This window comes from Bufo gargarizans, chromosome 9 (genome assembly GCF_014858855.1).
Source record: "Bufo gargarizans isolate SCDJY-AF-19 chromosome 9, ASM1485885v1, whole genome shotgun sequence".
NCBI classification, from domain to species: domain Eukaryota; kingdom Metazoa; phylum Chordata; class Amphibia; order Anura; family Bufonidae; genus Bufo; species Bufo gargarizans.
Genome location: NC_058088.1, coordinates 163869187 through 164445902, shown reverse-complemented (window position 1 = coordinate 164445902; position 576716 = coordinate 163869187). Strand labels below are relative to the sequence as shown.

General features: G+C 44.8%; 1 protein-coding gene across 1 annotated transcript; it reads right to left on the bottom strand.

The window, feature by feature from the left end:
* Positions 1-151282: 151282 nt before the first annotated feature.
* ADGRD2 (adhesion G protein-coupled receptor D2) lies at positions 151283-532909 on the bottom strand. The gene is made up of 25 exons (XM_044268542.1): positions 532855-532909; positions 527238-527295; positions 509310-509507; positions 506908-507543; positions 474959-475054; positions 474513-474601; positions 458040-458312; positions 457823-457934; positions 446464-446580; positions 444452-444572; positions 419510-419618; positions 417362-417420; positions 374240-374366; positions 373851-373954; positions 367178-367280; positions 350483-350636; positions 334267-334400; positions 320657-320772; positions 309078-309198; positions 287431-287472; positions 275221-275274; positions 273104-273230; positions 259649-259707; positions 220000-220030; positions 151283-151346 (listed from the first exon to the last, which is right to left on the bottom strand). The coding sequence occupies exons 1-25, from the start codon at positions 532855-532857 to the stop codon at positions 151339-151341; spliced, it is 3051 nt and encodes a 1016-aa protein (XP_044124477.1). The 5' UTR covers positions 532858-532909; the 3' UTR covers positions 151283-151338.
* Between the last annotated feature and the right edge of the window lie 43807 nt (positions 532910-576716).

Sequence of the window (576716 nt, the reverse complement as noted above, 5' to 3'; positions counted from 1 at the left end):
CACGCGACTTTCTGGAACATCGTGGGATGCAATGAGGATGGAGGCTAGATTTATATCTTTCCCTGCCACAATGTCCTTTTTTAGATTCTCTGGCAGAAAGTGGGACGGGGCAATTTGGGGGGTAGGTATGTGAATACCTGGGAGAGACGGTGGGATGGCCAGGGATGATGTGGTAGCCTGACTTTGACCGGATGTTGAGGGCTGGACTTCCAGAACGTCGACTCTGGACTGGATGTCCGAGACCGAACTGACCAAACCACTGATGGAGGATTGGAGCTGAGACAGTGAGAGCTGAATCGATGACAGGGAAGTTTGTTCCCCAGAGGGCCCAGCCTCAGACATCAAAATTCTGTAAAGTTCTGCTTTTCTGGCAGATGCAGGATACCGGATCCCTTTCCTATTCAGCTCAGCAATTAACTTTGGAATGGTCCAGCTCCTGAGGGATCTGTTGGTGACCCGACCTGAGGCTGCAGAGCCTAAGGAAGAGACGTTGTCTTCTATATCGGACACTTGTACATCTTGGACCCGCCTTAAGCTGAACCGACTTTTGACGAATGACTTGATCTGGATTGCCGCGGACAGAAAAACCAAAAATAAGAGCTAGACAAGGTATGCGGACTGAAATAAGCAAGAACAGAACCTACCAGTGATATAACTCTTGTATCGAATATCTTACCTTGCGGAACTTTAGCCTACTTTCTACTTGGAAATTATAGCAGCTGGAAACACTTCTAGGAATCTGAGGGAAAATTTAAGTAGACTGAATGACGTAGCCGTGAGAAAGGATGGGAACTGTGAGACCCTTGAACGTCCGTAAGGCACATGAAGCCGAGCCTATGCAGACTAGGACAGGGTATGGCGAACCCAGTGGCACACTATATTGAACAGCCCAGGTGATCCGGGTGACATACAACATCGACACTAGACCTGGATGATCCAGGAGGTACGCATGCGAGACATGTCCTGGACGATCCAGGTGACCCTGCATGAACGTGCCTGGAAGGTCCAGGAAACGCGCGACACTGGACCATGGCCTGGACGATCCAGGTGACCTATGACGTGAAGCGTGGCCTGGACGAACCAGGTGACAAAACATTGGACTAGGCCTGGACGATCCAGGTAACATACAACATTGGACTGGGCCTGGACGATCCAGGTAACATACAACATTGGACTGGGCCTGGACGATCCAGGTAACATACAACATTGGACTGGGCCTGGACGATCCAGGTAACATACAACATGAGACCAGGGCCTGGACGATCCAGGTAACATACAACATGAGACCAGGGCCTGGACGATCCAGGTAACATACAACATTGGACTGGGCCTGGACGATCCAGGTAACATACAACATGAGACCAGGGCCTGGACGATCCAGGTAACATACAACATTGGACTGGGCCTGGACGATCCAGGTAACATACAACATGAGACCAGGGCCTGGACGATCCAGGTAACATACAACATTAGACTAGGCCTGGACGATCCAGGTAACATACAACATGAGACCAGGGCCTGGACGATCCAGGTAACATACAACATTGGACTGGCCTGGACGATCCAGGTAACATACAACAGAGACCAGGGCCTGGACGATCCAGGTGACATACGACATGAAGATGGAACCAGAGTGACATGCGGGGTGTGCTGGGGAACTGCAGGGAGTGGGGGCACAGGGCTGGACTTGCTGGGACAAACTCTTCTCAGACCCCATTCATCTGAAAAGACTAACTGACATGCCTGAAATATCTGAGTGAGTGACCAGTTTGGAACGGCAACATGCCAGAACCTCGCCGCATGTGGATGTGACCCATCTTCTGAGTGCCTGGCAGTGTCACCATGCGGGCCACAGACCGACCCTGGTGGAAACGCCATGAGTCCAGTGCCACCCACTGCAGTCATACTGCGGTACCTCATGCTGGGGAAGGAGGACTCCGGTGCGGCTCCGGCGGGTGAGTGTGCGGGAACGGTCTGTGCTCCGCCTGGGGAGGCTGGATGGGACAGGCGGAAGTAAGTGCGTTCCACCTTGGACCGCAAGACGACCTGGGGAAGCGCTGCTGCCGGCTGTGCGCGTGCCGGAGGCAGGCGGAAGTAGATGCGTTCCACCCTGGACCGCAAGACGAGTTGGGGAAGCGCTGCTGCCGGCTGAGCGCGTACAGGAGGTGGGCGGAAGTACATGCTTTCCGCCTTGGACCGCAAGGTGATTTTAGGGAAGCACTGCTGGAGGACGTACGGGAGTATCACGCTCCATAAACTTACTTTGAGGAGAAAGACTTCTCACCGGAATGTAGCACCGTGCAGCAATTCACTCTGGACGAGAGAGAGAAACGAACAGCTTGCTAGATGGCTAGATGTGGCTCCTCCTACGAACGTAAGTGAGACACACCACCTGAGGGGAGACCTTGGCAGGCATATATAGGGAGCTACGCCCTGCCCACAAATACAGGCTGAAATCAGCCTTAATACTTGTGCTAATTACTGGGTGGCCACGCTGCTGGATCCCCGTTACAAAGACAACGTACCATCCTTAATTCCGTCACTGGAGCGTGATCTTAAGATACGCGAGTAAAAGCGCACGCTGGTAGACGCGCTGCTGGTAGCATTCCCACCTGACAGGGGGGGCACAGTGGAAGCACAAGGCGATGGCAAAGGACGAGGAAGAGGTTGTCAACGCAGCTGGGGCACCGCCATCACCTCAGAAGGCAGGGTTAGCATGGCCCAAAAGTGGAAAAGCTTTGTCAGCACGCCACAACAACCAGCAGCACCAGCTGACATGGAAAGTGTTAGCAGGAGGCAGCATTTCACCAACATGGAGCAGTATGTGTGCACACGCCTACACGTACTGAATGACAAGTCTGCCCCCTTCAACTTCTGGGTCTCCAAATTGGGCACATGGCCTGAACTTGCCCTTTATGCCTTGGAGGTGCTGGCCTGCCCTGCAGCCAGTGTATTATCTGAACGTGTGTTTAGCACGGCAGGGGGTGTCATCACAGACAAGCGCAGCCGGCTTGCCACAGCCAATGTGGACAAGCTCACGTTCAATAAAATGAACCAGGCATGGATCCCTCAGGACCTGTCCGTACCTTGTCCAGAATAGACATGTGCAATTTCTCATGTTTGTATTTTGAATATTTCACACTCTTTTGGAGTGTACCCTAATTTTAAAAAATTTAATTAAAACCAAAACCTGTGTTGGCTACCTCATCCTCCTCCACCACCGTTTCCACCTACACGGCTATATCCTCCTCAAACTCCTACTCCATATGGAACTCCATCTCATAAATCAATTTTTATTTTATTTTATTTGTACATGTTTTATTTTATATAATTTCACTACTTTGTCATTTACATTTTCGGGTGAAATTCACCAATTTTTGGGTGTATAGTACCACTGCTATACCTAGTAGTCTGGTTAAAAATACAAATTGTCATTAACATTTTAGGCATAAATTCACCAATTTTGGTGTGTATAGTACCACTGCTATACCTAGTAGACCGAAAAAAACAAATAAATTGTCAGTTACATTTTCTGGGAAAATTCACCAATGTTTGGGTGTATAGTACCACTGCTATATCTAGTAGACAGGTTAAAAAAAAAAAAAGTCAGTTATATATTCCGGTGAAATTCAACAATTTTTGGGTGTAATATACTCCTCCTCTACCTAGTTGAAAGCTTAATAAATTTCAATAATTTTTCTGTTACATTCTTGGATTGACATTATACAATTTTAGATGTGAATAAACACCCGCTATGCATAGGTGACAGGGAAAAATTTTTAATATATTATTCAGTAATTTATGTGCGCCACATCCTTTCATTCAATGCTTAAACTTTGAAAAGTTTTCACACTTTTATGCTTTAATAATTTCTCCCATATTTCAACTCTATAATTTTAAATTTGAAAAAATAAATCCTCCCTTGGACGTGGTCTCTCTTTCTCACGCTCCCTCTCTGGCCTGGAACCCTTATTCCCTGCCACCCATGATCACCATGGTAGGCGCATAAAAGAACATCAAAAGTTGATCGAACAGATATCAAATTGGATCATGAACATCACGGGGACGTGCGACATGGTGGGGCAGTAAGTGTGCACACACCTACACGAACTGACTGACAGGGGTCAGCCCCTGCAACTTCTGGGTCTCCAAATTGGGCACATGGCCTGAGCTTGACCTTTACCCCTTGGAGGTGCTGGCCTGCCCTGCAGCCAGTGTATTGTCTGAACGTGTGTTTAGCACGACTGGAGGGGGTTATCACAGGTTATATTTCCCAATGTGTACCCTAATAAAAAAAAATAATACAAATACATTTAAACCAAAAAGAAGTGTAGGCTACCTCCTCCTCCTCCACCGCCACTTTCACCCACACCGCCACATCCACCGACTCCTCAACCTCCTACTCCATATGGACCTGGTCCTCCTAGAGCAAGATTATTTATTTTTTATTTTTACATATTTTATGTTATTTTAAGTAATTTCCCTATCCACATTTGTTTGCAGGGCACTTACCATGCTCTTAACCACATTTTGACGACATTTGCAGCTCTCTAGCCCTTCCCATGACATTTTTACAGCCATTTTAGTGATCAAAAGTTCTGGTCCCTATTGACTTCAATGGGGTTCGGGGTCAAGTTCGGGTCCCGAACTCGAATTTTTTTTTCTGAAGTTCGGCCGAACCCTTTGAACCCGAACATCCAGGTGTCCGCTCAACTCTACTCAGGACCTTTTGGAAGGGATGAAGGAGAGTAACCCAGTCAGTACCCCAGTGAAATCCCTTCCAACTGGTGCAGGAGGTTTCAGCCACAGAATCCCCGCACCTAGTCAGACTTAGGCGTCAGCGAGGGGACAGTGGAGCCAGGTCAGGGGCTCCACGTCTGCTGTTCCCCTCAGTCAAACACTGGTCGACCTCGGGTCTGACATTACAGGGAATGAAGAGGAGGGTGACCACATCCACTCATGATTTGACCATAATGTTTTTAAACACCACAAAAAAAAATATAGAAAGAAAATAATGAGGGAGTTTGGGCAAACTTTATTGGGTTGAGGACAGTGGGGCAAAAAATTAATAAAATAGACACTAAACCCTAAGACAATGATACAAGAACAGACAGGAAAACCCTAAAACAGTAACACTAAAACACAGCAAAATACTTTTTTTTATTTTTTTCCACAGACAACAAAAGACGCCGATAATAATCCCTCCCTAGCACACAAAATCCTAAAACAGTAACACTAAAACATGGCAAAATACTTTTTTTTTCTTTTTTCACACACAAAAGTCGCTGACAATAATCCTAGCACATGAAACCCTAAAACACAGCAAAATACTGTATTTTTTTTTTTCACAGACAAAACAGACAACAAAAGGCTACATTATACTATATCTTTATCTAACCAACACCACACCCTGCACTGGAACTTATCAGCTACACTATTCACTAACTAACCTACACTATCTCCCACTAACTATCTGGATTAAATACCGTATTTTTTGCTTTATAAGACGCACTTTACCCCCCCAAAAGTGTGGGGGGGGAAATGGCAGTGTATCTTATAAAGCGAACGCTGCCATGTTTACTCTGGTTTTAGAGCAAAAATTGTTAGGAAACATTCTTTCCTGTATATTTACTTGTATATAAAGGGCAAATGCTGCCAAAAATTACAATGAAGAGGCACTCCGATACAACCTGTATATCGTATAAAGGAGGGCCTTATTCACATTGTGGTACAATTGTTCAGGTAGTAGGACTCCTATACTCATAAAGGCTATGCACTTAGTGAAAGGGCTGCCAAAAATTACAAGGAACGGGCACTACAATACACCCTTTATTACACATAAAGGAGGGCATCTTACACACCCTTGAAAAATTATTATTGATGGCCTGCTGGTGAGTAGTGATGGACGAACATCGGCCGGGACGGTTCGCGAACATGATCAAATGTTCGCGAACCACAAGTTCGCGGCAGGCCACATTCACTTTAATGGCAGGCTAACCTGGAAAACCTTTAGGTCATATTTGCAGCCACCAAATACTTACTAGAAGTGCACTAATAGTCCCACAACATGGACAGTGACATACTAGAGAGGGCTCAATGACAAAAATTCCCACAAAAAAATATGTATTTTAATCAGGGGACATTTTTATGTGTATTAAAGGGAAATTCTCAAAAATGTGCCCTGCTGGAGCCTAGAAAAATGTTATTTTAGGCTACGGGAATACGGGCCCTAAAAATTAGGCATTCATCTGACCATAAAAAAACAAGTGATTATGTGGCTCGAGGTACATTATGCGGTCAATGGATAAACATTTTACTGTAGCCCACACGAGTTCAGGCCCCAAACATTAGGCATTCATCAAGTGATTATGTGGCTGGAAGTATATTAGATGATCATTGGATAACAATTTTACTGTAGGCAAGTAAAAATACATGTCAAATACATATGTTTAAAAGAACTAAAAATATCAAATTGGATTAAAAACATGGCTAACGAAATCTCCCCTCTTGAATAAACCCCAAATGATAATAGGTGAAATACGATAACTCGTCACAGGTGTTGAATTCCTCCGAGGCCCCAACAATTAGGCATTCACCGTACAGAAAAGATCAAGTGATTATGTGGCTGGAGGTATATTAGACGGTCATTGGATAACAATTTTACTGCAGGCCAGTGGAGTACAGGCCCCAAACATTAGGCTTTCACCGGACAGAAAAGATCAAGTGATTATGTGGCTGGAGGTATATTAGATGGTCAGTGGATAACAATTTTAATGTAGGCCAGTACAAAAAAACAAAAAATATAAAATTGGATTAAAAACATGGCTAACAAAATCCCCCCTCTTGAATAAACCCCAAATGACAATAGCTGAAATTTGATAACACGTGGTCGTCACAGGTGTTGAATTCCTCCGAGGCCCCAACAATTAGGCATTCACCGTACAGAAAAGATCAAGTGATTATGTGGCTGGAGGTATATTAGATGGTCATTGGATAACAATTTTACCGCAGGCCAGTGGAGTACAGGCCCCAAACATTAGGCATTCACCGGACAGAAAAGGCCTTTTATGCTGCTGTATTTGCATAAGACAGGGACCATTCTTTGTTCTGGATTGTGGTGGATATGTGTGGGCTGGCATGAGGAATTTCAATTAAACATGGTCATCACAGGTGTTGAATTCCTCCGAGAACCATGCCTCATTCATTTTTTGAAATGTGGGGTAGTCCACACTGTCGTGAGCTAGGCGAGTGCGCTTATCGGCCACATTCCCCACTGCTGCGCTGAACGTCCTTTCAGACAGGACACTCGACGTGGGGCAAGCCAAGAGTTCCTTGGCAAATTGCGCCAGCTCTGGCAACAGGTCAAGCCTGCACACCCAGTAGTTCAGGGGTTCCTCGCTTCTCAGAGTGTCCACATCAGCCATTAACCCGATGTAGTCGGACACCTGTCTGTCTAGACGTTCAATGAGCCTGGATCCGGAGGAAAGCTATCCATGGGTTGGCTGCAAGAATGATCTCATATCCGAAGTGACCAACACATCTTCAAACCGCTCTCTTCTTGCATGCGCGGTAGGATTGGTACCCGCACCTGTTTCAATGTGGGTAAAAATTCCTCTGCCAGCGTTCGCAACAGCAGAATGCAGCATTTCTCGCAGGAAGGCCTGGAAATGCTGCATTCTGACAGCCCTCTGTGATGCTGGTAACATGTCCGCCATTTTGTGTTTGTATCGGGGGTCTAAGTATGTTGCCACCCAGTACTGGTCCTTGCCCTTCAGCATTGCGACTTCCTCATCTTCCAGCTCCTTCTCCTCGACGGCTTCATAAATGACATGAGGCAATGCAGGCTCCAGAAAGAAGGCATAAGGTACGATGTCACTGATGGTGCCCTGGCTGCAACTGACCAGTTTGGTGATCTCATCAAACGGCCGCAGAAGTCTGCATGCATAGCGGATGAGCAGCCACTGGCACAGTGAAAAGAAACCAAGGTCCCCAGAACCTGTCTTGCTGCAGAGTTTATACAGGTAGTCGTTAACGGCACGTTGCTGCTAGAGCAGCCTATCAAGCATATACAAGGTGGAATTCCAGCGCGTCTTGCTTTCACAAATCAGACATCTGATGGGCAGGTGGTGTCGCCGCTGAACGTTAGCAAGGCGAGCCGTGGCCGTGTAAGATCTTCTAAAATGGCTAGAGATTTTCCTGGCCTACTGCAAGATGTCCAGGACCCCGGGGTATTTGGCAAAAAATCGCTGCAGGACTAAGTTCAGGACGTGTGCCATGCATGGCACGTGTTTCATTTTGCCCTGTTTCAGTGCGCTCAGCAGATTGGCACAGTTGTCGCACACCACTTTACCAACTGTCAAATTGAGCGGGGTTAGCCACTGATTGGCCTGTGACCGTAGAGCTGAAAGCAGTGCAGGACCGGTGTGGCTCTTGACTTCCAGGCACAACAGTCGCAGCACAGCATGGCAACGTCTCACCTGGCATGTCGGATAGGTTCTGGGGAGCTTGGGGGGTGCAGTGGAAGAGGAGGTAGCAGTGGGAAAGGAGTAATCAGGGGATAGAGTAGGAGAAAGAAAAGAAGAGGCAGGCCTGCATGCAATCTGTGGCAGTAACACCAAGTCCACACGGATGCCACGGGTTGCATGCTTGACAGCTATCATAAGGTTCATCTAGTGGCCAGTTAAAGTTATTTACCTTCCCTACCCATGTTTGCTAGACCACGTGACTGTGGTCAGACGTATATTGGCACCGATACTGTGTGCCAGAGATACATTCACTTGCCGCTGAACATGTCCATATAGCTCTGGGATGCCCTTCTGGGAGAATTATTTCCTTCCGGGGACCTTCCATTTCGGTGTGCCAATGGCAACAAATCTAAAGGCCTCCAAGTCCACCAGTTTATATGGCAGTAGTTGGCGGGCTAGCTGTTCAAACAAGCCAGCGGACAGCCGTTGGGCAAGGGGGTTTTCCGGCAACATCAACTTTTTATGTTCGAACATTTGGGCCATGGAAGCCTGCCTTTTTCCAGATGAATGCAACGACGGCATGGTGGAAGGTGGAGTGGAGGACAAATGGGAGGAGAGAGAAGAAGGTGAAGAGGCAGGACGTGGAGCGCTGGGAATGTGGCTTTGTGGGTTTTGATGGTGTTGCTCCCACTGTGCTCAGTGATGGGAGGCCAGGTGCCTTCTTAAGGCGGTCGTCCCTATGTGAGTGTTGGGTTTACCGCGACTTATGCCTTGACAGCACAGGCTGCAGATTGCAACACTATTGTCAGCAGCTGACATGTTAAAAAAGCCCACACTGTGGATCCATGTGCCAGCATCCTGGGAGCGCCAGATGTGACTGTGCATGGTGGACGGCTCGCTCCAGATACATTTGCAGTCTGCTTTTTGCCTATCTGCTGCTCTGTCTCTCCCTCTGAACTCCCCTCCTCTCTTGTGGGCACCCACGTGACATCTATCGACACGTCATCATCGTCACCTTCACCACCACTAACATTAGAAATCTTGAAGTAGGCAGTAACAGCGGGGACTTTCGTCCTTGGGCTGATCTGGGTGGCAGCCGTTGCTATCTCCTTTTCCTGATCCGATGCCAAGAATGGCTGCGCATCGATAAGGTCTGGGAATGGATGGGAAAATAATTCCTCTGACTCAAGTGGAGGAGCTATGGTGGTGGTGGTGGTGTCTTTGGGGGTGCACACAGCAGAGAGTGAGGAGGGTGCAGACACAGAGGAAGAGAAGGGTGCCTAAGCGGAAGGCTGAGTGAGCCACTCAACCAACTCTGGTGCATCCTTTGACATAATCGCACGCACCTTTTTCAACTTCCCACTTAGGCCCCGGCCTAGTGCACCTTCCTGACCCCTACCACCCCTGTGGAATGTCCTGCCTCTTCCTCTGCCTGTCATTTTCAAAATTACCCTGTGACAAAGTCCCTATAGAAGAGCAGTATTTGTGGATGCAGGCCTCAATCAAGATTTGGTGGAAGCCGTTATATCAAACCCCTCAATCAATATTTGTTGGACACTGGTGCATCGCAGGCCTCAATCTATATTTGGTGGAAGCCGGTATATCAATCCCCTCTAGCAGTATTTTGTGGAGACATGTACAGTGGGATGCGAAAGTTTGGGCAACCTTGTTAATTGTCATGATTTTCCTGTATAAATCGTTGGTTGTTATGATAAAAAATGTCAGTTAAATATATCATATAGGAGACACACACAGTGATATGTGAGAAGTGAAATGAAGTTTATTGGATTTACAGAAAGTGTGCTATAATTGCTTAAACAAAATTAGGCAGGTGCATACATTTGGGCACTGTTGTCATTTTATTGATTCCAAAACCTTTAGAACTAATTATTGGAACTCAAATGTGTTTGGTAAGCTCAGTGACCCCTGACCTACATACACAGGTGAATCCAATTAGGAGAAAGAGTATTTAAGGGGGTCAATTGTAAGTTTCCCATTTCTTTTAATTTTCTCTGAAGAGTAGCAACATGGGGGTCTCAAAACAACTCTCAAATGATCTGAAGAAAAAGATTGTTCACCATCATGGTTCAGGGGAAGGATACAGAAAGCTGTCTCAGAGATATCAGTCGTCCGCTTCCACAGTTAGGAACATATTGAGGACATGGAAGACCACAGGCTCAGTTCAAGTTAAGGCTTGAAGTGGCAGACCAAGAAAAATCTTGGATAGACAGAAGCGACGAATGGTGAGAACAGTCAGAGTCAACCCATAGAGCAGCACCAAAGACCTACAACATCATCTTGCTGCAGATGGAGTCACTGTGCATCGTTAAACCATTCGGCGCTCTTTACACAAGGAGATGCTGTATGCGAGAGTGATGCAGAGGAAGCCTTTTCTCCGCCCACAGCACAAAAAGTGCCGCTTGAGGTGGGCTACAGCACATTTGGACAAGCCAGCTTGATTTTGGAATAAGGTGCTGTGGACTGGTGAAACTAAAATTGAGTTATTTGGCCATAACAAGGGGCGTTATGCATGGAGGAAAAAGAACACAGCATTCCAAGAAAAACACCTGCTTCCTACAGTAAAATATGGTGGTGGTTCCATCATGCTGTGGGGCTGTGTGGCCAGTGCAGGGACTGGGAATCTTGTCAAAGTTGAGGGACGCATGGATTCCACTCAGTATCAGCAGATTCTGGAGACCAATGTTCAGGAATCAGTGACAAAGCTGAATCTGCGCCAGGGCTGGATCTTTCAACAAGACAACAACCCTAAACACTGCTCAAAATCCACTAAGGCATTTATGCAGAGGAACAAGTACAACGTTCTGGAATGGTCATCTCAGTCCCCAGACCTGAATATAATTGAAAATCTGTGCTGTGACTTAAAGAGAGCTGTCCATGCTCGGAAGCCATCAAACCTGAATGAACTAAAGATGTTTTGTAAAGAGGAATGGTCCAAAATACCTTCAACCAGAATCCAGACTCTCATTGGAACCTACAGGAAGCGTTTAGAGGCTGTAATTTCTGCAAAAGGAGGATCTACTAAATATTGATTTCATTTATTTTTTGTGGTGCCCAAATTTATGGACCTGCCTAATTTTGTTTAAACAATTATAGCACACTTTCTGTAAATCCAATAAACTTCATTTCACTTCTCAAATATCACTGTGTGTGTCTCCTATATGATATATTTAACTGACATTTTTTATCGTAACAACCAACGATTTATACGGGAAAATCATGACGATTAACAAGGTTGCCCAAACTTTCGCATCCCACTGTATATAAAACCCCTAAATGAGTATTTGGTGGAAGCTGGTATATCAAACCCCTTAATCAATATTTGGTGGAAGCCGGTGTATCGCAGGCCTCAATCAATATTTGGTGGAAGCTGGTATATTAATCCCCTATATCAGTATTTTGTGGAAACAGGTATATCTAACCCCTTAATGTGTATTTGGTGGAAGCCGTTATATTAAATCCCTTAATCAATATTTGGTGGAAGCCATGTATCGCAGGCCTCAATCAATATTTGGTGGAAGCCGGTATATCAATCCCCTCTAGCAGTATTTTGTGGAGACAGGTATATAGAACCCCTTAATGAGTATTTGCAGGAAGCTGGTATATCAAACCCCTTAATCAATATTTGGTGGAAGCTGGTGCATCGCAGTCCTCAATTAATTTTGTGTCGAAGCCGGTATATTAATACCCTCTATCAGTATTTTGTGGAAACAGGTATATAGAACCCCTTAATGAGTATTTGGTGGAAGCTTTTATATCAAACCCCTTAATCAATATTTGGTGGAAGCCGGTGTATCGTCGGCCTCAATCTATATTTGGTGGAAGCCGGTATATCAATCCCCTCTAGCAGTATTTTGTGGAGAGCTGACCCTCTAAAACATTATGGGTGAGGGCTTGCTGCTGAGCTGACCCTCTAAAACATTAGGAGCGAGGGTAGCCTAATAAGCATGTTGATATGATGGAAGAGGAGGAGGATGAGAAAAGGGAGATTGAGCCATATACCTTTTTTAGTGGTGGAAGGGGTGCATGGGAATACTGTGTATGCAATACACCATAAAAGCCACATTTAGAGTGTCTTTATGTTCAGCTGCTTTCCTCTGGTGGAGTAGAGAAGTCAGGGGCAATCCAGGCCTTGTTTATTTTTATGTCAACCGGTCAGCATTTTCAGTTGACAGGCAGATGCGCTTATTAGTTATTATGCCCCCAGCAGCACTAAATACACACTCTGACAAAACGCTGGCGGCTGGGCAGGCCAGCACCTCCAAGGCGTAGAGTGCCAGTTCGTGCCATGTGTCCATCTTGGACACCCAATAGTTGTAAGGCACAGAGGGATCACTGAGGACGCTGACAGGTCTGCTACGTACTCCATCATCTTTCAAAACGTTTCCCTCCTTGTGACACTAGGCCACGCATCAAGGAGAGGGTGCTGGCGGGGTGTCATAAAATTGTCCCAGGCCTTGGAGAGTGTTTCCCTGCCTCTGTTGGAACTGCTGTGTGTTCCCCTCATATCCCCTCCTTGGTTGGCCAAGGAACTATGTGCTCTGCAGCTAGCGTTGTCAGCTGGAATCTTTTGGAGCAATTTTTCCACAAGGACCATCTGGTATTGCACCATTTTGCTCATCCTCTCCACCACAGGAATGAGAGATGAGAAGTTGTCTTTGTATCGGGGGTCGAGAATGGTGAACAACCAGTAATCAGTGTTGGCCAAAATGCGTACAACGTGAGGGTCACGGGAAAGGCAACCTAACATAAAGTCAGCCATGTGTGCCAGAGTCCCAACAGACAAGACTTCTCTGTCCTCATCAGTAGGATGACTCTTAATCTCCTCATCCTCTTCCACCTCTTCTACCCATCCACGCTGAACAGATAGAATAAAACTTTCATGGGTACTACCCTCTGTATTGGAGGGAACCGTCTCCTGCTCCTCCTCCTCCACATCATTATCCAATTCGCGCTGAGAAGACGAACTGAGGATGGTCTGTCTATCACCGTGTGTACTGTCTTACACCATTTCCACCTCTTCCACATGCAAAGCGTCTGCCTTCATTGTGAGCAGCGAGCGTTTGAGTAGACACAGAAGTGGGATGGTTACACTGATAATAGCGGCATCGCCACTCACCATCTGCGTTTATTCCTCAAAGTTGCCTAAAACCTCACAGAGGTCAGACATCCATGCCCACTCGTCGCTTGTGAAGAGTTGAAGCTAACTGGAAAGGCGACGACCATGTTTTAGCTGGTATTCCACTACTGCCCTCTGCTGCTTACAAAGCCTGGCCAACATGTGGAAAGTCTAGTTCCAGCACGTGCTCACATCGCACAACAGTTGTTGAGCTGGCAATTGCAAGCGCTGCTGCAGCATTGCTAGACCGGCAGAAGCTGTTGATGACTTGCGGGAATGGGCACACACGTGGCGCACCTTTACCAGTTGCTCAGGCAAATTCGGGTAGGTTTTGAGAAACCGCTCAACCACTAGGTTGAACAAGTAGGCTAGGCATGGTATGTGTGTGAGCTTGCTGAGCTCCAATGCCGCCACCAAGTTACGGCCATTATCAGACACAACCATGCCTGGTTCTAGGTTGAGCGGCGAGAGCCACAGCTCAGTCTGGTCCCTTGTTCCATGCCACAGCTCTGTGGCGGTGTGCTGTTTGTCACCTAAGCAGATCAGTTTAAGGACGGCCTGTTGCCGCTACCCCACTGCAGTGTTACACTGCTTCCAGCTACTGACTGATGTCTGATTGGTGCTGCAAGATGATAATTCAGAGGTAGAAATGGAGGAGGAGGCGGAGGAGGAGAAGGGGGGTTGCAGCCACTAACGTAGGTGGTGGTGGAAACCCTGATGGAAGTAGAGCCCGCAATCCTTGGTGTCGGTAGCACCTGTGCCATCCCAGGGTACGACTCGCTCCCGGCCTCCACAACGTTCACCTAGTGTGCCGCCAGGGAAATGTAGCATCCCTGGCCAAAAGTACTTGTCCATGTGTCAGCCGTTAAGTGGACCTTCCCAATACCTACGCTGGTCAGGGCACGGGTGATTTTGCGGGACACATGCTGGGATTACACACCATGAAAAAAATTGGTGGCTGGGGACAGAGTAATGTGGGACGGCCACCGCCATCGGGATGAGTAAAGCCTTATTGTCCACAAGCCTAAATGGCAACATTTCCAGGGCCAGCAATTTGGAAAGGTGTGCATTTAGTGCTATGGACTGTGGGTGGGTGGCTGGGTAGTTGCGCTTTCGTTCAAAGGCCTGGGGTATAGACATATGTACGCTGCGCTGGGACACAGAAGTGGATGTGCTAGCTGATGGTGCTTGCAAAAGTCCAGGTGCAGGGCGTGGGGCATTTGGGCCTGTGTCTTGGACAGGGGATTTAGCAGCACGTAACACAGGGGAAGAGGAGATCGTGGTGTGACCCGCAGACACCAATTAGGCACAGGTTTCAAATGACAATTCTTTTATCGTCCACACTTTCCTCACAAAAGCACCAGACTGCGGAACAGCTACCCCTTGGCAAGGGAGATTGCTGCAAAGGGGTGCTCTGGGGAACAGTTGCGGGCCTGTTTGGTGTGGCCCTGTTTGCCAACCCACTGCCTCTTCCAGCCTGTTTAGGATCCCTTCCCCTCTGTACTGCTGTCCTTGCTCGGGTTGCTACCTTCCCAGGTTGGATCAGTGATGTCATCGACCACCTCCTCCTCTTCCACTTCCTCACTCTGGTTATCCTCCTGACTTGACCTAACAACAACCTCAGTTATTGACAACTGTGTCTCATTATCATCATCTACCTCATGAAACACTAATTGCCATTTCCCACCGTCATCTTCTTGTGACTGTGGATTTTCAAGAGTTCGGGAATCAGGACACAATATCTCCTCATGTTCCTCTTCAAGCAGGCTTGTCGAGAGGCCCAAATCAAGGAAAAGCGATGAAAAGAGCTCCTCGGAATATCTGCTGCAATCCAACCGACCACCTGGTCGCACTGGTCTGACTTCGAGAGTGGTGTCCTGCGCTGCCCTACAAACTGGGACATGAAGCTAGGTATCGTGGATGAGTGTGATTCTTGTGCTCTGGCATCAGGCATAGTTTCACCGTGCCCAGGGCCATGGCCTCTGCGTGCACCATCAGCAGCACGGCCACTTCCCTGTCCTTTACTGCTTGCCTTGCGCATATTAAATGGTATTTATGCTTGCAAGTATGTCACACATACAGTAGCACAGGTTTTGTAAGTGTATGCGCAAATAAAGTACACAGAATGTCACAGATATTTTTAGGATGTGCACATGTTAAACAGGAGGTATAACGCAAATAATGATGCTGTCACCACCGCCTAATAAAAAAAATTACACTGAATGAATGTCACTGATATTTAGGATGCGTAAACGTTATACAGTAGGCATACTGTAATGTCGCTGTCACCAGTGGCTAATAAAAAATTGCACTGAATTAATGTCACTGATATTTAGGATGCGCAAATGTTATACAGGAGATGTCGCGCTGGTAATGTCGCTGTCACCAGCGGCCAAACCAATGCGCTGAATGTCACAGATATTTAGGCTGCGCAAATGTAAAATAAAAGATGTAGCAGAGGTTGTGTCACTACCAGAAGCGGCACTAACTATTGCACGCAATTTAGCATAGGTTGCGCTAATAATATATATTGCAGCCAGAACTATAGTCCTTAAAAGGACTTTTGGGTCTCTAACAAGTTTTTTCACTAAACTATTACTATTTTACTCCTTACACTATCTGTCCTTTCTTCAGCACAGCTTTCCCTGACTAAGACTGAGCCGAACACGTGTCATCAGGTTCTATATAGCACCCGATGATGCCTTCCGGCCAACACTACCTAACACCCTACACTGGAACACTATTCACTAACTAACCTACACTATCTACCACTAACTATCTGGATTAAATATATATGAGGTATCAAATGTAATATGACACAGCAATTCAGCAAATCACACTCCTCTCTCCCTCACAACTGCATGAAACAGCACAAAATAGCTGCTGGGGACGTTGCTAAGCTCAGACAAAGACATTGCAGCTTTCTCATTGGCCCACAAGCTAGAAGCAGGGAGGGATCATGTGTACTGTTTAAAAAAAAAAAAAAGAATATTAGAGATTACGAATATATAGCGCTATATTCCAAATCTTCGCAAATTCTCGAAGTACCGATATTCGTGATAAAAATTTGCAATACGAATGTAACGGATCTCCTAGCACCCCGACCGGGTACCTCCGTTGATGGATGCTCCCAGTGCTTCCCGAGGACTCCAAGCACTCCGCTCTACACAAAAACCACCACAGGAGCCAGGAACAGCTCTTAAAAGAGCTAGTAGTTATAGCCTGGGGAGTATAGCAAATCTTCAGCGTATAGCAATCCCCACACACATGAGACGAGTCTCTATGTTGAATGTAAAACAGGAACTCTTTAATGGGTTATTTTCCAGCCTTTTATGCAGGTCTCCTAGCATGGGACACTCCCCCTGGGGCCCTTGTAGAAGACTGTGACAGTTTAGATTTTAGCCAATCACATGCATTTACAGTATTGAAACCTTCCCAGCAATTGTACACAAAACCCCCTTCCCTCTGTCTGTAACACAATCAACAGAATACAATGAGCATTGTTTTTGACGCAATTAACTAACACACTGGCATTGTCTGAGACGCAATTAACAAAATACAATTACCAAGCATAATCGGCTAACTTAATCAATCACAGACAGAACACACACATTTTTCCCAACACACAAAAAACACCTCAAAACCCCACACCTCCCCATAATGTATACATCCATGGATAGCTCTGATCTGGGTGATCAACATATCCAAAAATCACCCAGATCCGAACAGGGGTTCCCGTGTTCCATGGAAGTCCCATTTGGCCGGCCGCAAGCATGGCTTTCCTGCCCAAAACAGTTCCACAGATTTAAGCTGTGCGGCCGGTCTGTCTTCTCCTTCAAAGTTAGTATGGGCCATAATCCTGGGGCAAGAGGCTGGCAACCAGGCCCCTCCAAAACCCAGTGGCAAGGTTGGTTTCACCACAACGAATAGTCACACTCAACACTAGTAGGGCCCGCAATCCTTGTCTTCAGTAGCACCTGTGCCCTCCCAGGGTACGACTCGCTCCCAGCCTCCACAACGTTCAACCAGTGTGCTTTCAGGAAAATGTAGCGTCCCTGGCCAAAAGCACTTGTCCATGTGTCAGTCTTTAAGTGGACCTTCTCAATAACTGCGTTGGTCAGGGCACAGGTGATGTTATGGGACATATGCTGGTGTAAGGCTGGGACAGCACACCAGGAAAAATAGTGGCGGCTGGGGACCGAGTAACGAGGGACAGCTGTCGCCATCAGGTTGCGGAAGGCCTCTGTGTCCACAAGTCTAAATGGCAACATTTCCAGGGCCAGCAATTTGGAAAGGTGCGGATTTAGTGCTATGGCCTGTGGATGGACGGACTGTGCGTGCTCAGCCGAACACCATTCAACACTAAACCCTGCCTAAAAAAAAAAAAAAAAAAAAAAAAAAGATTGGCTCTACACTTACTATCCCTTCTGCTGCAGCTCTCTCTCACTAAGACTGAGCCGAACCACATGTCATCAGGTGCACCCGATGGCGCGTTCCGGCCAGCCAATCACTGTAATGCCAGTAATCAACATGGCTACAGCATTATAGTGAGTGCCAGTACTTCCCCGCACGTTTAACAAATGAGCGGGGAGGAGACTCGAGCACCACGTGTGCTCGAGCGCGATACTCGAGTCTCCGCCCCGTTCATTTGTTGGCTGCTAAGCAGCCAATAAACGTGTGTGGAAGTGCTGGCACTCTCTGTAATGTGGTAGCCATGTTGTTTACTGGCATTACAGTGATTGGCTGGCCGGCACACGTCATCGGGTGCTATATAGCACCCGATGACAAGTGTTCGGCTCAGTCTTAGTCAGGGTGAGCTGCAGCAGAAGGGACAGAGTGTAGGGACAGAAATTGTTTTATTTTTTAGGCAGGGTTTAGTCATGAATGGTGTTTGGCTAAGCATGTTTGCCTAACACTAATGCTGGGGCCCACTATGACTGACATTATTAATTGTGGGGGCCACTATGGGGGACATTATTAATGCTGCGGGCCACAATGGGGACATTATTAATGCTTGGGGCCACTATGGGGGACATTATTAATGCTGGGGGCCACTATGAGGGACATTATTAATGCTGGGGGCCAATATTAGGAACATTATTAAAGAGGACCTTTCATGGGATTATGGGTTACAAACTGGTATGCTTACCAGATAGGGAGGCCCCTACAGATGCCAGCTCTTTTTTGTTTCTAAAATACCCCTCCATTCCGGTGCTGTGTTCCCCACTGTTTTTGGAACCTCCTATGCTAATTTAGAATATCGGTACAGGGAGGAGGAGACAGACGGGTTTCTCAATTGGCATCTCCTTCTCCCTGGCTGTAGCGCAGTCCAATTGCAGAGGAGCGCATTCACAGCCAGAGAGAAGCGCCTGAACAAACGGCAGGTGTTACACATGAGCTTCAACTGGCTAACGTAAAAGTTACACAGAGGAGTACCCCTTTCTGAAAGCATCATCAAGAAATCGTTCACAGAGGCCCTCTGCTCATATAATCGGTCCAACATGTGGAGGGTGAAGTTCCAACGTGTGGAAACATTGCATATGAGACGATGTTGGGGAACATCATTCTGCCTTTGCAGCTTAAGAAGGACCTGTTTTGCAGGGTAGGAATGGCTGAAGTGCATGCAAAGTTTTCTGGCTATTTTCAAGATGTCTTACAACCAGATTAAAGATGTGCACCATGCAGGGCGCATGGGTCGCCCTTACTTGTAGCAGTGCCAACACAATGTTCTTCCCGTTATCAGTGACCATGTTTACGATCTTCAGTTGGTGAGGAGACAGCCAGGATTCGATTTCTTGGTTGATGATGCTGAGCAGTTGCTCCCCGGTGTGACTCAGTTCACCCAGGCTGACCAGGTGCAGAACAGCTTGACACCAATGTGCCCTGGATATGTGGTATGCTGGAGGACCACTCTGAACTTTGCCAACAGTGGAGGTTAAGGACAAGGTGGAGGAAGACATTGATGCTACAATCACAGCATGATAACGGCGAAGCGGCTTTGCTATCACCTGGCTAAGTTGCTGGTGTGCCTGGGCTGGAACCACATTTACCCAGTAGGCCGTAAAAGACATATATTGTCCTTGACCATAGTTATAGCTCCACATGTCGACACTGAGGTGAACTGTACCAGACGCAGACAGGCTCAAGGACTGGGCCACCTGCTGCTGTACGTACGTATGCAGAGCTGGTACAGCTTTTTTAGAGAAGTAGTGATGGTTTGATACTCTCCACCCTGGCTCAGCACAAGCCATCAGTTCTTTGAAATGTGCAGAGTCAACCACATGGAAAGGGAGAGACTGTAGTACCAGCAACTTGGCCAGGAGCAGGTTCAGCCTCTGCACTGTTGGATGAGTGCATGCATACTGTTGTCTCTTTGCAATCACCTCGGTGATCGATTGCTGCTGAAAAGTCTGATGAGGAGTAGTAGGAAGAGTAACAGTGCCTGCCGCTGCTTCTATGAAGCCGTTCTCTGCTAGTTGTTTCTGTACAGGTAAGCTCCTGACTAGCAAATGGTCTACTCTGGGCATGTTTGGCTCCATATCTCACACTGATGCCACCCAGCTGGTTCACTGCTATGTTTTCAAGCATCTGGCTCAGCGGAACGCTGCCACCCTGCCGTTGTCTCATGCTGCCACCTTCGCCCTTGATGATGATAATGAAGCTCCCTCTTCACCCGGCTCCCACGTGTGACTGGCTACATCATCATCCACTACTGTCTGCTTGTCACTTATGTCATCCTCACAGTCTCATGGGAAAGTCCCTGACTGCTCGCAACATCTGCTCCCACACAACTCTCATTGCTACTTCCACACCTACAGGAGAAAGCAGCAGACCTCTACTCCAAATCTGGGCTGGGCAGTAGCTGCTAACTGTTCTCAATAAATAGTTAACAGTTCCACTATACAAAGATCAGTATAAAGATCAGTATATATTCAGTGTTGCCATCTGCAGGCCTAAATTGTAATATACAAGTAATAAGCCTAAAAGCCTAGTACAAACTCTAGCTTATTTCAGGAGGAAAGAGTGCGTTTCTGGGCTTTTTGCCTTTAAGATGTCATGGTCACATTTGACCACGGCATCTGAGGAGTTAAATATCCGCGTTCGGCATTACAATTGAAATTAGCCTCATGTGTCTGCTGTGTGAAACAACAGGCACCCGGCAGATTTGGCACTCACTCCGCTCCGGAGTAGGCACCATCTTTAAAGGCTCTACATGTATGGTGAATGTCGAGAAGGGGTTAAACTCGGTAGCCTTCATCCTAGGGCAGGGGTGTCAAACTCAAATGCATCGGGGGCCGCATCAGCAGTTTGGTCACCCTCAAAGGGCCGGTTGTATCTGTAGGACTATGCGTCCACTCACTGTATAATCGTATCTCTAATAGTTAATGGTTACCGTATGTATATAATCGCATAAGGAGCGCTGACAGTGGCGTTGCTAGGGCTGGTGTCACCCGGTGCAGTAGAAAATGGTGTCACCCCCCTAGTAGTTATTAACCCCTTTTAGCAGTCCCCTGCTGGGACTGCTGAAAGGGGTTAATTATAACTACTGTGGGAGCAAAAGAGGGAATAAATAACTACACTGAAGAGGGGACTGAAAGGGGTTAATAAATACTGTTAAGGAGGGACTGCTGAAAGAGGTTACCCTTCACAGTAGTTATTAACCCCTTTCAGCAGTCCCCCTTCACAGTAGTTATTAACCCCAGCAGTCCCCCCTTCACTGAAGGGGGACTGCTGAGTTTAATAAATACTGTGAAGACTGCTGAAAGGGGTTAATTATAACTACTGTGGGAGCAAAAGAGGGAATAAATAACTACACTGAAGAGGGGACTGAAAGGGGTTAATAAATACTGTTAAGGAGGGACTGCTGAAAGAGGTTACCCTTCACAGTAGTTATTAACCCCTTTCAGCAGTCCCCCTTCACAGTAGTTATTAACCCCAGCAGTCCCCCCTTCACTGAAGGGGGACTGCTGAGTTTAATAAATACTGTGAAGACTGCTGAAAGGGGTTAATTATAACTACTGTGGGAGCAAAAGAGGGAATAAATAACTACACTGAAGAGGGGACTGAAAGGGGTTAATAAACACTGTTAAGGAGGGACTGCTGAAAGAGATTAATAACTACTGTGAAGGGGCTTCACAGTAGTTATTAACCCCTTTCAGCAGTCCCCCTTCACAGTAGTTATTAACCCCTTTCAGCAGCCCCCTCTTCATAGTTATTTCCCCCTTTCAGCAGTCCCCCTTCACAGTAGTTATTAACCCCAGCAGTCCCCCCTTCACTGAAGGGGGACTGCTGAGTTTAATAAATACTGTGAAGACTGCTGAAAGGGGTTAACTACTGTGAAGGGGCTTCACAGTAGTTATTAACCCCTTTTTCAGCAGTCCCCCATTCACAGTATTTATTAACCCCTTTCAGTCCCCTCTTCAGTGTAGCTAATTATTCCCCCCTTTGCTCCCACAGTAGTTATAATTAACCCCTTTCAGCAGCGCCAGCCCAGTAGCCATTCACATACGGTCTTTCCCCCCTTTCAAGTTTGACAATCACCAGCCTTCACCTTTTTATTATCATTATCACTTACACCCGATACAGGAGCCGGGAGGATCAGCTGTGAGGGAGGCGGTACTTACATCTACAAGCGCTCGCCGAGAGGAGGCAGGAGGCCGGGAGGACAGGCGCTGGCAGCGTGAGTCATACAACATGCGCCCACGCCGCCTGCTTCATTCATAAAGTGGGCGGCGCAGGCGTGTGACGTATGACTCACGCTGCCAGCGCCCATCCTCCCAGCCTGCCTCCTCCCTCCTCTCGGCGAGCGCTTGTAGATGTAAGTACCGCCTCCCTCATAGCTGATCCTCCCGGCTCCTGTATCGGGTGTAAGTGATAATGATAATAAAAAGGTGAAGGCTGGTGATTGTCAAACTTGAAAGGGGGGAAAGACCGTATGTGAATGGCTACTGGGCTGGCGCTGCTGAAAGGGGTTAATTATAACTACTGTGGGAGCAAAGGGGGGAATAATTAGCTACACTGAAGAGGGGACTGAAAGGGGTTAATAAATACTGTGAATGGGGGACTGCTGAAAAAGGGGTTAATAACTACTGTGAAGCCCCTTCACAGTAGTTAACCCCTTTCAGCAGTCTTCACAGTATTTATTAAACTCAGCAGTCCCCCTTCAGTGAAGGGGGGACTGCTGGGGTTAATAACTACTGTGAAGGCTGGCGGCCGGCGGCGGCTACGCGGGCCACATGACAAGGTCTGGCGGGCCGGATTCGGCCCGCGGGCCTTGTGTTTGACACCCGTGTCCTAGGGATTCCCCTTTTCAATTGTTTGTTGAATACTTTGTTGTTTCTTTTAACCCGGGTGACAACTTTTACCATTAGTATATTATTATTATTTATTTATATTCTAGATCTCATGTATAAATATGGGTTATGTGTTATCACCATGGTATTTTATACTTTTTTTTCTCCAAATCTTTAACAACCAGTGTGACCAAGGCTGGATCATTTCCTATTAGATGCCCTCTATATGTGTTTGCTCTTTCAGTTTGGAACTGTACATGGTTAGATGACGATGCGACGTCCACATGGAAACATGTTGCCTTTATCTGATATTCTATTCATAATGAATAAATATATACTCCTACCATAGCAATGCTGGACACTATTTTTATTTTTTTCCATCCTTCGTCACATCTGGGAACTAGAGATGAGCGAAGTGCTCAAAAATTTGATTCGACTGCTTTGCCAAATGTTCAAGCAAGATGGCCATGGCATCCTCTTCGCGCTCAAATGGATGAGGTACAGATGTAATGGAGCTAAAATTGACTCTGGTAACTCATGTCACAGTGTTTTCTTGTGCCATCTTGTGACCATTAAAATACAAACCATTAAAATAAAACCATTAAAATATATTGAAAGAGTAATTAGTTAACCTTTTTGTGCCATTTTTTAGTTAATGCATTAACCATCAAGTTTAGCTTGGCGGCATCTGTAAGTATGATTTTTTATTTAATTTTTTTACTATTTCAGGGAAAATTGATTAGTTACCATGAAACATGAGGAAATTCGGCTTTGTGGTGAATTTAATTGTTACTGAAATTCGGATCAAAATCTACTTTATTAACTTCAATTCGCTCAACACTAGTGGGGACCATCTTTGCAGTATACTGCATTCTCCTGCCAATACTGTGCCTTTTTCAACTGTATTGAAATAGTAGTCGACCATGTGCTTTGTTCTTTTACAATAAGAGTCAATTTCTCTCTCATGTACCTGTATGCATTCAGTTGACACTGTTCAATTGAGTATCTGATGTGAACATGTCTTTATGAAACCTTTTGTATAATACATTATTTATAGACTAGATGTGATTATTCTTTAATGTTCAGATAATATCAAACTCTTTTGACTGGAAAACTAGCATACTATACATAATGTCTTCTGACTGCAAAGCCCTATTTTAGAATAATTTCTGTAGACCATATGGAATGGGGCAACTACAGTACCCTGAAAGATTATTAAAATTAGGGTTATTCACTTTAGAAAAAAGACGACTGAGGGGAGATGTAATTGCTATGTATAAATATATCAGGGGTCAGTACAGAGATCTATCCCATCATCTATTTATCCCCAGGACTGTGACTGACAAGGGGACATCCTCTGCGTCTGGAGGAAAGAAGGTTTGTACACAAACATAGAAGAGGATTCTTTACGGTAAGAGCAGTGAGACTATGGAAGTCTCTGCCTGAGGAGGTGGTGATGGTGAGTACAATAAAGGAGTTCAAGAGGGGCCTGGATGTATTTCTGGAGTGTAATAATATTACAGGCTATAGCTACTAGAGAGGGGTCGCTGATCCAGGGAGTTATTCTGATTGCCTGATTGGAGTCGGGAAGGAATTTATTCCCCTAAAGTGAGGAAAATTGGCTTCTACCTCACAGTTTTTTCCCCCTTCCTCTGGATCAACTTGCAGGATGACAGGCCGAACTGGATGGACAAATGTCTTTTTTCGGCCTTGTGTACTATGTTACTATGATCCCCCTCACCCCCCAACTATCTCTATATTTTCCCGTTTCCTTTAGCGAGGATTGAGGATTGTTATGTATACAGGCAAAAAAACACAGGGAGTCAAGCCATTGTTGATGGGATGTGGGTAGGAAGTCTGAAGTCAGCAATGTTCACTGAGTTCTGTGTTGGGATATATGAAAAAGGGTTTTCTACCCTAGAAAACCCAATTAATGGGAGCTATGAGACAAATCTAATTTATTAGAATGGGAAGAATCATTATGGAGGACCTATTCTGTACTATACAGACAAGCCAATCGCTTAGGTGGCCACTGTGTAATACTAAATTTCCCCTGTGGTGGCACTAAAGGGAAATGAAAATGTATAGTACCGTAGTTTTCACCCTTTAAGACCTGCCAAAAAGATGCCTAGGTTTTAGAGGAAAATAGGAAAAAATAGCTTTCATCAGACCTCAGATCAGACCCCTCAGTGTTAATCAGATCCCAGATCAGACTCCCAATCTTAATTAAAAAAAACAATCAGACCTCAGATCAGACCCCCAATGTCAATAAAACCCCCAATCAGACTTCATCTCGGACCCCCAATCTTAATAAGAACCATAATCAGACCTCAGAGCAGACCTCCAATGTTAAGACCACCATTCAGAACTCAGACCCCCAATGTTAAGAAGATTTTTTCTGTGATATAATCACATTTGCAAGCCTGTTTGTGTCAGGCCCCCACAGACTGTATTGTGGCCACTGGCTAGGCCTCCACTCATACCGTTACAGGGTGTCATTCACTCAAATATCTTGCAAATAAAAAAAATTCTATTAAATTTTTTCTGTGATATAAGCACTTTTGCAAATTGCAAGGCCGTGTGTGTCAGGCCCACACAGACTGTATTGTGGCCACTGGCTAGGCCTCCGCTCATGCCGTTACAGGGTGTCATTCACTCAAATACCTTGCAGATAAAAAAAATTATATTAAAATGTTTCTGTGATATAATCACATTTGCAAATTGCAAGCCCGTGTGTGTCAGGCCCACACAGACTGTATTGTGGCCACTGGCTAGTGGCTAGGCCTCCACTCATACCGTTACAGGGTGTCATTCACTCAAATACCTTGCAGATAAAAAAAATTCTATTAAAATGTTTCTGTGATATAATCACATTTGCAAATTGCAAGGCCGTGTGTGTCAGGCCCACACAGACTGTATTGTGGCCACTGGCTAGTGGCTAGGCTCCACTCATACCGTTACAGGGTGTCATTCACTCAAATACCTTGGAAATAAAAAAAATTATATTTAAAATTTTTCTGTGATATAATCACATTTGCAAGCCCGTGTGTCTCAGGCCCACACAGACTGTATACTGGCTAGTGGCTAGGCCTCCACTCATACCGTTACAGGGTTTCATTCACTCAAATACCTTGCAGATAAAAAAAATTCAATTTAAAATGTTTCTGTGATATAATCACATTTGCAAATTGCAAGGCCGTGTGTCTCAGGCCCACACAGACGGTACTGTGGCCACTGGCTAGGCCTCCACTCATACCATTACAGGGTGTCATTCACTCAAATATCTTGCAGATAAAAAATAATTATATAAAAAAAAATCGGTGATATTATCACATTTGCAAATTGCAAGCCCGTGTGTGTCAGGCCCACACAGACTGTACTGTGCCCACTGCCCACAACTTATATAGGGTGGCACAGTACCTTGCACGCATAGTACCACTTATCTAAAGAAAAATGTCAGGCAGAGGCAGGCCACCCCGCAGGGGCCGTCGTGGTCGTGGTGCTGTGATTTCTACTGGCCCTGGAATAATGCCCAGTGTTCAGAGGCCACATACCCTGAACACAAAAAATTCTGAGAAAATAGTTGACTGGCTTACACAGGACACCCAATCTTCAACAGCTTCTGCTAAGAACCTTGACGCACCATCCTCCTCCAGCTCAGCTTTGGTCACCTGCTCTCAAGTTACCACTCTCCCGCCCGCCGCCACCACCACCACTACCACCACAGCCACCACAGCCGCTTCACTTGATCCCTCAGAAGAGTTATTTACACATCAGTTGGATGAAATTAGTGATGCCCAACCATTATTGCCAGGGGATGTAGATAACAGGGATATGTCTCAGTCAGGCAGCATTACACACATGGACGTACAGTGTGATGATGATGATGATGTTGTACCCGCTGCTGCTTCCTTTGCTGAGGTGTCAGATACAAGTGAAGTGGTTGATGATGACGATGTGTCCGTGGATGCCTGCTCGAAGAGAAGAAGAAGAGGGGGAAAGTTCAGAAAGGGAGACAGCGAGAGGGAGGAGACGAGTTGGAAGCAGGGGGAGGTCGTCGCAAGGAGCTAGTGGCACAGTCAGACAGCATGTGGCACCCGGTGTCAGCCAGACAGCACGCCAATCAATGCATGCTGTTGCCACCACCAGAATGCCGTCATTGCAAAGCTCAGCAGTGTGGCATTTTTTTTGTGTGTCTGCCTCTGACAACAGCGATGCCATTTGCAACCTGTGCCAAAAGAAACTGAGTCGTGGGAAATCCAACACCCACCTAGGTACAACTGCTTTGCGAAGGCACATGATCGCACATCACAAACGCCTATGGGATCAACACATGATGACGAGTAGAAGCAGCACACAAGCTCAAAGCCACCGTCCTCCTCCTGGTCCAGCATCTTCAGCCACGTCAACCACTGCTGTCCTCCTTGCCCCCTCTCAACCACCCGCTACTCCGCCTCTCACCTTCAGCAGTTCCATCTCATCTGCCCACAGTCAGGTGTCTGTAAAGGAAATGTTTGAGCGTAAGAAGCCAATGTCACAGAGTCACCCCCTTACCCGGCGTCTGACAGCTGGCTTGACGGAACTCTTAGCCCGCCAACTTTTACCATACTAGCTGGTGGAGTCTGAGGCCTTCAAAAAAAATAATTTTTTTTAAAAAAAAGTCAATCCCAAACCTCTACTCAGTGATTGAAAAGGAAGTCATGGCATCTCTGGCATACAGTGTTGGGGCAAGGGTCCATCTGACCACTGATACCTGGTCTGCAAAGCACGGTCAGGGCAGTTATATTACCTGCACTGTGCATTGGGTCAACCTGCTGACGGCTGCCAAGCATGGAATGCGTGGCTCTGCCACCTCCTCTACTCCTCCTACTCCATCCTCTTCCATAACCTCCTCGGCTGAGTCCTCTTCTGCTGCGGCATCTGGCTGCACATCAACTGAATCCCCCCAGCTGCCCAGGGGCTATTCCAAATCCCGGATACGACAGTGTCACGCTGTCTTGGGGTTGACTTGCCTGAAAGCAGAGAGCCACATCGGACTAACACTCCGGACCCCTTGAAAAAGCTGACGGCGAAACGCGCGTCGGGGCACAGTCTGACGGGTTGTGGCAGATTTTGGGATCAGTATGCTAGTCTATCTGCTAGATATATGTTATCTTACTATGGCAGCATGTATGCTAATGTACGGTGGATCCAGGATCGGAAGTCTGATTCTGTGACCACACATTGTAGACAGGAGAACATTACTTGTATGCACTGATTGTATTTTCCCAAATATACTGTCGCACTTGCACTTTATATGAATGAATTATAAATTGCCATACACCCACAGTCTGATTAGGATTTTTAAATGTTCTTAATGTCTGTGAGGCCAGAAATGGTTATAACTCTGTGAGTACTAATAAAATTGATGAATATTTGAAATACAACTGTTGATGGAGTTATAATTTGTTATTTTGAATTTGATCTATGTATCTTAAGATTGGTTTAGCACTCCTGTCCGCCCTGAACGCACACGTGGATCAGTGGCTGACCCCGCACCAACTGGAGATCGGCAAAGTGGTGTGTGACAATGGAAGCAATTTGTTGGCGGCATTGAATTTGGGCAAGTTGTCACATGTGCCGTGCATGGCACATGTGTTGAATCTCATCGTACAACGCTTTGTGTCTAAGTACCCAGGCTTGCAGGATGTCCTCAAGCAGGCCAGGAAGGTGTGTGGCCATTTCAGGCATTCCTACATGGCCATGGCGCACTTTTTAGACATTCAGCGCCGAAACAACATGCCAGTGAGGCGCTTGATTTGCGACAGCCCGACACGTTGGAATTCAACACTCCTAATGTTCGGCCGCCTGCTCCAACAAGAAAAAGCCGTCAACGAGTATTTGTATGACCAGGGTACTAGGACAGCCTCTGCGGAGCTGGGAATTTTTTTGGCACGTTACTGGACGCTTATGCGCAATGCCTGTAGGCTCATGCGTCCTTTTGAGGAGGTGACAAACCTATTCAGTCGTATCAAAGGCACCATCAGCGACCTCATCCCATTTGCTTTCTTCCTGGAGCGTGCCCTGCGAAGAGTGCTGGATCAGGCCGTAGATGAGCGTGAAGAGGAAGAGTTGTGGTCACCATCACCACCAGAAACAACCTTATTAGCATCGCTTGCCGGACCTGCGGCAACGCTGGAAGAGGAGTCTGAGGAAGAGGAGTCAGAGCAGGAATGTGGCTTTGAGGAGGAGGAAGACCAACCACAGCAGGCATCCCAGGGTGCTCGTTGTCACCTATCTGGTAGCCGTGGTGTTGTACGTGGCTGGGGGGGAAGAACAGACCTTTAGTGAGATCAGTGAGGATGAGGAACGGGACATGAGTAGCTCGGCATCCATCCTTGTGCAAATGGGGTCTTTCATGCTGTCATGCCTGTTGAGGGACCCTCGTCTAAAAAGGCTGAAGGAGAACAACCTGTACTGGGTGGCCACGCTACTAGACCCCCGGTATAAGCAGAAACTGAAATGTTACCGAATTACCGGAAGTCGGAAAGGATGCAGCAGTTCCAAAACAAGTTAAAAAGTATGCTTTACACAGCGTATAAGGGTGATGTCACAGCACAACGGGAATCTAACAGTGGAAGAGGTGAAAGTAATCCTCCTCCTACCACGACGGCAAGGACAGGCCGCTTTACGGTGTTGTTGATGGAGGACATGCAGAGCTTTTTAAGTCCCACGCATCGCCACAGCCCTTCAGGGTCCATCCTCAGAGAACGACTCGACCGACAGGTAGCAGACTACCTCGCCTTAACTGCAGATATCGACACTCTGAGGAGCGATGAACCCCTTGACTACTGGGTGTGCAGGCTTGACCTGTGGCCTGATCCATCCCAATTTGCGATAGAACTTCTGGCCTGCCCCGCTTCAAGTGTCCTTCAGAAAGGACCTTCAGTGCAGCAGGAGGTATTGTCACTGAGAACAGAAGTCGCCTAGGTCAAAAAAGTCTAGATTACCTCACCTTTATTAAAATGAATGAGGCATGGCTCCCGAAGGGACTGACGGTGGGCGATACATTTGACTAAAAAAGGCCTGATGAGATGAGATGCCTTGGGCTAAAAATGGTCTACACGCTGCTGTATTTTATCTCTGCATGCCGGATGCCTTGCGTGACTTCTCTGCCACCAACTAGGGTTCAAGCCGCAATGTTTTAGTGCACTTTCTGCCTTGAAAACATAAATTTTTCCGGCCGCTGCTACAATACCTAATTTTTCAGGCATGTGTACATGCCTAATTTTTCTGGCCTCTGTTGCTGCACTGTGGCTGCAAAAACAAAACAAAAAAAAGGCACATACATGTGTTGATTCCCCTTCGTGATCGTTACCTTGTTGTAGTGAAGGGGCTTGCGTATCACAATGAAGCAATCACCTCTATGAGTGTGTTGGCAATGGCAATGTTGGCACACCCCAGATGATAAGGTCGTTGCTTCATTGTGAACAGACCAAAAGCGATCAGCTGGATAATTTTGCATAGAAAAAACATTAATTTTCTTTGTGATCATCTAAGGCACGGGTGTCAAACACAAGGCCCGCGGGCCGAATCCGGCCCGCCAGACCTCGTCATGTGGCCCGTGTAGCCGCCGCCGGCCGCCAGCCTTCACCTTTTATGCTCGCTTTTTTTTTTTTTTTTTTTTTTTTTTTTTGACACAAGAAAGCCGCCTCTTCAGCGCATGCGCGGCAGCCTACAAGCCAGAGAACGTCTGCCCTCTAGCGGCGCCGGCCGTTCTACACAGGAAACCTCCACTTTCAGGGGTGTGGAATTCCTATCTCCCGACGCCCGGGACATGCAGTTCCGGGCGCCAGGCAAGTAGTTTGAACAGTTGTTTAGCCCTGTGCGGGCAAGTAGCATGGACATGTCAGTTGGGCAGTAATAGGAGCGGTCATATGCTAGCAGCGAGCTGACCGCTCCTACATCTATGTCAGCCTGCCCCTGCATCGTGCATATGAGTACCGTACATATCACTTCCTGCAGGCGGCCCCCGCTCCTCCCGACTCCTGTATCGAAGTCTCCGCCCCCCTGCCAGCACAGGAGCGCACAGTAAGTCAGCACACCGTCTCCAGAGACTTAGTAATTGCAGGCCAAGATGGGAGAAGAGGAGTGAGAGACCCCACGGCCCCCTGTAGATGAGCGTTCCTCCTGGAGCCTGTCCACATCGCAGCTCCCGGCCTGACCTGCAAGCGCTGACTGGGGTCACATAGCATTATACTGATTTATGATGCTATGTAACCCTTACAGTTCTGGAATGTGTTGGATAACACTGACAGCATGTGTTATCCCAAGTCCTTAAGGACCTATGACGTACCAGTATGTCATGGGTTTAAAACGCGATTGTGGCGCGGCGGGGGTTAATCGGAACAGGATGCCCGCTGAAATCATTCAGTGGGCATCCTGTCACAACGCCGGGGGTGGGGGTCATGTGACCCCCCCGTATAGTTGATTGCAACAAACCTCAGGTCAATTCAGACCTGCGGTTTGCTGCGTTTCCGGTCCATTCGGGTCTCCGGTGACCCGATGAACCGGAAAAGGACTGTGATCGGTGGTGTGATTACACACCACCCAATCACAGTCCGAGCATTTGGGAGAGGCGGTGCTGGCCGTGTTGCTGATGGCTGCTGTCCAGGGTGCTGATTGGTGCTGGAGAGAGGCGGGAGATTCAAACTCCCGGCACTCCTCTCTCCCCTCCTCTTCCTGTTTCAGCTCCTGCACCGTCCAGCATCGTCCTCACTAGGCTCCTGCGATCCCCCACGTCGGCACCCATCACCCTCCAGCACCCATCACCCTCCAAAAACACTTTATCTAAATTTATTATTTTCTAGCTTTGAGACCCTAGACCCCCCCGCCACTTGCCTCCCCCCAGCTCCCCCACCACATGCTAGGGACCCTGTGGCCCACCCTAGTATGAGCCGCCCCGGGGCTCGTACTGGTTTCCCGGCCCACCAAATAAGCCCACCGGAGCCCCCTGTCGGTGAACTTAACTAGTGTCCCCCAGTGGATTTTGAGCAAGAGATTCCGGATTTTGTTGGCCAATTTTCCCCGCTTTCCTTCTTTCCTCCAGATGCAGAGGATGTCCCCTCATCACATTCACGGGGAAAAATAGATGATGGGAAAGATCTCTGTACTGACCCCTGATATATTTATACATAGCTATTAGATCTCCCCTGAGATTGTCTTTTTTCTAAAGTGAATAGCCTTAATTTTGATAATCTTTCAGGGTACTGTAGTCCACCCATTGCAGTTATCACTTTAGTTGCCCTCCTCTGAACCCTCTCCAGCTCTGCTATGTCTGCCTTGTTCACAGGAGCCCAGAACTGTACACAGTATTCCACGTGTGGTCTGACTAGTGATTTGTAAAGTGGTCGGACTATGTTCTCATCACGGGCATCTATGCCCCTTTTGATGCAACCCATTATCTTATTGGCCTTAGCAGCAGCTGCCTGACACTGGTTTTTACAGCTTTGTTTGCTGTTTGTTAAACTTCCTAGGTCCTTTTCCATGTCACTGTTACCCAGTGTTTAACCATTTAGTATGTAGTGGTGACTAGTGATGAGCGGCAGGTGCCATATTAGAATTCGAGATATTTCAGTAGATTGGCCATCTGCATAAGAATAAGCACATCCCACAGAGGACATTGTGGAAGTGTACAATGTGACTATGGCAACCTGTTCAAAAAAGGTTCAGAGCATGGTCTAATGTTAGGGTCCACCCTGAGGTTGCATTGCAAAAAGAGATACGTTACACCCCAGGTCACGATGCTTGTGCAAGATTCAGCTAGAGAAGTGCAATATAAGAAGAAGTACTTTGAGGAAACATCTTGTTTAGAGATAGGTGGACCTTTTGAGATTCGGTTCGGTTCCAGTTCGCTCACAATTTTTTAAATAGTTTGATTCAGACCTGAGTAGGACATGTTCTATTTTTTTCAGGAACAGAATTGCGGATCCCCAAAAAACGGATCCTGAAAAAACGGATGCGGATCCCGAAAATGCGGATGCGGATCCTGGAAATGCGGATGTGAATCCATTCCAGCCCCATTGAAAGTGAATGGGTCCGCAAAATTGCGGAACAAATGCGGACCCAAATTACGGACGTGTGAATGGACCCTTAACGGGAAGAGATGATGTTTAAACACAAAGGGTTATGGAATAGAAAAAAATAGAAAAACAGTCAACAAAGCAAACTAGGCAGACAAAGCAAAATAAAAGAACATCCGTATTTGCAGAACATTTATAACAACATCACATCTCTCCCCTTCTTACAAAAAGAAACAAAAGTCCACATTAATAGGAAAGTTTTACTGCAGAACATAACCATGAGGTGAGCCGGTGGCCTTTGACTTCCCCTTGTCGGGTAGCGTTGTGTGATGAAGGGAGGTTTTGCTTATCGGAAATTAGATAAAGTATGTCAATTATCTGAGGTATCCCGCTGTTGCTAAACCAGTTGTATCTGGCAGGATTTCATCATCATCTACCTCATCTGTACTGGTTGTACCTGGATCATAGCCAAAAAGTTTTTTTTAACGTGAGACACATTTCTTATGACCTGATGACTAGAGTTAAGCGGACACCGGGTTCGGCCGAACTTCGCCGAAAGTTCCAGTTTGGGACCCAAACTTGACCCCGAACCCGAACCCCATTGAAGTCAATGGGGACCCGAACTTTTGGGCACTAAAATGGCTCTAAAAAAGTCCTGGAAAGGGCTTAGAGGGCTGCAAAAGGAAGCAAAATGGGGGTAAGAGTAGGACAAGTGCCCTGCAAACAAATGTGGATAGGGAAATAACTTAAAATAACATAAAATACATGAAAATGAAAAATAAACGTTCTAAACCTGAGCACAAGTGAGTGACAGTGGCACCTGCCACCCCGCAGGGGTTAACTTAGTGGATGGTCAGTTTGTCCGTATGCATGGTTTGAAAATGAGCGCATTAGACAAACATATTTCTGTGTTTGCGATTGATTCTGCCCCACTCTCTCAAAAGTGTCTCAAATGGTACAGGATATTCGACTAAAGGTGGGAGATTCTCATATTGAATCCATTTCATGTTTTGTGCTGGAGGGATTCCCTGCTCCTCTGGTGTTAGGTTTACCATGTTAACCAAGCATAACCCTACTATCGGTTGGCAAGAGAGACAGATTCTCGATTGGAGTGATTTCTGCCTTGACAACTGTCTTAGCACGTTGCTTTCTGTTGTAACTACAAAAATGTTACCTCCTTTCCTTTTGGATTTTTTTTTATGTATTCTCTAAGGGTGGAGACCAGAAGTTGCCTCCTCATCGGGAGTATGATTGCCCCGTCAACCATATTCCCGGAGCTTGATTGCCAAAGTCTAGCTGGCATAATCTTTCAGAACCCAAAAGAGTAGCCATGCGAGAGTATATCACCAAGAGTTTGGCTAAAGGTCAAATTGGACCATCCAAATCACCAATGGCGGCGGGGTTCTTCTTTGTTAAAAAAAAGGAAGGAACTCTTAGGCCATGTTTAGACTTTCGTGAGCTTAATCACATCACTATCTGTGATCCCTATCCCCCTACTTTGATCCCAGATTTATTCAATCAGATTGTTGGCACCAAGGTGTTCTATAAGTTGAATTTGAGGGGGGCATATAATCTGATAAGAGTCAAGGAAGGGGACAAATGGAAAATGGCATTTAATACTCCTGAGGGTCATTTTGAGAATCAGGTCACGCCTTTTGGCTTGTCCAATGCTCCTGCGGTTTTTCAACACTTCATCAATTGCATCTTTCATCATCTCGTGGGCAGGTTTGTGGTGATTTATCTGGATGATATTTATTCCCCTGATATGGAGATGCATAAGGATCACGTGAGATAGGTCTTACAGATCCTAAGAGAGAATAAATTGTATGACAAAATGGAGACGTGTGTATTTGCGGTCCCTGAAGTAAGATTTGTGGGGTACCTACTCTCATCTTCGGGTTTTTGTATGGATCCGGATAAAGTCAGTGCTGTGTTGGACTGGGATCGACCCGAAGATCTGAAGGCACTCATGCAATCTTTGGGGTTCACCAACTACTACTATAAATTTATGTTGAATTACTCAACTGTTGTTAAACCATTAACTGATATGACTAAGAAAGGCACAGATTTCTCAGTCTGGTCTGAAGAAGCATTGGATGCTTTTTCAGCAATAAAGGAATGTTTTGCTTCTGCTCCTATTCTGGTGCAACCGGATGTGTCACAACCATTTATTGTGGAAGATGACGCATCAGAGGTAGGGGTTGGAGCAGTCTTGTTCTCCTAGCAAATGGCGCCCTTGTGTTTTTTTCTCTGCCAAAAGAAATTATTATGTAGGTAATAGAGATTTGTTGGCCATTAAAATGGCTTTTGAAGATTTGGGTCATTGGTTGGAAGGAGCGATTAACCCGTTACGGTAATTATTGATCACAAAATTATGGCCTATCTGCAGTCGTCTAAACGTCTGAACCCAAGGCAGGCCAGATTGTCGTTGTTTTTTACTAGATTTAATTTCATTGTCGCTTATCGTCCTGGTATTAAAAACGTCAAGGCGGATGCCTTGTTGCGTAGCCTTCCCGGGAAGGGGGTGGAGGAGTGATTCAGAGGATCTGCTCGGATATTGGCTGATGGGGTGGTTGTATCCGCCCTTTATCCTGAACTTGAGGCAGAGGTGTTGGAGGCCCAGGGAGAAACACCCGATTCCTGTCCTCCAGTGAAGTTGTTTGTCCCTTCGGAACTACAACATAAGGTGTTTAAAGAACATCACGATACTGTTCTTACTGGACACCCTGGGAGCAGATCCAGTGTGGATCTCATTTCTCGAAGATTCTGGTGGCCAGGGTTACGTAAATGTGTTGAGGGCTATATGGCAGCTTCGTGAGACTTGTGCGCAAGCTAAGGTGGCTCATACTCGCCCCTTGAGGATCTCTACTACCCTTGTCTATCCCATCCCGACCCTGGACTCATTTGTCCATGGACTTTATCACAGACTTGCCTAATTCTTCTGGGAAAACTGTGATTCTGGTGGTTGTTGATCGCTTCAGCAAGATGGCGTACTTTATACCATTATCAGGTTTACCTAATGCCAAAACTCTCGCTCAAGTGTTTGTCGATAACATTGTGAAACTACACAGCATTCCCTCTGATGTGATGTCTGATAGAGGGACTCAATTTGTTTCCAGATTCTGGAAGGCGTTCTGTACTCATCTGGGGGTCCAATTGTCCTTCTCTTCGGCCTTTCATCCTCTGTCGAACGGACAGACTGATCGCACTAACCAGAATCTGAAGACTTATTTGAGATTTTTTTCTCTCTGGGAATCAAGAGGAGTTTAGAATTTATTGTTCTACATGTCTTTGATAAAAAAAAAAATGCAATAAGTGTATATTTATTGGTTTGGGTAAAAGTTATAGAGTTTACAAACTATAGTGCAAAAATGTGAATTTACGCACTTTGACTTTCTGAGCACCTGTCATGTTTCCTGAGGTTCTACAATGCCCAGACAGTAGAAACACCCCACAAATGACCCCATTTCGGAAAGTAGACACCCTAAGGTATTCGCTGATGGGCATAGTGAGTTCATGGAAGTTTTTATTTTTGTCACAAGTTAGCGGAATATGATTTATTTTTATTATTTTTTTCTTACAAAGTCTCATATTCCACTAACTTGTGACAGAAAATAAAATTTTACATGAACTCACCATACCCCTCACGGAATACCTTGGGGTGTCTTCTTTCCAAAATGGGGTCACTTGTGGGGTATTTATACTGCCCTGGCATTTTAGGGGACCTAAAGAGTGAAAAGTAGTTTGGAATCCAAATGCGTAAAAAATGCCCTGTGAAATCGTAAAGATACTCATTGGAATTTGGGCCCCTTTGCGCACCTAGGCTGCAAATAAGTGTCACACATGTGGTATCGCCGTACTCGGTATATGTAAAAATGCACCCCAAAACACATTGCCCTACTTCTCCTGAGTACGGCGATACCACATGTGTGACACTTTTTTGCAGCCTAGGTGCGCAAAGGGGCCCAAATTTCAATGAGTACCTTTTAGGAGAGCATTTTTAGGCATTTGGATTCCAGACTTCTTCTCACGCTTTAGGGCCCCTAAAATGCCAGGGCAGTATAAATACCCCACATGTGACCCCATTTTGGAAAGAAGACACCCCAAGGTATTCTGTGAGGGGCATGGCGAGTTCATAGAAGTTATTTTTTTGGCACAAGTTAGTGGAAATTGATTTTTTTTGTTTTTTCTCACAAAGTTTCCCTTTCCGCTAACTTGTGACAAAAAGTTCAATCTTTCACGGACTCACTATGCCCCTCAGTGACTACCTTGGGGTGTCTACGTTCCGAAATGGGGTCATTTGTGGGGTGTGTTTACTGTTCTGGCATTTTGGGTGCGGCTAAATTGTGAGCAACCCTGTAAAGCCTAAAGGTACTCGTTGGACTTTCGGCCCCTTTACGCACCTAGGCTGCAAAAAAGTGTCACACATGTGGTATCGCCGTACTCAGGAGAAGTAGGGCAATATGTTTTGGGGTGTATTTTTACATATACCCATGCTGGGTGAGAGAAATTCTCTGTAAATTGACAACTTTGTATACATTTTTTTTTAAAGTTCTCATTTAGAGAGATATTTCTCACACACAGTATGGGTATATGTAAAAATACACCCCAAAACACATTGCCCTACTTCTCCTGAGTACGGCGATACCACATGTGTGACAATTTTTTGCAGCCTAGGTGCGCAAAGGGGCCCAAATTCCAATGAGTACTTTTAGAATTTCACAGGGCATTTTTTACGCATTTGGATTCCAAACTACTTCTCACGCTTTAGGGCCCCTAAAATACCAGGGTAGTATAAATACCCCACAAATGACCCAATTTTGGAAAGAAGACACCCCAAGGTTATCCGTGAGGGGCATGGCGAGTTCCTAGAAAAAAAAAAATTTGGGGCACAAGTTAGCGGAAAATGTTTTCTGTTTTTTTTTTCTTTTGCAAAGTCTCATATTCCACTAACGTGTGACAAAAAATTAAATTTTACATGAACTCGCCCCTCATGAAATACCTTGGGGTGTCTTCTTTCCAAAATGGGGTCACTCGTGGGGTATTTATACTGCCCTGGCATTTTAGGGGACCTAAAGCGTGAGAAGAAGTCTGGAATATAAATGTCAAAAAAATGTTACGCATTTGGATTCCGTGAGGGGTATGGTGAGTACATGTGAGATTTTATTTTTTGTCACAAGTTAGTGGAATATGAGACATTTCTGCTAACTTGTGCCAAAAAAAAATCTTCTATGAACTCGCCATGCCCCTCAAAAGTGATCTTTTTAGCGCCGCAGTGATTTTACGGTGTTTTTGCAGTGATCAGAAAAAAAATATTTCTGTCACTGCGGTGGTGCGGACTGAACGCAAGTGTACGCACAAGACCAGGCCTGATTTTTTTGTAGAGCCTATAGAACATGTCCTATTCTTGTCCGCAATGGCGGACAAGAAAAGGCATTTTTTATATAGTTCTGGCAATGTGCGGATCCGCAAAATGCGGAAAGCACATTGCCGGTGTCTGTGTTTTGCAGATCCGCGGTGTCCGTGTTTTGCGGATCAGATCCGCGGATCCGCAAAACACATACGGACGTCTGAATGGAGCCTTACAGGGGGTGATCAATGACAGGGGGTGATTAGGGAGTCTATATGGGGTGATCAGGGGTTAATAAGGGGTTAGTAAGTGACAGGGGGAGTGTAGTGTAGTGTGGTGCTTGGTGCTACTTAGAGAGCTGCCTGTGTCCTCTGGTGGTCGATCCAAGCAAAAGGGGCCACCAGAGGACCAGGTAGCAGGTATATCAAATGCTGTTAACAGAACAGCGTCTGATATACCTTTCAAGGGTTAAAAAAATCGCATCTACAGCCTACCAGCGAATGATCGCCGCTGGCAGGCTGTAGATCAACTTGTTTACCTTCCGATCCTGTGAACACGCGCTCCTGTGAGCGCGCATTCACAGGAAATCTCGCGTCTCACGAGATGACGCGCCGATGCGTCAATGAGGAATAACCCGGCCTCCCGCAGGACGCATCCCTGTGTTAGGAGGTCGGGAGCTGGTTAAGGGCTTGTTCACATCACTGTTATGGTTTCCGTTATTGTTTTCCGTTATAACATGGTTATATCGGAAAATAATGGAATCCACAAGACGGAAGTCAAAACGGAAGTGTCACGGATGAATTTGCAGATAGTTGGAACTTATAAATAACGACTGACTGGTTTGATCCCAAACTAAGAAGCATATAGATGAGCCCTATAAAACCCTAAGGGCTGTTTCACACGAGCGGATGCAGTGCGTGACATCCGCTCCGTGAATGACAGCCAAGACCCGATGCAGACAGCAGAGGCACGGAGCATTAACATGACTGATAATGCTCCGTGCCTCTCTGTGATCTCTTTACTACGAAATCACAGCGAGATAAAGTTGTCACTGTGATTTCGTAGTAAAGAGGTCACAGAGAGGCACGGAGCATTATCAATCATGTTAATGCTCCGTGCTTCTGCAGTCTGCATCAGGTTTTGGCTGTCATTCACGGAGCGGATGTCGCGCACGGCATCCGCTCGTGTGAAACAGCCCTAAGAGCTCTTCCTGACTGCTATGCACATGCAAGGGTATCAATGTTAGACGATTGCATGCCCACGTACCTAAGACTGTGTGACACCTGAAAACCCTATAATAGTGAGGGAACACGACCACCGGCTCCCTGCACTTAATACGGATGGAGCCAGGGTCACCTGGAATCAAGCCAGCAAGGAAACACAATAAAGTACGACTTATCTGAGCAAACAGCAGAAGCAGCCTCTAGCAGTGAACACTTCATCCAGGAAGTAGTATAAACCGCAAAGTGAGGCAGTATGGGAGGGAGTATAAAGGAAGACGATTGGAAAGGAGATGACAAAGTGAAACCAAAACAAAGAACATCATACAAGAGGTAGAGAAGAACGTCTGCCAGACCTTCTCACAGAACTGGCGGTAACAGGAAACCTATAAGAGGCATTCCGTTTTGATCCATCATAATAGAAGTCTATGAACAATCATAACGAAACCGTCTGGTTTCCGTTATCCAAGACGGAAAACAAAGTCCCGTCAACATGACTTTTTTTTTGTTCTGAATAACGGAAACCAGGCGGATCTGTTATGATTCCCATATACTTCTATTATGATGGAAAGCAAAACGGAATGCCTTTTAAAGGCTTCCATTTTGCATTCCGTCATAATACAAGTCTATGGGCAGCATAATAGATCCTTCCTGGTTTCCGTTATGCAGGACTGGACTCCTGCATAATGGTAACCAGGACGGATTCATTATGCTGCCCATAGACTTGTATTATGGAGGATCAAAACACAATGCCTCTTATAGGCTTCCGTTTTGACTTCCGTCTTATGGATTCCGTTATTTTCCATTATAACCATGTTATAACGGAAAACAATAACGGAAACCATAACGGTGATGTGAACAAGCCCTAATACATGCAGTGTCCAGGAACTTTGATAAAGTCATGGTGGGATCACTGAAATACATCCTTGCATAATTTGCATTTAAATTTCCTTGCCTACATCTGCAAATTTACAGCTCCAAGATGTCTATGCGGACATGATATTCATCAGTGCTTTCTATTGTTGACTGCTTTGACTGTCTAAACTTGAAAATGCAGAAAATGAAAGATGTCTTGTATGGAAATAATATTCATTAATTCTTTCTGTTGCTAACTGCTTTGACTGTCTAAATTTGAAAAATTCAAAGGCTGAATTTAAATTTGGGGAGAAGTGCTTACATAAAGGGATTGTCTCACTTTAGCAAATAGCATTTATTATGTAGAGGAAGTTAATAGAAGCCACTTACTAATATATTGTTATTACCCATGTTGCTTCCTTCGCTGGCTTGATTCAGTTTTCCATCACATTATACACTGCTTGTTTCCATGGTTATGACCACCCTGCAATCCATCAGTGGTTGTCGTGCTTGCACACTATAGGAAAAAGCACCGGGCTCTCTGGTGGCTGGGACTGCGGGAGCCCACATAAGCTAGTGCTTTTTCCTATAGTGTGCAAGCACGGCCACCAGTGATGGATTGCAGGGTGGTCATAACCATGGAAACGAGCAGTGTATAATGTAATAGAAAAATTAATCCAGTCAGCAAAGGAGGCAATATGAATAATAACAATACATTAGTAAGTGGCTTGTGTTAACTTCAACTACATAATAAATGCCATTTGCTGAACTGAGGCAACCCCTTTAAAGTTTATTTTTATTATTGCATTGTGCTTATTTTGAGCTAAAAATAATTTTTTCATTTGGTCTTTATTAAAAATATGGAATCCTTTTTTCTGTACAGAGCTGAGATGCTATAGTAGCAGCCTGTGGATTTTCTGTCTTTTGGGGAGCTGACGGGCTCCTTATCTCTGCTCTCTGACATTATAAACACTCATTATAGCTGAGTTCTTATCTTACTAATAAGAATGTGGCTTAAATAAGTGTTTATGACCTCTTAGTAGTTTAGAGATAAGGTTTATTAGATTTTCACAAAGTGAAAATAAAAGTACCAGTCACACAGCTAGAAAAAAACTGATAACCCTTTGTGACAGAATGCCTCAATATTTTTTAATAGAGGCCAATTGAAAATATCATTTTTAGCTGAAAATGAGTAAAATGCAATCATAAACAAAAACGAAGCTGTACATAGTAGTGTTGAGCGAGCATGCTTCATGTCCTAGCTTCATGTTGCAGGGCGTTGCAGGACAAAACTCTTGAAGTCAGACCAGTGTAACCAGGTGGTACAGTTGGATTGCAGCAGATAATGCTTCCAGTTGGTTAAGCACCACCCTGTCTTCCACCAAGTCCAGTCTCAGTAGCCAAGAGTCTGGTCAACAGAATCCTAATCCTGATCCTCCTTCCTCCCACCATGGAGAGTCTGGCCAATCAAGTGATCCCACACTCTGATATTCCGAGGAGCTCTTTTCATCGCCATTACTGGATTTGGCCCTCCCGCCAAGCCCGCTTGAAGAGGGACATGAGATCTTGTGCCCTGATTCCCAACCTTTTGAGCATCCACAGTCACAAGAACATGAAGGTGGGGAACGGCAATTAGTGTTTAATGAGGTGGATGATGATGAGACACAGTTGTCAATGAGTCAACCGCAATTACTGTCTCAAGAGTTTGATGAAGAGGATGAGACACAGTTGTCAATCACTGAGGTTGTGGTTAGGTCAACAAATCAAGAGGATGATCAGAGTGAGGAAGTGGAAGAGGAGGTGTAGACGATGAGGTCACTGACCCAACCTGGGAAGGTGGAAATCCGATCGAGGACAGCATTACAGAGGGGGAGGGATCTGCAGCACTGCAAAACGCTGGAAGAGGCAGTGGTGTGGCAAAAGGGAGAAGGTGGGTCAAACCACACAGGCCTGCAACTGTTCCACGGAGCACCCCCTTGCGGAAAACAGTTCCACGGAGCACCCCCTTGCGGAAATCTCCCTTGCCAAGGGGTAGGTGTTCCGCAGTATGGCGCTTTTTTTTAGGAAATTGCGGACGACAAAAGAATAGTAGTTTGCAACCTGTGCCACACCAAAATGAGCCGGGGCATGAACACTAGCAACCTCACCACCACCATGATCCGCCACATGGCATCCAAGCACCGTAATAAGTGGGACGAACTCCTGGGTCCAAAATCTGTGTCTGTGAGTCACACCACTGCCTCCTCTTCCCCTATGGTACATGCTGGCCAATCACCTGTCGAAGGCGCAGGTGAGGATGCCTCCCACCCTGCACCTGGACCTTTGCAAGCACCATCAGTGACCACATACACATCTCTGTCCCAGCGCAGTATCCAAATGTCCTTACCCCAGGCCTTTGAACGCAAGCGCAAATACCCAGCCACCCACCCACAGGCCATAGAACTAAATGCGCACCTTTCAAAATGACTGGACCTGGAAATGTTGCCATTTAGGCTTGTGGAGACTGAGGGCTTCCGAAGCATGATGTTGGCAGCTGTCCCGTGGTACTTTGTCCCCAGCTGCCACAATTTTTCAAGGTGTGCCGTGCCAGCCTTACACCAACCTGTGTCCCGAAACGTCACACGTGCCCTGACCAACGCAGTTACTGGGAAGGTCCACTTACCACGGACACATGGAAAAGTACATTTGGCCAGGGACGCTACATTTCCCTGACGGCACACTGGGTGAACGTTGTGAAGGCCGGGAGTGAGTCATACCCTGGGATGGCTGAGGTGCTATTGACGCCGAGGATTGCAGGCCCTACATTGATCAGGGTTTCTGCCAGAACCTACGTTAGTGGCTCCAACCCCCACTTATCCTCCCCTGCCTCCTCCTCCACTTCCACCTCCGAATTATCAGCGTGCAGCACCAGTCAGCCATCAGCTGGTAGATGGAAGCAGTGTAGCACTGCAGTGTGGAAGCGTCAACAGGCCGTGCTGAAGCTGATATGCTTAGGGGACAAGCAGCCCACCGCCGCAGAGCTGTTGCAGGGGATAAGAGGCCAGACTGAGCTGTGGCTCTCACCACTCAACCTTCAACCAGGCATGGTTGTGTGTGATAATGGCCGTAACTTGGTGGCTGCTTTGGAGCTCGGCAAGCTTACACACATCCCATGCCTAGTCCACGTCTTAAACTTAGTGGTTCAGCGGTTTCTCAAAACCTACCCCAATTTGCCTGAGCTACTGGTGAAGGTGCTCCGCGTGTGTGCACATTTCCGCAAGTCATGGACAGCTTCAGCCGGTCTGTCAACGTTGCAGCAGCACTTGAAATTGCCAGTTCACCGGCTGTTGTGCGATGTGAGCACGCGCTGGAACTCCACGTTCCACATGTTGGCCAGGCTTTGTGAGCAGTAGAGGGCAGTAGTGGAATACCAGCTGCTACATGGTCGTCGCATTTCCAGTCAGCTTCCGCTAATCATAAGCGAGGAGTGGGCATAGATGTCTGACCTCTGTGAGGTTTTAAGAAACTTTGAGAAATCAACACAGATGGTGAGCGGAGATAACGCTATTATCAGCATAACCCTCCCACTTCTGTGTCTACTAAAACGCTCGCTGCTCACAATTAAGGATGACGCTTTGCATGTGGAAGAGGTAGAAATGGGGGAAGAAGATATCACACAGGGTGATAGCCAGACAGACCACCCTCCGTCCGTCTTCTCAGTGCGAATTGGATGATGAAGAGGGGGAGGAAGAGGAGCAGGAGACGGTTGCCTCTGCTACAGAGGGTAGTACCCATGGAAGTTTAATTCCATCTGCTCAGCGTGGGTGGGCAGAAGAGGAGGATGAGGAGATTGAGAGTCATCCTACTGATGACGAACCCAAAGTCTTGCCTGTTGGTACTCTGGCACACATGGCTGACTTCATGTTAGGCTGCCTTTCTCGTAACCCGCCCGTTATACGCATTTTAGACAACACTGATTACTGGGTGTTCACCCGTCTCGATCCCCACTACAAAGAGAACTTCTCATCTCTCATTCCTCAGGTGGAGAGGACAAGCAAAACGGTGCAATACCAAAAGGTCCTTGTTGAAAAATTGCTCCAAAAATGTCTATCTGACAACGCTGGAGGCAGAATCAGTACTTCCTTGGGCAACCAAGGAAGGGCAACACTCTTCAAGGCCTGGGACAGTTTCATGACACCCCGCCAGCACCCTCACTCTGATGCGTGGCCTAGTGTCACAAGGAGGGAAAAGTTTTGGAAGATGTCGTGAAGGAGTACGTAGCAGACCGTGTCAGCATCCTTAGTGATCCCTCAGTGCCTTACAACTACTGGTTTTCCAAGCTGGACAAGTGGCAAGAACTGGCTCTCTACGCCTTGGAGGTGCTGGCCTGCCCTGTCGCCAGCGTTTTGTCTGAGCGGGTATTTAGTGCTGCTGGTTGCATTATAACAGATAAGCGTATATGCCTGTCAACAGAAAATGCTGACGGGTTGACTCTTATAAAAATGAACAAGGCCTGGATTGCCCCTGACTTCTCGACTCCACCAGAGGAAACAAATGAACAAAGGCACTTTAAATGTGTATTTAATGTACTCAATACACTGTATTCCCATCCACCACAAAAAAAGGGTATATGGTTAAATCCTTCTTTTCTCATCCTCCTCCTCCTCCTCTTCCATCATATCAACATGCTTATTCCTTGCATATAATGCCCTCGCATATAGTTTTTTAGAGGGCCAGCTCACCTGCAGGCCATTGCATATAATTTTTTAAAGGGTCAGCTCAGCTGCAGACCCTTTCATATAATTTTTTACAGGGTCAGCTCACCTGTAGGCCCTTGCATATAATTTTTTACAGGGTAAGCTCACTTGCAGGCCCTCGCATATAATGTTTTACAGGGTCAGCTCAACTGCAGGCCCTCGCATATAATGTTTTACAGGGTCAGCTCACCTGCAGGCCCTCACATATAATGTTTTACAGGGTCAGCTCACCTTCTGATGATGACAGCGAAGTCTTGCCTGTTGGTACTCTGGCACACATGGCTAACTTCTTGTTAGGCTGCCTTTCCCACAACCTGCTCATTATACACATTTTAGACAACACTGATTACTGGTTGTTCACTCTTCTTGACCCCCGCTACAAAGAGAACTTCTCATCTCTCATTCCTCTGGTGGAGAGGACAAGCAAAACAGTGCTATACCAGAAGGTCCTTGTTGAAAAATTGCTCCAAAGTTGATAGGGCAGACATCCAAATGGATTGTCGCTGTCACAGGGACGTGCGATCGTCTAGAAGTTATCTAGAGTCAACAAAGCGGCAGCAGGCCCTCACCTACAAGTCCAGTCTCAGTACCAAGAGTTTGGTCAACACAATCTTCACCATGACGGCACACTGGGTTAACGTTGTGGAGGCTGGGAGCAAGTTGGCTGCTGGCTGGCACCAGACTTGCCCTCCAATAGATCCTTGTACATAGCCTTTAATGCTGCTTTGCAGACCTCATAATCACTGTTCTCCCCTGTATCAGGCAGGGTTATGAAGATATCATACACTTGCTCCCCAGCATAGTGTAATAACATTGCTTTCTTTCTTGCATTGTCAGTAATGCTCATAGATTGCAGGAATATATCTAAGCGTTTCAGCCATTTATTTCAGCACGCTCCCAAGTTTGCTTGAAGCTGGTGCACATCAAATGCAGGAAAGAAGAAGGGTAAACAGGTCATGGGTGGTGCTAACATTACAGTCTCATACACAGTGCAGTTCTTTGAAAATGACGACCTATCCTATCCTCTGGATCGATCATCAGCATCTGATCGGCGAGGGTCTGAAACCCGGGACCCCTGCCTATCAGCTGTTTGAGAAGGCAGCTGTGTTGCAGGAGCTCCGCGGCCTTCTCTCGGTTTTCCTCAGGCCCAATGACATCAATACAAGTATCACTGGCCTGGGCGGGGCTAAGTTCTGTTCACTTGAATGGAGGAGCTTAGCCGCGCCCAGGTCAGTGATACTAGTCGTGACGTTAATGGGCCTGCAGTAAACAGCTAGAAGGCCACGGCTGTGTCTTCTCAAACAGCTGATCGTGGTGGTCCCAGGTGTCAGACCCCCGCCAATCAGATGCTGATGACCTATCCAGAGCATAGATCATCAGTTTAAAAGAACTGCAGAACCCCTTTAATCCTTGTCACAAGTTGTAGTTGGGATGCAGGTCACTCAGAAATAAGTCCATTCTGGGATCAGAACACTTTATTCCATGCTTTCTCCCTGGCTCTATGTCTCGTATCTGGCTCTAGCTAACCAGGCTCCTCCTCTCTAATACATCAGTGTTGCTAGGCAGACAAAGCAAAATCAGTTAACATCCATACTTGCAGAACAGTTATAACATCAGAGGTAGATGCTTTTTAGGTTCTGCAGCAGCTGCAGCTGTGTTATAAGGCAGTAATTGCAGCTAGAATGTACTGTCAGGCACACCCAGGCCCAGCTCCTCACTCTTAACTCTCTGGCTGAAAGCTTTCCTTGCCATTCCCTATTATACACAATTCTTCTTCATTATAAATCTAGCCTTTCCTTTCAATGTCCCTCACACTAGAACAGCAGCTTGATGGTGACTTTACACTGTTCCTAAGATTGTTTTCTGTCAGACATTGTAGGATACATCCACCCTCATTCACAGCTCTACACAAAATTATGTTCTGCTTGTTCTACAAGGGCACCTCCCCTCCTACTGCAGAACTGATTGGCTCATCCAGGCCGTCTGTCATCCTGTGAAACCAATCAGGGCAAGCCCTACCCTCCACTACCTATCAGGGTCATGTCAGCATCCTTCTTTCTCTTTCGTCCTTTTTTCCTGCCGCCATGTGCAGTAAAATGGCGATAAGAACCGTTTTATTAGATTGATCAGAAGGAAGCCTGAAAAGTTTCAGGCTCTTTTGCAGACAATTTTTTCTGAAATTTTGTGATGAACCTGGATTGCTCATACTTAATCTGGGCCTATGCAGCCGTGTCACCTGTAAAAACTGTGGAAATTGCATATGTATATTATCTGCCAGTCCATGCATGCCAAGAACTGTAACTGATGTGCCTGAACTTAATTCTTCAATAAAGAACCATTCTGCTGTGCCCTGGCCTCATTACTTTCAGAACCACTAGATTGCATCGCTGCACCACTAATGGACCCTGTCTTGCCCCTCAGAATCACCAACACCAAGGGCACCCCAACCTATCGTCGTTGACCATGCAGTGGTGAGCACTCTAATTACAAGTACCATCCAATTCACTTCAATGGGACAGCGGCATGGAGGCAAATGACACCACTCTTCCTTCACCATATTGTGGTTAAGATAAATAAAAACACTGACAACTTTTTTCTTAATGGAATAGAAATGGCCGAAGTGCTTTATTAAGGGTAGCCAAGATTAAAACCAATAAATAATTTAATTAATTAATTAATAATCAAAACCATAACCATAACAATAAATACCAATTTAAAACCATCCATATAGACCAAGATCCACTCAGCATCAGCTGAGCGATACAGCCCCTCTAATAAAGCACAGCGACAGATAGCACAAAACTAAAGGGAGGGAGGGCGGGCGCTGTCCAGATCCGCGGCGTCTGCCCTTAGGTAGCGGCGAACCTGGGAATATAAAGGGAACAAATTTCCCGCCTTGCGGGCAGGGACAAATCACAGAGCTGGAAATATCCCCCAGCAACAGGGCAGCAACCAATTAGAAGCTCCTCTTCAGTTGCCATACAGAATCTCCAACACAAACAAAACCAGCTCCAACCGGATTCTTCTTCTTTGAGGTAAATTTACCTGTAAAATAAGAGCGGAAAAAAGAAAGGGGGGGGGGGGGCAGAGAACACATACTGCCTAGTAACTGACATAAAATATGGGGGTCATTGCCCCCATGTGTCCCCCAAGCTAATCGCTCTGGTGGGCCCTCACATGGAGGCAAATGACACCACTCTTCCTTCACCATATTGTGGTTAAGATAAATAAAAACACTGACAACTTTTTTCTTAATGGAATAGAAATGGCCGAAGTGCTTTATTAAGGGTAACCAAGATTAAAACCAATAAATAATTTAATTAATTAATTAATAATCAAAACCATAACCATAACAATAAATACCAATTTAAAACCATCCATATAGACCAAGATCCACTCAGCATCAGCTGAGCGATACAGCCCCACAAGCCACGCCTAGCATAGACGAGGCCCCCCAAAGCACCGCAGCCATTTCTCTATTATATTCTGATAACCCAAATTAAAAACATCAATCCCTACATCAGAAAGATGGACATTGTCCGATCTGTAGAGCCCAGGCACAAAGCCCTCCTGATCTACATGTCTATAACTAAACCCACCCACCAACGGAAGAAATTTCTCTAATGCCCTATTCACCCGTCTGCGTATTTTCTCAAGAAAAATACCTTCCTTACCTGACCATATGAGACGAGGGACTATTTCAGAAAAAAACTGAGTAGTAAAAGGAAGCATACATTGCAACAAGGAAAAATCTCTCTTCATAACCCATAATAATTCACAAGTTTTCAATCTCCCTATGTCATTACCACCCAGGTGAAGCACAAGAAGATTGGGAACCGGCCATTTCAATAAAAGTTTACGAATTTCTGACAGTACACACTTCCAACCCAACCCTCTAACACCCCACCAAAAAACATGCAGGTCAGCCGAATAAAACGATAAGTTCTCAGAATATATTCTCTTCTCAGCTCGCTTCTGAGCCCAAAAAATAAAGGAGTGGCCCACAATCCAGACCACAATATGACTACCTGTAAAAACAGGAAAATATTCAGACTGGTAAAATTAAATCTGGCCTAACATATAACTTAACCTGATGAGAGTCCCAACGCCCAATTCTCCTGACAATTGACTCATCCAACCCTGCCCGCGCCACCTCAGTAGCGGCACCAATTCTGAAGGAGTGAGAAGATATCTTACAAGATCCAAGATCCAAAAACGACAAACATTTCTTCAAAACCGAACTAAATTGGAATTTAGTGAGCGGAGAACAATCTCTATGTACTAAAAATGGGCCGCTCAGAGCTGGGTGAACCTCCAGCCAAGACCTTACCACCCCAACTGGACATAATTCCGAACCTTCCCAAACATTTAATCTAATTAATCTACCTCTCCCATATTGATCAGTCTTTGACCTCCTAAGAAAAATTTCCACTACATCACCCTTTAAAGACACATCAGAGAAATCCAAACCAGAACACACTCTACAGCTGACCTCAACTAACTCGATAATTCTTAAAGCTGCAAAAAATGCTAACACAAAAGCAGTACGGAAAAGCAAAGACTCAAAACTATCAAAACAAACTTTAGGCAGTGTATTACATAGCGATCCCAATAAAGGAATAGAAATTGGCCTTCTACTATCTATGTTCGGCAGGCCTCTGCTATAACCCTTAAGCATCTGTTTAACCTGAAAATGAGATGACAATGGCTGGTTACCATATAATTTCTGAAAAAAGGAAACCCCCGACACTATCCTAGCGACCGACGAAGGGGCCAAGTTCCTCTTAAATAAACTAGCAACAAAATGCAACCCATAACTCAAATCATTTACATTAACACTACCTGCAACCGAATTAACAACATTCAACCAATTCCGCCATGCAGCAGCATACGCTGCCCATGTTCTTGGGGCCAGAGAATGCTTAATAGAATCACATATTAGTCCCATTTCAAATCCCATAGATGACGAGGGCACGGACTCCCTTCCATCTCCGCTTCTGGCGCTACTTCCCGAAACTTCAAAAACTGAAAACGAGATAATGCATCAGCTAAAACATTTGACGAACCTACTACATACTTAGCTTTAATCCATATATTATACTGCATACAAAAAAGAACCAAATGCCTCAATAGTTTAACTACTACATCACATTTTGAAGAAAGAGTATTGATAGCAAAACAAACCCCTTTATTATCTGAATGTAACAATATCCTTTTTTTTCTTATAATCACAACCCCATAACACAATTGCTACAATCACTGGAAAAAGTTCCAATAAAACAATATTTCTTGTGAGACCATTGCACACCCATGAAGACGGCCACTTCTCTGCTGACCATTTCCCATTCCAAAATGCCCCATAGCCACAGCTTCCAGCTGCGTCCGTAAACAGGCCCAAGGCATCCGATTCCATAAATTCTTCCTGCCCACAACTAGAACCATTGAAGTCCTGTAAAAATTCCAGCCAAATAGACATATCTTCCTTCAGACATTTCTCAATCTAATATGAGAACTTGGAGACACTAAACCCCTAGTGGAAAAATAAAGACGTCTACAAAAAACCCTTCCTATAGGAATAACTCTACTAGCAAAATTCTAATATCCTAACAAAGACTGCATTTCCTTCAAACTACATTTCCTCTTACTTAACAAAGAAACTAATAATGACCTGATTTTGACTATCTTCTCGGCTGGCAGCCTAAATACCATATTCTCAGCATCAATGACAATCCCTAAAAATTCTAAACATAAACAAGGAAGAACTGTTTTCTCTGCTGCTACAGGAATGCCAAAACAAGAACAAATGTCTAAAAATCTAACTAACAAATCCGAAAATAGATTAGAATCAGGAAATCCAATAAACAAGAAATCATCTAAATAGTGTAAAACACCCCCCCTTTTAATATCAAACTCAAAAACCCACTGAATGAACGACGAAAAGGCTTCAAAATAATAACAAGACAGAGAAAAACCCATTGGGAGACATTTATCAAAATAAAAATATCCATCAAAATGAAAACCTAACGAATTAAAACCTGAAGGCAAAACTGGCAATAAACGAAAAGCTGACTTAATGTCCGCCTTTGCTAATAATGCTCCCTTACCAAAAGACCGCAACAGCGCCAACGCATTATCAAAAGAGGCATAAACGACTGAGACTTTTGACTTATCCACCATGTCGTTCAAAGAGCTTTTTTCAGGATACGACAGGTGATGGATAATCCTAAAATCACCAGGCTCTTTCTTTGGCACAACGCCCAAAGGAGAAAGCCTAAAGTTCTCAAAAGGAGATTCTAAAAAAGGACCCGCAATTCTATCCAAATCAAGCTCTTTCTGCAACTTATTCCTAACTACCTCTTTATGTAAGGAAACCGATTTCAGATTTTCCACCCAGCAGCAACCAACACCCAAGAACTGTGGCACCTCAAAACCATACTGAAACCCTTTAAAAAGCATCTCAGCTTTCTGACGATCTGGATAATGGACGAGCCATGGTCGCATTTCTGCTAACCTCACAGGACTCGATGCTTTTAGAAACAAGCTCCCTGGTATTTGGATGCTGCTGGCCAGATAGGGAGTTCCTATTGAAACCAAGAGACATGGGGTGGGTACCTCCACAAAAGGAACACTCATGTTTAAACGACAGTTACTTGACCATTTACAAGTGGCCTTGTTAAAGGCAAAACACACCCCTTTTCTCATAGTGGTTTGAGAAGGATTAGATGACTTAACTGGAACTGATTTCTGGGGTAACATCAAATTCACCCATAGACCAATATCCTTCACCCCCCCATCTAAGAGATGGGTGCACCGCTAGCTTTTGACGGAATGTCTCGTCATACTGGAACCAAGCCATCCCGCCAAAATTCCTGTATGCCTCTATAATTATGTCCAGATGCTGAAACAGACCTGAACCCAGTACTGCAGAATAAATACAAAAGGCGTGCAGCAAGTTATTAAAATACCTGGGGAGAAAACGCTTTCTTTCTTCATCCACTCTATCTTCCTTCTTAACAACCTGATCTTTGGCAGACGGTAATAATGACATTAACTCCACATATTCCATTCTCCAAACACGTTCTTTGATAATACTACTTAAATGAAAACCAAGCGGTGAAACCTCACATTCTAAAGCTTCCTTAAAACAAATCTCCTTCACACCAGCACCTTTTTCAACATTAGGTAACACACTGCCACTCTCAACACTATAAGACAGAGATATAGGGAAAAAAGAAGAGGGGATTAGTCGCAGACTCCTTGGTGTCTAGAGAGTCTGGGATATCCAGGCAGGGCGCCAAAGGGAACGGACCGTTAGGTGGTAATATGATATATCTAGGGTCCAACAATATATATTTCGGGTGAATGCTTATTTATTTCTTTATATTATTTTTTGTATTTTTTATATAAATATTTATTTTTTATATAAACATTTATTAATATATATATATATTTTTTTTTAATATATTTTTTTGTTGGATTTGGTTGTTGGGGAAGTTGAAGGCTGCCACAGGTGCAATGTCCAGATAGAATTAATCTAAACTGAACATGGTACAAGAAGGACAACACAAAATGAAGGAAAAAAAGAACCTGTTTACGGCGCCAAATCCCTCAGAGGTAGTCAGTTGCTGATTTTAGAATGGTAAAACAGGGGGTAGTTGAGTGCTAAAAACAAGCGGTCGTCACACTCACTATTAGAAAATCCCAGATGCTTGTGTAACCCAGCAGGGTTATTATTAGGATTAATAGTGATGCTAGTATATTAAAATGGTATATTTAAGAAAGGTGTATTAAAAATGTCCCCGTGGGAACAAAAGACATTTTTCAATAAAGATATTCTCTTTGAAAAAGATCTTTTTCAAAATGCATTTTTCAAATGGAAATTTTCAAGTAAAAAAAACTCACTTCACCCAGGAGGGGCAGGGTGGGATAAAGCACATAACACCCACTCTGCTTCCTCCTGCGCCTGGGTCGCCTAAAAGATCGTCTGGAAATAAACGGCAGTCACAGCTGGAACGTCTGGTAAATTTCCTCTTTATTAGCACAGGGTAGGGTAAAGGTAAAGGTAGGCTCAACGCGTTTCGGGGTCACCAAGGATCCCCTTCATCAGGAGCATAAGTGAATCACAATAGTTCTCATGTATTTATATTTAAAAAGAGCGCCAAAAACCTGTTTGCAGGGCACTAGCAGCGGGGAGAGGAAGTGATGTCACTTCCGGTATGCGTTCCAGAGTGGAGCGCATATCGGCCGGCTGAGTTTGGAGTAGTTCTGGTTTGCGTTCCAGCATGGAACGCACCGGGACCAGGATGGTAAGAAGGCAGGCGCTTTAGGAGGAAGTGACGTGGTTTGAAGATGAGCTCCAGCTTAAAACGCTTGGAGAGGCGGAGAAGTGAGTTCCGGTTTGCGTTCCACAGTAGAACGCATTGTAACCAATATGAGACGAATGCAGAATGGTGCACTTTCAAGAAATGATGTGGGTGGCTAATCTGGAAAGGTGATAGGGGGCATATATGGTGGTGACAATAAACGGTGTTTAGTATTTATTTATTTTTTATTCTAATTCTGTCTGGAAGGGTGATAGGGGGCATATATGGTGGTAACAATAAACTGTGTTTAGTTGGTTTTTTATTCTAATTCTGTATGTATGGGCGAGGAGGGAGGAGAAGGGTTGGGAAAGGGGAGGGGGTGAATTTGCATCGATGAGTTGCTCCAGGGTAGAGAGCAAATTGAAAATTACAAATTATACAAACAGAAGTTATATACATAGAAATTGCATACAGATCTGTGTTCAACTCTGTCCTTAAACCAGGAGTGTTTCGCATGAGCTTATACAGAAATTGCGCAAGAATTGTGAACAGTAAAAAGTGAAAAGACTATTAAAACTATATAGTAGAGAAATGAGATGAAGGATAAAAAGGATAAAAAAATGAAAATAAAAATGAAGGATAAATACAAATGAAAATGAAAATGAATAAAAATGGTAATGCCGTACATAAGTAGAAAAATTAAAAAGCAGGTAAGAACGGAGTAAAAATGAATATTCGTCAGACTCTGCGTTGGCCTCTCTAAAAACGTAACCAAATTCTTCGATCTAAAGGAGACATATATAAATATATATATATACATAAAAATATATATAAAAGGAAAAAACATGGGCATTTGGTCATGTGTAGCTAGATAAAAAAATGTGTAAAGATGTTGTCGGATCCCCAATGTACGCTTAAATGTTTTCGTATGTAGGATGCTTAGAGACATACAAACGGAAATATGTATATATAAAAAAAAAAAACAGAGATATTTGAAGAATAAAGGAGGTCTTGTGGTGGAGGCTGTGTTTGTGCATGTGTGCACAGCCCGTGCTTATTGGCGATGCGGGGGAACATGTAGCTTTTTCTGTGTTCTGTTTTCAACTGTATATATATACATACGAACAAATGCACACATACATATATATACATATATATACACACACGTACACATAAATGTACTACATAAATGTACCTCGCACACACAGTCTCAGGTTATATTCTGTTCTTGACGTCATATGATTTAGAGGTTCTGGTTAGTAGTTTGAGTATTCGATTGATTCGTTTAGTCCAAAAGGTGTTAATGTATTGAGGCGATAGATCCAGTGCATTTCTTTCTGGCAGAGTTGTTGATAAGAAGTGGTTATGTGTTCTATGGGTGAAACTTTGAGTGTTGATGGGTCCGTGTTGTGTTTCTCTGAGTAGTGGAGGGATACGCTATGGGTTAGGAGGACGCCTCGTCTGATGTTTGAGCGATGCTCGTTCATTCTTTCCCTGACTGATTGTGTGGTTCTGCCGACATATTTTAACTTACAAGGGCAGGTTAGTAGGTATATCACATATTTTGTACCACAATGTAGGTCTTGTTTGATGTTCCATATTCCGTTATGGCCTTCTTTTGGTGTATTGAGAGGCAATTCTTTGGTCCCATGGGTGATCATAGAGCAACATAGGCACTTTTTAAGTTGGCATTTCCGTATCCCTATCCTACTTGTATTTTGGGTGGTCCCTAGTGGTAGGATCATTTTTTGCATCTCTAGTTTGGGACAGGACGGGGCAATTAGATTGTTTAGGGTTTTTGCTCTTCTGAATGTGAGGGAAGGTTGCCTGGGTAGGGAGTCTCTTAGGATTGGATCTTTAAGAAGGATACCCCAATGTTTATTTAGAATCTGTCTGATGTTTTTATGTTTGGCATTAAAACGGGTGATTAGGTTGTATTGATATTTCTCATTAGTTGTAGTTTTCGGTCGGGTGGGTTGGAGGGTGACTTTTTGGTTTAGGGTACATACCTTCTTTGCGGTAGCATTGATTAGTCCCTTCGGATAACCTTTTTCTTTGAATCTGTTTTTGATGATGTTTAATTGTTCCCTCATTACTTGGTCATTTGAGCAGTTTCTTCTGATCCTTTTCATTTGGCCAAATGGAATGTTGTTTTTCCATTTGGAGTAATGGCAGCTGGAATATTCAAGATAGCTGTTCGCATCGACTTTTTTGAAATGTGTTCTGGTTGTGATTTTGTTTGAGAGGGTTTTGATGTGTATGTCTAAAAATATAGCTTCCTGAGGGTCATGTTCGGAGCTGAATTGTAAGCCCCAACTGTTGGTGTTTAGCTCCTTGATGAAATTGACTATTTCATCTTTTCCTCCATCCCAGATTAGTATGATGTCATCAATGTATCTTTTATAAAAAATGATCTGGTCGTGGGAGAGGAGGCCTAACTTTTCCTCAAAAAGGCCTACAAAAAGATTGGCATAAGAGGGCGCAAATTTTGTCCCCATTGCTGTCCCCTTTATTTGTAGATAGAATTTTTCGTTGAAGGTAAAGAAATTATGGTGAAGGATGAAATGGATGGACCTGAGAATGAAATCCTTTTGAACTGAGGGCATTTCATGATCCTTGGATAAAAAATGTTCGATTGCTTGGAGGCCTAGATCGTGTTGTATATTGCTGTACAGAGAGCTCACATGTAATGTTACCCAATGGTAATTGGTTTTCCATTGGACCGTGTCTAAAATACTGATTAGGTGTGAGGAATCTCGGAGATACGAGGGGAGTTTGATGACAAATTTTTGCAGGAAAGTATCTACATAGGCCGATAGGTTGGATGTGAGGGAGTCGATACCGGATATTATTGGTCTCCCTGGGGGGTTTTCTAGGGATTTGTGTATATGGGGTAGAAAATAAAAACGGGCTGTTGTGGGGTGATTGTTATATAGGAACGCTTTTTCTTTTTTGTTTAGGATTCCGGAAGAGAAACCTGAGTCTATTAGTGACTGGAGATTCTTTTTAAAAATAGGTGTTGGGTCACTTGGAATTGTCCTGTAGTAGTGGTCGTCCGACAAGATTCTATTGGCTTCCGCTAAGTAATAACTGCGGTCCATGATAACGACTCCTCCCCCCTTATCAGCGTTTTTTATGATTATGTCGTTATTACTCTTTAGGGTTTTTAGGGCTCTGTTCTCATGAGTTTTGAGATTTGAAGGGTGTTTGATGGATTGAGATTTCGTTAGAGTTTTAAAATCTTCATGGACTAAATTGAAAAAAGTTTCTAAGTGGGGACCTCTGCTTCCTAGGGGGTAAAAAGAGGATTTGGCTTTGAGGTTAGAGGGTAAAGGGGGTGGTTCGTTGGATGTGACCATGTGAACCTCCTCGGAGTGGGTGGGACTAGTGGCCTCGGGGTTGTGGGTTGGAGGATCAGGGTCCCCATCTGTGAGGTTTTTGATGGAGAAGTATCTTTTCAAGGTAAGTTTTCTGATGAACTGATTAAGGTCGACAAATAACTCGAAGGGGTCTGGATAGTAGGTAGGACAAAAAGAAAGGCCTTTACTTAGGAGTGATAGTTCTTCTTGTTTCAAAGGATATTTGGAGAGATTGAAGATTCCATCGGTTTTTGGTGTGATGGTACTGTTGGTGATTGGTGGATTGGTTGAAGGGGGTGGGTTTAAGTGTTCTGGTTGGGTTTGTTGGGTGATGGCTGTAGGTTTTTTGTTCTTTTGTTTTTTGGTGTGTCTATGTCTGCCTCCTCTGCATCCCCTTGTTCTTTTATTGGTCTTTTTCGTGTCATTGGTAGTGGGCTGAAGAATTGAGTGATTCTCCGATTCTGTATGTGGGGGTTCGGGTTGGGGGTGTGGTTGGTGGGGGTGAAAAAAGGGCTCAACAATTGTATGCTTGAGATTACTTTTTGGGTTGGTGTGGAGGATGATGTTGCTGGTGGTCCCGGGGAAAGCGTTCCTAAAAAAGGACTTCCTGATAGATTGGAGGGTAAGGCTAAAAAAAGTATCTGATGGTGTGCTGGAAAGGGAATGGGTCGTTAGGTTCGATAGATTACATTCCACTTGTTGGTTCGGATTTAGGGATGGTGTGGCAGGAGTGTTGGATGCGGAATTGGTGGGTGTTAAAGAGGATCTATCTGTATCACGTGTCGCCGATGGGGGGTAGATGGGTGGGGAGGGAGGGACGTGGAGATTCTTCTTAGATCCTTCTTGGGTGGATGGAATGGTGGCCGACATGGACGGGGAAGGGGGGCGCAACAATGTGGGAGGGGTGTTATAGATGGACACGTTAGCTGAGTCTGGAGTGGTCCTGTTGGGAAGGGGACCTGTTAATGGGGGTGAAACCTCATGATTGACGTGGTTTTGAGAGGGTGGTTGTGGAGGGGGGGTTTGTTAGTGGAAATGATGTTTTCCTATGTTGCTGAAAAAAATTGGGATTTTTATAGTGATTTTTGTTGTAGAAGGTTCTACCTCCAATCCGAGGTTCTTCGGTGTGGGGGGTTCTGGATGGTTTCAAAGCCACAAGAGATGGAATGGGTCTGCTGGCGTGGTTGGTATTAGAGTAAAGTGGTGTGATGATAGGACGTGCTGACAAAGAATCTAATTGCCCCGTCCTGTCCCAAACTAGAGATGCAAAAAATGATCCTACCACTAGGGACCACCCAAAATACAAGTAGGATAGGGATACGGAAATGCCAACTCAAAAAGTGCCTATGTTGCTCTATGATCACCCATGGGACCAAAGAATTGCCTCTCAATACACCAAAAGAAGGCCATAACGGAATATGGAACATCAAACAAGACCTACATTGTGGTACAAAATATGTGATATACCTACTAACCTGCCCTTGTAAGTTAAAATATGTCGGCAGAACCACACAATCAGTCAGGGAAAGAATGAACGAGCATCGCTCAAACATCAGACGAGGCGTCCTAACCCATAGCGTATCCCACCACTACTCAGAGAAACACAACAAGGACCCATCAACACTCAAAGTTTCACCCATAGAACACATAACCACTTCTTATCAACAACTCTGCCAGAAAGAAATGCACTGGATCTATCGCCTCAATACATTAACACCTTTTGGACTAAACGAATCAATCGAATACTCAAACTACTAACCAGAACCTCTAAATCATATGACGTCAAGAACAGAATATAACCTGAGACTGTGTGTGCGAGGTACATTTATGTAGTACATTTATGTGTACGTGTGTGTATATATATGTATATATATGTATGTGTGCATTTGTTCGTATGTATATATATACAGTTGAAAACAGAACACAGAAAAAGCTACATGTTCCCCCGCATCGCCAATAAGCACGGGCTGTGCACACATGCACAAACACAGCCTCCACCACAAGACCTCCTTTATTCTTCAAATATCTCAGTTTTTTTATTTTTTATTTTTATATATACATATTTCCGTTTGTATGTCTCTAAGCATCCTACATACGAAAACATTTAACCGTACATTGGGGATCCGACAACATCTTTACACATTTTTTTATCTAGCTACACATGACCAAATGCCCATGTTTTTTCCTTTTATATATATTTTTATGTATATATATATATATATTTATATATGTCTCCTTTAGATCGAAGAATTTGGTTACGTTTTTAGAGAGGCCAACGCAGAGTCTAACGAATATTCATTTTTACTCCGTTCTTACCTGCTTTTTAATTTTTCTACTTATGTATGGCATTACCATTTTTATTCATTTTCATTTTCATTTGTATTTATCCTTCATTTTTATTTTCATTTTTTTTATCCTTTTTATCCTTCATCTCATTTCTCTACTATATTTTTTTAATAGTCTTTTCACTTTTTACTGTTCACAATTCTTGCGCAATTTCTGTATAACGCTCATGTGAAACACTCCTGGTTTAAGGACAGAGTTGAACACAGATCTGTATGCAATTTCTATGTATAGAACTTCTGTTTGTATAATTTGTAATTTTCAATTTGCTCTCTACCCTGGAGCAACTCATCGGTGCAAATTCACCCCCTCCCCTTTCCCAACCCTTCTCCTCCCTCCTCGCCCATACATACAGAATTAGAATAAAAAACCTACTAAACACCGTTTATTGTCACCACCATATATGCCCCCTATCACCTTTCCAGATTAGCCACCCACATAATTTCTTGAAAGTGCACCATTCTGCATTCGTCTCATATTGGTTACGATGCGTTCTATTGTGGAACGCAAACCGGAACTCACTTCTCCGCCTCTCCAAGCGCTCTAAGCTGGAGCTCATCTTTAAACCACGTCACTTCCTCCTAAAGCGCCTGCCTTCTTACCATCCAGGTCCCGGTGCGTTCCATGCTGGAACGCAAACCAGAACTACTCCAAACTCAGCCGGCCGATATGCGCTCCACTCTGGAACGCATACCGGAAGTGACATCACTTCCTCTCCCCGCTGCTGGTGCCCTGCAAACAGGTTTTTGGCGCTCTTTTTGAATATAAATACATGAGAACTATTGTGATTCACTTATGCTCCTGATGAAGGGGATCCTTGGTGACCCCGAAACGCGTTGAGCCTACCTTTACCCTACCCTGTGCTAATAAAGAGGAAATTTACCAGACGTTCCAGCTGTGACTGCCATTTATTTCCAGACGATCTTTTAGGCGACCCAGGCGCAGGAGGAAGCAGAGTGGGTGTTATGTGCTTTATCCCACCCTGCCCCTCCTGGGTGAAGTGAGTTTTTTTTACTTGAAAATTTCTATTTGAAAAATGCATTTTGAAAAAGATCTTTTTCAAAGAGAATATTTTTTTTGAAAAATGTCTTTTGTTCCCACGGGGACATTTTTAATACACCTTTCTTAAATATACCATTTTAATATACTAGCATCACTATTAATCCTAATAATAACCCTGCTGGGTTACACAAGCATCTGGGATTTTCTAATAGTGAGTGTGACGACCGCTTGTTTTTAGCACTCAACTACCCCCTGTTTTACCATTCTAAAATCAGCAACTGACTACCTCTGAGGGATTTGGCGCCGTAAACAGGTTCTTTTTTTCCTTCATTTTGTGTTGTCCTACTCTCAACACTAGGCAGACTGACCTGATCAGACTTAGAGCTCCAGACATCTGAAGCTGAATTAACCTTTCGCCTGCCAGTAGCTTCCACTAGCAGCTTAACCAGACCAGCTACCAACGCTGAGTCAGACACAGACAAAACATTGAGAATCTCACCAACAGGGTGTTCCTCCTGGACTGGACCAGAGGCTGCAGCTGACTGTAGTGAAGATCTACTTGAGGGGCCTGGAGCCAGCTCAACCACAGGAGGTGGGAGCCTCTCAACAGGTAGCCCTAAATCTTCTTGTTGAAAACCTTGTGAATCGCAAGCCTGCGCTGATAATCCTCCACTGGCAGCTTGCTGATGACGTATCTCTGGCACCGCCGCCTGCTGATGATGTGGCTCCGGAATCGTCGCTTGCTGATGACGCTGCCCCCTGTTGGTACTGGAACCTGCTGTACAGAGCGGAACGCCGCTCTGTCCTCTTGAATCGCCGCTCTTGGAGGACCTTCGGCTCCGGCCGGAGGCCACACTATCTTCCCTGCTGCTGCGCCGGCGTCCCGCCTCCGGAGGGGGTGGAGTATAAGCGCTCCTGGCTTTACGAGCTCTTTTGCGAGGCAGCGCAGACAACTCCTCCCCCCGACACTGGGTAACTGATGGCTCCTCTGCACGCAGCTCCGGGATGGCTCCTCCGTCCTCCGGCTCCTTCCTTTCTTCAGCCGACATCAGGAGCAGCGGCGACGACGTCCTCTGAGGCGATGGCGGCGGTAGAAGAGACGGCGGCATCAACAGGCAGGTCTTCAGCCATTCTTCTTCGCCGGCAGACTCCGCTCTCACGATCAGCTAGCGCAGTAAATCCTCCATCCTGTTCCGGCACTGTCCAGATCCGCGGCGACTGCCCTGAGGTAGCGGCAAACCTGGGAATATAAAGGGGACAAATTTCCCGCCTTGCGGGCAGGGACAAATCACAGAGCTGGAAGTCTCCCCCAGCAACAGGGCAGCGACTAATTAGAAGCTCCTCTTCAGATGCCATACAGAATCTCCAACATAAACAAAACCAGCTCCAACCGGATTCTTCTTCTTTGAGGTAAATTTACCTGTAAAATAAGAGTGGAAAAAAGAATGGGGGGCAGAGAACACATACTGCCTAGTAACTGACATAAAATATGGGGGTCATTGCCCCCATGTGTCCCCCAAGCTAATTGCTCTGGTGGGCCCTCACATTCTATTCAAGTGAATAAGATGGTGGAGTTGTGATAACACCTGCTCGTCATTGACATTGCAACGGCAGGCAGGTAAACAGAGAAGTGAACACAGCGTTTGTACAAGCACTACATTCATTCTTTTCAAACAGTTGCTCAGAGGGGGTGCCGACAGTCGCCCCCTCCCGACCCGCCGATCTGATATTTCTTACCTATCCTGAGGATAGGTCATCAATTTAAAAATGGAGACAGGGCATTCAAATGGCTGCCATGAGGAGATGGAGTGATGATAAGAAGGGTGTACCTTTTCTTCCCTTCGGGGCACATCCTGATCCTTGGGGTCTCCTGCTTGGTATAGGTTGGGGTGCCCTTGGGGTTGGTGGTTTTGAGGCACAAGGCAGGGTCCCTTAGTGTAGCAGTGGATGTCGGCAGTGCAGGATATAATGAATACTCTGTTCAAAGCGTAGTCCACTACACTTTCCTATATTGATGGATACAGTAAAAAAATATATCACACAATGTTTCTTTACTATTGGAATCAATGGGCGATATATGCCTATACAGTGATGTATGTTGCACCCTGCCATCAGTGTTATATGTTAGGGAGTAATCATTATTAATGTATACTTCAGACAGAAAAAAAATATATCAAACAAATATCCTCACCAAAAAACAAGGTATGAAAAAAGCCTAAGAATAGCTGAATAGCAGTATTAACAACTTGGTGATTCAGTCTTTACAGAGCTGCTTTTTGGTTGCTATAGTGACCAGCAGTAAATGTGGCCTGGTATTAACAGAGGCTCCCCAATTGTTTCTGTGATGGAGGGAGATTAGAAAATTACACTGATTTCCTTTAGAAACAGCACCACCTGTGGGCTAGGCCTCATATTGCAGCTCAGCCTAATTTAGAAGCGGAACTATAGTATCAGACACAGCCTCTGGACTAGGATGATGCTGCTTTTTGGGTTTATTCTGTGGCAATTGAGACTTGGGGTTTTCTAGTACTTAGATATTGAGGCAGGGAGCAGAGAGTATGTGTGTGGGGGGGGGGGGGGGGGGGGGGGAATTACTATATTGGGCAATGTGGAGGAAACGACTGTGTGGGGCAAATTACAGGGATCTCAACTCTCCCGGAGGTTCAGGGAGTCTCCCCCTATTAGATAGCGGCTCCCTGACACCCGCATGTGAAACAATATCTCCCGGAAAGGTTTATCTCAGTCAGATAGCAGAGCAGAGAGATAAGAGAAGTGACAGGACAGAGTTTAGATTACAGGTTGAATTAACCCTTTAGGGTCAAATTGGCTTCTCAAGGAGATATATATGTTAAAGGCATCCCTTCTGTCTCATTCAGTAGCTATATAACTATTGAGAGAGATGCATTTTTTTTTAAATACATTTTCACATTTAACCCTCCATTTTAATTATATTATTTACCCCAGTGTTAAATTCACACCCCCTGGATGCTTTAATCATATATATAAATATGATAATTTGGGGCAGGGTAATGAGCCCGGTCCTCCACACCATAGAGCAAAGTGTGCAGATACTTCATATGTTTGGAAAATGTAATAAAAAGTTCGTGAAAAAAAAACCAAAAAAACCTCCCTGAAATAAGAAGTGCACCTCCCTGAAATGAGTTTTTGCAGGTTGGGATGTCTGAAATTACTATATGGGGAAGTGTGGGGGAAATTACTATATGGTGGCAGTGTGGGGGAAATTGCTGTGTGGGGGCAGTGTGGGGGAAATTATTGTGTGGGGGCAGTGTGGGGGAAATTACTATATAGGGGCAGTGTGGGGGAAACTACTGTGTGGGGGCAGTGTGGGGGAAACTACTGTGTGGGGGCAGTGTGGGGGAAACTACTGTGTGGGGGCAGTGTGGGGGAAATTGCTGTATGGGTGCAGTGTGGGGGAACTACTGTGTAGGGGCAGTGTGGGGGAAATTACTGTGTGGGGGGCAGTGTGGGGGAAATTACTGTGTGGGGGCAGTGTGGGGGAAATTACTGTGTGGGGGCAGTGTGGGGGAAATTACTGTGTGGGGGCAGTGTGGGGGAAATTACTGTGTGGGGGCAGTGTGGGGGAAATTACTGTGTGGGGGCAGTGTGGGGGAAATTGCTGTGTGGGGGCAGTGTGGGGGAAATTACTGTGTGGGGGCAGTGTGGGGGAAATTGCTGTGTGGGGGCAGTGTGGGGGAAATTGCTGTGTGGGGGCAGTGTGGGGGAAATTATTGTGTGGGGGCAGTGTGGGGGAAATTACTATATAGGGGCAGTGTGGGGGAAACTACTGTGTGGGGGCAGTGTGGGGGAAACTACTGTGTGGGGGCAGTGTGGGGGAAACTACTGTGTGGGGGCAGTGTGGGGGAAATTGCTGTATGGGTGCAGTGTGGGGGAACTACTGTGTAGGGGCAGTGTGGGGGAAATTACTGTGTGGGGGGCAGTGTGGGGGAAATTACTGTGTGGGGGCAGTGTGGGGGAAATTACTGTGTGGGGGCAGTGTGGGGGAAATTACTGTGTGGGGGCAGTGTGGGGGAAATTACTGTGTGGGGGCAGTGTGGGGGAAATTACTGTGTGGGGGCAGTGTGGGGGAAATTACTGTGTGGGGGCAGTGTGGGGGAAATTACTGTGTGGGGGCAGTGTGGGGGAAATTACTGTGTGGGGGCAGTGTGGGGGAAATTACTGTGTGGGGGCAGTGTGGGGGAAATTACTGTGTGGGGGCAGTGTGGGGAACTACTGTGTGGTGGCAGTGTGGGGGAGCTACTGTGTAGGGGCAGTGTGGGGGAAATTACTGTGTGGGGGGCAGTGTGGGGGAAATTACTGTGTGGGGGCAGTGTGGGGGAAATTACTGTGTGGGGGGCAGTGTGGGGGGAATTACTGTGTGGGGGGCAGTGTGGGGGAAATTACTCTGTGGGGGCAGTGTGGGGGAAATTACTATATGGGGGAAGTGTGGGGCAAATTACTGTATGGGGGCACTGTGTGGCAAATTACTATATGTGGGGAGTGTGGGGGAAATTACTGTGGGGAAAATTACTATATGGGGGCAGCGTGTGGAGTGTTGCTATTGGGGAGGCACTGTAGAGTTAATTATATTATTTCTGGGGACACTATACAGTGATTATTACCTGGAGCACAATATAGGGTGTTATTATTACTGGGGGCATTCTAGGGGACATTATAGCTGCTGTGGACACTATAGGGATATTTGGGGTCATTTATCAAACTGGTGTAAAGTAGAACTGGCTTAGTTGCCCATAGCAACCAATCAGATTCCACCTTTCATATTTGACAGCTCTTTTGAAAATCCAGTTCTACTTTACACCAGTTTGATAAATGACTCCAATTATGTCTACTTGGGTCACAATTTTTTCAGCAGTATAGTACCTGGGGCATTGGGGGGCACAACACAGTATTGGGGGTGGCAGGAGGATGACACTGTGGGGACACCAGGATAAGGAGGTTGATGGAAAAAGAGAAATCTAACTTGTCTGTGTTACAAACTCTGTAGATATGAGATGCGGCTGAAAGAATTTGTCATGGCGGTCTAATGGAGGAGAAGGTCTACATGACAGGAGATGTCCCTGGATGTAAGAGGTATGTGGTCAGGTATTGAAGGAAGAGGTGCCATAGAAAGGACCCACCCTGGGTGCCAAACACCCTAGGCACGCCACTGCTACAGCATTAGAGTCAGTAAGGTAATCATCATAAAGCATGACAGATTTTTCTGCTGCATTAGAAAAACATGTTCAGACAAGGGCTACAACATTTTAGTCAGCAAGATGATCAGTGTACAACATTCTCAGGCCCTGCTGCAGTCGAGGAATAACACGTTCAGCCACTCTGCACACTTCAGGTAAGATTTGCACATATAGCTAGTTGGATTTACTACAACTCCTATTTTGTGCACAGTAAAAAGACTTTTCTGGTCACTAAGGCCCCTTTCACACGAGTGAGTATTCCGCGTGGGTGCAATGCATGATGCGAACGCATTGTGCCCGCACTGAATCTGGACCCATTCATTCCAATGGGTCTGTGTACATAAGCGTTGTTTTTCACGCATCACTTGTTCTATATTCAGCGTTTTTCACGGAACTGTGGCCCCATAGAAGTGAATGGGGCTGCGTGAAAATTGCATCGCATCCGCAAGCAAGTGGATGGTTGCTAAGAGAACTTTCAAGAGATCATCAATGCTCATTTCACCCGCGCGATAAAAACTGAATGCAATCGCAGGCAAAACTGAATGAACTTGCTTGCGAAATCGCACATTTTTAACTGAATGCATCCGGAACGCATCCAGACCTAATCCGTATCGCTTTTCTGCAAGGGGCCTAACTCTCGTAAGACCACAGTTCAAGCCCTACTTTGCACCAACATGTAGATTTAACATCAAGGGCATCCAGGGGCATACATAGAAATCACTGGGCCCCATAACATAAATCTAAATTGGACCCCCATGCCCCATTCATAGCCCCTCCAGCTATGTGTATGTAATATAGTAGGCCATCAGGGTGGGATTGGGATTACAAAAAAGCCCTGGCGTACAAACCCCACCAGGCACATATGATACTGCATAAAAATAATGGTCTGCAATGCACACTGAGGAGGTGGATTTTGCTTTACCTGGACATGTAAACCATCAATACAAGAAAGGAAATAAAAGTAGAACACAAAAATGCCTCATCGCATGGTTGTATGTTACCCTCCCCAACAGCAACACATACCATAATGAAGCTCAAAATACCTTCATAGCAGCGTTTGATACCAGAGGGCATTGCCAAATTACCTCCCCAACTTCCCCATATAAATACAATATTGCAGCACAAAACATCCCTCCAACAGCATCAAATAATTACCACCATGAAGTACAAAATACCCAACATTATTTGTCCCCTGACAACCTAACCCCCACTGGCAGCATTGTCCCAATTTAAATGTCTCATCTCTGTTTGGGACTTGCAGGACTGAGGCTGGTTTGGAGAGAGAAAGCCTTCTAGTAGAAGGTAGAATGGAGTGGGTAAAAGGAGTTGTGACATCATGGGTCACATGTTGCCGATGCAGTGTGTACAGATATATAGTATATACAGCAGTGTACTGATATGTAAGTTATGAGGTACAGGGGAGCACCCAGGAATTTTGTCTAGGGGGGGTCCGAAAGGCAAAAAAATGTGGCATGTGTAGTGCGCTGTGCTAATTCAATTTTTCAAAGCCCCCTTTATATTTAAAACTGCAGGGAGGGGGTGTAGTGTGTTGTGCTGATTCTTTTACTTGGCGATCCTAAAAGCTCAGCAGGAAATCAATAATTTTTTGGCCCCGCCCATTATTAAAAGCCCCTCCTACATATAATAGGCCAATCCCAACAAACACTGTACAGCTGACACAGTGGCGGCCTGTCTCTACACACCATATGGAGAGAGGGGGAGGGTCTGTCTTGGCTGAACTGCCTGCTTCACATTATACAATAAACAGCAGACTACAGCCAGAAAGCTCCTCCGCTCTCCTCCCTCCCCAGACCCTGCTCAAGGCCTGTGGCCCCCCCCACCATCTGCCACCCGCCCGTGGACTGCTGCCCCCTTTGGCCGTCCTCACCCAGCTCTGAATCCTCCTTCTGCAAATGGCAGGGGGAGGACCCGGAGCATCTTATCTCCTACATAGCGCCTCATACCTCTTACATCCAGTGATGTCACCTTTGTTGTAGACGTTCTCTTTCCTCATCTTCTCCATTCAGACCAGACCGCCATGATGATTTTTCAGCCATCTCCCGTCTCTGCAGAGATTAACAAACAGACATTAGTTTCCCACATTTCCATCATCTTCTGAACACCCTTTCCTGCCACCCCCAATACTGTGCCCGCTGTGCCCCCAATACTATACTGCAGAAACAGTCCCCCTGGAAATACTACTACCACACAGATAGTGCCCCCTTCAACAATTATTGGCACACAGTGCTCTAAAAAAATAACTGCGCCCAGACACTAATAGTATAAAGATAATGTCCCCCAAAAATTATTGTGCTAAGCTGAAACGTGGCAGGGTGCCCCCAAAGTAACAGGGCTCCCCAAAATAGAAATAATTCTCTGCCAGAGCACACTTAGTAGTAATAATGCCCCTATAGTGCCCATACTAGTAATCATGTTCCTCATAGCCCCCCAGTATTAGCAAAGCTCCGCATAATACCTCCTAGTACTAATAATTCTCCCTACAATATGACAGTACATGAAATACCCCCGCTTAGTGCCCGCTGTTGAGCTAATGTCCCCATAATGTATGCCAGTATAAAATACCCCTATATAGTGCCCCAGTAAATGCCCTCATAGTGCTCCTCTCCCCCTTGCCCATAGTGTCCCCCATAATATGCCAGTAAAAAATGCCCCTTCTAAGTGCCACCATATGCCCCAATAGTGCTCCTCTCCCCCATAGTGCCTACCATAATGTGCCAGTAAAAAATGCCCCCTTAGTGCCACCAGATGCCATAATGCCCCCATAATGTGCCAATAAGAATAAAGGCCCCTTTAGAGCCCCCACTTCCCCTTAGTGCCCCCAAATAATGCCCCTATAGTGCCACCAGATGCCCCATAGTGCTCCTCTCCCCCATAATGTGCCAGTAAGAAGTGCCACCCAAAAAAAAAGTACCACCAGATGCTCCATAGTGCCGTTCTCCCCTTTAGTGCCCCCATAGTGCCGTTCTCCCCTTTAGTGCCCCCATAGTGCCAGCTCCCCTTTAGTGCCCCCATAATGCCGTTCTCCCCTTTAGTGCCCCCATAGTGCCAGCTCCCCTTTAGTGCCCCCATAGTGCCGTTCTCCCCTTTAGTGCCCCCATAGTGCCAGCTCCCCTTTAGTGCCCCCATAGTGCCAGCTCCCCTTTAGTGCCCCTATAGTGCCGTTCTCCCCTTTAGTGCCCCCATAGTGCCAGCTCCCCTTTAGTGCCCCCATAGTGCCGTTCTCCCCTTTAGTGCCCCCATAGTGCCAGCTCCCCTTCAGTGCCCCCATAGTGCCGTTCTCCCCTTTTGTGCCCCCATAGTGCCGTTCTCCCCTTTAGTGCCCCCATAGTGCCAGCTCCCCTTTAGTGCCCCCATAGTGCCATTCTCCCCTTTAGTGCCCCCATAGTGCCAGCTCCCCTTTAGTGCCCCCATAGTGCCAGCTCCCCTTTAGTGCCCCTATAGTGCCGTTCTCCCCTTTAGTGCCCCCATTGTGCCAGCTCTCCTTTAGTGCCCCCATAGTGCCAGCTCCCCTTTGGTGCCCCCATAGTGCCAGCTCTCCTTTAGAGCCCCCATAGTGCCAGCTCCCCTTTGGTGCCCCCATAGTGCCAGCTCCCCTTTGGTGCCCCCATAGTGCCAGCTCCCCTTTGGTGCCCCCATAGTGCCAGCTCCCCCCCTCCAAAAAAACAACAAACAATACACTGATACTTACCTCCAGCAGCCTCTTCCGGTCTGTGTCCCTGCTGTGTGCTGCCCGGCTCAGGCAGCACGATGATGACGTCATCGCGCTGCTAGAGCCGGCCTCTGATAGGCATTAGTGCCTGCGGCCTATCAGAAGAACAGGGGAGGGACACGCCTCTCCCTCCCCTGCTCTGCCGCAGCACAGCCATCTATATCGCTGTCCTAAGGACAGCGATATAGATGCATTAGATATGGAGATGAGCGCTTCCACAATGGAAGCGCTCATCTCCTACGGCCCCCCACCACCGCCGCCGCAAATGCCCGCAATTTACATCCAGGGCCGCGCCGCCTGTGGTGCGGCCCTGGAGGATGAAAAAAAAAAATTTGGGCTAGTTGTTCTAGGGGGGGTCCAGACCCGCTGGACCCCCCCTGTAGGTGCGCCACTGATGAGGTATAATAGATGCAGTGTGTACAGGTATATAGTATACACAGCAGTGTACTTATATGTGAGATACGAGGTATAAATTACACCTTTTGTACCTCACACATCAGTACAAAGTGAAGCTGAGCCTACGGTATATAATACTTCTCTGGCTGAGCGAACAGAAAAGGACAGAGACAGGTTGAGGACAGGTGAGGATACAGGGCCTGCTCCCAGGCCATGCCAACTAAGGGTTGTGTCTGATAAACCCACCGACTCTTGGCTGGGGGTGTCTGATGCCAAGAACCGCTGGGTTGCTGGTCAAGACATGACCACTAGATGACACTAGATGAGCTCAGGCCTGTCGCTGAGACTACTGCTGCCACGCCCCCTTACTCTGCTGCGACCTGCGCCTGCGCCAGAAACATTTAGGCCTCTGCCACTACCCTGTGCAGGGCCTTGCACTTCTCTGTCTGACATACTGTTAGATCAAATAAATAATTAAAAGGTAAATTAAAACACCTCCAAAAAGTCTGTAATTTTCTCACTTCACCACACAATGACGAATAAGCTCTTTTTGTTCCACTAATACATGCCAAAGAAGGCTTTAGAACATATAACTGGACCGCTGAACGGCAAATAGGCACTTACTTTTTTCACTATACATGCCACAAAAGGCTTTAGAACATATAACTGCACCGCTGAACGACAAATAATATATATTTTTGTGCCACTAATACACGCCAAAAAGGGCTTTAGAACATATAACTGCACCGCTGAACGGCAAATATATATTTTTTGACACTAATCCATGCCAAAAAGAGCTGTAATTTTATCACTTCACCACACATCGGCAAATACTTTTTTTTGTACCACTAATACGCTCCACAAAAGGCTTTAGAACATATAACTGCACCACTAAACGGCAAATAATATATTTTTTTTTTTGCCACTAATACACTCCAAAAAGGGCTTTAGAACATATGACTGCACCGCTGAACGGCAAATGGACCCTTATTTTTTTCCACTTATGCACGCCACAAAAGGCTTTAGAACATATAACTGCACCGCAGATTAATATATATTTTTTGCTACTATTACACGCCAAAAAGGGTTGTCATTTTTTCACTTTACCGCACAACGGCAAATACTTTTTTTGTGCCACTGATACACGTCAAAAAGGGCTTTAGAACATATAACTGCACCACAGAAGAGCAAATAAGACGTAGAAAAATGTTACCACGAAGCGTGAGGAAATTCAAATTCGGTGCAAATCGAATTTTTCCTGAAATTCGGATAACATTCCACATTGTAAACTTCGATTCGCTCATTTCTAGTGTAAACCTTTTATACCCGTCCTTTCAGTGTGCAGCACGCATGTCTCTGAGATCGCTCAGGAATGTGGTGTTATCAGCACAATAGGGGATGGGTTCTACATTACAAGGCACATCATTATGCAGAATGGTAATAATAAATAGGAGCAGAATTAAAAGGACAGAATCAATCAGTACTTAAAAAATTGCCTTACAATAGAGATATATAGTATATACAACAGTGTACTGTAATGTGAGGTACAAGGTATAATAGACACAGTGTGTACAGATATATAGTATAAACAGCAGGGTATTGATATGTAAGGTATAAGGTATAATAGACACAGTGTGCATAGATATAGAGTATATACAGCAGTGTACTGATGTGTGAGGTACGAGGTATAATAGATACAGTGTGTATAGAAATATAGTTTATACAGCAGTGTACTGATGTGTGAGGTACAAAAGGTGTAATTTATACCTCGTATCTCACATATAAGTACACTGCTGTGTATACTATATACCTGTACACACTGCATCTATTATACCTCATCAGTGGCGCACCTACAGGGGGGGTCCAGCGGGTCTGGACCCCCCCTAGAACAACTAGCCCAAATTTTTTTTTTTCATCCTCCAGGGCCGCACCACAGGCGGCGCGGCCCTGGATGTAAATTGCGGGCATTTGCGGCGGCGGTGGTGGGGGGCCGTAGGAGATGAGCGCTTCCATTGTGGAAGCGCTCATCTCCATATCTAATGCATCTATATCGCTGTCCTTAGGACAGCGATATAGATGGCTGTGCTGCGGCAGAGCAGGGGAGGGAGAGGCGTGTCCCTCCCCTGTTCTTCTGATAGGCCGCAGGCACTAATGCCTATCAGAGGCCGGCTCTAGCAGCGCGATGACGTCATCATCGTGCTGCCTGAGCCGGGCAGCACACAGCAGGGACACAGACCGGAAGAGGCTGCTGGAGGTAAGTATCAGTGTATTGTTTGTTGTTTTTTTGGAGGGGGGGAGCTGGCACTATGGGGGCACCAAAGGGGAGCTGGCACTATGGGGGCACCAAAGGGGAGCTGGCACTATGGGGGCACCAAAGGGGAGCTGGCACTATGGGGGCTCTAAAGGAGAGCTGGCACTATGGGGGCACCAAAGGGGAGCTGGCACTATGGGGGCACTAAAGGAGAGCTGGCACTATGGGGGCACTAAAGGGGAGAACGGCACTATAGGGGCACTAAAGGGGAGCTGGCACTATGGGGGCACTAAAGGGGAGCTGGCACTATGGGGGCACTAAAGGGGAGAACGGCACTATGGGGGCACTAAAGGGGAGCTGGCACTATGGGGGCACTAAAGGGGAGAACGGCACTATGGGGGCACAAAAGGGGAGAACGGCACTATGGGGGCACTGAAGGGGAGCTGGCACTATGGGGGCACTAAAGGGGAGAACGGCACTATGGGGGCACTAAAGGGGAGCTGGCACTATGGGGGCACTAAAGGGGAGAACGGCACTATAGGGGCACTAAAGGGGAGCTGGCACTATGGGGGCACTAAAGGGGAGCTGGCACTATGGGGGCACTAAAGGGGAGCTGGCACTATGGGGGCACTAAAGGGGAGAACGGCACTATGGGGGCACTAAAGGGGAGCTGGCACTATGGGGGCACTAAAGGGGAGAACGGCACTATGGGGGCACTAAAGGGGAGAACGGCACTATGGAGCATCTGGTGGTACTTTTTTTTTGGGTGGCACTTCTTACTGGCACATTATGGGGGAGAGGAGCACTATGGGGCATCTGGTGGCACTATAGGGGCATTATTTGGGGGCACTAAGGGGAAGTGGGGGCTCTAAAGGGGCCTTTATTCTTATTGGCACATTATGGGGGCATTATGGCATCTGGTGGCACTAAGGGGGCATTTTTTACTGGCACATTATGGTAGGCACTATGGGGGAGAGGAGCACTATTGGGGCATATGGTGGCACTTAGAAGGGGCATTTTTTACTGGCATATTATGGGGGACACTATGGGGAAGGGGGAGAGGAGCACTATGAGGGCATTTACTGGGGCACTATATAGGGGTATTTTATACTGGCATACATTATGGGGACATTAGCTCAACAGCGGGCACTAAGCGGGGGTATTTCATGTACTGTCATATTGTAGGGAGAATTATTAGTACTAGGAGGTATTATGCGGAGCTTTGCTAATACTGGGGGGCTATGAGGAACATGATTACTAGTATGGGCACTATAGGGGCATTATTACTACTAAGTGTGCTCTGGCAGAGAATTATTTCTATTTTGGGGAGCCCTGTTACTTTGGGGGCACCCTGCCACGTTTCAGCTTAGCACAATAATTTTTGGGGGACATTATCTTTATACTATTAGTGTCTGGGCGCAGTTATTTTTTTAGAGCACTGTGTGCCAATAATTGTTGAAGGGGGCACTATCTGTGTGGTAGTAGTATTTCCAGGGGGACTGTTTCTGCAGTATAGTATTGGGGGCACAGCGGGCACAGTATTGGGGGTGGCAGGAAAGGGTGTTCAGAAGATGATGGAAATGTGGGAAACTAATGTCTGTTTGTTAATCTCTGCAGAGACGGGAGATGGCTGAAAAATCATCATGGCGGTCTGGTCTGAATGGAGAAGATGAGGAAAGAGAACGTCTACAACAAAGGTGACATCACTGGATGTAAGAGGTATGAGGCGCTATGTAGGAGATAAGATGCTCCGGGTCCTCCCCCTGCCATTTGCAGAAGGAGGATTCAGAGCTGGGTGAGGACGGCCAAAGGGGGCAGCAGTCCACGGGCGGGTGGCAGATGGTGGGGGGGGCCACAGGCCTTGAGCAGGGTCTGGGGAGGGAGGAGAGCGGAGGAGCTTTCTGGCTGTAGTCTGCTGTTTATTGTATAATGTGAAGCAGGCAGTTCAGCCAAGACAGACCCTCCCCCTCTCTCCATATGGTGTGTAGAGACAGGCCGCCACTGTGTCAGCTGTACAGTGTTTGTTGGGATTGGCCTATTATATGTAGGAGGGGCTTTTAATAATGGGCGGGGCCAAAAAATTATTGATTTCCTGCTGAGCTTTTAGGATCGCCAAGTAAAAGAATCAGCACAACACACTACACCCCCTCCCTGCAGTTTTAAATATATATTATTTGTCGTTCAGCGGTGCAGTTATATGTTCTAAAGCCTTTTGTGGCATGTATAGTGAAAAAAGTAAGTGCCTATTTGCCGTTCAGCGGTCCAGTTATATGTTCTAAAGCCTTCTTTGGCATGTATTAGTGGAACAAAAAGAGCTTATTCGTCATTGTGTGGTGAAGTGAGAAAATTACAGACTTTTTGGAGGTGTTTTAATTTACCTTTTAATTATTTATTTGATCTAACAGTATGTCAGACAGAGAAGTGCAAGGCCCTGCACAGGGTAGTGGCAGAGGCCTAAATGTTTCTGGCGCAGGCGCAGGTCGCAGCAGAGTAAGGGGGCGTGGCAGCAGTAGTCTCAGCGACAGGCCTGAGCTCATCTAGTGTCATCTAGTGGTCATGTCTTGACCAGCAACCCAGCGGTTCTTGGCATCAGACACCCCCAGCCAAGAGTCGGTGGGTTTATCAGACACAACCCTTAGTTGGCATGGCCTGGGAGCAGGCCCTGTATCCTCACCTGTCCTCAACCTGTCTCTGTCCTTTTCTGTTCGCTCAGCCAGAGAAGTATTATATACCGTAGGCTCAGCTTCACTTTTAATTGAGGACGAGCTACTCGATGACAGTCAGCAAGTACTGCCCAGCCAAGATCTGGAGCAGACATCTGCTGCTTCCTCTGGTAGGCAGGCAAGTAGTGATGAGGAGAGTGGCGTGGGAGCTGGTGTTGTGAGCTGTCAGGCTCCTGGCCCAGAAACCGTTGGGGAGGACATCAGTGGCGTGCAGACAGTACTTGATGACGATGTAGCTGATCACACTTGGAGCCGGGTGAATTAGGGGCTTCATCATCATCGGGACAAGACGGTGGCAGCTTTCCCATGAGGCAGCGGCAGAGCCAGCAAGTCGCTAGTGTGGCCGGGGTTAGCAGGGTGTCAGCAGTGGGAGGTCGGGAGCCAAACGTGCCCGGGGTAGACCACACGCTTTGCAGGAGCCTACCTACCAGGAAAGTAGTGGTGCAGGGGTTCACGGAAGCAGAGGCGGTAGCAGTCAGTCAGTGCGGAGTGTTGCGATGTGGCAGTTATTTGTTAGCCCGCCAGAGGAGGTGAACATGGCCATTTGTAGAATAGTGGGCAGAAAGTGAAGCGTGGCCAGGGTGCCAATGTTGGCACCACGGCCCTGCGTCAACATATGCAGTGTCACCATAAAGTGGACTGGGAGAACCATGGCTCAGATGTGGTGGTCCAGCCTGCCGGCACTCAGTGGTACACACCATATTTTAGGCAGTCAAGGTTCCACCACCTCAGCCGAAGGGAGCTATTTGTCCTTCCCATCATCTGCTGGTTCTGCTGCTCCTGCTCCTTCTTCTAGTCAGTCATTCTGTCAGCAATCGATCACCGAAGCGATTCCCAAGAGAGAACAGTATGCGTGCACTCATCCAACAGCGCAGAAGCTGAATGTGCTCCTGGCCAAGTTGCATTTTTTTGCAGTCCCTTCCTTTCCAAGTGGTGGACTGTGCACATTGCAGAGAACTGATGGCTTGTGCCGAGCCAAGGTGGAGAGTCCCAAGCCATCATTTCTTTGCCAAAAAGGCAGTACCAGCCCTGCACATGTATGTAGAACAAAGTTGGGCTAGTTCTTGAGCCTGTCAGTGTCTGCCAAAGTGCACAGCTCTATCACCGAAAGCACTCAGGCCGTGAACAAGGTCTTGGATAAGACCGAAACGTTGGCCAGTATACCACTATGAATTAATTAATTTATTTCCGGATGGATATATAAATAATATAAAAGAAAATATATGAAAATAAACAAGATATTTATGCAACATTCTTTTGTGAGTGCCGTGGTCTTCCTATCAACAAAGTGCACAGCAGACATGTGGAGCTGTAACTATGGTCAGGGACAATATATGTCCTTTACGGCCCACTGGGTGTATGTGGTTCCTGCACAGCCACACCAGCAACTTGGCCAGGTGGCGCCACTTCTGCCTCCATGTTCTCACGCCGTTGGTCCTGCGACAATGTCCTCCTCTGCCTCTTCATCCTTCACCGTGTCCTCATCCTCCACTGCAGGGACAATTCACAGTGCCTTTCTAGCATTCCACATGTACAGGGCACGATGGTGTCATAATGTTCTGCACCTCGTTTGCCTGGGCGAACTGAGCGACTCAGTGGAGGAACTGCTCCGTGTATTTAAAGAAATCAAATCCTGGCTTTCTCCGCGACAACTCAAAATCGGAACCATGGTGACCGACAATGGGAAGAACATGGTGTCGGCGCTGAGTCAAGGAGGGCTGAGCCATGCGCCCTGCATGGCACACGTGTTCAATCTGGTTGTCAAGTGGTTCCTGAAGTCTTCCACCCATCTGCAAGACATCCTAAAAATGGCCAGGAAACTTTGCATATGCACTTCAGCAACTCGTACACCACAAAGCACACCCTCCTTGAGCTGCAGCGGCACAACGGCATCCCCCAACATAGGCTATGTTCCACCCATTGGAATTCCACCCTCCATATGTTGGATGGACTATACGAACAGAGAAAGGCGATAAATGATTTCTTGATGATCCAAGCGGACAGGAGTCAGCCAGTGGCAGCTCATGCGTGACACCCGCCGTTTGCTCAGGCCTTTTGAGGAGGCCACATTATTTGTCAGTCATCAGGACTACGGGATGAACTACGTCATTCCCCTGCTTCATGTTCTGGAACAGATGCTGGTAAATCTGGCTGGTCAGGGGACTAGAGACGTGGTGCCTAGATCTCATGGCCACATGAGCCCTGTGGGGGCTGAACTTGAGGAGGAGGAGGAGGACATGGGAGCACAAGCAATGTGTAGCGAAATGGGTGGTTTTTCTACACACGTGACAGGAGAGGAGGAGCAGCCAGAGGAGCTACAGGGCGATGAGGAAGATGAGGCAGAGGACCCAGACACACCATGGCAGTATGCAGTGGAGATGGAGGCAGGGAGTCCCTCTGAGTCACTTGCACAAATGGCCTGATGCATGTTATGTTATGTTATGTTACTAAGTCCTTGTATAGCGCTCTAGAGGAACTCAATCCGATCAAAGCGCTTGTCGACGGCTATATTGGTGGGCCCCTACATCATCCTACACAAAAAGCCAGGTCTTAACCAACTTCCTAAATTCCAGGTAATTTGATGTTGTTCTAAATGCATGCTCACTTGCTTGTGTAGTGACAGCCGAATTGTCAGCATTCGGCAGAGGGATGACTTCTGGCTCTCCATCTTGTTGGACCCTCGCTACCAGTCCAAAATGGGGGCCTTTTTTACACCCGCTGAGAAGGAGGAAAAACTGAACTACTATAGAGACATCCTATGTAGTGAGTTGGCCGTTGCCTATCTGCGCCATCGTCCATCCTCTCGCAGGTCTGACCGGGGGGCCCTCTGTGCTCACGCTCTGTGCTCACGTTCCTCTACCATAGCTGCTGTGGCAGAGGGGGGGGGGGGGGGTAGAAGCAGTTCCAGCTCCAACAGCAGCAACTGGAGTTTAGAGTCTCTGATGAACAGCTTTCTTCACCCGTCTAGTGAAGAAACGTCTCACCAGCAGCAGCAGCTAGACATGGAGCAGATCCTGAACCAGCAGGTGGTGGCATACTTGGACAGCACCCTGCAACCCCACATTGAAGATCCGCTGGACTACTGGGCAGCCATACTTAATTTGTGGCCGCAACTGGCAGAGTTTGCCCTGGAAAAGATGTCCTGTCTGGCCAGTAGTGTGGCATCAGAGCGGGTGATTAGTGCGGCAGAGGCCATAGCTACCCCAAGAAGAACTCACCTGTTCACCCAAAATGGGGAGAGACTGACCTTTGTCAAGATGACTCAGGCGTGGATCAGCCAGGATTTCCACCCACCAATGCCTGATGCATCAGACTTGATAATCCATTATGCCACACCAACACTTTGGCAAAAAAGACCGGTTTCTTCTGGCTACCTGCCTCAGCTACTATTCTGATGCTGCCATCCACCTCCCCACTCTGTTACTGGGTCACTATGTGGTCTCCTGATGTTGCTGCCACCTCCACACTATGTCACCTTGCCACGCTGTAGTCTCCTGATGCTGCTGCCACCTTCACACTATGTCACCTTGCCACTCTGTGTCTCCTGATGCTGCTGCTACCTCCACACTATGTCACCTTGCCACTCTGTGGCCTCCTGATGCTGCTGCCACCTCCACACTGTCATGGTGCCACCCTGTGTCCTCCTCCTTATGCTGCCGCCACTTCCACACTCTGTCATTGTGCCACTCTGTGGCCCACTCCTGATGCTAATGTCACCTCCAGACTGTGTCACTGGGCTACTCTGTGGACTTCTCATGCTGTTCCCACCCTCCCCACTTCATGACTGGGAAACTATTTTGCCTTTCGGCCTGGCTGACATCATAATTTATTTAACCCTTCTTCTGATCTGTCAGAAGGAAGGAAAAATGAGACGCACAACGGATCCTGTCTATGTAACAGCTGTAAGGCCTGCATGACATGGTCCCTATTTTGCATCAGAATTGACTTATGATTTGGTAGCCAAAAACAGGAGTGGGTACAAAACACAGAAGACATGCAAATATTCCATTCACATGTCATCTCTCATTTGGATCCAATCCTTTTTTTGGGGCTTTAGCAATACTGATGGATTACTGACCAAATGCTGACTGAGTGAAGGTGGATGCTCCACAGACAGGATTCGTTTTTTTGGGGGTTATTATTCTGATGAATCAAAGGAAGGGCAAAATAATCAGTGAAGTCAACACAAACTTACTGCTAACACCCTCTCCAATATGTCTGGGGGGCTCTACTGGTATAAACGTTTAATAGAAAAGGTTCTGTAGAAATCTATGTGGAATCAGTAAATTGGTGTAAAAGGAGTGCGCTCTTTCACACTATAGTAGGTTCTTTATACCTGGCGCTAACATTGACCTTGAGTTATTTGGTCAGTTTTGGCCCAAAACTGGGTAACTGCCCTGGGTAACTGCCCAAATAAGTGAAGATTCTAAGAGCGACGCCTGTCATCTACATGTCATACTGACTCACAGTATTGTTTCACTACCACAGTAGATTCCCTATGCGTGTTACTGCAAGGCACAGTGTTCGTCACCACGATAAAGGCTCTCTGCAGCCAGGAAATAGCAGTTTTTAAACACGATTCGCCACAAATAAATTCAGAACGAACTAAATTTTTTCTGAAAATTCAGCAAATTGGCCAAATAGAATTTTTGAGAAATTCGCTCATCTCTAGTTTAAACTCTGTGGCACACATACATTTGGGGGACTCCAGCCAAAACTTCATCCTAGGTAGGATGTAAGTATTATCTTAAAACATCAAAATGATGTAAATGTATGTTATAAAGTCACTATTGCGGGAATTCAAATCTTCTTCGGCGTCGCAGACCAACCGTGTGATGTGGGTAATTTTCACAATAAGTCTCAGTAGATTTAGGCTCCTTTCACACTAGCGTTCGCTGGTCCGCTCGTGAGCTCCGTTTGAAGGAGCTCACGAGCGGACCCGAACGCAGCCGTCCAGCCCTGATGCAGTCTGAATGGAGCGGATCCGCTCAGACTGCATCAGTCTGGCGGCGTTCAGCCTCCGCTCCGCTCGCCTCCGCACGGACAGGCGGACAGCTGAACGCTGCTTGCAGCGTTCGGGTGTCCGCCTGGCCGTGCGGAGGCGTGCGGATCCGTGCGGATCCGTCCAGACTTACAATGTAAGTCAATGGGGACGGATCCGTTTGAAGATGTCACAATGTGGCTCAATCTTCAAGCGGATCCGTCCCCCATTGACTTTACATTGAAAGTCTGGACGGATCCGTACGAGGCTATTTTCACACTTAGCTGTTATATGCTAAAAATAATGCAGACGGATCCGTTCTGAACGGAGCCTCCGTCTGCATTATTATGAGCGGATCCGTTCAGAACGGATCCGCCCGAACGCTAGTGTGAAAGTAGCCTTAAAAGGTAGTCGCTCTGCCAGCGGCACACTTCAAAGCATCAGAGTGCAAAGTCAAGGAAAAGCAACAGCTCTTTTTGTGTAGCTATAACACAGGCTTCCACCAAAAGGCAATTTCTATCGTACGAGTTCCTCCTGTGGATTACAAATGTGGGCCGCACATAGTAAAGTTCAACCAATCTTTATCTCTCAAATACTTTTTAATATACTTACAAGAGTCGTTAACATTCAGGCATTTAAACAATAAAATCTGTAGCACCACCCGACCCGGGTTTCGCCAGGATAGCTTCATCAGGGGAGAATGTCCCACCCTTTCTTTATACCAAGGAGGGAGCCATATAACACACCTTCTTTCCTTTGTTAGTTCATCAAAACATAACTAGATATAAAAACATTCTACATAAAATTCTCCATACAATAATACACTTTTTTTTTTATTTATAAAATTATATACCAAGAATTCCTCCTTATTATTATCAACCAGGTGTTATAGTTTTTTAGATATTTTTTTATTTTTTTATTCCACACATCCCATAAACCACAAATGTATGTTCTGTGGAGAGAACCACTCCATGCACAAGTGCCAACAATTGAAGGAGATGTCCCTAGAAGAAAAGAAAAAATTTGTACTGGATAACCAACTGTGTTTTGGATATCTAAAAAAAGACCATGTTACTAAGGAGTGTAAGAAAAAGTCCACATGCAGCGTTTGCAAAGGACACTATCCTACACCACTACATGAAGAACGTCCAAAGAAAGATAAATCTTTCAGAGTGAGGGAAGGAGAAAGCAACGGCACATCAATGGTTGTACCAGTGTGCATTTCAATTCCTTAAAGGAGGAACAAGAAGGTATATGCCTGTGCGCTACTGGATGCCCAGAGTGACGTCACCTTCATTGATCAAGAAATCTACAAGAAATTACAAGTGGCTACAGAACCAGTTAAGCTCAAACTCACCACAATGACAGGGAGAGACACATAAGTGAACAGTCAAAGGGCCAGTGGCCACAATACAGTCTGTGTGGGCCTGACACACACGGGCTTGCAAATGTGATTATATCACAGAAAAATTTTAAATAGAATTTTTTTATCTGCAAGGTATTTGAGTGAATGACACCCTGTAACGGTATAAGTGGAGGCCTAGCCAGTGGCCACAATACAGTCTGTGGGGGCCTGACACACATGGGCTTGCAAATGTGATTATGTCACAGAAAAATATTAAATAGATTTTTTTTTATCTGCAAGGTATTTTCTGTCACACCCTGTATGAATGGTGTGCACATGCTGTCTATGACTGAGCCTGCAGCCTCTCACACACAGGCAGCCAGGCAACTGCAATATATATATACAAACCGGATTCCCAAAAAGTTGGGACACTATACAAACCGTGAATAAAAACTGAATGCAATGATGTGGAGGTGCCAACTTCTAATATTTTATTCAGAATAGAACATAAATCACGGAACAAAAGTTTAAACTAAGAAAATTTACCATTTTAAGGGAAAAATATGTTGAATCAGAATTTCATGGTGTCAACAAATCCCCAAAAAGTTGGGACAAGGCCATTTTCACCACTGTGTGGCATCTCCCCTTCTTCTTACAACACTCAACAGACGTCTGGGGACCGAGGAGACCAGTTTCTCAAGTTTAGAAATAGGAATGCTCTCCCATTCTTGTCTAATACAGGCCTCTAACTGTTCAATCGTCTTGTGCCTTCTTTGTTGCACCTTCCTCTTTATGATGCGCCAAATGTTCTCTATAGGTGAAAGATCTGGACTGCAGACTGGCCATTTCAGTACCTGGATCCTTCTCCTACGCAGCCATGATGTTGTGATTGATGCAGAATGTGGTCTGGCATTATCTTGTTGAAAAATGCAGGGTCTTCCCTGAAAGAGATGACGTCTGGATGGGAGCATATGTTGTTCTAGAACCTGAATATATTTTTCTGCATTGATGGTGCCTTTCCAGACATGCAAGCTGCCCATGCCACACGCACTCATGCAACCCCATACCATCAGAGATGCAGGCTTCTGAACTGAGCGTTGATAACAACTTGGGTTGTCCTTGTCCTCCTTGGTCCGGATGACATGGCGTCCCACATTTCCAAAAAGAACTTTGAATCGTGACTCGTCTGACCACAGAACAGTCTTCCATTTTGCCACACTCCATTTTAAATGATCCCTGGCCCAGTGAAAACGCCTGAGCTTGTGGATCTTGCTTAGAAATGGCTTCTTCTTTGCACTGTAGAGTTTCAGCTGGCAACGGCGGATGGCACGGTGGATTGTGTTCACTGACAATGGTTTCTGGAAGTATTCCTGAGCCCATTCTGTGATTTCCTTTACAGTAGCATTCCTGTTTGTGGTGCAGTGTCGTTTAAGGGCCCGGAGATCACGGGCATCCAGTATGGTTTTACGGCCTTGACCCTTACGCACAGAGATTGTTCCAGATTCTCTGAATCTTCGGATGATGTTATGCACAGTTGATGATGATAGATGCAAAGTCTTTGCAATTTTTCGCTGGGTAACACCTTTCTGATATTGCTCCACTATCTTTCTGCGCAACATTGTGGGAATTGGTGATCCTCTACCCATCTTGGCTTCTGAGAGACACTGCCACTCTGAGAAGCTCTTTTTATACCCAATCATGTTGCCAATTGACCTAATTAGTGTTAATTGGTCTTCCAGCTCTTCGTTATGCTCAAATTTACTTTTTCCAGCCTCTTATTGCTACTTGTCCCAACTTTTTGGGGATTTGTTGACACCGTGAAAATTTGAATCAACGTATTTTTCTTTTGAAATTATACATTTACTCGGATTAAACGTTTGATCTGTCATCTACGTTCTATTACAAATAAAATATTGACATTTGCCATCTCCACATCATTGCATTCAGTTTTTATTCACAATTTGTTTAGTGTCCCAACTTTTTGGGAATCCGGTTTGTATATATATATATATATAAAAAAAATGTGAATGCAGCTTCCGAATGAATCTAAAATGGATGCTGTCCAGGAGGTGGGAGGGTCTGCTGCTGATTGGCTGGAATGTGTCTGCTGACTGTGAGGTACAGGGTCAAAGTTTACTCAATGATGATGTATAGGGGGTGGACCGAACATCGCATATGTTCGCCCGCAGCAGTGAACGCGAACAAGCAATGTTCGCCGGGAACTATTCGCCGGCAAACTATTCGGGACATCACTACTTAACAGTTGTACTAGAAAATATAAAAGGGACGCCAGGAAAGCATCTTGCAGCATTCATGTCCCAAATGTCTGCAAATGAAAGCTATTACCGAGAGATTCAAACTAGCATTTGCTGTGGAATTCAAAAATGTTAAGGAAAAGTTTCTTTATAATTTATTACACAATTTGAGTGAGAGATTCAGTTTAACAGATTTATCAATTGTATCTGATCTAGATCAAGTTTTAAACCCAATGTCTACTCCCCATGAATTTCAAAAGATGACTCATTGAACAATATTGTTCAAAAGTTTTGTGTACCAGAAGCTGAAGCTTCCACCTATCAGTGCAAACTTCCAGATGAGGAAAGTTTAAGAAACTAATGGGTGGAAGTGTCAGACCTTTTTAAAAGGTACAAGGGCATGAAAATTGCAGATTTTTGTCAGCTTCTCTTACAAAGTAGATAATGTGCTGGTGTATTCAGAATTTTGCCCTCTGGCTTCAATAGCTCTTACTCTACTATTATCCACTGCAAGCTATGAACGTGGATTTTCCACACAAAACATGATAAAGTCAAGCAAACGAAGTAGATTAACAGATAAACATATTGAAACTCTCTCAAGATTCTCAGAAGAAGCACCTCCATTTGCCTTAACACAGGATACTTTTGAATGCAATTTGGACTTTCAGGCAGCAGTAGCACTCTGGAAGAAATTTTTGCTATGACTGAGACTTTAACAACCTGTCAAATTCAGCCTTGAGTTAAAGTTCCACAATTCAAGATGTTTACTTCAAGTTCATTTGTCGGTTGTGTTTTGCATGCTTTACTGCTCGGGTCTCTGAGTGACGAATTTGCATGGAATACAGTTCTAGAGTAGACTAGTAATGGTTCCCTGCATAAATAGCCACCTTATAACATTATATAAGACTATGTATAATGTATTTGAAGTACCGCAACTTTCGTACTCCTCCTCGGCTGAAAATACTCCTCAAAAATGTTAAAGAGGAGTATTTTTACTCTTCAAGAAAAAACATAACGCGACCTCTGATGGGGGGCTGGGTTAAGCCAATGAAATTCATCCATTTTTAACAGCTAGATGGGGAGAAAATTGATGCACAAAGGGTTAGAAATGGTCATAAAAAAACTGACAGTGTGTCTGCTTATAACAGCCTACTTTTTTTTTTTTACATGTGTGTGTACATGTAGCCTTACATGGGACTGTATGATGGAGGCGGTTTGGGAGGGAGTGATGTTTCTTACATGGGACTGTGTGTTGGATGAGGCTGAAGGGAGGGATTGATGTTATTTACATGGGACTGTATGTTGGAGGGGGCAGGGGAAATGGTGTAATTTTATTTACATGGGACTGTATGTGTCACAGTCTCTCCTGTGACAGGGGTCAGAAGATCTAGGAGACTGTCTGCATTGCATGTGATGTGGTCTGACAGCCTCTCTGGTTTCACTCTTCTGTGTTGTTGCTGGGTTTGATCAGACCTCTGGTCTCAGGTGTAGTGGTAATTCCTACTCCTCGATTCAGTCTGGCCTCACCTATTATGCTATGTGGTTGATAGCTCCTTTTTGGCTGTGAAGAGCTGGTGTCTGGTTCTCCTCTGAGTTCCTGCTCGTCTGCATATTTTGGAGTGTCTTTTCCTTATTTGTTGTTTGTGGTTTTCCCATACCTTTTGGTATTAAGCCTGAGGGAGTCTCCTGTTCCTTCAGCTGGGAGGGAACAGGTCATATCTTGTCCTGACACTATTTCCAAGGCCCTTTATGGTGAAATAGGGCCCAGGTTACAGTGTATGAACATTCCTACCATCAAGGTCTGTTCAAACTTATAGTAGTCAGGGCTCGGGTTAGGGAGGTGGTGACAAGGTGGTGACCTTTCCCTCTTTCACTAGTTTTCAGGCCTAGTACCTCTTCCCTTCCCTCTTATGGTCATGTGAAGTTATCCTCCCACACTGCGCCGTGACAGTATGGTGGAGGCAGGGAAATGATGTTATTTACAGGTGAAACTCGAAAAATTAGAATATCATGCAAAGTTCATTTATTTCAGTAATGCAACTTAAAAGGTGAAACTAATACAGTGGGATGCAAAAGTTTGGGCAACCTTGTTAATCGTCATGATTTTCTTGTATAAATCGTTGGTTGTTACGATAAAAAATGTCAGTTAAATATATAATATGGGAGACACACAGTGATATTTGAGAAGTGACATGAAGTTTATTGGATTTACAGAAAGTGTGCTATAATTGTTTAAACAAAATTAGGCAGGTGCATAAATTTGGGCACCACAAAAAAGAAATTAAATCAATATTTAGTAGATCCTCCTTTTGCAGAAATTACAGCCTCTAAACGCTTCCTGTAGGTTCCAATGAGAGTCTGGATTCTGGTTGAAGGTATTTTGGACCATTCCTCTTTACAAAACATCTTTAGTTCATTCAGGTTTGCTGGCTTCCAAGCATGGACAGCTCTCTTTAAGTCACACCACAGATTTTCAACTATATTCAGGTCTGGTGACTGAGATGACCATTCCAGAACGTTGTACTTGTTCCTCTGCATAAATGCCTTAGTGGATTTTGAGCAGTGTTTAGGGTCGTTGTCTTGTTGAAAGATCCAGATCCGGCGCAGCTTCAGCTTTGTCACTGATTCCTGGACATTGGTCTCCAGAATCTGCTGATACTGAGTGGACTCCATGCGTCCCTCAACTTTGACAAGATTCCCAGTCCCTGCACTGGCCACACAGCCCCACAGCATGATGGAACCACCACCATATTTTACTGTAGGTAGCAGGTGTTTTTCTTGGAATGCTGTGTTCTTTTTCCTCCATGCAGAACGCCCCTTGTTATGGCCAAATAACTCAATTTTAGTTTCATCAGTCCACAGCACCTTATTCCAAAATGAAGCTGGCTTGTCCAAATGTGCTTTAGCCCACCTCAAGCGGCACTTTTTGTGCTGTGGGCAGAGAAAAGGCTTCCTCTGCATCACTCTCGCATACAGCATCTCCTTGTGTAAAGTGTGCCGAATGGTTGAACGATGCACAGTGACTCCATCTGCAGCAGGATGATGTTGTAGGTCTTTGGTGCTGGTCTGTGGGTTGACTCTGACTGTTCTCACCATTCGTCGCTTCTGTCTATCCAAGATTTTTCTTGGTCTGCCACTTCGAGCCTTAACTTGAACTGAGCCTGTGGTCTTCCATTTCCTCAATATGTTCCTAACTGTGGAGACAGACAGCTGAAATCTCTGAGACAGCTTTCTGTATCCTTCCCCTAAACCATGATGGTGAACGATCTTTGTCTTCAGGTCATTTGAGAGTTGTTTTGAGACCCCCATGTTGCTACTCTTCAGAGAAAATTAAAAGAGGAGGGAAATTTACAATTGACCCCCTTAAATACTCTTTCTCATAATTGGATTCACCTGTGTATGTAGGTCAGGGGTCACTGACCTTACCAAGCCAATTTGAGTTCCAATAATTAGTTCTATAGGTTTTGGAATCAATAAAATGACAACAGTGCCCAAATTTATGCACCTGCCTAATTTTGTTTAAACAATTATAGCACATTTTCTGTAAATCCAATAAACTTCATTTCACTTCTCAAATATAACTGTGTGTGTCTCCTATATGATATATTTAACTGACATTTTTTATTGTAACTAGAGTTGAGGCCACTGTCAGATATTTAGGCCCCGGCACCCAGACAGAGGAGAGAGGTCCCATAACAGAGATTCAGGCTTCATGTCAGCAGAGAAACAGTCTTCATGTCATAGCAGAGAATCAGGCTTCACGTCAGCCAAAACTGGAACAGTACATTGTCATATATTAAGGCCCCGGCACCCAGAAAGAGGAGAGAGGTCCCATAACAGAGATTCAGGCTTCATGTCAGCAGAGAATCAGTCTTCATGTCATAGCAGAGAATCAGGCTTCATGTCAGCCAAAACTGGAACAGTCCATTGTCATATATTTAGGCTCCGGCACCCAGACAGAGGAGAGAGGTCCCATAACAGAGATCCAGGCTTCATGTCAGCAGAGAATCAGTCTTAATGTCATAGCAGAGAATCAGGCTTCATGTCGACAAACACTGGAACAGGCCACTGTCAGATATTTTTAGGCCCCGGCACCCAGACAGAGGAGAGAGGTCCCATAACTGAGATTCAGGCTTCATATCAGCAGAGAATCAGTCTTCATATCATAGCAGAGAATCAGGCTTCACGTCAGCCAAAACTGGAACAGTCCATTGTCATATATTTAGGCCCCAGCACCCAGACAGAGGAGAGAGGTCCCATAACAGAGATTCAGGCTTCATGTCAGCAGAGAATCAGTCTTCATGTCATAGCAGAGAATCAGGCTTCACATCAGCCAAAACTGGAACAGTCCATTGTCATATATTTAGGCCCCGGCACCCAGACAGAGGAGAGAGGTCCCATAGCAGAGATTCAGGCTTCATGTCATAGCAGAGAATCATGCTTCACGTCAACCAACACTGGAACAGGCCACTGTCAGATATTTTTAGGCCCCGGCAACCAGACAGAGGAGAGAGGTCCCATAACAGAGATTCAGGCTTCATGTCAGCAGAGTATCAGTCTTAATGTCATAGCAGAGAATCATGCTTCACGTCACCCAACACTGGAACAGGCCACTGTCAGATATTTTTAGGCCCCGGCACCCAGACAGAGGAGAGAGGTCCCATAACAGAGATTCAGGCTTCATGTCAGCAGAGAATCAGTCTTCATGTCATAGCAGAGAATTAGGCTTCACGTCAGCCAAAACTGGAACAGTCCATTGTCATATATTTAGGCCCCGGCAACCAGACAGAGGAGAGAGTTCCCATAACAGAGATTCAGGCTTCATGTCAGCAGAGAATCAGTCTTCATGTCATAGCAGAGAATCCGGCTTCACGTCAGCCAAAACTGGAACAATCCATTGTCATATATTTAGGCCCCGGCACCCAGACAGAGGAGAGAGGTCCCATAACAGAGATTCAGGCTTCATGTCAGCAGAGAATCAGTCTTCATGTCATAGCAGAGAATCAGGCTTCATGTCAGCCAAAACTGGAACAGTCCATTGTCATATATTTAGGCCCCGGCACCCAGACAGAGGAGAGAGGTCCCATAGCAGAGATTCAGGCTTCATGTCATAGCAGAGAATCATGCTTCACGTCACCCAACACTGGAACAGGCCACTGTCAGATATTTTTAGGCCCCGGCACACAGACAGAGGAGAGAGGTCCCATAACAGAGATTCAGGCTTCATGTCAGCAGAGAATCAGTCTTCATGTCATAGCAGAGAATCAGGCTTCATGTCAGCCAAAACTGGAACAGTCCATTGTCATATATTTAGGCCCCGGCACCCAGACAGAGGAGAGAGGTCCCATAGCAGAGATTCAGGCTTCATGTCATAGCAGAGAATCATGCTTCACGTCACCCAACACTGGAACAGGCCACTGTCAGATATTTTTAGGCCCCGGCACCCAGACAGAGGAGAGAGGTCCCATAACAGAGATTCAGGCTTCATGTCAGCAGAGAATCAGTCTTCATGTCATAGCAGAGAATCAGGCTTCACGTCAGCCAAAACTGTAACAGTCCATTGTCATATATTTAGGCCCCGGCACCCAGAGAGAGAAGAGAGGTCCCATAACAGAGATTCAGGCTTCATGTCAGCAGAGAATCCGTCTTCATGTCATAGCAGAGAATCAGGCTTCACGTTAGCCAAAACTGGAACAGTCCATTGTCATATATTTAGGCCCCGGCACCCAGACAGAGGAGAGAGGTCCCATAACAAAGATTCAGGCTTCATGTCAGCATAGAATCAGTCTTCATTAGAGTTGAGCGGACACCTGGATGTTCGGGTTCGAGAAGTTCGGCCGAATTTCCCGAAAATGTTCGGGTTCGGGATCCGAACCCGATCCGAACTTCGTCCCGAATCCGAACTCCATTGAAGTCAATGGGGACCCGAACTTTTCGGCACTAAAAAGGCTGTAAAACAGCCCATGAAAGGGCTGGAGGGCTGCAAAAGGCAGCAACATGTAGGTAAATCCCCTGCAAACAAATTTGGATAGGGAAATGAATTAAAATAAAAATTAACCAAAATCAATTGGAAAGAGGTCCCATAGCAGAGAATCTGGCTTCACGTCACCCACCACTGGAACAGTCCATTCTCAGATATTTAGGCCCCGTCACCCAGGCAGAGGAGAGAGGTCCCGTAACAGAGAATCTGTCTTCATGTCAGCAGAGAATCAGTCTGCATGTCATAGCAGAGAATCAGGCTTCACGTCAGCCACCACTGCAACAGTCCATTGTCATAAATTTAGGCCCAGCACCCAGGCAGAGGAGAGAGGTCCCGTAACAGACAATCTGGCTTCATGTCAGCAGAGAATTAGTCTGCATGTCATAGCAGAGAATCAGGCTTCACGTCAGACACCACTGCAACAGTCCATTGTCATAAATTTAGGCCCAGCACCCAGGCAGAGGAGAGAGGTCCCGTAACAGACAATCTGGCTTCATGTCAGCAGAGAATCAGTCTGCATGTCATAGCAGAAAATCAGGCTTCACGTCAGCCACCACTGCAACAGTCCATTGTCAGATATTTAGGCCCAGCACCCAGGCAGAGGAGAGAGGTCCCGTAACAGAGGATCTGGCTTCATGTCAGCAGAGAATTAGTCTGCATGTCATAGCAGAGAATCAGGCTTCACGTCAGCCACCAATGCAACTGTCCATTGTCAGATATTTAGGCCCAGCACCCAGGCAAAAGAGAGAGGTCCCGTAACAGAGAATCTGTCTTCATGTCAGCAGAGAATCAGTCTGCATGTCATAGCAGAGAATCAGGCTTCACGTCAGCCACCACTGCAACAGTCCATTGTCATAAATTTAGGCCCAGCACCCAGGCAGAGGAGAGAGGTCCCGTAACAGACAATCTGGCTTGATGTCAGCAGAGAATTAGTCTGCATGTCATAGCAGAGAATCAGGCTTCACGTCAGCCATCACTGCAACAGTCCATTGTCATAAATTTAGGCCCAGCACACAGGCAGAGGAGAGAGGTCCCGTAACAGACAATCTGGCTTCATGTCAGCAGAGAATCAGTCTGCATGTCATAGCAGAAAATCAGGCTTCATGTCAGCCACCACTGCAACAGTCCATTGTCAGATATTTAGGCCTAGCACCCAGGCAGAGGAGAGAGGTCCCGTAACAGAGAATCTGGCTTCATGTCAGCAGAGAATTAGTCTGCATGTCATAGCAGAGAATCAGGCTTCACGTTAGCCACCACTGCAGCAGTCCATTGTCAGATATTTAGGCCCAGCACCCAGGCAGAGGAGAGAGGTCCCGTAACAGAGGATCTGGCTTCATGTCAGCAGAGAATCAGTCTGCATGTCATAGCAGAAAATCAGGCTTCACGTCAGCCACCACTGCAACAGTCCATTGTCAGATATTTAGGCCCAGCACCCAGGCAGAGGAGAGAGGTCCCGTAACAGAGGATCTGGCTTCATGTCAGCAGAGAATCAGTCTGCATGTCATAGCAGAGAATCAGGCTTCACGTCAGCCACCACTGCAACAGTCCAGTGTCATAAATTTAGGCCCAGCACCCAGGCAGAGGAGAGAGGTCCCGTAACAGACAATCTGGCCTTATGTCAGCAGAGAATTAGTCTGCATGTCATAGCAGAGAATCAGGCTTCACGTCAGCCACCACTGCAACAGTCCATTGTCATAAATTTAGGCCCAGCACCCAGGCAGAGGAGAGAGGTCCCGTAACAGAGGATCTGGCTTCATGTCAGCAGAGAATCAGTCTGCATGTCATAGCAGAAAATCAGGCTTCACGTCAGTCACCACTACAACAGTCCATTGCCATAAATTTAGGCCCAGCACCCAGGCATTGGAGAGAGGTCCCGTAACAGACAATCTGGCTTCATGTCAGCAGAGAATCAGTCTTCATGTCATAGCAGAGAATCAGTCTTCATGTCATAGCAGAGAATCAGGCTTCACGTCACCCACCACTGTAAGAGTCCATTTTCATAAATTTAGGCCCAGCATCCAGGCAGAGGAGAGAGGTCCCGTAACAGACAATCTGGCTTCATGTCAGCAGAGAATCAGTCTTCATATCATAGCAGAGAATCAGGCTTCACGTCACCCACCACTGTAAGAGTCCATTGGCATATATTTAGGCCCAGCACACAGGAAGAGGAGAGAGGTCCCGTTACAGAGGATCTGGCTTCATGTCAGCAGAGAATCAGTCTGCATGTCATAGAAGAAAATCAGGCTTCACGTCAGCCACCACTGCAACAGTCCATTGTCAGATATTTAGGCCCAGCACCCAGGCAGAGGAGAGAAGTCCCGTAACAGAGGATCTGGCTTCATGTCAGCAGAGAATCAGTCTGCATGTCATAGCAGAAAATCAGGCTTCACGTCAGCCACCACTGCAACAGTCCATTGTCATAAATTTAGGCCCAGCACCCAGGCAGAGGAGAGAGGTCCCGTAACAGAGAATCTGGCTTCATGTCAGCAGAGAATTAGTCTGCATGTCATAGCAGAGAATCAGGCTTCACGTCAGCCACCAATGCAACAGTCCATTGTCAGATATTTAGGCCCAGCACCCAGGCAGAGGAGAGAGGTCCCGTAACAGAGGATCTGGCTTCATGTCAGCAGAGAATCAGTCTTCATGTCATAGCAGAGAATCAGTCTTCATATCATAGCAGAGAATCAGGCTTCACGTCACCCACCACTGTAAGAGTCCATTTTCATAAATTTAGGCCCAGCACCCAGGCAGAGGAGAGAGGTCCCGTAACAATCTGGCTTCATGTCAGCAGAGAATCAGTCTTCATATCATAGCAGAGAATCAGGCTTCATGTCACCCACCACTGTAAGAGTCCATTTTCATAAATTTAGGCCCAGCACCCAGGCAGAGGATAGAGGTGTCGTAACAGACAATCTGGCTTCATGTCAGCAGAGAATTAGTCTGCATGTCATAGCAGAGAATGAGGCTTCACGTCAGCCACCACTGCAACAGTCCATTGGCATATATTTAGGCCCAGCACACAGGCAGAGGAGAGAGGTCCCTTAACAGAGGATCTGGCTTCATGTCAGCAGAGAATCAGTCTGCATGTCATAGCAGAAAATCAGGCTTCACGTCAGCCACCACTGCAACAGTCCATTGTCATAAATTTAGGCCCAGCACCCAGGCAGAGGAGAGAGGTCCCGTAACAGAGAATCTGGCTTCATGTCAGCAGAGAATTAGTCTGCATGTCATAGCAGAGAATCAGGCTTCACGTCAGCCTCCAATGCAACAGTCCATTGTCAGATATTTAGGCCCAGCACCCAGGCAGAGGAGAGAGGTCCCGTAACAGAGGATCTGGCTTCATGTCAGCAGAGAATCAGTCTTCATGTCATAGCAGAGAATCAGTCTTCATATCATAGCAGAGAATCAGGCTTCACGTCACCCACAACTGTAAGAGTCCATTTTCATAAATTTAGGCCCAGCACCCAGGCAGAGGAGAGAGGTCCCGTAACAGACAATCTGGCTTCATGTCAGCAGAGAATCAGTCTTCATATCATAGCAGAGAATCAGGCTTCACGTCACCCACCACTGTAAGAGTCCATTTTCATAAATTTAGGCCCAGCACCCAGGCAGAGGAGAGAGGTCCCGTAACAGACAATCTGGCTTCATGTCAGCAGAGAATTAGTCTGCATGTCATAGCAGAGAATGAGGCTTCACGTCAGCCACCACTGCAACAGTCCATTGGCATATATTTAGGCCCAGCACACAGGCAGAGGAGAGAGGTCCCGTAACAGAGGATCTGGCTTCATGTCAGCAGAGAATCAGTCTGCATGTCATAGCAGAAAATCAGGCTTCACGTCAGCCACCACTGCAACAGTCCATTGTCAGATATTTAGGCCCAGCACCCAGGCAGAGGAGAGAGGTCCCGTAACAGAGGATCTGGCTTCATGTCAGCAGAGAATCAGTCTTCATGTCATAGCAGAGAATCAGTCTTCATGTCATAGCAGAGAATCAGGCTTCACGTCACCCACCACTGTAAGAGTCCATTTTCATAAATTTAGGCCCAGCACCCAGGCAGAGGAGAGAGGTCCCGTAACAGACAATCTGGCTTCATGTCAGCAGAGAATCAGTCTTCATGTCATAGCAGAGAATCAGTCTTCATGTCATAGCAGAGAATCAGTCTGCATGTCATAGAAGAAAATCAGGCTTCACGTCAGCCACCACTGCAACAGTCCATTGTCAGATATTTAGGCCCAGCACCCAGGCAGAGGAGAGAGGTCCCGTAACAGAGGATCTGGCTTCATGTCAGCAGAGAATCAGTCTGCATGTCATAGCAGAAAATCAGGCTTCACGTCAGCCACCACTGCAACAGTCCATTGTCAGATATTTAGGCCCAGCACCCAGGCAGAGGAGAGAGGTCCCGTAACAGAGGATCTGGCTTCATGTCAGCAGAGAATGAGTCTGCATGTCATAGCAGAAAATCAGGCTTCACGTCAGCCACCACTGCAACAGTCCATTGTCATAAATTTAGGCCCAGCACCCAGGCAGAGGAGAGAGGTCCCGTAACAGAGAATCTGGCTTCATGTCAGCAGAGAATTAGTCTGCATGTCATAGCAGAGAATCAGGCTTCACGTCAGCCACCAATGCAACAGTCCATTGTCAGATATTTAGGCCCAGCACCCAGGCAGAGGAGAGAGGTCCCGTAACAGAGGATCTGGCTTCATGTCAGCAGAGAATCAGTCTTCATGTCATAGCAGAGAATCAGTCTTCATATCATAGCAGAGAATCAGGCTTCACGTCACCCACCACTGTAAGAGTCCATTTTCATAAATTTAGGCCCAGCACCCAGGCAGAGGAGAGAGGTCCCGTAACAGACAATCTGGCTTCATGTCAGCAGAGAATTAGTCTGCATGTCATAGCAGAGAATGAGGCTTCACGTCAGCCACCACTGCAACAGTCCATTGGCATATATTTAGGCCCAGCACACAGGCAGAGGAGAGAGGTCCCGTAACAGAGGATCTGGCTTCATGTCAGCAGAGAATCAGTCTGCATGTCATAGCAGAAAATCAGGCTTCACGTCAGCCACCACTGCAACAGTCCATTGTCAGATATTTAGGCCCAGCACCCAGGCAGAGGAGAGAGGTCCCGTAACAGAGGATCTGGCTTCATGTCAGCAGAGAATCAGTCTTCATGTCATAGCAGAGAATCAGTCTTCATGTCATAGCAGAGAATCAGGCTTCACGTCACCCACCACTGTAAGAGTCCATTTTCATAAATTTAGGCCCAGCACCCAGGCAGAGGAGAGAGGTCCCGTAACAGACAATCTGGCTTCATGTCAGCAGAGAATCAGTCTTCATATCATAGCAGAGAATCAGGCTTCACGTCACCCACCACTGTAAGAGTCCATTTTCATAAATTTAGGCCCAGCACCCAGGCAGAGGAGAGAGGTCCCGTAACAGACAATCTGGCTTCATGTCAGCAGAGAATTAGTCTGCATGTCATAGCAGAGAATGAGGCTTCACGTCAGCCACCACTGCAACAGTCCATTGGCATATATTTAGGCCCAGCACACAGGCAGAGGAGAGAGGTCCCGTAACAGAGGATCTGGCTTCATGTCAGCAGAGAATCAGTCTGCATGTCATAGCAGAAAATCAGGCTTCACGTCAGCCACCACTGCAACAGTCCATTGTCAGATATTTAGGCCCAGCACCCAGGCAGAGGAGAGAGGTCCCGTAACAGAGGATCTGGCTTCATGTCAGCAGAGAATCAGGCTTCATGTCATAGCAGAGAATCAGTCTTCATGTCATAGCAGAGAATCAGGCTTCACGTCACCCACCACTGTAAGAGTCCATTTTCATAAATTTAGGCCCAGCACCCAGGCAGAGGAGAGAGGTCCCATAACAGACAATCTGGCTTCATGTCAGCAGAGAATCAGTCTTCATGTCATAGCAGAGAATCAGTCTTCATGTCATAGCAGAGAATCAGGCTTCATGTCATAGCAGAGAATCAGGCTTCACGTCACCCACCACTGTAAGAGTCCATTTTCATAAATTTAGGCCCAGCACCCAGGCAGAGGAGAGAGGTCCCGTAACAGACAATCTGGCTTCATGTCAGCAGAGAATCAGTCTTCATATCATAGCAGAGAATCAGGCTTCACGTCACCCACCACTGTAAGAGTCCATTTTCATAAATTTAGGCCCAGCACCCAGGCAGAGGAGAGAGGTCCCGTAACAGACAATCTGGCTTCATGTCAGCAGAGAATTAGTCTGCATGTCATAGCAGAGAATGAGGCTTCACGTCAGCCACCACTGCAACAGTCCATTGGCATATATTTAGGCCCAGCACACAGGCAGAGGAGAGAGGTCCCGTAACAGAGGATCTGGCTTCATGTCAGCAGAGAATTAGTCTGCATGTCATAGCAGAGAATCAGGCTTCACGTCACCCAACATTGGAACAGTCCATTGGCATATATGTAGGCCCCGGCACCCAGACAGAGGAGAGGTTCATTTAACTTTGGGTAGCCTCGCAATATAATGGTAAAATGAAAATAAAAATAGGATTGAATGAGGAAGTGCCCTGGAGTACAATAATATATGGTTAAGGGGAGGTAGTTAATGTCTAATCTGGACAAGGGACGGACAGGTCCTGTGGGATCCATGCCTGGTTCATTTTTATGAACGTCAGCTTGTCCACATTGGCTGTAGACAGGCGGCTGCGTTTGTCTGTAATGACGCCCCCTGCCGTGCTGAATACACGTTCAGACAAAACGCTGGCCGCCGGGCCGGCCAGCACCTCCAAGGCATAAAAGGCTAGCTCTGGCCACGTGGACAATTTAGAGACCCAGAAGTTGAATGGGGCCGAACCATCAGTCAGTACGTGGAGGGGTGTGCACACGTACTGTTCCACCATGTTAGTGAAATGTTGCCTCCTGCTAACACGTTGCGTATCAGGTGGTGGTGCAGTTAGCTGTGGCGTGTTGACAAAAGTTTTCCACATCTCTGCCATGCTAACCCTGCCCTCAGAGGAGCTGGCCGTGACACAGCTGCCTTGGCGACCTCTTGCTCCTCCTCTGCCTTGCCTTGGGCTTCCACTTGTTCCCCTGTGACATTTGGGAATGCTCTCAGTAGCGCGTCTACCAACGTGCGCTTGTACTCGCGCATCTTCCTATCACGCTCCAGTGCAGGAAGTAAGGTGGGCACATTGTCTTTGTAGCGTGGATCCAGCAGGGTGGCAACCCAGTAGTCCGCACAGGTTAAAATGTGGGCAACTCTGCTGTCATTGCGCAGGCACTGCAGCATGTAGTCGCTCATGTGTGCCAGGCTGCCCAGGGGTAAGGACAAGCTGTCCTCTGTGGGAGGCGTATCGTCGTCGTCCTGCCTTTCCCCCCAGCCACGCACCAGTGATGGACCCGAGCTGCGTTGGGTGCCACCCCGCTGTGACCATGCTTCATCCTCATCCTCCTCCACCTCCTCCTCATCCTCGTCCTCCTCGTCCTCCAGTAGTGGGCCCTGGCTGGCCACATTTGTACCTGGCCTCTGCTGTTGCCAAAAACCTCCCTCTGAGTCACTTCGAAGAGACTGGCCTGAAAGTGCTAAAAATGACCCCTCTTTCTCCTCCTCCTCCTCCTCCTCCTCCTGGGCCACCTCCTCTTCCATCATCGCCCTAAGTGTTTTCTCAAGGAGACATAGAAGTGGTATTGTAACGCTGATAATGGCGTCATCGCCACTGGCCATGTTGGTGGAGTACTCGAAACAGCGCAACAGGGCACACAGGTCTCGCATGGAGGCCCAGTCATTGGTGGTGAAGTGGTGCTGTTCTGTAGTGCGACTGACCCGTGCGTGCTGCAGCTGAAACTCCACTATGGCCTGCTGCTGCTCGCACAGTCTGTCCAGCATGTGCAAGGTGGAGTTCCACCTGGTGGGTACGTCGCATATGAGGCGGTGAGCGGGAAGGCCGAAGTTACGCTGTAGCGCAGACAGGCGAGCAGCAGCAGGATGTGAACGCCGGAAGCGCGAACAGACGGCCCGCACTTTATGCAGCAGCTCTGACATGTCGGGGTAGTTGTGAATGAACTTCTGCACCACCAAATTCAGCACATGCGCCAAGCAAGGGATGTGCGTCAAATTGGCTAGTCCCAGAGCTGCAACGAGATTTCTCCCATTATCACACACCACCAGGCCGGGCTTGAGGCTCACCGGCAGCAACCACTCGTCGGTCTGTTGTTCTATACCCCGCCACAACTCCTGTGCGGTGTGGGGCCTGTCCCCCAAACATATGAGTTTCAGAATGGCCTGCTGACGTTTACCCCGGGCTGTGCTGAAGTTGGTGGTGAAGGTGTGTGGCTGACTGGATGAGCAGGTGGAAGAAGAGGAGGAGGAAGCTGAGAAGGAGGAGGTGGCAACAGGAGGCAAAGAATGTTGCCCTGCGATCCTTGGCGGCGGAAGGACGTGCGCCAAACAGCTCTCCGCCTGGGGCCCAGCTGCCACTACATTTACCCAGTGTGCAGTTAGGGAGATATAGCGTCCCTGGCCGTGCTTACTGGTCCACGTATCTGTGGTTAGGTGGACCTTGCTACAGATGGCGTTGCGCAGTGCACATTTGATTTTATCGGATACTTGGTTGTGCAGGGAAGGCACGGCTCTCTTGGAGAAGTAGTGGCGGCTGGGAACAACATACTGTGGGACAGCAAGCGACATGAGCTGTTTGAAGCTGTCTGTGTCCACCAGCCTAAATGACAGCATTTCATAGGCCAGTAGTTTAGAAATGCTGGCATTCAGGGCCAGGGATCGAGGGTGGCTAGGTGGGAATTTACGCTTTCTCTCAAATGTTTGTGAGATGGAGAGCTGAACGCTGCCGTGTGACATGGTTGAGACGCTTGGTGACGGAGGTGGTGGTGGTATATCCCCTGTTTGCTTGGCGGCAGGTGCCAACGTTCCTCCAGAGGCGGAGGAAGAGGCCGAGGCAGCAGCAGAAGAGGCCGAGGCGGCAGCAGCAGAAGAGGTAGCAGGGGGAGCCTGAGTGACTTCCTTGGTTTTAAGGTGTTTACTCCACTGCAGTTCATGCTTTGCATGCAGGTGCCTGGTCATGCAGGTTGTGCTCAGGTTCAGAACGTTAATGCCTCGCTTCAGGCTCTGATGGCACAGCGTGCAAACCACTCGGGTCTTGTCGTCAGCACATTGTTTGAAGAAGTGCCATGCCAGGGAACTCCTTGAAACTGCCTTTGGGGTGCTCGGTCCCAGATGGCAGCGGTCAGTAGCAGGCGGAGTCTCTTGGCGGCGGGTGTTCTGCTTTTGCCCACTGCTCCCTCTTTTGCTACGCTGTTGGCTCGGTCTCACCACTGCCTCTTCCTCCGAACTGTGAAAGTCAGTGGCACGACCTTCATTCCATGTGGGGTCTAGGACCTCATCGTCCCCTGCATCGTCTTCCACCCAGTCTTGATCCCTGACCTCCTGTTCAGTCTGCACACTGCAGAAAGAAGCAGCAGTTGGCACCTGTGTTTCGTCATCATCAGAGACATGCTGAGGTGGTATTCCCATGTCCTCATCATCAGGAAACATAAGTGGTTGTGCGTCAGTGCAGTCTATGTCTTCCACCGCTGGGGAAGGGCTAGGTGGATGCCCTTGGGAAACCCTGCCAGCAGAGTCTTCAAACAGCATAAGAGACTGCTGCATAACTTGAGGCTCAGACAGTTTCCCTGATATGCATGGGGGTGATGTGACAGACTGATGGGGTTGGTTTTCAGGCGCCATCTGTGCGCTTTCTGCAGAAGACTGGGTGGGAGATAATGTGAACGGGCTGGATCCACTGTCGGCCACCCAATTGACTAATGCCTGTACCTGCTCAGGCCTTACCATCCTTAGAACGGCATTGGGCCCCATCATATATCGCTGTAAATTCTGGCGGCTACTGGGACCTGAGGTAGTTGGTACACTAGGACGTGTGGATGTGGCAGAACGGCCACGTCCTCTCCCAGCACCAGAGGGTCCACTAACACCACCACGACCATGTCCACGTCCGCGTCCCTTACTAGATGTTTTCCTCATTGTTATGGTTCACCACAACAACAAAAATATTATTTGGCCCAATGTATTGTATTCAAATTCAGCTGAATATAAATTTGAGGCCTAGTATTTATGCGCTGGGTGACCGGTATGGATTTACTAACAGAATTAGACTTGGAAATGCACAGTAGCGTGTGTGTGAAGTTATTCTGAATGACCCTATGTGCACCTTGAATATTATATACCCTTTTAGGGATAGATTTCAAATAGCTCTGATATAGCAGAAACCGCTAAATTAAGAAATTGCTAAATTGGGAATTGTATTTCAACCCTGAACAAAAAATGTGCTTTGACGGACACTAAATAACTTGCCCAGCCACAACAGTACAGCGGTAACGACAGATTTAGCGGGATATAAATTTGAGGCCTAGTATTTAGGCGCTGGGTGACCGGTATGGATTTACTGACAGAATTAGACTTGGAAATGCACAGTAGCTTTTGTGTGAAGTTATTCTGAATGACCCTATGTGCACCTTGAATATTATATACCCTTTTAGGGATAGATTTCAAATAGCTCTGATATAGCAGAAACCACTAAATTATGAAATTGCTAAATTTGGAATTGTATTTCAACCCAGAACAAAAAATTTGCTTTGACGGACACTAAATAACTTGCCCAGCCACAACAGTACAGCGGTAACGACAGATTTAGCGGGATATAAATTTGAGGCCTAGTATTTAGGCGCTGGGTGACCGGTATGGATTTACTAACAGAATTAGACTTGGAAATGCACAGTAGCGTGTGTGTGAAGTTATTCTGAATGACCCTATGTGCACCTTGAATATTATATACCCTTTTAGGGATAGATTTCAAATAGCTCTGATATAGCAGAAACCACTAAATTATGAAATTGCTAAATTGGGAATTGTATTTCAACCCAGAACAAAAAATGTGCTTTGACGGACACTAAATAACTTGCCCAGCCACAACAGTACAGCGGTAACGACAGATTTAGCGGGATATAAATTTGAGGCCTAGTATTTATGCGCTGGGTGACCGGTATGGATTTACTAACAGAATTAGACTTGGAAATGCACAGTAGCGTGTGTGTGAAGTTATTCTGAATGACCCTATGTGCACCTTGAATATTATATACCCTTTTAGGGATAGATTTCAAATAGCTCTGATATAGCAGAAACCACTAAATTATGAAATTGCTAAATTTGGAATTGTATTTCAACCCAGAACAAAAAATGTGCTTTGACGGACACTAAATAACTTGCCCAGCCACAACAGTACAGCGGTAACGACAGATTTAGCGGGATATAAATTTGAGGCCTAGAATTTAGGCGCTGGGTGACCGGTATGGATTTAGTGACAGAATTAGACTTGGAAATGCACAGTAGCGTGTGTGTGAAGTTATTCTGAATGACCCTATGTGCACCTTGATATTATATACCCTTTTAGGGATAGATTTCAAATAGCTCTGATATAGCAGAAACCACTAAATTATGAAATTGCTAAATTGGGAATTGTATTTCAACCCTGAACAAAAAATGTGCTTTGACGGACACTAAATAACTTGCCCAGCCACAACAGTACAGCGGTAACGACAGATTTAGCGGGATATAAATTTGAGGCCTAGTATTTAGGCGCTGGGTGACCGGTATGGATTTACTGACAGAATTAGACTGGGATATGGCCAAAAAATAACCACACTATTGCTGGTTAAATGCACTTGGTGCATTGGTGCAGCTTGACCAACCACACTACTGAGGGTTAAATGCACTTGGTGACGGGCGCAGCTTGCCCCTGATGTAGTATATGGCCAAAAAATGAACAGACTATTGCTGGTTAAATGCACTTGGTGTGACAGCTTGACCAACCACACTACTGAGGGTTAAATGCACTTGGTGACGGGCGCAGCTTGCCCCTGATGTACTATATGGCCAAAAAATGAACAGACTATTGCTGGTTAAATGCACTTGGTGTGACAGCTTGACCAACCACACTACTGAGGGTTAAATGCACTTGGTGACGGGCGCAGCTTGCCCCTGATGTAGTATATGGCCAAAAAATGAACAGACTATTGCTGGTTAAATGCACTTGGTGTGACAGCTTGACCAACCACACTACTGAGGGTTAAATGCACTTGGTGACGGGCGCAGCTTGCCCCTGATGTAGTATATGGCCAAAAAATGAACAGACTATTGCTGGTTAAATGCACTTGGTGTGACAGCTTGACCAACCACACTACTGAGGGTTAAATGCACTTGGTGACGGGCGCAGCTTGCCCCTGATGTAGTATATGGCCAAAAAATGAACAGACTATTGCTGGTTAAATGCACTTGGTGTGACAGCTTCACCCTGATGTAGGCTTTAGCCAAAAAACAACCACACCATTAAGGGTTAAATGCACTTGGTGACAGGCGCAGCTTGCCCCTGATGTAGTATATGGCTAAAAAATAAACAGACTATTGCTGGTTAAATGCACTTGGTGTGACAGCTTCACCCTGATGTAGGCTTTAGCCAAAAAACAACCACACCATTGAGGGTTAAATGCACTTGGTCGCAGCTTGTGCTGGCGCACCACAAGACACAAAATGGCCGCCGATCACCCCAGAAAAAAGTGACTGACAAACGGTCTGGGCAGCCTAAAAACAGTGAGCAATTGAATTTCAGCAGCTCAATGATGCACAGCTGCAGATCGATCGATTAATCAAGTCCTTTGGAGGAGTTAATCTGCCTAATCTCGCCCTACTGTCGCAGCCGCAACCTCTCCCTACGCTAATCAGAGCAGAGTGATGGGCGGCGCTATGTGACTCCAGCTTAAATAGAGGCTGGGTCACATGGTGCTCTGGCCAATCACAGCCATGCCAATAGTAGGCATGGCTGTGACGGCCTCTTGGGGCAAGTAGTATGACGCTTGTTGATTGGCTGCTTTGCAGCCTTTCAAAAAGCGCCAAGAAAGCGTCACAAAAGCGCCAAGAAAGCGACGAACACCGAACCCGAACCCGGACTTTTACGAAAATGTCCGGGTTCGGGTCCGTGTCACGGACACCCCAAAATTCGGTACGAACCCGAACTATACAGTTCGAGTTCGCTCATCCCTAGTCTTCATGTCATAGCAGAGAATCAGGCTTCATGTCAGCCAAAACTGGAACAGTCCATTGTCTTATATTTAGGCCCCGGCACCCAGACAGAGGAGAGAGGTCCCATAACTGAGATTCAGGCTTCATGTCAGCAGAGAATCAGTCTTCATGTCATAGCAGAGAATCATGCTTCACGTCACCCAACACTGGAACAGGCCACTGTCAGATATTTTTAGGCCCCGACACACAGACAGAGGAGAGAGGTCCCATAACAGAGATTCAGGCTTCATGTCAGCAGAGAATTAGTCTTCATGTCATAGCAGAGATTCAGGATTCATGTCAGCCAAAACTGGAACAGTCCATTGTCATATATTTAGGCCCCGGCACCCAGACAGAGGAGAGAGGTCCCATAGCAGAGATTCAGGCTTCATGTCATAGCAGAGAATGACCCCTCTTCCTCCTCCTCCTGGGCCACCTCCTCTTCCATCATCGCCCTAAGTGTTTTCTCAAGGAGACATAGAAGTGGTATTGTAACGCTGATAACGGTGTCATCGCCACTGGCCATGTTGGTGGAGTACTCGAAACAGCGCAACAGGGCACACAGGTCTCGCATGGAGGCCCAGTCATTGGTGGTGAAGTGGTGCTGTTCTGCAGTGCGACTGCATCTGAAACTCCACTATGGCCTGCTGCTGCTCACACAGTCTGTCCAGCATGTGCAAGGTGGAGTTCCACCTAGTGGGCACGTCGCATATGAGGCGGTGAGCGGGAAGGCCGAAGTTACGCTGTAGCGCAGACAGGCGAGCAGCGGCAGGATGTGAACGCCGGAAGTGCGAACAGACGGCCCGCACTTTATGCAGCAGCTCTGACATGTCGGGGTAGTTGTGAATGAACTTCTGCACCACCAAATTCAGCACATGCGCCAGGCAAGGGATGTGCGTCAAATTGGCTAGTCCCAGAGCTGCAACGAGATTTTGCCCATTATCGCACACCACCAGGCCGGGCTTGAGGCTCACCGGCAGCAACCACTCGTCGGTCTGTTGTTCTATACCCCGCCACACTCCTGTGCGGTGTGGGGCCTTATGAGTTTCATAATTGCCTGCTGACGTTTACCCCGGGCTGTGCTGAAGTTGGTGGTGAAGGTGTGTGGCTGACTGGATGAGCAGGTGGAAGAAGAGGAGGAGGAAGCCGAGTAGGAGGAGGAGGCAACAGGAGGCAAAGAATGTTGCCCTGCGATCCTTGGCGGCGGAAGGACATGCGCCAAACAGCTCTCCGCCTGGGGCCCAGCCGCCACTACATTTACCCAGTGTGCAGTTAGGGAGATATAGCGTCCCTGGCCGTGCTTACTGGTCCACGTATCTGTGGTTAGGTGGACCTTGCCACAGATGGCGTTGCGCAGTGCACACTTGACTTTATCGGATACTTGGTTGTGCAGGGAAGGCACGTCTCTCTTGGAGAAGTAGTGGCGGCTGGGAACAACATACTGTGGCACAGCAAGCGACATGAGCTGTTTGAAGCTGTCTGTGTCCACCAGCCTGAATGACAGCATTTCATAAGCCAGTAGTTTAGAAATGCTGGCATTCAGGGCCAGGGATCGAGGGTGGCTAGGTGGGAATTTACGCTTTCTCTCAAATGTTTGTGAGATGGAGAGCTGAACGCTGCCGTGTGACATGGTTGAGATGTTGGTGACGGAGGTGGTGGTGTTGGTGGTACATCCCCTGTTTGCTGGGCGGCAGGTGCCAACGTTCCTCCAGAGGCGGAGGAAGAGGCCGAGGCGGCAGCAGCAGAAGTGGCCGAGGCGGCAGCAGCAGAAGAGGCCGAGGCGGCAGCAGCAGAAGAGGTAGCAGGGGGAGCCTGAGTGAGTTCCTTGTTTTTAAGGTGTTTACTCCACTGCAGTTTATGCTTTGCATGCAGGTGCCTGGTCATGCAGGTTGTGCTAAGGTTCAGAACGTTAATGCCTCGCTTCAGGCTCTGATGGCACAGCGTGCAAACCACTCGGGTCTTGTCGTCAGCACATTGCTTGAAGAAGTGCCATGCCAGGGAACTCCTTGAAGCTGCCTTTGGGGTGCTCGGTCCCAGATGGCGGCGGTCAGTAGCAGGCTGAGTCTCTTGGCGGCGGGTGTTCTGCTTTTGCCCACTGCTCCCTCTTTTGCTACGCTGTTGGCTCGGTCTCACCACTGCCTCTTCCTCCGAACTGTGAAAGTCAGTGGCACGACCTTCATTCCATGTGGGGTCTAGGACCTCATCGTCCCCTGCATCGTCTTCCTCCCTGACCTCCTGTTCAGTCTGCACACTGCAGAAAGAAGCAGCAGTTGGCACCTGTGTTTAGTCATCATCAGAGACGTGCTGAGGTGGTATTCCCATGTCCTCATCATCAGGAAACATAAGTGGTTGTGCGTCAGTGCATTCTATGTCTTCCACTGCTGGGGAAGGGCTAGGTGGATGCCCTTGGGAAACCCTGCCAGCAGAGTCTTCAAACAGCATAAGAGACTGCTGCATAACTTGAGGCTCAGACAGTTTCCCTGATATGCATGGGGGTGATGTGACAGACTGATGGGCTTGGTTTTCAGGCGCCATCTGTGCGCTTTCTGCAGAAGACTGGGAGGGAGATAATGTGAACGTGCTGGATCCACTGTCGGCCACCCAATTGACTAATGCCTGTACCTGCTCAGGCCTTACCATCCTTAGAACGGCATTGGGCCCCACCAAATATCGCTGCAAATTCTGGCGGCTACTGGGACCTGAGGTAGTTGGTACACTAGGACGTGTGGCTGTGGCAGAACGGCCACGTCCTCTCCCAGCACCAGAGGCTCCACTAACACCTCCACGACCATGTCCGCGTCCCTTTCTAGATGTTTTCCTCATTGTTACCGTTCACCACAATAAGAAAAAAATTATTTGGCCCAATGTATTGAATTCAAATTCAGGCCTTTTTTTACAGACACCTAACACTATCTGGCTATCTATTTAGGTACCGTATTACACTAATACAGGCACAGCAGTAACGACAGATTTAGCTAAATATAAATTGTAGGCCTAGTATTTAGGCGCTGGATGACAGGTATACGTTTACGGACAGAATTAGACTTGGAAATGCACAGTAGCGTGTGAAGTTATTGTGGATGACCCTATCAGCACCTTCAATCTAATATACCCTTTTATGGATAGATTTAAAGTAGGCCTGATACAGCAGAAACCACTGATTTAGGGAATTGCTAAGTTGGGAATTGTATTTCAACCCAGAACAAAAACTGTGCTTTGACGGACACCAAATAACTTGACCAGCTACAGCAATAACCACAGATTTAGCTCAATATAAATTGTAGGCCTATTATTTAGGCGCTGGGTGACAGGTATACGTTTGCGGACAGAATTAAACTTGGAAATGCATGGTAGCGTGTGAAGTTATTGAGGATGACACTATCCCCACCTTCAATCTAATATACCCTTTTATGGATCGATTTAAACTTGGCCTGATACAGCAGAAACCACTAATTTAGGGAATTGCTAAGTTGGGAATTGTATTTCAACCCAGAACAAAAACTGTGCTTTGACGGACACCAAATAACTTGACCAGCACCAGCAATAACGACAGATTTAGCTGAATATAAATTGTAGGCCTAGTATTTAGGCGCTGGATGACAGGTATACGTTTACGGACAGAATTAGACTTGGAAATGCACGGTAGCGTGTGAAGTTATTGTGGATGACCCTATCAGCACCTTCAATATAATATACTCTTTTATGGATAGATTTAAAGTAGGCCTGATACAGCAGAAACCACTAATTTAGGGAATTGCTAAGTTGGGAATTGTATTTCAACCCAGAACAAAAACTGTGCTTTGACAGACACCAAATAACTTGACCAGCTACAGCAATAACCACAGATTTAGCTGAATATAAATTGTAGGCCTATTATTTGGGCGCTGGGTGACAGGTATACATTTGCAGACAGAATTAAACTTGGAAATGCACGGTAGCGTGTGAAGTTATTGAGGATGACACTATCCGCACCTTCAATCTAATATACCCTTTTATGGATCGATTTAAAGTTGGCCTGATACAGCAGAAACCACTGATTTAGGGAATTGCTAAGTTGGGAATTGTATTTCAACCCAGAACAAAAACTGTGCTTTGGCGGACACTAAATGAATTGACCAGCCTCAGCAATAAACACAGATTTAGATGAATATAAATTTTAGGCCTATTATTTAGGCGCTGGATGACAGGTATACGTTTACGGACAGAATTAGACTTGGAAATGCACGGTAGCGTGTGAAGTTATTGAGAATGACACTATCCGCACCTTCAATCTAATATACCCTTTTATGAATAGATTTAAAGTTGGCCTGATACAGCAGAAACCACTGATTTAGGGAATTGCTAAGTTGGGAATTGTATTTCAACCCAGAACAAAAACTGTGCTTTGGCGGACACTAAATGATTTGACCAGCCTCAGCAATAAACACAGATTTAGCTGAATATAAATTTTAGGCCTATCATTTAGGCGCTGGATGACAGGTATACGTTTACGGACAGAATTAGTCTTGGAAATGCACGGTAGCATGTGAAGTTATTGAGGATGACACTATCCGCACCTTCAATCTAATATACCCTTTTATGGATAGATTTAAAGTTGGCCTGATACAGCAAAAACCACTGATTTAGGGAATTGCTAAGTTGGGAATTGTATTTCAACCCAGAACAAAAATATATCCTTTGCCAGACTGCAGACAGTATTACAATTGGCTAGCCACAGCTGAAACACCAGATTTAGGGTACTGCTATTTTGGCAATTGTATTTCACCCCTCAATAAAATAGCAAGCACAGCCAAGCCCCTGATGTAGGATATAGCAAAAAAATAACCACACTGTTGATGGTTAAATGGACTTGGTGGCAGCTTGTGCTGGCGCACCACAAGACACAAAATGGCCGCCGATCACCCCAGAAAAAAGTGACTGAAAAATGCTCTGGGCAGCCTAAAAACAGTGAGCAATTAAATAGCAGCAGTTCTGAATTAAGTGTTTTTGATGAGTTAATCACTGCCTAATCTCGCCCTAACAGCAGCTGCAACCTCTCCCTACACTGATCAGAGCAGAGTGACGTGCGGCGCTACGTGACTCCAGCTTAAATAGAGGCTGGGTCACATGCTGCACTGGCCAATCACAGCCATGCCAATAGTAGGCATGGCTGTGATGGCCTCTTGGGGCAAGTAGTATGACGCTTGTTGATTGGCTGCTTTGCAGCCTTTCAAAAAGAGCCAAGAAAGCGCCGAACACCAAACCCGAACCCGGACTTTTACAAAAATGTTCGGGTTCTGGTCCGTGTCACGGACACCCCAAAATTTGGTACGAACCCGAACTATACAGTTCGGGTTCGCTCATCCCTAATCATAACAACCAACGATTTATACAGGAAAATCATGACGATTAACAAGGTTGCCCAAACTTTCGCATCCCACTGTATATGAGATAGACTCATTACATGCAAAGCTCGATATTTCAAGTCTTTATTTGTTATAATTTGGATGGTTATGGCTCACAGCTTATGAAAACCCCAAAGTCACAATCTCAAGTACCCTTTGCTCGGGGGTATGGATTAATTAGCTGACTGGAGTGTTACACTTTGAGCCCAGAATATTGAACCTTTTCACAATATTCTAATTTTAAGTTGCATTAATGCAATTCCTTTTAAGTTGCATTACTGAAATAAATGAACTTTTGCACGATATTCTAATTTTTTCGAGTTTCACCTGGTATGTTGGAATGGCAGGGGCATTATAATTTCTGAAGGCACTACATGGAGGATGATAACGATAGGGGGCACTTCGGGGGTGCATTATAAATACAGGGGACATTATAGAGGTCATGATTGGTACTTTAGCCTTATTACTACTGAGGGGTCTGTAGAGAGCTTTATTAGCACTGGGGGAACAATAAGGGGGGCTTTATTTCTTCTGGGGCCAGTGTGGGAGCAGTATTAATACTGTAGAGCTCGTCTAGTAATGAAGGCCCTCTTGGGGAGCATTATCACTGTTGGGGGCACTATAGGGGGCAGTATTACTAATGAGGGCATTCTAGAAGGGAATTACTATTTGTAGGACTTTGAGGAGCACTATTACTATGGGGGGCACTATTATTTCTTCAGGATAGTATCTGGGGGTATCAGGGGGCACAGTGAGCAGCAGGATAACACTGTGGGGACTCTGGGTTGGGGGTGATGATAGAAAAGTGAGGAAGCTAATATTGTATTGTCCCGGAGTGCCATTACCACTCCTTTTGGTGCCTTGCTACTTTCTCCTATATGCTAATTTATATCACCTAATGTGCTTCTTGTCATCTTCTCATAATGTGCATATTTATCTTTATGAAACTGGTTATGTTCATATAATTGCCTAGTCTACCAGCAGATGGCGGCAACATTGGCAATGTTAGTTGCCCTGAAGAGGAACCTCCTAATTCCATTCCAGCCCTCTCTAGAGAGGGAGAGGTTTAGTTAGTGAGTAAGTCAGTCTAGCCTACCCCCTCGTGGGGAGAGGTTGTGTGAGGAGTTTGTCTGACATAACCCCTGCTAGGGGAAGGCAGCATGCCTGGTCCTGTCTGGACAGATTCTGTTAGTCCTACGCCAGCTTTATCACTGGATGTTTTACGCACCCAAGCATAAGTGAGCTTGAGGTACTCCAAAGCCAGGACAAGAAGTTCCTAGGATCACAGTAAGAGACAGACTACAGACAGCTAAACTAAGTTCCAGCAGAAGAGGAAGAGTTCCTATTCACTCCAGCTAGCACAGTAGAGCTGAGATTGTTGCAGAGAAGCAATTTCCTGCCAAAGTTATGCCAATACCTGCTGATGACCAAGATACCGTTTGGAAACAGTTTGGATCACCATTTATGCCAAGTAAAAGCAGCTGTTCAATATTACTACAAGTCTGGACTCCATTTATTCTACTTATTCATCATCCATGTTCACCTACCCCTTTTTTTACTGCTTCGGACCACATCACATCTGGGATCCAAAGATATCCAGGTAGGAACACCGTGATATGTCTATATAACATCTACAGAGACCGTAGGCCATCCCTGCACCACTCTGGCAATCCTACCCTGGGTACCAACACTACCATCTACAAAGGGGACTTCAAGTCCTCGTTTCTTAACTGCAACTGGCGTCACGATTACTTGCTCTATAATAGGGACATATTTTGTAGAAACCTCCCAAGGGGCAAGGGATACCCCAGGCGTGGCCAGTGGGCCCGTTGCATCCAATTGGCATCACGAACAGGATTCTAACAAGCCCATACTGTGTGCCGCATACCATTATACTAAAGAACAGACGCCAATCAACAAAATTGTGTGCCTACCAACTTTATTTTTAATCACAGATGACAATCCTATAAAACCTAGCCTTTAATAGTATAAAAAAAAAAAAAAACACATAGAGTGCCCCTAGTAGACCAATACATTAAAAAAAGAAAACATAGAGATAAAACAAGAAACAAAAGATAAATACTCTTGTAGAAGAGACAATCCTCTCACTGGTGGGCAAAGAGAGGTCAGGGATTCGTGTGATCAACGATATTAGGTGGACTGTCCCTATAGATGACGCGATCTACGTTCAGCCCTGCCTAGAACGGAATGCCCGCCCCTATAGGGGCGATCCTGTATCAGGAACCTCCTGGACGCCCTCGGATGGCCCTGATCGGGGAATATAGAGCAAACTACAATTAGTTAGTCTTTACCAAATTAAAAATAAAAGTACCAAAAAAAATAAACAATGGCACTGATATGTGCATATCTAACTAACTAATTGTAGTTTGCTCTATATTCCCCGATCAGGGCCATCCGATTGCGTCAAGGAGGTTCCTGATACGGGATCGCCCCTATCAGGGCAGCCATTCCATTCTAGACAGGGCTGAACGTAGATAGGGTCATCTATGGGGACAGTCCCCCCAAAATCGTTCTTCACACGAATCCCCGCCCTCTCTTTGCCCACCAGTGTGAGGATTATCTCTTCCACAAGAGTATTTTTCTTTTGTTTCTTGTTTTGTCTCTATGTTTTCTTTTTTTTATGTATTGGTCTACTAGGGGCACTCTATGTGCTTTTTATTTTTTATACTAATAAAGGCAAAGTTTTATAGGATGGTCATCTGTGATTATACTTTACCTCAATAGACCATCACTAACTATATTGCCCTCTTTTTACCAACTTTATTTACCTATTGGATTTACACAAACTGCATTGAAAGTGACTTTAAAGGGGTATTCCCATCTCGGACAATGGGGGAATATAGCTAGGATATGCCCCCATTGTCTGATAGGTGTGGGTACCACCACTGGGACCTGCACCTACAACGAGAACGGAACGGGGTGAGCTGTGGCTGGAGGACCCGCATCTATCAGACAATGGGGGCATATCCTAGCGATATGCAGATGAGACAACCCCTTTAATGACTTTGTTGTGGAGAGACCAGCACAAAACGCTGTGCGCCGACACCCAAAGAGTTAACTCGCCATCTTTAATACCTGTGGCCAGGGGCGTCGCTAGGTTAAAACATTCGGGGCCTGGGCCCCGGATGTTTTGTCCCATGCCCCGAATGTCCTGCCTGCCTGCTAGATGCAACTGTATTGCCGTACACAGAACTGCAAATACAATTGAATCTTATACTGGGAACAGGCGAAGGACCTTTGGTGACATCACAGGCCATGTGATCAGCAAAACAGGCTGTGATAGGATGACCTGGATGATGTCACCATCCAGGTCATCCTATCACAGCCTGTTTTGCTGATCACATGGCCTGTGATGTCACCAAAGGTCTTTCGCCTCTTCCCAGTTCAGGATTGGACCGGAGTCAAGAGGAGAAGGAGCCTAATAGTGATGTCTGTACAGGCGAGGTAAGTGAAGGGAGAGGTAGAGAAATGCTGGGAGTTGTAGTTATTTAACTGGGATGTATTTTAGGGCTGAAGGGAGGGATGTTATTGACATGGAACTGTGTGCTTGAGGTGGCTGGGGGAGGGAGGGATGTTATTTACATGGGACTGTATGTTGAAAGTGGATGGTGGGGGGGAATGATGTTTATGTACATGGGACTTAATGTTTAGGGTCCGTTCACACTTGCGTTTGGTGATCCGCTTGTGAGATCCGTTTCAGGTCTCTCACAAGCAGCCCCAAATGCATCAGTTTAACCCCAATGCATTCTGAATGGATGCGGATCCATTCAGAATGCATTCGTTCGGCTCCGTGCGGTCCCCCGTTCCATTTTGGAGGCGGACCTCAAAATGCTGCAAGCAGCGGTTTTTGTGTCCGCATGGCCTTGCGGAGCCAAACGCATCCGTCCTGACAATGTAAGTCAATGGGGACGGATCCCTTTGCATTGACACAAAATGGTGCAATTGTAAACGGATCCGTCCCCCATTGACTTTCAATGTAAGTCAGGACGGATCCGTATTGGGACTTAGAAATTAAAATCTAATACAAACAAATTGGTCCTGAACGGATGCATTCGTTTGTATTATATCGGTGCGGATCCGTCCTGTACAAGTACATGAACGCAAGTGTGAAAGTAGCCTTAGGGGGTGATGTTTACATGGGATTGTGCGTTGGAGGCGGCTGGGGAAGAGGTGATGTTATTTACATGGGACTGTATGGTGGAGGGAGGATTATAACTGCAGGGGGCACTGCAGCTCCAGGGGACATTATAGGCGTTCTTATTACTACTGGGGGCTCTATAGGAGGGTCTTGTAGATCTGCCTTATTTCTACTAAGCGCACTATGGTGGCCTTATTACTACTGTGGGGTCTGTAGGGAGCTTTATTACCACTGGGGGAACAATAGGGGGCCTTATTTCTACTAGGGACTCTGTGAGGGTATTATTAATATGGGAGGGCATTGTTGAGGAGCATTATCACGGTTGGGGCATTCTAGAAGGGAATTACTATTGGTGGGACTATGAGGAGCACTATTACTATGGGGGGCAGTAATGTTTCTTTAGGATAGTATTTGGGGGTATGAGGGGGGGGGGGGTTGAGGTTTTGGCATAGAAAGCAGCAGGATAACACTGTGGGGACTCCAGTTGGGGGATAATGATAGAATGTGAGGAAGCTAAGATGTCTGTGTGTCACACTCTGCAGAGACGAGGCGGCTGAGAGAAGTTGTCCAGACCGAGAAGATGATGACAGAGAGGAGACGTCACCTGGAGGCCCTGGATGTGACAGGTAAGTGCCGCTGTATAGCAAGTACAGCATAGTGCGGGGGGGGGGCATATTTATTGGGGCTTGTGCCCCGGATCTTTTGAGACCCTAGCAACGCCCCTGCCTGTGGCGCAGCATCTTCTTCATGCCCAGAGGCGTGAAACTGAAGAAACGCCCCTTGCTGAAGCGCGAAAACTTAGCCCAGCCTACAGGGAGCAAGATTATTGTGTGATGAGGGAGAAGGGAAGCTCCTCCCTTGAAGCCCCTACTTCATTTCCTGTCTGCACCAGCGAAGGCAATATGGTGACACCTTACCCAAGCGGGGAGAATAAGCTCCCTGAAGCAAGAGTCCATCGTCTCCATTGCTGACTAGAGAGACAGAGAATGCTAAGCTGGCACCTAAGCTGCAGCACAAGCGATAACAGAGAAAGGAACCGCAGGCCAGAACTTCCACTCCGCCGCCCAGGAGGAGGAATGGGATCAATTTTCACCCTGTGGATCTTCGTCGACGATACACCCGTGTCTGGTGCGGGAGGTGCACCCAATCAGAGTCACCGACACTTTGACGCTCGTCCCGTGGGGCTCGACTACCCAATTGACCCAGCCGAGAGCTCTGGTACCTGAAGCCCTGGCTGAAGAGCCGACAGTGCACCATAAAGAGGAAGAGGGCCCAGTTTGCAGTGCCCAAGTGCGACCAGGAAGTCTGGCCCTGACCCCACGGATGTACGAGGAGGATGATAGACTCGTCTGGGAAGCCCACCAGGAGCACACGTCGCGCCATTATTCTTATTGGCCGCAGACTGCACCTCCAATACCCGAGGAGGTCCTTTTTGAGCTGAGTCGAAGCCCCAACCAGGTCATGCCAAGCCCAGCCGGATCATCTGGAGACTTTCCGATGGACCAGGACCCACCTCCGCAGGAACCCGGTGATGCTCCCAATGGAGCCCAGAACTGTCTGTAGGAGCTGGACCAATTTACCATAAAGAACATTGATCTTGGGAGCCAGGGTGTGGACTGACCCTGCCGGGTAAGGGCCTGTTGGCATGTTTTTATTGTTTTTTCAGGTTGCCTCTTTTTGCCCTTGCCCTTGCCTGCAGGTCATACTTAGTAAGGACTCCCCCCAACTACCAAAATCCCAGTTGCACTGGATAGTGCCATTTTTCCTTTTCTCCCCCCCCCCCCCCTTTTTAGGTTATTTGTGAGCCTGTAGCTCAGGGATGGCCAACCTCAGGCTCTCCAGCTGTTTCAAAACTACAACTCCCAGCATGCCCAGACTGCCTATAGCTATCAGCCTACAGCAGGGCATGGAGGGAGTTGTAGTTTTACAACAGCTAGAGAGCCACAGGTTGGCCATGCCTACGGTAGCTAATGGTTCTCATGACCTGTGCTGCTACACCATTGCCCATGTGGATTGCAAATTACTATATGCCTTGTGGATTACAACTAATGACATCGTTCCCATAGATTACAATTATTTCCCTTGGATTACAAAAAACTTTTATTGCACTTAAAGTGACAGTGTAATGCGCTTTGTCTTCAAGAACAGAAGAAAGAGATTATTTGCACTATTCATTTATTTCATTTATTTGCACTATTTGCATTATTGAAAATGTGATTCATATATTTGCACTAACGTTTTACCTTTTCAGCAAAGTAAAAAAAAAATGTGCCTATTGTATGCATTCTTTTACAGATACCACAATATGTTTATTATGCACTTATGGTACAACTTATGCATTTATATTATTAGCCATGTGGTCAGCACCTTACTTCATTGCTCGCAGTGGACTGCCTCTGTCTGTGTGTCACACTTCAGAGAAGAAATGTGGCTGAAAGAAGTGGTCCGGGCCGAATGGAGAAGATGATGACAGAGAAGATCTACATCAGAGCAGACATCACCTGGGAGGCTCTGGATGTGAGACGTATGAGCTCCTGTGTAGTTCTTTATGTTTGATAGTGTCTTTGCAGCAAGTAAATCAAGTAAAATGTCTTTATTGCTAGTGCAGACGGGTGGCTTCGACTAGGGCCATATGCATTGCTTGGGCCCTGCTGTCCACAAAAAAGGTAGAATGTTTTTGACTATATGTAAATCTGTTTAATTTTTCTTTACTTAGAATCAATGGAGAAATGATAAAATAATGCAAACACGTGCAGCCACTTTAACATATGAGACATCACGCAGCATATTGTGGTCTTTATATATGTTCGTGCAGATTTTATTTGGATTAAAGAATACCATTTTATCTATAGGAAAATGATTCCTATACAATTCCTTTACCTTCATTCATTCACATCTGTCGTGTGATTCGCTTTATATTCTATTATAAACTAAATGTTCAAGTGCTTGGAAAATGTATTTAATACCAGATGAACAAAGTTGATATTGTGATGAATGAAGATCTCCCAGGTATAATAGACAAATGGTATTGGGTATATAATTGCTGATTAGTGATATCACCTCTGAAGTATTTGGCCCATTGTTGCCACTAATGGATTTAAAGAATAACCTTTCCTACTGTACTACTTATTGTAACCACCACAACACAATTCTTGGTTAATGGATTTGTGCATTTCTGAGGTTTTAGAACTTCAAGGTAACTTAGAAAAAATTTGAACTTGGTGGAGAAATATTTTTATAATAGCAAGATGTTAAAGTTAAGTCAGAGGTACTTTTTATATATTGTCGGTCTAGTAAATAAAACATGATTCATGTAATATGTATTGGTGGATTTACACAAGATGTGCATTTTGTTTCTAGGGGACCATATTTTACCATAGCATGTTTAAAGAGGTTTTCCGGTATAATAAAAAGTGACGGCAGTGGTCTCAAAGGGACTTAAAACATAATAAAACAAATACTCACCCTCACTGATCCCTCGACACTGCTCCTACAATAGCCTCGGCCTAAGACTTATTGGGCCCACCAGAGAAAATGATTATGAGGGCCCACCCTCTGGGTATAACATAGACAACCACTTTTAAGAGGGTTAGTATTTCTCCTTATGGAGAGCACCTACTAGCCGTAAGGAGTCTTAAAGAGGAAGGGAGGAAGGAAACTGAGGCTTTGATGCTACCAAATTTAAGGTAGTTTTCTTATAAGTTAATGCTTGATATTTTTAACTGGCCTTGAGTCATAACTTGGATAATAGCTAAGCCAGTACCTCATTTGCATACAGCTGTTTTAGGATGACTGCCTTTCACCACTGCATTGCAGAAAGAACTGGATGTCGTATATCTGGACTTCTCCACAGCATTTGACACTGTACCTCATAAAAGGTTAGTATATAAAATAGGAATTCTTGGATTGGGAGAAAATGTCTGTATGTCAGTAAGTAACTGGCTTAGTAATAGAAAACAGAGGGTGGTTATTAACGGTACACACTCAGATTGGGTCACTGTCACTAGTGGGGTACCTCAGGGGTCAGTATTGGGCCCTATCCTCTTCAATATATTTATTAATGATCTTGTAGAAGGCTTGCATAGTAAAATATCAATTTTTGCAGATGACACTAAACTGTGTAAAGTAATTGACACGGAAGAGGACAGTATACTGCTACAGAGGGATCTGGATAGATTGGAGGCTTGGGCAGAGAAGTGGCAGATGAGGTTTAACACTGACAAATGTAAAGTTATGCACATGGGAAGGAATAATGCAAGTCACCCGTACTTATTAAATGGTAAAACACTGGGTAACACTGACATGGAAAAGGATCTAGGAATTTTTATAAACAGCAAACTAAGCTGCAAAAAACAGTGTCAGGCAGCTGCTGCCAAGGCCAATAAGATAATGGGTTGCATCAGAAGGGGCATAGATTCCCGTGATAAGAACATAGTCCTACCACTTTACAAATCGCTAGTCAGACCACACATGGAGTACTGTGTACAGTTCTGGGCTCCTGTGAACAAGGCAGACATAGCAGAGCTGGAGAGGGTCCAGAGGAGGGCAACTAAAGTAATAACTGGAATGGGGCAACTACAGTACCCTGAAAGATTATCAATATTAGGGTAATTCACTTTCGAAAAAAAAGACTGAGGGGAGATCTAATTACTATGTATAAATATATCAGGGGTCAGTACAGAGATCTCTCCCATCATCTATTTATCCCCAGGACTGTGACTGTGACGAGGGGACATCCTCTGCGTCTGGAGGAAAGAAGGTTTGTACACAAACATAGAAGAGGATTCTTTACGGTAAGAGCAGTGAGACTATGGAGCTCTCTGCCTGAGGAGGTGGTGATGGTGAGTACAATAAAGGAATTCAAGAGGGGACTGGATGTATTTCTGCAGTGTAATAATTTTACTGGATATAGCTACTAGAGAGGGGTCGGGGATCCAGGGAGTTATTCTGATTGGAGTCGGGAAGGAATTTTTTTCCCCCTTAAGTTGGGAATATTGGTTTCTACCTCACAGCTTTTTTGCCTTTCTCTGGATCAACTTGCAGGATAACAGGCCAAACTGGATGGACAAATGTCTTTTTTGGGCCTAATATACTATGTAACTTGGTTTGAGGCCTTGGTGTTGATTTGGGGGTACTATTTCTCCTTAAGGAGAGAGCGTAGTAGACATAAGGAATCTTATAGGCCAGGCAAAGCTCAATCCGGGGGGAAAAACATATGCAAAGTAACTCTCTTTCCAAAAAGAAAAGAAAGTTGAGCCTTTAATGCCACAATATGCACTATTAAGTAATTATCTTTGTACATGCAAGACTTTTAAGGAAGGTTTTACTAGGATATTTTATTATATATTATCTGGGTATTGGTTCCAAGGTCAGCTCCAAATTATCTTCTGCTACACCCTAGAGGACCCTGTTTTACTAGGGGGTCTATTCTTCTCAGAGCTTGGGCCCATGAGGATCCTTTGGTGCGCCAGTCCAACCCTGTTTACAACACTGCTCTGGTCCCAGCTGCTTACCATTTCATGCCCTGGCTTGACATGCTGGAAATGCCAGGAAAGCAGTCAACCCAGCCAATCACTGTCTGAGGCGGATCACCATTAAGGCAAATGATTAGCCGAAGTGGGGCTTTCCTGTACTTTATGACTTGTTGAGACAAGAGGTGGAGTGTAGCGAGGTCCAGAGCAGAATTGGAATGGAATTGGTGGGCGATCAATAGGTCTTCTGAGCCCACTGTCATCAATTTTTGTTGCTCCAGAAAACACCTTTAATTCTATGAGTAAACTCTCCTACTATGCCACATAACGTAATGCATAAGTACTCAGAGATGCTTTATGGCTCTGTTCACCCTCCTATCTGTATGGAGACTGTAACGGACCGTTTCAGCAGACAAGGGGTTAAAATCCGTTTAGGCGATATGCCCCTTTCTGAGAGACAGGCACAGCTACTGCAGAACACCAACCTTCCGAACTGGATACAAAATAGCACTCCAAACTGGAACCTCGCAAATAGCTGCCGGCAGACGAACAGGAAAAGCGTACAGTCAGCTTACACTCCTGGCAATCAGTCTCTAACAGCATACAGGGAATCCCCCCAATGACGAGACAAGGCTCCGTGTTGAGGGTCAGCAGTGGTCTGACTGTACTTCAGATGCAGCCTCTTTTATTCATAAAAAACAAACATAGTACTGCCCACAGGGTTTTGAAATCCAACCAATCAATACCTTACAACACACAGAATGCAAGTACAGCAACCAATCGTTCCCACCCCCTAGAGGACCAGAAGGGAGACTGCGACACAGAACAGATACAACACATCCCCACAATGCATCATGGTTTCCTCCTCTCTGTCCCAGAGACAACCGAGGGCAATCCAATTATCTCTCAGGACAAAGGGGAGATCACCAATACACATGTGGAGACAACAGGACAGACATCACCATTTAAACACACAATGGGACAATAGAACCACACCCAGCATATTCCTCCCAAGCTGACAAGTTACACTTATTATAAATTGTTACAACTTTGTGAGGTTACATTGTCCATACATATAACTTACATCAATTTAAACAGTATAACTTGGGGGACAAACCTATCCAAAATTCACTTGAATAGGTTCAGGGGTTCAAAAGTTAGCATGGGCCATCAAACAGCCCCCTCCAAAACACCGTGGCGAGGTTGGTTTCGCCACAGAGACATAATAAGGCACCCGTAGGAATCTACAGGACCCAAGTTCAGTATCCTTTACAGATTCATTGCTTCAAATTCCATTAGGACAACCTTGTCTCTGTAACCTATTAGGAGTCATAGACATCAAAGAAGGGATTGCATACTTGGGACAGTTAGCCCAAGGCTGCCTCCTGCTCGGCATGAATGATCATGTAGTATATAGTCATCCATTCATTTGAATGGCACCATACAATAACACAATTTTCCAGGTGCAATATTTCTAGTGGAGTGTATTTCTAAAATACAGTGTGCATGGGAGAAAGACAATTCTACATTACATGACCGTATGTGTTTTGTGGTTCCGCAAATTGCTGATCCACAAAACACGGATACCGGCCACAAGCCAGTCCTATGATAGAAATGGCCATTTTCGTCTGCAAAATAATAGGACATGCTCTATCTTTTTTTGCAGTGCCACGGAACTTTGCAACATCATTGAAATGAATGGGTCCGCATCCGTTCCGCAAAATTGTGATACGGATGCAGACTCATAAATACGGTCATGTGAATGTACCCTAAATGTAATCATCCCAAAGCTAGAATAAACATCAACGGAGTATGGTCTAAGCAAATAGAGTTGTATAGAGGCGCCCTGCGTGTACGTCCTTTATCTCCTTTCATAGGAGTACAAGATTAACCCTCTTCTCTTTTTTCCTTACCTCGATAGAGGAACAAGACAGGGATGCCCCCTGTCCCCTTTATTGTTTGGTATATTTATAGAACCTTTGGCAGCTAGAATTAGATCAGACAAATCGATCAAGGGCTTTGGTATGAAGGGGACTTTCTACAAGATAAGTATGTACGCAGATGATATATTGATCTTTCTGGAGAACCCAGCATCTCAGCTGTCTTATCTTATGGAATTAATACATTATTTTAGTGATATTTCGGGATATAAAATCAACTGGACCAAATCAGTATTGTTACTGCTTGATCAGGGAATCCTACCGAACTTAGTAGGAATTAGGGTATTAAAACCCACAGAATCTTTTGAATATCTGGGGATCAAGCTGAGTGCAAGTATCCTAGATTTTACTAAATTAAATATTTCTCCCTTGCTGACTAGATGCAAAAGTAAAAGAAGTGTATGGCAGAAGCTATCGTTAGGACAGGCGGATAGAATTGCATTAATAAAAATGGTGTTGCTTCCCCAGATTTTGTATATTTGGCAGCCTGTCCAGTTTGGATAGAGGATTGTTTCTTTACCCATCTGGAACGGCTGCTGAAAGATTTAATCTAGGGAAGAAAAAGGGTAAAATTAAAACAGAAATATCTTTGGTTAGCGGAAGAGGATGGAGGGTTATCGGTCCCCTTTTTTCAGGGATATTATTTAGCTTCTCAAGTCCAGTGGTTAAAATCTGGAGGAAATAATATAAAAGAACACCTAGAAAGGGGCTTTAACGGCCCAAAATATAATATATTTTGTATTCTGGAGACGGGATTTATCAAAAATAAAGGGAAAAAGTGCCCAATACGCCGAATGGTTGATTTGGCTTGGAGAAAATTTAAAAAAAATTAGGAATTTTGAACACTTCAAATTTTTCACCTTTGTGGTGTAATAACAATATAAGAGAATTCCAATTAATTGCAGAATATAATTATTGGGAAAATGATGGTATCATTTATGTATCACAGTTAAGAATGGGGAGATAAGAGCACTAAAATAATTATGTTCTGGAATAAATTTAGATGTAATGAATCGGTTTAGGTACCATCAATTAAAACACGTGTTTGAAGCTACAGAAAATAGGGAATATTTTATTATAATAAAACGTGAATTTATAGATTTTTGTCACCAACGCACGACAACTAGGGTCACTATTGCTCAAGTATATACTGTAGGTTAATAAGGAAGGGGTTGGACAAAATAATAAAGTTTAATAGTGAGGAAAAATGGGCATTGGATATAAGACTAAACACATTAGATTGGGGGAATATATATATAAAAATGTAAAAGGGCAACGATCTCTAGTAATTTCAGGATAATCTTTTTTAACATTATTCATAGAATATATATGACTCCAGTGCTACTAAGTAGGATTTATAAAGAACGAAAATCAAACTGCTGAAAATGTGACGAAGAGGCTGCTGATTATATGCATATAATATGGAGTTGTCTAAAGGTGCAATCCTATTGGAGAGAGGTCTTTGGCCTCCTAAGTGCAGAGTCTTTGATATCCCTTCCATTAAAACTGGAAGTGGCTGTCTTGGGTAGCATCCCAGTATTAATTAGGGAAAAAAAGAAAAAAAGGGTCTGGATAAGAGGTCTTATGGTGGCAAGAGTTATTATCTCAATAGATTGGGGGCTCTAAAACAGCACCCAATATTATTGAGTGGGAAAATCTACTTCTAAAGACTGAGAAGTTTGAGGACTACACAATGAGTAGCTCAATTGGTTGCTGACGGGTGGCGCCGCTGCCTGGGCGGGGCGGGTGGCCGGGGAGGAGAGAGGAGAGAAGAATATAATGTATACCCTTTGGGGGGACCGTGCAAGGTGCCCACTGAGATAACCATCATGGATGGGGGGGGGGGGCTGGTTGTTTCAAGATGAGGAATAAGATAATTTGAATTGATAATGGGAGGTCTGAGTAAAGGCAATGTGGAATCTGGTGGGGAACTTGGTATTCCCCGAACTAGAACAGATTATTTATAATTTTTTTGTATTGTTCTTGTTTATAGTGAGTTATGATATAACATTTGTGACTGCCTTGGCAGATTGTGTATTGATGAATTTGATTTTTGTATTGTCAAATTTCATTTTAATTTTGTATTATGAAAGGAATTAATAAAAATAAAACATTTATAATTAAAAAAAGTAAGAAAAAAGAGAGGCAGGAGCTCATTTGTAAATATTTTTTTTTTCAATGTAATCATCATGAAAGTTAAGGCAACTTACCCCCTTTCCTGGATAGTAATCAATACGATACGAAACCTCAGCCAATAGTAGGTCAAAATTAATTTTGCCTTCCATCAGACTAAGAATGAATCCACCATGAGAATAGGAGAAGGTTTGGGAATGGGGATGTCTCCCCTCCCCTATTTTGTGTGGGACTAAATGCGTCTAATGACAAGGAATGATTATTTTTATATAGGTGTGTCTGTATCATTATGTCTTTGCATCTACTTCTATATTGCCATGTATGTTCTAGATACAGTACACACATAACAAAGAGCATTACCATGTGCAACCAAAAAGTCTTTCTCAAGCCACTTAGACTCTTAGGAGTCGAAATATTGCACGGTTGGTGAATAAAACTCTGCATATATTGTGGAGACATTGAGTGCCGTGGTTTTCTCTTCATCTTCAGGCTAGAGTTCCACAGTGTATCGTGGGTGAGGGCTAGATTCGTTCAGGGTACATTGCAGGAAACCTGCGAGAGTAGGCACGCAATTTCAGTCAGTTTTGTCTGCAATTGCGTTCCGATGTTAATTTTTTTCCGCGCGAGTGTAATGCGTTTTGCATGCGCGTGAGAAAAAACTGAAGGTGGTACCCAGACAACATGGTTATAATGGAAAATAACAGCATTCTTATATACAGAATGCTAAATATAATGTCAATTGAGGGGTAAAACATAATAAAAATATAACTCACCTCATCCACTTGATCGCGCAGCCGGCATCATCTTCTTCCTTCTTCTTTCAGGATCTGCAAAAGGACCTTTGATGACGTAAACACGTGGTGACCGCGGTGACGTCCGCAAAGGTCCTGTTGAATGAAGATAGAAGGATCTTCTATCTTCATTCAGAAGGACCTGTGCTGACGTCACCGCGCTCACCAAAGGTCCTTTTGCAGGTTCTGAAAGAAGAAGAAAGAAGACAGTGTCCGCAGCGCGATCAAGTGGTTGAGGTGAGTTATATATATTTGTTTTAACCCCTCAAGGCACATTTTACTAAGCATTCTGTATTAAGAATGCTATTATTTTCTCTTATAACAATGTTATAAGGGAAAATAATACAGTGAATAGACTTTAAAGGGAACCTGTCATCAATTTTATGTTGCCCATACTATCAGCAGAATAAAGGAAAGACAAGTGAGTTGATTTCAGCGATCTATCATTTAAAAGTTAAAAGTAAGTGGTTGCCGAGAACCAACATCACAATCCTTGCAGACTGGGCCTGGAAAAGAGTCACGGCCACCTACCTGAGAAGAGTCCTGGTTATTCATAAATTCATTCTCTCCCGCCCACCTGCTGATGACTGACAGGCTTCTACCTAGTTTTCTCCCTTTCTCTCTAGGAGAGAACTGCAAATCATCAGCAGATGGGCGGGAGAGCAGGAGATTATGAATAACCAGGACTCTTCTCAGGTAGATTTGACTCTTTTCAAGACCTGGGCTGCAATGATTATGATGCTGGTTCTCAGCAACCACTTAACCTTTAGCTCATGAGTGACACACCGCTGAAATCAGCATTTCTGTCACAATTTTATGTGGCCCTCAGTGAGGTCAGCATAACGTTGATGACAGGTTCCCTTTAATGAGGTCCGAGGTTGCTCATCCCTATCATCTCACAGCAACCATGCATAAAAAACGCACCGGATGCTTGCGATTTTCACGCAGCTCCATTCATTTCTATGGGGCCAGCGTTGCGTGAAAAACACAGAATATAGAACATACTGTGATTTTCACGCGATGCACAAGAGATGCACAGCCCCATTGAAGTGAATGGGTCCGGATTCAGTGCGGGTGCAATGAGTTCACCTCAAGCATTGCACCCACCTGGAATTCTCGCCCGTCTGAAAGGGGCCTAAAAGTAAACCAGTAATTGGTGTTGTCTCTCCCTCGACCTACACTGAGGACATAGATATGAGTTATATACCCTTATATAGAGCACTATCTTTCATGTATTTGTAGTTATTCTGGATAAACAAAAACCTTGCCATCATAAAACCAATAGATTGATGGTAAAACAGCAAAAGGCACAGTTCTGAAACTCTTTTGATGGCTTGAATTGCTCATTGTTTCTTAATCATGAGTGTCATAAATCCAGCTGAATCGTTTACTCTACATAAAATGACTCTACAATGGTTCTTTATTGCAATGTGTTTTCTGTCAAGGTCTTAATCAGTCTTTTATTTTTATCTACCCGAATTTCCTCTCTTTTTCTACATTGATGGTAGCGAAAAAAACAGCGTTTACATACAGTACTTGAGTGTCCCTCGCTTCCACCGATACAAAAAGCATTATAAAGGATTATTCCACTTTTGAGTTCCATTCAAATACAGATGGATCTACGGTCACTTTTCATAGTGTTCTGAAAATCTCAATAGACATTGTAATCAATAACAAAAACAAGGTTGTGATGCAAAAGAATAAAAGTACAAGAAAGCTGGATTGTGTTCAAATTGGAGGTATGTAAGAAACATCAATGCAGTTTTTTACTACACCAACTGTGACAGGCACAGCACTAGGAAGTGTGTTTTGCGCTAAGGCATTAGAAGAATTTAATATCTCAAACTTTTTAGCCCAACCAGACTGTCTGTTATTCTGCGACAGTCTTATTTCCTCGGAGCTTATTCTTCTAGTGCTGTTCTATGGAAACAGTAGGCATAAAGAGCACACCAAATGCTTAAAATAACTTCTTTATTAACTTTAACTTTTCTTCCATATATAACACTGCCACCTCCGCAACAGATAGTCCATGTACAAACACGTGTTGCATAAAGTATCACAAAATGGCGGTTTAACTGTTCAATCTTGTCATTCAACATCAATGGTGGATATATTTCTCTCTTCAGTATCTGTACTTTCACTTTAAATTTTTAAGCACTTTATAATGAGCGCAGTTTGGTTTGGTTTGCAATATGATGTGTGCAGTTTGCGCGGTTTATGTGTAGTTTGGTCACAGTTTGGTGGAACTGTAAACAAACATATACAACTGGTCTTAATATATAGTTCTGATCACAGTATTAAAAATATGAACATTATATAACCGTTCTAAATACCTATTTGGCCTCTTGTTCCCATAAAACACAGCTCTGTCTGTCCAGCCTCTCTCTTTGGTCTATATTGACTCCAGAAGATTCTGCTAGGGGATTTCCCACACACGCTCAGTATGAGGTTGGCTGTGATTGGTTAAGATTCCTGGACAGTAACAACAGTTTAACTCTATGCTTTCAGTTGTTAATTCTGCTGTGTCATTGAGCTTACCTTACATTCATTTACTGAATCTTAAAGCATATTATCTTTTCTGCTTCTGTGAACACAATATGTAACTGTTATATGACATCAACAAACATGAAGTCACTGTAAATAACTGTCTTTCTGTATGTATATCTTGAGGATGCTTACTGTCTTATTGGAGCCTGGCCCACTGACCACCCCCAGTTCTCAAAAATTACCAAATGTCAACAAAATGGCTGGCTCGCGATATTCTGCAAGTATTTTTACTCATCTATATAATTAAAAACATTTAATCACACAGTATACCAATAATTTATAAATCCCCAATTAAAATATATTCGCAATAAATTAATAAAACTGGTCCCTTTATAGTGCGGAGCTCAAGCATAAAATTTAAAAATAAAAAATAAATCAAGATGTGCAGATGTGCGTGTGATTCAAGATTTGATGGTTTACTTTCAAATAGTTCAGTCAAGTAATGTAGACAGGCAACACGACATCCATATATTTTATTGCGGCCTATTCACATCAATACGATTTATCGCTGTTGGTGCACATTCATATGTTAAGATTGTGCTGTTGGTCACAATCTGCTTTTCAGATAATTGAAATAATCAAATTTTGCAGATACTATATATATAGTATATGGCCGTTGATATTCACATTCGTATTTAAAAATGTTGTGTGTTACTCATGACCTCCTGCAGCTTATCAGCCGACTTTCGCTCCGGTCTCTCAGCGCAGGTGTCCACTGTATCACTCACAGCCTCCTATGGATTACTCACTGCTTTGGTTCTTCTCTCAGCGGGAGTCTCCGCTGTATCTCTCTCGGCTGTGTCTTTCCCAGCGCATGCGCTCTGAGGTTCCCAGGACGCCGACTTCAATTTGGTAATGATGTTTGTGTTCTCCTTGTTTACAATATGTTCTCATACACACTGCCCCTTCACAGACGCTACCAGATGCGTTTCGGTACATGTGTGTACCTTCCTCTGTGGTATAAAATTCCAAATAAGAAAAAAATACAAAATGGGCACCATTTTAAACCAACTCATGTCTCTAATATATAAACATAGGAACTATATTAAATTTATTGACAAGTATAGCTATATAAACATGTAAGTCATATTAGCAACCTAGGACAGGTCTTAACTGGCCAGCTACACTCCCACCAAAATTACCTACAATTCTATGTTCTAAGTAGGACTTAAACATGAATTTGGGGAATTTTCCATCAGGTTCTCAACTTTCTAAGTGTCTTTTATCACTCTCAAGCAGATCAACTAACTTCTGTATAGGACGTTCCAACCTGAGTGGAGTAGTTAGACGTTTTCCTTTTTTGTCAAGCTTTGGGTCTCCTATTTGTAACAACTCTCTTCTTACTAGTCTGTCTTCATCCTTTTCAACTTCTAGAAATTTGGCCAATTTCCATTGCCTTCTAGGTAAATCTTCTTTTTTTTACTAACACTGTCACCAACTTGGACATTTCTTCTGTGTGTTTGCCATTTACTTCGTAGCATCAAATTGGCTATGTGCTCTTTCCTCCATCTATTCCAAAACTGTTCTGATAGATATTGAATTCTTCGCCATCTCCTTTTAGCATATAAATCCTCTTTGGTGAATTTGCCAGGTGGTGGCTGTACATGATCAGACTTAAGGTGAAGTAGATGGTTGGGAGTTAAAGGGTTCAAACTTGTTGGGTCATTGATGTTATCAACTGTAAGTGGAAGACTGTTAACAATAGACATTACTTCATAGAATAGGGTCCTAAGTGAAGCTTCATCCATTCCAGTGTTCTTTGTCAACACTGAACTTAACACATTTCTTACAGTTCTGATTTGTCTTTCCCAAACTCCTGTATGGCTTGTATTTGGAGTATTCATGTGAAAATCACACTGTTTCTCTAACAAATACTCAGTTACCTTTTCGTCATCAATCTCCTTTAGAGCTTTCTCCAATTAATTTTATGCTCCGACAAAATTAGATCCTTGGTCAGATCTAAGCTCTCTGACAGTACCTCTAATTGATATGAAACATCTGTCACGGCTGAGGATGGGGAAAACCCTCAGCCGTGCGATGCCAGAAGATGTTAATGGCTGCTCGGCCAGGACTACAGAATTAGGGAGCAGGTCACCTCCTAACGCATCCCTAATCCGACCCTAACTCCTAGCTGCATGAGCCGACCTTGAAGGTAGGAGGTCCCATGCTGAGGAACCTCGGATCCCTACTCACCCTCCGCCGATCCCTGAACTAGGAGCTGGGTAGACCACCTGTTCCTCCTGGATGCGGAGAAACAGGAGTCTAAAACTGGCCGAGCTGCAATGGGATGTAACCATAAACAGACTATGGATATGGCAGGAGAGTGAAAGACTTCCACCTCTACCTGCCACAGACACACTGACTAGATCCCTGGACACAAGTGCTGGCTGTCCACACACAAACATAAAAGGACACAGCACACATAAACACACGTTGCCAAACACAACCGCATGCATGGACAGCGAGCCGCCCAGCAACCAGCTCAGGCTGCTCCACTGCCCAACAACCACAAGTTGCCAGCGGCAACCACACGTGAGACAAGATACTAGCCCTCACCTGTGCTTGACAACAATACCAGACCGCGGGCAAATGCATGCGGCTCCCAAGGAGTCACGACCATGACCATGGTCGTGACAACATCTTAAGGAGTCAGTTGACATATCTTCTAACATTTCCAGGTGAATCGCTCTGAAATTTAGGCATGTAAATATTAGTCCATATCTCTTATACTCCTTGCGGTTCTGTTTGGTGATCAATAGGCCAAAACAATCTATTCTGCTATAAAGAAATGGTGGTGATGGGTAGAGTTGAGCAGACACCTGGATGTTCGGGTTCGACGGGTTCGGCCAAACTTCACAAAAAAGTTTGAGTTCGGGACCCAAACTTGACCCCGAACCCGAACCCCATTGAAGTCAATGGGGACCCGAACTTTTGAGCACTAAAATGGCTGTAAAAATGTCATGGAAAGGGCTAGAAAGCTGCAAATGCCAGCAAAATGTGGTTAAGGGCATGGCAAGTGCTCTGCAAACAAATGTGGATAGGGAAATGACTTTAAATAACGTAAAAATAAAAAATAATAATCGTGATCTAGGAGGACGAGGTCCATATGGAGTAGGAGGTTGAGGAGGTGGTGGATGTGGCAGTGTAGGTGGAAGCGGCGGTGGTAGCCTACACAGTTTTTAATTTTTTTTTTTTTTTTTATTAGGATACACCCCAAAACATTGGGAAATATAACATGTGATAACCCCCTCCAGTCGTGCTAAACATGCGTTCAGACAATACACTGGCTGCAGGCCAGCACCTCCAAGGCGTAAAGGGCAAGCTCAGGCCATGGGCCCAATTTGGAGACCCTGAAGTTGAAGGGGGCAGACCCATCATTCAGTACGTGTAGGTGTGTGCATACATACTGCTCCACCATGTCGCACGTCCCTGTGATGTCCACGATCCAATTGGATATCTTCTCTATCAACTTTCAGTGTTCTTTTATGCGCCTACAATGGTGATCACTGGTGGCAGGGAATCAGGGTTCCAGGCCGGTGAGGGAGCCTGAGAAAGGGATACCACATCCAAGGGAGGTCAATGGATGAAATTAAATGTAATTGAGCGGAAATGTGGGACAAAGTATTGAAGCATAAGCTTCCAAGTTAAGGAGGGGGCGCACGGCAATTACCCACTCCCGACTCGGGGAGGTAGTGACGATAAATAACAATAAAGGACTCTTAAGATGCCCTGTTATTGGAATGATTAATAAAAAATTATAGGGAATGTCACTGTAGTATTTTGGATTTGGAAACGTTAGCCAGGAGAGGCCCTGCTGCTGCTTTGTCGACTCTAGATAACTTCTGCCTGATCGTCCCTGTGACGTCCACCATCCATTTGGATATCTTCTCTATTAACTTTAGAGGTTCTTTTCTGAGCCTACCATGTTGATCACGGTTATCGGCGAATCAGGGTTCCACGCTGGAGAGGGAGTGTGAGAAACAGAGACCACATCCAAGGGAGTTTAATTGTTTCAAATTAAATATGATAGAGTGGAAATATGGGACAAAGTATTGAAGCGCAAATGTGGGACAACTTGTTAAAGTTTAAGCATTGAATGAAAGGAGGTGGCGCGCATCAATTAAAGAAGAATTTCTGAAATTTTATTCCCTGTCACCTATGCAGAGCAGGGGTTTCTATCCAGCAAAATTTGAAAAATGTCACCTGACAATGTAACAGACGATTTTTTATTTATTTATATTCCTGTCACCTATGCAGAGGTGCCCCCGTGACCTCCACCATCCGTTTGGATATCTTCTCTATCAACTTTCGATGTTCTTTTCTGAGCCTACCATGTTGATCACGGTTATCTGCGAATCAGGGTTCCACGCCAGAGAGGGAGCATGAGAAAGAGAGACCACATCCAAGGGAGATAAATGGATGAAATTTTTTTTTTTTATTGAGCGGAAATATGGGAAAAGTTATTGAAGCGCAAATGTGGATCAAATTATTGAAGCGCAAATGTGGGTCAAATTATTAAAGCGCAAATGTGGGACAAATTATTGAAGAGCAAATGTGGGACAAATTATTGAAGAGCAAATGTGGGACAACTTGTTAAATTTTAAGCATTGAATGAAAGAAGGTGGCGCACATCAATTAAAGAAGAATTTCTTAAATTTTAATCCCTGTCACTAAATAGTTTTAACCTGTCTACTAGGTATAGCAGTGGTACATCACACCCAAAAATTGGTGAATTTCACCCAAAAATGTAACAAAGTAGTGAAATGACATAAACTAAAATAAAATATGTGCAAATAAAAAAAAAATATTGATTTATGAGGTTGGTTAAGGCCGATATACATGTCTATTATGCACAAGGTACGGACAAGTCCTGTGGGATCCATGCCTGGTTCATTTTAATGAACGTGAGCTTGTCCACATTGGCTGTGGACAGGCGGCTGCGCTTGACTGTGATGACGCCCCCTGCCGTGCTAAACACACGTTCAGATAATACACTGGCTGCAGGGCAGGCGTAAAAGGAAAGCTCAGGCCATGTGCCTAATTTGGAGACCCAGAAGTTGAAGGGGGTAGACCCGTCATTCAGTATGTGTAGGTGTGTGCATACATACTGCTCCACCATGTTGGTGAAATGCTGCCTCCTGCTAAGATGTTCCATATCAGCTGGTGGTGCTGGTTGTTGTGGCGTGCTGGCAAAGCTTTTCCACATGTTGGCCATGCTAACCCTGCCTTCTGAGGTGCTGGCAGTGCCCCAGCTGCGTTGGTGACCTCTTCCTCGTCCTCTGCCTTTGCATTGTGCTTCCACTGTGCCCCTGCTGTCAGGTGGGAATGCCACCAGCAGCGCGTCTACCAGCGTGCGTTTGTACTCGCGCATCTTCCAATCACGCTCCAGTGAGGGAATTAAGGATGGTACGTTGTCTTTGTAATGGGGATCCAGCAGCGTGGCCACCCAGTAATGAGCACAAGTTAGAATGTGGGCAACTCGGCGGTCGTTGCAGAGACACTGCAGCATGTAATCGCTCATGTGTGCCAGGCTGCCCAGAGGCAACGAAAAGCTGTCCTCTATGGGAGGTGTATCGTCTGTGTCTTCTGTATCCCCCCAGCCACGCACTAGTGATGGCCATGAGCTGGTCTGGGTGCCACCCTGCTGTGAACATGGTTCCTCCTCCTCTATCTCCTCATCCTCTACCTCGTCATCCTCTAGAACTGTGCCCTGGCTGGACAATAGTGTACCTGGCGTTTGTGGGTGCAGGAACCCACCCTTGGAGTCACTTGTGAATGACTGGCCTGAAACCCTACAAAATTATCCCTCCTCCTGTGCCACAGCCTCTTCCATCATCGCCATCAGCATTTTTTCAAGGAAGCATAGAAGTGGGATAGTAACGCTGAGATTGGCGTTATCGGCACTGGTCATGTTGGTGGAGGACTCGAAACAGCGCAACAAGGAACACAGGTCTTACTCATCGGTCTGTTGTTCATGGCCCGCCCACAGCTCCTGCGCGGTGTGGGGTTTGTCCCCCAAACAGATACATTTTAAAACTACCTTCTGTCGTTTACCCGTGGCTGTGCTGAAGTTGGTGGTGAAGGTGTTACGCTGACCGGATGAGGAGCTGGTAAAGGATGAGGAAGCGGAGTAGGAGGAGGAAGCAACAGGAGGCAAACTGAAGCGCCCTGCAATCCTCGGTGGTGGAAGGACATGCGCCAAACTGCTATCTCCCTCAGGTCCAGCCGCCACTGCATTTACCCAGTGTGCTGTTATGGAGATATAACGTCCCTGACCGTGCTTACTGGTCCACGTATCCGTAGTGAGGTACACCTTGCCACAGATGGCATTGTGCAGTGCAAAACATGATTTTGTCCTCTACTTGGTTGTGCAGGGAAGGGATGACTCACCTGGAAAAGTAGTGGCGGCTGGGCACGATGTACTGTGGGACAGCCACTGCCATAGTGGGTGGGTAGGGGGGTAGTTCCTCTTCCTCTCCAGTGTTTGAGAGATGGAGAGCTGAACGCTTCCGTGGGACATTGTGAAGATGCTTGGTGACCCAGGTGGTGGTGTTGCTGGCAGACCCTCTGTTTGCGGGGTGGCAGGTGGCACTGTCACTGTAGAAGTGGATGAAGAGGCCGAGACTGCAGCAGAAGAGGAAGCAGGAGGAGCCAGAGACCTTTCTTGGTTTTTGAGGTGTCTACTGCACTGCAGCTCGTGCTTAGCACTTGAATGCCTGGTCATGCAGGTTGTGCTCAGGTTCAGAACGTTTATGCCTCGCTTCAGGCTCTGATTGCACAGCGTGCAAACCACTCGTGTCTTGTCGTCAACACATTGCCTAAAGAACTGCCATGCCAGGGAACTCCTTGGAGCTGGCTTTGGTGTGCTCGGTCCCTTGCTGTCGTGGGCAGTAGCAGGAGTACTGTCTAGAGGATGGCCGCTCCGCTTTTGCATCCTGCTCTCTCTTCTGCTGTGCTGGTGGCTCTGTGCGACCACCGCCTCTTCCTCCAAACTACATAGGTCAATCGCATGACTTTGATTCCATGTGGGGTGGAGGACCTCATCGTCCTCCACATCATATTCCACACAGTCTTCACCCCTGCCCTCCTTGTCAGTCTGCACACTTTCAAAAGCCCCAGTAGTTGGCACCTGTGTTTCGTCATCATCCGAGACGTGCTGCGATGGTCCTCCTATGTACTCATCTTGAAACATAAGTGGTTGGGCATCGGTGCACTCAATCTCTTCCACTTCTGGGGCAGGGATAGGTGGATGGCCCTGGGAAACCCTGCTAACAGAGTCATCAAAAAGCAGAAGAGACTGCTGCATGACTTGAGGCTCAGACTGCTTGGCTGATTTGCAAGGGGGTGAGGTGAAAGACTGATGGACATCGACTCTGATCTTTCAGCAGGAGACTGGGTGGGAGACAATGTGAAGGAACTGGAGGCACTGTCAGCAACCCAATCTACTATCGCCTGTACTTGTTCAGGCCTCACCATTCGTAGAGCCGCATTAGGCCCGACCAAATACCGCTGCAGGTTCTGTCATCTACTCAGACCTGAGGAAGGGGTTTCACTTGTGCGTGTAGGTGGCACAGATCAACTACGTCCTCTCCCTACAACAGGAGCTCCACCAGCAGCACCACGACCTGGGCCACGTCCCTTATTTGACACTCTCCTCATATTTCTCAAATTTAGGATCTTGCCCTAAATGGGTGTTTAATTAATAGCAGAAAAGAACCACAGTATGTAAAGGGTGTATCTCACACGCCTTTATCCAGACTAGGCAGCAATTAAAGATCTGTGCCCAAAATGGGTGTTTGTTTAATAACTGAATAGAACCACAGTATGTAAAGAGTGTATCTTACACACCATGATCAAGACTAGGTCGCAATTAAAGGGCTTCTGCCACCCCCCAAACACCAATTTTCAGTTTTTGACTTAATATATTTGCTAACGTAAGCAGATTCAATATATACCCCTCTTACCTCGGGCTGTGCAGTAATTTCAGTAAAAAACATTGTGATATGTGATACTTTTGTGATATGTAAATTTCTGGTACGACGCAGGCACGGGATTTAAGCTGCAGGCAGGGCCAGCTGGAGGATGAGAGCGCTCGCTGGCCCTGCCAATCAAGTGGTGGACGGGGCGTTTTTTCAGACAGAGGATGCGGCGGCTACCAGCAAGTCCGCCCAACTTGCTGGCAGTGAAGAAATTTACATATCACAAAAGTACGTTTTTTACTGATATTACTGCACAGCCCGAGGTAAGAGGGGTATATATGGAATCTGCTTACATTAGCAAATATATTAAGTCAAAAACTGAAAATTGGTATTTGGGGGGTGACAGAAGCCCTTTAAAGATTGGTACCGGTACGTCATGTGTTTTTCCGATCACTGCCGCCCGGTCGGCAGTGATCGGAACAAGGTGCCTGCTCAAATCATTGAGCAGGCACCTAGGCTAAATGCGCGGGGGGGGGGGGGGTCCCGTGACCCCCCCATGTCGGCGATCGCAACAAACCGCAGGTCAATTCAGACCTGCGGTTTGATGCGCTTTTTGCAGTTTCTGATCAGAAATTTTATAATGCCCAAAATATATGTTTTACCTCCCCCTGCACCCCTGAGTGATATTATGTTGGCGGGTGGTGCAGGGGGAGGGTTGCGGGCAGTGCGGGCGGTGCGGGAGGCGGGTGGTGCGGCAGGCGGACTCCCATTGAATAATCGTTGGCGCACAGTGGGCACATTGCTGGCACCCTGGTATAAACGTCTGACATCGGAGATGCAATGTCAGCCGTTTAACCCTTTCCATACTGCGGTCCGTACGGACCGCTGTATGGAAAAAGGTTAACAGAGCAGGGAGCTCCCTCCCTCTCCGATCAGGGGGCTGCTGTGTCTTTGCAGCCCCCTGATGGAGAGGGTGAGAGCCCCCAGACAGCCCCCCGCCAGCCCCGTCCTCACCCTTCCCCATCTGCGAATTTGTGGCAGACGGGGAAGGTTCCCATGGCAACAGGATGCCTTCTCAGGCATCCTGCTGTCCATGGTGCTGAACAGATCTGTTCTGAAGGCATAGATCTGTTCAGACAAAGTGTAAGTAAAATACAGTGCAGTACCCTATATAGTGTACTGTACTGTATTATACAGACATCAGACCCACTGGATCTTCAAGAACCAAGTGGGTCTGGGTCAAAAAAAAGGAAAAAAAAGTGGAAAAAAAGTAAAAATCAAAAAACACATTTATCACTGATTAAAAATGAAATTTTTTTTATTGCCTACACATGTTTGGTATCGCCGCGTCCGTAACGACCTGATCTATAAAACGGTCATGTTAATTTACCCGAACGGTGAACGCCATAAAAAAAAAAAAAAAAACTATGATGAAATTGAAATTTTGCCCACCTTTCTTCCCAAAAAAAGGTAATAAACGTGATCAAAAAAGTCGCATGTACGCCAAAATTGTAACAATCAAACCGTCATCTCATCCCGCAAAAATCATATCCTACCCAAGGTAATCGCCCAAAAACTGAAAAAACTATGGCTCTTAGACTATGGAAACACTAAAACATGATTTTTATTGGTTTCAAAAAGGAAATCATTGTGTAAAACTTACATAAATTAAAAAAAGTATACATATTAGGTATCGCCGCGTCCGTATCGACCGGCTCTATAAAAATATCACATGACCTAACCCCTCAGGTGACCACCGTAAAAAAATACAAATACAAACGGTGTAAAAAAAGCCATTTTTTGTCATCTTACGTCACAAAAAGTGTAATAGCAAGCAATCAAAAAGTCATATGCACCCCAAAATAGTGCCAATCAAACCATAATCTCATCCCGCAAAAATGAAGACCCTACTTAAGATAATCGCCCAAAAACTGAAAAAAACTATGGCTCTTAGACCATAGAGACACTAAAACTTTTTTTTGTTTTAAAAATGAAATCATTGTGTAAAACTTACATAAATAAAAAAAATTGTATACATATTAGCTATCGCCGCATCCGTAACAACTTGCTCTATAAAATTACCACATGATCTAACCTGTCAGATGAATGTTGTAAATAAAAAAAAAAAAACGGTGCCAAAAAAGCTATTTCTTATGTTACCTTGCCGAACAAAAAGTGTAATATAGAGCAACCAAAAATCATATGTGCCCTAAACTAGTAACAGCAAAACTGCCACCCTATCCCTTAGTTCCTAAAATGGGGTCACTTTTTTTGAGTTTCTACTCTAGGGGTGCATCAGGGGGGCTTCAAATGGGACATGGTGTCAAAAAAACCAGTCCAGCAAAATCTGCCTTCCAAAAACCGTATGGCATTCCTTTCCTTCTGTGCCCTGCCGTGTGCCCATACAGCAGTTTACGACCACATAGTTTCTGTAAACTACAGAATTAGGGCCATAAATAATGAGTTTTGTTTGGCTGTTAACCCTTGCTTTGTAACTGGAAAAAAAATGTTAAAATGGAAAATCTGCCAAAAAAGTGAAATTTGGAAATTGTATCTCTATTTTCCATTAAATCTTGTGCAACACCTAAAGGGTTAACAAAGTTTGTAAAATCAGTTTTGAATACCTTGAGGGGTGTAGTTTCTTAGATGGGGTGACTTTTATGGAGTTTCTACTCTAGGGGTGCATCAGGGGGCTTCAAATGGGACATGGTGTAAATCAAGCATGTCAAACTCAAAGGCTAACATGGGCCAAAAAAACAAAATTTAAGTTTATGTGGGCCGCATCAAAAAAAAAAACGGGAAGCCGCAGGTGTCGTTATGACGTAATGATGCTCGCAAAAATATTGTGGTTACTAGGAAACCAGCTAAACCGCAAGACCTAGCCGACGTGGCAACTAGGTAATAAATCAACAAATATCAAAAAGTGAAAATGTATTCACGATAAAACCACCAAGGAGGAATGATTATTATATATATATATATATATATATATATATATATATACAAATATTAAACTTCACTATAAGACGCGCCTAGGTTTTTGAGGAGGAAAATAAGAAAAAAATATTTTTAACCAAAAGTTGTGCTTTTGGTGGGCTTTGAATTAATGGTGGTCTGTGCGTGACACTATTATGGGGGATCTGTGGATGGCACTGTTATGGGGGACCTGTGGATGGCACTGTTATGGGGGATCTGTGGATGGCACTGTTATGGGGATCTGTGGATGGCACTGTTATGGGGGATCTGTGGATGGCACTGTTATGGGGGGATCTGTGGATGGCACTGTTATGGGGGATCTGTGGATGGCACTGTTATGGGGGATCTGTGGATGGCACTGTTATGGGGGATCTGTGGATGGCACTGTTATGGGGGATCTGTGGATGGCACTGTTATGGGGGATCTGTGGATGGCACTGTTATGGGGGATCTGTGGATGGCACTGTTATGGGGGATCTGTGGATGGCACTGTTATGGGGGATCTGTGGATGGCACTGTTATGGGGGATCTGTGGATGGCACTGTTATGGGGGATCTGTGGATGGCACTGTTATGGGGGACCTGTGGATGGCACTGTTATGGGGGATCTGTGGATGGCACTGTTATGGGGGATCTGTGGATGGCACTGTTATGGGGGACCTGTGGATGGCACTGTTATGGGGGACCTGTGGATGGCACTGTTATGGGGGACCTGTGGATGGCACTGTTATGGGGGATCTGTGGATGGCACTGTTATGGGGGATCTGTGGATGGCACTGTTATGGGGGACCTGTGGATGGCACTGTTATGGGGGATCTGTGGATGGCACTGTTATGGGGGATCTGTGGATGGCACTGTTATGGGGGATCTGTGGATGGCACTGTTATGGGGGATCTGTGGATGGCGCTGTTATGGGGGATCTGTGGATGGCGCTGTTATGGGGGATCTGTGGATGGCACTGTTATGGGGGATCTGTGGATGGCACTGTTATGGGGGATCTGTGGATCGCGCTGTTATGGGGGATCTGTGGATGGCGCTGTTATGGGGGATCTGTGGATGGCACTGTTATGGGGGATCTGTGGATGGCACTGTTATGGGGATCTGTGGATGGTACTGCTATGGGGTGGGATATCTGTGGATGGCATTGTTATGGGGTGGGGGGATCTGTGGATGGCATTGTTATGGGGTGGGGGATCTGTGGATGGAACTGTTATGGGGTGGGATATCTGTGGATGGTACTGCTATGGGGTGGGATATCTGTGGATGGCATTGTTATGAGGTGGGGGGATCTGTGGATGGAACTGTTATGGGGGGGATCTGTGGATGACACTGCTATATGTCATCCACAGATCCCCCTCATAACAGTGTCCCCCAATACACTGGCCCTCTGCTCACCGAAGTATTTATAAACGTGAATCCTTATCCTGTTATTAAGTTGAACTAACGCTGCCCTCTCCCATGTTCCCCTGTATCCCCACAGCACTTACGAACACGCTTCCATAGCAGGCAGAGCGGACGGCACCAGTAACGTCACTCACTGACGTCGCGCGTCTGCTCCGCCTGCTTCATTCATAAAGTGGGCGGAGCAGGCGCTCGACGTCAGTGAGTGACGTTACTGCTGCTGTCCTCTCTGCCTGCTATTGAAGCTTAAGTAAGGGGGACATGGGAACATGGGAGAGGGCAGCGTTAGTTCAACTTAACAGGATAAGGATTCACATTTATAAATACTTTGGTGAGCGGCGGGGCCCTGTGTAAGAGTACAGTGACTGCACCGGGCCCCGCCCCTAGTTACGGACTCCAGCCCCTCCTCTCTCCCGGCTCATACATAGCAGTCTGCGATGCTGCATCTTTGCCGGGCCGCAAAGATATTCATTGCGGGCCGCATGCGGCCCGCGGGCCGCATGTTTGACACCCATGGTGTAAATAAACCTGTCCAGCAAAATCTGCCTTCCAAAAACAAAACGGCGCACCTTTCACTCTACGCCCCGCTGTGTGGCCGTACAGAAGTTTACGGCCACATATGGGGTGTTTCTGTAAACGGCAGAGTCAGGGCAATAAAGATACAGCGTTTTAAAGTTATCAGCACTTAAAGTGACAGTGGTCAGATTTGCAAAAAATGGCCTGGTCCTTAAGGTGAAATAAGGCTGTGTCCCTAAGGGGTTAATAACTGAATAGAACCACACTATGTAAAGGCTGTATCTCACAATGACATATGCAGCAAAGGCTGCAAAATAAATTTTTATGCCCAAAACGGGTGTTTGTTTAATAACTGAATATGACAGCAGTACATAACCCTTGAATTTCACATGTGCTGATCAGAAAAATTGTGTATTTTGCCCAAAAAAGGGTGTTTTATTAATAGAAGAATATAACAACTGTATATAAAGGGTGTATATCCCACGCCCTGACCCACACTAGGCCGCAATTAAAGATTTGTGCCCAAAATGGCTATATTTCAAATAACTGAATAGAACCATAGTATGTAAAGGCTGTATCTCACATGCCCTTATCCATACTAGGCTGCAATTAAAGATTTGTTCCCAAAATGGGTGTTTGTTTAAGAACTGAATATAACAGCAGTATATAACCCTTGAATTTAACACGTGCTGATGGTGCACGGCCAGAAAAATTGTGTATTTTGCCCCAAAAAAGGGTGTTTTATTAATAGAAGAATATAACCCCAGTATATAAATGGTGTATCTTACACGCCCTGACCCACACTAAACCACAATTAAAGATTTGTGCCCAAAACGGCTGTATTTCAAATAACTGAATAGAACCACACTATGTAAAGGCTGTATCTCACAATGACATATGCAGCAAAGGCTGCAAAACAAACTTTTTTGCCCAAAACGGGTGTGATCCACACTAGGCCACAATTAACGATTTGTGCCCAAAATGGGTATTTGTTTAATAACTGAATAGAACCACAGTATATAAAGGCTGTATCTCACACATACTGATCCAGACTAGGCCGCAATTTAAGTTTTTGGCCCAAAATGGGTGTTTGTTTAATAACAGAATATGACAGCAGTATATAACCCTTGAATTTCACATTGACAGATGCAGCAAGAGCTGTAAAATTGAGTATTTTGGCAAAAAAGTGTGTTTTTAAAAACCTAGAAAATTATGGCTGTATTTCTAGCTTAAATTGCACACTGACTAATCCAGATGTTGGATATTGCCAAAAAAGTGTTTTTTTACTAACTCAATATGAAAGCTGTATATAACCCTTGAATTTCACACGTGCTGATGCTGCAAGGGCTGTAAAATAGTGGATTTTGCCAAAAAAGGGTGTTTTTAAAAACCCAGAAAATTATGGCTGTATTTTTAGCTTAAGTTGCACACTGACTAATCCAGATGTTGTATATTGACAAAAAATATTATTTTTTTGTAACAGAATATGAAAGCTGTATATAACCCTTGAATTTTACACGTGCTGATGCTGCAATTGTGTATTTTTGCCAAAAAGGGTGTTTTAAAAAAATGTATGGCTGTATTTCTAGCTTAAATTGCACACTGACTAATCCTGCAAATACCAGATGTATATTGCCAAAAAAGGGTGATTTTTTAAAACCAGAATATTAGTGCAGTTTTTCAAGCTTGGATTTCAATGTCACAAAAGCTCAGATGCAGTGCTGGTGCACTGAGCTTGCATAAAATGTCCGCCGCCGCCCACCTAACTAACAGACGGATAAAAGTTATTTTTTTCTGTCACTGGGCTCAGGGCAGGGTAAAAAAATTGTGCCCTGCAACCACACAACTAAATGTATGTAGATCGCTGAGTTAGATTCAAGTTCTGAACAAAGATTCTCTCCATGAAATCACCAGCAGCATCTTCTCCCTACACTAGTAACAGCAGAGTGACGTGCAGCGCTACATGACTCCAGCTTATATAGAGGCTGGGTCACATGCTGCACTAGACAATCACAGCCATGCCATTAGTAGGCATGGCTGTGATGGCTTCTAAGGTCAGACAGTTAACCGCTTGTTGACTGGCTGCTCTGCAGCCTTTCAAAAAGCACCAAGAAAGCGCCGAACCCGAACTTTTACTAAAATGTTCGGGTTCGGGGTACAAAAATCCTAAAGTTCGGGTTCGCTCAACCCTAGAGATAAGCCATCAATATCCAAATACTGGACAACCCCCTTCAAAGATCTCCTTTAGTATCTCAAAGCGTCTATATGATTTTTGATGGAATCAATGCTTATCTAGATCAGGGGTCAGCAATTACCGGCACTCCAGCTAGTGTGAAACTACAACTCCCAGCATGCTCCTTTCACTTCTAATGGAGTTCTGAGAACAGCCAAGCTAGTGAGTGTGCTTGCTTGGAGTTGTAGTTTCACCACACCTGGAGTGCCGAAGGAGCCTGATCTAGATATATGTGGAGATATAAAAATACTGAAAACATAAAATTAAAAACCAAAAAAACATGATCACTGACTGTATGTTACTAGTCAGCTTTATTAATATTACACTTCATTTTATTAGTAGAAATTAATGGAGGGTAAAAGCTAACAGTACACATTTCTGGAGCTGAACAGAACTTATATACTCTATACTCAAGAAAACTAATAGGACTAATTATAACACTGTAATTGTTAGCTAGCCCATTAAAGCATAAAAGACAAATCATCTAATACTGTACTGTTTAGGGTTAGTATATACCTGGTTCTGCAGCCTGTAAGAAGGAACAAGGAGCCGTCTTTGACGGAAGATACGTGTCACCGAGGTTCCTGGCCTCGGTGAGGTAAGAACCGGGTTTTTTCCTGAAGTGTCAGGTCTGTAGTGCAATCTGACACTTCAACTGTTAGAATGGCTGTAAAGCCAATCCGGGCCGGTTCTTATTGGGAGCAGCCAAAGAGCAGGGTGGGTGGCTGTTCCCCACGGTTCCAGGCCGGGTTTTGGCTGGAATATAAAAAACCCAGCCAGCATGTTCAGGTGGAAAATTATCCTCCATGACAGAGGAGCTGAGGAGTCTGTGGTTTGAGACACTGAGGGATCTGTTTGTGTGAGCCATAGGCTGGGGAAACAGGCCACTAAAGACTGCTGCGGACTCTGGGTGAAAATCATCTGCTGACCAGGTGACGTCTTTTTGCACTGTGAACTTTGTGTGGTGTGAACAGGCACCAAGACTGAACACTTTCTTTTGGCTTGTTTTCTGGCTATGTGTGAATAAACACTGAACTTTGATTTAAACCTTGTTTTTTGCCTCTGTACTGCGTCCGCTTACCCTGCCTACCAAAGCGAATCCCCACATTTGGTGTCGGATGCGGGCAAACGCAGTGAGGCAGGCCTGAAGGCCGAAAAGTTTTTGTTTATCCGGGCACAAGTCCATGTCCTACATTAAGCCGGCAAGGTTACGACCCGTATCCCCTGACAAAATGGAGGCGGTCGTGAAGGCCCTCGTGGAGGCTAACTTGCAGCAGCGGGAGGCTAACAAGCAGCAACAAGAAACGAACCAGCTGCAATTGCAACATGTGATGGCGTTGCAGGCGTCAGGAGCGTCCCAGAATGTACACGATGCCCGGAAAGCTGTCCGCGCGGCGATTCCGAAGATGACCCCCTCGGATGACGTTGAGACCTATCTGGCGGTCTTCGAAAAAGTGGCCGTGAGGGAAAAGTTACCCCGAGACCAGTGGGCTGAGGTCGTTGCTCCGTTCCTAGCGTCCGGTCCCCAGCAAGTATTGTTTGATCTCCCCGATGATCAGGCGGCCGACTACCCGACAGTAAAAGGTGAGATCCTGGCGAGACTCGGGGTGAATGTATTGGTCCGGGCCCAGAGGGTGCATCGGTGGGAATTTAACCCGGCTGAACCCGCTAGACCACAATATTATGATCTGCTGCACCGTTTGCAAAAATGGCTGCAGCCGGACATGTTGACTCCCACTGCTATGTTGGATCGGCTGTTGGCGGATGTGTTTTGGAGGGCTTTGCCGTACCCTCTCCAGCACTGGATCGGCCGGGTGTCTCCGAATAATGCCCTGGAGATGGTCGACCTGGTGGAGCGCTATGAGGCCACCAGAAATCTACAGGGGGGTTCTTTTGGGAGGGGGCCAGTCAAACCCCGGAAAACTCCGCCCCAGACCCGGCGGCCGGTGCCAGTTAGACCCGCCCGGGATGTACCCCCTGCCGACCTAAACCCGGTGGTCTGCTGGCGTTGTCAGGAGCCTGGACACATAAGGGCGGACTGTCCCCATCGGGGGGAACCCATGGACACCAACTATGGCTTCCGCCACTCATTATATGCCAGGATGTTGTGTGCCACAGGAACTTCAGAGACTATGGACAATAGCCACCTGTGCCAGGTGGAAGTGGGGGGCACTCTGGCGTTGGCTCTGCTGGATTCAGGGAGCCTGGTGTCCCTGGTAAGAGCTGCCCTGGTGCGGCCGGCTAAGTATACTGGCCGAAAAGTCGGTGTTGTTTGCATACATGGGGACTTAAAGGAGTATCCCACCGCCCGGGTCTCTCTGTCAATGGTGGCCGGCAGGTGGATGCATGAGGTGGCCGTCGCCACAAAGCTACCATATGAATTGATCATTGGGAGAGACTTCCCCGGGTTCCCGGCACTCTGGCCGGATACGAAAGTTACCCGGGAGACAGATGTACCCCTAGCAGAGTGGCCTGACTCAGGGGGGAGGCCAGAACCTTGGGAACCTGAGGCAGAAGGACCAGCAGTAGGGGTGACCACCACTTCGGTGGAAGAGGGGGAGACAACCCCGTTAAGTGTGATGGTGGGAGACGTAGAGGATTTGCCGCCGGGTCCTGAGCTGGCAGACCTCAATGTCTCTAGGGATAATTTCGGTACAGCACAACACCAGGATCCGACTCTATCTCGAGCCTGGGAAAATGTGGTAGTAGTTGAGGGTGAGCCGCAACAACCGGGGGCCGAATCTATGTTCCCCCGTTTTGTGGTTCAACAGGAGATGCTGTACCGGGTAAATAAACTACGGGGTGAACATATTGAACAGCTGGTGGTGCCCCAGGCATATCGCAAGCTCGTGTTGAAATTAGCCCACCAACATGTTCTTGGGGGACACCTGGGCCAGCAGAAAACGCAGGACCGGATTTTACAGCGGTTTTACTGGCCCAGTGTGTTCAGAGAGGTAGAAGAGTTTTGTAAGTCTTGCCCAACCTGCCAGATAACCAGCCCCCAGCCACATTTCCGTAGTCCTCTGGTCCCTCTCCCGATTATTGAGGTTCCCTTCGAGCGGATCGCTATGGATCTTGTAGGCCCAGTACCGAAGTCAGCTAGAGGGCACCAGCACATCCTGGTCATCCTCGACTACGCCACACGGTACCCGGAGGCGGTGCCACTGCGTCATACGTCAGCCAAACTCATAGCTAAGGAGTTAATGGAAATGTTTTCTAGAGTGGGTCTGCCTAAGGAGGTTCTAACTGACCAAGGGACCCCATTTATGTCCAAGGTCAGGAGGGAACTCTGTAAGTTGCTCCAAATAAAACAGTTACGGACATCCGTGTATCATCCGCAAACGGATGGCCTGGTAGAGAGGTTTAACCAGACGTTAAAAAATATGCTGAAAAGAGTGGTGTCTAAGGATGGGAGGGACTGGGACCTTCTTCTGCCCTATCTCATGTTCGCAGTGCGAGAAGTGCCCCAGGTCTCTACTGGGTTCTCGCCCTTCGAACTACTATACGGCAGACACCCTCGTGGTTTATTAGACGTCGCCAAAGAGGCGTGGGAACAACAAACCACACCGCACAAAAGTGTAGTTGAGTATGTCACCCAGATGCAGGGACGGATGGAAACAGTGTTACCTCTGGTTAGGGAGCATATGGAGGCAGCGCAGCGAGCCCAGAGTAGGGTCTATAATCGGCAGGCTCAGGTCCGAAACTTTAACCCGGGTGATCGGGTGTTGGTTCTGGTACCAACGGTAGATAGTAAGTTCCTAGCTAGGTGGCAGGGGCCCTACGAGGTACTAGAAAAAATTGGACCAGTAGATTACAAAGTACACCAGCCAGGGAGGCGAAAGCCGGAGCAGGTGTACCATGTGAATCTGCTCAAGCCGTGGAAGGAAAGGGAAACCTGTACGGAAGACAGCCCACGACCAGGGTTCCTAGGGGAAGCGATTTTGGCCCCTCAGTCTGAAGCAGGGGAAGCGGCTGTCACAGTGAAAATTGCTGACAGCCTCTCCTCTAAACAGGCTCAGGAAGCCAGGGAGTTCATTAGTCGGAATACGGATGTGTTCTCAGACCTCCCTGGACGCACGTCCGTAATCCGGCATGACATTGTCACTGAGCCTCAGGCGAAAGTCCGGTTAAAACCGTACCGGGTACCCGAGGCTAGGCGACAAGCCATCACGGAGGAAGTGCAGCTAATGCTCCAGCTGGGTGTCATCGAGGAGTCAAAAAGTGAGTGGGCCAGTCCGATAGTATTAATACCCAAGCCAGACGGGACATTACGGTTCTGTAACGACTTCCGCAAACTTAATGAGGTGTCCAAGTTTGACGCGTATCCCATGCCCCGAGTGGATGAGCTTATTGAAAAGTTGGGCCAAGCCCGGTATTTTTCTGTGTTGGACCTCACCAAAGGGTACTGGCAGGTACCCTTGACTGAGGCTGCCAAAGAAAAAATGGCTTTCGTCACGCCAGAGGGGCTGTATCAGTACAAGGTAGTACCCTTTGGTCTACATGGCGCTCCCGCCACGTTTCAAAGGTTAATGGATATTGTACTCCGTCCACATCGTCGATACGCTTCAGCGTACCTGGACGATATCGTTGTCCATAGCACCGACTGGGAAAGTCACTTGCCTAAAGTCCAGGCTGTAGTGGACTCCCTTAGGAAGGCTGGCTTAACTGCTAACCCAAAAAAGTGCTCGATAGGGTTAGAAGAGACCAAGTACCTGGGGTATGTCATTGGGCGCGGAGTGATCAAACCTCAGGTGAACAAAATTGAGGCAATTAGGAATTGGCCCCGACCTGTCTCTACTCGGCAAGTAAAGTCGTTCCTGGGTATGGTGGGGTACTATATGAGGTTTGTCCCCAATTTTGCTACAGTCGCCGCACCATTGACAGGCCTTTTGAAGGGACGCAAGTCAGTGACGGTCCACTGGAATGAGCAGGCGGAAAAGGCTTTCTCCGCTTTGAAGTCGGCTCTGTGTGGGTCCCCGGTTTTGGTGACGCCCGACTTCAAAAGGGAGTTTATAGTGCAGACCGATGCCTCAGAGGTAGGTCTCGGTGCTGTACTATCTCAAGATATTGACGGGGAGGAGCATCCCGTTGTTTTCCTCAGCCGGAAGCTCACCCCAGCCGAGACTAGGTACAGTATAGTGGAGAGAGAGTGCCTGGCCATCAAGTGGGCACTCGAGTCTCTCCGCTACTACCTTTTGGGGAGAAGGTTCCGTCTGGTGACCGACCACTCCCCTTTGAAATGGATGAGCCAGGCCAAAGAGAGGAATGCTTGGGTCACCAGGTGGTTCTTATCTTTGCAAAATTTTTAGTTTTCCGTGGAACACAGGGCAGGCAGGTTACAGGGAAACGCGGATGCCCTATCCCGTGTACACTGTCTGGCAAGTGTTCACCCCCTCAGGGTTGAACAAAGGGGGGAGGTATGTAAGAAGGAACAAGGAGCCGTCTTTGACGGAAGATACGTGTCACCGAGGTTCCTGGCCTCGGTGAGGTAAGAACCGGGTTTTTTCCTGAAGTGTCAGGTCTGTAGTGCAATCTGACACTTCAACTGTTAGAATGGCTGTAAAGCCAATCCGGGCCGGTTCTTATTGGGAGCAGCCAAAGAGCAGGGTGGGTGGCTGTTCCCCACGGTTCCAGGCCGGGTTTTGGCTGGAATATAAAAAACCCAGCCAGCATGTTCAGGTGGAAAATTATCCTCCATGACAGAGGAGCTGAGGAGTCTGTGGTTTGAGACACTGAGGGATCTGTTTGTGTGAGCCATAGGCTGGGGAAACAGGCCACTAAAGACTGCTGCGGACTCTGGGTGAAAATCATCTGCTGACCAGGTGACGTCTTTTTGCACTGTGAACTTTGTGTGGTGTGAACAGGCACCAAGACTGAACACTTTCTTTTGGCTTGTTTTCTGGCTATGTGTGAATAAACACTGAACTTTGATTTAAACCTTGTTTTTTGCCTCTGTACTGCGTCCGCTTACCCTGCCTACCAAAGCGAATCCCCACAAGCCATATTAAACATATAGGCAAGTGGAGCAGGTTCATTAAGGGTACGGAATAGGATAACAGAACAATAGAATGCCAGTCTTTTGGGGTGTCCGTACACTTATCTGTTTTGTGAGTGTATAACAAAAAAACACCACAATACAACCTGGTGTACAGATATCCTAGACCAGTGGTGGCGAACTTATGGCACGGGTGCCAGAGGTGGCACTCAAAGCCCTCTCAGTGGGCACCTACGCCCTAGAAAAAGTCTATGGTGTACCAATTTGCATTGGACTTTTCCTGCCTTCATCAGCACAGGGCGCACTATGAACGGCACAGGCAGGCTATTATAGCTTAATGATAAAGTACATGGAAGATATACTATATTAGTATTCAGGGTAAACCGCTGTGTTGACACTTTGCGATAAAAAAGTGGGTTTCGGATTGTAGTTTGGGTCTCTAAAAGGTTTGCCATCACTGTCCTAGACTGTCACTCATTTTCTGCAATATGCTTACCTGCATGCTTGTGTAATGGAGCAATGGTTGACTGCATAAAGTAACGCTATTGGTTAAAGGGGTTTTCCAATAATTGGATGAATTGGATGGCCTATCCTCAAGACAGATCGTCAGTACGAGATCTCTGGGGTCTGACACCCAGCACCCTCACCACTATTTTCCATTGCCAGCCACTGCCAAAAACAGCTTATTATTGAGGATGCCGGGTGTCAGACCCTCACGGATCTGATAACCTATCCTGAGCGTAAGAAATCAATAACTACAAAACCCCTTTAACACATTACTAATCCCCTACCAATATAAAAGGGCAGGTGTATATATTACGTTTAAGGAATCAATCTATCATTAGAAAACATTTTTCAATATAAAACTGGTGTTGGCGCTTTGTAATTTTACATATCTGAAACATTTTGGTGTCTGACAATGACCACTGACCACTAACAATAGTCAGACTGTTTATTATCTATACTTGAGGGCAAGGCCAGCAGTCATCTCATTGTCATCAGAAGACAGGATTACAATAAAAGGCAATGCTTTATTTATAGTACTAAAAACATAGCTTAGCACCATTGGCAAAAGGTGATGGAACAGACCCTCATCTCCCTCTCTGGACATTGATTACTGCATGCTCACCTCATTCTCCCCTAGAAGTAAAAGATTGTGTCACGTTGAAAATGGTATCTGATCTGCAAGGAGCATCTTATAGAGCAAGAGATGTGCAGATGATACACACAGTGTTGCAGGGAACAGATTCTCAAACTTGCAGTTTGCTCATTTAATTCCCTGCACTTTCTATGCTTAGGAGTCCAGTGGGCAGTCCAGTCCCACTGGACTCCTAAGCCCAGAAAGAGCAGGAGTTTAAATGAATCAAATATAAGTTACACTGAATTGTTGGCAGAGAGGAGGACTTGGGTGGCCCCCTGGGGCATCGGCCCACCGGGAAATTTCCCTGTAAGGTCTATGGCCCAGAGGAAGAAAACTGTCTTGTTAGTGCCACCTTTTGGAAGTGGATCCCTATGAGTCAAAGTCCAACTTTTTAACAAGCCTTGACAAGAGAAAATAGCCAAGGTAAATATCCATCTATTTCCAAAAAGGTGGTACTTGCAAGACAGTTCTCTTTATCATGGACCATTTCCACTAATATTCCATACACAGCTGGTCTCCTTAAAGTATAACTGTCGTATTTTATTTTTTGTAGTATTGGATTGTGCTGATTAATATCTCCTTGGTGGCCCTATTTCAACTTTTCACTGTGTATTCAATTACCCCTTAATGACACATTTTTGTTCCATGTACTGCCTACTTTTACCTGTGCTTAAAATAGTGTTGCTAGGCATGGTCTATGTGTTGAAGGACGGAGGCAGAAGCACGCAGCCTGCAAGGTCAGATTACTGACAGCCAGGGACTGTAAGTAAATGATTAAAGCCAGGTCCTCCCCAGCATCTGATAACAGTGCCTGGGCTGTGTGCACTTCTCCCTGTCCCTGCGCTTGGCAGACGCTCCCTCACTCAGCAGACTGGGACAATGCAGAGTTGAAGCAGCGCAGACCAGGGAAGGGAGATCTGCCATCTGCTCAGTGTATAAATGAAAGCAACATGTGGTAAGAGGACCCCTTTGTGCTGCAGGAGATTAACCCTTTAGGGGGGAGGGCTCTGGTTACTGACACTTTTGGGGGGCTATTGTTACTGGCTAGTGAGGGCAGGCGGGATTAGCCTCAGGGTGAGGGCAGTGGCGGCCATCTTAACTGAATAGTGAAATTGCAGTTTTATGCAGACTGGTTGCTAAGGGCTGAATCTTATTAAATATGGGGTAAGTCAGTCTAATAGTAACTGATTCTGGAATATCATGTAGTAACTACATATATGAAAATTGAAATCAGGGTCTAAGTGTGACAGTTATCCTTTAAGGATAACCAGAACCTCTCTTAAGTTGGGCTACAGAATGAAGACTTTTATTTCTTTTGCAAGAAGGTTTCTGAAAAACTGCTAACAAAAAGCCTTGGATTTTTGGAAAGAGAAAGGTATGCTCCTTACCAAAACATTATGTTATACAGATGGCAGTGGATAGTTCGATATTAGAAACAATATAGAATAATATAACATAACAACTAATGCACATCTTTAATCTTAATATTTACATCAAAGGTTAAATAAAAAAGCAAATCATATTTCTGCAGGCAGTTATTGTTCTTCAATTTGTATACTAATATATACTCCAAAGCTGTTCATCCAGTCCTTAACCAGTCTAAAAGAAAGAAATCAGTTACATATACTCCTGGTTCATCCGAAAGTCCAGTTTGTTTGGGTTTTTTTTGGTCCTCCAATACTCATTTATCCTTGCAGTATTGGATACTAGATATAGGATAGCCGCTGTAGACAAGTGGCTTTTTGAACCTTGCTAAGTCCGGTACATTTCACATGTTGTTAGAGTGAACATTTAATAACACCGTAATAAGTGCCCGATGAATAACAAGTTCAATATCAAGTGTTAAAAAGTCACGAAAATCCACTTTATAAGACAAGCCAAAGAGTAGCTAACAAAATCTATATGGCTGTCCATTCAAGTGAATGGATGCCATGTATTACTACAGGGAAAATATGGGAATTCTGAGCTATAGGTACAGCGTCACCTGCTGTTTCTACTAGTCCATATTTATCTGTCCACTTCTGTTACCACCAAAGTGGATGCACATGCTCAGTTCCATCCGTGAAATGGATTGTCTCATGAAAAATACTCTACAGTTTTTAAATCCGCACCTGGATCTGAATACTTTTGTAATTGCATGTAATTACAAATTTACTACAGCAACTGATTTATTCAATGAAATCTATCTGTATAGCGCCACCTGTTGTTTGATCTTTTTCTAATTTCTCTGTCCAACACACTGAGATGGACACACGTGCTTAGTTCCATCCTTTAGCTGCCACCAGCTGCAGCAAAAAGGACATGCCCCCTGAGCTGGCAGCTTAAAATAAGTCTAGCAGAGCAAATGGAGAAATGAATGGTGAGATCTCTAGATCCATGTTAGGTACAGGACTGTTCTAGCTTTGTTAGAAAAAAGATTTTCATGATATCTGATATCCAGAATCCCCTGAGTTTTTAGTTAGCCCCCTAGTTTGTTTGGTCTAATACAAGAATCATACTAGACTTGTCCCCTCTGCTTTGGTCCCGCATCCAGGCTACGTATGGTAATCTTCTGGTCCTGGGCTTGTTTTCTTCTGGCCAGGCTGTGGCCAGGGTCCAGTGGACCCCTGCAGCCAATCACTGGTTACAGTGATGATGTGTTCCCAAATCACTGCTGGATCACGTACCACTTGTGGACATGTCACCACCTAGGCCAATCATTGACTGAAACTGTGGCCGTGCCCAGCTGTAAGTAAAACAAGCCCAGATACAGAGAAAGTCAAAAGCAGCCAGTATGGTGGAGACCAGAGTATGATTCTTGTATTTAGTCAAACACAATTGGGGGACTGAGGGGGCAATGGACAAGCCTTTTAAACTGCCACCACTGTTCTACTATTAGAAGTTGTGACAGAGAGAGCTGAAGAAGAAAGGACACAATCCCTCATTTGCAGCAGAAAGATAAAAAAAATCCAGGCGAGCAATTGAAACAATGGACGTAGACGAGCTTTGGATTTATGTGAAGTACAGGGCTGGTATTAGCTTTGTTAGGGCTCATACAGATGACCGTATCCGTTTTTGCGGTCCACAAATGATGGATCTGCAAAACACGAATATCAGCCTTGTGCGTTCCGCATTTTGTGGAATGTAACGGCCAGCCCTATGATAGAAATACCTATTTTTGTCCGCAATTGTGGACAAGAATAGGACATGTTCTATCTTTTTTGCAAGGCCACTGTGTGCTGGAGCCATTGAAATGAATATATTGAAGAACGGATGCAGACACAAACATGCGGTCATCTGAATGAGCCCTTAGAAAGAGGTTGTTGTGTACTGTATGATGTCTGATTTTTATTTGTTACATTAATCATGGGATCACAATTTTAAAAGGAACCTCTCACCGGGATTTTGGGTAAAGAGCTGAGGACATGGGCTGCTAGATGGCCGCTAGCACATCCGCAATACCCAGTCCCCATAGCTCTGTGTGCTTTTATTGTGTAAAAAAAAACAATTTGATCCATATGCAAATTACCCTAAGATGTGTCCTGTATGTTAGATGAGTCCATCGTGAAGGAGCCCAGCACCTCCCGCATCCTCAGAATCTCCTCCTTGCTCCCTGACATCAGAAAGCCAGAGCGCCGTAATCTCGTGATGAGCGAGCTAGCGCATGCGCAGTTCCTTCCCTGAGGCTGATGCCAGCACAGGGAAGGAACACTATGACGACAGTGCACATTATCTAGCTCGTGCATCGCGAGGTTACGGCGCTCTGGCTTTGTGACGTCAGGGAGCAAGGAAGAGATTCTGAGGATGCGGGGAGGTGCTGGGCTCCTTCACGATGGACTCATCTAACGTACAGGACACATCTTAGGGTAATTTGCATATGGATCAAATCAGGGTTTTTTTACACAATAAAAGCACACAGAGCTATGGGGACTGGGTATTGCGGATGTGCTAGCGGCCATCTAGCAACCCATGTCCTCAGCTCTATACCCAAAATCCCGGTAACAGGTTCCCTTTAAGGACTTTTTTCTATCAGCCACAAAGACTAGCTCTGGAGGACCAGATGGACCATATATTACACAGACAAATCATTGATTTCAACAGAACTTGTGTAATTGCTTGTTTCCCTCTATGGTGGCACTGTAGGAGAATCGAACACTTGCAGTCAGGTTCTTCAACATATTTCAGCTGATTGCTCACTGAATCAGCAATGGGAAGCCTGTGATCATCTTACTATCCAGGGCCCGTTCTAATTATATAAGATTATCCAAAAGGACAAACCCCTTAAAAATTGTGCATTCAGTTCTGTAGTACATTCTCTAATTTGGATGAAGAATCGTTTATTCCAGCAAACGCGAGAATAGATAATATGTCCTTAGTTTCCTCATAAGGCCTTCAATCACAAAGATGAATATATTATAGAATACGGACATGGAGGTCATGGAGGTGAAGTCCTATGAGGCAGCATTGTGTAAACTTCTGGTTTCTGGTCTCCATACTTGACAGAAGATGTCATCACTTTCTCTTCTTGAATGAAGCAGTAATTATCAGGAGTTCATACATGCTCTGTTTTAACCTCCGTTGTACAATGGCTTTCCGTCATGTCCATGGTTTTTAATGGGCATTAATATTTGTTCTTATCATTCAGTCAGCAACCTGAAGAGATAAAATAAGCAAAGAGATAAACAGGTTAGATTTACAGTGGACCTCTTTTCGATTACACCACTTAGTAATCTGTACTTTATTCTTTCTCCGTTTCTAGAAAGTTTAAAGCTGACCACAGTCAGGTAACAGATGAGTACTATATTTAGGAGCCTCTCAGCTCAATCATCAATTTTTTATTCCCGTTTTTTTGGGGGGACACAGCAGCAAGTCCTTATTTTATTTTAAAATTTACTTGAAGGGGTTGCCTGAGGCTCAGTCCGCAACCGACAGTAATGCCAATCGCAGACATTTAACCCCTTGGCATCTGAGCGCGCTGCAAACCGAAAGCGCGCACTTCCGGTTATTCTCCGGCTCCCCCGTGTGGTGTTCGGAGGAGCCAGAGCATGTGTGCAGCAGCCCCTGTCTTTGTGAATGACAGGAGGATGCTGCATAGTATTTCCTATGGAGCCCTTGCCTGTAATAGGGCTCCAAAGGAGAGTAGTAAAATCATCATAGATTCCAATGCAATCTAATGATTGCATGTTATAGTTCCCTATGGGAAGTATAAAAAAGTTTTAAAAAAAAAAAATTCAACCCCCCCATTTTCCCAAAATTAAAAATAAAAGAACAAAAAAAAAAAAACATCGTGGGTGTCGCGATGTGCGCAAATGACCATAGTATAAAAATATATTCCCCATGCGGCAAACAGCAACACTGAAAAAAGCGTTCAAATGGCCGAATCAATGTTTTTGGTCCCATGACTTTCTACCAAAAAATTAAAAAGTGACCATACACACCCCAGAATGGTATCAATGAAAAGTTCAGATCGCCCTGCAAAAAATTAGCCCCCATACAGCTCCGTACACATAATTACAAAAAAGTTATAGAGGTCAAAATATGGTGACAAAAAAATCAAACAGATTTTTTTCCCCACTTTTTTTTTTTTTTTTATCACTATCAAAACGCAAGAAAAACTATACATATAAGGTTTTGCAAGATTCGTACTAACCTGTAGAATAAAAGTAACCGGTCAGTTTTATCATACATTGAACGTCGTAAATAAAAAAAACCTGTAAAACTGTGGTGGAATTGCTTTTTTTTTTGTTGCAATTTCACCCCATTTGGAATTTTTCCCCCGCTTCCCACTACATCATATGCAATATTAAATGGTGGCATTGGAAAGCACAACTTGTCCCGCAGAAATCAAGCCCTCATATGGCCTGCTCTGGAAAGGCAGGGAACGCAGAATGAAAACGCAAAAAAGATAAAAATAAACTCCGGGGCTGAAAGGGTTAAAAACTGTCTTCAGCATAAAAAAGAATAAAGGGTCCTTGAAGTGATGATATTGAGAGCCCTGATCAGTTTCATTTTATTCACTTTGCACACAGCATTAGTGTTTTATAGTTATGCACTGATTTGTACTAGCACGTATATATCACATAGATATACATTCACTATATGACTATCCCCTAAGTAAGAGAGACATAATTGGTTGACAATTTAATGCAATTTAGTCCCTTTCTTTGTCTTTTCTTTGTATTTTCCTTTCTTCTCCTTGTCTTCTTCCTACCCTCCTGTTCCCGTCCCTCTTTTTCCCTTATTAGGTGTTGCAGTTCTATCTTGAGTGTATTGGCACTCAAAATTTGGCCAGAACCTTGGTGCATTATATGTATTGGACATGTACCTATATTCCAATTGCATTGCGCTCTAGACTTGGCAAAACATCTCATTGCTTGCACTGAATAGATTCTGCCAGTCTAATCTGCCCTCACCTGACATGGCGATTGCGGTGCGTCCGACTGTCCGCGCATGCGCCGGGCTCGGGTCCCGCCCGCTGCTCCTGGATGATGATGATCGCGCAAGTCTCCAATGATTTTCCTCCTCCGGACTGGCTGGGCGGGGCCGCGGGCTCGGCGTTCATGACGGAGTGTCGGGCGCCATGTAATGAGCACTCACCACCTTAAATCAGCTCAGGTGTGTGAGGCGGACGGACGATAGGCCAGCCAATAACAACACCAAGGTAATGAGGGTTAACCTATCAGAAAATACGGTGTAGCCCCTTTATATATTTAAGAAGACCAGCCTCACCACACTAGCCAGTACCACCTTGAAAAAGCTAACGCGAAACTTGCGTTGGGGAGTGGACTGGTGGTGGTCGTGTGTGGTATACCAGTTCGGTTGGTCAGTATTTGTTAGGTGTCCATTATATTTTATTGTCTCTTTTTTGCTACAGTCACCCCGTGTGCTGTGTATTATCACCCACATGGTTAAGTGTGTGTTGTATATATGCGCATATGAATTTTTGCTATTATGTATTTTTGAGCCATAGTGGTTTTTAGTGACCAATCATGACTATTGCACTTGCACTTTTCGACAGCCCACCATCGGTCCTCTTGGTTTTTAATGTATTGTGGCCTGTGTTAATAGTTTTTTGTGGCTTGTGCTAATCATGTCTCTATCTGATTCTCAATAAAATGATGCTATTTTGTGATTATTTTAGTCTGATATGTGTTTTTGTACTTTATTGACCCATTATCTCTGGTTGGTTTTCATGATATAGTTAGGTGTGGGTCCTAAACTTAGAATTTTGGGCTATATATAGGTCTCTCAACATCATCCAACCAAGTTTATCTGGGGATTTGAACAAGCCTACATCTACAGAAGGTCTGTAGTTAGTTCTCCAAGATGTTTGAAACAACCTCTCTGCTGAGTAAAGATGGCCTTGCGGTTTGCCCGGCAGTCGTTTTGCGGCGAACTTTGCTCGTTCGCGATTCGCTGAACATGCTAACATATGGCGATGTTCGCATGCACCATATTCTTTTGCATCGCGCCAAACTTTGACCCATGACACTTCCATCAGGTGGGACAGGACAGTAAATTGAGACTTTTCAGCACATGGACACACCCAAAATCCTTTAACATAACCCAATCTGGCAGCCATTTTACATTCTGTGTTTTGCCAGTGTAGGGAGAGGTTGCTTTGTGGAGCAGGGACAGACTGTTAGGGACACCAAACGCTGGGCCACAAAAGTCCTTTTAAGGACTGGTATAGGTGTGCTATCGATAGGTGTGATATACTGAGGGGTGTGATATACATATAATTTACCTTCTAACATAGAAAGTATATTATAGTGCATTTGTATTGTGCTGCAGTTGTATGTGGTTCTGCTGCGATACCGCAGCTATTTAGAGGGACAAACACTATTGGAATAACTAATTGCAACTGGTGTGATATACCTGTTGCCCCCAAAAAAAACTGATTGAGGGGTGTGATATACATGTAATATACTTTCTAACATAGAAAGTATATTATAATGCATTTGTATTGTGCAGCAGTTGTGTGCGGTTCTGCTGCGATACCGCGGCTATATAGAGGGACAAGCGTTATTGGAACAACTATTTGCAACGGGTGTGATATACCTGTTGCCCCCCAAAAAACTGATTGAGGGGTGTGATATACCTGCATCCACCAAATATTGATTCAGGGGTTCTATATACCTGTTTCCACAAAATACTGATTGAGGAGTGCAATATACCTGCTTCTACAAAATACTGATTACGGGGTTTGATAAACCTGCTTCCACAAAATACTGATTGAGGGGTGTGATATACCTGCATCCACCAAATATTGATTCAAGGGTTCTATATGCCTGTTTCCACAAAATACTGATTGAGGGGTGCAATATACCTGCTTCCACCAAATATTGATACAGGTGTTCTATATACCTGCTTCCACAAAATCCTGATTGAGGGGTGCGATATACCTGCTTTCACAAAATACAAATTGAGGGGTGCAATATTCCGGCTTCCACCAAATACTGATTGAGGCCTGCAATATACCGGCTTTCACACATACTGCTCTTCTCTAGGGACTTTGGCACAGGGTCATTTTAAAAATCACAGGCAGAGGAAGAAGCAGGCCGTTCCGCAGGGGTGGTAGGTGTTGGGCAGGTGCACCAGGCCGGAGCCTAAGTGGGGAGTTGGAGAAGGTGCGTGCGATTACGTCAAAGGACACACCAGAGTTGGTTGAGTGGCTCATTCAGCCTTCCGCTTCTGTACCTTCCTCATCCTCTGTATCTGCACCCTCCTCACTCTCTGCTGTGTGTACCCCAAAAGACATCACCACCATCACTATAGCCCCTCCACTTGAGTCAGAGGAATTATTTTCCCATCCATTCCCAGACCTTACCGATGTGCAACCGTTCTTGGCATCGGATGAGGAAGAGGAGGTAGCAATGGCCGCCACCCAGCAGTCTGACGACAGTACCCAGAACAACGCAAGGAGGGTGGTCCCCGCTGTTGCTGCCTACTCCGAGATCTCTAATGTCAGTGGTGGTGAAGGTGACAATGATGACGTGTCGATGGATGTCACGTGGGTGCCCACAAAAGAGGAAGAGGAGGGGAGTTCAGAGGGAGAGACGGAGCAGCAGAATGGGAGGAGAAGCAGGCACAACTCACAGTGCACAGGAGGCAAAAAGCAGATTGCAAATGTATCTGGAGTAAGCCATCCACCATGCACGGTCACATCGTGCGCTCCCAGGACGCTGGCACATAGCTCCGCAGTGTGGGCTTTTTTTTAACATGCAAAAAAGTTAATTAAATGAAGTGGCTCACTGCTGGTAGTGGGTGGTACGGTGCTGCAAACTCAGTTTGGGGACGCCCCACCTCAATGGAATAAGTAAATGTAGAAATAAGGGAGCGAGCACTCACCTATGGCATACACTCAGATTTAATAATAAAAATTGCTATGACAAATTAATCAGACAATAATTCAATAACACAATTAAAATACTATAAAATATTACCAAGGTATAAAATAATGGTCGACCATATATGCGCCACTAATTGATGGGAGCAATACACTGATGCATATATGCGGTCCAATGGTGTCCACAATGAATGTTAAATAAAGTGACAGTGCAATAATAAAGAGTTGAAGTAAATAACTGTGCTGATAACTTGAGATAATAAATATCAATATCCTGGTGAAAGATAAAGTGATGAATGGGTGTGACAATTTTATGAAAAAATAGGGGACACCGTATAGGGCCTGGCAGTATAGACTTGTATTCCTTCCTGTAGAGATTGAAGTTCGATATAAAGTCCGCAATCAACCGCAGTTAACAGTCCAAAAGTTGCTTGTATTCAATTAATAATATATTCTGTAAACGCAGTCTATATTAGCTGTGTAATTCTCACCTCTGTCTGGAGGTTATTCCTTGCTAGGAGTAGAGAGTCTTACCTCCTATGTTGGCGTGTTGTACGGTCTGTTTCTTAATGCGCTGCAGGAGTTCAGCTGGAGACGCTGTTACGTCCTCACAGCTCCCAAACTCTAGTAACCTAGCCCAAATCTCGCGGTATTACGGGTGGGACAGCAGTCCGATCTCCGCACTCACTGTGTTCAGGGCGATTCGGTTGTTACAAAGTTGCAATGGTTACAAGGTTGCAGTCTTTAAATCTTTCTGTCTTTATAGCATGGCCATGCTAGGAGTTCTCTTTGTGGAGGTTCCAACAGAGTGTCTGAAAGCCCAGACGCGTTTCGAGATAGTTCCAATCTCTTCCTCAGTGAAAATGCACCGTTTGGCAACCGCATCCGTGAGCCGTGTTTCCTGGCCGTGAAAAAAATATGACCTGTCCTATTTTTTTCACGGCCAACGGTTCACGGGCCCATTCAAGTCAATGGGTCCGTGAAAGAACACGGATGCACACAAGATTGGCATCCGTGTCCGTGATCCGTGGCCGTAAGGTTTTAGTTTCATACAGACGGATCCGAAGATCCGTCTGCATAAAAGCTTTTTCAGAGCTGAGTTTTCACTTCGTGAAAACTCAGATCCGACAGTATATTCTAACACAGAGGCGTTCCCATGGTGATGGGACGCTTCTAGTTAGAATACACTACAAACTGTGTACAAGACTGCCCCCTGCTGGTGCGGCACCTGAAGGGGTTAATTGTACTATCATATCCCCCTGTAAGAGATCAGGGCTGCCAGGCAGCAGGGGGCAGACCCCCCCCCCCCCCCTCCCCAGTTTGAATATCATTGTGCGGCCCCCCCTCCCCTGTTGTTAACTCGTTGGTGGCCAGTGTGCGCACCCCCCTTCCCTCCCTCCCTCTATTGTTTTAATACATTGGGGCCAGTATGAGCAGCCCCCCCCCCCAACCCCCCCCTCCCTCCCTCTATTGTTTTAATACATTGGGGCCAGTGTGCGCACCCCCCCAACCCCCCCCTCCCTCCCTCTATTGTAATAATAGCATTGGGGCCAGTGTGCGCACCCCCCCCCCCCCCCCCGCGATCATCGGTGGCAGCGGAGTAGAAGATTTTCATACTTACCTGGCTGCTGGCTGCTGCGATGTCTGCGTCCGGCCGGGAGCTCCTCCTACTGGTAAGTGACAGCAATGCGCCGCACAGACCTGTCACTTACCAGTAGGAGGAGCTCCCGGCCGGACACAGAGATCGCAGCAGCCAGCAGCCAGGTAAGTATGAATCTTCTACTCCGCTGCCACCGATGATCGGGGGGGGGGGGGTTGGCGCACACTGGCCCCAATGCTATTATTACAATAGAGGGAGGGAGGGGGGGGGGTTGGGGGGGTTGGCGCACACTGGCCCCAATGCTATTATTACAATAGAGGGAGGGGGGGCGCGCACACTGGCCCCAATGCTATTATTACAATAGAGGGAGGGAGGGGGGGGGGTGGGGTTGGGGGGGCGCGCACACTGGCCCCAATGCTATTATTACAATAGAGGGAGGGAGGGAGGGGGGTGCGCACACTGGCCACCAACGAGTTAACAACAGGGGAGGGGGGGCCCACTGGCCACCAATGAGTTAAAAACAGGGGGGGGGTCTGCCCCCTGCTGCCTGGCAGCACCTGCCAGGCAGCAGGGGACAGTCATGTACACAGTTTTTTTGTATATTCTAACCTGAAGCGTCTCCATCACCATGGGAACGCCTCTGTGTTAGAATATACTGTCGGAAATGAGTTTCACGATGTAGCTCATATCCGACAGTATATTCTAACATAGAGGCGTTCCCATGGTGATGGGGACGCTACAAGTTAAAATATACCATCGGATTGGAGAAAACTCCAATCCGATGGTATAACAGAACTCCAGACTTTACATTGAAAGTCAATGGGGACGGATCCGTTTGAAATGGCACCATATTGTGTCAACGTCAAACGATCCGTCCCCATTGACTTGCATTGTAATTCAGGACGGATCCGTTTGGCTCCGCACGGCCAGGCGGACACCAAAACGACTTTTTTTTCATGTCCGTGGATCCTCCAAAAATCAAGGAAGACCCACGGACGGAAAAACGGTCACGGATCACGGACCAACGGAACCCCGTTTTGCGGACCGTGAAAAAAAACGTCCGTGTGCATGAGGCCTAAGAAGGCACCTGGCCTCCTATCACTGAGCCCAGTGGGAGCAACGCCGTCAGAACCCACAAAGCCACACTCCCGACTCCATGTCCTGACTCTTCTCCTTCTTCTCTCTCCTGCCATTTGTCCTCCACTCCACCTTCCACCATGCTGTCATCACATTCATCTGGCAGAAGGCAGGCTTCCGTGGCCCAAATGTTTGAGGGTAAAAAGTTGATGATGCCGGATAACCCTCTTGCCCAACGGCTGACTGCTGGCTTGTCGGAACTGCTAGCCCTCCAACTACTACCTTATAAACTGGTGGACTCGGAGGCCTTTTGAACATTTTTGTCCATTGGCACACCACAATGGAAGGTCCCCAGAAGGAAATATTTCTCCCAGAAGGGCATCCCAGAGCTATATGGCCAAGTTCAGCGGCAACTGAATATATCTCTGGAACACAGTGTCGGTGCCAAGATACATCTGACCAAAGACACGTGGTCTAGCAAACACGTGCAGGGAAGGTACATAACTTTTACTGCCTACTGGGTGAACCTTCTGATGGCTCTCAAGCATGTAACCCGTGGCACCCGTGTGAATTTGGTGTTACCGCAGCAGGATGCATGCAGACTGCTGCGACCATTTGATGAGATCACCAAACTGGTCAGTCGCAGTCAGGGCACCATCAGTGACATTGTACCTTACACCTTCCTTCTGGAGCGTGCATTGCATTGTGTCATTGAACAAGCCGTCGAGGAGCAGGAGCATGAAGAAGTCGCAATGCTGAATGAATTCCCAGGGGGGCTACTGCATCTGAGACAAGTCAGCAGGAGTCTGAAGAGGAGTCAGAGAAGGATAGTGGCTGGGGGTAGAAGGAGCAAGAAGAGCTGGCTTTGAGGGGGACTAAACTTTTCGGGGATCCCTGGGGTTGTCCGTGGCTGGGGGGAGGAGACCGAGGACAAAATTCTCTTGGGCAATGAACAGGAGCCAAGCCGCTCCACCGCTTCCAATTTAGTGCAAATGGGGGTGTTCATGCTACAGTGTTTGAAAAGGGACCCCCGTATAAAAAGCATAAAGGGAAAGTACCAGTCATGGGGCGTAGGGATCGCCATAGCAGCCATAGCAATGGCTATGGGGCCCTACGCCACTGGGGGCCCAGGCTGCCTGCTGAGGATTATTATTTTTTTTTAAATTCATGTGGTATAGCTACAGGGGTCGCAGGCCCCTCCAGGACAGACAAAGCGCTATCTGCAGGGCCTGTAGGCTGTGGGCAGTGCGATAGGGGGCTGTCGGAGGCAGAGAGGCGTACCTGCAGTGAGGAGAGGGAGTGGTCCCGCTCCCAGTCTGGGCGGCAGTCCTACTGGCCCGGAAGTGGAAGAGGCGGAGCGTACAGTGAAGCTGCGTGGTGCTAGGCCTGGCAGCGCTGCTGGAGTGTGGGCGCGCAGACCTTCAAGTGGCTGTGAGGTGAGGGCTGGCTGACTCTGGGACTGGTAAAATTTACTCTGGAGTCCTGGACCATTATATCTAGGGAGGAGGGGGGAGCAGGACCCTGGAGGTCTGGACCAGTCCATTTAAGGAGAAGGGGGGAGCAGGACCCTGGAGGTCTGGACCAGTACATTTAAGGAGAAGGGGGGAGCAGGACCTGGAGGTATGGTCTGGACCATTATATAGGGGGGGGGAACAGGACACTGGACCATTATATCTGGGGAGGAGGGGGAGCAGGACCCTGGAGGTCTGGACCATTATATTTAGGGGGGACCAGGACCCTGGAGGTCTGAACCAATTTATTGAGGGGGGAGCCGCAGGATCTCCAAGGTCTGGACCATTAAATTGAGGGGGGGAGCAGGACACTTGATGTCTGGACCATTATATCTGGGGACTGGCGGTGGGAGATTTAGGATGGGGGTGGGGGTGGGAGGTCTAGGAGGGGTGTGAGGATGTTGGGGTGGGAGGTACTGGAGGGGTGTTTGGGTGGGAGCTCTGGAAGGGGTGGGAGCTCTGAGAGGTATGTGGGGGTGGGAGGGGGGCCCATACATTTTTTTTGCTATGGGGCCCAGTCATTTCTAGCTACGCCCCTGGTACCAGTACAGGGTGGCAACGTATTTCGACCCCCGGTACAAACACAAAATGGCCGACATGTTACCAGCATCACAGAGGGCTGTCAGAATGCAGCATTTCCAGGCCTTGCTGCAAGAGATGCTGCATTCTGCTGTTGCGGTTTGAAGATGTGTTGGTCACTTGAGATATGAGATCATTTTTGAAGCCAAGAAATCGACAGCCGCCCTCGGGAACTGGCCTCAGTGAATGCCTGAATGTCCGACTACATTGGATTAACGGCCAATGTGGACGCTCTAAGAAGAGAGGAACCCCTGGACTACTGGGCGTGCAGGCTTGACCTGTGGCCAGAGCTGGCACAATTTGCCATGGAACTCTTGGCTTTCCCTCGTCCTTGTCCTGTCTGAAAAGACGTTCAGCGCAGCAGGGGGGTATCGTGACCTGTAAGCGCACTCGCCTAGCACACAACAGTGTGGACTATCTCACATTTCTAAAAATAAATGAGGCATGGATCTCAGAGGAATTCAACACCTTTGACGACCACGTGTAATTGAATTTCCTCATGCCCATCCACACATATCCGCCACAACCCAGAACAAAGAATGGTCCTTGTCTTTTGTATATACAGCGGCATAAAAGGCCTTTTCTGTCAAGTGAATGCCTAATTTTGGGGGCCTGTACTCCCATGGCCTACAGTAAAAATTGTATCCAGTGACTGCCTAATGTACCTCCAGACACATAATCACTAGTTCTTTTCTATCAGGTGAATGCATAATTTCTGAGGCCTGTACTGGCCTACAGTAAAAAAAAATTAGCCATTGACCGCCTAATGTACCTCCAGCCACATAATCACTTGTTATTTTCTGTCCAATGAATGCCTAATGTTTGGGGCCTGTACTCCACTGGCCTGCAGTAAAATTGATATCCAATGACTGTCTAATATACCTCCAGCCACATAATCACTTGATTTTTTATATTCCAGCAGGGCACATTTTTGAGAATTTCCCTTTAAGACCATCTAATATACCTCCAGCCAGATAATCACTTGATGTTTTCTGTCCGGTGAATGCCTAATGTTTGGGGCCTGTACTCCACTGACCTGCAATAAAATTGATATCCATTGACCGTCTAATATACTGTACCTCCGGCCACATAATCACTTGATCTTTACTGTACTGTGAATGCATAATTTTTGGGGCCTGTAATCTATCTGGCCAACAGTAAAATTGTTATACGGTGACTGCCTAATGTAACTCCAGCCACATAATCACTTGATGTTTTCTGTCCAGTGAATGCCTAATGTTTGGGGCCTGTACTCCACTGGCCTTCAGTAAAATTGTTATCCAATGACTGTCTAATATACCTCCAGCCACATAATCACTTGTTCTTTTCTGTCCGGTGAATGCCTAACTTTTGGGGCCTGTACTCCACTGACCTGAAGTAAATTTGTTATCCACTGACCGCCTAATATACTTCCAGCCACATAAGAAATTGTTTTTTTCTGTCCAATGAATGCCTAATGTTTGGGGCCTGTACTCCACTGGGCTGCAGTAAAATTGTTATCCACTGACTGTCTAATGTATCTCCAGCCACATAATCACTTGTTCTTTTCTGTCCAATTTATGCATAATTTTTAGGGCCTGTTGTCCGCTGGCCTACAGTAAAATTGTTATTCACTTACTGTCTAATATACCTCCAGCCACATAATCACTTGTTCTTTTCTGTCCTGTGAATGCCTAATTTTTGGGGCCTGTACTCCACTGGCCTGCAGTATAATTGTTATCCACTGACCGCCTAATATTCCTCCAGCCACATAATTAATAGTTTTTTTCTGACCTGTGAATGCCTAATGTTTAGGGCCTATACTCCACTGGCCTGCAGTAAAATTGTTATCCACTGACCGTCTAATATACCTTCAGCTACATAATCACATGTTCTTTTTTGTCAGGTGAATGCCTAATTTATTTATTTTTCAGCTTATCTAAGAATTCCATTGTGGATTCCGCTTCCATAGACCATAACTTATGGTCCGTGGTAGTGGAATCCATAATGGAATTCTTAGATAACCTGAACCCTGTACGCCAAACTTGAAACACAAAGTTCACTCAACCCTACCTGTGAAAGAAACATCACTGTTTTATAGAAGCCATCAAAAATTAAGATGGGGAGCCTGGTGAAGAATTTAGAAAAAAAATGCACTTTTCATTTGTATACAAAAATTTTGCAGGTTCATGGAGATTTTATAGTTCTGGTTTCTCCATTATGGAAATTCAAATCACCTGCTTCCTTTTGCATAGTCACAGAATTAAAGTCCACTCCTCAACAGACACTTGATCTATGATGTACACATGTTTCACATTTTTTTTATCAAGCAGAATGCAAGCTATCTGATATTCGCTCAACACTATTCACAGGATGTTATCTGATGTTGTATAGCTGCATTGTTCAATGGCAGAAATACAGTATGTATGTGGCCAATTAATGTAGATATGACCTCGCTGTGACCAGATTGTAGCTCCAAGGTGAGGTGCACTGGTGAGGACTTTAGAAAGTAAGTAGATTACAAAATCTTTTTCTGTATTTTTATCCTGGTCTAGGGAGTACTGAAAAACTGAGCTTGGAGAAAAAAGTAAAAATATAAGCTTTTTAATTAAAAGGGTTCTCCGTCCCACCTAAAAAAAAATTACACTGGCATCCAACCTGTGGAGAGAAGATTAGGACAGCCATACTTACCCCCAGCAGCTGCAATGTTCCCAGGATCCTCTTGACGGTTACATGACCACTCCATTGACGTTTTCTTGTCTTCAGAACCAGCACCTTGTATTCCTTCCTGTATTCTTTTTTGAAGCAGAAGACGGTGGGTCATCACTGATGTCACTGGCTCCTGCCTATCGTGGTCCTGACGCCTGCACACTACTGCTCATGCACCAGGGCCCGGCCGCCTTCTGTGTGAAGCCTGTACTCACTCATACTCAGCTCTTACATTGCACTGCGTATGAGTCACAGCATAGTGATCAGCCACAGAAGTTGTTCGCTATGCTGTGTATGTTACTGGGGGGCACTGCGGATGGCCATGCAGTCATTGTGGAGTCAATGGGGGTACTGTGGAAGGTTTATGGAATTATACACATTATATGCAAATACAACCTGGTTTACTGTATGAGTCTTTGTATGGAATGAGAACTTGTCTCTCCACAAAGGTTTGTTTGTTCTCGAATCTCAATTCTGTAGCATTCAAGGTTTCAATTTACCTCTATGAATTAGGCCAGATGCAACACTTTGTTACTGACTAGAGTTGAGCGAACACCTGGATGTTCGGGTTCGAGAAGTTCGGCCGAACATCCCGGAAATGTTCGGGTTCGGGATCCGAACCCGATCCGAACTTCGTCCCGAACCCGAACCCCATTGAAGTCAATGGGGACCCGAACTTTTCGGCACTAAAAAGGCTGTAAAACAGCCCAGGAAAGAGCTAGAGGGCTGCAAAAGGCAGCAACATGTAGGTAAATCCCCTGCAAACAAATGTGGATAGGGAAATGAATTAAATTAAAAATTAAATAAATAAAAATTAACCAAAATCAATTGGAGAGAGGTTCCATAGCAGAGAATCTGGCTTCCCGTCACCCACCACTGGAACAGTCCATTCTCAGATATTTAGGCCCCGGCACCCAGGCAGAGGAGAGAGGTCCCGTAACAGAGAATCTGTCTTCATGTCAGCAGAGAATTAGTCTGCATGTCATAGCAGAGAATGAGGCTTCACGTCAGCCACCACTGCAACAGTCCATTGGCATATATTTAGGCCCAGCACACACACAGGCAGAGGAGAGAGGTCCCGTAACAGAGGATCTGGCTTCATGTCAGCAGAGAATCAGTCTGCATGTCATAGCAGAGAATCAGGCTTCACGTCAGCCACCACTGCAACAGTCCATTGTCATAAATTTAGGCCCAGCACCCAGGCAGAGGAGAGAGGTCCCGTAACAGACAATCTGGCTTCATGTCAGCAGAGAATTAGTCTGCATGTCATAGCAGAGAATGAGGCTTCACGTCAGCCACCACTGCAACAGTCCATTGGCATATATTTAGGCCTAGCACACAGGCAGAGGAGAGAGGTCCCGTAACAGACAATCTGGCTTCATGTCAGCAGAGAATCAGTCTGCATGTCATAGCAGAGAATGAGGCTTCACGTCACCCACCACTGCAACAGTCCATTGGCATATATTTAGGCCTAGCACACAGGCAGAGCAGAGAGGTCCCGTAACAGACAATCTGGCTTCATGACAGCAGACAATCAGTCTGCATGTCATAGCAGAGAATGAGGCTTCACGTCACCCACCACTGCAACAGTCCATTGGCATATATTTAGGCCTAGCACACAGGCAGAGCAGAGAGGTCCCGTAACAGACAATCTGGCTTCATGACAGCAGAGAATCAGTCTGCATGTCATAGCAGAGAAGGAGGCTTCACGTCACCCACCACTGCAACAGTCCATTGGCATATATTTAGGCCTAGCACACAGGCAGAGCAGAGAGGTCCCGTAACAGACGATCTGGCTTCATGTCAGCAGAGAATCAGTCTGCATGTCATAGCAGAGAATGAGGCTTCACGTCAGCCACCACTGCAACAGTCCATTGGCATATATTTAGGCCCAGCACCCAGGCAGAGGAGGGAGGTCCCGTAACAGAGAATCTGTCTTCATGTCAGCAGAGAATTAGTCTGCATGTCATAGCAGAGAATGAGGCTTCACGTCAGCCACCACTGCAACAGTCCATTGGCATATATTTAGGCCCAGCACACACACAGGCAGAGGAGAGAGGTCCCGTAACAGACAATCTGGCTTCATGTCAGCAGAGAATTAGTCTGCATGTCATAGCAGAGAATGAGGCTTCACGTCACCCACCACTGCAACAGTCCATTGGCATATATTTAGGCCCAGCACCCAGGCAGAGGAGGGAGGTCCCGTAACAGAGAATCTGTCTTCATGTCAGCAGAGAATTAGTCTGCATGTCATAGCAGAGAATGAGGCTTCACGTCAGCCACCACTGCAACAGTCCATTGGCATATATTTAGGCCCAGCACACACACAGGCAGAGGAGAGAGGTCCCGTAACAGAGGATCTGGCTTCATGTCAGCAGAGAATCAGTCTGCATGTCATAGCAGAGAATCAGGCTTCACGTCAGCCACCACTGCAACAGTCCATTGGCATATATTTAGGCCTAGCACACAGGCAGAGGAGAGGTTCATTCAACTTTGGGTAGCATCGCAATATAATGGTAAAATGAAAATAAATATAGGATTGAATGAGGAAGTGCCCTGGAGTCCAATAATATATGGTTATGGGGAGGTAGTTAATGTCTAATCTGGACAAGGGACGGACAGGTCCTGTGGGATCCATGCCTGGTTCATTTTTATGAACGTCAGCTTGTCCACATTGGCTGTAGACAGGCGGCTGCGTTTGTCTGTAATGACGCCCCCTGCCGTGCTGAATACACGTTCAGACAAAACGCTGGCTGCCGGGCAGGCCAGCACCTCCAAGGCATAAAAGGCTAGCTCTGGCCACGTGGACAATTTAGAGACCCAGAAGTTGAATGGGGCCGAACCATCAGTCAGTACGTGGAGGGGTGTGCACACGTACTGTTCCACCATGTTAGTGAAATGTTGCCTCCTGCTAACACGTTGCGTATCAGGTGGTGGTGCAGTTAGCTGTGGCGTGTTGACAAAAGTTTTCCACATCTCTGCCATGCTAACCCTGCCCTCAGAGGAGCTGGCCGTGACACAGCTGCCTTGGCGACCTCTTGCTCCTCCTCTGCCTTGGCCTTGGGCTTCCACTTGTTCCCCTGTGACATTTGGGAATGCTCTCAGTAGCGCGTCTACCAACGTGCGCTTGTACTCGCGCATCTTCCTATCACGCTCCAGTGCAGGAAGTAAGGTGGGCACATTGTCTTTGTAGCGTGGATCCAGCAGGGTGGCAACCCAGTAGTCCGCACAGGTTAAAATGTGGGCAACTCTGCTGTCGTTGCGCAGGCACTGCAGCATGTAGTCGCTCATGTGTGCCAGGCTGCCCAGGGGTAAGGACAAGCTGTCCTCTGTGGGAGGCGTATCGTCATCGTCCTGCCTTTCCCCCCAGCCACGCACCAGTGATGGACCCGAGCTGCGTTGGGTGCCACCCCGCTGTGACCATGCTTCATCCTCATCCTCCTCCACCTCCTCCTCATCCTCGTCCTCCTCGTCCTCCAGTAGTGGGCCCTGGCTGGCCACATTTGTACCTGGCCTCTGCTGTTGCCAAAAACCTCCCTCTGAGTCACTTCGAAGAGACTGGCCTGAAAGTGCTAAAAATGACCCCTCTTCCTCCTCCTCCTCCTCCTCCTGGGCCACCTCCTCTTCCATCATCGCCCTAAGTGTTTTCTCAAGGAGACATAGAAGTGGTATTGTAACGCTGATAACGGTGTCATCGCCACTGGCCATGTTGGTGGAGTACTCGAAACAGCGCAACAGGGCACACAGGTCTCGCATGGAGGCCCAGTCATTGGTGGTGAAGTGGTGCTGTTCTGTAGTGCGACTGACCCGTGCGTGCTGCATCTGAAACTCCACTATGGCCTGCTGCTGCTCGCACAGTCTGTCCAGCATGTGCAAGGTGGAGTTCCACCTGGTGGGCACGTCGCATATGAGGCGGTGAGCGGGAAGGCCGAAGTTACGCTGTAGCGCAGACAGGCGAGCAGCGGCAGGATGTGAACGCCGGAAGCGCGAACAGACGGCCCGCACTTTATGCAGCAGCTCTGACATGTCGGGGTAGTTGTGAATGAACTTCTGCACCACCAAATTCAGCACATGCGCCAAGCAAGGGATGTGCGTCAAATTGGCTAGTCCCAGAGCTGCAACGAGATTTCGCCCATTATCACACACCACCAGGCCGGGCTTGAGGCTCACCGGCAGCAACCACTCGTCGGTCTGTTGTTCAATACCCCGCCACAACTCCTGTGCGGTGTGGGGCCTGTCCCCCAAACATATGAGTTTCAGAATGGCCTGCTGACGTTTACCCCGGGCTGTGCTGAAGTTGGTGGTGAAGGTGTGTGGCTGACTGGATGAGCAGGTGGAAGAAGAGGAGGAGGAAGCCGAGAAGGAGGAGGTGGCAACAGGAGGCAAAGAATGTTGCCCTGCGATCCTTGGCGGCGGAAGGACGTGCGCCAAACAGCTCTCCGCCTGGGGCCCAGCTGCCACTACATTTACCCAGTGTGCAGTTAGGGAGATATAGCGTCCCTGGCCGTGCTTACTGGTCCACGTATCTGTGGTTAGGTGGACCTTGCTACAGATGGCGTTGCGCAGTGCACACTTGATTTTATCGGATACTTGGTTGTGCAGGGAAGGCACGGCTCTCTTGGAGAAGTAGTGCCGGCTGGGAACAACATACTGTGGGACAGCAAGCGACATGAGCTGTTTGAAGCTGTCTGTGTCCACCAGCCTAAATGACAGCATTTCATAGGCCAGTAGTTTAGAAATGCTGGCATTCAGGGCCAGGGATCGAGGGTGGCTAGGTGGGAATTTACGCTTTCTATCAAATGTTTGTGAGATGGAGAGCTGAACGCTGGCGTGTGACATGGTTGAGACGCTTGGTGACGGAGGTGGTGGTGGTGGTGTTGGTGGTACATCCCCTGTTTGCTGGGCGGCAGGTGCCAACGTTCCTCCAGAGGCGGAGGAAGAGGCCGAGGCGGCAGCAGCAGAATAGGCCGAGGCGGCAGCAGCAGAAGAGGTAGCAGGGGGAGCCTGAGTGACTTCCTTGGTTTTAAGGTGTTTACTCCACTGCAGTTCATGCTTTGCATGCAGGTGCCTGGTCATGCAGGTTGTGCTCAGGTTCAGAACGTTAATGCCTCGCTTCAGGCTCTGATGGCACAGCGTGCAAACCACTCGGGTCTTGTCGTCAGCACATTGTTTGAAGAAGTGCCATGCCAGGGAACTCCTTGAAGCTGCCTTTGGGGTGCTCGGTCCCAGATGGCGGCGGTCAGTAGCAGGCGGAGTCTCTTGGCGGCGGGTGTTCTGCTTTTGCCCACTGCTCCCTCTTTTGCTACGCTGTTGGCTCGGTCTCACCACTGCCTCTTCCTCCGAACTGTGAAAGTCAGTGGCACGACCTTCATTCCATGTGGGGTCTAGGACCTCATCGTCCCCTGCATCGTCTTCCACCCAGTCTTGATCCCTGACCTCCTGTTCAGTCTGCACACTGCAGAAAGACGCAGCAGTTGGCACCTGTGTTTCGTCATCATCAGAGACATGCTGAGGTGGTATTCCCATGTCCTCATCATCAGGAAACATAAGTGGTTGTGCGTCAGTGCATTCTATGTCTTTCACCGCTGGGGAAGGGCTAGGTGGATGCCCTTGGGAAACCCTGCCAGCGGAGTCTTCAAACAGCATAAGAGACTGCTGCATAACTTGAGGCTGAGACAGTTTCCCTGGTATGCATGGGGGTGATGTGACAGACTGATGGGGTTGGTTTTCAGGCGCCATCTGTGCGCTTTCTGCAGAAGACTGGGTGGGAGATAATGTGAACGTGCTGGATCCACTGTCGGCCACCCAATTGACTAATGCCTGTACCTGCTCAGGCCTTACCATCCTTAGAACGGCATTGGGCCCCACCATATATCGCTGTAAATTCTGGCGGCTACTGGGACCTGAGGTAGTTGGTACACTAGGACGTGTGGATGTGGCAGAACGGCCACGTCCTCTCCCAGCACCAGAGGGTCCACTAACACCACCACGACCATGTCCACGTCCGCGTCCCTTACTAGATGTTTTTCTCATTGTTATGGTTCACCACAACAACAAATATATTATTTGGCCCAATGTATTGTATTCAAATTCAGCGGGATATAAATTTGAGGCCTAGTATTTAGGCGCTGGGTGACCGGTATGGATTTAGTGACAGAATTAGACTTGGAAATGCACAGAAGCGTGTGTGTGAAGTTATTCTGAATGACCCTATGTGCACCTTCAATATGATCTACCCTTTTAGGGATAGATTTCAAATAGCTCTGATATAGAAGAAACCACTAAATTATGAAATTGCTAAATTGGGAATTGTATTTCAACCCAGAACAAGAAATGTGCTTTGACGGACACTAAATATCTTGCCCAGCAACAACAGTACAGCGGTAACGAGAGATTTAGCAGGATATAAATTTGAGGCCTAGTATTTAGGCGCTGGGTGACAGGTATGGGTTTAGTGACAGAATTAGACTTGAAAATACACAGTAGCGGGTGTGTGTGAAGTTATTCTGAATGACCCAATGTGCACCTTGAATATTATATACCCTTTTAGGGATAGATTTCAAATAGCTCTGATATAGCAGAAACCACTAAATTATGAAATTGCTAAATTGGGAATTGTATTTCAACCCAGAACAAAAAATGTGCTTTGACGGACACTAAATATCTTGCCCAGCAACAACAGTACAGCGGTAACGAGAGATTTAGCAGGATATAAATTTGAGGCCTAGTATTTAGGCGCTGGGTGACAGGTATGGGTTTAGTGACAGAATTAGACTTGAAAATACACAGTAGCGGGTGTGTGTGAAGTTATTCTGAATGACCCAATGTGCACCTTGAATATTATATACCCTTTTAGGGATAGATTTCAAATAGCTCTGATATAGCAGAAACCACTAAATTATGAAATTGCTAAATTGGGAATTGTACTTCAACCCAGAACAAAAAATGTGCTTTGACGGACACTAAATATCTTTCCAAGCAACAACAGTACAGCGGTAACGAGAGATTTAGCAGGATATAAATTTGAGGCCTAGTATTTAGGCGCTGGGTGACAGGTATGGGTTTAGTGACAGAATTAGACTTGGAAATACACAGTAGCGGGTGTGTGTGAAGTTATTCTGAATGACCCAATGTGCACCTTGAATATTATATACCCTTTTAGGGATAGATTTCAAATAGCTCTGATATAGCAGAAACCACTAAATTATGAAATTGCTAAATTGGGAATTGTACTTCAACCCAGAACAAAAAATGTGCTTTGACGGACACTAAATAACTTTCCCAGCTACAACAGGACAGCGGTAACGAGAGATTTAGCGGGATATAAATTTGAGGCCTAGTATTTAGGCGCTGGGTGACAGGTATGGGTTTAGTGACAGAATTAGACTTGGAAATACACAGTAGCGGGTGTGTGTGAAGTTATTCTGAATGACCCTATGTGCACCTTCAATATGATCTACCCTTTTAGGGATAGATTTCAAATAGCTCTGATATAGCAGAAACCACTAAATTATGAAATTGCTAAATTGGGAATTGTATTTCAACCCAGAACAAAAAATGTGCTTTGACGGACACTAAATAACTTTCCCAGCTACAACAGGACAGCGGTAACGAGAGATTTAGCAGGATATAAATTTGAGGCCTAGTATTTAGGCGCTGGGTGACAGGTATGGGTTTAGTGACAGAATTAGACTTGAAAATACACAGTAGCGGGTGTGTGTGAAGTTATTCTGAATGACCCAATGTGCACCTTGAATATTATATACCCTTTTAGGGATAGATTTCAAATAGCTCTGATATAGCAGAAACCACTAAATTATGAAATTGCTAAATTGGGAATTGTACTTCAACCCAGAACAAAAAATGTGCTTTGACGGACACTAAATATCTTTCCAAGCAACAACAGTACAGCGGTAACGAGAGATTTAGCAGGATATAAATTTGAGGCCTAGTATTTAGGCGCTGGGTGACAGGTATGGGTTTAGTGACAGAATTAGACTTGGAAATACACAGTAGCGGGTGTGTGTGAAGTTATTCTGAATGACCCAATGTGCACCTTGAATATTATATACCCTTTTAGGGATAGATTTCAAATAGCTCTGATATAGCAGAAACCACTAAATTATGAAATTGCTAAATTGGGAATTGTATTTCAACCCAGAACAAAAAATGTGCTTTGACGGACACTAAATATCTTGCCCAGCAACAACAGTACAGCGGTAACGAGAGATTTAGCAGGATATAAATTTGAGGCCTAGTATTTAGGCGCTGGGTGACAGGTATGGGTTTAGTGACAGAATTAGACTTGGAAATACACAGTAGCGGGTGTGTGTGAAGTTATTCTGAATGACCCAATGTGCACCTTGAATATTATATACCCTTTTAGGGATAGATTTCAAATAGCTCTGATATAGCAGAAACCACTAAATTATGAAATTGCTAAATTGGGAATTGTATTTCAACCCAGAACAAAAAATGTGCTTTGACGGACACTAAATATCTTGCCCAGCAACAACAGTACAGCGGTAACGAGAGATTTAGCAGGATATAAATTTGAGGCCTAGTATTTAGGCGCTGGGTGACAGGTATGGGTTTAGTGACAGAATTAGACTTGGAAATACACAGTAGCGGGTGTGTGTGAAGTTATTCTGAATGACCCTATGTGCACCTTCAATATGATCTACCCTTTTAGGGATAGATTTCAAATAGCTCTGATATAGCAGAAACCACTAAATTATGAAATTGCTAAATTGGGAATTGTATTTCAACCCAGAACAAAAAATGTGCTTTGACGGACACTAAATAACTTTCCCAGCTACAACAGGACAGCGGTAACGAGAGATTTAGCAGGATATAAATTTGAGGCCTAGTATTTAGGCGCTGGGTGACAGGTATGGGTTTAGTGACAGAATTAGACTTGAAAATACACAGTAGCGGGTGTGTGTGAAGTTATTCTGAATGACCCAATGTGCACCTTGAATATTATATACCCTTTTAGGGATAGATTTCAAATAGCTCTGATATAGCAGAAACCACTAAATTATGAAATTGCTAAATTGGGAATTGTACTTCAACCCAGAACAAAAAATGTGCTTTGACGGACACTAAATAACTTTCCCAGCTACAACAGGACAGCGGTAACGAGAGATTTAGCGGGATATAAATTTGAGGCCTAGTATTTAGGCGCTGGGTGACAGGTATGGGTTTAGTGACAGAATTAGACTTGGAAATACACAGTAGCGGGTGTGTGTGAAGTTATTCTGAATGACCCTATGTGCACCTTCAATATGATCTACCCTTTTAGGGATAGATTTCAAATAGCTCTGATATAGCAGAAACCACTAAATTATGAAATTGCTAAATTGGGAATTGTATTTCAACCCAGAACAAAAAATGTGCTTTGACGGACACTAAATAACTTTCCCAGCTACAACAGGACAGCGGTAACGAGAGATTTAGCAGGATATAAATTTGAGGCCTAGTATTTAGGCGCTGGGTGACAGGTATGGGTTTAGTGACAGAATTAGACTTGAAAATACACAGTAGCGGGTGTGTGTGAAGTTATTCTGAATGACCCAATGTGCACCTTGAATATTATATACCCTTTTAGGGATAGATTTCAAATAGCTCTGATATAGCAGAAACCACTAAATTATGAAATTGCTAAATTGGGAATTGTACTTCAACCCAGAACAAAAAATGTGCTTTGACGGACACTAAATAACTTTCCCAGCTACAACAGGACAGCGGTAACGAGAGATTTAGCGGGATATAAATTTGAGGCCTAGTATTTAGGCGCTGGGTGACCGGTATGGATTTAGTGACAGAATTAGACTGGGATATGGCCAAAAAATAACCACACTATTGCTGGTTAAATGCACTTGGTGACGGGCGCAGCTTGCCCCTGATGTAGTATATGGCCAAAAAATGAACAGACTATTGCTGGTTAAATGCACTTGGTGTCACAGCTTGACCAACCACACTACTGAGGGTTAAATGCACTTGGTGACGGGCGCAGCTTGCCCCTGATGTAGTATATGGCCAAAAAATAAACAGACTATTGCTGGTTAAATGCACTTGGTGTGACAGCTTCACCCTGATGTAGGCTTTAGCCAGAAAACAACCACACCATTGAGGGTTAAATGCACTTGGTGACAGGCGCAGCTTGCCCCTGATTTTGTATATGGCCAAAAAATGAACAGACTATTGCTGGTTAAATGCACTTGGTGTGACAGCTTCACCCTGATGTAGGCTTTAGCCAAAAAACAACCACACCATTGAGGGTTAAATGCACTTGGTGACAGGCGCAGCTTGCCCCTGATTTTGTATATGGCCAAAAAATGAACAGACTATTGCTGGTTAAATGCACTTGGTGTGACAGCTTCACCCTGATGTAGGCTTTAGCCAAAAAACAACCACACCATTGAGGGTTAAATGCACTTGGTGACAGGCGCAGCTTGCCCCTGATTTTGTATATGGCCAAAAAATGAACAGACTATTGCTGGTTAAATGCACTTGGTGTGACAGCTTCACCCTGATGTAGGCTTTAGCCAAAAAACAACCACACCATTGAGGGTTAAATGCACTTGGTGACAGGCGCAGCTTGCCCCTGATTTTGTATATGGCCAAAAAATGAACAGACTATTGCTGGTTAAATGCACTTGGTGTAACAGCTTCACCCTGATGTAGGCTTTAGCCAAAAAACAACCACACCATTGAGGGTTAAATGCACTTGGTCGCAGCTTGTGCTGGCGCACCACAAGACACAAAATGGCCGCCGATCACCCCAGAAAAATGTGACTGACAAACGGTCTGGGCAGCCTAAAAACAGTGAGCAATTGAGGATCAGCAGCTCAATGATCCACAGCTGCAGATCGATCAGTTAATCAAGTCCTTTGGAGGAGTTAATCTGCCTAATCTCGCCCTACTGTCGCAGCCGCAACCTCTCCCTACGCTAATCAGAGCAGAGTGACGGGCGGCGCTATGTGACTCCAGCTTAAATAGAGGCTGGGTCACATGGTGCTCTGGCCAATCACAGCCATGCCAATAGTAGGCATGGCTGTGATGGCCTCTTGGGGCAAGTAGTATGACGCTTGTTGATTGGCTGCTTTGCAGCCTTTCAAAAAGCGCCAAGAAAGCGTCACAAAAGCGCCAAGAAAGCGACGAACACCGAACCCGAACCCGGACTTTTACGAAAATGTCCGGGTTCGGGTCCGTGTCACGGACACCCCAAAATTCGGTACGAACCCGAACTATACAGTTCGAGTTCGCTCATCCCTATTACTGACCATTTCCACCGAATCCAGAACTAGCATCCAAAGATTCATGCACGGCCTCCATTGACATTGCTAAAATCCATAAATATTTCCTGCTTTATTGAATGTATTGAACGTAATAATGAAATATTGCCAGGTGGACGCATACATGCTTCACATAGGTTCTCTTCATCTGCCATAGCAACCAACACAAAATGTATATTTACGCTGGTCAGAAACATTTCTCAAAATGTCACCAATCCACTTAAAGATTGTACAGTATATCTATTCATTTAACAAATCAAAGTGCCTGAGCTGCATTAACTGTAATCTCAAGTAAGAAGAATCATGTGATTCACACAGTATTGTTAACGCTAGAGACCATTAATACAAGGTCTTCAGATAACTTGACCTAACTTGAGTTATTCTCTTGATAAATATATACAGTTGGTCTGATGAAGTACATAATGGCAGGAATAATTCAATTTCTTTTTTTTTTTCTTTTTCTTTTAAGGGAGCATTAAGTTCATGCCCCTGTGTTTTATGATAGAAGGACACAGATAAAAAAGGAAGGTAAAGGCTATTGAGAAATGAAATTATATTCTTAGAAGAAATGACAGATGTGTCAGTAGGTCCTTAATCTTTATGAATAATAATAAAATATGTTTTTCTGGTATAATGTTGGCCTATAATGTAAACCTTGTAGGTTATTTAGAGGTACAATTCCTGAAAATAATTCAGCACAACGTATTCAGTATGTTTTTTTGTATTTGTGCTAAAAGAAAAATCTACCTTCATCTCTTCTATCCATAGACCGTTCTCTCAGAATCATTGTGAAACATCCAGGTGGCCTCGGGCAAACCTGAGATGGGTCTACACTTCATGCTTTTTCCCCCCGGATAATAGTAGTTTCATGGGGTACTTCCATGACTCTATGTTTAGATGGAACAGAACACTGAACACCAACACCAAAACCGCATCTATGTGGAGGGACCATCATGTTTTGGGTTGCTTTGCTACTTCAGGGCCTGGATACTATGCAATCATTAAGGGAACCATGAATTCTAAGATTTATAGTGGTGATAGAGGCCCCTATCATAAAACCTAAAGATAGCGTCAGGGTCATACACAAACCTTTCACAGACCAGAACCATTAGAGGGGTCAGGAAAAGGCTAGTGTCCTCTCCAGCCAATTTTTGGGCAACGTTCTTCATCCTGAGAACTCAGGCCATGTATATGCATCTACAGTATCAAAATCAAATTGATCCGAGCTCAGTAACAGAGCGCAATTAGATAACTCAAGCCATCCTGCCATTACCTCCGCCATGTTGGATACACATGTGTGCAGGACAGGGTGGATGGAGGTAATATGAAGTTGCTTGAATGCATGCCCTAAAACATATTTTAATACAGACATTTTGAGACAGATCTAGTTTACAGTAAGAGGTTGTCAACACTGGTCATAAAAGGTCATTACCATACTCACTGGCATCCTCTTACATAAAAGGCTGGGGGGGGGGGGGGAGTTTGTGGGGGAACAGATCCTTTTTATTACATGTATGGAGGATAGCACTGATCATTTATTTAGGAATACTAGTGATAATTTCTTTAGGGATCACTAGCAGGGATGAGCAAACTTCATATTTTGAAGTTTGTGTTCGGGTTGGGGTATATTCTGAATTGCACTATGGATTTATAGACTTCTATTATGACTGAATGAATAACGGAAAGGCTCTAAAGCCATTCCATTATGCATTTCTGTCATGGTGGGGAGTGGGGGAAACCCCCCACCGTACAATGTAAAAGGATAAGAGATAGCTGCTAGGCCAAGGAGCCAGGAAAAGGGAAGCAGGTCACCTCCTATAGCATCCCCAATCCTCTCCCTAACTCCTCACTGTATGAGCGGACCCCGATGGTAGGTCGGCTCATACCCTGGAAACCTGGGACCCTGAGTCGCCCTGAAAATCCTCAGATAGGAGCAGGGGGGAGACGTCCTGTTCATCCAAGACACGGAAGAACAAGAGTCTCAAAAGACCTAATAGCAGGGAAAAATAGAGACCATACACAGCAAGAGAATCAGCAGGTAAGAACACAAGACAACACAACTTCCTGCCGAAGTCTCCACGACTGGAACCCGTGCATACGTACATGAGCCCTAACACCAAACAGGACACCGTACCAGAAACTCACACAGGTATCCAGCATAGCAGACTCCGCCAGAACCCCCATGCCACAAGGTGCATGGCAGCCCCAAGATGTACAACACACCCTGAACATAAACCCACACCTAACAAACAACAAGTGAGGTAAGGTAAAAGGAGCATACAAAAGGAAGACAATTTATGTCCAACAAGGTGTCCCTCAATGACTAGGCAGAATCACCCAGGAAAGGAGCAGAGCTCCATCACCAAACAAGGCTTGAGTACAACTGCCCACAGCCAGGAAGCCACAGATAAAGTCAAGCTAGTGGCCACACCCAGGACACACCTAAATCCCCACTAGCTAGAGGATTAAACCACACCTTAAAGGGGAAATGCACGTGCAAATCGACAACAACACGTTGCCACCGGCAACCAGTCTGCATGGCAACCGCATCACGGTCAAACAACAATATGACCGTGAAAATTCCGTCATGGAATTGCGTTATGGTCCATGGTAATGGAATCCATAATGCAATTCAGCATATACCCCAACTCGAACTTCAAAATATGAAGTTCGCTCATCCCTAATCACTACCTTGATGGGCTGACCAATATTTCTGCTTCCCTGGGCAACCAGACTTTACTGTTGCATAACGTATTAAGTTCTGCTTTTAACCCTTTTTTTTCTAAGCTGTTATTTTGCATTACATGTATATGTCTGTATAATTTATGTTGTGTTTTGTATAATAACCCCATTGTTTGTACGCACTGTCCTTTTTTTATATTAAAACTTCAATTTAGAAAGAGCCTTCTTGTGTTCTAATGATTCTATGACCTTAGTAGAAGTGTTACCTACAGTATATTGATTTATTAACCTGTGAATGCTTTCTGTTGTAGAGTGTACTTGGGCGTTACTTAATGCTATGTGTCCCATCAGCTTGATATGATGAGTGGTTGCAGCTAAAATTGATTAGCTTCGGATGATGAAAAGCTGACAGAGGGAGGTCCAGCGTGATGCTGCAAGCTTCTATCCTGAATCTAAGTTCGTAATCCTGACATTTATCAAAACATCTTACGGGAGTATGTAAGGGCAGGTTCCAGGGACCTCAAGCTTGATTGACATTGGGTGATGTAGCAATCCAATAATTGAAAACACACAACTAAATCAACTAAAGAATGGTTGAAAAAAAGTTGTGCTTTGGATTAGTCAAGTCAGAGTCTGACTTTACTCTATGGAGATGTTGTGGCATGACCTGAAAAGGGCTGTGCACACGAGGCATTTTAGAAATTGTAATGAACAGAAAAAACATTTGCAGGGAAGAATGAGCTAACATTCCTACTCAACCTTGTGTAAATCTTATTTACAGCTACAGGAAACTGGAGGCGATTGTCAGGAAAGGGGGACATATAGGTTATTAAAATCAACCATTCACTTACAGATATAGCCGAGCTAAACTTGATGGTTAACGCGTTAAGAAAACAATGGCAAGAAAATGTTAATTGACTTTTTTAATGGATTTCAATGGCTTTTGTCACGAGATAACACTGTGACATTATCAGAGTCAATTGTATGCAGCAGCCCGCTCCATACAATTGCAGGCACATAATGCTGTACTATAGCATTATGGGTTAACGGGTTAAGGCACCATGGATGGAATGCTGCTGCCACATGGAATGCTGCTGGGTCCTCAAAAAAATGCTGACAGCAGATAGTTCATGAGGCCTAATATTAAATACAGAAAGAGAAGTCCGCACATTTTACAACAAAAGATGGCTGCTGTCAGGAATAAGGACCGCCTTATTCCTAGTTATTATGATTGCTGTGATATGTGTTTTATGGGTATATGTCATAGTATAACATAGTCCAGTGTGATTAACATTCATATACAGTATGTATTTATGTATTTCAACATTGAGATGCTAACCAGGATGGGCCCTTTTGCTGATCATACTCAGGACAGGGGACAGCAGACTCTCCGGCTCAGTGTGTCAGCATGGGAGCTTCATACCAGAGAATGAACAATAAGTTGTAATCCTTCATAACTTGTTCAGGATGGGGCTGACGTCTCCAAAACCCAGCTCAACATATCTGGTAGGTTGATGCATCAGAGGTGGGGGTTGGAGCGGTGCTGTCACAGGGTTCATCTCCTGGTAAGTGGGTCCCGTGTGCCTTTTTCTCCAAGAAGCTCTCGGTCGCCGAGAGGAATTATGATGTTGGAGATAGAGAGTTGTTGGCTATCAAGTTGGCCTTTGAGGAATGGCGTCACTGGTTAGAGGGGGCGTCTCACCCCGTTACGGTGTATACTGACCATAAGAATTTGGCTTACCTGCAATCTGCCAAGCGTCTGAACCCTAGGCAGGCCAGATGGTCACTGTTTTTTACCAGGTTCAATTTTGTGGTTACCTTTCGCCCAGGGGTCAAGAACGTCAAGGCAGATGCCTTGTCTCGCAGCTTTCCTGGGGGAGGTGATTTAGAGGATCCTGCGCAGATTTTGGTGGATGGGGAGGTGGTCTCCGCTCTGTACCCTGAATTGGAGATGGAGGTGTTGGGAGCCTAGGAGGGGGCTCCTCTGGTTCTTGTCCCCCAGGGAGGTTGTTTGTTCCTGAGGGCCTGCGATACAAGGTGTTCAAGGAACATCACAATACTGTTCTCGCTGGACATCCTGGTGGTAAGTCCACCTGTGATCTAGTATCCCGGGGGTTCTGGTGGCCAGGGTTACGTAAGAACATTGAGAATTACGACAGCTGACAGCTTGTGATACCCGTGCTCGGTCAAAGGTTGCTCATACTCGACCGCCTAGTTCACTTCTTCCATTGTCTATTCTGTCTCGTCCTTGGACGCATTTGTCTATGGACTTTATTACGGATCTGCCGAGTTCCTCCGGGAGAACAGTGATTTTGGTGGTAGTTGACCGTTTCAGTAAAATGGCTCACTTTATACCACTAACTAGTCTGCCTAACGCTAAGACTCTTGCGCAGATTTTTGTGGATAATATTGTGAAATTGCATGATATTCCTTTGGATGTGGTCTCTGATAGGGGCACACAGTTTGTCTCCAGGTTTTGGAGGGCGTTCTGCTCTCGGCTTGGCATTCAACTTTCATTCTCTTCGGCTTTTCATCCGCAGTTGAATGGTCAGACGGAGCGTACTAATCAAAACCTGGAGACCTACTTGTGGTGCCTTGTGGCTGAGAATCAGGAGGACTGGTCGTCATTCTTGTCCTTAGCAGAATTTGCGTTGAATAACCACAGGCAGGAGTCCATGGGTAAGTCGCCATTTTTTGGCGCATACGGTTTCCATCCTCAGTTTGGTACCTTTTCTGGGACTGGTTCCTCTGGGATGCCAGAGGAGGAGAGATTCTCTTCTGCCTTATCCTCCATCTGGCGGAGGATTCAAGGGAATTTGGAGAAGATGGGTGAGAGGTATAAACGAATGGCTGCAAGAGATGTGTGACTGGTCCGGACCTGTGTGTGGGTGATCTGGTGTGGTTGTCCACTAAGAATATCAAATTGAGAATGCCATCTTGGAAACTGGGTCCAAGATTTATTGGTCCGTATAAATCCTGTGGCGTTTCGGCTGGATCTTCCGCAGACTTGGCGGATCCATGATGTGTTCCACAGGTCTTTACTAATAAAATACGTGAGACCGGTGGAACCATCGCCATTGCCTCCCCCTCCTGTTCTAGTCGAGGGAAACTTGGAGTTTGAGATCTCCAGGATTCTCGACTCTAGAATTCTTCGGGGTTCCCTTCAGTACGTGGTGCACTGGAGGGGATACGGCCCTGAGGAGAGGATGTGGGTTCCAGCGTTGGATGTCAACGCCAGCCGACTGGTGAGGGCTTTTCATAGGTCCCATCCGGATAACGTTGGTCTGGGGTGTCCGGAGGTCACCTGTAGAAGGGGGGTACTGTCATGCCCCACTCTGATGATGTGCGGAGGTCGACTAGGATAGCAGCACGAGTTTAGTGTTTGTTTTGGAGCCGTGCTGGATCCGCCTCTCATCAGGTGCACTGGGTGGGGTCATTAGTTTAAATAGCACACCATCCCAGTGCTCTGAGCGGATTATAGGAATCATTGTGGTCTTGGAAGCTAGGAAGGAAGGTTGTCTGTTCCAGCTCAGAAAGATAAGTGTGATTTAAAGTTTGGTTGTTTTGTGTCATCTCTCCCATCCAGGTTCTGTGCGAGCAGGCTGCTCCTATTTCCCCTCTTCACCATCTCAGGGAATTTAGGGTTTTGTCAGCCCAGGCACGGGGACACATCATACCTACCTAGGTCTGCATGTGGGCTGAGCAGTGCAGGGAAAGAGGTCAGGGATTAGCTATGAGGTGACCCTTCCCCTGTCTCTCGCCCAGAGCCTGGTTGGTGGGTTATCTGTGAGTCTGAGTGCACGCCCGCCGTGACAACAACATACAAATGGGAACTTAAGTGACAACAGGGAGGGAAGCTGCTTCCCGAGGCCCTACTGTGCTCCACTACCTGTCTCCGGTTCTAAACTTGACAGGAAATGGTTGGGAACACAACTTAGCCATTCACTGGCATTCAATGGCATTCCTAGCCATTTCCTGCAGAGTTGAGAACAGAAGCAGAAAGTGGAATGCAAAGGGGACCACGGCACTATCAGAACAGCACTGGCGAAGGATCAGTGAGGTGAATATACGTTCATTTTTTTGCAAAGTAGACGCCAGGCACTAGTGTCTACAATTGGCGATAATGCCGATCATAGACATTTAATCCCACAGATGCCGTGGTATATTGCAATCAAGGCCTGAAGCGGCTTTCCCTGGGAGAGCTGCACACCCTTGATCTTGATCAGAATTCCTTCCTTACACTGAGATCAGGAAAACAATTCATTTGTTATGATAGGCTGGAGCTAGCTGGAGTCTACCAGGTCTATCACAGGTGTATTCTTATAGACGCCTTTAAGGAAGCAGTGTTGCATAATAATATATTGAATTTCCCAAACATTACTGTATTAAATCACAGTAGGATATTGGAGTAGCGATCTAAAGATCACATGTTTAAGTCACCTAAGTGAAAAGATATTTTTTTTTTAACTATTAAAAAATTTATTTACACTTTCACATCTCAAAATTCAAAACTATAAAAATATAAAAGTATGTATTCCATATGGTTAATGTGCTAACAAAAAAATACAAATGGCAGATGTGCACTTTTTTGTCACTTCACTTCCTCAAAAAAAAAGTTTTTTTGTTTTTTGTAAAGGAAATGTGTCATCAGGAAATGGTCTGCTGTTTATATCACTAATATTTAACATATTTTTAAAGATTTTTGCTTATGTTGTTTTTAATTTTCCATGTATTACATATATTTAAACAAAAAACATAAAATACTGCAATACTGGCCATATGTCTAATAATTGGAGCCACTTCTTGGTCTGTACAGATTACAAATGAAACTCGAAAAATTGGAATATCGTGCAAAGGACTTTATTTCAGTAATGCAAATTAAAATGAATTGCATTAATGCAGCTTAAAATTAGAATTTTGTGAAAAGGTTCAGTATTCTAGGCTCAAAGTGTCGCACTCTAGTCAGCTAATTAATCCATATCCCCTGAGCAAAGGGCACCTCAAAATTGTGACTTTGGTGTTTCATAAGCTATAAGCCATAATCATCCAAATTATAACCAATAAAGGCTTGAAATATCTCGCTTTGCATGTAATGAGTCTATCTCATATGTTAGTTTCACCTTTTAAGTTGCATTACTGAAATAAATGAACTTTGCACGATTTTTCGAGTTTCACCTGTACTTTACTGCAGTTAACTCATTCTAATCCTGCCTGTAATGATATCACCTCTGTGTATAGATAATACAGGATCTACCATTCACAACCAGAGTATGCCTAGAAAACTCTCCCATAGAAGTCAATAGGGTCCCCTCCTGACCATTGTGTCTATGGCCCATGGGGCTGCTGCAAAGCAACTTTTTTATGCTGTAAATGGTGTTAAGAACCGCTTAGGCAAGATGGCAGCCCCCATGATAATAATCAAATAGAGTAAATACATCTGCAATCAGAAAATAAAAACAGATTAGAAAAAAAGGGATATGCTTTGCTATCTGGTTTTAACTGGTAGATAAAAATTTTGGTGACACATTTTCCTTAAGTATTAAAACGAAATAAAACTATTAAAATATGGTGTCGCTGTAATTAAATGAAGGGCACAAATCAGTTTGACCTTATAGAGAAAGCCATTAAAACAAAACCAATAACTATGGCATAATTGCTTTTTTCCAATTCCACACCAGTTTTTTCTAGCTTCCCATTACATCATATGCAACATTAAATGGTGCCTTTAACTGTGACCTCCATAGAACACCGCCCCCTTAACAATGACCTCTACAGGACCCCATCCCCTAACAGTGACCTCTACAGCACTCCACCCCTTAACTGTGATCTCCACAGCATCCCTCCCCCTTAACAATGATCTCCCCCTTAACAGTTACCTCCACAACGCCTTGTCCCTTTAACTGTGACTTTCACAGCACCTAGCCCCTTAACAGTGACCTCCACAGCACCCAACCCTGTGAACTGTGACCTCCACGGAACACTGTCCCCCTTAACAATGACCTCCACAGCACGACACCCCCTTAATAGTGACCTCCACAGCATTCCACTCCCTTAACAGTAACCTCCACAGTGATCCACAGCAGCCAGCCCCCTTAACAGTGACCTCTCTCCCTTTACAGTGACCTCCTGTAACGGTCATATTGTTGTTTGACCGTGACGCGGTTGCCGTGCAGACTGGTTGCCGGTGGCAACGTGTTGTTGTTGGTTTGCACGTGCATTTCCCTTTTAAGGTGTGGTTTAATCCTCTAGGTAGTGGGGATTTAGGTGTGTCCTGGGTGTGGCCACTAGCTTGACTTTATCTGTGGCTTCCTGGCTGTGGGCAGTTGTACTCAAGCCTTGTTTGGTGATGGAGCTCTGCTCCTTTCCTGGGTGATTCTGCCTAGTACTTAAGGGGCCTCCTTGTTGGACATAAATTGTCTTCCTTTTGTATGCTCCTTTTACCCTACCTCACTTGTTGTATGTGGGTTCATGTTCAGGGTGTGTTGTACGTCTTGATTGTTGTTACATGTCTGGGCTGTTGTTGGTGTTTGTCCCTGCATGTATGTAAGACATTTTCCTTGTGTGTTGTGTCCTCCAGAAGGGGGTTGGTTTCCCAGAGGGGTGAACCACTAGCCTGTATGCAGCGCTGCCTGGGGCTGCCATGCATCTTGCGGCATGGGGGTCCTGGCAGAGTCTGGTGTGCTGGATACCTGTGTGAGTTGCTGGTATGGCATCCTGTTTGGTGTTAGGGCTCCTGTACGTATGCACGGATTCCAGTCGTAGAGACTTTGGCAGGTAAGTATGTTGTCTTGTGTTCTTACCTGCCGATCCTCTTGCTGTGTATGGTCTCTGCTTTTCCCTGCTGTTAGGTCTTTAGAGACTCTTGTTCTTCCGTGTCTTGGATGAACAGGATGTCTCCCCCTGTTCCTATCTGAGGGATTTTCAGGGCGACTCAGGGTCCCAGGTTTCCAGGGTATGAACCGTCCTACCATCGGGGTCTGCTCATACGGTGAGGTGTTAGGGAGAGGATTAGGTGACCTGCTTCCCTTTTCCTGGCTTCTTGGCCTAGCAGCTATCTCTTATCCTTTTACATTGTACGGTGGGAGGTTTCCCCCACTCACCACTGTAATAGTATGTCCAACAAGGTGGCCCTCAAGGACTGGGCAGAAACACCCAGGAAAGGAGCAGAGCTCCAACTCCAAACAAGGCTGGAGTACAACTGCCCCCAGCCAGAAAGTCACAGATAAAGTCAAGCTAGTGGCCACATCTAGGACACACCCAAATCTCCACTAGCTAGAGGATTAACCCCTCACTCACCAAACCACAGGGAGACACACTTTAAAGGGGAAATGTACGTGGAAACTGACAACACCACATTGCCACCGGCAACCAGTCTAAACGGCAACCCCGTCACAGTCAAACAACAATATGACCGTGACACCTCCACAGCATCACACCCCTTACACTGTGACCTCTACAGTACCTTGTCCCCATAACTGTGACCTCCACAAGGCCCCACCCTCTTAACAGTGACCTCCACAGCACTACACCCCGTTAACAATTACCTTCACAGCGCCCCATCCCCTTAACAGTGAGCTCCACAGTGCCCTTCCCCCTTAACAGTGGTCTCCACAGAGTCCCACCTGGAAACATCTCAGAAACAGTGTGTCCTAGAGAGCCGAGACCTACACGAAAACCTTTACAGGCACCCGATGTACCTATGTGCCAAATTTGATGTTCAGTGGTTCAGGTGTTTGGATGCTTATAGAGGACAGACAGAGAGACATAGATTTTTATCAACTCTCTCTCTCTCTCTCTCTCTCTCTCTCTATATATATATATATATATATATATATATATATATATATATACACACAGTATCTTACAAAAGTGAGTACATCCCTCACATTTTTGTAAATATATTATATATTTTCATGGGACAACACTGAAGATATGACACTTTGATACAATGTAAAGTAGTCAGTGTACAGCTTGTATAACAGTGTAAATTTGGTGTGACCGTAAAACAACTCAACACACAACCATTAATGTCTAAACCACTGGCAACAAAAGTGCGTACACCGCTAAGTGAAAACGGCCACATTGTGCCCAAAGTGTCAATATTTTGTGTGGCCACCATTATTTTCCAGCACTACCTTAACTCTCTTGGGCACGGAGTTCACTAGAGCTTCACAGGTTGCCACTGGAATTCTCTTCCACTCCTCCATGACGACGTCATGAAGCTGGGGGATGTTAGAGACCTTGCGCTCCTCCAACTTTGGTTTGAGGATGTCCCACAGATGCTCAATAGGGTTTAGGCCTGGAGATATGCTTGGCCATTCTAGTACATTTACCCTCAGTTTCTTTAGCAAGGCAGTGGTCGTCTTGGAGGTGTGTTTGGGGTTGTTATCATGTTGGAATACTGACCTGTGGCCTAGTTTCTGAAGGGAGGGGATCATGCTCTGCTTCAGTATATCACAGTACATGTTGGTATTCAGGGTTCCCTCAATGAACTGTAGCTCCCCATAGCCGGCAGTCCTCATGCAGCCCAAACCAGGACACTATGCTTGACTGTAGGCAAGGAACACTTGTCTTTGTATTCCTCATCTGGATGCTGCCACACATACTTGACATCATCTGAACCAAATAAGTTTATCTTGGTCTCATCAGACCACAGGACATGGTTCCAGTAATCCAAGTACTTAGTCCTTAGTTTGCTGGCTTTCTTGTGCATCATCTTTAGAAGAGACTTCCTTCTGGGATGACAGATCAATTTGCAGATCAATTTGCTGCAGTGTGTGGCGTATGGTCTGAGAACTGACAGGCTGACCCCCCACCCCTTTAACCTCTGCAGCAATGCTGGCAGCACTCATATATCTATTTTAAAAAGACAACCCCTGGATATGAAACTGAGCACATGCCCTTAAAGGGCTTCTGTCACCCCACACATTTTTTTTTTTTTTTTTTGTGTAGTTATAATCCCTATACTGCGATTTATCCATACATAATGTGATTCATCATTTTGGTTCAGTAGATTTTGCTAAAAACGTACTTTTATAATATGTAAATTACCTGTCTACCAGCAAGTAGGGCGGCTACTTGCTGGTAGCAGCCGCATCCTCCTATCATAATGACGCCCCCTCCGCATGTTGATTGACAGGGCCAGCGAATGGGATCGTTCTCTGCTGGCCCTGTTTGCATTCAAAATCTGGCGCCTGCGCCGTACCTGTCTTCAATCAGCGCAGGCGCACTGAGAGGCGGACGCTCGCTCGGCCGCTCCATCCTCAATGCGCCTGTGCCGATGACATCACATCTACACCCGGCGCAGGCGCATTGAGGATGGAGCGGCCGAGCGACCGTCCGCCTCTCAGTGCACCTGCGCCGATTGAAGACAGGTACGGCGCAGGCGCCAGATTTTGAATGCAAACAGGGCCAGCAGAGAACGAGGTGTACTCACTTTTGTGAGATACTGTGTGTGTGTATATATATATATACTAGGAAAAATGAGCGGCACTCCAAAAGTAAAAGTGGTGAACCCTTTATTCACACCAGTGGTGTGAATAAAGGGTTCACCACTTTTACTTTTGGAGTGCCGCTCATTTTTCCTAGAATATTCATCAGGGAAGTCAGTCCATTCCCTTTGGGACGTGCACCCGTCTTCTCATCTGGGAGCCAGTGCCGCCATTTTTCTTCGTGTTATATATATATATATATACAGTACAGACCAAACGTTTGGACACACCTTCTCATTCAAAGAGTTTTCTTTATTTTAATGACTATGAAAATTGTTGATTCACACTGAAGGCATCAAAACTATGAATTAACACATGTGGAATTATATACATAACAAAAAAGTGTGAAACAACTGAAAATATGTCATATTCTAGGTTCTTCAAAGTAGCCACCTTTTGCTTTGATTACTGCTTTGCACACTCTTGCCATTCTCTTGATGAGCTTCAAGAGGTAGTCACCTGAAATGGTCTTCCAACAGTCTTGAAGGAGTTCCCAGAGATGCTTAGCACTTGTTGGCCCTTTTGCCTTCACTCTGCGGTCCAGCTCACCCCAAACCATCTCGATTGGGTTCAGGTCCAGTGACTGTGGAGGCCAGGTCATCTGGCGCAGCACCCCATCACTCTCCTTCATGGTCAAATAGCCCTTACTTTCAAAGTTTTCCCAATTTTTCGGACTGACTGACCTTCATTTCTTAAAGTAATTATGGCCACTCGTTTTTCTTTACGTAGCTGCTTTTTTCTTGCCATAATACAAATTCTAACAGTCTATTCAGTAGGACTATCAGTTGTATATCCACCTGACTTCTCCTCAATGCAACTGATGGTCCCAACCCCATTTATAAGGCAAGAAATCCCACTTATTAAACCTGACAGGGCACACCTGTGAAGTGAAAACCATTTCAGATGACTACCTCTTGAAGCTCATCAAGAGAATGCCTAAGAGTGTGCAAAGCAGTAATCAAAGCAAAAAGTGGCTACTTTGAAGAACCTAGAATATGACATATTTTCAGTTGTTTCACACTTGTTTGTTATGTATATAATTCCACATGTGTTAATTCATGGTTTTGATGCCTTCAGTGTGAATCTACAATTTTCATAGTCATGAAAATAAAGAAAACTCTTTGAATGAGAAGGTGTGTCCAAACTTTTGGTCTGTACTGTGTGTGTGTATATATATATATATATATATATATATATTGTAATGTTCTGAAGCGGGGTAGGTGACACAGACGCAACAGTCCCAATGCAGTAATGTAGAGATTTATTTCAACTCCACAGGGTTCAGCAAGATAACAGATATAAACAAACCAAAAACACATTCGCCTGATTCGGCTAAATAAAAGTAACAGCAAAACGCATTCACTTGGCTCAGCTGGTATAATGACTGAGGCCCCTGCCTCACTCTCCCAGGGTATGGTAACACTCGGCTCTGTTACCAACCTGTAGACTGCTGGTGTCTCTCAGCTTCGTTGTTTGCAGATAGACACTGCTGGTTCCCTCAGACTTTTATGCACCTTTAATAAGGGACTCTTTCCTCAGCTGAACGGGCTGAGTCTTCCCCACTCTCTGTAATGGAGTGGGAGTGGTGAATCCCACCACAACCTATTCCCCACTCCAACCAAGCCGGCCCTGATTTTACCATTTACCAACAGTTCAGCAACTAGGCTGCTGAACAAAATTATCCGGCTTTTGATATCTCGCCCAGCTTAACTTTCTGGGCGAGATCTACACTCCGTCCAATACAATTCCTGCTGTCTGCCTACAATATATATATGTATACTGTATTTATACAGCTATATGTTATAATTGAAAACCCTCATTGCTTCCTTTCACAGTGCAGCTTCAACATTTTATAGTCTATGCTAATGTAAACCACCCATTCACTCTACCACATTATTCTTTTGTAACATTTCATAATGCCAACCAAGAATAAATAAAAAGGAACAGCCCATTGTGTAGCATGCATACAGATGTAAATATATATGCACATGGCTCATGTAAATGCACTTTGTACATTCTACAATTTCATGAACTCAAAGCAGACATCCATTTACCAGAATTTAAAAAGGACCCTATAGCTACAATTTAAAAGAATTAAAAGTACCGCACCCCCCACCCCTCATTCATACGATATTTTTTCTTGACATTTTTGTTTGTATCCGCTCTATCTAGCTGGCTATTCATTGCTTTGCTGTTTTGATACTTTAAAGGTATGCTTAAGCAAAGTATAGACAATGCACCAATGATACATCTAAAGAAATCATAAAAAAATGAATTAATGAAGGAGAAAATACAATGACAAAGCCAAGCATTTAGGTATCTTGACTCTGTCCTGTTATTTTGTAATAATATACTGGTTCACACTGGGACAAAATGGATTAGATCAATGCACAGTATATAAAAATACTGATTAAAAAGAAATAAAGTAACTCCACTGTATTGATATGTTAAAGAGGTTGACCAACTTACAATGGCATTTCTCAAAATGCCATCAAGCCATGTATCTTCCATACAAGCATATGTTGTACTGTCCCCCGGCTGTCATAGTGAAGGTCCCCTGCTGCATCGGTATCAACAGAGTACGCATACTTACCGAGCATATTTTCAAGTCCATGGACTGCAAGGTGGTGACAGTTATGTGACTTGTTCATGTGACCGATTCCCTGAGCTGTTCCTGGCTATAAGTACCCTTACACAGGCACCGAACAGCAAATAGATGCATATGTTGCCGTCACGGACGTTCCTGTGGCAGGTACCAGGAGATTGGAGAGACTGGCATCTCGTGGGTTAAATTGACAAGTTCATTGAGGATCTTATTGTGTCTATGTTTTGGTAAATTCCACATCCCTTGCTTCGGGTGTTGCTTGTTGGTAATTTACTTTTCCCATAAGTAGCCGCTTCTCACTCTTGGAGGCGCGGTTTATAGATTTTCTTCCTGCCTTCTAACTAGCTCGTTGGTTGTACTCTGTGGTGCCTTTGGAGTTGCCAGTTTTCTACTTTTTTTTATTGTTTTGTGTTTGTTATATTCCCTGTTGTTTGTATCTGGGCCTGAGACAGAGACTTCCATTCATACATCTGAGGAGGAATGGGTTGTCTCTGGTCCTAACCTCCTTCTAGGGCCTTATAGGGATATAAGGGCCTAGGTATACAGCATATGAACATTCCTACCTTCAAGGTCTATTCATATTGATAGGTAGTCAGGGCCCGGATTAGGGTTGTTTAGGAGGTGACCTGTTCCTTCCCTAGTTTCCAGGCCCAGTTACTGTTCCCCTTCCCTCCTGTGTTTAGTGTGGAGCTTTTCCCCCACACTGATCTTGACAGTTGCAAGCACAGCTACAGGGAATTATGTTGTCTAAATCTGTACATGTGCCTGATGAGTTCACTTGCCATTCAGCATCTGCTCTAAAGTATTGCTAGCCAGGAACAACCCAATAAAGCATTCATGTGCCTTAATCATCTTATAGCCCATGGACGTGAAGGATCCGGTGTGTATGTTTACTCCGCTAATACCGAGGCAGTCATGGGTTAGTACAAAGTCAACTATGCTTGTATGGAGCATACATCTGTGTTCATGGCATTTCGAGAAATGCTATTTAAAAAAGTCCAACCATTTTAAGAGCTGCACAAGGTTGTGTTAGGTGGGCTAAGATGCACATTAGTTCGCCAGCATTGGGATGCACGTGGAATTAGGCTATGTTACTGACCAAAGAAGGACTGGAAAGTTGATATAAGGGCCCTGTTCTTCCTGTTTGTGCTCGGTGCAAGCAAGACTTGCCAGGTACTGTATGTGCTGAGTTAGCCATTGACATGGGAGTGGTCAGAGCTAGAGGAGTGTCAATGCCCAAGATGTGAGAGACATTAAAGGGATTATCCCATCATAGACAATGGGGGCCTATCACTAGGATCTGCCCCCATTGTCTGATAGGTGCGGGTCCCACCGCTGAGACCCGCACCTACAAGCAGAACGGAGCGGAGAAACTTGAGGAGGGCGCACTTCATTCATTTCTATGGAGCCGCCGAAAATAGCCGAGCGCTGGCTCGGCTATTTCCGTCGCCCCCATAGAAAAATGGGAGCGGTGGCCGCGCATGCACGGTGAGCTCCCATTCACTTCAATGGGGCAGGCGGGGAGCTACGCCTGGTGGTGGACAGACCCCGGGAAACTTGATCTGTCTTGCTCCGACAGAAAAACGCTTCCACCTCCGGATCGGAATGGTGACTGAACGGAGGCAAACTGATGCATTCTGATCCTTTTCCATTCAGAATGCATTAGGGCAAAACTGATCGGTTTTGGACCGCTTGTGAGAGCTCTGATTGGATCAAACACTAGTGTGAAAGTAGCCTTACCAATGACAAATTAATAAAATATAAAAAAAAATGTGGCTTTCAGACAATGGAGATGCAAAAACATGATATTTTTTATTTTCAAGAATGCTTTTATTGTGCAAAGCTGGACAAAAAATAAAAAGTAAAGTAGACATATTTGGTATCACAGTGTCCATAACGACCTGCTGTATGATATTTTCACATGATCTACCCCAACAGGAGAAAGCCATAAAAAATATAACTGCTATTCCTGAACAGCCATTTATTGTCATGTAAAAACTAATTTGCATAAACATGGACTTATGGGAAAGATATGCAAATGAGCAGAATCTGCCTTGTTTTTCAACTGTCATAAGACTATGAAAACCAATAGATGACGCAATTGAGTTATGAACAGCGCCATCTATTGGTTTCACAGTCTTATGACAACAGACCAATAGTTTTGTCAGAAGACTATGAAACCAATAGATGGCGTTGTTCATAACTCAATAGCTGTCACGGCCTATGGTGTACGCTGTGACACTGTTGCCACACTTGCAGTAGCCCGCAGCAACATGTTGCTGTGAGAGCATGTGGTGGCACTGTCTCGGCCTTCTGGGTGATTGCCGTGACATGGTTGCCACACACGCTGTTGCCAGTGGTTACGTGTTTGGTATGTTTGTGGGTGCACTTCCCTTTTAGTTGTAGCCTCCCTCTGTCTGGTGTTGTAAGGGTTATCTCCATGACTGGGTGTGGTCACTTGACTTATATCTCCTGTGGTTTCCTGGCTGGAGTCAGTGATACTTCAGCTGTTGTTGGTGCTGGAGCTCTGCTCCAGTCCAGGGTGTTCCATCTGTCCAGTGAGGGCCACCCTTGTGGCCATCAATGTTATCCCAGTGTCTCCTTCCCTTCCTGTCCCTATTTGTATGGAGTGGGTTAAGTTCAGGGTTGTTTGTATGTCTGGTTTGGTGTTACATGTCTGGTGGTGTTTGGTGTCATGTTTGCTAGACATTCCCCTGTCTTATGTTAATTGCAGCTATGGGTGTCCTAGGTGTGATATTCCTGATGCGGATTATTTGCATATGTTTTGGTTCTGTGCAGAGCTGAAACAATATTGGGAGACTATTCATGACTACATAGAGGGAAAACTGAATGTGTGGATTCCTTTTACTGCTGAATGCTGGGTATTGGGTTATCTTGCCTTATTTTTTTCTGTCCATCTCACTCAGTTGATCGAGCGTGCTCAGTTTAAATTTTCAACTGCCACCAGCAATATGTTCTGTGGCAGTTACAGGGAGTGAGCTGCAGACTCAGCTCTCTCTGCATCTGCCGTCCCACTCGCCACTTTGCACTCCTGGCCCTTACTTCTCCTAAAGTCAATTAAGATGCAGAGGGCGCGGCCAGGGGTGGGATTCAAATTTTTAAGAACAGGCTCTCTACTCAACGGCAAATACGCGGCGTCACGACATATGTTTACATATACATACACCATATATATGCAACACACATACACATAAATGCACCATATACATGGTACACATACATAAATACACCGGTATATGAATATACCTCTTATATCAAGTTACTTCTCCTCTGATGCAGACCTTCTCTTTCTTCATCTTCTACTTTGAGAGCAGACCGCCATGATGATTTTTCACCCATCTCTTGTCTCTGCAGTTTGACAAAAGACATCTTAGGTTCCTACTTCCTCCTACCTTCTTAACAACTCACCTGCCACCTTCAATAATAATAATAATGATGTGCACTAGTTAAAAAATGCTCCCGTTCTGTGTGCCAGTACAAAAAAATCCCTTAGTGCCCCCAGTTGAGCTAATGTCCTCATAGTGCCCCCATAATGTGTGCAAGTATAAAACACCCCTATTAAATGCCCCTGGTAAATGCTCACATAGTGCTCCTCTCCTATTCCCCATAGTGCCCCCATAATGTGCCAGTATAAGATTCCCCCATAGTGTCCCCAGAATGTGCTAATATAAATGCCCCTTCTTAGTGCCTGCCCCCATAGTGTGCCTATATAATATGCCCCCATAGTGTTATTCCTCCCCTCCAACACCATAGTGTCCCCATAATGTGCCAGTATAAGATGTCCCCATAGTGTTCCCTATGTGCTAGCAATGCCCCCAGTAGATGCCCCCCATGTGCCAGCAATGTAACCAGTAGATGCCCCCATAGTGTCCACATGTGCCAGCAATGTCCCGAGTAGATGCCCCCATAGTGTCCACATGGGCCAGCAATGTCCCCAGTAGATGCCCCCCATAGTGTCCCCAATGATGTGCCAGTAGATGCTCCCATAGTGTCCCCATGTGCCAGCAATGTCCCCAGTAGATGCCCCCATAGTGTCCCCATGTGCCAGCAATGCCCCCAGTAGATGCCTCCATAGTGACCCCATGTGCCAGCAATGCCCCCAGTAGATGCCCCCATAGTGTCCTCTTTGTGCCAGCCATGGCCCCAGTAGATGCTCCCATAGTGTCCCCCATATGCCAGCAATGCCCCCAGTAGAGACCCCCATAGTGTCCCCCATGTGTTAGCCATGCAGCCAGTAGATACCCCCATAGTGTTGCATATGTGCAAACAATGTCCCCAGTTTCGCCACAGAGAAGCAAAAAAAAAAAAAAAAAACACTTACCGCCACACTGTCAGCGATGCGATGCAGGCCTCTTCCGGCCTGTGTCCCGCGCTGTACGGCTCAGGCGGTGCGATTACATCATCGCCGGCCTCTGATAGGCTGCTGGCCTTATGCCAACAAACCTATCAGAGGAACAGGGAAGGGAGACGCCTCTGCCTTGCCCTGCTGCAGTGTTCTGAGGATGGTGATACAGATGAATGTAGGGAGATGAGCGCTTCCACAATGCAAACGCTCATCTCCCGCCGCCCCGGATCGGGATTCAGCCAGTTCTCCGATCCGGCTGTAATATTAACAACCGGATCTGTAGAACCGGAGCGAACCGGCTGAATCCCATGCTTGAGCGCAGCAGCTGCAGAGAAATCGGAGCCTTTAGATTCATGGCAAAGTCCCTGTTGTTCCTAGAAGCTCATTTGCATATATTAAAATATAATTCTTCTCAGCAATGCGGTGTGGAAATGTGAACATTGAGGTGTTGTTTCCCCAGGTTCCAGTCCGGGACTTAGGGCATGCTCCTGTCCAGGGATCCTATTTAATCCTGCTACTGGATCCTGGGTGTGTCTCACTCTGGAGAGTGTGCAGACAGAGGCCTGGTGAGGCTCTGTCAGTGTGGTCTCAGATAGGCCAGGCTGAGGGGCCACGAGGCTATGCAATAGCCTGGACTTTGGGGGGGCTCAGCGACACCCGGGAACAAGCATTGAAAGTTCAGAGTCAGGAGGACTGCTAGACCACAACCCCCTCCAAAGGTACTGCATTTGTTACAGCCTGAGGGCTGGTGGACTGTATGTCTGGGGTAATCCGCACCTGGTTCCATGTGGGAACGCTATCGTATAGCCGAGTTAGGGATACGATGTTTATTATGTTTAGGTAGAGCCCAGATGGGCAGGCTTTTGTTTTATGCCATGTTGTGTATGAAGAGTGTAAAATAAATTGCATTGTTTGGACCTGAAACCCAGTGGTTATGAAGATCATTGTGAGAATGACCCCCGAATAAGAGGCGATCCCTTACAATGGGCACATATGAACATGGATCCAACACAGAAGCCTTCAGCTGCCAAACACACATACAACAGGTCAGACAGTTTCATAGGTACAAATCTGCTGACAGATGCCCTTTAAACCCTTCGGGTTAGGCAACTGGTGGTCAGAGGGAGCCCCCTCACTATGACTAACTTCTCAGATGCTGCAGTCACTATGGAACACAGCATCTGAGGGGGTTACATGATGCTGTGTTACAAATTATTTTGTCACAAAGGGCATTTCTTTGTAAGTAGTGGGTACAATGACAGTAATAATTACCGTAATAAAATTATATTTACCCTCATCTATTTGATAGTGAAGAGCCAGCCGCCACAATTTCGATGGAAGATCTAGCGCGAAATCTCGCACAGCCCATCATGTCGGGCGGCGTAGTGATGTCATATGTCACGTGCATGGGATTTCATGCAAGATATTCACTTAAAATGGTGGCCGGCTCTTCATACTCAAAACGGATGAGGTAGGCATGTTTTTTTAAAAACATTTTTTAACGCTATTCAGGGAAAATCAATTCGCTACCACGAAGCACGAGGACATTCGACTTTGCTGCGAATCAAATTTTTCCTGAAATTCGGATCAAATTGCACTTCGTCATGTTCGATTCGCTCAACCCTAATCAAAATAAAAGGTAAAACACCAGCAGCATAAAGCAAAATGACAAATAAAAACCATTTTCCCATTACCGAATTGCTTGAAGCAACTGCTGATCTTATACCCTCTTTGATGGACCATCAATGTCAAAAGGTTTGTTTGGGTCATCCCATTTATTTGATGAAACATACAAACTGTGACAGAAGGAAGAAAACAGAGCATATTGTGATGAGCATTTTGCCAGAATAAAGAAAAGACCAAACGTATAAGGCCTGTGATTTGCGGATACAATGGTCTCTTAGGCTGGCTTGCTTTTGTTTTTCACAGGCAATATGCTGTGGAAGCCAGGCTGTGAATGAGTGGTTGCTGGGAGCAGGTGGGGAAGTGGGCCCTTTGTGGGAGAAATACAATTACCTGTATGTTGATGGAACTCGGGGAAGTGTTTGTCGCCCCATGTGTGTTACAAGAGGGCAGTTATTTACAGTTTTCTTTTCAAAAAGAACTGTATTGTTGCAATTAAATAAGTTATGGCGGAGAAATATTTATCACTAATAGACAATGAGTGAGCTTTCTCGGTCATTATATTGAGTGCGTTAGTAAAAAAAAAAAAAAATGCATAAATGTAACTGGTTCATATAGAAGACACATTGAGGACATTTACTAAACATGTTGTGCCAGAATTATAGCTTAAAATTCACCAAAAAGAATTTGATATGTGCCAAATATATCAACTGTTTTCTCCAGAAGTTTCATCCTAAAGAATGCATCATGCAATAAATTAGTTTTAAATATCAAAGTGGGCAGGGCTATCAAATTGGTGCAAATTTCACCTTATTTATCATCCTCTAAATGGCACAAATGGCTCAAATTGTTCTGGGCAATTAAGCCAGCTTATGTGGTGGTATTTTGTGTAAAAAGTTGCATTTATGGTATAAAGATGTGACTTTTTGATAAAAAAAAGTTGCTTTTATAAAAAGAAAAACCAACTTGTCGTGGGAACAAGTGATATGTAAGTATTAAAACAGGATTTATTAATATAAATGAGCTGAACAACAGGGTTTTGTCAGTAAATTGACATTCAACAAAAACAAAACAATGATAAAAACATCTGAGGCAAAAGTCACAATTTACCAGTGGAAATGTTGCAAATAGGCTTCAAAAGTCACAAGTATGGCCTGACAGGGTTGGCTGAAATGGAGCATTTCAGTTTTAGAAAGTCATATTGTAGCGCTATTGGCGTTAAAATGTCACAAATCAAAAGAAATAGGAAGATAATCAAGTTTATATTTGAAAAAAGTCACATTTTAAAAGTGTCATGCACCTTTTGATATATGAGGCAGAAATTATGCTATTACTGATAAAAGTCCCTCATTGTCCTTTTTAAGTGTCATTCATGGTGAGTGAGTATACAAGCACTCGGTAAAAATAAAAGTATTAAAGCAAAATCTTAATGTCTATGACCCAAATATGAAAGGAGCCCCTGTTGGTGTCTGCGTTGGTCATTATGGTACTGTATTTATTATAGCAAAAGTCTGCAGACGCATTCTTGCTGTCAAGAATAAGTCACCCTAAAAGATACAATTGGCATGTTCTGCAGTTTTTCTGCAGCTTTTTAATTTTTTTTTTATGCAGCTAGATATTAAAAGGCCTCTTTCACAGGGGCGTCATGTTTTTTCCCCGGATAAGATACGGGTGCGTTGCAGGAAAATGCGCAATTGAACAACATTGTAATGCGTTTTGCAGGCGCGTGAGAAAAATCGGCATGTTTGGTACCAAACCCGAACTTCTTCACAGAAGTTCGGGCTTGGGATCGGTGTTCTGTAGATTGCAGTATTTTCCCTTATAACATGGTTATAAGGGAAAATAATAGCATTCTTAATACTGAATGCATAGTACAATAGGGCTGGAGGGGCTAATTTTTTTTTTTAACTCACCTTAATCCACTTGAACGCGCAGCCCAGCTTCTCTTCTGTCTTCTTCTTTGCTGTGCACAGGAATAGGACCTTTGATGAGGTCACTGTGCTCATCACATGGTTCATCACCATGGTGAGGGACCATGTGATTGGATCATGTGATGTGACGTCACCACAGGTCCTTAGCCGGCAGCTCAACATTACAGAAGAAGACAGAGATCCGCAACTACGCGATCAAGTGGACTCGGTAAGTTAATTATTATTATTTTTAAACCCCTCCATCACTGTTTTACTTTACATTCTGTATGCAGAATGGTATTATTTTCCCTTATAACCATGTTATAAGGGAAAATAATACAGATCGGGTCTCCATCCCAATTTTCACCTAGCAACCGTGCGTGAAAATCGCACCGCATCTGCACTTGCTTGGGGATGCTTGCGATTTTCACGCGGCCCCATTCACTTCTATGGGGCCTGCGTTGCGTGAAAAACGCAGAATATAGAGCTTGCTGTGATTTTCACACAACGCACAAGTGCACAGCCCCATAGAAATGAATGGGTCAGGATTTAGTGCGGGGCAATGCGTTCAACTCGCGCATTGCACCCGCACTGAATACTCGCCCGTGTGAAAGGGGCCAAAGGGTTTTTCTAGTTGTGAGAAGTTATCCCCTAACTATTAGATTGGCAAGGTTCCTACTGCTGGCACCTCCACTGATCACCACAATAGCGACCCCATAACCCCCTGGAGATCCCCCCCAAATGAATGGAGCAGAAGGTCAGACATGCGTATGTCCACTACATTCGTCTTTTTGGGAGTTCTGGAAATGGCCAAGATCTGTACTCATGTAGAGATGAATGAAGCGACAGGAGCAGCAGTGCACATGCTCGACCTGCCACTCTTCAGGAGGACCAAAGGGTACGGGGTCCTGTTCTCGGGATTGGTGGAGGTCCCAGCAGCAGGACCCCCACTGATCTAATAGTTATCCCCTATCCTGTGGATAATAGATAACTTTTCATAACCAAAATAACTCTAAAGTGCATTATAAAATGTACTACCCACAAAGTGTTTTGGGGTGTTTTTGCCTTGTAGTTGAGCATTTTTAGTGTTTTGAGCATATATATATACACTACATGCAGAATTATTAGGCAAATGAGTATTTTGACCACATCATCCTCTTTATGCATGTTGTCTTACTCCAAGCTGTATAGGCTTGAAAGCCTACTACCAATTAAGCATATTAGGTGATGTGCATCTCTGTAATGAGAAGGGGTGTGGTCTAATGACATCAACACCCTATATCAGGTGTGCATAATTATTAGGCAACTTCCTTTCCTTTGGCAAAATGGGTCAAAAGAAGGACTTGACAGGCTTAGAAAAGTCAAAAATAGTGAGATATCTTGCAGAGGGATGCAGCACTCTTAAAATTGCAAAGCTTCTGAAGCGTGATCATCGAACAATCAAGCGTTTCATTCAAAATAGTCAACAGGGTCGCAAGAAGCGTGTGGAAAAACCAAGGCGCAAAATAACTGCCCATGAACTGAGAAAAGTCAAGCGTGCAGCTGCCAAGATGCCACTTGCCACCAGTTTGGCCATATTTCAGAGCTGCAACATCACTGGAGTGCCCAAAAGCACAAGGTGTGCAATACTCAGAGACATGGCCAAGGTAAGAAAGGCTGAAAGACAACCACCACTGAACAAGACACACAAGCTGAAACGTCAAGACTGGGCCAAGAAATATCTCAAGACTGATTTTTCTAAGGTTTTATGGACTGATGAAATAAGAGTGAGTCTTGATGGGCCAGATGGCTGGATTGGTAAAGGGCAGAGAGCTCCAGTCCGACTCAGACGCCAGCAAGGTGGAGGTGGAGTACTGGTTTGGGCTGGTATCATCAAAGATGAGCTTGTGGGGCCTTTTTGGGTTGAGGATGGAGTCAAGCTCAACTCCCAGTCCTACTGCCAGTTTCTGGAAGACACCTTCTTCAAGCAGTGGTACAGGAAGAAGTCTGCAAGGTAAGAAAAACATGATTTTCATGCAGGACAATGCTCCATCACACGCGTCCAAGTACTCCACAACGTGGCTGGCAAGAAAGGGTATAAAAGAAGAAAAACTAATGACATGGCCTCCTTGTTCACCTGATCTGAACCCCATTGAGAACCTGTGGTCCATCATCAAATGTGAGATTTACAAGGAGGGAAAACAGTACACCTCTCTGAACAGTGTCTGGGAGGCTGTGGTTGCTGCTGCACGCAATGTTGATGGTGAACAGATCAAAACACTGACAGAATCCATGGATGGCAGGCTTTTGAGTGTCCTTGCAAAGAAAGGTGGCTATATTGGTCACTGATTTGTTTTTGTTTTGTTTTTGAATGTCAGAAATGTATATTTGTGAATGTTGAGATGTTATATTGGTTTCACTGGTAAAAATAAATAATTGAAATGGGTATATATTTGTTTTTTGTTAAGTTGCCTAATAATTATGTACAGTAATAGTCACCTGCACACACAGATATCCCCCTAAAATAGCTAAAACTAAAAACAAACTAAAAACTACTTCCAAAAATATTCAGCTTTGATATTAATGAGTTTTTTGGGTTCATTGAGAACATGGTGGTTGTTCAATAATAAAATTAATCCTCAAAAATACAACTTGCCTAATAATTCTGCACTCCCTGTGTGTGTGTATATATATATATATATATATATATATATATATAGCATGCTCTAGATATAGCATTTTTTTCCTGCAGTTTTTAAAATAAGCTTTGAAAATTGATGAAATGAAAATTGCCAGAAACCCATGTTCAAAGTGCTATAAGGAAAAAAAATCACTGAGTTCCCACAAACTCTCTTCAACGTACAGTCCCAAGTAAATAATATCACTCCCTACCCAGCCACCTCCAACATGCAATCCCATGTAAACATCACCCCCTCAACATTTATTCCCATGTAAATAACATCACTGCCTCCCCCAGCCCCCTCCGACAGCCGCCGGTGTCCCCTGTAATAGAGTGTGCCCCAGAGAATCCAGTGCTGTTCTCCCCTTCACTGCAGTGCTGGCCCAGGGAGGCATCTGCTAAACCGTGAGTAACCGATGAACTGTTTGTACACTTCGGCCCACCGTGAATCTCATGTGTTCTACCCCTGTGGACTGGCACGTTGCATATAAAATTGGTCTCTCGAACAGGATCAATATCTTCTGTGCCTTATGTGAATTGTTTGTTTTATTGGACTAAAGAACTGTATAAACTATTTAAAAGCTGCATGAATTTACTGTGCCAATTGACTACTTTAAAATCGCACTGTTAAAACTCTGAAAATCGCAGATTTTTGTGTCACTAAAACTGCTTGCTGTGACCGAATTGACTTTGATCTTGAACCTAAAATGGCCGCCGGACGCCTTCTTATCTAAATTACTATTGCGCCATCACTCTTCAAAATTCCCTGCTTTGAGGGAAAATTTAGTGCAAAATATATATGCAAAATAACTTGGACGGCCAATTATACCTTCATTGTAGTGATCCGGGAAGGCCGGCCTTGCATGCAAAACATCGCACCGCCTCTTCTGTCTGTCAGACACACTCGAGGGAGGAGCCGCATGCAAGAGGGGATCGCGATGTGCGTATGCACGCCTGAAAAAGACGCGAGACTTGGCGTGTAAGCAAACGGGAGGAAAAGGAAGGCGAATACCAGCCATCCTCCACAGAATTTGTATATAACTGTGTTAGAGAGACTCCTGCCGTGACTGTTCTTATACACAAGCTGCCCTACTAAGTACCTTATTTGGTGGCACCGCGATTCTTAAAGGGCCATTCACTCGCAAAAAAAAAGGTGACCCATTGCAACGCAAGCTAACAAGTGCGTAAATCTGTGTGTAATATGCGTTTTATAAAGCATCTGCCGTTACTATGTTGGTGCAGGAAGATAATGTGCAGCCTGACCTCAACAGGTCCCCTGTAGTAGCCACAGCCGGCCCTAACGCAGCACCAGCCGCTGCAGAACCAAGCATGATGCCTCTAATGATGCCTTACTACTTTGGGGCACCCTGGTTCCCACGATACTCTGGGGAAGCTCACACTTTAAGAGACTTTTTAAAGAGAAGATTCTTGCTATTCTCAGGTTGTACCCTGTGACAGTAGAGCAACAAATGGAAATTCTGCTTGCGCAATTGGAAGGAGCTGCCCTCAGGGAAGTTAAGTCTTGGCCAAGCTCAGAGAGGAAAACGCTGGAGCAGATATTTGAATGGCTCTACACCACCTTTGAACCCAAGATTGTGTTGGAGGTCAAGATGAGGTTCTTTAGCAAGAAACAGCAATCTGGTGAGTCACTCAGAGACTTTGCATTGTCATTACAGGAGGCCCTCAGAGCTGTGGTTCAGGTAGACCCCTATGAAGCGGAAAATGGAGATAAGACGCTTAAGGAGCAATTCATCAAAGGTGTTAGTACAGAAGCCTTAAAAAGTCAGTTAAGGGTGTTAGCGGCTCAGCATCCAAGTTACACTTTCCTAGACTTCGGAGTTAGACATCAGTATTATGGGGACAAATACACCATCAGAGCCTACTAGGCCTGCCGAAATGTCTATGGATAAGCCAGTTGCATCTCCAAAATGTTATTCTATGGTCAGTCAAGCAACTCCAGCCTTGGTTCCTGATGCAGTTGCCGCCTTGACAGAGCAAGTCAACTTTCTGACCAAAAGTCAGGAGAAAGTATGCAAAAAACTAGAACAATGGGGAAAACCCTTGGTGCTGGAGGATGAGACACTGTTACCAATGAAACTTTTCCCTCTGGATTATAAAGAGACATATCGCAGAAATTCTGGTGGACGGCTTGCATGTACTGTCACAAGCCAGGCCACACAGAAAAGATGTGCTGGCAGTTAAAAGCCCTCGAGGTCAAGGACCGCTCCTTGGGAGGTGAACCAGTAGGTCCAGAAGATCCCCGCTGGATGGCCAGATATGTAGGATCCCATCCAGAAGTGCTTCCCCAAATAAATGGGGTTCCCTTTGTTGCTTTTGGATACCGGGTCTCAAGTCACAACTATTCAAGAGTCAGCATTTGAAAAATACTGGGATAAGAACCAGTTAACACAACCACCAGAATCCTGGCTGAGTCTTATAGCCAGCAATGGCAAACCCATGCCAGTGCATGGTTACTGGGAGCCAATTCTCCTAGTTGGAGGAACTGCATAACCCCAGCAAGGTATCATTGTTGTGCAGTAGGGATGAGCGAACTCGAACTGTATAGTTCGGGTTCGTACCGAATTTTGGGGTGTCCGTGACACGGACCCGAACCCGGACATTTTCGTAAAAGTCCGGGTTCGGGTTCGGTGTTCGTCGCTTTCTTCGCGCTTTTGTGACGCTTTCTTGGCGCTTTTTGAAAGGCTGCAAAGCAGCCAATCAACAAGCGTCATACTACTTGCCCCAAGAGGCCATCACAGCCATGCCTACTATTGGCATGGCTGTGATTGGCCAGAGCACCATGTGACCCAGCCTCTATTTAAGCTGGAGTCACATAGCGCCGCCCGTCACTCTGCTCTGATTAGCGTAGGGAGAGGTTGCGGCTGCGACAGTAGGGCGAGATTAGGCAGATTAACTCCTCCAAAGGACTTGATTAACTGATCGATCTGCAGCTGTGGATCATTGAGCTGCTGATCCTCAATTGCTCACTGTTTTTAGGCTGCCCAGACCGTTTGTCAGTCACATTTTTCTGGGGTGATCGGCGGCCATTTTGTGTCTTGTGGTGCGCCAGCACAAGCTGCGACCAAGTGCATTTAACCCTCAATGGTGTGGTTGTTTTTTGGCTAAAGCCTACATCAGGGTGAAGCTGTCACACCAAGTGCATTTAACCAGCAATAGTCTGTTCATTTTTTGGCCATATACAAAATCAGGGGCAAGCTGCGCCTGTCACCAAGTGCATTTAACCCTCAATGGTGTGGTTGTTTTTTGGCTAAAGCCTACATCAGGGTGAAGCTGTCACACCAAGTGCATTTAACCAGCAATAGTCTGTTTATTTTTTGGCCATATCCCAGTCTAATTCTGTCACTAAATCCATACCGGTCACCCAGCGCCTAAATACTAGGCCTCAAATTTATATCCCGCTAAATCTGTCCTTAGTGCTGTAGCTGGGCGAGTTATTTAGTGTCCATTCAAGCACATTTCTTGTTCTGGGTTGAAATACAATTCCCAATTTAGCAATTTCATAATTTAGTGGTTTCTGCTATATCAGAGCTATTTGAAATCTATCCCTAAAAGGGTATATAATATTCAAGGTGCACATTGGGTCATTCAGAATAACTTCACACACACCCGCTACTGTGTATTTCCAAGTCTAATTCTGGCACTAAACCCATACCTGTCACCCAGCGCCTAAATACTAGGCCTCAAATTTATATCCAGCTAAATCTGTCCCTAGTGCTGTAGCTGGGCGAGTTATTTAGTGTCCGTTCAAGCACATTTCTTGTTCTGGGTTGAAATACAATTCCCAATTTAGCAATTTCATAATTTAGTGGTTTCTGCTATATCAGAGCTATTTGAAATCTATCCCTAAAAGGGTATATAATATTCAAGGTGCACATTGGGTCATTCAGAATAACTTCACACACACCCGCTACTGTGTATTTCCAAGTCTAATTCTGGCACTAAACCCATACCTGTCACCCAGCGCCTAAATACTAGGCCTCAAATTTATATCCAGCTAAATCTGTCCCTAGTGCTGTAGCTGGGCGAGTTATTTAGTGTCCGTTCAAGCACATTTCTTGTTCTGGGTTGAAATACAATTCCCAATTTAGCAATTTCATAATTTAGTGGTTTCTGCTATATCAGAGCTATTTGAAATCTATCCCTAAAAGGGTATATAATATTCAAGGTGCACATTGGGTCATTCAGAATAACTTCACACACACCCGCTACTGTGTATTTCCAAGTCTAATTCTGGCACTAAACCCATACCTGTCACCCAGCGCCTAAATACTAGGCCTCAAATTTATATCCCGCTAAATCTGTCCCTAGTGCTGTAGCTGGGCGAGTTATTTAGTGTCCGTTCAAGCACATTTCTTGTTCTGGGTTGAAATACAATTCCCAATTTAGCAATTTCATAATTTAGTGGTTTCTGCTATATCAGAGCTATTTGAAATCTATCCCTAAAAGGGTATATAATATTCAAGGTGCACATTGGGTCATTCAGAATAACTTCACACACACCCGCTACTGTGTATTTCCAAGTCTAATTCTGGCACTAAACCCATACCTGTCACCCAGCGCCTAAATACTAGGCCTCAAATTTATATCCAGCTAAATCTGTCCCTAGTGCTGTAGCTGGGCGAGTTATTTAGTGTCCGTTCAAGCACATTTCTTGTTCTGGGTTGAAATACAATTCCCAATTTAGCAATTTCATAATTTAGTGGTTTCTGCTATATCAGAGCTATTTGAAATCTATCCCTAAAAGGGTATATAATATTCAAGGTGCACATTGGGTCATTCAGAATAACTTCACACACACCCGCTACTGTGTATTTCCAAGTCTAATTCTGGCACTAAACCCATACCTGTCACCCAGCGCCTAAATACTAGGCCTCAAATTTATATCCCGCTAAATCTGTCCCTAGTGCTGTAGCTGGGCGAGTTATTTAGTGTCCGTTCAAGCACATTTCTTGTTCTGGGTTGAAATACAATTCCCAATTTAGCAATTTCATAATTTAGTGGTTTCTGCTATATCAGAGCTATTTGAAATCTATCCCTAAAAGGGTATATAATATTCAAGGTGCACATTGGGTCATTCAGAATAACTTCACACACACCCGCTACTGTGTATTTCCAAGTCTAATTCTGGCACTAAACCAATACCTGTCACCCAGCGCCTAAATACTAGGCCTCAAATTTATATCCCGCTAAATCTGTCCCTAGTGCTGTAGCTGGGCGAGTTATTTAGTGTCCGTTCAAGCACATTTCTTGTTCTGGGTTGAAATACAATTCCCAATTTAGCAATTTCATAATTTAGGGGTTTCTGCTATATCAGAGCTATTTGAAATCTATCCCTAAAAGGGTATATAATATTCAAGGTGCACATTGGGTCATTCAGAATAACTTCACACACACCCGCTACTGTGTATTTCCAAGTCTAATTCTGGCACTAAACCCATACCTGTCACCCAGCGCCTAAATACTAGGCCTCAAATTTATATCCCGCTAAATCTGTCCTTAGTGCTGTAGCTGGGCGAGTTATTTAGTGTCCGTTCAAGCACATTTCTTGTTCTGGGTTGAAATACAATTCCCAATTTAGCAATTTCATAATTTAGTGGTTTCTGCTATATCAGAGCTATTTGAAATCTATCCCTAAAAGGGTATATAATATTCAAGGTGCACATAGGGTCATTCAGAATAACTTCACACACCTGCTACTGTGCATTTCCAAATCTAATTCTGTCACTAAACCCATACCTGTCACCCAGCGCCTAAATACTAGGCCTCAAATTTATATCCCGCTAAATCTGTCCTTAGTGCTGTAGCTGGGCGAGTTATTTAGTGTCCGTTCAAGCACATTTCTTGTTCTGGGTTGAAATACAATTCCCAATTTAGCAATTTCATAATTTAGTGGTTTCTGCTATATCAGAGCTATTTGAAATCTATCCCTAAAAGGGTATATAATATTCAAGGTGCACATTGGGTCATTCAGAATAACTTCACACACACCCGCTACTGTGTATTTCTAAGTCTAATTCTGTCACTAAACCCATACCTGTCACCCAGCGCCTAAATACTAGGCCTCAAATTTATATCCTGCTAAATCTCTCGTTAACGCTGTCCTGTTGTGGCTGGGAAAGTTATTTAGTGTCCGTCAAAGCACATTTTTTGTTCTGGGTTTAAATACAATTCCCAATTTAACAATTTCATAATTTAGTGGTTTCTGCTATATCAGAGCTATTTGAAATCTATCCCTAAAAGGGTATATAATATTCAAGGTGCACATTGGGTCATTCAGAATAACTTCACACACACCCGCTACTGTGTATTTCCAAGTCTAATTCTGTCACTAAATCCATACCGGTCACCCAGCGCCTAAATACTAGGCCTCAAATTTATATCCCGCTGAATTTGAATACAATACATTGTGCCAAATAATATATTTGTTGTTGTGGTGAACCATAACAATGAGAAAAACATCTAGTAAGGGACGCGGACGTGGACATGGTCGTGGTGGTGTTAGTGGACCCTCTGGTGCTGGGAGAGGACGTGGCCGTTCTGCCACATCCACACGTCCTAGTGTACCAACTACCTCAGGTCCCAGTAGCCGCCAGAATTTACAGCGATATATGGTGGGGCCCAATGCCGTTCTAAGGATGGTAAGGCCTGAGCAGGTACAGGCATTAGTCAATTGGGTGGCCGACAGTGGATCCAGCACGTTCACATTATCTCCCACCCAGTCTTCTGCAGAAAGCGCACAGATGGCGCCTGAAAACCAACCCCATCAGTCTGTCACATCACCCCCATGCATACCAGGGAAACTGTCTCAGCCTCAAGTTATGCAGCAGTCTCTTATGCTGTTTGAAGACTCCGCTGGCAGGGTTTCCCAAGGGCATCCACCTAGCCCTTCCCCAGCGGTGAAAGACATAGAATGCACTGACGCACAACCACTTATGTTTCCTGATGATGAGGACATGGGAATACCACCTCAGCATGTCTCTGATGATGACGAAACACAGGTGCCAACTGCTGCGTCTTTCTGCAGTGTGCAGACTGAACAGGAGGTCAGGGATCAAGACTGGGTGGAAGACGATGCAGGGGACGATGAGGTCCTAGACCCCACATGGAATGAAGGTCGTGCCACTGACTTTCACAGTTCGGAGGAAGAGGCAGTGGTGAGACCGAGCCAACAGCGTAGCAAAAGAGGGAGCAGTGGGCAAAAGCAGAACACCCGCCGCCAAGAGACTCCGCCTGCTACTGACCGCCGCCATCTGGGACCGAGCACCCCAAAGGCAGCTTCAAGGAGTTCCCTGGCATGGCACTTCTTCAAACAATGTGCTGACGACAAGACCCGAGTGGTTTGCACGCTGTGCCATCAGAGCCTGAAGCGAGGCATTAACGTTCTGAACCTGAGCACAACCTGCATGACCAGGCACCTGCATGCAAAGCATGAACTGCAGTGGAGTAAACACCTTAAAACCAAGGAAGTCACTCAGGCTCCCCCTGCTACCTCTTCTGCTGCTGCCGCCTCGGCCTATTCTGCTGCTGCCGCCTCGGCCTCTTCCTCCGCCTCTGGAGGAACGTTGGCACCTGCCGCCCAGCAAACAGGGGATGTACCACCAACACCACCACCACCACCTCCGTCACCAAGCGTCTCAACCATGTCACACGCCAGCGTTCAGCTCTCCATCTCACAAACATTTGATAGAAAGCGTAAATTCCCACCTAGCCACCCTCGATCCCTGGCCCTGAATGCCAGCATTTCTAAACTACTGGCCTATGAAATGCTGTCATTTAGGCTGGTGGACACAGACAGCTTCAAACAGCTCATGTCGCTTGCTGTCCCACAGTATGTTGTTCCCAGCCGGCACTACTTCTCCAAGAGAGCCGTGCCTTCCCTGCACAACCAAGTATCCGATAAAATCAAGTGTGCACTGCGCAACGCCATCTGTAGCAAGGTCCACCTAACCACAGATACGTGGACCAGTAAGCACGGCCAGGGACGCTATATCTCCCTAACTGCACACTGGGTAAATGTAGTGGCAGCTGGGCCCCAGGCGGAGAGCTGTTTGGCGCACGTCCTTCCGCCGCCAAGGATCGCAGGGCAACATTCTTTGCCTCCTGTTGCCACCTCCTCCTTCTCGGCTTCCTCCTCCTCTTCTTCCACCTGCTCATCCAGTCAGCCACACACCTTCACCACCAACTTCAGCACAGCCCGGGGTAAACGTCAGCAGGCCATTCTGAAACTCATATGTTTGGGGGACAGGCCCCACACTGCACAGGAGTTGTGGCGGGGTATTGAACAACAGACCGACGAGTGGTTGCTGCCGGTGAGCCTCAAGCCCGGCCTGGTGGTGTGTGATAATGGGCGAAATCTCGTTGCAGCTCTGGGACTAGCCAATTTGACGCACATCCCTTGCTTGGCGCATGTGCTGAATTTGGTGGTGCAGAAGTTCATTCACAACTACCCCGACATGTCAGAGCTGCTGCATAAAGTGCGGGCCGTCTGTTCGCGCTTCCGGCGTTCACATCCTGCTGCTGCTCGCCTGTCTGCGCTACAGCGTAACTTCGGCCTTCCCGCTCACCGCCTCATATGCGACGTGCCCACCAGGTGGAACTCCACCTTGCACATGCTGGACAGACTGTGCGAGCAGCAGCAGGCCATAGTGGAGTTTCAGCTGCAGCACGCACGGGTCAGTCGCACTACAGAACAGCACCACTTCACCACCAATGACTGGGCCTCCATGCGAGACCTGTGTGCCCTGTTGCGCTGTTTTGAGTACTCCACCAACATGGCCAGTGGCGATGACACCGTTATCAGCGTTACAATACCACTTCTATGTCTCCTTGAGAAAACACTTAGGGCGATGATGGAAGAGGAGGTGGCCCAGGAGGAGGAGGAGGAGGAGGAAGAGGGGTCATTTTTAGCACTTTCAGGCCAGTCTCTTCGAAATGACTCAGAGGGAGGTTTTTTGCAACAGCAGAGGCCAGGTACAAATGTGGCCAGCCAGGGCCCACTACTGGAGGACGAGGAGGACGAGGATGAGGAGGAGGTGGAGGAGGATGAGGATGAAGCATGGTCACAGCGGGGTGGCACCCAACGCAGCTCGGGTCCATCACTGGTGCGTGGCTGGGGGGAAAGGCAGGACGATGACGATACGCCTCCCACAGAGGACAGCTTGTCCTTACCCCTGGGCAGCCTGGCACACATGAGCGACTACATGCTGCAGTGCCTGCGCAACGACAGCAGAGTTGCCCACATTTTAACCTGTGCGGACTACTGGGTTGCCACCCTGCTGGATCCACGCTACAAAGACAATGTGCCCACCTTACTTCCTGCACTGGAGCGTGATAGGAAGATGCGCGAGTACAAGCGCACGTTGGTAGACGCGCTACTGAGAGCATTCCCAAATGTCACAGGGGAACAAGTGGAAGCCCAAGGCCAAGGCAGAGGAGGAGCAAGAGGTCGCCAAGGCAGCTGTGTCACGGCCAGCTCCTCTGAGGGCAGGGTTAGCATGGCAGAGATGTGGAAAACTTTTGTCAACACGCCACAGCTAACTGGACCACCACCTGATACGCAACGTGTTAGCAGGAGGCAACATTTCACTAACATGGTGGAACAGTACGTGTGCACACCCCTCCACGTACTGACTGATGGTTCGGCCCCATTCAACTTCTGGGTCTCTAAATTGTCCACGTGGCCAGAGCTAGCCTTTTATGCCTTGGAGGTGCTGGCCTGCCCGGCAGCCAGCGTTTTGTCTGAACGTGTATTCAGCACGGCAGGGGGCGTCATTACAGACAAACGCAGCCGCCTGTCTACAGCCAATGTGGACAAGCTGACGTTCATAAAAATGAACCAGGCATGGATCCCACAGGACCTGTCCGTCCCTTGTCCAGATTAGACATTAACTACCTCCCCATAACCATATATTATTGGACTCCAGGGCACTTCCTCATTCAATCCTATTTTTATTTTCATTTTACCATTATATTGCAAGGCTACCCAAAGTTGAATGAACCTCTCCTCTGCCTGGGTGCTGGGCCTAAATTTATGAAAATGGACTGTTGCAGTGGTGGGTGATGTGAAGCCTCATTCTCTGCTATGACATGCAGACTGATTCTCTGCTGACATGAAGCCAGATCTGTCTGTTACGGGACCTCTCTCCTCTGCCTGTGTGCTAGGCCTAAATATATGCCAATGGATTGTTGCAGTGGTGGCTGACGTGAAGCCTGATTCTCTGCTATGACATGCAGACTGATTCTCTGGTGACATGAAGCCAGATCCTCTGTTACGGGACCTCTCTCCTCTGCCTGGGTGCTGGGCCTAAATTTATGAAAATGGACTGTTGCAGTGGTGGGTGACGTGAAGCCTCATTCTCTGCTATGACATGCAGACTGATTCTCTGCTGACATGAAGCCAGATTGTCTGTTACGGGACCTCTCTCCTCTGCCTGTGTGCTAGGCCTAAATATATGCCAATGGATTGTTGCAGTGGTGGCTGACGTGAAGCCTTATTCTCTGCTATGACATGCAGACTGATTCTCTGGTGACATGAAGCCAGATCCTCTGTTACGGGACCTCTCTCCTCTGCCTGGGTGCTGGGCCTAAATTTATGAAAATGGACTGTTGCAGTGGTGGGTGACGTGAAGCCTCATTCTCTGCTATGACATGCAGACTGATTCTCTGCTGACATGAAGCCAGATTGTCTGTTACGGGACCTCTCTCCTCTGCCTGTGTGCTAGGCCTAAATATATGCCAATGGATTGTTGCAGTGGTGGCTGACGTGAAGCCTGATTCTCTGCTATGACATGCAGACTGATTCTCTGGTGACATGAAGCCAGATCCTCTGTTACGGGACCTCTCTCCTCTGCCTGGGTGCTGGGCCTAAATTTATGAAAATGGACTGTTGCAGTGGTGGGTGACGTGAAGCCTCATTCTCTGCTATGACATGCAGACTGATTCTCTGGTGACATGAAGCCAGATCCTCTGTTACGGGACCTCTCTCCTCTGCCTGGGTGCTGGGCCTAAATTTATGAAAATGGACTGTTGCAGTGGTGGGTGACGTGAAGCCTCATTCTCTGCTATGACATGCAGACTGATTCTCTGCTGACATGAAGCCAGATCGTCTGTTACGGGACCTCTCTGCTCTGCCTGTGTGCTAGGCCTAAATATATGCCAATGGACTGTTGCAGTGGTGGGTGACGTGAAGCCTCATTCTCTGCTATGACATGCAGACTGATTCTCTGCTGTCATGAAGCCAGATTGTCTGTTACGGGACCTCTCTGCTCTGCCTGTGTGCTAGGCCTAAATATATGCCAATGGACTGTTGCAGTGGTGGCTGACGTGAAGCCTCATTCTCTGCTATGACATGCAGACTGATTCTCTGCTGTCATGAAGCCAGATTGTCTGTTACGGGACCTCTCTGCTCTGCCTGTGTGCTAGGCCTAAATATATGCCAATGGACTGTTGCAGTGGTGGGTGACGTGAAGCCTCATTCTCTGCTATGACATGCAGACTGATTCTCTGCTGTCATGAAGCCAGATTGTCTGTTACGGGACCTCTCTGCTCTGCCTGTGTGCTAGGCCTAAATATATGCCAATGGACTGTTGCAGTGGTGGCTGACGTGAAGCCTCATTCTCTGCTATGACATGCAGACTAATTCTCTGCTGTCATGAAGCCAGATTGTCTGTTACGGGACCTCTCTGCTCTGCCTGTGTGCTAGGCCTAAATATATGCCAATGGACTGTTGCAGTGGTGGGTGACGTGAAGCCTCATTCTCTGCTATGACATGCAGACTGATTCTCTGCTGACATGAAGCCAGATTGTCTGTTACGGGACCTCTCTGCTCTGCCTGTGTGCTAGGCCTAAATATATGCCAATGGACTGTTGCAGTGGTGGGTGACGTGAAGCCTCATTCTCTGCTATGACATGCAGACTGATTCTCTGCTGACATGAAGCCAGATTCTCTGTTACTGGACCTCTCTCCTCTGCCTGTGTGTGTGCTGGGCCTAAATATATGCCAATGGACTGTTGCAGTGGTGGCTGACGTGAAGCCTCATTCTCTGCTATGACATGCAGACTGATTCTCTGCTGACATGAAGCCAGATTCTCTGTTACGGGACCTCTCTCCTCTGCCTGTGTGTGTGCTGGGCCTAAATATATGCCAATGGATTGTTGCAGTGGTGGCTGACGTGAAGCCTCATTCTCTGCTATGACATGCAGACTAATTCTCTGCTGACATGAAGACAGATTCTCTGTTACGGGACCTCTCTCCTCTGCCTGGGTGCCGGGGCCTAAATATCTGAGAATGGACTGTTCCAGTGGTGGGTGACGGAAAGCCAGATTCTCTGCTATGGAACCTCTCTCCAATTGATTTTGGTTAATTTTTATTTATTTAATTTTTATTTTAATTCATTTCCCTATCCACATTTGTTTGCAGGGGATTTACCTACATGTTGCTGCCTTTTGCAGCCCTCTAGCTCTTTCCTGGGCTGTTTTACAGCCTTTTTAGTGCCGAAAAGTTCGGGTCCCCATTGACTTCAATGGGGTTCGGGTTCGGGACGAAGTTCGGATCGGGTTCGGATCCCGAACCCGAACATTTCCGGGATGTTCGGCCGAACTTCTCGAACCCGAACATCCAGGTGTTCGCTCAACTCTATTGTGCAGGTCAGGGAAGATAACAACCTTCTGGTAGTCCTAGGGATGAACGCCCTTAGGAACTGTTATGCTGAAATGCTTGAAGCTTTGCACAAATCTATGCCTACCGCCGCACCTGCGTCCAAAAAGGCGATACAACAGACTATCCGTGTGTTAAGTGCGCAACAGAAATTTGCCAATGAGAAAGGAAAGATTTGCTATGCCCACATCTGAGGTAACCAACAAGCAATCCTTAAACCAAATACCGAAAAAACCCTTTGGTGCCGAGCTGCTCTTGGGATACAAGGCCAAGACTACCAGGCCCTGGTAGAACCCATCACGCTAGAAGACCATCCTTTAGTCTGAGCTGCAAGAAGCCTAGTGACTGTATCTCAAGGTAAAGTGCCGATTCGTCTTCTGAATTTAAGTGATCATAGTATAACTTTGAACAAGCACTGCTCTGTGGCTTATCTGCTACAAGTCACTTTCCAAGATGTGATCAGCGTACCTGCAACTACCACTGAACAATCTGCTCAGAAGCTAAATCCACAAAAGCATCCTTCAGATACATAATGGTGGAAAGAACTCAACGTGGGGGATACCTCTACCCCTGAGGAACAAATTGAAGGAGTCTTAAAAGTTGTGCAAGACATACCAACGTCCATCTGTTTGATGAAGCAGAAAACATGACTCAACTGAGAAGGCAACCCTTTGCCAATCAATGGAGGTTCACTTCTGATACTGCTTGAATCCTTATCTGCCACTGCAACTTCATTATCAGAGGTGCAGTTCGCATCAATTTGCTTCAGAGCCCCATACTGTTGTTTTAGACACACTGCTGGTAGCCCCCTGACTCATTTTGATTGTCAGCTTCTCGACTGTAGTGTCAGTCTGCCCTCGTGGTCCTTTGTAGCCAATGTTCCCCTCTCTCATCAATAGCATGTTGTGCTCTGCAGTTTCCATGTCGATTATTCACAATGGTGCCATTAGTCTACTCATGATACACTTCACAAACTGTACAGTTTCATAAATACCACCACCCTTGGCCCAAAAGCCAATAATCATCCCTTTTTGCAACTCTGATAAATCAACCCTTTTACCGATGACAGCAATTTGCGGATATGTGTGCAGACAGCCTATCGCACGCCTTATATACTCACCAAGCCAGCTAAGCACATGTGGCTTGCTTAATAAGCTACGTGCTGCCGATGTGACGCCACTATATACTGTAGACGGTATATACAGTCCCCAATTTTCTCCTCCTAAGTAGTGAACTATCACAGTGTTTATGTATATTCCTTAAAAAAGTCTACAGTATTTTACTATTGATGGCCTGTCCTCAGGATAGGTCATGCAAATCTGATCAGCAGGGTCTTGATACTCCTCATCCCCCCAACAACCAGCTGTTCTGAAATAGCTCCAGTGCTGGTAGTCTGTGTTAGAAATACACAGTTCCATCTAATGGGCAGTGGACTGAGCAGTTTATTCACACTGTTTTCATGTATTCACATCTATCATCTTGTATACTTTGGGTCGTTATACAGTGCCGGCATACTGTAACATACAGAACTGTATCAGTTGCCACCACCAATGGATCTCATAATCTTACTGCTCTACTAGTATGTTTTTGCAAAATGGGAGGTGAACCCTTTGCAAAATGGGAGGTACAGTAATCAACCCAAACATGGGGAGAATATGCCAACAATTCCATATAGAAAAGGCCATTGGTTGGGTTTAATTAGTAGCAACAATGTGAGAATCAAGAATTAAAAATCATCAGGGAGGATCTAAGTATTTTTGACAATATTGAAATGGGAGAGGGATTCTCCATCAGCTACTGCAGGGGTCAGCAACTTTTGGCACCCCCTTTTTTTTTTTTTTTTTTTTTTTTTAGTGTATACTCAAAAATTTTCTGATACAATAATACAATTGACATTCATTTAGGCGTCATCTATTCAGATATCAGTTTGCACATAAAATAATTTCAGGAGTTGCAGAAAAATGCTGTTTGGTTTGTAAGATCTTGTGCTTCTTTTGTTGCAACCTCAGTACTTGAAAGGGAAAGTAATTTCAGCTTTTAAAAGGATTTATAAAAAAAAAAAGAAAAAAAAAGAGAAGCTTTAATTTTTCTGAATCAGCCTTTAAATTATCCTTTTACAGTGATATTTCTGGGATTTGCATGAAGTCATTATGCTTTTTGTACCATAATAGTATGAAACCAATTCAGTTTAACCAGAGTAATACAAAGAGATGTAGATGTATAATTAAAATGACATATAAATGTTAAAGTTGCAAATGCACACATCTATAAGGTTTACACATTACAATCATGTCATTTTATTTCTTCATTAAAAAAGGAACCACAGTGTAAAGTCTCATTCACATGAGTTTCACGTACGTGTGCTGTACGTATTCTCCACGGACAGCACAAGCACCCAATCACTTTAATTAGTGTTGAGCGAATCAAAGTTGACAAAGTGGAATCGACCTGAAGTTTTGGAAAAATTTGATTCGCAGCAAAGCTAAATTTCCTGCCACTTCGTGGTAACAAATCAATTAGCTACACGTGTTACAAAGTGAGAAGTCTGGGAACGCGAGATCACCCATAATGCCATGCAGACATCCAATCAGCAGCTTGGCTTGGATAGGAAGAGTTCAGGGACAGCGCAGGGAGACTTTTTACACAGTATAGGTGTCACGGAAGGTGTACAGAAAACTAGAAGACACAAAATGAAGATCCGACTGACTGGATCCAAAAACTAAGGAACAAAAGGGAGAGCCCTGCAACAGACCTGGCTCTCTCCCTAACTGCTCAGCCTATGCAAAAATCTCAATGGTAGATGATTGCATATCCTCGTACCTTGACTGTATAACACCTGAACACCCTATAATAGTGAGGGGACACGACCACCGGCTCCCTACACTTGATACGGAGGGAGTCAGGGTCACCTGGGATCCAGCAAACAGGAAAACACAAATGAATGAACAAAACTTATCTGTAGAAGACTCAGTAGTAGCATCAGCATGCACACACTCCAGGAAGTTGTATAAACCGCAAAGTGATGCAGTATGGGAAGGGATTTAAAGGGATGCAATCAGTGCACCTACATGACAGCTGAGAGAGGCTAACGAGATGAGAAAATGAAAGCAAAACAAAAGGAACCTCAAGGAGGAGGTTCTGAAGGACGTCTGTCAGAGCTTCTCAGATGTCTGGTGGTGACAATAGGGAGACCATAGTGAGAGTGCGAGGATTAAATGAACAGTGTCCCCCTTGATTAATAGATAAGCAATTCTATTAGGCCTCTTGCACACAACCGTATGGCTTTTTCAGTATTTTGCGGTCCGCAAAAAACGGATCCGCAAAAAATATGGATGACGTCCGTGTGCATTCCGTTTTGTACGGAACAGCTTGCCCCTAATAGAATAGTACTATCCATGTCCGTTATGTGGACAATAATAGGACATGTTCTATCTTTAAACGGAACGGAAAAACGGAAACGGAAGGCATAACCTTCTGTTTTTTTGCGGATCCATTGAAATGAGTGGTTCCGTATACGGAACGCAAAAAAAGGAACGTAAACAGGGGAAAAAACGTTTGTGTGCAAGAGGCCTTACACCTTGATTCTTTAATTGGGGTTAAAAAGCTGTCTAATACTACTGCTATTGGGGTGTCCACATTGTGTTATAGATAAATTCTATAACGCCTTGAATCTCTAATTGGGTGAAAAAGTGGTCTAATAATACTGCTTTTGGGGTGTCTACATTGTTTTATAGAAAAATCATACTATAACACCTTGATTCTGCAATTGGGGTGAAAAAGCAGTCTAAGGGTGCATTCATACGGAAAAAAAAAATTGCCAGCAGGTAAGCTTTATTTATTTGTTTCTCTGCAATATCATCTATGATCAGATGCAAACACGCAAATGAAGCCATGTTATGTTTTTAAATCACTGGCTGGAGTATAAGGGTATTTTTAGCTGGAATTTTGTTGCATGATTTATTTTGATTTGTGAAATTAGACACAATCACAACAAAGTCTTTGTGAGGAATGTGGAGTTATGATCTAATTCCAGCCATTTGCTGTCAGCTAGCAGAGGAAGCAGACTTCAAAACAAACCACATGTTTACAGTTCACACCCCACTCAGTCAGCAACTGTCCATCCCAGAAATAAATCGGTTACATATCTGCGATCCTGGGACCAAGGCTGAGGTGCCCCCGGTCATTGTTTTTCGGGTCGGGTGCCAGAAAGGGGAGATACAGAGATCTCCCAGTAGGAACCTAATGACAGTGCCCAGTGCCGTGTTTGGTCTCCACATTGCTATCAGAACCCTCCCCCTGTGATCTTCCGGTGAGGAGCTATGATCCATGATGGGTTTTTGGATTCTAAGCTGCCTCATTGAACAAAATAAAAATTAGATCTTCCCAGGGGGAGAGAGGGGAGTGGCCGACTATAGGTGGAAAGGCCCATGCAGGACAGAGGCCAGTGTCTTATCTTTGAAGGGGGCCACATCGAGCAATGTGTTTGGTGAAACCTGGATCTGCTGACATCACTGCCCCCATGTGACTACAGCTAAGGATTACAGCAACCAAGAACTCATCATAACACAAAGGACTACTCATCCACCTGGTAACTGACTTTTGCTCTGCTTAACCTAGTTTGTACCACGTCATCTGCATTTGCACATCCAACCATTGTATATCTTCTGTATGTACAGTACAGACCAAAAGTTTGGACACACCTTCTCATTCAAAGAGTTTTCTTTATTTCCATGTCTATGAAAATTGTAGATTCACACTGAAGGCATCAAAACTATGAATTAACACATGTGGAATTACATACATAACAAAAAAGTGTGAAACAACTGGAAATATGTCATATTCTAGGTTCTTCAATGTAGCCACCTTTTGCTTTGATTACTGCTTTGCACACTCTTGGCATTCTCTTGATGAGCTTCAAGAGGTAGTCACCTGAAATGGTTTTCACTTCACAGGTGTGCCCTGTCAGGTTTAATAAGTGGGATTTCTTGCCTTATAAATGGGGTTGGGACCATCAGTTGCCTTGTGGAGAAGTCAGGTGGATACACAGCTGATAGTCCTACTGAATAGACTGTTAGAATTTGTATTATTGCAAGAAAAAAGCAGCTAAGTAAAGAAAAATGAGTGGCCATCATTACTTTAAGAAATGAAGGTCAGTCAGTCCGAAAAATTGGGAAAACTTTGAAAGTGTCCCCAAGTGCAGTCACAAAAACCATCAAGCGCTACAAAGAAACTGGCTCACATGCGGACCGCCCCAGGAAAGGAAGACCAAGAGTCACCTCTGCTGCGGAGGATAAGTTCATCCGGGCCACCAGCCTCAGAAATCACAGGTTAACAACAGCTCAGATTAGAGACCAGGTCAATGCCACACAGAGTTCTAGCAGCTGACACATCTCTAGAACAACTGTTAAGAGGAGACTGTGTGAATCAGGCCTTCATGGTAGAATATCTGCTAGGAAACCACTGCTAAGGACAGGCAACAAGCAGAAGAGACTTGTTTGGGCTAAAGACCACAAGGAATGGACATTAGACCAGTGGAAATCTGTGCCTTGGTCTGATGAGTCCAAATTTGAGATCTTTGGTTCCAACCACCGTGTCTTTGTGCAACGCAGAAAAAGTGAACGGATGGACTCTACATGCCTGGTTCCCACCGTGAAGCATGGAGGAGGTGTGATGGTTTGGGGGTGCTTTGCTGGTGACACTGTTGGGGATTTATTCAAAATTGAAGGCATACTGAACCAGCATGGCTACCACAGCATCTTGCAGCGGCATGCTATTCCATCCGGTTTGCGTTTAGTTGGACCATCATTTATTTTTCAACAGGACAATGACCCCAAACACACCTCCAGGCTGTGTAAGGGCTATTTGACCATGAAGGAGAGTGATGGGGTGCTGCGCCAGATGACCTGGCCTCCACATTCACCGGACCTGAACCCAATCAAGATGGTTTGGAGTGAGCTGGACCGCAGAGTAAAGGCAAAAGGGCCAACAAGTGCTAAGCATCTCTGGGAACTCCTTCAAGACTGTTGGAAGACCATTTCAGGTGACTACCTCTTGAAGCTCATCAAGAGAATGCCAAGGGTGTGCAAAGCAGTAATTAAAGCAAAAGGTGGCTACTTTGAAGAACCTAGAATATGACATATTTTCAGTTGTTTCATACTTTTTTGATAAGTATATAATTCCACGTGTTAATTCATAGTTTTGATGCCTTCAGTGTGAATCTACAATTTTCATAGTTATGAAAATAAAGAAAACTCTTTGAATGAGAAGGTGTGTCCAAACTTTTGGTCTGTACTGTATATAGAGTTATGTCTAGCGCACCCTTAAGGCAATCAAAAAAATAATTTAATCTTGCGCTGTTCTTGATCATGAATCCCCACGTCCGTATTTCAGCATAGTCATAGCTACCTGGGGTGGTTCCTGCCCGATATAATCCCACTGGCGGACCGGGCTTATATCTAACGAGCAACTGGTGGCAGTCTACTGAGCTGACAGGGTGCTGTTTCACTGGGGCAGTGAAAAGGCTCTCTCAGCTTGTCAGGGTTGTGAGCGAGTGTGGAGTCTCGCCGCAGATAGTGTAGACCACCCTCTCTCCCTCCCTGTGTCTCCCTGTGCCTGCGTGGACAGGAGGTGTCTGTGTAAACGGTGCCAAGCTGACCTTTCGTACTTCCAGGGAGAGTGTATCATCATGTCTTGGTAACCAGTGATGAAACCAGAAATATCAGGCAGGGCTGCCAGGTGCGGTATTCATCACAGTCTTGCAGCGCTTACGAAAATCACAGTAAAAAAGTGGCCAAATAAAGAAAGGATCATTAAAATAAGCCTTAAAGGGCATCTGTCAGCAGATTTACTTCCATGCTTCTGGCAGCTATGTGATGCAGGCCTCTTCCGGCCTGTGTCCCACGCTGTATGCTGCCCGGCTCAGGCGGAATCGCGATGATGACATTATCGCGCCGTCTGCGCTGGCCTCAGCTAGGCTTCAGGCCTAGTGCCTGCAACATATCAGAGGAACGGAGAAGGGAGACGCCTCTCCCCTGCCACGTCACAGCATTATTCTGTATTGCTGTTCTGAGGACCAACACAGATGCCGTCAGCTGCCAAGTGCACATGTAACAGGTCAGCCAGTGTCATAGGTATAAAACTGCTGACATATGCCCTTTAATGGTTTACAATATTTCACCTATACTACTAACCTGATGCTTTGAAAGATGTCAGTTCTACAACCTGCAAAAGAAAGCAAGAAATCTTTTTTGTGTGCTGTAAGATATATATATATATTTATATACATACAGTACAGACCAAAAGTTTGGACACACCTTCTCATTCAAAGAGTTTTCTTTATTTTCATGTCTATGAAAATTGTAGATTCACACTGAAGGCATCAAAACTATGAATTAACACATGTGGAATTATATACATAACAAAAAACTGTGAAACAACTGAAAATATGTCATATTCTAGGTTCTTCAAAGTAGCCACCTTTTGCTTTGATTACTGCTTTGCACACTCTTGGCATTCTCTGGATGAGCTTCAAGAGGTAGTCACCTGAAATGGTCTTCCAACAGTCTTGAAGGAGTTCCCAGAGATGCTTAGCACTTGTTGGCCCTTTTGCCTTCACTCTGCGGTCCAGCTCACCCCAAACCATCTCGATTGGGTTCAGGTCCGGTGACTGTGGAGGCCAGGTCATCTGGCGCAGCACCCCATCACTCTCCTTCATGGTCAAATAGCCCTTACACAGCCTGGAGGTGTGTTTGGGGTCATTGTCCTGTTGAAAAACAAATGATGGTCCAACTAAACGCAAACCGGATGGAATAGCATGCCGCTGCAAGATGCTGTGGTAGCCATGCTGGTTCAGTATGCCTTCAATTTTGAATAATTCCCCAACAGTGTCACCAGCAAAGCACCCCCACACCATCACACCTCCTCCTCCATGCTTCACGGTGGGAACCAGGCATGTAGAGTCCATCCGTTCACCTTTTCTGCATCGCACAAAGACACGGTGGTTGGAACCAAAGATCTCAAATTTGGACTCATCAGACCAAAGCACAGATTTCCATTGGTCTAATGTCCATTCCTTGTGTTCTTTAGCCCAAACAAGTCTCTTCTGCTTGTTGTCTGTCCTTAGCAGTGGTTTCCTAGCAGATATTCTACCATGAAGGCCGGATTCACACAGTCTCCTGGTCTCTAATCTGAGCTGTTGTTAACCTGCGATTTCTGAGGCTGGTGACTCGGATGAACGTATCCTCCGCAGCAGAGGTGACTCTTGGTCTTCCTTTCCTGGGGCATGTGAGCCAGTTTCTTTGTAGCGCTTGATGGTTTTTGTGACTGCACTTGGGGACACTTTCAAAGTTTTCCCAATTTTTCAGACTGACTGACCTTAATTTCTTAAAGTAATGATGGCCACTCATTTTTCTTTACTTAGCTGTTTTTTTCTTGCCATAATACAAATTCTAACAGTCTATTCAGTAGGACTATCAGCTGTGTATCCACCTGACTTCTCCACAACGCAACTGATGGTCCCAACCCCATTTATAAGGCAAGAAATCCCACTTATTAAACCTGACAGGGCACACCTGTGAAGTGAAAACCATTTCAGGTGACTACCTCTTGAAGCTCATCAAGAGAATGCCAAGAGTGTGCAAAGCAGTAATCAAAGCAAAAGGTGGCTACTTTGAAGAACCTAGAATATGACATATTTTCAGTTGTTTCACACTTTTTTGTTATGTATATAATTCCACATGTGTTAATTCATAGTTTTGATGCCTTCAGTGTGAATCTACAATTTTCATAGACATGAAAATAAAGAAAACTCTTTGAATGAGAAGGTGTGTCCAAACTTTTGGTCTGTACTGTGTGTATATATATATATATATATATATATATAATCAACTTCAACGCTTACAAGTTAAAGGGGTTATCCCATGACTTATATAAAAAGAAATGAAAAGCAGTGATCATATAATACATGACAATCTTTTCCTGGCAAAGCTAGAACCAGCCCTGTACCTCACATGGATACAGAGATCTACCCATTTATTGCTCTGCGAGATTTATATCAAGCTGACAGCTCGAGGGGGGTGTCTTTTCTGCTGCATCTATGTGTGTCCATTCTGCTGGCGCTCTCTCTCACAACTCACGAGGCAGTTGAAGGATGAAACTGAGCATGTGTAGCGGCCATCTCAGTGAGCTGGACAAATAAGAAAGAAAACAGCAGGTAGCGCTATACAGATACATTTCATTGAATAACTCCGTGGCTATGCAAAATTTTTAATTACATGCAATTACAAAATTATTCAGATCCAAGTTCTGTAGAATATTTTTTGTGGGACAACCCCTTTTAAAGGGGTCTTTCAGGACTTAATTATTGATGACCAAGTGTCCCAGTTGTACCAGGTCATTCTTTCAAAATAAGCTGCAACGTGTGTCTACATGAGAGGAATACCACTATTTCTGGCCATTATATGACTTGTATCTGGCACTTGGCAGTGTTCCCCTTTGCAATTTCTAAATGTGATTCTCAGATACCCGAGTTTCTCCCTAACTCTCCGTAGCACACCCTCAGAAGCAGCAGCAGTAATGGAAGACATTAAACAGCAGTACTGATCATGGCACCTGAGGGGTCTTTTCCAAGGAGTGCTACACTCCTGGGGACTGAACGGCTCTCTCTTGTCAAGATCAAGGAAGCGTTCAGTTGCTATGACAGCCTCAGGCCTTCTGAAGGCTCCAAGGCTGGTCAAAGTGAAGATCCTATCAGTCCTTGGCAGGGCTTGATAGAAATGCATGGAATTTCCCATAGGCTGCAATGTTAAATAATTGCTGGCTATGTAAGGACTTCAAAATAACCACCTGTTAAAGGTAACCTGTCACCTCTACTATGCTACCCTCACTGAGCGTTTCTAAATGTTGATTGTGTTACCCTAAACATATAAATTGCACTTTTAATTTCATTTGCAGATGAATTCAATAAGTATTATGCATTTTTGCATTTTCCGCCTTTTATGCAAATTAACATGAGTCATATCTTACTTGTGCGACCAGAGAAGAGTCATATTTTCAAGCTCTGACTCATTTCTGGTTAATTTGCATATGTATCAAATCAGGTTTTTTTTTACACAATAACAGCACACAGAGCTATGGGGACTGGGTATTACGGATGTGCTAGCGGCCATCTAGCAACCCATGTCCTCAGCTCTATACACAAATTCCCGGTGACAGGTTCCCTTTAAAGTCCCCTAGGAGGACTATAAGTACAAAAAACTTTTTAAATTATAAAAAATATATAAAAAGTTAAACTACCCCCTTCCCCATATTAAAAGTAATAAGAAATGAAGATCATTAGCTTTGCCACATCCCAAAATGCCCAAGTTATTACAATTAAAACATATTTATTCCGTAGGGTGGACAGCGTAATGGGGGAAAAAAAATTCTAAATGGCGGTTTCACCATATATATTGGCTGCTTCAATAACGAGTGATCAAAAAGTCATACACTCCAAAATGGCATCAATAAAAACTTCAGATCACCCCACAAAAAATGAGAACTCTATAGATATAAATAATTTAAAATAAAGTTATGGGGGTCAGAATAAAGCAATGCAAATAAACCATGTGTTTATTATTTTTTTAAGTATTAAGGCCCAAGAAAACTATAAAAATTTAGTATAGTAATCATACTGAAGTCCGTTTGACTGCATAAGAAATGCTGTAAAAACAAAACCCATAAAAACTATGGCTGAATTTAATTTTTATTTTCCATATTCCACCAATTTGGAATTTCAAGCCTCCTACCACATTGTATGCAATATAAAGTAGTACCATAAATACATAAAAAAATACCAAATTTGAAAAAACCAAAATCGTAATTTTAAAAATTTCTATTTTTCTGCTTTTAAAACAGATAGTGATAGTGGATCATTTTGTAAATTCCATTTTCTTTTCTTGAGACGTTTCACATGGGTGTCGCGTGTGAGGGCCGGATAGGAAGCGGTTGGGTCACGGGAAAATGCGCGATACGGCATGTTTGGTACCCAGACCAGAACTCAGACTTCTTCACAGAAGTTCGGGTTTGGGTTAGGTGTTCTGTAGATTATTATTTTCCCTTATAACATGGTTATAAGGGAAAATAATAGCATTCTTAATACAGAATGCTTAGTAAAATTTCCATTGAGGGGTTAAAAATAATACATTTAACTCACCCCATCCACTTGGTCGCGTAGCGGATCTCCACTTCTTTCTTCTTTCTTCAGGATCTGGCAAAAGGACTTTTGATTACATCACTGTGCTCATCACATGATCTATCACATGGTCCATCACCATGGTGATGGATCATGTGATGAGCGCAGTGACATCACCAAAGGTCCTTTTCCTCCCAGGTCATCAAAGAAGAAGAAAGAAGAAAAGCTGCGCTCAAGTGGATGACTTAAGTTTAATAATTTTTAAAATAATAATGATCGGGTCTCCATCCCGATCATCTCCTAGCAATCATGCGTGAAAATCGCACCGCATCCACACTTGCTCACGGATGCTTGCGAGCTTCACACAGCCCCATTCACTTCTATGGGGCCTGCGTTGCGTGAAAAACACACAATATAGAGCATGCTGCGATTTTCAATGCACAAGTGAGGCGTGAAAATCACCGCTCATGTGCACAGCCCCATAGAATTAAATGGCTCCGGATTCAATGCGGGTGCAATGCGTTCAACTCGCGCATTGCACCAGCGTGGAAAACTCTCCCGTGTGAAAGAGGCCTTAGAAGTTTAGAAGCAAATCTGAAGTCACTTTGCGAGGCTTACACAATAGAAACCACCCATAAATGGCCCCATTTTAGAAACTACACCATTCAAGACATTCAAAACTGGTTTTACAAGAATTAAATGAAAATTTTGATGACATTTCAGAATTTTACTTTTTTGGCAGATTTTCCATTTTAATCCATTTTTTCCAGTAACAAAGCAAGGGTTAGCGGCCCAAAAATATTTATTGCCTTGATTCTGTAGTTTCCAGAAACACCCCATATATGGTCATAAACTACTGTATGGGCGATGAAGGAAAGGAACGCCATATGGTTTTTGGAAGGCAGATTTCACTGGGATAATTTTAAGTTGCAATTCACATTTGAAGACCCCCAGATGCACCCCTAGAGTAGAAACTCCCAAAAAGACCCCATTTTGGAAACTATGGGATAAGGTGGCAGTTTTGTTGGTACTATTTTAGGGTACATATGATTTTTGGTTGCTCTATATTACACTTTTGTGAGGCAAGGTAACAAAAAATAGCTGTTTTGGCACTGTTTTTAATATGGTATTTTTATAGAGCAGGTTGTTACGGATGCGACAATATCAAATATTTGTTGTTTGTTTCAGTTTTACATAATAAAGCATTTTTTTTAAAGTTGTTTTGTGTCTTCATATTCTGAAAGCCATAGATTTTTTTTGTTTTTCTTTGGGCGACTGTCCAATGTAGGGGCTCATTTTTTTTTCAGCATAAGATGACGGTTTGATTGGTACTATTTTAGGGTGCATATGACTTTTTGACCACTTGGTATTACACTTTTTGTGATTTTAAGGTGATAAAAAATGGCTTTTTTGACACACTTAAATTTTTTATTTCTTTACGGTGTTCATCTTAGGGGTTAGGTCATGTGATATTTTTATACAGCAGGTTCTTACGGATGTAGCGATACCTAATATGTATACTTTTTTTTATTTATTTAAGTTTTATACAACAATATCATTTTTGAAACCCCAAAATATCATGTTTTAGTGTCTCCATAGTCTGAGAGCCATATTTTTTTTATTTTATATTTTGGGCGATTGTCTTAGGGTATCATTTTTGCGGGATAAGATGACGGTTTGAATTCCAATAGTAGAAAAGGATAATGAGGCGGCACTTACCCAGCAGTAATTCATAAAATGATCCTTTATTGGTCCGGGATGCGAGTAACAATAACCAGCAGAATTAACAGGGACGGACAGCGAATTTTCCATGCATAGCGGCGTCTGCCGTTTCATTCAAAAATGCACTTCCTCGGGCCGCTGATGTAAGTGCGTATGAACGCGTTAGTCAATGCCTGTGAACAAGGCCTCACACAACTGCTATTGATATTTTCAAGGTTTTTTACTTCCTGACTTGTATACTTATTCAGCATTATTAGACAAAAAATAATAATCAGCCGTGGAATAATAACTATGAAGAGATCGAGTATATCAGGTGGAAAACAATAGGCCCTTCACCATATTGCTCTGACTGAATGGAAAGAAAGCATTGCAAGAGGTCATTAATTAATGGCTAATAGCTACGATGTGCTCATTCTCTCTGTCCGCATGTATGAGAAGTCCATTTGAGAGGAGAGAGCAGTTGACATTTTTACCAAAGAACATGAGATTGCATTATCTCACTTAGCACCCAAGCTATATTTCAGTTCATGTCAATTGTTTCCTGACTGGGACAACCTGAACAAGTGAATTGTGGAGTTGATGAAGAGCATATCAATATGCTTTTTGGTTAAAGTTCCACCATTTATTGTTTTGATGGGTCAGATCTTTACTTTTTTAATGCTAGTAGTAGTACTATCAATAAGGGGTCAACTGTTTCACAGGGATTGGAAAGCCGCAAAGCCTTGAGCTTTTAAAAGGATTAGAAACTGTGTAAAAATGTGTTTCACTGAGAAATAATTGTCTGCAAAATGATAACTCGGTTGAGCTCCACTTTCTAAATCTACTACAGGTCATTTAAAATACCCTTTGCGCTTTGGACACAGATTGGGTCCTTATTCAGGTTTAAAGGCTATGGACACTTTAGAAGGCATTTTTAAAGGATTGCATAGTACTTATTTTAGTCTCAAACATTTTTCCAATTAGTCTTTCGTAAAAATTGTTAAACTGCACCAAGAACCTTTTCACATATCGTGCAGACTTTTCTTACTTAATCACTGTAACGATCAAGATCTGCTAAGGCGTAATCTGTAAAGATCGATTTAAACAGGGAGATAAATCGGGCAGATTATCCGAAATGAACGCACTCTGCTGCCTAGAAACAATACAGCTGCAATAGCGATCCTTCTTCATACTGCGGAGGAGATCGCTGCATGTACTGTAAATGCAGCACTTCACCTCCACTTAATGAGTAGTCAACTATCGGGAAGGAACGCTTCATTCCACACAATAGGCTTTAACTCGGCCCGTCTAAATTCACCTTAAAAACAGTGCAGTTTTTAAACCAGCACCTGGATCTGAATACTTTTGTAATTGCATTTAATTAAAAATTCAGCCTAGCCACTGAGTTTTTCAATAAAATCTATCTGTATAGTGCTACCTGCTGTTTTTTTTTTTTACAAGATGGAATAAATATCCTATTGAAATTGATCAATCAGAGCAGTGTGAAATGGGTATGCAATACCAAATACAAGCGTGCCCCCTATAAATAATGGCAACACTACTAAGGCCCAGAACAATCAAGTCATACAACCCAGAGGTGCACTGAATAGAGAGGCAACATACCAGTATTAGAAGGGGCTGATGCCAGGGCGGAGGTGCTCCTCGACGCGCGTTTCGTGTGTTAGTTCGCTTCCTCAGGAGGAGTTCATATTTTAAAAAAACCTGATGCAAAAGTAGAGTACAAACTCTAAAAAATTGACCCCATTTTGGAAATGACAGGATAAGGTAAGAGTTTCGTTGGTACTATTTTGGGGTATATATGATTTTTGATGGCTCTATATTACACTTGTGAGGCAAGGTAACAAAAAATGACTTTCTGGCACAGTTTTCATTTTTAGGGCATTCACCTAACAGGTTAGATTATGTGCTATTTTTATAGAGCAGGTTGTTACAGACGCAACAATATCAAATATGTAAACCTTTTTTTTCAGTTTTACATAATAAAGCATTTTCGAAAAAAAAAAATCATGTTTTTGTATCTCCATTTTCTGAAAGCCATATAATCCTCCTGTGTAAACACTCTTTTTTTTGCAGAAAGAGTTGCCATTTTTATTGGTACTATTTTTGGGTAAATATGATTTTTGGATCAGTCAATATTATTAATTTTCGCGCAAGGTGACCAAAAGATCGTTGTTTTAGCACAGTTTTTTTATTATTCTTTTTATAGCATTCATCTTAGGGGGTAGATCATGAGATATTTTATAGAGCAGGTTGTTACGGATGTGGCAATACCTAATTTGCCTATTTATTTATATTTATTTTGGTTTTACACAAAAGCATTTTATAAAACAATCATGTTTTTGTGTCTCCACTTTCTGAAAGCCATTTATTTTTTTATTTTTGGGGTGATTATCTTATGTAGGGGGTCATTTTTTGTGGCATGAGGTGACTATCGATTAGTACTATTCTTGGATACATACAACTTTTTGACCGCTTGGTATTACACTTTTTTGTGATATAAGGTTAAAAAAAAGTCTTTTTTTGGCACAGTTTTTATTTTTATTTACGTTGTTCATCTGATGGGTTGAATCATGTGATATTTTTATAGAGCCAGTTGTTTTGGTTTTACACAATAAAAGCATTTTTAAAAATGCATTTCTCCATTTTCTGAAAGGCAAATTATTATATTTTTCAGGCGATTGTCTTATTTAAGGGCTCATTTTTGGTGGGATGAGGTGATGGATTGATACTATTTTTGGGTAAAACTTTTTGATCACTTGGTATTACACTTTTTGTGATGTAAGGTAACAAAAAATAGCTTTTTTGGCAGTTTTTAATTTTATTTTTTTATTTACGGTGCTTACCTGATGGGGTTGATTTTTTACAATTGTATATGTTTTTATGGGAAAGGGGCATTTTTAGTTTTTATTTTACTTGAAACTTTATTAGAAATAATAAATGAAGGACAGGAATTGTGTATGTATAAAAGACCTAAATGTATACACATATATCTCACAAGCAATAACAACATATAAAAAACCTATGTATTAGGTCTGTCTAGACGTGGGCAGAATAGAAGTATATAATTTAATATAATGATAATATGGAAAAATAGAAAAAAAAATATATTATTTTTTATATACTAAAAAAGAATGGTGGGTTATAAATATTGGGATAGACCAAAGTGGTATCAATCGGGTGGGTATCTATTAGTATAGTTATGTAGGGCAATGGTACATATAGTATGGGGGAAAAAAGTGATTTTATTGAGAAAAAATATATATTATAAAAAATACATACAATAAATATATAAAAATAAATATATAAACATATATATAATAAATAAATCTAAATGAAGCTGGATGGAGGAATCTGATTCTATGGATAGAGGAGGGAGTAAAAAAAAAAAATATATATATATATATATATATATATATACATCTATACACATAACACAATATGTAATATATATGTCTAGACAAGGGTTGGATAGGGGTAAGTAATTAAATAAAATATATTTTGATTATATTAAACTTTAAATGAAAATATATACCAAAAAAATAAAACATTTAAAGGAAATATTGGCTTTAATAGTATATTCTAAACATTCATTTAGCCCAAAAGGAGATAGGGTATTGAGACGGTAAATCCAAAACATCTCCTTTCTGCAAAGAGATCGATAGAAGTTTTGGACACATTCAAGGGGGGTCATCCTAAGTAAAGATGAGTCACCATTATAGTAGATGGAAAAATGTTTGGAAACGCTGTGGGTAAGGATCTTACGTTTAATATTTGATCGGTGTTCATTTAGATGTTCTCAGAGGGATTGGGTGGTTCTACCCACATATTGCAGGTCACATGAACAATGTAGTAGATATATGACATTGCAGGATTCACAATTCATTTTGTGTTTAAGAGTGGATGGCAACATGTTTATTTTGAAGATCATAGAAACTTTATTTTCGATATTATTGACCATAACCTCAACCTGTATTTAATGTAAATTGTTTATAATGATATCCCTCCATATTTTGATCATCCTTGGACATTTTTGGTGAGCACTCACAGGAAATGACATCACCATTCAGTTCCTCCCCACCATGTGCAAGACTCAAACCATGGACTACTATAAATACCTACATGTATGTATACCCTTTATGTTTGTCCTATGTTATTGCTCCTGAAGAAGGGGGTGCACTGTATAGCCCCCGAAACGCGTTGACCCTCGATTCTAATAAAAGGGAAGTTTCCTGATGTACCCACTTGGTGACTGCAACCTCTTCCTGTGATTCTACATGCGATTCTGGCGGGAGAGTTATGCCTATGGGTGTCTTGAGTTTATCCCATAGACTATCTCCATGTGAGAAACAGCTCTTTCTGTATAATGTTTGTGCCTAAATTGTATTGAAACTATCCTTTGGCATTCCGGGCACTAGAGGCCACTGGTTTGCAGCTACAACCAGCACATTCTGGGATTTGCATATGTAAAGCAGGTGATGACTCATGCAGGCTACTTCTGAGTAAACCAGGAAGTGTGAGCTGCTCTGACATGGTGAAAGCAATGTTCTGTGAGAGACTGAATCCGATTTCATCTTTGCTTCCGGGTGTCCAGGAGTGAATAGGCATGCAGAGGAAGGAGACTAGTTGTTGTCCCTTACTTGGATCCGGCACTTTGAAAGGGAGATTGTTCCAGGAAGACCATTTACAGCGTGTGGGCAGAAGTATGACTACCAAGCAAGGCCACACGGTTGCTGAGAGGTTGGTGGCCATCCCGAGTAAGTGGCATCCTTGAGCTCATAACGGACGCAGGTCAGTACACCTGGTTATTGATTGACTTATATTGAGTGGCACCTGAAGTAACAGAGACTAAGCCTAGGCCTAAAGTAGTTAGCTAGTTAGGGTTATATGTTTTGCTAGGCCTCACAGAACTGTTTTGCGGCGCAGTATTTGACTTGCAGGCTCTGCTGCGTCTGCCACCTGTTAGGTGTGTCTTCTTCAGCGGCACAGCATGACTTCCAGGCTCTGCTGTGTGCGCCACCGGGCTAGGCCTGTCCCGCTTACAGGGACAGTGACTGGGGGCCTGAGATATAACTTGGTCTGTGTATACTTATATTGTTGTGTTATTACTATTTTAAAGTAAAGTTTCTGTTCCTGCATATAAAGCTGGTGTCAGTGTCGCTTTCCTTGTCTGTGACTTTGCTGTATCCTGGGGAGCCCACCCCGTTACACGGCTTACATCCCCTTGTGAAGTGAGTCATAACACAGATTTTCTTGGTTTTACCTTGTTTTTATCTTTTGATATGTTTTAAGGTGTTATCTGATACCCACTATGCATTTGGATTCTAATTAGACATTACTATATTCTTCTATTTATTATTATTATTTTTATTCATACACTACATTACAGGGTTGGCGCCCTCGAGTCTGGCTGAGCCTACTTTTTTTTCTCTTTTTCCAAGTATATGCTATTTCTACTAGCGGTGGCCTTCCACTGCAGTTCCAGCCACTCTCAGGCAGCCTCTCACTACCCTAGTCCCCATTCTGTCCTAATACAACTCCCTTTGTTGTCGTCTGGTAGTTTTTTAAAGACTCTTCCTTTTGAAAGTCTGTGATTAACACTCATTTTTTTCCGGCAGGGGTCTCTTTTGCCCCCCCCCCCTTCTTTCTTCTCCTACATATCAGTGGATTACACAGTGTAATACACTGATAGTTTGCCTATGAGATCCAGCTGGGCCTTATAGGTCTCTGTAGCTGCCGGGTCCCAAGGCCTTTGAAAGGCTTGGGCTGTCATGGCAACCATTGAGTCATTGTCACTGCAGCTTGGGGACCCGATGGATCAGAAGAGGGAGAGCAAACCTCCAGTATGCTGTGGTCAGAGCTGCCTGCTTCATATGAGGGGTTAATCCATCGGCATCAGTGTTGTTACTGATGCTGGTGGATGCAGCAGGGGTCTGGCTTTCAGTAATAGCTGAGCCCTTGCCGATGATCAGGGCAACGTGTGTGGGGCAGGAGAAGGACTGCAAGACAAGAATGCTTGTCTTGGGGCACAAAGTAACGGCCTTTTAGCATGAACAATCTTGTCCTGGGTCCTAAGTGTGTTAAAGCCACTTTTCTGGTGCAAGGGAGATGATAAATCTCCTCCGCTGTATTTTGATAAAGTGTTGTGGTAGTGAAACAATACTGTGAGTCAGTATGACACGCACATGACAGGCGTCGCTTTTAGAATCACTGCACACTTCAATTATTTGGGCAGTTAAGGGGCCAAAACTGACCAAATAACTCAAGTGTGAACTCAGCCTTACAGGTTGATGTTAGCGCCAGGTATAAAGAACCGTGCAGAGGCCCAAGATCCTACTGTAGCTTAAAAGAGCGCACTGCTTTTACACCATTGTCAGCTAATTCCACATAAATGTCTACAGAACCTGTTCTATTAAACGCTTATACAAGTAAAGCCCCTCTGACAGAGTGGAGATGGTGTCAGCAGTAAGTTTGTGTTGACGTCACTGATTATTTTGCCCTTCCTCTGATCCATCAGAACAATAACCCCCCAAAAAACAGATCCTGCCTGTTGAGCATCCGCCTTCACTCGGTCAGCATTTGATCAGTAATCCATCAGTATTGCTAAAGCCCAAAAAAAAACAGGAGTGGATCCAAAACAGAGATGACACGTGAATGGAATATTTGCATGTCTTCTGTGTTTTGTACTCACTCCTGCTTTTGGCTACCAAATCATAAGTCAATTCTGATGGGACCATAAAGGCCTTAGAAGCTGCTACACAGACAGGATCCGTTGTGCGTCTCATTTTTCCTTCCTTCTGACAGATCAGAAGAAGGGTCAAATAAATTATGATGTCAACCAGTCCAAAAAGTAAAAATAGTGGCCCAGTCATGGAGTGTGGGAGAACAGCTTGAGAAGTCCACAGAGTGGCCCATTTTCATAGTGTTGAGGTGGCAGCAGCATGAGGAAGCCACAGAGTGGCCCAGTGACATAGTGTTGAGTTAGCAGCAGCATGAGGAGGCCACAGACTGGCAAGGTGACATAGTGTGGAGGTGGCGGCAGCAGCATGAGGAGGCCACAGAGTGGTCCCATGACAGTTTGTTGATTTAGCAGCAGCATGAGGAGGCCACAGACTGGCAAGGTGACAAAGTGTGGAGGTGGCAGCAGCAGCATGAGGATGCCACAGAGTGGCACAATGAGAGGGTGGAGGTGGCAGCAGCAGCATGAGGAGGCCACAGAGTGGCCCAGAGACAGAGTTGTGAGTTGGCAGCCGCATGAGGAGGCCACAGAGTGGCAAGGTGACACAGTGTGGAGGTGGCAGCAGTATGAGGAGACCATAGAGCGGCACAAGGACAGAATGTGGAGGTGGAAGCAGCAGCATGAGGAGGACACAGAGTGGCACAATGAGAGTGTGGAGGTGGCAGCAGCAGCATGAGGAGACCACAGAGTGGCCCAGAGACAGAGTTGTGAGTTGGCAGCCGGATGAGGAGACCACAGAGTGGCAAGGTGACATAGTGTAGCGGTGGAAGCAGCAGCATGAGGAGGCCACAGACTGGCAAGGTGACATAGTGTGGAGGTGGAAGCAGCAGCATGAGGAGGCCACAGACTGGCAAGGTGACATAGTGTGGAGGTGGCAGAAGCAGCATGAGGAGGCCCCAGAGTGGCAAGGCAACATAGTGTGGAGGTGGGAGCAGCAGCATGAAGAGACCTGAGTGGTGAGGTGGCAGCAGCATCAGGAGACCACAGAGTCCCCCGGTGACAGAGTGGGGAGGTGGGTGGCAATAACAGTATCCGCTGACTATGGTGGGTGTTAGAAGGAGCACTTAGCATCAGATGTGTGGCATCAGGCGGCTGGCAGCATCACAATAGTAGCTGCGTCAGGTAGCCAGAAGAAACCAATCTCTTTTGTCAAGGTTTGGATAAGGCAGCATGGATGATCTAATCTAATGCATCAGGCATTGGTGGGTGGAAATCCTTGCTGATCCACGTCTAATTCATATTGACAAAGATCAGTCTCTCCACATTTTGGGTGGACAGGCGAGTTCACCTTGGGGTAACTATGGCCCCCGCCGCACTAAACACCCTCTCTGATGCCACACTACTGGCCAGTTGCAGCCACAAATCCAATTTAGCTGCCCAGTAGTCCAGCGTAACTTAAATGTGGGGTGGCAGGGTGCTGTCCAAGTATTCCACCAACTGTTGGTTCAGTTTCTGCTCCAGGTCTAACTGCTGCTACTGGTGCGCAGTTTCTTCACTAGGCAGGTTAAGAAAGCTGCTCACCATCAACTCTAGACTCAAGCTGCTGCTGATGGAGCTGGTACTGCTCTTACCCCCCCCCCCCCCCACCCCACCACAGGAGCCTTGGCAGTGGAAAGAGAACGCAGAGGACCCCACTGGTCAAACCTGCGAGAGGATGGACGATGGTGTAGATAGGCAGCGGCCAACTGACTACATAGGATGTCTCTATAGTAGTCCTCCCTCTCAGCGGGCTCCCTGCCTCCATCTCCACTGCATACTGCCACGGTGTGCATGGGTCATCTGCTTCATCTTCCTCATCTCCCTCTTGCTCATCCGGCTGCTCCTGCTCCTCCTGTCACCTGTGTATAAAAACCACCCATTTTGCTACACATTGCTTGTGCTCCAATGTCCTCCTCCTCCAGTTCAGCCCCCACAGGGCTCATGTGGCCATGAGATATAGGCGCCATGTGTCCAGTCCCCTGACCAGCCAGATTTACCAGCTGTTGTTCATCCCGTAGTCCTGGAGACTGACAAATAACATGGCATCCTCAAAGGGTCTGAACAAATGGCAGGTGTCATGCATGAGTTGCTACTGGCTGACATTAAAGTTACAAAGGGGAGTACTCCTGTCCACTTGGATCATCAAGAAATCCTTTATGGCCTTTCTTTGTTTGTATAGTCTGTCCAACATATGGAGGGTGGAATTCCAACGGGTGGAAAAGTCGCATATCAGCCCATGTTGGGGGGTGCTGTTCTGCCGCTGCAGCTCAAGGGGGGTGTGCTTGGCGGTGTACAAGTGGCTGAAGTGCATGCAAAGTTTCCTGCCCATTTTTAGGATGTCTTGCAGATGGGTGGAAGACTTCAGGAACCGCTTGACAACCATATTTAACATGTGCGCCATGCAGGGCGCATGGCTCAGCCCTCCTTTTCCATGCAGTGGAGGCTGAGAACACGGTGGCAGAGAGAAATTGTTGCAGGACCAACAGTGTTAGAACATGAAGACGGAAGTGGCGTTAACTGGCCAAGTTGCTGGCAGTGGGCCATAAAGGACATATATTGTCATTGACTGTAGTTATAGCTCAAAACGTCGTCACTGCTATGCAATTTGGCAGACACCTACAGGCTCAAGGACTGGCCCACCTTCTGTTCTACATATTTGTGCAGGGCCGGTACTGCCTTTTTGGCAAAGAAATGACGGCTTGGGACTCTCCACTTCAGCTTGGCATGATGAGAAGGACAGACGGCTTCCTTCAGCTGAGGTGGTGGAGCCTTCACTGAAAACATGTGCGTGCCACTAGGTGATGCAGCGGTTTCTGCGAAGGTTTGGACCACCACATTGGAGCCACGGTTCTCCCAGGCCACTTTATGGTGACGCTGCATATGTTGACGCAGGGCTGTGGTGAAAATATTGGCACCCTGGCCACGCTTTACCTTCTGCCCAGAGATTCGGCAAATAGCCATGTTCACCTCCTCCGGTGGCTTAACAAAAAACTGCCACACTGCGAAGTAGGTTATTTTACCCCCAACTCTCCGCACTGACTGACTGCTACCACCGCTGCCTCCATGAACCCCTGCACCACTACTTCCCGGGCAGGTAGGCTCCTGCGAAGCAGGTGGTCTACTCCGGGCACGTTTGGTTCCCGACCTCCCACTGATGCCACCCTGCTGACTCCCGGCCACACCAAAGTCTTGCTGGCTCTGCCGCTGCCTTACGCACAAGCTGGCACCCTCTTCTCCGGATGATGACTAATACACACCAAAAAAAAATTGGCACTTCTCCACATGGCTAATACGCCCTCCTTTTTTTTTTTTTCAATAATACACCCCAAAAAAGGCTTTAGAACATATAAGTGCACCTCTGAACAGCAAATAAGCCCTTATTTTTTACACTTCTACTTGCCGAAAAAGGCTTTAGAACATATAACTGCACCGCTGAAAGGCAAATAAGCTTTTATTTTTTTCCACTAATACACGCCAAAAAAGGCTGTAATTTTCTCACTTCACCACACAACGGCTAATAAGCCACTTTTTTTCCACTAATACACCCCAAAAAGTATAATGGCAATTTGGTGTCACGGAAGGTGTACAAGAAACAAGACAATGCAAAATGAATATATGACTCACTGGATCCAAAACTAATGAACAAAAGGGAGACCCCTGCATGAGACCTGGCTCTCTGCCTTACTGCTCAGCCTATGCGATAATCCCAATGGTGGACGATCGCATATCCTCGTACCTCGACTATATAAGACCTGAACACCCTACAATAGTGAAGGGACACGAACACCGGCTCCCTACACTAGACATGGAGGGAGTCAGGGTCACCTGGGATCCAGCAAACAGAAAATCACAAATTAATGTACAACACTTATCTTGTAGAAGAGTGGGAAATAGGATCAGCATGCACACACACTCCAAGAAGCTGTATAAACCGCACACTAATGCATTATGGGGAGGAATTTAAAGGGATGCAATCAGTCCAACTACATGACAGCTAAGAGAGGCTAACGAGATGAGGAACTGAAAACTAAAACCAAGAAAACTCAAGGAGGAGGTTCTGAAAGGCTTCTGTCAGAGCTTCTCAGCTGTCTGATTGTGACATTTGGATCCCCAGTCAGTGTAGCAAGGTGTAATGGTATTGTTCCCATTACCCAGCCTGTACACTCCCCTATTAGACCCTGTTTTCCTTTTATAGTGTGGAATAATTCCTCCCTATCCTTTTGCCTCGTAAACTTCGATTCACTTATCCCTAGAAACAACAGATAGCCCCATTCAAGTGAATGAGAGAAAAAGCTCTAATTACATTGCACCACCACTAAAATGTAGACGATGCAGCACTTACACAAGTGCCATGGCCCCTTCAGCTGATTGGTGGGGGTGCCAAGAGTCAGACCCCTGCCAATCTGATATTGATGAGCTATCCTGAGGATAGTTCATCAATATCATGTGTAAGGGATCGCTCTCTCTCAGGGGGTCGCAATCACAGATGTCTCATCAGACAGCGGATTTAAAGTCCAAAATGGTCATTTATTTTGGCACCAGCACACACAAAATACTTGCCCGTCTGGGCTCTAACTTCCCTGACTCACCTCTAATCACAGTTTATAGACAGGGTCTCATGCTCCTAGCCTTAGCAGATCTGCTCACCAAACACAAGTCCATACGTGCAGGAGATCCGGCTACACGTAGCCTCGTGGCCCCTCATCCCTCCAGGCTGAGACCACCCAGAGCCTCTGTAGGCCTCTGCTTCCAAGTTTTCTCCTCCCCAGACTGACACATATAGGGTTGGTTTTATGCATCCTTGATTACAGCAGGCCTCACCTGCGATGACCTCAGGTTAGGGGAAAGACATGCCCTGGAATGGGGGTGGACTGGGAAGGTCCCACTACCAAACCTACCTTCCCAGTCCACAAATAAAATCCAGCCCTTGTACTTAACAAACAAAATAGCTTCAGCAAATATATTTGCTGAAGCCAGCGCCATCTTCCTGGATTTTACTTATCTCACCCAGTTGAGGAACTTGGGTGAGATATACACCCCTTCCAGGACTTTTACTGTACACATCACCACACATGCAACCAGAATACCTCTTTAACTGCTTAGGAGCCCTGCAGCCTACACTTTGTCGCATGATAGTTGTCTTAGAAAATGGCTCACCCTGCAACATTTCAGACTTTAATGTGAAAAGTTGGACGCTGGAGCTATTCTTTCAACTATTCTGTAGTCACCGTTGTACCACATTGATAAAACATAACATAAAAAGCTGATTATAATTGCTAGAGATAAAAGCAATGAGAACTTTAAGCTTTCATCTATAAACCTTGTAATTTAAAGTAGTTACGTGACATATAATGCTTATCTAAGTAAATGACAACTTTTTAATCAAAGAAACCTAATTGAAGTCACGGACAAGATATCACAAAAGATTGGAAAAGGAAATAAAGAAATCTGCTTTGTGTTCAAATTGGTCGGAAAACATATATGTTTTAATTGTAACTATCTTTACATTATAATAGATGGCACACGTAGCTCTCTTTTGATCATCGTAAATGAATAACCTATAAATGTTTATGTTTCTATGCAAATGAAACATTGTTCGATTCATTGACTGTCAATCTTGTCAAGATCTTTGTATACACTTAGAAGTGCAAAACTATGAAGGACAATCCGACATAACATCTTAAGCAAAAAGTATTGCATTGCCTTCAGTTATCTTTCTAATGCACACCAAAGTACATGTACTTTAACCATTTACTTTTGATTATTTTTCAATATCATTATCGTAAGCTTTTACAAGTCAGTTGTTTTTTAGTTTTGTCTTCGTGGGGGGGGAGGGGGGGAAGTGGATAGGGCGTCCTTGGCATTTGAAAAGGCAGAGAGATTGCAAACTCTATCAAACATTGGTCTCTTTTGTAAGCTCTTAAGTCACTTTCATATGTTCAGTGTGAGTAACTGAGCAGTAGGTGGCAGGAATGGATCTGAGGAGATTAATTTAAACATGAACAGGAGCTCTGCTTAAAATCCCTCTAATCGCTTTGTATCTAGAAATGTTCTTTGTGTTTCCTAATCGGAATTAATTCACTGGAAATTTAGTTTCAAAGTAAATGACATTTGTATTGAGTTCTAAAGGACAGATTGCCCTCATATGTAAAAGATCATAATGTATTATAGAATTTTAATGTAGTTTATGGGGTAAAGGGGTTTTCTCATCTCAGACAATAGGGGCATATCGCTAGGATATATACCCATTGTCTGATAGGTGCGGGTTTCACAGCTGGGACAGGCACCTATATCGAGAACGGAGCCTCGAAAGTGGTGGAGGGCGCACTGCGCATTTTCTATGGGCCAGCCAAAAATAGCCTATTGTTGGCTCAGCTATTTCCGTTGGGACCATAGAAGTGAATGGGAACGGTGACTGGTCATGCGCAGTGCACTCCCATTTACTTCTATGGGGAGAGTGCTTGGTGGTGGCCAGAACAAAGTCCTCCAGCGACCACTTTGTGGGACTCTGTTCCAGATATAGATGAGGGACCCGCACCTATAAGACAATGGGCTCTCGTCCCCTCCATTCTGCCTCATAGGCTTGAGGCCAGGCCTGAAGCTAGGTAAAGCCTAGAATGTATTGGCTTCTTTGAGGGCATGACATCATGAGATCATGTGACCGCTTCCTCCCGCCCTTTATAGATTGTGCCAGATGCAGGAAAAGGCCTGTAAGGAGAAGCAGAGCAGCGTCCAGAGCAGGAAGCGTGGTAGAGATGGGGGGTTTGTCTCCTTAGCACCCCCTCCAGACGGTGGGTTTTGTCTCCTTTGTGCCCCCTCCACACAGTGGTAGAGATAAGCGAATTTCATATTTAGAAATTTGTTTATGCTTAGTTTGGTGGTAAAAGCAGAATTGCGTTAAGGATTCCGTTACCACGGACCATAACACAATTCTATGACGGAATGCATAACGGAATGCCATTAGAGGCATTCCGTTATTCATTCCGTAATAATAGAAGTGTATGGCCTGCATAACGGATCCGTCCCGTTTCCGTTATTCAGGGGAGTCCTCTAAAGGCATTCCTCTATGCATTCCGTCATGGAATTGCGTTATGGTCCGTGGTAACGGAATCCATAATGAAGATCTGCTTTTACCACCAAACGAAGCACAAACAAATTTCATAACATGAAATTCGCTCATCCATACCCAGTGGTTTTGCCTCCTCTGTGCCCCCTCTACACTGTGGGTTTTGTCTCCTCTGTGCCCCCTCCACACATTAGTTTTGCCTCTGTATTATTAGTATATGTAATAGTTCCCTCTGTATTATTATAATATATAATGGCCCCTCTGTATTATTAGCATATTTAATGGCCCCCTCTGTATTATTAGTATATATAATGCCCCCTCTGTATTATTATAATATATAATGGCCCCCTCTGTATTATTATAATATACACTCACCTAAAGAATTATTAGGAACACCTGTTCTATTTCTCATTAATGCGATTATCTAGTCAACCAATCACATGGCAGATGCTTCAATGCATGTAGGGTTGTGGTCCTGGTCAAGACAATCTCCTGAACTCCAAACTGAATGTCAGAATGGGAAAGAAAGGTGCTTTAAGCAATTTTGAGCGTGGCATGGTTGTTGGTGCCAGACGGGCCGGTCTGAGTATTTTACAATCTGCTCAGTTACTGGGATTTTCACGCACAACCATTTCTAGGGTTTACAAAGAATGGTGTGAAAATGGAAAAAAATCCAGTATGCAGCAGTCCTGTGGGCGAAAATGCCTTGTTGATGCTAGAGGTCAGAGGAGAATGGGCCGACTGATTCAAGCTGATAGAAGAGCAACGTTGACTGAAATAACCACTCGTTACAACCGAGGTCTGCAGCAAAGCATTTGTGAAGCCACAACACGCACAACCTTGAGGCGGATGGGCTACAACAGCAGAAGACCTCACCGGGTACCACTCATCTCCACTACAAATAGGAAAAAGAGGCTACAATTTGCACAAGCTCACCAAAATTGGACTGTTGAAGACTGCAAAAATGCCGCCTGGTCTGATGAGTCTCGACTTCTGTTGAGACATTCAAATGGTAGAGTCCAAATTTTGCGTAAACAGAATGAGAACATGTATCCATCATGCCTTGTTACCACGGTGCAGGCTGGTGGTGGTGGTGTAATGGTGTGGGGGATGTTTTCTGGGCACACTTCAGGCCCCTTAGTGCCAATTGGCCATCGTTTAAATGCCACGGGCTACCTGAACATTGTTTCTGACCATGTCCATCCCTTCATGACCACCATGTACCCATACTCTGATGGCTACTTCCAGCAGGATAATGCACCATGTCACAAAGCTCAAATCATTTCAAATTGGTTTCTTGAACATGACAATGAGTTCACTGTACTAAAATGGCCCCCACAGTCACCAGATCTCAACCCAATAGAGCATCTTTGGGATGCGGTGGAATGGGAGCTTTGTGCCCTGGATGTGCATCCCTCAAATCTCTATCAACTGCAAGATGCTATCCTATCAGTATGGGCCAACATTTCTAAAGAATGCTATCAGCACCTTGTTGAATCAATGCCACATAGAATTAAGGCAGTTCTGAAGGCAAAAGAGGGTCCAACACCGTATTAGTATGGTGTTCCTAATAATTCTTTAGGTGAGTGTATAATAGCCCCATCTGTATTATTATAATATGCAGTGTTCCCTCAAGATACAATATTAATTGGTTCCAGGACGACCATTGTATGCTGAAAACATTGTAAGTTGAGTAATCGGTTCCAAAGCCCCAAAATGTCATCCAAGATAAGAGAAAATGAACATTTATGAAAAATAAGCAGATAACTAAGGCAGATAAAAAAAGTCCTTACATATATCAGTCAGGCCTCATGCACATGACCGTATTTTGTTTCCTTGTCCATTCCGTTTTATTTGCTGATAGGATGCAGACCCATTCATTTCAATGGATCCGCAAAAAACGCGGACAGCACACCACGTTCTGTTCGCATCAGTATGTCTGTTCCATTAGCCCCGCAAAAAAAATAGTGCATGTCCTATTTTTTTCTAGTTTCCGGACAAGGATAGGCATTATTACAATGGATCCGCAAAAAAAAAAACGGATCTACAAAAAAAAGGATGCCATACGGAACGCCATCCGTGTTTTTTGCGGATCTGCAATTTGTAGACCACAAAACACATACGGTCGTGTGCATGTAGCCAAACAATAAGAAATAAACAGGTAGCACTGTATCCCATTATTAAAATCTAAAACAGAAAAAGAAAATTGGATTCGCCTTTTTTTGTCATCTTGTCCACTCAAAAAATTGGATATCAGTGATCAAAAAGTTGAACATACTCCAAAAATGATACCAATAAAAACTAGTTGATTCTGTAAAAAAAAAACAAGCCCTCATACAGCTCTGTGGGTGTAAATGTAAAAACATTATGGTTATTAAAAACTATACAAATCTGGTATCCCAATAATCGTATGGACCCACAGAATATATCATGTCATTTTTAGCACAGTGAACACCAAAATATCAAAACCCAAAAAACCATGGAAAAATTGTGTATTTTTTTGAAATTTCACCACACAAATATTTTTTTTGCCCTATTTCCAAGTTGCGAGTTCTAATAGCAACATTTAATATTACATAGGATGTAGTGAAAATCTGGGAAAAAAATCCAGATGTGGCGAATTTAGAAAAAAAATATGCAATTCCACCACAGTTTTATGGGGTTTTTTTTAAATGACATTTGCTATGCAGTAAAACTGACTTGTGACCTTCATTCCCTGGGTCAGTAAGATAATGGTGATACCACATTTGTACAGCTTTTCTTGTGTTTTAATACTGAAAAAATAATAACTTTGGGAAAAAATAATTTTTCATTGCCATATTCTGACCGCCATAACTTTTTTTTTTAGTTATAACTATGGAGCGTCATAATCTGCAGTTTTTATTGATACCATTTTGGGTTGTGTATGTCTTGTGGCGATGTGAACTGTAAAATGTACGGGAAAGTCCCAGAAGGCGGGTATATCTCTCCCAGATTACTCAACTGGCTGAGGTGGGAGAAATCCAGAATGACGCTGGCTTCAGTAAATATAGTTGCTGGAGCTATTTATTTATTCCGGGCTGGATTTTACTTGGATTGGGATGGTAGGTTTTGGCAGTGGGACCTCACAATCCACACCCCCCATTCCAGGGCAGTTGTTTGCCTAGCAGGAAGGTGATCGCAGGTGAAGGCTACCCTAATCAGGCTAGCATAAATCCACCCTCAGTGTGTCAGTTTGGGGGAGTGTCTGTGAACCTGGAGCATAGGCTCTATATGTGGTCTCAGTCAGGAGGGCTGAGGGGGCACAAAGCTATGTGAAGCCTGATATCGCCCCTGTATGGACTGATGCTTGATGAGCGGAACCTGCTAAGGCTTAGAGCCTGAGACCCTGACCCTAAGCGGTACTTAGGTAGAGCCCAAAATGTCAGTTAAATATATCATATAGGAGACACACACAGTGATATTTGAGAAGTGAAATGAAGTTTATTGGATTTACAGAAAGTGTGCTATAATTGTTTAAACAAAATTAGGCAGGTGCATAAATTTGGGCACCACAAAAAAGAAATGAAATCAATATTTAGTAGATCCTCCTTTTGCAGAAATTACAGCCTCTAAACGCTTCCTGTAGGTTCCAATGAGAGTCTGGATTCTGGTTGAAGGTATTTTGGACCATTCCTCTTTACAAAACATCTTTAGTTCATTCAGGTTTGAAGGCTTCCGAGCATGGACAGCTCTCTTTAAGTCACACCACAGATTTTCACTTATATTCAGGTCTGGGGACTGAGATGGCCATTCCAGAACGTTGTACTTGTTCCTCTGCATAAATGCCTTAGTGGATTTTGAGCAGTGTTTAGGGTCGTTGTCTTGTTGAAAGATCCAGCCCTGGCGCAACTTCAGCTTTGTCACTGATTCCTGGACATTGGTCTCCAGAATCTGCTGATACTGAGTGAAATCCATGCGTCCCTCAACTTTGACAAGATTCCCAGTCCCTGCACTGGCCACACAGCCCCACAGCTCGATGGAACCACCACCATATTTAACTGTAGGTAGCAGGTGTTTTTCTTGGAATGCTGTGTTCTTTTTCCTCCATGCATAACGCCCCTTGTTATGGCCAAATAACTCAATTTTATTTTCTTCAGTCCATAGAACCTTATTCCAAAATGAAGCTGGCTTGTCCAAATGTGCTTTAGCCCACCTCAAGCGGCCCTTTTTGTGCTGTGGGCGGAGAAAAGGCTTCCTCTGCATCACTCTCGCATACAGCATCTCCTTGTGTAAAGTGCGCCGAATGGTTGAACGATGCACAGTGACTCCATCTGCAGCAAGATGATGCTGTAAGTCTTTGGTGCTGGTCTGTGGGTTGACTCTGACTGTTCTCACCATTCGTCGCTTCTGTCTATCCGAGATTTTTCTTGGTCTGCCACTTCGAGCCTTAACTTGAACTGAGCCTGTGGTCTTCCATTTCCTCAATATGTTCCTAACTGTGGAAACAGACGGCGGAAATCTCTGAGACAGCGTTCTGTATCCTTTCCCTAAACCATGATGGTGAACAATCTTTGTCTTCAGGTCATTTGAGAGTTGTTTTGAGACCCCCATGTTGCTACTCTTCAGAGAAAAGTAAAAGAGGAGGGAAATTTACAATTGACCCCCTTAAATACTCTTTCTCATAATTGGATTCACTTGTGTATGTAGGTCAGGGGTCACTGAGCTTACCAAGCCAATTTGAGTTCCAATAATTAGTTCTAAAGGTTTTGGAATCAATAAAATGACAACAGTGCCCAAATTTATACACCTACCTAATGTTGTTTAAACAATTATAGCACACTTTCTGTAAATCCAATAAACTTCATTTCACTTCTCAAATATCACTGTGTGTGTCTCCTATATGATATATTTAACTGACATTTTTTATTGTAACAACCAATGATTTATACAGGAAAATCATGACGATTAACAAGGTTGCCCAAACTTTCGCATCCCACTGTATGTATATATATATATATATATATATATATATATATATATAGCGTAATGCAAAAAAAAAAAAATATGTATATGATCACATTTTAATAGTATGTTTTATTTTATTTGTATATAATATATTTAGAAGACAATGGCAGCACATCAGGCCGAATATTTTGTGAGTGCTGCCATATAAAAAATGCTAAATTTAGTGAAATTTTTTTGTGTGAAAAACACTTTAGTCACCCATGTGGTTGCAACATGTCAGCTTATTTATAGAGGCTTGAACAAAAAATTTTTAATAAATATTATATATATATAATGGAAAAATCTAAGGATTCCAGCTCTCCTAATAAAAATGCTTTATTCGACTTCCATAAAATCCGACATCAAATAGGACACTTTGCTGTGACGCGTTTCGGGCTATAACATCTTAGCCCTTCATCAAGACAAACAAATATACTAAAAACCTCCATTTTATACACAGGCAAGAGACATACTGGATGTTTAATCTTGGAACATGTATACCTAAGGGGTTGAACAGAAAACATGATTTAACCCTACAATATAAATAATATGATTTTCACATGTAATGGGTTTCCGTTCCACCTGGTTGAATTTCCTCCCCTCTGTCAAGTTCTGCTAGTCACCAGGTATTGACCCCAGGTGATGGCGATTATTCAATCAGGTGGGTATGTCTTGTATAAAATTGAGGTTTTTAGTATATTTGTTTGTCTTGATGAAGGGCTAAGATGTTATAGCCCAGAAACGCATCACAGCAAAGTGTCCTATTTGATGTCGGATTTTATGAAAGTCGAATAAAGCATTTTAATTAAGGAGAGCTGGAATCCTTAGATTTTTCCATATTTGCACCTGACTCAGTCCGGGTCTGATTTTCCGTGCTCCACTGGGAGGTGGCAGGTGAGAGCTGCAGTGATTTTCCTATCACTTACTTTTACATATTTACATATATATTGACCATGGCAAGGCCTGTTCTGAGTGCAAGTTGTGTTAAACCGATGTATGGTCATGGCCACCGTGCTGCAGCTCGGTTTCAGGATGTTGGCAACCTTCTTATAGCCTAGGCCAGGGATGCCCAACCTGCAGCCCTCCAGCTGTTGCCAAACTACAATTCCCAGCATGCCTGGACAGCCTACAGCTATTAGGGCATGCTGGAGGGCTGAGCATCCCTGGCCTAGGCCATCTATATTACTGAAAAAGAGATAGCACTTAATAATAACATGCAAAAAGTGGATGTCTTTATTCACCCATGTTTGTGCGTCATGTAGAAGTGCTGCCTCTTTTTCTTTATTGTATCAAGTACTGCTCCGTGATCTTGAGAAGGATGTATTTTATTTTTTTACTTTCTTTAGGTATCCAAGTATACCCCAGCATGCAATCATTAGACTGCAATTTGTATAAAGTAATGGAATTTTACCCATTACCATACAAAGATGGCTATATTACAATTCAGTGCTGCTACCTGCTGGTCTGAATTGTAATGTACATGTAATATGTACAGGCTCTGGCTAATTACTTCAATGGAATATCTTCCCCTATTTGGACGCATTCCTGCCTGGCAAGCTCCTGTTTCTGGGTTTTCTGCCATGGTCACATCTGACCACAATATATGAGGTCAGATGGGACTACATATTGTGGTCAAATGTGAGCCCCGGATGTTTGTTATGTGAAACAACTGGAACTGAGTTGCGATGGCTATAGACCTTTTTGTTTTACCTATGTAGTAGAAAACAGCAATCGCATATGATTGTGTATACTACCCATTTGGTTTTGCAAGTAATTGTCCCCCAAACTTGGAATTAATGAACTCCTAGATTTACTTGTAGGTCACGTCTCAGATGGTTGCAGAACTGGTAGTGGCTGCAGCAATAATTCCTGCTTATTAATAGATTTCTCAGCTATTTGCCCTCTGCTCCTTGTGACTCACTGAATCGCCCCTTTACACGAACATCACGTACATTTCTCGTAAATTAAGGGGTTGTTGATGAGCTATCTTCGGATACAATGTGCTAATTTTTGTGAATGTTTTTATCTCCCATTCAGCCAAAATAAACATGCAAGTTTTTTTGACCCAAGAACTTGCAACTCTTCTGAGGAATTGCATTGAATAAACTTTCAGTTTAACGGAGAATGGTTCTGCCAGACGTATGGCAATGTGACCCCCTGCGGACCTTACTTTCGACAACCTGTTCCTGGCGGAACTAGAGAATGATATGATTTACACATCTAAAAATTCACACTGTATATCAAATACATGCATTTATTATGACAATTCATTGATAAAATTGTTATTGTTTTGTTAGGTTCATCAACGCTTTTGTGAGTTATCTGAATAATGCGCAGATTAAATAACAATGAACCACAGTTTAAATTACAGGTGAGAAATCTGAAAGACCAATTAACAAAAAAAGAGATTATCCTAAATCCCTGAGCGATGACTCTCTAAATAGGGCTAGAAATTGGTTGTGGTCGTTGTAAAAAATGGACAACATGAGAGAACTTGGTTTACATTTTCTTTTCAGTACAGTCCAATGGCTAAAAGGAGGAGGTGATAGAAATAGCGGTGCACAAAAATTGGCACATTGTATCTGAGCATCCGCTTTTGTCAGAGGTAGATCATCAACAACCCCTTTCTTGTCATTAGATGAGAAATTTACGTGTAGGAGCAACTGGCTGAGAAGTATATTACCACTGCGGACAGTACCAGTTCTGGGACGATTTGAGACGTGACCTACTTGTAAATCTAAGAGGCAATTAGTTCCAAGTTAATATAGGATAACAGAGATTCTAAATACATGAAGTTTATGGGGTTAAAACTAGCGTTGAGCGAATCGAAGTTGACAAAGTGGAATTTGATCCGAATTTCAGGAAAAAAATTGATTTGTCACAAATCCAAATTTCCTGCCGATTAGTGGCAACAAATCAGATTTTTTTTTCTAAAATGGCTGCTGCACATGTTACAAAGTCAAAGTAAGAAGCCGGAAATGAGGGATCACCCACAATGCTGTGAAGCCAGCCAGTCAGTAGATAGTCAGCCCCTGTGATGTCACAGCCCTATAAAAAGCCTCATCCTGCCCGGTCTCTGCAATTTTCCAGTGAACTGAGCATAGGGACAGATGTGACAAGTGCTAGGGAAAGTGATTAGGAATTGATTATAGTCAATGGGGACGAAGCGGCGGTCCGGCGGCACAGCAAAATAGCGGCAGGACGGATCCGACAGGGTGACCTGTGGTGGTATCTAAGAGCAACACACTATATGTGCGGGGTCTGCGCTCCTGAACATAAATGCAAACGCCATAGGTGGGTTTAGCGTAGGATCCGCCTGAACTGAGACCACCTTGTCGCTTGGTAGGTGGGCTCAGATGTGTTTTGATCAGAATGTATTGACCAAGTGTCTCAGACTTTATCAATAGAGTGAGGGCTTAGTCCATATGTTATGCTTGCATCTATTATTATAGTGCATTTTTTTCTGTGATTGTATAAATGTAGCCATGTACATCCACAACATTCATTATCCTATCGTGCAGGATGTTTTATTTTTTTATTTTCTCCGTGATTTGTTCTACTACACTTTTGCTGCACTAATTGGGGTTAAAAAAAAGTGTTTTTGATGCTACAGATTTTAGGTTGTTCATATTCTTTTATACATTAGTAATTCAGTTAATTCTGTAATTGGGGTGAAATAGCGGTCTGATACTACTGATTTTGGGGTGTTCACATTGTTATTTTACATAAGCAATTCCATTAATCCTTGATTCTGTAATTGGGGCGAAATTGCGCCTGATACTACTGATTTTGGGGTGTTCACGTTCTTTTATACATAAATCTGTTAATTCTTGATTCTGTAATATTGATTTTGGGGTGTTCATATTCATTAATATATATATAAGTCCATTCATCCTTGATTCTGTAATTGGGGTGAAATAGTGGTCTGATACTACTGATTTTGGGATGAACTGGTTCTGTGGCAATCTATGAGGAATCAGCTGACTGAGTAAAGGGATGGCGCTCTTTCACTCTATAGTACAATCTTGAGCCACTGCAAGTCGTTTATGCCTGACGTTAACATTGACCTGTAAGGCTGAGTTCGCACTTCGTTTTTTTGGGTCAGATTTGGCCCCGTAACTGACCAAATAAGTGAAGTGTGAAATGATTCTAAGAGCGATACCCAATCGAAACTTTTGCACCGGTATGGATTTGATACTGGGATTTGCCTTTTGTCGCACCTGAGTGGTTAACTGCTGCTGATCACAGCGCCTTGTCGTAGAATCATATAGCTGGCACCCGCCTCCTGTATTTTAATTCATGAGTGAGTTACCTTCATTGGTGGCTCAGTGCGCCCATCCCCCAGTATTAAAAACATTCGTTGCGCAGTGCGCCCCCCCAACCCCCGCAGTAGTAAAGTCATTGGTGACAGTGGCCACAGGGTACCCTCCCCTCCTCCTCATTGGTGGCAGTGGCAGTTCCAATCAGAGCCCCAGTAGTGTAATCGTGGAGCTCCGATTAGTTACCATGGTAGCCAGGACGCTACTGAAGCCCTGGCTGCCATGGTAAGCTACCTGCTGCCGTGTGCACAAAGCACAGGGCAGCAGGAAGAGTGTGAGGTCCCATTCACCCAATAGATCTCTAAGAGTTCTAGCCCCAAAGGGGGCTAATAGTTAGTAAGTCAAAAGTAAAAATAAAAAAAAGTTTAAAAAAAACCCCCAAAATATTAAAGGGGTTGTCCGGGTTCAGAGCTGAACCCGGACATACCCTTATTTTCACCCCGGCAGCCCCCCTGAGCCTAGCATCGGAGCATCTGATGCTCCGATGCGCTCCCGTGCCCTCCGCTAAACCGCGCAGGGCACAGGCTCTTTTGTTTTCAATAACACACTGCCGGGCGGTAACTTCCGCCCGGCAGTGTGTTCCGTGACGTCACCGGCTCTGAGGGGCGGGCTTTAGCTCTGCCCTAGCCGTTTTACTGGCTAGGGCAGAGCTAAATCCCGCCCATCAGTGCCGGTGACGTCACTGGGGTTCCTGGCAGCCCCATGGAGAGCCCCGGTACGTCACCGGAACTCCTAAAAATGTCTTTGCCCTGTGCAATTTAGCGCAGGGCAAAGGGGAGCATGAACTGCTCCGATGCTCCTGTCATGGGGGCTGCCGGGCTCTGATGCTCTGAACCCGGACAACCCCTTTAAGTTTAAATCCCCCTTTTCCCAATTTTACATATAAAATATATAAACTATAAATAAACAAACATATCACATATCGCCACGTCCGAAAAGTCTAAACTATTAAAATATTAAAAAATATCTCCTTATCACTGTAACAGAAAAATTAAAAATAAACTGTGATTCGCCATTTTTTTGTCACCTTGTGCCCCCAAAAAATAGGATAGGACTGTTCATTTATGGGCCGGACAATCCATAAAATGCAGAATGCACACAGCTTTTTTGGTATATATATTTTTTTTGCCTGGTATTGAATGGTATCGAGTATCGCAATATTTCTATAGTATCGAAACCGAATAAAAATTTGGGTTTTGTGACAACCCTATTCACTAAAAGCTGATTTTTAACATGTTATGTCACAAATTAATTCGGATTGAATACATTTTTCTTAAAAAATTCGGCAAAGCACCCGAATTGAATTTTTTTAAACTTCGCTCATCTCTAGTTAAAACAAGTTCAGCCATTAAAATATGGAGGAGATAGGCATAGAGAATTATTGCGGAAACAAAAGCACTGGAGCATCTTGGCTTAAATGATAGAAATTATATGAAATAAAATGTGTTTCATTAAACTAAAGTGTCTATTTATAACTCTTCTTAAGTGGAATTGCTGAACCTTTTATATTCATGTTATGTTGTATATGTTTTGTATGTGGATTGTTCAGTTGATCTTGTTATGTAGAATGTGATGTGGCTATAAAGGGAATGGCTTACATACAGATGGGGTAAGGTTAGCACTCCAGCTCTTAACTCAAATTTCTTAACTCATCTCGTTATCTTGAGACAAAAGCCATTGAAAATGAATTGAAGGTGTTTGCTTAGATTAGATATGTGGATAGGGAAATGACTTCAAATAACATAAAATACGTAAAAATGAAAAATAATAATCTTATTGATCTAGGAGGAAGAAGTCCATATGGAGTAGGTGGCTGAGGAGGCGGTGGATGTGGCGGTGTAGGTGGAAGCAGCGGCGGTGGAGGAGGAGGAGGTAGCCTACACTGATTTTCGTTTTTAATATTTTTTTTATTAGTGTACACCCCAAAACATTGGGAAAAATAACCTGTGATAACTCCCTCAAGCTGTACAAAATAAACGTTCAGACAATACACTGGTTGCAGGGCAGGCCAGCACCTCCAAGGCGTAAAGGGCAGGCTCAGGCCATGTGCCCAATTTGGAGACCCAGAGGTTGAAGGGGGCAGAACCATCAGACAGTACATGTAGGCGTGTGCAAACATACTGCCCCACCATGTAGCACATCCCAGTGATGTCCATGATCCAATTGGATATCTGCTCTATCAACTTTCAATGTTCTTTTCTGCTCCTACCATGTTGATCACGGTTAGCGGCAAATAAGGGTTCCACGCCGGAGAGGGAGCGTGAGAAAGAGAGACCACATCCAAGGGAGGTTAATTGCTTGAAATTAAATATGATCGAGCGGAAAAGTGGGACAAATTATTGAAACACAAATGTGGGACAAGTTGTTAAAGTTTAAGAACTGAATGAAAGGAGGGGGCGCGCATCAATTAAATAAGAATTTTTGAAATTTAATTCCCTGTCACCTATGCAGAGCAGGGGTTTGTATACGGCAAAATTGGTAAAATGTCACCTGACAATGTAACAGATGATTTTTTTTAATTTATGTTACTATCACCTATGCAGAGCAGGGGTTTAATCACGACAATAATGGTAAATTGTCACCCAAAAAAGTAACAGACAAATTAGTGAAATGTTTTTACCTGTCTACTAGGTATAGCAGTGAAAAACAATAAAAAACAAAAACAACCATGGGTGTCAGTTGCCGAATTAGTGTACACTGCAATAGTGCGGCTATATAAACAGACTACCCAACATTATATAACTGGACAAGCTTTTTGAATACAGGAAAGAAACAAGAGAACTAAAGCTCATAGACATCCAATAATGAAAAATAGTATACTTTATTAGTTACAAAAAAAATCAACGGATAATGAATACCATAAAAAAGAGGATAAGAAGCAAAAAACAAAAAACACCATCCATGGTGTTTTTTGTTTTTTGCTTCTTATCCCCCTTTTTTTATGGTATTCATTATCCATTGATTTTTTTGTAACTAATAAAGTATACTATTTTTCATTATTGGACGTCTATGAGCTTTAGTTCTCTTGTTTCTTTTAGGTATAGCAGTGGTATATCACACCCAAAAATTGGTGAATTTCAACCAAAAATATAACAGACAAATTAGTGAAATGACAAAATAAAATACATACAAAAGAATAAAAATAAAAATTTATAAGGTGGAGTTCCATATGGAGTTGGAGTTTGAGGAGGCGGTAGATGTAGCGGTGTAGGTGGAAGCGGCGGTGGAGGAGGACGAGGTAGCCAACACGGGTTTTTGGTTAAATTATTTTTTATTATTATATATTTTTTTTTATTAGGGTACACGCCAAAAGAGTGGGAAATATCCAAAATACAACAATGAGCAATTGCGCTGTAGTATACCAATGGCTAGTTAAGGCTTTTATACATGTCTATTCTGCACAAGGTACGGACAAGTCCTGTGGGATACCTTCCTGGTTCATTTTCATGAACGTGAGCTTGTCCACATTGGCTGTGGACAGGCGGCTGCGCTTGTCTGTGATGACGCCCACTGCCGTGCTAAACACACGTTCAGACAATACACTGGCTGCAGGGTAGGCCAGCATCTCCAAGGCATAAAGGGCAAGCTCAGGCCATGCGCTCAATTTGGAGACCCAGAAGTTGAAGGGGACAGACCCGTCATTCAGTACGTGTAGGCGTGTGCACACATACTGCTCCCCCATGTTGCTGAAATGCTGCCTCCTGGAAAGACTTTCCATATCAGCTGATGGTGCTGGTTGTTGTGGCTTGCTGACAAAGCTTTTCCACATTTAGGCCATGCTAACCCTGCCTTCTGAGGTGCTGGTGGTGCCCCAGCTGCATTGGTGATCTCCTCCTCCTCCTCTGCCTCCACCTTGTGCTTCCACTGTGCCCCCGCTGTCAGGTGGGAATGCCACCAGCAGCGCGTCTACCAGCGTGCGCTTGTACTCGCGCATCTTACGATCACGCTTCAGTGACGGAATTAAGGACGGTATGTTGTCCTTGTAACGGGGATCCAGCAGCGTGGCCATCCAGTAATCAGCACAAGTTAGAATGTGGCAACTCGGCGGTTGTTGCGGAGACACTGCAGCATGTAATTGCTCATGTGTACCAGGCTGCCCAGAGGCAACGAAAAGCTGTCCTCTGTGGGAGGTGTATCATCTGTGTCCTCTGTATCCCCACAGCCACGCACCAGTGATGGCCATGAGCTGGTTTGGGTGCCACCCTGCTGTGAACATGGTTCCTCCTCCTCCATCTCCTCCTCATCCTCCACCTCGTCATCCACCAGAACTGTGCCCTGGCTGGACAATTGTGTACCTGGCGTTTGTGGGTGCAGGAACCCACCATCGGAGGGTTGTAAATGACTGGCTGAAAACCCTATGAAATTATCCCTCTTCCTCCTTCTCCTCCTGTGCCACATCCTCTTCCATCATCGTCAGCAAAGTTTTTTTTGAAGGAGGCATAGAAGTTGGATAGTAACTATGAGAACGGCGTTATCGGCACTGGCCATGTTGGTGGAGTACTCAAAACAGTGCAACAAGGAACACGGGTCTCGCATGGAGGCCCAGTCATTGGTGGTGAAGTGGTGCTGTTCTGCAGAGCGACTCACCCGTGCGTGCTGCAGCTGACACTCCACTATCGCCTGCTGCTGATCTCACAGTCTGGCCAGCATGTGCAAGGTGGAGTTCCATCTTGTGGGCACGTCACATATGAAGCGGTGAGCAGAAAGGCCGAAGTTACGCTGCAGTGCTGACAGGCCGAAAGCGCGCACATACAGACCGGACTTTATGCAGCAGCTCTGACATATTGGGGTAATTTTAAGTAACCTCTGCACCACCAAATTCAGCACATGCGCCAGACAAGGGATGTGCATAAAACCGGCTAGTCCCAGAGCTGCTACGAGATTTCGCCCATTATCGCACACCACCAGGCCGGGCTTGAGGCTCACTGGCACCAACCCACTCATCAGTCTGTTGTTCAAGGACCGTCCACAGCTCCTGCGCGGTGTGTGGATTGTCCCACAAACAGATACGTTTTAAAACTACCTGCTGTCGTTCACCCCTGGCTGTGCTGAACTTGGAGGTGACTGTGTTGCGTTGACTGGATGAGGAGCTGTTGGAGGATGAGGAAGCGGAGTAGGAGGAGGAAGCAACAGGAGGCAAAGAGAAGCACCCTGTAATCCTCGGTGGTGGAAGGACAAGCGCCAAACTGCTATCTGCCTCAGGCTCAACCGCCACTGCATTTACCAAGTGTGCTGTTAGGGAGATATAACGTCCCTGACCGTGCTTACTGGTCCATGTATCCGTAGTGAGGCGCACTTTGCCACAGATGGCGTTGCGCAGTGCACACCTGATTTTGTCCCCCACTTGGTTGTGCAGAGAAGGGATGGCACGCCTGGAAAAGTAGTGGTGGCTGGGTACGACGTACTGTGGGACAGCCACCGCCATAAGGCTTTTAAAACTCTCCGTCTCCACCAGATGGAATGACAGCATTTAAAAGGCCAGTAATTTTGAAATGCTGGCATTCAGGACCAGATATTGCATGTGGGTAGGGGGGTACTTCCTCTCCAGTGTTTGGGAGATAAAGAACTGAATGCTTCCTTGGGACATTGTGGAGATGCTTGGTGACCCAGGAGGTGGTGTGGCTGGCAGATCCTCTGTTTGCAGGGTGTCAGGTGGCACTGTCACTCCAGAGGTAGATGAAGAGGCAGAGACTACAGCAGAAGAGGTAGCAGGAGGAGCCAGAGACCTTTCTTGGTTTTTGAGGTGTCTATTCCACTGCAGCTCGTGCTTTGCACTAAGATGCCTGGTCATGCAGGTTGTGCTCAGGTTGAGAACATTTATGCCTCGCTTCCGGCTCTGATTGCACAGTGTGCAAACCACTCGTGTCTTGTTGTCAGCACGTTGTCTGAAGAACTGCCTCGCCAGGTAACTCCTTGGCTTGCTCGGTCCCTTGCTGGGGTGGGCAGTAGCAGGCGTACTGTCTAGGAGACGGCCTCTCCGCATTTGCACCCTGCTCCCTCTTCTGCTGTGCTGGTGGCTCTTTGCGACCACCGCCTCCTCCTCCGAACTACACAGGTCACTTGCATGACCTTGATTCCATGTGGGGTCGAGAACCCTCATCGTCCTCCACATCATCTTCTACCCAATCTTCACTCCTGCCCTCCTTGTCAGTCTGCACACTGCAGAAAGCCACAGCAGTTGGCACCTGTATTTCGTCATCATCCAAGACGTGCTGCGGTGGTCCTCCCATGTACTCATCTTGAAACATAAGTGGTTGGGCATCGGTGAACTCAAATCTCTTCCACAGATGTATTGTACTGTATTGAAACAAGTATCAGACCATGTCCCATAATGGGACAAAAAAATAAAGTGAAAAAAAAATGTGTTTCAAGTAAAAAAAAAAAATAATGCGTCCTTTTCCAAAAATACCAAAGTAAAAGAAAAATAGGGAAAAGACATATAGACATATTAGGTATTGTTGCTTCCGTATCGACCAGCTCTATAAAATTATCAGATGACCTAACCCCTCAGATGAACACCGTAAAAAAATAAAAATAAAAACTGTGCTAAATAAACAATCTTTTTGTCACCTTCCTTCACAAAAAGTACAACAGCAAACGATCAAAAAGGCGTATGCCCACCAAAATCGCCCAAAAACTGAAAAAACTATGGCTTTCAGAATATGGAGACACTAAACCATCATTATTATTTTTTTTTTCAAAAATGATATTATTCTGTAAAACTTACATTAAGAAAAGTATACATATTAGGTATCGCTGCGTCCGTATCGACTGGCTCTATAAAAATATCACATGACCTAACCCCTCAGATGAACACCGTAAAAAAAAAAACTGTGTAAAAAAAGCCATATTTTGTCATCTTACATCACAAAAAGTGTAATAGCAAGCGATCAAAAAGTCTATGCACCCCAAAATAGTGCCAATCAAACAGTCCTCTCATTCCACAAAAAATGAGAGCCTATCTAAAATAAACGCCTAAAAACTGAAAAAACTATGTCTCTCAGACTATGGAGACACTAAAACATGATTTTTTGTTTCAAAAATGAAATCATTGTGTAAAACTTACATAAATAAAAAAATTGGATACATATTAGGTATTGCCACGTCTGTGACAACCTGCTCTATAAAAATACCACATGATCTAACCTGTCAGATGAATGTTGTAAATAACAAACAAAAAAACGGTGCCAAAAAAGCTATTTCTTGTTACCTTGCCTCACAAAAAGTGAAATATGGAGCAACCAAAAATCATATGTACCCTAAACTAGTACCAACAAAACTTCCACCCTATTCCGTAGTTTCTAAAATGGGGTCACTTTTTTGGAGTTTGTACTCTAGGGGTGCATCAGGGGGGAGTCAAATGGGACAGGGTGTCAAAAAAACCAGTCTAGCAAAATCAGCCTTCCAAAAACCGTATGGCATTCCTTTCCTTCTGCGCCCTGCCGTGTGCCCGTAAGCAGTTTACGGCCACATATGGGGTGTTTCTGTAAACGACAGAATCAGGGCCATAAATATTGAGTTTTGTTTGGCTGTTAACCCTTGCTTTGTTACTGGAAAAAATGGATTAAAATGGAAAATTTGCCAAAAAATTTAAATTTAAATTTTCCATTAATTCTTGTGGAACACCTAAAGGGTTAACAACGTTTGTAAAATCAGTTTTGAATACCTTGAGGGGTGTAGTTTCTTAGATGGGGTCACTTTTTTGGAGTTTCTACTCTAGGGGTGCATCAGGGGGGCTTCAAATGGGACATTCTGTCAAAAAAAACAGTCTAGCAAAATCTGCCTTCCAAAAATCGTATGGCATTCCTTTCCTTCTGCGCCCTGCCGTGTGCCAGTACAGTGGTTTACGACCACATATGGGGTGTTTCTGTAAACTACAGAATCAGGGCCATAAATAATGAGTTTTGCTTGGTTGTTAACCCTTGCTTTTTAACTGGAAGCAAATATTAAAATGGAAAATATGCCAAAAAAGTGAAAATTTTTAAATTGTATCTCTATTTTCCATTAATTCTTGTGGAACACCTAAAGAGTTAACAATGTTTGTAAAATCAATTTTGAATACCTTGAGGGGTATAGTTTCTAGAATGGGGTCATTTTTGGGTGGTTTCTATCATGTAAGCTTCACAAAGTGACTTCAGACCTGAACTGGTCCTTTAAAAATTGTTTTTTTGAAAATTTCAAGATTTACTTCTAAACTTCTAAGCCTTGTAACAGCCGCAAAAAATAAAATATCATTCCCAAAATGATCCAAAGATAAAGTAGACATATGGGGAATGTAAAGTAATAATTATTTTTGGAGGTATTACTATGTATTATAGAAGTAGAGAAATTGAAACTTTTTGGTAAATTTGGTATTTTTTTATAAATAAAATGAATTTTTTTTACTCCATTTTACCAGTGTCATGAATTACAATATGTGACGAAAAAACTATCTCAGAATGGCCTGGATAAGTCAGAGCGTTTTAAAGTTATCACCACATAAAGTGACACTGGTCAGATTTGCAAAAAATTGCCTGGTCCTTAAGTTGAAAATGAGCCCGGTCCTTAAGGGGTTAAAGGGAACCTGTCACCTGGATTTTGTATACAGAGCTGAGGACATGGGTTGCTAGATGGCCGCTAGCACATTCGCAATACCCAGTCTCCATAGTTCTCTGTGCTTTTATTGTGTAAAAAAAAAAAGATTTGATACATATGCAAATTAACATAAAAGAGTCATATCTTACTTGTGTGACCAGAGAAGTCATATTTTCAAGCTCTGACTCATCTCAGGTTAATTTGCATATGTATCAAATCGGTTTTTTTTACACAATAAAAGCGCAGAGAGCTATGGGGACTGGGTATTGCGGATGTGCTAGTGGCCATCTAGCAACAAGTTAACAATGATTCTGTCCTATTCTCTCCCTCACAGCAGCAGCATCCTATCCCTACACTAATCAGAGCAGAGTGACGTGCAGCGCTACGTGACTCCAGCTTATATAGAGGCTGGGTCACATGCTGCACAGGCCAATCACAGTCATGCCATTAGTAGGCATGGCTGTGATGGCTTCTAAGAGCACACTAGTTAAATGCTTGTTGATTGGCTGCTCTGCAGCCTTTCAAAAAGCGCCATTAACTCGCCGAACACCGAACCCGAACTTTTATAGAAATGTTCAGGGTCCAAAAATCCTAAAGTTCGGTACGAACCCGAACTTTACAGTTCGGGTTCGCTCAACCCTAGTGAAGACGATTGGTGAGTGCCATGCTTCATATTTTCTGGATGGACTAGGTCTATAGGAATTTCATTTTCATATCCAAGGATGCCAAAGACGATTTCTAATTAGTGTGGTAGGCTTCAGCCTTGTACGCTCGTCTCCTCTGCAGTCCCATGGTCACATCTGTATGCAGTCACATAGTCTATCTGCACTGGGTGATAGAAAAAGTTGCAACGTATTCATGCACTCAGAACGGAAAGGAACTTTTTTAGCAGAAAGCAGGCACCTCAGGAGCCGAATCTGGTGACTGTATTTTTTTTTTATTTTGTATACAGTATATAGTGAAACAATTAACCTTCCATATCAGTCAAAGGAAAGCATGCCGCATGTGCGTGTTTTGCTCTTCTTCATATCAGGGATCCCGTTCTGGACACGCATGTGCGTGGTTTGCTCTTCTTCACATCAGGGATCCCATTCTGCACCTGCCTGATATTGGTGGCATATCTTTGAATTCTATATGTACTTTAGTGCAGATGTGGCCTCATACAAATGCAGCCACCTTTCCACTGAGGTGTATATATAATATTTGGCACTGGTTACCCACTCTCCACTATGGCCAAAAGATGAGGATCTGGATCCTTGGGCCTCATGATTACCTCAGAATTACCCAACAGGTTATTTGAAAAAGGGGTTTCTTAAGGCCTCATGCACACAGACTTTTTTTTTGCGGTCTGCAAAAACGGTTTCCGTTGTTCCGTGATCCATGTCCGTTTATTCTTCCGTGGGTCTTCCTTGATTTTTGGAGGATCCACGGACATGAAAAATGAAAAAAAAAAATCTAAGTCAAGTTTGCCTTTGAAATAATAGGGAAAAAAAACGGACACGGATCACGGACACTGATCACGGACAATCTTGTGTGCATCCGTGATTTTTCGCGGACCCATTGACTTGAATGGGTTCGTGAACCATTGTCCGTGAAAAAAATATTTTGTTCACGGACTGGAAACACGGATCACGGACGCGGATGCCAAACGGTGCATTTTCCGATCTTTCCACGGACCCATTGAAAGTCAATAGGTCCGCGGAGAAAAACGGAAAACGGCACAACGGCCGCGGATGCACACAACGGTCGTGTGCATGAGGCCTAAAGTGGTTGTGTCATGAAACATATTGTACATTTTTTTAAACCAGCACCTGGACCTGAATAATTTAGTAATTGTATGTAATTATACATTTTGTATAGCTGTTCAATAAAATATTTGCATAGCGCCGCCTGCTGTTTGTTCTTTTCCTTTTTTTGTTGTCCGTCTCACTGAGCTGGTCGAACATGCTCAGTTTAAATCTTTAACTGCCACCAGCCATATCTCCTGCTAGAAGCTATGGCAGTTACAAGGAGAGAGCTGCAGCGGAATGGACATGCCGCTGAGCTGCCAGGCTGAAGATAGACTAGCAGAACAATTAGGGCAATGCATGGGGAGATCTCTGGACCCACGTGCAGTACAGGGCTGGTTCTAGCTTTGTTATTGTCATGTACCATATGATGTCTGATTTTCATTTTTTACATCATGGCATAGCCCCTTCAATAGACTTTAAACCACTACATAAGCCACAAATTGAGTTATCCACCAAGAAGTATTGCACATGCTGACAAAAAAAACTATAAAAAAAAAGTCCCGGTGATATCTACTTACTGTGTTTTCAGTTGACAAGATGGAATATATGTTAACTGGGTGCTTGGAAACCACATGTCCTGAAAAACATAAGCAATGTAAAAATTGCAAAGATTTATGATGAAAATTTGGCCATGAAAATGTATATAATTGATTAAAAACCATGTGCAAGTCAGCTGATGAGCCATCACATGAAGTACTAGAGCTCAGTGCAGTAACAAATAATGGCACTGATATTACCCATACAGTACATACAGCATATACTATAGTCAATGGCCGTTTTCTCAAACAGAGCTTTCATCCTAGAGCTGAATGATAAAATTCTGTTTGTCTGCAGTGTAACAAGAACCATTTTCCAAGAACTTATTTTTCCATTGTGTGGCGTATGACGACTTTTTTTGTGTGTGGTATAAGTTGTATTCCGCAATGGTACCATTGGTTCTACCACTTAATGCACCGGAAAATGTAAAAACTTTTTCTGGCATATAATTTAATCGAATTTACCATGTGAGATAAATAGCATGATATTTTAGGCTACTTTCACACTAGCGTTCGGGTCTCCACTTGTGAGTTCCGTTTGAAGGCTCTCACAAGGGGCCCCGAACGGATCCGTCCAGCCCTAATGCATTCTGAGTAGATGCGGATCCGCTCAGAATGCATCAGTCTGGCTCCGTCTGTCCTCCGCTCCGCTCAGCAGGCGGACACCTGAATGCTGCTTGCAGCGTTCGGGTGTCCGCCTGGCCGTGCGGAGGCAAACTGATCCGTCCAGACTTACAATGTAAGTCAATGGGGACAGATCCGTTTGAATTTGACACAATATGGCTCAATTTTCAAACGGATCCGTCCCCCATTGACTTTCAGTGTAAAGTCGAAACGGATCCGTTTGCATTATCATGAACAAAAAAATATATATATTATTTTTTTTCTGTTTATGGTAATGCAAACGGATCCGTTCTGAACGAATCTAAGCGTTTGCATTATAGGTGCGGATCCGTCTGTGGAGATACCAGACGGATCCGCACCTAAACGCAGGTGTGAAAGTAGCCTAACCCCTTAAAGGGATTCTGTCACCAGGATCAGTCTCCTTGTTTTGTATTAAATGATCTCACTGTTACTGCTCTGTGTGTCTTTTATTCTTCCAAGAAGCGATTTTATAGATATGTAAATTACCTTGCTAAGGAGCCCAAGGGGTTGTCCCACGAACTGTTGGCAGCCCAGCAGCACCCATCGTTTCCAGCACCAGCACGTTGCTGGCACCAGAAAAGACCTTAGGATTCGGCGCAGGGAGCCGGCGCATGCACAATTGGATCGCCGAAGCCTGTGCCAGTAGTCCGCATGGGCGCAGACTACTGTGTACACTGTGCGTGCGCGAGATTACAGCGCTTGGAAGAAATTACGTCAGGGCAAGTGCAGTGAATAAATTAACTGGTAGGCGGTGCTGGGCTCCAGAACGATGGGCGCGGCTGGGCTCCAACAGATCGTGGGACAACCCCTTGGGCTCCTTAGCAAGGTAATTTACATATCTATAAAATCGCTTTTTGGAAGAATAAAAGACACACAGAGCAGTAACAGTGGGATCATTTAATACAAAACAAGGAGACTGATAGGCACACAGAGCTATGGGGACTCGGTATTACGGATGTGCAAGCGGCCATCTAGCAACCCATGTCCTTAGACTCCTCAGCTCTATACACAAAATCCCAGTGACAGGTACTCTTTAAATGTTTTGGACTGACATTCTGCTGTTTGGCCAGAAGATGCCGCTTTTTCCTAACACAGCTACAGACTGTGCATATATCTCCATATTCATGAGAGGAAGCCATTAGCCATCTTAGAAAGAGGCTGTGAGAGACACTAAGTGACTGTGTGAGCAGTGAATCAGACAGCATCCAGGTGTGAAAGTGACCAGATCTGCAGGTAAGTGAAGCTGATCGTTCCCAAGACCGTGATCCTGTCCAGAGGATGGAAGATTGCTGCCAGGAACGCTGATGAGAGCAGAGGAACAAAGCCACACACAATGCGGTACCACATGCTTGTTGGTGAGAGATTTGTTCTGTTCAGGGTCACCAGTGGATGCAAAGCAGACCTGGGTCGGTAAGATCGTGCACAAATCTCATTACAGTTTTGGCGCCTAGAGACTGAGACCAGGCCTGTAGTTAGTTAGAGTTTCTGTTTTTCTGTGAGGGATAGCTTTCTTTCAGGGGATCATCCCCACATATACGGCTTCAGGACACCAGGTTTAAGGTCCAAACAGTGCATTTATTGTGGCACACCAGCAAAAGCAGAACAACAAAACAATAAACACTCACCTGTCCAGGCTCTAACTAATACATTAACGTCCCTGACTCACCTATTAGATACAGTACACAGGCTGTGAACCGATATGGCTTTCCCAGCCAATGTCCCACACCCTCCTGGTAGTACAGAGCACAGTACACCCACTGTCTCAAGTCCAATGTCTCTTGTGGGGGATTAAGGCTCAGTAGTCCGCCTGACTATGGCCCTGCGACCCTCCCAGGTGTCGCTGTGTCCCCCAACTCCAGGCTACCACCCAGCCTCGTGGCCCCTCAGCCTTGCCTGGCTGAGACCACACTCCCAGAGCCTCCAGGCCTCTGTCCACGGAAAAAACACTCCCCTCCTTGCTGACACCCTGGGAGGTGCTTTATGCCAGCCTGAGTACCTCCAGCTGGTCTCACCTGTGGTGGAATAGGGGTGTGGACCGCACTATCCACCCCTTCCTTGCCTCTAACCTATGTGAGATCTGTCACTGTCTCACACAGACCACAAGTGTTATACTGTTTATTGCAAGGACTCCATAACTTAAAGGGACCTTTCACCTTGAAGAGCTGATAAATCCCCACAAACTCAAGCCAGGCTGGCGTTTTGCTCAGAAGGAATACTCAGGCATGTGCTACAGGACCAGTTATGGGAGGGGGAATACTGTAGATCTGTGCAAGATTGTAAGCTGTTGTGCTGCACCACAGGCTAGCCAGTACCGCACACCCATACAGTGATTCTTGTTCTTTTAGGGTATTAACAGGTAAGGTGTGTCAGATTAGTTGTGCCCGCCAGTAGGTAAATTACAGCCTTTTCCTCCTGCATCCATCGGAGGACGCCGTGTTGTGCAGCACAAGGGTCTCAGACTTCGGGCTGGGTGTATGTAAATGTATCTTATGTTCCTAGCATTTGTGGTTGTGTTTATTACCACGTTTTGGCGAAAGCTGGTGTTGGAGTTGCTTTTCTCGTTTGCGACTTCGCTGTATCCTGGGAGCCCACCCCGGTACATGGCTTACAGGGCCATTAATTGACCCATTGATTAATTGCTATAGCAATCCCTTAGCACCCAGCGATCACATTGCAAAGGAAGGATAATGGGGTGAGGGAGAACCTCTTCCCTTTCTCTAATTACATGTATGCTGCAGTCAGAATTGATCACTGCATCTAAGGGGTTAGACTGGCAGGATCAGAGACAGTGACAGTGAGATGCCAGATGTATAATTTAGCTGGCACCTAAAAGTGATGGTGTATGGTTATAGATGCAGCAATACCAATAATGTGATTTTTTTTTTTCTACTGTTTTGTTTTTCATTTTCTATTACATAGGAAATGTATGTGTTTTTTTTTTTTACATTTTTAAAAAAAGTGGAACAGTCTTACCCCATATGTGTCAGTTCCAAGGTACAGCTGTAGGGAGATCTCCTTACTATGATGTCCGGTCTTCTGTGGTGTGTAGCGGTGGTGCGCACGTGTTCTCCGGCGTCTTCCTCTCTAATCGCTCCGTTCCTCTTCGCTGGGCCGGAAGTGATGTTCCTATAGCCGGAAATGACGATCTGTTACTCCGACCAGCTGACCGATTTAAAACAGCTGAGTACGTACGCTGTTCACCTTTATATTTTAGGATGGACTTTTTTGTTTAAAAAGTCAAAGTACTATTCTTATATAAAACCCAAACGCGTTTCGGTGCACTCTTGCACCTTCCTCAGTGGTGAATAGTACTATTTAATCTACCTCCTTTTATAGGGGAGGGATCATTAAAATGTCCAGGTTAAATCCAAACTATGGGACGGAATTCCATGAGTCATAGGATCATATAATGATATACATACTGATTTCCTTTCTAAATAGGAATGTTACAGAGCAATGATTAGAACGGAGCTGTGTTTAAAACGGAACTGTATTTGAAATGTACAACCTTACAACAACAAAATATATATAATCATGACCAATAAAAATGTACCATTATTATAAATATCAATAAAAATCAATAAAAATGTACCATTATTATAAATATCCTAAATATTCGGTACCAATATTATTTTACTACAATATATATATATATGTATATATTTCTATATGTTACATTCCTCTGACAATCTAAAAATTCATAAAACCTGTTAAAAGATAAATAACTGAAGAATGTATAAAAATGTAAAAGTATAAAATGCAAAGGTGTCTTATATTGAATAAGATATAGGTTGTTAGGATACTTTCTTCTTTTTGCTGGTCTGGATCTAGGTTTGAATTTGAATCTGTTCATATCCCTATCTTGATTATGTACATATATGTGTGGATGGGGGGGACGGGCCCGACTAGGAGAGGCAGTCGAGCTGCTGGTAAACAGCCCGAGCTCGACTGACCGTCCCAGAGGGGCACACCCCCCTATAAAAATCCAAATAGTTCTAGTTCTGCATTCAGACCGGCAGGGGCGATAGTCTCAAACTCAAAGATCTTGCGTGATTCTGCTCTGGACATACTTGCTATATGGTTGCCCCCTCTCCAAGATCTGTATACCTTTTCAAATGCCATGTATATTAATCCCGACGGGTCCTTATTATGGTGTGTTTTAAAATGCTGGGATACTGTATGGTTTTCGTAGCCCTTTTTGATGTTCCCAATGTGTTCTGATATCCTCTTTTTAAACACTCTTTTCGTCCGGCCCACATATTGCTTATGGCACGGACATTCCAAGATGTAAATAACATCCGAGGAGTTACACGACAGATTTTCTTTAATAGTGTAACTAAAAGAATTCTGTCTCGATTGTACCTGTGTGGTTTTTTTTGGGAAAATGCGTTATTCTGCAGTTATTACAGGTCCCACACCTGTAGAATCCTTTTAAGTTGAGCCAATTAGATTTCGTATTTTTACTTGGATTCTTTATAGTAGGGGCAATCAATATACCTAAATTGGGTGCCTTGGTATAAGAGATAAGAGGGATGTTTGGGATAGATGGGCCAATAATCTTATCCCTTTGTAAATGATGCCAATGTTTCCGTATTAGGGTATTGATTTTCTTGTACTGTCCATGGAACGGAAGGATTAGTCTTATTTTATCTCCTGTTTCTTCTTGTTTATTTTATTTTATTTTTAAAAAAGGACTCTCTTTCCATATTTTTAACTTTGACTAAGGCCAAGTCTATGGTCTCTGTTGGATATTGTTTTATTAGAAATTGTTCTTTTAACAGAGTGGCTTCTTTTTCAAAATCTTCGTTCAGGGTACAATTTCTTTTTAGTCTCCTAAACTGGCTCATTGGAATATTAAGTAACCAACGTGGGAGATGGCAGCTGGTATATAAAATGTATCCATTTTTCATAACAGGTTTATTATATGTGCTACAACCCAGTTTGTTCCCTTTTATATTTATTTTTAAGTCGAGGAATTCTATATCTGAGCTACTAATTTTGGTGACGAATTTTAGATTTCTGTCATTGGTATTAATTTGGGTTAAAAATTTGTCTAAAAGTATTTTGGTATCTTGCCAGATAAAAATAATGTCGTCAATGTAACGACGCCATAGCACCAGGCCCGCCCCCAGATGGGGCGTGATGGTTTCGTGTTCCCAATGTGCCATAAACAAATTAGCATAACTGGGGGCGAACCTGGTGCCCATGGCCGTACCCCTTTCTTGAATATAAAAATCTGATTTGTAATAAAAGTAGTTGTGTGTTAAAATATATTTTACACCTTCCATTATATATTCTATTTGTTCCAATTTTAATATTTTAGCTAATGTTAGTTGTTGTTTCAGAGCTTCTAAACCTTGTTCGTGGTCTATAATGGTGTACAATGAACTGACGTCCATTGTACCCAGATACCAATGTTCCTGAAATTCCAATTGTTCCAGTGTTCTAATTATATCTGTCGTGTCCTTTATGAACGAAGGGACCTTTTTTACTGCCGGTTGGAGAAGTTTATCCAGGTATTGTGAAAGATTAGATGTTATAGAACCTATACCCGATATTATGGGTCTACCTGGTGGTGATATGGGGTCCTTATGAATTTTCGGTAGGCAGTAAAAAACCGGAAGACGTTTTGGAGTGTTGGTAATAAATTTAAGTTCTTGTTCTAGTAATATTCCATTGGTATAACCTTTATTACAATATTTCATTAGGTCATTATGAAAGGGATTTGTAGGGTCAGATTTTAATTTTCTATATGTAGTAGAATCTGATAATTGTCTCTGACATTCTAATTCATATGAGGTTGTATCTAGTACGACTACTGCTCCGCCTTTGTCAGCTGGTCTGATCGTAATATTTTCTGTAGTTTGTAATTCTTTAATGGCATTTATCTCTGTCCTTGTTAAGTTGTTGTATGTATGTCTATTACTCAATTTTCTTATGTCCGATTCCATATTCTTCCTGAATGTCGCAATCTCGTAACTTATTTCTTGCCTTGGGAATTTTTTTGATTTTGGTTTCAGTTCTGTATGTTCATATTTAGGTACTACAGTTGTTTGTATTATAGGATTTTTCATATAGTATCTTTTTAGGCATAGTTTTCTGATAAATTTCTCAATGCCAATGTACGTAGAGAATTTGTCTAAATTTGTAGTCGGTGAAAATTTAATTCCTTTATTTAGTAATTTTATTTGGGCATTGGATAGATTAGTTTGACTGAGATTGATAACAGAGGTTTCTTCTATCTGTATGTCCTGCGCTCCCTGTCTTTTTTGTGTGCGTCCTCTTCGTGTTTTCTTGTGTCTTTTTGAGATCGTGTTCTCACTGGTGACCATTGTCTGTATTGGTCTTTCATTTGTCTCTGTTCGTAATTGTGTCGAGATTGAGGGTGATTGTTCATATCGTGTTGGTGATTGTAGTGATTCTGTCGTAGATTGTAATTGTGTCCCTGATGTTGGTGTGTATAGTGATTTTCTTGTTCTCTGTATTTGGGCTGTGGAGGTGATTGCCGTGTTCTTATTCTGTGGTGAGGTGGGGTGTGGTCTAAAAAATTAGGTGTGGCTAAGGCTTCATATCGATTTGTTGTCGGTATGTTGTATTGATTGTGTTTCCTATTTTCCTGTGAATTGTTAACTTCTTCTCTAATATCTATTCGTGTCACTGGTGTTTCTTCTCTATTGTGTGTGTTTCTAGTTGTTGTTCTATCGTATTTTGTGTGGTTAAATTTTTTGGATTTTCTCTTTATTATTTCCCTTTCCAAATCATCCAAACTTCTACAAATTATCTCTTGCCATTTAACATATTCCTCATCTCTGGGCAATTTAACAATTGTTTCTTTGAGTTGCGTAATATTTTTAACAATATCCTCAAGTATTTTTGTCCTTCTTTGTATAATCATCTGCATCAATTTTTTGGATTGATTTTTAAAGAAGGACTGCCATTCTATGTGGAAATCTTCACTATATAAATCACTGGCCAATTCTTTTGTTACTTGTAAACCTTTTGGGATAATATCTCTCCCAAGGTAATCAGTCAGTGATTTGATTTCCCATTTTTGTTTTAATTGGCGATGTAATACCTTTTCAAGTTCTTTAAATAGGTCTGATGTTGATCTATTCTGTGGAATCGTATTTTGAACATTCAATGTTGAATCAAAATTATATTCATCTATGTTTTTGCACTTATTCTCTATATGGTCCCAGACATCCATTTTTTACTATGTCAGGAGCGCTATTGCTAGGTACAATATCAAAAAAATGTATGAAGAATTTGCAAAGGCTCTACTGACTTGTAAAGCACGGCTAGGTGCTCTCTCCAAATAAGGCAGTACCAATTGCCAAATGATTGATAGAGTATAATATGTAAAAGATGGAGGGCACTCAGATGTCTGTATATATAGAGAGGGCAACAATTAGTAAGGTATATCACGTTTCTTTATTGATTCTAAAAATATGTATATACCCTTCTATAAAATTAATACTTTAAATACTTTTCAAGGATGTGAAAGAGTAAAACTTAATCACAACAATACAAATTTCTCAGATTGTGTCAGGAACACTGTGGTCCTTCCTATTATGGCAGAGTATATCAAATGGTTAAAAAGCTTGGAATAAATAGATACAATAAAATAAGATAAAATAGAGTAGAGTAAATAAAAGTCCTTATGTGACTAAAGTCCTACTACTGCAGATGATCAGTCTGCATGTAGGAGTCATATATCCTGTGTTGAAATCTTGGGATGATAGATTCACTTGTATAACCTATGTTACAATCCTGGGGTAATAAGTTCACTTAGGTCCTGGAAATGTAGTTGTCTATAGTATAGAACTGGAACAGTCTTACCCCATATGTGTCAGTTCCAAGGTACAGCTGTAGGGAGATCTCCTTACTATGATGTCCGGTCTTCTGTGGTGTGTAGCGGTGGTGCGCACGTGTTCTCCGGCGTCTTCCTCTCTAATCGCTCCGTTCCTCTTCGCTGGGCCGGAAGTGATGTTTCTGTAGTCGGAAATGACGATCTGTTGCTCCGACCAGCTGACCGATTTCAAACAGCTGAGTACGGACACGGTTCACTTGTATATTGTAGGATGGACTTTTTTGTTTAAAGAGTCAAAGTACTATTCTTATAAAAACCCAAACGCGTTTCGGTGCACTCTTGCACCTTCCTCAGTGGTGAATAGTACTATTAATCTCCCCCCTTTTATAGGGGAGGGATCATTAAGATGTCCAGGTTGAATCCAAGCTATGGAACGGAATTCCATGAGTCCTAAGATCATATAGTGATATACACACTGATTTCCTTTCTAAATGGGAGTGTTGCAGAGTAATAGTTAGAACGGATCTATGTTTAAAACGGAACTGTATTTAAAATGTACAACCTTACAACACCAAAATCTATATAGTAATCATGACCAATACAATGTACATATCAATAAAAATCAATAAAATGTATCATTATTATAATTATTCGATACCAATATTATTTTACTAACATTATTTTTATCTGGCAAGATACCAAAATACTTTTAGACAAATTTTTAACCCAAATTAATACCAATGACAGAAATTTAAAATTCGTCACCAAAATTAGTAGCTCGGATATAGAATTCCTCGACTTAAAAATAAATATAAAAGGGAACAAACTGGGTTGTAGTACATATAATAAACCTGTTATGAAAAATGGATACATTTTATATACCAGCTGCCACCTCCCACGTTGGTTACTTAATATTCCAATGAGCCAATTTAGGAGACTAAAAAGAAATTGTACCCTGAACGAAGATTTCGAAAAAGAAGCCACCCTGTTAAAAGAACAATTTTTAATAAAACAATATCCAACAGAGACCATAGACTCGGCCTTAGTTAAAGTTAAAAACATGGAAAGAGAGTCCTTTTTTAAAAATAAAAATAAAAATAAACAAGAAGAAACAGGAGATAAAACAAGATTAATTCTTCCGTTCCATGGACAGTACAAGAAAATCAATACCCTAATACGGAAACATTGGCATCATTTACAAAGGGATAAAATTATTGGCCCATCTATCCCAAACATCCCCCTTATCTCTTATACCAAGGCACCCAATTTAGGTATATTGATTGCTCCTACTATAAGAATCCAAGTAAAAATACGAAATCTAATTGGCTCAACTTAAAGGGATTCTACAGGTGTGGGACCTGTAATAACTGCAGAATAACGCATTTTCCAAAAAAAACCACACAGGTACAATCGAGACAGAATTCTTTTAGTTACACTATTAAAGAAAATCTGTCGTGTAACTCCTCGGATGTCATTTACATCTTGGAATGTCCGTGCCATAAGCAATATGTGGGCCGGACGAAAAGAGTGTTTAAAAAGAGGATATCAGAACACATTGGGAACATCAAAAAGGGCTACGAAAACCATACAGTATCCCAGCATTTTAAAACACACCATAATAAGGACCCGTCAGGATTAATATACATGGCATTTGAAAAGGTATACAGATCTTGGAGAGGGGGCAACCATATAGCAAGTATGTCCAGAGCAGAATCACGCAAGATCTTTGAGTTTGAGACTATCGCCCCTGCCGGTCTGAATGCAGAACTAGAACTATTTGGATTTCTATAGGGGGGTGTGCCCCTCTGGGACGGTCAGTCGAGCTCGGGCTGTTTACCAGCAGCTCGACTGCCTCTCCTAGTCGGGCCCGTCCCCCCCATCCACACATATATGTACATAATCAAGATAGGGATATGAACAGATTCAAATTCAAACCTAGATCCAGACCAGCAAAAAGAAGAAAGTATCCTAACAACCTATATCTTATTCAATATAAGACACCTTTGCATTTTATACTTTTACATTTTTATACATTCTTCAGTTATTTATCTTTTTAACAGGTTTTATGAATTTTTAGATTGTCAGAGGAATGTAACATATGGAAATATATACATATATATATCATTGTAGTAAAATAATATTGGTACCGAATATTTAGGATATTTATAATAATGGTACATTTTTATTGATTTTTATTGATATTTATAATATTGGTACATTTTTATTGGTCATGATTATATATATTTTGTTGTTGTAAGGTTGTACATTTCAAATACAGTTCCGTTTTAAACACAGCTCCGTTCTAATCATTGCTCTGTAACATTCCTATTTAGAAAGGAAATCAGTATGTATATCATTATATGATCCTATGACTCATGGAATTCCGTCCCATAGTTTGGATTTAACCTGGACATTTTAATGATCCCTCCCCTATAAAAGGAGGTAGATTAATAGTACTATTCACCACTGAGGAAGGTGCAAGAGTGCACCGAAACGCGTTTGGGTTTTATATAAGAATAGTACTTTGACTTTTTAAACAAAAAAGTCCATCCTAAAATATAAAGGTGAACTGCGTCCGTACTCAGCTGTTTTAAATCGGTCAGCTGGTCGGAGTAACAGATCGTCATTTCCGGCTATAGGAACATCATTTCCGGCCCAGCGAAGAGGAACAGAGCGATCAGAGAAGAAGACGTCAGAGAACACGTGCGCACCACCGCTACACACCACAGAAGACCGGACAATATAGTAAGGAGATCTCCCTACAGCTGTACCTTGGAACTGACGCATATGGGGTAAGACTGTTCCGGTTTTATACTAAATACATTCCCAGGACTTAAGTGAACCTATCACCCCAGGATTGCAACATAGGTTATACAAGTGAATCTATCATCCCAAGATTTCAACACAGGATATATGACTCCTACATGCAGACTGATCATCTGCAGTAGTAGGACTTTAGTCACATAAGGACTTTTATTTACTCTACTCTATTTTATCTTATTTTATTGTATCTATTTATTCCAAGCTTTTTAACCATTTGATATACTCTGCCATAATAGGAAGGACCACAGTGTTCCTGACACAATCTGAGAAATTTGTATTGTTGTGATTAAGTTTTACTCTTTCACATCCTTGAAAAGTATTTAAAGTATTTATTTTATCCTTGATATATTGATAATTTTATAGAAGGGTATATACATATTTTTAGAATCAATAAAGAAACGTGATATACCTTACTAATTGTTGCCCTCTCTATATATACAGACATCTGAGTGCCCTCCATCTTTTACATATTATACTCTATCAATCATTTGGCAATTGGTACTGCCTTATTTGGAGAGAGCACCTAGCCGTGCTTTACAAGTCAGTAGAGCCTTTGCAAATTCTTCATACATTTTTAAAAAAAGGTCATTCAACTTTTTTTTTAAAACTTTTTTTTTAAAACTTTTTTTTTGTGTCCCACTCCGGCATTGAACTCGTAATCATGTATACAATACACTGCAATACTATTGTATTGCAATGTATCATGATTTTATTATTAACCTTTTATCCTGTACAGCTGCCATGCCAGACACTTGGGAAGCAGATTGGAGGTAAGATGTCGTCCAATGCCAAAAACAAACCACTTAGATGCCATGGTTGCTATTGACCATGACATCTAAGGTGTTAAAGGGCCAAGATCAAATTTATCTCCAATCTCACCCAGTGGGTGTTGACACGTGCTTGTTTAGCCAACAGCTATCTCTCCTGACTTCTCCATACACATGCTCTTTTGGCTTGCCTGAACATGCATGTGTCCTAAATGAGGAGAGGGCAGTAAGTTGTCCGACATCTCCAGCAGTGGCTTATCTCCTCCAGAATAAAGGAATTGAGCAGTTGAAATCCAACTCAGATTTTTTTTTTTCTCCTCCAACATCTGCCATGTAGGGAGGCCTTTGTGCACCTTAAACCACCAGCAGGTCTCATGCAAATCAGGCCAATCTTTTTCTAACATGCATGCCGAGCATATGTGTTGAAGTGAATGATTAAAGAAAAGAGGATATAAACTCTCCCCCACTGTTTCGAGAAAATGCTGAAAATCCTACACTCTTCTAGAAATCTTGTAGACAAACGCTAACTTCCTGCTGACCTTTTCCATTATTGTCTGACAAACTGCTAAAGTGTTGGAAAAGGGTTGGGGATTAACATTCTTTGTATCCTATTGCTGATAGAGCAGCATAAGAAGGGGACTCCTGCTGTAGCCTTTTGTCTTATAGCCAGACATAGGGTTGTGAGAAGTATGAAGGAGAAATTGCTGATCTCATGGTGCACAAATAATTATTTATGAATTTCTCAGTTTTGGTTGCAGAAAGTATAGTAATTTGTATGATTGCATGTTACAAATTTTGGGCTTAAAATCAATTTTTCAATTGGTCTTTATAAGAAAAATATTCACCAGCTTTGTCATAAAGGGTTAACATCTTCGTAGCTGTAAGAATCGTACTTTCACTTTGTGTCGGTCATCTAATAACCCTCATCTCTAAATTACTAATAGCTCCAAAACACTAATTTAAGTCACATTCTTATCAATAAAATAAGAATTGAGCTATAACAAGTGTTTATGAGGTCAGTGATCAGCGATAAGGAGCCGTCAGGTGAGTTGACTGATAGAACACAACAAATACACAGAGCATGCTACTAAAGAATCTCAAAGCTGTACAAAGAAACAAGCTCAACATTTTTAATAAAGACCAATTGAAAAATATATTTTTAGCTGCAATAATACAAAAAATTGCCCCCAAAGGTGTTCATAGCCTTTAAAGAAGAAAGAGCAGAAGAGCATACCACTACCAATTAGTTGTGGTCAGAATAGCACAGACTGAAATGATGATAGTGGCTGATCCATATCCAACCTCCTTTATGGACATTTATTGTTAGGATTGCTCATTATAGTTTGAAGCTCCATTATATCATACAGCTCATCTATGATTCTGTACACTTACCCTTATTACCGCTGGTTTTTGAAGGTACATCTGATAAGCTGCTCTTAGGACGGGTGATATTTGGTTTTCCAATGTCTGTTGTGGTATTTCTTGGACTGGATAAATAGTTTGTTGGTTGAGAACAGTTCTGAAATTAAAGATTACATATATTGTACATAAGTTCAGTCACTGCTCATCTATGCCAATCAAACATTTGATATTGCAGGCGGGCACCAAAGCTGCACTGGCTCTGGCCACAGGTGTGGACCCTGGAGCATTGCACTGCATGGGCTCCATTGAGGGCAGAACAAAATGCATAGCTATGTGTGCCTCTTTGTGATAAGTCCTTGTGAAAAAGGAGTGTATAGTGTGTCAAGTGGCAGACTGCACGGTAATGATAAAGAGTTGAAGTAGGAAACCAGCCTGGTTTGTGAGAGAGGGGTTGAGTACCGGCCAGCAAACCTTGCAAGAAATGTTGATGCTAAATATGGGCTATGAATGCGCTATTATTGATCTGTGTATAACTGATCCATAATAAGGTCATGTGTTCTTCTTAGAACTCTGCATTGTGCTGTGTCTCTTTTATCCCTTTTGAAAATGTATAAATCAATTAACTACTTGATCCTCCTGTCCAATAGGATGTGAAACTGCACAGAGTGGCAAGGTGAACAGAGGTGAATTTTACCTAAGAGAAGTAAATGAAGAACAATCCAGAGAGACTTTAAAGAAAAGAAGCCTAAGCATTGGTATTTCATGGGGAATATAAATATTTATTAAAACAGACATATCAGGAGAGCTGACATATCCTCTTTATAATTTATTTCCCAAGCAGCAGTTTCAATAATGATTGTCTCCCTTTATATTCCCTCCCATACTGCCTCTCTTTGCGGTTTATACTTCTTCCTGGATGAGTTGTTCACTGCTGGAGGCTGCTACTGCTGATTCCTCAGATGTCTTTTTCCTTTATTTGTGTTTCCTTGCTGGCTTGTATCTAGGTGACCCTGACTCTGTCCGTATTAAGTGCAGGGAGCCGGTGGTCGTGTCCCCTCACTATTATAGGGTTTTCAGGTGTCACACAGTATTAGGTACGTGGGCATGCAATCGTCTACATACGTTACATCTCCCACTCAGGGCAACCCAGTGCAGACATAGACAGCTTTGATATATGAGGCCCTAACAGTAAGATAGTATATATAAAGCCTCTAGCAATTATCAGAGGTCACTTTTCATCTCTAAAAGTGCTTCAGAAAAATAGAAAGCTGAGCTTTGTTTGGTTGCTATGAGGAAAACAGACGGTCTTGATAAATGAAGTCAATACTTGTCATGCTTGGCTATGTACACCTTAGGGGGAATTTATTTATTTATTATATTCTACTCATTGTGGGATAGAAATTATTTTTTCAATTGGTCTTTATAAAGAAAAAATATTCAGCAGTTCTCTCACAAAAAGTTAACTGTCTAGCTGTTGGAATGGTACTTTCATTTTCACTTTGTGCTAGTCATCTAATAAACCATAGCTCTAAATTACTAAAAGGTCATAAACACTTATTTAAGCCACATTCTTATCAGTAAGATAACTGAGCTATAGTGAGTGTTTATGAAGTCCGAGATCAGCGATAAGGAGCTGATGGAACACAGTAAATACACAGAGCATGCTTCTAGAGAATCTCAAAGCTGTATAGAGAAACAGGCTCAACATTTTTACGTCAGAGATCAGTACCTGATGGAACAGATTGAAAATTCAGATTCTGCTACTAGAGAAACTCAACCGCACAAAGACAGTGGTTCAATATTTTTAATAAAGACCAATTGGAAAAATGACTTTTAGCTCAAAATGAGTACAATGCAATAATAAATAAAATTGCCCCTAAGGTGTACATAGCCTTTAAAGTGGTCCTTCAGGAATGAATAAATTGAAAAGCTATCTTTGTTGTCCATGGCATCCAATCACAGGGCAGCTGTCATTTTTCAAGAGCAGAATATACAATGAAAGCTGTGCTGATTGGTTGCTATGGTAGTCTCATTGTGAACACAAGAGCATCAAGCTCAGTTGACCTCAAGCATCTGCTTCTTATCTATAACCTGTCAATAGCATATTAAGCCAAAAGATAATAAAAAAAAAATATGATCTGACTCACTGTGAATGATAATGCCTTTTTCTTTTCCTTCATTCTTTGAATAGCATTTCTTACCTAGATGGACACAAAAATGTCTTATTGAATATGTTTTACAGGCATGAGTGCATTATATCATCTTGGGACTTCTGGTAGTATAGAGGGTGCCCATACCCGAGCAGTGGTTATGTCTGTACAGCCAAGAACCGTGCAACAAAAAATGCATGCATTTTACTGTAAATAGTATCTCTTAAATTATCGAAGCAAATAAAAACCATGTGGGAGAATTATCAAAACTGGTGTAAAGAAAAAACACTTAGTTGCCTATAACATCCAATCAGATTCCACCTTACATTTTTCAGAGCTCCTTTGGAAAATATAAGGATCAATCGGATTGGTTCCTATTGAAAATCAAGCCAGTTTTCCTTTTACCACTTTTGATAAAACTGCCCCCATGCTTAACCTGTTCTTGCCATGCAATTAATGCACCTCGGACACATTGTGAATTAAGCCGAAGTTCCACGTAGAAGCAGCAGCATGTGTCTGAAACCACGTAGACAGGCAGTGGGCGGCATTTTCAAATGGTTTGTTAATCTTGCCAGATGATGTTTGCCAGTAATACTGATTTTACCAGAAAATCTAAGCAGCCATTGACAATTACATACATGGCCCGGGGAAGGGGCCTTGGTGGCCCACTTATGCCATTCTGAGTGCACCCCCCCAACCCATCTGGTTACAAACATGCTTATCGCTACCCGCATGTATTGTTCATGGCAGAGAGAAGAGGAGTGGCAGGCAGAGTGGGAGCAGGAACTTCTAAGGTCGGGTTCACATCATCGTTTATTTTTCCGTTCTTCTGATCCGTCAGAAGAACACAAAAATAAGCAAAAAAAACTGATCCTATATTTTAAGCATCCGTTATGCTCAGTTATATATATTTGGCATCCGTTTTAGCCAGATCCTTTAATTTAGACGGGGGAAAAAAGCCCTGCCTGCAGGATTTTTTCCCCTTCTAAAATAATGGATCAGAAGAATGGAAAAATAAATGGTGATGAGAACCCAGCCAGTGTTAATGAGCTGATCATTTGCGCCCCTTTAGTCTAGAAAATTGGTCGGGACTCAGCATCCAGACCCTCCCCACTGATCAAGATTTTCTGCACACAAATTTGCGCCGTCTGCAGACACCTTTAACGTTTTTCTGCTAGTCAAATCTGTATAGTGACAATAATCCATTTGCATTTTGTACTTTTTTTTTATTCTGCTTCCTAAACATGATTATGGAGGCTTCCATCTTGCCTTGGCTGTTGTTGATAGCATTTAGAAATCAGTTTTTCAGCTACAATAGACTGAAGGGGGTATCTATGGGAGAGTTTTCTAGGTATGCTCTGCAACCTCTAATAGGGTCATTGTACAGGGAGGGGGAGTAGATAATCTTTGTTAATTACCTATTGTGAATGGTGAATCCTGTGTTATCTTTACAGAAGTGTTATGTTAATTGCAATTTGATGATGAAAAATCAGACCAAGATGTAGCACCTATTAATAGGCTTAGAGTGAAAACTGCTATATATATTTTTTTTAAATACAGTGAAATGGAAAATTAAAAATATTACCAAAAAGTCATTTTCTGATGACGCACTCCCTTTGATAAGCAAATCCAGAGCCCCTTTTTATTAAATCTTGCATAATCTCTTAAGGTTGTTATGACATCTGAGCGTTTTATTAGACATATAGCATGGGATTATTCCCCAATGTATATCTCCAACTAAAGGCTTTGATTTATGCTACTGTGGCAAACATTGTCCAGTGCCCAGAAAAAAAAGTATGGTCTACTGACTGGTGTATAGGAAAACCGGCTAAGGGTGCATTCACATCACTGTTTAGCTTTCTGTTCTTCTGATCCGTCAGAAGAAGAGAGAGAGAAAAAAACAGGATCCAGTAAAAAAAAAATGATCCTGTTTCATCAGTTGTCATCCGTTTGAGCCATTTCCATCTGAGATCCGTTTTTTACATGGGAAAAAACTGCATGCAGTACTTTTGTTTCGATCTAAAAAACGGATCTCAGATGGAAATAGCTCAAATGGATGACAACTGATGCAACAGGATCAGGTTTTTTTCTGGATCTTGTAAAAAAACGGATCCTATGCATAAGGGCTCATGCACACGACGGTATGACTTTTCCAGTGTTTTGCGGGCCATTTTTAACAAATCCGTTTTTCCGTTTTTGTTTCAGTAGTGTTTCCGGTTTCTTTCCGTTTTTCCGTTCCGTTTTTAAGTATGGCATATACAGTATACAGTAATTACATAGAAAAAATTGGGCTGGGCAAAAAATTTCCAATAGATGGTTCCGCAAAAACAGAAAAGATACGGAAGACATACAGAGTACATTCCATATGTGTTCCGTCTTTTTTTGCGGACCCATTGACTTGAATGGAGCCACGGAACGTGATTTGCAGGCAATAATAGGACATGTCCTATCTTTTAACGGAAAAACGGAAATATGGAAAAGGATATGCACAAGGAGACACTTCAGTTCTTTTTTGCTGACCAATTGAAATTAATGGTTCAGTATAAGTAACGCATACTGAACAAAAAAAAAAACGCCAGTATACTGAACACAAAAAACATTTGTGTGCATGGGCTCTAACTGATGCAACAGGAACCGTTTTTTTTTTTTACCGGATACTGTTTTTTTTTTTCTCTCTCTCTCTCTCTCTCTCTCTCTCTCCTTCTGACGGATCAGAAGAACGGAAACCTTAGGCTACTTTCACATTAGCGTTTTTTTACAGATCCGTCACGGATCTGCAAAAATGCTTCCGTTACAATAATACAACTGCAAGCATCAGTCATGAACGGATCCGGTTGTGTTATGTCTTCTATAGCCAGGACGGATCTGTCTTGAACACCATTGAAAGTCAATGAGGGACGGATCAGTTTTCTGTTGTGGCAGAGAAAATGTATCCATCCCCATTGACTTACATTGTGTGTCAGGACGGATCCGTTTGGCTCCGCGCCACATGGCGGACAGAAAAATGCTGCTTGCTGCGATTTTCTGTCCGTGATGGGAGCACAACCAAACGTAACGGAACGCATTTAGGTGCATTCTGTTTCGTTCAGTTCAGTTTTGTCCCCATTGACAATAAATGGGGGCAAAACTGAAGCCTTTTCTTCCGCTATTGAGATCCTATGACGGATCTCAATAGCGGAATTGTAAATGCTAATGTGAAAGTAGCCTTAGTTGTCCATAGCAACTAATCAAATTCGACCTTTCGTTTTCTCATTTTTCTCATTTTTCGGAGCTCCTTTGCAGCAGTCAGAAAGGTGGAATCTGATTGGTTGCTATGGGCACGAAGTCAGTTTTCCATTACACCAGTTTGAATCTCCCCCAGTGTGACGACACCGACCACCCTAGATGGAGGACAACAGAACACAGTTTTTATTACCTTTGGGGGTCACATAGAAATGTCTGGTGTGTGCCCCAAATGCATAGGATCTGTACATAAACCTAAAATGTGATTGTAACAGAGCCTGACTTGTTAAGGTGGATAGCATTTGTTGTAAGTGCTTTTCCGACACTTAGGACAAGAGTGAATGACAAAGCCACGATTGCAGGCATAAATACTGTAGCTCACAGCCTCTTTAACTAAATAAAATTGTAATTCAATTTAAAGCTATTATGCCAAGCAGAGATGGAGACAAGGTCAAAGATATAGAGCATTCAGTTGCTTAACAATGTAGCCAACGTGACAATGCCTGCTCCGCAAGGTGACATCTTCCCAATAACATCTACACTGCTTACATGATGCACACAGACTACAACAAAAGCTGGTCCTATTACACTATTCAAGAAGATATACTTAGATAATCATGATTTCATCTGATCCTCTTTTACCTACAGACTTGATATTATTGTGTCTTAAGATATATAAATCACTGCGAAAGGTGCACCACAATGATATGCAACTGACGACACTGGCTAATCCCTCAAGATGATGTTAAGAGCTGAGACTTTAGCCAATGTATTCCTGTCAGGAACAGATTGGAGCCCTTTCAGACCACCATCAAGGTATCTCAGTGTGGCATGGGTTCCTACCAGTAGACTACCTACGGTGTGTGAACACGGTCTGAGAGGTGCTAAGATCTAACTCACAGCCAAGCTCCCACATACCTCCATAGTGAGATCACTCAGGTAGTGGGAGAGATGATAAAGCTGTTATCATTGTGGTGCACCTTTGTGATTTATGTATTTCTATATTCGCATCCACACATTATCCCATCTTGTGTAGGATGCCATTGTGGTGCATGTGGTCCGCTGCTGACATGCTCCATTGTATGCATTTTTGCTGGGGATTGCCGTTAGCAACAGATCACATGCGGAGGAATTGCTCCCCGGTTATAAACACGCCACAGTGTTTGAGGTTTTTGAGCATTTCCTCCCATTTCAGTTATTTTTCTTGATATTTAGAATGTGCCATTGCGCAATGCTGGTAGCATTCTGTTGCACCCGGTAGCCTGTGTCACATGACCTGTTAAAGGTGGGGCTTACAGCCTTATCATCTCTCCCACTACCTGAGTGATCTCACTATGGAGGTATGTGGGAGCTTGGCTGTAAGTTGGATCTTAGCACCTCTCAGACCGTTTTCACACACCGTAGGTAGTCTACTGGTAGGAACCCATGCCACACTGAGATACCTTGACGGTGGTGCAAAAGGGCTCCGATGTGTTCCTGACAGGAATACATTGGCTAAAGTCTCAGCTCTTAACATCAGCCTGAGGGATTAGCCAGTGTTGTCAGTTGCATATCATTGTGGTGCACCTTTTGCAGTGATTTATGTATTTTTATATTCGCATCCACACTTTATCCCATCTTGTGTAGGATGCTTTTGTGGTGCATGTGATCCGCTGCCGACATCCTCTATTGTATGCATTTTTGCTGGAGATTGCCGTTAGCAACAGATCACAAGCGGAGGAATTGCTCCCCCGGTTATAAACACGCCTCAGTGTTTGGGGGTTTTGAGCATTTCCTCCCATTTAGGCCACTTTATTTCTGTTATTTGTCTTAAGATATACACTACAGATGAGCAAACCTTTTAAGATTTGTTTTTGTTATGGTTCACCAAATTTTTTAAAACATTCTGTTCAGACCCCAATTGTACCTGAACCAAAGTGGCTCCAATTGCCCTGGAATTGGTATATAACACCCTCTAGTCTTGTAAGGCTAGTAGAATTTTTTGAAAAATATGTTTTCTCTTTTAGTGAATTTCTGATGAATTTTTGCTTTTTCTCTCCCCCTTCCCTAAGCTCTTGAACGCAATGACAGCAATCATGTCAGAGTGACATGTGACACTGACATGCATAGCTTTAAAAACACACCACACCATCATATCTGTTATGGTTTTTCTACATTCCAGAGCTTCCAAAAATTTACCCTTATCGGGGGCAGATAACAAGTTTAAACACACATGGCGCTATGGGATAATAAAAAAAAAAAAGTCTGCCCATACGACACACACATGTTTCTCGGATGAGCTGCCGCTGCTTGTTTTTGAAACAACACATTTTCCCTGCTGAGGCGGTCTGGTGCAGGTCAAAATCATATGCTCTAGTGTGTGCAATGTTGGATTCCAGCAAGTTGGAATGTCGCGGATTAAGTGGTTTAATGGCAGACCGTTCTGTCACTGCAAGTCCAGAAGTGCATTCCTCATCCTCACTATTTAAGAATGGCTTACATGTGAGGACAGTCTCCAGGACATTGTCATCAACTTGCAGAAGCCAGTGTACTTAAAAAAAAAAAGCATTGCATGACTAGTTAATCATGTGCACCATGCAAGTTGTATGTGTTATTTCCCCCAGGTTCCTGTGCAGTCACTATATTGTGACCACTTTGCTCAGTTGGAGTTGTCAAGGTGACAGCCAGTCGGATGTTTGCTGCTTGATGTACTTTAACAACTGCTCGCCTGTGTGGCTACTCTCTTAAAGACTGATCAGCTCTAACATGCAAGGATAAAGCTTGACTTTACACAGTTGTGACAGGAAGGAAGGGGAGTGGGAGCGACCCCTATGCCCTTCTGCTGTTGTGGACAAGAGGGTGTCCATGGAGGATGAGGTGGAGGAGGCGATTAAGTGCCTGGTGTAAAGCCAGGCCAACACAATTATAGGGAATTAAAAAGACAGTGACTTGTTGCTTGGATCCTGCCTCAAAAAACATTGACCCAGTGGGCTGCAAAAGACAAGTAATGCTTTTCCAGGTGTCCACCATGGTGTGCACCTTGCCACACAGCAACAATCGCAAGGAGCAAGCCCTAGTTCTCTGCCGCATAAGAGTACAAGGCAGAGATGGCTATTTGGGAGAAATAATGCCGGCTAGGTATCTAGGAAGCAGACTACTAAATGGTAAGGCAGCGACTGCATCGCCAGCAACTTGGACAGGTCGGAATTAAGCTTGTGCACATTCGGATTGCTGGGCTTTAAAAGTTGTTTCCTGGCATACATTCCATTATCAATAGCTGGAGGTGGAGGAGGAGTAGTCTGAACGGAAGAAGAAGAAAGTGATGATGACAATGTAAAATATACCGTACTGCCTGTGGATTTGGCCTGGCGGCCGCAAGGGAGACTAGGAGGAGGAAACTCTTGTTGCAGTAGCTGGCTGCCACCTCTGTTTTCCCACTGCATTGGGTGATGCTACTTTATGTGGTGCCCATGTTTGTGTTTGACTGCCCACAGCCTATTTTACTCTTTCAGAACTTGGGCAATGCTTCTGTCTGGAGAAAAATTGCCAGATGGGAGATACTCACTCACACAGAGCTAGAGACAGCTGAGCTTGGCTTAGCTCTGGCACATTTTGGGCCTAATGCACAGTGTGAGCGGCATCACCAGTTCTTTGGGGGCTTCTGGTCATACGTTGGTTTTGCTCTTTATTGCTGTCGCTGCCACTGTCCTCCTCCTCTGATGCTACCTCCTCCTCCTCAGCCCCCCGATCCAGCTCCCAGGTTCTGTCCAACATACAATTATCATTGAAGTCTTCATCCTCCCTGCCACTTTTATAAGGCTGTAATATATCATGGTGGGCTCCTTGGCCCCCATCCCAATTCCCTGCTCTGTATTTGCTCCGACTGCCACTGTCACTGCCCCACCGTGGCTTTGGGTGCCACTATTGCCTCCACCAACATGGTGAATGGGGTTCCCCACCTCCTCCTGAACCTCCTCCTCAGGGCAGTCCAAACACTGACTGCTCTCACGTAACTAGTCAACAGGTAGATTCTCTTGACTATCTTCCGTAATGACATGGTGGGGTTTTGTTGCCTCTCCTGAGGAGAAAAGAAGGTGCCCCACTTGGAAGGGAAAGGAAGACAAAAAGGATGACACTGAAAGGCTTCTCTGGGGCTGCAAGGAGGAGGAGCAGAAGGAATGCTGTGATCCCTGGCTCCAAGTCATGGTGTCAGACTCAAAAGTCACCTCTACATCATCCCATCATCCTGCTGCAACTGAGAGGAGAAGTGAGCCATCCTATCCACAATCTCATCCTCTTTCTCCTCAATGATATTACTGTGCCTTTCTGAAGCCAGTAAGAACTGCGGCCTATTACTACTACAGTACTTCTGGTCGGATAGCTGGTGCTGCTATGACCCACATTCTGGCTCTGGGAGGACAAGGCCTTGCCCTGGATCTTTCGTTTGGAACCCTTCTGTATTCCTGACATTTGCATAATGTGCACAGTCAGACAAAGTATGGAACGGTTTGCAAGTCTGTTTTCTGGAGCTTAAATAGAGACACGGTAAAATGTTCTTTCATGTCTACAATCACACTGGAGACACTGCTACTGACAATTTACTTTGGAATGAATGCAATATCAGCTCCACTAACAGATCTGGGACTAATATCTTATGTGCATTCAAATACGCAGATTCAGAAACAAAACTTTCTCTAGTGTAAAACACAAGTTGTCAACCTACTGTCACGGCCACGGTTATGGTCGTGACTCCTTGGGAGCCGCATACAGTTGCCCGCGGTTTTGGTTGTTGTGTCAACCGCAGCTGAGGCATAATGTAGTTGGCCTCAGTGCGGTTGCCGCGGACATCTGCTTTGTGTGCGGCTCCCGGGGAGTTGTGTGTGTATGCACGTTTGGTATGTCTGGTGTGCACTGTGTTTTATGTTTGTGTGCGCATGGACATCATTCCCCGCACTGTGGTTGCCCGTGGCAACGTTTGGTTGTTGTGTACATGTGGTGGCACTGTCCCGGCCCTCGGGCTGACTCCCTGGACGGCTGCCACCCATGTCGTTGCCAGCGGCAACAGCCACAGTGTGTTCTGTTGGACACTTTCCCTTTTATGTGAGTTTCCCTTCTGTGGTGTTTGTAGGGTTAACTCCCTTCCCAGTGTGTGTGTGTGTGATGTCACTGGGTGTGTCCTACTCTGGGTGTGGCTTCTTGGCCTATATAGTCTGGGGCGTTGGCAGGGCTCAGTAGGTTGCTGCAGCCTTGCTAGCTGGAGCAGCCTCCTGTGTTTCCCATTCTGCCTGTGAGAGCCACCACTGTGGTCATAGGTCTATGTGATGGTAAAATGTATTGTTGCTATCTTTATGTCATCTGTGTGTTGTTGGTGGATGTTGTTCTGTTGGGACTTACATATGTGTCTGTGCAGCATACGGTTCTGGATCCCTGTCTGTTTAGGGATCCAGTCAGCAAGGCTGTGGCAGGTTGGTGAACTTCGGTTCGCCTGCCATTTCCGTATTGCTGTTTCTGTCCCCCTTTTCCCAACAGCTTGGCCATTGAGGCTCCTGCTCCTCCGTGTCAAGGAGGAGTAGGTCGTCTTACCCAGCTCCTAGCTCAGGGATCTGCGGAGGGTAAGATAGGGCTCCGAGGTTCCTGCGCATGGGCCCTCCTACCCTAAAGGTCGGCCCATGCAGGTTAGGAGTTAGGGTCAGGGTAGGGATGCTGTAGGAGGTGACCTGCTCCCTATCCTGTGCTCATGGCCGAGTAGCCACTACAACACCTGGCCTCTCACGGCTGAGGGTTTTCCCCCATCCTCAGCCGTGACACCTACCATGAGATTATTCTTCCCCCTATCCCCACACCAAAACTTGAACTGTCTGGAGATGCTCTAGTATTTCAAGTGTTTTCACTCACAGATTTAAAGCGCTACCCTCTGTATTGTAAAACACGCAATGTATACTTATATTGCTATTTTCACAAAATAAAAAATACTTGAATTGCTTAGAGATGCCTGTAAAATATTTTGGTCTACAATTTCTGGTGTTTTCACTTAGAAATTTAAAATGCTACCCTCTGGATTGTAAAACACGCATTGTACACTTGTATTGCTATTTTTACCCTGTCCCAGATTTCGGATTACTATTTCTAGTGTTTTCACTGAGATTTAAAATGTTACCCTCTTTGTTGTAAAACATACATTGTACACTTGTATTACTATTTTCGCAACAAAATAAACCACTTGAACTGCGTGGAGATGCCCTGTCACAGACTTTAGACTACTATTTCAGGTGTTTTCAATGAGATTTAAAACACTACCCTCTGTATTGTAAAACACGCTATGTACACTTCTCTTGCTATTTTAACAAAAACACTTGAACTGTCTGAAGATGCCCTGTAAACTATTTTCGGCCTCTCGATTGTTAAACATGTGTTATACAATTGTATTGAGCTTATTCCCCCTACACCTTGAACTCTGCAGGGAAGGAGGTTTGATTTCTGTGTACAGTGTAATTCACGTTCGATTTCGCTGGTAGAAAAATGTCATTATTGCTTTTGCTACACAAACACATTTAAAAACAATACCGATATGAAGTTGGGAAAAAATTGCTCAGCAGCAGATGTGAAAAAGCTGGCAATAAGCCTAGAGAAACTTCAGGTTTGGAGAACAAAAATACAGCAGAATTTCTGGTCAAATGGAAAAAAAGAAATGTCCTTGCAGGTAGCTGCTTTTGATGTTCTGCAGCTGCTGCTGTGTTATGAGGCAGAAAGTGCAGCTAGAAGGCACTGCCTAGCACACCCAGCCTCAGCTCCTCACTTCTCACTCCCTGACTTTCCCTATTCTGCACAGTTATTCTACTTTCTAGTCTTTCCCTTCAGTGTCCCTGACTCTAGAATAGAAGCTTGATTGTGACTGTACAATGTCCCCAAGATCGTTTTCTGCCACAGACTGCTTCAGCCACCCACCCTCATTCTGCTAGGTCACCTCCCTGCCTGCTGACCCACTGATTGGCTCATCCAGGCTGTCTGCCAGCCTGCGAGCTAATCAGGGCAAGTTCTCCTTGCCTTTCAGGATCATGTGAGCATCCTTCTTCTTCCTCCCACCGACATGAAAAGGGAAATGGCGCTGCGAGCAGTTTTATTGGATTAATCCAAAGCAAACCTGAAAAGCTTTGGGTTTGTCTTGCAGACAAATTTTTGGGTAGTTTGTAATGAACTCGGTTCATTATTACAATCTTATTCGCTCATCTCTAATATACACCTATTTTTGGACATGGACTGCATAGTATAATAATGTCGTCAGATAGCTAAGATATCTGGTACTAGAGGGACAAGATTACAGGAGGCCAAAATATGCAAATTCCTCAGGGCTTCCACCATCCTAATTCTAAGTGAGTTTCCTTCTCAGTCTCCGATGCTAGGCTTGGAAAGGAGCATGGTTATCTGCATACAGTATACTGCTTTTAATTACAGTATGTAGTGTAAGGTGGTATGTATTACCACACTATATTGTATTTTTTTAAATGTAGGCATAACATAAATTTATCATGTAGGCATTATGATGTTCAATGCATGGCAGTTGTATATTTTGAAAACACTTTTATGGCTGTGCTTCATCTGTAGCTTGGTTTTTACCCCCCCCCCCCCCCCTCCCTACTTACTTCCAAAGCAAGGAAAAAGTAACAGACATAGGGGGGCATTTATGAAGGGCGGCGATTTAGACGCCCGTCTTCATCCCTCCTGCGCTTGTGGATTATCCGCCTAAGTTATGTAGAGGCGCTGGCCTCTACATAACTTAGGCGGACTTTGCACTTGTCTATATCTATGCCAGCTCCCTTGCTGGCGTAGATTTAGAACATTTTCTATGCCTAAAACAGGCTTAGAAAATGATAAATAGATGGGCCTGCTGACCCACCCCCTTCACTGCCCATGTCAAGCCCACTTTTTTAGACCTGCCATGAGTGGTGGAAAAAGGGAAAAAGTCGCAGATTGCGCCACAATCTGACAGATATATGCCAAAAAGTGGCGTATGTCTGTTCATAAATGACCCCCATAATGTTTGCCCCATGGGGTTCTGAAGAGGCTGATCTGTCCCTTGGTTCTGTAATATAAAACAAATGCAACAGAAAATGGTAAACTTAGGGTAGGTTCACAATGACATATTTTGGAAAAATTTCACTGCACTTTCATGCAGTTTTTGAGCTAAAATCATTTATGAATCCAGCAGAAGGAAATATAAGTTATTCCTTTATATTTTGTTTCCTTCTTAATCCACTTTGGCTCAGAAATATCCCCAAAAAACGGCAGCTTAAAAAAAAAAATGGTGTGAAACCACCCTAAATGGGTTATTATTAGAGATGAGCGAATTTCGGCTGATTCGCCAAATTTTCCCCTAAAAAAATCACTTAGTGAAGAATTACTTAGTCACGAAGCGCATTTTTTTTGGAAGTAGCAGGTGCAATGACAGGGAGCTGCATCTGAGTGTAAAATTAACAATAACATTTTTTTTAAATCAAACTTACCACCTCCATTTGCTCGCGACGGGCTGGCTGACGCCATCTTGCTTGAAGATCTAGGACGAAATACTGTGCGGTGCGAGATTACTTCATCATGCCAGCTGGCGTGGTGACGTATGATGTCATCACGCCAGCCGGTGTGATGATGTAATCTCGCACCGCACAGGATTTAGTCCTAGATCTTCAAGCAAGATAGAGGCTGGCGGCCCGTCGTGAGAAAATGAAGGAGGTTCAGTAAGTTTTATATTTTTTTTATTTTTTTATACTATTAAATCGATTCGCTGACACGAAGCACAAGGAAATTCGGCTTCTAAACGAATCAAATTTATCCTCAAATTCGGATCAAATTTGTGGGATTCAATTAGCTAATTTCTAGTTATTGTTACAAATATCCCACATTTACAGTACTTCAATGGGGCTTAGTTGCAATACTAAACAGATCCCATGGGCAAGAGACAAGAGTGTTCATGAAAAAAAAACTTAACAATAAATACTTTAGTGATGATCTTACCTCACTGTTATAAATGCCATAAATCAAGAAAATATACAGGCCCTGAAAAAAAAAAGAACAGTGTGATTAGTTTATTCCATAGAGTTGCACACCATTAGTGACACTGTACCTTACGACCTTACACCTTCTTTCTGGAGAGTGCATTGCGTTGTGTCATTGATCAAGCCGTCGAGGAGCAGGAGCTGGAAGATGAGGAAGTCGCAATGCTGAATTAATTTACTAGGGGGGTCTACTCTATCTGAGACAAGTCAGCAGGAGTCTGAAGACGAGTCAAAGGAGGATGGTGGCTGGGGGAGGAGGAGCAAGAGGAGCAGGCTTTAAACTTTTAGGGGATCCATGGTGTTGTCCGTGGCTGGGCGCAGGAGACCAAGGATGACATTCTCCTGGGCGATGAGAAGGAGCAAGGGTGCTCCACCGCTTCCAATTTAGTGCAAATGGGGGCCTTCATGCTCCAGTGTTTGAAGAGGGACCCCCATATAAAAAGCATAAAGGTCAAGGACCTGTACTGGGTGGCAATGTACTTAGACCCCCCGGTACAAACACAAAATGGCGGACATGTTACGAGCATCACAGAGAAATTTCAGAATGCAGCATTTCCAGGCCTTGCTGTGATAAATGCTGCATTCTGCTCTTGAGTGCACTGGCAGAGGAATTTCCACTCACAGCAAAACAGGTGCGAGTACCAATCCTACCGCGCCTGCACAAAGAGGGCGGTTTGTAGATGTGTTGGTCACTTCGGAAATTAGATCATTCTTGCAGCCAACCCATCGACAGCCGCCCTCTGGATACAGCCTCAGGGAACGCCTAGACCGACAGGTGTTCGACTACATTGGGTTAACGGCCAATGTGGACGCTCTGAGAAGCGAGGAACCCCGTGACTACTGGGAGTGTAGGTTTGACGTGTGCCAAAGCTGGCACAATTTGTCATTGAACTCTTGGCTTGCCCCTCGTCGAGTGTCCTGTCCGAAAGGACGTTCAGTGCAGCAGGGGGGGATCGTGACCGATAAGCGCACTTGCCTAGCTCATGACAGTGTGGACTACCTGACATTTCTAGCCATGGATCTAGGAGGAATTCAACACCTGTGACAACCACATGTAATTGAATATTCCCATGCCAGCCCACACATATCCGCCACCACATAGAACTAAGAATGGTCCTTGTCTTATGTATATACAGCGTCATAAAAGGCATTTTCTGTCAGGTGAATTCCTAATTTTTGGGACCTCTACTCCAGTGTCCTACAGTAAAAATTTTATCCAGTGACCGCCTAATGTACCTCCAGACACATAATCACTAGTTATTTTCTGTCGGGTGAATGCCTAATTTTTGGGGCCTGTACTCCACTGGCCTACAGTAAAATTGTTATCCACTGACCGCCTAATATACCTCCAGCCACATAATCACTTGTTCTTTTCTGTCCGGTTAATGCATAATTTTTGGGGCCTGTACTCCACTGGCCTACAGTCAAATTGTTATCCACTGACTGTGTAATATACCTCCATCTACATAATCACTTGTTCTTTTCTGTTTGGAGAATTCATAATTTTTGGGGCCTGTACTCCACTGGCCTACAGTAAAATTGTTATCCACTGACCGCCTAATATACCTCCAGACACATAATCACTTGTTCTTTTCTGTCTGGTGAATGCCTAATGTTTGGGCCTACAGTAAAATTGTTATCCACTGACTGCCTAATATATCTCTAGCCACATAATCACTTGTTCTTTTCTATCCGGTGAATGCCTATTGTTTGGGGCCTGTACTCCACTGGCCTACAGTAAAATTGTTATCCACTGACCGTCTAATATACCTCCAGCTACATAATCACTTATTCTTTTCTGTCAGATGAATGCATATATTTTTGGGCCTGTACTCCACTAACCTACAGTAAATAGTGATATGCACTAACCATCTAATATACCTCCAGCCACATATTCGCTTGTTCTTTTCTGTCAGGTAAATGCATAATTTTTGGGCCTGTACTCCACTGGCCTACAGTAAAATTGCTATCCACTGACCGTCTACTATACCTCCAGCCACATAATCACTTATTCTTTTCTGTCCTGTGAATATATAACCTACACAGAAATGCCAGACCGCTTATGCTGATTAAATACTTTATTACAAAAAATCACAATTAATGTCACAAATAGAATGCATACATGATTAAAAGAATTGGTACAGGAGATAAAACCGACGACATCACTGGAGGAAACATACAGTGGACGCAAGTCCCATTAATCCTAGCATGGCTTTTTGTTAAAGTGCATGTATAATGTACGATTAAACATAGGTTGGCGCCATCCTGGAGGAGACACAGTATGGGTAATTGTCCTATGTCCTATGTTTAATCGTACATTATACATGCACTTTAACAAATAGCCATGCTAGGATTAATGGGACTTGCGTCCACTGTATGTTTCCTCCAGTGATGTCGTCGGTTTTATCTCCTGTACCAATTCTTTTAATCATGTATGCATTCTATTTGTGACATTAATTTTTTTTGTAATAAAGTATTTAATCAGCATAAGCGGTCTGGCATTTCTGTGTAGGTTATATATTAAGAGTAGTATTGCCATAGGCTTCCATTACTTGAAAGTAATCATCCCATGGCTGGGGTATTTATTGGATGCTGTCCTGTGAATGCCTAATGTTTGGGGCCTGTACTCCACTGGCCTACAGTAAAATTGTTATCCACTGACCGCCTAATATATCTCTAGCCACATAATCACTTGTTCTTTTCTATCCAGTACTCCACTGGCCTACAGTAAAATTGTTATGCACTGACTGTCTAATATGCCTCCATCCACATAATCATTTGTTCTTTTCTGTCAGATGAATGCATATTTTTGGGGGCCTGTACTCCACTGGCCTACAGTAAAAGTGATATGCACTAACCGTCTAATATACCTCCAGCCACATAGTCACTGGGCAGGATCCACATTTACCCAGTGGGCCGTAAAGGACATGTATTGTCCTTGAACATAGTTACAGCTCCACATCTCGGCGCTGCCCGCTCTTTGGCAGACACGACCAGCTCAAGGACTGGCCGACCTTCTGTTCTACATATGTGTGCAGGGCTGGTACTGCCTTTTTCGCTAAGAAATGACAGCTTGGGATTCTCCACCTCGGCTCCACACAAGCCATCAGCTCTCTGAAAGGTGCAGAGTCCACCACTTGGAAAGAGATGGACTGCAGCACCAGCAACTTGGCCAGGAGCGCAGAAGTTCAGCTTCTGTGCCATTGGATGAGCGCACACATACTGTTGTCTCTTGGCAATTGCTTCAGTGATCGATTGCTGATGAAATGACTGATGAGGAGTAGGAGGACGAGGAGCAGGAGCATCAGAACCAGATGATGGGAATGACAGAGAGCTGCCTTTGGCTGTGGTGGTGGAGCCTTGACTGCATACAAATGGGTGTGTGCCACTGGGTGATGCAGCAGTTGCTGCAGCAGGCTGGACCACCAAATCAAAGCCACGGTTCTCCCAGGCCACTTTATGGTGACGCTGCATGTGTTGACACAGGGCTGTGGTGCCAACATTGGCACCCTGGCCATGCTTCATCTTCTGCCCACAAATTCTGCAAATGGCCATGTTCACCTCCTACGGTGGCTTAACAAAAAACTGCCACACTGCTGAGTATTTCCATTTTCCTCCCAACACTCCGCACTGACTGCCTGCTACAGCTGCCTCCGTGAACCCCTGCATCGCTACTTTCCAGGCAGGTAGGTTCCTGCGAAGTGGGTTGTTTACCCCAGGCACGTTTGGCTCCTGACCTCCCACTGCTGCCACCCTTCTGACTCAAAGCCAAACTACCACCTTGGTGTCTCAGCCACTGCCTCACGCGCAAACTGCCACCATCTTCTCCTTATAATGTTGAAGCCCCTTCTTCACCCAGCTCCCAAGTGCGATCGGCTACATATCATCATCCACTACCGTCTGCACGTCACTGATGTCCCCCTCAACAGTCTCAGGGCCAGGAGCTTGACTACTTGCAACACCTGCTCCCACGCCACTTTCATCATCACTACTTCCCGGGCTACCATAGGAAGTGGCAGATGTCTCCTCCAGATCTTGGCTGGGCAGTACCTGCTGACTGTCCTTTAGTAGCTCGTCCTCGCTGAAAAGTGGAGCCGAGCCTACGGCATATAATACTTCTCGTGCTGAGGGAACAGAAAATGACAGAGGCAGGTTGAGGACAGTTGGGGACACAGAAGGTCGCAGCGCGTGGCTATGCGCTCGCTTTCTCAAAGGATCGTTCCATGACCTAATGGTGAGAATTCATTCTGGTCCAGGTATTCCTGCTTAGGTTTGCGATCCTTTTTGTCCCATTTAGGAATCGGTAGCTTTTCCTTTCAGCTGTTCTGTCAGCCATTCCCAGCTACTATATAGTCTCCCTTTCTGCTTCCCTTGTTGCCAGATATAGACCTTCTTTCCAAATCTTCTATTCCGACCTCAGATGGACAAAGTTGCAGTGGAGCCGTTGGAACTGGAGTTGTTGGATCTCCGGTACTCTCCTGTTGTTGTTGTCTCCCTTCAGGGATTGTTGATTGTGTTTGTGTTGTTTGTCCTTTCCCTGTTGTTACCCTAGGTGTCAGTGGTAAGGGCTAGTGCTCCCACTGACCTATTCACTACCTAGAGTTTATTTCAGGGTTAGCCAGGGACAATCCACTTGATTGTCATACAGGTTAGCAGCCTGTCTAGGGACGTCAGGGCAGCCAGGTGCCAGTGCCAGGTGAGCTAGGGGGTCACCACTCCTCCCCTCTGCGCCGCACGTCTGTTACCTGCCATCTCAGATGTGATATTATATCTGGCCCTTATTTAGTTTTTTATTTATTTTTTAAGGGGAAAAAAATCTACTATGGATTCTATTGCTGCTTCGGCAAAGCAGTTGCAAGATCTGTCTCTTGAAGTGGCAGAATTGAGGGCATCGGCTCTTCAGCAGCTGCAGCAGACCTCTAGCCCAGTGTTTGCTATGGGTAACCAGGTGAATCTGGAACCTAAAGTTGCTCTCCCAGACAGATTTTCTGGAGGGAGAGACAAATTTGTGGTGTTCCGAGAAGCCTGAAAATTATATTTCAGGCTGCGCCCAAATTCCTCTGGTAATGAGGAACATTTGGTGGGGATTGTTATCTCCCTTCTCCAAGGGGATTTTCAATCCTGGGCTTTTTCGTTACCAGCTGGTACCCAGGCCCTCCTGTCGGTAAATGAGTTTTTTGAGACCCTGGGTCTCATATACGATGACCCTGACCGAGTCTCCCTAGCTGAGTCTAGAATACGGCGGCTTCAGCAGGGAGATCGGTCATCGGAGGTTTAGGCCTCTTTCACACGGGCGTCAGTTTTTTTGCCCGGATAAGAGGCGGGTGCGTTGCGGGAAAATGCGCGATTTTTCCGCGCGAGTGCAAAACATTGTCATGCGTTGCACTCGCATGAGAAAAATCGTGCATGTTTGGTACCCAAACCCGAACTTCTTCACAGAAGTTCGGGCTTGGGATTGATGTTCTGAAGATTGTATTATTTTCCCTTATAACATGGTTATAAGGAAAAATAATAGCATTCTGAATACAGAATGCATAGTAAAACAGCGCTAGAGGGGTTAAAAAAAATAAAAAATAATTTAACTCACCTTAGTCCACTTGATCGCGAAGCCCGGCATCTCCTTGTGTCTTCTCTGCTGAACAGGACCTGGGGTAAGCTGCTGCATTAAATAGAGGTTAAGGACCTTTGATGACGTCACTCCGGTCATCACATGGTACGTCACATGATCTTTTACCATGGTGATTCACCATGGTAAAAGACCATGTGATGACCGGAGTGACGTCATCAAAGGTCCTTAACCTCTATTTAATGCAGCAGCTCACCCCAGGTCCTGTTCAGCAGAGGAGACACAAGGAGATGCCGGCTTTGCGATCAAGTGGACTAAGGTGAGTTAAATTATTATTTATTTATTTTTAGAGTTGAGCGAACACCTGGATGTTCAAGTTCGAGAAGTTCGGCCGAACATCCCGGAAATGTTCGGGTTCGGGATCCGAACCCGATCCGAACTTCGTCCCGAACCCGAACCCCATTGAAGTCAATGGGGACCCGAACTTTTCGGCACTAAAAAGGCTGTAAAACAGCCCAGGAAAGAGCTAGAGGGCTGCAAAAGGCAGCAACATGTAGGTAAATCCCCTGCAAACAAATGTGGATAGGGAAATGAATTAAAATAAAAATTAAATAAATAAAAATTAACCAAAATCAATTGGAGAGAGGTTCCATAGCAGAGAATCTGGCTTCCCGTCACCCACCACTGGAACAGTCCATTCTCAGATATTTAGGCCCCGGCACCCAGGCAGAGGAGAGAGGTCCCGTAACAGAGAATCTGTCTTCATGTCAGCAGAGAATTAGTCTGCATGTCATAGCAGAGAATGAGGCTTCACGTCAGCCACCACTGCAACAGTCCATTGGCATATATTTAGGCCCAGCACACACACAGGCAGAGGAGAGAGGTCCCGTAACAGAGAATCTGGCTTCATGTCAGCAGAGAATCAGTCTGCATGTCATAGCAGAGAATGAGGCTTCACGTCAGCCACCACTGCAACAGTCCATTGGCATATATTTAGGCCCAGCACACACACAGGCAGAGGAGAGAGGTCCCGTAACAGAGGATCTGGCTTCATGTCAGCAGAGAATCAGTCTGCATGTCATAGCAGAGAATCAGGCTTCACGTCAGCCACCACTGCAACAGTCCATTGGCATATATTTAGGCCTAGCACACAGGCAGAGGAGAGAGGTCCCGTAACAGACAATCTGGCTTCATGTCAGCAGAGAATCAGTCTGCATGTCATAGCAGAGAATGAGGCTTCACGTCAGCCACCACTGCAACAGTCCATTGTCATAAATTTAGGCCCAGCACCCAGGCAGAGGAGGGAGGTCCCGTAACAGACAATCTGGCTTCATGTCAGCAGAGAATTAGTCTGCATGTCATAGCAGAGAATCAGGCTTCATGTCAGCCACCACTGCAACAGTCCATTGGCATATATTTAGGCCTAGCACACAGGCAGAGGAGAGGTTCATTCAACTTTGGGTAGCATCGCAATATAATGGTAAAATGAAAATAAAAATAGGATTGAATGAGGAAGTGCCCTGGAGTCCAATAATATATGGTTATGGGGAGGTAGTTAATGTCTAATCTGGACAAGGGACGGACAGGTCCTGTGGGATCCATGCCTGGTTCATTTTTATGAACGTCAGCTTGTCCACATTGGCTGTAGACAGGCGGCTGCGTTTGTCTGTAATGACGCCCCCTGCCGTGCTGAATACACGTTCAGACAAAACGCTGGCTGCCGGGCAGGCCAGCACCTCCAAGGCATAAAAGGCTAGCTCTGGCCACGTGGACAATTTAGAGACCCAGAAGTTGAATGGGGCCGAACCATCAGTCAGTACGTGGAGGGGTGTGCACACGTACTGTTCCACCATGTTAGTGAAATGTTGCCTCCTGCTAACACGTTGCGTATCAGGTGGTGGTGCAGTTAGCTGTGGCGTGTTGACAAAAGTTTTCCACATCTCTGCCATGCTAACCCTGCCCTCAGAGGAGCTGGCCGTGACACAGCTGCCTTGGCGACCTCTTGCTCCTCCTCTGCCTTGGCCTTGGGCTTCCACTTGTTCCCCTGTGACATTTGGGAATGCTCTCAGTAGCGCGTCTACCAACGTGCGCTTGTACTCGCGCATCTTCCTATCACGCTCCAGTGCAGGAAGTAAGGTGGGCACATTGTCTTTGTAGCGTGGATCCAGCAGGGTGGCAACCCAGTAGTCCGCACAGGTTAAAATGTGGGCAACTCTGCTGTCGTTGCGCAGGCACTGCAGCATGTAGTCGCTCATGTGTGCCAGGCTGCCCAGGGATAAGGACAAGCTGTCCTCTGTGGGAGGCGTATCGTCATCGTCCTGCCTTTCCCCCCAGCCACGCACCAGTGATGGACCCGAGCTGCGTTGGGTGCCACCCCGCTGTGACCATGCTTCATCCTCATCCTCCTCCACCTCCTCCTCATCCTCGTCCTCCTCGTCCTCCAGTAGTGGGCCCTGGCTGGCCACATTTGTACCTGGCCTCTGCTGTTGCCAAAAACCTCCCTCTGAGTCACTTCGAAGAGACTGGCCTGAAAGTGCTAAAAATGACCCCTCTTCCTCCTCCTCCTCCTCCTCCTCCTGGGCCACCTCCTCTTCCATCATCGCCCTAAGTGTTTTCTCAAGGAGACATAGAAGTGGTATTGTAACGCTGATAACGGTGTCATCGCCACTGGCCATGTTGGTGGAGTACTCGAAACAGCGCAACAGGGCACACAGGTCTCGCATGGAGGCCCAGTCATTGGTGGTGAAGTGGTGCTGTTCTGTAGTGCGACTGACCCGTGCGTGCTGCAGCTGAAACTCCACTATGGCCTGCTGCTGCTCGCACAGTCTGTCCAGCATGTGCAAGGTGGAGTTCCACCTGGTGGGCACGTCGCATATGAGGCGGTGAGCGGGAAGGCCGAAGTTACGCTGTAGCGCAGACAGGCGAGCAGCAGCAGGATGTGAACGCCGGAAGCGCGAACAGACGGCCCGCACTTTATGCAGCAGCTCTGACATGTCGGGGTAGTTGTGAATGAACTTCTGCACCACCAAATTCAGCACATGCGCCAAGCAAGGGATGTGCGTCAAATTGGCTAGTCCCAGAGCTGCAACGAGATTTCTCCCATTATCACACACCACCAGGCCGGGCTTGAGGCTCACCGGCAGCAACCACTCGTCGGTCTGTTGTTCTATACCCCGCCACAACTCCTGTGCGGTGTGGGGCCTGTCCCCCAAACATATGAGTTTCAGAATGGCCTGCTGACGTTTACCCCGGGCTGTGCTGAAGTTGGTGGTGAAGGTGTGTGGCTGACTGGATGAGCAGGTGGAAGAAGAGGAGGAGGAAGCCGAGAAGGAGGAGGTGGCAACAGGAGGCAAAGAATGTTGCCCTGCGATCCTTGGCGGCGGAAGGACGTGCGCCAAACAGCTCTCCGCCTGGGGCCCAGCTGCCACTACATTTACCCAGTGTGCAGTTAGGGAGATATAGCGTCCCTGGCCGTGCTTACTGGTCCACGTATCTGTGGTTAGGTGGACCTTGCCACAGATGGCGTTGCGCAGTGCACACTTGATTTTATCGGATACTTGGTTGTGCAGGGAAGGCACGGCTCTCTTGGAGAAGTAGTGCCGGCTGGGAACAACATACTGTGGGACAGCAAGCGACATGAGCTGTTTGAAGCTGTCTGTGTCCACCAGCCTAAATGACAGCATTTCATAGGCCAGTAGTTTAGAAATGCTGGCATTCAGGGCCAGGGATCGAGGGTGGCTAGGTGGGAATTTACGCTTTCTATCAAATGTTTGTGAGATGGAGAGCTGAACGCTGGCGTGTGACATGGTTGAGACGCTTGGTGACGGAGGTGGTGGTGGTGGTGTTGGTGGTACATCCCCTGTTTGCTGGGCGGCAGGTGCCAACGTTCCTCCAGAGGCGGAGGAAGAGGCCGAGGCGGCAGCAGCAGAATAGGCCGAGGCGGCAGCAGCAGAAGAGGTAGCAGGGGGAGCCTGAGTGACTTCCTTGGTTTTAAGGTGTTTACTCCACTGCAGTTCATGCTTTGCATGCAGGTGCCTGGTCATGCAGGTTGTGCTCAGGTTCAGAACGTTAATGCCTCGCTTCAGGCTCTGATGGCACAGCGTGCAAACCACTCGGGTCTTGTCGTCAGCACATTGTTTGAAGAAGTGCCATGCCAGGGAACTCCTTGAAGCTGCCTTTGGGGTGCTCGGTCCCAGATGGCGGCGGTCAGTAGCAGGCGGAGTCTCTTGGCGGCGGGTGTTCTGCTTTTGCCCACTGCTCCCTCTTTTGCTACGCTGTTGGCTCGGTCTCACCACTGCCTCTTCCTCCGAACTGTGAAAGTCAGTGGCACGACCTTCATTCCATGTGGGGTCTAGGACCTCATCGTCCCCTGCATCGTCTTCCACCCAGTCTTGATCCCTGACCTCCTGTTCAGTCTGCACACTGCAGAAAGACGCAGCAGTTGGCACCTGTGTTTCGTCATCATCAGAGACATGCTGAGGTGGTATTCCCATGTCCTCATCATCAGGAAACATAAGTGGTTGTGCGTCAGTGCATTCTATGTCTTTCACCGCTGGGGAAGGGCTAGGTGGATGCCCTTGGGAAACCCTGCCAGCGGAGTCTTCAAACAGCATAAGAGACTGCTGCATAACTTGAGGCTGAGACAGTTTCCCTGGTATGCATGGGGGTGATGTGACAGACTGATGGGGTTGGTTTTCAGGCGCCATCTGTGCGCTTTCTGCAGAAGACTGGGTGGGAGATAATGTGAACGTGCTGGATCCACTGTCGGCCACCCAATTGACTAATGCCTGTACCTGCTCAGGCCTTACCATCCTTAGAACGGCATTGGGCCCCACCATATATCGCTGTAAATTCTGGCGGCTACTGGGACCTGAGGTAGTTGGTACACTAGGACGTGTGGATGTGGCAGAACGGCCACGTCCTCTCCCAGCACCAGAGGGTCCACTAACACCACCACGACCATGTCCACGTCCGCGTCCCTTACTAGATGTTTTTCTCATTGTTATGGTTCACCACAACAACAAATATATTATTTGGCCCAATGTATTGTATTCAAATTCAGCGGGATATAAATTTGAGGCCTAGTATTTAGGCGCTGGGTGACCGGTATGGATTTACTGACAGAATTAGACTTGGAAATGCACAGAAGCGTGTGTGTGAAGTTATTCTGAATGACCCTATGTGCACCTTCAATATGATCTACCCTTTTAGGGATAGATTTCAAATAGCTCTGATATAGCAGAAACGACTAAATTATGAAATTGCTAAATTGGGAATTGTATTTCAACCCAGAACAAAAAATGTGCTTTGACGGACACTAAATAACTTTCCCAGCCACAACAGGACAGCGGTAACGAGAGATTTAGCGGGATATAAATTTGAGGCCTAGTATTTAGGCGCTGGGTGACAGGTATGGGTTTAGTGACAGAATTAGATTTGGAAATGCACAGTAGCGGGTGTGTGAAGTTATTCTGAATGACCCTATGTGCACCTTGAATATTATATACCCTTCTAGGGATAGATTTCAAATAGCTCTGATATAGCAGAAACCACTAAATTATGAAATTGCTAAATTGGGAATTGTATTTCAACCCAGAACAAGAAATGTGCTTGAACGGACACTAAATAACTCGCCCAGCTACAGCACTAGGGACAGATTTAGCTGGATATAAATTTGAGGCCTAGTATTTAGGCGCTGGGTGACCGGTATGGATTTAGTGACAGAATTAGACTTGGAAATGCACAGAAGCGTGTGTGTGAAGTTATTCTGAATGACCCTATGTGCACCTTGAATATTATATACCCTTTTAGGGATAGATTTCAAATAGCTCTGATATAGCAGAAACCACTAAATTATGAAATTGCTAAATTGGGAATTGTATTTCAACCCAGAACAAAAAATGTGCTTTGACGGACACTAAATAACTTTCCCAGCCACAACAGGACAGCGTTAACGAGAGATTTAGCAGGATATAAATTTGAGGCCTAGTATTTAGGCGCTGGGTGACAGGTATGGGTTTAGTGCCAGAATTAGACTTGGAAATACACAGTAGCGGGTGTGTGTGAAGTTATTCTGAATGACCCAATGTGCACCTTGAATATTATATACCCTTTTAGGGATAGATTTCAAATAGCTCTGATATAGCAGAAACCACTAAATTATGAAATTGTTAAATTGGGAATTGTATTTAAACCCAGAACAAAAAATGTGCTTTGACGGACACTAAATAACTTTCCCAGCCACAACAGGACAGCGTTAACGAGAGATTTAGCAGGATATAAATTTGAGGCCTAGTATTTAGGCGCTGGGTGACAGGTATGGGTTTAGTGACAGAATTAGACTTAGAAATACACAGTAGCGGGTGTGTGTGAAGTTATTCTGAATGACCCAATGTGCACCTTGAATATTATATACCCTTTTAGGGATAGATTTCAAATAGCTCTGATATAGCAGAAACCACTAAATTATGAAATTGCTAAATTGGGAATTGTATTTCAACCCAGAACAAGAAATGTGCTTGAACGGACACTAAATAACTCGCCCAGCTACAGCACTAAGGACAGATTTAGCGGGATATAAATTTGAGACCTAGTATTTAGGCGCTGGGTGACAGGTATGGGTTTAGTGCCAGAATTAGACTTGGAAATACACAGTAGCGGGTGTGTGTGAAGTTATTCTGAATGACCCAATGTGCACCTTGAATATTATATACCCTTTTAGGGATAGATTTCAAATAGCTCTCATATAGCAGAAACCACTAAATTATGAAATTGCTAAATTGGGAATTGTATTTCAACCCAGAACAAGAAATGTGCTTGAACGGACACTAAATAACTCGCCCAGCTACAGCACTAAGGACAGATTTAGCGGGATATAAATTTGAGGCCTAGTATTTAGGCGCTGGGTGACAGGTATGGGTTTAGTGCCAGAATTAGACTTGGAAATACACAGTAGCGGGTGTGTGTGAAGTTATTCTGAATGACCCAATGTGCACCTTGAATATTATATACCCTTTTAGGGATAGATTTCAAATAGCTCTGATATAGCAGAAACCACTAAATTATGAAATTGCTAAATTGGGAATTGTATTTCAACCCAGAACAAGAAATGTGCTTGAACGGACACTAAATAACTCGCCCAGCTACAGCACTAGGGACAGATTTAGCTGGATATAAATTTGAGGCCTAGTATTTAGGCGCTGCGTGACAGGTATGGGTTTAGTGACAGAATTAGACTTGGAAATACACAGTAGCGGGTGTGTGTGAAGTTATTCTGAATGACCCAATGTGCACCTTGAATATTATATACCCTTTTAGGGATAGATTTCAAATAGCTCTGATATAGCAGAAACCACTAAATTATGAAATTGCTAAATTGGGAATTGTATTTCAACCCAGAACAAGAAATGTGCTTGAACGGACACTAAATAACTCGCCCAGCTACAGCACTAGGGACAGATTTAGCGGGATATAAATTTGAGGCCTAGTATTTAGGCGCTGGGTGACCGGTATGGATTTAGTGACAGAATTAGACTGGGATATGGCCAAAAAATAAACAGACTATTGCTGGTTAAATGCACTTGGTGTGACAGCTTCACCCTGATGTAGGCTTTAGCCAAAAAACAACCACACCATTGAGGGTTAAATGCACTTGGTGACAGGCGCAGCTTGCCCCTGATTTAGTATATGGCCAAAAAATGAACAGACTATTGCTGGTTAAATGCACTTGGTGTGACAGCTTCACCCTGATGTAGGCTTTAGCCAAAAAACAACCACACCATTGAGGGTTAAATGCACTTGGTGACAGGCGCAGCTTGCCCCTGATTTTGTATATGGCCAAAAAATGAACAGACTATTGCTGGTTAAATGCACTTGGTGTGACAGCTTCACCCTGATGTAGGCTTTAGCCAAAAAACAACCACACCATTGAGGGTTAAATGCACTTGGTGACAGGCGCAGCTTGCCCCTGATTTTGTATATGGCCAAAAAATGAACAGACTATTGCTGGTTAAATGCACTTGGTGTGACAGCTTCACCCTGATGTAGGCTTTAGCCAAAAAACAACCACACCATTGAGGGTTAAATGCACTTGGTCGCAGCTTGTGCTGGCGCACCACAAGACACAAAATGGCCGCCGATCACCCCAGAAAAATGTGACTGACAAACGGTCTGTGCAGCCTAAAAACAGTGAGCAATTGAGGATCAGCAGCTCAATGATCCACAGCTGCAGATCGATCAGTTAATCAAGTCCTTTGGAGGAGTTAATCTGCCTAATCTCGCCCTACTGTCGCAGCCGCAACCTCTCCCTACGCTAATCAGAGCAGAGTGACGGGCGGCGCTATGTGACTCCAGCTTAAATAGAGGCTGGGTCACATGGTGCTCTGGCCAATCACAGCCATGCCAATAGTAGGCATGGCTGTGATGGCCTCTTGGGGCAAGTAGTATGACGCTTGTTGATTGGCTGCTTTGCAGCCTTTCAAAAAGCGCCAAGAAAGCGTCACAAAAGCGCGAAGAAAGCGACGAACACCGAACCCGAACTTTTACGAAAATGTCCGGGTTCGGGTCCGTGTCACGGACACCCCAAAATTCGGTACGAACCCGAACTATACAGTTCGAGTTCGCTCATCCCTATTTATTTTTAACCCCTCCAGCGCTGTTTTACTATGCATTCTGTATTCAGAATGCTATTATTTTCCCTTATAACCATGTTATAAGGGAAAATAATAATGATCGGGTCTCCATCCCGATCGTCTCCTAGCAACCGTGCGTGAAAATCGCACCGCATCCGTACTTGCTTGCGGATGCTATGCGATTTTCACGCTTCCCATTCACTTCTATGGGGCCTGCATCGCGTGAAAATCGGACAATATAGAGCATGCTGCGATTTTCACTCAGCGCACAAGTGATGCGTGAAAATCACCGCTCATGTGCACAGCCCCATAGAAATGAATGGGTCAGGATTCAGTGCCGGTGCAATACGTTCACCGCACGCATCACACCCGCACGGAAAACTCGCCCGTGTGAAAGGGGCCTTATTGTTCTGAGTTTCGAAGGTGGGCCACAGATACTCTGTGGAATGAAACCTCTCTCAGGAACCAGTTTTGCCAGGGGTTGTCAGAGAAAATAAAAGATGCGTTTGCGCTGTATTTGACTCCTATATTCCTTGAGGCCGCTATGTCATTATCTATAAGAATTGATAGACACATTAGTGATAGGCTGAGGAGTTCTTGTCCTCCAGAGACTTTTCTCAGGCAAGAGTCTGTTTGTTCTGACTCAGACGAACCTATGCAACTAGGGGGAGCCACTCATCAGGTTGGTCCTCCTGGGGTTCACGTAAAACAAGGGTTTGCTTTTTCTGTAGTTGGAGGGGTCATTTTATTAGAGTTCCTCCATCCATACCCAAGAAGAAACAACCGCCAGAAAACAACTAACCCCAGATTGTGCGTAGAATGACAACCTGGGTGTATACATCTCCTCCATACAAATATCTCAGTTTGCTTTGCCAGCAATGGTAGTCTCAGGTAATAAAATGGACACGATCTATGTTTTTTTTTTTTGGACAGTGGTGCTCGGGTTAATATGGTGTCTCCCCAATTCGTTCGGACTCTGGGTTTGTCTTTTAGTCCTTTATCTAGATCTATCTCCACATTTGCCTTTGACTCTGCTCCTCTTACTCAGGGGAAACTAACACACATTGTATATAACATACATCTTAGGGTGTGCGTCCTCCATAATGAGCTTTATTTCTTGCTATGTCCTTGATGGTCTTCCCACTCCTATGGTATTAGGTCTTCACTGGTTGGTAACACATAATCCCTATTCACTACCTAGGGCTTATTTTAGGGTAAGTCAGTGACAAGGCATGTGATCGTCGTATGGGTTATCAATCCATCTAGGGACGTCAGGGCAGCCAGGTGAGCTAGGGGTCAGGGCACTAGTGGAAGGGTCCTCTTCTTCCCTCCCTTCTGCGCCACATGTCTGTTACATGCCATATCAGATGTGATAGCCTGCACCCGAGCGTCGTGTCACAGGAACCCACTGACTCTTGGCTGGGGGTGTCTGATGTCACTTGCGATGAAGTCAGCCATTCAAGCACTGCTGGGTTGCTGGTCAAGACATGACCACTAGATGACACTCGTGCTGCCACCCCCCCCTTCTGCTGCTACTTCTGCCTGCGACAGAAACGTTTTGGCCACTGCCCGTTCCCTTTGAATTTGTCTGCCGGACATACTGTAGAACAAAAGAATTAAATTAAAATACACCCCAAAAAATGCTGTAGTACAATGTAACTTCACCGCAGAACGGCAATTAAGACGTATTCTTTTTCCTATTAATACACCCCCCCCCCCCCAAAAAAAAAGTATAACAATCAAAATTTACCGCAGAACAGCTAATAGGACATACGTATATATATTAATACACCCCGTAAATGGCTCTATCACACAGCACTTGCACCCCAATAACAAGCAAGGTTTGCTGGAATTACTGAGCTATCATTTAGTGGAATTTGGATCCCCAGTTAGTGCAGCAAGGTATAATAGAATCGCTCCTATTACCCAGGCTGTACACTCCCCTATTGGACCCTTTTATAGTGTAGATAATTCCTCCCTATCCATTCCCTACACTATTAATATTCTTTCCCTGAACTTATAAATCGTTTTTTCAGCACAATAAAGTCTTTCCTAGCACTGTCCCTAGCGCCTGCTGACATCTCTCCCAGTACACTGGAAAATGGCAGAATCCGAGATGGCTGAGGCTATTTATAGGGCTGTGACATCACAGGGGCTGGCTGGCTGCTGATTGGCTGCATGCATGGCATTGTGGGTGATCCCTCGTTCCCAGAGTTGTTTGCCCCATGTCCTAACATGTGCAGCAGACATTTTAGGACCAAATTCTGCTTCAAATGCCTTGCTTTACTCAACACTACTGAGGACTTCCCACAGGTATCCATTCTGTTGGATATTCTCAAATCATGGACAATAGGTGGGTCGGGAGGCCTGCAGTTGAGGAACTCTTATCCAGAGTTTTTGCAGACCACAAAATACATACAGTCATGTGACTGCACCCTTAAAAAAAGTTATCCCCTATCCAGCCAGAACTGTGGATAGGAAATAACGTTCTATAAACAAATACCCCTGTAAAGGGGTTTTCTCACCAAAAATGGGTGATAAAGTGAATGGCACAGCTGAAGTGCCAAAGGTTGCCAATTCTTGCTCTATAGATTGGGTCGGAAAGAGGTTGTCCAGGAATACATAATTTCTAATAGGTGCGGGGTGCCTGCCTCCCCTACTGAAACGATCATACTTACCTGCTCCCGGTAGCTCCAGTCCTCCAAGCTGGCTACCACGTCTCCATCTTCCAATCTGGGGTTTATTTTCTTCTTTCCTGGCATGGACATTATCACCTGATCCAACTGCTGGCTTCAGGGGAGGAAGAAAACAAACTCCAGACTGGAAGAAGGAGACTAGGGAACCAGAGCAGAGAACTGGAGAAGTGGGGAACACGTAAGTATGGTCCTTGCAGTAGGGCAAGCTGCTGGCAGCTGTTAGAAATAATGTATTCCCGGACAATCCTTTTAAGGTCTGTGCTTTTGCATAAACTAATTATTGAAACAAACTTTTGACTTATGCAAAAATTGCCTTCTTTGTAAGATATCAGTTGTTTATGAAAGGAAATAACAGTCTATTTGTTTCTTTCAACTGGAGGGAAAGCAGAGTGAGTAGGAGAATATACACACAGATCTGTTTAGGTCAATACTGGGCCAGTCTATTCTCTCTCCTGATTTACAATGCTCTTTCCCTGCTAAATAAATCATCTGTCTCCCAGAAAATAATGTAACTCATCAACACTGTATAGTGAGCTTCCTAGTAGACACATAGGCTAAGATTCAGAACAGTCATAAACTCCTCGTCTTCAAAGGAAACATTGGCTACCCCCACACTGCTCTGTTTTGGAATAGCGGCCAAGTTTTCCATGATGTAGGATATAGAGGGTTATTTTGGATCATCACAGCTGTTGAATATTGTTATCAAGGAAATTCAAGAGAAAGTCAAACATCTTTTGCTTGAAAGAGTAAGGCCCCTCGTATGTCCGGCCATCCAGCTCAGTTCCCCTCCAACTGGGCCAAAGCTGAGTCAACAGTTTTCTATGGGATCATGCACATACATCCTGCACATCAGTTGTGATGCCGGATGCCAAATAGTGCCGGGCAGAAAAACACTACATGCTCAATTTTTCATAGTTAGTGTACAGACGCCAGATCTGTGCACTGAAGAGCTGTGCACATATATCAGGTGTGTCCAGCTCTGACCAGACATCCAGTTTTAGGCCAAACATTCTGGTTTTCTGGCTCCCTCTCCTCCATCCAGTGCAGGGCCTGGACAGATGTAGGGATGTCCTCCTTTTTAGTAGCTTCAGGCACAATCTGACCATCCCCCAGCAGCTCACCCGATGTTCTTCCAGATGTTTTTTTTTTTCCTATATTGGCAGTGGGGCATGGCCTAGTGGAGTTGGGGGGGTTTGGCCAGAGTTTCCAGATTTTGGAGGTGAATCGCGTGGCCAGCCTAGCTCCAGCATAAAATAACTGGCCAGGCACAACTGATATATGTGAACCTAGCCTAAAGTCTAACGTTAAAGTGAATGTCCACCTATTAATAACATATTTTGGGTAGGTACAATTCTTCTGAGCTAAACTAAATGGGTTTTTACAGGGGAATCATTTCATTTAAGCACGGTCTAAAAGAGATAAAAATCAAATATAATCAATACTGACTCTCAATAATCCCTTGATTCTGCTGTTCCATGCTGTTTTCCACTTCCTACCCCTGGGCTCAACACACAGGAAATGGCTTGGATTTGCCTCTTAGCCAATCATTGGCTGAGTTGTGTCACTGCTGCAGCCACTATCTGGCTGAGGGGGCAGTTCAAGCCATTTCATGTGTGTTGAGCCTCAGACCAGGAAGTGGACAGCAGCACAATCTGACCTAACTGATCACGGTTGGTCAGAGGTAAGCTGAGAGGTCACATTTCCTGTGTTGATAGGAACTAGGAACTAGAGACCTACTGGACATCTGGAAAACATCAGAATGGGAGTTGTGAGGGAAGGGTTAGTATTACTACTATTCTGGCTGGATATCAGCTTTAATCAGCACATAACATGGTATTAAGAGGTGAACATTAACTTTTAGGTTAGAATTTACCTAAGATCTTGCATCTGTAGTTTCTGCTAGTTTCACACTAGAGTTGGGGGTAATTATTTTTTTATTAGTAATTGTACTCATTATGAGCTAAAATCATTTTTTCAGTTGGTCTTTATTAAGAATATGGAGTCTTTTCCTCTGCACAGAGATGAGATGCACTGAATTTTCTCTCTGCTCCTTCAGATAGCTAGCTGACGGCTCCTTATCTCTGCTCTCTGACCTTATAAACACTCATCAAAGCTCAATCCTTATCTTACTGATAAGAAAGTGCCTTAAATAAGTGTTTATGACCTCTTAGTAATTTAGAAATAAAGGTTATTAGATGACCAGCAAAAAGTGAAAGTGAGATGGGCACAGCTAGAAAATAGTTAACCCTATTTGACAGAATGGCTTAATATTTTTAATAAAGACCAACTGAACAAATTGAAAACATGATTTTTAGTCCCAAATGAGTAAAATGCAATAATAAAAAAATGCCCCCTGAATGTGTACATAGCCCTTAACGCTGGGTTCACACCTGAGCGTTTTACAGCGCGTTCCTACGCGCTGTAAAACGCACAACACATGAAAACCAATGCTTCCCTATGGGGCTGGTTCACATTTTCGCGTTTTACAGCGCGTTTGAACGCGCTGTAAAACGCCCGACGCTCAAACAAGTACAGGAGCTTTTTTTGGCGCGTTTGACGCGCGTTTGGGCCATAGACTCTTTGGACAACACTGCTGTCAATCACCCAAACGCGCGTCAAACGCGCGTTTACTATTACAAAAAACGCGCATAAAAACGCGCGACAAAATCGCGCATAAAAACGCGCGTTTGAGAAACGCTTAGGTGTGAACCCAGCGTAAAACTATCCAGCAGGCTGTTCATCATATCTGTCATAGCTGGATACTGCCTTTCCCCACTGGAGACCATTGACTATAATGGAAGCCAGTGGGATTCCAGCCTGTTTCCTGCATGAGTACCAGGATTTGGCCGGACAAAGCCCAGTGTCGTTTTTTGTCCCTCCGAATCTCAGCATGAGTGCTGGAGTATAATTCCAAGTAGTCACAGCACTCAACAATAACCTGGCTTATTTGGGGGTGCGCGTCACGCTTATGTTCCTTGCTCCACCTCAGGAACCACACTCGTAGTATTTGTATAATTAGGAAGCACTCCGTTTGATTGATGTGATGATAAGTGATATTTATTCAGCTGGACATAATTATGCACAATGTACAGTTATGGCAATGTTAGCTAAATGAAAGCCCTTCATCAGGCCCAAATAAGGCCACATATGAAACGCCGGCGCTTCATGTGTGGCCTGATTTGGGCCTCATGAAGGGCTTTCATTTAGCCCTAAATGTTGCCATAACTGTCTATTGGGCATGAGTGCTGGAAACAATCTAGATCCCCGCCATGTTCCAATATAGTCAATGCGGTCTGGAGGTTTTCGGCCCTTTCCAGCTATGCCGGATATGATGAACTCCAGCAGGCTGTTTCCCTGCTGTACAGTTTTAACGCTAGTGTGAAATTAGCCTCAGCTCACGATTAGCTTGCTGCTAATGTTAATTTATGTGGCTGCAAAACAGTTGATATTGTTTATAGTGTCGCACCCGTTCCCATAGGCAAACAGAAATGGCTTTGATCATTGGGTTTTTCACCATGAATTTCACAAAGTTAAAAGCCCACAATGTGTTACTGTGACTTAGCAATATAGATGAGCAAATTCACAGAAATTTGAAAGTCAGCAGATTTTATTCAGGTATGAATAAATTGTACCCTAATCAAAAGGTTGCCACAAAAAAACATGTTTGACACTCTGATGTCTCCTTGGACTGTCTCTAATCCCATTCAAGCTGTTTAATGACAAGACAGCATTAGAAATGTCAGAGTAACAATCACATATATACAGTTGGATGCTGCAACAGGGCATGGGATCGATGTCTCCCTGTCCTGCGGTTACCTCAGACAGGCTTCAGGCACTATCAGTGTCAGTATGACCTGATGCTGTGTGATGTCAGGATAAAGTGCAGCATGGTACCTGCAGAAGACCAGGGAGCATTGAGTGCAGGAAGAGCGTGCTGGATCTTGCAAGTGACGGTGCTGTCCAGAGCACGAGAGGTATGGTCTTTTATTTATTTATTTATTTATTTTATGTGCAATCTATTTTATGTTTGAGGGTCTGGTTTGGGAGTCTGATCTGAGATCTGATGAGTATTGGGGATCTAATTTTGGGGTCTGATGAAGATTGGGAGAATAATCTGAGGTCTGATGAAGACCTTGGGGGCCTGATCTGAGGTCTGATTTATTCTGATTTGATATGAAATATTTTTTCATTATTTTCTTCCTCTAAATCTTAGGTGCATCTTATGGAGCAGGTTGTAAGAAAACGCCTGTTTAGTAACACATTGCAATGTCGGGTTTTATTTTTAAATTAAAACTTAGTCCTTCTCTGTCTTTTGATCTATAGAATGGTGGCCACCAATTTGAGAGATTTCTCAGTCGAATTACAAAAGTTTCAGATTCAGCTGGAATTCGAATTTTGAGAAATTCAGGACGAACTCAATTAGAATCCATTTGCTCATCTCTATTTCCAATCTCAATAAAAACCACATGACCACCAATATGACTTGTGAAAACACCCAGTGCAAATTAACAGAATTTTACAAGTATATCTGTCACAGGTGGGTGGAAGTTTATGCACTATGAAAGATATATTATTCATTTTTTTTTGTCCTGGTATATAGTAAAACAAAACAAAAAACAATATATCTTAAAAATCATATAGATCTTTTGAAAACAAAATGTTAAAAATACAATAGGTATTTGTAAAACACTTTATAAAATAAGAAACCTCATACCTGGAAAGCATTTAGGAAAATAAAAATGTATGCCCAGATTACACTTATGTGTACCAAAACACCACACAACCAAGTCAGTCCCAAGACAGGAAGGAGCACAATAATCGGCTTTGCAGTAGCCCTGCAAAGGAGTGAAATGTAGAAATAGTAAATTAAACACATATATCAATATATTATGTGTATACATATAAATATTCATATAAATACACACACGAATGTACAATATGCACCAATCAATTAAGTATGACAAATTCATAATATTACAAATAAATTAGAATATTTGTAGTCCCTAATACTAGGGTTATTGCCAGATATAGGGACAGGTATCCTGAGCGGGTCGCCCCTTTCGGGGCAGGTGCTCTGTATAGATAGGTAGGGCATTTTAGGCGTCCCCCTTCCCCCATTTTAGGGTGTCAGTAGGGAAAGAAGTCTCCCCATACCTGTCTATATCGCCATTGAACAGACACCAGGACCCCTACAGAACCAAAAGATCCCTCTTTTCAATATTGGGCACATCACAAAGGTGTGCTAAAGGATCTGGTAAGATCGTTCAATTTACTGTCATTTTGATGAATGAGACCTCATCGATATGGGGGTGCTTATTAGAAAATTGCCTCTATTTTTTGCTTTTTGTTATTGTCTTGTTTTTGTTACTATTTTGGTGTGTTGTGCATTTTATCATATACCTAGTAAAAGTTAAGTATTATACATCCCCCCCTCAATCTAGAGTTTTTTTTTTTTACAGTTTGTTTTATAAATTATTCTGTTGAAAAACAATTCAAAAGCAATGTCTAATTTTCATTAGTTGATGTTCAGTAAATTTACATTTATTATTACATTTGCCAGTTTCAGTTTATTTCAGTGACCTTTGAGGGTTTTTCTTTCTTTAACAGAAGGGTACAATTTTGTTCATGTGTGTATATACACTATAGATAATAATTTAAATAGTGTTTCCTAGATGAAACAAGAAAATGTATAAAATAAAAAGACCAAGACCAAATCTCTACCATATTTGCAGTTAAAATACAGTAATAATTTTCCTTGTAACAGCTGTTGGCCAGAGGAATTCAAAGCTGCACCCAGACATCAGCTGATCACTTGCTGATCACAGGGATCATTCATGAGCTTCTTGTTCATTCAGCTCACTCATGCCATCAGCCAATTGGTGTTTGAGACACCATAAAACAGGTAGACTGTGATGACTGGCACTATATGATGGGATGAAGATGGTATGTACTACAAGGTAGACCCTGTGGTGTGCAATGCGAGCATTGTAACTAGCTTAAATCAGGAAATGCAGAACATTGGTTGGTCCAATGGTGGGTTGGGGAGGCAGAGGACTAATTGTGACCCTTTTGCCATAAACCTTGAGCCAGTGTAGAGGTTATTTTTATGGTTCAATCTCTTTTATTTTATTTTATTTTATCATTTTAACAGTATAGTATTACAATCACTTATGTATCATGAAATGACATAATACAATATACTTCCAGGACAGGATATGTATATGCAAAGACACATTCTGGATAGTCGGAACAAAGTAAGGTAAAACATATTGCAATTGTAAGTAAGAGAAATACTTCTATTAATTAGATATAACTATCTCCTAGCACTTTGGAAGATACCGAGGCAATGACAACCGGGCAGGTAGATGACACCCGTTAGGTATAACACGTAAATCCTATCACAGTCGAGCTTTAGCAAGTACCAGAGCAAATGATAATAGAGGACTAGGAACTTGGATAAATTCCAGTACTGTGAGTGACAATAAGGCTACTTTCACACTAGCGTTCAGGGCTCCGCTTGTGAGTTCCGTTTGAAGGCTCTCACAAGCGGCCCGAACGGATCCGTACTGCCCCAATGCATTCTGAGTGGATAAGGATCCGCTCAGAATGCATCAGTTTGGCACCGTTTGGCCTCCGTTCCGCTCAGCAGGCGGATGCCCGAACGCAGCTTGCAGCGTTTTGGTGTCCGCCTGGCCGTGCGGAGCCAAACGGATCCGTTCAGACTTACAATGGAAGTCAATGGGGACGGATCCGTCTGTCCTGGCTCCGCTTTGACACGGATCCGTTAGAAACCGTTCACGTCTCTGCGCATGCCTAGTAACTTCCTGTCCCTCCCCCTCATCGTCGGCCATTTTGGATTATCGACTTGGTGAGACTAGTAAGTATATGAAGTTTTGTCTGTTTGTCTATCTTTCTTTTTTTACTATCTATCTATCTATCTATCTATCTATCTATCTATCTATCTATCTATCTATCTGTCTCTCTATTTCTAGGGTGGGGGGCTGCTGGCACTTGGGAATGGGTGTGTGTCTGGAACAGTGGGAGCCGCTGGCACTGGTGGTGTGGGCTGCCTTTATGGGGTGCTTCTGGCACTGGGGGGGGGGGCGTGTGTGGCTGTAACTGGGGGGGGGTGTCTGCTGGCACTGCGATGATGTTTGTGGCTGAAACTGTGGTTGCTGCTGGCACTGCGGGGGTGTTTGTGGCTGGAACTGTGCGGTGTTTCTGGCACTTCAGGGGTTTTTGTGGCTGGAACTGTGGGGTCTGCTGGCACTGCAGGGGTGTTTGTGGCTGGAACTGTGCGGTGCTTCTGGCACTGCAGAGGTGTTTGTGGCTGGAACTGTGCGGTGCTTCTGGCACTGCAGGGGTTTGTGTGGCTGGAACTGTGGGGTCTGCTGGCACTGCGGGGGTGTTTGTGGCTGGAACTGTGCGGTGCTTCTGGCACTGCAGAGGTGTTTGTGGCTGGAACTGTGCGGTGCTTCTGGCACTGCAGGGGTTTGTGTGGCTGGAACTGTGGGGTCTGCTGGCACTGCGGGGGTGTTTGTGGCTGGAACTGTGCGGTGCTTTTGGCATTGCAGGTTTTTTTGTGGCTGGAACTGTGCGGTGCTTCTGGCACTGCAGGTTTTTTTGTGGCTGGAACTGTGCAGTGCTTCTGGAACTGCAGGTTTTTTTGTGGCTGGAACTTTGCGGTGCTTCTGGCACTGCAGGGGTGTTTGTGGCTGGAACTGTGCAGGGCTTCTGGCACTGCAGGGGTTTTTGTGGCTGGAACTGTGGGGTCTGCTGGCACTGCAGGGGTGTTTGTGGCTAGAACTGTGGTTGCTGCTGGCACTGCAGGGGTGTTTGTGGCTGGAACTGTGGGGGCTGCTGGCATTGGGGGGGCTGAGGGCACTGTGGGAACGTTGTTTGGAATTGTGGGGGACTGCTGGCACTAGGTGGGGCTGCTGTCTCTGGGGGTGTTTATGGCACTTGGGGGGGGGGATTATGGCTCCTGTCAGATTTTTTTTTTTAAATCATTTTAGGGTCGTTCACAAAAAAAAACCAAAGAAGAAAATATCTGCGGTGGGCAAGCCCAGATCTATATTTTAAAAAGTAAGTATTTAAAATAAAAAAAAATTGTTGATATATGAGGAAATAGTGCTCTAACGTTATCTGCATTTTGTCTGGTATTCTGTTGCGTACAGATGCCCTCAAAGAAGACAATCGACTGGAGAAACCCACCCAGAAGGCGCCGTCATATCCAGTGGCCGGTAAGTATAAAATCAACACTTGACGTTTTTACTGTTTGATTCGTTGCATTAATCAGTATGTGCTCTTATTATAGATTTCATCATCATCATTGTGACGAAACCAATCTCGCCACTGTGTTTTGGAGGGGGCTGGTTGCCAGCCTCCTGCCTCAGGATTATGGCCCATACTAACTTTAAAGAAGACAGACCGGCCGCACAGCTTAAATCTGTCTTTGGAATTGTATTTTATGTTATTATGCGTTCGGTTAAATTGTATGTGAGGGCACCCAGATAGCTAATAGTATTGTATTCGTGTATTCTGAGTGCCATTCACCTAATGATATGCACTCAGACTTGAGCTATCTGGGAATATGTTAAATGTCTGTGGTTGCTGGGAGGGTGTGACATTGTGTGTTTAACTGGTGATTTCTGTCCTGTTGTCCCCGCATGTGTATTGGCGATCTCCCCTTTGTCCTGAGAGATAATTGGATTATCCCTTGGTTGTCTCTGGGGCAGAGAGGAGGAAACCATGATGCATTGTGGGGATGTGCTGTATCTGTTCGGTGTGTCGCAGTCTCCATTCTGGTCCCCTGGGGGCGTGTCCACCAGATGGAGACCTGTATAAATACGGGCGGGTAACCCTCAATAAAGTGTTCCTGTTTTATCCTTCATCATGCTGAGACTGGTGTTTGGATAACTGATCAAAACTGGGGGATTGCTATACGCTGACGATTTGCTATACTCCCCTGGCATAACTACTAGCTCTTGTAAGAGCTGTTCCTGCTCTCTGGCTGTAGGAGAGGTTCACTCACTGGAGCCTGGAGCCTTGTCGTAGGTCCAGCGTGGGTGGAGGACGGTGAGACCCCAACCAAGCTGCGGCGGTTCGTGGGGTCTGCAGTGCGTACAGTGTCAAGTGGAGTGCTTGGAGTCCTCGGAAAGCACTAGGAGCATCTATCGACGGAGGTACCCGGTCGGGGTGCTAGGCGTTCCGTAACAATCATCAGCTGAGGGCTCTCCAGCTATGGCCATCTCACCTGCCGGAGCTCCAGTGCTGGAATCGCCAGCGTCCAGGGGAGGTGGACCAAGCCCGGACCGGGGCTGTCAAGAAGTAAGTGTGTATATATATATATTGTAATTTTTTTTTCTATTTAAGTACAGTCTTCTAAAAAAAAATATTTGTTTTTAGCAATCTGCACCTAGAGCCACCAGCAAGGATCCCCCAGTCGCCTCCAGAGTCTGCGGGAATGAGCGTGGCGGTCGTAGACGTGTAAGTATTGAATTAAGTAGTTTTAATTAGCATTTTGTATTAGGATTTACATAATATTTTGTATTTCCTTTTTTTCAGGGTTCCGTAAGCTCCACCAGGGAAGATGAGGAGTTTGGGGTTCCGACCATCGATAACCTGCTCCTCATCCAACTGGTGGAGGCGCGTCCAGCATTATGGGACCACTCCGACCATCACCACGCCGATCATCGTCGTACCCAGCGGCTCTGGAGGGACATCTGTGCTGAAATTTTCGAGACCTGGGGGGATCTAAATGCGGTGGCTCAGGAGAAATATGGTAAGTAAAACAATATGTATTTTAGTACATTGAAATATTGTTCTTTTCCTTTCATCATGCTGATTTTAGTTTTTATTGTTTTTTTCGATAGTCAAACTGGTTACAACGCATTGGCGATCTATCCGGGACCGCTTCAGGAGGGATTATAACAAGGAGGTTCAGGCCCCGAGTGGCTCCGGAGGAACCTCAGGGGCCACCTACATCCATACGGCGGCCCTGGGGTTCCTACGAAAGGCAATGGCACCAAAAAGGTAAATATTTTTAACAACTGTTTAAAAAATAAATTGTAAAGGGGCTGTCTGAAACAGTGGAGCGTTTGGCTCCCCTGTTTTGGCTAGCCCCCCACAGTCAGATGGACAACTTTTCTCTCCGTCTGACTGTAAGGGGCTGTCTGACACAGTGGAGAGTTTGGCTCTCCTGTTTTGGCCAGCCCCCCACAGTCAGATGGACAACTGTTCTCTCCGTCTGAGTGTAAAGGGCTGTCTGAGACAGTGGAGCGTTTGGCTCCCCTGTTTTGGCCAGCCCCCCACAGTCAGATGGACAACTTTTCTCTCTGTCTGAGTTTAAGGGGCTGTCTGAGACAGCGGAGCGTTTGGCTCCCCTGTTTTGGCCAGCCCCCTACAATCAGATGGACAACTGTTCTCTCCGTGTGAGTTTAAGGGGCTGTCTGAGACAGCGGAGCGTTTGGCTTCCCTGTTTTGGCCAGCCCCCTATGGTATACGGTAGACATAGCATAGAACATGGATGTTTTATTTAAAGAACAATTCCTAACTTTCCTTTTTTTTTTTTCTACAGAAGCGCCAGCAGCACTCGGGAGCCTGACCAACCTCCTGAGGCGGAACCGGAACAGATCGCCAGCGTCAGCCCTCCTGTCCCTCATGCATCGGCTCAGGATAATCCAGGTCCCCTACCGGGTCCCTCCCTCAACAAAGGCTCTTAGGTTTCTGTCAAAATTTGAGAGCCCTGGTGAGTGGGCAGAGATCCGGTAGGCCAAATCGAGCTGATTATGCGAACCTTGTAGAGGCCGTTTCCGACGCTCTAGAAGGTTTTGCCCAACATTAGAAGGAGTTTTATGCTGACTTGATTCGCTGCTGGGAGGGGGCGGAGTAGGCGTTTCAACGCAGCCCAAACTACCATTATGGGCTAAGCATGATCATTTTGATGGACTCAATGACGCCCGAGCAGCTGCATGAGTTTAAGATCATGCTAGAGAACGGGTCATGGGAAATCATGCACCGCCCCCAACCACCACCCCCACCCCCATCCCACACCTACCCCCCATCCCACACCAGTGGCCAGTACCGCCAACCTTTCCCTTCCCACCCCCCCGAGCATGTGTTTCCTTCTGCTTCTTTTTCTTCTCCTGCCCTGTATTTTCCTCCTACTTCTTTTCAACCTCCCTCCACCTCTACACATGCTCTACACATTCCCTCCTCCTCAGACCCTTCCTTTCTCCACACCCCACAATTACGCCCTGCATCCTTTCCTGTGGCCTGTAGTTTCACCTCAGTGGATCGCCAGGACAGGGGGGCTACCATTGCCAGCCCCAGAGCATTAAGTCCACGACAGTCCACCTCCCCTCACAGTTTTGAAAATTTATAAAAAAGAAAATTAAGTTTATATTTATTTATTTACAGTTAAAAAAAATAAATAAATTATACTTTACTGCACTGTGTCTGTGTTTTTATTGTCCTGTACAGGGAACCTTGGCACTATAACTGTGCTGAAATTAAAACTACCCTAGTCTCACTACTGTGCTTTTTTTACAACACCCTTGGTAGTTTTTATATAAAAACAGCATTAGTGCCAATGTCGTAAGATCCATTAAAACCTGACCATCAATAATGAGCTATCTTTTGGCTCTTTATTGATCGTAGACCCTATGATTGGCACAAGAACAAGCAAATGCTTGTTCATTGTTCAATCTTGTGCCCTTTCATATGAGCCCTTGTGGGAGTCACGGTCCATCAGCATTATCAGGAATTCATTAATAAATTGTGATTTTAACGTTTAATGATTTCCCGATGACGCTAATATAACTAGTGTGATTACCACAAGGGACACGCAAGGGACATACAGTTTTTAAAGGGGTATTCACATAGACAATGGGGGGATTTCACTTGAATATGCCCCCATTGTCTGACAGGTGTGGGTAACATTGGTAGGACCCGCACCTATATCGAGAACGGAGCGGGGGGCACTGTTGCTGTAGGACACATTTTCCATGGTATGTCCACCACCAAGCGCTAATCCCCGCCTCTCCCATAGAAATGAATTGAGGGCGGCAGCACAGTGCGACCTCATCTACTTTCTTGGCTTCGTTCTCAATATATGTGAGGGTACCAGCTGTGGGACCCGCACCTATAAGACAATGTAGGTATATCTTAAAGTGGTATGCCCCCATTGTATGAGATGAGAAAACCCCTTTAAGGCCTCTTGCACACGACTGTATGCCCCAAGAGACATACGGTCCGTGAGCGGGCCATATGTCCCGTAGTGGCATTGATCGTGCGCACGAGAGTACACAGCATCATAGTATACAATCAACCTGTGCAAGTTGAGCTGCCCGCGGGGATATAGTCTTGCACTAGTAGATCATATGAGTGCGGGACAATAGCCCACAACATGGTCAGCATCATGATGCTCTGTACTCCTGTACGCACGATCAATGACGATCAGGGACATATGGCCCTCTAACGAACACTATACATCTTTAAGTGCATGTAGTCATGTACAAGAGTCCGAAAAGTGTGGTCCATTATCAAAGTCAGACCAGCTTTGGAACTTCAACAAGATAGCCCTGGAGAAATATAGGAGCATTACAACCCTATAGATCTGAATACATGAAGATGGAACCTAAAAATGATTTTCATGCCAAAACGGATCCGCTAAACGGATGACAAAACGGAAACCAACGTGACAAACGGATCCGTAATACAGACGGATCCGTACAAACGGATCCGTCTGAATGGCTTCCGTTTGGCTCCGTTTAGTCAGTTTATTGACGGATCCGTTTGAAATGCCGTTCAAACGGATAGGTGAAACGCTAGTGTGAAAGTAGCAAATTGGAAGTTTTTATGAGATAATGCATAATTTTTGTTTTGTATATATCTTTCTTTTATACAGTCATTGTCTTGATCTTCATTGGTATTTTTGTTTTCTTGTTTTTAAGCATCATTTTTATTCTTTTTTATTCTTATTCAAGGATGTGCCCACGGGGAGAGACATGCGGAACCCAGTGGGAGGACCAGAAAAGGCCATGGAGGTAAGTGTTGTTATGAATTTTTCCCCAAAAATATTTTACAATTTTCAAAAAAAATCCTTCAAAGAATTATTTGGCATATGTTATTTGTTGATTTTCTGGCCCCAAGAGGAAGCATTCTGCGAAACGATCGTCGGGCGGCGGTTCCAGACCAGGGTCAGTAGGAATTTCTCTGCATTTGCACTTTAAACTGTGTTTTTTTTTTCCCCCCCTCCCCCTTTGCAGTCTCCGCTGGATGTGGGTGGCATTCTGACTCACACTCCTCTAGATGTTAGGAGTGTCTATATATACTGTATGTTCTGGATGCCTTTTTTGCCATATGTGCCCCACCTAGCTGATACTGCTTCATGGTGTATGGGGGGATACTAGTCCCTTAGTGGTTTGGAGCCTACTCTGTTTTTATACAATTATTGTAACACTGTTGTGTTCTCAGTATGCACTGCTTTCTATATGTGTTTTAATTGATATACCAGCTTGTATGTTGGATATCCAATAAAGATATTTAATTAGAATTATTCTTTGTGTGGCTGCTCTTTGAGCTATATAGGTGCTGATACGAATAACTCCACGCGAGATATTTATGATATATTTGTTTTTTGGTGTTTGTTGATTTTCTTGTATAATTGGTAGCTTCTAATCGTAGATATTGATAGTAGTTTTCTGATAGTGGTTGTAGGGTGTAGTGGTGGCGGCCCACCCAGGAGAGGGGGTCGAGGTGCTGGTAAACAGCCGGACCTCGACCTCCTGTCCCAGGTGGGCAGCCGCCCAGGGGGATCATAAAAAGCCCAAAAGTTTGATGTCTGCATTTAGTCCTGCCGGGATGAGGATGTCAAATTCGAAAATTCTTCTTGTTTCTATTCTGGACATATTGCTGATGTGGTCTCCTCCTCTCCAATGTCTCCTAACTTTCTCTATTGCTGTGAATCTTAAGGTGGAGATGTCACTGTTATGGTGATCTTTGTAATGTTTGGAGACAGAGTGTAATTCTTACCCCTTTTTTATATTTGCCATATGTTCAGAGACTCTTTTCTTGAGGGTGCGTTTAGTGCGTCCAACATATTGCTTATTGCACGGGCATTCTAAGATGTAAATAACGTCTGTTGAATCGCAGGTTAAACCGTCTTTGATTTGAAATGTGTGTGAGTTTTGTGAGGATGTAATATCTGTTGTTTTTTTGGGGAAAGAGGTTGTCTTGCAATTACTGCACTTGCCACACCTGTGGAAGCGTTTAAATGACAGCCAATTGGATGTGGTTGGTGTGGTTCTGGTCTTGATAGTTGGTGCTATTTTTAGGCCTAGGTTTACCTCTTTAGTGTATGTGATCCGTGGTTTCTCAGTGAGGATGGGTCCTATAATTTTGTCTTTCAGGAGGTGTGGCCAGTGTTTGTTTATTATTTGTTCCACTTTCTTATATTGGGCATGAAATGGTAGAATTATACGAAGGTTGTCTTCTTGTTTTGGTGTTTTGTCTGTTGGTGTGAAAAAGTCCGTTCTGTTCATGGTTCTCACTTTGTCCAGCGAGTTTGTTACTGAATCTGTCGGATATGCCTTGATTAGGAATTCTTGTTCAAGTTTAGATGCTTCTAACTCAAATTGGTCGTTGTTGGTACAGTTGCGTTTGATTCATCTGAATTGGCTCATGGGTATATTGAGAAGCCATCTTGGTGGCAGCTGGTATATGGAATATAGCTATTCTTCATGACTGGTTTATAATGTGTTTTACATGTTATTTTTTTTATTAATTATATCGATGGATATATCTAGAAATTCTACATGAGTTTTACTGGTGGTTGTGTCGAAACGAAGGTTCCTATCGTTTAAATTTATTTCTCTAATGAAATTGTTAAGGTTGCCTTCTGTGTCTCGCCAAATAAATATAATGTCGTTGATATATCTTTTTCATAGCACCAGACTTGTCCCCAGTCTGGGTCTGATGGTATCACTCTCCCATTGGGCCATGAAGAGGTTGGCATAACTGGGGGCAAATCTGGTGCCCATGGCTGTACCTTTTTCTTGTAGGTAGAATTTTGAGTTAAATGTGAAATAATTATGGGTCAAAATGTATGATACTTCTTCTAGAATGAAATCGACTTGATCTTTTTTCAAAGTGTCATTTGAAATGAATTGTTTTTTTAGGGCATTTAGGCCTTGTTGGTGCTCTATGATGGTATATAGTGAGTTCACATCCATAACATCTATAATCCAATCCTTCTCAATGGTAAGCATAATTTTACCAATTGTTTGTGGAATGTTTCTGTTGGGTCTAGTTTGAATGGTCTGTATGTTTGTGTATCCGATAGTTGTCTGTTACATTCCTGTTCATATTGATCGATGTTTAAGATGGCGAAGGTGCCACTTTTTGTCCGCTGGCCTGATTACAATTTTGTTATCAGTTTGTAGTTATTGTATGGCGTCTCTTTCTTTCTTAGTGATATTGTTTCTTGTTTTATTGCATTTCGGTTCCTAATTTCTGTTTCTACGTTTTGTCTAAATGTGGCTATTTTCTGGCTGATTTCCTGTCTTGGATATTTCTTAGATTTTATTTTCAAATCTGTCTGTTTATATGTTGTAGATTCATTGGTTTCTTTTACGGTGGGGTTTTTAATATAGTATTTTTCCAAACAGAGTTTCCTGATATATTTCTTTATGCCTTTGTAGGTGGAGAATCTGTCTATTTTAACTCTGGGTGCATATTTGAGTTTGTGCATCTGTTAGGTTCACTTGACTCTATTTATTACTATGTCCTCTGTTGGAATCTTGGTCGGTGTTGGTAGTTGGCATAGTTTCTTGTGTTTGTATCTACCTCTCCGTATTTGTTTGTGTGGTTTTGCGTGCCTGGATTGGTGACCTGGGGTAGTATTGATTCAATTGGTGGTATTGGTTGTGGTTTTGGGTAGGTGGTGACTTCCTTGTGTCTGATCTTTGATTGTGATGGCGTTGTCTTAGGTCGTACTGATGGGGCTGTTGTTGCGTATAGTGGATTTTGCATTAGTTATTTTCTGATTATTACCGATGATTATGGTACGTCACCTTTCCGTAAAATAATTTTTTTCAGAAAGGTCAAATATCACATAAGTTCTGTGGATTGCTGATAAAAAGAATACAGTTTTAAGTGCTTTAATAGCCGAGTACTTTGTGACCTAGGAGGCTTTGCAGATTGATTTTTTATTGGATAAAAACAAAAAAATATAATAATTGATTTATTTATGTTACTCAGAACTTAACTTTGATTTTTATGACAACTCACCAGACCTGGATGCCAATCTGCTTCTCTAAGCTACAGTTAGGGGTCAACATCTTGGCACGCCTACGAGCACTTGAGATGGTCACCATCACAACTCTGAATAGGACAAATGTATTGACCTAAAAGGACAAAGATGTACCCAAATCAATATATAGCAGGAGGAGCTGAGCAAATTCTTGCATAGTTTTATGTGAAAAGGGGGTCCAGTGTGTGTGTGGGGGGTCCTATCAGTAATTGACAGCTATTGCTCTATGCTTTATAATGCATAGTTTGCTGTCAGTCACTGAGTAGAACCATTCACTTGATTCCTAAGGACAGGATGAGAGCAGTGATATTATTCATAATTACAATTTTTTTTAAGATTGAAAAAGCACTGTAATCCTCTGCCAGTTGAAAATGTCTCATAAATAAATAACCATTTGGAAGAAACCATAAAAATATTGATCAGTACTGGCAGACATGCATTTCCAAAAATACCTTAATTTCACCAGGTTCATTCCCAGAAGTATATCCACAATTTTTATAAGCAAATTGTGACAAAAATTTTAAGCAGAAGCATTCGACCTACAGTAAGTTCAGGTCAGGATTTGACCTTGTTGACCTACAGGCAATTTGCCAAAAATGTTTGGCAATACACAAAGAGGTACAATTTCCACATTTAACTCATTTCTACTCAGCGCATTTCAAAGAATCTCTCCCCTTTCTCTCTGTTCTATATATTATTTACAAATATCCCTCAATACAAGAGATGCCTCTAACCATCATCAATGTGTAGATCTTGTAGGTTAAACAATAAATGTACCAGCAATTAAATGTCTTTGGAGCCCAAAGATCCTTGCCTTAAGTTGGTTGTAAGGTGTATAGAGAAAGCCGGTTTCAGAAAAGCATAATATATAACCTTATATAGAGTTTGATGGTGATTTGGGTCACTAGCAGGATCTAGATGTTGTGGCCGCATATACAAGAGACCTGTTTACCACTATATATGGTGCCAGAAGTCACAATGTTTCAACACGGTCTAGACCAGTGATCTTCAACCTGCAGCTCACAATTCCCTGATTTGTGGTTTGCATGCTGCATAGTGGGCTTTTTGCATCCTCCTATGCTTGCTTGGTAGATCCAAGCAAATCAAGGAATCAAGCCCCTACTGTAAATCTCTGGCCCTTCCCCCTCCTGTTCTATGACTAACTGCATGATTCCCCCCTCTTTACATACCTGATGCTGGCCACTAGCATTTTGTGTAGCTGCTTGCTAGTAAGCTAGTTAGCACCACTTCCCAAGTTACTCATGCTCCAGCACTGCAATCAGCCAGACCTGCACTATTCCTCTGGCTGGTGTGAGCTGGTAAGGTAGACCACACTGGCAGTAGACACTGTTTCGTGTCACAGCTGGATGTGAGGGGAGTCCAACACTGTGGCTATTTTTTGTTGTTTGTGTGGGGTAGGGCGAGAGGCAGTGTGTGGATGCTTCCTGCTAGATGTGTGGCCATCAGTAATTGGGGACAGTGAGGGACTACTGGGATGAGTGTGGCCTTCAGTAATTGGGGACACTGAGGGACTGCTGGGCCGAGTGTTGCCTTCAGTAATTGTGGACACTGAGGATTTGTTGGGCTGACTGTGGTCATCAGTAATTGGGGACTGTAAGTGATTGCTGGGCTGAGTATTGCCATCAGTAATTGAGGACAGTGAAGGACTGCTGGGCTGAGTGTGGCCATCAATAATTGGGGACCGTGATAGGCTGTTGGGCTGAGTGTGGCCATCAATAATTGGGGACAGTGAGGGACTGCTGAGCTGAGTGTGGCAATCAGTAATTGGGGATTGGGAAGAGCTAAAGAATCGAGTGTGGTCATCAGTAATTGGGGACAATGAGGGATTGCTGGGCTGATTATGGCCATCAGTAATTGAGACAGTAAAATACTGCTTGGCTGAGTGTGGCCATCAGTAATTGCGGACAGTGTGGGGCTACAGAACTGAGTGTGGCCATCAGTAATTGGAGACAGTGAGAGGATACTGGGCTGAGTGTGACCATCAATAATCAAGGGGGGAGAGGTGAGTGAGGGGCTGAGGAGCTGAGTTATTTATATGACTTTTATTTGGAACAGTTTCCATCTTTTTCCTATTGGTTATATATACAAACTCTGTGTGGCTTGCAACCATCTCTCAGAGCTGAATGTAGCTCTCCAGGTAAGAAAGGTTGGGGACCACTGGTCTGGATTGTCCGAGGACCAAAAGAAAGCCAGGGGTTGGTTTTAGACCTAGAAAATTAAAGTGAGGCTTTCCACATTGCCATTAGTCCATTGCACAACTCAACAATGTTGTATTCCTAGTGTTCATTTTCCCAGGCGGACCTCCTGTTAGTTTAGGTCCCCACAGACATAAGGTTCACTGCGGAACAGGTCAGCAACTACATGACAGATATGCAAATGTAGCATGTGGATTTCCATGAACTTTGACATAAATTTCCTCTGTAAAGCAAGAGTAATATCCTCATCAGAAGAGACAAAAATTCAAAATGCTTTCAAATCCACACATTTTTTTTATCTGCAGCAGGATGTTCAGCTGCCTCAATGCTCCAGTAAAAAACCTCAGCTGTTATATCCACCATAATCTGCTTTATCGGTCTGTGCATTGTCTCCCACTGGGCTAATTAATAGGAATATTTTTTATCATAGTCATTAGGTTCTGGAAATTGTTGATCTTTAGAAATTCGATTACATAACCTATTTCATGTACAGTTAATTATCAAGTCTTTTTATTAGATAAGGTTATTTTTCTTTCTCCATCTCACTATCTATATTTGTAAAAAATCATAAAATCCTGCAGTTTTCACACTGGCCACGAGGACTAATAACAGGTTGACACTAATTGTTCTGCAGAGGTAGTTAACACACCATTCACAATAGATCACAGCTTATCTCCTCCCCCTCTCTGTACAGTGACATCTGCTCAGGTCACACAGCATGCTTAGAACATAGACAATGACCCTTCTCCAGTCTGTTATGTCTATGGACCATGTGCTTGTTGCAAAGAATATCTGTAAATGCTCTTATCAGAAGCTCAGCTCAGGCAATTTTATGTACAGAAAAAAAAACACATTGACAATCAGAAAATAAAATCAGAATATAAATAAGAAAAACGTTTCACTCTCCGGTTTTTAATTAGTGATACAAGATATAGGCTATACATTCCCTTTAAGCATTTAAGATCTGTGGTTTCAAGAGTTATATCAATAGTGTTGAGTGGAGCTAAATTCCAGCCACCATCATGCTAGTGGTTGTACGATCGCTATGTTGTGCATAGATATACCTTTTGTTGATGATGTAATATCAACTATGGCTTAGTAAAGAGGACCCATCGCCTCCCCTGATGTGTCTGTTTTAGTAACTACTTGCATCCTCGATGCAATACCTATTTTGAAGCATCTTTTCTTATGACTGTGTTGTGCTGTCCTTGTATTATTCCTACTAGACTGTTATATGAATCGAGAAGATTTCAGCTTCCATAAAACAATGATGTCGTTATCAAATCCAGTAAATCCAATAGTGCAGAAACCTATACAAAACTGACATGTTTCGGGCTGTATACTAAACTCTTAGTCATAGTTACAAATGTGCATATGACCCAACTCTCTTATATACCCAACCTGTTAACAGACGTCCCCCCAGCCACATGTTCTGGAGCAGAATCTGTAAACCAGAAAAGGTGAACAATGATCCAAGATTGGGGGCAATAACTAACACACTATACAGACAAGTTTTGAAAATTGTACAAAATATACTATCAAAGCTGATCGGCGGGGGTGCTGGCTTTCGGACCCCCACCGATCTGATATTGATGACCTATCCTAAAAAAAAACAGAAAAATCCCTTTAACTATATTCTATATTAGTATATATTCTGTACTATACCATGTGGAAAAAAATTTGAGTTTTGTTGTGACATTAATAGGCAAGTCCCGGAGGAGGCATTGCAGAGGTTGGGAGTGGTAGTGGCCCTGATTAAGTGTTGTGTCGCTTTGTTCTCCCTCAGGCAGTTGCTACCTGGGGATCAGTTGGTCCAATTAACAGGTTGTGTATATACGAAAGTTGGTCATATGCGAATTTGTAACTTAGACTAATGGCTACCAAACAGCCTGAAATGCGTCAGTTTTGTATCCATGTCTGCACTATTGGGTTTAATAAGGACATTATTGTTTCATGTAAGCGGGAATCATCTCTATTCATATATATCAGGCATGCTCACCCTGTGGCCCTCCAGTTGTTGTAAAACTACAACTCCCCTGCTGTAGGCTGATTGCTGTAGGCTGTTCAGGCATGCTGGGAGTTGTAGTTTTGCAACAGCTGGAGGGCTGCAGGTTGAGCATGCCTGATATATAGCTTTCGGAGTCCTCAGAAATTCCATGCCTCCATGTTTGTACACAATTGAGCTCAATGGAAATTTACAAATCAATTGCCAACCGGGTGGGTGTTACCAATTGGGCGTGTGTCCCTGTACAGTTCAACACTGGCAGCACTGACTGGATAGGGGCACACCCCCAACTGGTAACTGAGAATTTTCCTTTTTATTCTTAATTTCTAGCAGGAAAAAGAGGACTGGTACAACAGAGCCTTAAGAATTGTAATTTTTATATGTAATATAATCATTTACTAACACAGGAGGTCTTCTTTAACATGAAAGTTATTTTATAGTTGGGAAAAAAAAACATATGAGAGAAAATGTATTTACAGTATCCAGTATGTGCATAGAAAGACCTGGAAACATTTCCGATCAAGCCTTGCATACATCTTGTTCAGCAGCAATATCAAAGTCTGCCAACCAGCTCTTTGTTAATTACAAGAAGCTATTATAACTAAAAGCAATCCTTAAGAGTCAAGGACGACAGCGGTGGACCACCTCTTTGTTCATTCAAAAGCAAAATGTTGCAGCCTCCTCCACAGCAATGACAGTATTGAGATCTTAGTTGAGAAGTATACATTGAAACACATTTGAACTAAAGACCTTTCTACATTGCTGAAGAATGACTGCTAATAAGAGTAGGTAGGTATGTACACAACATACCAAAACCAAATCATCCGATCTTCAGTATGGTTGGTAATGTACCTATTTTTGAAACATATTTTCCAGTTAGATGTAGAAATTGTATTAAATTAATCCATGCATATTTAAGGCTACTTTCACACTAGCGTTTTTGATGGATCCGGCAGGGTTCAGCAAAAATGCTTCCGTTACTGATAATACAACCGTCTGCATCCGGTTGTATTATCTTTAACATATCTTGAACATTGCCAAGACGGATCCAGCATTACCCCCATTGGATGTATTTCTGGAGCGTAATAATTGTCACCACCAGACATCTGAGAAGCTCTGACAGATGCCTTTCAGAACCTCCTCCTTGAGCTTCCTTTGTTTTGCTTTCAGTTCCTCATCTCGTTAGCCTCTCTCAGCTGTCATGTAGTTGTACTGATTGCATCCCTTTAAATCCCTCCCCATAGTGCATCAGTTTGCGGTTTATATTACTTCCTGGAGTGTGTGTGCATGCTGATCCTACTTCTCAGTCTTCTACAAGATAAGTGTTGTGCATTCATTTGTGGTTTTCTGCTTGCTGGATCCCAGGTGACCCTGACTCCCTCCGTATCTAGTGTAGGGAGCCGGTGGTCGTGTCCCCTCACTATTATAGGGTGTTCAGGTGTTTTACAGTCGAGGTATGAGGATATGCGATCATCTACCATTGGGATTTTCGCATAGGCTGAGCAGTAAGGGAGAGAGCCAGGTCTGATGCAGGGGTCTCCCTTTTTGTTCCTTAGTTTTGGATCCAATGAGTCGTATATTCATTTTGTGTTGTCTTGTTTCCTGTACACCTTCCGCGACAATAATATTGCAGGCTATAGCTACTAGAAAGGGGTCGTTGATCCAGGGAGTTATTCTGATTACCTGAATTTTTTATTCCCCTAAAGTGGGGGACATTGGCTTCTACCTCACAGTTTTTTGTTTTTTTTTGCCTTCCTCTGGATCAACTTGCAGGTTAACAGGCCGAACTGGATGGACAAATGTCTTTTTTCGTCCTTATGTACTATGTTACTATGAAAGTCAATAGAGGACGGATCCGTTTTCTATTGTTACAGATTGTGTCAGAGAAAACGGATCCGTCCACATTGACTTGCATTGGGGGTAATGCCGGATCCATCTTGCTCAGCATCCCAGGACGGAAATGAAAATACAACATGTTGCGGTTTGGGAACGCAACTAAACAGAACGGAATGCATTTTGGAGCATTCCGTTCTGTTCAGTTCAGTTTTGTCCCCATTGATAATGAATGGGGACAAAACTGAAGAGTTTTTTTCTGGTATTGAGCCCCTATGACGGAACTCAATACCGGAAAACTTTAACGCTAGTGTGAAAGTACCCTAAGTTTATCTCCCCTGTTTCCCTATAAAATATATGCAAATTAAAGCTATTTAACCTTCAGCACCCTGCGATTTTCCTTTTTCTTTATTGTTTTTGTTTTTCCCTCCATGCCTTCCCAGAACCATAACTTTTTTTATTTTCCCATTCACATAAAATCGTATGAGGGCTTGTTTTTTGTGGGACAAGGTATACTTTCTATTGGCCCATTCAATATTGCATACAATCTAGAAAGAAGCTGGAAATAAATTCCAAATGAGGTGAAATTGGGAAAAATGCAAATGCGCCAAAGTTTACGGGTATTCTTTTTACAGCTTTCCCTATGCAGTAAAACTGATTGCTTCCCTTTATTCTCTGGGTAAGTATGATTACAATGATACCACCTTAATATAGTTTTTCGCCATATTATGACCCCCATAACATTTTTATAGTTATGTCTATGGAGCTGTCAGGGGACTCGTTTTTTTGCAGGGCGATCTGTAACTTTTATTGATACCATTTTGAAGTGTGTATGACTTTTTATACAAGTTTTTTTGGGGAGGTAAAGTAAAGAAAATATGGCAAATCGGCCATTTTTATTTTCTTTCCATTATGGCGTTCATCATACAAGAGAAATAAGTACTAGATTACAACATGGTAGCACAATATTTGTAGATTGTAAGCTGTTGCGGGGATGGTCCTCTACTCCTCTGTACCAGTCTTTTAATAGTTTCTTGATTATTGCATTTTTATATTATGTATTTGTAACCCCTTCTAGATGTACAGCACCATGGAATTAATGGTGATTTCAAATAAATAATTATAACATAGGAACATAGTTTTTAAGGCTGAAAAGGGACATTCGGCCATCCAGTGGATCGAAAGGAAGGCATAAAAAACTCATGAGCTCGAAGCCAATTTTCGTCAATTTAGGGAGACAATTCCTTCCTGACTCCAGTCAATCAGAATAACTTCCTGGATCAACAACCCTTGTGAGAATTCTAGTAACTGTAACATTATTACTCTCCAGAATTGCCTCTGCAGTGACCCCCTGAGGAGCCGGTGAAGAGGATGGGAATGGTAGTGTCCATGATGAAGTGTTGTGTCACGCGTTCCTACCTCAGGCTGTCACTCCCTGGGCTTCAGTCCAGTATAAATTATAGTACTGAAGAAGGGGGTAGATTAACCACTTTCCTACCATGGCACGACTTTCTACGTCACGGCAGTAGGCTCTTATCTGTAACCCGACGTATAAAAGCGTTGAGTTACATCTCGGTCTGCCGGCGGCCCATGCCTTTGCAGATCGCTGTGACCGTGCTGTCATTAGACAGCTGCGGTCACAGGGAGAAGTACGGAAGCCAGTTGGGGTCATCTGGCTGTAATACACGGTTGTAGCACTCTCTGCTACAGGCGTGTATTACATTGAAGAAGTTGAAAGCCGGCAGGGAGCGTTTTTTCTTATGTAAGAGTGCCACCTGCTGGCTTTAAAATGAAATGTCAGCCTGCAGGCTGGGAATGAACCTCTTCCTGCCTTGACTGTGGAAGAAAGGGGTTAATTCACTTAAAAAAAAAAAAAGTTTATAAAAATAAATAAAAAATAAATGAATACATTTAAAGAATGAAAAAAATAAAAAAAGTTAATAAATTAAAAAGATATAGCAATAGTTACTAGTATTAGCAATAGTAATTAGACTACGTACACACCCATACAAACATCCTGCCCCTTTAAGAGAGTCAGTGACCAGGAAATTCACTATGAACAGGGCTGCACCTAGCCTTCCTGCTGCCTGAGGTGAAAACTGAAATCGCACTCCCCCTCCCGCCATTCTCAGGATAGGTCATCAATATCTGATCGGCAGCGGTCCAACACTCTGCATCCCCGCTGATCAGCTGTTTGCCTAGGGATCATTGTATGTTGTGGTTTTGTTGTAGTGTTTGCCGCAAATTGCCTCTAAAACCACGATGTACAATAATCCTCAGAAATAGATGTCTGCATGGCTGTGCAGAAATGCAGGGCTGGAGGCTGCCCTCGGCTGTCGTAGCACAGCGCCGCCTGAGGCCACTGCCTCACTTTGCCTTATTAGAGATATGCTCTGACTATAAACCTGTCACAATACCTGGTAGGGCTAGCTCACCTAAATGTTATGTTACCTTTCACTTAACCATCCATTGCTTCGTTCTGAAGAAAAATACTTTTAATCCATATTTGAATGGGAAACTGAGGGCGGGCCCAAGCAACTCTGTGCCCGCTTGCTTCACCTGCTTCCTCTTCCAGCCCCTTATCTTCTGTTTAACAGGGCCAGGCAAGAGGACTATGCAGGAACTTGGCCATGTCAATCAACAAGGGGTGTGGCTCAGGTGAAAAGAAGGTGTGGCTCAAGATGCACCAACATGGACCACAACGTTGTAAGGGCTCATGCACAAGTTGTTGTTTTGTGGTGTGCAAATTGTGAATCCACAAAACACGGATACCAGCCATGTGCATTCTGCAACGGCTGGCCCACTATTGAACTGTCCTATCCTTTTCCGTAATGCAGACAATATTAGGACATGTTTTATTTTTTGCATTTCCGTTTTTTTGCGGCCCCATTTAAGTGAATAGGGACCAATACTGACCCCTGATGTACCCCACTAGTGATGGTGACCCATTTGGAGTTTGTACCGTTAATAACCACTGTAGGAAGGCACAAGGGACCATCGTTGATGGTAGATACGTGTCACCGAGGTACTTACCCTCGGTGAAGTAAAAGACAGTATTTCAGATGTGTCAGTGGCAGTAGCTAGTTGACACTTTGTTATTTAGTATAGCTGTAAATAGCTGATCCGTACTGAAGAAGGGGACTTGGTTATAGCAGGCGGAGACTTAGGGGACTTGGTTATAGTAGGCGGAGTCTGCCCTTGTTCTGCTGGGCTCCTTCTTCTAGTCTGTAGCACTGGCCAATCGCAGTGCAGAGCTCACAGCCTGGGAGAAAAAAACTCCTAGGCTGTGAGCTCTGCGCTGCGATTGGCCAGTGCTAGTTGGTGAAGGGGATTATACATTTAGAACTCCAAGGAAGTGTGGTACTCCCTGAAGCAACCAATAACGCAGAGGCCTGGATAAGTAGTGGTCACAGTAAGTGGTGGTGTCCTTCCGTATCCCCCTCCTGTGACACACTCTGAATTTTTGCGAGGTTCATCCCTTCTTTCCAGTATGGGGGTCCACACCTGGAAAGTGTTGGCCAGGGACGATCTGGGCGCCTCCAATTCCCGAGGTACTCCCACCTGCTCTTTCCCGGTCAGAAAAGATCAGGGTCTTGAGGACTGCCTTATAGAACTGGAGGAATGTCCCTGTGTTTGCGCATGGCGTTATATGGCTTTATATGGCTTGAGGACTTGATCAGAGAGATCAACTCCTCCCATATACCGATTGTAGTCGACGATACAATCTGGCTTGAGGACCGTTGCCGCGGTACCTCGCACAGGGACAGGGGTGATGCCATTACTGTGAATTGTGGACAGTACAAGGACATCCCTCTTGTCCTTATATCTGACCAGCAACAGGTTTCCACTGGTAAGGGCACGGGTCTCACCCCTGGGGATAGGTACCTGGAGGGGGTAGGCAGGGAGGCCGCGCTCATTTTTCCGCACGGTCCCACAAGTGAACGTGAATCTGGCAGCGAGGGACTGGAACAAGGGGATACTAGTATAAAAGTTATCCACGTACATGTGGTAACCCTTATCTAGCAGTGGGTGCATAAGGTCCCACACAAGTTTCCCGCTAACACCCAGAGTGGGGGGACATTCTGGGGGTTGAATACAGGAATCTCGCCCCTTGTACACACAAAACTTGTAAGTGTACCCTGAGGTACTCTCGCAAAGTTTGTACAGCTTCATGCCATACCTCGTCCTCTTTGAGGGAACATACTGGCGGAAAATGAGTCTCCCCTTGAACGCAATGAGAGACTCAAAGTGATCGATGACCGGCCGTATCTTATACAGACGGTCATAGGCAGGATCACCTTGGGGGGGACATGCTGCATTATCTGCATAATGCAGGCCTTTCTGGATGGCCTCAAATCGGGAACGTGTCATGGCCATACTGTAGAGTGGGGTCTGGTAGAGGACCTGACACTGGGCTTTTTGACTAGGCCCATATGCAGCATGAAGCCCCAAAACGTCCTCATCTCGGCTGCACTGACCGGGCCTAGCCAAAAATTAGCCCAGGTGTTGAGCGACGAACTGTTGGTCGTACAGGTTCATCTGCTCCACCATCAGATTTACCAGTTCCTCACTGAAAAAAAGACTAATAAAAAAAGTTGTTTTCAGTGAAGCCCACTGTGTAAATCTGGATTTCTGATTCACCAACAAAATCAGGAATTGCGGGCTCAAAGTTCTCTGCGGTACACCAGACAAGTCCACCTGAAAGGGGCTCAGGTTGACTGACCTGGTGGGCCAGAAAACTAGTACGGGCCCCAGAGATGCTCGTACTAGGCTAGGCCACAGGGTCCTTAGCATGGGGGTCCCCTCGATCCGCCTGGCGGCGTCTCCACCGCCTTGGGGGCTCATCATTGCTTGATGATGATGAGGATGACAACAGGAAGGTGGGGTCATCCTCATCCTCACTGGGGCTCTCGGACTCGGAGGCAAGGAGGGCGTATGCCTCCTCGGCCGAGAAAGTCCGGCGGGCCATAGGGGAGTGTGTGTCTGCGTGTGTATGTGCGTGTGTGTAAATCTTTATTAGGTGTGCATGTGTGTGGGGCACGGGTGTTCACGCTCTATAAAAATTTTTAAAAAAAAATCCCTAACTAAAAAAAGTAAAAAAAAAGTGTAAAAAAGAAAAAAATATATATACAAATGCGCTGTGGGACGGGGTGGGCGATGCGCTAACAGTGGCCGGACGCAAAGAGTGCCGGCCACAGATAGCGCATGCAAAGAAAAAATAAAAACTTGCACCCCCAAAAAGTGTGTGTGTGTGTGTGTGGGGGGGGGGGGGGGGGGCAAGCTGCAGCACCCATGGCGGGGGCGGTCTAGGGTCACTGTGGTAAGAAGTTAGCTATAACGAGTGATTATGATATGTCAGGAAAGTGCAGATAAGGTGTACAGATCGCGCCCTTAGGCCCCTTTCACACGAGCGAGTATTCCGCGCGGGTGCGATGCGTGAGTTGAACGCATTGCACCCGCACTGAATCCTGGCCCATTCATTTCTATGGGGCTGTTCACATGAGCGGTGATTTTCACGCATCACTTATGCGTTGCGTGAAAATCGCAGCATGCTCCTCTTTGTGCGTTGCGGTGCGATAATCCACGCAACTCAGGCCCCATAGAAGTGAATGGGGTTGCGTGAAAATCGCAAGCATCCGCAAGCAAGTGCGGATGCGGTGCGATTTTCACGCATGGGTTCTAGGTGACAGTCTATTCACTGTATTATTTTCCCTTATAACATGGTTATAAGGGAAAAATATAGCATTCTGACTACAGAATACATAGTACAATAGTGCTGGAGGGGTTAAAAAAATAAAAAAGTTAACTCACCTTATCCTCTTGTTCGCGTAGTTCCCGGTCTGTTCTTTGCTAGCTGTGGGCTTGGGCTAAAGGACCTGTGGTGATGTCAGATCACATGCTCCATCACCATGGTGATGGACCATGTGATTGGATCATGTGATTTGATGTCACCACAGGTCATTCAGCCCACAGCTAGCAAAGAACAGACCAAGAATTACGCGATCAAGAGGAGAAGGTGAGTTAACTTTTTTATTCTTTTAACCCTTCCAGCACTATTGTACTATGCATTCTGTAGTCAGAATGCTATTATTTTCCCTTATAACCATGTTATAAGGGAAAATAATACAATCTTCAGAACATCAATCCCAAGCCCGAACTTCTGTGAAGAATTACAATGTTTTGCACTTGCGCGGAAAAATCGCGCATTTTCCCGCAACACACCCGCCTCTTATCCAGGCAAAAAACATGACGCCCGTGTGAAAGAGGCCTTAGAGTAGCTCTCCAACAGATTTACTGAGAGGGGGAAGCAACAGCATAGTAGATGCAATGAAAGTGAAAGCTGTAGAGACAAAACTGTTAAAATTTTTTAATAAAAACCTGCTGAATTAATTTTTTTTAGCCCAAAATGAGTAGAATGCAAAAACAAAAAATTCCTCCAAAGGTGTCCATAGACTAACTTACTGGTTACTGGTTTATACCAATTGTATGTAGCAGCGAGGGGTAGTTGAAGTTATGGAAACACCTTAGCACAGCTCACTTAGCTCGTTGGCAGTGATGGCCAGTTCGCAGTGTAGGAGCAGGCCCTTACCTGTGCCTGTGCCGCGGGCCGGTCTAAAACAAATGCGGTCACCGTGGGCACGCAGTTCCGAGAACAGCCTGATGAAGGCCCTCGGCGGCTGTTCTCGGAACTGCCTGCCCCCGGTGACCGCATTTGTTTTAGACCAGCTCGCGGCACAGGCACAGGTAAGGGCTTACCTGTGCTTCGCCGGACTTGTGAGTCAAGATGGCAGCCCGCATGTGTTCGCTGGCGAACACTGCGAACTGGCCATCACTGCTCATTGGCTCCAGCCACGTCTGGCCACCAAGCTAGGTATTCCACAGCAGATATTTCAATCTCAAACTTGAATAGCTGAGATGAGCATACACATTTTAATTTTTAGGAAAATGATAGCCCACCCATGAGACCTCTTCACTGGGCCCTTCAATGTGTTAAAAATGCCCGGCCTGCAGGGTGCCCCGTTTTGCTTCTGCTGTGGTGCCTGCTCCTATCTGCATCTGTTGCCAATGATAGTGAAACAGGAGCTTCACGTTAGTTTAATGAATGCAAAATATGTGATTAAAAAATTAAAAATAGAGAGAAAGAATAACAAAAAAATGCGCAGAATTGGTAAATGGTTCGAGCAGATGCTTTCTTATTTAAAAAAATATTGACTTTTCCAGTGACTTTCTGCTTCCATTATAAATGCTTTATTCCAATCTTATGAGACAAAAGACAAGAGCACATATGTTCTTTAGCAAAAAGGTAAAAAAATAAAAATTGTTCTGCTTGAACAAAGAGAACAAATGTAAATTCTGATGAGCGTTAATTTGGGTACTTTATATAAAAGCAAGCAATTAATATAAATGAAGATACTGAACAGTGGTTTGCTTTATTCTGCACAGTTCATTCCTGTAATTTATTTTACAAATCTGTACATTTTGACATTATTACTGAAACTGTAAATGGTGTACTAATTGAATACACAAAACATACCGTAAGTATAAAGAGAACGGGTCCCACAAAGGCCCAGATAATGTCACTATGAACATTCAGCCAGCAGTGAGTATCTGCCAGATACTTATTGAAGGAGGTTGCCAAGGTCACACTTACAATAATGACTGGCAAGCCTGTGAAAAGAGACGGGAGAGCCATTAATAACATAAAAAATTGGAATCATCTTTTTTTTTGTTCTTCCTATAAAACCATAAACACAACGCTAAATGGAACAATAATTAATTACAGTATTAGTGATATTTAAAGCTGATCTGTCAGCAATGAAGGTACAGCAGATTCATTGTTGTGTGTCCTACTGTATAGTTTTGTCGAGGGGAGCGACACCCTTGCCCCTCCCCATAAATGGCACATGGTAGGTGGGGGATCTGATTTTGCATTGGGGCAGCAGCTTAAAGTTATGCCTCTGGCAGTTAAAATAGTTCTCTGGGAATTATTTAAAGGCAACCTGCCACCAGGAAAATGTTAAATAATCTGCAGGCAGCATGCTACAGAGCAGGAGGAGCTGAGCAAACTGATATATAGTTTTGTGGGATAAGATTCAGCATAACTTGTAATTTATTCATATAAATCCCTGCTCATTCTGTGCTAGGAAGTCCAGGAGGCGGTCCTATCAAGGATTGACAGCCTTCCCTCTGTGACTGTGTATAGCTGTCTATCACTGATAGGACCGCCTCCTGGACTTCAATCAGAGGCTGACAGCCTTCCCTCTGTGACTGTGTATACAGAGATAGCTGTCAATCACTGATAGGACCGCCTCCTGGACTTCAATCAGAGGCTGACAGCCTTCCCTCTGTGACTGTGTATACAGAGATAGCTGTCAATCACTGATAGGACCGCCTCCTGGACTTCAATCAGAAACTGACAGCCTTCCCTCTGTGACTGTGTATACAGAGATAGCTGTCAATCACTGATAGGACCGCCTCCTGGACTTCAATCAGTGACTAACAGCCTTCCCTCTGTGACTGTGTATACAGAGATAGCTGTCAATCACTGATAGGACCGCCTCCTGGACTTCAATCAGAGGCTGACAGCCTTCCCTCTGTGACTGTGTATACAGAGATAGCTGTCAATCACTGATAGGACCGCCTCCTGGACTTCAATCAGAAACTGACAGCCTTCCCTCTGTGACTGTGTATACAGAGATAGCTGTCAATCACTGATAGGACCGCCTCCTGGACTTCAATCAGAGACTGACAGCCTTTCCTCTGTGACTGTGTATACAGAAATAGCTGTCAATCACTGATAGGACCACCTCCTGGACTTCAAAGCCCAAAGCAATCACGGATATAAATGAATAAATATGTTACTGAATCTTTTCCCATAAAACTATATATCAATCTGCTCAGCTCCTCTAACTATATATCAATCTGCTCTATAACATGCCACCTTCTTCTTAGGCACCTTGTTCAATGTGACAGGTTCCCTTTAAAATATCTGGCAGCAACCTAAAATCTGAGCAGGACTGGTTGCCTCCACTTACAGAGATGCCTAGGAGGGTGCGGGGCAGGGACTCACTACACACTACGCTCTGGCACTACATATTGGTGACGGTTCCTGTCAGGCTGCTCAGCCGTGATGGCATATCATAAGCAGGACTGCATTTTTATCATCTATTGTAGAGCATTGCAGTGAGGCCCAGCCCTCTCACCCTCCTAGGCATCTTTGGAAGTGGTCGCAACCAGTCCTCCTCACATTCTATGACAGGTTGCTGGCAGCCATCTTAAATTATTCCCGGAGAATCCCTTGAATGATGAAAGCTTCTCTGTTTTGCAAAACAAGCGTCATTGACCAGTCTCTATTGTGCTTTACCCGTCATTTCCAGAACAATTGTGGAATAACGATCAACCATATGACCAGTTTTCTCAAAAGACAACATTTGTAAACTTGCAAAAATAAAAATAAAAAAGCTGAAAAGACAAAGCACTATTACTGAGTAATAAATGACAATACAAAATTGACTCCAGACAGATTGAGATTGGTATATTGATATATAACTTCAGTAAAAAAAAATGTCTGGTATCAAAAGGAATCTAGATGATTGTCCATCTATTAAATTATTTAGTTTTTAGGTGCAAAATCTGCTCTGATGAATTTCATAATATCTGTTTAGCAGTTGGAGCTTCCAAGCTGTCTTACATTTAGACAATTTTTTACGCCTAAAACAGGCATAGAAAATGATGAATGAGACGGGCCTGATAATGCAAACCGAATGATCACAACACTCATCTAATAACTGGCTTTCTCTGGGTGCTCGTCTAGATTTGTTCCCAGCTCCACCTCAGGAACACTTTCATCCATAAATATACAAATTGACAGCTCTCCAAAATTGAAGGTAAAAATCTGTGACTTTTATTCAGCCAGACATGATGATGTGCGATACATTAAGGCAACGTTTCGAGCTACAGGTAGCCCTTCATCAGGCTGTGTGAAGAAAATATAACAAAAATTTGCAATGAATTGAAAACTTAATTATGATACAGATCAAGGTTGTATGAATTACAGGTAGACATGATTATATATGATCCATCGTTCTTACAGAAAATAAAACTACATGATCAAAAATTCATAATTTGACTTTACATAATCCGGAATTATTTTGTGATAGACACAGTTAATGCAGCTATACACTATATGCACTATAAAGAACAGTATGGGGTCTTGGGGCTGGTGGTGTGGGGGGGGGGGGAGCAAGTGGCAGGGGGGTCCAGGGTCTGAAAGCTAAAAAACAATACATTTAGATAAAGTTTTTTTTTCCTAACTAACTTTTCCCTTCTATTCCTGCCTAACGGTGCCTCTCCCTCACTGACCCTAACCTACCTGGAGGGTGATGGGTGCAGGAGGGTGATGGGATCGCAGGAGCCTGGTGAGGACGGTGCTGGACGGTGCAGGTGCTGAAACAGGAAGAGGAGGGGAGAGAGGAGCGCCGGGAGTTTGAATCTCCCACCTCTCTCTAGCACCAATCAGCACCCTGGACAGCGGCCATCAGCACCATGGCCAGCACCGCCTCTCCCAAATGCTCGGACTGTGATTGGTGGTGTGTAATCACACCACCGATTACAGTCGTTTTCCAGTTCATCGGGTCACCGGAGACCCGAATGGACCGGAAACGCAACAAACCGCAGGTCTGAATTGACCTGCGGTTTGCTGCAATCGCCGATACGGGAGGGTCACATGACCCCCCCCGGCGTTGTGACAGGATGCCCGCTGAATGATTTCAGCAGGCATCCTGTTCCGATTAACCCCCACCATGCCACAATGGCGTTTTAAACCCAAGACGTACCGGTACGTCATGTGTCCTTAAGGACTCGGGAAACATGCCGTACCGGTATGTCATGTGTCCGTAAGGGGTTAATGGAGCCTAGAAACTCTGTGATGCGGTCGTCAAGCTGCTGATTAGAGGAGGGTGTCGGGAGGTTATACAAAGTCAAGTAGAAGGAGCAAAACTCCTGTGCTATTGCTGGGGTGTTGATAAGTCGGGAGCCTGAACCCGATTTAATGGCCTGGATAAAGGATTTGTTCCTTTGTCCCTTTAGAAGGCTAGAAAGTAGTTTGGATCCCCTATTCCCGTTTAGATATTGTTTAAAACGCAGGGTCTTTAGGGCTCTAGCAGCCCGTATGTTTAGTAGGTCTGTAACCTGTTGTCTCAGCCGTTTTAGCGACTCCAAAACCTCTACTGATCTGGCTCTCTTGTGCAAAGTCTCGAGTGTGGAGATCTGCTGGAGGAGGGATTCTAACTGTTTCTGTCTATTTCTCATGACCTTGGTGCCTAGACTTATAAGCTCCCCCTTGATAGCCACCTTGTGCGCCTCCCAGAGAGTTGTCTTACTGGCGAGGTCCCGGTCATTTTCCCTGAAATAGTTTCTAAGGCGCTGATCTACAGCTGGTCTGTGTGATTCGTCCTCTAAAAGTGTCTCGTTCAATCTTCAAACCCAGGACTTCGGTGGAATTGCGTGGAACCTCACCTTCACACTCACCGGCGCATGGTCAGATATGACTATGTTCCCAATACTGGCCTCTGTTACTGAAGACAGAAATTGGTTTGTCAAGAGTAAATAGTCCAGGCGTTGATATGTATTGTGCGCCCGCGAGTGGAAGGTGTAATCCTTTTCCTCAGGGTGGATGAGGCGCCAGACATCTGAGACCCCTAAGTCTGTGAAGGTGAGAAGAAGTCTCAGTTGTCTCTTAGAGAGAGGGCGGCCTATAGAAGTTGAGTCTTTGGATGAGTCTAGAGTGAGATTAAGGTCTCCCCCTATGATGAGGTGCCCCTCTCTGAAGGTTTTAAGAATCTCCAGCGTGTGGAGCAACCAGGGTATCTGTCCACTATTAGGGGCGTACAGGTTTACCAGAGTGAACATGGAGTTCGCCACACTGCCTTTCAGAAATAGATAACGTCCGTCAGGGTCAGCCAGTTTAGACGTCAGAGTGAAGGGTATATTCTGTCCCAGACCTATGGAAACCCCCCTGGCTGCTGAGGAATAAGAGGCATGATGCCACACAGGGAAATGTTTGCTCACTACCCTAGGTATGTGCAGGTGTCTAAAGTGGGTCTCCTGCAGTAACACTAAGTCGGCACTCTCCTTCCTGAGTAGGTGGTAAATTTGCGGGGTATTCATGCCATTCACATTGAACGACACAATCTTTAAGTCAGACATGGCGGTGGTGTGGGAGCCTGAGCGGATGTGGGATAGTAGTCAGAGGTTGACACAGGGCAACATATAAAACAGAGTATAAACATTGCAATAGATAGGATTCTTGAAGCAAATACAAAAACTGTAAGATTTACCCAAGAGGTCTCAGACCTCAGGAGGGGGAAATTAGTGTGGAAGTGCCCGAATACCAGGTCTCACACACTAAGCCCACTGCAAGGAATGCAATTAGCAGACATAGTTAAACTATACAGAGTGAAGGCACTAATCATGGAATAGGCGCTCTACATCGCCACCCTTGGACGACCGCCCGTTGCTCCAACCTAGCCCAGGGTGACCATTTTTGTGAACTAACTTTAGAACGGTCGGGCGACAAGATACATGTGGGGGGGGGGAGAGAGGAGGAGGGGGGGGGGGTAGGTAGGCTCAGGAGTGGAGACGAGCAGGATAGCAGTAGAGGAAAGAAGAGAGGGGGAAGCCCGTGAAAGAAGAAACAAGCAGAGGCTATATAGAACCTGAGTGTCACCACCAGACATCTGAGAAGCTCTGACAGACATTCTTCAGAACCTCCTGCTTGAGGTTCTTTTGTTTTGATTTCGTTTTGTCATCTCGTTAGCCTCTCTCAGCTGTCATGTAGTTGCACTGATTGCATCCCTTTAAATCCCTTCCCGACTGCATCACTTTGTGGTTTATACAACTTCCTGGAGTGTGTACATGCTGGATGCTACAACGGATCCTTCTACAGATAAGTCTGTTCATTGATTTGTGTTTTCCTGTTTGCTTGATCCTAGGTGACCCTGACTCCCTCCGTATTAAGTGTAGGGAGCCGGTGGTCGTGTCCCCTCACTATTATAGGGTGTTCAGGTGTCATACAGTCGAGGCACGAGGGCATGCAATTTTCTATCATAGAGATCTTTGCATGGGCTGAGAAGACAGGGAGAGTTTCAGGGCTTAAATAGGGGTCACCCTTTTGTTCCTTAGTTTCGGATCAAGCCAGTCGGATCCTTATTTGTAACTTCTTGTTTTCTGTTACACCATCCGTGACACTGAGTCCTGCAAGAGGAGGATGTGGCAGCGGCCTCAATGGCGGCAGTCGTCAGAGTCCCACATCAAAGTGCGCTTCCAAGGCCTCTGGAGATATCGATTCAATGGACCCTCTTCTTCGGGGATCTCTTTTTCTGCGCCAAGCAACAACTCTCCGGCTGCGGCAGGCTTGGGAGGTCAAGGATCGGGCTGCAGGGGAACCAAGATTGAATGTCCAGAGCATCTGTTCCCAAGGCCTCCCAGACAGGCGGTAAGTCCTCCGGGAGTCTCACAGTATACTGCTTCCCCCTGATTACGGTGCTTAAGCATAAAGGGAGCAGCCATCGGACCGGTACCTTATTGTACCTCAGCAGCGAAGTTAATGGACGGAGGTTCCTGCGTTTGGCCAGCGTGCTCGCCGCTAGATCTTGAAACAGGAGCACCTTGTACCCATCTAGAGTGACATCACCCTTCTCCCTAGCCTCTTTCAGAATGGCAGCAGTGTCCAAAAAGTTCATTAAGGCACATACCACATCTCTGGGTGGGTTTCCCGCGGGGGTTTAGGCCTGAGGGCTCTATGGGCCCTCTCGATGACAATGGTGGAGGCTTGGTCTTCTCCCACCAGAAGGGCAAATAGATGGAGTACTGTGTCCGGCAGGTCTTTAGCCGGCACCATCTCAGGTATTCCACGTAGGCAAAAATTTTCCTCCGCCCTCTATTCTCCTGGTCCTCCAGGTGCACATAGGCCGCAGTCATCATTTTAGACATAGCGGTCAGGTGATTTTGTACTCCAGCTTCATGCTGAATCAGGAGATTGTGGCTTTCTTCCAGGTGTTCAACCCGGTGGCCGAGTTGCTGGAACTCAGCTTTGATATCAGAGAGTTCTTTCTTAACTGGGTTTTCCCCATCGTGGGTTCTCTGTCTGCTGAATAAAGCTGATAAAGCTGGGCTAGCGGCGAGGAGCTCTGGTGGAGACGTCCTACAGCATGGCTTGCTGGCTCCGCCCCCCCTAAAATGAATTTGACCATATAGTAAAAAACGTTGTTGTAATGCATTTGATTTTACAGTGATTGCTGTGGTTTTGTCATGTGGTTATTGGCCATGCAGTTTATAAAAGTGAAAAAGATTTATGCTACATTTTTAACCTGGAAAAAATGCATGGCAAATAGCGAAATCCCAAAACAGCAGCAAACTTGGTGAAGCTAAGTGTGGTTTTAAAAACTTTTTTTCATGCAACCATGTGGTTAAAAACATTTTATCTAGATTACACCCTTAGGATCCGCAAAAAAATGGATGACTTCCGCGTGACGTCCGTTTTACATCCTTTTTATTTTTTGGGATCCATTGTAACAATGCCTGTCCTTGTCCACCAAACGGACACAAATAGGACATGTTCTATTTTCTTGCGGAAGGGACTTGCGGACATACACTGTGTCATTTCAGTTTTTTTGTGGCCCCATTAAAAATGAATGGTTTCGCATACAGGCCGCAAAACAAAAACAAAAATGGAACAGACACGGTCAAAAATACATTTGTTTGCATGAGCCCTTACACAGCTGCCAGGAAATATAAACCTAATACAAAAGTCCGAAGGCATCTCTACCAATGGATAGTGGACCATCCAGCTCTGATTTTCTCTCAAGATTCATTCACGCAAGTGAGTCAAGAAAAAGAGACAGGACATGGACATCACCTGTGAATGTGTCCATTTTCACAGACCAGATCACAAACTAGTTTCACAAAACAAGCCTTAACTCTTGCTGGCAGTATTTTTGTTTAGTAGTTTTACCAAGGAACTTTACTAGTTTTGTGTCAGTGTGTGGATTATGGAATTTTATCTCACAATAAGGCCTCATGCACAAAAACGTATTTTCATTTCGTGTCCGTTCCGTTTTTTTGTGGACCGCATACAGAAACAGGGCCATCTTTAATGTGGGGCAAAAGGGGGAGCTGCCCCGGGCCCAGTTGCTTCTGGGGGGCCCAAGGCAGCTGCCTCTTGAGCCCACAAATTCAAAGACAACTATGATCCGGAGGACTGGGAAGCGGTGGAAGCTCTATACTCAACTCACGCTGTGCGGGCCAGTTCACAGCAAAGCAGACTGAAGAGGAGGAAGACCGAGTGCGGGCGGTGAGGAGCGGCGGCGTCCAGAGCAGGAAAGGTAAGTGTTTTTTATTTATTTTACTTATGAGGCTGATGGAGGCACTGGGGGCTGAAGGGAGACATTTTAGGGGCTGAAATGAGGCATATGGGGGCTGATATGAGGCATATGGGGGCTGATATGAGGCATATGGGGCTGATATGAGGCATATGGGGGCTGATATGAAACATATGGGGGCTAAAGAGATGCATATGGGGGCTGATATGAGGCATATGGGGGCTGATATGTGGCACATGGGGCTGATATGAGGCATATGGGAGCTGATATAAGGCACATGGGGGCTGATATGAGGCATATGGGGCATGGGGCTCTTATCTGAGGTCTGATTGGGGGTCATTCACATTGAGGTCTGAGCTGTGGTCTGATTGGGGGTCTGATCTAAAGGTCTTATTGGAGTCTTATTAACATTGGGGGTCTGATTGGTGGACTGACCTGTGGTGTCATGAAAAATATTTTTTTTTATTGTCCCCCTCTAAAACCTTATGGCCCGTTGTGTCTTATAGGGCGAAATATACGGTACTTGCTTGCTCCTCCTCCCGACCTCCCCTGCCTTTTACGTACGCCGCGCTGTGACTTCACGCTGAGGCACTGCAGAGCTAGGTTGAGCTGAGCTCCGATCTTGTTCCTGAACTGCAGAGCGGCACTGCTTCCAGCCCTGAGCCCAGCTGCCCAGAGCATTGATCCTAAGCTTGCTAGATCCTTAAGTATTTACAGTAATTCACTGTAAGCTATAAAGCTATATCATATATATTACTTGTTTTATGTAAAGTACTGGGTGGTTGAAGAAGGGGGGGATGGAGAAGGCGGAGGGAGTAGTACAGTACTATCTGCACATTGTAAAAAAAAAAGTAATCAGCAAAATACTATATATTTGTGTCAGAAGTTGTGCTTTTTTAATTTTTAGAATAATGATACAGCCATTTTATTTGATAGTTTTGTGCTGATTCTTTTTTCCCCCTCTATATTAAGGGACACTATAGTCAACAGAACAACAACAGCTAAACGTAGTAGTTCTGGTGGCTATAGCATGTCTCTGCAAGATTTTTAATGTAAACACTGCCTTTTCAGAAAAAAGGCAGCATTTACATTACTGCCAAGGGACACCTTTAGTGGCCACTCAACAGACGGCCACTAGATGTGCTTACTAGTTCAGTGTTGCACAATAGTGATGGAGGAACAATTTGCGAACGTGATCCTGCCAACTCGATCAAATTTCGTGAACCGCAAGTTCGCGGCGGGCCCCAATCACTTTAATGGCAGGCGAACCTGAAAAACCTTCAGGTCATATATGCAGCCACCAAATACTTACTAGAAGTGCACAAATCATCCCACAACATGGACAGTGAAATACCAGAGGGGGGTCAATGGCAAAAATTCCCACAAAAAATATGTATTTTAATCAGGGTCAATTTTTATGTGTATTAAAGTGAAACTGTCAAAAATATGCCCTGCTGGAGCCTAGAATTTTTTTATTTTAGACCATGGGAGTACAGGCCCCAAACATTAGGCATTCACCGGACAGAAAAGAACAATTGATAATGTGGCTGGAGGTACATTAGGCGCTCACCGTATAACAATTTTACTGTTGGCCAGTTAGATTACAGGCCCCAAACATAATGGATTCACTGTACAGAAAAGATCAAGTGATTATGTGGATCGAGGTATATTAGACGGTCGATGGATATCAATTTTACTGAAGGCCAGTGGACTACAGGCCCGAAAAATTATTAATTCACCGTACACAAAAGAACATTTGATAATGTAGCTGGAGGTACATTAGGCAGTCATAGAATATCAATTTAATTGCTGGCCAGTGGACTACAGGCCCCAAAAATTATGCATTCACCATACAGAAAAGATCAAGTAATTATGTGGCTGGAGGTATATTAGCCGGTCATTGGAAATCAATTTTAATGCAGGCCATTGGAGTACCGGCCCCAAACATTAGGCATTCACTGGACAGAAAACATCAAGTGATTATGTGGTGGAGGTAGATTAGATGGTCGATGGATATCAATTTTACTGCAGGCCAGCGGACTACAGGCCCCAAAAATTATTCATTTACTGTACAGAAAAGAACAAGTGATTATGTGGCTGGAGGTATATTTCAGACGGTCATTGGATATTAAATTTATTGCAGGGCAGTGGACTACAGGCCCCAAAAATAATTAATTCACCATACAGAAAAAAACTGTTGATAATGTGGCTGTTGGTACATTAGGCGGTCATCGTATAACAATTTTACTGTTGGCCAGTTAGATTACAGGCCCCAAAAATTATGCAATCACCATACAGAAAAGATCAAGTGATTATGTTACTGGAGGTATATTAGACAGTTGATGGATATCAATTTTACTGCAGGCCAGTGGACTACATTCCACAAAAATTATTAATTCACCATACAGAAAAGAACAATTGATAATGTGGCTGTAGGTACATTAGGCGGTCACCGTCAGTGGCGTAGGGATCGCCATAGCAACCATAGCAGTGGCTATGGGGCCCTACGCCACTGGGGGCCCGTCCGGACCGCATAATTTTTTTTTTTTTTTTTATTAATATACTGAATCTGACACAGGCTGCGGCAGCCAGCAGCCAGGCACAATCGCCCGCCCAGTGTAGTGGGCGCGGGCGGTCCGCGGCTCGGGTCTGGCTGGGGGGGAAGGCGGAAGCTAAGGAAGGAGGAGACAGGAGAGGACAGTGAGTGGCACTGCCGGAACATGAGGTAGGCGGACGCGGTGGAGGGGGCCGGAACGGGGGCGTAGCGGAGGCGGAGCCAGGCTGGCACCAGCGCCGCAGACCGCACTGCACTTGCCTCTGTGGAAATTGAAGAGAAGCGCCGTAATCTCGCACAGGCGCACTGGCAGTCGGCAGAGGCATCGAAGTGCGCATGCACCGTCTTCCTGGCCTCTGCCAGTGCGCCTGTGCGAGATTACGGCGCTTCTCTTCAATTTCCACAGAGGCAAGTAAGTGCAGTTAATAAATTAGGTAGGAAGCGGCTCGTGGTGGTGGTGGGGGGGATCTGTGGAGGACACTGAAGGGGGGGATCTGTGGAGGACACTGAAGGGGGGGGATCTGTGGAGGACACTGAAGGGGGGGATCTGTGGAGGACACTGAAGGGGGGATCTGTGGAGGACACTGAAGGGGGGGATCTGTGGAGGACACTGAAGGGGGGGATCTGTGGAGGACACTGAAGGGGGGGATCTGTGGAGGACACTGAAGGGGGGGTCTGTGGAGGACACTGAAGGGGGGGTCTGTGGAGGACACTGAAGGGGGGTCTGTGGAGGACACTGAAGGGGGGTCTGTGGAGGACACTGAAGGGGGGGTCTGTGGAGGACACTGAAGGGGGGGATCTGTGGAGGACACTGAAGGGGGGATCTGTGGAGGACACTGAAGGGGGGATCTGTGGAGGACACTGAAGGGGGGATCTGTGGAGGACACTGAAGGGGGGATCTGTGGAGGACACTGAAGGGGGGATCTGTGGAGGACACTGAAGGGGGGGGATCTGTGGAGGACACTGAAGGGGGGGATCTGTGGAGGACACTGAAGGGGGGATCTGTGGAGGACACTGAAGGGGGGATCTGTGGAGGACACTGAAGGGGGGGATCTGTGGAGGACACTGAAGGGGGGGATCTGTGGAGGACACTGAAGGGGGGGATCTGTGGAGGACACTAAAGGGGGGGTCTGTGGACGACACTGAAGGGGGATCTATTGGACGACTCTTAGGGGGGGATCTGTGGACGACACTTAGGGGGATGTTCGGGTGGGAGGTCCTGGAGGGGTGTTTGGGTGGGAGCTCTGGAAGGGGTGGGAGGTCCGATAGGTATGTGGGGGTGGGAGATCCGGGAGGGGGGGCCCATAATTTTTTTTGCTATGGGGCCCAGTCATTTCTAGCTACGCCCCTGGTCACCGTATAACAATTTTACTGTTGGCCAGTTAGATTACAAGCCCCAAAAATTATGCATTCACCGTACAGAAAAGATCAAGTGATTATGTGGCTGGAGGTGTATTAGACGGTTGATGGATATCAATTTTACTGCAGGCCAGTGGACTACAGGCCCCAAAAATTATTCATTCACAGGAAAGAAAGCATCAAGTGATTATGTGGCTGGAGGTATATTAGACGGTTATTGGATATCAATTTCACTGCAGGCCAGTACAAATGCATGTCACATACATATGTTTAAAAGAACTAAAAATATAAAATTGGATTAAAAACATGGCTAACGAAATCCCCCCCTCTTGAATAAATCCCAAATGATAATAGGTGAAATTCGATAGCACGTTTTCATCACAGGTGTTTAATTCCTCCGAGGCCCAAAACATTAGGCATTCACCGTACAGAAAAGATCAAGTGATTATGTGGCTGGAGGTATAGTAGAGGGTCAATGGATATCAATTTTAATGCAGACCAGTGGAGTACAGGCTCCAAACATTAAGCATTCACCGTACAGAAAAATCAAGTGATTATGTGGCTGGAGGTATATTAGACGGTCAATGGATATCAATTTTACTGCAGGCCAGTGGACTACAGGCCCCAAAAATTTTTTATTCACCGTACACAAATGAACAATTGATAATGGCGCTGGAGGTACATTAGGCGGTCACTGTAAAACAATTTTACTGTTGGCCAGTTAAATTACAGGCCCCAAAAATGATGCATTCACCATACAGAAAAGATCAAGTAATTATGTGGCTGGAGGTATATTAGACGGTCAATGTATATCAATTTTACTGCGGGCCAGTGGACTACAGGCCCCAAAAATGATTCATTCACCGGACAGAAAACATCAAGAGTTTATGTGGCTGGAGGTATATTAGACGGCCATTGAATATCAATTTTACTGCAGGCCATTGGAGTACAGGCCACAAACATTAGGCATTCACTGTACAGAAAACATCAAGTGATTATGTGGCTGGAGGTATATTAGACAGTCATTGGATAATAATTTAATTTCAGGCCAGTGGAGTACAGGCCCCAAAAATTATTAATTCAACATACAGAAAAGAACAAGTGATTATGTCCCTCTGTATAGCTGCAGTATCTCAGAACCGCACACAACTGCTGCACAATACAAATGCACTATATAGAAAGTATAGTAGAGGTATATCACACCCCTGCCTCAGTCAGTTTTTTGGGGGGCAACAGGTATATCACACCAGTTGCAATTAGTTATTCCAATAGCGTTTGTCCCTCTGTATAGCTGCGGTATCTCAGCAGAACTGCACACAACTGCTGCACATTACAAATGCACTCTAATATACTTTCTATGTTAGAAAATATATTATAAGTATATCACACCCCTCTGTATGTCACACCTATCGATAACACACTTATACCAGGGCAGTAAAAGGACTTTTGTGGCCCTATTAGCTAGCGTTTGGTGTCCCTAACAGGCTGTCCCTGCTCCACACAGCAACCTCTTCCTACACTGGCAAAAGACTGAATGTAAAATGGCAGCCAGATCGGGTTTATTTATAGGGTAGGGGGTTTGTCCATGTGCTGAAATGTCCGAATTGGCTGTCTTGTCCCACCTGATGGATGTGTCATAGGTAAAAGTTCTGCGCTATGCAAAGAAATATGGCGCGTGCGAATATTGCCATGTGTTCGCATGTTCAGCGAATCGCGAACTAGCAAAGTTCGCCGAAAAACGACCACCGGGCAAACCGCAAGGCCATCTCTATTGTACAACATGCAACACTAGCATTCACGCTAAACACTCCTCATAGAAATGCATTGGTTCAAAGCATTTCTATGAAGCCACGCACGCGCAATAGCCTCTCAATGCTTCCCTATGGGAAAGCAGTGTATTGGCTATGATATACTCACACACTGCACATTCCTGTGACTTCTATTGCTGTAGTGCTTGCGATACTCACACACTGCACTTTTCTATGCATTTTATTGCTGAGGTGATCTGTGATGTACGAAGGCGGTATCCATGGGGCCCAAATAAATTCTTGCCCACGGTCCAATCAATATCAAAGACGGCCCTGTACTGAACCATTCATTTCAATGGGTCTGCAAGAAAAACTGAAGGTACTCTGTGTGCATTCTGTTTCCGTATGTCCGTATTTCTGTTTACGCAAAAAAATAGAACATGTCCTATCATTGTCCGCATTACGGACAAGTATAGTACTGTTCTATTAGGGGCCAGCTGTTCCGATCCGCTAAATATGGAATGCACGTGGATGTCATCCGTATTTTTTGCGGACTGCAAAATACATACGGTCGTGTGCATGAGGCCTAAGTATGCAATAATAAAAAATCCCCGCAAAATAGTCTATAGCCTTTGCGTCTGTTTTAATATATGAACTCTATGCCTTTGAAGTGATCCAGTAGATCCAGTTGTTTTGATCACTTATAATTTTACCATCTGGGGTCACTATACTTTTTGTGCCATTTATGTTATTCTAAGAGCTGAATATAGGAACACAGCTTAATTATTGTGCCTTAGGGCTCATTTTGTCCGCATTTGATCCATGCTTATTGCGGGTCGGATGCAGACCCATTGACTTCAATGGGGCCACAAAATATGGCCCAGCAAAAAAATAGAACATGTCCTATTCTTGTCCATTTTACGGACAAGGATAGGACAGTTCTACTGTTCAGTAAACTAAATACACATGGCTGGTATCTGTGTTTTGCAGATCTGTGATTTCTGGACCGCAAAACACCAACAGTCGTATGCATGAGCCCTCACTCAGTAGGAGCAGGTTGGCCCTGCACCCTCTGAGTCAAGAGTGCTGTGTATTCTGAGTACATCAGCCAGTGAGTCTGGAGTTAGCAGCCAAACTGAAAGGATGCTGCCTCATGGCTGTCCAGTGGGAACCCTACTCCAAGAGACACACCATCCCTGGAAGCTGCTAAGAACTATCTAAAGCTTCTGAAAGAAAGAGATCAGACATTTTACAGACTGTCAAGAATCACTTTATAAAGGTAACACATGTTTATGGTCTTGGACTTTGCTGCTTGTGGAGAGGGTATATTGCTTCTACGCCGACCACACTTTGGAGAAGGATTGCCCATCAGATCTAAGTTCTGGTGGGAATTGCAGTGTTTTTGAGACCTGATTTTCATGCCTGTGACTATTTGGGAAGATTGCAAAGTATATTCAGAGAGGTAGCATACAGACTGGTTACCCATGTGCAGCCTTGGAAAGATTGTGTGTGTAATTTAGAGTGACTGAACTACCACTTGTACTGCAACACCTATTATCCTCAGTAAAGAGACTGTTGTCTGTTTCAACTAAACTGGGCCTGATCATTGCATCATCTTTTCGCCACCCCTGCACTATCCCTCCTGCCTTGCACTGGGCCAACTCTTCACCATCAAGGACACCCCATCTATCACAGACATCAATGCCCAAGAGGCCAACGGAGTGTCCCGATGGAAGAATCAATGCTCTCTCCTTTCACTACATGCCAGAGGGAAAGCCAGTGTGAGGACTGCCCCCCCCCCCTCCTATTAGCTGCATTTTGGTCATATGATAGCTACAGGTTCATGGTTCATTACAGCTCTGATGTATATGTTGTAACTGTAATCAGTCCTGCACCTGTGCGTATATACCAAGGAACATTGCCGAGAACCAGACTGAGGAAAGGATGGGGTTTGTGCAAACCTCACTCAAAAGTGGGCATCCTGAGGCAATTTGGGGGTGTTCACAGGTGGTCTCAGAGCAGGGCAGTAATTCTCTATTTTTGGCCAGGCAGTATGTGTGTCCATCTTATGACTAGGACAGATGTTTATCCACTTGGAGTAGACAATGAAATGTTCTAGTCAATGACAGAAAGTAGAAATTTTTGATACAGCAAGTACACAGGAACACTGTCTAACCATTTAACATGTATAGTGTCAAGAATAAATGATTTAATCAAATCAGAAAACCTTTTTTAATACATGTGACAACATGTAAGCAGTAAAACTATAATTTAAAAGGAAAATAAATAAATCCTCATTTTACCTACTTCCATGTTACCCCCATTGTTTGCTCTGCCCAGCAACTGACTATGGTTTGGACTGTACCTTAGGTAGTGTGAGTGGAAGTTTTTCATTAAAGTACAGATCCTTTTATGTGACTTCTTTGTGTTAAAAGGTCACTGATCAATTCGTGGCCATCAACATAAGTTTGTACTATATATAAGTTTTACAGTGCTAATGGTTTGAGCGTATACATACATATAAAATAAAGCAAATCTACACCCTACCTACCCTCCCTGTCCATGATACCTCTGGACAATTTCTAGTTTTTAAAATTTTCGTATGGACAACCTCTTCAACCGCTTTAAATCTCTATAAAAATTATGTAATATTGAAAAGATATTGAAAAAAAAAATGATATATATATATATATACACACAATATCTCACCCCATCCAGTGATATAGTAAAATTTCATTCTTCTATCTTCGCTCATGTTCACAGCAACAACTTTACTCCATAATAGTAATCCTTCAACCAACATCCATGCAAAGGCAGCCATAAAAAACAGATGAAGACATGCTGTAACTGTAACACAGGCAACCTGTCAGTGGAGATGAAAAAGAATATAATAAAATAAAAGTTAAAACTTGCATTGCGCAAGAGGTCTGAAATTACTGCTCATTCAATAGTTTTACATGTAAACTACATAATATAAAAAAAAATTTTTTTGGGCTCAAAAATTTCCAATTGGTATAGGTAGCTACTTTCTGCAAGCTGGTTTCATACAATACATTTGCTAAATTTACCCCTCCCCTCAGTCCCCCAACTGATGAAGTAAATACAAATGACAAGAACCTTGAGAATATGACCAGTATCGGATGAAAACTTTACAGTTAATGGAAAAAAAATAAGAGTAATTGACTAGATAATACATTTTGAAATGAGCTGCCTATTGTGACCAGAGACTAGGAACATTTGCGATTAACACATATGTGACATTCAGGTAGTATAACAAAAGGGTGCTATGGTTTAAATGCCAGCGATCCACTGTACAATACCAGGTTTTTATATAAATGATTTTAGACAAAAACCTAAGAGAACAGAATGAGACGTACATTTTCATTCACATGTTCTGTCAATTACCTGACCTAGTGGCAAGGTTTCCTTTATTCGTAGGTAAAAAGGTTCTTCTCTACAAAACCACCAATGATGCCCTTAGCTGACTACTATTTATGCCTAAACCACCAATAATGTCGTGGCTGATCCCTATTCATGCCAATTAAAAAACACTAAACCATCAGCTTTCTTTGTCTGGACAGATTGTATTCTTCCCCAACAATAAAACAACACATTGATAGAGTAAAACATTTTTATTTATTAAGCCTGATATCCTGCAGAATAGAAAAGCCCACAAAAACTCTTTGACAAGGTCCCTACTGAGGTGTTGATCGCTACAGACATTACTGTCCCCCAATATCTTTGCTATAAAGCCCATTCCTGCCAAGCCTAACATATGTACCCCAGACTAGCTTAATGCCCCCACCAAACACAACAAACAAACTACCAAAGTGACTTGGGGACTGGAGTGGTCTCTGCTCTTGGGACATGACACCAAACTTGACCAATAAAAATGGGACTGTGCATCAATAATGTAATGTAGGTTTCTATAAAGAGGCACAGGACTCTGGAGACTACATCTGTAGAATCTTCTGGTTATCTGTAAACCAGAAATAAAAATCTGCTGGCATAGATTTCCTCTATTATTTACGGCAGTTTCTGGTGTAGGTTATAGCACAGGGATGGCCAACCTGAGGCTCTCCAGATGTTGCAAAACTACAACTCCCAGCATGCCCGGACTGCCAACAGCTATCAGCCTACAGCAGGGCATGGTTGGAATTTTAGTTTTACAACAGCTGGAGAGCCACAGGTTGGCCATGCCTGTTATAGCACCTCAGCCACTGTTTGGCAAGAAGTGTAAAAAATCTCACAAATATGGGGCTTGCATCGACTAATTCACCCCCCACCCCCACCCCTTCTGCTGTCAATAGATGGCGGTTTTTGTTTTGGCTGATATGAGCTATTGTAATCTGCATATTTCTTCTCACAGAGCATTGCCTGAAAAATTAAAGGGGTTGTCTCACTTTAGCAAGTGCCATTTATCATGTAGAAAAAGTTAATACAAGCCACTTACTAATGTATCGTGATTGTCCATATTGCTTCCTTTCCTGGCAGTATTCATTATTCGATCACATTATACACTATGACCATCGTGCAATCCGTCATCGTTGGTTGTGCTTGCACACTATAGGAAAAAGCACCGGCCAGGAACATGGGAACGCACATAGACTGGTGTTTTGTTTTTACAGTGTGCAAACATGGCCACCACTGCTCTGTTAGCTGTAGAATTACATTGTGTCCATGTTACAGACAGGTGTCATTTATTGCCCTATACATAAGTGTGCAGTGGAGAGAAATTTATCATAGCAAATCCCTTTGGTTAGCGATACAGTTGTTATACACTATGGTGAACAGTTGTCTGGACCCTCCAAAGAAATAGGCAGTGGCAAAAATGTTGCTGTAGCTGGCACAAGTAGCAGCAGAAGAAGGAGGGGGGGGGGGGGTGAGTAGCAGCTCCAGCAACAGGCTAGAGCTGCCACTGTCATCCACCGGTCGTATTTTGACCAACAAATCCAGTTGTACTGGAATGGTTGACTCGCACTTCAACATCATCTCAAGTGACAACAGATACACACAGCCAGGAAGTGGTTCCTTTGACACCACGCTTATTTGGAATGGCCCAGGAATGTTTTCTATGCCCTCACCTGTCCTGAACCTGCCCCTTGCTTTTGCTGCTCCTTCTGCTAGCCAAGTAATGATAGCCATCAAGGTCTGTACTGTTTTTTAGCGACAATGAGCTCAGTAAGGAGAGTCAGCAGTTACAGGCCAGTCCAGACTTGGAGGAGAGGTTCGCTGCAGACTCCTTTAGGCATGCAACTACCAATGATAACAGGCAGGTGGGAGCACATATTGTGAGAGATCAGAGACATGCGCAAAAGACAGGTGAGGGTGACATAAGTGATTGCTGATCGCACGTGGGAGCCAAGCGAAGAGGATGCATCATCATTATCATCAGGGGGCGAGGGTGGCAGCATAACTGAGAAAGAAGGGAGGAAGAATTGGAAGATCTGCAGCCAAATGCGGGAGGGGTACACCATCTGCTACTCGGGAGACTACCTGTGAGGAACATACTAGCAGTGCACGGGTTTCTAAAAGCAGCAGCATGCAGGCATCACACAGTGGTGGAAGAAAAATGCCATATTCGGCAGTGTGGGAATTTTTCACCAAGTCACTGGGGGATGTTAGCATGGCAGTGTAGTACCCCAGAGCAGACACTACCATTCCTTCACCCTGATACTGTCTCTAATGGTTAACCAATAATGTGTAAACATAGCGCCCGTTCGCACGTACAGTGGGCGCCATGGCCGGCAAATCTCTGCTGTTTCAAACGGAAAAGACCTGCGGCTAATTACCGTGACCGGCAATAATGCCGATTGCGCTAATTAAAGGCTTTAGATTCCGTGATCTAGTGAGATCACAGCATTTAAATGCGCAAAAACCTGTAAAATCACGCTTTTGGGCTTTCTACCGATGCCCCGTGCAGCCAATGTGGGCATCGGTAGTTGTGCTGAACACTGTAAGCCTCGCTGACGAGGCTTTAAGTGTTCATGCTGCAATTCTTATTTTGCCCACTAGATGGCAGGCCAGGATAAGAAATGAGCAATTTCTAGTGTAAATCTCATTTAAAAAATCCTTGATAGACCAAAATAAAAAATTAAAAGACATTATTTATAGGCTCATATATAAGCTTCAAAATCATCACAAAAAAATAAAAAAATATATACAAAATAAGAAAAATATAAAAGTTTAAATCACCCCCCTTTTCGTATAATTAAAAAATAAATGCCTAAATAACAATAAATATAAACATCATGGATATCATTGTGACCAAAAACGCCCATACTATTAAAATATAAATAAAAAAAATCCAATATGGCGAATGGTGTAATGGAAAAAAGGGTCAAAATGGCCAATTTGCCATTTTTTCATTGCTTCTCTCACCCCAAAAAAGTAAAAAAATGTGTTAAAAAAGTTACGCACAATCCAAAATAAAAAAAATACAATAAAAACTACAGATTGTCCAGCAAAAAATTAGCCCCTAAACAGCTCAGTAGACATAAGTATTAAAAAGTTATGGGGTCAGAATATGGAGATATAATTTTTTTTTTAAAAATGTATCAAAGTTAATATATATTTTTTTTAATCATTGTAATAGTACTGACCCAGAGAATGAAGGGCATGGGTTAGTTCTGCCGCAAACGAAACCTGTAAAACTGTGCAGGAATTGCTATTTTTTTTTCCAATTCCACCCTATTTGGATTTTTTCTACCGCTTCCCACTACAATTTATGCCAAAATTAATGGTGGGATTAGAAAGTACAACTTGTCCCGCAAAAAAATAAGTCCTCATACAGCTTTGTGACTGGAAATATTAAAAAGTTCTGGCTCAAGGAAAATAGGAAAGAAAAATTAAAACGCAAAAACGAAAAAACCTCCAGTATCTTAAGTGTTAATAATATTGCTATGTAGCTTATGTATTGTTACTTTCTGTAATGTGCCTGGTTACCCTGCAGGTAGAAATGTATCTGGCAGATAGAGGGAGTACCTTTAGATAGAATTGAACTTACCATTCCATTCTCCCCCTTTTTGGGCATAAGTAAAGCAATGTAGCGGGGCGTAGCCATAGCAAAGGGCGGCTTGACTTAGGGGGAAGCTAGAAGGCAGGGACGGGTTAAAAGGCTTAGGGCAAGGTTAGAGGTCTGATTGGTTGTAAGGGGAGTGGTTGAGTTGAAGGTTTGGTGGGCTATATATAAGCTAGTGTGGGGGCATGTCTGGTCAGTGCAGTTAGTACCTGAGAATTGTGGTATAGCATGGCGTCCTTGGAGCACTTAATGGCGGTGGTTAGGGCGGCAGCTGAACAGCACGGGACTGAACTGTTGCAGCGGACCTTCCAAGTAGCGGTGGGTGAGCCTTCAGTATCTCATGTAGTCCCTTCATGGCAGAATATGCACTAGGAGGTCCATCCCTCCTGAGCGCTTGAGCCCTGCAGTCACCCCCCAGGTTCGGCGGCATTTAGGAAGCCCCAGCAGGGACCCTCCACTGCGGTTGGCAGTGTCTGGTGTGTCCTCAGCGCGCCGCCGCGGGAGGGGGTGTCATGGTCTTACCTCCTTGCTGTTCCCTTCGTTTGACATGTGCTGGCGGCCATCTTGGTTTCTGGGTTTTCTTGTAGCCTCCCACCCTGCGGCTCCTCCTTCCCACTGGGAGGAGCTGGATGCCCAGCTCATATATATAGGAGGTCTGTGGCTTCAGTTCCTTGCTTGGTCCTCCTGTGTTCACATGCTTCCAAGACTGCTGCTGCTTCTGGTTCCTGATCCTGGCCTCGTCTGACTACCCCGTTGGTTCCTGATTCCGGCTTCGTCTGACTACCCCGTTGGTTCCTGATTCCGGCTTCGTCTGACTACCCCGTTGGTTCCTGTTCCTGGCTTCGTCTGACTACCCTTCTGGTTCCTGACCTCTGTCTCCGCAAGACCCTGCTTCGGTTTAGCCGTCCGTTCGGACTTTGCTTACGGCTTGCTCTTCAATAAAACCTTCTTATTTTCCACTTATCTCTTGTTGTACGTCTGGTTCATGGTTCCATGACAGGGGGACAGGTATATTCCCATCCTGCTTTCCCTTGTCCCAGGGGGAGGGGAAGAGGAGTGCGGCATCCTCTCTGCGGGATGCCCGGCTGCAGGGAGTGAGCCAGGAGCATCATTCAGTAGGAAGAAGCAGGCCGGGTCGGGAGCCAGGAGAGAGACGTGCCCCCTCTAGTGGCCGGAGGGGATAGTGCTATGAATTTTGAATCAGCGCTGCGGCCTCTGTGTGGAGGTCGGAAGCCTTGCAGTGAGAGTGAGCTCCCCGTGCGGTCAACTTCAGCAGAGGAGGGTGACGATGCAGCTCCTGGCCACGCGGTCAGGGAGTTTGTAGGACATGGGAGGAGCCTGGCTGGAAAAGGAAGTGGATTCAGTGACCAGCGGCCATCGGTCCGATCTGCGGAAGAAGACAAGCTGAGCCCGGAGTCTTGGTGTGCAACAGACAGGGCTGAAGATGTAGAAGCGACCGGAGTCAGTCCTTCAGCCACAGAACAAACGGCTGTGATGTCGCCTGGAGGATCTTTGCGGCGGTTGTCAGCTACTGGGAGTACTTCCCACAGACAGCCAGGTGAAAGGACTTCGAGTCAGGCAGTTGTTTCTAAGGGGGGTTTCATGAAAGCAGACAGGCGGCAATGGGGCGGAGGGCCTGGCACAGGAATCGATAACGGGGATGCTAATACTGCTGTCGGGATTCGGATCCAGCTCAGCGGGGTCACCAGCAGCGGTGTGGACCCCTAATCTGTCCGTAGGGGCTGTGGACCCCTAATCTGTCCGCAGGTCGACTGCGCCGGTCAATGAAGTGAGGGGTGCATCAGTCGCGGGGGGTGACAGCTAGTGGTGGCGGTAAAGGGTCAGCTGGAGAAGAGGTTAGGCTTGCTGATACGACAAGGGGAGAAGTGTATGTTTGCTTTGAGGGCCCGTTAGGGGCTCACTTGAAGCCTGAGGTTAGAGAGAAGATTTGGAGGGACTAATATGTCAAGATATTTTAGTTGTTTCCGTTAGATAAGTTCATCTTGGATAGGGTTAAACAGGATGAGAGCAAAAAGGAGGAAGAGGAGAAGAGCCGGTATTGGCTGATTACGCGCACGTTCATGAATTGGTTACAGGCGTTTGCTATTTTAGCCAGTGTGGTAGGTGAGAAAGGGCCAGAGCATTGTTCGGCTTTATTTTATTATATGGACGACATTTGGGAAGCTAATCAGGTGTATGGGGGTGTTGGTTGGCTTAGATATGATCGGCAGAGGAAGGCGTTTAGGCCTGGTATTGGGTGGGACCATTAAGATATTGGCCTAACGATGCGTTTAATGGCGGTGCCAAGAGGGGGTGTGCAGTCCTTTCGTGGGACAGCCGGGGATCCCCCGGCAACGGAATCTGACATTGGTAGCAAGAAAGGCTGTTGTTGGCAATTCAACGAAGGATACTGTAAGTTCCGATGACTGCTCTGGCTGCGGTGGCGCCTACAGTTTGTCACAGTGTTTTAAGCAGGGAAAAGGGAAGGGACACGAGGCTTCGCAGAAGAGGGGAGACTCCGGTGAGGGTGGACGAGATTGAGCTATTTTTAAAGAGGTACCTAAATAGGGAGGAGGCAGATTTGCTGTTAGCTGGTTTCAGGGATGGTTTTAGGATTCCTTGTACGGTACTTCGGAGGGTGCTGGGTTAGTCAGCCGAAATTTGATTTCTGCGCTACAACAGCCGGAGGTTGTTTCGGAGAAGATTGTAAAAGAAGTACAGGCGGGACGTGTTGTGGGCCAGTTTAGGGAGTCTCCTTTGCTAGATTTGAGGGTTTTGCCATTGGGTCTGGTGCCAAAGAAGGAGCTGAACACATTTCGGCTCATTCATCACCTTTTGTTCCCGGTGGGAAGTTCAGTGAATGATGGTATAGAGAGGGATTTATATTCCGTCTTGTAAACGTCGTTCGGCGCGGCGATTAGGTGGGTGCGCCGTTTTGGATGCAGGGCCATTTTGGCGAAGAAAACGGATATTGAGGCGGCATTTTGTTTGTTGACGATTCATCCAGACAGTTTCCACGTGTTGGGTTTTAAATGGGAAGGTCAGTTTTACGTAAGTGTTTAGCAGTTTTACGTAGACAGCATTATCACATGTGGACAAGCTTACGTTTATTAAAATGTTTTAATAATATTTTAGAACCATTTAAGTGCTCAAAAGTTCAGGTCCCCATTGACTTCAATGGGGTTCGGGTCCCGAACCCGAACTTCTTTTTCAAGTTCGGCCGAACCTGCCAAACCTGAACATCCAGGTGTCCGCTCAACTATAGTAGAAACTCCCAAAAATTGACCCTATTTTGGAAACTAGGGGATAAGGAGCCATATTTATTGGTACTATTTTGGGGTTACATATGAATTTTAATTGCTCTATATTAAGTTTTTTGTGGGGCAAGGACACCAAAAAATGGCTGTTTTGGCACCGTTTTGGTATTTTTAATATTTTCCAAGATTCATCCAACAGGGTAGATCATGTGCTATTTTTATAGAGCAGGTTGTTATGGATGCAGTGATATCAAATATGTCTACTTTCTTTGTTTTATTTGTTTCAGTTTTAAATAATAAAGCATTTTTGAAAAATAAATAATGTTTTTGTGTGTCCATTTTCTGAAGGCCATTTTTTTTATTTTTCTGTCGATCGTCTTGTGCAGGGACTCGTTTTTTGAAGAAAGAGTTGAGGTTTTTTTTGGTGCCATTTTTGGGTACATAGGATTTTTTGATCATTCATTATTACACATTATTACACTTTATGACCGAAAAATTATTTTTTATTTATTTATTTTTACAGCGTTCCTCTGAGGGGTTAGGTCATGTGACAGTTTTATAGAGCAGATCTGTCACAACCAGACAGCTGAGAAGCTCTGACAGAAGCCTTTCAGAACCTCCTCCTTGAGTTTTCTTTGTTGTGCTGTTCAGTTCCTCATCTCGTTAGCCTCTCTCAGCTGTCATGTAGTTGGACTGATTGCTTCCCTTTAAATTCCTCCCCATAATGCATTACTGGGCGGCTTATACTTCTTCCTGGAGTGTGTGTGCATGCTGATCCTGTTTCCCAGTCTGCTACAAAGTTAAGTGCTGTACATTTATCTGTTATTTTCTGTTTGCTGGATCCCAGGTGACCCTGACTCCCTCAGTGTCTGGTGTAGGGAGCCGGTGGTCGTGTCCCCTCACTATTGTAGGGTGTTCAGGGGTTATATAGTCGAGGTACGTGGATATGCAACCATCCACCTTTGGGATCTTTGCATAGGCTGAGCAGCCAGGGAAAGTCTCAGGTCTTGTGCAGGGGTCTCCCTTTTGGTTCCTTAGCTTTGGATCCAGTGAGTCATATATGCATGTTGCTTTGTATTGTTTCCTGTACACCGTCCGTGACAAGATCGTTATAGACGTGGCGATACCTAATATGTCTACTTTTTCTTATTTATTTAAATTTTACACAATAATAGCATTTTTTTAAACCAAAAAAATGATGTTTTAGTGTCTCCATAGTCTTTTTTTGGGGGGCGATTGTCTTAAATAGGGTCTCATTTTTTGCGGAATGAGGTGATGGTTTGATTGGTACTATTTTGGGGGGCATATGCCTTTTTGATCGCTTGGTTTTGCACTTTTTGTGATGTAAGGTGAAAAAAATTGCTTTTTGGCACTGTTTTTATTTTTTTATTTTTTACGGTGTTCACCTGAGGGGTTAGGTCTTGTGATATTTTTATCGAGCATGTTGTTACGGACGCGGCAATACCTAATACTGACATCAGCAGCGATCACCAGCTGTAACCCCTTAGATGCTGCGGCAGCAGAATCCATGGGTTAACAGAGGGAGGGGGCTCCCTCTCTCAACCATAGGGGCTTCACAAATAGAGGAAAAAATGTACCCTTAGTTCGGCGCTGCTACAGATGGACTCAGGACAAGATTGGTATAAGTAAAGAATATCTTTATTTTAAGTCTACGGGTTTCAGGGGCGAACAGCCCCCTTTATCAGGACATTAAAACATAAAAATATAGAGGTCTATATAGAGTCTATATAGAGGTCTATATCAATATAGAGCTCTTATCATTAAAGAGGTTTTATAATGTTGTATTTTATTTAATAAATCGGCTACTATGGCCTTATACCAAAAGAAAGTCTGAGTATTATCGGGTTGGGTATTGAATGGGTTGGAAGCCGAAAGAATCTTGCATCCTAATAAGTCGGTAAAGCACTGAAGTGGGGCGCAGCCGTAGCGAAGGGCGGCTTGACTTAAGTTAGAAGACAGGAATGGGTTAAAGGGCTTAGGGCAAAGTTAGAGGTCTGATTGGTTGTAAGGGGGGTGGGTGAGTTTAAGGTTTGGTGGGCTATATATAAGCTAGTGTAGGGGCGTGTCTGGTCAGTGCAGTTAGTACCTGAGAATTGTCCTGCCCACTCACCCTGTTATACGTGCAAGTAAGATGTTCATAGCAGTGCAGGAATATGGGGATCCTGGGAGGCAAAACAAGGGTTAATAGGTGCGTGCTGGACTGTGCGTCTCATGAGGCTTGGTAAGATGAAGGATCGGGGCTCCTAGTTGGGCTAAAAGGCCCGCAGGGGTATATGTTTATATATTGGAGGATTCTGTGCCCTTGGGTCGGTGACTGCGGCCAAGGGTAAGGTTGTAATACAAGTGGAAGTGGTGATTGATAGATGGCAGTTTGCTTGGGTTGCCTTCCAGAACCCTTCAAAATGAGTAGGTTATACCGATGGGTAAGTTGGATTATGCTGCGTATTATGTTATTGTATGTAATTATGTGTGTTCAGCCTTATCATTAAAGAGGTCTTATACTGTTGTATTTTATTTAATAAATCGGCTGCTACGGCCTTATACCAAAATAAAGTCTGGGCATCATTGGGTTGGGTATTGAATGGGTTGGTAGCCGAAAGAATCTTGCAGCCTAATAAGTCAGTGGGCTAGCCCTGCTTCCTACCAAGGGAAGAGTAGCAGGAACCTGGGGAGTTGAGTTTTAGAGTCCAAAGGGGCCAGACATCTTGCATTCCCAAAACCTGCTGGAGCCAGAGAAAGATCAAATATTATCTGGATGCAAGTCTATTCAAGTAAAACAATTTAACTTTCTAAAGTCTGGACTCGGCTTATTCTCCACCAACTATTAACTCTCCCCTTTATTGCTAAGGAGCCTAACCCTGGGGAGTGATGTTATCCAGGTAAAAGCACCATGCCACACACAAAATTAATAATGCTGCATCACCATATGGCATTCCTAAAAACCTGGGACATGATCATCCCATGGGTGGCACGTTGCAGCAGTATTCAGGATGTATGGGCAGAAGGTGAGACACGGGCAGGGTTCTAATGTTGGTACGACAGCCCTGCATCAACACGTAGGGTGTCACCATAAAGTGGTGTGGGAAAACTGCTGCATCTGCCACTGCCACGCATCCCCTCTCAAGCAGTCAGGGCTCGTCAACAGCTATCGTTCCTTGCCATTGACCTCAATGTCGTTTATTGCTCCTGAGGCTCCTCCTCCTCGTAACTTGTTTCAACAGCAATAGATCACAAAAGCAATTGAAAAAAGACAATAGAATGCGTGCATTCATCCAACAGCACAGAAGCTGAACGTGCACCTGACCAAGTAGCTGGTACCACAGTCCCTCCCTTTCCATGTAGTTGATTCTGCACATTTCAGAAAACTGATGGCTTGTGCCCACCCAAGGTGGAGAGTCCCAAAAAAGTACCAGCCCTGCACACGTACATTTAGCAGAAGGTGGGCCAGTCCTTGGCCCTCTCGGTGTCTGGTAAAGTTCACGCTAGTGCTGACTCATGAAGTTGTTACTACAGTCAAGGACAATATATGTCCTTCATAGCCCACTGGGTAAATGTGGTTCAGGCCTGGGCACGCCAGCAACTTGACAGGTAATGGTAATGGCGCCTCAGTGTTGTAATGCTGGAATTTGTGCGCCAATGTCCTCCTCTGCCTCCTCATCTTCCACCTTATTCTCAACCCTCTTCTCTAGGCACATTTCACAGTGGTCTTCCAGCAAATCACCTTTGCAAAGCTAGGCATTGTCATAAAGTTCTGCACCTTGTCAGCCTGGCTGAACGGAGCCACACTGGGGAGGAACTGCTCAGTGTCATCAATAAAGAAATCGAACACTGGCTGCCTCCTCGCCAACTGGAGATAGGAACTATGGTTACTGATAATGGGGGGAACATTTTGTCTGCGCTGCTAGAGGGAAGGCAGACCCATGCACCCTGCATGGTGCATTTCTTCAATCTCGTTGTCACCTGGTTCCTCAAGTCTTCCACTGAACTGCAAGAGCTGTTAAAAATGTCCAGGAAACTGTGCATGCAATTCAGCTACTCTTACTGTGCTAAGCACTCCCTCCTTGAGCTGCAAAGGCAAAAGGCCCCAACTTCGCGCCAAATGCGACATTTCCACCCGGAACTCAACGCTCCATATGCTAGACTACCTGTAAGAGCAGAGGAAGGCGGTCAATGATTTCCTAATGCTGCAGACGGACAGGTCTACTCTCCGGTTTAACTTCCACATTAGCCAGTGATGGCTCATGTGTGACACGTGCCATTGGTCAGGCCCTTTGAGGAGGCCACTTTATTTGTAAGTCGGCAGAACTATGGGATGAATGATGTCATTCCACTTCTTCACATCCTGGAGGGGATGCTGAGAAATCTGGGAATTTTATACACGAGGACATAAACACCCAGGAATTTTATACACAACTAGGTGGTTTATCTGCCCAAGCAACAGGAGAGGAGCAGGAGAAGCATAAGGAGCTCAACGCTCCATATGCTAGACTACCTGTAAGAGCAGAGGAAGGCGGTCAATGATTTCCTAATGCTGCAGACGGACAGGTCTACTCTCCGGTTTAACTTCCACATTAGCCAGTGATGGCTCATGTGTGACACGTGCCATTGGTCAGGCCCTTTGAGGAGGCCACTTTATTTGTAAGTCGGCAGAACTATGGGATGAATGATGTCATTCCACTTCTTCACATCCTGGAGGGGATGCTGAGAAATCTGATTGGTGAGGGCACAGAAGATGTGGCGCCTACATTTCATGGCTACCTGAACCCTGAGGAGGATGAACTGGCAGAGGAGGAGAAGCAGGACGAGGACATAAACACCCAGGAATTTTATACACAACTAGGTGGTTTATCTGCCCAAGCAACAGGAGAGGAGCAGGAGAAGCATAAGGAGCTGGAAGGCGATGACAAAGATGATGCAGATGACCCTGACAGACCGTGGCAGTATGCAGTGGAGATGGAGGCAGGGAGGCCCCCCGAATCCTTTGCACAAACGGGCAGATGCATGCTGTCATGTTTGTGGAGTGACAGCCGCATTGTCAGGATTTGGCGGGATCACTACTGGCTATCCACATTGTTAGACACTCTCTACCGGTCAAAAATGGGGGAATTTTTTTGACCTTCTGAGAGGGATGGAAAAATGGACTACTATAGAGACATGCCGTGTAGTTGCTTAGTCGCTGCCTAAGAGCACCATTGCCCATCCTCATAAAGGCCTGACTCGGGGGACCCCCTGCGCTCACGCACCACTGCCATGACTGGGGGGGCAGGAGCAGCACCAGCTCCATAAGCAGCAACTTAAGTCTGGAGGCTCTGGTGACCAGTTTTCTTCACGCGCCTTCTGAAGAAACCACCCAGCAGCAGCAGGACATTTGGCAGAACCTCAACCATCATGTGAGGGCACCCTTGTCACCTGTCACCCAAGATCCAAGATTCCCTGGACTACTGGGCATGCAAACAAGAAGTGTGGCCACAACTGGCCGAATTTGCCACGGGCACGTTTTCCTGCCTGACCATTAGTGCGGCATCAGATCAGGTATTCAGTGCAGCAGGGGGCATAGTTACCCCTAATAGAACCCGCCTTTCCTCCCAAAATGTTGAGAGACTAACCTTCATAATGATGAATTAGGCGTGGATCAACCAGGATTTCCAGACACCGGTGCCTGTAGTGTGCTGACACACTGGAATATTGTGTAAAATGGGCTATTACCCGGGGCGGACTGGGAACTTAAAGTGGCCCTGGAAAAAATACTAAAAGTGGACCTGTTTTGTAGTCAGGTCCAAATTGATAGAAGGCAGGTCCAACACAAGTAGGTGGGCCAGCAATACCATATTGTGGCACATTATACCACCCCAACAGACCCAAATACCACAGTCCTTTACATAATACTGCAGCACAAAATACATCCCAAAAAATGTCTATTGGTTGGCCGTGAGGAGGACTCAGGTGGCCTGATGGGTATCGGCCCACTAGGAAATTTCCCTGTAAAGTCTACGGCAATTACTTCTGGCCACATGCTGTTGCCACCATGTACATGTTACATTTTTACAAAGATATGCATACTACTGGCCCCCACTATCATACTGCTGTTGTTGGGTTCTGCTAGTACTATGATCTGCCACCAGCTTGTGCTGTATGTCATGCTGCTGTTTTTCCCCTACTCTGTCATGTGGCAACTACTGTCATTTTTACTGCCACTGCTGCTGACACCCTCTCCCCTCTATCATGGGGCCACTATTGTCACTGCTACTGTCACCCTCCCCACTGTCATGGTGCCACTACTGTCACTTTTACTGCCACTGCTGCTGACACCCTCTCCACTCTATCATGGGGCCACAGTTGTTACTGTTACTGCTGCATCCTTCCCGCTCTGTAATGGGGAGCCTATTTTCACTGTTTATGCCACTGGTGCTGCTCCTGCCCCCCTCACCAGTCATGGCAGTGGAGCGTGAGCGCAGAGGTTCTCACTTCCTGAGGACAGGCAATGGTACTCATAGGCAGTGACCAACCGACTCCCCATTTGTCCATATTTTTGACCAGTAGAGCGGGTCAAACAATTTCGATAGCCAGTAGACATCCCTCTGCCGAATCCAGACATTGTGAAGCTTCCTTATAGCAGTGGAAGGAGAAGTGAGTGCCAGACACAAACAATTATTGGAGAATGCCACGAAACCACAGAGAAAGCACATAGAAAAAAGGGGTATCCAAGGACAGTAAGAAGATAATACAGCATCTAAAAAAAATTATCACTAGGTAATAATTTTGTACTACTGTATAAAAGTAGCTATATACAGTGAGGAACAGAAATATTTGAACACCCTGTGATTTTGCAAGAGACAGAATTTAAAATAAATAAATCAGAAAATCACAATATTTGGTACAGAAGCCTTTGTTTGCAATTACAGAGGTCAAACGTTTCCTGTAGTTTTTGACAAGGTTAGCACACACTGCAATAGGGATTTTGGCCCACTCCTCCACACAGATCTCCTCTAGATCTGTCAGGTTTCTGGGCTGTCGCTGAGCAACACAGAATTTCAGCTCCCTCCAAAGATGCTCTATTGGATTTAGGTCTGGAGACTGGCTAGGTCACTCCAGAACCTTGATATGCTTCTTACGGAGTCACTCCTTGGTTATCCTGGCTGTGTGCTTTGGGTCTTTGTCATGTTGGAAGACCAAGCCATGACCCATCTTCAATGCTCTGACTGAGGGAAGGAGGTTGTTGCTCGAAATCTCGCAATGAATGGCCCTATTCATCCTCTCCTTAATACAGTGCAGTCGTCCTGTTCCCTTTACAGAAAATCCCCCCCAAAGCATGATGTTACCACCCCTATGCTTCACAGTAGGGATGGTGTTCTTGGGATGCAACTCATCCTTCTTTTTCTTCCAAACATGACGAGTGAAGTTTAGACCAAAAAGTTCTACTTTGGTCTCATCTGACCACATGACTTTCTAACATTCCTCTTCTGGATCATCCAGATGGTCATTGGAAAACTTCAGACGGGCCTGGACATGTGATGACTTGAGCAGGGGAAGCTTCCGTGCAATGCATGATTTGAAACCATGACGGCGTAGTGTTCTACCAATAGTAACCTTTGAAACTGTGGTCCCAGCTCTCTTCTTGTCATTGACCAGCTCCTCCCTTGTATGTAGTTCTGGGCTGATTCATCAACTTTCTTATCATCAGTGATACCCCACAATTTGAGATCTTGCATGGAGCCCCAGTCCGAGGGAGACTGACAGTCGTCTTTAGCCTCTTCCATTTTCTAACAATTGCTCCAACAGTTGATCTATTTTCACCAAGCTGCTTGGCAATTGACCCGTAGCCCTTTCCAGCCTTGTGGAGGTCCACAATTTTGTCTCTGGTGTCTTTTGACAGCTCTTTGGTCTTGCCCATGGTAGTAGTTGGCGTCTGACTGACTGTGGGGTGGACAGGTGTCTTTAAAGAGCTCAGACAGGTGCTACTAAGTTAGATTAATGAGTGGAGTAGAGGTGGACTTTTTAAAGGCACAGTAACAGGTCTTTGAGAGACAGAATTGTGTCTGTTTCTCAGATGTTCAAATACTTACAAGATGAATAAATTGTGTAAAAATCATACAATGTGACTTCTTGAATTTTTTTTATTTATTCTCTCTCTCAGAGTGGGAATGCACCTACTATGTGAATTTCAGACCCCATCATGATTTCTAAGTGGAAGAACTTGCAAATTTGCAGGGTGTTCAAATACTTGTATTCCTCACTATACATAGGCAGGCAGGCATTACAATGGGGAGAAGGGAATAAGCTGCTGCAAAACTTTATATGTCCCATGGGAGCAAAGGATCTGTTATACTCCTATTCAGTATTGACAATGCTATTTTAACTTGACATCTGCTGTCAGAAGACTAGACAGACAATATCTATTTGGGTATCAGAAAAACAAAGTGCTACCAGTTTTTCAAATATTATAAAAAAAAATGCCATTAATTTGCATCTTGTTTTTGCCACATCCTTTTTTCCAATAACTACCCATTCAACAACCACCTATTTAAAAAAAATGAGGACATTCTTTTGACAACTCTTCATCCACAGTGACTAATGGCATTGGCATTGTGCAAAGCTGCCAACTGTGTATTGGCACAATTTTGGTGGCAATCAACGTGGGTAAAAAAAAATCCTTAAAGTATCCCTGTTATTTCATGTGACTTTTCAGAATAAGCCAAAAAGCACAAAGAGAAATGCCATATTTGGATACACTATGACTTGAATATGCACTTTACCAGTTTTCCCCTCTGCAAGCTCTAATTGTCAGCTTTTCCTGGGCTAGTTGGTGGAGATAACCACGGAAGAGAAAATCCTGCTCCCATATCTCTCTGTAATATACCCTCCTTTATTTCCCCTCTCCACAAACTCTATAGACCCGATACCACAGTAAGCTAATTAGTCTTGTCTCTCAAGATTGATTTTAGCTTTGACGGGTATAAGAGAAGCAGTGGCTCATCAGTAGGCAAAAATTCATTTTTTTTCTCTAGTAAAATATACTACAAGGTTTCCTTGGGAGTATTCCCAACAGTCACCTATATAGGGAGTGTTTTTGACTAAATTTAATAATACCCATATTACAATACTGACCTTATTACTCTTGGCCATCTCGCTGAACATAAGCAAAGTTTCTGCAGCAGCCAGGGCAAATATCAGATTCTTGTGAACAGTTGTTCTTTCTGATTTAGGGACTCTGAAAATGAAGGGAATTCAGTAAATAAGATCATAGAAAGAAAACACTGCAGGACGTTCAATACAGAAAATAGACTAAAAAAGAAATTGGTACGCAGTTCAGCTAAGGCCATAAGGAAGTATATATAAAGGGTTGATGAAGATTATCTTTATTAATTTAGAAACGGCAAATCTATCATTAAGCTGTAAATCCAGACCCCCAAAAATATACCAAAATTAAATGACATCTATATATATGTTTTAGTGCGGAATTAAAATTTCAGATTTTACAAATGCATTGCAGATAATGAGAACTGCAGTGAAAATCCTTATGCAATTACATTAGATATTTAGTTATCTCATATATATATATATATATATATATATATATATATATATATAATACAGATAGTTAGTGGGAGATAGTCAGTGTAGGTTAGATAGTGATATAGTGTAGCTGATAGGTTCCAGTGCAGGGTGTTAGGTAGTGTGATAGGAATTACTGTGCTGTGATAGGGATTAGTGTACATACATGCTACAGACATAGTGCTGTGATGTGCGAAATGTAATCAAAAACAGTGCTGTAATGTAAAATGCTGCCAACCATTTTCTCCAGCCTCGGGAAACTTCTAGCAGCTTGAAAAATGTAGCAAAAGTGAGCCACGTCTAAATGACTAAAGATCACGAATTCTAGAATTTGCGAATTTCAGGCCAAAAATTCACTAAATATTGCGAAAACGAATATTGCCCATGCTGCTCATCACTAATGACCACTGCAGCTATTCACTGGCCTGAAGAAGTGTATCTTAGAGATGAGCAAACTGGTCAAGTTTCAGTTCAGTTCTTGTTCGCAGAATTTTTCATAAAGTTTAGTTCGGGCCGGAATGGATTTTGGCTCCAGTTGCCAGAAACAGTGCAATAGTAAATCATATCTGAGTGACGCTGCCATAACATAGCTAAGGGTAAACACATGTTTGAGGGTGTTAACAGAATGTTTAAAACCACACTGCACCAGCACATGTGTTATGCTTTTTCATATTTTAAATCTTTAAAAAATTGCCCCTCATCAGGGGCAGATCATGTTTAAACATACACTGTGTTATGCGGTAAAAATAATAATAAGTGGCTTGTTAGGGGACCAAACGTCCAAAAATTATGCCTTGACATGGTCAGAATGTCTGCCCAAACAACATGCAAGTGTTGATTGTCAGAAGAAAACGTGGATCATTGTGAACTATAAAAATTCTACCTTTTGATTGGGAGCAGCAGCAGTGCAGTGTGGATGTGGAAAGGGTACATATATAGTGCCATGTGGCTGCAATATTAGCGTCAGCATTAGCAGCATAGGCAGTAGGTTGGCTGTCTATGGGTAGTAGTAGTAATAGTAGTCTGGTGCATTAAAAAATCATTCACGGCTTTCCGCTGCTCGTACACCCAGTCGAGCATGTGCAAAGTTGAATTCCAGCAAGTTGGAGCATAGCAGATTAAGTGGTGAGGCAGGCCGATCCGTCGCTGCAGGTCTAGGACAGTATTCCTCTCCACGTAAGAATGGCTGAATTGTGAGGACAGTCTCATGGACATTGCCAGCACCTTGTGCAAGCCAGTGCACTTATTTTAAAAAACATTGCACGACTAGGTTAATAACGTTTTCCATGCAGGGAGCATGTGCTATTTCCCCCATTTTCATGGTGGCATTGATGTTGCGCCCATTGACCCTGACCACCGTGCCCAGTTGGAGTCAGCAGGGTGACAGCCAGCCAGATGTTTGCTCCTTGATGTACCTGTACTGTAGCAACTGCTTGTCTGAGAGGCTACTCTCGCCCAGGGCCGATCAGTTCCAACACTGTGTGGCAACGCTTGACTTAACACATCTGAGGAAGGAAGCTGTTCCCTGCTGCTGTTGTGAATAGCACAGTATCCATGGAGTCAGATAAATGCCTTGTGTGGGAACAAGGCTGATATAATTGTGGGGGAGTGGGGTCAAAAGTAGAGTTGAGCGGACACCTGGATGTTTGGGTTCGGCAGGTTCAGCCGAGCTTGAAAAAAAGTTTGGGTTCGGGACCCGAACTTGACCTGAACCCGAACCCCAATGAAGTCAATGGGGACCCTAACTTTTGGCTACTAAAAAGGCTCTAAAATAGCCCTGGAAAGAGCTAGAGGGCAGCAAAATGTGCTTAAGAACATGGCAAATGCTCTGCAAACAAATGTGGATAGGGAAATTAATAAAAAAAAACATAAAAGACCTTAAAAATATAAAAATTAGGAATGATGTAGGAGGAAGAGGTTGAGGAGGCGGTGAATGGGTGGATGTGGGTTCACGTGGCGGTCTAGGTGGAAGCGGCGACGAAGGAGGAATAGGTAGCCAACACAGATGTGTGCTATTGCACCCTGCTCCCTCTTTTGCTACGCTGTTGGCTCGGTCTCACCACCCCTCTTCCTCCAATTTCTGAAAGTCAGTGGCACGAACTTCATTCCATGTGGGGTCTAGGACCTCATCGTCTCCTGCATCGTCTTCCACCCAGTCTTCCTCCCTGACCTCCTTTTCGGTCTGCACACTGCAGAAAGATGCAGCAGTTGGTACCTGTGTTTCGTCATCATCAGAGATGTGCTGAGGTGGTATTCCCATGTCCTCATCAGGAAACATAAGTGGTTGTGCGTCATTGCATTCTAGGTCTTCCACCCCTATGGAAGGGCTAGGTGGATGCCCTTGGGAAACCCTGCTAGCAGAGTCTTCAAACAGCATAAAAGACTGCTGGATGACTTAAGGCACAGACAGGTTCCCCGATATGCACGGGGGTGATGTGACAGACTGATGTGCATGGGTTTCAGGCGCCACCTGTGTGCTTTCTGCAGAAGACTGGGTGGGAGATAATGTGAACGTGCTGGATCCACTGTCGGCCACCCAATTAACTAGCGCCTGTACTTGCTCAGGCCTTACCATCCTTAGAACGGCATAAGGCCCGACCAAATATCGCTGTAGATTCTGGCGGCTACTGGGACCTGAGGTAGTAGGTTCAGTAGGAAGTGTAGCTGTGGCAGAACGGCTACGTCCTCTTCCTGCACCAGAGGCTCGACCAACACCACCACCACGACCATGACCGCGTCCCTTATTAGATATTTGCCTCATAGTTAGTGTTCACCAAGCAAAGTAAAAAGTGGTTAAGTCTGTTAAAAATAAGTAACCGCTAATAAAACCCTGATGTAGGGTATTGCGCAATTTATTAATTTTTTAACTCTATATGACAGCTGTATTTGTTGCCTAAATTTCACAGTCACTTATGCACGTCTAATGCCAGATGTGCAGTATATCAGAGGGTTTTTTAACCCCAGTAAGCAGAAAGCCGTATTTGTGGCCTAAATTTCACAGTCACTTATGCAGCAATAATCCTGCAGACATGCAGATATCCTATGCTGGTGCACTATCGTTGCATAAAATGGCTGCCGATTATGTATTGACTAACTGAAGGCAAAAAGTTTGTTTTCAGTAGTATTTGGCTCAGGGCAGGCTTAAAACAATTGTGCACTGCACTCACAAAACACATTTGCTGTAGATTGCTGAGTAAAGAAGCAGTTCTTCATAAGATTCCTCCCTGATCTCTCCCTCACAGCAGCTGCATCCTCTCCCTACACTAATCCGAGCAGAGTGACGGGCGGCGCTACGTGACTCCAGCTTAAATAGAGGCTGGGTCACATGCTGCAGTTGGCCAATCACAGCCATGCCAATAGTAGGCATGGCTGTGATGGCCTTTTGGGGCAAGTAGTATGACGTTTGTTGATTGGCTGCTTTGCAGCCTTTCAAAAAGCGCCATAAAAATCGCCGAACACCGAACCCAAACTTTTACGTAAATGTTCGGGTTCGGGCCCGGGTGCTGAAAAACCTAAAGTTCGGTACGAACCCGAACTTTACAGTTCGGGTTCGCTCAACGCTAGTCAAAAGAACTGCTACTTTGCTGCTGTCACTAAAAACATTGACCCAGTGGGCCATGAAAGACAACTACTATCCCTGCCCAAAAAAGCTGCTCCAGTGTAGAAAGTGAATATATATATTTTTTTAAGTTGAAAAACTTGTCAGAGACCCAACAGTCCTTTTAAGGGATATTGTTGTGTGTGGCAGCAGCAATATATATATATATATATATATATATATATCATCTTTTAGAGGGTCAGCTTACCTGCAAGCCCTCGCAAATAATGTTTTAGAGGGTCAGCTCACAAGCAGGCCCTCGCATATAATGTTTTTGAGGGTCAGCTCATCAGCAGGCCCTCGCATATAATGTTTTTGAGGGTCAGCTCATCAGCAGGCCCTTAATCATAATGTTTTACAGGGTCAGCTCACCAGCAGGCCCTTGCATATAATGTTTTTGAGGGTCAGCTCACCAGCAGTCCCTTAACCATAATGTTTTACAGGGTCAGCTCACTAGCAGGCCCTCACCCATAAATTTGTCAATGGTAAGCTAAGCAGCAGGCACTAGCCCATAATTTTTTCAATGGTCAGCTCAGCAGCAGACACTCGCCCATACTTTTTTCGATGCTCAGATCAGCAGCAGGCACTCGCCCCTAATGTTCTAGATGGTCAGCTCAGCAGCATGCCCTCGCCCGTAATGTTTTAGAGGGTCACCAGAAGGCCCTTGCTCCTAATGTTTTTGAGGGTCACCAGGAGGCCATCAATCATAATTTTTCAAGGGTGTATGATGCCCTCCTTTATGTGTAATAAAGGATGTATTGGGCTAAGCTCTGTTCACTTGAATGGAGCTTAGCCGCGCCCACGCTAGTTGATACTAGTCGTGACGTCAGTGGGCCGGCGGTAAACAGTGAGAAGGCCGCGGTGCTGCTGGAGCGCCGCTGTTTTCTCAAACAGCTGATCGGCGGGGGTCCCGGATGTCGGACCCCCGCCAATCAGAAGCTGATCATCTATCCAGAGGATAGATCATCAGTTAAATGAAAGTGCAGAACCCCTTTAATCCCACCTATCCACTGCTGCTACTGGTTCGATGCTGTTCTTCTCTCCATTGGTCTCTAGGGCCTGTCTTGGCTCAACATTATGAAAATGTCCTCTCAACCAATCACTGGCTGAGGTGGGTCACCACTAACACCTGTCATTGATAGAATAGGCCATTCCTGGCACTACTAGTGTGTCAAGCCAGGACAGGAAATTGAGAGCATTAGGGATGGCATTGGCAAGGGATTGGTTAAGGGGAGTATGGTTTATTTTTAACCCTTTCTGACCTGTTTGCTATTAATTTACTCTGTAGAAAACCATATTAAAAGGGTTATCTCTTGATTCATTGAAAAAATTAAAACCAAACATCATAATACAAGAGTAACCTAGAACCAGCCCTGTATTCTAGATCCCTCCCTGCCCATTCTTTGCTCCAATTGCTCTGCTAGATGTAAGTGTCAGAGATCCTAACAGTAGATCCAGCTTGTGGCAGTTGAATGATGGAACTGAGCATGTACAACCATCTCATCAAGGTGGACAGAGAAATAAGGAAACAAACAAACAGCAGGTGGTGCTATACAGCTACATTTGATTTAACACTTCTGTGGCTATACTGTATTTTTAATACAAGCAATTACAAAAATATTCAGGTCCATGTGCTGTTTTGAAAAATGTAGAACATTTTTGTGGGACAGCCCCTTTAAAATGCCATGTTCAGTCTACAAGTCACACACCAAAAATTATTTATATGTTAATCTTACGACTGTAACAAAATATTCAACAATGTATCTGTAACAGCGGCTGCTGTGCTCCGCTGTTCCCCTGCTTACCGCTGTGGTCCCAGGCACCATGTTCAGCGGTGATCTGCTGCCAGTATTTCCTTTTAGCCCTTGCCACAGCATGCTTGCTGCTTGTTTCCTGCAGCATTTCCTTAAGGGCCGGCGCACGTCACTTCCTGTGCTTTATAGGTTGAATCATGTGATCTCTCCAACCAATCCTAGCCCTCCTGCACATATATAAGTCGCTCAGCCCCCTTCCCAGATGCCTCAGTGTCAAGGTCCTTGAGTCCTGCTAAGGTTCCTGATATCCGCTGGTGTTCCTGACTTGTACTTGTATTCCTGTACTCTGCTACCTGTTTGATCCCTGCCTGCTTGCCTTGACTCTCCTGTTGCTGACGCAGATTGCCTGACCTGAATCTGTGCCACCTGCCCTGACCTATTGCCTGTCTGACTTCACCTCTGCCTCATCCTTCGGTCCTGCACTGTGTCTTCTGGTTACGACTCAGCTTGCTGACAAAGCCTGTACCAGCCTCTGGTACATGTCTCAGGTACCTCCTGGTCCGCCTGGACCAGCTGCCTCGTGTGCCTATCCTCCTCAAGAGGTAGCGAACTGGTGTTCTCCTCGGGAAAGTCTATCCCCACCATCAGGGGTATTGTGAAGATTTAGGGGTTCACTTAGACAACGCCCTTAGAGGAGGTAGGACACGTGGCACCGTGGGTTCACACCCGCTCGTTCGTGAAAGTATCAGTTGTATGTACAAAAGGTTATAAAACATATTTTTGTTATATTATCCAAATATGATATCTTGAAACTTGTAAAAAACGAAGCTGACATTATTTATTACAGCAGTAGCAGTATCAAGTGGATGCTTACCCAACAACAAGGAATAGAATGAAAGTTACTACAAGTGCACATAGTGATACTCCACATCCAATAAATGTCAGTGTTCTCAAAATCCACTCCTCTTCTGCACTTCTCTGTTAAGTGATAAGCAAATGTAAAGGTTCTTAGATAAAAACATAACTCTCAGCCCTTCATTAATTCACTAAAGTATTGAAGTAAAAACATTCATGTAGTAAGCAACCTATGAGTATTAACATATAACAAAGTAAAACCTTGACAAGAGAGCACAGGTGAGTTGTAGACCATGAACTTCATCATCCCATGATGTAATCATTGGAAGCAGATTACTTAGCAAGAACATAATAGAAGATTCAAACATGATAATCATAGATAGCTTAGATATTTTCAATTTCCATTACCTGAACATCATAAACTTGCAACAAGACAGCAAAGTTGGTGGTATGATTACAGAAACAACTGGTTGCATCAGAGAACGTATTTTTGATATGACAGCCAGCAGTGGACCAGCCACCTTCATTTTCTGGCCTGAAACAGAGAAGCATTAAGAAGAGAACATGGGTGGGGAACATTAGCCAAACACCTCCAAATAATCTCTATCAGTATGGACACTTTCATCCTTGAACATTTTGGTCAATATTTGCACTTCAAAACCAGTGGTGTACATAGAGAAGTAAGGGCCCCATAGCAAAGATCAAACCAGGCCCTCAACACAGGACAGAAGGGTTTCTGCCTAAACCCTTTTCAACCCTTTTCAATGGCCAATGGGCCATTTTTCCACTACCTAATTTGCTAAAAGTTGTTCCTTTAGAGAGTAGAGTCCTGATTAAGTTTTCACCTACAGTAGAAGAGGAGATAATCCCAACTAGGACTGGGCCCCCTCATGCCCTGGGCCCCATAGCAGTCACATGGTATGCTGCTATGGTAGTTACGCCTCTGTTCAAAACTAGTAGTGGGACACAGAGAAAAGAGAAAGCTCTGCAGGCAGTTCTTTCCTCCTTATGTCTTGGTTTTTTGTCCTGATGTCCATTGTCAGCGGTGGGACCTTATATAGACAGGTCTGAGTAGTTATAAATCATGTGCAATCAACTGAATTTACCACAGGTGGACTCCAATCAAGGTGTAGAAACACCTAAAAAATGATCCCGAGAAATGGGAGGCCTCCAGAGCTAAATTTCAAGTATCATAGCAAAGGATCTGAACACAAGTCATTGTGAAAAAAAAAATAAAAAATCTTCCCTAATTTCTAAAATTCTGTGTTCACTTTCTCATGGTGGTGTATTGAGCACCGATTGATTGGGGAAAACTTTTTTTTTAATTTAGCTTGAGCCCACTACAAAATGTAAAAAGGTCTGAAGATTTTCCAAATCCATTGTAGATGTTTAGTCAACCAAAAAATGGTATGACCTGTTTTTTACCATCACTCTGATTTTGGCTTCAACTTCTGGCTGGATTCAAATTTTTAGTTCTGGTGGTTTTCTTTTTGAAGGTTTTTTTGTCCATATTTTAGTTTGCTTTTATTATGTTTAGTGAGGTGCTGGTTGAGGCAAAGACCAGCATTTCTTAGCTGACATAATATTTAAATAATGCAGCTATACCGCACATAGTACTAAAGCATCCTGAGAGAACTGCCATGCAAAACTCAAAACTACATTTGAGTAAAACTATTACATTTCTACCTTAGTGCCATTTTGGTAAAGTATTAATCTTCCCTCCCTTAATAGCTTATCTAGATCCTTAAAGGGGCTGTCCAAGTTACTTTTTTGTTCTTTGTATGTTTCTAAGGCAAATGTAAGGGCTTCACAATGCACTTACTTTATCTGCAGTGGCTCCTTTCTCACTTAGATTTCACTGAGGTTCACATGACCTGTGATGTCAGCTTCTCTCCCTGCTCTGATGATGTTTTGTGCAGAAGCCTGAGAGAGCAGATATGTGTCTGTACAGGAGACGTCACTGTGCTGGTCACGCCCCCTGCACTGCCATCTGCTGCTGTCTGCCTCTCCCTAGATTCTTCAGGAAACCTTAACCCATTCAGCGGCAGAGTGGGCTGGAGGCTTTGCTGAGCAGCTGCAGGCAGTGAGGAGACAAATGCTGGGCACAGATGCTGACAGACTGGAGGAGTTCTGCAGAGCATTACACAAGAACAAGTAGGTCATTGTACAGCTGGGAATTGCAGTTCTACACATACAACATGCTGCTGAGTCTCCCAGCAGTCAGAAATGTCACTCAGGGCTGCACTTGTATTAACTACCTTTGCATAATAGGGGGAGGGGCACAAATATTCATGAGGAATGTGGCGAAAGCCACTTCGCCACGGTGTTTTGGAGCGGGCTGTTTGCCCGCCTCCTGCCCCAGGATTATGGCCCACATTAACTTTGAAAGAGAAGATAGACCGGCCGCACAGCTTAAATCTGTGAGTACTCTCCCGGACATCCCCAAGCCGATCCGTTGGGATCAGACTGTGTATGCCGGCTTGGTTCTGGGGCAGCATTGTGGCAAACCTAGCCACTTCTGGACTATAATGTAAGAAGGTTGTCCGTACATTTGAATGCAATATTTGGGAATGTGGTATTGTATATTGCTACTACTGCCCCTTTTAGACTGGGTAGCAGATTGCATTCAGGCTGTCCTACAGACTATGTATGTTATTATGTGTTCAGTTACATTGTATCTGTGTATGCCAGGGGTCAAGTTAGTCCATTACGTTTGGTAATTGTATTTTGTGGATTACGTCTCAGACAATGCTTATTGTGTTGGGTAATTACGTCTCAGACAAGGCTCATTTGGTTTTGTGTATTGTGTTACAGACAGAGGGGAGGGGAGTTTGTGTACAATGGCTGGGGAACTGTATAAATATACAAGCTTGTGAATAAAGCGAGTAGTTGACTCCCAGACTGTGTTTCGTCCGGTTATTGGGAGGATTGGGAGTATTGCCGTGCTGTTCAGCGCTGACTGTGGATTTACCGGTTATACCAGCGGAGATCGTGGATTCTAATATTGCACTCCGCTACAATTGGTGGCAAGCAACGGGATCATTCTCACGGCCCAGAAGGACAGCTACAAGGCAACACCAGTTCCTGGATTACAAACTGAGGGCAACGCTAGTACCCGTACAGCGCCCCTATCTACAAAGGAACCTAAATCAGCAGAGCAAGCATGGAGCCCTGCTACACTCAGGAGGAGTTTGATAGAGAGGTTAATTGGGTGCTGTCTCTCTTGGGACCCAACCCTGCGGAGGGCCTCGTGCAGATCGTGAAGTGGAGGATCAGAGAGTACCTGCAGGCCATGGCAGCAGTGGACAGGGGGGAGATACCCCAGCAGCCGAGCAAGTTCCCGGGAGCTGAAGATGCCGTCCTTGCTCCCCAGCGGCAGTGTGAGTTACAGGGAGATGAAGGTGCCGTCCTACCTCCCCAACAGCCGAGTATTGTATTGGGAGCAGAGACAACCGGTCTCTCTCTCCAGCGGCAGTGTGTACCCTTAGGAGAGAAGACAGTTGGTCCCTCTCCACAGCAGCCAAGTGATCCACAGGGAGCTGAAGGTGCTGGCCTTCCTCCCCAGCGGCAGTGTGTCCTGCAGGGAGCAGAGATAGTTGGTCTCTCTCCCCAGCAGCCAAGTGATCCACAGGGAGCTGAAGGTATCGTCCTTCCTCCCCAGCGGCAGTGTGTCCTGCAGGGAGCAGAGATAGTTGGTCTCTCTCCCCAGCAGCCAAGTGATCCACAGGGAGCTGAAGGTATCGTCCTTCCTCCCCAGCGGCAGTGTGTCCTGCAGGGAGCAGAGATAGTTGGTCTCTCTCCCCAGCAGCCAAGTGATCCACAGGGAGCTGAAGGTATCGTCCTTCCTCCCCAGCGGCAGTGTGTCCTGCAGGGAGCAGAGATAGTTGGTCTCTCTCCCCAGCAGCCAAGTGATCCACAGGGAGCTGAAGGTATCGTCCTTCCTCCCCAGCGGCAGTGTGTCCTGCAGGGAGCAGAGATAGTTGGTCTCTCTCCCCAGCAGCCAAGTGATCCACAGGGAGCTGAAGGTATCGTCCTTCCTCCCCAGCGGCAGTGTGTCCTGCAGAGAGCAGAGATAGTTGGTCTCTCTCCCCAGCAGCCAAGTGATCCACAGGGAGCTGAAGGTATCGTCCTTCCTCCCCAGCGGCAGTGTGTCCTGCAGGGAGCAGAGATAGTTGGTCTCTCTCCCCAGCAGCCAAGTGATCCACAGGGAGCTGAAGGTATCGTCCTTCCTCCCCAGCGGCAGTGTGTCCTGCAGGGAGCAGAGATAGTTGGTCTCTCTCCCCAGCAGCCAAGTGAGTCCCAGGGAGCTGAAGGTGCCGTCCTGACTCCCCAGAGCCAGTGTATATTCATGGGAGAAGAGACAGTCGGTCCTCTCCCCCAACAGGGACCAGAAGTACCGGAGGTCGCGGACCTCATAGACTGGTCCTGGGAGGACTCCCAGCAGGCAAGGGGAGATGGGACCGAAGTCTCTCTACCAGCCCTACAGGGATGCTGGGCAGTCGGCCCAGATCTCCAGCGGCAGTGTGAGTACCCGGAGGAGGAGGTAAGCCATCCCTACCCTCCATAGCTGACCCCTACCGAGGTACTGAGGTCAGTAGAGGAGCCGTTAGCTTCCTCTGACCCTTTCCCAGCAGAAGAGCTGGCATCTGGGCAGAGCGCCGCTGGCCTCTGCCCTAACTTTCCCTTTGTCACCGGGCAGGACTATACCCCGATTGCTCCAGCGGAAGTGCTGGCAACTGGCCAGAGCACAGTTGGCCTCTGCCCTTCTTTGTCCCCTTGTCCCAGGCTTGTCTACCTGCAGGTCCCCCCAGCTGAAGCGCTGGCACCAGGGCAGAGTACCGCCGGTCTCTGCTCACTCAGCGACCCACAAAGCCAAGAGACCAGTGCCCAACACAGCCATGTTGAAGCCATGGGACCGAAACAAGCTACAAAATTCCCCGGGTGCAGTAACCAAGTGTTGGGGGGGGGACTGCACTGCAGATTGTATATTATTGTGGGGGGGCTGCCTTATTGATTGTAATTTACTGTGGGTGGGTGACTCGACTAACTCAGGCACTGACCGACAGAAGGTCAGCTACCTGGTTAGTCTCCCCCCGAATGGGAAGATATGTGGCGAAAGCCACTTCGCCACGGTGTTTTGGAGCGGGCTGTTTGCCCGCCTCCTGCCCCAGGATTATGGCCCACATTAACTTTGAAAGAGAAGATAGACCGGCCGCACAGCTTAAATCTGTGAGTACTCTCCCGGACATCCCCAAGCCGATCCGTTGGGATCAGACTGTGTATGCCGGCTTGGTTCTGGGGCAGCATTGTGGCAAACCTAGCCACTTCTGGACTATAATGTAAGAAGGTTGTCCGTACGTTTGAATGCAATATTTGGGAATGTGGTATTGTATATTGCTACTACTGCCCCTTTTAGACTGGGTAGCAGATTGCATTCAGGCTGTCCTACAGACTATGTATGTTATTATGTGTTCAGTTACATTGTATCTGTGTATGCCAGGGGTCAAGTTAGTCCATTACGTTTGGTAATTGTATTTTGTGGATTACGTCTCAGACAATGCTTATTGTGTTGGGTAATTACGTCTCAGACAAGGCTCATTTGGTTTTGTGTATTGTGTTACAGACAGAGGGGAGGGGAGTTTGTGTACAATGGCTGGGGAACTGTATAAATATACAAGCTTGTGAATAAAGCGAGTAGTTGACTCCCAGACTGTGTTTCGTCCGGTTATTGGGAGGATTGGGAGTATTGCCGTGCTGTTCAGCGCTGACTGTGGATTTACCGGTTATACCAGCGGAGATCGTGGATTCTAATATTGCACTCCGCTACAAGGAAAATCTCAGAGATTGTTGTTATTGCAGGTAAACAAAGGGCCATAAGAGAACAAGGGAAACAAGGAAACACATTTTTCATTTATTTTATTTTTTTTGCCTAAAACTTGCTTAGCTTATGTACAGTTGCAAGAAAAAGTATGTGAACCCTTTGGAATGATATGGATTTCTGCACAAATTGGTCATAAAATGTGATCTGATCTTCATCTAAGTCACAACAATAGATAATCACAGTCTGCTTAAACTAATAACACACAAAGAATTAAATGTTACCATGTTTGTATTGAACACACCATGTAAGCATCATAGTGCAGGTGGAAAAAGTATGTGAACCCCTAGACTACTGACATCTCCAAGAACTAATTGGAGTGAGGTGTCCGCCAACTGGAGTCCAATCAATGAGATGAGATTGGAGGTGTCGGTTACAGCTGCCCTGCCCTATAAAAAACACACACCAGTTCTGGGTTTGCTTTTCACAAGAAGCATTGCCTGATGTGAATGATGCCTTGCACAAAAGAGCTCTCAGAAGACCTACAATACCTAAGTATTGTTGACTTGCATAAAGCTGGAAAGGGTTATAAAACTATCTCCAAAAGCTTTGCTGTTTATCAGTCCACAGTAAGACAATTCGTCTATAAATGGAGAAAGTTCAGCACTGCTGCTACTCTCCCTAGGAGTGGCCGTCCTGTAAAGATGACTGCAAGAGCACAGCGCAGACTGCTCAATGAGGAGTGTCAGCTAAAGACTTACAAAAGTCTCTGGCATATGCTAACATCCCTGTTAGCGAATCTACAATACATAAAACACTGTTGTTTGGAAGAAACACACAACACTGTGTGGAGAAAAAAAAGCACAGCACACGAACATCAAAACCTCATCTCAACTGTGAAGTATGGTGGTGGGGCAATTATTGTTTGGGCTGCTATGCTGCGTCAGGGCCTGGACGGATTGCTATCATCGAAGGAAAAATGAATTCTCAAGTTTATCAAGACATTTTGCAGGAGAACTTCAGGCCATCTGTCTACCAGCTGAAGCTCAACAGAAGATTGGTGTCGAAACAGGACAACAACCCAAAGCATAGAAGTAAATACACAACAGAATGGCTTAAACAGAAGAAAATACACCTTCTGGAGTGGCCCAGTCAGAATCCTGACCTCAACCTGATTGAGATGCTGTGGCATGACCTCAAGAAAGCGATTCACACCAGACAGCCCAAGAATATTGCTGAACTCAAACAGTTCTGTAAAGAGGAATGGTCAATAATTACTCCTGACCGTTGTGCACGTCTGATCTGCAAGTACATGTAATGACCGGTGTCACGCACAGGGAGGAAAACAGGGAAAGCCCTGCCTAAGGGAGAGGGAAAGGTGGTGACCCCTAACTCACCTTGCGGCTGGCACCTGACTGCCCTGACGTCCCTAGACGGGTTCCTCACCCGTGCGGCGATCACGTGCCTAAACCCTGGCTTTCCCTGAAATGAGCCCTAGATAGTGAACGGGCCGGTGGGATCGCTAGTCCTCACCACTGCACTAAGAGGGAAACACCAGGGAGAGGACAGACAAACACAGACAAACACAAACACCTAGGTGGACGACAACCACTGTCCACAAAGGTCCAACAGGGATCCGGAGGGTAGCGTTCTGAATCAACAGTCAGAGAACGCAGCAACACAGCTCCAGTGGGTCAGGATAGATGTTCAGGCAGGAAGCTCTATCTCTGGCAACCAGAGAAGTGTGAGAGAGGAATATAAGGAGGTTTGGGAGTGCTGGACAAGGAACAGCTGAGGAGAAGGAGCTACGGATCCCTGAGTGAGCCAAAAGGGTTTGCAAAGCAAACCTAGAAAGCTACCATAAGGAAAACAGCCCTATCTTAAATAGAGCGTGCAGCCAACCGCTGCGACTTCCTGACCCCGGGTATAACGGAGTCAGGCGTGGTTCTCGATACCCTCGTGACAGTACAGGAAACGTTTGGTTGAAGTTATTGCTGCCAAAGGAGGTTCAACCAGTTATTAAATCCAAGGGTCCACATACTTTTTCCACCTGCACTGTGAATGTTTACATGGTGTTCAATAAAAACATGGTAACATTTAATTCTTTGTGTGTTATTAGTTTAAGCAGACTGTGATTGTCTATTGCTGTGACTTAGATGAAGATCAGATCAAATTTTATGACCAATTTGTGCAGAAATCCATATCATTCCGAAGGGTTCACATACTTTTTCTTGCAACTGTATATATTGCTGACCATCAGATTTACAGTGCTTTTTTTTTTTTTTTTTTTCATAACACGGACAAGCCCTTTAAGTGGATAACTGACTTTTTCAACTGTGGTCCAGGATCATTGGGAACACTGCTTGATTCTCTCCTAGATTAAAGAGCTTTCCCGGGGGATAACATTTTTTAAGTTTTAAAATTAATTATTACACTAATCACAATGATTGATTGAGCAGGCAGTCCAAGCCATTTTTTTATGATGAGCTAGGATCAGGAAGTGGAGAGCAATGGAAACTAGAGCAGCGTGGGAACGGCAGCAAGTCACAGCTAAGTTTTAAATTGGAGCCCACACTGATGGAACATGTGCAGTCCATTTTTCCCACAGACCCATTAATTTGAAAGCCGAAAATCGCCCAAGTGAATGTACCCATTCAATGAATGGACCACTGTTCAGCACAGATACTGTCTGTTCTAAATTCTGACAGAACCCACATGATAACACTGCCTGTCTGGAAGTGCCTTAAACTTTCTGCATCATCAGTTGTATCCAAATTCTGCATTGGCATTACCCACCTCATGGATGGTCACACAGAGGTATAGCACAGGATTATGCAAGTGTGACATAAGAGAAATCAAAAACCTTCACCAAAAAATATTGGTAGTATATAGCTCTCTGTAATCATGTTTCAAGAATCGTAGGATACTCACACCAGGAACAATAGTGTACATTAGTTCTGTCTGTAGTTACGTTTTTCTTTCTTGGTTCTGCCATACACATGCTACGGGAACACTGCTACGTGGAAGCCTCCGCTTAGCAGTGTAAAAATCTAAACAAAAAAGCTCTTACCCTGCGTGATACATATGCTCATGTCAGAGGGGCTAAGTGGGGGAAGAAGGGGATATGTCCGGGTTCAGCTCTGAACCCAGACAACACCTTTAAGAGGAGCTCTGTTAGACTCGAAACATCCATATATTACATACTGTAGACAACCATTCATTTGAAAGGCCATTGAGTAATACTACCTTCTTTTGTAATGGCTTCTGCAGGGGAAATGTCTAATCAGAGAAGGCCAATCACTGACTGAGGCAGGTCTCTGCTGCAGGCCGTGATTGCCTGAGCAGTCATTTCCTGCATGTCCACCAAGACCAGGAAGCAGATACTGGTGGATGACTAAGAGTTGGAACCGGAGTGGACAGGGAGGGTGGTGACGTATGACTTATTTTATAGTGTTGTCGTTTTCATTTAATTGGCTGGACAAACCTTTTCAATATTTAGCAGTGAAAACAAGTGTACAATTAAGATAACTAAGAGCAGAAGATGGGCAATAGTAAAGGCTCCCACTGTGGGGAGTACTCTTGTTCCTTTGTGGAAACTTCAATAATTGCCTGTGAGAAACAAGATTGCATGAACAATCTAAATAAAAGTACCAAGGTAGTAGACTTCAGAAGATTAAAAATAAGCAGTTTGCCCAGTTGGATAACTACATATAAAGTTTCAAATGCAGGATATATGGAGACAGAGTAAGGGGACTTGTTACTTCACTGGATAAACTCCTTCAGCTTTCAACTGTCCTTCTGCAATGCGCCACTGAGGAGCTGGAGCAGAGGATAGGAGTGGTAGTGGCCCTGATGATGTGTCACGGTGTAATCCCTCAGACTGACAATCCTTGAGGTCGGTGCAAAGAATGAGGAGCACCCTATATTTCATTAGGGCACTCCATATAGATAGGGCTCCTGGATGATGGTAGTTTTGGTGTCAATAAATTCACTGATGATAAAACAATATGAAAAGGTATACGTTTCCATTGACTATTACTATCACGGCTAGAAAGGAGGCGCTAAAACTAATATACTTTATTAATAATTGATTAAAAGCGGGGGAATTGTATCAAAAATACTCAACCAATATAAACAGATAACCAAACACTTACAGGCCGAAAAAGCATCTGTCATTAAGGAGTCCAGAGTGTATGTAAAAAGAACCGCACAAAAAATACAGTGTTGCCTGCTAACGAAATTGTGACTAGTTTGCAGTCACCAAAAAATCTGTTAGTCTGTGCGGATATTCAAAAAGTTGGGTAGGTAGTATAGAGACGATATGGGAAAAGTAGGTGGTCAAAAGTAGGTGGGGTATATCCAGCTATAAGGGAACTGACAGAATACACTACTGTTCTCAGGGTTAATGTTCTCAGGGTTAATGTTCACCTGTTTCTAGCGATCAACCCGGGAAAGCCAAAACTAAATACCTAACTACCTGCCCCCACTTGCTAGAACTCCCACATGTAGCGTTTACAATTTGTATGGGTGCAAGGAATGGGTGGAAAGGAATGGGTGGAAATGATGCAATTGTCAGTGCGTGGTGTTAGTACATCCAGCAACTATCTGAACGTAGTGCAAATTCTCTGCAAGCGTTAGCTATGCAAGTAGTTGGAAACGATGACACTCAGATTACTCTTTCTCTTGCTACAGTCTCTAGATCTCTGGCTAGCAATCATAATCTGTCACTATGTCCAAAATTTGCATGGTGTGGGGTTCCAATATTATGACTGGCCAAATCGTACCTGAAGTGTGCAGGGTGTCTTAACTCGCTATACCTCCACTGCTGCAGGATCTGAAATGCTGGACACTGATCACCTTGCTAATTAAAATGTTGTGGCCTTTTAATCCACTAATCTAGAGTGGAAAGGGTGTGTTAACTTGTTTCCCCGATGCAGCAGCATAGCCTGTTAAGCTCTGCACTAGTTACCTTGCTGACTCTTATGCTGTAGCCATGGAAATTCTCAAATTCTTCTCTCTCTTTCTGATGGCAGTGGAGAACACATGGGGAATGGGATCTCTTAGTCTCCAGAAACATTGAAGATGAAAATCCTCCTCAAAGCGCCTCCTCACACAGCCTACTCCTTGCACATCTAAAATATTCTCAAACTAGGGGGAAGGGGCCAGCCCACACCCTAAGCTCCAGAGAGGGCTGGGCCAGGATTATTAACTCTTGCCATGATTGTCTCATGCTTAAAGTGGTTGTCTCACTTAAGCAAATGGTATTTATTATGTAGTGTAAGAAGGTACAAGGAATGATTGTGTATGGTAGGTATGTGTCACCGAGGTTGCTGGCCTCGGTGGAGTAAGAGCCGTTTTTATGTGTCAGCAGCAGTTGCTGTTTGACACCTTAATACTTAGTATGGCTGTATAGCTGATCCGGGAAGGCTCTTACTGGGAGTAGTCAAAGTGCTGGATGGGTGACTACTCCCCGTGTTCCAGGCTGGGTTTTGCTAGGCATAAAAACCAGCCAGTACTGCCAGGTGGGGAGGATTATCTCCTTCTGACAGTGGAGTTCAGGAGGTGTATGTCCTTGGATCTGAGGCTTGTGCCATGCTGGGGGGCTGAGACCCGTCTGTAGGGGAAACAGACCCCCTAAAATCCTGCTATGGACTGCTATAGCCAGAACTGCCAACAAGGGGAATTTTGCTATGTGGACTTTCCTTTGTGTGTGAACTAACACCAAGACTGCAAACTGACAATTTGTTTTTCCTTTATGTGTGAATAAACACAAAGTTTGATTTAAGAACTGGTAAATTTGTTTCTGCACTGCGTCCGCACACCCTGTCTACCAGAGCGAATCCCCACAGTAGACAAAGTTAATATAAGGCACTTACTAATGTATTGCGATTGTCCATATTGCCTTATTTTCTGGCTTGATTTTTTCATTGCATTGCACACTGTTCATATCTAGTGGTTACGCCAACCCTGCAATCAAGTACTAGTGACCGTACTTGCACACTATAGGAAAAAGCGCAAGCATATGCAAACTACCACAGTTCCGTCCACCAAAAAGTCCAACGCCTTTTCCTATAGAGTGCAAGCACGACCCCGCTGCTGGATTGCAGGGGTGTCGTAACCTCTGGATATGAGCAGTGTATAATGTGATGGAAAAATAATTCAAGCCAACAAGGAGGTGATATGGACAATCACAATACATTAGTAAGTGGCTTGTATTAACTTTGTCTACATGATAAATGCAGTTTGCTGAAGTAAGACAACCCCTTTAAGCATACTGGGTATGTCACATTAGATAGGAGTGTAAAACATAACAGTACAGTACATTACCAAACAAATGCAAATACCCCTGTGATATACAGTAGCTTGAAATTCTCATATTCACCTAAGGCCTCGTGCACACGACCGTTGTTCCGCATCCAAACAGCAGTTTTTGCGGCTCGGGGGTGGACCCATTCACTTTAATGGGGCCGCAAAAGATGCGGACAGCACTCCGTGTGCTGTCCGCATCCGTTGCTCAGTTCCGTGGGCACGCAAAAAAAAAATAACATGTCCTATTCTTGTCTGTTTTGTGGACAAGAATAGGCAATTCTACAATGGGCCGCCTGTTCCATTCCGCAAATTGCGGAAGGCACACAGGCGGCTTCTGTGTTTTGTGGATCTGCAACCGAAAATAACAGAATGGTTGTGTGCATGAGGCCTTAGACTGACATTCCATAGACCAGGTATGATTGAACTTTTTTTTAAACCTTCAAATATTCAGAGAAGTGTTCAGCGTCAAAGGGAAAAATGAATGACAAAGGAAGTTCTGCCTAGATATGTGCAGTAACTAGTCTTCATAACGCATGCAAACAGACTGAAAACCTGCTGGAAAATGCTATTTTTACACTTGATTCCATTGAGGCTTATTATGGAGGATGACCTTCACACTGCTGGTGATGGAAGCAATTATGACACTGAATCAGAATCCACCCCCATCTTATGTATGTATGTCTATTATGCTAATCTTTATTGAAGACTATAATACACTGTAGTGATCCAACAATAAGCTATAATATATGCAATATTTATTTACTAGTCTCCACTATGCCCGTAAACTATTGCCCAAACTGATGGCAAGACTCTCCTTTTGACATATGTTTGGTCCAGTATATGGTGATATGCATTTTTTTTTTTTTAAGGGATTGTCTGCTTTTTTTTATATTGATGACCTATCCTCAGGATAGGTCATCAATATCAGAATGGTAGAAGTTCAAGTGAATACTACAGAGCCGACCCATTGAAGTGCTGCAGTTTGACTGCGAGCAGGTAAACAATAAGGAGGAGGCAGTGACCTTCAAACAGCTGATCGCCAGGGGAGTCAGACCCCCCCCCCCCCCCGCCGATCTGATATTGGTGATCTATCCTGACGATGCCACTTTTTTTTTTGTAATGTAAATTATCTTCCAAAAACTTAATGTATCATATTAGAGCTATGTGTCTGACCCCCTAAAGTAGATTGTACTGGACAAGTTATGAAAATTGTCTTTAAAAAAAAATCGATCAGAGTTGTGCACCTGACCTGTCATATTGTTGTCATATTGTTATATTGTTGTCATATTGTACTGGGAATTGTTTAACTGAGATCTCTCTCTCGATATATATATATATAGCATTTGCCGAGCAGATGCCTACCATTCGCGTATCTAAACAAGAGGCCTATCTCTGCCCTCTGCTGAGTCACTGACCTCCTGCCTTCTCTGCTACAATATAGAAGAAGCTGCAGCAGCACCAGCCAATTTAGTTTTATTGATAAGATGGGGCAAGGTCAGTCCTACCGGGACTGTGCCAATTTTCCCTGACTCTATGGACTTCAAGGAAGGTAGCTTGGAACAGTAAACAGAACTGGCCATGTTTGCTATCGGTGGACAGTTTTGTCCAGCCTTTAGTATGTTGTCAGAGAGGGTATCCAGTACAGCAGGTGGTGTTGTCACACTCAAGCAGACAACATTGTGGCATGAATCCACAAGGATTTTCATACACATCCTACTGAGGCCAGTGAATAGATCCTCCACTGCTGACAATGGCTATTTATTGACTAGTGTAGTATGGACAAGATTAAAATAAATGTTTGATAGTAAAAGAATATTTATTATCTCGATGCTAGGCACATGGCAGTACTAGGCCGAGTACCACATGTGCTCGACCGCAATGCTCGAGTCTCCTCCCCGCACGTTTCTTGGCTGCTACGCAGCCAATAATTGTGCAGGTAAGTACTGACCTTAACTATAATGCCGTAGCATTACAGTGATTGGCTGGTTGGAACACGTCATCGGGTGCTATAAAGCACCTGATGACACGTGTTCGGCTCAGTGTTAGTCAGGGAGAGATGAGCATAGGAAGGGAAAGACAGTATAGGGAGTGTTATTGGAAGATTTTTATTACAAAAGCTTTTTAGAGATTCAAAAGTACTTTTAAGAACTATTGTGTGTGACAGCAGCAATATATATTTTTAGCGCATCCTGCGCTAAATACCGTGCAATAGGCCGCTGTGGACACCTCTCCTGTGTAAAGTGTGCGCATCCATAAAATATCAGTGACATCCAGTGCACTTTTTCCGTAGGTGGTGTCCGCTGCGGACAGTTAAATTATACGCGCCACTTCTCCTGTGTAAACTGTGCGAATCCCTAAAATATCAGTGACATCCAATGTACTTTTTCCATAGACGGTGTCCACTGCCGACAGTTAAATTATCCGTGCCACATCTCCAGTGTAAAGTGTGCTCATCCCAAAAATATCTGTGACAGCCAGTGTACTTTTTCAATAGACGGTATCCGCTGCGGACAGTAAGATTAGCTGCGATACATCTCCAGTGTAAAGTGTGCGCATCCCAAAAATATCTGTGACATACAGTGTACTTTTTTAATGGACAGTGTCCGCTGCAGACAGTGACATTACCAGTGCCGCATCTCCAGTGTAACATGTGCGCCTAAAAATTTTATCTGTGACATACAGTGTACTTTTTACGTAGACGCTTTGGACAGTGACATTACCTGTGGTACCTCTCCTGAATAACATTTCCTCATCCCAAATAACTGGGATACTAAGACATTCCCTGTAATTTTGTATTAGCAGCTGGAGACAGCATTGACATTATCTGCGGGATATCTCTTGTGTGACGTTTTTACATCCCAAATACATTTCTTGCGCATACACTTCCAAATCCTACGCTGCTGTACGTGTGACATACTTTCAAGCATATATAACATTTAAAATGAAGAAGGTAAGCAGTAAAAGACGGGGAAGTGGCCGTGATGCTGAGGATGCACGCAGAGGCCGTGGCCCTGGGCACGTTGAAACTGTGCCTGCTGCCAGAGCGCAAGAAAAAAAGTCATCCACGATACCTAGCTTCATGTCCCAGTTTGCAGGGCGGCACAGGACACCACTCTTAAAGTCAAACCAGTGCGACCAGGTGGTCGGTTGGATTGCAGCAGATAATGCTTCCAGTCGGTTAAGCACCACTCTGTCTTCCGCCAAGTCCAGTCTTGATACTCCTTCTTACCACCATGGAAAGTCTGGCCAAACAAGTGATCTAACACTCGAATATTCTTTTCCTTGCCATTCCTTGATTTGGCCCTCTCGCCAAGCACGCTTGAAGAGGGACAGATCTTGCGCCCTGGTTCCCAAACTCTTCAGCATCCACAGTTTCAAGAAGATGACGTTGGGGAACAGCAATTACTGTTTAATGAGGTGGATGATGATGAGAAACAGTTGCCAATAACTCAACAGCAATTGCTGTCTCAAGAGGTTGATGATGAGGATGACACACAGTTGTCAATAAGTGAGGTTTTTGTTAGGTCAACAGGGCCACACCAAACAGGCCCGCAACTTTTCCAACTTTTTTTAGGAAAGTGCAGACGACAAAAGAATCGTCATTTGCAACCTGTGCCATACAGAAATGAGCAGGGGCGTGAACACTAGCAACCTCACCAACAGCAACATGATCCGCCACATGGCATCAAAGCACCGTAATAGGTGGGCCGAACGCCTGGGTCCACAATCTGTGTCTGCGGGTCACACCACTGCCTCCTCTTCTCCCGTGTTAAGTGCTGGCCAATCCCCTGTCCAAGACGCAGGCCCGGATGCCTCCCACCCTGCGCCTGGACCTTCGTAAGCACCATCAGCGACCACATCCACTTCCGTGTCCCAGCGCAGGGTACAAATGTCCTTATTCTAGGCATTTGAACACTTAATACCCAGCCACCCACCCTTAGGCTATAGCACTAAATGCGCAGCTTTCCAAATTACTGGCCCTGGAAATGTTGCCATTTAGGCTTGTGGACACTGAGGCCTTCCACAGCCTGATGTCGGCAGCCGTCCCGCGTTACGCATTCCCCAGTCGCCACTATTTTTCAAGGTGTGCCGTGCCCGTCTTACACCAACATGTTCTCCGTAACATCACACATGCCTTGACCAACGCAGTTACTGGGAAGGTCCACTTAACCACGGGCACATGGACAAGTGCATTCAGCCAGGGACACTACATTTCCCTGACGGCACACTGGGTGAATGTTGTGGAGGCCAGGAGCGAGTCGTACCCTGGGATGGCACAGGTGCTACCGACGCAAAAGATTGTGGGCTCTACGTCGATCAGGGTTTCTGCCAGCACCTACGTTAGTGGCTCCAACCCCCACTTCTCCTCCTCCGCCTCCTTCTCAACTTTTACCTCCGAATTATCCGCGTGCAGCACCAGTCAGTCATCAGTCGGTAGATGGAAGCAGCGTAGCACTGCAGTAGGGAAGCGGCAACAGGCCGAGCTGAAGCTGATATGCTTAGGGGACTGTGGGGTTTTGCTCTGGTAGACAGGCTAGCGGACGCAGTATAGAGGCAATCACAAAGTCTTTAACTTAAACAGTTCGGTGTTTATTCGCACATAAGGAAAAACAAAAGGACCGTTCACAGTCTTGGTGTTTGTTCACACCATGCAATGTCCATAGAACATATATTTTCACCTGGTGAGCAGTTTTTCATTCGCAGTCCACAGCAGGCTTTAGGGGCCTGTTTCCTAGCATGTGGCTCTCAGTCCTTTAGCACGGCACAAATTCACAGGTCCTAAAACACAGAGACTCCCCAGCTTCTCTGTCAGATGAAGGAAAACCCACACGCAGCTGAAACTGCTGGCTAGGTTTTATATAGGCCAAAAAAGACCCGGCCTGGAGCGAGGGGATAAGCCACCCACCCAGCACTTTGGCTACTCCCAGTAAGAGCTGGCCCTGATCGGCTTTACAGCTATACTAACAGCACTAGCTGCCGCTGACACTTAAAACTACCGGCTCTTACCTCACCGAGGCCAGTAATCTCGGTGACACATACCTTCCATCAATGACAGCCCTTTGCGCCTTCCTACATACCTCCCACCTTTGTTCAACCCTGAGAGGGTAAACACCTGCCAGACAGTGTACCCGGGACAGGGCATCTGCATTTCCCTGTAACCTGCCTGCCCTATGTTCCACGGAAAACTTTAAGTTTTGTAAAGATAAGAGCCACCTGGTGACCCGAGCATTCCTCTCTTTGGCTTGGCTCATCCACTTGAGAGGGGAGCGGTCGGTCACCAGACAGAACTTTCTCCCGAACTGATAAAAGCGGAGAGACTAAAGTGCCCACTTGATGGCCAGGCACTCTCTCTCCACTATACTGTACCTAATCTCGGCTGGGGTAAGCTTTCAGCTCAGAAAAACAACAGTATGTTCCTCCCCATTGATGTCCTGAGAGAGTACAGCTCCAAGGCCTACTTCAGAGGCATTGGTCTGTACCACAAATTCCCGCTTGAAGTCAGGCGTCACCAATACCAAGGACCCACACAGGGCAGACTTCAAAGCGGAGAAAGCTTTTTCTGCCTGCTCATTCCACTGGACCGTCACTGACTTGTGTCCCTTCAAAAGGCCTGTCAATGGTGTGGCGACTGTAGCAAAATTGGGGACAAACCTCATATAGTACTCCACCATACCCAGGAACGACTTTACTTGCCGAGTAGTGACAGATCGAGGCCAATTCCTAATTGCCTCAATTTTGTTCACCTGAGGTTTAATAATTCAGCACCCAATTACATACCCCAGGTACTTGGTCTTTTCTAACACTATCGCACACTTTTTTGGGTTAGCGGTTAAGCCAGCCTTCCTAAGGGAGTCCACTATAGCCTGTACTTTAGGTCGGTGACTTTCCTAGTCGGTGCTGTGGATAAAGATATCGTCCAGGTACGCCGAAGCGTACCAACAATGTGGACGGAGTGCAATATCCATTAGCCTTTGAAACGTGGCGGGAGCGCCATGTAGACCAAAGGGTAATACCTTGTACTGATACAGACCCTTTGGCGTGATGAAAGCCGTTTTTTCCTTGGCAGCCTCTGTCAAGGGTACCTACAGGTCCAACACAGAAAAAAACCGAGCTTGGCCCAACTTCTCAATAAGCACATCCACTCAGGGTATGGGATATGCGTCAAACTTGGACACCTCATTCAGTTTGCGGAAGTCATTACAGAACCGCAATGTCCCGTCCGGCTTGCGTATTAAGACTATCGGACTGGCCCATACACTTTTTGACCCGAGCCTCGGGAAGCCGGTATGGTTTTAACCTGACTTTTGCCTGAGGCTCAGTGACAATATCATGTCGGACTATGGAAGTGCATCCAGGGAGGTCCGAGAACACATCATTGTTCCGACTAATGAACTCCCTGGCCTCCTGAGCCTGTTTAGAGGAGAGACTGTCATCAATTTTCACTGTGGCAGCCACTTCCCTTGCGTCAGAAAGAGGGGCCAAAACCACTTCCCCTAGGAACCCTGGTCGTGGGCTGTCTTCCGTACAGGTTTCCCTATCTTTCCAGGGTTTGAGCAGATTCACATGGTACACCTGCTCTGGCTTTCACCTCCCTGGCTGGTGTACCTTGTATTATACCTCTCCAATGTTTTCAAGCACCTCGTAGGGCCCCTGCCACCTAGCTAGGAACTTACTGTCTACAGTTGGTACCAGAACTAATACCCAGGTTAAAGTTCCGGACACGAGCCTGCCGGTTATAGGTCCTATTCTGGGCTCGCTGCGTTGCCTCCTTATGCTCCCTAACTAGAGGTAAAACAGTTTCCATCCGTCCTTCCATCTGGGTGACGTACTCAACAACACTTCTGTGCAGTGTGGGTTGTTGTTCCCACGCCTCTTTGGCCACGTCCAACAGACTGCGTGGGTGTCTGCCGCATAGCAGTTCAGATGGCGAGAACCCAGTAGAGGCCTGGGGCACCTCTCGCACTGCGAACATGAGATAGGGCAGAAGAAGGTCCTAGTCCCTCCCATCCTTAGAGACCACTCTTTTTAGCATATTTTTTAATGTTTGATTAAACCTCTCTCTACCAGGCCATCCATTTGCGAATGATACACGGACGTTCGCAGCTGTTTTATGTGGAGCAACTTAGGCTACTTTCACATTCGTGTTTGGTGCGGATCCGTCATGGATCTGCACAAACGCATCCGTTGAGATAATACAACCGCATGCATCTGTTCAGAACTGATCTTTAACATAGCCAAAACGTATCTGTCTTGAACACCATTGAAAGTCAGTGGGGGATTGATCAGTTTTCTATTGTGCCATATTATGTCAGTGAAAACGGATCCGTCCCCATTGACTTACATTGTGTGTAAGGATGGATCCGTTTGGCTCAGTTTCGTCAGACAGACACCAAAACGCTGCAAGCAGCTTTTTGGTGTTCGCCTCCAAAGTGGAATGGAGGTGGAATGGAGCCAAACTGATGCATTCTGAGCGGATGCTTATCCATTCAGAATGCATTAAGAGCAAAACTGATCAGTTTTGGACCGCTTGTGAGATCCCTGAACGGATCTCACAAACGGAAACCAAAACGCCAGTGTGAAAGTAGCCTTAACAGAGTTCCCTCATGACCTTGGACATAAACGGGGTCCCTTGGTCAGTCAGAACCTCCTTAGGCAGACCCACTCGAGAAAACATCTCAATTAACTCCTTAGCTATGAGTTTGGCTGATGTATGCCGATGTGGCGCCGCCTCCGGGTACCGAGTGGCATAGTCGAGGACAACCAAGATGTGTTAGTGTCCTTTAGCAGACTTCGGTACCGGGCCTACGAGATCCATAGCGGTTCGTTCGAACCGGACCTTGATAATCGGGAGGGGTACCAGGGGACTACGGAAATGTGGCTGGGGGCTAGTTATCTGGTAGGTTGGGCAACACTTACAATATTTGTCTACCTTTCTAAACACACTGGGTCAGGAAAACCACTGTAGAATCCGATCCTGCGTTTCTTGCATTCCCAGATGACCCCCGAAAACATTCTGGTGGGCTAACTATAACAGCAGTTTGCGATAAGCCTGGGGCAACACCAACTGTTCAATGGATTCACCTCGCAGCTGGTTTACTCAATACAACATCTCTTGATGAACCACAAAACGGGGAAACACCGCCTCAGTGCCAAAATTATCCCGGGAGACATTGAAGTCGGCTAGCTCCAGACCTGGCGGCAAGTCCTCCATGTCTCCCACCATCACACTTAGCGGGGTTGTCTTCTCCTCTTCCTCCGAAGTGGCGGTCACCCCTACCGGTTTTATATAGGCCAAAAAAGACCCGTCCGAGAGCGTGGGGAGAAGCCACCCACCCAGCACTTTAGCTACTCCCAGTAAGAGCCGGCTCTGATTAGTTTTACAGCCATACTAACAACAAAACAGTGTCAGTCAGCACTAGCTGCCGCTGACACTTAAAACTACCGGCTCTTATCTCACCGAGGCCAGGAATCTCGGTGACACATACCTTCAATCAATGACGGCCCCTTGCGCCTTCCTACAGGACAAACAGCACACCTCCACAGAGCTGTGGCAGAGGATAAGAGACCAGACTGAGCTGTGGCTCTCGCCACTCAACCTAGAACGAGGCATGGTTGTGGCTGATAATGGCCGTAACTTGGTGGCAGCTTTGGAATTCGGCAAGCTCACACACATCCCATGCTTAGCCCACATCTTAAACTTAGTGGTTCAGCAGTTTCTCAAATCCTACCCCAATTTGCCTGAGCTACTGGTGAAGGTGCACCGCGTGTGTGCACATTTTTGCATGTCATTGACAGCTTCAGCCGGTCTGTAAATGCTGCAGCAGCACTTGAAATTGCCAGCTCACCGGCTGTTGTGTGACATGAGCACGCACTGGAACTCCATGTTCCACATGTTAGCCAGACTTTGTGAGCAACAGAGGGCAGTAGTAGAATACCAGCTGCAACATGGTCGTCGCCTTTCCAGTCAGCTTCCGCTATTTACAAGCGAGGAGTGGGCATGGATGTCTGACCTCTGTGAGGTTTTAAGAAACTTTGAGGGGTCAACACTTAGGTGAGCGTCGATAACACTATTATCAGCGTCACCATCCCACTTCTTTGTCTAATCAAACGCTCGCTGCCGTCAAGAGAACTTCTCATCTCTCATTCCTCTGGTGGAGAGGACGAGCAAAACGATGCAATACCAGAAGATCCTTGTTGAAAAATTGCTCCAAAAATTTCCATCTGACAACGCTGGCAGCAGAGTCCGTACTTCCTTGGCCAACCGAGGAGGGGAATCAAGGGGAACACACAGCACTTCCAACAGAGGCAGGGCAACACTTTCCAAAGCCTGGGACAGTTTCATGACACCCTGCCAGCACCCTCACCCTGATGCGTGGCCTAGTGTCACAAGGAGGGAAACATTTTGGAAGATTGTGAAGGAGTACATAGCAGGCCCTGTCAGCGTCCTCAATGATCTCTCAGTGCCTTACAACTACTGGGTGTCCAATATGGACATGTGGCACAAACTGGCGCTCTATGCCTTGGAGGTGCCGGCCTGCCCTGCCGCCAGCGTTTTGTCAGAGAGTGTATTTAGTGCTGCTGGTGACATTATAACAGATAAGCGTATCCGCCTGTCAACTGATAATGCTGACAGGTTGACTCTTATAAAAATTAACAAGGCCTGGATTGACCTTGATTTCTCGACTCCACCAGAGGAAATCGGCTGAACATAAAGGCACTCTAAATGTGTTGTTTATAATGTACTGAATACACTGAATTCCCATACACCCCTTCCACCACAAACAAGGGTATATGGTTGAATCTTCCTTTTCTCACCCTCCTCTTCCATCATATCAACATGCTTTTTCGTCACCTATATGCCCTTCGCATATAATGTTTTACAGGGTCAGCTCAGCTGCAGGCCCTCGCATATAATTTTTTGGAGGGTCAGCTCACCAGCAGGCCCTCACCTACAATGTTTTACAGCAGGGATGTCAAACTCATGGCCCTCCAGCTGTTGCAAAACTACAACTCCCATCATGCCTGGGCATACTACAGCTATCAGGGAATGATGGGAGTTGTAGTTTTGCAACATCTGGAGGGCCATGAGTTTGACATCCATGTTTTACAGGGTCAGCTCAGCTGCAGACCCTAACATATACAGTTCTGTTCAAAATAATAGCAGTGTGTTTAAAAAAAGTGAATAAAGCTCAAAATACTTTTAATAGCTTTTTTTCCCCATAAACACAAATGCATTGGGAACACGACACATTCTATTCCAAATCAAAACATGAAGAAAAATATATAAAATTTGTGTTGTTCCTCTAAAACAATTGAAGAAACGTGAATATTAGACTGTTCAAAAAATAGCTGTGTTTGTATTCTTCTTTACAAACTCAAACATTCACTATATAAACTGAAAAAATGTTTGAAGATTTTGCTTTCCTTTGAATCACTTTATAATATTTAGTTGTAAAACCGCTGTTTCTGAGAACTGCTGTACACAGGGCCGTCATCAGGGGGGTAAAGCCAGTACCCCAGTAAGGGGGGGTCCGGCGGGTCCCGAGCCATATATATTTTTTTTAAATCAGTGCTCATCTCTTTACTATCTCACACTGACTCCGGTAACAGGCAGTGCGGGCGGCACTCACTCACTGACGTCACGCGCCTGCTCCTCCCACTAGGCTGCGCATGCGCGTGATGTCAGTGAGTGAGCACCGCCCGCACTGCCTGTTACTGGGGGGAGCTGAATGTAAGGTAAAGATGAGCGCTGATTTAAAGTTACTGTCTGCAGGATACTGATTACAGTTTATAAATGTATACTACTGTGAGTGGCGGGGAAGGGGATCTATGGATGACGGCACTGTTATAGGGAGGGGGATCCGTGGATGACACTGTTATGGGGGGGTCTGTGGATGACACTTATGGGGGGGGATCTGTGGATGACACTGTTATGGAGGGGGATCTGTGCACTGTTATGGGGAGGGGGATCTGTGGATGACACTTATGGGGGGGATCTGTGGATGACACTGTTATGGAGGGGATCTGTGGATGACACATAGTATAAGATTCTATATACAATATGTGTCATCCACAGATCCCCCTCCATAACAGTTCCATCCACAGATCCCCCCGATAACAGTGCCATCCACAGATCCCCTCCATAACAGTGCCATCCACAGATCCCCTCCATAACAGTGCCATTCACAGATCCCCTCCATAACAGTGCCATCCACAGATCCCCTCCATAAGTGTCATCTACAGATCTCCTCATAAGTGTCATACACAGATCTCCCCCATAATAGTGTCATCCACAGATCCCCCCCATAATAGTGTCATCCACAGATCCCCCATAATAGTGTCATCCACAGAACACTGTTATGGAGGAGGATCTGTGCATGACATTGTCATGGGGTCGATCTGTGGATGACACATATAGCATAAGATGCTATATACGGTATGTATCATCCACAGATCCCCCATAACAGTGCCATCCACAGATCCCTCTCCATAACAGTGCCATCCACAGATCTCCCTCCATAACGGTGCCATCCACAGACTGCCCTCCATAACGGTGCCATCCACAGATCCCCCTCCATAACAGGGCCATCCACAGATCCCCCTCCATAACAGTGCCATCCACAGATCCCCCTCCATAACAGTGCCATCCACAGATCCCCCATTACAGTGCCATCCACAGATCCCCCATAACAGTGCCATCCACAGATCCCCCATAACAGTGTCATCCACAGATCCCCCATGACAGTGTGTCATCCACAAATTCCCCATAACAGTGTGTCATCCACAGATCCCCCATAACAGTGTGTCATCCACAGATCCCCCATAACAGTGTGTCATCCACAGATCCCCCGTAACAGTGTGTCATCCACAGATCCCCCGTAACAGTGTGTCATCCACAGATCCCCCATAACAGTGTGTCATCCACAGATCCCCCATAACAGTGTGTCATCCACAGATCCCCCGTAACAGTGTGTCATCCACAGATCCCCCATAACAGTGTGTCATCCACAGATCCCCCATAACGGTGCCATCCACATATCTCCCTCAATGGTGCCATCCACAGATCTCCCTCCATAACGGTGCCATCCACAGATCCCCCTCCATAACAGGGCCATCCACAGATCCCCCTCCATAACAGTGCCATCCACAGATCCCCCCATTACAGTGACTGGAGCAGACCTGCTGATAAACACACCTAGGCCACCACCAGTCAAGGTAAAAACGTACAGTTGTCAATAATGTAATGTAGTGTAGGGGGTCATGTAATGTTTTGAGGCCAAAATGGCACAGCTGACCACCAAGAATATCTAAAATTAGCTGGTCAAGTAAAATGTTGCATGAAACAATCATTAAATAGGTGGCCGACAAAAAGGGTTAAAGGGTGTGGTCAATGGGCTGAGTCAAGGGGGGTGGCAAAATTAGCTTTCGCCTGGGGGGGGAGGGGGGCCCAGGCCTTGAGCTGTGTAAAGTGCCCCAAAATTTCTGATGGCAGCCCTGGCTGTACATCTGTGTTGCATGGAGTCAACCAACTTCTGGCACCTGGCAGGTATTCCAGCTCAGGATGATTGGACTACATTCCACAGTTCTGCATTTTTGATGTCACCCCACAAGTTTACTATTGGATTAAGATCCAGGGATTGGGCTGACCACTCCATAACATCAATCTTGTTGGTCTGAAACCAAGATGTTGCACGTTTACTGGTGTGTTTGGGGTTGTTGTCTTGTTGGAACACCCATTTCAAGCGCATTTCCTCTTCAGCATAAGGCAGCATGACCTCTTCAAGTATTCTGATGTATTCAAACTGATCCATGATCCCTGGTATGCGATAAATAGGCCCAACACTGTAGTATGAGAAACATCCCTGTATCATGATGCTTGCGCCACCATGCTTCACTGTCTTCACAGTGTACTGTGGCTTGAATCCGGCCACTAGACACAAAAAGAACAATCTTACTTTCATCAGTCCACAAAATGTCTCTTTAGGCCGTCAATGTGCTGTTTGGCAAATTATAACCTCAATTGTTTGGCCTAATTTTGTTTAAACAATTATAGCACACTTTCTGCAAATCCAATAAACTTCATTTCACTTCTCAAATATCACTGTGTGTGTCTCCTATATGATATATTTAACTGACATTTTTTTATCATAACAACAGACGATTTAGACAGGAAAATCATGACGATTAACAAGGTTGCCCAAACTTTCACATCCCACTGTATATATAACTATATATATATATACATATATATATATATATACACAGTACAGACCAAAAGTTTGGACACACCTTCTCATTTAAAGAGTTTTCTTTATTTTCATGACTATGAAAATTGTAGATTCACACTGAAGGCATCAAAACTATGAATTAACACATGTGGAATTATATACATAACAAACAAGTGTGAAACAACTGAAAATGTGTCATATTCTAGGTTCTTCAAAGTAGCCACCTTTTGCTTTGATTACTGCTTTGCACACTCTTGGCATTCTCTTGATGAGCTTCAAGAGGTAGTGTTCACAGGTGTGCCCTGTCAGGTTTAATAAGTGGGATTTCTTGCCTTATAAATGGGGTTGGGACCATCAGTTGCGTTGTGGAGAAGTCAGGTGGATACACAGTTGATAGTCCTACTGAATAGAATGTTAGAATTTGTATTATGGCAAGAAAAAAGCAGCTAAGTAAAGAAAAACGAGTGGCCATCATTACTTTAAGAAATGAAAGTCAGTCAGTCCAAAAAATTGGGAAAACTTTGAAAGTGTCCCCAAGTGCAGTCACAAAAGCCATCAAGCGCTACAAAGAAACTGGCTCACATACGGACCCCCCTAGGAAAGGAAGACCAAGAGTCACCTCTGCTGCGGAGGATAAGTTCATCCGAGTCACCAGCCTCAGAAATCGCAGGTTAACAGCAGCTCAGATTAGAGACCAGGTCAATGTCACACGGTGTTCTAGCAGCAGACACATCTCTAGAACAACTGTTAAGAGGAGACTGTGTGAATCAGGCCTTCATGGTAGAATATCTGCTAGGAAACCACTGCTAAGGACAGGCAACAAGCAGAAGAGACTTTTTGGGCTAAAGAACACAAGGAATGGACATTAGACCAGTGGAAATCTGTGCTTTGGTCTGATGAGTCCAAATTTGAGATCTTTGGTTCCAACCACCGTGTCTTTGTGCGATGCAGAAAAGGTGAACGGATGGACTCTACATGCCTGGTTCCCACCGTGAAGCATGGAGGAGGAGGTGTGATGGTGTGGGGGTGCTTTGCTGGTGACACTGTTGGGGATTTATTCAAAATTGAAGGCATACTGAACCAGCATGGCTACCACAGCATCTTGCAGCGGCATGCTATGACTTAATGGGATGGAAGAATCACCTTCCGGCTTCCCACTTAACCTCCCAACTTCCCCTAAATAACACACCAGCCATTATAGTGGTAAAATATGGCCGTAGCGGCCACCTTTATTAACTTATATAAAACATACCTTTTATTTAACATAATACACATTTTCAACCATAATAAATAACAGATCATCATTTAAACTTGTAAAACCGCTGTTAACCTTTACGAGAGATCCTGGGAGGCAACCCCAAACACGTTGTATTCCCTCATCCAATTCCTTATGACTTTCCTTGCCCTTGGCCGCATTTCACCGACCCAAGGACACCTGTTCCACAAACTTCCAAGTATTCAACTCCCTAGGCCTTCTTAGCCTACAGGAGCCGCACCCACCATATTTACCTCCAAGAGACGCGTATCACACTATATAACGCATCTCTTAGCCATGAATTGCCCCCCAGGATCCCAATATCCAACACTGCCATCAACGACCACCGGTGACACCTCACCTGTGGGCGTCCTGCCACACCTTGAGAGCCAATTCCAAACCATCCTGAATCCCAAGGGCCCACATATCAATCCCCAGGTCATTCAGATGCACCCCGTCCGCCCTCAAAAATTGAGACGAAGCAGCCTCCAACTCTTGATGACGCATCACCAATCCACCCTGATGACGGACAAAGTGCCCCACCTCTTTATTTAACTTCGCCCACGCTTTGTTAATACGATTGACGGACCGCGCAAACCGCCAACTCCTCCTAGCCACCACGTCCGACCAAACCACGATCAAATCTGGGAATTCCGCCAGCAAGCGGAGTACATCCAACTTTATATCCCGAATAACGTCCCGGGACCTGCGAACTCCTAAGTCGTTCCCCCCCACATGGAGCACGACAACGTCGGGCACCCGGTCCAACGCGACATTGGCGTGAAATTCAGGCAGCACCCGCCCCCACAGAAGGCCCCGCAAACCAATCCAGCGGACCCTTAACACAGCCGGGGAAAAACCCAGCTGCCTACCATTCCGCCGTACGTCAGCCCTCAAGGCACCCCAGTAGACGTACGAATGGCCAAATATCCACGCCAAGCAGGTCGCCGAACCTACAAAACAAAATAAGAACATCCGCTTAAAAACTACCCCCATGGTGAATCAAACAAATAAAACGACCCAACAGAACAGCCCATTTTCCCACCCTCAAAGCAAATGGGGCCGCACATACGCTTTAAAACACGATGACTCCCATCGACCTATTCTCTTTATCACATTCTCCTCCAACCCCCATCTTGCTGCCTCTGTTGCCGCGCCTATGCGAAAGGAATGCGACGCATATTCCTGCGACGGCAACCCCGCCACCCTCAAACATTTCCGAAAAACCGCAACAAATTGGAAAACCGACAAACTGGACCCGTCCTGATGCACCAGCAACGGGATAGGCCCAGCCGGCCGCACTGCCAAAAACTCCTCCACACACCGTACTGGGCACAACGCCGAGCCCGCCAGAGACCGCAACCACAACACCGCGCCCCTACCCTCCTGGTCAGTTTTCGACCTCCGCAATCGACACCTCAAAACTCCGCCCTGTATACCAACATCTTCCCGCAACAGACCCCCGTTACCTCTGCGAGTAGCCGACACCAACTCGGAAATCCGAAACGCCCCGAAAAAAGCCAAAGAAAAAGCAGCCCGGAACAAAAGAACCTCACAATACGACACACAAATAACCCCCAGCTGTTCCCACAGTTGCAACAACACCTCGAAAGAAACCAGACGTCGGGCATCCTGATGAACCCTTCCCCGCCGATAACCCTTCAAGGCCTGCCGCACCAAAAACCCCTTCGTCCCATCCACCAATCCCCGCAGCCACAACCAGAAAGATACAGCCGCAACACGCTTAGAGGCAACCGAAAACGAAACTCCCTCGCCAAACATCATCCCCAACCAGTATATCAACAAGGTCTGATGGTCCGCAACCGAACCACCACCCCCCCGTCCGCGCCAACAACTCCTCCCACAGAGACCAAACCGTAGAATAAGCCGACCACGTCCCACTACTCACGGACCGACGAATCAACTCTGCCGAGACCCCAAGGCCACGCTCCAGAGCCACTGGGGGCATGACAGCCCGTCCACTTCTGCCTCCGGCGCCAACTCCCGAAACCGTTGCCACTGAAAACGAGAAAGGGCGTCAGCAATCGAATTCTCCACCCCCGGAAGATGCACAGAAACAAAACAAGCATTCAACCTCAAACCATTCAACACCAACAACCGAAGCAATCTCAAGGCCGGAGGAGAAGACGCAGATTGGCTATTGATCGCCTGCACCACACCCAAATTATCGCAGTAGAAACGTACCCGCTTATTCCGCAACCTGTCTCCCCACAGAACCGTAGCCAGTACGATCGGGAAAAGCTCCAACAGGACCAGATTCCCCAGAAAACCTGCCTCCCTCCACTCAGCCGGCCATGGCCCAGCACTCCACTGCCCCCGGAAATAAACGCCGTACCCACACGAACCTGAAGCATCCGAAAACAACTCCAAGTCCACGTTGGAAACAGGCGCCTCCATCCACAGAGCCCGACCATTAAAATCCGCCAAAAACACCTGCCAAACACGCAAATCATCTCTCACCTCCCCCGACAACCGCAAATAATGAAAGGGGGCAGAGACCCCGGCAGTGGCCTGCGCCAGCCGACGACAGAACACGCGCCCCATGGGCAATATTCTACATGCAAAGTTCAACTTGCCCAAAACCGACTGAACCCTCCTCAATTGCACCCTCCTGGCTCGAACCAGAAAAACCAACTCCTCAACCAAATACTGCACCTTATCGCCAGGCAGGCGACACTCCATTGCCCCGCTATCTATCTCAATCCCCAAAAAACGCAGCACCGTGGAAGGACCCTCAGTCTTGTCCCGCGCCAACGGCACACCGAAACACGCCGAAACACACTGAGTTCCAACCCGACTCCTGTTTCACCGCCCACTCCAAAAAGGTACTAAAACGCTCAAACAACGAACAAGAAATTGCGCAACCCATCGGCAAACAACAATCAACATAAACCCCCCCCCCCCAATGAAAACCCAACAGGTGAAAACTCTCAGGGTGGATGGGCAGCAAACGAAACGCCGCCTCTATGTCCGTCTTGGCCAATAGAGCCCCTTGCCCAAAATGCCGAACCCACCGCACCGCTGAATCAAACGATGTGTAAGAGACTGAACACAAGCCATCCTCTATCCCATCGTTCACCCCCCCACCCGGCGGAAAAGACAAGTGGTGAATCAACCTAAATTTATTGGGCTCCTTCTTGGGGACCAACCCCAATGGTGAAACCCAAAAATCCGGTAACGGCTGATGGCTGAACGGACCCACAACACGACCCGCCGCAACCTCCTTAGCAATCTTCTCCGCCACAACCTCCGGATAACGCAACGCCGATGTCAAATTCCTCTGAACCGCACCACTACCCACACCCTGACACGGAATCCGGAAACCCCCCTGAAAGCCTGCCAACAAAATCTCAGCACTCTCCCTATCTGGATACTTCCTTAAATAGGGCATCATCTCTCCCACCTTCACCGGCGTCGCTCCTCTTCGCAGCAACCTCGGGTCCTTTCCCCTTTCCCCTCCGAAAACATTTGGACAAACTATGCGCTCCGCCACAACCGGAGCACTCATGTTTGAACCTACAATCGGCCATGAACCGGCAATGACCCTCGTTAAATTGCCAACAACACCCTTTTCTCCCAGACCCATGTGCTTCCCCGGCCGAGGGACCCCAGGCCCCGCCCCGAAAGGGCGACGCACTCCCTTTTGGCGCCGTCATCAACCTCATCCAAAGACTAATGTCCTTGTGATCCCAACGAATGCAGGGCCTAACCGCTTTCCTCTGCCGAAACTGCTCGTCATATCGTAGCCAAGCAACTCCCCCATACACTCGATGAGCCTCACCAATAGCGTCCATATAGCAAAACAACGCAGAGCAATGTTCAGGCGCCTTCTCCCCGATCACACTAGCAAAAATGGCAAACGCCTGAAGCCAATTCTGAAAACTCCGCGGTATAAGCCTATACCGCCTCTTTTCCTCCTCCTCCCGTTTACTGTCATCCGGCCTACCCCTATCCAAGTTGAACTTCTCCAACGGAAGCAGCGAAAAAATCTCAATGTACTCATCACGCCATATCTTATCCTTCACCTCCTGCTTCAAATGGGCCCCCAGTGGGCCCTCAAAACAGACGTATACCTCACCTTTTGCCGCATCCGCTAACCGAACCCCGTCCCCTGCAACGCTCCCTTGCAGAGGAGGAGCAACCACAGCCGCCTCCACTTGGACCACCGGGCCCACAGCCCCACCAACAACCCCCGCATCCCCCCAAGCCGTGCCACTAGCCCCCCCAGCGCCCCCAGAACCAGCATAAGCCGCACCCCCAGCCGAATCTCCCTGGACCCCCGGGCCAATAGCAGCAACCTCCCCCGTACCCGCCGAACTCGGAGCAGGCGCCCAAACAGCCGCAGGGGACGCGGCACCCCCTGCCCCAACCGCGACAACAGGGCCAACTTCCCGGACAATAACTCCTGCGCTATCCCCGCCGACCCCAACCCCGCCAACTGCCCTGGCACACCCCCCCCCCCCACCCCCCATCCCCAGCCCCGTCGTCTTCTCACCTGGCCGTTCCCGGGCAGGAAAGCCGGCCGCCGCACCATCTCCACCAGCAACTGCAGCCTGGACCACAGGAACACCCGGCCCGGAATCCCGATCCACCACCTCCATCGGACCAACTGCAGCCATAGACGACGAAGATTCCTCTTCCAGCTCTCCCTCCTCCAGACTCGCCTCAGACATGGACCCACCGCTACGGCTCCTAGCGAGGGTGTGCTGACCATCCACAGGCTCCGATCTTCCCAGCCGAACCGATGACCCTGAGGACGATCCCGTCCCAGGCACCGCAACATCACTTCTTGGCGGGCCCCCAGCGCCAATACCATCACCCCTCTGCTGGGACCAGCCAGACCTCAGTCCATGGGGAACAGTCCCTGCAACCCCCACTTCCAGGTCCTTACTGCAGTACCGCCGGCCCGCCACTAGGGGCCGCGGCGCACCCCGCTCCTGACTACTCCTCACTGAAGGCCGGGCCGCACCACCCGCTTCACGTGGCCATGCCGCTCCTGCCACCGATCCTCTCCTCGCGTCCACCTCTGCCGGAACCTCAGCACGCTCCCGCCCGGCCGTCTCGCCTCCAGCAGGAAGGACACCCCCCGCAGCAGCAGGTGAGTCCGCTATCCGCCGCTGACCACGCGCCCCCGCCATCCGCCGTGGCACCACCGCTCCAGCATTCCCCCTTCCAGACTGGGGGACCGGCCCAAGGGACACCGCTCCTCTCTCACCGCACTCCGCACGCTGCGCCTTGTCACTGGCGAGGCCGCCGACCCGACCGGTCGCCGCCGCTGAGAACCGGAGGGACTCCGCAACCTCCTCCTCACACGTGGGGTCGCCTCAGGGCTGAGCCGCTCCGGAGGGACCGAACGGCGCGTCCTAGTCCTCACCTCTCTCGATCCCCCAGAGGTAGGAGCCGCATCCAGGGCCACTCGCAGTCGATCCTGCAGCCACGCCGTCCTGTGCTGCTGCGCCGCGTCCCGCACCGCCGCCATCAATGCTTCAAACTCCGCCATCCTGAATTTTCACCTGGTCACTCTCACCCCTTTCTACACTTCCTTCCCTCTCTCTATATACTGCCCGCGAACTCGTTCCCTGACTCCACCCCCCACTCTAACTTCCGTCTAACCCTTCTCCCATTTAACCCCTGCTCTGCCTACAGTCTTCCCCCCAAGTCAATAGCGCATTCCGCTATGCTGCGCACGCTCCATTGCTGTTCTTCCATCCGGTTTGCGTTTAGTTGGACCATCATTTATTTTTCAACAGGACAATGACCCCAAACACACCTCCAGGCTTTGTAAGGGCTATTTGACCATGAAGGAGAGTGATGGGGTGCTGCGCCAGATGACCTGGCCTCCACAGTCACCGGACCTGAACCCGATCGAGATGGTTTGGGGTGAGCTGGACCGCAGAGTGAAGGCAAAAGGGTCAACAAGTGCTAAGCATCTCTGGGAACTCCTTCAAGACTGTTGGAAGACCATTTCAGGTGACTACCTCTTGAAGCTCATCAAGAGAATGCCAAGAGTGTGCAAAGCAGTAATCAAAGCAAAAGGTGGCCACTTTGAAGAACCTAGAATATGACATATTTTCAGTTGTTTCACACTTTTTTGTTATGTATATAATTCCACATGTGTTAATTCATAGTTTTGATGCCTTCAGTGTGAATCTACAATTTTCATAGTCATGAAAATAAAGAAAACTCTTTGAATGAGAAGGTGTGTCCAAACTTTTGGTCTGTACTGTATAATATGAGGATTCAGTATTAACATAAAACGCACCATAACGCATAGATAACGCATATGCGTTTTTTGACAATATAATATTTTATTCTTAATTTTTTTCTCCTTTTTTCTATTTATTTCTGATTATTTTTAAATAAACATACATCAGAGCTTATAACAATGCTCAAGATAATATTAAGCAACTGGTGACATTGCTTTATGAACAATCCAGCATTTCCATAATCCAGCCCGGCTTTTTGACAAAACTTGGCGGGACTGAACACCACCCAGGTTGTCTAATTGAGGACTAGATATAAATTCGCTGACTTAAATGGCTATTGATACTCACTGAGGAAGGAGCACGAGCTCTGAAACACGTTTGGGGATATACAATAGCCAACAAGCCGTATCTGGCGAGATACAACTAAAGATTCCAACATTGCTTATTTCTACAGCTTGCCTGCTACCGGACTCTCCTTGTTCCCAAAATCCATCTGATTTACAATTGCCATAGGAACAGACTGGTACTACACCATCAACCAATAACCAACTCCGCTCCGAACCATGTGGGACTCCACGTGGTATGTCGGAGGGGAGCGCGATTCGCCACCCAAGCGCACAGCTGTAGGGAGACAAGCCAGGACTGCAAAACATCGCTAGTACGAGACAACAAACAACTGCTGAAGAGTGGTAACGTACTATTAAATCGCGATTGCGGTGCAGCGGGGGTTAATCGCAACAGGATGTCCGCTGAAATCATTCAGCGGGCATCCTGTCACAATGCCGGGGGGGTCCCGTGACCCCCCCCCATGTCGGCATTCGCCGCAAACCGCAGGTAAATTCAGACCTTATCCGGCGGTTGCAGGCAGCGGTGCCATCAGGTCCCCATGCGGCTGTAGGGGGGACCCGATGGCATGGAAGGCAGAGCGATGTCTAAGGAAGGCATCGCGCTACCTTCCGGTGACGAGCCTGTGAGATCCAGCCCCCTGGATCTCACAGGCAGGAAGCTGTATGAGTAATACACACTGTATTACTCATACAGCCATTGCATTCCAATACAGAAGTATTGGAATGCATTGAAAAAAGGGATTAGACCCACAAAAGTTGAAATCCCAAAGTGGGACAAAAAATAAAGTTAAAAAAAGTTGAAAAAATAAAGTTTACCCCCCCCCAAATTAAAAGTTTAAAGTAAAAATAAACAAAAACGTCATTTTCCCCAAATAAAGTTTAAAAAAATTGGGAAAAAATAGGGGGAAAAAAAGTATACATGTTAGGTATCGCTGTGTCCGTATCGACCGGCTCTATAAACATATCACATGACTTAACCCCTCAGATGAACACTGTAAAATATAAAAAATAAAAACTGTGCTAAATAAACAATTTTTTTTGTCACCTTATATCACAAAAAGTACAACAGCAAGCGATCAAAAAGGCGTTTGCCCACCAAAATAGTACCAATCTAACTGTCACCTCATTATGCAAAAAATGAGGTACCTGAGACAATTGCCCAAAAAATTAAAAAGCTATGGCTCAGAATATGGAGACACTAAAACATCATTTTTTTGTTTCAAAAATGATATTATTGTGTAAAACTTACATAAATAAATAAAAAGTATACATATTAGGTATCACCTCGTCCGTATGGACCAGTTCTATAAAAATATCATATGACCGAACCCCTCAGATGAACACCGTAAAAAATAAAAAACTGTGCTAAATAAAAAAAAATTGTCAACTTACATCACAAAAAGTGCAATAGCAAGCGATCAAAAAGTCATATGCACCCCAAAATAGTGCCAATAAAACCGTCATCTCATCCCGCAAAAATCATACCCTACCCAAGGTAATCGCCCAATAACTGAAAAAATTATGGTCTCAGACTATGGAAACACTAAAACATGATTTTTTTGGCTTCAAAAATGAAATCATTGTGTAAAACTTAAATAAGTAAAAAAAAAGTATACATATTAGGTATCGCAGCATCCGTAATAACTTGCACTATAAAAATATCACATGACTCAGGTGAATACCGTAAAAAAATAAAAATAAAAAACGGTGTAAAAAAAGCCATTTTTTGTCACCTTACATCACAAAAAGTGTAATAGCAAGCGATCAAAAAGTCACACGCACCCTGCAAAAATCATACCCTACCCAAGTTAATCGCCCAAAAACTAAAAATTATGGCTCTCAGACTATGGAAACACTAAAACATATTTTTTTTTATTTAAAAAAAGAAATCATTGTGTAAAACTTACATAAATAAAAAAAAAGTATACATAAAAAAATCACATGATCTAACCTGTCAGATGAATGTTGTAAATAACAAAAAATAAAAACGGTGCCAAAACAGCTATTTCTTGTTACCTTGCCTCACAAAAAGCGTAATTTAGAGCAACCAAAAATCATATGTACCCTAAACTAGTACCAACAAAACTGCCACCCTATCCCGTAGTTTCTAAAATGGGGTCACTTTTTTGGAGTTTGTACTCTAGGGGTGCATCAGGGGGGCTTCAAGTGGGACATAGTGTAAAAAAAAAACAGTCCAGCAAAACCTGCCTTCCAAAAACCGTATGGCATTCCTTTTCTTCTGCGCCTGCTGTGTGCCCGTACAACAGTTTACAACCACATATGGGGTATTTCTCTAAACTACAGAATCAGGGTCATAAATAATGAGTTTTGTTTGGCTGTTAACCCTTGCTTTGTAACTGGAAAAAAATTATTAAAATGGAAAATCTGCCAAAAAAGTGAAATTTTGAAATTGTATCTCTATTTTCCATTAATTCTTGTGGAAAACCTAAAGGGTTAGCGACATTTGTAAAAGCAGTTTTGAATACCTTGAGGGGTGTAGTTTCTAAAATGGGGTCAGTTTTGGGTGGTTTCTATTATGTAAGCCTCGCAAAGTGACTTCAGACCTGAACTGGTCCCTAAAAATTGGGTTTTTGAAAAGTTCTGAAAAATGTCAAGATTTGCTTCTAAACTTTTAAGCCTTGTAACATCCCCAAAAATTAAAATATCATTCCCAAAATGATCCAAACATGAAGTAGACATATGGGGAATGTAAAGTAATAACTATTTTTTGAGGTATTTCTATGTATTACAGAAATTGAAACTTGGAAATGTGCAATTTTTTTAAAAAAATTTGGTAAATTTGGTGTTTTTTCTTTATAAATAAAAATGATTTTTTTTTTTACTTCATTTTACCAGTATCATGAAGTACAATATGTGACGAAAAAACAATCTCAGAATGGCCTTGATAAGTCAAAGCGTTTTAAAGTTATCAGCACTTAAAGTGACACTGGTCAGATTAGCAAAAAATGGCCAAGTCCTTAAGGTGAAATAGGGCTGAGTCCTTAAGGGGTTAAGGGAACAAAACTCAGTCAGTCGCTATTATTTAAACATCAAACTCTTGTTGCTTGACACAAAAAATATTCCTATCTTTAGAGTTGATACCTATTTTGAGTTGATACTCAATCAGATCTGATTGGACAAAATACCACAATTGATTTTTATCCAGGACAGTCCAGCACTTTTTGTACGCTATTTTTATTTTTTTAATTCTTAATACCAACACTTATCACTTTCGTCTGGGCTATTGACTATCCATTGAATTTTTTAGGTCCATTTTGAACTGCATGACCATAAGACCTATTGATTGCATTGTTTTATTTGATATATGTCCAGCCAATTATTAATCATTTGTTAATTGGAGATTGGAGATACACTATACATCATATTGCCATATCTTCAGATTTTAGATTCTATGTTTACCATTTTATTTTATATAGGGATGTGCTAATATTTTTTATATGAATAAATATTCTTTTACTATCAAATATTTATTTTGATCTTGTCCATACTACACCAGTCAATAGAGTGCCATTCATTTTTGTATATATCATAACACATTGTCAATTATCAGACGGTGGGTATGCCTGGGATAGAGCACCTTATCTGTGATCCTGAATAGGTGAGCCACTGATTTGATTTGTATTCACTCAATGGCGATTTATTGCCAACCCAATCATGCCATAGTCACTGTGTGTCTGTTCCATTTTATAATGCATTGCGGCCGCAGCTTCTACTCACCCTATTGCCCCTACCACAACCCCTACACAGCTATACATCACCTATCCATCAGGTTCCAAACTATACTGCTGCTGCCATGGCTGTCAATGTTATTACTACTACTACCTGTAAACAGCCACACAACTCCAGTCTTGCCTGTCAGGTTCCCCTGAAAACCTCCTGTCCATAAAATTCCATTCTGTACTGCTGCTGCCCCCGCCACAAAAAAAATTGATGATTTTTTTTGGATGCTTGTTCAGAACAAGCCACTGCTTCTTCCACACTAGTATTGTGTGTATAAACAGAAGCATCAACTCCCGTTATGGCATTATTTATTGATCTCTTGTTCAGAACAAGCCACTGATTTTTCCAATACTACCATGTGTGTAAGGAGGCAGGCATCTGCCCCTAATAAGGGACAATTTTGGGAATGTTTATATATATATATTTTTTAAAGCATAACAAAACCGACACTGCAGTGTTTTTTCAAACAGTCATCTCTGGCTGAACTAAAAAGGTGCTCCTATGGCCCTGTGAAAGTTGGTATTTAACCCCCTCTAGTCTCCCACTTTTAGGAAAACTTGTTATCTCTTTTCTTAATTTTTTATGATTTTCTTTCCCTCCCAAAGCTTGGGAACCCAATGACAGCAATAGTAAATGATGTCTGAGTGACACTGATATACATAGCTATGGGTAAACACACGATTGACGACATTAACATACAGCATGTTTAAAAACAAACCGTGCCAACACATGTCTCATTCTTTTTCATATTCCAAAGCTTCCAAAAATTGTTCCTTAGGAGCAGATGATGTTTAAACACACAGTGGCTTGGGGGACCAAGCGTCCATAAATTATGCCTTGACAGGGTCGGAATGCCTTTTAATTGGGAACAGCAGCAGTGCAGTGTGATTGTGGAAAGGGTACGGTACGGATATAGTAGCATGTGGCTGCAATAGTGGCAGCAGCAGGAGCAGTATTGCATGGAACATACAAGGCTGTCTATGGCTAGTAGTGGCAATAGTAGTAGTGATAGTGGCGGTAGATGCTTTGCGTTAATGGCAGTAGGGGATTAACAGTGAAGAGCAGCAGCCATATAGTGCACATTGTCAGAAAGTCAGCAGCATGATGGAGGCAGCAGCAGCCTTATGGAGGATGATGGTCGGCAGGTTGCAGCAGTGGCATGATAGAAGCGACGGCAGCAGCAGCCATACAGAATGTGATAGTTGGAAAGTGGCATAATGCAGGCTGCAGCACCAGTAGCCGTACAGAACATGATGGTAGTTAGGCAGACAGACAACAACAGTGGCAAGATGGGGCACCGCCAGAAAGGTGATGTTTAATTCTCTGAATAAGCCTGTGCTGTGAGAAAATGTTGGTATTAATGAAGTAATCACATACATATGCTGTCTCATGAAATTTAACCAACCCATACCCCCCCACCCAGTGAACAGATGATTGAAGCATTTGTGGCATGATGCAGGCCACAGCATGGAGCCATACACAATGTGATGGTAGATATGCAGACAGACAGCAACAGTGGCAAGATGGGGCACCGCCAGCAACGCCATATGTATTCATCGGAATCAGCCTGAGCTGTGAGAAAATGTCTGAATTGATGCAGTAACCACATACATATGCTGTTTAAAGACATTTAACCCCTCCTCCCCCCCAAAAATTAAGAAATTAAATAATAACTATGTGCAAACTGAATACACGTAAATTGACTATTGAGGCTTGACGCTCAATTTTAACTAATATACACCGGTAGATTTCCTGCCACACCTTGGGTATTGCAGCAGTAATAAAGTGTAACAGCGGCTGCTGTGCGCCTCTGTTCCCCTGCTTATCGCCGCGGTCCCGGGCGCCGTGTTCAGCGGTGATCTGCTGCCAGTGCTTCCCATTCACCGCTGCAGTCTTGGGCCCTATCTGTGTAGGTACTGTTGTTCTGGGATCCGCTCCACAGTTCCTTTCAGCCCTGGCCACAGCATATTTGCTGCTTGTTCCCCGCAACACTTCCTTAAGGGCTAACACGCGTCACTTCCTGTGCTTTATGGGTTGGATCATGTGACCTCGCTGACCAATCCTAGTCCTCCTTCACATATATAAGTGGCTCAGCCCTCTTGCCAAATGCCTTAGCCTTAAGGTCCTTGTGTCCTGCTAAGGTTGCTGTTATCTCTGCTTGTGTTCCTGTGTACCTGACTCGTGCTTGTGTTCCTGGACTCCGCTACCTGTTTGATTCCTACCTGTTTGCCTTGACTCTCCTGTTGCCGACCCGGATTGCCTGACCTGTACCTGTGCTACCTGTCCTGACCTATTGCCTATTTGACTTCACCTCTGCCTCATCCTTCGGTCCTGCACTGTTACTCCTGGTTATGACTTGGCCTGCTGACTACATCTGTACTTCTGGTACCTTGCTCAGGTACCTCCTCTTTTGCCTGGACCAGCTGCCTCGTGTGCCAATCCTCCTCAAGAGGTAGCGACCTGGTGTTCCCTTTGGGAAAGTCTATCCCCACCATCAGTGGTACTGTTATGATCGAGGGGTTCACTTAGACAATCCTTTAGAGGAGGACATAATGTATATATGCTGCTTAATTAAATTGAACCCACCCAAAAAAAAAAAAAATTGGACCATGTGGAAACTAAATATACGTAAATGGATGATTGAGGATTGACGCTCAATTTCACCCAATACACACAGGTAGATTGCTGCCACACCTTGTGTATTGCTGCAGTAATCATGTATATATACAGCTTAATTCAATTGAACCTCCCAAAGCAAATGTAAATTGTGACCGTGCGGAAACTGAATATACATAAATGGACGATTGAGGCTTGACGCTCAGTTTCACCTTAATACACACAGGTAGACTGCTGCCACACATTGGGTATTGCTGCAGCAATCACATATATATGCAGATTAATTAAATTGAACCACCCGAAAAAAAGGATTTCTGTGAAAATGGGGGAGAAATGAAAGTATTTGCTTGAAAGTAACTGTGTTTGAGGTCTACACTGCAGCAGCTGCAGTTCTGCTAAGAGGCACAGCGGCCACAGCTCATCACTCCTTCCTCCCTAGCTGACAGCTTTTCTGCCTCTCTATTCTACATACAATTCCTCTTTGTAATCCTAGCCTTTCCCTTCACTGTTCCTGGCAATAAGCTTGATTGATTTCTGACTGGCCTTGATTGTTTTTCACTTTCCCTAAGTCCCTAAGATCGTTTTCCTGGCAGACCCTGGAACACCTAACCACCCTTATTCACAGTCCAGTACAGATTGGCGTTCTGCTGGTTTTGCTCGGCACTTTCCTGCCTGCTGCAGCACCAATTAGCTCATGCAGGCTGTCTGTCAGCCTGGGAACCAATTAGGGCAAGCCATCCCCAGTTCCTCTCAGGGTCATATGAGAAACCTTATTCTTCCTACCTAGTGCTTTTTTCCCCACCAACATGTGCACTAAAATTAGTACACCCCTCACATTTTTGTAAATATTTTATTATATCTTTTCAGAGGACAACATTGCAGATATGACACTTTGATACAACGTAAAGTAGTCAGTGTACAGCTTGTATAACAGTGTAATTGGATCACTTTCAACATGGGTAGATTAGATTCAGATTCGAACTTTCTGACCAATTCATTACAATTGGCTCTGAAAAAAATAATCTAGAAATTCGCTCATCTCCCATTCTGTCTGCCCCCTAGTGCCTTGTCGCTATTATATTTTATGCAATATATTATTATGTACACACAAACACATAAACATACACATATAGATAATATAGATAGGTAGTTAGATAGACAGATTGCTGCAGTTGTATGTAGACTTTAATGTCTAAAGAAAAATGTTACTTGTTTGGTATTTGCGTAGTTTTTTTAATGTTGCTTTTATACAAAGTTATGTGCTATGTGTTTTGTGTATGACACTGAAAGGCCTCATATTTATAAACTGACAAACACTGAAAAGAAGGCTGGTAACATAGCGTACTGTTCTATAACCTATTGCTGTTTTAGCATCACATAGGTTATTTGTGCAGAAGATGGGGACTAAGGCTACTTTCACACTAGCGTTTTAGTTTTCTGGTATTGAGATCCATCATAGGGGCTCAATACCAGATAAAAACGCTTCAGTTTTGTCCCCATTTATTGTCAATGGGGACAAAACTGAACTGAACAGAACGGAGTGCTCCCAAAATGCATTCCCATATGGGAGAGCAAACTGCAACATGTTGTAGTTTGCTTTCCGTCCTGTGATGCGGAGCAAGACGACATGATCCTCAATGCAAGTCAATGAGGACGGATCCGTTTTCTCTGCCATAATCTGCCACAATAGAAAACTTCTCCGTCCTCCATTTGCTTTTAATGGAGTTTAAGATGGATCCGTCTTGGCAGAGGAAAAAAAAGCAGTCTGGTATGAGAGCTGCATTTATACAAGCAGGCAAATAATGCAAGTTTGTGAGCGTTCACGTGTTTGATTTCCAGTGTGTGTTTGTATTAAGTGTGTGACTTTAGATTACGTGACGTGAGATTCAGGGACTTTAGGAGGGGACTACAGTAAGTTAGGTGCTTATCACTGCACCATATTGTATTTCATCTCTTTTCTTGCATAATCCCCATTAGTATGTGTTCCATTATTGACAGCGCAGTCCAGTGCACATCTTGTCTAATGTATGCAGTCCTAGAACAGCCATTTGAGGGTGCATATCTTTGTTCAAAAAGTAAGCAAATTGCCAGTTTGGAATCGCACAGCGAGTATCTAACCGCGCGAGTTTCAACACTAAAGCGCTGACGATTTGGAAAAGAGTTTGCTGCTCACTGAGCAAGCACTCTGTGGGGTAGATGTGGAGGAGGGTGGTAGCGAGGAGGCTGAGGAAAGTGAGGTAGCTAGCTGGGTAACAGTTAGAAAGCGGGGTAGAGGGAAGAGTGCCAGGGAGGCTAGCCCTGATCTGACACACCCCAACAGGTTTGCAAGTTTGGCGGATGAGGAGGATGTCAGTTCAGGAACAGCACTGCCGCAGCCGGACACTTCCTCTGCCAGTCAGGGGAATGTAAGCTCCGGTAAGAAGGGGACCAGGAGAGCAGGGCAGGCCAGACAGGTGCTGGTAGTGGGAGACTCCATTATTAGGGGAACAGATATGGCAATCTGTCACAAAGACCTGGATCGTCTAACAGAGTGTTGTCTTCCTGTCGCTCGAGTTTGACACATCGCGGATCGGGTTGACAGATTACTGGGAGGGGCTGGAGAAGATATAGCAGGTCATGGTCCATATCGGAACCAATGAGAAAGTTAGAGGTAGGTGGAGCGTCCTTAAAAAATATTTTAGGGATTTAGGTCAAAAGCTTAAGGCAAGGACCTCAAAGGTAGTGTTTTCCGAAATACTGCCGGTACCACGAGCCACACAAGAAAGGCAGCGGGAGATTAGGGAGGTTAACAAGTGGCTCAAGAACTGGATGGACAAATGTCTTTTTTGGGCCTTATATACTATGTTATTATGTTACTATGTTACTATAATACAACCTGATCCGTTCATAATGGATGCAGATGGTTGTATTATCAGTAACGGAAGCGTTTTTGCTGAACCCTGCCGGATTCAGAAAAACGCTAGTGTGAAAGTAGCATAAGAGGAGTGAGGAAACTCTGCCATCTACTGGCCGCATTACGAAATGTTGCCAACCTTTGCAATCTTATTTACAAACCGGATTCCAAAAAAGTTGGGACACTATACAAATCGTGAATAAAAACTGAATGCAATGATGTGGAGGTGCCAACTTCTAATATTTTATTCAGAATAGAACATAAATCACGGAACAAAAGTTTAAACTGAGAAAATGTACCATTTTAAGGGAAAAATATGTTGAATCAGAATTTCATGGTGTCAACAAATCCCCCAAAAGTTGGAACAAGGCCATTTTCACCACTGTGTGGCATCTCCCCTTCTTCTTACAACACTCAACAGACGTCTGGGGACCGAGGAGACCAGTTTCTCAAGTTTAGAAATAGGAATGCTCTCCCATTCTTGTCTAATACAGGCCTCTAACTGTTCAATCGTCTTGGGCCTTCTTTGTTGCACCTTCCTCTTTATGATGCGCCAAATGTTCTCAATAGGTGAAAGATCTGGACTGCAGACTGGCCATTTCAGTACCTGGATCCTTCTACGCAGCCATTATGTTGTGATTGATGCAGAATGTGGTCTGGCATTATCTTGTTGAAAAATGCAGGGTCTTCCCTGAAAGCTCTTTTTATACCCAATCATGTTGCCAATTGACCTAATTAGTGTTAATTGGTCTTCCAGCTCTTCGTTATCCTCAAATTTACTTTTTCCAGCCTCTTATTGCTACTTGTCCCAACTTTTTGGGGATTTGTTGACACCGTGAAATTTTGAATCAATGTATTTTTCCTTTAAAATGATACATTTACTCGGATTAAACGTTTGATCTGTCATCTACGTTCTATTACAAATAAAATATTGACATTTGCCATCTCCACAGCATTGCATTCACTTTTTATTCAAGATTTGTATAGTGTCCCAACTTTTTTGAAATCCGGTTTGTAATTTAATATGATCAACACACACATACAGTATAAACCCTTTCTATTTTAGCAGTAACATGTAACAGTTAAAACACTTACCCAAGGCTGAAATCCCAAAAAACACAGACAGGGCTGGTGCCAAGCTTGTTTATTCCATCCTATTAAACATGGCAATAATTAGTCAATGTAACATTGAATTTAAAAAAGTCATAGGAAATGCAATGTATACAGATAGACAAGCAATATGCCTATGCATTGCATAAATCTTGGTAACCAGGGGCCCAGTAGGTGACGAGGCCCAATGCCCTAAAGGCAACTTCTTACTGTATTGGATGTCATATAAAAGATGGAACTAATGAATTTCATGGCTCATAATTATTGATAGATTTTGAGAACGATGAGGGTTGATTTACGATGAGCAATTAGGGAGCAGAGGTTAATATACTATTAATTGCACAGGGGCTTTCTGCTACCTGTGTCTACCCCTGGTGGTAACATGGAAAAATCCTTCCGTTTTTCTCAGGCAATTTTGATCTGTAATGAATGTCTTAATATGCATTATAATTTTGAAGCATACTGTGTTATTACTGAGTTCCAATCAGGCACATACAGGATTTTAAGAAGACGAGTGTCATGTAACCAGATGCCCAAGTGGCCGACTCACGTAACATGGAGATGGTAAGCATAAGCATATTAACAACTTTGTTCCACAGGCAAGATATGATTAGTAAAGGTGTGTAGAGCCCCTTAGTGCCTGGAAAAGCCCCTTAAGACCACCCCAAACAGCAACAGAAATGTGTCACTTAATGGCTTTGTACCATGAATTTCACCCAGGGGTTTATGACATGGATTTCCATGGTTGAGCACCCACATACCAGGTCACCGTGCTGAATGTCAAGCAATGGCTGGAATGGTGTAAAGCCCATCATCACTGGACTCTCGAGTAGTGAAAATTAGTGATGAGCGGCAAGGGCAATATTCAAATTCGCAATTTTTCGCGAATATTTGGGAGAAAATTTGTCATAAATTCGAGAATTTGCCATTATGTTCTTGATTGTGAAAATCAGCAATGTAATATGCAAACCGCGGATCCGCAAACCGATGGCATCCGTGTGCGTTCTGCAATTTGTGGAACGGCACAGACAGCCTTTAATATAACTGCCTATTCTTATCCGCAAAGCGCGGACAAGAATAAGACAGGTTATATATTTTTGGCGGACCACGGAAAGGAGCAACGGATGCGGACAGCACACGGAGTGCTGTCCGCATCTTTTGCGGCCCCATTGAAGTGAATGGGTCAGGATCTGAGCCGCCAAAACTGCGGCTCGGATGCGGACGAAAACAACGGCCGTGTGCATGAGGCCTATGTCTGTAGCATGTATGTATGGACAGCAGAACCTATCAGCTACACTATATCACTATCTAACCTACACTGACTATCCCTCACTAACTATCTGTAGTATATATATAAAGTAACTAACTAACTAACTATCTAATGTAATGACACAGGAAAGCACAGAGCCCAGCAATAACACTGCTGTCTCTCTCAGAACTGCTAAATACTGCATACAAGGGCTGCTGGGGAGGCTCTTATATAGTAAGGGGGAGGCAACTTTCCTATTGGTTGCTAGGGATGTTGCTAAGCTGAAAGACATTGCAGCCTTCTCATTGGCCCACAAGCAAGAAGAAGGGAGGGATCATGGGTTCAGATGAAAAAATATCTAGTATATTCGCGAATACGAATATATAGCACCATATTCAAAATGTTTGCGAATTCTCGAAGTGGAGATATTCACGATTAAAATTCGCGATTCGAATATTCGCACCCAACACTAGTGAAAATGTGTCCTCTAGAATGACGAATCAGGTTTCACTCTCTGATGGTCTGATGGATGAATCTGGGTATAAAGAGAATGCTACCTACACAAATTCATTAAATTGAACTCTGTTTTCTGAGCCAGATCTTCTTAGTTAACATACATACCTGACCCCACAAACTGAACAGAAATGTCCACAGACACACAGCATAAGTGTTGTGGAACACTTTTTCATAACAGTAGAGAATGTCATAGCCGAGAAAGGGGCACAACTCTACATCAGCATGCATGATTTTGTAATAGGATTCCCACCATATACGTGTGATGGTCAGGTGTCCTACATACTTTGGGTCATCTAGTGCATGGACCACTGTATGTACATTATTATAGACATGTGTATGCCATAAAGTGTTTGACTTCTAATACTCACACGTATCTCATTGTGCCACAAATAGTACTGAACAGACGTGCTTATTTCTTTGCCCCCGGCTAAAACTGTTGACGATATAACAGAGGATCCAAGGTAAGTGCCCGCATGCCTAGAGCAAAACAAGAGAACAAATCATAAAAATTGTAGATACATACAGGATGGACAATTCTTTAAACTTGGCCATTGACAATGATCTGTCATCTAAGATGGTCCCAGGCAGGACAGAGGACAACTATTTAGTAGTCATGTAAGTAAGGTCACCTACGTAACACGACTGGCTAAATAGTACTTACAGGGACTTTAAAATAAATCTGTCAGAAGGAAACTCACTGATAAACTAGGCACAACGCCATGTTGGCCTAGTTCAGCTGAATGTAATAACATAATGTGTAATAGCACATTTAATACATATTTAAATGAGCAGGTAAGTGCAACAAGGGCAGGCCCAAGCCCCTCTGTGCACCCCTGCTCCTCCTGTTTCCTCTGACAGCCCCTCCTTCTTGATTGACTGGACCAGGCGAGTTGGCTATGCAGGAACATCACCCTGTCCATCAAGAAGGTCCTGAATGCTAAATTACATGTCCATACTCACTCCTGTTCAACCACTGCGCACCCAAAAACTGGTGATGGAATACATTGTAAGGACTTCTGAGCATGCACATATAATGAAGAGGACTCTTGAGTGTGCACTCAGAAGTCCTCTCGATGTATTTCAGTACCAGTTTGTGGGTACATAGCAGAGGAATGGGGGTGACAATGGACATGTAACTATTTAGTATACAACTGTCCTTATATACTGTAGAACAGCATCCCCCTGCCTCATAGCATTGACAATAGCGGGCACTTACTGCTCGCTGATATGTATGACCCGGCGGTTGGTTAGTTATTCAGCGCACCGGGAATGCAGCAGAAGAACTTAGTGCTGACAGCACTGGCCATCAGTGAGAAATAGCAAGAAAGATAAATATATATATTTAGGGTATATCTATTAATATACTGTACACTATGTGAGGGAGCAGCGAGGGCAGCAGCTCCAGGCCCAGCGCGTCTTCCTAGTCAGTACTGCCCTGTACTGTATCAGAAAGACGGACATGCCTCAGTTACGCTCATTTAAGAGAGCGATGCTAAGGAACATTTCTGGACAAATTTTCTAGTATAAATGTACGATTTTTCTAAATAAACTAAGATTATAAAAATATTCACTATCTCTGTTCCTACACATGAGCAGCTATAACATCCTATGAGGATATTCCTCCTGTTAAATACCTAATAACATATAGTATTTAAAAATGGGCTTTTCTTTGACACGCCAGGTATATTTTTCTGCATCAACTGCTTGTTTAGCCCTTTCCTGCCCCATAAGGTACTATGCCTCTTATAATAAGAGCATCCTTAACAGCAACTGCCAGCTGTAACTAAAAAGCCATTAATGGTAATAACTGAGATCCCAGCCACTTAAATGGGTTGTATAACTTCAACAAGTGGCATTTATCATGTACAGAAAATTAATACAAGGCACTTACTAATGTATTCTTAGTATCCATATTGCTTCCTTTGCTGACTTGATTCATTTTTCGATCACATTATACACTACTCGTTGCCATGGTTACGACCACCCGGCAATCCATCAGTGGTGGTTGTGCATGCACACTATAGGAAAAAACACCAGTCTATGTGTGCTCCCACAGTCCCAGGGTCACGCCCTGCCCTGTGAGGGATCTAAGAAGATCTGTCAGACTTGCTGCACAGAATCTAACTCGACAGATTGATTTGTTGTGGCTTTGGGCAGGATCCCACCCCCTTACAGGTTCTGCTCATTAGTTTGTTAGTGATGCTATTTATTCCTGCCTCTCACTATAGCCCTTGTGGTTTATATTTTCTCCTGGAGTTCTCTGCTGGTGTTTTGTGGATCTCCTGCTCCCAGTTCATCTTCAGTTAAGTCCTCCTTCCTTCCCATCTGTTGTTTATACTCGCTAGGCCTTAGGTAGACACAGGTTCCTTCATCTTGTGCAAGGAACCGGTTGTCTTTTCGCCTGCTCCCTAGCTGAGGGTTTGTATCAGTTGCAGCAGGGCTTAGGTTCGAGTGCATGAACACTTCTACCATCAAGATTTGTTTAGGTTGATAGCAGTCAGGGAAAGGCTCAGGGATTGTCAGGAGGTGACCTTTCCCTGTTCCCTAGCTGTGGGGCCTAGCCTGCTGTTTTGTTTAATTTTGTTGTGTTTGGTTTACTTCCCTTCTCTCACCCTCCGTGACATTATAAACCGCCCATACCGTAATTTTATTTTTCCCTTGCTCCGTGCAAAATGGAAGCTGTTGATACTCTGGTTGATCTCATGCAGGAATTATCTTAGGAGGTAGCAGACCTGTAATTCAGTTGCACTGTGTCAGAGATTTCTGGCGTCTGGCGCCGCTGGTGGGAACCAGGTCAGCCTTGAACCAAAGGTCGCTCTCCCAGATAGGTTTTCGGGGGAAGTGATAACTTTGTTCGGTTCAGAGAGTCCTGTAAATTATATTCTCAGTCTGCGTCCGATTTCATCTGGAGACGAAAATCAAAGAGTGGGGATTATCATTTCTCTGCTATAAGGTGATGCTCAGTCCTGGGCTTTTTCTCTGCCGATCAGGTTTGCTGTCCCGCCAATCGGTGGACGAGTTTTTCAGAGCCCTGGGCCTGATTTATGATGACCCGGACCAGGTCTCTCTGGCCGAATCTAAGCTGCGTAGCTTGTGTCAGGGAGAACATACTGCTGAGTCATATTATGCTGAATTTATAAAATGGGTGACTGACTTGGAGTGGAATGGCCCTGCACTCCGTAGTCATGTTCTGTCAGGGGCTGTCTGAGAAACTAAAAGACGCCCTTGCGTTTCATGAAAATCCCGATTCGTTGGAGGCGGCCATGGCTGCCGTAAGGATTGATAGATGTCTGAGGGAGAGGTGCAAGGTTTCCCTCAGGCAGGAGGCACTGTCATTTGGGGAATCTGTCCCTCCTGTCCCTCAGTGTACAGTGACACTTCAACCTGGGACTGGAGAGGAACCTATGCAATTAGGTCAGGTCTCTTCTTGCCTTGGTAATAGGAACTCTAAAATGCAGAGAAGACTGTTTTATTTCTGTGGTAAAGAAGGACATTTTGTTAATGTGTGTCCTTTTATTAAGCCTCAAAGTGGTAACAAAAAGAAAAAGGAGGGTTTAAAAAGAAAAAAAAAAAAAAACATGTTCCCTTACTCTTTGTAGCATGAATGAAAAGTCAGAACAGGTATATTTGTATTCTACCTGCAGTGCCCAATTCCTCCTGCCTGCCATGGTGGTGCTAGACTCTGAAAATGATTGAATTAGAAGTATTTGTTAATCTTGTTGATTATCAATTTCTTCATAGTCATGGTCTTAGAACTAGTGCATTAAGCAGAGATATCAGTGTTTGCTATAGATTCCGCTACTCTCTCGCAAAAAAGTCTAACTCCTATTGTGCAGGATATTTATTTGAGGGTGGGTGATTCTCATGTTGAATCCATTTCTTGTTTTGTTCTTAAAGGTTTGCCTGCTCCGCTGGTTCTGGGTTTACCATGGTTGACCAAACATAATCTGACCATTTACTGGCAAACTAGACAAATCAGTAATTGGAGTGAATTTTGTATGGACAACTGTCTCGGCGTATCTATTTCTGGGGTATTCTCTAAGGTGTTACCTCCGTTTCTTTCTGATTTTTCGGGTGTATTCTCGGAGGGTGGAGATCAGGAGTTGCCCCCCCACCGAGAGTATGATTGTCCGATCAATCTTATTCCCGGAGTAAAATTGTCAAAATCTTGGTTATATAATCTTTCCCAATCCGAAAGAGTAGCTATGCGGGAGTATATTGCAGAGAGTTTGACAAAAGGACATATTAGACCATTTAAATCACCTATGACAGTGGGCTTCTTTTTTGTAAAAAAAAAGACGGGTCCCTCAGACCGTGGCTAGATTTCCGGGAATTTAATCTCATTACCGCCCGTGACCCTTATCCCCTTCCCTTGATTCCAGATCTATTTGATCAGATTGTCGTGCCAAGGTCTTTTCTAAGTTGGATTTAAGAGGAGCTTATAATCTGATAAGATTCAATAAAGGGGATGAATGGAAGACTGCCTTCAATACACCTGAGGGTCACTTCGAAAACCTGGTTATGCACTTTGGCTTAACTAATGCCCCGGCAGTCTTCGAGCACTTTATCAATTACAATTTTCATCATTTGGTGGGGAGGTTTAGCATTGTTTACCTCGATGACATACTGATTTACTCACTCGATTGGGTCCTTCAGGAGAATAAATTGTATGCTAAGTTGGAAAAATGCATGTTTGATGTTCAGGAACTGCAGTTTCTGGGTTACTTACCTTCTGCTTCCGGTTTTCGCATGGATCCCCAAAAGGTCCGTGCGGTACTAGAATGGGACCTGCTGAAGAATCGGAAAGCTCTGATGCGGTTTTTAGGATTTACTAATTACTACAGTAAGTTTATCCTGAATTATTCCACTATTGTCAAACCTTTAACCGATATGACTAGGAAGGGCGCTGACTTCTCTGTCTGGACGGAAAAGACATTACAGGCTTTTTCTGCAATTAAGGAATGTTTTGCTTCCACTCCCATTCTGATGCAACCCGATGTGTCTCAACCCTTTATTGTGGAGGTTGACGCGTCAGAAGTGGGAGTCGGAGCAGTTTTGTCGCAGGGTCCCTCTCCTAGCAAATGGTGTCCATGTGCTTTTTCTCTAAGAAACTCTCTGCTGCCCCAAAAAATTATGATGTTGGGAATAGAGAGTTGTTGGCCATCAAATTGGCCTTTGAGGAACGGCGTCATTGGCTAGAAGGAGCGATTCATCCAATTACGGTAATTACTGACCATAAGAATCTGGCTTACCTGCAATTAGCAAAGCGTCTGAACCCTAAGCAGGCCAGATGGTCATTGTTCTTTGACAGGTTTAATTTTGTGGTCACTTATCGTCCATGGGATCTAAAATGTAAAAGCGTATGCTTTGTCACGTAGCTTTCCTGGGAAGAGGGGAAATTCGGAGGATCCTGCTCCGATTTTGGCTTATGGGGTGGTGGTATCCGCTTTTTATTCCCGAGCTGGAGGCGGTAGTGTTGGGGGTTCAAGGTGAGGCACCTGATTCCTGTCCTCCAGGGAAGTTGTTTGTTCCTTTAGAACTGCAACACAAGTTGTTCAAGGAACATCATGATACTGTCCTTGCAGGACACCCTGGGAGTAGATCCATGGTGGATCTTGTTTCCCGGAGATTCTGGTGGCCAGGTTTGCATACATCTGTTGAGGGCTATGTAGCAGCTTTTGAGACCTGTGCACGTGCTAAGGTAGCTTACACTTGGCCATCAGGATCTCTTCTTCCGTTGTCCATTCCATCTCGTCCTTGGAAGCATTTGTCCATGGACTTCATCACTGATTTACGGTACCAAGTTCCTCTGGAAAACTGACCGCTTCAGTAAGATGGCTCACTTTGTACCCTTATCAGGTTTGCCCAATGCTAAAACTCTTGCTCAGGTGTTTATTGATAACATTGTGAAATTACACGGCATCCACTCTGATGTGGTGTCTGTGGGGACGCAATTTGTTTCCAGGTTTTGGAAGGTGTTTTGTACTCGTCTGGGTATTTAGTTGTCTTTCTCTTCGGCTTTCCATCCTCAGTAGAATGGACAAACTGAGCTCACTAACCAGAACCTGGAGACTTATTTCATGTATTTTGTCACTGAGAATCAGGAAGAATGGTCCTCGTTTTTGTCCTTGGCTGAGTTTGCCTTGAATAACCATAGACAGGAGTCAACTGATAAGTCACCATTTTTTTGGCGCATATGGTTTTCACCCTCAGTTTGATACTTTTTCTGGGACTAAATCTTCTGGTATACCTGAAGAGGAGAGATTATCTTCTTTGTTGACTTCTATCTGATAAGATTCAGGTTAATTTGAAAAAGATGGGTGAAAGATATAAACGGATGGCTGACAAGAGACGTATGACTGGTCCAGACCTGTGTATGGGTGATTTGGTGTGGTTGTCCACTAAGTTGAAAGTACCCTCTTGGAAGTTTGGCCCAATATTTATTGGTCCTTACAAAATCTCAACCATTATTAATCAGGTGGCGTTTCGTCTGGAACTTCCGCAGGCCTGGAAGATCCATAATGTGTTTCACAGGTCCTTGTTGAAAAAGTATGTTGAACCTGCTGAACCATCTACTTTGCCTCCTCCTCCTGTCTTAGTAGATGGTAATCTGGAGTTTTAGATCATGTGTTCTTCGGGGTTCCCTTCAGTACATGGTGGATATGGAGCTACTCTCACAGAGGATAGATCATCAGTTTAAACAAAGTGCAGAACCCCTTTAAGGCTGTAATGTAACAAAACACGAAAAAAAGTCAAGGGGAGTGAATACTTTTGCAAGGCACTGTAGGTGCCATGTCGCATAAAAAAAATTCCTAAGGTCCCCAGAAATAAAAACCCCAAGAAGTGACCCCATTTTGGAAAGAGCACCACTGTAAGAACATTTTAAGGGGTGGAAAGGGTACTTTTGGCCTAACAGCTGTCTCACAGGAAAGAATATGTATTGGTTGTTAGACAGTGTATATGCAAGCGAGGTGGACTAAATCAGAGATGTAAAGTGGAAATATTACAGGGAGCATAAAGGATGAAATTAAATTAATACTCCATGGATGAGTGGTAAATTTAAAAACACTCCTGCATGCATAGGCCAGGTTTTTCAAGGGCAGGTTTCGCAGTGGTAAACGGTGTCTTTCCTTATCCCCCCTTTGGAGCACATCCTGCATCTTTTTTAGGTCCTTCCCTTCCTCGGGGAACTTGACCTGGAAAATGTTGCCCTGGTACAACATGGGCACCATGACTTCCAGAAGTACTGGGACCCTCCCTGGCCTGGGTTTGAAAAATTAGGGCGTTGATAACCACCTCTTGGAACTGAAGGAAAGTTCCTCTGTGGCCTGCAGACTGAACTAGCACGTATGCATTGCACATTGCCATCTGTACAATGTGTACGGCCAGCTTCTTGTACCACACTTTCGTTTTTAGTGTGGCACTGTAGGACTTCTGAAGTTGATCTAAAAGATCCACCCCTCCTATGTGCCTGTTGTAGTCTAGGATACAAACTGGTTTGGGGACAGTGATAGTGGTACCTCGCACATGAGCAGGGGAGCTGGTGTTAGTGTGAATCGTGGTCAGTACAAGGACGTGTGCTCACGGAGGAGAGCCCTACTTTCACCCATTCTCAATGGTTGCCCTACCAGGGATTTAGGGAGGCCTCTCTAATTTTTGCGCACTGTGCCGCAAGCCATAGTACCTCTGGCAGTTAGGGACATAAATCAGGGTATACTGGTATAATAGTTATCCACATAAAGGTGGTAATCCTTATCCAGCAGTGGGCGCAGTAAGTCCCACACAATCTTACCACTAACTCCTAGGACAGGGGGGCATTATGGGGGTTCTATCCTGAAATCTTTCCCATCAGAAATGCGGAACTTGTGGGTGTACTCGGAGCTAGTCTCACAAAGTTTGTACATTTTTATGCCTATACCTTGCCTGTTTGCTAGGCAGGTACTGGTGGAATCTAATCCTCCCTTTGAACAGTAATAGAGAGTCATCTACACATAGACATATTATATATACACACACAGGTGAAACTCAAAAAATTAGAATATTGTGCAAAAGTCCATTTATTTCAGTAATGCAAATTAAAAGGAATTGCATTAATGCAGCTTACAGATCCTGTGTGCGTGCAAAAACTGTAGTGTAGTATAAAATTCACTACAGTGTTAAAGTGAACACTGGCTAAAATTTTTTTTTACTTATATGGACACTGAACAAAAATATAAACGCAACACTTTGGTTTTGCTCCCATTTTGCATGAGCTGAACTCAAAGATCTGAAACATTTTCTACATACACAAAAGACCCATTACTCTCAAATATTGTTCACAAATCTGTCTAAATCTGTGTTAGTGAGCACTTCTCCTTTGCCAAGATAATCCATCCCACCTCACAGGTGTGGCATATGAAGGTGTTGATTAAACAGCATGAATATTGCACAGGTGTGCCTTCAGCTCCTGCAACACTAATATATATATATATATATATATATATATATATTTAACCCTAACTAAAATTTCTTCTTGTTGAAAAAAATCGCAAGGACCAAATGACGTCCTTAAAAAAAGGACGGGAGGAGGAAGGGGGGTGACAAGGGACAGGGACGGAGGGTGGTTTAGGGATCTGGAACAGCTGCAAATGAAAAATAAATAAAATCAGTGCAGCAATTCTAGATGTTCTTCTTCTTTTCTTCTTTCAGCAGCAAAGGGTTAAAATCTCAGTGGTACTGCACCACAAGTCCCAGCAAGCCACAAGCAGCACAGAAAGGCACAGAGTTGTTCCAGGCAATCGCAGAGCTGGCAGGGGACCCAAAACACCAGTATCCCCTGCCTCACCTTGGAGGTGACCGGTGCTGACCAGTTCAGCACCGGCCACCCCCCTCTGACCCGCCCCGATGCCTGTGATAGCTTCCTGTGCTGTGATGTGCCGGTCTTCATTGATTGGCCAATCTCAGCGCCTGGAGCTGCAGGGGGGGCGGTGCAGAACCATGCTACCCTTACCCATCATGGCTGCCTGCCGGTAAGAGCGACCATGGTGCTGCAATTCCCCCTGATCTTCACCCAGAGCCCTGCAGTACATGTACAGCGCGGGTCCTTAAGGGGTTAAAGGGGTCATCTCACTTCAGCAAATAGCATTTATCATGTACAGAAAGTAAATACAAGGCTCTTACTAATGTATTTGTTATTGTCCATTATTTGTCTCCTTTGCCAGCTTGGCCGATTTTATTTTTTTTCTTCTTTCCTCGCATTACACACAGTTTGTATCCTGGAGTTATGCCAGCGCCTATTCCTGCCTATAGTGTGCAGGCACGACCACCGGTGCTGGATTGCAGGGTGGTTGTAACCATGAAAACAAGTAGGGTATAATGTGATGGAAAAATGAATCCAGTCAGCAAAGGAGGCAATATGGACAATCACAATACATCAGTAAGTGCCTTGTATTAAATTTATTTTCATGATAAATGCCATTAGCAGAAGTGACACATCTGTAAGGCTGTTCTAAATGTACATACAAGTTACATCTAACCTGTCACCATTTACATATATCAACGTCAGCTGTTTTGCAGCTGTTCCAGATCCCTAAAGCACCCTCCCTCCCTGTCCCTTCCCGCTGCTCTCCCTCCCCCTGTCCTTTTTTTACAGACGCCATTTGGTCCGTGAACTTTTTTCAACAAGAAGAAATTGTAGTTAGGGTTTTAAATATATATATATATGTATAACCCTATGTTCTATATTTCCATATATATACACTGAACAAAAATATATCAAGTAAAACAGGCAGTGGTTAAGGACCTGCGATGATGTCACCATCATGTGACCAGTGCAGGAGAGGATGGCAGTGAAGAGGACAAGTCATGGGGAAGAAGCTGTGGTGATGTCTGCTACATGAAGAGAGGTCAGTGAAGAGAGAGGCAGAGCAATGCTGGGAGTTGTGGTTATTTAACTGGGACTGTATGTTAGGGCTGAAGAGAGAGATGTTATTTACATGGGACTGAAAGTTCGGGGGGTTGGGAATGGGTTAGAGCTGTTCTGAGTATATATACAAGTTACATCTAACCATCGATATTCATCAACTTCAGTAAAGAAAGAGATTATTGTCTATAAAGTTACAGGGATTTTTCAGAACTTACTTAATACCCTTAGGATCAGCACCCCCAGCAATCAGCTGTTTGCACCAGAAATAGGGATGAGCGAACTCGAACTGTATAGTTCGGGTTCGTACCGAATTTTGAGGTGTCCATGACACGGACCCGAACCCGGACATTTTCGTAAAAGTCCGGGTTCGGGTTCGGTGTTCGTCGCTTTCTTGGCGCTTTTGTGACGCTTTCTTGGCGCTTTTTGAAAGGCTGCAAAGCAGCCAATCAACAAGCGTCATACTACTTGCCCCAAGAGGCCGTCACAGCCATGCCTACTATTGGCATGGCTGTGATTGGCCAGAGCACCATGTGACCCAGCCTCTATTTAAGCTGGAGTCACATAGCGCCGCCCGTCACTCTGCTCTGATTAGCGTAGGGAGAGGTTGCGGCTGCGACAGTAGGGCGAGATTAGGCAGATTAACTCCTCCAAAGTACTTGATTATTGATCGATCTGCAGCTGTGGATCATTGAGCTGCTGATACTCAATTGCTCACTGTTTTTAGGCTGCCCAGACCGTTTGTCAGTCACTTTTTTCTGGGGTGATCGGCGGCCATTTTGTGTCTTGTGGTGCGCCAGCACAAGCTGCGACCAAGTGCATTTAACCCTCAATCGTGTGGTTGTTTTTTGGCTAAAGCCTACATCAGGGTGAAGCTGTCACACCAAGTGCATTTAACCAGCAATAGTCTGTTTATTTTTTGGCCATATACTACATCAGGGGCAAGCTGCGCCCGTCACCAAGTGCATTTAACCCTCAGTAGTGTGGTTGGTCAAGCTGTCACACCAAGTGCATTTAACCAGCAATAGTCTGTTCATTTTTTGGCCATATACTACATCAGGGGCAAGCTGCACCCGTCACCAAGTGCATTTAACCCTCAGTAGTGTGGTTGGTCAAGCTGTCACACCAAGTGCATTTAACCAGCAATAGTCTGTTCATTTTTTGGCCATATACTACATCAGGGGCAAGCTGCGCCCGTCACCAAGTGCATTTAACCCTCAGTAGTGTGGTTGGTCAAGCTGTCACACCAAGTGCATTTAACCAGCAATAGTCTGTTCATTTTTTGGCCATATACTACATCAGGGGCAAGCTGCGCCTGTCACCAAGTGCATTTAACCCTCAGTAGTGTGGTTGGTCAAGCTGTCACACCAAGTGCATTTAACCAGCAATAGTGTGGTTATTTTTTGGCCATATCCCAGTCTAATTCTGTCAGTAAATCCATACCGGTCACCCAGCGCCTAAATACTGGGCCTCAAATTTATATCCCGCTAAATCTGTCGTTACCGCTGTACTGTTGTGGCTGGGCAAGTTATTTAGTGTCCGTCAAAGCACATTTTTTGTTCTGGGTTGACAAACAATTCCCAATTTAGCAATTTCATAATTTAGTGGTTTCTGCTGTATCAGAGCTATTTGAAATCTATCCCTAAAAGGGTATATAATATTCAAGGTGCACATAGGGTCATTCAGAATAACTTCACACACACGCTACTGTGCATTTCCAAGTCTAATTCTGTCAGTAAATCCATACCGGTCACCCAGCGCCTAAATACTAGGCCTCAAATTTATATCCCGCTAAATCTGTCGTTACCGCTGTACTGTTGTGGCTGGGCAAGTTATTTAGTGTCCGTCAAAGCACATTTTTTGTTCTGGGTTGAAATACAATTCCCAATTTAGCAATTTCATAATTTAGTGTTTTCTGCTGTATCAGAGCTATTTGAAATCTATCCCTTTAAGGGTGTATAATATTCAAGGTGCACATAGGGTCATTCAGAATAACTTCACACACACGCTACTGTGCATTTCCAAGTCTAATTCTGTCAGTAAATCTATACCGGTCACCCAGCGCCTAAATACTAGGCCTCAAATTTATATTCAGCTGAATTTGAATACAATACATTGGGCCAAATAATATTTTTGTTGTTGTGGTGAACGATAACAATGAGGGAAACATCTAGTAAGGGACACGGACGTGGACATGGTCGTGGTGGTGTTAGTGGACCCTCTGGTGCTGGGAGAGGACGTGGCCGTTCTGCCACATCCACATGTCCTAGTGTACCAACTACCTCAGGTCCCAGTAGCCGCCAGAATTTACAGCGATATATGGTGGGGCCCAATGCCGTTCTAAGGATGGTAAGGCTTGAGCAGGTACAGGCATTAGTCAATTGGGTGGCCGACAGTGGATCCAGCACGTTCACATTATCTCCCACCCAGTCTTCTGCAGAAAGCGCACAGATGGCGCCTGAAAACCAACCCTATCAGTCTGTCACATCACCCCCATGCATACCAGGGAAACTGTCTGAGCCTTAAGTTATGCAGCAGTCTCTTATGCTGTTTGAAGACTCCGCTGGCAGGGTTTCCCAAGGGCATCCACCTAGCCCTTCCCCAGCGGTGAAAGACATAGAATGCACTTACGCACAACCACTTATGTTTCCTGATGATGAGGACATGGGAATACCACCTCAGCATGTCTCTGATGATGACGAAACACAGGTGCCAACTGCTGCGTCTTTCTGTAGTGTGCAGACTGAACAGGAGGTCAGGGATCAAGACTGGGTGGAAGACGATGCAGGGGACGATGAGGTCCTAGACCCCACATGGAATGAAGGTCGTGCCACTGACTTTCACAGTTCGGAGGAAGAGGCAGTGGTGAGACCGAGCCAACAGCGTAGCAAAAGAGGGAGCAGTGGGCAAAAGCAGAACACCCGCCGCCAAGAGACTCCGCCTGCTACTGACCGCCGCCATCTGGGACCGAGCACCCCAAAGGCAGCTTCAAGGAGTTCCCTGGCATGGCACTTCTTCAAACAATGTGCTGACGACAAGACCCGAGTGGTTTGCACGCTGTGCCATCAGAGCCTGAAGCGAGGCATTAACGTTCTGAACCTGAGCACAACCTGCATGACCAGGCACCTGCATGCAAAGCATGAACTGCAGTGGAGTAAACACCTTAAAACCAAGGAAGTCACTCAGGCTCCCCCTGCTACCTCTTCTGCTGCTGCTGCCTCGGCCTCTTCTGCTGCTGCCGCCTCCTCGGCCTCTTCCTCTGCCTCTGGAGGAACGTTGGCACCTGCCGCCCAGCAAACAGGGGATGTACCACCACCACCACCTCCGTCACCAAGCATCTCAACCATGTCACACGGCAGCGTTCAGCTCTCCATCTCACAAACATTTGAGAGAAAGCGTAAATTCCCACCTAGCCACCCTCGATCCCTGGCCCTGAATGCCAGCATTTCTAAACTACTGGCCTATGAAATGCTGTCATTTAGGCTGGTGGACACAGACAGCTTCAAACAGCTCATGTCGCTTGCTGTCCCACAGTATGTTGTTCCCAGCCACCACTACTTCTCCAAGAGAGCCGTGCCTTCCCTGCACAACCAAGTATCCGATAAAATCAAGTGTGCACTGCGCAACGCCATCTGTGGCAAGGTCCACCTAACCACAGATACGTGGACCAGTAAGCACGGCCAGGGACGCTATATCTCCCTAACTGCACGCTGGGTAAATGTAGTGGCAGCTGGGCCCCAGGCGGAGAGCTGTTTGGCGCACGTCCTTCCGCCGCCAAGGATCGCAGGGCAACATTCTTTGCCTCCTGTTGCCACCTCCTCCTACTCGACTTCCTCCTCCTCTTCTTCCACCTGCTCATCTAGTCAGCCACACACCTTCACCACCAACTTCAGCACAGCCCGGGGTAAACGTCAGCAGGCCATTCTGAAACTCATATGTTTGGGGGACAGGCCCCACACCGCACAGGAGTTGTGGCAGGGTATAGAACAACAGACCGACGAGTGGTTGCTGCCGGTGAGCCTCAAGCCCGGCCTGGTGGTGTGTGATAATGGGCGAAATCTCGTTGCAGCTCTGGGACTAGCCAGTTTGACGCACATCCCTTGCTTGGCGCATGTGCTGAATTTGGTGGTGCAGAAGTTCATTCACAACTACCCCGACATGTCAGAGCTGCTGCATAAAGTGCGGGCCGTCTGTTCGCGCTTCCGGCGTTCACATCCTGCTGCTGCTCGCCTGTCTGCGCTACAGCGTAACTTCGGCCTTCCCGCTCACCGCCTCATATGCGACGTGCCCACCAGGTGGAACTCCACCTTGCACATGCTGGACAGACTGTGCGAGCAGCAGCAGGCCATAGTGGAGTTTCAGCTGCAGCACGCACGGGTCAGTCGCACTACAGAACAGCACCACTTCACCACCAATGACTGGGCCTCCATGCGAGACCTGTGTGCCCTGTTGCGCTGTTTCGAGTACTCCACCAACATGGCCAGTGGCGATGACGCTGTTATCAGCATTACAATACCACTTCTATGTCTCCTTGAGAAAACACTTAGGGCGATGATGGAAGAGGAGGTGGCCCAGGAGGAGGAGGAGGAAGAGGGGTCATTTTTAGCACTTTCAGGCCAGTCTCTTCGAAGTGACTCAGAGGGAGGTTTTTGGCAACAGCAGAGGCCAGGTACAAATGTGGCTAGCCAGGGCCCACTACTGGAGGACGAGGAGGACGAGGATGAGGAGGATGAGGAGGAGGTGGAGGAGGATGAGGATGAAGCATGGTCACAGCGGGGTGGCACCCAACGCAGCTCGGGTCCATCACTGGTGCGTGGCTGGGGGGAAAGGCAGGACGATGACGATACGCCTCCCACAGAGGACAGCTTGTCCTTACCCCTGGGCAGCCTGGCACACATGAGCGACTACATGCTGCAGTGCCTGCGCAACGACAGCAGAGTTGCCCACATTTTAACGTGTGCGGACTACTGGGTTGCCACCCTGCTGGATCCACGCTACAAAGACAATGTGCCCACCTTACTTCCTGCACTGGAGCGTGATAGGAAAATGCCGCGAGTACAAGCGCACGTTGGTAGACGCGCTACTGAGAGAATTCCCAAATGTCACAGGGGAACAAGTGGAAGCCCAAGGCCAAGGCAGAGGAGGAGCAAGAGGTCGCCAAGGCAGCTGTGTCACGGCCAGCTCCTCTGAGGGCAGGGTTAGCATGGCAGAGCTGTGGAAAAGTTTTGTCAACACGCCACAGCTAACTGCACCACCACCTGATACGCAACGTGTTAGCAGGAGGCAACATTTCACTAACATGGTGGAACAGTACGTGTGCACACCCCTCCATGTACTGACTGATGGTTCGGCCCCATTCAACTACTGGGTCTCTAAATTGTCCACGTGGCCAGAGCTAGCCTTTTATGCCTTGGAGGTGCTGGCCTGCCCGGCGGCCAGCGTTCTGTCTGAATGTGTATTCAGCACGGCAGGGGGTGTCATTACAGACAAACGCAGCCGCCTGTCTACAGCCAATGTGGACAAGCTGACGTTCATAAAAATGAACCAGGCATGGATCCCACAGGACCTGTCCGTCCCTTGTCCAGATTAGACATTAACTACCTCCCCTTAACCATATATTATTGTACTCCAGGGCACTTCCTCATTCAATCCTATTTTTATTTTCATTTTACCATTATATTGCGAGGCTACCCAAATTTGAATGAACCTCTCCTCTGTCTGGGTGCTGGGCCTAAATATATGCCAATGGACTGTTCCAATGTTGGGTGACGTGAAGCCTGATTCTCTGCTATGACATGCAGACTAATTCTCTGCTGACATGAAGCCAGATTCTCTGTTACGGGACCTCTCTCCTCTGCCTGGGTGCTGGGCCTAAATATATGCCAATGGACTGTTGCACTGGTGGCTGACGTGTAGCCTGTCTGTTACGGGACCTCTCTCCTCTGCCTGGGTGCTTGGCCTAAATTTATGACAATGGACTGTTGCAGTGGTGGCTGACGTGAAGCCTGATTCTCTGCTATGACATGCAGACTGATTCTCTGCTGACATGAAGCCAGATTGTCTGTTACGGGACCTCTCTCCTCTGCCTGGGTGCTGGGCCTAAATTTATGAAAATGGACTCTTACAGTGGTGGGTGACGTGAAGCCTGATTCTCTGCTAAGATATGAAGACTGATTCTCTGCTGACATGAAGCCAGATTGTCTGTTACGGGACCTCTCTCCTCTGCCTGGGTGCTTGGCCTAAATTTATGAAAATGGACTCTTACAGTGGTGGCTGACGTGAAGCCTGATTCTCTGCTATGACATGCAGACTGATTCTCTGCTGACATGAAGCCAGATTGTCTGTTACGGGACCTCTCTCCTCTGCCTGGGTGCTGGGCCTAAATTTATGAAAATGGACTGTTACAGTGGTGGGTGACGTGAAGCCTGATTCTCTGCTATGACATGAAGACTGATTCTCTGCTGACATGAAGCCAGATTCTCTGTTACGGGACCTCTCTCCTCTGCCTGGGTGCTGGGCCTAAATTTATGAAAATTGACTCTTACAGTGGTGGCTGACGTGAAGCCTGATTCTCTGCTATGACATGCAGACTGATTTTCTGCTGACATGAAGCCAGATTCTCTGTTACGGGACCTCTCTCCTCTGCCTGGGTGCTGGGCCTAAATTTATGAAAATGGACTGTTGCAGTGGTGGCTGACATGAAGCCTGATTCTCTGCTATGACATGCAGACTGATTCTCTGCTGACATGAAGCCAGATTGTCTGTTACGGGACCTCTCTCCTCTGCCTGGGTGCTGGGCCTAAATTTATGAAAATGGACTCTTACAGTGGTGGGTGACGTGAAGCCTGATTCTCTGCTATGATATGAAGACTGATTCTCTGCTGACATGAAGCCTGATTGTCTGTTACGGGACCTCTCTCCTCTGCCTGGGTGCTGGGCCTAAATATCTGACAATGGACTGTTGCATTGGTGGCTGACGTGAAGCCTGATTCTCTGCTATGATATGAAGACTGATTCTCTGCTGACATGAAGCCAGATTGTCTGTTACGGGACCTCTCTCCTCTGCCTGGGTGCTGGGCCTAAATTTATGACAATGGACTGTTGCAGTGGTGGCTGACGTGAAGCCTGATTCTCTGCTATGACATGCAGACTGATTCTCTGCTGACATGAAGCCAGATTCTCTGTTACGGGACCTCTCTCCTCTGCCTGGGTGCCGGGGCCTAAATATCTGCGAATGAACTGTTCCAGTGGTGGGTGACGTGAAGCCAGATTCTCTGCTATGGGACCTCTCTCCAATTGATTTTGGTTAATTTCTATTTATTTAATTTTTATTTTAATTCATTTCCCTATCCACATTTGTTTGCAGGGGATTTACCTACATGTTGCTGCCTTTTGCAGCCCTCTAGCCCTTTCCTGGGTTGTTTTACAGCCTTTTTAGTACCGAAAAGTTCAGGTCCCCATTGACTTCAATGGGGTTCGGGTTCGGGACGAAGTTCGGATCGGGTTCGGATCCCGAACCCGAACATTTCCGGGAAGTTCGGCCGAACTTCTCGAACCCGAACATCCAGGTGTCCGCTCAACTCTAACCAGAAATACACAGCTTCATACACCATGCCTCGTTAGCTATAGAAGCAGCGCTGCAGTAGCCAGGCACGGCCACTACACAATGTATGGAGTTGTGTAGTTTCGGTGTTGACGCTAGTGAAGACAGTTGATCGTCAGGAATGCTGGGAGTTCGGACCTCCACCTAAGGATAGGTCATCAATGAGTTTGTCCTGGAAAAGCTCCAGTTACCTGTTCACTTGCACCATACATGGGGTGATGGATGCCACCGCTCCTCACAAATTCTGCTGCTCTATTTTTTATGAATTAGAAGTCAGACCCAAGTGCTGCTAATGTCTATGAAGGTGCATCACGACAGGCAAGAAAGTTCAGACGAAGCTGGGGAGAGGGGGTAAAAACCCACCCATGTTAGTAGTGTTGAATCGTAATGTGAAGGCTAAAGCAGGACAGAACAATTCAATTAGAATGTGTGCTCAATAAAGTCAGAAGGCCCTGAAGAAGCAGAGGAAGTGCTATATCAGATCTGAAGATGCAGACATTGACTATGAGGCTATGACCCTTCTGAATGTACTTTCCTTATTGTTACTGTAATGTTAGATGACAATAGCAGAGGATTTAAAGCATAAGACCGGGATAGACACTTTAGCTACAATTCTATAGAAACTCCAAGGCACCTTAAGTGCCGAATTGATCATCAGATCAATAAAACACAATATCATTCATTCCTACATAACGGTGTCCTCCTCCATACCCATTATATCCAGCAAATGGTTCAGTTGCTCTTATTACAGCATAGAATCATAAGAAAGAAAAGAAGATTATCATTTGCAGCCATCAAATTGCCTGTTACATCTGCAAATCATGATATTACTGTTTTATTGTGGGGGTCTACTGCCCTCTAGTGTTCAGAGTACATATTACACACTAATTATTATTATTATTTTTTTTTACCCCCTTCAAGCGACGGCCTGTTTGGAACAAATGTCAGAGCCCTATTTTTCCAAACCTGACATATGTCACTTTAAGTGGTAATAATTTTGGAGCACTTTTACTTATCCAAGCCATTCTGAGACTGTTTTCTTGTGACAAATCGTACTTCATGATAGTAGTGAATTTGAGTTGATACATTTTACCTTTATGCATAAAAAAAAAAAATTGCAAAAAATTAGAAAAAATTCCCTATTTTTAAAATTATAATTTCTTTGGTTTAAGACAAATAGTGTAAAATTCGCTATTTTCTAAATAAAAATTTCTTTGCTTTTAAGACGAATAGTGTTGCTTCATAAAATAGTTATTACTTTACACTCCCCATATGTTTACTTTATGTTGGCATCATTTTGTAAATGTCATTTTTTTTTTTTTTAGGAAGTTAGAAGGTTTAGAAGCACATTTTTAAGAAAATTTACAAAACCCACTTTTTTAACCACTTCCAGACTCGGCCATTTACCCCCTTCCTGACCAGGCCTAATTTTGCAAATCTGACATGTGTCACTTTATGTGGTAATAACTTTGGAACACTTTTACCTATCCAAGACTGTTTTCTCGTGACACATTGTACTTCGTGTAAATTTGCGTCAATATGTTTTACCTTTATTTATAAAAAATCTCAAAATTAATTAAAATTTGAATCTCTCTGCTTTTAAAACAGAAATTGATACCTCTTAAAATATTTATCACTTGGCATTCCCCAAAGTCTAGTTTATTTTGTAAATATCACTTTATTGTTTTAGGACGTTAGAAGGCTTAGAATTTTAGAAGCAATTCTTAAAATTTTTAAGAACATTTCCAAACCCCACTTTTTAAGGACCAGTTCAGGTCTGAAGTCACTTTGTGGGGCTTACACAGTGGAAACCCCCCATAAATGACCCCATTGTAAAAACTACATCCCTCAAGTTACTCAAAACTGATTTTGCAAACTTTGCTAACCCTTTAGGTGTTCCACAAGAATTTAAGGAAAATGGAGATGAAACTTAAAAATTTCTCTATTTTGGCAGATTTTCCATTTTAATCCATTTTTTTATTTAACACATTGAGGGTTAACAGCCAAACAAAACGTAATATGTATTACTCTGATTCTGCGGTTTAAATAAACACCCCACATGTGGTCGTAAACTGATGTAAGGGCACACGGCAGGGCGCAGAAGAAAAGGAGCGCCGTATGGTTTTTCGAAGGCAGATTTTGCTGGACTGATTTTCAGATGCCATATCCCATTTGAAGCCCCTCTTATGCACCCTTACAGTAGAAACTCCCAACAATTGAACTCATTTTGGAAAGTAGGGGATAAGGTTCCAGTTTTATTCGTACTATTTTGGGGTACATATGATTTTTGATTGCTCTATATTGTGTTTTTTTGTGAGACAAGGCAACCAAAAAATGGCTATATTGGCACTGTTTTTATTTTTTACAACCTTAATCTGACAGGGTAGATCATGTGCTATGTTTATAGAGCAAGTTGTTACGGACGCAATGATATCAAATATGTCTACTTTCTTTGTTTGCTTGAGTTTTACATAATAAAGCATTTTCCATTTTCCATTTTCTGAACGCAATATTTTTTTTATTTTCATGCCAATTGTCTTGTACATGGGCTACTTTTTTGCAGGAAGAGTTGATGTTTTTATTGGTACCATTTTTGGGTACATATGATTTTTTGATCATTCATTATTACACTTTATGTGGCAAGGTAACAAAAAAAAATGTTGTTTTAGAATAGTTTTTATTTATTTATTTTTACAGAGTTCACCTGAGGGGATAAGTCATTCGACATTTTTATAGAGCAGATCGTTACGGACGTCGAAATACGTATATGAAATATGTATACTTTTTCCTATTTATTTAAATTTTACACAATAATAGCATTTTTGAAACAAAATAAATTATGTTTTAGTGTCTCCATAGAGAGCCATAGCTTTTTTATTTTTTGACCGATTGTCTTAGTTAGGATCTCATTTTTTACAGGATGAGGTGATGTTTTGATTGGGACTATTTTGGGGGCATCCGCCTTTTTGATCGCTTGGTGTTGCACTTTATGTGATGTTAGGTGAAAAAAGATAGCTTTTTTGGCACTGTTTTTATTAGATTTTTAATTTAATAAGGTGTTCATGGGAGGGGTTAGGTCATGTGATATTTTTATAGAGATGGTTGTTACGGACACGGTGATACCTAATACAGTATGTATACTTTTTAATTTATTTCACTTTAACACAAAAATAGCATTTTTGAAACAAAAAATTATGTTTTAATGTCTTCATGTTCTGCGAACTATAGTTTTGGGGGTTTTTTTCAGCGATTTTCTTAACTACGGGCTCATTTTTTGCGGGATGAGGTGATTGTTTTATTGGTGCCATTTTGTGGGACATATGCCTTTTTGATCACTTGGTGTTGGACTTTGTGTGATGTAAGGTGACAAAAATGCCTTTTTTTTTAATTTTTTTTATGGTGTTTATCGGACGAGGTGGATCATGTGATATTTATAGAGCCGGCCGTCTCAGACGCGGCAATACCAAATATGTCTATTTTATTTCTTCTATTTTTAACATCTTTTTTTAATTACTTAATTGGGGAATTCTTTTTTTTTTTACATTTGAAACCTTTTTAAAAAAAATTTATAAGACACTTTATATTTTTTTTACACTTTGCGTCCCCCATAAGGTCATACAAAATCTCTGGGGGACATTTAACTTCACTTTATTTAATTTTTCACTATTGATTTCTCCTGTAATTGGGGATGACATAGTAGCCCCAGTTACAGGGGAAATACACCCCCCAGAGAGGCTGTACAGCACTATACAGCGCTGTACAGCCTCAGTGCAGGGCTGATCGAGGTCTGTGGAAGACCCGACAACTCCTACACTCTCCAGTCCCCTGTGATCTGTATACACAGCGCTCGCTGAGGGCTTTGTATACAGCGATCTAGAGGGCAAGGACACCTGGGAACTGTCCCTGACTTCCCTCAGGGTTGCCCTGCTTTATCTGACACTGGGCAGCGGCCATCTCTGAATGGACATTTTAAAATGTCCATTTAGAGATAAACAACCGCCCATAGGATGTTTATATCCTATCAAGTTATTCAAAACTGATTTTACACATTTTATTAACCCTTTAAGTGTTTCACAAGAATTAAAGCAAAATGGAGGGGAAATTTTAAAATTTCATGTAATGCAAGGCACCAATGAAACAGACCAGTGAGGATGAAGTCAAAGGGGTTTATTACCAAAATAAAGTCCAGGTAAACTTCACTGGGCAAATATCAGGCAAACAAAAAATGAAGGAAAGCCAGGAGTATTCCCGATCCGTGCATAAGTCTCTGTGCAACTTGCCAGGTAAGTGGATGCGTCACGGAAAGTCCTGGGTCCTGGGTCCCACTGAAACGAATGGAGTCCCAGTAATCTTCAGTCAGTGGCTAGCAGTACTGACCTGGATAAGGAAGGATAAGGATGGACAACAGTGGGCACTGACCGACCTGGGAGGCCACCTTTTATGTGCCTGCTAACAAATCCCAGGGCGCCAAGTGTCCACTCCCCATAGGTCATGATCAAGCCCTACACCTGTGTACAAGCCTTTGGTCGGCCATTAGTCAATTAGACAAATGTCGGCCCCCTAATCTACTCTGAACTTGCGGCCATGTGCAATTCCCTTCACTGGTCGGCGAAGTGCGTACCAGCGACCGCGTATCCCCTTGCAAACCAATCTTCGAACGTACACGCGGATGCACGAAGGGTCTGCGAGAGTGCGTGAGTGTGTCGACATGGACACCGGAATGGAATCCACAATAGGCACCATAGACAAGCTTGGCCGCAGCGCACTGCCACTAGCCCGGCCAAGCTGTCCCCAAAAGCCATGCGGTCTTCCCCTCCGGCGCACATGCAAACGCATCACCGCGTCAGTTCGCAAAGGGGTCGAAGCTGGTGTATCAATGGAGACACACGTGACCTGTCCTGCAGCTCCACAAGGACCCTTTTTGGTCACATCGGAGTGCGAAACAGGTGAGGATCTTACATTTCATTTTTTGGGGCAGATTATACATTTAAATCCAATTTTCCTGGAACACATCAAGGTTTAACAAGTCCAAAGAAACCTAAAAATGTATTACCCTAATTCTGCAGTTTAGCAAAGCGCGGACAAGAATAGGACAGGTTATATATTTTTTTTGCAGGACCACGGAATGGAGCAACTGATGCGGACAGCACACGGAGTGCTGTCCTCATCTTTTGCGGCCCCATTTAAAGTGAATGGAGTCCGCATCCGAGCCACCAAAACTGCGTCTCGGATGCGGACCAAAACAACGTCCGTGTGCATGAGGCCTAAATTTTATGAACTCTTTCTTGGAGGGAGATGGGAAAAAACAGCAATACTGCCACTAAGTTTTTACGTTATAAATTTTAGCGGCATTCATTCTTCGGCATAGATAACATTACATGATAACTTTATTCTTTGGGTCAGTACAATTCCAGCGATAGCAAATACAGATAGTTTCTTTTTTTATATTTTACAACTTTTGTGCAATAAAACTCCTTAAAAAAAAAAAAATCTTTTTGCATTACCGCATCCCAAGAACCATAACTTTTTTATCTCTATTTCTATGGAGCTGTGTGAGGGCTTGATTTTTGCAGGACTACTTGTAGTTTTCATTGGTATCATTTTGGGGTAAATAACACTTTTTGATCGCTTGTTATCAAAAAAATTTGGGTAGAGACTAGGCAAAAATTAGCAATTCTGGCATTTTTTGTTGTTGTTTTTTTAAAGTGTTCACCCTAGGGGGTAAGTTGCTTGATATTTGTGTAGTGTGGGTCATTATGAAGGAGTCAATACCAAACAGGTTGGGGAGATTTTATTTTTGCAATTTTTTCCATTGTCAAGCATTTTTTTAATGCTTAATAGTCCCACAAGTAGACTAAAACATGTGATCATATGATCGCTTCTAAAATACAATGCACTATTCCTATAGTGCACTGCATTTTAATGTCAGTGCTATACTGACATTGACCAGCAGGCTGTGTCAGAGAGGAGCAGCATGCTGAAGAACAGGTCCTTTACCAGGTCCCAGCCTGCCTATACACACCCCAAAATCGCATTTGCAGTGTGCCAATGAGAAACAGAGAGTCCGCTCCCTCTGTAACCGCTTACATATGGCGACATAATTTCCCATGGCATGTAAGGAGTTTAAAAAGTCCAGATTCGCGCTCCTGCTGGTCCGGGCTGTTAGAGCAGGAGTGAGTCTTTCATGTGAGAACTGAGCTCCGGCTCTCCGCTGCACAGGGAACTCATGCAGCAATTAGACCAAGCTGCCATTAAAAGGCGGCGACCCAGCCTAAGGCCTCTTAGTGAATGCCGTAAAAAGGCGTATTGGTGGTCACTAAGGGGTTAAAGGGGACCTGTTTTGTTGAAAACCCTTTTAAGTTTTAAAGGGGTTGACTAAGATTTGATATATTGGGCAGACTAGATGGGCCAAATGGTTCTTATCTGCCGACACATTCTATGAATATGGTGTCTGAGCTGAAGGCAGCATGTTATAGAGCAGGAGGAGATGAGCAGATTGATCTTTATTTTATGAGAAAATTTTTTGTAAAATGTGTAATTTATTCATTTATATTCCTGTTCATTCATGGTTTGAAGTCCAGGAGGCGGTCCTATCAGTGATTGACTGCCTTCTCTCTATGACTGTGTATACAGAGACAGCTGTCAATCACTGATAGGACCGCCTCCTGGACTTTAAAGCCCATAATGAGCAATAATTTAAATGAATGAAACACAAGTTTTACTGAATCTTTTCCCACAAAACTATATATCGATCTGCTCAGCTGCTCCTGCTCTATAACATGCTGCCTGCAGATTACACTCCATTTTGAAGGTGACAGGTTCACTTTAACCATAAGGCGAATGGTGTTTGTGCACTGGGCCTCCCTGGCACCACTTTGAACTGTATCTGCATCAGGACGTGGATGCAGTTGAATTCAATGACCAAGTAGGACAGGGAGACGTCAGTAAATTTCTCCACCATTCATCCTGCAACTGATGGTTTGGAGCTGGCAGGTGCAACTGCAGTGATGCCATTTTGCCTGCTCTGCCTAGCTGCCAGACAGATTTGAGCAGATTTGCATTGAGAGATCTGCTCCATCCAGTCAGAACCCCACAGATCTGATATCGGTAACTTAACTTAAGGACAGGCCATCAATATCTAGAAATTTGAAAACCCTTTTAAGTTTTAAAGGGGTTGACTAAGTTTTTGATCATCAATATTAGATCAGTGGGGTTCCAACTCCCAGCACCTCCACCAATCAGTTGTTTGAAGAGACAATGGCACTCGGAGAGTGCCGCAGCCTCTTTCTAGTGCAGTGATGTCATGTTCATTGGTCACATGGCCTAGGAACTGCAATACCAAACACAGCCGCTATTCAATGGACTGCACTGTACTTGGTAATCTGCAAGAAGGCTGCAGAACTGCAGTCAAATCTGATATTGATAGCCTATCCTGGAGAGAGGTCATTAAAATAAAAAACCCAGGAAACCCCTTTAAGTAAAAAAATGCAGCGAAAGGCTCTTAGCATAGATTTCATTTTTATGACTTAAAAACAACCCAGGATGCAGCAAATTTATTCACAACGTTGCTCATTTTAATCCAAGACACACAAAAAAGAACACAAAATTGTTCTAAAGATTAAATAACAGGCTTTTGGTTTTATGTTTGCTATACATGGCAGAAAAATAGTCTCACGTAGACAGCTATATCATTGTAGGCATTTCTGGGTGGATTTGGACCTAAAAATGCTGTAAGAGTTGCATAAGAGGAAAATATTGTGCTAAAGAAAGGTAAAGATGTAAAACATCCATCACCCAAAAACTCACTTGTATCCTCCGTCTGAAATAGACTTATCTCCATGAAGGAATTTGTAGCTCTGGTCTCCAAACAAATGTTGAAAGGGGTTTAAACTAGACCACATATTTACTACAGCAACCTCAGTGTGACCTAAAGTGATAGAAGCATGGAGAAGACATGACTGACTGCACATCACATGAAGAAACACAACCAATTCTCAATCTACAGATGAATCTCATATCCAGATATTTTGTTTTAAAGTGTTTTCCTACTTGTGGTCTACTGCTCATGGAGAGACTCTAGGACATAGTTGACATGTGGTACATTTTGTCATAGTAACCCGTAAGATCCAAGGAGAGTACTGCTCATTCATTACATTAAAAACAATGCAAGATACTCTCTGAGCATTGCAAAGGATGCCTAGACACCCAATATGTGGCAAGGTCTCTTCATGTACTATGTCAGATCCAACTATTGGAAGGACACTTTAAAGAACCACTCCCACAAAATATTTATTCTATAACCTGTTAGAAAGATATGTGATGTAAACTTCAGCTGTGTCATGTGACCAGCACTCTGACTCTCCAAATAACACAGTATCTAATGTATGGACAGGAAGCCAGTTACGCTCTGTGTATTCCTATAGGATTCCAATCTCATAGGAATGAATAAAGAAGTAACTGACTTCGTGTCCTATGTCCGTTGGAGATCGGAGTGCACACATGACACAGCTGAGGATCAGAAGGGAGGTTATAACTCACAAATGCAGTCACTGGTAAAAAAAAAAATATCTTCACCACACTACTGAGAGGATTACATTCAATACAGATTATATCATGTATCTTTCTAACAGGTCAGAAAATAAAATTTTTGTGGGAGTGCAACTTTAATGGATGTGCATATCACCTGTTGTCCAGGTGGCTAAGATCTAAGCATGGGTACCACATGTAATACATAACTTTTGAATACAAAAGTGGGTTGTTCAATGGGGAAAACACTAAGGATATGGAAAGGTATTTATAGAGAAATATTAAAAAATCTTTTCACATATTACTCAAATTCACTTTTAGGCTTGTCTGTCCTATGTTACCTTCTGCTGCTTAAAGAGGTTCTCTGGGAATTAACAAAAATACAATTTCTGAAAATATTGAAATATTACCTTTTTGTAAATACATTCCCAAATACCTTTCGCCAGCCTATTAGTATTCACAAAACCTGTTCTAAATCACACAAGAGGACAACACTGAGCTAAAGAGCTGCCATAGCCTCCTCTCCTGTATTATGATCCTAAATACAGATTATAAAATCTTCAGCTGAATCTCTGCAGGAATGGAGTTCATGAGGAGACATGAAGTGGAGAGAGGAGGGTGGGGGATGAGGCTAATGAGCAGCAGCTCTTGTATGCAGTCTCCATTACCACAGCCCCACATCACCACAGTCTGTCTCGTCTATCCCCTCTGTACGTCATGAACTCCATTCCTACAGAGATTTATCTGAAGATCTTATCAGCTGTATTTAGGATCATAATCCCTGACAAGCAGAGCAGAGAGGAGGAGGAGGCAGCTATTTAGTTCTAAAGTATCTTGTTCTCCTGTGTGATTAGGACTGGTTTTGTGTGTATTAATAGGACGGTGGCCATTTTATTTCTCCTAATGATTGATCCCTAGACAAAATTAAATGAGCCATTATAACTAAGTAAAGGTATTTGATAATATGTTTATAATAAAGTAATATTTAAGAATTTTCTGTAATTTTATTAATTCTCAGAGAATCCCTTTAATGAGTTTATTCATTCATTATACTACACCAGGGATGCCCAACCTGTGGCCCTCCAGTTGCTGCAAAACTACAACTTCCATCATGCCTGGACATCCAACATCTATCAGAGCATGCTGGAAGTTGTATTTTTGCAACAGCTAGAGGGCCGCAGGTTGGGTATCCCTGTACTACACTATTAATTTTCATTTATTTTCCAAGAACGTAATTTTATTTTGCATACAAGGAACCACTATGCTTAGAATCAGATCAACACGGAGCTTACCTTCTATCACTTTCTTAAGGTCCTCCCCTGCAACTTCGATTTCATCCACTCTTTCAGTAGTATGTACTTTGAAAATATGTCTGTCCATGCCTAGATCGACCTGACTCACAGCAATTTCTAGAAAAGACAAGTCATTTATGAATATCATAAGAATAATACGTGCCAAACAATGGCGTACATAGAGAAGTAGGGTCCCAAAGCAAGGATCCAACCAGGCCCCCCACACAGGACAGAAGGGTTTCTACCTAAACCGCCATTTTTCCACTGCCTTATTTGCTAAAAGTTGTTCCTTTAGAGGGTAGACTCCTTACCCCTGACAAAGTTTGCACCTCCAGTAGAAGAGGATAAAATTCCAACTAAGACTGGGCCCCCTCTTGCCCTGGGCTTCATAGCAGTCACATGGTCTGCCGCTATGGTAGTTATACCCCTGTTGCCAAATCTAGCTATTTACAGGTACATGGTTTTAAGGTCAATAAGGAATGTAGGTCCTCTTCTAAGAAATGGCCCATTGATGCCTCAGCAAAAATCTCACAGGAGGAAATTTGATCCTCTGCTAAAGCTATCATTTTAACAGTAACCGTAATACAAGGTGAGAGTCAATAGCATTTATGTAAGGTCATGTGGAAGGAGAAAGTAGATGACAAAAAAAGAAAACTATCTAGATTTGTGGAATGTAGATCCAATACATAGGGTTTGGTGATTCAAAGCTATATTCGTAGACTTTGATTAGACTAAAACCCCATGGCAAAGGAAAAAACTGTGGCTAAGGGAAATACCATTAAGGACATATGGAGGGCACATTTTCATCTCCTTCCTCACTGAAACCCAGGGTCAGACTGCTGCACCAGGATACCAGGAGTGCCCCAGTGGGCCAGAACTCTGACGCATTATTGGCCCTAATAATCCAGCAAAAGAAAGACCATTTGGAGGTGACCTTGAAGCTATGGCTTGACACTAAGGCTTTATTTGTGTGATCATGTCCATATTTTGGTCCACAAACCACGTTCCACAAAATATGCATACCTTCCGTGTATACTCCACATTTTTCTCCCTCCCATCAATAGACCTGGCTATAGAACAACCAGAATATAATTAGCTTGAATGGCCAAATGGATCTGCAAAAAACCTGGATGTTTGTATGGCCCCATAGAAATGAATGGTTCAGTGTGCTGTCGCGTGCTTGAGGCCCAAGGACTATATATTTTATGAAATTATTCACAAATATTCTTTTAGACCTAACTGATGATATGCCCTATGTGTACAATGATAACAGTGATCACATGCAAGTAGAGCTGCAGCTATCGATTATTTTAGTAATCAAGTATTCTACTGATTAATCCAACGATTATCGAGTACTCTAATAAGAAAAAACTAATTAAAAGAACGTCATCTATAAAAACTCATCAGCCCCCCGCCATCAGTCTCCCCCCCCCCATGCCATCAGCTCCTCCTCCCCTATGTCATCAGCTTCCCCTCCAGAACCATTAGTTCCTCCCAGTGCCATCAGATCCCCCCCCCAGTGTCATGAGTTGCTCCCCCCTCAGTTCCCCCTTCAATGCATTTAGTTCCTCCAGCAGTGCCACCAGTTCCCCCTCCAATGCCACCAGCTCCTCCCCCTATGCCCCCAGCTTCCCCCCCCCTCCTAGCCATTAGTGCCCAGCTGCAGCACCAGTAAACTAAAATATCTTTCCTGTAGGGGTGCTGCCGACACGCCAGAGATCTTCTATCCTCTTCTTCACGTGCTGCACTGGGATCTGAAGTCACACAGCATCACGTCATAGTCCACGCTTATGTGCACTACGTCCTGAGGATGTGTGTACGTCAGGATCCAGAGCAGCGCTGTGCGGGCAGGCGGGTGACGACGGAGTGTGAGTAATAGCAAGCTCTTCACTCACACTCACTCTGGTCACATGGCACAAATGATTCATCGATGCAAATAATTTGCATCAATGATTTTTTTGGGTCGAGTTAATTGATTAATTTGTGTAACTGTTTGCTGCCACCCTGCTTGATTTTTTAAAATAAGCCTCCTATGCCCCGCTGTGCCCCGCCAGATTTCTACCGCTCAGTATGCTAATACTGAGAATCAGAACAGGAAGGAGGAGGCGCCAGGGTTTCTAAATGGGCGTCTCCTTCTCCCTGGCTGTAGCGCTGTCCAATCGCAGCTCAGAGTGTCACAGCCAGGGAGGTTTTTTCTCCCTGGCTGTGACTCTCTCTTTTGTGACTGAACAGCGCTACAGCCAGGGAGAAATAGATGCCCATTGAGAAACCCTGGCGTCTCTTCCTCCATGTTCCGATGCACAGTATTAGCATACTGAGTGGGAGATATCCGGCGAGGCACAGTGGGGTGTAAGAGGGGTAGGGGGTGTACCCTGCAAGTACAGGTATATATGTCCCTTAATAAAATTGCATAAAAGGTCTTCTTTAATGATGACCATCCTCAACATTTGCTGCCTTTACTTCTTCCAAATCATCCTTCAAAGTCTCCGTGTCCTAGAAAAGTCATCAAGATGCAGAGAGAGGAGGAGCTGAATGTTCCTGATGACATATTCTCATCAATATTAGATGATGTGGAAAAGGAGGCAAAGCAGATGGCAGAAGAAGGGCTCCGACCTGTAGGGCAGGAGAGCGCTGGGGTTGGAGAAGTGGGTATACCAGAGCTGATTAATATTCTGTGTTTAGTGTCAAATAACCTGTAGGAGATTTCAGGCCAGAACAGCAATAATTTGCATATTGTGTCCCTCACCTAACCAGCCAAACCCCATACCAGCAACAGCTTCTGTTTAACCCTTAGGGTACTGGAGGCTTTTTAGTTTTTGTGTATTTATTTTTCTTCCCTATATTCCTTGAGTCATACCTTTTTTAATTTTCTATTCACATAGCTGTAGGATGGCTTATTTTTTATGGGACAAGTTGTTCTTTCCACTATTTAATATGGCATACAATGTAGTGGGAAGCGGGGAAAAATTCAAATGGGGTGGAATTGGAAATGAAACGCAAATCCTCCACTGTTTTACAAGTTTTGTTCATAAGGTGTTCCCTTTGTGGCAAAACTGACCTCTGCCCTTCATTCTCTGGGTCATTGCAATTACAATGATACCACATATGTATAGGTTTTTTCATGTCTAGGTGTAAAAATAAATGTAAACTTTGAAAAAATTAATATTTTTACATCACCATATTCTGACCCCCATAGCTTTTTTTATAGTTATATCTACTGAGAGTATGGGGGCTAATTTTTGAGGGACAATCTGTAGTTTTATAAAAAAAATTGGGGGTAAGAGAAGCGATAAAAAAAAATTCAAATTGGCAATTTTTACCCTTTTTTCTATTACACCGTATTGGAAAAATATTTTTATATTTTAATAGTACGGGCATTTTTGGACGTAGCGATGCCCATGATGTTTATATTTTTTGTTATTTATTTTTTTATGATTTTGAAGCTCGTATTTGAGTCTACAAAATTCATATATATTTTTTTTCTTTGTACAGAATTGCTCATTTGTTATGTTGGCCTGTCACCTGCTGGCCAAAATAAGAGACCCAGGGCATTGAATTCAATTACCGGCATCCTCATTGGCCGCAGAGGATGCCAATAAGAAGCCCGGAAGCACGTTTTTCCGGGTTTTTCACCCTTTAAATGCCGTGATCTCACTTGATATATATTAGTGGCATTATTGCCAGTCGTGGTCATTAGCAGCGGGTCTCTGCTGCTGGGACAAGTGGGCGTCATGTTTGCACTTTGCTCCAGCGTCGTACATGTACATCGCTGGTAGCGAAGGGATTAAAGGTGCAGTGCAGCCATTAACAATGAAGAAGGACTATACAGTGCGGTCTTCATTGTTAAATGAAAGGTAAATGGGGGCTAATTGGCCATGCAGTTCTTCACTGCAGCATGGCTGCAACCCACCGCTCCATGTGACTTTACTCTTAGGCACAGTGGCCGGTGTAAACTTGATTTATAGCAATTCATGACAAATACATTTCTTTGCTAACTTCAGCACAGTTGCTGAATTGAAATTTTCAAAACTTCACCCATCTCTAGTTAATACTAGTGTTGGGCAATCATGCTGAACACCATTTTGACTCAAGCATCGAGATGCTCGGCACATTGCGGTGTTTGGCCGAACACCGGGTGAGCTTGAGCGCGATGCTCAAGTCTCCTCCCCACACGTTTGTTGTCTGCTACGCAGCCAATAAACGTGCGGGGTAAGTACTGGCACTCAGCTGTAATGCCGTAGACAGATAGTGTAGGCACAGGAATAGTTTTTTTTCTTTAGGCAGGGTTTAGTGTTGAAAGGTGTTTAGAGACCCAAAAGTCCTTTTAAGGACTATTGTTTTATCTGGCTGCAATATATATTATTAGCGAACCTGCGCTAAATTGCGTGCAATTGTTTGGCCGCTGCTGACAGTGACACAACCTCTGCTACATTTGCACATCCTAAATATTTGTGACATTCAGTGTAATTGTTTGCCAGTGGTGACAGCGATATTACCTGCGCTACAACTCCTCTATAACGTTTGCACATCCTAAATATCTGCGACATTCAGTGTAATTTTTTCTTAGCCGCTGGTGACAGCGACATTACCTGCGCTACATCTCCTGTATAACATTTTTGCATCCTAAATATCTGTGACATTCAGTGTAATTTATTTGCGCATACACTTGCAAAACCTGCGCTACTGTATATGTGACATACTTGCAAGCATATATAACATTTAATATGCTCAAGGCGAGCAGTAAGGGACGGGGAAGTGGCCGTGCTGCTGATGGTGCATGCAGAGGCGGTGGCCCTGGGCACGGTGAAACTGTGCCTGCTGCCAGAGCACAAGAAACACACTCATCCATGATACCTAGCTTCATTTCCCAGTTTGCAGGGCGGCGCAGGACACCACTCTCGAAGTCACACCAGTGCGCCCAGGTGGTCGGTTGGATTGCAGCAGATAATGCTTATAGTCTGTTAAGCACCACCCTGTCTTCCACAAAGTCCAGTCTCAGTAGCCAAAAGTCTGGTCAACCTGCTAGTCAAACTCACCCTGATCCTCCTTCCTCCCACCATGAGAGTCTTGGCAAACAAGTGATCCCACACTCGGATATTCCGAGGAGCTCTTTTCATTGTCATTCCTTGATTTGGGCTTCTCACCAAGCCCACTTGAAGACGGAAATGAGGAGTTCTTGTGCACCGATTGCCAAACTCTTGAGCATCCACAGTCAGAAGAAGATGATGGTGGGGAATGGCAATTAGTGTTCCACGAGGTGGCTGATGATAATACACAGTTGCCAATAAATTAACGGCAATTAGTGTCTCAAGACAGTGAGGTTCTTGTTAGGTTAACAAGTCAGGAGGATGACCAGAGTGAGGAAGAGGAGGTGGTGGACGATGAAATCACTGACCCAACCTGGGAAGGTGGCAAGCCGAGCAAGGACAGCAGTACAGAGGGGGAGGGATCCACAGCACCGCAACAGGCTGGAAGAGGCAGTGGAGTGGCAAAAGGGAGAAGGTTGTCATTTGAAACCTGTGCCGTACCAAAATGAGCAGGGGCGTGAACACTAGCAACCTCGCCACCACCAGCATGATCCACCACATAGCATCAAAGCAACCTAATAGGTCGGCTGAATGCCTGGGTTCACAATCAGTGTCTGCAGGTCACACCACTGCCTCCTCTTCCCTTGTGTTACGTGCTGGCCAATTCCCTGTCTAAGACGCAGGCCTGGATGCCTCCCGCCCTGCACCTGGACCTTTGCAAGCACCATCAGCTAGCACATGCACTTCTGTGCCCCAGCACAGCGTACAAATGTTCATACCCCAGGGCTTTTAATGAAAGCGCCAATACCCAGCCACTCACCCACAGGCCATAGCACTAAATGCGCACCTTTTCAAATTGCTGGCACTGGAAATGTTGCCATTTAGGCTTGTGGACACTGAGGCTTTCTGCAGGCTGATGGCGGCGGCTGTACCTCGTTACTCAGTCCCCAGCCGCCACTATTTTTCCCTGTGTTCCGTCCCCACCTTACACCAGCATGTGTCCCGTAACATCACCCGTGCCCTGACCAACACAGTTATTGGGATGGTCCACTTAATGACTGACACATGGAAAAGTGCTTTTGGCCAGGGACACTACATTTCACTGACGGCACACTGAGTAAACATTGTGGAGGCCGAGAGCGAGTCGTACCCTGCAATGGCACAGGTGCTACAGACGCCAAGGATTGCAGGCCCTACTTCCATCAGGATTTCTGCCCCCACCTATATTAGTGGCTGCAACCCCCCTTCTCTTACTTCACCTCCTCCTCCACTTCCCCATCTGAATTCTCATATTGCAGCACCAGTCAGCCATCAGTAAGTAGCTGGAAGCAGTGTAGCACTGCAGTGGGGAAGCGGCAACAGGCCGTGCTGAAACTAATTTGCTTACGTGACAAACAGCACACCGCTGCAGAGCTGTGGCAGGGTATAAGGGACCAGACTGAGCTGTGGCTCTTGACACTCAACCTACAACCAGGCATGGTTGTGTCTGATAATGGCCGTAACTTAGTGGCAGCTTTGGAGCTCAGAAAGCTCACACACATCCCATGCCTAGCCCATGTGTTCAACTTAGTGGTTCAGCAGTTTCTCAAAACCTACCCCAATTTGCCTTAGCTACTGGTGAAGGTGCGCCCATTTCTGAAAATCATCTACAAAGCAGATGCTTTGCATGTGGAAGAGGTGGAAATAGGGGAAGACAGTACACAGGGTGATAGCCAGACCACCCTCAGTTCATCTTCTCAGCGTGAATTGGATGACGATGAAGAGGACGAGGAGGAGCAGGAGACGGGTAGTACCCACAGAAGGTTTATTCCATCTGTTCAGCGTGGATGGGCCGAAGATTAGGAAGAGGAGATTTAGAGTCCTCCTCCTGATGAGGACAGCAAAGTCTTGTCTGTTGGGACTCTGGCACACATGGCTGACTTTATGTTATGCTGCCTTTCCCGTGACCCTCGCGTTATATGCATTTTGGCCAACACCGATTACTGGTTGTTCACCCTTCTCGACCACCGCTACAAAGAGAACTTCTCATCTCCTATTCCAGTGGTGGAGAGGACTAGCAAAATGGTGCAATACCAGAAGGTTCTTGTGGAAAAATTGATCCAAAAATTTCCAGCTGACAACACTGGTGGCAGAGTACATACAGTCATGTGAAAAAATTAGGACACCCTTTGAAAGCATGTGGTTTTTTGTAACATTTTTAATAAAAGGTTATTTCATCTCCGTTTCAACAATACAGAGAGATTAAAGTAATCCAACTAAACAAAGAAAACTGAAGAAAAGTCTTTTCAAGATCTTCTGTAAATGTCATTCTACAAAAATGCCTATTCTAACTGAGGAAAAAGATAGGACACCCTTGCCCCTAATAGCGAGTGTTACCTCCTTTGGCTGAAATAACTGCAGTGAGACGGTTCTTGTAGCCATCTACCAGTCTTCGACATCGGTCTGAGGAAATTTTACCCCACTCCTCAATGCAGAACTTTTTCAGCTGTGAGATGTTTGAGGGGTTTCTTGCACGTACAGCCCTTTTCAAGTCACCCCACAGCATCTCAATGGGATTCAAATCTGGACTTTGACTTGGCCATTCCAGGACTCTCCATTTCTTCTTTTTCAGCCAATCTTTGGTTGATTTACTAGTATGTTTTGGGTCATTGTCATGTTGCATGGTCCAGTTCCGCTTCAGCTTTAATTTTCTAACTGATGGTCTCACATGTTCTTCAAGCACCTTCTGATACACAGTAGAATTCATCGTGGATTCTATGATGGTGAGCTGACCAGGTCCTGCTGCAGCAAAGCAGCCCCAAACCATGACACTTCCACCTCCATGCTTCACAGTTGGTATGAGGTTCTTTTCTTGGAATGCTGTGTTTGGTTTACGCCAAACATGTCCTCTGCTGTTGTGTCCAAATAATTCAATTTTGGACTCATCTGTCCAAAGAACATTATTCCAGAAGTCCTGGTCTTTGTCAACTTTATCTCTGGCAAATGTCAGTCTGGCCTCGATGTTTCTCTTGGAAAGCAAAGGTTTCCTCCTTGCACACCTCCCATGCAAGTTAAACTTGTACAGTCTCTTTCTGATTGTAGAGGCATGTACTTCTACATCAACAGTAGCCAGAGCCTGCTGTAGTTCTCGAGATGACACTTTAGGGTTTTTGGAGACCGCTTTTAGCATCTTGCGGTCTGCTCTTGGGGTGAACTTGCTGGGGCGACCAGTCCTGGGCATGTTGGCAGTTGTTTTGAAAGCCCTCCACTTGTAGACTATCTTCCGGACAGTGGAATGGCTGATTTCAAAATCTTTTGAGATCTTTTTAAATCCCTTCCCAGACTCATAGGCTGCTACAATCTTTTTTCTGAAGTCCTCTGACAGCTCTTTTGCTCTCACCATGGTGCTCACTCTCACTTCAACAGTCAGGAGCACACCAAACTAAATGTCTGAGGTTTAAATAGGGCAAGCCTCATTCAACATGCAGAGTAACGATCTACTAATTATGTGCACCTGGTGTGATATACCTGTGTGAGATCTGAGCCAATTTAAGAGGGAATACATGTGAGGGTGTCCTATCTTTTTCCTCAGTTAGAATAGGCATTTTTGTAGAATTACAGTTACAGAAGATCTTGAAAAGACTTTTCTTCAGTTTTCTTTGTTTAGTTGGATTACTTTAATCTCTCTGTATTGTTGAAACGGAGATGAAATAACCTTTTATTAAAAATGTTACAAAAAACCACATGCTTTCAAAGGGTGTCCTAATTTTTTCACATGACTGTAGTTCCTTGGGTAACCGAGGAGGGGAGACGAGGGGAACACACAGCAGTTCCAACAGAGGCAGGGCAACACTCTCCAAGGCCTGGGACAGTTTCACGACACCCCGCCAGTACCCTCAACCTGATGCATGGCCTAGTGTCACAAGGAGGGAAAAGTTTTTGAAGATGGTGAAGGAGTACATAGCAGACCGTGTCAGAGTCCTCAGTGATCCCTCTGTGCCTTACAACTATTGGGTGTCCAAGCTGGACACGTGGCACGAACTGGTGCTCTATGCCTTGGAGGTGCTGGGCTGCCCTGCCGCCAGCGTTTTGTCAGAGCGGGTATTTAGTGCTGCTGGGGACATAATAACTGATAAGCACATCCGCTTGTCAACTGAAAAATGCTGACAGGTTGACTCTTATTAAAATGAACAAGGCTTGGATTGACCATGACTTCTCGACTCCACCAGAGGAAAGCAGCTGAACATAAAGGCACTTTAAATGTGGCTTTTATGGTGTATTGAATACACTGTGTTCCCATGCACCCCTTCCACCACAAAAAAGGGTATATGGTTCAATCTTCCTTTTCTCATCCTCCCCCCCCCTCCTCCTCCTCCATCATAGCAACATGATTATTAGGCTGCCCTCACTCCTAATGTTTTAGAGGGTCACCAGCAGGGCCTCGCCCATAATGTTTTAGATGGTCATATAAGCAGGAGACCCTCACCCCTAATGTTTTAGAAGGTCAGCTCAGCAGCAGACCCTGACCCCTAATGTTTTAGATGGTCAGATCAGCAGCAGAACCTCACCCATAATGTTTTAGATGGTCAGATCAGCAGCAGGCCCTCGTCCCTAATGTTTTTGAGGGTCACCAGCAGGCCATCAATCATAATTTTTCAAGGGTGGTGTATTGGAGTGCCGGTTCCTTGTAACTTTTGGCAGCCCTTTCACTTAGTGCATAGGCTTTATGAATGTAGGAGTCCTACTACCTGAACAATTGTACCACAATGTGAATGAGGCCCTCTTTTATGTGATATACAAGTTGTATCGGAGTGCCTCTTCCTTGTAATTTTTGGCAGCACTTGCACTTTATATACAAGTAAATATACAGGAAAGAATGTTTCCTAACAATTTTTCCTCTAAAATACATTTTATCTTTGGTTAAAGGGAACCTGTCACCTGGATTTTGGGTATAGAGCTGAGGCAATGGGCTTCTAGATCGCCTCTAGAACATCCGCAATATCCATTCCCCTCTCTGTGCTTTTATTGTGTCAAAAAAACGATTTTATAGATATGTAAATTAACCTTAGAGGAGTCCTGTTTCCTGCATGCTTCAGAGATGAGTCCAGCGTTCTCTGACTCTGAGCCCAGCCACGCCCACTGTGAAGGAGCCCAGCACAGCCCCCGCATCCTCCGAATCTCCTCCCGGACATCACAAGCTAGAGCACCGTAATCTCGCTATGCGCGAGCTAGCACATGCGCAGTTTGTTCCCTGAGGCTGATGCCAGCACAGAGAGGGAACACTATGCCGACACTGCGCATGCGCTAGCTTGTGCATTGCGAAATTATGGCGGTCTAGCTTTGTAACTGCGGGGAGCAAGGAGGAGATTCGGAGTATGCGGGGCGGTGCTGGGCTTCTTCACAGTGGGCATTGTTGGGCTCTGGAAACTTTAGTAGCAGCTCCTTGGGCTTGTTACTTGCCTCATTTACATATCTATAAAATATTTTTTTTACACAATAAAAGCACATCGGCCATCTAGCAGCCCATGTCCTCAGCTTTATACTCAAAATCCAGGTGACAGGTTCCCTTTAAGCGCGTAATATTGTCAGTCTGTAAAAGTGGCGTACTACTCGGACAACATCATTCCCAGCAGCAACCTGGGAGTCCAAGATGCATCCAGACATCCTCCCCATGCTGTTCCCAAACCATTTCAGTGGTGTTTCCATCAATTTCTGAACTTTTACTATGAATATGTCTGTGAAGGTTCTCATTTATCCAGGTCATGGTATATATCTGTAAAGAATAAATCAAGGCAACTGGACGTACTGTAGATTTCTTGAAAATGTTTCACTCGTTCTTCCAACGAGCTTTCTCAATTCTGAGTGACTGTACAAAAATTCTGGGAATAAATATGTAACTGAATCCACATCTGGCAATTATACCCAGCATTGGGTCAAAGGTGTTGATTCCATTATCCTAATTGGAGTCAGTAGGTGATAAAGACTTCCCAGAAAAATGTTTTTTTTTTTCAATGGGTTTTACTATGAACCAGACACCCTCTCCTCTTCAGAACAGGGGGTGCCTGGTTTAATGCTCAGGTTCTCCCATTGACTTCCATTGTGCTCTGTAGAAAACCCGAGCATCCCAAAGTGTTCTACTCAAGCACCAGAGCACCCAAGCACTTTGGTGCTCGATCAACACTAGTTAATACCCATAAAGCTTATTTGGTGTGCCGAGGCCTGGAGCCATAGGGAACTATATACCTGGTGCATCTAATCATGGCTGCTCACCACAAGGAACGGTTGTCCATAATACATTAACTATAAATGATTCAATGTACAATACATATAAAATATTAAACTGATCCACTGACCAATGTTCTTGTGATGTATAAAGACTTCTTTTTTCTCAACAGACAGAAGTTGGACAAAGTTACAGGCCATTTTCTCCACTGTCTGAATGATTTCCATAGGTCCTTTGATAACCTACGATGAAAAGTTTTTCAAAGATATTTCCAGTAAGGTCATACCTTTTCTTACAATTCTAGATTGCAGTAAAAAATTTCTAAAAAAAATTTCTAAAAAAAATACCTGAGTGACTTCTGACCACATTTCTGAGTCACTTTGCTCAAGAAGCTCCCCGGTGACGTGAACAAAATGCTGACTCAGTTCTTCTAATGTTTCTTTGTTGCTGTGCATATCCACATCTGAGACTTCCTTGAGAAACTGGATGATGCCTAATACATCCACTGAGTCCAGAGAACTTTCTTCTATTTCCATACCTTTTTCGATGGCCTGAAGGCATGCCAAAGCCTCAGGTGCGCTCATCTGGGTAATGTTGCTAGTAAGAGGGTTTTCAAAAATCTAAGGAAGAATGTATAGTTAAACCTGCAAAGTATTCTATGGAAACGTTACTCTGTTAATAACTCGGTGTAAAAAAGCATGACAGTTTTAATGGTCCCTTTTTTTTTGTTTGTTTTTTTTGTTTGTTTTTTTTTAGACTCATACTGCAATCCTATAAATTTCTATGGGATCGCTGCTACTCTGCGGTTCTGGCTGTGACCAGTGTCTCTATGTAGCCGTACCCTAAAGGGAGTCTTCTCATCATTGCAGGTCCAGCTTCTGAAACATCCGCCCATCAGCTGTTATAGGCAGGGGCAGTTAAAGTCATCCATGAATTTGTTATGTATTATACACAGTGACCATTCATATGTATGACCATCCATGTAATAGACACATGTACCACATCCACCAGAGTGGGAGCTGCTCCTGGTTAGTGGCTCTGGTCACCTAGGGAAGGGGAGTTGTGCCAAGCTATGACAACCATATAGACATATTTTAAGGAGTTTTCTTCTTGACACAACCCCTTTAAACTTCTGCATGAGTTAAGCTGCCCATTAGTGATGAGCAAAGTATTGGAAAATTTGATTTGGCTGCTTTGCCGAATTGTAAAAAAAAAAAAACGATTTGTGACGAATTACTTTGTCACGAAGCACATTTCTTTGTAAGTAGTTGGTACAATAACAGGGAGCAGTGATTGCGCCGCTCCCCGTCATTGTACCCCTTTAGATGCAGCGCTCATAGCTGATCGCAGCATCTGACATCAATATTACAGTGTAAAATAAAAAAAAAAATCATACTTACCCTTATCCATTTGATCGTGAAGAGCCAGCTGCCGCCATCTTAATTGTAGATCTAGCACGAAATTTGTGCTGGATCTTCAATCAAGATGGCGGCGGTCAGTTCTTTGTGCTGAAACGGATGAGGTAAGTATAATTATTATTTTTTATTTACTGCCATTCAGGGAAAATCAATTCGTTACCAACCACGAAGCACAAGGAAATTCGGCTTTGCAGAAAATTGATTTTTCCCTGAAATTCTGATCGAATTGCAATTCGTGGACTTCAATTCACTCAACACTACTGCCCATACACATAAGGTTTTGGCCCTTATTTTGATTGATTTTATTGTTGATTTTGCTCAATTTATTTTTTTCAATGTTCAGTGTAATTGATAAATAAGGCTACTTTCACACTGGCGTTTCTGGATACGCTTGTGAGATCCGTTTCAGGGCTCTCACCAGCGGCCCAAAACGGATTAGTTTAGCCCCAATGCATTCTGAATGGATAAGGATCCGTTCAGAATGCATAAATTTGGCTGCGTTTGGTCTCCTTTGCGTTTTTTAGGCGGTCACTAAAATGCAGCTTGCAGCGTTTTCACTGACACAATATGGTGCAATTGAAAACGGATCCGTCCCCCATTGACTTTCAGTGTAAGTCAAGACGGATCCGTTTTGACTTAGACTTTTTTTTTTAATGAATAATGCAAACAGATCCGTTCTGAACAGATACAAGCGTTTGCATTATCGGTGCGGATCTGTCTGTGCAGATACAAGACGGATCCGCACCGAACACCAGTGTGTAGCCTAATGTGTTCTTTTTATTGTACAGGTTGTTATGGGTGCAGCAATACTAGTTATATCTATATTTTTTTCTACATTTTTATGAAAATAAAGGTGTTTGAAAGAGAAAAATAGCTTTTTTTATTTTTCCACTTTCTTTCAATTCCATTTTTTCTTATTCCCTGTAGCGGTCTTGAACCTGTGATCCTCTGACTTCATAAGTAATACACTGCAGCACTTCTGTATTGCAAGGCATTAGGCTAGTTACAGTAAAACTGACAGCATGCCTAAGAGGCATCAATACATGGCAGGCCTAAGGGCTATTGTTAGGCCCCTGTTTAACAGGGCAACCCTCAGAGCCGTCTTTACCAAGGGGCAAAAGGGGTAGCTGCCATGGGCCCAGTTGCTCCTGGGGGGCCCAAGGCAGCTGCCTCTTGAGCCCTGCTAGCTACTGCCCCGGGTGTCAGGCTGTCGGCTACACAGGCATCATGGTCGTACTGTGTTAATGATCTTAATTCTAGGACCTTAATGAGTTTTGCTCTAGGACCTTAATGACATCATTACCATGTGACCAGTAACCTAGCAATTACTGGTCACATGGCTATGAGGTCATCACAGGTCCTACTGAGTGTTGCAGAAGTTAACTGTGGAGCTTTTTTGTGTAAAGATTACATCAGAAAAAGGTTACAGGGGCTGTTATGTTAATATACTGTAAACTACTGTATAGTGGGGTGCTGTATACTGTGTGGTGGGCTATATATTGTGTAATGGGCTGTATATTGTGTGGTCGGCTGTATACTGTGGGGGGGGGTGGCGGGCTGTATACTGGGGGGGTGGCGGCCTGTATACTGTGTGGGGGCCTGTATACTGTGTGGTGGGCTGTATACTGTGTGGTGGGCTGTATACTGTGGGGGGCCTGTATATAGTGTGGGGGGGCCTGTATAGTGTGGGGGGGCCTGTATAGTGGGGGGTGCTATACTGCTGTACTGTATAGTGTGGGGGGCTGTATCGTGTATAGTTTGGGGTGCTGTATACAGTGAAAAATAATAATTACTGATGTCCGAAGGACTAGTTTACACCTGTTAATCCAGCACCTACTCAATTTCCTAATACTTAGCTTTTATTGATATGCTAATAAAACTAACTTGACAATTGTTAAAAATTCCAATGCATCGCAGTCCTCACTATTCTATTTCGGTCACTATAGTGTTGTACAGCATCCCCTATTAATATAGGGTACAGGTCACTACTAGATTCTAATAATGCCGCTGGCTGCGCGCTGCCAGCACGCTATTTATTTAGTTTAGTGATTGCCCTTATGCTGTTTAGGGCTGCAACTTGCACTGTATTAAAATTGAAGCTTCACGCTGCCCCCCGACATGTTTCGCCGTTGCCGGCGTCTTCAGGGGTTAGGGCAGAGTGTGAGCGTGTCTCCTCCCGGATGGTTTATGAAACCTTTGTTTGTGATGTCATCAATGTGTGTTCGGCCTGTGGGCGTGATTGGGACCTCTGGTTGGGCTCTGATTGCTCTCATGCCGGACCTAGTTCCTCCCACCGGCTACGCCTATCTACCTTTTTGACCCCTAGTTTTATCGACGTCATGGGGTTGCGCCGCGCCTGTGTTGTGGACTTACGTTTTTGTCAACTTACCCTACTGCGCATGTCTCTAGACTTTGTTCACGGTATGTAGGATTCATCATGCCAATAGCGCATGCTCTACAACATAGAGTGTTCTTGGAGTTGATTACTGCGCAAACCATCAGCTTCATTCCTCTGCGCTCTGACTCCGAATCCTGCATTTGCCATGGCGCACGTTCTGGGACTTGGTCACTGGCATTAACAATCATGATTCACCCATCTATCCAAACTGTCCCACTTATATAAGTGATCAAAATACGGGACACATATCGGCCCCTATTATAGTTATTGTGACCTTATACATTAGTTCTCTATTTGCCCATCTCCTCATACTATCCTATTTGCCTTTTATATTTACACGAACTAGTTCTGCACTTATCCCTGCGCTTATCCAATCACTCAGGCACCTTAACGTGCATCTTCCTATCTAGATAGTCTCCCAGAGTGTCGATGTCAATCTAGGGGCTAATCCAGATTAGAGACTCTTTCTATATGTGATTACTTATGATAGTTACCTAGGTTCCTAACATCCCATGTCTAGGCTTAGTGTCCTATTCATTGTCTCTAATATGATTGCTTGATTCTAGTGTTTCCCATACTACTAGTCACTCACAATACCATTGGATTTTCATATCAGTGGTATTGATATTAGATAGAGGTGTCTAGAGTGATGGATAAGGTTTATCTGGATATGTGTCCCTATTTTAATTCTAACCTCATTCACTGGACTCATGTCCTAGTTCTTGTGTGATCTATATCTTGATTCTTATATATGCTAGATTATAGTGGGTTGCTCTACTTGTATAGTTGTTGGTCACAATCTTTATTCTATGGCCTAATGGATAAATTTAGGATAGATTTATGATGTCATTTGGCCCATTGTTGTTTGGCCTATATTGGGATCCATATTTAGCCTAGTAGTTACTCTAGGCTTTTGCCCCCACCTGGGGTCCCTTTAATTCGTCCTATTGTTACTTTGTTCCTAGGTGTTCCATCCGGTAGGTTGCTTCATTTTCATTTCCAATTTTTCTTTATTATTCTACATGTTATTATTGTTTTAATTTGTTTATTTTAATTCTTTCTAGGTCGGTTACCATCTACAGGAAGGACGCATATGTGAAACCTTCGTTAAGACCTTTAGGAGACAAGCTGTCAAGCAGGTAAATCCACTTTGTCTCCTCCTGTTGGAGTTTTTTATCTATATCTCCTTTTCGTGGGCCTGATTTCACTCTCATTAGTCCCCAAAAATTGAAGTCCGTACTTTTACCTCTATGTTTCTCTCTCATGTGTCTGGCTAAACTGGTGTCTTCGCCCGTATTAATGCTGCTCAGGTGTCTCGAGATTCGCCGTCTTAGTTCCTGGGTGGTCTTTCCAACATATAGCTTAGGGCATTCGCATTTAATGACATAGACGACTCCTTTTGTCTTGCAATTGATGTAGTCTCTTATTTCATAGTTTTTTCCATTTGTTGGATTTGTGAATGTTTTTGTCACTTTCATCCGTCCACAGAAGGTACAATCGCCACATGGGTATGACCCCTTGTGGTTCAACCAGGTGGTTTTGGTAGTTGTTCTGTGGGGTTGATAGTGGCTATGGACTAACATCTCTCTCAGATTCCGTCCTCTTCTATATGTTACCGCTGGATATTTTTGTATCACGTGTTGTAAATCAGTGTCGGCTTGCAAGATATGCCAGTGCCGTCTCAGGATTTGTTGTATGGCTCTATGTTCGGTGTCATAGGTTCCTATGCAGCGTATAGTTTTATCACCTTGTTGTTGAGGTCTACCTGTCAATAGATCTAATCTTGCTATCTTTTTTGCCTTGTTATATGCTCTATGCAGGCATTTCTTAGAGTAGCCTCTATCATAGAACCGCGAATAGAGTACACTACATTCTTTTTCAAACGCCACCTCTGTGGAGCAGTTCCGCCTAGCCCTAAGATACTGCCCCACAGGGATTCCTTTCTTCAAGGGGTCAGGATGGAAACTTTGCCAATGTAGCAAGTTATTTGTGGATGTTGGTTTGCGAAAAATTTCCGTTTGGATACTGCCGTCAGGTTGCAAGGTAAGTTTGAGATCCAGGAAATTAAGGGTGCTCTTGTGAATATCAGCTGTGAATTTCATACCAATTTGGTTGTCATTAAGTTGACTAACAAATTGGTGAAATTGTGTTTCTGTGCCGTCCCAAAAAATTAAAATATCGTCAATATAACGACCCCAAAATAAAATGTGCTGTGTGTACTTGTCCATGGTGTCAGTGAATACTACTCTATCTTCCCACCACCCTAGGAACAGATTGGCGAAACTCGGTGCACAGGTCGTGCCCATAGCGGTTCCCGTAATCTGTAAATAATATTTACCGTTGAACATAAAATAATTGTGCTCCAACAAAAACTTTAATAGTGAAATGACAAACTCATTGTGCTCATAAAACTGTGTTCCTTTAGTATTGAGGTAATATTGGACAGCTTGTATTCCCAGATTGTGTTGGATGCTTGTGTATAGTGCCTCTACATCAAGGCTGGCAATGGATGTATGTGAGTTTACTTGGATCTCTTGCAGCCTGACGACAGTATCCTTAGTGTCTCTGAGATATGACGGCAGTGTCCTCACAAATGGTGATATAACCTGTTCTACATATTCGCTAATATTTTCGCATAGGCTTTGGTTACCTGAGACTATTGGTCTGCCTGGAATTGGTTCCCTTTGTTTGTGAATTTTTGGGATAGCATAAAAGGTGGCTACTGTAGGCTGTGATCTTAGCATAACCTTAAATTCTTCTTTTGTGATTAGATTCCTATCCTTGGCATTTTTAAATAGTTTTTTTAATTCCATCACATACTTGTCAGTGGGATCTGCACTTAGTTCTTTGTATGTGCTATTCTCATTGAGCAGTTTCATTATCATCTGTTCATAATATTTGTTCTCCAGGAGGACAATATTCCCTCCTTTGTCCGACGGTTTTATGACAAGGTTGTCATTATCTGTTAAATCCCTCATTGCTTCCTGTTCTTCTGTAGATAAGTTACTGTGCATATTTCTTTTTGATGCTTTAATTTTTTGTATATCCCTAGTGACCACGTCTACAAAGGTTTGAATGTTTGCATATTTGCCAAATGGGGGGGTGAATTTGGATCTAGGAGTTAGTGTACTAAACGGTGGTGTGGGGGCTATTTGTTCGCCTTCCCCTTCTCTCATTAGTGATTCAAGGATGTCAACTGCTTCTCTTTCACGTTTCTGCATCCTTACCTTTTCATGTTCACTGGAGTTAAATTCCTTGTGTAGGGCTAGTTTACGGGCAAACAGGTTAATATCCTTTACCCACAGGAAACAGTTGAAATATGGTGCAGGAGTGAATGAGAGGCCCTTATGTATAAGACTTATATGTGCTGGTTTCAGTACTAAGTTAGTTTTGTTGATTATCTGCATGGCACCCTCACTATTGGTCTTCAATGTTGGATTACCTCCTAAATTCACAACCTCCTGCTCTGTTGATCTTATGTTTAGGTTTTCTGATTGTATCCCCATTTCTCCCTGTCTCTCAGGCCCATTCCTAAAAAACCTTCTGACATTATATTTTGGGGTGGTTGGGTGATATTGGTAGACGTGGTCAATGAGGATAATTGCGGAAATTGTGAATAGTATACTGGTAAGTTTGACACTTGTTCTTGATTTGGGATGCATATCGGATTCAGAGTGTTACTGGGATTGATGTTGGTATTGGAGGGAGGATTTTTTGAGGTATTTTTCCTCTGTGAGTATGTTGGTCTACTTTTGGGTTTCTTCTTGATGTTCGCTTTAGCTTGTATATAGCTTCCTTCTGCTTCAGAAACCTCAGACTCCGATATGTCTGTGTATTCTCTCCAATTTTCTCTTTGTTTATAGGGAAATCGTCCCCCTTGTTTCTTGGGGTAGATGTTCCCAGTGTCAAAGTCTTTCTTGTCTCTATTGTATTTCCTATGCGTGCGTTCTTTAATTTCTCCCTGTAAACTCTCTACGTTTTTTTGCAATCTCTGTTCAAACTCAGTGAACTCAGGTTTGGTTCTAAATACTTGGATTTCTTGAATCTCTTTTTGTAATTGTGATGTTATTCTTACCAGTGATTTTTGTTCATAGTCTAAAAGGTATGCTTGCATCCGCAGGGAGTTGTCGGTTAGGAGAGTTTCCCACCCTTTTATGAATTCACTATCGTCTTGATGGGAATTCGGCGTGATATTGATTCGCATCCCCCTGTATACGATTTTTTGTTGAATGTATGTATCCAGACTAGCTGTTTCCCAAATTGCTCTAATGTATCGCTTGTATGTTTTATTGATTTCTTGAAATGCCTGATTTACGTCCAGACAGTCCACTGGTAAACTGGCAGTAGAGAACACCTTTCCAGCTTCAGCCACCTTTCCAGCTACAGTGAGGTGTTGTATACCGCGAGGTTCTGTATACTGTGGGCTGCTATACTGCTCTACTATATACTGTGGGGTACTGTATAGTGTGGGGTGCTAAACTGCATACTGTGTGGTGCTGTATACTATAGGGTGCTATACTGCATACTGTGGGGTGCTGGGGTGCACTGTAACACTAGGGTGAGCCGAGCCCTGGTCTCCTTCCTGCAGAGTGGTGCCCACTTCCAGCCTGAGCCCAGAGCACTGATCCTGAGCCGCTGGAGTCTTCAGAACTGGAAGTATTTACAGTCATTCACTGGACTCTACCAGATGTGTGGATTTTTTGTGTGTGTGTTGTGGTGGAGGGCGTGATTGCATGCTAGGGTGTGGGAAGGCGGGATCCAGGGGGCCCAAGTAAATTTTTGCCCAGGGTCCAATCAATATTAAAGACGGCCCTGGCAACCCTACAAACACCCTACAATCGTGTCGTAGAGGGGCCAGTGGGGTGAGAGGGAGCCCCCTCTTTCTCTCTGACTACTTAGAGGCTGCAATCAGCAGCAGCTTAAAGGAGTTGGCAATTTTCTGGACCAATGTGTATTTAAGATGACTATATGGCACTAATGTAGCCTTTGTTGCTAATATTTGCCATTTGTTATATTTCATAAGCCATGTCCCTTGTTCGGCATCTTTAGACTATCATGGGGACCCCATACCTCTCAAGCTGTCCTGAAACGAACAGAGCAGCAGGTCGGACATGCACACTGTCGCTCCTGCTGCTTCATTCATCTTTACGGGAGTTCTGGAGACAGGTGAATGTGTAGTACCCCAGACCAGGGGGTACTACAATTTTTGCACTGTTATATTGTATTGCATAATGTATTTTATTGGTTTATTTCTGGCCATAGCTACCAGCCTGGATGGCATGGTCCTGCTCACTGCCAAGAGGGGGACTTCCTGTCCAGAGTCAGAGAGGAGAGGAAGTAATCTGCAGTGCTCCCGCTCCTGTTACCAAATTCTCCAGAGAGATCTACTCCAATTGTCCTCAAATAATGCCTTAGATTCCAGACAGCAGTATGACCTGCTACCATCACCACTGAAGACATTGCTGATAGATGTGGGACTACAGTCAAGCCACCAATCACCAAACAACCACGAGGTCAGTATCACCTAAGTGCAGAATTGCAGCCATCCGACCTGCCTCCATATCCTTGCTGGTGTCAGAAAAGAATTGCACTTTAAGCTATTATGCAGTTATCTACTTTGCACTTAGTAAAAAAAAAAGACTTTGTTACGTTTAACCCTGGCCTCGTTTATCAGTTCTATAATTCCAATTCACCGATCCTCAGGGAGAAATGGCCTGAGGCAGTACTTCATGACACAACACTTCATCAGAACCACTCCTATCCTCTACACCAGCTCCTCAGGGGGTCACTGTAAATGCAGAACTCCCAAATAGATAAATGGAAAGGCACTGAGCGTGCCCAACCTAACGCTCTGAGCGTGCCCAGCCTGCGCACTCCATTACTCACTAGGGCAGAGGCAGCAGAGCGTTTAATGCGCATGCGCCGGCCCGTACATCCCGATATTTTGGCAGTTTACTTCCGCCGGCTAGATCGGGATGTACGGGCCGGCGCATGCGCATTAAACGCTCTGCTGCCTCTGCCCTAGTGAGTAATGGAGTGCGCAGGCGCAGGCGCCGGATTGGTCATTGACTGGAGGATGGTATCTGAAGAACCGAGGGCGGGCCAGAGGGGTGAAAGGGGAGGGGTTTGATTTGAACAGCGCCGTGGAGCCTGGGCACCGGCCGCATAAACGCCGCCCCTGGGCACCTTCAGAACCCGATTAGCATATGGAATAAAAGTGTTTTTAAGAGCGAATAGGCGACGGACAGCAATATGAAAGGTAAGATTATAAAATGGGGAATGTAATGGATATCATCATGTTTGGGGTGTATAATGGTCATTTTAGGTGAAAGACTCCCTTTAAGATTCTTGCCCTTAATGTAGAAGATTGTGAGTTCAAATCCCTATAGAAGCTTTTTAAAAGTAGAGGCTAAATAAAACTTAAATACACAGGGTGTTCCCAACAGTGAAAATTTTGATTTTATTAAGAAAAAAATTGAGCAAAATGTAAAATATGATCAAATAACACCCGTGTTAACATACACCAATCTATTTAACTTGTGTAACCAGTATTTTAAAAATGTTTCTGTGGGGATTCGAACTCACAACCTTCTACATTACAGGTAAAAACTTAACCATTGGGCTATAAAGCTTAATGCTTAGTTACTGCTGAAAAACCTCATAGAAGTTTCTCTTGTATAATACAAGATAAACTTCTATGAGGTTTTTCAGCACTGAGCTCTATAGCCCAGTGGTTACGGTTCTAGCCTGTAATGTAGAAGGTCAAAAATAGAGGTTAACCAAAACTTAAATACACAGGGTGTTCCCAACAGTGAAAATTTTATTGAGAACAAAAATGGAAGCCTAGTACAGGCTGCAACTCATTTTTAGAACAGAGTGAACAGGGTCCGCGATGGTGTGGCAACGCCACATCCACCAGAACCCAATATCCACCTGTACCTCCTTTCTTGGGCAACCTTTTTCTATCTTCTGATCTTAAGGGGCACATATGTACTAGTATCAACTGATTGTAGTAGTGACTGACATCGTGGTAACAGATTCCATTTATATTGAAATAAGGACTTGTGTGTTGGTGCTTGGGGGGGTCCCGTGTGAGGTGTACACATGTATCTAGACCTTGTGAACCACATGGTTCTGCTTATCTTATATCATGTAGTCACTTCAACTCCCCAAAGAATTTTTGTCCCTTGCCTGTTCTGACATATTTTTAGTCTTATACAGTTGCAAGAAAAAGTATGTGAACCCTTTGGAATGATATGGATTTCTGCACAAATTGGTCATAAAATGTGATCTGATCTTCATCTAAGTCTCAACAATAGACAATCACAGTCTGCTTAAACTAATAACACACAAAGAATTAAATGTTACCATTTTTCTATTGAACACACCATGTAAACATTCACAGTGCAGGTGGAAAAAGTATGTGAACCCTTGGATTTAATAACTGGTTGAACCTCCTTTGGCAGCAATAACTTCAACCAAACGTTTCCTGTAGTTGCAGATCAGACGTGCACAACGGTCAGGAGTAATTCTTGACCATTCTTCTTTACAGAACTGTTTCAGTTCAGCAATATTCTTGGGATGTCTGGTGTGAATCGCATTCTTGAGGTCATGCCACAGCATTTCAATCAGGTTGAGGTCCGGACTCTGACTGGGCCACTCCAGAAGGCGTATTTTCTTCTGTTTAAGCCATTCTGTTGTTGATTTACTTCTATGCTTTGGGTCGTTGTCCTGTTGCAACATCCATCTTCTGTTGAGCTTTAGCTGGTGGACAGATGACCTTAAGTTCTCCTGCAAAATATCTTGATAAACTTGGGAATTCATTTTCCCTTCGATGATAGCAATCCATCCAGTCCCTGACGCAGCAAAGCAGCCCCAAACCATGATTCCCCCACCACCATACTTCACAGTTGGGATGAGGTTTTGATGTTGGTGTGCTGTGCCTCTTTCTCTCCACACATAGTGTTGTGTGTTTCTTCCAAACAACTCAACTTTGGTTTCATCTGTCCACAGAATATTTTGCCAGTACTGCTGTGGAACATCAAGGTGCTCTTGTGCAAACTCTAAACGTGCAGCAATGTTTTCTTTGGACAGCAGAGGCTTCCTCTGTGGTATCCTCCCATTAAATCCATTCTTGTTTAGTGTTTTATGTATCGTGTATTCGCTAACAGGGATGTTAGCATATGCCAGAGACTTTTGTAAGTCTTTAGCTGACACTCTAGGATTCTTCTTCACCTCATTGAGCAGTCTGCGCTGTGCTCTTATAGTCATCTTTACAGGACGGCCACTCCTAGGGAGAGTAGCAGCAGTGCTGAACTTTCTCCATTTATAGACAATTTGTCTTACCGTGGACTGATAAACAGCAAGGCTTTTGGAGATACTTTTATAACCCTTTCCAGCCTTATGCAAGTCAACCATTCTTAATCGTAGGTCTTCTGAGAGCTCTTTTGTGTGAGGCATCATTTACATCAGGCAATGCTTCTTGTGAAAAGCAAACCCAGAACTGGTGTGTGTTTTTATAAGGCAGGGCAGCTGTAACCAACACCTCCAATTTCATCTCATTGATTGGACTACAGTTGGCTGACACCTCACTTCAATTAGCTCTTGGAGATGTCATTAGTCTAGGGGTTCACATACTTTTTCCACCTGCACTGTGAATGTTTACATGGTGTGTTCAATAAAAACATGGTAACATTTAATTATTTGTGTGTTATTAGTTTAAGCAGACTGTGATTGTCTATTGTTGTGACTTAGATGAAGATCAGATCACATTTTATGACCAATTTGTGCAGAAATCCATATCATTCCAAAGGGTTCACATACTTTTTCTTGCAACTGTAGAAACAGAAACAGCCGGCACTCTGATTATCAGCCTCGCGGTGCTCGCGTCCAGGGTCAGCGTCCCATAAATCAATATGAAGTAAACGACCGACTCTCGCAGTAAGGTATGATCTTCAATCTTTCTTTATTTCGCCATATAGAGGACTGAAAAAACAACGTGTTTCAACTCACAAACTGAGTCTTTGTCAAGCACAATTTAAACAAAAACTATGGGATTTAAATAGTTCGCCACTGATGACGTCAATAACACGTGACAACAGCGTTGTCATGGAAACAAAATACAAACAATAAGCGGCAGACTACATAGACATGGAAAAAAGGTATACAACAAAATTGCTGTTGCAAGTAAAAAAGCTTGTTTAGGATATATTCATTGTTCCAGCTTCATAAAGGGAGATTTTTTTTACTCATCCGCACACAGGACAAAAATTCCCTATAAAAGGCTTTTTTACTTGCAACTGCAACCTTTTGAAGTGTCCATGCGGCCTGGTATATGTTGGGGAGACGTCGACCAGGATGAAGGACAGATTTTGTAAACATAAATTTACTATCAGAAAGAAAAATTTGCTGTTACCTGTTCCTTTTCATTTTGATCGATGTGACCACAACATCTCCCAGCTCCGCTTTCAGATGGTTGAGCAGGTACTGCCACCACGCAGGGGGGGAGATAGAGTACAGTTACTAAAAAAAACACGTGAGGCCTTTTGGATTCACAGGTTGCAGACCCTGGAACCAAAGGGACTCAATCGTGAATATGAACTAAGTGCCTTTTTGAAAAATACGAATACTGTATAAATATACTGTATAAAACATAAGTCGTTTTGTAAGGATATTTTATATCAAAATATTTGTATTTATTTGAATTTTTATCATGTATTTATAACTTTTTCTATTTTTTATTTTTTTCAGATAACCTGAATTTTTGAAAAATCTACTGCAGCTCGTTTATTCAATGTACACTAACAATTTATTAGGTCTATGTTTCTTTTCTTTGTGTTTGTGATTTAACATCCTTAGTCCACTGTGTGTGTGTATATATACATATATATATCCACATTTATATTGTCAGCATGTTGTTTTCCATGCATACATAGTCTGCCACTTATTGTTTGTATTTTGTTTCAATGACAACCCTGTTGTCACGTGTTATTGATGTCATCAGTGGCGGACTATTTAAATCTCATATTTTTTGTTTAAATTGTGCTTGTGAGTCGAAACGCGTTGTTTTTTCAGTCCTCTATATGGCAAAATAAAGAGAGATTGAAGCTCATACCTGACTGCGAGTGCCGGTCGTTTACTTCATATATATTTTTGGTCTTATCTGCTCTACTAAGCCATTCATGTCCCCTGAAGAGCCCTAAGGCTGGGTTCAGACCTGAGCGTTTTACAGCGCGTTCCTACGCGCTGTAAAACGCTCAACAAGGAGAAACCAATGCTTCCCTATGGGAATGGTTCTCACCTGGGCGTTTTACAGCACGTACGATCGCGCTGTAAAACGCCCGATGCCCCAAGAAGTACATGAGCTTCTTTGGGGCGTCTTGTCGCACGTTCCCGTACATAGACTTCCGGGAACGCGCGACAATGGGCGTTTGCTTGTCTCACTATGCGCAATTGCAAATGCCGGTACAATCGCGCATACAGAGCGCTCCTTTCAGAACGCTCAGGTCTGAACCCAGCATTATACTAAATTGGGCGAAATGCGTTGACACCGGGACATCAATTATAGGAAATATCACATAATCCTGTACTAACATTAATGTGGCAATCCTGTAATAGGTATTTCACTTTGGGAGTTGATACGCCTTTATTTTTTCTGTGCACGATTGTTTATTATTTTCAGCACTTACGGTAGCACACTATATAATTCTGTTTGCCAACAGACGATAGTTGGCTTTCTATCCCGCTGTCAGGGCCATCCAAGGGCGTACAGGAGGTTCCTGATACGGGATCGCCCCTATTGGGGCGGCTATTCCATCCTGTAGGCAGGGTTCTAAGTATAGGGCCAAACTTGGGGATAGTATTCCAATTATGAATTTGCCAACACCCCGGCCTACATTTCGCCCTATCTATCATCACCTATTACATGCTTTTGTTATATTTTTTTTTATTATTTAAGGGTGCTAGTCTGTGAATTACACAAAAAGCGGTCCGCAATATACGGGCACTGGCCGTGTGCACGCTGTGCTGCGGAGGCGGACTCATTGACTTGAATGGGTCTGCTATCCGCAAGATACGGCAAAAGGAGCCACAGATCGGAATCCCACGGAAACACTCTGAAGCGCTTCCATAGACATGTCCTATCTTTTGTCATTTTATGGATTGCGGACCCATTGAAGTCAATAGGTCCACATCCGCAGCACCGTGTGCACATGGCCAGTGCCCATATATTGTGGACTGCTATTTACGGTCCACAATACAGGCACAGAGCCCTTACATTTGTGTGAATGAGCCCTTACTCAGTATGATACCTATAGCGGCTGCACCTTCTTGGAGGGGACTCATCATGGTTAGATTAAATATGGCAGAGGCTCCTGTAAAAAATATTGGATGGTGGTTTTTCCCATGGCTTGGAAGATAGGAAACAAAGAACATATAAATGCATCTATGAACATTCCTGTCTATGTTATGTAGTGTAGCGGTGTAGTTTTACATATTTTTTCATATGTGGTGGTATGTGATATCAGGGACTTCTCAGACACAATGCAGATGAAATCTGCCATAGGCCAAGGTGGTGCCAGCAGCATTCTGTTCCTGACAAAGTAAATTATCTCTTGGAGCTATACAATATTTCTGCAGCATTATTATTTAAGAGACTGTAACTATTCGGGTGCTTTTTAAACAGTGGAGGTCTTCTCAAACCCCCAAGGATGCCCCATTCTGAGCGTACAATGGCTATTTCTAGTGTAACTGCACACAAGGCAGAAACACTGCAGCTCCACCACAGAGGAAGTGCATGCAGAACTTTTTGCAAATCTCATTCACACAATGTGGGCAAAATTCAAAGTAAATTGACCTAAGGTACAGATTGTAAATCAGCAGCATGTCAGTTTATGCTGTGGAATTCACCTCTTGCCATGCACAGGGTGGAATCTGCAGCAAGTCTTAAAGGGGCTTTGTCACTTCAGCAAATGGCATTTATCATGTAGAGAAGGTTAATACAAGGCACTTACTAATGTATTGTGATTGTCCATATTGCTTCCTTTGCTGGCCGGATTCCTTTCTCCATCACAGTATACACTGCTCATATCCAGAGGTTCTGGCCACCACTGAAGCACAGATATGAGGTGGCTGGGAATGGGAGCTGCTGTGCATGCAGTGCCTATGCTCGCTCCCACAGTGCCGGCCACCAGAGAGGCCAGTGCTTTTTCCTATAAATGTATAAGTGTGTGTGTATGTGTAACCCCTGGAAACGGGCAGTGTATACTTCAATGCAAAAATGAATCCAGCCAGCAAAGGAAGCAATATGGATAATCGCAATACATTAGTAAGTGCCTTGTATTAACTTTGTCTACATAATAAATACCATTTGCTGAAGTAAGACAACCCTTTTAAAGGGGTTTTCTGAGACGTTTTAACTGATGACCCATCCTCTGGAATAGGTAAACAGTATCAGTTTGGTGGGGGTCCGACACCCAGGACCCCCACTGATCAGTTGTTTTGGAAAGTTTGGGCACTCCTTCGAGCACCTTGACCTTCTCGCAGTATTCCATTCAAATGAACGGGGCTGAGCTGCAATACCAAACGCAGGCGCTATACAATGTGTGGCGCTGTACTTGGTAAGCTGTGAGAGGGCCAGCAGTGCTCACAGGAGTGCCGGTGCCTTCTCAAACAGCTGGTCGGTGGGGGTCCTGGGTGTCAGACCGCCACCTATCAAATACTCTGGCATAGGTCAGCAGTTCATTAGTTATTAAAAGTGCTTTAAGCAAAACCTGTAACAAATCTGCATGTAACATATACAGATTTTGGTGCAGATTTGTTTTGTATTTTGCCATAAAAATGCTGCAAAATATGCGGCCGTACCCCTGAATGCAAAAATACGCTGTGCATATATTCAATGTCATAATGTACTGTATAACGCTTCCATGTATGTACAGTGAATTCTCAATAGGATGCTATATGCTGAGCAATTGGAATAATAGTCACTAGCATAAGCCACAACTCACCACGCTGCGGTTTGCAATCATATTCACTTTGTTGGCGAAGGTTTGGTCACGACTCACTGTTTTGGTAGCTTGAAATTTCTTATAAACGTCTGTAATAAAAAAAAAAATAATTAACTAATGTACCTACTCTGTCTTACCAGACCCAATACCTACCCCGTAGAGTACCCCGTAGAGTACCCAAATCTTTTACACTCAAACCCTCCGAACTGAGATCCAATGTCAACAATATAGAACACATATACTTAAAAATCAATTAAACCTATTAATGTTTAATGTGCGGTGAGTGAGCTCTTCTAAACATTAGTGGCGGTGAAGTGGTTAAATTGAATTTGATTCAATATGACTCAGTCCTTAAACAGCGTGTGACTCACTCCATTGTGGAGCTTAAACTGACAAGATTAATGCCGGAATCGGGCCAATGATATTGACAGAACCTGGAATTTTACCTTTATTGTGGTTGCAAACAAATGGTAGTTCAGCGGAACACGATGTGTAGTTGGTGTCGCCACCGTTTTGCAGAATTCGACATTTTGATGAATATCCTGTATGGAGCATTAAATAAAAAAAAAGGGGGATAAGGTCTATGAATAATAAGAAAGTCAAAAACAACAATTTCAGTGTAGCTGCTGCTTGTATTCTTTCAGCCAAAATTCAAAACTCTAGAACGCTTCTCTTTTTTGGGCATAAAACCGTAATAAAACACTCTGCCGCTGCACCAAAATTCCACTGTGTGAACTGAGCCCTATAACAAAGCTTTTATGTTTGCACATCAATGACTAAGGGCTCATGCACACGAACGTGTGCTGCCCGTTGCTGTATTGCAGACCGCATTTGCGGATCCGCAATACACGGGCACCGTTCCGTGTGCATTCCGCATCATGGATGCGGACCCATTCTCTTCAATGGGTCTGCAAATCTGGAGATGCGGAACTGTACGGAGTGCTTCCGTGGGGTTCTGTTCCGTACTTCCGTTCCACAAAAAGACTTGTTCTATCTTTTTGCGGAACAGACGAATGCAGACCCATTCAAGTTGAATGGATCTGGATTCATCCCGGAGGTTGCCCGTGCAGTCCCCAATGCACGGAACGGCCCACCTACGTTCGTGTGAATGAGCCCTAATAAATAAACCAGATGTCAAGGAAATTATATTTTTATAAAGGTCCCTAATAATCTGTGAGACTTCTGTATTCTTAGGACATCCATCAGAAGTACAGTATTTATGCTCCAAATGGTCAGTGCCTATGACTGGTCTATTATGCCCATAAACTCCATCTTGTGCCCTAGTTGTTCCTATGTAGTTCCCTAGAGAAGGGGTACTTTGAAGTCTGAACATTTGTGCACATTTGCCTGTTTCTCCTATGCAAAGGCATCAACATTATACTTTATTTCACTTTTAAGGGTTATTGCATTGACTTACACTGTTCAATACTGTATAACTGCATTTTATGTTTGTTGTGATATATATCATGTTCATTTGCACTCTATTTGCATGGCACTGTGGAAAGGGTTAATGAATACTGAGAGACTTTTGGGACTTTCTAGCTAATAATGAGACAGTTACCATAAGAGAGGGAAATAGCCAGACTTGTTGACCACCAAAACCAGACGGGCTGACCTTCTGAAAGTCAGGTGTAGCTATGTTATTATGTCTGAAGGCTTGTTTTTGTCTGGAAAAACTGCTTTGTCATTGAGTATTACTGAAGCTCTAATGTAAGTCTATGAGAGACAAAATAACAGAATAAAGTGGTCTAAAAGGACAAAAGATGCTCAAAATCGCTAATGCTGTAGCACATTTCTACCCGGGGGAGCAAATCCTGCCCATGTGATCCGCTGCTAACAGCAATCCCCAGCAAAAATGCATACAATGGAGGATGCTGGCAGCGGACCAGATGGACCACAAAAACATCCTACGCAGGTCTTAAAAGCAGAAAATGCTCAAAACTCCATATGCTGTAGCACATTACTAACTGGTGAAGCAAATCCTGCATATGTGATCCATTGCCAACAGCATTCCCCAGCAAAAATTGCATACAATGGAGGATGCCCGCAACAGACCACATGTAAGACAAATGTGCGAATGAGGCTTATAAGAAACAGAAAATCACTGAAAATGGTGCACTACAATGGTAAATGTAATTGACAATATATGGCTAAACCCTCATACTGATATTAAAATAAGACTTTTGCCAATATATTCTTATTACAAGACAAAACATGCAATGCAACAACTCACTGCAATATAGAGTACAAAATTGCATAATAATTACAGGTGCTAAACTATAAGTGAGAGATGCTTGGCAAATCGTTTTGTACAAAATTATTTGAGCCCGTCTGCCGTACGTCAAGGCGATCTCTGTTTAGACGGGTTCCTAACACTAAATTCTACCTGTTAAGTGCCATGACGGCTACCATACACTTCAGGGAGTGTAGGTTCCACATGCATGCTGGGTCTGCTTCAATAACTGTCATTTTGGGTGCCAAAATGGCCTCCACTGTATCCAATGAGTGCAGGTACCAACATGCATGCAGGCCCACCCCACAACACCCCCGGCGCCAAATGTCCATCAAAGACTGCAGTGAGAGTCCACAAACTATCTCAATCCTGGTGCCAAATGGCTTCAGTGAGTGAGGGGGAGCAGGCCTGACTATATAATCACACTAATTATATTATAAATATATTCTTATATCAAGAACATACCGGAGCCCTCGCAACCCACTTTTTAAGGACCAGTTCAGGTCTGAAGTCACTTTGTGAGGCTTACATAATATAAACAACCCAAAAATGACCCCATTCTAGAAACTAAACCCCTCAAGATATTCAAAACTAATTTTACAAACTTTGTTAACCCTTTAGGTGTTCCACAAGAATTAATGGAAAATAGAGATACAATTTCTAAATTTCACTTTTTTGGCAAATTTTCCATTTTTTTTCAGTAACAAAGCAAGGGTTAACAGCCAAACAAAACTCAATATTTATGGTCCTGATTCTGTAGTTTACAGAAACACCCCATATGTGGTCGTAAACTGCTGTACGGGCACACGGCAGGGCGCAGAAAGGAATGCCATACGGTTTTTGGAAGGCAGATTTTGCTGGACTGGTTTTTTGAAATCATGTCCCATTTGAAGCCCCCCTGATGCACACCTAGAGTAGAAACTCAAAAAAGTGACCTCATTTTAAAAAACTACGGGATAGGGTAGCAGTTTTGTTGGTACTAGTTTAGGGTACATATGATTTTTGGTTGCTCTATATCAGGGATGCTCAACCTGCGGCCCTCCAGCTGTTGTAAAACTACAACTCCTACCATCCTTTTCTGTAGGCTGATAGCTGTAGGCTGTCTGGGAATGATGGGAGTTGTAGTTTTGCAACAGCTGGAGGGCCACAGGTTGAGCATGCCTGCTCTATATTATACTTTTTGTGAGGCAAGGTAACAAGAAATTAGCTGTTTTGGCACTTTTTTTTTGTTATTTACAACATTCATCTGACAGGTTAGATCATGTGGTATTTTTATAGAGCATGTTATTACGGACGCGGCGATACTTAATATGTATACTTTTTTTATTTATGTAAGTTTTACACAATGATTTTATTTTTGAAACAAAAAAATCATGTTTTAGTGTCTCCATAGTCTGAGAGCCATAGTTTTTTTAGTTTTTGGGTGATTATCTTAGGTAGGGTCTAATTTTTTGCGGGATCAGATGATGGTAATACCTAATATGTATACTTTTTTTATTTACTTAAGTTTTACACAACAACAGATTTTTTAAAACAAAAAAAATGATGTTTTAGTGTCTCCATATTCGGAGCCATAGTTTTTTATTTTTTAGGCAATTGTCCTAGGTAGAGGCTCATTTTTTGCGAGATGAGGTGACGGTTAGATTGGTACTCTTTTGGTGGGCATATGCCTTTTTGATCGCTTACTGTTGTACTTTTTGTGATGTAAGGTGACAAAAAAATTGTTTATTTAGCACAGTTTTTATTTTTTATTTCTTACTGTGTTCATCTGATGGGTTAGGTCATGTGATATGTTTGAAGAGTCGGTCGATACCTAATATTTTTTTTTTCATTTTATTTTTTGTCCCACTTTGGGACTTCAACTTTTGGGGTCTGATCCCCTTTACAATGCATTCCAATACTTCTGTATTGGAATGCATTGGCTGTATGAGTAATACAGTGTGTATTACTCATACAGATTCCTGCCTGTGAGATCCAGGGGGCTGGATCTCACAGGCTCGTCACAGGAAGGCATCCCATGCCATCGGGTCCCCCCTACTGCCGCACAGAGACCCCATGGCACCGCCGCCAGTCACGATGATTTGAGCAGGCACCTTGTTCAGATCACCGCCCGCCACGCGGCGGTGATCGGAAATACATAGGACATAGATAGGACATAGAATACATGCAATACGCCCTGTGTCTATAAGTACCAGGACATCAGGGCGTACCTGTATGCCCTATGTCCCAAACAGGTTAAAAAAATATATATTTTAAAAATTCAAATCACCCCCCTTTTCCCAAAATAAAAATAAAAGAACTAAAAAAAATAAAGAAGTGCACATCATAGGTGTTGCGATGTGCAAAAACACTATATAAAATATAAAAATATATTCCCCATACGGCAAACAGCAAAACGGAAAAAAGCGTCCAACTAGCCGATTCAACATTTTTGGTTGCTTCATTTTCTACAAAAAATTTTAATAAAAAGTGATCAAAACGTCATACACACCCCACTGTATCAATGAAAAGTTCAGATCGCCCCGCAAAAAATTAGCCCTCATACAGCTCCGCACACATAATAACAAAAAAGTTATTGGGGTCAAAATATGGCCACAAAAAATAAAACAGTTTTTTTTTCCCACTTTAAAAAAAATTGTTATCACTATCAAAACGCAAGAACTATACATATAAGGTATCGCCGGATTCGTACTGACCTGTAGAATAAAGTAAAAAGTCAGTTTTATCATACATCGAACATCGTAAATAAAAAACCCTTAAAACTGTGGTGGAATTGCTTTTTTTTGCAATTTCACCCGATTTGGATTTTTATTCCCGCTTCCCACTATATCATAGGCAATATTAAATGGTGGCATCGGAAAGTATTACTTATCCCGCAGAAATCAAGACCTCATATGGCTATGTGAACAAAAAATATAAATGTTATGGCTCTGGGAAGGCAGGGAGCGCATAACGAAAAAACTAAACAAAAAAAAACTCTGGGGCTGTAAGGGTTAATGCGCATTCAAACCTGAGGTTGCCCCACCTCCAGGCATAAATATACAGACAAAATCACAGAATAAAGTGGTCTAAAAAGCTAATGATGCACAAAACCCCTAATGCTGTAGCGCATTTCTATCCGAGGGAGCAAATCCTCCCCATGTGATCCGTTGCTAACAGCAATCCCCAGCAAAAATTCAGACAATGGAGGATGTCGGCATCAGACCACAAAAAAGCAGAAAATGCTCAAAACCCCATATGCTGTATCGCATTACTGACCGTATACGGAACGCAAAAAACGTTTGTGTGAGGCCTCATGCACATGACAGTTGTGTGTGTTGCGGTCTGAAAATTGCGGATCCGCAAAACACTGATGGCGTCCGTGTGTGTTCCGCAATTTTCAGAACGGCAAGGACAGCCATTGATATAACTGCCTATTCTTGTCCGCAAAACGGACAAGAATAGGACAGGTTATATTTTTTTTTTAGGACCACGGAACGGAGCAAGGGATGCGGACAGCACACGGAGTGCTGTCCCCATCTTTTGCGGCCCTATTGAAGTGAATGGGTCCGCATCCAAACCGCAAAAACTGTGGCTCAGATGCGGACCAAAGCAACGGTCGTGTGCATGAGGCCTGGACAAGCCCTTTTAGACTGTTCAATCTCTGGGAATACTGCAATCTCAGTTACTACTCTGAAATCAATCGTGAAAAATTTAGGGTGGGTTTTTTAATTGTTTATTTTTAATTATTTTATTGTTTAATAGTATTGTGAACCATTCTTAATCTTTATTTTATATTATATGTAAATAAACGCCTATTTCATGGAGACTCTGGATGGTGAGTGTCTATCTAGTTTATTAAATAATTTGGGTAGAGTGACTAGCAGCATTGTCACGATAAGAGAACCATATCTTTCTCAACAAGGAGGGGAACCACCTTTTTTCTTTAGGCCTCTTTCACACAGGCGTTGCGGGAAAATGTGCGGGTGCGTTACGGGAACACCCTCGATTTTTCTGCGCAAGTGCAAAACAGTGTAAAGCGTTTGGTACTCGCGTTAAAAAAATCGCGCATGTTTGGTACCCGAACTTCTTCACAGAAGTTCGACCTTGGGATCGGTGTTCTGTAGATTGTATTATTTTCCCTTATAACATGGTTATAAGGGAAAATAATAGCATTCTGAACACAGACTGCATAGTAAAATAGCGCTGGAGGGGTTACATTTTAATTTTTTTTAATTTAACTCACCTTAGTCCACTTGTTCGCGTAGCCCGGTATCTCCTTCTGTCTCCTTTGCTGAACAGGACCTGGGGTGAGCATTAATTACATGAACAGGACCTGTGATGACGTCACTCCGGTCATCACTAGTGTTGAGCTTGAAAATTCGAATATCTAATTTTTTTGGCGAATATCGGCACTTCGCTAATTCGCAAATATTTCGAATATAGTGCTATAAATTCGATATTTCGAATATTCTTTTTAGTTTTTTTTATTGTATATATTTTTTCTTTCCCACTTCACTAAAGTTGTTCTTACCTGTCTGTCACGGAATGTGTACAGGTAACAAGGCAAAGCAACATGTATAAACGACTCGCTGGATCCAAAAACTAAGGAACCAAGGGAGACCCCTGCAGAAGACCTGGCACTTTCCCTGGCTGCTCAGCCTACGCAAAGATCCGAATGGTGGAGGTTTGCATATCCACGAACCTTGACTATAAAGCCCTGAGCACCCTACAATAGTGAGGGGACACGACCACCGGCTCCCTACACAAGACACGGAGGGAGTCAGGGTCACCTGGGATCCAGCAAACAGATATTAACAGATAAAGGTACACTTAGCTTTGAAGCAAACAGGAGGACAGATCAGCGTGCACACACACTCCAGGAAGTAATATAAGCCGCCCAGAAAAGCATTCTGGGGAGGCATTTAAAGGGAAGCAATTAACACATGACAGCTGAGAGAGGCTGACGAGAGGAGGAGCTGAATACCACAACACAGAAATTCAAGGAGGAGGTTCTGAAAGGCCTCTGTCAGAGCTTCTCAGCTGTCTGGTTGTGACAGTACCCCTCCCTCTACGAGTGGACTCCGGACACTCAGAACCCACCTTCTCAGGATGGGACCTATGGAAAGCCCTGATGAGACGAGAGGCCTTAATGTCCGTCACTGGGACCCACATCCTCTCCTCAGGACCATACCCCTCCCACTGAACAAGGTACTGAAGAGAACCGCGGACAAGACGAGAATCCACAATCCTAGATACCTGAAATTCAAGATTCCCATCAACCATAATCGGAGGAGGAGGCAAAGGCGAGGGTACAATGGGTTGAACATAAGGTTTCAATAAGGACTTATGAAAAACATTATGGATCTTCCAAGTCTGAGGAAGATCAAGACGGTATGCAACAGGATTGATGACAGACAGGATTTTGTAAGGCCCAATAAACCTAGGACCCAACTTCCAGGAGGGAACCTTCAATTTGATATTCTTGGTAGACAACCACACCAGATCACCAACATTCAGGTCCGGACCAAGCACACGTCTCTTATCAGCCACACGCTTATATCTCTCACTCATGCTCTTTAGATTATCTTGAATCTTTTGCCAAATAGATGACAAAGACGAGGAGAATCTGTCCTCATCAGGTAAACCAGAAGACCCCTCTCCCGAGAAAGTCCAAACTGTGGATGAAACCCATATGCACCAAAAAATGGTGACTTATCAGAGGATTCCTGACGACGGTTATTTAAAGCAAACTCAGTAAGGGACAAAAAAGAACACCAATCCTCTTGATTCTCCGCCACAAAACAACGCAGATATGTCTCCAGATTCTGATTGACGCGCTCCGTCTGGCCATTCGACTGCGGGTGGAAAGCAGAAGAGAATGACAACCGAACCCGCAAGCGAGAACAAAAAGCTTTCCAGAATCTGGAAACAAACTGCGTGCCCCTATCAGAGACTATGTCTGAAGGAATACCATGCAATTTGACAATGTGATCAACAAATGCCTGCGCCAGCGTCTTAGCATTGGGCAAACCAGGAAAAGGGATGAAATGCACCATTTTGCTAAAACGGTCCACCACCACCAGAATCACAGTCTTCCCCGAGGAACGAGGCAGGTCCGTGATAAAGTCCATGGACAGATGTGTCCAAGGACGGGAAGGAATGGGTAAGGGAAGGAGAGGACCTGATGGCCGTGAATGAGGGACTTTGGCACGAGCGCAAGTCTCGCAGGCTGCCACAAAACCCTCAACCGACTTACGAAGCGCAGGCCACCAGAATCTCCGAGCGATGAGATCCAGTGTGGCTCTTACCCCCGGGTGCCCAGCAAGGACCGTATCGTGGTGTTCTTTAAAAATCTTGTGTCTTAAAGCGAGAGGCACAAACAACCTCCCAGGAGGACAAAGATCAGGAGCCTCTGACTGGGCTGCCTGCACCTCTGCCTCCAATTCAGGAAAAAGAGCAGAGACCACCACACCTTTAGCCAAAATGGGACCCGGGTCTTCAAAATTCCCGCCTCCCAGAAAACAACGTGACAGGGCATCTGCCTTCACATTCTTAACTCCAGGGCGGAACGTGACAACAAAATTAAACCTAGAAAAGAACAACGACCATCTGGCCTGTCTCGGGTTCAGACGCTTGGCTGACTCCAAGTAGGCCAGATTTTTATGGTCAGTAAATACAGTAATAGGGTGTCTGGCTCCCTCTAGCCAATGGCGCCATTCCTCAAAAGCCAACTTGATGGCCAACAATTCCCTATCTCCCACATTGTAATTTCTCTCTGCGGAGGAGAGTTTTCTTGAGAAAAAGGCACACGGTCGCCAATTGGCAGGAGAGGAACCCTGAGACAAGACCGCCCCCACACCCACCTCAGAAGCATCAACCTCAACTATGAAGGGTAACGAAACATCAGGTTGCACTAAGATGGGAGCGGAAGCAAAACTCTCCTTGATATCAGAAAAAGCCTTACGCGCCTCTACTGACCAAGAAGAAAAATCTACCCCCTTTCTGGTCATATCAGTGAGTGGTTTAACAATAGAAGAATAATTCAAAATGAACTTCCTGTAATAATTGGCAAAGCCCAAAAAACGCATCAGCACCTTTTGATCCTCAGGAAGCTCCCACTCAAGCACAGCGCGGACCTTCTCGGGGTCCATGCGAAAACCAGAAGCGGAGAGAAGAAACCCCAGAAATTGAATTTCTGGAACCGCAAACACACATTTTTCCAGTTTCGCATATAATTTATTCTCCCGCAGGATGAGCAAGACCTGACGTAAATGTTCCTTATGAGTTTTGAAATCGGGAGAAAAAATCAAAATGTCATCCAAATACACCAATACAAATTTTCCCATCAAATGATAAAAAATGCTGTTCACGAAATGCTGAAAAACGGCTGGGGCATTCATCAAACCAAAAGGCATAACCAAATTCTCAAAATGGCCCTCAGGGGTATTGAAGGCCGTCTTCCATTCGTCCCCTTCTCTGACCCTGACCAGGTTGTATGCCCCTCTTAAATCTAATTTGGAAAAGACTTTAGCCCCAACAACCTGGTTAAATAGGTCCGGGATCAGAGGAAGCGGATAAGGGTCACGAATTGTGATATTGTTCAGCTCCCTGAAATCCAGACAAGGTCTTAAAGAACCATCTTTTTTCTTAACAAAGAAAAAACCAGCGGCAACAGGTGACTTCGAGGGTCGTATGTGTCCCTTTCTCAGACTCTCAGAGATATAAGTACGCATAGCGATCCTCTCAGGTTGGGAAAGATTGTATAAACGAGATTTAGGCAGCTTGGCGTCTGGGATGAGATTAATAGGGCAATCGTACTCCCTGTGCGGGGGCAAATCCTGAACCCCACTCTCAGAGAAGACATCCGAAAATTCAGAGAGAAAAGATGGTACAGTCTTAGTAGCAACCTCAGAAACAGATGTCGTGAGGCAATTCTCTCTGCAAAAGTCACTCCAACCATTTATTTGCCTTGCTTGCCAATCAATGGTGGGGTTATGTTTAGTGAGCCAGGGTAGCCCCAACACTAGAGGAGTCGGCAAACCGCTAAGGACGAAACATGACACATCCTCAACATGAGCATCACTCACAATTAAACGGATATTGTGAACTATGCCCTTTAATGACTTCTGAAAAAGTGGAGCGGAATCGATAGCAAACACAGGAATATCCTTTCCCAAAGTGCGCACCTGGAAACCATGAGTTATCGCATAGTGATTATCAATGAGATTGACCGCTGCTCCACTATCCACAAAAATCTCACAAAAAATGTTCTTGCTCTCTAGCGCCACCCTAGCCGGCAGGACAAAACGGGAACTACAAGCAAACGGAAAATCTTCAATCTCCGGCTCAATCCTGCCAATAGTAACAGACGGAACATTTTTCAAAGATTTTTTCCTCTTTGTTTCTTTATTATACCCAGAGAACTGCCTGAATCTCCTAGAGGGACAAATATTTGCCAAATGATTAATACCTCCACAACAAAAACAAACCCTCCCATGCGGGCTGAATCTTCTATTGTCAGAAGCAATCAACCCCAGCTGCATGGGCTCCTGCTCAGAAGGGGCTGACAGCGACTGAGACCCCTGCGCAGAGAATGGGACCGCTACACAGTCCTGGGACCGAGTATGACAGGAAGGAGAGATCTCTCCTCTCTCTCTAAGACGCCTGTCAATACGAACAGCCTGAGACATAGCAGAGTCCAAAGAAATAGGCCTCTCATGAAAGGCAAATGCATCTTTCAATCCCTCTGAAAGACCATGGCAAAATTGACTTCGGAGTGCAGCATCATTCCAACCAGTATCAGCTGCCCAACTCCGAAATTCTGAGCAGTATATTTCTGCGGATTGTTTACCCTGGCATAGGAGACGTAGTCTAGACTCCGCCAGAGCAATACGATCCGGATCATCATATATCTGACCCAGGGCTAAAAAGAATTCATCCACTGAACGGAGGGGCCGTGCCCCCTCCGGCAGCGAAAAGGCCCAGGACTGAGCGTTACCCCTGAGCAGCGATATAATGATCCCCACCCTCCGTTCCTCATCACCAGAAGAATGGGGAAGAAGGCGAAAATGGAGTTTGCAAGCCTCTCTAAAACGCACAAAATTCTCACTACCCCCGGAGAACGTATCCGGGAGCGAGATCTTAGGCTCAGAACAAGCTCCATGAACGCAAGCTGAACCGGTCACTTGAAGCTGAGAAAAAGTCTTACGGAGGTCAGCTACCTCCAATGAAAGACCCTGGAAGCGTTCAGCCAAAAGTGAAACCGGATCCATGCTTAAGACGGTTTTGGCGGCTTATAATGTCACGGAATGTGTACAGGTAACAAGGCAAAGCAACATGTATAAACGACTCGCTGGATCCAAAAACTAAGGAACCAAGGGAGACCCCTGCAGAAGACCTGGCACTTTCCCTGGCTGCTCAGCCTATGCAAAGATCCGAATGGTGGAGGTTTGCATATCCACGAACCTTGACTATAAAGCCCTGAGCACCCTACAATAGTGAGGGGACACGACCACCGGCTCCCTACACAAGACACGGAGGGAGTCAGGGTCACCTGGGATCCAGCAAACAGATATTAACAGATAAAGGTACACTTAGCTTTGAAGCAAACAGGAGGACAGATCAGCGTGCACACACACTCCAGGAAGTAATATAAGCCGCCCAGAAAAGCATTCTGGGGAGGCATTTAAAGGGAAGCAATTAACACATGACAGCTGAGAGAGGCTGACGAGAGGAGGAGCTGAATACCACAACACAGAAATTCAAGGGGGAGGTTCTGAAAGGCCTCTGTCAGAGCTTCTCAGCTGTCTGGTTGTGACACTGTCCTTTGGATTCCTGGCTGCTCCAGTCAGTGCCCGTTGCCGCTTCTGCCGACTTCCGTGCTCATGGAGCGGGACCATGGGAACATCTCCATATACTAGAATGTACTGTCGGATTTGAGAATTACGTTGAAATCGCAATTAGATTATTTCAAGTTATAATAATCGAATTGCGATTTCAACTTAACACTGCTATATTCCATATTCGTTAATTCTAGCCTAATATGGAATATAGCAGTGCTAAGCTGAAATCGCAATGCGATTAATTAAAGTTATAATAATCGAATTGCGATTTCAACTTGGACCTGGTTTACTATGGTTGGCTTGGTAGAATTAGCGAATATGACGAATGTATTCGTCATATTCCACAAAACGAATATAACAAAGCATTCGTCATATTCCACAAAACGAATATAACAAAGTATTCTGCATCTTTGTTTTAGCTACCTATTCATCAACTTCGCTAATTCTAGCAATCAAATAGGAAAGTTTACTATAGAGACAGCTAAGTTTAATTCGCTATGCGATTATATTACTTTGCTTTTTTTATAAATAGAATAATTATAATAATTATCAGGTATTATAATTATTCTATTTATTTAAAAAAAAAAGCAAAGTAATATAATCGCATAGCGAATTAAACTTAGCTGTCTCTATAGTAAACTTTCCTATATGATTGCTAGAATTTGCGAAGTTGACGAAAAGGTAGCTAAAACAAAGATGCAGAATACTTTGTTATATTCGTTTTGTGGAATATGACGAATGCATTTGTCATATTCGCTAATTCTACCAAGCCAACCATAGTAAACCAGGTCCAAGTTGAAATCGCAATTCGATTATTATAACTTGAATTAATCGAATTGCGATTTCAGCTTGGACCTGCTTTATTTCATATTAGGCTGGAATTAACGAATATGGAATATAGCAGTGTTAAGTTGAAATTGAAAGTCGATTATTACAACTTGAATTAATCGCATTGCTATTTCAATAGGAGAGTAGCCTTTAAGTAAAAATCGCAATATGCGGTTATTTAACCACTTCAGCCCCGCTAGGTGAAACCCCCTTCATGACCAGGCCACTTTTTACACTTCGGCACTACACTACTTTCACCGTTTATCGCTCGGTCATGCAACTTACCACCCAAATGAATTTTACCTCCTTTTCTTCTCACTAATGGAGCTTTCATTTGGTGGTATTTTATTGCTGCTGACATTTTTCCTTTTTTTGTTATTAATCAAAATGTAACGATTTTTTTGCAAAAAAATGACATTTTTCACTTTCAGCTGTGAAATTTTGCAAAAAAAACGACATCCATATATAAATTTTTCGCTAAATTTATAGTTCTACATGTCTTTGATAAAAAAAAAATGTTTGGGCAAAAAAAAAAATGGTTTGGGTAAAAGTTATAGCATTTACAAACTATGGTACAAAAATGTGAATTTCCGCTTTTTGAAACGGCTCTGATTTTCTGAGCACCTGTCATGTTTCCTGAGGTTCTACAATGCCCAAACAGTAGAAAAACCCCACAAATGACCCCATTTCGGAAAGTAGACACCCTAAGGTATTCGCTGATGGGCATAGTGAGTTCATAGAACTTTTTATTTTTTGTCACAAGTTAGCGGAAAATGATGATGATTTTTTATTTTTATTTTTTTCTTACAAAGTCTCATATTCCACTAACTTGCGACAAAAAATAAAAAATTCTAGGAACTCACCATGCCCCTCACAGAATACCTTGGGGTGTCTTCTTTCCAAAATGGGGTCACTTGTGGGGTAGTTATACTGCCCTGGCAATTTAGGGGCCCAAATGTGTGAGAAGAACTTTGCAATCAAAATGTGTAAGAAATGACCGGTGAAATCCGAAAGGTGCACTTTGGAATATGCGCCCCTTTGCCCACCTTGGCAGCAAAAAAGTGTCACACATGTGGTATCGCCGTACTCAGGAGAAGTTGGGGAATGTGTTTTGGGGTGTCATTTTACATATACCCATGCTGGGTGAGAGAAATATCTTGGCAAAAGACAACTTTTCCCATTTTTTTATACAAAGTTGGCATTTGACCAAGATATTTTTCTCACCCAGCATGGGTATATGTAAAATGACACCCCAAAACACATTCCCCAACTTCTCCTGAGTACGGCGATACCAGATGTGTCACACTTTTTTGCTGCCAAGGTGGGCAAAGGGGCACATATTCCAAAGTGCACCTTTCGGATTTTGCAGGGCATTTTTTACACATTTTGATTGCAAAGTTCTTCTCACACATTTGGGCCCCTAAATTGCCAGGGCAGTATAACTACGCCACAAGTGACCCCATTTTGGAAAGAAGACACCCTAAGGTATTCCGTGAGGGGCACTGCGAGTTCCTAGAATTTTTTATTTTTTGTCACAAGTTAGCGGAAAATGATGATTTTTTTTTTTTCTCTTTTTTCCTTACAAAGTCTCATATTCCACTAACTTGCGACAAAAAATAAAAAATTCTAGGAACTCGCCATGCCCCTCACGGAATACCTTGGGGTGTCTTCTTTCCAAAATGGGGTCACTTGTGGCGTAGTTATACTGCCCTGGCAATTTAGGGGCCCAAATGTGTGAGAAGTACTTTGCAATCAAAATCTGTAAAAAATGACCGGTGAAATCCGAAAGGTGCACTTTGGAATATGTGCCCCTTTGCCCACCTTGGCATCAAAAAAGTGTCACACATCTGGTATCGCCGTACTCAGGAGAAGTTGGGGAATGTGTTTTGGGCTGTCATTTTACATATACCCATGCTGGGTGAGAGAAATATCTTGGCAAAAGACAACTTTTCCAATTTTTTTATACAAAGTTGGCATTTGACCAAGATATTTTTCTCACCCAGCATGGGTATATGTAAAATGACACCCCAAAACACATTGCCCAACTTCTCCTGAGTACGGCGATACCAGATGTGTCACACTTTTTTGCTGCCAAGGTGGGCAAAGGGGCACATATTCCAAAGTGCACCTTTCGGATTTTGCAGGGCATTTTTTACACATTTTGATTGCAAAGTTCTTCTCACACATTTGGGCCCCTAAATTGCCAGGGCAGTATAACTACCCCACAAGTGACCCCATTTTGGAAAGAAGACACCCCAAGGTATTCCGTGAGGGGCATGGCGAGTTCCTAGAATTTTTTATTTTTTGTCGCAAGTTAGTGGAATATGAGACTTTGTAAGGAAAAAAGAAAAAAAAAGAAAAATCATCATTTTCCGCTAAATTGTGACAAAAAATAAAAAATTCTAGGAACTCGCCGTGCCCCCCACGGAATACCTTGGGGTGTCTTCTTTCCAAAATGGGGTCACTTGTGGCGTAGTTATACTGCCCTGGCAATTTAGGGGCCCAAATGTGTAAGAAGTACCTTGAAATCAAAATGTGTAAAAAAATGGCCTGCGAAATCCGAAAGGTGCCCCTTTGCCCACCTTGGCTGCAAAAAAGTGTCACACATCTGGTATCGCCGTACTCAGGAGAAGTTGGGCAATGTGTTTTGGGGGGTCATTTTACATATACCCATGCTGGGTGAGAGAAATATCTTGGCAAAAGACAACTTTTCCCATTTTTTTATACAAAGTTGGCATTTGACCAAGATATTTTTCTCACCCAGCATGGGTATATGTAAAATGACACCCCAAAACACATTCCCCAACTTCTCCTGAGTACGGCGATACCACATGTGTGACACTTTTTTGCAGCCTAGATGCGCAAAGGGGCCCAAATTCCTTTTAGGAGGGCATTTTTAGACATTTGGATCCCAGACTTCTTCTCACACTTTCGGGCCCCTAAAAAGCCAGGGCAGTATAAATACCCCACATGTGACCCCACTTTGGAAAGAAGACACCCCAAGGTATTCAATGAGGGGCATGGCGAGTTCCTAGAATTTTTTTTTTTTTGCATAAGTTAGCGGATATTGATTTTTTTTGTTTTTTTTCTCACAAAGTCTCACTTTCCGCTAACTTAGGACAAAAATTTCAATCTTTCATGGACTCAATATGCCCCTCACGGAATACCTTGGGGTGTCTTCTTTCCGAAATGGGGTCACATGTGGGGTATTTATACTGCCCTGGCTTTTTAGGGGCCCTAAAGCGTGAGAAGTCTGGAATATAAATGTCTAAAAATGTTTACGCATTTGGATTCCGTGAGGGGTATGGTGCGTCCATGTGAGATTTTATTTTTTGACACAAGTTAGTGGAATATGAGACTTTGTAAGAAAAAACAAAAACAAACAAAAAATGTCCGCTAACTTGTGCCAAAAAAAATGGCTGAATGGAGCCTTACCAGGGGGGGAGTGATCAATGACAGGGGGGTGATCAATGACAGGGGGGTGATCACCCATATAGACTCCCTGATCACCCCCCTGTCATTGATCACCCCCCCTGTAAGGCTCCATTCAGACGTCCGCATGATTTTTACGGATCCATGGATACATGGATCGGATCCACAGAACGCATGCGGACGTCTGAATGGAGCCTTACAGGGGGGTTATCAATGACAGGGGGTGATCAGGGTAATCAGGGTGATCACCCCCCTGTCACTGATCACCCCCCCTGTAAGGCTCCATTCAGACAGTCCGCATGATTTTTACGGATCCATGGATACATGGATCGGATCCACAGAACGCATGCGGACGTCTGAATGGAGCCTTACAGGGGGGTTATCAATGACAGGGGGTGATCAGGGTAATCAGGGTGATCACCCCCCTGTCACTGATCACCCCCCCTGTAAGGCTCCATTCAGACATCCGCATGATTTTTTACGGATCCATGGATACATGGATCGGATCCACAGAAACGCATGCGGACGTCTGAATGGAGCCTTACAGGGGGGTTATCAATGACAGGGGGTGATCAGGGTAATCAGGGTGATCACCCCCCTGTCACTGATCACCCCCCCTGTAAGGCTCCATTCAGACATCCGCATGATTTTTTACGGATCCATGGATACATGGATCGGATCCACAGAACGCATGCGGACGTCTGAATGGAGCCTTACAGGGGGGTTATCAATGACAGGGGGTGATCAGGGTAATCAGGGTGATCACCCCCCTGTCACTGATCACCCCCCCTGTAAGGCTCCATTCAGACATCCGCATGATTTTTTACGGATCCATGGATACATGGATCGGATCCACAGAACGCATGCGGACGTCTGAATGGAGCCTTACAGGGGGGTTATCAATGACAGGGGGTGATCAGGGTAATCAGGGTGATCACCCCCCTGTCACTGATCACCCCCCCTGTAAGGCTCCATTCAGACGTCCGCATGATTTTTACGGATCCATGGATACATGGATCGGATCCGTAAAAATCATGCGGACGTCTGAATGGAGCCTGACAGGGGGGTGATCAATGACAGGGGGGTGATCAATGACAGGGGGTGATCAGGGAGTGTATATGGGTGATCACCCGCCTGTCATTGATCACCCCCCTGTAAGGCTCCATTCAGACGTCCGCATGATTTTTACGGATCCATGGATACATGGATCGGATCCGTAAAAATCATGCGGACGTCTGAATGGAGCCTTACAGGGGGGTGATCAATGACAGGGGGGTGATCAATGACAGGGGGTGATCAGGGAGTGTATATGGGTGATCACCCGCCTGTCATTGATCACCCCCCTGTAAGGCTCCATTCAGACGTCCGCATGATTTTTACGGATCCATGGATACATGGATCGGATCCGTAAAAATCATGCGGACGTCTGAATGGAGCCTGACAGGGCGGTGATCAATGACAGGGGGTGATCAGGGAGTGTATATGGGTGATCACCCGCCTGTCATTGATCACCCCCCTGTAAGGCTCCATTCAGACGTCCGCATGATTTTTACGGATCCATGGATACATGGATCGGATCCGTAAAAATCATGCGGACGTCTGAACGGAGCCTGACAGGGGGGTGATCAATGACAGGGCGGTGATCAATGACAGGGGGGTGATCAGGGAGTTTATATGGGGTGATCAGGGGTTTATAAGGGGTTAATAAGTGACGGGGGGGGGGGTGTAGTGTAGTGTAGTGTGGTGTTTGGTGGGACTGTACTGACCTACCTGAGTCCTCTGGTGGTCGATCCTAACAAAAGGGACCACCAGAGGACCAGGTAGGAGGTATATTAGACGCTGTTATGAAAACAGCGTCTAATATACCTGTTAGGGGTTAAAAAATTCGGATCGCCAGCCTGCCAGCGAGCGATCGCCGCTGGCAGGCTGGAGATCCACTCGCTTACCTTCTGTTCCTGTGAGCGCGCGCGCCTGTGCGCGCGCGTTCACAGGAAATCTCGCGTCTCGCGAGAAGACGCGTATATGCGTCCAGGAGGAATAAAGCAACCACCTCCCGGACGCATATACGCGTACGGCGGTCGGGAGGTGGTTAAATCGCATATTAATTGCGATAACTAGAATAATGACGAATATTCGATTTCGACGAATATATAACGAATATTCTATCGAATATTCGCGAATTTCGTTGAAATCGAATATGGCACCTGCCGCTCATCACTAGTCATCACATGGTCTGTCACATGATCTTTTACCATGGTGATGGATCATGTGATGGAACATGTGATGACCGGACTGACGTCATCACAGGTCCTGTTCATGTAATTAATGCTCACCCCAGGTCCTGTTCAGCAAAGGAGACAGAAGGAGATTCCGGGCTACGCGAACAAGTGGACTAAGGTGAGTTAAATCATTTTTTATTTTTTTTAACCCCTCCAGCGCTATTTGACTATGCATTCTGTATTCAGAATGCTATTATTTTCCCTTATAACCATGTTATAAGAGAAAATAATAATGATCGGGTCTCCATCCCGATCGTCTCCTAGCAACCGTGCGTGAAAATCGCAACGCATCCGCACTTGCTTCTGGATGCTTGCGATTTTCACGCAACCCCATTCATTTCTATGGGGCCTGCGTTACGTGAAAATCGCACAATATAGAGCATGCTGCGATTTTCACGCAACGCATAAGTGATGGGTGAAAATCACCGCTCATGTGAACAGCCCCATAGAAATGAATGGGTCGGTATTCAGTGCGGGTGCAATGCGTTCAACTCACGCATCGCATCCGTGCGGAATACTCGCCCGTGTGAAAAGGGCCTTATACCAAGTACTAATTATTCCCTAACCTGTGGATAAAGGATAAGTTGTTGTCATGGGACAAACCCTGTAAGATCAGCTTTCTTAATCTCTTAGGATGGGATCCAATCCAATGTACAGCTAATGTATACAGCCATAATCTGGCCATAATGAGAAGAAAACCACAAGGTGCTCCATTGCGTAAAACCGTTCATAAAAGGACCCTGGAAGAAAACGAATACTAGATATAGAATAATATAGGCATGTAGTAAAGCAGCAACTGGGACTATCGTCTCGGAAGGCCCTGTGGCATTCATATATTATGACGGGCTGTTTTTAACCGGTTAGGAGACCTGTGCCTTTTAATAAATTTGGCATATCTCACTCTAACACCAACATGATCAAGGTGGGTGTATGAAATGCCCACTCACTCATGTTCTAATAATGTATATATAATATACATTTATATTAGATCAATACAATGTATACAACAATTTATGCAAACCTCTTTTTTTTCCAGGACAACTTTTCCAAAAATCATGGGCGGCAACATTTTTTGTGGACCCCGGAAAATCAGAAGATATCGTAAAGTTGACAAGTGAATTACAGTTACACAAAATAATAGCAGTTTAATAGTGTTTAAAAATTGAAGAAAAGTGAATAATGGACTGTTCAAATAAATAGCAGTGTTTGTATTCTTCTTTACAAACTCAAACATTCACTATATAAACTGAAAAATGTTTGAAGATTTTGCTTTCCTTTGACTCACTTAACTAATATTTAGTTGTATAACCGCTGTTTCTGAGAACTGCTGGACATCTGTGTTGCATGGAGTCAACCAACTTCTGGCCCCTGTGAACAGGTGTTTCAGCCCAGGATGACTGGACTACATTCCACAGTTCTTCTCTATTTCTTGGTTTTGCCTCAGAAACTGCATTTTTGATGTCACGCCACAAATTTTCTATTGGATTAAGATCCAGGATTGGGCTGATCACTCCAGAACGTCAATCTTGTTGGTCTGGAACCAAGATGTTGCACGTTTACTGGTGTGTTTGGGGTCGTTGTCTTGTTGGAACACCCATTTAAAGGGCATTTTCTCTTCAGCATAAGGCAGCATGACCTCTTCAAGTATTCTGATGTATTCAAACTGATCCATGATCCCTGGTCTGCGATAAATAGGCCCAACACCGTAGTATGAGAAACATCCCCATATCATGATGCTTGCGCCACCATGCTTCACTGTCTTCACAGTGCACTGTGGCTTGTATTCAGTGTTTGGGGGTCGTCTGACAAACTGTCTCCGGCCACTAGACCCAAAAAGAACAATCTTACTTTCATCAGTCCACAAAATGTCTCTTTAGGCCGTCAATGTGCTCTTTGGCAAATTGTAACCTCTTCAGCACATGTCTTTTTTTCAACAGTGGAACTTTGCGGGGGCTTCTTGCAGATAGCTTGGCGTCACATAGGCATCTACTAATTGTAACAGTACTCACAGGTAAGTTTAGACCTTCTTTAATCTTCCTGGAGCTGATTGTTGGCTGAGTCCTTGCCATTTTGGCTATTCTTCTATCCATTCGAATGGTAGTTTTCCGCTTTCTTCCACGTCTTTCAGGTTTTGGTTGCCATTTTAAAACATTTGCGATCATTTTAGCTGAGCAGCCTATCATTTTCAGCACTTCTTTAAATGTTTTCCACTCTCCAATCAACTTTTTAATCAAGGTACACTGTTCTTCTGAACAATGTCTGGAACGACCCATTTTCCTCTGAATTGTAGAGAGAAATGCACCGTAACCAGCACGTACAACATTTGCTGCCTTCCTTCCTTAAATAAGGGCAATAATTGCCACCTGTTTTTCAAAGAATGAATGACCTCCATACTGCTATTATTTTGAACTTGCCCCTTTGAATTAGTGATTGAATTACACCGAATCAGCAGCATGCATGTCATGACTGTTGGGTTTCTATTACTCTACTACACCTGCTAGTAAATTCATTGCCATGTAAAAATATCATTTCTACCAAAAACAGTGATTGATCAGGTTAGTGATGTCTGACTGCTATTATTTGTAGCTCGATATAGTGATATTGTACATTGTAAGGGGTTTCTCTCTCAAGCAGGGTGGCAGTGACAGATGGATGCTTTATTTTATGGCACTCTGGCAATTTACAGGCAAACCCAGTTATAGTTCACTAGGTGCGGTGAAGTTCCAGCACCACAAAAAAAAGCCAAACAAAATAAACTCCTGCCCGTCTGGGCTCTAACTAATACAGATTCGTTTCTAGCTCACCTATTGAGCGCAGGTCACACACAGAGACTCCGGCATCTCTAGTCAGCAAGGCCACCAGCTTCCTAGACTTCTTCCAGGAATAACTCTCTCAGACTGACAGCCTGGTATGTGTTTTTATTTCCCCCTAACGCTCCCAGCTGACTACACCTGGAGATCCCTCAGGCTAGGGGATATTCTGCCCTGGAATGGGCGGTGGACTGGGGAGGTCCCACTATCAAACCTACCTTCCCAGTCCAAATAAAATCCACTTCATTCCCTTCAAAGGGGTTGTCCAATTTCCGATATTGATAACCTATCCTCAGGAGTGTTACTATAACTTTAGACTATCCACCTTTAAAGGGGTTGTCCTGTTTCTGATACTGATGACTTAACCTCAGGAGTGTTACTACAATTTTTCCTTCCCTTTCAAGTGAATGGGACAGAGGAGCTGTAATTACACTGTTCGCCGCTGCAATGTCGAAGGCAAACAGTTAAGGGGTTCTCCAGGAATTAAAAAAATGAAAATGCCTAAAGGGAACCTGCCACCTGGATTTTGTGTATAGAGCTGAGGGCATGGGTTGCTAGATGGCCGCTAGCAACCCATGTGATTTGATACATATGCAAATTAACCTGAGATGAGTCCTTTCCCTGACTCATCTCAGGTTAATTTGCATACGTATCAAATCGTTTTTTTACACAATAAAAGCACACAGAGCTATGGGGACTGGGTATTGCGGATGTGCTAGTGGCCATCTAGCAACCTATGTCCTCAGCTCTATACACAAAATTCCGGTGACAGGTTCCCTTTAAATATTAATTTATAATAAATATATTTTCAAATACCTTTTCATTACTTAGAATGGCTTGTTTTGTCTAGGGAACAATCAATAGGAGAAATGAAATGGCCACCATCCTATCAGTACACACAAAACCTGTCCTAATCACACAGGAGGACAAGTTACTTCACCACAATGAGCCATATTGCTGCTTCATCCTCCTCTCTGCTCTGCTTGTCAGTAATCATGATCCTGAATATAGGTGAATCTCTGTGGGAACGGAGATGATGAGGAGACATGAGAGGAGGGTGAGGTGTGGCTAATGAGCAGCAGCACTTGTATGCAGTCTCCATTACCACAGCCTGTCCTGTCTGTCCTCTCTGTACTTCATGTCTCCTCATGAACTAAATTCCCCAGAGATTCAACAAAAGTTCTTATCTGTATTCAAGATCATAATCCCTGACAAGTAGGTGGAGGAGGAGGATGAGGCAGCTGTTTACCTTAGTGTTGTAAAGTAAGTTGTCCTCATGTGTGATCAGGCCAGGTTTTGTGTGAACTAAAGGGACAGTGGCCATTTTGTTTCCCCTGATGATTGCTCCCCAGAAAAAAACGACCTATTATAAATAATTAAAGGTATTTGAGAATATATTTAGAGGCTACATGCACACGACCGTGTGCCCCCCACGGCCATATTGTGGCCTGCATACAGCAGGTCTATAATACAAGGGCATTGGCTGTGTGCATTCTGCATCACGGATCGCGGACTCATTCACTTCAATGGCTCCGCAACCACGGAGATGCGGAAGAGAGGCACGGATCGGAACCCCACGGAAGCACTACGGAGTGCTTCCGTGGTGTTTCTGGCCGCGCCTCCACACACCATCGGATGCGGATTGCGGACACTATTCAAGTGAATGGGTCCGCAATCCGCATGCGGCTGCCCCACGGTCTGTGCCCTAACGTTCGTGTGCATGTGCAGTGTCCCACTCAAGTAACCGTGGGCCCCGCAAACGTGTTTTTACCATGTATTAATGTCATGTGATATGCCTGTATTTTGTATTTTATCTCCTGTCATATTCTCCATGTCACAATGTGATTTTACATGCAAGTATCCTTTATACAGGCCTAGTCAGGGTGCACTACACTCGATTCTCCACAGGATGGAGCAGTGTCGGTGTGTGTAAATAGCTTAGCTCAGACCTAAGTTAGGCTGTGCAGTCCTGTGCCGTGTGTGCAGTCATGTGCCGTGTGTGCAGTCATGTGCCGTGTGTGCTGTGCAGAGCAGTTCAGTTCCTGGATGAGGTAAATCCAGACCAGTGCCGATGAGCTCAGGTAAATCCAAGTGAGAGTTCAGTTGAATGCAGTTCTCTCATGAGCCTTCAAGAAAGTAACAGCCATGTAGCTGAATATCTGGAGGGAGGCCCCTTCCTAGCCTCTCTACTCCGTCCCTGTCGGTTCCATAGCCCAGGGTTAATGCCTGCAAGTATTCTACCTAGAGGTCAGCAATCCACTGCTATAGATCGCTCTTCCAGGGTGACCAATGTCTAAACTGTATGCAGCCGAGTATTTAAGGAATTATCACGTTTATGCAAGACAAAGGATTAGCAAGATAGTCATTACCTGAGGACTTATTAGGCACCTTTGTAGTAGGTGTAGGAGATAGCTTGAAGCATCTACATCCACAGTATAAATCCTGAGGACAGTCAGGCCAACTGTCAGAACAGCATTGGAATAGAAGTTTCAGGATTCAGAAAAGCACCTTTTTATTCAAGGATTAGGATCAGGCCGGAGTTGTTATCAGTGTAAGACTTTCATTATTACCAGCCTAGTCTGAGCAGTAGTCTTCTTATCTATTACAAGAGCCTGTACTTCATTGAGGGTTTGCATTTCCCTTTCCCCATATGCATGGGAGATTGAGCTCAATGCCGGATTGTATCAAGAGACTGTTTAATGCCAATGGATGTATTGTAATCAAGAGTCATCATCAGTAAAGAGCCATTTGGAGTTTCACCCTGCTTGCCTCAGACTCAGTTCCTCTATTAACACTATAGTAAATGGTTGTACCTCCATCCAAAAGGTACTGGCGTCACGACTACAAGGGACATTGCCACTGGCACATTAATACAGACCACCAAGGGCATCTCAAACCCACATCTGGCCTGTGTCCCTTACACCAGAGTGTGCCCCAGAGAATCCTTATGCCATTCTCCTTTTCACTTATGCGAGCCTGCCCAGGGACGACTTTACCATGAGCAGTGCCGTTTCTAGGACCGGGCGGGCCGGGCGGCCGCCCGGGGCGCTGTCAGAAGGGGGGGCGCCCTCTTGTTGTCATTCTTCTGTCTGTTATTACTCTCGTGCGCCCTTGCTCCCTAGTCCCTCCCTCTGAGATCTCTCCTGCCCTGCACCCGAGGGCCGAGTCCTCTCTCTTATCTACAGTGTCCGTACGTACCTCCTCCAGTCACTCAGCTCCAGTATGTGCGGACGGCGCTCACTTCTGACATCATGCGCCTGCTCCTCCCACTAGGCGGCGCAGGCACGTGACGTACAGTGAGTGAGTGAGCGCCAGCGCCACACTGCCTGCCTGTTACCGCCCGCCCTGAACAGTGTGAAAAAGAAGCCTGCTGCGAGTGACAGAGGCGTGCAATGTGGTTACACAAATTTTACAATGGGGTATGGGGACACTGTGGTCTGTGGGTGGGTGGGCATTAATTACAATGGGGGGCGGGGGCCACTGTGGGAGACATCTGAAAATGGGGGCCACTGTGGGGGACATTAAGTTTAATAAGGTAGGATCACTATGGACATTATTTAGAATGGAGGCTGCTGTGGGTGTCATTTAGGGCTGCAACGATTAATCAACGTTATAGATAATATTTGATAACGGGATTCGTTGTCAACGAATCCCGTTATCGAATAATTGGCCGATTCGTTGCTATGCGGGCGGGAGCGGGCGGTCAGGTGCTATGCCTGCGGGTCCTTGAACTTTAGATCACCGCATCTTTATTACCTTACAATGAAGCTTCAGTAAAAGGCAGAGCGGGCGGCGGCGTAACGTCACTTACTCACGTGACGCGCAGGCTCCGCCTGCTTCATTCATAAAGTAGGTGGAGCAGGCGCGTCACGTGAGTAAGTGACGTTATGCCGCCGCTCACTCTGCCTGTTACTGGAGCTTCATTGTAAGGTAAAAGTTACTGCCGGTTAAGGACTACTGCTGTGAGCGGCAGGCCAGGGCTGTTATGGGAAGGGGGATCTGTGCATGGGACTGTTATGGAGGGGATCTGTGTATGGCACTGTTATGGGAGGGGGATCTGTGGATGACACATATAGCATAAGATGCTATATAGTGTCATCCATAGATCCCCCCATAGCATAGTCATCCACAGGTCCCCCTCCCCATAACATTGTCATCCACAGGTCCCCCTCCCCATAACAGTGCCATCCACAGATCTCCCCATAACGGTGCCATCCACAGATCCTCCATAACAGTGCCATTCACAATTTGTTTTAATATGGCCTTTGAACATAATTTTTCAAGTAAAATTATATAAACCCCTTTTTTGTCATTTTGGTGTTTTTTCCCAATTAATCGATGAAATTATCGACAACTAATCGATTATTCAAATAATCGTTAGCTGCAGACCTAGTGTCATTATAACTGTATAATGTCTGATAGGCCTAGTCCTGAGTTATATTACCCTGCCCTGTATAATAATGTACCCTGATACCCCTTAGTTATATTACCCCTTGTTACCTCATGTACAGAGTCTGAAGAGGAAGAACCAAAAAAACATACTGCCCAGTGGACGGCATGTTTTTAGACGTTGCCCCCCAGCCGAAGTGGTGTCTGAGATCCCCAAGGTCCAAGCCAAGTAATTGTAAGTTTTCATGTGGAGTATGTTTATGTTATACACATATACCATACACCGTGCCACACAATGTACAGTATACCGCTACACTGTGCCACACAATGTACAGTATACCGCTACACTGTGCCACACAATGTACAGTATACCGCTACACTGTGCCACACAATGTACAGTATACCGCTACACTGTGCCACACAATGTACAGTATACCGCTACACTGTGCCACACAATATACAGTATACCGCTACACTGTGTAGGGGTTACACTGTTTTTTGTACAGCATGGCACAGAGGTTATATAGTTTGGCATGGTGGTGTAACCTCCATACATTTTATGTACAGTATACAATAATCCTTGCACTATGCCCTACAATATACAGTATCATTCATACACCATGCTATACAATGTACATATAATCCATACACCATGCCAATATACAGCATAGTTCATACACCATGCTGTACAGCATATATTATAATCCTGTACATCCTGTATATACTGTACAGCATGGTGTATCAATAAAATAAATAAATGAATAAAAAGGTATCTCTGCATATCGCAATACTCTCGTATTTTATCTTATTTATATATACTTATTTCGTTTTTTTCAGTATGATTAACTGGTGAAAATAATTAGTGCCCCCCATTTTTGACTGTGTATCTTCTGTGCCCCCGCCCCCCCTATATATTGCTCCTAGAGTTGCCGCTGCTCACTGCTGTAGGGTACCGGCTGGATAGGGAGCTCAGGGAGGAGGCGCCGCAGGCAGGAGGGAGGACGGGCGAGCGCAGCGTGACTCACTACGTCACGCGCACGCCGCCGACTTTATGAATGAAGCAGGCGGCGCGGGCACGTTACATAGTAGTCACGCTGAGCCCGCCCGTTCTCCAGGCCTGCCTGCCTTCTCCCTCCTACCTCACGTGGGACTTGACTGTTGGCTGTCTGTGTGGCTGCTATAAATGCTAGCCTAAAGTAAAGTAATAAATAAAGAGGTAAGCCTACAGGGCCCAGCTGCCCAGGGCTGGATGAAAGATTTTTTTTTTTATTGTGCCTAGCGCCTAGTTAATGTACTGTGTTACAGATTAGGCAAGTCATTAAGATTATACTAAGTGAGTGGGGCCCCATGTAGTAGAATAGTCACTGCTCGGGTCCCCGCGTTGTCATTATAAAAGCAGATGCGACGTATGCTGAGTACTCACTTCTTGGCGAGTTTAGCTATTTTGTTTACTATATCATATTTGATCTTTTTTTAATGAAGTACCCTGGTGTCTCAGTACGACTATTGATGCACTGTGGGCCGAAGACTTCCAATGACAGCGTGGCTCCATGACTAAGATCCGATTTCTTTAAGGACTCTGTGATCAAGAAAGAACATTTTGTACATGGAAGCGTCTTCTTTTCTTTATAATTTTACAAGCAACAATAAACAAACATGACTGGATCTCCAAATTGGGATTATATTCTTGACAATAACACTGCAGATGAAGACAAACATAAGACGCAACCCTGTAACAGGCATTCACAAAATGTTTTTTTTAGTTTTTGAAATTCCTGTTTTCTCCACGGCCAAAATGTAATTCAATGATGAGGCAGTTTCTCTTCATTCAGTAACCTAAAAATGCAAACATAGGTAAAAAATGCAGAATCAAAAACGCGTCACAAAGTATGCGATTACGCACAGTTTGTGTGAAACCTACCCAAGTGCAGAAGTTGGTACAAGATGGAAAATAAGTAATGTTTTCACTACAATGGAGAAATCTGGAGTTCTTGTTAGGCTTCTGTATGGATCTTCATGGGACACTCACAACTTCCCTTATCCTGTAATGTATGCTTCTGACCATCACTTCACTAAGAAAATTACATTTTTTTCAGCAGCTACCCAGGTGGCAATACAGATTTAAATAGACTTCGAAAGGCTTTCCATCTGGACAAGGAAAGCTGGCGAATCTCGGTAGTCCTACCAGGCATACTACATTCTTAGTATGTAAGTAGCAACTACATTAGAACTTTACCTAAGTACCTAATTCTTTTATACAATTTTATTGTGTTTTTCTCTTTGCAAGACCATTCAAAATGCCACCGCCTAAGCCTTCAGGCGCACAATTCCGCAAAAGGAAACGGAAAGAGAAGAGTGAAGATGAGAAAGGTGCTAAATTCATGGCTATGTTCTTGCAGAAGTAAAGTCCAGCAGCTAATCAAAATCAACAGAATCTTTCTACTGAAACTGCACCAAAAGATTCTGAAGGTCAGACCACTTTGTCACTTCAAGAACATGGTACTTCATCTGGACATGTGCAGCAGACTTCAAGTAGTGTGCTCTCTACACCTGAACCTGAAATATGTGGCCCAGAATTTCCATCAGAAACTGAGCAATCTGAACCAGAAAACGTAGATGCATTGTCCTGTCCTCAACCAGAAAGTAGTGTTGAAGAAAGGGATTCTGTAAAAGCACCTGAACTCCCACAAAGTTCACAAAATAAGACAGCTTTCCCCAAACAAGATATTTCATTATGGCCAAAATCAATGAACAGTCGTATGCGAGACCACATTGTCTTGCAAGGACCACAGCCCTTACCTGCTTCAAATTTTGTGTACCCCCAAGACAGGGACAAGCGTCATTTTTCATCATTCTATGGTTACGTTGTGCTACCAAACAAGGAGCAGGTACTTAGGCGATGGCTTCAGTAATCTGTTTCCGCAGACAGAGTTTACTGCTTTTGCTGTAAATTGTTTGATCCTAATCCAAAATCTAAACTTGGAACTGAAGGCATTAACAACTGGAAACATGTTGGTGATTACATTTCATCTCATGAATTATCTAGTGCACATATAAAAGCACGTCATTTGTGGATTGATGCAGAGAACAGCCTTAAAAAAAATGCAGGCATTGATACAGATTTGCAAGCCCAGATTACTCAAGAACGTAATCGCTGGAGAGAAGTGTTGGAAAGAATTATAGCAGTAACTGTATATTTGGCAACTAATAATTTAGCTTTTCGGGGCTCATCAAATAAATTGTATACACCAAATAATGGACTTTTTCTTGGGCTTATCCAGCTTCTTGGCAAGTTTGAACCAGTAATGTGAGATCACTTAAAATGAGTTACCTCAAAAGAAGTCCATGCACATTACTGTGGAAATATAATCCAAAACGAAATAATCAACTTAATGGCCTCTCAGGTGAAAAACTGTATTTTAGAAAAAGCCAAAAAAGCTACCGTAAGTACTTTTCTGTGATGTTAGACTGCACACAGGATGCGAGTCATACAGAGCAACTATCGTACACCTTACGGTTTGTTGACATTGATAGTGAACATGTTTCAATAAGGGAGCACTTTATTGGTTATCGCCCTGCTAGTGACACATCTGGTAAAGGTCTTGCTAGCCTCCTTTTAGAGGAAATTTCTAAATGCAGCCTGGATATGAACAATTGCCGAGGACAAGGATACGACAACGGTGCCAACATGGTTGGCATGAACAAAGGAGTACAGTCAAGAATCTTACAACAGTACCCTCGGGCATTTTTCAACCCATGCGGTTGTCATAGTTTAAATTTAGTTACTGGTGATGCTTCAAAGTCATCAGTGAAATCTGTCAATCTGTTTGGTGTTTTGCAGAGACTTTACACACTATTTGCCTCATCTTCTAAACGGTGGTGTATTATTAGTGATCATGTCAAGCATCTCACCCCGAAGAAAGTGTGTGCTACACGTTGGGAATGTCGAGTCGAGAGCTTAAAAGCAGTAAGATATCAATATGTCGAAATTCATGATGCTCTCTTAGACTTAGAAGAAAATCTTGATGATCACACTCTTGCTTCAGAAGCAAGATCTCTTTCTGCAATGATGGAGGACTTCAGCTTCATTGTCACTCTTATCATATGGTATGATCTTCTCTTTCAGGTACACATTGTGAGTAAATCCATGCAGTCCAGAGACATGGAAATAACTCGTTGTAATAATTTGTTACAAAATTGTACTGCATTTGTCAAGAAATTTCGGGATTCTGCATACGAATCTGCAAAGATTGCTGCCATAGAAATAGCCTTGGCCTTGGGCATTGAAGCACAATTTATGACAAGAAAAAGACCTAGCAAGAAAAAAAGATTGTTTACCTATGAGAGTCAAGATGAAACTATTACTGATGCAGAAGAGCATTCCAAATATCCGTTTTTTATCCCTTGATAGACAACATGACTGTTTCATTGGAAAGGCGTTTCTCCCAGCTATCTAAACACAATCAACTGTGGGGCTTTTTGTACAACATTATGAGTTTGCCAGAAAAAGAAACACTACAAAATATGTGCAAGACATTAGAAGACATTTTAACCCAGCCTACAGGGGTAGACCTTGAAGGGAAACAGAGTGACATCGATGGGCAACAATTGTTTGAAGAGCTGAAACAAATTCAGACAATGATTTCCCAATCTTCAATTACACCTTTGGAAGTTTTGGAACTCATAAATTACACACAGTCACATGATCTTTGCAGAAATATATGGATTGCAATGAGGATTTTGCTGACTATTCCCATTACCGTTGCAAGTAGTGAAAGGAGCTTCAGCAAACTAAAATTGATAAAAACATATCTACGTACCACAATGACGGATGAAAGGTTATCATCACTTGCAATTCTTTCCATTGAAAGTGAACTAGCTGAAAAGCTAGACTATTCAGCAGCTATAGATGCTTTTGCAGCTGCAAAGTCTAGAAAGGTGGATTTTTCATAAAACTTTTTCCATCTGGTTGGTCTGGTTGGTTAATGCCATTCTTCTGTATCGCAAAGCACTTTATCAGGCAAGAGGTGTGCATCATTGGTTTCTCAAAATTCAGTCGGTTTTGAAGCATTCCCTGCATTCTTCCATATGAGCCTTGCCATCTATGCTTTAAAACTGGTTTTATGTGTTACTTGGTTTTTGTACATTTACTTGCGTGTATTAGTTGAGACCTGCTGTGATTGGGTTTTAGTTAGTTATTAAATGCTAACATGACAGTTTTTTGGTTTTGCACATTATTGATGATTGTATTTCATGACTACTGTTCTAAGGGCATTGCCTTCCTTTATACTGCAGTTCTTCTCTATCACTCTGCCTGCGACTTTTAGCAGTTTAAGCAGTCATTTATGATTTTCTTTTGCTCTAAATAAATCTTGTGTGCTCTAAAAAAAAAAATATATGGTGAGACGGTCGCAAGTACTCTTCTGATATGATTTCATCAAGCAGTTTTGATTGGGGGGGTTTTGACACTCGCCCTGAGAGAAATTTTACATAGAAACTGCACTGACCGTGAGTAACCATAACTGTATTTACCTCGGTCCAGCTATTGCTCACACCGTGACCTCACACATAATTCCCCTGCAAGGTCTGGCATACCGCACATGTAGCCTAATAAAGTAATATTTAAGTATTTTCATTTTCTTTATTCCCGGAGAAGAGAACAGAGTGTGCTGTGTTCTCTTCAAACAGCTGAGTGGTTGAGACCCTGGGAGTCGGACCCCCGCCGATCTAATATTGATGACCTATCCTGAGGATACTAAATCTCTGTCTTGAACCCAAGGGCAGACTGGGAACTTAAAGTGGCCCTGGAATAAAAACAAAAGGTGGCCCCATTTTATAGGCAGGTCCAAATTAACAGAAGGCGGGGCAACACAAGTAGGTAGGGTCAACAATACCATCTCAGTAGTACAATAGTACAAAATACCATCTCAGCAGAACCAAATAACACAGTGTAGCACAAGCTGGCCCCTGTGGTGGCCATCAATGCCTACCATTTTCTGCCCTCTTCCTCCAGTTCTCTCTAATTAAGATATGGAGCTGGGGGCTTAGAAGGTGAGGTGCAGGCCACAGCAGTTAAATTCAAGAGGACATGTGTGGTAGCTGGCTGGGTACATGAGTATCTGATTCTCACAGCATTAATTACTGTTGGGAGTTCATTCCATACCTGGTCAGCGACAGGGAGGAGGGCTGGGTGGCCCACGTGTGGCCCCCTGGGGCATCAGGCTAGGTCTATGTCCATTCTGCCCCTGCTTAAACCATACATCTCTGTTGGTCAAGACAAGGACAGGATTTTTGTGGCTAAGTGTAAAAAAAAATGGTGCATAAGTTACTAATGGGTAGCTTATGCACCAGGTTAATTTGTGGTGTGATATCTAAGAGTGGTGTTCTACCTAAATCCACCCAAGAAATCCAACTTGCAAAAAGATTCTTAGGTGCCACCAAAAAAAAAAGTTCCTATACAGAGAGAGCAAGCTGAGATCATAAAAATTTAATTGAACTACTAATTACGGTACATTTTATTGAGATAAAACAGGAAAATTAATCTAAGATACATGGGAATTTATTATGTTTTCTAGAAATAAATTTTAGGTCTCCTCATACCTGAACAGACTGAGTTTGCCTCCATTTTCTTCAGTGTAGGCTCGATTTCCAGCTTGTGGGTGCTCCATCCAAATACAATGTCCTGTTCCACTTTATTGCACAGTGACAGCTTTTGTATCTGGTCTCGACGGAGAACTTTTGCCCACACGTTAAGACTGGTGATATTACCGCTAAATGATTCCTTTTCTTTGAATGTCCCACCATAAGAATCTTGATCTTGCCCAATGATAAAGATTCCCCCCATGAGGATATCCTCGGAGGCAGGGATCCTGGATGAGGTTTTATATTCACCATCGGCATACAGACTCATGGTTTCATTCCGTCTTTGCCAAGTTATGCAGATGTGATGCCACTGCCCATCATTGGAGAACACAGAAGAATACCTTGAATGATGGCCATGAATTATGCCGGCAAACCGGACAAAGCCATCCTCATCACTCATTCCTCGGAGTTGAAACTCATTAGTGAAGTTCTTCGCTGCATATGAGAAGACAGTTTCAAAATCCTTACTGGGGTTGCCCCACTGAATATGGGCACAAACTGTAATTTCGTGAAAAGATGGGAATTTCGCCATTAATTTGGCATATTTAGTGTCTGTTCTGTGCTCATAAACTAGAGCTGTGAGGGACTGCAACTCTGAAAGACAATCGAAAGAAGCCATGAGGAAAAACAGACACGATGAGAGAAGACATAGACTGATAGAGGACGAAAATGGGGCCCCCTTCTGATACTGGTAAACCCACACCTCTAAACTTTTGACAAAGGAGGACTTGGTGCTTATTTGCCATTATACTTTAGTTGATTATGTAGAGAAGAAATCATTTTGCAGGTTATGATTACCCATTAAACCTCTTCGAACACCTTGACATACACATTAAACTGCACTGTACTGTAGAGACCAATCAATTGCAAAAAAAAAAACTTAAAAAATGTTTGCAAAAATTCTAAATTTATAAAAAAAAAATTATATTAATTCAACTCTATCAACCACATATTTAACAGGGCTTTCTTTACTGCTAGCAATATCAAATGTGTCATTCTTAGTTTCATAATTAAAAAGAAAAAGTAAAATAATGTCTCTTTTTCATAGTCTACCCCCTTTTTATCAATTTTTTTTTTTTAAGTTTTCCTATATTTTCAATTGAGGACCTATCCATTGGATAGGTCATCAGTGTCTGATCGGTGGGGGTCTGACACCCCATGATTCTCTGTTTTAGAAGGCACTGGCAGACAAAAGCGTTGCAGCCTTCTCATAGCTTTTCCTAGGCCATGTGATGGCACATTAATCGGTCACATGGCCTAGGCGCAGCTCAGCCCCATAGAAGTGAATGGGCCTGAGCTGCGATACCAAGCACGACCACTATACAATGTACGGCGCTGTGCTTCATGAGCAAAGAAGGCAGCCGCGAGTGTCGGTGCCTTCTCAAAACAGCCTTTTGGACCTCCAACACATACCGATAACCTATCCAGAAGCTGGGTCATTAGTTAAAAAGTCTTGGAAAACACTTTCAATAATGAGATAGACTATGAAAAAGAGCTTTTTTTTTATTTTTATCTTTTTATTATTATTATCATGAAACCAAGAATGACACATTTGATATCGCTAACAGTAAAGAAAGACCTGCTAAATATGTGGCTGGGTTGAATTAATATTTGTATTTTTTATGATTAGAATTTTTGCAAATATTTCTTCACAATCTTTTTTTTTTTTTTTTTTTTATGAAGAAACCAAGAATGACAAATTTGATACTGCAGTAAAATAAGGAAATCCTTGTTAAATATGTGGTGGAGGGAAATCAGAATTAGTGTAAAGGAAAACTGGCTTAGTTGCCCATAGCAACCAATCAGATTCCAACTTTCATTTTCTAAAGGACCTCTGAAAAATGAAAGGTGGAATCTGATTGGTTGCTATGGGCTACCAAACCAGTTTTCCTTTACACCAGTTTCGATAAATCTGCTGGCACGGGATCTCAAAACCAAAGCAAAACACATAGTTTAAATAATAAACCTGCTGCATCCACTCAGAACGGATCAGGTTGTATTATATTGAAAATGAACATGCTGGAAAAAAAGCGGATCCATTGACTTCAGCCATGCCGCACACAAACGCTGCTTGCAGCGGTCTTCTGTCCAGTATGGGAACGCAACAAACCGGAAAGGAATGCATTCTGGCGCGCTCCGTTCTGTTCAATTTTGTCCCCATTGACAATGAATGGGGACAAAACTGAAGCGTTTTCCTCCGGTTTGGAGACCCTCTGCCGGATCTCAATACCGGAAAGGAAAACGCAGATGTGAAAGTAGCCTTAGACAGTTTTTTTGCACAGCAAAACTGAGCCCATACATTCATGTGAAGGATTTGCTCTAACAATAGTTCTATAATGTGACACATGCAGAGATCTTACCTGGGATTTTCTCTTTCTTCAGCCAAATAGGAAACTGAACCAAATTTCCACTTAGGTCCTGCACCCCTTGTGTTTTGGAAAGCAGAGACGCAAATTTATACTCGCAGTATTTTTCAGCTTGTGCGTAAACCTGTGGTTTGCTGACGTACTCATATACCGCATGATGGGTTTCAATGAAATTTTGAGGGGTCTTCGAGCCTAGAAAGAAAAGCATTGAGAGAGTTTGCCTTGTACTTAATGAAAAACTCCGCACCGCATGTAAAAATGAATGGATCCATATGCTGTCCATGTAGAATACTTCACCGCACACATGCATGATTTACTGAACCGTGAATACGCCGTAAGAACCTTACAACCTTTTTTTTCTAACCACGGACACCCCCTTTTAGTTCTCCGCATCCCAATGAAGTAGCATATTAGGGATTTATCACTAATGTGGTTCTTTAAATACAGGTGAAACTAGAAAAATTAAAGTCCATTTATTTCAGTAATGCAAATTAAAAGGAATTGAATTAATGCAGCTTAAAATTAGAATCTTGTGAAAAGGTTCAATATTCTAGGCTCAAAGTGTCAGACTCTAGTCAGCTAATTGATCCATACCCCCTGAGCAAAGGGGACCTGAGATTGTGACTTTGGGGTTTCATAAGCTGTAAGCCATAATCATCCAAATTATAGCAAATAAAGGCTTGACATATCTCGCTTTGCAGGTAATGAGTCTCATGTGTCAGTTTCACCTTTAAAGTTGCATTACTGAAATAAATAAACTTTCCACAATATTCAAATTTTTCGAGTTTCACCTGTACATGCAGAAGGGCAATTGCAGAGAGAACAGAGCCTCTAGGTGTAATGGCAACGCTCCTGTTGCTGCTAGAGGCTCATAAAACATTATTTTTCTCAGCAATGCGGGCACATATGAACATGGGACCAACACAAATGCCTTCAGCTGCCAAGTGAACATACAACAGGTCAGCCTGTTTATAGGTACCAATCTGTTGACAGATGCCCTTTAAAGAGGTTGTCCAGTTTTCCCATATAGATGACTTACCCTCAGGATAGGTCATCAATATCAGATTGGCAGGGGGTCTGACTCCTGGTACCCTTGCCGATTAGGTGTTTGAAGAGCATGCTGCAGTTTTTGTCCGGCCGCCTCTCGGCATGTTTGTTTGTTGCGGCTGCATCTCCCGCCTGTCCCCATTATAGTTAAGTGGACTTTATGTGGCACACATGGGCTAGCGTTAGTACGGATGAGCCTGCCGGACCCCGCTAATGCTAATATGAAAGCAGCCTAAATCCCACACATAACTTCCTGCAGGGGCTGAGTCAGGATTATTAACCTCAACAGATCCATACAAAACTATACAGGGTACATTACATAACAAGAACAATTATAAGTACTGAGTTGGACTGTGACCCCATTAATTTGTGAGGCTGCACTGCTACACTGCCATCTTTGGTCGCATGACACTTTTCGCGGCCAAGGTCACTGTGTAGCCCCAGCCTTAAAGGGGTTATCCGGTAATTAATATTGATGACCTGTCCTCTGGATAGGTCATCAATATCATATCAGCAGGTGTCTGACACCTGGGACCCCTGTTGATCAGAAGTTAGTAAGAGGCCGGAGCTGTGAAAGGGGCTGAGCGTGATACCAAGCATATACAATGTATGACCCTGTGCTTGGTAAGCTGCAAGAAGGCCACAGCACTCACAGGAGCACTGGTGCCTTCTCAAAACAGCTGATCCGGGACCCCCACCGATCAGATACTGATGACCTGAGGATAGGCCATCAGTATAAAAATCTTGGAAAACCCTTTTGAGGCTTCATTTATATGGCCATGTGCAGACTGTGAAATGCGGTCCATATGATGACCACATTTCCTGGAACAACCATGGCTCATGTGATCTGTGATGCTGTGAGTTCATAGAAACATAGAAACATAGAATGTGTCGGCAGATAAGAACCATTTGGCCCATCTAGTCTGCCCAATATATCTGAATCCTATGAATAGCCCCGGACCTATCTTATATGAAGGATGGCCTTATGCCTATCCCATGCATGCTTAAACTCCTTCACTGTATTTGCAGCTACCACTTCTGCAGGAAGGCTATTCCATGCATCCACTACCCTCTCAGTAAAGTAATACTTCCTTATATTACTTTTAAACCTTTGCCCCTCTAATTTAAAACTGTGTCCTCTTGTGGTAGTTTTTCTTCTTTTAAATATGCTCTCCTCCTTTACCGAGTTGATTCCCTTTATGTATTTAAAAGTTTCTATCATATCCCCTCGGTTCCAGCCAAACCATGGATCTACAGTCCCATACTCATTTAAGTTCAGGATAACAGATCCATGGATGGGCTGGGACTCACGCCATTATGGGTCACTATGATGCAGTGAGTTTGACTTACACAAGCTAGGTTCAGTCTTGGAAATGTGGCCATCACATGGATTATGCTTCACGGACCACACACAGCCATGGGAAAGCAGCCTTGCCAGGTTTCCCAGAGTTGTGTTACGACACTCTTCTACCCCGCTACAATCTGTTAAGAGCTTTCACCTTGTCATCTGATTTGATTTTACATTATGTCATTCACAAATGTGCGCAAACCATGTTAAATGTAAATTATTGTAATTTCCCATGTTCACCAGCAGGTGGCAGCAATGCGTTGGTAAGGAGTTAGCTACAGTTTAGTACATCTAAGCTGGAATAGTTCATTCCAGCTTAGATCCCCCTCTGTGGAGATGTGGACTATTCCCACAGCCTACACCCTGGGTGGAGAAGAAAGTTAGGGAGGAGTGCAGCCCACCCCCTGCTTGGGGTAGGGTGTGTGTGTTAGGAGCTCCAAGATATAGGGAACAAAGCCAGGACCAAGTCTTGTGCTGAGACATTGATCACAATCCCCAGCCTGAGTCCTGCAGCCTCAGCTGGATGAAGCAAGCAGACAACCTCCAGTTCCAGGAAGAAAGCATTCCCTGTGAATATAACTGTGAGTAAAGTCCAGAGACCTAGGAGAAGCCATATTCCTCCTCAGCTAGTCAGTCCCCATACAGCAGAAGATATAAAGTAGTGCAGAAGCCAAACTCCTGCCACAGTAGAGAGCTAAGAAGCAGACACCCTTTCCTGCAAGCTCCAGGTTGATAGAGCAGAAGATTCATTCCTGCCAACCATTGCTGAAAGCCTGCTGTGACCTACGACCAAAGCTGTACCTTGCTTGGATGAAAGTTATTCTCAGTAAAGACAAGTTTGAACCAAAGGTCTGGATCTCAATTTCTGCTGCAAAATCCCTCTATTACTTCTCCTATCACTACACTTTTTATTGCAAGTGAGCCAGGAGTCAAGCCGTACCCAGGTAGGAGACACCGTTGACACCCTTACCATCACCATACAGAGACATTATAGGCAATCACACCACTCTGGCATTCCTAACCTGGGACGTGCGCTAAAACACCTTGAAAGGGCCCTGTGATAGTACACTGCGCATGCTGCAATTGTCATCACGACAAATACTGAACAGTTTAAACAACCCGTTCCTGGTAGCTGCATTTCTGGTCTGGGCTATGGACAGGACATAATTTCTGCTGTGTTGAGGGCTTGGACTATACCTCTCCCTGGTTCATGCGCATATGAGGTGGATTCAGGAGTAGTTCTTACCCTGTCCATAGCAGTAATGATGTCCTTTACATAGCCCATGTAAAAATCCCGGTAAAGGACGCAATGTTGGTGGAAGTTGAATTTTCAGAAGGTTCCCAGGATGCCAATCCACACAACTTTGGAACTGTGGGGGTCATTTACAAAGACCAGCATTCTACGCTGATCATTATTTCCCCCCTGTGCTGTCGTATAATTCGGACTGGAGCAGTTTTTGCCAACATTTACACTAGCCCCTGGCATGCCCCACTAGACCCTCAATACTTCCAAAACTGGCATAAAAATGACCCCCACTAAGTATGTTACAAACTTACTTCAACAGGTGTTTGCCAGGACCCTGCCACTGGGGCACATTTACTATAGCAGTGATGGTGAACCTTTTACAGACCGAGTGCCCAAACTGCAACCCTAAACCTACTTATTTATCGTAAAGTGCCAACATGGCAATTTAACCTGAATACTACAGTCCAATACAGTATATCTTCCATGTACTTTATCAATAGCTATAATAGCCTGCCTGCATTCAGTGCGCGGCCTGTGCTGTTCATAGTGCGCCCTGCACTGATTAATGGCAGGAAAAGTCTAAGGCATATTGGTACACCATAGACTTTTTCCAGGGCATGGGTGCCCACAGAGAGGGCTCTGAGTGCCACCTCTGGCACCCGTGCCATAGGTTTGCCACCACCGTACTATAGTGTCTGCGTTTGTTTTCAGGAGTAAAAAAGCTGTTTCAGACTTTAATTTTTTTTAAAGTCTAATTTACCAACTGATTTAGCACCTGTTTAGGAGGCATTTGTGCCTTGTTCGTCTAATTTTTATCTTGAGAATAATTTTGGAGTTGTCTTTGTTTTGTGCCTTATTTCCCTTCCCTTATTAGGGCTCATGCACATGACCGTATTTTGGGGTCTGCAAAAAACAGATCCCCCAAAAAATACAGATGACGTCTGTGTGCATTCTGTATTTTGCGGAACAGCTGGCCCCTAATAAAACAATACTATCCTTGTCCGTAATGAGGACAATAATAGGACATGTCCTTTTTTTTTGTAGAATGGAAATACAGACATACGGAAATAAAATGCACATGGAGTAACTTCAGGTTTTTTTGGCAGACTCATTGAAATGAATGGTTCTGCATACACTCCGCAAACCCCCCCTCCCCCCAAAAAAACGGAAAAGACACGGAAAGAAAATACGTTTGTGTGCATTAGCCCTACTCCACTCCGTACCAGGCTTATTTTTCCCATCTGTTTTGAGGGGGATTGTTTTTTTATTTGTTTGCATTGAAATAGGAGCTGCAACTTTTTTCAAGTCATTTGCGCAATTTTTTCATGCACAAACCAATGAGACAACCACTAAAGGTCAGACTTAAGCCAGATACGATTAAACTGATTTATTAAGGGATCATAAATTTGAGACAATTTAAAGACAGGCATTTTAAATACACCTGTCTTTTCTTACAAATTGCACAATGGAAATGGGGCGACCCAACCCCATTTATAAGGCAAGAAATCCCACTTATTAAACCTGACAGGGCACACCTGTGAAGTGAAAACCATTTCAGGTGACTACCTCTTGAAGCTCATCAAGAGAATGCCAAGAGTGTGCAAAGCGGTAATCAAAGTAAAAGGTGGCTACTTTGAAGAACCTAGAATATGACATATTTTCAGTTGTTTCACACTTTTTTGTTATGTATATAATTCCACATGTGTTAATTCATAGTTTTGATGCCTTCAGTGTGAATCTACAATTTTCATGGTCATGAAAATAAAGAAAACTCTTTGAATGAGAAGGTGTGTCCAAACTTTTGGTCTTGTGTGTGTGTATATATATATATATATATATATATATATATATATACACACTCACCTAAAGAATTATTAGGAACACCATACTAATACGGTGTTGGACCCCCTTTTGCCTTCAGAACTGCCTTAATTCTACGTGGCATTGATTCAACAAGGTGCTGATAGCATTCTTTAGAAATGTTGGCCCATATTGATAGGATAGCATCTCGCAGTTGATGGAGATTTGAGGGATGCACATCCAGGGCACGAAGCTCCCGTTCCACCACATCCCAAAGATGCTCTATTGGGTTGAGATCTGGTGACTGTGGGGGCCATTTTAGTGCAGTGAACTCATTGTCATGTTCAACAAACCAATTTGAAATGATTCAAGCTTTGTGACATGGTGCATTATTCTGCTGGAAGTAGCAATCAGAGGATGGGTACATGGTGGTCATGAAGGGATGGATGTGCCGGCATACATACATAATTCCTCTGGGTAGCCATCTTATATGCTTCTGGCATATGTAAAAAAACAGTGAACTCTCATCTTCCTGAAGCCTGGGTCACCTATGATATAGATGGACACTTTTATTACCACTACTCTGTAAGGCCAGCTGTAAAAGGTCATAAAGGCTATACCAGGCCCAGCTCATCCTGTCCTATAAGATAAGATCAGCTCGCTGTCAAGCCTGGCTGGAGCGTGACGTCATTAATTTCCAGGTCTGGTTTGAGGAGAGCTAATAGCCCTTAATTAGCTCTGGGCATAAAACCAGTCCACTTTCATATTTCATTTATGAATCAACTTATGCCCTTTCTGACACCAGATCCAGGCTCTACAGAGTATTGTGGTTAATTGGGTATCAAATATGACTAGAGGATGTGATTCCGTAGCTGACCTATGGGTGGTAGAAGAACTACAGGTCCCAGCATTACCGTGTGTGGTCTCATTCTGTAGGTAAATAAATAAGGATCGCAAATATGTATTCTGTATAAAAATATGCCGACGTATCAAGGAGATACGGGCTTAAGTATAATCCTCATTGTAGGAACTGAACTTTGATGGTGTCATAAAACACTTGGGGGCCAATCCCTAGGCTTCACAGTCACTCTGCTGCCATTGGCTGACAGGAGTAAGTCTCCTGCCCATGGGAGAGTTCATAAAAATCTGTGCACAAGGACAGAGGAGAGAGACCCATGGAACATCACCAGACACTTAATTGGACATTGACGGCATATCCCTGTATCAGAAGAACTTTGAGGGTCTCCCCTGATACATACTGAAAAGGGGTTTGCAAGGATTCAAAAAGGACATATGAACGACCATCTGAAACCCTCCAGAGAAACTAAGTATTCTTTCATCTTTTTCCCTTTCATTTGAACTGTCGTGATTATTTATATTGTTATTATTATGCTGTAGATTTATAGTCATTTTCATTAGATTTGTATGCACTGCTTTTTACCTCTTATTAAAGATTATAAAATCTAAATGGCCAAGTCTTCCATATTCTAAGCTGCTGAACAACGTACCTTGCCTTTGAAGAGACGTTACCAGGTAGTTAGTTAAATTGCATTTAGGAATTGTAGCTGGGGGTGATTGACTGCGGTTGGTCAGTAAGTGATATCCGGATCATCCACTGATCTGTGTGATAGTGAATGACCCGCATAGTCGGCTCGTGGACCGGGAACCCACGTGGTGGCAGTTACCGAAGTGTAGTGGGGGGTGTTAGCCGAATGGTAATACCCCGGTCACGTGAGGTCTCTGTGTGTGCGCAGACTCCGTCACAGACCACTACGTCACAGCTGTGGGATCCGGTGCGATCGGATCCATAGTTCGTGACATTTTCTGGTGGCAGCTTACGGGATTCTGTATGCTTAGAATATTAGTGCATGAAGTTATGTCCATAACTCTGTACTAAAGGATTGAAAAATTCTGGAAGACGAAGCACAGTGCATTAGTTTTGATAGAATAATAATTCACGACAGTACCCTCCCCTCTCTCTTGTTTTCTGTCCTATCTTTTATTTGGCAATAATGTCCGAATCCGTGAATTATGACGTCCTGAGCGTGGCTGATATCACAGCTCTGTGTGAGCACAAAGGCATCCAAGTATATGGGAAAAATAAGACTGTCCTCATCCAGGAGTTATGTGCACGGAGGAGTCAAGAGTCATCCCTGCAGGATTCAGAGAATGGAGGAGACTCAGGTGCCCCTGAGCCAGGTGACCCCTTCCAGAATGAGGATGATGAACTGGGAGGAGGACAGCCTGCTGGGGCTTGCAGTCCTCTAGCTGGACATAACTCTGTCTCTATGCCATCCCAAAATGGTCTGGACCAACTAATGCTCAGTAACCCGGACTTATATTTTCGGCTGCTGGAGGCACGTCGGGCAGAGCGCAAGGCTGAGCTCGAGGCTGCAGAGCGCAAGGCTGAGCTCGAGGCTGCAGAGCGTAAGGCTGAGCTCGAGGCTGCAGAGCGTAAGGCTGAGCTCGAGGCTGCAGAGCGCAAGGCTGAGCGCGAGGCTGCAGAACGGGAAGCTGTCCGCAGGCATGAACTGGACCTGGCCCGAGTACAGCTTCAGGGGTCCGACCGGCATGCCACATCCATAGGCCCATCCCTGATGGTCAAGCCAAAACTGCCTGTGATGGAGTCTGAGAACTGTGACATTGATCTTTTCCTGCATGCTTTTGAAACCTCATGCCAGCAGTACCAGGTACCAGAGCCACAGTGGGCGGGACATCTAATGTCCGCACTGAAGGGCAAAGCTATGGAGGCCCTGGTCGGACTACCATTAGCAGAGCGTACCAGTTACGCGGTCATCAAAAAGGCTATTCTGGTCAAGTACCAGCTGACTCCAGAGACTTACCGTTTACGGTTCCGGTCCCTGCGGAGAGGGCCCGGAGATACTTTTATGGACCATCTGGGCAAGTTGCAGACCACCTTCCAACAGTGGTCTGATCCCCTCACAGAGGACACCAAGCAGTCCCTGGCGGATCTGATGGTCCGAGAACAGTTTGTCTCCAATTGCCCCACAGATGTGCAAAAATATGTATGTGAGCACAAGCCGAAGAGTGCGCGAGAGGCTGCCGAGCTAGCCGATGAATATGTCGCCATGCCCAGCACTCGGGCATTCAAAGACACTCTGTCCCGTCTGGGAGGAACCTCTTCATCTGCTTCTTCCTCCCGGCCAGCTTTGTCGATTCCTGTCCGGCGACCCTTTCACAGGACTGCACAAAGACCGGAAGGAGTCAAGCCAGCACCGACAGACGTGCGCAAGTGCTATGCGTGCGGCAAGCCAGGACACCTCAGGCACTCGTGCCCGGAGAAGAAGACAGCACCCCCTGGCAAGCTTGCCCGCAACCCATCATCTGTGCTGTTAGTGAATGGAGCTGCAAGACACACCACAGACAACCTACAGTCGGTTACTGTGGGCAACCGGTGCACCACAGGCTTCCGCGATACAGGAGCCGAAGTGACACTAGTTCGGCCTGAACTAGTGGATGACGCAGACCTTATTCCCGGCAAAAGCCTCACCATCACAGAAGTTGGGGGGTGAGCCCTAATGTTCCCCTAGCTCGTGTTTTCCTTGATTGGGGGGCTGGGAGTGGAGTAAGGGAGGTGGGAGTCTCTGCGGAGAGCCCCACAAATGTTTTATTAGGCACTGACCTAGGACGATTGGTCTCGTGCTACGTGCCCCCTGGAAGCACACAGGACTCACCCGTCCCTATGGAGGTCCCTGGACATACCGAGGTACTGTGCAAGGATGTTTGCGTAACATCAGATAACCTTGGGGATGGACCGCGGGAGGTGGGGTGTGTGGGAGCAGTTCTCCTATGACAGGAGATGTAGAGGGGATGGCGGGTGTATGTACACAGGTAGCGGACATGTGTTTAACTGATTCAAGTTGTGCAAATGTTAAATGTGATGACATTATTGTGCCTGTGTTGCCCGTCACTCGCAGGGCTGCAAAAGCCGCAGCGGAACGCTCCATTGGGGAAGAGCAAGTGGAAGTGTCCCCTTCCACCGGTTTGGACCCCGTGGACTTAACCGCGTCAGAGCCTCAGCCACTGTCCCTGTTCGCCACAGGACAGCTGGCTGGGACTTGTAGTGCCGCCTTTGAGCAGGCCCTGCGAGATGACCCTACCTTGGAGCAGCTAAGAGGGTTAGCTGCCAGCCCTCCCACTGAGGGAGACAAATACAGAGTGTGTTGGGACAATGGGAAACTGTATAAGGAGGACATCTCCCACAGTGACAGTAGGGTGGGGCCACTCAAGAGGCAGCTCATTGTACCTGTGCAGTTCAGGGAACAATTACTGCAAGTGGCTCATGAGATCCCCTTAGCTGGTCACCTGGGAATAACCAAAACAAAGTCCCGGGTGATGCAGAATTTTTTCTGGCCAGGCCTCGGGGCAGATGTCGCCAAGTACTGCAGGTCCTGCGACACCTGTCAGCGAGTTGGCAAAGCAGGAGACCGTCACCGAGCTCCATTGAATCCCTTACCGATAATTGATGAACCCTTCAGGAGGGTGGCCGTGGACATCATTGGTCCACTGGCCATCCCCAGCAGTTCGGGTAAACGGTTCATATTAACCCTGGTGGATTACGCGACTCGCTACCCGGAAGCAGTGGCGTTATCCTCCATTAGGGCGGACAAGGTTGCAGACGCCCTGCTGGGGATCTTCACGAGAGTGGGGTTTCCAGCTGAGCTTCTCAGCGACCAAGGACCTCAATTCATGTCTGAACTAATGCAGGGGTTCTGTAGGAAAATACAGGTGAACCATATCGTAGCCAGCCTTTACCACCCAAAAACAAATGGCCTCTGTGAGCGCTTCAACGAGACGTTGAAGCAGATGCTGAAGACGTTCGTGGAGGCGCAAGGGAAGGACTGGGAACGATATCTACCTCACCTGCTATTTGCCTACAGAGAGGTTCCCCAGGAGTCAACCGGGTTTTTGCCCTTCGAACTCCTGTATGGTTGACGAGTAAGAGGTCCCCTAGACCTAATCAGAGAGTCTTGGGAAGGCAAGGTTGCCGGAACTGAAGTCTCTGTAGTAGACTATGTCCTCAGGTTCCGAGACAAAATGGAGTCGCTGGTAGGTCTGGTACAGGAGAATATGGTGCAGGCCCAAAGCAAACAGAAGCAGTGGTATAACCGCACTGCCCGAGAGAGAATCTACCAGGAGGGGCAGAAGGTCTATGTCCTGCTGCCAATGCGGCAAAACAAACTGCAAGCTGCATGGGAAGGGCCGTACCCCATTGTCAAATGTCTGAGTAAGGTAAATTATGTGGTGGGCCTTGGAGAGGGAGGTAGGAGACAGAAGACGTTTCACATCAACATGCTCAAGGAGCATCACGAGAGAACGCCACATGTTATGCCGGTTTGCAGCCTGCCCGAAAGGGAGGAGGCCGACCCCCCTACTAGATCTGCTAGCTGACACTCGAGAGTTGGAGGTGGAATTAACCCTCAACCCTCAACTCTCGTCCCAGCAGAGATCTCAGCTTTTAGAAGTGTTGACGGCTCACCGTGACACTTTTACAGGGAAACCCGGGAGAACTCACCTTGCAGTCCATCATGTGGACACAGGTACACATGCTCCCACAAAGCAGTCCGCCTACCGTGTCTCAATGGAGGTCCAGGCAGACCTCAGGAGGGAGATCGAGGAAATGAAGCAGCTCGGGGGTCATTCAGAAATCCCACAGCGCTTGGGCCTCACCGGTGGTTCTGGTCCCGAAGAAAGATCAGACAACCAGGTTCTGTGTGGATTATCGGAAACTGAATGCCATCACAACCTCGGATGCTTACCCCATGCCCAGGATTGATGAACTGTTAGATAAGTTGGCAGGAGCCAGCTACCTGACAATCATGGACCTGAGCAGGGGGTATTGGCAGATTCCCCTGACCTCGGAGGCTCAGGAGAAGTCGGCCTTCATCACCCCTTTCGGCTTATACGAATTTACTGTAATGCCGTTTGGGATGAAGAATGCGCCAGCCACCTTTCAAAGGCTTGTGAATGACTTGCTGGAAGGACTAGAAGAATGTGCTGTCGCCTATTTAGACGACATTGCCGTGTATAGCCCCACGTGGAAGGAGCATCTGGTGCACCTGTCGCAAGTACTGGACAAACTTGCTGCGGCTGGACTAACTGTTAAGCCTAGCAAGTGCCAGCTGGGCATGAATGAGGTCACTTACTTAGGCCACAGAGTAGGAGGAGGCACACTGAGGCCTGAAATAGAGAAGGTGAAAGCCATTACGAGATGGCCAACACCTCTCACCAAGAAGCAGGTCATGTCTTTCTTGGGAACGGCCGGGTACTATAGGAAGTTCATCCCGAACTATAGCGCCCTGGCCAAGCCTCTGACAGACTTGACCAAGAAGAAGCTGCCCAGGATGGTGTCATGGACGCCGGAATGCGAGCAAGGCTTCCAGGCCCTGAAGGATGCACTAGCCAGTGCTCCTGTGCTTCAGGCCCCAGATTTCACGCGGAAGTTTGTGGTCCACACGGATGCTTCCGCCTTTGGTCTGGGTGCAGTCCTGAGTCAGGTGAACCAGGCCGGGGAGGAGCATCCTGTACTATACCTGAGCCGTAAGTTACTGGCCAGGGAGACCAGCTACTCCACAATAGAGAAGGAGTGTTTAGCTATTGTGTGGTCCCTGCAAAAGCTACAACACTACTTGTATGGACGCAATTTCACAGTGATCACTGATCACAATCCCCTCAGCTGGTTGGCACGTCTCGCAGAAGACAATGCGAAACTGCTGAGATGGAGCCTGATTTTGCAGCAGTACAACTTCACCGTGCAGCACAGAAAAGGTAGTTTACATGGAAATGCCGACGGGTTGTCGCGGCAGGGAGAATCGGCCGGAGATGGCTGGGTTGCTGTGGAATAGGCTTGTGGCCATTTCCCCAGGCAACCTTTTAAAAGAGGGAGGTGTGCCGGCATACATACATAATTCCTCTGGGTAGCCATCTTATATGCTTCTGGCATATGTAAAAAAACTGTGAACTCTCATCTTCCTGAAGCCTGGGTCACCTATGATATAGATGGACACTTTTATTACCACTACTCTGTAAGGCCAGCTGTAAAAGGTCATAAAGGCTATACCAGGCCCAGCTCATCCTGTCCTATAAGATAAGATCAGCTCGCTGTCAAGCCTGGCTGGAGCGTGACGTCATTAATTTCCAGGTCTGGTTTGAGGAGAGCTAATAGCCCTTAATTAGCTCTGGGCATAAAACCAGTCCACTTTCATATTTCATTTATGAATCAACTTATGCCCTTTCTGACACCAGATCCAGGCTCTACAGAGTATTGTGGTTAATTGGGTATCAAATATGACTAGAGGATGTGATTCCGTAGCTGACCTATGGGTGGTAGAAGAACTACAGGTCCCAGCATTACCGTGTGTGGTCTCATTCTGTAGGTAAATAAATAAGGATCGCAAATATGTATTCTGTATAAAAATATGCCGACGTATCAAGGAGATACGGGCTTAAGTATAATCCTCATTGTAGGAACTAAACTTTGATGGCGTCATAAAACACTTGGGGGCCAATCCCTAGGCTTCACAGTCACTCTGCTGCCATTGGCTGACAGGAGCAAGTCTCCTGCCCATGGGAGAGTTCATAAAAATCTGTGCACAAGGACAGAGGAGAGAGACCCATGGAACATCACCAGACACTTAATTGGACATTGACGGCATATCCCTGTATCAGAAGAACTTTGAGGGTCTCCCCTGATACATACTGAAAAGGGGTTTGCAAGGATTCAAAAAGGACATATGAACGACCATCTGAAACCCTCCAGAGAAACTAAGTATTCTTTCATCTTTTTCCCTTTCATTTGAACTGTCGTGATTATTTATATTGTTATTATTATTCTGTAGATTTATAGTCATTTTCATTAGACTTGTATGCACTGCTTTTTATCTCTTATTAAAGATTATAAAATCTAAATGGCCAAGTCTTCCATATTCTAAGCTACTGAACAACGTACCTTGCCTTTGAAGAGACGTTACCAGGTAGTTAGTTAAATTGCATTTAGGAATTGTAGCTGGGGGTGATTGACTGCGGTTGGTCAGTGATATCCGGTTCATCCACTGATCTGTGTGATAGTGAATGACCCGGATAGTCGGCTCGTGGACCGGGAACCCACGTGGTGGCAGTTACCGAAGTGTAGTGGGGGGTGTAAGCCGAATGGTAATACCCCGGTCACTTGAGGTCTCTGTGTGTGCGCAGACTCCGTCACAGACCACTACGTCACAGCTGTGGGATCCGGAGCGATCGGATCCATAGTTCGTGACAATGGACATGGTCAGAAACAATGCTCAGGTAGCCCGTGGCAGTTAAACTATGGCCAATTGGCACTAAGGGGCCTAAAGTGTGCCCAGAAAACATCCCCCACACCATTACACCACCACCACCAGCCTGCACAGTGGTAACAAGGCATGATGGATACATGTTCTCATTCTGTTTACGCCAAATTTGGACTTTACCATTTGAATGACTCAACAGAAATCGAGACTCATCAGACCAGGCAACATTTTTCCAGTCTTCAACAGTCCAATTTTGGTGAGCTCGTGCAAATTGTAGCCTCTTTTTCCTATTTGTAGTGGAGATGAGTGGTACCCGGTGGGGTCTTCTGCTGTTGTAGCCCACCTTTCTTTCCTATTCTAACATTCAGTTTGGAGTTCAGGAGATTGTCTTGACCAGGACCACAACCCTACATGCATTGAAGCTACTGCCATGTGATTGGTTGACTAGATAATCGCATTAATTAGAAATAGAACAGGTGTTCCTAATAATTCTTTAGGTGAGTGTATATATATATATATGCATAAAAAAATATATAGAACATGTTGTGATTTTTCCTGAATGCAGAAATGATGTGTGAAATGAATTGATCAGGATTCAGCCCGGATGCTATGCGTTTGCTTCACGAATCGCACACTGACAGAAAACTTGCTCATGTGAAAGAGTCCTATGGCCACATAGTAAGGTTTTCTGGTGTAGTTTTGGAACCCAAAACCAAGAGTGAATGAAAAAAAAGAGAAGTTTCATCTGTCCTTTATACATTTTCTTCTTTCATGATGTAATGTCCCAGAGTGCTATTACCACTACTTTTGGCGCCTTGCTACTTTCTCCTATGTGCCCTGGATGTAATTGCGGCGGCGGACAGTAGGAGATGAGCGCTTCCATTGTGGAAGCGCTCATCTCCATATTCATCTGTATCGCCGTCCTCAGGACAGCGATACAGATGGCTGTGCTGTGGGGCAAGGGAGAGAGAGGCGTGTCCCTCCCCTGTTCTTCTGATAGGCCGCAGGCACTAATGCCCGCAGCCTATAAGAGGCCGGCTCAGGCAGCGTGATGACGTCATTATCATCGCGCCGTCTGAGCCGGGCAGCACACAGCAGGGACACAGGCTGGAAGAGGCCTGCATCGCTGCTGATGGAGGTAAGTAGTGGTTTGTTTTTTTTTCTTTGCGGGGGGAGCTGGCACTATGGGGGGGCTGGCACTATGGCTATGGGGGAGCTGGCACTATGGCTATGGGGGGAGCTGGCACTATGGTGAGGGCTTGCACTATAGGGGGAGCTGGCACTATACGGGGGCTGGTACTATTGTGGACCTAGCACTATGGGGGGGGGCTGGCACTATGGGGGGGGGCTGGCACTATGGGGGGCTGGCACTATGGCTATGGGGGAGCGGGAACTATGGCTATGGGGGGAGCTGGCACTATGGGGGGAGCTGGCACTATGGGGAGGGCTTGCACTATAGGGGGAGCTGGCACTTAGGGGGCTGGCACTATGGGGGAGCTAGCACTATGGGGGCTGGCACTATGGGGGGGAGCTAGCACTATGTGGGGGCTAGCACTATGGGGGGCTGGCACTATAGGGGGGTACTAATGCCTGCAGCCTATCAGAGGCCGGCTCAGGCAGCGCGATGACGTCATTATCATTGCGCCGCCTGAGGCGGGCAGCACACAGCAGGGACACAGGCTGGAAGAGGCCTGCATCGCTGCTGATGGAGGTAAGTAGTGGTTTGTTTGTTTTTGCTTTGCAGGGGGAGCTGGCACTATGGGGGAGCTGGCACTATGGCTATGGGGGGAGCTGGCACTATGGGGAGGGCTTGCACTATAGGGGGAGCTGGCACTATACGGGGGCTGGCACTATGGGGGAGCTAGCACTATGGGGTGCTGGCGCTATGGGGGGGCTGGCACTATGGGGGGATCTGGCACTATGGGGGGGCTGGCACTATGGCTATGGGGAGCGGGAACTATGGCTATGGGGGGAGCTGGCACTATGGCTATGGGGAAGTGGGGGCTCTAAAGGGGCCTTTTTTATTGGCACATTATTGGGGGCACTATGGCATTTGGTGGCACTAAGGGGGCATTTTTTACTGGCAGGTTATGGGAGGCACTATAGGGGAGAGTGGCACTATGGGGCATTATTTGGGGGCACTATGGGGGAGTGGAGCACTATTGGGGCATATGGTGGCACTAAGAAGGGGCATTTTTTACTGGCACATTGTGGGGGAGAGGAGCACTATAGGGGCATCTGCTGGGGGCACTAAGAAGGGGCATTTTTTTTACTGGCATATTATGGGGAACACTATGGAGAAGGGGGAGAGGAGCACTATGAGGGCCTTTACTGGGGCACTATATAGGGGTATTTTATACTGGCATACATTATGGGGACATTGGCTCAAGCGGGGGTATTTCATGTACTGTCATATTTGGGGATTTTGGGGAGCACTGTTACTTTGGGGGCACCCTGGCATAGTATCAGCTTAGCAACAATTATTTTTGGGGGACATTATCTTTATACTATTAGTGTCTGGGCGCAGTTATTTTTTAGAGCACTGTGTGCCAATAATTGTTGAAGGGGGCACTATCTGTGTGGTAGTAGTATTTCCAGAGGGACTGTTTCTGCAGTATAGTATTGGGGGTGGCAGGAAAGGGTGTTCAGAAGATGTGAAGATGATGGAAATGTGGGAAACTAATGTCTGTTTGTCAATCTCTGCAGAGACGGGAGATGGCAGAAAAATCATCATAGCGGTCTGGTCTGAATGGAGAAGATAAAGAAAGAGAACGTCTACAACAAAGGTGACATCACTGGATGTAAGAGGTATGGGGCGCTATGTAGGAGAGGAGATGCTCCGGTTCCTCCCCCTGCCATTTGCAGAAGGAGGATTCAGAGCTGGGTGAGGATAGCGAAAGGGGGCAGCAGGCCACGGGCGGGTGGCGGATGATGGGGGGGAACCACAGGCCTTGAGCAGGATCTGGGGAGGGAGGAGAGCGGAGGAGCTTCCTGGCTGTAGCCTGCTGTTTATTGTATAATGTGAAGCAGGCAGTGCAGCCAGGACAGGCCCTCCCCTCTCCGTATGATGTGTAGAGACAGGCCTCAACTATAGAATGTTAGCTATACAGTGTTTGTTGGGAGTGGCCTAGTATATATAGGAGGGGCTTTAATAATGGGCGGGGCTAAAATGGGCCACTTGACAGGATTTTCCCCCCAGGACTAAGCCTGCCAGCCCTCCCCTGCCCCTGCTAGGGGAAGGCAGCAGGCCTAGTCCTGTCTGGACAGGTTCTGTTAGTCCTACGCCAGCCTTATCTGGAGGTTGTGCACACCCAAACCTAAGTGAGCTTGAGGTACTCTATAGCCAGGACAAGAAGTTCCTAGGATTCAAGTAAGAGACAGACTACAGCTAAACTAAGTTCCAGCAGCATAGCAAAGCTGAGATAGTTGCAGAGAAGTAATTGCCTGCCAGATTATGCCAATACCTGCTGATGACCAAGATGCCGTTTGGAAACTGTAATGCCAAAAGCTGCTGATGACCAAGATGCCGTTTGGAAACTGTTTGGATCACCATTTATGCCATGTAAAAGCAACTGTTGAACGTTACTACAAGTCTGGACTCCATTTATTGTACTTATTCATCATCCAAGTTCACCTACCCCTTTTTGCACTGCTTTGGACCACATCACGTCTGGGATCCAAAGATATCCAGGTAGGAACACTGTGACATGTGTATATAACATCTACATAGACCGTAGGCCATCCCTGCACACTCTGGGAATCCTACCCTGGGTACTAACATTACCATCTGTAAAGGGTACTCCATGTCCTCATTGCTTAACTGTAACCGGCATCATGTTTACTTGCTCTATAAGAGGGACATATTTCGTAGAAACCTCCCAAGGGGCAAGGGATACCCCAGGTGTGGCAAGTGGGCCCGTTGCAATGATCCATTCCTGATTTTGGCCTCCAAAACTGCATTCAGAGACACAATGGTGTGGCCGTACTGTTAAAACCCACATTTAAGGACAGTTACGTCCTTATAAACCGTATAAAAGCTTCACCCTGACTGCCTACACTGCCTGTAGTGAGAGCTTACCGCTCACAGAGGCATTGCTCCCGGCGGCTGCTTCATTAGTCAGCATGCCAGGAGTGCAGGGAGAAATTCATTCAAAACTAATACTATATCAAAGAAAAATGGAGCAAGAACCTACCTGCAACACTTGTCTGGTTTGCTTCAACTTTATTCCAGCACGTGCAAACACCACACACCTGTGATGAGATGGATAAAAATGAATGAAATATCCAAAGGCTGGGTTCTCACATTCAGGTATATTGATGCAGTTTTTGAAGCCAGAACAAGAATCATAAATGGAGAGAAAGTATAAGGCCGCTTTCAGACGAGCAAGTTGCACACTCCTGACTCGCTGTGCGAGTATAGGACTGCTCCCGTCCTGACCTCCCAGTACTAACAGGTCGCATAGCATTATACTGATTTATTATGCTATGTAAGGGGTCATGCACATGACCGTATGTATTATAAGGTCCTCAAAAAACGGATCCACAAAAAATACAGATGACTTCCGTGTGCATTCCGTATTTTGTGGAATGGAACAGCTGGTCCCTAATAATGTGGACAATAATAGGACATGTTGTATTTTTTTGTGAAACAGAAATATGGACATACGGAAACAGAATGCACATGGAGTACCTTTTTTTTGCGGACCCATTGAAATGAATGGTTCCTCATACAGTCCGCAAAAAAAAACAAAAAAAAAACAGAACTGACAAGGAAATAAAATACATTCGTGTGCATGAGCCCTTAGATGTTTGGAATGTATTGCATAACACTGACATCATGCTATCAGTGTTATCCAATACATTCCAGACCTCTAAGGGTTACATAGCATTATAAATTAGTATAATGCTATGCAAAGCTGTCTTATGCCTCTTTCACACGAACGTGTGTGTCCCGTGGCCGTGCTGCGAACCGCAAATCGCGATCCTATTCATTTCAAGTTCTATCTTTTTGCGCAACGAAAGCACGGAACGGAACCCCACGGAAGCACTCCATAGTACTTCTATAGGGTTCCGTTCTGTGCTTCCGTTCTGTTCTGCACCACATCCGGATTTACGGACCCATTCGGACTAAAAGTCCAGCCGCCTCTCGGCGTGCACTGCCGTGCTGCCGCCGTAACTCCGCCCCCACACCCATTATAGTCAATGGGGACGAACTGGCAGTCCGGGGGCACACGTGAACTAGCAGCAGGACGGATCCGACAGGCTGTTCACCCGCCGGAACAACCTGCCGGACTCCCCTGCCGCTAGTGTGAAACTAGCCTAAGGCTATTTTCACACTAGCGCGAGTGATTCAGCAGGCTGTTCCAGTATTGCCGGAAGCTAGAACGTCACTGTCTGGCCCCATTAACTATAATGGGAATCGGCGGAAATTTGGCCAATATGCAAAGAATCAACTGGAAGAAAAACGCTGTGCATTGGGTGGAGTTAGAGGCAAGGCTTAGTATTATAAGATTTGCCACAGCGTGCTACACACGACGCTGCTATTCTCCCTCCATGTCGTTTTGGAGGTGTGATTGTACCTGATATTTTCTAAGGCTACTTTCACACTAGCGTTGTTTGAATCCGGCGTTCAATTCCGACACCGGAACTGCCCCGCCGGATCCGGAAAAACTTGTGAAAACGGATCACATTTGAATCCTGATCAGGATTTTGATCACAATGAAAAAATGCATTGGAAAAAACGGATCCGCCATTTATGGAGTTTAACTTTTTTTTCAAATTTTTCAGGTTTAACATGCAAAAGCCGGATCCGGTTTGCCGGAACACACAGCGTTAATGCAAGTCATGGGTGTTCAGTCAAAGTGTTCAGGATTTTTGGCCGAAGGTAAAAATACAACATGCTACGGTTTTCTGAAAAGCCTGATCGGTCAAAAAGACTGAACTGAAGACATCCTGATGCATCCTGAACGGATTGCTCTCCATTCAGAATGCATTAGGATAAAACTGATCAGTTCTTTTCCGGATTTGAGCCCCTAGGACGGAACTCAGCGCCGGAAAAGAAAAACACTAGTGTGAAAGTACCCTTAACTAGGCCTATAAGTACACAGCCAACTATTTCCAGGGGAATCGGTGAAATGAAAGCACTACATCGGGGGTGCATTTAAAAAACGATCTTTATGTTTAGGTGACGGTGGAAAGTCTTGCTACAGAGGTAGGGTGGCCAGACGTCCGGTTTTCTGGCTCCCTGTCCTCCGCCCAGAGCAGGCCCTGGACAGACACAGGGATGTCCAACCTTTCAGTAGCTCACACTCAGACAGCAGCACTGAGCTGTCTGAGTGTGAGCTGCAGCAACTGACTGAGACTTCTCTCACCCCCAGTCAGTCACTAGAGCCGCAGACATGGCTCCCTGCGGCTGACTGAGGGAGAGAAAAGCACCCCGGCTGGCCCTAGCTCACCTTCCATTCAGAAAGTTCTTCCCCCTCCTCCCCCCATTTTTATCTTGGCTGGCTATGCGGGCTAGGCTTCACTGAGGTGGGAGTGGTTTATCAGTTTGGGGCGTGGCAAAGGAACTGCACCAAGAATGGTTTAATTCCCAGGTTACAAAGGTGCATCTGCCAAGACCTGTGATGACATGTCCTTCAACCCCTAAAAGCAAGGACTAGAAGTGGACAATGAGCTCTGCAGGGATCCATAGAGACTGGAATGAAGTGGTAAGAGGAGGTCCTCCACTTTTATCTTCATTTTACAAGGTACAGTGTGTACAGAAATATATAACATACAGTGGTGTACAGATATGTGAGGCGCAAGGTAGAATAGATGTAGTGTGTACGGCTATATAGTATATACAGCAGTGTATGGATATGTGAGGTATAATAGATGCAGTGTATACATAGATATAGTATATAAAGCAGTATATTGGTATTTTAGGTACAAGGTAGAATAGATGCAGTCTGTACAGATATATATGGGGTCATTTATCAAACTGGTGTAACGTAGAACTGGCCTAGTTGCCAATAGCAACAAATCAGATTCCACCTTTCATATTCCAAAGGCGTTGGTGGAATCTGATTGGCTGTTTATGGGCAACTAGGCCAGTTCTACTTTGCACCAGTTTGATAAATGACCCCAATAGTATATACAGTGGTGTACTGACATGTGAGGTACGAGGTATAAAAAATGCAGTGTGTCCAGGCATACAGTATATACAGCAGTATACTGATATATGAGGTATAATGAATGCAGTGTGTACAGATGTGTAGTATATACAGCAGTGTACAGATATGTTAGGTATGAGCTGTAATTTATACCTCACATATCAGTACACTGCTGTATATACTATATACCTTTACACACTGCATCTATTCTACCTTCTACCTCACATATCAATACACTGCAGTATATACTATATACCTGTACACACTGCATCTTGTATACCTCACATATCAATACACTGCTGTATATACTATATACCTGTACACACTGCATCTATTATACCTCGTACCTCACATATCAATACACTGCTGTATATACTATATACCTGTACACACTGCATCTATTATACCTTATACCTCACATATCAATACACTGCTGTATATACTATATACCTGTACACACTGCATCTATTATAACAGCCAGGCCTGTTTTGTAATCCCAGTCCGGCACTGATGGCACACAATATAACACGCAGGAACATGCACAGTTCATGGAGCAAAGGTAAGGCCAGGAATGGGTATTGGGATGTGCTATAAATGGGGCATGGGGGTTCAACTAAAATGCTTGCTATGGGGCCCAATGATTTCTTTGTACGCCCCTGATTCCACTGGAATAAATGTAGGTGCAGTGTCCCAATCAGTAATGGTCGTGGGCACTTCAAACTTCTGTATATGCCTAATGTATTTCTGTATATAACTGTAAATTCCTTATAACAGGCTGTTTCAGAGGAGTGTGTCATTACATCTATTCACCCCCAGGTGGTGCTGGTACCACATATACAGTGGATATAAAAAGTCTACACACCCCTGTTAAAATGTCAGGTTTCTGTGATGTAAAAAAAATTAGACAAAGATAAATCATTTCAGAACTTTTTCCACCTTTAATGTGACCTATAAACCGTACCACTCAATTGGAAAACAAACTGAAATCTTTTAGGTAGAGGGAAGAAAAAATATAAGAATAAAATAATATGGTTGCATAAGTGTGCAGTAAATACTTTGTTGAAGCACCTTTTGATTTTATTACAGCACTCAGTCTTTTGGGGTATGAGTCTATCAGCATGGCACATTTTGACTTGGCAAAATTTGCCCACTATTCTTTGCAAAAACACTCCAAATCTGTCAGATTGCGAGGGCCTTTCCTGTGCACAGCTCTCGGATCGGATTCAGGTCTGGGCTCTGGCTGGGCCATTCCAAAACTTTAATCTTCTTCTGGTGAAGCCATTCCTTTGTTGATTTGGATGTATGCTTTGGGTCGTTGTCATGCTGAAAGATGACGTTCCTCTTTATGTTCAGCTTTCTAGCAAAAGCCTGAAGGTTTTGTGCCAATATTGACTGGTATTTGGAACTGTTCATAATTCCCTCTAGCTTAAAGGGGTTTTGCACTTTGTTTAAACTGTTCGCATCCGTTGCTCCGTTCCGTGGCCCCGCAAAAAAATATAACATGTCCTATTCTTGTCCGCAAAACGGACAAGAATAGGCAGTTATATCAATGGCTGCAGGTTCCGTTCCGCAAATTGCAGAAGGCACACGGGCGGCTTCAGTTTTTTGCGGATCTGCGGTTTGCGGACGGCAAAAAACGTCACAGAAACCTGACATTTTAACAGGGGTGTGTAGACTTTTTGTATCCACTGTATATAGGTGAGGGTGTGCTAATGCAGTGTTGAAGGAACAGGAGAACAGAAGAAAGGAAGTTAAGCTGAGGAGAAGGGAGGAAGCTAATGGAGGAGGTGAACTGGAAAAGTCCAATATGTAGCTGCCACTTTAACCCCTTGTCCCTGATCAAGCTGAGGGAGCGTGGACAAATTTCTTACAGCTACCTAGCACAGACCAGAGAGTCAATGTATGGATATGAAGCAAGTCTAGTGGAGATAGGAGCAGTATTAGTTTATGGACTCCACAGCACCTGTGACCGGGAGAAGCCTAAAAGCACCTGGACACAGCCGGACGACTAGGCGCAAAGCTGTCCATTACCACATGCCTCTAGGGACATTGTGAACCAGAGTTTAGGAAAGCATCCTCTACAAATAATGGAGCAGAAGTTTTTGCCTGCCCATAGGGGGACAGCTCTGGGGATTGCTAATTATAATTATATCCAGTACCTGATTGCTAGAGTGTGGATAAAGTCTAGACAGATATAGAGAGAAGGAGAACTCCTCAAGTTACAATTGCCAAGCCTGTTACAAGGATTACAGCCAAGCTAAAATTTGGATTATTACTTTTGCTATCTAAATGAACTGTACTGACTACCCTGAGACAATTGATCAAGTCAAAGTTCTGTTGTTTACAACCATTGAGTCCTCATCCTTTCTACCACCTTCCTTTGCACCTAATGGTGCTGGCGTCACGAACACCAGGGACCCTGCCTCCAAGGCACCTAAAAACCTATTCCACCAAGGGCACCTCAACCACCATCTGGCGGAAATCCTTGGACAACAGAGGGTGCCCGGAAGGAACTGTAGCTGTCCTTCTCTTCACTGCACGCCGGCCCAGGGAGCACTACTAACCGTGAGTAAAACAACTACTACCCCCATCGGCCCACAGTACCTCACCTCACATGTTGCCCCTGCAGCCCGGACGCTGCATATGCCCAACTTACCATCAAGACGATGAACAGAATCTCCAGGAGGTCAACAACTGCAGAGACAAATCCTTGTGCTCTCATGCTAGGGAAAATATAAGAAAATATAAAAAAAAGTTACTGTACATGTAAAACCAGGAGCAAATCCTAAGACCTCACAATAAAATACACATTAAAGAATTAAGGGAATGTTAATGAAAACATACTTCTAGAAGAACTGAACAATGCTCTCCTGGAATGTCCAGTCTTCTACTGAGTAAGGTCAGGTGGATAACCTGCATTTCAGCCTTACTACTTACTTTTTCTTTCAAAGAACAAGATGCTGGAGAAAAACAAATCAAAGCTACAGTACAAAACTATTCTTGCAGCAATGAAATCTATTAGTATCCATCATACGATAGAAGAACAGAAGCCACACATTAACAAAGCCATGACAATTTAATACAAGTGTCTGCTCATGTTTGCATTAGGGCTTCCATTCATTGCCACTGGTCCAAACAACGCTCTACAGACTCCACTGAGCAATGAGATCTGCCGGGAGTCCATCATTTCAAGGCTTTCATCATTTTGATCGCAAGAGTAGCACTGCCTATTAAATCCCTACCAGATTGTAAAGTAGCAAGTATGAACATTGTCTAATACAAAATACAGGTATATGCTTTATAGTATGGAGACCTCAATTTAAGAGTCATGGTAGTTTCAGCACAATTTGAACGACTTATTACTTCTGCTATTCATTTAAACAACTTAAAGGAGTTTTCCAGGACTGTAAGGGCTCATGCACGTTTTTGCAGTCCACAAATTGCAGATCTTAAAAACACATATACCGGCCGTGTGCATTCAGAATTTTGTGGCACAAATGGCCCACGGAATGCTTGAGATAGGTCATCAGTATCAGATTGGATAAGGGCCCCATGGATCAGCTAATTCAACAGGCTGTTAGACCTCTTTTCCACGTCAATGAATCGTGGGCATGTACTGTCTCTGGTCTCCACAGACCACTCACATAACCATTAACTTTAATGTGTATATTCACACATCAGGGGTTTCCCCACAGACCGTGGGTCAAGGGTGATGCCACGGATGCATGCCCTATTTTTATCCATGATACAGATCCCTCACGCATATTATGGTCTATGGGTCCATGAAAACCAGACAGACAGTTGAACCTCTGACCATCTTGTTATGGATGTCATCACAGACATGGACGTATGAATAAGGCTTTTTTCTCCAAACCAGCACAGCTCTATACACAACATAGTGGAAGTGAATGGTACTGCAGCGCTACTTAATCTTGGGTGAATGCAATGCAGTACCATTCACTGGCTCAATCCAGAGTACAGAGCTGTGCTGTCACAGAGCGCAGTAACCCATTCAAACAGTTGATCAGTGGTAGCCAGACTCCCACCAATCTGTTATTGATGACCTATCCTAAACTCAACTAGGCAGATAGAACAGTGGCATACATGGGCGTAGGGATCGCCATAGCAATGGCTATGGGGCCCTACGCCACTGGGGGCCCGGGCTGCCGGCTGAGGATTATTTTTTTTTATTCATTTGGCGTAGCTACAGGGGTCGCAAAGAAAGCGCTATCTACAGGGCCTGCAGGCTGTGGGCGGTGCGATAGGGGGTGGCCGGAGGCAGAGAGGCGTACCTGCAGTGAGGAGAGGGAGTGGTCCCGCTCCCAGTCTGGGTGGAAGTCCTACTGGCCGGAAGTGGAGGAGGTGGAGCGTACAGCGAAACTGCGTGCTGCTGGGCCTGTCAGCGCTGCTGGAGTGTGGACGCGCAGATGTTCAAGTGGCTGTGAGGGCTGGCTGACTCTGGGACTGGTAAAACTTACTCTGGAGTTCTGGACCATTATTTCTGGGGAGGAGGGGGGAGCAGGACCCTGGAGGTCTGGACCAGTACATTTAAAGAGAAGGGGGGAGCAGGATCCTGGAGGTCTGGACCAGTACATTTAAGGAAAAGGGGGAGCAGGACCCTGGAGGTCTGGTCTGGACCATTATATAGGGGGGAACAGGACACTGGAGGTCTGTACCATTATATCTGGGGAGGATGGGGGAGTGGGATCCCTGAGGTCTGGACCATTATATCTGGGGAGGAGGGGGGAGAAGGACCCTGGAGGTCTGGACCATTATATTTAAGAAGAAGGGGGAGCAGGACCCTGGAGATCTGGACCATTATATTTAAGAAGGGGGGAGCAGGACCCTGGAGGTCTGGACCATTACTGTCACGGAATGTGTACAGGTAACAAGGCAAAACAACATGCATAAATGACTCGCTGGATCCAACAGCTAAGGAACAAAAGGGAGACCCCTGTAGAAGACCTGGCACTTTCCCTGGCTGCTTAGCCTATGCATAGATCCGAATGGTGGAGGTATGCATATCCACGTACCTTGACTATATAACCCCTGAGCACCCTACAATAGTGAGGGGACACGACCACCGGCTCCCTACACCAGACACGGAGGGAGTCAGGGTCACCTGGGATCCAGCAAACAGAAAATAACAGATAACAGTTTAACACTTAACTTTGTAGAGGAGAGGAGAACCAGATGGGCATGCACACATACTCCAGGAAGAAATATAAGCCGCCCAGAAAAGCCTTCTGGGGAAGAATTTAAAGGGAAGCAATTAGTCCAACACATGACAGCTGAGAGAGGCTAAGGAGAGGAGGAGCTGAATACCACAACACAGAAACTCAAAGAGGAGGTTCTGAAAGGCCTCTGTCAGAGCTTCTCAGCTGTCTGGTTGTGACAGTACCCCTCCCTCTACGAGTGGACTCCGGACACTCAGAACCCACCTTCTCAGGATGGGACCTATGGAAAGCCCTGATGAGACGAGAGGCTTTAATGTCCGTCACTGGGACCCACATCCTCTCCTCAGGACCATACCCCTCCCAGTGAACAAGGTACTGAAGAGAACCGCGGACAAGACGAGAATCCACAATCCCAGAGACCTGAAATTCAAGATTCCCATCAACCATAATCGGAGGAGGAGGCAAAGGCGAGGGTACAATGGGTTGAACATAAGGTTTCAATAAGGACTTATGAAAAACATTATGGATCTTCCAAGTCTGAGGAAGATCAAGACGGTATGCAACAGGATTGATGACAGACAGGATTTTGTAAGGCCCAATAAACCTAGGACCCAACTTCCAGGAGGGAACCTTCAATTTGATATTCTTGGTAGACAACCACACCAGATCACCAACATTCAGGTCCGGACCAAGCACACGTCTCTTATCAGCCACACGCTTATATCTCTCACTCATGCTCTTTAGATTATCTTGAATCTTTTGCCAAATAGATGACAAAGACGAGGAGAATCTGTCCTCATCAGGTAAACCAGAAGACCCCTCTCCCGAGAAAGTCCCAAACTGTGGATGAAACCCATATGCACCAAAAAATTGTGACTTATCAGAGGACTCCTGACGACGGTTAGTTAAAGCAAACTCAGCAAGGGACAAAAAAGAACACCAATCCTCTTGATTCTCCGCCACAAAACAACGCAGATATGTCTCCAGATTCTGATTGACGCGCTCTGTCTGACCATTCGACTGCGGGTGGAAAGCAGAAGAGAATGACAACCGAACCCCCAAGCGAGAACAGAAAGCCTTCCAGAATCTGGAAACAAACTGCGTGCCCCTATCAGAGACTATGTCTGAAGGAATACCGTGCAATTTGACAATGTGATCAACAAATGCCTGCGCCAGCGTCTTAGCATTGGGCAAACCAGGAAAAGGGATGAAATGCACCATTTTGCTAAAACGGTCCACCACCACCAGAATCACAGTCTTCCCCGAGGAACGAGGCAGGTCCGTTATGAAGTCCATGGACAGATGTGTCCAAGGACGGGAAGGAATGGGTAAGGGAAGGAGAGGACCTGATGGCCATGAATGAGGGACTTTGGCACGAGCGCAAGTCTCGCAGGCTGCCACAAAACCCTCAACCGACTTACGAAGCGCAGGCCACCAGAATCTCTGAGCGATGAGATCCAGTGTGGCTCTTACCCCCGGGTGCCCAGCAAGGACCGTATCGTGGTGTTCTTTAAAAATCTTGTGTCTTAAAGCGAGGACAAAGATCAGGAGCCTCTGACTGGGCTGCCTGCACCTCTGCCTCCAATTCAGGAAAAAGAGCAGAGACCATCACACCTTCAGCCAAAATGGGACCCGGGTCTTCAAAATTCCCGCCTCCCGGAAAACAACGTGACAGGGCATCTGCCTTCACATTCTTAACTCCAGGGCGGAACGTGACCACAAAATTAAACCTAGAAAAGAACAACGACCATCTGGCCTGTCTCGGGTTCAGACGCTTGGCTGACTCCAAGTAGGCCAGATTTTTATGGTCAGTAAATACGGTAATAGGGTGTCTGGCTCCCTCTAGCCAATGGCGCCATTCCTCAAAAGCCAACTTGATGGCCAACAATTCCCTATCTCCCACATCGTAATTTCTCTCTGCGGAGAGGAGTTTTCTTGAGAAAAAGGCACACGGTCGCCAATTGGCAGGAGAGGAACCCTGAGACAAGACCGCCCCCACACCCACCTCAGAAGCATCAACCTCAACTATGAAGGGTAACGAAACATCAGGTTGCACCAAGATGGGAGCGGAAGCAAAACTCTCCTTGATATCAGAAAAAGCCTTACGCGCCTCTACTGACCAAGAAGAAAAATCTACCCCCTTTCTGGTCATATCAGTGAGTGGTTTAACAATAGAAGAATAATTCAAAATGAACTTCCTGTAATAATTGGTAAAGCCCAAAAAACGCATCAGCGCCTTTTGATTCTCAGGAAGCTCCCACTCAAGCACAGCGCGGACCTTCTTGGGGTCCATGCGAAAACCAGAAGCGGAGAGAAGAAACCCCAGAAATTGAATTTCTGGAACCGCAAACACATTTTTCCAGTTTCGCATATAATTTATTCTCCCGCAGAATGAGCAAGACCTGACGTAAATGTTCCTTATGAGTTTTGAAATCGGGAGAAAAAATCAAAATGTCATCCAAATACACCAATACAAATTTTCCCATCAAATGATAAAAAATGCTGTTCACGAAATGCTGAAAAACGGCTGGGGCATTCATCAAACCAAAAGGCATAACCAAGTTTTCAAAATGGCCCTCAGGGGTATTGAAGGCCGTCTTCCATTCGTCCCCTTCTCTGACCCTGACCAGGTTGTATGCCCCTCTTAAATCTAATTTGGAAAAGACTTTAGCCCCAACAACCTGGTTAAATAGGTCCGGGATCAGAGGAAGCGGATAAGGGTCACGAATTGTGATATTGTTCATCTCCCTGAAATCCAGACAAGGTCTTAAAGAACCATCTTTTTTCTTAACAAAGAAAAAACCAGCGGCAACAAGTGACTTCGAGGGTTGTATGTGTCCCTTTCTCAGACTCTCAGAGATATAAGCACGCATAGCGATCCTCTCAGGTTGGGAAAGATTGTATAGACGAGATTTAGGCAGCTTGGCATCTGGGATGAGATTAATAGGGCAATCGTACTCCCTGTGCGGGGGCAAATCCTGAACTCCACTCTTAGAGAAGACATCCGAAAATTCAGAGAGAAAAGATGGTATAGTCTTAGTAGCAACCTCAGAAACGGATGTCATGAGGCAATTCTCTCTGCAAAAGTCACTCCAACCATTTATTTGCTTCGCTTGCCAATCAATGGTGGGGTTATGCTTAGTGAGCCAGGGCAGCCCCAACACCAGAGGGGTGGGCAAACCGCTAAGAACGAAACATGACACATCCTCAACATGAGCATCACTCACAATCAAACGGATATTGTGAACTATGCCCTTTAATGATTTCTGAGAAAGTGGAGCGGAATCGATAGCAAAAACAGGAATATCCTTTCTCAAAGCGCACACCTGGAAACCATGAGTTATCGCAAATTGATCATCAATGAGATTGACCGCTGCTCCACTACACAAAAATCTTACAAAAAATGTTCTTGCTCTCTAGCGCCACCCTAGCCGGCAGGACAAAACGGGAACTACAAGCAAACGGAAAACCTTCAATTTCCGCCTCAACCCTGCCAATAGTAACAGACGGAACATTTTTCAAAGATTTTTTTCCTCTTTGTTTCTTTATTATACCCAGAGAACTGCCTGAATCTCCTAGAGGGACAAATATTTGCCAAATGATTAATACCTCCACAACAAAAACAAACCGTCCCATGCGGGCTGAATCTTCTATTGTCAGAAGCAATCAATCCCAGCTGCATGGGCTCCTGCTCAGAAGGGGCTGACAGCGACTGAGACCCCTGCGCACAGAATGGGACCGCTGCACAGTCCTGGGACCGAGTATGACATGAAGGAGAGATCTCTCCTCTCTCTCTAAGACGCCTGTCAATACGAACGGCCTGAGACATAGCAGAGTCCAAAGAAATAGGCCTTTCATGAAAGGCAAATGCATCTTTCAATCCCTCTGAAAGACCATGGCAAAATTGACTTCGGAGTGCAGCATCATTCCAACCAGTATCAGCTGCCCATCTCCGAAATTCTGAGCAGTATATTTCTGCGGATTGTTTACCCTGGCATAAGAGACGTAGTCTAGACTCCGCCAGAGCAATACGATCCGGATCATCATATATCTGACCCAGGGCTAAAAAGAATTCATCCACTGAACGGAGAGGCCGTGCCCCCTCCGGCAGCGAAAAGGCCCAGGACTGAGCGTTACCTCTGAGCAGCGATATAATGATCCCCACCCTCCGTTCCTCATCTCCAGAGGAAAGGGGAAGAAGGCGAAAATGGAGTTTGCAAGCCTCTCTAAAACGCACAAAATTCTCACTACCCCCGGAGAACGTATCCGGGAGCGAGATCTTAGGCTCAGAACAAGCTCCATGAACGCAAGCTGAACCGGTCACTTGAAGCTGAGAAAAAGTCTTACGGAGGTCAACTACCTCCAATGAAAGACCCTGGAAGCGTTCAGCCAAAAGTGAAACCGGATCCATGCTTAAGACGGTTTTGGAGGCTTATAATGTCACGGAATGTGTACAGGTAACAAGGCAAAACAACATGCATAAATGACTCGCTGGATCCAACAGCTAAGGAACAAAAGGGAGACCCCTGTAGAAGACCTGGCACTTTCCCTGGCTGCTTAGCCTATGCATAGATCCGAATGGTGGAGGTATGCATATCCACGTACCTTGACTATATAACCCCTGAGCACCCTACAATAGTGAGGGGACACGACCACCGGCTCCCTACACCAGACACGGAGGGAGTCAGGGTCACCTGGGATCCAGCAAACAGAAAATAACAGATAACAGTTTAACACTTAACTTTGTAGAGGAGAGGAGAACCAGATGGGCATGCACACATACTCCAGGAAGAAATATAAGCCGCCCAGAAAAGCCTTCTGGGGAAGAATTTAAAGGGAAGCAATTAGTCCAACACATGACAGCTGAGAGAGGCTAAGGAGAGGAGGAGCTGAATACCACAACACAGAAACTCAAAGAGGAGGTTCTGAAAGGCCTCTGTCAGAGCTTCTCAGCTGTCTGGTTGTGACAATTACATAGGGGGGAACAGGACACTGGAGGTCTGGACCATTCTATTTAGGGGGGAGCAGGACCCTGGAGGTCTGGACCATTATATTTAGGGAGAAGGGGGAAGCAGGACCCTGGCGGTCTCGACCATTATATAGGGAGGAGGGGGAGCAGGACACTGGAGGTCTGAACCATTATATTTAGGGAGGAGGGGGGAGCAGGACCCTGGAGGTCTGGACCATTATATATTGGGAGTAGGGGGAAGCAGGATCCTGGAGGTCTGGACCATTATATATGGGGAGTAGGGGGAAGCAGGAACCTGGAGGTCTGGTCCATTATATAGGCAGGAGGGGGGAGCAGGACAATTGATGTCTGGACCATTTATATATGGGGACTGGCGGGGGGAGATTTAGGATGGGTGTGGGGGTGGGCGGTCTAGCAGGGGTGTGGGGATGTTGGGGTGGGAGGTCCTGGAGGGGTGTTTGGGTGGGAGCTCTGGAAGGGGTGGGAGGTCTGAGAGGTATGTGGGGGTGGGAGATCCGGGAGGGGGGGCACACAACATTAATAAGGCACATTTTAGAAATTCCCTTAGCCATGCCCCTTATACTGACGCATTTGCAATAGTAAATCCTCGTGTCTGTTGTATTACATGACATGCACTTTTTGCCTTCTAGTTGTTGCTGACAAGTAATGAAGTAGCCCAGAAGGTCACAATCTCCTTCTCCAAAATTGAGTATCCACCTTTAGCGGTGTAATGTTCTGTAGGAAGAGTGACTGCACCAATGTTAGCCAAAGAGGCCTGAAAAAAACATGATCCAGCCCTTGTTCTCTGCCTTTTACTCTTACTATTGACCAAAATTCCTATTATTAAATTTATGTAGATTGTTTTACCAGATTCCAGTGTGTTCTCAAGGAGTGACTTATATTATGTAAAATAAGAATTCAGGCAGCAACTGTAGGTAGGTAATATATTATTGACAAAATGTAGCAACTTAAAGGGGTTTTCTGGTTTGGAAGAGAGAGTGGCCATGGTGGGAAGCTACTATGGTCAGTGGGCTGGGCCTTTCCAGGTATTTCTGGCGTGTCAAGCCAGGATAGGAAGTTGAGAGATGTAGATGCTGAAGCAGCATCAGAACAATAGTAGTGAGGGATCAGTGAGTTTGAGTATCTTTTCTTTCATGTTGTGAAGTCTCTACAAGGCTGAAAACCCCCTTTAACTTGGAATGAACAAATGGGAATATAAATATTGGTTTTCTAAATATACAGATGTAACGATCCTCATATTGACTCAATGCATTAAAGAGGTTGGCCACCTTTTTTGGGAGTATTTTGTTAAACCCCCTTCCTGGTCAGACCTGCAAATGGGACCATACTTACCTGCTCTACACTGCTGGGTCCCCGTTCTTCGCTCCCCATTTCCCACTGTCAACATCCGCTTGGACTCCATTGCAACAACCACTGGATGCAGTCTTAATCTGCTCCCCTTGCGTCAGGTCAATTGGCCACATGACGCAAGGGGAGCAGGTCACCACTGCGGCCAGTGATTGAGAGCAGCAGTGTCACAGTGGGGGACCTAATTGAGGCCGCTGAGGGGCAAAGGAGCCAGGACCCGGCGGTGGGAAGCAGGCAAGTATGCTTCCCTTATGCAGACCTGGCCAGGAGGGGTTTTGAGATAAACGTCTCAAAAGGTGACCTTCAAGTAAATAATGGCAAGAAAATGTAAGTTGGCTTTTTTCAATAGCTTTAGGGATGCCATATACTCAAGTTTCTATATTCTAATATACATTCTTATATAGAACACTATACTTTGTCCATATAATATCACTTGTACCCTACTACTTTGCTGTAAAAGTGTTTTATTTTACACTGCAGGTATTTCCATTTGTCTACTCTTTCAGTCAGCTCTCTGCTGCAAAAATGGCCACCGACCTCTGTAGGGAAAACCTGTTTAGTTATGCTACAGTTCAGAAACAAGGAATATATTGTGGCAAAAAATTCATAGTGCCTATGAAAAATGATTTTTAATATTTTTTTTTTATATTAATGACATTCAGAATGTAAACAGCCACTTTCAGTCTGCTATAGTATACGTGAATGTCAGCCTCTATATTAGGCCTCTTTTACACGAGCGTGACGGATCAGGTCCGGGTGCGTTCAGTAATACTCACACCATTTTGCAAGAAAGTTCAGTCAGTTTTGTCTGCAATTGCGTTCAGTTTTTCCGTGCACTTGATAATAACGGAAGGTTTACAAACAACATCTCCTAGCAACCAACAGTGAAAAATGCATTGCATCCGCACTTGCTTCCGGATGCAATGCGTTTTTCACTGAAGCCCCATTCACTACACTCAAATTTATTGCAAGTGAGCCAGGAGCCCGGCCATACCCAGATACGAGACACCGTGACATAACTACCACAACACTATAAAGACATTATAGGCCATTACACCACTGTGGCATTCCTAATTTGGGACGTGCGTTATTACACCTTGGTAGGGCCCTGGGATAGTACCCTGCACACGGCGTCACAAACAAATTCAGGATATACTATCCACCTGACCCGGCCACTGCACTAAAAGTGGCATCAGCGAACCAGTTCCTGGTCACTGCACTAATAGTTTATGACAATTTCTGTGTTTTTGTTTGTATACCCACTTTTAAAGGATTGACAATAGGTTCTTCAGGAAGCCAAAATTCGCATAGCCACTTATCATCACTTTTGTCTTGTGCTGTGCTCCATCATGCTTCAAAAAGCATTGATCATCATCAAATTTCTCCTAGATGCAGGGCCGTCTTTACCAAGGGGCAAAAGGGGCAGCTGCCCCGGGCCCAGTTGCTCCTGGGGGGCCCAAGGCAGCTGCCTCTTGAGCCCTGCTAGCTACTGCCCCGGGTGTCAAGCTGTCAGCTACACAGGCATTGTACTGTGTTAAAGTTGTGATCTAGGACCTTAATGACAGCATCACCATGTGACCAGTAACCTAGCAATTACTGGTCACATGGCTATGAGGTCATCACAGGTCCTAGCAGGAGTGTTGCAGAAGTTAACTGTGGAGCTTTTTTGTGTGAAGATTACATAAGAAAAAGGTGACAGGGGCTGTTATGTTAATATACTGTAAACTACTGTATAGTGGGGTGCTGTATACTGTGTGGGGGGCTGTATATTGTGTGGGACTGTATACTGTGTGGTGGGCTGTATACTGTGGGGGGCTGTATACTGTGTGGTGGGCTGTATACTGTGGGGGGCTGTATACTGTGTGGTGGCCTGTATACTGTGTGGTGGGCTGTATACTGTGTGGGGGCCTGTATACTGTGGGGGGCTTATACTGTGTGGTGGGCTGTATACTGTGTGGGGGGCTGTATACTGTGTGGGGGCCTGTATACTGTGTAGGGGGCCTGTATACTGTGGGGGGCCTGTATACTGTGGGGGGCCTGTATACTGTGTGGGGGGCTGTATACTGTGTGGGGGCCTGTATACTGTGTGGGGGCCTGTATACTGTGGGGGGTCTGTATACTGTGTGGGAGGCTGTATACTGTGTGGGAGGCTGTATACTGTGTGGTGGGCTGTATACTGTGTGTGGGTCTGTATACTGTGTGGGAGCCTGTATACTGTGGGGGGGCCTGTATACTGTGGGGGGGCCTGTATACTGTGGGGGGGCCTGTATACTGTGGGGGGGCCTGTATACTGTGGGGGGGCCTGTATACTGTGGGGGGGCCTGTATATTGTGGAGTGCTATACTGCTGTACTGTATACTGTGGGGGTCTGTATACTGTGGGTGCGGTATAGTGTAAAGTGCTATACTGCTGTACTGTATAGTGTGGGGGGCTGTATCGTGTATAGTTTGGGGTGCTGTATACAGTGAGGTGTTGTATACAGTGAGGGGTTGTATACTGTGGGGTGCTGTATACTGTGGACTGCTATACTGCTCTACTATATACTGTGGGGTACTGTATAGTGTGGGGTGCTATACTGCATACTGTGTGGTGCTGTATACTATAGGGTGCTATACTGCATACTGTGGGGTGCTGGGGTGCACTGTAACACTAGGGTGAGCCGAGCCCTGGTCTCCTTCCTGCAGAGCGGTGCCCACTTCCAGCCTGAGCCCAGCTACCCAGAGCACTGATCCTGAGCCGCTGGAGTCTTCAGAACTGGAAGTATTTACAGTCATTCACTGTACTCTACCAGATGTGTGGATTTATTGTGTATGTGTTGTGATGGAGGGCATGATTGCCTGCTAAGGTGTGGGAAGGCGGGATCCAGGGGGCCCAAGTAAATTTTTGCCCAGGGTCCAATCAATATTAAAGACGGCCCTGCCTAGATGTTTGGGAGAGGTTGCTCTTGGAGGATGTTTTGACACCATTTTTTATTCATGGCAGTGTTCTTAGGCAAAATTGTGAGTGAGCCCACTCCTTTGATGAGAAGCAACATCACACATGAATGGTCTCATGGTAGTGCTCACCTGCCTGCTGCCATTCCTAAGCAAACTCTGCACCAGTGGTGACCCAATCCCATAGCTAAATCCTCTTTAAGAGACGGTTGAGGCACTGGGCCGACTTTTAGACATCCTAAAGCCTTATTTACCTTGAAGTTCTTGATAAATCAATAAATGGTTGACCTGGCCTATGAAGCCCTTTTGATGCAAAGCAATGGTGTAAGGGTACTTTCCCACTACCGTTTTTCTTTTCCGGCGCTGAGTTCCGTCCTAGGGGCTCAAATCTGGAAAAGAACTGATCAGTTTTATCCTAATGCCTTCTGAATGGAGAGTAATCCGTTTAGGATGCATCAGGATGTCTTTATTTCAGTCTTTTTGACTGATCAGGGTTTTCAGAAAACCGTAGCATGTTGTATTTTTACCTCCGGACAAAAATCCTGAACACTTTGACTGAACGCCTGATCAGGCCTTTTTCCCATTGACTTGCATTAACGCCGGATCCGGCGCTGTGTGTTCAGTCAAATCGGATCCGGCTTTTGCATGTTAAACCAGAAAAATGTGGAAAAAAAAGTCCATAAATGGCGGATCCATTTTTTCCAATGCATTTTTACATTGTGATCAAAATCCTGATCAGGATTCAAATGTAATCCGTTTTCACATGTTTTTCCGGATCCGGCCGGCAGTTCCAGTGTCGGAATTGAACGCCGGATTTAAACAACGCTAGTCCTTGTTAACACTTTCTCCTGAGCCAATGAGAAGGTCACTGAATGACTTTGCAATTAATTGCAATTCATCTGATTACCGTTCATAACAATCTAGAGTTAATGCAGATTGACACAAAAAAAAACCTGATACACAAATTCTGGATTTCACAACATTTGCTGCAAGTCTCAAAGCTTTTGGCCATGATTGTAGTCTCAGAAAAAAACCCTTTAACTTTTATAGTATCATAGGGTTTGAAAATCTGCTACAAGCTTTGCAATCCAGTATTATTCTAAATAAATTATGTAGAATGATGCATATGCATGCACGTATTTACTTACATATGGACATACTGTATACAAGCAGGATAGAGTACATTACAGTAAGTCAACCATGAGTGAAAACAGGAGAAAAACTGCCTGTGTCCAATAATAAATCTCTTGCTGCTCTACCAGACGGCCCCTATCTCCCAGCAACCAGATGCTGAATCCTTTATAGTGCAACAAAAGGCGAGATCTAGTAAATAATACAGGCACCTCCTGTACAATGGAGACAATTGGAATTATGTTGTAATGCTACTGAGCGATTTTGCACAGATGTCCCCTGTAAATGTGGTAAATTTATATTCATAAATGTTAGGCTCATTAGCTGCCTGGGGAAGGTCACGTAATGGGTTTAGTTTTACTACATGAGGGAAGACAAGTTTCATATAAAATATTTATAAAACGTAGAATTGCAGAACAAAAAGTCTGTAAACAGGCAATCATATGAATGAGTTTTATGATGATGTTTCCTGCAACTCTGACTCTAAATGGCCATAAGTTGGCCAGCCCCATGAGAACAACCAAAAAATGGCTCGTCGGGGGAAATTTTACACAAACAATAGTTTACTTGACTAGTGATAGTCATTGTCTGGAGAAAAGTTGTTGTGTTTAAGATTTCTCTGTAAGTATAGTTCATGCTTCACTTGCTGGCAATGAACATTTATGACCAATGTTAAGGAGTCTACAGGTCAATATGGATTAAAATATGTAGTGATGCATCAGTGGGGTCATTCACTACACAACCTGTTATTTAACGTTTGTTCAACTATCACCTTACTTCTCTCTAATATGTATAACCTTTATTCTTGTCATCATTTTAGTTTAAGGGTTTGTATTCCCATACTGTAAAGTACTATCGACCAACCTGTGGATGTATGTTGGTACATGTGTATACACACAGTACATACTGTGTACATACCAACAAGTCATGATCTTAAAGGGGTTGTGTCATCTAAGACAGACAATGTCAAATAGATGTGGGACCCCTTCCCCCCTCCACCTTATCTCCAGAACGGCAACCCCAAAGCGAGGGAAAGCACACTGAGCATGCAAGGCGTGCTTCCCATTCATTACTATGGGAGTTCTGATAATAGCCAAGCAAGCACACTTGGCTATTTTCGGAATTCCTATAGAAGTGAATGGAGAGCACAAGAGAACAACGCATGAGCGGCCACTTCTCCAATCACTTGTATGGGACTTCCAGAAATAGCCAAGTCGCCTATTTCCAGAACTCCAATAGAAGTGAATGGAGGATGGCCACGCTTGCCCAGTCTATTCTTCTTCACTTTGTGGGGGCTTGTTCTGAAAAGGTGGGACTTGCACCTATCTGACATTGGTGGCATATTCTAGCTATATGCCACCAACATCTGAGATGAGACAACCCTTTAAAAGCCACCTGCATAATATTGAGTAACATCCACCTGAATGCTCGAACCCAAGCATCACACTGCCTCTCCTAGCTTTCTTCCCTGGTGCCATCTCTTCCCTGGATAGGCAAGACACACTTGTGCATCAAAATGATGTAAAATAAACTCTGACCAGACCACCTTCTTTCATTTCTCCACAGGCCAGTAAGTGCTTTCAATTGTGGTCAGAATGTAAACTTCTGCAGCTGGATGTGTTTATTAAAAAGCCTTGGTTGCCCATGACTAGTTGTCCTTCCATGGACCACTTTTAGTAGGTACTAACAACTGTGTCTTGGAAACACCACAGAAAGCCTAAACACAAGGATATTGCGTCCCTAATCCTCACCCTAACTCCTAACTGTATGAGCGGACCTTGATGGTAGGATGGCTCATATACCGGATACCTTTGGCCCTGAGTCGCCCTGAGAATCCCTCACATAGGAGCAGGGGAGAGACGACCTGTTCTTCCCAGAGACAGAGGAACAGGAGTCTCAAATGGCCTACCTGCAGGAAAAAGTGGAAGACTGAATACAGCAACAGAGTCGGCGGGTAAGAACATAGCTGAAGTAACCTGGAACCCAAACAGAAACGCTTCCATCCAAACACCTTCCGGATGCAGTCCATACTGACACACAGGAACCAGGACTCCAGCAACTGCACATCCTAGGAAAATGGTTCACCCCTCCGGGAAACCAACCCCCTTCTGGAGGGACAACACACACAGGGAAACGTCTTGCACTCATGCAGGGACAAACACCTACAACATCCCAGACATGTAACAACAAACAAGACGTACCCTGAACATAAGCCTACACCAAACATACAACAAGTGAGGTTGGGTACATAGAGGATACAAGGGAGACAAAGGAATGAAATAGCTGGAGAACCTGGGATGACATGGCTGATGACATTGATGTCCTACAAGGTGGCCCTCAATGACTGGGCAGATAGAAAAGAGCAGAGCTCCAGCACTAACGACAGCTGAAGTAACACTGACTCCAGCCAGGGAGCCACAGCGGATAAAACCCTAGTGGCCACACCCAGTCAGGGAGTTAACCCTTCCAGCACCAGACAGAGAGAGGAAACCACTAAAAGGAGAAGTGCACACACCAGCCAACAAGTAACACATTACCACAGGCAACAGTATGCATGGCAACCATATCACGGCGCACAGCAAAAGCCGAGACACTGCCCCATCATGCCATAACAGCAACACATTGCCACTGGCAACAGCATGCATGGCAACCATGTCACGGAGCACACAGCAAAAGCCGAGACACTGCCACTACATGCCATAACAGCAACGCGTGGCCCAGGGCTACTGCAAGCGTGGCAAAAGTGTCACAGCGCACACAGCAAAGGCTGTGACATAGCCTCAGAGGTAGTAACCACATTGCTAAGGTGCAAAGAGAGGTTTCTTCCTAGCTCTGATGCTGTTCAACCAACACTGACAGTGTTTGTGTGGCCTGCTTGAGCATATGCTCACAAAATATAGCAAATCTCACAAGACCACTCTGTATACTAACTTCAGACCCAATATCTTCTACTTAGATCGGAGTCAAACTTCCTCACCGTTGCTCCACAGATTTTCCTGAATCAGATTTCCTGGCTGAAGTTAATAACTAGAGATGAGCTAATTTTTCAAAAATTCAAGTCGCCAGTTCGACAATTTTTTGGGAAAAAATTCAGTTCGATTTGAATAAATTCTCAGCAAAATTACGTTAAAAAAAGGCTATTTCCTGGCTGCAGAGAGCTTTTATTGTGGTGTAGAACACTGTGCCTTGCAGTAACACGCATAGGGAGCCTGGTATGGTAGTGAAATAATACTGTGAGTCAATATGACATGCAGATGACAGGCGTCGCTCTTAGAATTACTGCACACTTCACTTATTAGGGCAGTCACGGGGCCAAAACTGACCAAATAACTGAAGCATGAACTCAGCCTTACAGGTCGATGTTAGCGGCAATAAGAAACGCACTCCTTTTACACCGTCAGCTGATTCCACATAGATGTCTACAGAACCTGTTCTATTAAATGATTATACAAGTAGAGCCCCCCGACATAGTGGAGAGGATGTCAGCAGTAAGTTTGTGTTGACGTCACTGATTAATTTGCCCTTCCTCTGATCCATCATAATGATAACCCACAAAAAAAACGGATCCTGTCTGTGGAACATATGCCTTCACTCAGTCAGCATTGTGGAGGAGGAGTGGATCTAAAACAGGAATAACACGTGAATGGAATATTTGCATGTCTTCTGTGTTTTGTACCCACTCCTGCTTTTGGCTACCAAATCATAAGCCAATTCTGATGGGACCATACAGGCCTTACAGCTGCTACACAGGCAGGATCCATTGTGCGTCTCATTTTTCTTTCCTTTTGACAGATCAGAAGAAAGGTCAAATAAATTATGATGTCAGCCAGGCTGAAAGCCAAAATAGTGGGCCAGTCATGAAGTGGGGAGGGTGGGAACAGCATGAGACATCCACAGAGTGGACCTAGGACATAGTGGTGAGGTGGAAGCACCATGAGGAGACCACAGAGTGGCCCAATGACAGGGTCTGGAGGTGGAAGCAGTATGAGGAGGCAACCAAGTGGCACAATGATAGAGTCTGGAGGTGGCAGCAATATGAGGAGACCACCGAGTGGCAAATGACAGAGTCTGGAGGTGGAAGCAGCAGCAACATCAGAAGGCCACCGAGTGACACAATGACAGAGTCTGAAGGTGGCGGCAGCAGCATAAGAAGGCCACAGAATGGCAAAATGACAGAGTCTGGAGGTGGCAGCAGTATGAGGAGGCTACTAAGTGGCACATTGACAGAATCTGGAGGTGGCGGCAGCATCAGGAGAAGGCCACCGAGTAGCACGACGATGAGAGATTGTGGAGGTGGCAGCAACATGAGGATGCCACAGAGTAGTACGACGATGAGAGATTAGTGGAGGTGGCAGCAGCATGAGGAAGTGTGGAGGTGGCAACAGCATGAGGAGGCCACTTCGGCTCTGCACGATTTAATAATACACGTTCTCCGGCACAAAAGTCTTGGCAAATTGATTGCCTGGGATATTCCATTGAAGATTGGGATAATATATTGGCGAATTTAAGTTTAGTTTCTTATAATTTTAATCAAGTTTTGGTTCCATTTAATATGAAATATTTAATAAATGTAATTTAAAAAAATGAAGTGTTGCCTAAGACAGAAGAGAATTGGTCAGTCTTTTGGTTATTCGACGAAGTGGTTGCGATAGGGGAACCTGCCTGGCATGAATAGGCCTCTAGTAGCTACAGACAATGAGAAGACAAAGCTTCAAGATTGCTTTGAGCCCAGAAGAGTCGAGAAGTTTATCAAGATTCAAACCATAACCACTTCTTTTCGTCAGGGAAAACATGACAAGTTCCCAGTCATCATGGAAAAGGCTTAGAATCAACATTGAAAAATACAGTATATGGCATCAGAGGTGTGTGAGGATCACGATAGGACATGGCACATTTTGACTTGGCAAGATTTGAACACTCTTCTTTGCAAAAACACTCCAAGTCTGTCAAATTGCAAGGGCATCTCCTGTGCACAGCCCTCTTTATATCACCCCACAGATTTTCTATCGGATTCAGGTCTGGGCTCTGGCTGGGCCATTCCAAAACTTTAATCTTCTTCTGGTGAAGCCATTCCTTTGTTGATTTGGATGTATGCTTTGGGTCGCTGTCATGGTGAAAGATGAAGTTCCTCTTCATGTTTAGCTTTTTAGCTTTATTGGTTATGTGCCAGTATTTGGAACTGTTCATAATTCCCTCTAGCTTAACTAAGGCCCCAGTTCCAGCTGAAGAAAAACAGCACCAAAGCATAATGCTGCCACCATCATGCTTCACTGTGGGTAGGTGATCTTTTGGTGATGTGCAGATCTTTTGGAATTCTGGCCAAAATGTTCAACCTTGGTTTCATCAGACCATAACACCTTTTCCCACATGCTTTTGGGAGACTTCAGATGTGTTTTTGCAAAATGTAGCCTGGCTTGGATGTTTTTCTTCGTAAGAAAAGGCTTTCGTCTTGCCACTCTACCCCATAGCCCAGACATATGAAGAATACGGAGATTGTTGTCACATGTACCAGACAGCCAGTACTTGCCAGATATTTCTGCAGTTCCTTTAATGTTGCTGTAGGCCTCCTGGTAGCCTCCCAGACCAGTTTTCTTCCCGTCTTTTCAATAATTTTGGAGGGACGTCCAGTTCTTGGTAATGTCATTATTGTGCCATATTTTCTCCACTTGATGATGACTGTCTTCGCTGTGTTCCATAGTATATCTAATGCCTTGAAAATTCTTTTGTACACTTCTCCTGACTGATACCTTCAATGAGATAGCTTTGGAAGCTCTCTGTGGACCATGGCTTTTGCTGTAGGATGCGACTAAGAAAATTTCAGGAAAGACCAACTAGAGCAGCCGAACTTTATTTGGGGTTGATCAGAAGCACTTTAAATGATGGCAGGTGTATGCTGACTCCTATTTAACATGATTTTGAATGTGATTGCTTAATTCTGAACACAGCTACATTCCCAGTTATGAGAGGGTGTGCACACTTATGCAACCACATTATTTTAGTTTTTTTTGTTTTCTCTCCTCCACCTAAAAGATTTCAGTTTGTTTTTCAATTGAGTGGTACAGTTTATAGGTTACATTAAGGGTGGAAAAAGTTCTGAAATTATTTATCTTTGTCTCATTTTTTTACAGCACATAAACCTGACATTTTAACACGGGTGTGTAGACCTTTTTATATCCACTGTATATGTGGGCGACACACAGAATATAGCCAGGAAACATGGGGACAATTCGATCTGATAATTGGCGGCAGTCCTTGTAATTAATTATCTGTGGTTAACCCTCAGCGGAAAGGCCTTTATGTGGGCAGTGGACAACTGATTTTTTTACTTTCCATTATTACTCAATAAAGTGTTGTCTAAGACAGGAGAGAATCGGCCAGTCTTCTGGTTATTCAAGAACGTGGTTGTGATGGAGAAAGCATTCCAAAAAACAATTTCTCTCCACCTGGAGACAAATCATGTCAAAATTGATGCAAGTGCGGTATCGGCTGCTCATCAAGCCATATACTTCTGATAGAACCTTCCTGGCATGAACAGGCCTCTAGTAGCTAGAGACAATGAGAAGGCAAAGCTTCAAGATTGCTTGGAGCCCAGAAGAGTCTCAAAGTTCATCAAGATTCAAACCATAACTAAAAGCCCCTGGTCTCTTCGTCAGGGAAAACATCACAAGTTCCCAGTCATCATGGATAGGAAGGAGGACATCCTGTGGTGCACAGAGATGGAGAGGGTCTTCGGATTCCCCCCGCACTATACGGACGTCTCAGAAATGAACCGCTGCTCCTGACAGAAGCTCAGAAGCTCCTGGGAAGGTCATGGAGCTTCCCGGTCATCTGCCATCTATTCACCCCGCTGAAGGATTATTTTGAAAGTGTGTAAAAGCCACACGGGGACCCCACGCTGCAGATTTATCATGGAGACACCGGATTTTATAATATTACATTATTATACAAATAAAAAATAATAATAATTAAGCCCCTTCAATAAGTCACCCGGCTCCCAAGTGCGATCGACTATATCATCATGAAATTTTGTGGGACCGCGCGTTCCCTATCCAGAAGAATAAGACCTCTTCAAGCTTGACCCATCCAATTCTAGAGACATAAGCAATTTATTAGGTCCCACTATCACCAATCCAGGATGCCTGTGGGATGTCAGAAAATACACCAATAGTGAAGTACTGTATGTAACCAGCAATCGTATTCACGTAATTGTGCTCACAAGCGCAGCTTGATATACAGGCACATCACACAACCTCCGAGGCTTTCCTTCTTATCTTCAGTCTTCTTTTCAACAGCGCTAAAAAGACATTTAATCGCTCCAATAGTAAAGCACTGCTTGCAAGGTCAGTGTATAAAGGTTTTAATATACTCACAATTGTAAGAGGATAACAAACAGTCAGAGCAATCTCAACAATCCTGCCCGACCCTTACGTTTGTGAGTATATATTTAAACTTTTATACGCTGACCTTGCAAGCGATGCTTTGCTATTGGAGCGATTAAATGTCTTTTTAGCTCTGTTGAAAAGAAGACTAAAGATAAGAAGGAAAGCCTCGGAGGTTGTGTGTTGTGCCTGTATATCAATCTGCGCTTGTGAGCACAATTACGTGAATACGATTGCTGGTTACATACAGTACTTAACTATTGGTGTATTTTCTGACATCCCATAGGAACCCTGGATTGGTGATAGTGGGACCTGATAAATTGCTTATGTCTCTAGAATTGGATGGGTCAAGCTTGAAGAGGTTTTATTCTTCTTGATGGGGAACGCGCGATCCCAGAAAAACGCATGTACTGAACTGTGACTTGTGCCCACTTCACTTTTGGGAATCGCTGCGGCATACCATAGACAACGGATTGGAGCTGACTAGTTTTTATTAACTACATCATCATGTTCGAGTACTGTCTGCACGTCACTGATGTCCTCCTCAACCGTCTGGGTCATGAGCCTGACCGCTCGCAACACCAGCTCCCACACCACTCTTCTCATCACTACTTGCCCGCCTAGTGGAGGAAAGGATAGAGGCATGTTGATGACAGGTGAGGGCACAGGGCCTGCTCCCGGGCCATGCCAACTAAGGGTTGTGTCTGACGAACCCACCGACTGTTGGCTGAGGGTGTCTAATGTCGCTTGGGATGAAGTAGATGACCGAGTTAACCAATCAAGAATCACTGGGTTGCTGGTCAAGACACAACCACTAGATGACACCGGAAGTTCAGGCCTCTCGCTGCGACTCCTGCCTGCACAAGAAACATTTATGCCTCTGCCACTCCTCTGCGCATGGCCTGGCACTTCTCTGTCTGACATACTTTTAGCTGAGCTAAATAAATGAAAAGCAAATTAAAACACCCCTAATAGCTACGAATATAGTTTTTTTGTACTGAAATAAGCCACTAAACGCTTTCACCACAAATAACTGCAACAGTGAAAGGCATATATACTTTTCTTTTTGTACTGAAATAGGCCACTAAACACTTTCAACACATAGTTGCAGAAGTGAACTGAGAATGTTTTTATTTTTGTACTTTAAAAGTACAATCATTTTTATTTAAGTACGTATATATTTTTAATTTATTTATTGAACTAGGCCACTTAACGCTTTCACCATAAATAACTGCAACAGTGAAATGCGTATATATTTTTCTTTTTGGAATATATATATATATTGTAGGTTGCTCCACCAACAGATAACCATGGGACCAGGTGCATTATCCAATGGCGACAGCCCCGCCAATAAAAAGAACAAGTATGAATTATATAGAAAGAAAGGCACTCTTATATTTGGTGTTTTATCAAGTAGGAAAATATTAATTTATTCCGATAAAATAACCGTACTATTTGAACATTAAAAAATATATAAAAAATATTAAGGGAGAGAAAAAAAGAATAAAATTGAAAAAAATATAGTGTAACTGTCTTTATCTCTATCCGTGACCTGTAGCCGTGATCTGTAATTGTTCTGTGAGGGTATAACTATTAATGAAGCTCAGTACTCACGGAAAGAAGTGCCGGCATAATGCATTAGCATTGCATATGCAAAATAGAAACTTCGGCTGGGTACATGAAGCAATTGCTAAATGCGCAAAAGATAAAAAGATTAAAAATATAAGATTAAAAACTAAAAAATTATAAATATATATATTTATATATTTAGAATAAGTAGACAAAAAATATGGTTATCTGTTGGTGGAGCAACCTACAATATATATATATATTCCAAAAAGAAAAATATATACGCATTTCACTGTTGCAGTTATTTATGGTGAAAGCGTTAAGTGGCCTAGTTCAATAAATAAATTCTATATTTAGAATAATATATTTATAATTTTGTTTAATCTTGCATTTTTTATCTGTTTATCTTTTACGCATTTCGCAATTACTTCATGTACCCAGACGAAGTTTCTATTTTGTATATGCAATGCTAATGCATTATGCCGGCACTTCTTTCCGTGAGTACTGAGCTTCATTAATAGTTATACCCTCACAGAACAATTACAGATCACGGCTACAGGTCACTGATAGAGATAAAAGACAGTTACACTACATTTTTTTTTTTTTATTCTTTTTTCCTCTCACTCAATATTTTTTTATATATTTTTTATCTGAATAAATTAACATTTTCCTACTTGATAAAAACACCAGATATAAGAGTGCCTTCCTTTCTATATAATTCATTTTTCTTTTTGTACTGAAAAAGGCCACTAAACGCTTTCACCACATATAACTGCAGAAGTGAACTAAAAATATATTTTTCTTTTTGTACTGAAATAGGCCACTAAACACATTCACCACAAATAACAGCAACAGTGTAGTGGGTATATATATTTTTCTTTTTGTACTGAAATAGGCTACTAAACACATTCACCACAAATAACTGCAACAGTTAAGTGCGTATATATTTTTCTTTTTGTAGTAAAATAGGCCACTAAAGGCTTTTCAACATAGCACTTGCACCCCAATCACAAGAACAAATTTCTGGAATGACAGCTGTATAATGGCTATTTGGATCCCCAAATAATCTTTCCCTGCACTTGTAAATCGCTTTTCTAGCACTGTCCCTAGCGCCTTCTGACGTCTCTCCCTGCACTAAGATGCTGTGAAATGATTCCCCCCTTCTCTGCACTTGTAAATCGCTTTCCTAGCACTGTCCCTAGCGCCTTCTGACGTCTCTCCGTGCACTAAGATGCTGTGAAATGATTCCACCCTTCTCTGCACTTGTAAATCGCTTTTCTAGCACTGTCCCTAGCGCCTTCTGACGTCTCTCCCTGCACTAAGATGCTCTGAAATGATTCCTCCCTATCCTTTCTCTGCTCTTATAAATGTTTTTTTTTTTTTAGTTTTGTTTTTCACAATTAGGTTTTTCAGATTGCTGTCCCTAGCGCCTTCTCACGTCTGTCCCTGCACTCAGAATGCTGGAAAATGTCTGAATCTAAGATGGCCACCTTATTTATAGGGCTGTGACAGCACAGGGCTGGCTTGCTGCTGATTGACTGCATGCATGGCAATATGGGTCATCCAGCCTTTCCACAGTTCTTTGCCCCATTTCTTTACACGTGTAGCCGCCATTTTAGGAAAAATTGCGATTCGTTACCACGAAGTGCAAGGAAATTCACATTAATTGCAAATATAATTTTTCCTGAAATTCAAATAGAATTCCACTTTGTCAGCTTCGATTCGCTCATCTCTATTAGTAGCTCAGTTTAAGAGTACACAACCATTTCAAGCTATTCACATTTACATATCATTGATGAAGAAGTCCTTATACTGTTCGTAGAGGTAAGATTTTTCTTTTTGGAATTTGCTTTCAGAGTTGAAAATGTAGTATCTATGGGGGCAGCAAAATATGAAACCACGTTGTTGCATTTTTACTTGTCTGATCCTTCTGGGAAGAATATTGGCAGATAATAAATTTCTCTCACAGGCACAACTTATGGTTAAGACTTGGATTTCATAAGCCAGCCTTTATCTTATTCTTTACTGGAGGGAGATGCACCAAGCACTGCCTACTTCAGCCCCATAGAAGTGAACGGAGCAGTAGACCGATGTGAACACTATTGTACCATTCAGAGAAGGGACTTGGAGACCCACTGTTGTCAGAATCATGGACAGGGGTGTGCAAAATCTATCCAATATTTATCACCTATCATTATAACTCCTTTATAATAATAACAAAAAAACTACGGTATTCAGAGTTCACAATGTTAAAAATAACCACTAGGAGGCAACACATACTGGCCATTTTTCAACAAAACAGTTTTCGAATTGTGATCTATGTTCATGTTTTGTTCTTTTCAGTTCCATCGTGAAATGTTTAAGGATTGTAATAAAAAAAAAGTACATATACGGTATGAGCAAGAATTTAGGGATTTTTAGGAATCTGGTGAATACAAATAAAAATTCCAAGGAAAATGTTACCATCTTCGAGTCAAAGTTTTGGAAACAGTTCTATGAAAAAATACACATGTGAAGATAAAAACACACCAAAAATAAATAAATAAAAAGACATACAAATGAAAGGAGCCTGAACACAGGTCTAGAATTGAGTCAGCAGTAGTCATGCTACCACCACATGATGCAAGTGATATACCAACCTTGGAAGTTGTGAAATCCAGATTCCAGAAACCACTATTTCTTTCAGCTGAAAAAAGCAGTAGAGAAAGTGCCTTGTTTCTCCGCCATGTGCTCTGCATACGTGCTTCAACTAGTCCTCTGCATGCTTGCAATTCCAGTGTAAGTTAGCAGAGATGCAAACTTCATGTCATTCTGCCAAGAAGTGACTGAGCAAAGAGACAGCCAGAAGACCAGCAGACTGGTTCACATCAGGGACCCTGCCCAAACTGACATCACCCAGAGCAGACAATAAGAGGAGGTCAGACAGTGTTCACATAGGTTAGATTTACAGGGTAGTAAAAAAGATAGACAGTTCTACCATCCCCATTACATGTAGTATGCCTTACGTAATAATTGATAGCACGAGGGTTCGCTTAGAAGATCGCATTCGAGAACTTTGTCTGCAGAGATCCATTCTTGTGAAACACAGAAATATCCAAAATAGACACCCAGAGTTTTATTTCATGTTTCTTAGCGGGATGATGCATCCATTTTTAGCTATTATAGATGGGTTGCATACATGTATCAATTTTTGTTAATTTTAGAACTGAGTGTATAAAAAGAAAAGCAATGCTGCATTTATTTTTTTTTTATTTTTTTTTACAGCATTCACCATAATGGATAGCAAAACTTTATTTATGGGTGATTATGTAGATTGTAAGCCCTCACCTCCTTCTGTACCAGTCTGTAACTCGTCTTGTTCATGCTTAGTGCAATTGTCTGTGTTGTGTATGTATACCCCTTATCATATGTACAGCGCCATGGAAATAATAATATAATGGGGCTATCATACAAGGGGTGGAATAGATTGGGCAGCAAGAGAGTAGTCAGTTCTGGAGGTGCAGTGGTGCAGTGAGCCCTCGTGTAAATGCTGTGAGAAAAATGCCCTTGGGGCATACCTTTAAGGCACCTATCTGGTGGTATTTGGTGCCCTTGGTGGTGGATAGTTTGTCAGGGTGCAAAGCAGGAGGGCTGAGGCAAAGGGCCAGCAGATGTATGATGGAGTCCATAACTGGGCTTGTTAGCTTCAATAAATAAGTCTCTCTTTACTGAAGAGAAAATGGGAGTAACAGTAGATACGGCAGTTCCAAAGCATTTCACTGTGAAATCTTTTCCCAATAGCAGCACTCTCTCTTTGAAGACACTTTGCAGTCTCTCCGCAGAACCACAGCCATGCAACAAGGTTCCTGTTAAGTATGTCTGCAGTTCCCGGATTGACGGCCCTAGGAAGCCCAGACTTGCAGGGCTAGTAGAGGGGGACTTGTGCTTCAAGAGGAGACCTCCAGCTAGTCTGTGCCGCCTACCCTCCCGTAACACTTTGCAGTCTCTCAGCAGAACCACAGCCATGCAACAAGGTTCCTGTTAAGTATGTCTGCAGTTCCCGGATTGAGGCCAGTCTGTCGCAAAGTGCGGTAGGGTGCTTTTGCAATGTTCTCTCACAGCAGCAAAGTCTTTTTGCCATAAACAAGCTAAATACCTTGTGGTCTGAATCCGATGCACAGCTTTAGGGGTTCTACACCTTCTAATCTACTTCTCTCAACGGTACTTGGGAAGTATGGTTGCTTCTTTGGCAACTGCAGACTCAGGCCAGGGTTGTCTAAACTCGATCCTAGGTGGCAGGAGCTTGCACAAGTAGGTATTGTCTGCAGCACTACTAGACACGCCTTCTAAGGCCCCTTGCAGACGAGCGTGAGCGGATTAGGTCCAGATGCAGTGAAAAATGCACGATTTCGCAAGCAAGTTCATTCAGTTTAGTATGCGATCGCGTTCAGTTTTTATCGCACGGGTGCAATGCAATTTAATGTGTTTCGCACGCGCGTGATAAAAAACTGAAGGTATACAAACAACATCTCTTAGCAACCATCCGTGAGAAACGCATTGCATTCACACTTGTTTGCGGATGTGATGCGATTCTCACGCAGCCCCATTCACTTCTATGGGGCCTGCGTTGCGTAAAAAACACGGACTATAGAACATGCTGCGATTTTCACGCAACGCACAAGTGATGCATGAAAACCAACCCTCTTGTACACAGCCTTATTTGAAATGAATGGGTCCGGATTCCGTGTGGGTGCAATGCGTTTACATCACGCATTGCACCCGCGCGGACTACTCGCTAGTGTGAAAGGGGCCTAACACTAACTAACCAGGGGCAGATCTGGTCCATCACCCTGGTAATTTAACACATTTTGCCAAGATATTAACCATTAGGTTGTCCCTACAGTGCCACTAGGTAAATACCAAACTTACCAATTCACAACATTTAACTCAATAACATTGCATTAACTCTTTGGCAATAAATAACCCTTTGCAGTAGTCGTTCTTGGGTACTAAATTGAAGGCAGGACAAGTGAGCAAGCATGAGTAAGAACACACAACAAAATTGGCAGCAGAAGAATCAGTGGTAGATCAGTTGCAGAATTGTCAGCCAAAAACAGGTCTTTGGTGGTGGTATGTAATTTGGTGGCATGAAGTCGAGCTTTTATTAGCATTTAGGAAGCATTTTTGAGTGATGTTTTTGATCGAAATGGGTGAAAATGCTCCAAACCCAGACACTGTAGCATTTCTATAACCGGGGGAGAAATTCCTCTGCATGCAGTCCGCAGACAGCGGAAATCCCCAGAAAAAAATGCATACAATCGAGGATGCTGCGGCGGACCGCATGCACCACAAGAACATCTTACACAAAATTATACATTGTGCAGATGAAAAAATATACAACCGTTGTTGTGTTTCGTTCCGTTGTTCCGTGATCCATTTTCAGTTTTTGTTTCCGTGGGTCTTCCTTTATTTTTGGAGGATCACCAGACATGAAGGAAAGTAAAAAAAAAAAGTCTAAGTCAAGTTTGCCATGCAAATGATAGTATAAAAAAACGGACGCGGATGACAATCTTGTGTGCCTCCACGTTTTTTCGCGGTCCCATTGAATTGAATGGGTCTGTGAACCGTTTTCCGTGAAGAAAATAGGACAGGCTATATTTTTTGGACGGACTGGAACCACGGATGCGGATGACAAACGGTGCATTAGCCAGGTTTTCGACGGACCCATTGAAAGTCAATGGGTCCGCAGAAAATCACGAAAAACGGAACAACAGACGCGGAATGAAACAACAGTCGTGTGCATGAGGCCTTAGGCTTTTTTCTGTGAGTTTTTTGTCTTTATGTGTATGGAATGTGCCACTTCATTTTGCTGGTAACATTCTTTTGCACCTGGTAGATTCTGTGTCACGTGGTCTGTTGTGGGTGCGGCTCACGGCTTTATCCTACCTCACAGTGCATTGGTGATACCACTATGGAGGCATGTGAGAGTCTGGCTGTGAGTTGGTTCAGACCCTGTTCACACACCACGGGCAGTTGAGTGGTAGGACCCCATGTGTGCCGAGACACCGTGACGTGGTGCATGAGGGGCTCCGATATGTTCCTGACTGGAAGATATTGCCAAAGTTCTCAGCTTTTAACATCGGCCTGAGGAATTAGCTAGTATTGTCAGTTGCGTATAAGAGTTTCATAGAAGCATTTTATTTCTGGTTATCCAACCCACTGCATGTTGCTCTATTCTACCTCACTATTTAAAACTCCCCCAACTTTAGCCTAATGGCATTTGCACTTTTTTTTTTTTGGGGGGGGGGGGGGGATCATACAGAATCAGTGTTTTTCTTGATTATTTTAAGCAGGAGTTATTTCTTACCTGGGGAAGCAATAGAATCCAGAATGCACTATGGAAAGAAGGCAAGGTGGTGTAATGGACAATGTTCTGCTGGGAAACCACAGGTCCTTGCATTCATGTGGTTGGTATTTTGAGACATTAAAGGGACACTGACAGGCCCAATAAGAATATTTAGGTATATATATCACAGCACAGGTCTTATAAGGTGTATTAAAATCATCTAAGTATCCCCCCCTGTCCACCTTATAAATACAGAAAACTGAAGTTTTAAAACTTGCTTGAAGCGTCTTCAATCTGCCCAAGGGGCGGCGTTTCATCTCCACTTGCGGCCAGCCAGCCTTCCCCCAACTGCCGTTTTGAAGCGCCGCCCAGCTCATCAATATTCACTTCGCTGGGCGGCTACTACTGTCCCCGACATCACAAGATCCGGCGCATGCCCAATACAATCCTAAGGGCATCGGCCTCCGTCTCATCTTCAGCAAGATGAGACGGAGGCCGATGCCCATAGGATTGTATTGGGCATGCGCCGGATCTTGTGACGTCGGGGACAGTAGTAGCCGCCCAGCGAAGTGAATATATTGATGAGCTGGGAGGCGCTTCAAGCAAGTTTTAAAACTTCCGTTTTCTGTATTTATAAGGTGGACAGGGGGGATACTTAGATGATTTTAATACACTTTATAAGACCTGTACTGTGATATATATACCTAAATATGCTTATTGGGCCTGTCAGTGTCCCTTTAAGTATTGTTGTAGGCCACAAATACCCCCCCTCCCCCTGAAAGCAATGGTATTTCCTAATAGCAATGGTTTCTTTTAGCAGGATAATATCCCAGCAACGCTGCAAAAATTGCTTAGGAATGCTTTGAGGATCATGACAATGAGCTCAAGGTGTTACCTTGGCCTCCAACTTGCCCATATCGTAATTCGGGCATCTGTGCAGTATCTTAACTATAGGGGGTCACAGTAGGCACAGTTCCGACTGGGCCCACATTACCCCTCACCACTTCTTGTTTGGCCTCCTTTCCAATTTTCTTTAATGTCTGGCATCCAAAGTATTGTAAATCTGAGTAACTGGAATGGAGGAGACAAGAGATCATGATTTATGACGCAGGACATCTCCTATTGTTAGAAAGGAAATCATTAAACTTTTAATGCCAAAAATAGCAGTAGGGCAGTATATAGTCTTCCCAGTTTTCACCTTAACCCTGGGTTCACACCTGAGCATTCTGAAAGGAGCGCTCTGTATGCGCGATTGAACCGGCGTTTGCAATCGCGCATACAGAGACAAGCGAACGCCCATTGTCGCGCGTTCCCCGAAAGTCTATGTACGGGAACGCGCGACAAAACGCCCCAAAGAAGCTCAAGAACTTGTTTATGCGTCGGGCGTTTTTCAGCGCTTTCGAACACGCTGTAAAACGCGAAAATGTGAACCAGTCCCATATGGAAGCATTGGTTTGCATCGGTTATGCGTTTTACAGCGCGTTCGAACACGCTGCTAAAACGCTGCAAGTGTGAACTTAGGGTAAGGACTGAGCCATTTTTAACAAATCTTACATGTGTCACTTTATATGGCTAATAATTTTGGAACACTTACTTATCCAAGCCATTCCGAGATGGTTTTCTCATGACGCATTGTCCTTCATGATAGTAGTAAATTTGAGTCAATATAAAATAAATAAATGTAAAAAAAATTAGGGGAAAAAAAATCGAATTTTCTACATTTTTATTCCTCTGCTTTTAAGACAGTGATGCCTCATAAAATAGCTATTACTTTACATTTCCCATATGTCATCTTTATGTTAACATCATTTTGTAAATGTCATTTTTTTTTTTTTTTCAGATTAAACACCCTTCAGGTGTTCCCTAAGAATTAAAGGAAAATAGAGAAATTTAAAAATATCACTTCTTTTTGCAGATTTTTCATTTGAATTAGTGTTGGACGAGCATGCTTGGCCGAACACCATTTTGACTCAAGCATCGCAATGCTTGGCACATCACGGTGTTCAGACGAACACCGCGTGTGCTCAAGCGCAATGCTCGAGTCTCCTCCCATGCATGTTTGTTGGCTGCTACGCAGCCAATAAACATTCGGGGAGGTACTGGCTACTCACAGTAATGCCGTAGCCATGTTGGTTTCTGGCATTACAGTGATTGGCTAGCCGGAACGAGTCATCGGGTGCTATATAGCACTTGATGACACGTGGTTCAGCTCAGTCTTAGTCAGGGCGAGCTGCAGCAGAAGGGACAGATAGTGTAGGGACAGGAATAGTTTTTTTTTTTTAGGCAGGGTATAGTGTTGAAAGGTGTTAGAGACCCAAAAAGTCCTTTTAAGGACTATTGTTTCATCTGGCTGCAATATATATTATTAGCGCAACCTGCGCTAAATTGCGTGCAATTGTTTGCCCGCTGTTGACAGTGACACAAGCTCTGTTACATCTGTTGTAATACATTTGCGCATCCTAAATATCTGTGACATTCAGTGTAATTTTTTCTTAGCCTTTGGTGACAGCAACATTGCCTGCACTACGTCTCCTGTATAACGTTTGTGCATCCTAAATATCTGTGACATTGAGTGTAATTTATTTGCACATACACTTACAAAAATAAATAAATATATATATATATATATATATATATATATATATATACATACACACACATACACACACACACACAGTACAGACCAAAAGTTTGGACACCCCTTCTCATTCAAAGAGTTTTCTTTATTTTCATGACTATGAAAATTGTAGATTCACACTGAAGGCATCAAAACTATGAATTAACACATGTGGAATTATATACATAACAAAAAAGTGTGAAACAACTGAAAATATGTCATATTCTAGGTTCTTCAAAGTAGCCACCTTTTGCTTTGAATACTGCTTTGCACACTCTTGGCATTCTCTTGATGAGCTTCAAGAGGTAGTCACCTGAAATGGTCTTCCAACAGTCTTGAAGGAGTTCCCAGAGATGCTTAGTACTTTTTGGCCCTTTTGCCTTCACTCTGCGGTCCAGCTCACCCCAAACCATCTCGATTGGGTTCAGGTCCGGTGACTGTGGAGGCCAGGTCATCTGGCGCAGCACCCCATCACTCTCCTTCATGGTCAAATAGCCCTTACACAGCCTGGAGGTGTGTTTGGGGTCATTGTCCTGTTGAAAAATAAATGATGGTCCAACTAAACGCAAACCGGATGGAATAGCATGCCGCTGCAAGATGCTGTGGTAGCCATGCTGGTTCAGTATGCCTTCAATTTTGAATAAATCCCCAACAGTGTCCCCAGCAAAGCACCCCCACACCATCACACCTCCTCCTCCATGCTTCACAGTGGGAACCAGGCATGTAGAGTCCATCCGTTCACCTTTTCTGCATCGCACAAAGACACGGTGGTTGGAACCAAAGATCTCAAATTTGGACTCATCAGACCAAAGCACAGATTTCCACTGGTCTAATGTCCATTCCTTGTGTTATTTAGCCCAAACAAGTCTCTTCTGCTTGTTTCCTGTCCTTAGCAGTGGTTTCCTAGCAGATATTCTACCATGAAGGCTGATTCACACAGTCTCCTCTTAACAGTTGTTCTAGAGATGTGTCTGCTGCTAGAACTCTGTGTGGCATTGACCTGGTCTCTAATCTGAGCTGCTGTTAACCTGCGATTTCGGAGGCTGGTGACTCGGATGAACTTATCCTCTGCCGCAGAGGTGACTCTTGGACTTCCTTTCCTGGGGCGGTCCGCATGTGAGCCAGTTTCTTTGTAGCGCTTGATGGTTTTTGTGACTGCACTTGGGGACACTTTCAAAGTTTTCCCAATTTTTCAGACTGACTGACCTTCATTTCTTAAAGTAATGATGGCCACTCGTTTTTCTCTACTTAGAGTTTGTATTATGGCAAGAAAAAGCAGCTAACAGTCTATTCAGTAGGACTATCAGCTGTGTATCCACCTGACTTCTCCACAACGCAACTGATGGTCCCAACCCCATTTATAAGGCAAGAAATCCCACTTATTAAACCTGACAGGGCACACCTGTGAAGTGAAAACAATTTCAGGTGACTACCTCTTGAAGCTCATCAAGAGAATGCCAAGAGTGTGCAAAGCAGTAATCAAAGCAAAAGGTGGCTACTTTGAAGAACCTAGAATATGACATATTTTCAGTTGTTTCACACTTTTTTTGGTATATATATAATTCCACATGTGTTAATTCATAGTTTTGATGCCTTCAGTGTGAATCTACAATTTTCATAGTCATGGAAATAAAGAAAACTCTTTGAATGAGAAGGTGTGTTCAAACTTTTGGTCTGTACTGTATATATGTATAGCAGGCTGGATTCCCAGCCTGCATTTGTGGGAGGGGCATAGGGTATTTAGCCAGCACACGCCCTCCCTCTGGTGTCGGCATCGCGCAGTGCTTCTCGGATTACGGCGACGTCATCCGAGTGCGACTTCCGGTTCCGGCTAGATCGACGAAGCAGAGGCTGCGGCGCTACGCTTCTCCCGTGCGGCGGTCCTTCGTTGGTAAGTTCCTCCGGCCTGCTTCACCGCCGCGCTACATCTCCGGGCGCCCACCTCCGGCTCCGCTTCCCCCATCAGCGCGTCTCCTTCTGCTGCGCTTGTCCACGCGCCCTGGCCCGCACCGCCTCCACTACCTCCCTGATGTGTTCCACGGTGGAACGCATCGGCATGCACAATCCCGGAGCTCCACTACTTCCCCGTTGCGTTCCACGGTGGAATGCATCGGCGTTTTAGTACCATATTAATCATGGGAGGCCTTCCTTCACCAACCTTCCCTGCGCTCCATCGTGGGGGCACACAGGGGGAACCCCATACCATTACCCTGTGCTCCAATATGGTAGGCACACCACGCCCACTCCCGGTTCCTCCACTGCATCTATCTCTCACAGGCATTCCATGTAGTGTCACATGACAAGGTCAGAACGAGCTGGGCAGGCACATTGCGGGGATGCCGTGGCCGGAGGGCACGGGCTTGTCATGCGGGCATTCCAGGAGCAGCCGCGGCCCTGGTTAAAAAAAAAAGAAAAATGTCCGCCCAGATATGTGCCGTTTTCATTTCCTGTTCTATTTACCTGGCCGCCATCTTTTCTCCTTCCAGGGACGTCCAGGTGGTCTTCTCTTCCTGTCTTGCACTAATATGGTTCTCTCCGTGTCCTATCGCCTGTTACGTCCAGGCTCACTGCCTGTCCAATCTCCTGATACGTTCAAGTTCCCTTTTAGGTCCGGTTGCCTAATACGTCCGGGGTTTGTTTTCAGTATGTCCGCCCACCTTGATCCGTTCAAGGTCTCTCGATGTTCAGGATTGCCTCCACGTCCTCCTGCCTGATACGTTCAGGTTGTTCTTTGTGCCTTCACCCTGATACGTTCAGGTTTCCATCTTCGTGCCTGTTTGCCTGATACATCCAGGTTTCCGTCTCCATGTCCGTCTGCCTGATTCGTTCAGGTTTCCGTCTTCGTGTCTGTCGGCCTGATACGTTCAGGTTTCCATCTTCGTGTCTGTCTGCCTGATACGTTCAGGTTTCCGTCTTCGTGTCTGTCCGCCTGATACGTTCGGGTTTTCTGTTTCTGGTTTTTCTGCCTGATACGTTCAGGTCCTCGTCATGTCCTCTTGCTGGTCAAGCCTTCATCATGTCCTCCCTCCTGTTACGTGTGGTTCATGTCCCGTTTGGTCAGTCATGTTGGTGACCTGTTCATCTTTTTCAGAATCGTTCTTGGGGTCGGCACCTCACTTCTCGTCACTTTCCTTTCTTACTGTCCTGTTGCATCTTTTTCCTTCCCCACAGGTGTACCTATCACGGTCAGTTCAGGCGTCTTTATCTGTCACGCTTGGGGCCTGTTGCTCGCCATTGCCATCACGCACGGGTCATGTCTCCTCACTGCCTGCCACACTGGTCAATTCCACGCTGGCAGCCAGTTGGGGCCTCGTTTCCAGACGCGTCTCGGCTCTCGGTCGTGTTCAGGGCCCGGCGATTCTTGTTCGCTTGTTCACGCCAGGTCATGTTCATCACTACCTGATACGCTCAGGCCGCTCGGTTTTTCGTGTTTTTCTTTCAGGTTGTCCTTCCATCGCCTGATATCGTCAGCGTTTCTTACGTTTTCGGCCTGCCATCTCCAGGGTTCTTTTTCTTCCGTTTCATCACCACATTCGCAGGGTGTGAAGTTCACCCTCCTCACGGACTTGCCCGAGTTTTGGTTCAATTGCTCCCAGGTTTTCCAAACAATTTTCCACCCTAAACCTTCTGAGGCTTCAGGGTCCGGTCTTCTTCGTGCAACATGTCTCACGTCTCGGACATTGAGGACTCAATGTCCATCCCTGAGTCAGCGGTCTCCGAGGCAGCCAGCCGCGCATCTTACAGGTATTGGACCATCCCCAAGATGATCGCCGAACTGAGGAAGAAAGGGATCCGCCACTCGGCATCTGCACGAAAGGCAGAACTATATCGTCTGCTCTTCCCTGAATCTCCCAGCACTCCCGAACCTCCCGGAGCCTCCGAAGACCTGGTCTCCATGTCGACCATCCAGCTCTCCCTGACCCAACTCCACGCGACCATCAACAACCTAGCGTCTTCGATGTCACACATTGATTCCAGGCTCCAGGCCGTCGAGAGCAAGATTGCTACGCCTCCTCCTCCGCCAGAGCCCGAAGCCGTTCCTTCTACTTCCCAAGCCAACGTCCCAGGTACAAGTCTGGTCTCTCCGGACATCGCCCCCGCGTTCTTCGTGCCAGAGAACATCAGGCGGGATATCCTGGCGGGAAAAGACATCAATTTGGCCGCCATCCTAATCTCTACCCATGATACGGTCGAAAACCGGACAATCGCCTGTGGTAATGTGTCAGTGGTGCTGAGGTCCAAAGATGTCCGCCTCAACAAGAAGCTGTCCATCCCCGAGTTTATGCTGACCTTCAGCCTGTACCGGGACAAAGTGTGCTCCATTCATCCCCACCGCAGGGTAGAATTAGACACGTACATGTACAAGGTCACCGAGCTGGGTTACAGATATGGCGGTACCGCTTTTTATGAGTACCACCGGTCCTTCTCTGCCAAAGCTGCAGCGGCTTTCCTCCAGCACCAGCATGTTACCAACTGGGCAGTGTTGGACATGGAGATTTTTTGCAGGCACTTCGTCGGGCAAAAATCCCCAGCCTGTGCCGGCTGCCAATCAGTCCTCCATTCATCTGATTGGTGCCCCCATGTCACCAACCCATCTCCGGCCAGGCCCACGTTCAGCTCAGGGGCGCAGAAACCCAACCCCACCACGGACAAACTTGGTCATCCCATAACTTTCCTAGGAAAGAATCAGATCTGTAACAACTTCAACCTGGGTTTTTGCAGTTATGATAAATGCAAGGCTTTGCACATCTGCGCCATCTGTTTCAGGGCCCATCCCCAGTCCTCCTGTTCTCAACGCACGTCAAAGCGCTCCTGACTAGGCGGGGTCAACGTTGACCTGTTACTTTCCCTCCTCCAACAACATCATGACCCCAGTTTTGTCCGGTTTCTCACACAGGGTTTCTCGGAGGGTTTCCATACCGGGCTAGTCACCCTTCTGCAGATCAGTCATGAGTGCCCCAACCTCCTCTCCTCGCTGGCGGATCCCGGGGCGGTGGACGCTCTATTGGAGGCAGAGTTGCGGAAGGGTTTCATGATCGGTCCTTTTGCGGAATCCCCTTTCCCCCTGTACCGGGTAAGCCCCATAGGTCTGGTGACTAAAAAATCCTCCAATAAAAAAAGATTAATTTATGACCTGTCTGCTCCTCATGCATCCAGCACCCCCAGCCTAAATTCTCTGGTCCCGTCGGACGAGTTCTCTATGCAGTACTCGTCCCTGGACGAGGCCGTGGAGCTCATTTTACAGGTTGGGGCAGGAGCTTGGCTGTCAAAAGCGGACATTGCTGATGCCTTCAAATTGCTGCCTATGCTGCCTATCCTGCCTCACCTGTGGAAGTTCTACGGCATCAAATGGAGGGCAAAATATTATTTTGCCATCCGCTTGACGTTCGGGTCAAAGAGCAGTCCCTGGCTCTTTGACCAGTTCGCCCAAGCGCTCCATTGGCTCTTGGTCAACCATGCCCACTGCCCGAGGGTCATCCATTATCTGGACGACTTCCTGCTCATCGAGCAGGCCGAACACGCCCCGGACAGGTTGGACAGCCTCCTCAGCCTGTTCAGCCGTCTGAACATTCCAGTGGCTCCAGCTAAGGTCGAGGGCCCCTCCAGGGTGATCACCTTCCTGGGCATCACCCTGGACACCATCAGGATGGAGGCCAGCCTCCCCCTGGACAAACTAAACAGGTTAAAGGACTCTGTGGCCAGGCTCGTGGGCACCCGCACGGTGTCAAAGTTGGAACTCCAGTCTCTATTGGGGTCCTTCAACTTTGCCGCCAGGATCATGCCCCAAGGCAGGTCTTTTACCGCCGGCTTGCTCAGACTCCTCCCAGCAGCCTCAGATCAACATGCCCTCATCCACCTCGGGCGCGATGCGCTGGCGGATCTGGCCATGTGGTCTCTATTTTTGTCCAGCTGGAATGGCATCTCTCTCTTTGTTCCTCAGTGGGACGAGGCCTCCCTCTTTGTGTTCTCCGATGCTGCTGCTTCCCTCGGTTTCGGGGCCACCTGCGGGGATCAATGGTTTGCGGGTCCTTGGCCCGCGCAGGTCTCCTCAGACCAGGAGGCTGCCAGGTCCTCCCCCCTGCTCGAGGTTTATCCCATCGTCGCAGCTGCTCTTGTCTGGGGGCAGTCATGGAGTAACAGGCCAGTGTGCTTCATGACTGACAACCAGGCGGTTGTTGACATCCTCGCCAGGGGCAGGTCCAGCTCCCCTAAGGTCATGCGTCTGGTTCGCAGGCTCACCTGGCTGTCTCTTCTAAATAACTTCCTTGTCATCTGCAGGCACATAGAGGGCAAGAAGAATACCGCAGCCGATGCTCTGTCCCGGTTAAACTTTAATTTGTTTTTTCAGGTCATGCCGGGAGCATGGAGAGTCGGGATCAACCTTCCGGGGTTCGAAGCCCTGATCATGGACTAGAGGAGTACATTTCCGCAGCCCACGGTCTCATCCGCAAGTCTCTCTCGGCTAATTCTGCCCGGAACTATTTAACAGGGTGGAACACCTTCAGGCGGTTTGCCCACCTTCACCCCAGGGGGGACAGGGACAGAGTCTCCTTCGTCCTGGCCTTCCTGGCATACTGCCACAAGGAGCTCCATTTGTCCCACAACACCATCAGACTTTATTTAGCGGGCATCCAGCACCACCACATGATCAGTCATCCCAGTCATACCTCCTTCTTTTCCTCCCAGGCGGTCAAGGCGGTTCTGAGAGGCATCCAGAAGCTCTCTTCCCCTTCCATCCCCACCGGACAACCAGTCACAGGGGAATTATTCCAAAAAATTTCTGCCGCCCTAGATGGTAATCCCTTTGGCCCTTTCAGAAGTTTGATCCTCAAAGCCGCTCTCTACCTCAGCTTCTATGGGTTTCTCAGGCCGGGGGAATTCTGTTGCACCTCAGCCCGGAATCCAGGGCCAGTCATCAGCCAGCTCCACCATAGTTCAGACCACTTCACCTTCTCTCTACCTTCCTCCAAAACCTCCCAGGTCGGTCCACCGGTACAGATCGAATACTTTAATTCGTGCAATCTTTGGTGCCCAGTGTCCGTGTTCAGTCAGCTGCTCTCCTCTCTCCAGGACAGAACTCCCGATAGCCCCCTACTGCCATTTCCCGTGCTGTCACTGACATCCGCGCAGTTCATCAGGCACATTCGTTCCATAGCTTCGGGTCTGGGGTTCCACGCTGCTTCCATTTCCGGACACTCCTTCCGAATCGGGGCCGCATCGGCAGCCTCCAAACATGGTGTCCCCGCTCACGTCATACGGAAGATGGGACGATGGCAATCTTCCTGTTTTTCCCGTTACATCCCTCATCCACGGGTCGAAATTGCCAAAGCTTTTTCCAGTCTGGTTCTGTAAACTCCCAACAATAAACTGCCTAAAATTCATGTTTTGCCCCCTTTTTTGGCTACCCGCGTCACGTGGCTAAAGGCACACCACTAGCCAAGTTCACACCACCAGCCAAGTCAGGTCCCACCGTGTCCAGTTCACACCCTCTTCCCACACTCCCCCCGGAGCCTTGACCACAAATATATATATATATATATATATATATATATATATATATATATATAAATAAAAAAAAATAATTATATGCTCAAGGAGAGCAGTAAGGGATGTGGAAGTGGCCGTGCTGCTCATGGTGCACACAGAGGTCGTGGCCCTGGGCGCGGTGAAACTGTGTCTGCTGCCAGAGCACAAGAAACACAATCATCCACGATACCTAGCTTCAACTCCCAGTTTGCAGGGCGGCGCAGGACACCACTCTTCAAGTCATACTAGTGTGACCAGGTGGTCTGGATTGCAGCAGATAACGCTTCCAGTCGGTTAAGCACCACCCTGGACAAAGTCCAGTCTCAGTAGCCAAGTACCCTGATCCTCCTTCCTCCCACCATGGAGATTCTTAGCAAACAAGTGATCCCAAACTCGGATATTCCAAGAAGCTCTTTTCATCGCCATTCCTTGATTTGGGCCTCTTGCCAAGCCCACTTCAAGAGGGACATGAGGAGACCTTGTGCACTGCTTCCCAAACTCTTGAGCATCCACAGTTCACAAGGTAGATGATGATGATGAGACAGTTGCCAATAAGTCAACGGCAATTAGTGTCTCAAGAGGTTGATGACGAGGATGAGACACAGTTGTCAAGCGAGGTTCTCGTTAGGTCAACAAGTCAGGAGGATGACCAGAGTGAGGAAGTGGAAGAGGAGGTGGTGGACGATGAAATCACTGACCCAACCTGGGAAGGTGGCAAGTCGAGCGAGGACAGCAGTACAGAGGGGGAGGGATCTGCAACACCGCAACAGCCTGGAAGACGCAGTGGGGTGGCAAAAGGGAGAATTCAGGCCACACCAAACAGGCCCGCAACTGTTCCACGGAGCACCCCCTTGCGGCAATCTCCCTTGCCAAGGGGTAGGTGTTACGCACTTTCCACAAAAAAGTGCCAGACTGCGGACGATAAAAGAATTGTCATTTGCAACCTGTGCCGTACCAAAATGAGCAGGGGTGTGAACACTAGCCTCCTCTTCCCCTGTGTTACGTGCTGGCCAATCCCCTGTCCAAGACGTAGGCCCGGATGCCTCCCGCCCTGCACCTGGACCTTTGCAAGCACATCCACTTTTCCCAGCTCAGCGTACAGATGTCCATACCCCAGGCCTTTGAACGAAAGCGCAGCCACCCACAAGCCATAGCACTAAATGCACACCTTTCCAAATTGCTGGTCCTGGAAATGTTGCCGTTTAGGCTTGTGGACACTGAGGCTTTCGGCAGCCATCCCTCATTACTCGCCACTATTTTTCCCAGTGTGCCGTCCCCACCTTATACCAGCATGTGTCCCGTAACATTACCCGTACCCTGACTAGCGCAGTTATTGGGAATGATTGCGGGCTCTAGTTCCATCAGGATTTCTGCCACCACCTATATTAGTGGCTGCAACCCCCCTCCCTTCTCCTCCTCCACTTCCACCTCCGAATTCTCATCTTGCAGCACCAATGAGTAGCTGGAAGCAGTGTAGCACTGCAGTGGGGAAGCGGTGACAGGCCGTGCTGAAACTAATTTGCTTAGGTGACAAACAGCACACTGCCGCAGAGCTGTGGCAGGGTATAAGGGACCAGACTGAGCTGTGGCTCTTGCCACTCAACCTACAAGCAGGCATGGTTGGGTCTGATAATGGCCATAACTTGGTGGCGGCTTCGGAGCTGGGCAAGCTCACACACATACCATGCCTAGCTCACATGTTCAATTTAGTGGTTCAGCGGTTTCTCAAAACCTACCCCAATTTGCCTGAGCTACTGCTGAAGGCGCGCCACGTGTGTGCCCATTTCCGAAAGTCATCTACAGATGTCACTGGTCTGGTAATGCTGCAGCAGCACTTGCAATTGCCAGCTCACCAACTGTTGTGTGACATGAGCACGCTCTGGAACTCCACGTTCCACATGTTGGCCAGACTTTGTGAGCAGCAGAGGGCAGTAGTGGAATACCAGCTGCAACATGGTCATCGCCTTTGCAGTCAGCTTCCGCTCTTCACATAGATGTCTGACCTCTGTGAGGTTTTACGCAACTTTGAGGAATGAACACAGATGGTGAGCGGCGATGCCGCTATTATCAGCGTAACCATCCCACCTCTGTGTCTACTGAAACGCTCGCTGCTCACAATGAAGGTCGACGCTTTGCATGTGGAAGAGGTGGAAATGGGGGAAGACAGTACACAGGGTGATAGCCAAACCCTCAGTTCATTTTTTTCAGCGCAAATTGGATGATAATGATGAAGAGGAGGAGCAGGAGACGGTTGCCTCCGCCACAGAGGATAGTAGCCATAGCAGATGTATTCCATCTGTTCAGCGTGGATGGGCCGAAGAGGATGAGGAGATTTAGAGTAATCCTCCTGATGAGGACAGCGAAGTCTTGTCTGTTTGGACTCTGGCATACATGGCTGGATTTATTGCCTTTTCAGTTAGCCTTGCGTTATACGCATTTTGGCCAACACGATTACTGGTTGTTCACCCTTCTCGACCCCTGCTACAAAAATAATTTCTCATCTCTCATTCCTGTGGTGGAGAGGACTAGCAAAATGGTGCAATACAAGAAGGTCCTTGTGGAAAAACTGCTCCAAAAATTTCCAGCTGACAACGCTGGTGGCAGAGTACGTAGTTCCTTAGGCAACTGAGGAGAGGAAACGAGGGGAGCACACAGCAGTTCCAACAGAGGCAGGGCAACACTCTCCAAGGCCTGAGACCGTTTCACGACACCCCGCCAGCACCCTCACCCTGATGCGCAGCCTAGTGTCACGAGGAGGGAAAGTTTTGGAAGATGGTGAAGAAGTACGTAGCAGACCGTGTCAGCATCCTCAGTGATCCCTGTGTGCCTTACAACTATTGGGTGTCCAAGCTGGACACTTGATACGAACTGGCTCTCTAAGCGTTGGAGGTGCTGGCCTGCCCTTCCGCCAGCGTTTTGTCAGAGCGGGTGTATAGTGCTGTTGGGGACATAACTGATAAGCGCATCCGCCTGTCAACTGAGAATGCCGACAGGTTGACTCTTATCAAAAGAAACAAGGCCTGGATTACCTCTGACTTCTCTACTCCACCAGAGGAAAGCGGCTGAACATAAAGGCACTCTAAATGTGGCTTTTATGGTCTATTGAATACACTGTATTCCCATGCACCCCTTCCACCACAAACAAGGGTATATGGTTCAATCTTCCTCCATCACATTAACATGCTTGTTAGGTTGCCCTCACGCCGAATGTTTTAGCTGGTCACCAGCAGGCCCTCGCCCATAATGCTTTAGATGGTCAGATCAGTAGCAGGCACTCGCCCCTAATGTTTTAGAAGGTCACCTCAGCAGCAGACCCTAAGCCCTAATGTTTTAGATGGTAAGCTCAGCAGCAGACCCTCACCCCTAATGTTTTTGAGGGTCACCAGCAGGCCAATCAAATTTTCAAGGGTGTGTATTATGCCCTCCATTATGTGTAATAAAGGGTGTATTGTAGTGCTGGTTCCTTGTAATTTTTGGCAGCCCTTTCACTTAGTACATACAGTAGGCTTTATGAGTGTAGGAGTCCCACTATCTGAACAATTGTACCACAATGTGAATAAGGTCCTCCTTTATGTGATTTACAGGTTGTCTCGGAGTGCCTCTTCCTTGTAATTTTTGGCAGCACTTGCACTTTATATACAAGTAAATATACAGGAAAGAATGTTTACTAACAATTTTCCTCTAAAATCAATTTTCTTTGGTTTTGTGCATATTATTGTCAGTCTGTAAAAGTGGCGTACTTCTCGGACAACACTGTTCCCAGCAGCGACATGGGAGTCCAAGATGCATGCAGACATCCTCCCCATGCTGTTCCCGAAGCATTTCAGTGGTGTTTCCATCAAATTTCTGACCTTTTCTTGTGAACCAGACACCCTCCCTTCTTTATCGCAGGGGGTGCCTGGTTTAATGCTCTGGTTCTCCCATTGACTTCCAGTGTGCTCGGGTGCTCTACAGACCAGCATCCCAAAGTGTTCTACTAGAGCACCCGAGCACTTTGATGCTCGATCAACACTAATTTTTATACATTTTTTCCTGTAAAGCAACGAGTGTCAACAGCAAATCAAAACTCAATATTTATTATTCTAATTCTGCAATGCACAGAAACACCCCATATATGGCCGTAAACTGCCGTATGAGCACACTGCAGGGTGCAGAAGGGAAGGAGCAACATATGGATTTTGGAGGGCAGATTTAACTGGGATACAGTAAATTTAAGTTGCTATGTCGCATTTGAAGACCTTTTTGGAAAACTATGGGATAAGGGGACAGTTTTATTGGTGCCATTTTGATCGCTCAATATTAAGCTTTTTGAGAGTCAAGGTAACCAACAAATAGCTATCCTGGCACCAATTTAATTTTTTATACAGCGTTCACCTGAAAGGATAGATCATGTGTAATTTTTAAAGAGCAGGTTGTTACGGACGCAACAATACCAAATAGGTCTATTTTTATTTTTTTGTTTCACTTTTACATAAAGCATTTAAAATAAAATAAAAAAAAACGCATGTTTTTGTGACTCCATTTTCTGAAAGCCATATTTATTTTTTTCTGCCGATTGTCTTATGTATGGGGCCGTTATGAGAGAAGAGTTAATTTTTTTTTTTTTTTTTTATTAGTACCATTTTTGGGTACAACCTTTTTTGATCACTACACCACACCTTTTTGGCAGTTCATTTTACGGTGCTCACCTGAGGGTGTAGGTCATGTGATATTTTCATAGAGCTGCTGGTTATGGATGCGGCTATATCAAATCTGTCTTTTTTCATTTCTTATTAAAAACTGCTTGATCAAAAGGAAAGGGACTTTTTTACTGTAAACTTTTTTTTTTTTTTAAACACTTTGTGTGGCCACATGGTACTCAACCACAACATGGCCACAACCATTACGCTTTTAATGCAGAGATTTTTGCCTGCTGTTGGTCACAATGCACTTCCTGTGGAGAGGCATACCGTTTCTGGCATAAATAATGATGAATTAGTGATGAATTCACCTGTGTCAATGGACCTGCCCTTGCAACATTCTCACTCTGCCTCCGTCTCACCCTCCTCTTTGAAGACTTGGCAAGGGTGCTGTAAAATGCAGTTTGCGACTAGAAAAATCACAAATGCTGTAGATTCGCAGCGTTATGTCACAAAAGTGGCATAAAGGGATTAATAAATTTCCATATTGATATACTGTATGATCACTTTCTCCAGAAACCATGCTGTTGTCGTCTATGTACTTGGCCTGGTATTGTAGCTTATCCAATGAGGATTAACTGCAATACCACATTTTTTTCTAACCTGGAAATGACCATTAACTAATTCCAACCCAGATGAAACTGGTTAATAAATATAGGTTCTTCTATGGCACATGCCCCATTCTGAAACTACATGCATTTCCATATATTCTTGTAATGGGGCTTATATTTCAGAACTGCTAGATTTCCTAGGGTATCTTCAAAGATGATCCTACATAAAAGTTGTTGTCCCCATTGACAGAAGCAAACAGACCAGTTATGGACTTCACATAGAAAAAGCTACA

Excerpts from the sequence above, each read along its gene's own strand:
- ADGRD2 (XM_044268542.1), bottom strand. Across the intron at positions 474,602-474,958 it reads TGTTTGCAACCACAATAAAG|ACGTTTATAAGAAATTTCAA; the intron begins GTAAAATTCCAG and ends TTTTTATTACAG. Across the intron at positions 417,421-419,509 it reads TGTGGCACAATGAGATACGT|GATGGAATAAACAAGCTTGG; the intron begins GTGAGTATTAGA and ends CATGTTTAATAG.